At 39.8% G+C, this 575,579-nt stretch overlaps 7 protein-coding genes, 1 long non-coding RNA gene and 1 other non-coding gene across 52 annotated transcripts in view; 5 read left to right on the top strand and 4 right to left on the bottom strand.

Annotated features, from left to right (window-relative positions):
• Nucleotides 1-66,263, top strand: part of AATF (apoptosis antagonizing transcription factor) — a 101,056-nt gene extending 34,793 nt beyond the window's left edge. Inside the window, exons 5-12 of one of the 2 annotated variants that reach the window (XM_015078464.3) lie at nt 2,823-2,937; nt 4,346-4,544; nt 5,116-5,280; nt 6,761-6,844; nt 31,166-31,233; nt 33,082-33,162; nt 40,817-40,888; nt 65,933-66,263. In XM_015078464.3, coding sequence (XP_014933950.2) covers nt 2,823-2,937; nt 4,346-4,544; nt 5,116-5,280; nt 6,761-6,844; nt 31,166-31,233; nt 33,082-33,162; nt 40,817-40,888; nt 65,933-65,996 — 848 coding nt within the window. In that variant the 3' untranslated portion in view covers nt 65,997-66,263. The remainder of the gene's footprint in view (nt 1-2,822; nt 2,938-4,345; nt 4,545-5,115; nt 5,281-6,760; nt 6,845-31,165; nt 31,234-33,081; nt 33,163-40,816; nt 40,889-65,932) is intronic. The other variant, XR_008294455.1, reaches the window with a different exon arrangement.
• Nucleotides 66,264-88,937: 22,674 nt separating this feature from the next.
• Nucleotides 88,938-367,995, bottom strand: ACACA (acetyl-CoA carboxylase alpha). Of its 19 annotated transcripts, none has more exons than XM_015078421.3 (57): nt 331,155-334,077; nt 328,754-328,866; nt 315,739-315,785; nt 312,679-312,931; nt 284,500-284,632; nt 282,808-282,946; nt 276,349-276,458; nt 275,453-275,534; nt 274,120-274,218; nt 272,697-272,803; nt 268,606-268,716; nt 262,928-263,137; nt 259,397-259,567; nt 258,332-258,493; nt 257,845-258,008; nt 253,650-253,800; nt 252,573-252,676; nt 250,482-250,563; nt 249,938-250,083; nt 248,938-249,088; nt 247,101-247,235; nt 246,592-246,738; nt 246,066-246,254; nt 245,288-245,388; nt 244,508-244,596; nt 239,520-239,644; nt 232,139-232,252; nt 230,526-230,639; nt 229,444-229,533; nt 227,542-227,660; nt 215,517-215,540; nt 212,750-212,893; nt 211,868-211,964; nt 210,615-210,728; nt 206,287-206,343; nt 206,010-206,054; nt 198,643-198,684; nt 197,597-197,812; nt 196,329-196,484; nt 193,988-194,191; nt 189,236-189,391; nt 187,321-187,467; nt 171,716-171,985; nt 167,450-167,547; nt 163,303-163,423; nt 162,601-162,711; nt 134,742-134,885; nt 134,031-134,151; nt 130,737-130,833; nt 127,518-127,614; nt 126,276-126,411; nt 119,271-119,448; nt 117,408-117,520; nt 104,606-104,760; nt 103,766-103,936; nt 96,502-96,638; nt 88,938-94,925 (listed from the first exon to the last, which is right to left on the bottom strand). In XM_015078421.3, exons 4-57 carry the CDS (start codon nt 312,903-312,905, stop codon nt 94,802-94,804), a joined length of 7,047 nt encoding a protein of 2,348 aa, XP_014933907.2. In that variant the 5' UTR covers nt 312,906-312,931; nt 315,739-315,785; nt 328,754-328,866; nt 331,155-334,077; the 3' UTR covers nt 88,938-94,801. The 19 variants fall into 19 exon arrangements, with proteins under 19 accessions (XP_014933907.2, XP_026890116.1, XP_053068278.1 ...); XM_027034315.2 differs by lacking the exons at nt 328,754-328,866; nt 331,155-334,077 and adding exons at nt 325,196-325,372; nt 325,712-326,293; XM_053212303.1 differs by lacking the exons at nt 328,754-328,866; nt 331,155-334,077 and adding an exon at nt 367,853-367,960.
• On the bottom strand, nt 111,356-111,546 carry LOC113592744 (U2 spliceosomal RNA). Its single transcript, XR_003412707.1, has one exon. It is a non-coding gene; the product is annotated as a U2 spliceosomal RNA (small nuclear RNA).
• Nucleotides 337,384-351,812, top strand: CE1H17orf78 (chromosome E1 C17orf78 homolog). The gene is given in 6 exon segments (XM_053212634.1): nt 337,384-337,539; nt 339,530-339,660; nt 344,760-344,973; nt 345,961-346,079; nt 346,523-346,633; nt 349,882-351,812. Coding segments are annotated over 6 exon segments (711 nt in total). The 5' UTR covers nt 337,384-337,481; the 3' UTR covers nt 349,960-351,812.
• A 427-nt stretch (nt 367,996-368,422) lies between the features above and the next one.
• Nucleotides 368,423-420,278, top strand: TADA2A (transcriptional adaptor 2A). Of its 5 annotated transcripts, none has more exons than XM_027034322.2 (16): nt 368,423-368,520; nt 370,669-370,795; nt 380,059-380,165; nt 381,180-381,239; nt 390,608-390,699; nt 392,405-392,562; nt 393,814-393,902; nt 395,315-395,387; nt 404,230-404,293; nt 406,355-406,398; nt 409,408-409,518; nt 411,654-411,725; nt 415,009-415,141; nt 415,707-415,750; nt 417,818-417,891; nt 419,410-420,278. In XM_027034322.2, exons 2-16 carry the CDS (start codon nt 370,771-370,773, stop codon nt 419,593-419,595), a joined length of 1,332 nt encoding a protein of 443 aa, XP_026890123.1. In that variant the 5' UTR covers nt 368,423-368,520; nt 370,669-370,770; the 3' UTR covers nt 419,596-420,278. The 5 variants fall into 5 exon arrangements, with proteins under 5 accessions (XP_026890123.1, XP_026890125.1, XP_026890126.1 ...); XM_053212297.1 differs by lacking the exon at nt 368,423-368,520 and adding an exon at nt 368,746-368,914; XM_027034323.2 differs by lacking the exon at nt 368,423-368,520 and adding an exon at nt 378,921-379,033 and having other exon boundaries at nt 370,667-370,795.
• Nucleotides 420,279-429,210: 8,932 nt separating this feature from the next.
• DUSP14 (dual specificity phosphatase 14) lies at nt 429,211-456,155 on the top strand. 4 transcript variants are annotated; one of them, XM_053212301.1, is made up of 3 exons: nt 429,211-429,229; nt 451,892-451,980; nt 453,374-456,155. In XM_053212301.1, the coding sequence occupies exon 3, from the start codon at nt 453,464-453,466 to the stop codon at nt 454,058-454,060; it is 597 nt and encodes a 198-aa protein (XP_053068276.1). In that variant the 5' UTR covers nt 429,211-429,229; nt 451,892-451,980; nt 453,374-453,463; the 3' UTR covers nt 454,061-456,155. The 4 variants fall into 4 exon arrangements, with proteins under 4 accessions (XP_053068276.1, XP_053068273.1, XP_053068274.1 ...); XM_053212298.1 differs by lacking the exon at nt 429,211-429,229 and adding an exon at nt 430,117-430,259; XM_053212299.1 differs by lacking the exon at nt 429,211-429,229 and adding an exon at nt 431,017-431,945.
• A 1,885-nt stretch (nt 456,156-458,040) lies between these two features.
• On the bottom strand, nt 458,041-541,959 carry SYNRG (synergin gamma). 17 transcript variants are annotated; one of them, XM_027034326.2, is made up of 23 exons: nt 541,803-541,959; nt 534,969-535,009; nt 531,367-531,488; nt 517,059-517,189; nt 516,316-516,421; nt 515,668-515,779; nt 507,843-508,145; nt 506,702-506,935; nt 505,716-505,793; nt 502,823-503,019; nt 501,975-502,223; nt 499,946-500,079; nt 494,935-495,053; nt 494,670-494,732; nt 489,874-490,821; nt 479,734-480,327; nt 477,802-477,965; nt 476,936-476,989; nt 476,012-476,108; nt 474,043-474,191; nt 460,100-460,210; nt 459,712-459,747; nt 458,041-458,704 (listed from the first exon to the last, which is right to left on the bottom strand). In XM_027034326.2, exons 1-23 carry the CDS (start codon nt 541,877-541,879, stop codon nt 458,573-458,575), a joined length of 4,251 nt encoding a protein of 1,416 aa, XP_026890127.1. In that variant the 5' UTR covers nt 541,880-541,959; the 3' UTR covers nt 458,041-458,572. The 17 variants fall into 17 exon arrangements, with proteins under 17 accessions (XP_026890127.1, XP_026890133.1, XP_026890134.1 ...); XM_027034332.2 differs by having other exon boundaries at nt 479,734-480,192; XM_027034333.2 differs by having other exon boundaries at nt 479,734-480,189.
• On the top strand, nt 467,827-469,130 carry LOC113592675 (uncharacterized). Its single transcript, XR_003412601.2, has 2 exons — nt 467,827-468,029; nt 468,875-469,130. It is a non-coding gene; the product is annotated as an uncharacterized LOC113592675 (long non-coding RNA).
• Nucleotides 541,960-542,787: 828 nt separating the features above from the next.
• DDX52 (DExD-box helicase 52) lies at nt 542,788-566,664 on the bottom strand. 2 transcript variants are annotated; one of them, XM_015078469.3, is made up of 15 exons: nt 566,509-566,664; nt 565,262-565,457; nt 560,656-560,783; nt 559,530-559,715; nt 557,586-557,729; nt 556,797-556,908; nt 555,873-555,945; nt 555,190-555,393; nt 553,456-553,546; nt 550,836-550,958; nt 550,552-550,702; nt 550,282-550,357; nt 548,939-549,010; nt 548,273-548,365; nt 542,788-545,520 (listed from the first exon to the last, which is right to left on the bottom strand). In XM_015078469.3, the coding sequence occupies exons 1-15, from the start codon at nt 566,593-566,595 to the stop codon at nt 545,463-545,465; spliced, it is 1,794 nt and encodes a 597-aa protein (XP_014933955.1). In that variant the 5' UTR covers nt 566,596-566,664; the 3' UTR covers nt 542,788-545,462. The 2 variants fall into 2 exon arrangements, with proteins under 2 accessions (XP_014933955.1, XP_014933956.1); XM_015078470.3 differs by having other exon boundaries at nt 565,262-565,423; nt 566,509-566,639.
• Nucleotides 566,665-575,579: the final 8,915 nt, after the last annotated feature.

Genomic DNA, 575,579 nt, shown 5'->3' with positions numbered 1-575,579 from the left:
TAAAAAGGCTTGTATAGCTACTTGAAAGTGGCCCTTAAAAGTAGTAGTCTTTTCGTTGGATGTTTTCACACTTCTTGGTTATGCTACATGTTAGAGTCAAATTATGACTTGCTCTTGGGGGCAAGCAGCTATAAACATTACAGACTCTGCTTTGCAGCTTCTTCCCTGCATGGTTCTTGATTTCATATTTTAGATCATGGACACATGATACCTCAAGGAAGTCAGGGACAGACACTTGGCTTTTCTTGTTCTTTTAAATTTTTTATTGTAAAAAACACATATCCTAAAATTTACCTAACATAAAATTTATTGTGACCATTTTTTTAATTTTTAAATTTATTTCTAATTTTAATTCTAGTATAGTTAACATATAGTGTTATATTAGTTTCAGGTGTACAGCATAGTGATTCAGCAATTTATCCTGACCATTTCTGAGTGTACAATAGTGCTCAGTAGTGTTAAGTACATTCACATTGTTGTGTCTCCAATCTCCAGAACTTTTTCCATCTCATAAACCTCAAACTGTATACCCATTAAAGTCTGCATTCCCCTTTCCCCCAACCCCCGGTAACCCCCATTCTACTTTCTGTCTCTATGGATTTGACTACCCTAGGTACCTCATAGAGTACCCTAGGTACTCTAGGTACCTCATAGAAGTGGAATGATATAGTACTTGTCTTTTTATGACTGGTTTATTTCACTCAGCATAATGTTCTCAGGGTGTATCCATGTGTTGTAACAAGTGTCAGAATTTCCATCTTTTTAAGGGCTGAATAATATTTCGTTGTTTTTCTTGTTCTTTTTTGACTAAGCTCAAGATTGAAGGATTATAGATGATTTTTTTCTATACAGAGATGAACGGGGATGATAGAATCATTTATTATCCTCTGGTCTTGGGATCACTTGAAAGTGTTTTCTTTTTTAGTTATGGTAAAATGTACATGACATAAATTTCCCAGTTTAACCATTTATAAATGTATTGTTCAGTATCAAAGTCCATTCACACGGTTGTCCAGCATTACCACCATCCATCTCCGAAACTTTCTCATCTCAGTCAGAAACTCTTATATATTCCCCTCTCCCCTGCACCGCTGGCAACCAGCATTCAGTTTTCTTCAATGAATTTGACTATTCTAGGTCCCTCGTGTAAGTGGCATCACACAGTACTTGTGCTTTTGTAACTGGCTTATTTTACTTAACATAAGATTTTCAAGGTTAGGTCTTGGGAGTTTTAAAAACTACTTTGCAAATGTGAAATAAGTTTGTGGTTTCACTTTGGAAAATACGGGCTCTGTCTCAAGATGTAGCCTTTTCTAGAAAAGACATTAAAAACTGTGATTAACGCTAACTGAAGTTTGTATGGGCTGAAGTCCCTATCGAATGTAAAATAAAAATGAATGTAGGCATTGCTAAATGAAAGTAGGGATGCTTGTGAGGTTACAGTTATTTAAGGGAAAGGGGGAAGGAGTGATAGAAGCATGGCCAGAGATGAATGGACAGCTATTAGTAATAATAAGAATGGAAAATCACACGATTTAGCAATGGATTAAATCTATAGAATAAGGGCACCAAAATGTCAGTGATCTATGAAAACACATTATACAGAAGAGAAAATCAGACAAGGGAGAAGTATTAGGTAGGAAGAGAAAAGTTCTGTTTCTGATGTGGTATATTTGGAGGACTGATGGAGCATCCATGCGAAGATTTTCTTGCAGTTGCTGGAAGTGTGGAAGCTCGATAATAGGAGAGACGTCTGAGTGCTATCAACGCATAAATAGTGATTATCAGTGTCTAGTTAGCCCCTTTAGTAGGCTTAGGCTGACAAAGAAGGTAAGAGTTCAGTTCTCAGAGGGCCAGTTTTTATTCTGAAAGTTCTTAGCCATAGACTGTGTACTTAATCCTGACCAGCTTTATTACAAACGCATCCTGTCGGCTACGAGAAGAACCAGGTAAGAACGTGTTCTAGATGTGAAAAATTTTAATACAGAATTCAGTACGGCAAACAGTAAGTCATTAGCTTGGGTTTTCATATGTGAACAAGAACTTTTCGTGTGCGAGAGAGGGGCACCTGGGTGGGTGGCTCAGTCGGTTGAGCATCTGACTTCGTCTCAGGTCACGATCTTGCAGTTCGTGGGTTCGAGCCCTGCATCGGGCTCTGTGCTGACAGCTCAGAGCCTGGAGCCTGCTTCAGATTCTGTGTCTCCCTCTCCCTCTCTTTGACCCTCCCCTGCTCGCACTCTGTTTCTCTGTCTCTCAAAAATAAATAAACATTAAAGAAATTAAAAAATGAAAGAATATGTATGACAGATTGAGTGAATAATTTGGCACCTCAGACCATAGGCAAATGAGATCTCCTGTAGGAGGGTGGTGGCGGCAGTGACAGTGGTGGAGGTAGGGATCCCAGGACAAAGTTGTGCTGTTTGGAAGAGAAGGAATTGCTTAAGGAATTGATTGATAGAGGGATAATCCAGGAGGTTGGTGGCTTGTAGAAACTAACACCATAGGGGAAAATGACTGGTTATGATGACAGGGAAGGAATTTGTCAATCTGACTAAATTTAAGAACCCACAATTTATTGCAGACCCTTCCCTACACACCTTATGTATGTTACCTCGCCTGTTCCTCACAACAAGCCTGTGAGTTAGGCACTGTTATTATCTCCTTTCAGGAATTTGGTATTTCAGAGAATTTTTAGTCTGTGGGTACCCTGTGCCTGCCCCCTATCCTGGCCAGAACTGCTCAGGAGTCATGAGTTATAGTCGTTGCCTATTTTGGAGAATTGTAGATAATAAATTGTTCCTTCTCTGTGCTCTATTTCCCAGGTCACAAGGCCCTTAAAGCATTGTTGAGGTCATTGGTAGATCTTCAGGAAGAGTTACTTTTCCAGTACCCAGACACTAGATATCTAGTAGACGGGACAAAGGCCAAAGCAGAAAGGTAAGGAAAGAATGGAGCTATGGAGTTGCTTATTTTAATCTGAATAGTTTCCCATCATTTATGAAAAAGCCAAATCCTCTGCAGGCAGATGTCAGACTTACTGTTAGTAAAACAGAAAGAGCCTCTTATATTTAACTGGTGGCCAGGATAGCACATAAATTGGGAATAGGGTTTTTCATTTTTATATTTACTTGGACTTGCTCCCCTTTGTGGGCATCTGCAAAACGCTTGCCTTCTCTTTAGATTTGTTTAAATTGGGAGATGAAAGCACATTGTTAATATTCTTTTTTTTTTTTTTAATGTTTATTTATTTTTGAGAGACAGAGCACAAGTGGGGGAGGGGCAGAGAGAGAGGGAGATACAGAATCCGAAGCAGGCTCCAGGCTCCGAGCTGTGAGCAGAGAGCCCAACGCCGGGCTCAAACCCACAAACCATGAGATCATAACCTGAGCTGAAGTCGGACGCTCAGGCAACTGAGCCACCCAGGCACCCCAATATTCTTAATTAACGTTTATGAAGCCCTTTGTGCCAATACCATGGAATTGCTGGTCACAACCATTTCCTTTTCAGTGAGGGAAGAAGTAGTTATTTTGAAGGGTAGAAATTTTTCAGAAAAGAGCAGAGTAAACCTGTTTTCTGAAATTGTCACATTTGATGAAGGATTTCCCCACACCCCCCTGTACCACCCATTGTTTGAACTTGCTGTGTATGGTACCTGCTTGCTTTTTTTTCCCCTGGGCTTATCTTCTGCTCCATTCTTTTCCACTGAGTTAGTTGCAGGGATAATAAGTAAGCTCACATTTATTGAGCACCTACTATGTGTTGGGGTCAGTAAGTAGTCCATTGAGGGCAATTGGCTTGATAGGTGGAGGTTGTATTACTTTCTCATGGAAGTTGCATTTATTGCAACATACTTTCCATTCTGCTGCCTACCCCTTTGAGTTTTCTTCACATTTGGCTCTCTTCCTGTGATTAGACTACTATTATTCAGCTTTCCTGAACAATTCGTTACAGGGAGACACATTGCCCTTATTGATTTGGGGATTAAGGTCATAAAAGTATGATTATGTGTTTAATTTTTAAAGACCCATCTTGTAACAGTAGAGGCCTGGTTCATATGCATTTCTAATAATGTTTTTACAACCTCATTTATTTTTACGGTTTGCTTACCTTTTAAAAAAATATTTCTAAGCCAGTAGTTTTTATATTTATTTGAAAAGTTACATGAGTTTTTGATTGACCTCATGAACATTCTTTTCAAACAGAAAAAGCCATCCTCACATCTATGATGTTATTGAAAATGTAGACAGAATAGGGAAGGCCTAAATACTCGACATCATGTGAGCTTAGCTTTTTATTTGGGTAATGTTTGTTTTCGTTGGACTTAGTGTTCTTATTGGTTTTCTAGTGAGGAAGAGATTTCCAGTGAAGATGAAGAGCTAGTAGAAGAGAAGAAGCAGAGAAAGGCCCCACCAAAGAGGAAGCTAGAAATGGAGGACTATCCCAGCTTCATGGCTAAGCGTTTTGCCGACTTCACAGTCTATAGGAACCGCACACTTCAGAAATGGCATGATAAAACCAAGCTGGCTTCTGGAAAACTGGGGAAGGTGTGTGTGTGTGTGTGTGTGTGTGTGTGCGCGCGTGCACGTGCATGTAAGTACATGTGTGTAACAGAGGTTGTGGCCACCTGAAGCAGTTTTAAGAAATTGGAACTACAGCTCATGCATCTTATATTTATGTAGCTCATTATAATGTCATGATGTAATAGTAATCGGTCATTACTGTAGAAAATTTACTGAACTCCCACCATTGGGGTTTATACTATTCAGACCTGGGATTTTAACTTTATTAGAAAGAATATTTTATTCTAGAAATTATGGCCTCATAAGTGTTCAGATGTTTGGGAACACAAACTACTTAAAGAAGTAGATTTTTAAACAGTTATGAAAGATGCAGAAGTTACTCTCTGGGTATAGGAAAGTAATACAACCTGCTTAAGACTAATTTTTTTTTTTTCCTGAGAACAGTTACAGCCATTCAGGAACTCGGTCTGTAATACAAAGTCCTTCCTGAGAGGAGGATCGTCTGCTTCTCTGCTGACACAGAAAGATAGAGAAACCAATGTAGCTGCCTTCAGCACACACTTTCTGCATTATCTGACACTGGTTAATGTTGCAGGGTTTTGGTGCCTTTGAACGCTCAATCTTGACTCAGATCGATCATATTCTGATGGACAAAGAAAGATTACTTCGAAGGACACAGACCAAGCGCTCCATCTACCGAGTTCTTGGCAAACCTGAACCATCAGCGCAGCCTGTCCCGGAGAGTTTGCCAGGACAACTGGTAAGAGCTGTGTGATGCTGGGTGATTACCGTGAGTAGTTTCTATGAGGCTAATTAGCTGAAAAATCCAATCACCTGCTTGTAGATGTCATTCTTGGTATAAGAAGTTAGTGAAAGAAAGGGAAAAAGCACTACTTTACTAGATTGTTGACAAAGTAAGAGTATATGGAAGGACAAAATTGTTTTAAAATGGGGCTATTGTTAACTTCTGTGTAGTCTTCTCTTATTTTTGAGTTTGATAGGAGTCTGGTAATGGAAGCATTCATAATCCAGTTTTTATAATTCAGTTTTAAAGCTGCTTCTTTGGAAATGTCAGTATTGAAGTGAGTGTGTACTTTAGGCTTTATATTGGACATGTAGATACTACAGAAAAGGATCCAAAATTAGAACAAATTCTTTTGTTTAAAGGAAACTTTTATTTATAGAAACATATACTTAATAATTTTTTTCAAAATTCAAAAGAATTTAAAATGAAAAGTAAAATTCCGCTTCTTAGATTGAACCAATGTTCACAGTTATAACAAGCTTTTTCTATTCATATAACTATATACACATATGACACATATATCTATATAGAAATATGGTTACATATTTTTAATTAAATGGAATGGATATGTGTATTTATAAATATATAAAATATTATAAACTATATGTAAAATCTTATAATTTTTAAATTTAAATTTTCCTAGAGATCGATTATATAGAGATCAATTTCATTTTTCCTAATGGCTACTGAACATTCCCTCTTATGGGTGTGTACTATAATTTATTTAAACAGTGGATATTTTTGTTGTCTCCAGCTTTAGAGACAGTGCTATTGGAAACATTCATGAGCATTTATAATATGTGTATTTGTGTGGACATATGGATAGATTTCTCAAAGTGGAAATAGCAAATCAAAGAGAGTACACGTTTTTTTAAAAGTTTATTTAGGGAGAGAAAGCATGAGTGGGGGAGGGGCAGAGAGAGAGAGAGATAGAGAATCCCAAGCAGGCTCCACACTGTCAGCACACACCCCAACGTGGGGTTCAAACCCACAAACTGCAAGATCATGACCTGAGCCGAAGTTGTACGCTTAGCTTAACCCAGGCGCCCCCACATTTTAAATCCTGACACGTGTTACTGATTCCCTCCAGAAAGGTTGTATTAGTTCCCATTTCCACCAGCTGGGTTTTCTGGCACTGATTGTTGCCAGTTTTAGAAGTGAAAAATGGTGTCATCTTATTTTAATTTTCATGTATTTAATTAGAATGAGGTTAAACATTTTTATATGATTATTGATCGTTTATGGTTCTTTTTCTGTCAAGTGCCTATTAATGTTTTTGTCTACTTTTTTTATTGGAATGTTTTTGTTCTTTAATTTAAGAGTTCTTTATATCTTAAGGAAAAGTGCTTTGACTGTCATACACATTATATGTAGTAGCTACATTACTTCAATAACCTTTTTGGATTCACTCCTTCCTCTTTTCTCCTTGATTCAGGAGATCCTTCCTCAAGCCCCTGCCAATGCCCACCTGAAGGACTTGGATGGAGAAATCTTTGATGACGATGACTTTTACCACCAGGTATAATTTTCATACTCTTTTCTTTTGTTACAGATCAGGTGTTAGCATTTTAAAACAGCTCATAGAATTCTCTGGTCTACTTTGGAAGGAGGATAGAGTCAGGGAGTTAGAAGTGCTGTCTTCAGAATTGACTTACTGTGTAGTTCTGAATCTGTTTTTCCTTTCCTGTCTTGTGTTTTTCCTTTTGAAATGAAAACAACTACAACTACTTTGTTAGTTGCTGCAGAGTATAAATTATGTGTAAAACAGCTGAGCTTCTTCGAGTCAGGTGGTTCATTCTTAGACATTTTTGAGAATATTAATGTAATAGAGGACTTTTTGCTAGTTATTTGGTTTCTTGTACTATTACTGTTAGATTGGGATATGGAGCTAAAGGGCTGGGATCCCAGAGTTCTTGAATTGAACTTCTGGTTCTATTACCTATTAAGTCTCTTGTGTTTTGTGTGTGTGTGTGTGTGGGGGGGGGGGGTGCCTCTTCAAATCAGTTAAATATGTGTTGAGATTGTCTGCTACCATTGATTATAATTACAGTGTAATGTTTTGAAGACAGAAAGAATTGGTAGAAGTCAAAATATGGCCCAGCTGTTGATCCCTCTTTGCAAATGTCCCTCAGTTCTTTCCCTTGATATTATTGTCTGCTGGCATGCTGCTCTTTTTAATGATGCTGGTGACTCTGAATGTAGTTTGGGCTATTCTAAAGAACTAAAATATTTTCCTGTAATCCTGGGTCTCCGGGTAAGTTATACTTAATGAAATCTGCTTTAGGATGTCCCCTTTCTAGCTCTGGGAATTAAGGAGGCTATTCAGCAGTGATGCACCAGCTTTTGTTGAGCCATTATTTATCGAGATACCCTTTTTTTCTCTGCTGAATTTTTAGTGTATTAACTTTGCCAAGGAATTTCAACTGCTTGTTGAAGGTTTAGCCATGATGTATTATGTATTGGGAATATGAAGGAAAAAATTTGGGAAAATTACACTACAGGGCCAATAGAACAGGTGATTCTATATAGGGGATACCTCTGAGTCTTTGCCATTAGAAGAGAAAGAGACCCTCTAATAATCTTTCTGTTCACTCTGGAGTGTTCAATGAAATTATTGCCATAAGTGAGTCTTAAAAGTAATGATGAGAGGGTGTAAGAAAGAGGATTGGTGTGGCCTCAGGTGTTCCTAGTCAGAGGTCCTGATTCTTTTTTCCTTTTCTTCTCTTATTATATCCATTTGTCAGAAGAGTAGGGAACTCTATTTTGTTCTAGAGTGTCTATAAGGAATTACCTGATATGGGATATTAATGCTGTATAACTGTGTGAGATCATGGGAGACAATCAAAAATGCTCCAGTCTTCATTAATTGAAGTGTACATTGTTCGATGGAAAGTGCATCATAAATTAAATAGGCTTAATAAAATAAACTGAAATTACTGGGGAGAAAGAAGTTGCTTCCACTGGCAATCCTTGGTCTGATTTTTTTTTTTTTTCCTAGAGGTCTGTTTAAAAAGAAATAGCATTACTTGATTGGCCCTTCATCCCAATTAATAATTTTACCTTCGATAAATTCTGATTTCAGAGTTATGACTAGTCACATCTTAGCTTTTCCCCTTGCTGGTTAATTGGGGTGCTGGGGTTAATCTAAATTAAAACTTAAACTAATAGAGGTCAGCAAGGCAGCTGAAACACCTGAGTGAAACAAATGGGGCTGCCAGGCGCAACTTTATCTTGGCCGTTTCCCAAGAGGGAAGTGGCAGCAAATTGGAGTTGTTTCAGCCTTCTGTAAAGGTGAATGATGGGTGACACTTGTTAATGTACAGCATCTCCGGAAGCATTCCAGATTGCTTTGCTGCTGCACCAACTGCTGCCATCCATGCACAGTCAGTAGGAACTGGACCAGTTGCCAACATCTGGCAGCACAGCAAGGAATGGGTGCAAGTCCTGAAACCCCGCAGATTCTAAATATGGTGCTTAGAACTGTGCAGGCTTTAATCACTTACCACTCTTTGGCAGCGGGCTCCGACAGCTTATCCTAGCCTCGTACATCACATCCCGACATCTGCTGAGCCGCAAGGCAGCTGCACATTCATTTTCTCTTCTTGCCTTTTCTCTTTGCCTCCTATTCCTCTTATTCTTCCCACTTTCCCCCCGCCTCCCTTCAGTTTTCCTCTCCCTCCCCAATATACTTCTTGGGAGAGATGATCTGTGAAGATTACTGCTTCATTGTGTGCAAGTAATTGTGGTGATGCCAGGCCCTTGACAGACACAGCACAGCACCTGTTCTGCTGACCTGGTTAATTTCTTCTGTTGAGTGGGATTTGCCCGAGATTGGAGCTGAAGCCAATTCAATGATAAGGCTAAAGAAAATGGCTGTATGTTTTCTGTCACCTCCCAATTAAATTGGCTTCATAAAGTGCTTTCCTTTATTTGTCAGGGTAGTAAGCCTGAGCTAAGTGTTGCATTCAGAAGTGGCACAATGTATTACAATGGGCCTGTGAGTTTTCATTTGTGTTTTTTTTTAATGTGGTCATATGGAAGAGCTGGGTGGTGAATATAATACACTTCGCCTTTTTTTTTTTTCTTTTAACCATACTTGAAGCCAGACTCTTTGGGTCCGTGTTTTGTAAGGAAGAGATTATAGCCACATTGAATTTTAATGTTTCATTGTAAGGGTTTAAAGGCTTACTTGGTTAATTCAGGCTGTGTAAATGCCCTAACTACTGAGAATGATATTCAGGGTCAGAATACCCAACATACACACACACACACACACACACATTCATTCATTCATTCTCTCTCTCCCTTTGTTTCATAATGGGCCTTTAATTACTACAACTTTGAAAATATATCTGTATTATTTAATAAAGCGACATGTGTATGTGTATACATACTCAGACACTGAAGAGTATCAGATATCATAAGTAATCATATCATTTTTGAGCTGAAAGAACTTTAAAAGAAACTGCATCCCTGAGAAGTTAAGTAACTTCCTGGAAGCTGTATAGTAAATGGTGACATGAATGCTTGATCTCAAGATTTTTGAGACCCGAGTCCTGTTCTTTCTGTACCTTTATTTCTTAAATATTTCATTCTTGAGCCATAAAAAGACTTCACTATAGTATTATACCTTTTGGTTTGTAAATAAGCATCATTTTCTTATAACCAGAAGAAATATTATTTGTGTTGGAAAGTCATTTTTTTCTTCTTAGAAGGCAAATGATTTATTGAACTCCTGTTACTTAACAATTCTGATGAAAAAATTAGCTTTATAGTTGTGTTACTGGTTTGTCTGGAAACTGGAATTGCTAAAAGCTTGAAGTATACCCAGTGGAAAGATTTCATGAGAGAAACTGTTCACCTGCTGTAGGCATTGCAGTTTCCCTCTCAAGTGGAATTAGTTTGCACTTGGCCTATTTCTTATCAAAGCTCATCCCTAAAGACAATTTCACAAAACAGGACGGTTGTAAATGACCACAAAGGATGAGCCATTGAGAAATGTTTTCAGTGTCTGTTTTTCATTTTCATTATCCTGTGTGCTGAGTTCTAGAAGATACGTTGTCTATATCACCATGTAAGGTTTTCCTTTGCTTTCATTTGCTTTTTTAAACCATCAGTTGATCTTTGACTTGATAAGTCTGCATCCTTTAACGATTTGAGGAAGGGCTAACATTTACTGAACATTGGTTATGTGCCATCTCCTTGGCTTAGTAGATAGGTACTTGACATACATCTTTATTTAATCCCCACAATATCTCCAGGTTGAGATATGACTGCACTTAACAATAAGCTATATAAAGTGACTGCTTTTATTCTTTTCATATCCCAGACCTCAAACTAGTTTCTTGTCACTTCATGAGGTATTTTGTTCTGAAAGGGCTAATTGAGCTTAGATATTGACAAATCGATTCCTGGATTTCTAAGGGTATATTAGGATTTTGTATGTTGCTTCTGGCTCTGTTTGGTTTTGATCTGGTTTGTCCTGTCACTTTGAATTTAACCAGGAGTGTCTAGAGAAAGGCATAATAGGTTTTGCTCTTTCGACGACCACTTTGATGGGTTAAATTTCTCCTTTCACATGCCATCAGGACATGTCTATAACTGACCTTGCCACATGCTGGACTTCTGTATCCAACACATTTGATAGTGGCATAAGCAAGTAATTACTAATTCGTTGAACTGTAAAAGTCGATAATGTTAAGAAAGAGAGAAGAGGCAAGCTTTCTGGCAAGATGGTTTACCTTAATTAAATTGGTGAGTGATTAATATGGACAGTTGATATGGTGGCTTTAATTGCATACATTTAGATCTTAGTGTGAGTAAGATGTCTCAAGCCATTCCTATGGTTAATGGCAATACAATATTGTTGGCATGTATCTTTCCAGTGGTTCAGTTGATGGTTAATAATATACTTCAAAGTTTAATTTGAACCTGTTCCTTTTAATTAGTTGTCAAAAAACAGATACCTTTGTTCAGAGCAGTATTTCATTTTTAATTTTACTTTTAGATGTTACTCTTACTTGAAACATGAGTTATGTTTCTTGAAAATTTGATAAAATTTGGGGCACCTGGGGCTAAGCATCCAAATTTGGCTCAAGTCATGATCTCATGGTTTGCCTGGAGCCTGCTTCGGGTTCTGTGTCTCCCTCTCTCTCTGCCCCTGCCCCGCTCGTACTCCATCTCTCTCTCTCTCTCTCTCTCTCTCTCTCTCTCTCTCTCTCTCACACACACACACACACACACACACACACACAAATAAATAAAACATTTTTACAAAATTTAGGGGCGCCTGGGTGGTTTAGTCGGTTAAGTGTCTGACTTTGGCTCAGGTCATGATCTCATAGTTCATAAGTTCTAGCCCCAGGTCGGGCTCTGCACTGACAGCTCAGAGCCTGCTTGAGATTCTCTCTCTCTCTCTCTCTCTCTCTCTCTCTCTCTCTCTGTCTCTCTCTCTCTCTGCCCTTCCTCCACTTGCTCTCTATCTCTCTCTCAAAATAAATAAAAATAGGGGCGCCTGGGTGGCTCAGTCAGTTGAGCCTCTGACTTTGGCTCAGGTCATGATCTTGTGGTTTGTGAGTTCGAGCCCTGTGTAGGGGGCAGAGTCTGGAGCCTGCCTCAGATTCAGTGCCTCCCTCTTTCTCTGCCCCTCCCCTACTCGCACTCTGTGTCTCTCTCTCTCAAAAATAAATAAACATTAAAAAATTTTGGGAAGGCAGCTGGGTGGCTCAGTCAGTTAAGCATCCGACTTCGGCTCAGGTCATGATCTTGCGGTTCGTGAGTCTGAGCCCCGCGTCGGGCTCTGTGCTGACAGCTCGGAGCCTGGAGCCTACTTCAGATTCTGTGTCTCCCTCTCTCTCTGGACCTTCCCCTCTTGAGCTCTGTCCCTGTCTCTCTGTCTCTCAAAAATAAATAAACATTAAAAAACATTTAAAAAAATTTTTTTCTTAAATAGATAGATAAAAATAAGCTTAAAAAATTTGATAAGACTTACTACACATAGACCTTTATGATTATTTTAGAGCGGACTTATATATGAAATACATAAACTTGAAAATTGATATCATGGCTAAACATATAGCAGATAATTAATCAGCTAGGTTCCTTGAGGCATAGTATAGATGTTTTAAAAAAAAAAAAAACCCAAACCAAATATCAGTGTCCAATTCAACTCTAGTTTTACTAATTACAAGATTATTTTGTGTACCATGTATAAGAATTTTATTTGAGATACATTCTAACTTCTGTACTGCCATTGTTGATCTGTCAGTGTTTAGACCCAAAGTCAGCATCAATATTGGCATTTGACTGCTAGCCTGGGCTCGTTATTGTGGAAGCTGCACGAAATAGGAGGCCAAAAGCCACATTTTATTTCATTTTATTTTTAAGTTTATTTATTTTTTTTGAGAGAGCATGCATGGGAGGGGCAGTGGGAGAGGGAGAGAGAGAGAATCCCAAGCAGGCTCTGCACTGTTAGCACAGAGCCTGATGTGAGGCTCGAATCCACAAACTGCAAGATCATGACCTAAGCCAACACCGAGAGTCAGACGCTCAACCGACTAAGCCACCCAGGCACCCCTCAAAGCCACATTTTAAATGCAAGGTCCAGAAATTTCATCCAACAGTAATGTCAAGGGAAGGTTTACATGGCTAGCCCTCATTTCTTTCTGTTCCCTTGCTTTGAAAAACATCAGAGCACGACTTTAGTAATACTACCTCGTTTAACAAAGGCAAAACCTCAGAACAAAACCTGAAACAGTACATTTTATGGAGCCAGCTAGGAAAGAGATAAGAATTGGCTTAGAACTGTTGAAGAAACTTTTTCAAACACAGGTGGTATCTTGGGAATTTACTAGGCAAATATGTGGCCAAAATTGCCTTTTCTGTACTAATAAGCACAAAGCCAGCCAGCTGAGTGTAAATCAGACATAGGACTCCAGCAGTGGCCCCAAGTGAAGAATTTGGTACTTCTCAAGAAACAGGGAACACTACTTCCCTAAAGTAGGTTATGATGTCTTCATATTAAATCACCTGCAATGTAAAGCTCCTTTAAGGTAAATTTTAGGGGAAACGATCTAGCATAGAAAGAAGTTAATCAGCATCTTTTAAAATTTTTGTGTATTGGGGATCTAGGATAGAACATAATTGGTTTAAAGTTAGATAGCATCTTTGAAGAACATCAAGGCCAAACTGTCTTTTTACAAACTGGAGCCTAAAGCAAGTATATGACTAGTATAAGGAGCACCCCACCTAGTGAGTTAGGACATTGAAATCCAAGAATTTGTACTCCGGGTTTGATTTTTGTTTTCAGCATATTAAACTGCGTTTTGATCTGACATGTTGAAAATCCATTTGAAAATTTCCTTTTCAGAATATATCTGTTTAGGAAAGGTCCAGTGTATCTTTTGCACTCTGACAGTTCATATGTATCACTTTTATGCAATTATGAACTTCATTCAATTAACATTTATTATACCAGGTGATAGGTTTTTAAAGACTAAGAAGACAAAATCCCTGCCCAAGGAATTTGTGTCATCTTACAAGAGTGAAGTTCTCTCTTAATTTGTATGGTCACATAGCTCCTCCTTTAAGAGTGTGACTTCATTAAAATTTATGTGGAGAAAGTAAATGGTGGAAGAGAGTAATCAGGTCCTTGATATAAAAACATACATGTATGTGTCTGCCTCAAGCACTGATTTGCATACCAGTTTTTCCCCCAACATATATCTGATCTGATTGCTAAAGTCATTTCTCTATAATCTCTAAAAGACCATGAGAGATGCTGTTTGATATAAACTCTGGATAATATAAATTCTCTATTTTCCAAGAATATGGTAATTGTTAGAAGCTGGATTGAGATGTCAGTATCCACTGAAACTTATTTCAGGTTAGAAGAGCCTTCAAGTTGGTGATTGGTATTGGAGGGTTCATTTTGCTATGTCCTACTTTTGTGTATTTCTGCAGTTTTCCATAATAAAAAGCTAAGGAGAAAAAAAAACCTTCAGATTTCTTTCTTCCTTCCATCATTCATTCAATAAATATTTGCATACCTACTATGTATTTTTGACTAACTGCTATTTTAGGCTGTGCTGTGCTAGCCAATGCGGTAGCTACTAGCCACATGTAGTATTTAAATTTAAATTAATTAAAATAGAATAAAACTAAAAATTCAGTTCCTCATTCATACTGGCCACATTTCAAGTGGCCACATGTGCTAGTGGCTATGGTATTGGACAATGCAAATACAGAATATTTCCTCATCATAGAAAGTTCTCTTGGAGCTCTGTTAGAGGCTACAACAAAGCAAAGTTCTGTCCATGTGAGCATCCATTCTAGCTCAGAGATAGGATGAAAGGGGAAATATATTGTGACTGTACAGTAGAAGATTCTAAAACCTGGCATGGGTGAAAGGAATTCCAGGGTAGAGATAGGACAGTCACTGTTTTTTTGTAGGATGTTCAGGGGATAAGGTTGTGTTTGTGCAGAGACTTGAAGGAAACAAATAACAGTCATGCAAGTATCTGGAGGAAGAGTGTTGGGAACAAAGGGAATGGCAAGTACAAAAGCTCTGAGGCACGGTGGAGGCTAGCATGTTCTAGGAAATTCATGGAGGCCAGTGTCGTTGGGGTAGACTAGGCAAGAAAGAGTGATAGAGGAGGAAAGAGAGGTAATGGAGGGCCAGGTACTATAGGACCTGTAAGCCACTGTAACATTTTGGCTTTTATTGCAACTAAGATGGGAAATCACTAAAGGGTTTTGAACAGAGGAGTCACATGATTGGACTAATATTTTAAAAGAATCACTCTGCTGTCTGTGTTGAGAATAAACTGTAGGGGCATAAGGTGGTAAACAAGAAGCCAGTTAAGAGACTCTAGTGATAATCCAGGCAAGAGATGGTGGTAGTTGGGACTAGGGTGGTTTTGGAAGGAGTGCAAAGTAGTTGGATTCTGAACTTATGTTAAAGTTGAACTGACAGAATTTGCCATTGAATTTCATATGGGGTGTGGAAAGCAAGGAGTCCAAATGACTAAGGTTTTTGGGCTGAGCAGTGGGAAGGATGAAATTGCTATTTACTGCGATGGGGAAAACAATGAGAGAAGCTAATTTGGAGGAGAAAGCTGGAACTAAGTTTTGGTTTTATTAAGCTCCCCCCTCCCCCCATAGACTTGTTTTGGCTTTAATTATTTTGATTATCAATTATATTAAGTTTAGATTACTTCGGAAACATTCATGTGGAGTTGTTGAAGAGGTAGTTATATGTATAATTTTGGAGTCCGTAGGAAGATCTGGGCTTGAAGGTATAAATTTGAGAGCCATCAGCATATAGATTGTATTTAATGCAATGAGACTGAACAAGATCACCTAGAAAATGAAGCGAGAGAGAAAAAAAGAATTGATTCAAACTTTGATCCTGGGACATTCAAACATTTAGAGGTTGGGGAGATACAGGGCAGCCAGCAAAGGTGATTGAGAAAGAGCAACCAGTAAGAGAGTGAAGGAAGAGTGATTTCCCAGGTTCCATGTAAAAGTGTTTCAAGAAGGAGGAAATGTGGTATCATCTTGAAACCAAAACCAGACAAAAGCAGCACAAGAAAATTCCAGACCAGTATCTCTTATGAATATAAATGCAAAGGTGCATAAAGTAAGTACTAGCAGACTCAAAAAGATGATAGCAAGTGTTGGCAAAGATATGGAAAATTTGGAACCTTCACACATTGCTGGTGGGCATATAAATTGGTGCAACCTCTGGAAAAGTTTGGCTGTTCCTCAAAACATTAAACTTAGAGTTACCCTATGACGTGGCAGTTTCACTGTTAAGTGTATACTCAAGAGAAATGAAAGCATTTGCCCACACTAAGACTTGTACATGAATATTCACAGCATTATTCATAATAGCCACAAAGGAAGCAGCCCAAATGTCCCTCAACTGATAAATGGTTGGACAAAGTGTATACCCATGCAATAGAGTGGTATTCAGCTATAAAAAGGCATGAAGTGCCGATGACTTGCTGCAACATGGATAAGCCTTGGAAACAGTATGCTAAGTGAAAGAAGTCAGTGACAAAAGACTACTATTGTATGATCTGTATATATGAGATACCCAGAGTAGGCACATCTGCATTGAGAGAAAGTGGATTAATGGCTGCCTAGGGTTGGGGGTCATAGGAGGAAAATGCAAGTGAAAAGTAATGGGTAATGGGTTTCTTTTGAAAGTGATGAAAATATTCTGAAATTGATTGTGGTGATGGTTGCACAAGTCTGTGACTATACAAAACCATTGAATCATACAGTTTAAATTGGTGAATTGTATGGTCTGTGAATTATATCTGAATAAAGCTTTTTTTTTTTTTTTTTTTAAAGAAGAGAACGACCTATGTCAAGTGTGCACAAGTGACATAAGGACTGAAAAATTGACCATTGGTGTCAGCAAGGTGGAAATCATGGTGACCTTGACAAGAACTGTTTTGGTAGAATGATAAAGTGGGTTCAAAAAGGAATGGTAGGAGAAAAATTGGAGATGCTGAGTCTAGGCAGCTCTTGAGTAGGCTTGCTGTTAAGAGAATAGAGAAATGGAGCAGCTGAAAGGGAAAGTTTGGGAGAGTGTTTTGTTTTGTTTTAAGAGAGGAAATGTACTTTGCTGGTGGAAATGATTCAGTGGAGGTGAGAATTGGTGGTGAGTATTCAAGTCCAGAGAAGTTGTTCTGACAAACATTTCATCCATACATAGAGGAGGGAAGGCAGAGTATACGGGTACACTTGCAAGGAGATACTGTGGAAGCATGTGGAAATGCTCATCAGGGTGCTTTTGTCTCCTTTTGTCTTAACTTTGAGTCAAGAAGCTGAGAGAAGATGTGGCAGAGGCAGGAGGTTTGAGAAAAGAGGAGGCATGGCAGAGTCTCCCAACAGAGTGGGAGAGTGAGTAGAAGGGAAACCCACAGGGGAGTTGTCAGGTAGCACAGAAGATCCACATGAGGTCAGGGTTAATGACTTTCAAATGGGGGACCCCCATTCACATGGTCTTGTCTTTTTCTCCAGGCAGTTCAGCTGCATGGATGCACGTTTAACATGGTTGGGGTGGGGCGGGGGGGGGGGGGGGGGGGAGTTGCCAAGGGAGTACAGGTACTTAATCCTTTACCTGCAATTCTGAAATGTAAAAAGTTCTGAAAACTCAGTTTGTTGTTTTTGTTTGTTTGTTTGATTTGTTTGTTTTTAGTAAGTTTGGCAAACTTTTGTGGTGGCAACATCTGACCTGAAGCTATTATAAACTTGTTAGGGTTTCATTTATCCCGCTTAGTGGGGATGATTCCTGTATTTTGCTGCAGAAATATTCATGTGCTTGATTTTAGGGTGCTATCCCAGACTCTGCTGGGGCATTTGTATTTTATTTAACACTGTATTATCTTCCTCATATCCTAAAAGTTCTGAATTCCAAGACCCATCAGTTCCCAAGGGATCGCGAATCTGTTTGACAAAGGGACAGCATGCAAGGGAGTTGAGAATGTATACCAGGAGTGATTTTCCTGATGGCCTGTGGAATCACTTCCACCTGAGGAAGGAGGGAAGTGAGCATGTGAGAAGAGGCAGGCTGCTGAAAAGGTGGCAGAATCAATGGGTTATTGATCCTGGTGGGGCTGAAGAATTATTGGAGTATGAATGCTAGAGGCAGAATGCCGGAAAGACAGGGAAAGCTTTGTTTCAGCTGGGCTTCACATCCTAAAGGACATCATTACAGAACACAAGTTAGTACTACCCTTCCGGTTTCTTACTTGTGAATCCCTGTAGTAAAATCTTCTCTAGTTCTGAATGACTTCCTCTTTATTCTTCCAAGACAAATGATATATTGTTTGGTGCCATTAAAAGAAACTTGCCCAAGAGTGCTCCAGAATAGTCAGTGACTGAACTGAGCTCCCAAAGGATATTTAACTCTTCTGATCACCTTTATTAAATATGGAAGGGAAAAAAAGATACACACCAGAAGGATGTTCTGACCAAGGGACTGGAATATGGGACTGGAAATGGGAACTGTTGGAAATTTCAAACAATAGAACTTTCTGTATATTGTTACTTTTGTTATGGATTAGGAAGAGTGGCTTGATGCTTGTAAAATTCTTTTTATTTTTAAGAAAAAGAAAGGAAAAGCAAATTGGCAAAAAAGAAATTCTTTAGCATCCGAATTGCTTAATTCTTACCCTGTCTGCACACATCAGGACCTAATACTGATTGTGATTTACTTATAGTCCTCGTTAATAATTAGACATTGGGAGACATTATATATCATGCCTAATGGAATACATGGGATCTGATGAGAAAGTTTTCTGTTTTGACTAATAAATTTTAACCCCAATGGCCAAGGCTAGTGAAATACCACAGCCTTTGAAGTATTTTAGAACTTGTGCTGAGAAAACAGTGTTACTTTATTTAGTCGATGAATTTATCATCCCTTCCAAATCACAGGCCTTACTTAGCTCTAGCTCTGGAGTGGAGGCATGATGCAGCACTGAATCAGAAAGTGGAAAAACTAATCAAATCTTTAAAGACCAAGGGCAGCGAGGCAGAGTCAGGCTGACTTTTTCAGTGGTAGCCTGTAGCTATACATTTTCTTATTTTAGTAACCAAAGGCAGGCTATTTGTAACGTCAGTATTAAGATGCTTCTTGAATTCTATTCACACATCATGATTTCTCTCCATTCTTCTCTGTACCACTCTTCCTGTAAATATTGTACTTGTCATTACAGAAGCTGGATACTGTTCATCCTTGATTACAGGATCGACAAGAATGCTTGCTACTTAACTCTGTCATTTTAGAAATGTTATTGAATAATTGCTGTGTGCAAGGCAGTGCGCAGAGTTCTGTGGGAGGTGAGAATTTGAGTCCGACTATAACCTGCCTTCAGGATGCTTACAGCCAGGCAAAGGAAATGACGAAAACATAACCAACCAGCATGCTTGGTGAGGGGGTCTGAAAGAATTTAGAAGAGGGAGAAATTAAAAATGGTTTGAGGGAGTTGAAGAAGGCTGCAGGGAGGAGGAGATGGCATGTGATCCAGGTCTTCAGAGATGGAACTTTAATGGCTGGGGGAAGTGCTAAGTGTAGGGGATCATGTGGCCAGAATTGCAGGTCACAGGGAATAGCAGTTAGTTGTTAAAATGGAACAAATGATGAAGGACAGGATCACTTTTGCTCCAATTTATCATGGTCTGGTTTGGAAAAGTTCTACCACCAGTAGCATACTTTTCAAATAGTGACTTACCATTTTTGTGAATTTTCAGTGTGTTTTACATTTTCTTCATTCTGCTTTTTCTTCATTTCATATCTAATCAGTAGAAATGAAAACAGAATTATTGTACTTGTTCATTATTAGCATCTGTGGTGGTGGTGATTTAGCTAGGGGGGTGGGGGGTTGAGTTTTTTGTCCCAAGTGAGATTTGGTGGATTATCGGTGAGTATTGTTATCTGATGCTGACAATATTATTATTTATTTATTTATATTTGTTTATAGTTTATTTATTTATTTTTTAACCTTTATTTATTTTTGAGACAGAGAGAGACAGAGCATGAACGGGGGAGGGTCAGAAAGAGAGACACAGAATCTGAAACAGGCTCCAGGCTCTGAGCTGTCAGCACAGAGCCCGACGCGGGGCTCAAACTCATGGACCATGAGATCACAACCTGAGCTGAAGTTGGACGCTTAACCGACTGAGCCACCCAGGCGCCCCTATAGTTTATTTTTTGAGAGAGAGAGCATGAATGGAGGAGGGACAGAGAGTGGGGGGAGACGGGATCCCAAGCAGGCCCCTCACTGTCAGCACAGGGCTCGAACTCACAAGCCATGAGATCATGACCTGAGCTGAAATCAAGAGTTGGGCACTTAATCAGTTGTGCCACCCAGGCACCCCAGTATTTCTGTTTATTGAATACTTATATTTTGCTTAAGTGTATTACTTTCATCATCTTCTAAAATACCAAATGAAATTTATGAGATAAAATTATTACTATTTTATGAAAGGAAACTGAGTCTCTGGAGAGGTCAGATAACTTGTCCCAGATTAAACAGCTAGTAAGGGGCATAGTTTGGATTCGGAACCCAGATCTGTCAGACACCAAAGCCATGGTATTATACTGACTCGTGGGCAGATATTTACAGTTACACTGAACCATGCAGCACACTATCTAGAATCATTAGATCTTAGAAAATGGGAGATGGGAACCTGAAATTTGGAATTTGAAAAACGTATTTTGTAAATAAAAAGTTTATTTATTTTTTAATAAAAAAATGTTTAAATAAAAAACACTATCTTGAGGGGTGCCTGGGGTGTTGCCTGGGTGGTTCAGTCGGTTGAGCGTCTGACTTCGGTTCAGGTCAGGATCTCGCAGTTCGTGAGTTCAATCCCCGCGTCGGGCTCTGTGCTGACAGCTCAGAGCCTGGAGCCTGTTTCAGATTCTGTGTCTCCCTCTCTCTGCCCTTTCCCTGCTCACGCTCTGTCTTTCTCTGTCTCTCAAAAATGAATAAATGTTGAGGGGTGCGTGGGTGGCTCAGGTGATTAAGCGTCCAACTCTTGGTTTTGGCTCAGGTCATGATCTCACAGTTCATGAGTTCAAGTCCTGCATCAGGCTCTGCACTGTCAGGGTGGCATTCTGTCTCCCTCTCTCTCTGCCTCTCCCCTGCTCACTCTCTATTTCTCTCTCAAAAATAAATAAACATTTAAAAACACACTATATTGAAATTAATTCAGGTTTTTATTATGAAGATGTCAAGACACCTTTCTTATAATAAAAGGACCAACTCAAAGAGATTGCAGAAAGAGGGTCTGGATGGTTTAGAGGAAGCACAAAAGGTCTGTTCCTTCTCTTTTCCAGAGAAGAACCAACACTTCCTTTAGGAAATGCGATCCAAGAGGGAGGATAGGTCTACATGATTTTAACATGAATAGAATGAGAAGTGATTTAAAATCTTTTAATTCATTTGGATTAATTTTTTGTTTTTGTACTTTTAATTCAAGTACTCTTAGGATGGTTTAAAAAAAGGGTGATTCTTGGGGTACCTGAGTGGCTCAGTTGGTTAAACATCCGACTTGTCTCAGGTCATGATCCTTTGGTTTATGAGTTCGAGCCCCGTGTCAGGCTCTGTGCTGACAGCTCAGAGCCTGGAGCCTGCTTCCGATTCTGTGTTTGCCTCTCTATCTGCCCTTCCCCCTCATGCTCTGTCTCCCTCTGTCTCTCAAAAATGAATAAAAATGTTAAAAAAAATGTTTTAAAAAGGTGATTCTTGAGATGATGCAAGGAAATGGATTAATTTATATTTGCAGTGCTGGGGGTGCACTGCACAAAGAGAGTTAGTTCTGTAGCTTGTACAAAGTAAATTTTCATGGGCATATTCAAATCTTCAAGGATCTTGGTTTTATTTTCCTAATTCATGCACATTGACTATATTATTAATGAATCAATGAATAGGTCAAGAACAGTATATTAAATGAAGGGGAAAAAACACCCACTTAAACCACCCACTTCTCTGGGCCCTCTGTAAGACATGTGAGAAGAATATTGTTCGGGGAGGAGGATTTGCTGATAATGGTAATGACAAAAAACAAAACAGTTGCTTAGGTAGATAGTGGTACTCTCGATAAGAGGAGGAGATAGGCATTAATCAAGTAATCCACTAACAAGTGCAGATTAAGTACGAGCGTAGTGTGTATATGTGTGGAGGGTGGGGTTAAAGAAGACTTCCCTAAGAGGGTGCCTGGGTGGCTCAGTCAGTTAAGCATCTGACTTCCGCTCCGGTCATGATCTCCACGTTCATGAGTTTGAGCTCTGCAGCACAGAACCTGCTTCAGATTCTCTGCTTCCCTCTTTTTCTTCACCCCCATAAAAAAATAAATAAACATTAAAAAAAGAAAGGTTCCCTTAAGGAAGAGATGATTAAACTGACATTAATAAATGGAGAAGGAGGTGGGGTGTAAGCAGGTAAATGGTTAGGGAAGCACACCTGTGGCAGGGCTCCTGCATAAAGGGCTCTGTGACGGGAGTGCACCTGGGAGCATTTCAGGTACGGAAAGAAGACTGGTGGGACAGGAGCACGGAGGTGGAAGGTTAGGCTGGAGAGGTAGATAAGGGACCAGACCATATTGGGCCTTTAGGCTGCAATAAGAATTTTATCCTCTGGCATATTTGCATTTAAAAAATATTACTCTGGCTCTAATTAGGAGACCAGAATGGAGGAGGGGCAAGAGTAAATGTGCGGAAATCATATACTAATTCAGGTGAGTCCATGTGTGTTTTATTTTACGTTGTCTTCCCAGGGTACTCAATACATATTTATGGAATGTATGAAGACGATGATAGCCTATAGTAGGATATAGACAGTGGAGATAGATAAAAATGGACAGATTCATGAATGAGTGGCTCACATACAAAGGACTTGGAGACAGATTAGATATTGAATGTAAAGGAAAAGGAATTCCAGGGGTAGCTCTTGTATCATTGAAGTCTTGAGAATAGAATGAAACTCTTGGGGAAAGTGTATAGAGTGAGAGGAAAAGGCAGCTTGGAACTGAGTCTTAAAGAATGCTAGCATGCAATGTTTGGGCAGAGGAGATGGCTGAATATGGAGTAAAAACAGGGAGGTGCCTCAAAGATGGCAAGAAAGAGTGTTTCAGGAAGGTAAGAATGTACAGTATCACTTGCTGCTTCAAGAAATCTAGTAGGAGGGGTAGGGGTGCCTGGGTGGTTCAGTTGGTTAAGCATCTGACTCTTGGTTTTGGCTCAGGTTGTGATCTCACGGTTTGTGGGTTCGAGCCCCACCTTGGGCTCTGCACTGGTAGTATGGACCCTGCTTGGGATTCTGTCTCTCTCCTCTCTCTGTCTCTCTCCCCCTCTCAAAATAAATAAATAAATTTTAAAAAAGTCTAGTAGGATGAGTCATGACAGATGTCCATTAGACATGGAGATCTGGAGACCTTGGCATGAGTTGTTTCATTAGAACAATGGAGACAGAAATTTAGGTGTTATGGAGTTGGTTGAGGAGTGAGTGGGCAATGTGGAAAGAAAACAGAAAAAATAGTTACCTGTGGGGAGTGGGTCACCTTCTGGCAGTTTTATACTATAGGCATGTACAGTAATTCCTACCCAGCTATTTGAAATTATAGTGTATGTGGATTTATTTTTTGTATACTTTAAATATAGCATATAAAAATTGAAAGTGGGGGTGTTAATTTGAAAGACTGGAGAGCTGAGAACAGAAACATTTGGTAAAGCAAGAGGCAGAGCAGAAACATACATTTTCACTAAGATTTCTTGTGGAGCTGAAGAGGAAACGGAAGGAAGAGTAAAGCCAAGCATTATGAGTCTGCTTTTTGTATCTCAGGGAGAGAGGGACTGAAATACATGTAAGAGAAGTTGACTGTACTTGTTTCCTATGCAGTCTATGTATTGGGGACAGAGTTTGAAAAATCCTGACTCAGCTAGGCTGAGTAAGTTGGAGAGAGTTGTCCCAAGGTTTTTCCATCTTAAGAATCTGGCTCTGAACCATAGAAGCCTGAGCGGTATAAGAATCAATAACTGTAGGTCACAAATTTGGAAAGCCAGTGAATATATGGCCATAAAACCAAATGTTACAAATTACTTGTTTTGGGGTGCCTGGGTGGCTCAGTCAGCTAAGCATCCAGCTCCTAATCTCAGCTCAGGTCTTAATCTCAGGGTCATGATTTCAAGCTCTGCACTGAGCATGAAGCCTATTTAAAAACTAAATAAAACAAAAATTTAAAAATTACTTGTTTTTTGGCAAGAGCGCCAAAACAGTTCAATGGAGAAAAGAATAATCTCTTGGCAAATGGTGCAGTTGGATATACACACACAAAAGAATGAAGTTGGGCCCCTACATCACACCATATACAAAAATTAGCTCAAAATGGATCTAGATCTAAATACAAGAGCTGAAGTTATAAAACTCTTAGAAGAGAACACAGAAGTAGATATTCATGACCTTGGATTATGAATTAATTTCTTAGATACAACACCAAAAGTACAAATGACAAAAGAAAAAACTGGACTTACATCAAAATTAAAAACTTTTCTATTGCAAATGATACCATCAAGAAAGTGAAAAGACAGCCTAAAGAAAGGGAGTTGATAAGGGACTGGTGTCTAGAATATATAAAGAACTCTTACAGCTTAATAATAAAAAGACAACCTACTAAAACAATGGGAAAAGCATCTGAATAGACATTTCTCCAAAGAAGATACACAAATGACCAGTAATCACAAGAGGATGCCAACCTCATTAGCTAGCCATCAGGGAAATGCAAATCAGAACCACAATGAAATAATACTTTACACCCACTAGGATGGCTATAATCAAAAAGTCAGGTAATAACAAGTGCTGATGAGGATGTCAAAAAGTTGGACCTGTCAAACATGGCTGGTGAGAATGTAAAGTGGTGCACCTGCTTTGGAAAACAGCCTAGCAGTTCCTCAAAATGTTAACCATAGCAATTTCACTTGTAGGTATATACCCAAGAGAAATGAAAGCATATGTCTACACAAAAACTTGTAGTGAATGTCCATAGGAGCATTATTCACAATAACCATGAAGTGAAAACAACCAAATGTCCTTCCACTAATGAATAGATAAAATATGGTATATAATGGAATATCATTCAGCCATAAAAAAGAAGGAAGTACTGACATATATTACAATGTGGATAAACCTTGGAACACATGTTAGTTAAGTGAAACAAGCTAGTCATAAAAAAACCATAAATTACATTTATATGAAATGTCCAGAATGGGCACATCATAAAGACATAAAGGTTAGTGATTGCTTAGGGATATGGGAGTATGGGGGCGGGGGGACAGAGAGGTATACTGGGGATGATAGCTAATAGGTTTGGGGTTTCTTTTAGGTGGGATGAAATTGTTCTAAGATTAAATGTGGTGGTGACTGCACCACTCTGTGAATTTACTAAAATACACTGAATTATATATATTGTGCATAGGTGAATTGTATAGTAAGTGAATTGTATCTCAATAAAATTATTAACAATTACTTGGCATCAGCGGCAAGTCAAAATAAATGTTATTGGTATTTCTAGTGTGTTGCCATGTTTTAATTTAGGGAGCAGAAAAATATTCAGAAGAGCTTTCATCAGTAGATCCTTGATCATCCCGTCCTTTTTCCCCCTGTAGGAATTATGAAATTTTTCAGTGTGAATTTGCAAACTTTCAAGATTTTTCAGAATACCTACACTGGTCCCCCCCCCTTATCCACAGGGGATATGATCCAAAACTCCCAGTGGATGCCTGAAGCCGTGGATAGTACTGCACCCTAAATATACTGTGCTTGTTTCTGCACATACATACCTGTGATAAAGTTTAATTTATAAGTTAGACACAGTAAGAGAATAACAATAATAATAAAATAGAACAATTATAACAATACACTGTAATAAAAATAATGTGAATGTGGTCTCTCTCTAAACACCTTAGTGTACTGTACTCATCCTTCTTATGATGATGTGAAATGATAAGATGCCTATGTGATGAGAGGAAGTGAGGTGAATGACGTACGCGTGTGATGTAGCGTTAGACTACATCTGATGATCCGTCAGAAGGAGGCTCATCTGCTTCCAGACCGTAGTTGGCAGCAGGTAACTAAAACCGAGGATAAGGCAGGGGACTACTGTATCCTCTTTCCTTCAGACATTGCTAAATAAATAACGGACGAATTCTTCTTGGGTCATCTGTTGTTTAAAAAATGGTAAAATACGGTGCTGAGAAGTTTTGGAAGGCAAAAACTTCCACTGCTTTAGGTTTTTTATTACTTGCATATTTTAAATAGTATGTTTATACTATTGTTGATTTATCAACAGTCATTTATCAAATCATCTCTTGACTTCCCATTATGGTAGTGAGGTCCTAGCCCTTCTGTACTTTCTACCTCCACACTTCTGTCCTCCATTTTCTTAAAGTACTTATTGTCACAGTTTTGTGAAGATTTATTGTTTACAATATGATGACTAAATAAATGTTCACATGTACTATGATTATATTTCCTTACATGCTTGTTTTTTCCTAGAATAATAAGGCCTGTTTTAAAAAATAGACTTTGTGTTCTGTGTATCTGTTTCCACCCCACATACACCAAATAAATGCCTTGAATACATAAACTAACCTATTATTCCCCCACCCACCTACCCTTTTCCCTGGAGACCTTATTTCTAGAGCTCTCTGGACTCTGTTCTTTTTGGAATGGTTGCTCTCTGGGCCCCTGCCATCAGTAGTCTTGGGACCTGCCTTTGCTGCTTTCCTGAGTTAGACCTATTTTCTGACGTCTCATGTCTTTCGCTTTCTTGCTGTTACATGCTCATTTTACTCAAGCACATCTTCCTGTGAAAGAGTGTGTGGAAAGAAAATTGTTGAGTTCTTGCATGTGTGAAAATGTCTCCATGTAACTTTCATACTTGGTAATACTTTGTGGATGGAATTTTGAGGTTGAAAGTGATTTTCCTCAGAATTTTGAAGGCATTGCTCTGCAATCCTCCCGTATCTGCTATTGCTGTTGAAATGTCTAATCCCATTTAGTTTTCATTCCTTAATATGTAGGGTGACTGTATAATTTATTGTCAAAACTGGGACATTTGAGGTGCTAGCCTGAAAGAATACTAGGACAACAGGCATAAACCCAGGACTCTCTGGGGTAAACTGGGACATGTGGTCACCCTCTTTATATGTGACCTATTTTTTCTGTAAGCATTTAGGATCTTCTCTTTACTTCCAGTGTTCCACATTTCATGATGATGTGTCTTGGGAAAGGTCTTTTTTCATTCATTGTACTAGATTTTTGCAGGCTCATTCCTGTCCTTCAATTTGGGAAATTGTCAGTACCATTTCTTTAATTATGTTCTCCTAGCCTTAACAAAGTCAGATGTTTGACATTCTGGATTGTCCTCTAAATTTTTTTCTTCTCTTACATACAAGCAAGGGGGAAAAAAACACGCCAAAAACACAAATAAGCAGGAGGATGTTATCTTTTTGCCTTTTTGTTTCAGATCTGAAAGATTTTTGCACATTTATCTTCCAGTTCTTTGCAATTTAAATTTTTTTTGTTTCGTGTTGAATTTCTTATTTTATTCTTTTCTCATAGCCTCCTGTTCTTAGGGAAGTGTATCTTCTTTCACTTCTCCGACAGTGTCTATTCTTCCTTTCCTTAGGTTTCTTTTGTTTTCCGCATTGCTTTGTTGTGTCCCCTTTTTTCCTTCCTATTTTGGTCTCTGTCTGAGCCTTTCCTCAGATGCCGGTGATCCTTAACTCTCTTCATATTTAGTAAGACATTCCAAGTGTCTCTGAAACCTGAGCTATACTGTGAACAAACCTCCTGTTTGGAATTGTCTTCAAATGGCAGAACTTGGAGATGTGATTTTCTGGGGAGAGGAGGGATCAGCGATGGAGTTTCTCCCAGAGAGGACCCGCCCCTTCCCCCCACTCTCCTGCCTGGGAGGTTTTGTATCTGGGTGCCAGCATTCTGTGTGTAGGGTCAGGGAATGAGGCAGAAGATGGGCATCACCTTTCCCTTCTGCATCCCAGCCTTTGCCACCTCATAGCCTTACATCTGGAGCTTCTGGGGCTCATTTTTTCCAGAGAAGAAAACTTTTCTCTGCGTGAGAGGGGTTGGTAGAGGGGTTAGTCACTTGTGGGATAGTCAGGGCCCAGTGGCACCGTCCCTCCCACTTCTGCCACTGTGCCTCCTCCTGGGGATTCTATGGGCCTAATTAGTTCCACCCTCACCTCTTATTCCTTCCGGGCTCTTTGGTGATAACTACCTTCTACTCTTCCATCTCCTGACTGTCTCTGAAAAATTTATGAAAATCTGCTCTCATTAACTCTCCCTTCCTCTTCTTTCTCATGGGTTAATACATTTGTTTTATTTCTCTCCTGTCTTTTAGAGGGGTTGAGAAGGGAGAAGAGATAAACTAATGTGTTCAGTCTGCCATTTTTAACTGATTCTGGCATGCATTTTTCTAGACAAAGTATTATAAATGCTGATTAGATGCTGAACAGCACTATCAGGGCTATTTCTCATGTATGTTGTTACAGGTTAAATAGGTTTTTGTGGGCTGACCTGGAAACCTAACTACATCTATGATTTTCCCCTAGAACTAGAGAAACAATCAAGCTTTTGTGAGCTGACTCTGGAATTAAAACAGACTGGGACAAAAATATTTCACGCATGTCCCCATTTTCCTCGTCACAAAGAAAATTACAAATATTGTGTCATTATTGTTGAAATAAAAAGCTCCAATAACTGTAACAGAAACCTGTATTTTAATGGGGAAGTTTATTCATAAAGTTAAGCTACAAAAATTGAACTGAGAGGCAAAATTAAATTCTTCAGCAATATTCCTAAAGCTTAATTTTTCAGCAAATTCTTCGAAAGCAGTTTTCCTAATTAAATTAAAACCCAGTGATTGCATCAGCTGTGGGAAATAGCAAGCACCATGGGAATGGTTTGTTCACTTGTATTTTCTTGCTACTTTCTTATTCCTACCTTGCACACAACAGGATCTTCTGCAACACCAGACTGAATAAACTAGACTTGGCCAGATTGACCAGTAAAATCATCTTCCTTGTCATGAATGGCTAAGAACAGCTGTGCAGGGCACTTGGGTAGTGAAAATGCAGCCCAGAATATGGAAAGTACACAGAGTGCTTGAAAGAAATGCTGCACCAACGTGGTGTTTGAATTGCAGAGACCACTGCAAATGTAATAGATCCACTGTGGTTGTGCAGCTTCAATTTCCAGCCTTCGGGAAGGGCATATGGGGCTTTCTTCCAGAGGATCACCCCTGTTGTGCTGGGGCAGCCTTCCATGAGCACTTGCTCCCAGTGGCCATGACAGCCCCAGTCTCAAGGGATCAGAGACGATTAGGAAAACCAGGAACAGTTGTTATAATCTCTTCTGTGGCCGGAACAAGGTAAGGGCAATGAGATGCAGTCATTCCGTTATTTCCCTTCCTTTCTTAGTGTTTTCTTTCTATTCTTTTTCTTCTCCTTCTTCTGGTTTTATTATTAACCTCTGCCCCTCTACCCCCACCACCTTGCTTCTGACAGAATATTGACTAGGAACCAGAAGCCCATTTTGGCTTAGCCTTCAGGGCAGCCGTTTACAGAGTAGCAGTGCTACATAGGTTTACTGTGTCGTATGTCTGTGTAACACTGGATTTGGATCTTGTATTTAGCTGCCAGAAGTGACTGTGATGAAGTAGGAGAGATAAACTGATAGATTGGCTGCCAGAAAGATGTTGGGAATCAATCAGATAAACAGGGTAGAGAAATAGCTTGCTGTTTTCTAGTGATAATAAACCAGTGGCCTCTGGTCCCCACATTTTTAAACGTAATTGCTGTAGTAATAATGTCCAAAATAAGCAAATGAAAAAGCATCACAGGAGGTTTTTTAATTGCGATTGAGATATCCTTTTCCCTTTTGCAATAAAGATTCATCTTATATGGAGATGAACATTTCTATAAATTTGTTTTACTTCTTCCAGTGCCTACTTACATAAACAAATGAAAATTAGAGAGTGAACTACTTTCATAGGAATTTATTCCTCCTTCTTTACCCTCCCACAGACTTCAGCTGTTTAACTTGGTGAAATATCTGTATTGCTACCATGCCTCACCTACAAAATAATGACCTTTTTTGGTGAAGAAACACATTGTAAAGTCAAACCTATATTATTGACAGATGATTAGCAGGATTATATTAGTGTCTTCGCTTAGATTTCTCTCAGACTTTTGGGATTTTAATCTCTGTTGCTATTTCCCTGCACATAGCACTTGTATAGGAGACATGATATCTAGGTTTTTTTAAATAGTAATTTAAAACTGTCCTCCCTTAATGTTTAACTTTTCTTCATTTTTGAGCAGGCTACACGCCCAACCTGGGGCTTGAACTCATGCCCCTGAGATCAAGAGTCACATGCTCTAGCGACTGAGCCTGCCGGGCACCCCTAATGTTTAACTTTTAAACATTACTCCTCTTCACCTAGTAGGACTTTAAGATCCAATGCAGATTCTTAAGTCTGTGTGAAAGTTACAGGTTTACACTCGGGTCAGATGCAGTAGACTGCCCAGGACTAAGCGGAGAGTAGGAGAGTAATGTAGAGTTCTCATGGAGCTCACTGTATGGGACGAGAGACTGGTTCTCCCATATTTGCAGTACACACGTATGACTTTCGTTAGGTTCCCTCTTATAATTTGTCATGGCCATGAATGCGTGAGTGTCATATGTGGTTGAATCGCTTCATGGTAAGCATGGTGGAGTACCAGCCGTGGAAAGCAAGAGAATGAAGTTCACGCTTTTAATTACATGTAATAAAGGCTTTTGCCTGAGGATGACCTTCCTGGCTGCTGGAGGTTATAGGTCAGAAGTTAACCATGTACCGTTATCCTATTGGTGAGAAGCTGATGCATTTTCTTTTTTGCCATACAGCCTTTTCCACCTGACCTTTTAAAGATTCTCCATCGGTATCGATGAGATGGACAAAACTAATCATAAAAACAATGAAGGGAATGTTGCACACTCATTGATCCTTTTGAAATGAACTGCAGTACAATAAGTCTTCCAAATGGACTTCTGTTCTCAGCTATTGCTATAGCCACCTTTTTAAAGATATATAAATATGAAAGGGTTAATGGGAATTCAGTCATGCTCTTGCCACTGGGTTGTCCCTTATTGATTGTAGTTTTAGAGCTGTCACTATGCCATTCAGAATTCCTACTAAATTCCTTTTAAAGTCAGTTGGTGCTGGGAGATGATAAATAAATCAGTTGCTTTCCTTTTTCCACAAGCTCCTTCGAGAACTCATAGAACGAAAGACCAGCTCCTTGGATCCCAATGATCAAGTGGCCATGGGAAGGTAATTTAGATATGGCTTTCTGTTCATGCAAGCAGCCCTATATAATAGTTTCTCTCTTTCAGTCCCCTTAATTCTGCCTCAAAGGCAGTGATCGGCCCTGTAACTATAAAAGTTAATTAAGCAAGATAATAAGAGCTAGAGAGACAAAGCGATGGAAATCCTGTTTACCCTACCCTGCCTTAAGTGCAGTTTGAATGAGAGATTATAAAACACCTATATGCATTTGTTTTAGAGTGTGTTTTTCAGAGTCCTCCTTATGCCCTTTGCTCTCTGATTTGGGCGGTGATTGTATCTGTATCAACCTCTGACCAGTGGATAAAAAGCAAGCACCCAAATGTGTGCTCTCGGCCGTCAGAACGTGACACTGTGCACAACAGGTTCCTTGCTCATAGTTGAATCTGCTTTGTTTGAGTCTGCCCTAATTTAGACCTCCACCCCTCAGTAAAAGCTTCGGCACAATTAGAAATGGAACGTGGCAGCATTACCCAGATGTCAGGGTAGAATGTAAAGTAGTGAAGGAAGGCTCTTGTGTGTATGCTTCATCCTGTGGTTGGAAAATAAAAAGGGCATTTAGAGTGCTACCTAATGAATAGTGTACATTTAAATAGCCATGAGCTATAATTTGCAAAAGCATGAAAGCAAACAAAAGCTGCAAGTGCCAGGATGGGATTCTGGGCAGAGCAGCATTTTGAGAATGCAATGAAAAATTTGTGTTGATGAAATAATTTTATTTGAGTAAAACATTCTTTGAGTTTTAGGGGTAGGATATTGTTGATATTTTGTGTATCTCTGGAAGGCTATAGAGAGCTGCTCACTATAAATTTAATGTGATACAGCAAATTGCATTTAAGTGGTGATTATATTGTACATTTATCTGACTTTACAATAAAATAGATTATGGTAATTAAGATTATATTAAGATTACAGTAATTGGATTTCCCTAGATTATTTTTTTCTGATGTTGAGTTTCCGTTGTATAAATCAGGTAAGATGACTTAGCTGCTGCTGCTTCTCCTTTTTTTCACATTTGTTCATGTGAGGAATTTGTTCATGTGAGGAATCTATGAAGATTTTCTTAGTCCAGTATCCTTTTTTTGAAAGATTAATTCCTTTTAATCTAAAAGGACTATAGAATATGTGAATATTGGGCCATGATTTGAACAGACTAACTGTAAAATTGAGATGATCTGGGAAATTTGAAGACTGACTCCATATTTGATAGTAAAGGATTACTGTTCACTTTTTTGTAAGTGTGACAAGTCATATTGAGATTATATGGGGGGGGAAGAACCCTTACCTCTCAGCAGCACATTCTTAAATACCACAGGTGAAATTAAAGTTAAATAAACAAAATGGTTGTAAAACTAGTGTCAGTAGTGGATAATTATAAAAAATTAGCAAAAATTGGAAAGTGCAAGAAAAAGCACACGGGCATTAACAAAGGGAAAATTGAAGAATTCGTCTATTCAGGCTGAATAGCAGTTGCAGTAATAGTAATAGAACATGCTGTACAGCTAAAACACTGAAAGCAAACCCAAGCAGCTATACCCAGTTTGATGGGTTTTCCTGCAGACTGCTGGATTTAGTGCTTGTTACAGCAACTCTAGACACTAAGGAGCATTGTTAACCAAATTCGCTGTAGAATTTCCCAGCTGCCATTTGTTTTTTTACCATTGCACAAATCCTCTTCAATTGATTAGTCACTTTGGCCCCAGACTATCTTGAGGAACTTGATGTAGGTTGATGATTTCTTTCTGCAAGGTTGTTAGTGAGAAAAATTCCAATTTGTCAATAGGTATAACTATTTCTGTTCGTGATGATGCATAACATTGCTTGTGAATTTCCCAGGCAGTGGCTTGCGATCCAGAAATTGCGAAGCAAAATCCACAAGAAAGTAGATAGGAAAGCCAGCAAAGGAAGGAAACTTCGGTGAGTTACTTTGTAGAACAAATTTTCACATGTTACATTACATCTCTTGTATTTTAAAGGCTGTTATGTCATTTCTCTATTTCTTCTGATGATTCTGTTTTTAAGGATCAGAAAAATAACTAAAACAATACTGGTGGCTTTTTATGAGGCTCAATTTTTCTCACTCTAATACCATACTCTAAGACTATAGTTTCTGTTCCTTTTTGCTGTTGTGAAGGGATGGGTTAAATAATGCCTGCCTTTTCCTGAAAGAGAAATAAGAAAACAAGATAGGATAGTTGAAATTGTCTTATATTTAAAAAGCGATTTCTATAGAACAATTTAACAATTTTACTTTGGATGCTTATTTAGAATAGAATTGGTCCATTTTCATGATGTCATACATGTATACACTATGTGAAGAATATATAAACGAAGATTCCAGAGAATGTTAACAATGTGCTTAAATGAGATGAGAAATATAATTTTTTTTAAGATTTTATTTTTCAGCAATCACTACACCCAGAGTGAGGCTCAAACTCATGACCCTGAGATCAAGAGTCACATGCTCAGCTGACTGAGCCAGCCAGGTGCCCTGAGAAATACAATTTTTATGAGAAAACATATTTCTGACTATAGGAAACCCCTCAATCCTGTGTGTGTGAGTGTGTGTGTGTGTGTGTGTGTGTGTGTGTGTGTGTACACAGATACATGATATTATACGCCTGCTATGTAATATTCTTACAAAGCCTGCATGTCAAAGAAACTTCTTGTAATTGGGGTGCACATGGAAGAAAAATCTTAAACTCATTGTGTTAGGACAATTTAGGCAGACAGCTAATCCCATATCCTTATTAGAGCCTGCCTGTCATTGGATTGCCTTTAGACAAATGTGGATCTATCTCATTTTTAAATAACTTCAGAGAAGCAGATTTCACAACTACTTTATTTTTTTTCACAACTACTTTAATTAACCTGTTAATTTAAGTTAAACTCACTAGGAAATATGTAGTTCTCTTTAACTTTGCAGAAGTGCAAAGCAGCTTTTCATCATCTTTTTATTCAAAGTCACTTTCTTAAATTTCAGGTTCTATTTTACAGTTTGTTTAACTTTTTTAATATGTCAGAATTTCCAAGTCTTCGTACTTCTCCAGGTTTGTTTTTAGTGGGATGATTCCAAGAACATGGACTAGAGAGCCAGATTTACTCTTTAACGTTGAGATCAGATTTTTCTCCAGTACTGTGCTTTTATTTCTTTGTTTTTTGAGAGAAGCAAGAATGTGAGTGAAGGGGGGAACGGGCAGGGCAGAAGGGAGGGAGAAAGAGAATCCCAAGCAGGCTCCACACTCAGTGTGGAGCCCGACGTGGGGCTCAATCTCAAGAATGTGAGATTATGACCTGAGCTGAAATCCAGAGTCAGACGCTCACCTGACTGAGCCATCCAGGCATCCTTCCAGTACCGTGCTTTTAAAACTGTAGCTTTATGAGGCTATAAATGTTCTCTAGTGGGAGGAACCCAGAATCCTGGGAGTTGGGTTCAAATTCTGGCTTTGTCTGGCCACACAATTTTGGTTGTTCTTTGTTCTCTGGACCTCACTTTTCTTATTTACTAAGAAGAGATAATAATCCCTACTTTATAGGGACGCCTGGATGGCTCAGTTGGTTAAGCATCCGACTTAAGCTCAGGTCATGATCTCGCAGTCCGTGAGTTCAAGACCCATGTTGGGCTCTGTGCTAACAGCTCATAGCTTGGAGCCTGCTTTGGATTCTGTGTCTCCCTCTCTCTCTGCCCCTCCCGCACTCATGCTTGCTCTTGCTCTCTGTCTCTGTGTCTCTCTGTCTCTCTCTCAAAAATAAACATTAAAAAAAAATTTTTTTTTTAAATCATGTGTAAATTTCTGGTATGTAGAAAGCATTCGAAAGTATTAATTTCTTTGGTTTCTCTTGTACTTACCTATTGGTATTGCTGTTGCAAATATACAGTCATTAGAAGAATTGAGAGAGGAGAAAATCTCTTTTCTACATTACTGTTATGAATTTTATATTGGGGCAAGTAACTATATGTATGCGCCCCTTGAGAGCAAGAATTGTGCTCCCTTATTCTTTAAGACAATTCCAACCGTATCTATCTGTTGTAATTCCTTGTAGACATTAGTCAGCCAGAAATGTTTTTTGGATGATTATGTAATTAAAATTAACATGCTCACTAGGTAAGAAGGAATGGCTATAACGTAAACATAGCACAGAGTAAGAAGTCCGGATGAGTGTTAGAGAACCGAGTACTTTTCTAGCATGGCAAATAACTTAGAAGAACATGAGTCTTTTGTTTCCCAAATCAAAATATACTTATCACAGTTATTATTTATTAAGTTGAAAGAAAAAAAACGAGGATTTTATTTTAATAGCAACCATTTTTTGTATGTTAATAGACTCATCTCATTAAACTGTTCATTAGAGTTGCAAGTATGTAGATCTGGTTTCATAGCATTTTGATAGTGATTTAGATTTACACATCCCCATAAATCCAGAGACATTGACAATCTTATTCTGGCAACAGACAAGTGGGAGACAGATATTCTATTTAATAAACCAGGCTAAACATTAAAATGTAAGAAGTGGTTAATTAAAATATAAAAAGGATTCCTTCTGAAGTTCTAGGAACCATATGAGGTGCCAGGTAAAACCCATTCTGCCCTGAAGGAGTATGTCCTCAGGAGAGGATGGCAAGCAATAAGTGGACAGTGATGCTGTTGGTGGATCCCTGGTGTAGTGGTCACCCCATTGCCCATGGGGAGATGTAGGCTGCTCAGGAAGACTTCCTGTAAGATACCATCCACATTTCACACTGAGCACGCTAGGAGAGTTAGCCTAGTGAAAGGCCAAAGAGAATACCATTTGCAAAAACACAGACTTGAGAGTGTACATACCATTTTAGGAGCTGTAATTTAATTTATTTTGACAGGAACTTAAAGTGAATATGGGGGAATGGCAGGAGATGAAGGAGGCTGTATGAGTAGCTGAGTGCTAGGTCATGACCATGCTAAGAATTCAGACTTTATTCTGTAGACTGTAGTGAGTCACTGAAAAACAAAGGAAGACTGAAGAACTCTTATAGAGTGAAGGAGACTAAGGAGACATTGCAAGTATGTGCAATTTGGGGTCTTAAATTAGATCCTGGGAAAGAAAAAAGACTCTCAGATAAAAAATAGAAATTTGAATAAGCTGTGTAATTTGGGTAGTAGTATTGTATCAATGCTAATTTCCTGATTTTGATAATCCACTATGTTTATGTAAATTGTTAACATTAGAGGAAGGTGGGTGAGGGAATGTGTAAACTCTCTACTATTTTTGCAATCTTTCTATTTGTTTTTTTTAATGTTTTTAAATTTACTTTTGAGAAAGAGAAAGAGAGGGAGAGTGCACGTGGGAGGGGCAGAGAGAGGGGGGAACAGAGGAGCCAAAGCAGGCTCTGTGCTGACAGACATAGGGCTCGAACTCACAAACCACAAGATCATGACCCGAGCCAAAGTTAGATGCTTAACCAACTGTGCCACTCAGGCACTCCTGCAATCTTTCTATAAGTCTAAAATTAATACAAATTAATTATTGAATTAAAACATTTTTAAAAAGGTCATATGTTTTGCATTGTCTTGTAGTTTTAGCATCCATATTCATCTGGCTTTCCTGTGACCAGGAATGTGAAGGATGTGGTCAGAATCAGAGAGTGTTCTTTATTAATAGCAATAGTGATAACCAGCATTTGTAAAACTCACTGTCAGGTACTGCTATGCAGTTTATGTGCAGAGAGAACAAAAAACACAGACTGTAGAGCTAGACTGTCAGATTGAACTGAGTCTTCTACTTACCAACCTGGAGACCTTAGGCAAGTCAGTTCACATCTCTGTGCTTCCGTTTCCTCATCTGTGAAATGAGTATATTAATAAAAATCGCATCTTGGAGGGTGTTATCAGATTAGATGAGCTAATTTCTGTAAAGTGCTTAGAGAAGGTAACTCACATGGCCCATACAGAGCTAGTAAGTAGCAAATTGGGGTTTGAGTTAATTGGTCTGATTGCAGAGCCCATGCTTCTATCTGTCTTTTGTTTTGAGAGAGTGTGTACACACATGCAAGCAAGGAAGAGGCAGAGAGAGGGAGAGAGAATCCCAAGCAGACTCCATGCTGTCAGTGCAGAGCCTGATGTGGGGCTCCATCTCACAAACCATGAGATCATGACCTGAGCCGAAATCAAGAGTTGGACACTTAATCCGACTAAGCCACCCAGGCGCTCCACAGAGCCCATGCTTCTAACCTGTGGCCTGTTTTCTTTCTCTGGGCAGGACACACTGGCCTATACGGGCACTAAAATGACGCAATGGCTACATTAGCATTCTGGCCCAAAGGATTAAACATGTAGCCCAGGCTGCATGGGAATATTATAAATAACTTCCTTAAATTAGACCTCAAGAAGAGCTGGTAGGTGTCCCAGCTGTCATCACCAATACTAGGTCCATTAGTGAGCAAGTTTTCTCTTTTGTTTGTGATAGAGTTGGAGAGAGAAGATTTCCAGAAATGTTATAGCAAAGATGAACATTGACTTGTGAAAACATCAGTTTAAATGATAGCAGGTCAGTGGCATCAGCCTTGTCAGACTGGATGTGGCAACTTGTTAGTTGGGTGCTAGAAAGTAACTTATTTTTAAAAAAGGAATATTTTGGTTTGGGAAAATAATTGTAATTATCGATTATCAGTACTTTTACTGAGCATTATATGTAAGTAGATCTGATCATGATTTAATCAGAATTCCTAGTGTAAATAAATTAAACTCAGGCCTTTAATAACAGGATGTATTACTGTGTTTGTCTGTTCTTCTGCAGTAAAATTACATTTGTCTTTTCTTGGTATGGTTGTTAAAAGGTGTTTTTAATACTAAAACATGCATCCATCCTCAGCAGCACTGAGATTAGATGAAATCTATTGCATTAAGTACACATTACTAAATCGTCTTTAATGTGATTACTTCTTAAAGTCTGTCTTTCATCATGCTGTTAATAGTTATTGAATATACTGTATTAAAATGTAAAAGTATTCCACAGAGCAGTATCATCCAATAAGAATATGTATTACATATGTAATGTTAAATGTTCTAGTGGCCACATTTAAAAAGTAAAAAGAATGAGATGGACTTAAGCTTAATAATATATTTCATTTAACCCAATATCAAAAATATTATTACTCAGTATTTCAACAAATTATTAATTTATTATTTTAAAATTATTAATGGTATATTTTATATTCTTTTTTCCATCTCAAGTCTTCAAAATCTGGTGCACTTTTCTCATTTAGGCACATTTGCAGCAGTCAGACTAGCCATGTGTCGAGTGCTTAAGTAACTGCATGTGGCCAGTGACTACTGGATTGGACAATACAACTGTGGAGTAGAGTTCATCATAGTCTTTGTCCATAGAGTGAATTAAACCTCTCTTTGGATACAGCCAAGAACAGTATTCATGTTTTCAGATGGACACCAAAGTTTGGTGAAGCCTAAAGACATTAAAATGAATTTATTAATAGTACTTATGCTTTATTACTTAAAAGGTTATGTGAGTGTTTATAGTCTCATATATTAACATAACCTTTTGGAGGGTATTTTGGCTCCGTGTTTCAGCTTTCACTATGTATATACCTTTTGATTCACCAGCAATTTCACATCTCAAAATCTGCCCGAAGGAAATTTATGTGAACAAACATACAATAATTAATGTATAAGAATTTTCACTTTAACACTATTTAGTATGGTTTTTAAAGGGGGGCAGTGTATGTAAATGCCCATCAATAGGAGATTAAATAAATTATATTAACAATGGAATGTTTTACAACTATGGAAAAGAGTAGAATATGGTAAGGTTCAGTGGGAAAAAGCATAATGCAGAATATCAAGTATATTACAACCTCCCTTTTATGTGAAAACCGTGTTAAGTTTATTTTTGTCTTATATATAGAAAATTCTACAGCCATACTTAACAGTTTTAATTAATAGTGATTATTTCTGGGGTGTAAGGCTGCAGGAGGCTTGTCAGTTTTCTATACATTTCTGTATTTGGATTCTTTTTGTAAGAATTATATATTACTTTTTATAATTAGGAGGTGACAGACATTTAAAAAAACAGATATACATAGAGATTTTGTTTTTGCATCTCATGAAACATGAAGAATTGGGAGCATATACATGTTCAAAAATGTATTATAGTATTTCCACTCCTGGAATTGTATTCAGCTATTCTGATATTGTTATGGGACAATGTTTACAATGCTAAGTTAAAAAAAGAAGTTACAAAATTTATGTGTGTGTATGTGTGTGGGTAAATAACAGCGTCACTATGAAAAACAAACATAACTAATCAAAATGTTAACAACTGTCTGTAGGTGGAGGAACTATACATTTTGTGTGTGCTTCATTGGTTTTTTCCATATTTTCTATAACGAATTTATACTTTTTCTATTACTCTTGTAATGAAGGAAATCTCGTTACTATTATTCTTGTAAAATTCATTTGTCAAAAAAAATGAAATTTGGGAGGCTCAGCTGTGGGTGGTACTGTAGAGAATCAAATTATTTGATACGTGTAAAAATATTTTTAACACTGTAAAGCTAATATTATGTATACAAAAATATCATATTTTTGTTTGTGGATAGTGTTCTGTTCAAGTAAAATTTTGTGGGTTTTTTAAAAGATTTTTTTTAAGTGATCCCTACACCCGATGTGGGGCTCGAACTTACAACCCCGAGATCAAGAATCACATCTACCGACTGAGCCAGCCAAATGCCCCCCAAGTAGAGTTTTTTGGTTAGAATTTTATAATATGCATATTGTCGTACATCCTCTTCTATTATAATGAACAGAAAGGGCTAGCTCCTTTTAATTCTCTTCTGTATCATTTGGTCTGTATAAGGTCATGTAGTTGTTTGGCTCCTTTCGCTGGAGGATCTCGAAGCACTCCATACAAAAATACCGGTTTTTTTCCTGTTGGTGGGAAGTGGAAGTGATGTTTTTAAATTTCCATAACACCATGACTTGGAAGATCTAGGGATCAAACTTGTTATGTACTCAGATATAATCCTTCATTTAAGGATGGGGGAAATGAAAGACTGGCTCTAATAAGTAGAGATGGTGTGGAATTCTAGAAGCCTTCTCTGACTCAGAGAACTAGTGCTAGTGAGTGAAGGTGGTGGTGAGGCATTATAAGTTGGGTGTTGTACTACTACCTACACTAGTAACTACTAGTAATGACACCGAAAATGATGAGGATATACTTAGAGGAGGAAAATGGGGTACTCAAGTCCTTATTGTCTTCTGTCTGGAGTAATGTTTGAGGATTAGTATATTGCTCAAGAGCATGAGTGTGTCTACTCTTTCTGGGGACTGTGATGTAAATGAATCTGTGTTGAACTACTGTCATTTACAATGTGCTTTTATCAGACTTCTCCTGTAATATAAAAGAACTAGAGGGAGATACAGTTGTGATTAGTATGTGCCAATGAATTGTTCCCTATTTTCATTCTGGAGCCAAATGCTTCTGTGGTCAGTTCTGGAGTTTGTTAGCTCATAGAATGTGTTTCCTTTTCTAGGTTAATAGTTACTAATGTTGCTGCCTGTTTGTTTCCTGCTTTATTTAGGTTTCACGTCCTTAGCAAGCTACTAAGCTTCATGGCACCTATTGACCAAACTACAATGAATGATGATGCCAGGTGAGTAATAGATTAATTATGTGTCTCAAATGGCTCCATGACAGCCTGATATTGACCTGTTCTACAGCCTGTCACCCTCTCCATTTCTTCTTATCAGTTAACCATTTGTCATTGGCATCATAGCAAGGGTCCTTGTCACATCTCTTCACCCCATAATTACTGTAAAACCAAAACAAAATTTCTGTAAATATCAGTGCTGCCTCTGGTGGGTTTTTGTTTGTTTTCGCTATTTTGTTTTTAACTTTAGCCACCTGCCTAGGACATCTGGGCTTTTCTCTAGGACAGACAGACGGGTCAAGACAGCACTTGTACTTGCTCTGTGTGTTTGTGGGTTTTGTGCATATGCTCTCCTTTAAAAAAAATTTTTTTTAATTTTTTTTTTAATGTTTTATTTGTTTTTGAGACAGAGAGAAACAGAGCATGAACGGGGGAGGGTCAGAGAGAGAGGGAGACACAGAATCTGAAGCAGGCTCCAGGCTCTGAGCTGTCAGCACAGAGCCTGACACAGGACTCAAACCCATAAGCCGTAAGATCATGACCTGAGCCTAAGTCAGACGCTTAACCGACTGAGCCACCCAGGCGCTCCTGCTCTCCTTTTTTAAAATGGCTTGATACTGCTCTAGAGATGTGTATTAAGTTGTGTTTGTTCAGACTGCCATTGAGGATTTTCTTAGTATTTTTACAAAAGAAGTACATGCTCATTTTATAAAACTGAAAGAAAATAGAAATATATCCTCATAATATAACAATTAATAATTAGCCATTTTTTAGAGAATAATTCCTTCTACATTTATTAGTTGGCATTCTACATTGTAACATGTTTATAATATTGCTTATTTAGCCATATCCTTTCTCTTTCATTTATTTGTCATTCATTATATTAGTATGAACTCCTGCTTTTTTTTTTTATTCAGTGAATTATAATCTATTACTATCATTTATTTTGTTTTAAAATTGTCCAGCATTAATGAAGCCCTCACAAGCTGGCTTTTGTCCTTTTGAAATATCCCCATTCCTTGAGTACATTCTTACTTTCTAACAGGATATTCTAGGCTCGTCTTATACTTTCCCTGTTCCAACCCTGGAGTCTGTCTTTCTCCAAGGAACCCTGATTCTTTTTTGTGGATTGTGGTATTTAGAAACTAAGATCTGTGTGCTAAGGGTGTTCATTGTCACTGGGTTTCACTGTTGCTAGGTTCTTTCAGCATAGGCAGCTAGGAAATGTGTGTATGTAAGTATGTACACATGCAGGAGGGAGCCACTGTAGCATCTTTGAATATTTCCTTTCAGTCTTTTTTTTTTTTTTAATTTTCTTACACATTTCATTTTATTTATTTATTTATTTTAAAGTAATCTCTCTACCCAAATTGGGGCTTGAACTCATGACCCCAAAATCAAGAGTAATATGTTCCGCTGACTGAGCTGGCCAGCTTTCAGTCTTTATGAGTTCCCTTCGAGTATATTCTTATTTTTCTTTAGAATATAGCTAAAATTATATTCTGTTGTGAATTTTTCATTTAAATATTTTGTATACTGTGAGCATATTCATGTCACTAAAATGACTATAATATTTTCATGTTCCTTATTTAACCATTCACTAGTTGTTGGACAATTATTTTTAATTATTGCTGTAAATAATGCTGTGGTAGACATTTGTAAACATAAATCTTTACCAAGTGAAATTATTAGTCCTAGGGTAAATACATAATAGTCTGCCAGTTTTATTTCTCAAGGTACATTTGACCTTTTTATTTGAGAGTGTTGTTTGCCACTAAACCACATCAGATTTTCCCTCCTGGCCTGAAAAGTAGTAGATCTGCAAGTTTACGTGAACACAGTGATTACTTATTTTTTGTTTGCCCTTGTTCAGTATCCTGAAGTACAAAAGAGCTTATGGAAGGTTCTAAATTCATTTCCGGTCAGAACTTTGTGACTTCGCATGCTCACCTGTGCTTTTTGCAAGTGAATGCTTTTGTCTGGCTGGCTGGGGTTTTTTGTTTGTTTGTTTATTTCCGCTTATTTCTGGATCCAGTCTGTTTTTTAAAATTACAGAGTAAATAGAGTGCAACTTAAAATCCCTGTCAAGACAACACGAAAAGTTACAACAAAGGAAAAGAAAACTAGATGTTTAAAACTAAAACAAACCCATTTAAGGAAACATTATTCCCCCAGGCATAAAGTGAAACCCAGTTTAAATATTAGTGCCATCTTTTGAATATAGTACTACTACTAGATCATTTAGAAATCAACTTTTTGTCCTTCTTAGTTGGGATTTTTCTTGAATCACCTAATATCCCAGGGGCACTTCGTTTTCTTAAATCTTACTTATTCACTTAAAATATCTGAGGGTTGCAACCACATGTTAGCCAAAGATTACTTGAAAATGGCTCTTTTATTTAGGATCATGTTAGACTTTGTAAGAAACTTAAAACCTGCCTGCAGAGGCATAAGCAAGTGAGAGGTTGTTTTTTGGGTTTTTTTGGTTGTTTTTTTTTTGACAGAAAAATTGTAGGTGTAGCATGCAATTACTGCCAGTGGTTTTCCCTTCTCAATGATATAAGGGCCAGCATCTCTTGGTCTTTCTGTTGTGGTCCCAAGATGGTGGCTACAGTTTCAGCCATCAGACATGTTCAGGGCAGGAAGAAGAGAGGAAAGAAGTGATGTCAGATTTACCTACTTTCTTTTATTAGAAAAGTAAACAACAACAACAACAACAACAACAACACAAAAGAAAAGAAAAGAAAGGGAAAAGCTTCCCCAGAATCCCCTCTAAACTTATTCTTATATCTCATTGGATAGAACTGTGCTAAGTTGCTCCTTCAGGTAGAGCAGGCAAGGGAGAAGGGGTTGGGAACATTTGTTGGGTGATAGTCCTTCCGGCGTTCAGTATTGGTGGGGAGAAAATGTTGTCTCTTGTGGACTGATTGCTTATTATCAGCATTGTTCTCCAGCTTGTTGAGCCCACTTAATAAGGAATTTAATAAAAGTCTTGTAGCTGGACAACTGAGCATGTGTTTTTACTGCAGCACACTCCATTCCCTGTGTGCTACCCAGGGATAGGAGGCATTTATCCACATAACTGCTCATGCTCCATAGTCTGAATAAGCCAGGTTGACTATGGGTAGAGTAACTGCGTATTAGCTCTCTCTGCTTCTAGTATGCAAACTCTCAGGGCCAATAGGTGTTGTACTTTATCTTAAGAAAGAGGTAGTCATGGCTGGGCCCATTTTGTTTTTCTTCGAGTAATTCCATAACTAGAGACTATCTGCTACTGTACTGTTTTGTCTCTTACTTTGTACATAACAAAATATACTGGAGGATGGGAAACTTTTATAATTGTTAAAATATCAGTATCAGTGTATACCACTTTTTCCCAAATGAATATTTTGGTTTTGCTAAGTTACAGATACGTCATTCTTGGTGTGCATATATGAATAGAGAATTATTTATGATTTTGAGGTAGAAAAGGGCTTTGTAAGCATGACACCAAGGCCAGAAATTCTAAGGAAAAATATTTATAGATCTGACTGCCTTAAGTCACATCGAAAAAGACTTTGAAACAGAGTGGTAAGTAAATGACAAACTGGCAAGGAAAAGTTCAAAATATGATATTTTTCTTTACTATGTAAAATACTATGTAAAGAGTTTTTAGAAGTTTCTAAGAATATTCCAGTAAAAATAATGGGCAAAGCATGTCAAAAAGCAAACTTAGAAATCATTTTTTAAAAATCTCAAAAACGTAAAGACTGTCAATCTCATTAATCAAAGAAATGCAAATTAGGGGCACCTGGGTGGCTTAGTTGGTTAAGTATCCCACTGTTGATCTTGGCTCAGGTCATGATCTCATGGGATCATGAGATCAAGCCCTGGATCGTACTCTGTGCTAACAGTGCAGAGCCTGCTTGGGATTCTCTCTCCCTCTCTCTCTGCCCCTCCCCTGCTTACACTGCCTGCCTGCCTCTCTCTCTCTCTCTCTCTCTCTCTCTCTCTCTCTCTCTCTCTCATAGGATAAATTAAAAAAAAAAAAAAAACAAATGCAAGTTAAAATGATATTTCATTGTTTTCCTTATAAAATTACAAAACATTAAAAGCTTGGTAACCCTCAGTGTGGATGGTATGGGGAAACACTTTCATATACCGTTGTCGGGAATGTAACTGGCAAAAATCATTTTGGAGGGCCATTTGGCAATGTGTTTCAGAATTTTAAATGTATACTTACCTGTTGACCCAGAAAAATCTACTTCTAGGAATTGACCTAAGGAAATAGCAAGTCGGCAAATATATTTGCATCAAGAATCTTTACATTGTGTGTCAGCTATACTTCAGTAAAAGAATAAATAGGAAATACAAAACAAAATAAAAATGTTTGTTGCATCATGGTTTATAATGGAGGAAAATAAGAAACTAAATGACCAATAAGCAACTAGTTAAATAAATCACAGTGAAATTATAAAGAGCTTTTAAAGGACAAAGTAGTGCTGTAGGTATTAACATAATGTTCAGTGGAAAAGTAGGCTATAAAATACTATACTAGAATCCGCCTTTTTGACTAAATAGATACATGTGATAGAAAAAAAGTGATACTTTATTTATTTTTTTTTTGGGGGGGGGGGGACAGAGAGAGACAGAGCATGAACGGGGGAGGGGCAGAGAGAGAGGGAGACACAGAATCGGAAACAGGCTCCAGGCTCCGAGCCATCAGCCCAGAGCCTGACGCGGGGCTCGAACTCCCGGACCGCGAGATCGTGACCTGGCCGAAGTCGGACACTCAACCGACTGCGCCACCCAGGCGCCCCAAAAAGTGATACTTTAAAAAACCAATTGTGCTGCCATAGATTTCCAGGTTATTTTGTTGACTGGAAAAAGAAACTGCTTGTAACACCATCCACTTGTTTTAAAAATAAAGATAAAAACAGGCATATATGTACATATATGTATATAAATGTTACAGTGCTTAGGGAAATGTTTGGCAAGACCATACATCATAATATCTACAGTGTTTACCTCCGGGAAAGGAATGGCATGAGGGAAGGGGTGAGGGAGACTCCCGATGTTTTGTTTTCTGTACTTGTGTTTTGGTCCAGTCCTTTGCCATGAGGATGGACTCATAGAAGTTCCATTACAAAGTAAGAAGCTCTGACGCAGTGTACAGCAGCCGCACCACGTGTTTGTTGCTGGGTGGCAGGGAGGAAAAAACACATTGACTTTTTGGTCTGTGTATTTCCACGGTGTTCGGAATTTTTCTACAATAAGCTTACACTGCTTTTTATCACCAGGAAAAAAAGGACATTTTCCGTCAGAAAATTATATTGATAATATGGAGAAGAAATGGGAAGGTCTTGATTGTTTCTGTATTAAAGTCTGTGAATGGAAGATCTCTCCCTTATGGTTTCTGCCCTATGGACCATGTGGATAAAACTGACTTTTTCATCCCTGACTAGTACCCTCCACCCCCTTTTTTAATCATGGTAAAATACACATACATTTTCTAGCCCTTTGATTTCTCATTCCCAGAGGCAGCTCCACCTGTGGTTCCCACCTTAGCCAAGTCTGGGGAGAGAACCCCTTCTCTTTTCTTTGTTTCTTGGTTCCAGTTTATTGTTCCACACATATGCCTGAATTTCCCAATGCTTGGGGAGTTTTTTGGAGGAGAAGCGAGGCAGAATCTGAGTGTTGTTTACCCGTCCTTGGATCCCCAATTTGAGCTAAAATCATCCAGTTTGAGCTAAAAAATAATTTGCACTCGGTCAAATTTGAATTGAAACTGGAACGTAGTTCTCATTAAGGGAGAGAATAGAAGAGATCTTTAACCCCGGCTATTAAAATATCCTTAGTGGAGAAAGAAGTGCTATCTTTAAAAGGATCTTTAAAAAGGCAGTGGCAGGGGTGCCTGGGTGGCTCAGTCGGGGAAGCGTCCGACTTCAGCTCAGGTCACGATCTCGCGGTCCGCGAGTTCGAGCCCCGCGTCAGGCTCTGGGCTGATGGCTCAGAGCCTGGAGCCTGCTTCTGATTCTGTGTCTCCCTCTCTCTCTGCCCCTCCCCCGTTCATGCTGTGTCTCTCTCTGTCTCAAAAATAAATAAACGTTAAAAAAAAAAAAAAGGGCAGTGGCATCTTCATCATGTGTCTCCTGTGATGTGGTCTATGTAGTGTTGTCTATTTAGTTAATTTCTGCTGATACATATTCTTTTCTCATGCTAGCATTTTTTACCTTCAAGCAATATGTTTTTTTAAAAAACACCTTTTAAATGCAAAGTAGCCCAGTTTGTGCCCCTGTGTTACCAAATTTTCCTTTGGGGGCATTTTTTCTGGATAAATTTTGGATACTAATTTAATGCCTTTATGTGCTTTTAGGTCTCCTATGTTAGAAAGTCACGCGTAACTCGAGATACTTCATTTGTGCTGGTCCAGTAGATCTTTACAACATTAGGAGGTAGGCAGGTGGTTTCTGTTGCAGGCCTGATGAACATCCCCAGTACTGAGAGAAAACAAAAGAAATCCCACTTTGCCGATGTATTCCATGTTTGCATGCAAGGAAGGAGGTTACTATGAGCCTAACAATGATCACTGACTTTGGCAAGCCCTTGATACGGGGCAGCTCAGCTCTCAGAGCAGCTACTGTTTGCTCTTTGAGTCATCTTTGCTAAGAGGGCAAAGTATCATATGATATTGTAGAGACGACAGGGTTATCCATGGGCTAAGGAGGAGAAAAGGTTTGGTGTCTCTTTGGGAGAGAATCTCTCTAAGTATATTGTTACCACTGAGAACAGGTCAGGGTGCTACTTGCATGATTTACAGGATTGCTGTTGGGCCTCTCTGACGACTAAAGTTATTCTGAGCTTATCAACATTTTAGAAACAGCTTACTTTACATGGTGTGAATCCCCTGGAGTGATGTTAGACCAGAGAGAGTCTGAAGTAAAAATTCAGATGATCTCTTATTATAGTTGCAACAAAATGAAGAATTTGGAGGTTGTGGAAATAATCATCTGGGGTTATTTTGCCTGTGTTTTTGAAAGACCCTCTCAGGCAGACTTTTAAAGAAGTTAATTCTTGTTTTTCTGTTGTGTTGATGTGGGTCAGATAGTAAAATGCTGGTGTAACAGGGAGAAGCAAATTCTGAGGGAGACCTCAGAGACAGGTCCAGAGATGTTCCTCATACTGGCTGCCACCTCAGATTTGGGAAGGGAGTCCACGTGTGCCACGTTCTCTGTTGCCATGGTGTGCCCCTCCACAGAGCATTCTGGCTGTCAGCATGGGCGGGGGGGGGGGGGTCTCAGCATCAACTAGCAGCTGGAATGCACCAAAGAAACTTGGTGTTTGCAGCATTAACTGCTGCTTCAGACAACTGTTCTTATATAAACCCAATTCTAGTACCCTCTGTTACAAGGCTAGGTTATTGCATTTTCTTGAGAAACTTGTTGTTGTTGTTCTTGTTGTTGTTTGAAGCTTTGTTTCTTATTACAAAAATGGTAACACTATTAACACTTTATAGGTTCCCCATTCCTTTGCAAAGAACTTAAGGAAATTCTCAATAGAAACTAAGATTTTCCATGTTAGCCCCCCGTTTTCTCCCCTACAATAAAAAAACACTTTTCCCTACTCCTGTTATGAAGCTTGCTGGCATTACAAAAGAACAAAGAGGGGTGCCTGGGTATCTCAGTCAGTTAAGTGTCCAACTTTAGCTCAGGTCATGATCTCACAGCTGGTGAGTTCAAGCCCCACGTCATGCTCTGTGATGACAGCTCAGAGCCTAGAGTCAGCTTTGGATTCTGTCTCTGCCTCTCTCTCTGCCCCTCCACAACTCATGCCGTATGTATGTATGTGTGTGTGTGTGTGTGTGTGTGTGTGTGTGTGTGTGTGTGTACATATATATATATGTACACACACACACACACACGCATATATATATATATATAATAAACATTAAAACAAAATAAAAAAAAATGAGAGGATCCTTTAATGAAAACTAGGCACCAAATACATTATTGTTTTACATTTGGAGTTCTAGAAAAGAAACGTACAAAGGTAATCCAGCATTGTAAAGTGCTTTGTCAACATCACTGCCACGTTGTTCTTGAGGTGTCTTGGTATAATAGAATTTGTACAGGCAATTTATCTTCCGCTTGCCATTTTTGTGTGTGTGGGTCTGCACCCTAAATATGGGCACATTCTACCACTCTACTGATGATATTCTTCTCCCCCTAATTGGTAACCCAGAGGTTACTTAGACCATTTTTTACTACCCTTTGCCTACTTTACCCCTTTATTTAAGAGAATTTGGCATTGAATCATGGTGATATATTCTGGTGTAGTTTGCTCTGCATTTGAGAACACATCAGCTAATAACCCCAGAAGTACCCTCCCACAGAGCATTTTTCGCTGGTTAAAAACTTGCAAGCAAGAATGGTTAAGATACAGATGCTTTCTCTGAGGCTTCTTATCTCCTAAAAAGACACAGGTTATTCTGACAGGTGAAACAAGTCCGGGCAAATATGCAACATTGATCTAATCAGCAGGAACGAGAGCAATATTTTCACTGGTGCTGCCTTTTACCAGCGTCATTAAAGGCTCCCATTACTCTTTTATTAGAGGCTCCCTCTCTTTCTTATCAGATTACAGAATGAACATAACTCACAGCAGTGATTTGATCTCTTGTTAAAGAGGATTACAGCTTTGCATTAACTCGGATTGACACAGTTTATAATTCGCTTGTTGATACTCAGGCGGGCAGCATCACATGTTTGACCCCCCAGCAGTGCTGAGGGGAAAGGACCCCCATACATCATCATTAGAGATGGCGTCCAGCACAGATATAGGAGGCCTGGGGCCTTTCTCCTCCAGTAATGTCAGAAAGGACAAAGGAAACATTCTCAAGTTCAAACCTGAGACGTGGGCCACAGAGTTTTAAAACTGGATTGAAAACTGCCATTGTTTTTTTCTGTTTTTCCTGATTTGCTACTGTTCAGTCTTACACAATTCTAGTGAATTTGCATTCTCAAATTGAAGCCTTGGTTCCAAGCAGGATATATAGAGTGATAAAAGCACATCTTCTAGAAAGAGATTGTAGATGCTGAACAGATAAATCTCTCCTCAAAATGGGGTTTCTTGACTATAGTTCTCATTTCGCTTAAATTCCTATCATTTCTTCAGAGGATTGTGAGTCCGTTTTTTCCCCCAAAGGGATCTTTCACATTCTTTAAAGTGAATGTAAATGTTTCTCTTAAGGACTTCCTGTTTTTAAGTTCTGGTGTTTTATTATTACTATCTTTTAAAATATAATATCTTATAATATTGTATTAATTACATCTAAGTATCCTGCAGGGGCTAAATGTTTTCACGTTACTTTTGTATTTCCCTCAATGATCACTGAGCCAGCGTTAGGTTGCTAAGATATCTAGACCATTTCTGTTTCTAAGTGCATTCATCCTTTGCTCTGAGTTATCCACCCTAAGTCTGCAGTGAAATGACACAGAGTAATAACATCATATTCCATTTATTGAGTATTTACTATATACCAGAAATGGTGCTAAGCTGTTCATGTACCTTTTCATTCAGTTCTTAAAAGAAACCACTGAAGTGGTTGACATTATCTGCATTTTATGATAAGAATACTGAGGCATAGAGCAATTAAGTAACTTGCCCAAGTTAAATAGCAAATAAGTAGTGGAGCTGGTATATGCATTTAGGAATGTGAATTCAAACCTGCTGCTGTCTCCAAGACATGAGCAAGCTTTTAGAGATATGTGGGATAATGTGCCAAAGTGAAGCTGCTTCTCCCCATTCTCAATGTGTATACGAGAACCTTTCTGTCAATTAAAAACTTGTTTGGGGGGGGGGGGTGCTTATTTGGATTAAAATAATGTTTTGTTTTCCTTTTTTAAATTTTATAATAGAGATGCTTTTTATATAGGGGAGGTTTGCATAATAAGTCATTCACATTTTAGTATGAATCACAGCATAACATGCCATTATGGTTACACTTTCTTCTGATTACAAAGACCCTAAATCTTGGGGCACCTGGGAGGCTCAGTCATTTGAGCGTCCAACTTTGGCTCAGGTCATGATCTCATAACTTGTGGGTTCGGGCCCCGTGTTGGGCTCTGTGCTGATGGCTCAGCCTGGAGCCTGCTTTGGATTCTGTGCCTCCCTCTCTCTCTGTCTCTCCCCTGCTCGTGCTCTGTCTCTCAAGAATAAATAAACATTAAAAAAAATTTTTTTTTAAACAAAGACCCTAAACCTTATAATCAGCTTTGAAATCTGATATATTCTATCAGCTTGCTTTTATAGTTCTACACCTGCCGTATTCAGGTCACCTACTTTCTTTATAGACAGTATCTTTTTTTCCCCCTGTAATAAAAACAATACATGCATATGGGAGAAAATTTGGAAAATACAGTAAGGACAAAGAAAAATTCATGTTATATGCTATTGAGAGTTGAACATTAATGCTTTTATATGTTTTGTTTGTTTGTTTTGTTTTGAAAGAGAGTGTGTGAGAGGTAGAGGAAGGGAGGGAGAGAATGTTAAGGCTCCACACCTAGCACAGAGCCTTATGCGGGGCTCAATCTAACAACCCTGAGATCATGACCTGAGTCGAAATCAAGATTCACATGTTTAACCTCCTGAGCCACCCAGAATCCCCTTTATATGTTTTCTTGGAGAATTTTTTTGTGTGTGTATTTTATAAAGATATATGCATATATGTTTGAATCCCTTTTTCTGGTTAACTTTATATTTAAGCATTTTAACGCCATTTTTTAAAGGTATTTGAATAGCTTTATAATATTAAATTATGGAATATTGGACATTTAGATTGTTTCTAATTATTTTTATTTCTTTTTAAGTAATGCTGCAGTGAACATATTTGTACAGAATTCTGTGTTCTGGGGTGTCCCACATCAGGCTCCACACTGAGCGTGGAGCCTACCTACAGTTCTCTCTCTCTGTTTCTCTCTGCCCACTCCCACGCTTGTATGCTCTCTCTCTCTCACTCTCTCTCTAAAAAAAAAAAAAATTTTTTTTTTTAAATCCGTGTTCTAAGTTTTGCTAGAGTCTTTAGAATACATTCTTGGAAGGGTAATTCCTGGATCAAAGGCATAAACCTCCTAATGATCTTGATTAGTTGTACTAATTTGCATGCCCCTGCTCCCTCACTGGTTAAGGTTTGTCATTATACCTTTGCTAATATGGAAGGTTATGTTTCAAAAGTGTTATCTATTATGATGTGCTAAAAGTTATTTACTGCTTTATAAGCTAGTAACAAGTGACACTTGACTGACCTACACTGTGCTAGCCACTGAACTAAGTATCTAATGTTTATTTTCTCATTTAATAGTGAACTTGAAGTGTATGTATATTTATTAATCACTCACATTTCTGTTTTATACTCTGCTTATTTGCCTTTTAGTTTTTCTTTGCAGTTTGTATGAGTAATATCTATTATGGTTCTATACTGTATTTCATACAGATCTTTTTTTCTTATCTTGTTTGCCTGTTGATGTTAATGATTTTTATTGGTCACAGATAATTTTTCCTTTTTTTAAAAAAAATGTTTTAACGTTTATTCATATTTTGAGAGACAGAGCATGAGTGGGGGAGGGGCAGAGAGAGAGGAAGACAGAATCCAAAGAAGGCTCCAGGCTCTGGACTGACAGCACAGAGCCCAACACGGGGCTCAGACTCACAGACCTGATCATGACCTGAGCTGAAGTCAGAGGCTTAACCGACTGAGCCACCCAGATGCCCCAATATAATTTTTCCTTTTTTATGTAATCAAATATATAAAACCTTTTTTCTTTAGAATATTTCCATTGCTTTTATGATTAGCCAGTCAAGCCCTGCTGTATCCAAGGATCAGATATTCACCTGTGTTCTCCTTGGTTTCATCTGATTTTTTTTTTCTTACTTTTAATCTGCTTGGAACTTTAATATTCTGTTCAATGGTCCCTATTTACTGTTTCTGCTTCTTTTTGAGTCCGACCATTTTTGCTCTTTCCCATGTGGACTGTTGCACCAGCAGGCTCTTAACAGCTCGGTGTCATGTGGTCAGGCCTGTGGATTGTTGCCAGAGTGAACCTTCCCAGAACAGAGGAGCTGCTCTGTTGTTTGTCGTCTACAGAACTCAAGCCATACTGTTCGGCCCTGCCCCTCATGGTCCTCACCGGTGTCAGCCTGCCCTCCATGTGCTGCCCCCACAGCCCCTCCTCCACCCACTCCTGCTTGCGTCTCTTGACTCTGCTCTCTTAACCGGGGCATCTCCTCACCCTCAGTCCTTTCCTGTTGGAATGAATGTTCATAGTCCTTGACCGACTCCACCAGGGAGGCCTAAGTTCACCTCTCCATCCCACACTGGGCTGGGGGGCTCGCTCTTCCTGGAGTCTCTACTTGTTCCTCTGGAACAGTATTTATCACAGCTCACAAAAGCACTTGATAGGGGTTTTCTTCTCACTAAGAATGCTTACCTGTTGGGTGCCTGGCTGGCTCAGTCGGAGAAGCATAGGACTCTTGATCTCAGGGATGTGGGTTTGAGCCCCATGTTGGGTGTAGAGACTACTTAAATAAACAAACTATTTAAAAATGGAAAAAAAATGAATGTTTAACTTGTAAGTCAAAGTAGTACACGTATATTTACTGTAACCTTGTACTTGGTTTTGTGTCAAGGTTTTATGCTCGTACATTTGGAATAATTTGATTCCAGTTTTATCTTGCCTTAATTATATAACATTTTTGTAGCACAAGTATTATTTGCAAAACCGTTTATTTAAGGTCTCTTCCCAGTTGATGCCAGCCTCTCTCAGCTAGAGGGTTGATGCAGGAGAGTGCTTGTGTGTGTGTTTTGCGCTAACACTCATCCAGTGCCACCCCAAAGAAGGCTTCCCTATGTGGCTCAGTCTCCTTTACAAAGCAAAAATAGTCCTTCTTGTTTATGAGAGTCTTTTTTTTTTTTTTTTAATGTTTGTGTATTTTTGAGAGAGAGAGAGTATGTGAGCAGGGGAGGGGCAGAGAGAGAGGGAGACACAGAATCTGAATGAAGCAGGCTCCAGGCTCTGAGCTGTCAGCACAGAGCCCGACATGGGGCTCAAACTCACGAACCTTGAGATCATGACCTGAGCTGAAGTCAGACATTCAACCGACTAAGCCACTCGGGCACTTGCTCATGAGAGTCTTGAGAATGAAACGTTCTTTTTAAATTTTTGTTTCTAAGAAGGACTGTTTTAAATGTAATCCATACAGTTATTTAAATAAACAAAATGTGGGGCTCCTGGGTGGGTCAGTTGGTTAAGGATCCAACTCTTGATCTCGGCTCAGGTCATGATCTCGCATTTTGTGAGGTTGAGCCCCACGTTGGGCTCTGCACTTGCCGGTATGGAGCCTGCGTGGGACGCTCTCTCTCCCTCTCTCTGCCTCTTCCCCACTTGCTCTCTCGTTCTCAAAATAAATAAACTTTTTAAAAAATTAAATAATAAACAAAATGCATGTTTTCACATGGGTAAATATTAGGTCATTGTCCCTTTGCCTGCAGCAGAAGCATATCCATTTCTGTCCAAACCTGAAAAGAGTTGGCTGTAGATCTCCTGTCTGAAATGCCTTTAAAGGCTTTCAGCTTATAAGTCTATTTACAGTTTGCTGGTAAGACTATTTTTGCAAACAGTCCTATAAGACAGATGAGGAAAAGCTTTTGCCCCTTTTACTGAAATCTCTCCAAATCATCTAACTCCTTTAATATACTCTCCCCTGCTCCCTTAGCACTTTGCACTTGTCCATATTACATGTCGCATTTACCACCAGGCCATGCCCTAATTAGCTGTGGGTTACATCTCCATGCTAAAACACGGCACTGCTTGAGGGCCAGCTCTATATTTTCTTCTTAGCTCTTGGCCATGTTGGGAGATCCTCAGAAATGAAGAGTCCAGCTCTAGGACCTCTCATTCCCAACCCTTTACTTAGAGAGGTTTTGAGGTCATTTTTACGGAGAATGAGCCTCGGGAAAAGATCTTTCAGGAATACTCATGTATTTCCATCACTTCCAGGAGCACACACATAAATAAACTTTGTATTCTACTGTAGGTTTCCTCCTGCCTATCTTGGCTGTGATATCTACACTAGGTTTGGTTTCTGTGGCCCTCCTATAAATTGTTAGTTACTATGGAAATGTGAAGACTATAGACCAGGATCTGTCATGACCAGCTATAGCTTTAGGTCAGTTTTTTGGACTGCTTTCAGGATTTGTTTGGCTTCAGAAGAAAACAGTTGTGGAATGGATTTTTTTTTTTTTATGTTTATTTATTTTTGAGAGAGAGACAAAGTGCGAACAGGGGAGGGGCAGAGAGAGAGAAGGAGACACAGAATCCAAATCAGGCTCCAGGCTCTGAGCCGTCAGCACAGAGCCCGACGTGGGGCTCGAACCCATGAACCATGAGATCACGACCTGAGTCAAAAGTCTGACCAACCCACTGAGCCACCCAGGCACCCCTGGAATGGATTCTGTGTGTGCATTAACAAGGCATAATAGTCCCTGGTTACCTATTGTTATTTTTAGTGTTGGTAGTAAGTGTCAAACTAAAAAAGGATATTTAAATAAAGGGCATTGCCTCATCCTACTTTGAGTTCAAGGTGCTGGGAAGCTCTGCATTTGTAATGGGAAGCTATTACTAACTACCCTGGAAATGAGGTCTTGAATGAGCCATAACCACACCTTGTGTTTTATCCATTGTCTCCCTCTGGGGAGCTGAACACTTTATAAACATTAACTCTTTTACCCTCTGGGCACCTCCACTTAAAAGGTAAATAAGACTGAAGGCTCTTTCTTCTCCAATATAGATGAGGCGGCATCAGCCCAGTGAGGGAAATGACTTGATCAGAGGCAGGGGAGGCGTTCATGGCCTGAGGTGTTTGGAGTCCCAGCAGTGGACCCTGACGGCATGGTGGCCGCTGACACACCCCCAGGAGACGCAGCACCGCGTGGTTCCCCTCTCAGCTTCTCAGGCGGGTGGGGGTTGGGCCTTTGTCTCACGTGGAATGTGAAATGCTGCAGGGATACGCAATTGTTCTTCAGCGCTTTGTGCTCCTTTATAAGAAAGAAGAAATCGATACGCATTTTCTCCTGCACGCACTTGGCAGCACACTGCCTCCTCGCCTACCTCTCCGTCCTGCAGGGGAGGCGCAGCCGTGCCTCACAACAGACTCTGCCGGCTTCCACGCACAGAGGGGCACACTACTCCGTTTGCACTTAGCAAGTAGGCTTTTTAAAACCAGCCTTCTAACTGGGATCCGTCGTCAGACTGCTGGCTGCAGTGACTGGTTGGTGAACGAAGCAGGGCGCGATGGTCCTGTTGCAGACATCTGGAGGCCACGGGGTCCTGGTCACTACTCCTGGGGAAAGTTAGGTGGCAGGTGTCTTGGACAAACCTTTTTTCCGAGGTGCCTGGGTGACTCAGTTGGTTAAGCGTCTGATTTCAGCCGAGGTCATGATCTCACAGTTTGGTTTGTGAGTTCGAGCCCCACATCAGGCTCTGTGCTGACAGCTCAGAGCCTGGAGCCTCCTTTGGATTCTGTGTCTCCCATTCTCTCTCTCTGCCCCTACCTGCTTGCGCACACACTCTCTCTCACTCATAAATAAATAAACAATAAAAACGCCTTTTTCCAAATTTCTGATTTACAGAAAAGAGGAAGAAATACTTTGAAGGATACTATTAAGAGCCAAAATAGACTGATAGATGGAGGGCATCAATTTGTATTCTATCAATTAATATAAGTAAACTGCCCAAGCCAGAGCTCTGTCTCAGGGCATATTTTATTTTTGAATCAGAAAATGTGGTATTGGGGTGCCTGGGTGATCCAGTCGGTTAAGCTCCCAACTCTTGATTTCATCTCAGGTCGTGATGGAGCCCCACATCGAGCTCTGTGCTGACAGCACAGAGCCCGCTTGGGATTCTCATTTTCTCTCTCTCTCTCTCTCTCTCTCTCCCCCTCCCGCTCTCCCTCTCCCTCTCTCCCCTTCCCCTCCCCCTCTCCCCCCACTTGTGTGCTGTCTCTCAAAATAAGCATTTTTTTTAAAAGAAAATATTTATTAAAAAAAAGAAAGAAAATGTGGTATCGATACCTGTAATTTTGTAGCTTCCTGCCATTAAGCAGTTAAGTGTGGGCCTTGAATGATAGAGAATTTGCTGCCCTTATTAACAAATGGCAGTTTAGGTGACAGCAAGCCTAGCCTGCGCGCCAGGGCATGCAATGCCTGTCTAGGTGAGGGTGCCGGAGCCACAGCCGTGGGTGTTCTGCCCACCGGAGATTGTTAGTGCTGAGAGCGTGGATGAGATTGCCAGGGGAGAGTGGGAGAGGGAAGAGAGGAGAGCCAAGAATGGAAGCGAGGAAAAGGTCTACACCCCTGGCCAGGAGGAAGATGAAAAGACAAAGAGGGAGGAGGAGCAGGGGAGAGCACAAGATCCTTGTACCCCAGGGAGGAGAGTGTCAGGACTTGGCCCCAGGGCCCAGAGTACCTCACACCACCAGGTGCCTGGTGTTTGTGTGCTCAGTGCTCACTGCTTTTGTTTGGAATGGTGCTGGTTTTTTTAGTCAAATGCGTCCTCCAGCTGATTACCAGAAGCAATAGAATGCCTTGCTGAAACTCTGTGGGTTGCCAGTAAATACCTTCACTAATTTCCATGTGTTTTGACCCCCAAAAGTAGGAGTTAAACTGGAGCTGAGAGATGCGGCACACGCTGCCCCCCAGGCCCCGGGTCGCTGGGCAGCAGCCTTGATAGGGACACAAATGTAACTCGCGTGTCAGTCTCCTCTTCAGTGCGGTTGGAGGAAGTGATTCACGTCTAAGCAGTGAAGCATCCCCTGGCTTTTAACAGGAGCTGTTAGAGGGGCTGCTGTTTGAACAAGGAGCTTCATCTTCCTGAAGCCAGCAGTCACAAAACCGTAAACACAACACCGGCCAACTCTATTGCCGGGATCGTGGTGGCTTGACGTTAATATTAAACATCTCCAGCAAGGCAGAGAGCTCTGCAGCCCAGCTACAGAATAAAAATAAATAAAAATAAAGAGAAAACCCTGCTAAAAGCGGTGAGATGATTTGTCGTCTTTCCTTAGCGAGGCCATTTGTCTTCTCTCGCATCAAATCTGTTATAAAACAGTCAAACTGTGAAAGTGGAAATCATCCCAGGAATATGGAATATTAATGCACAGGAAAGGAGGCAACATCCCTTTTGTCTAGAGTGCCACTGTCCCCACCCCCCCATCTCCACCACCCTTATTTTTTGCCAGTCCACCAAGGTAAATTATTTTTCTTTAAAAGAATTTGAAAGACTCAAAGCTAGCGGTAGGAATGACAGAAGTTTCAAGTATTTTTCTTCCTTTGTTCGAGTGGAGTGAGTGTAGCCGACTTGGGAACCAGAACAGAGCACAAGTGAGGAACCCGGGACAGATTCCACCCCTTGTTTGTCTCGCCTCCCTGGCCCTCTGCCCTCGCCTTCCTTTCCCCAGCCTTTCAGTTCCTTTGTTTGGGCCCTCAACCTGCTTCCTTGAACATTTATAAATCTCGAGTCTGTCTGATCTTTAGGAGACAGGCCAGAGGCCACATGTCACCATCTGTAATTTAAAGCTGCAGGGCTAAAAGCATTTGCAGAGGTTTGAAGGACCTAGTTCTGACCTGACCAAAAGAGCGAATTGGAACAGACCTTCTAGAGTCTCCTTCAAGCCCAGGGAGGATGGTGATGAGAGCAGACACACTAGGTAATTTATGGGCACAGTTTGCCGCGAGCCACATCACTGGCCGAGTCCTTAGAACCACGTCGTGTACTGCCACCTCGTGGCGGATTCGGGCGGCTGCGGTTCAGCCCGCAGCTGCTTAGAGACTTGCCTGGTCTCCAGATTTAGGTAATTAGTGATGGATGTGGGTCTCCTCGGAGTCCTCTCTGGTACTTTGCTAACTTGATCCTCTTAAGAAATAAGTCCTAGGTAAGAGAAGGCTGCTTTCTTTTCTTTTAACCTCATTTCGTGTGCGTGTGTGTGTGTGTGTGTGTTGGGTTTTGGTATGGAATTGTGATGAGATTTCAGGAAAGGAGCCTGTGAACCATTTTTTGTTGCTGGGGGATGTTGGGAGGAGAGTAGGGGAGAGAGTTAAGGGCTGACCTTTGGGCTATATTCAGGATCCAAATTTTCTGTCGTGATTTCTGTCTGTTGTCCTGACTAACTGACACTGCCTCCTTATAAGGGCTGCGTGTGTGTCTTCACTTGGATTGCATCCCTAACAGTCCAGTCTCAGAGACCAGTTCCAGCATGTGTCTGCCTCGGATGCCATTCCTGTGACATGCTGGGGTTCACCCTCTGCCCCAGCCCCCAAGGAGCACAGGGCAATTGCTTGCCGTTTGGATCAATATATTTCCCCTGTTAGGCCACAGAAACATTTCTCAAGCGACTTTCTCTCACTCGTAAAGTCACTGATATGGATGAAATGGATTTGGGTCAGAAGAAGCAGAAGGAAAAAGATTAAAGGGAGGTACTATTTTGTGTCTTACGTTTTGGGGAGCAGATCACAAAGCATTCAGAGGGGCAGGAGGACCGCTTTGTTTGGTGTCATTGGTCTGGGTCAAGGAATAATTGGCAAGATATCTTGTTCAGTCGATATTTGGAAGAGAGTGGAAGCTCCATGAAGGCAGGGGAGGTGTGAGAACAGAAGAGGGAATAGAGTCGCCTGTTCTGCCCACTTTGGATTAACTAGGCTGCACCAGGCGCGTCAGGATTAGCTCAGAGGATCTGAGGACCTTACTGTCGAGAGAACTCCAGGTTTCATCACAGCAGGAATGAACTGTTTCTTTTCACCCAGCAAAGAACAGATTTAGTTAGGAGAAGCCGTCAAATAATTGAAATGCTGCCGCAGGGAAGGGCAGTCAGCTTTGTTTTCTCTCTTGGCTCCGGAGGGCCAGGGGCCCATGGGTGGCAGTCACAGAATGGCAGAGTTGGGTTCAGTGTGAGGAAGAATGTTCACACGTCTCTCCCAGTGGAGCAGGTCCGTCTAACTAGACACATTTACTGGGTCCATTCGCCTTCCCAACTCAGCTTCCGCTGTCGTCATTCACAGCCTCGTCATTCCCTACAAAGTCTAATGAAGCTCACATAGGCATCCAGATAGGTGTGAGGCGCGTATCATACGTTTGTGTTGTGTTTTGAGGCAGGGACCTCCTCTAACCATGTTCATGAGCTTCCACAGCACGAGTAAGTACATTGTTTTCAGAACACAAACGTGAAAAAAGGCAGGCTTCAGTAACATCGCCAATGATTTTCCCTGCTGGCCAGTGTGAATTTCTGTTCTGGCTGTTCCTACACTGACCCCTAAGGATTTGGATTTGATCAGGATTCTGCTGGTTGGAACCCTTAGTCTCTCTTTCCCTTTGTGTGTTTCATCATGTTTTTATTCTTAAATGGCTACCTAAGGGCTTGAGTGAAGTGGCAGCAAATGCTAGACCACTTTTGTGTGCAGCACAAGGTCCTCAGGGTGCAGAGAGAGGGAGAGGCTAGAAAGGAGGAGGGGCCAGGACGCATTCTGGGTTGCGTCTTGTGTATTTAGGAAGACACTACTGCCCCCCCCCCCCCAGCCACAAAGCAACAAATGAACAATTTCAAATTAATCAAGGGCAAATTATGTGTATAATGTTAATCAGGAAAGCAGCGATACTGTCTCCGCTGGCACATTTGGAAGCCTGGCTTCCAGCTCCTGCCTGTAATACTTGCTCGGGGAACACGATGTACTTTGGGGACTGTGCAGGCTCCTTCAGGGAGCAGTGGCATTGCTGCTTTCTCAGTGCCTGCCTCTGGCCACGGGGACAGAGGGGGTTCTTGACAGCTTTGGGGTTTCCGGGCCACAGGAGGAGGAGTGCGGTGTTCTGGAGCACAGCCAGTACAATTGTTTCCGTATCCCAGTGCTGCAAGCTACTGACCTAGCAAATTGAAAGCCCCACACAGATCGTGTACAGGTTTAACGTGTCTCTTCGTGCCGACTGCCCGAACAACAGCATGAAAGGCTCCGGTTTTTGTTGCGGTGGGAGGTGCACACAAGGAACCGAGGGGAGCACACTGAGGTGCACACACTTGGGGCTGCAGTCTTCTGTACGCACGCTGCCCCCCACTTCAGCTCGGGCCGCCGCAAGGCTTGCCCACCACCCGAGTGACCGTGCTGCACGGATCGCTCAGCTGTGGTACTTTGAGTGTCTTCAGGAGAATCCTGTAATAAATAAACCGAATCCTAATACACACACACACACACACACATTCTGTCTTTATGGAAAATGGCTGCTAATCCATGATCATTTTTTTTCCAGAAACAGGTTTTATGATAATATAGTAAAAATATTAAATTAGAAAATGCCTCACTAAGGGTTATAAAACCTTACTACACTAGAGATAGGTAATTATCCCCTCTACAGCCTAAATGACAGTTTAAAAGAAATAAAAATGTTAGTGCTCATTACTTGCTTTTGTAGGTTGCAATAAAGGGTAAGTTAAATTTTAATTCAAGGAAGAGCCCCTGCTATCGACCTTCTACCTTAGGTCCAAGTCTTGTTAATTACTCCGTGGGTTATTCTCCTGCATGACACGAACATTAATACATTTTCCACAGTGGACGTTCCCACTGGCCACTGAGGCTGGGAGTGTGGGGGGAAGGGAACAAAGAGGGGAAGGCAGTGCAGCTCAGTGATTCAAATCTTGATTCTTGAAGTGATAGGGAGCAGGAATTACATGGGTTGTTTTTTTTTTTTTAAACCAAGTTCATTATGCATAGCCTTAAGGGGACCTCAAGTATTAAACTATACACTTACCCTAGAGAATCAGATGGAGACAAGGTTAACCTGAAGGATTGATAGTTTAGCTTCTCTGCATGGCTAAATCCTGGTTAGGAAAGATGCTGCAGGGAAAAATGTTCCATGCAGCAGAAGGCAGTCTGACCCTCTGTCCCATGGTGCCTTTTTATTACCTAGTTTTATTTTTAGTTTTGTTTTCCTTGGGATGGGGAAAGGGGATGTGGACATGTTCCTTTTCAGATGCTTTTATCTTCCCCCAGCACTGGCACCACATCACACGCCTGTCTGGGTTTGGGGGAAGTACGCAGAGTTCCCCCACCCCTGAGTCTTCACACTGGGGTGCGCAGAGACTCCCCAAGGGGAAAGTAGACGCGCATTTTTTGGGAATCGATTTCCAGATGTGTGCTCTTTCCCGAAATGGGGCTGCTTGGGAGTGCACCTGAGCAGGGGCTGTGGGTCTCCCTCACCTGACACACAGCCTGCCCGAGCCCCTCCTCTCTGAGGAGGAGGCTTTCTGCCCACTCCAGGCCCCCTAGCAAGAGCACGGCTCCGTACTGGTGTGGGATGGAGAACGGAGGGCACTAGGCCTGGGTAACCAGTCCCTGTGGGTCAGATGGTCCCAGATCTTTATTTTCAACAAAATTGCAAGAGAACCTAATTGAGCTGTCAGCTCACAGATCATTAAAACCAGTTTTTGGTGGTAGATCACTATGTGATTTGGGGGGCATGTAATTCAGAAGAAATTGAAAGAATTGGGTGACCTTGCTGTAACGAAACTCTCTGATGCCCATCTACTTGTTCACGTGACTTTTCTCCTTACTTGTGTCTGCAAAAACCAACAAGCAGGGATAGACTGGATGCTGAGCACTCTTTCATTCTGGCACTAAATGCTGTTCACCACGGGTACATGAGAAGCCTCATCCATATCATGAAGGCATGCAGTTCCAGTAACATTTTACATATTTACGTGTATTAAATGTTCACCAAAATTATGTTTTATTATACCATGGTATATGTCGATTTTATCATAATAATTATGTAATAATAACACAATCCAGAAGTACTTTTTAATTACCTAGAGCCTTATGGTGTCAAGAAATTAAAACATTTTCATTTCAGGGGCCACCCGGGTGGCTCAGTCGGACTTCGGCTCAGGTCATGATCTCACGGTTCGTGCTTTCGAGACCCGTGTCAGGTTCTGTGCTGACAGCTCGGAGCCTGGAACCTGCTTCGGGTTCTGTGTCTCCCTCTCTCTCTCTCTTCCCCTCCCCTGCTTGTGCTCTGTCTCTCGCTGTCTCTCAAAAAATGAATAAACATTAAAAAAAATTTTTTTTAATACTTTCATTTCAACTTCTGAAATTTCAAAATGTGTTTCAATTTACATACTTGTTTTTTGTGGCCAAGAAGTATTAATAGGGTGATCAATAAAAGACTTTCAAGCATAAAACAATTAGGACAAAAATCTGTAGGGAAGAATCAAATGGAAATACGAGTTTAAAAAGGAGAGGATGCTGTAAAATTTCCAAGTTGAAGAGTATGTTTATGTGTTATTTAAACGAATGATGATGACTATCGAGTCAGTATGGCATATAGATTCCATTGGGTGCATTACAAAAAAAAATGTAAGAGTTTTATTTCAAAAGTTAGTATTCACAGTGTTCTGGTAATTATATCCTCTGTAACTATTAAATGTATTGAGAAAAATTTTGTGTCAGCTTACAAAATGTTTGAGGGGGCTGCGTGGTTTTGTGAAACTCTGGGGCTCAGAGCGGCCACAGTGTCCAGCCTGGCATGTCCTGCCGCACAGAGCCTCTGTGGGAAAGACGCACTGGGGCCACGCTGAGCAGAGCAGTTGGAGCCTGGGGGCTTCTTCCCGGTGGTGCCACGGTGCTGGGGCTGAGAAACAGAGGGCCGGGCAGAGAAGGGAACAGGAAAGTCCGTTCGAGGCCGTCACCGTATTCTTGGTAAGCGACTGGAATGGCTGGCTAGTGGAGGCCTCGAGGGGCGGGGGAGTCTGAGATGCTTTGAGGGTAGAGACGATCCCTGATTGGTGGCAGGTGATGAGGAAGGCGCGGAGCTGCAATTACTAGGAGGTTTTAGATTGGAATAATCCCTTACTCCTAGTCTCTCTCAAACTATTTTGAGATCCCAGACCCCTCAGCTTTCCAAGTTGCTTTGCCACTAACAGCTGCATATGTTTGTCAGCTTTGTCCACTTGAGTGTGAAATGATGTTCTATCAAAACATGGGTTTCTGCATTTCACTCTCTGCTCCCGACATGTGAACCCTGCTGCGGCCAGTAACTGCTGCCTTGGCCCAGGCACTTCCCTGCGATTGCAGCGCCGAGTGAAAACATTTGCTGGGCGGTAATGATGGGGTCTGGGGCAGGCGAGCAGGGAGCAGGGAGAGGTGGGAAAGGGTGTGATTGCCAAGGCCTGAACAGCAATCCCTCTCGCCAGCCAGTGCAGCCTTAAAGCCATACTAATCCTTTCTGTCGTGGCCGCTCCCCCCCCCCCCCCACCTTAATGCCGTTGAATTTTTTGCGTTGAAATGGCGAGAGAGGCTTGTGCTTATTGGCAAATAGGCCATGGTGCGATACGGGGAAGCATCTTTCATGTGATGGAGCTGGTGATTCAGAAGCCACTGCCTTTGGAAGCGAGGCTGCCTGCCTCTTGTTTGCATCTGGTCAGAAGCGCCCTCCAGCCTTGTGCTCTCCGGCTGGCCAGGCCGAGCAGGCAGGTGTACAAAGCACAGGAACAAAAGAAACAATGGAGCCCCTGGTCAATCTGAGGCCTTTGTAGGCCTCAGAGCTGGCTGGTGGTTCAGGGTGAGGGGGAGATTCCTGTGATAATACTAAAGACCCACGGTTTCCTAAGCCACACACCTCTGCCCACACTATGGTCCCCAGTATGATGGGGTTTGGCTACATTCTGGGCCACTGGACTTTCTTCTTTAGGATCTTTCCTTTTTTTAAAAAAAAGTTTTAATATGCTATTTTTATTGCTGGGTTTTCTAACGATCGTACCTCTGTTCCCGCCCACAACCACAGCCACAGTAAGATGACTTCAAAAACAGACTCCTAAGTTTTTGTGTTGAAGTCTTACTGAACCCGCACAGCTGTTTGAGGGGTGGTGGTTTGGTGTTTCGTTTTGTTTTGAAAAGCAGATTTGCTGAAGATGGCTCTCCGATTATGAGGCCACTTGTAAAAGCCTGTTTTCTTAGCCACGACAGCTGGCTGTCTTTTTATGGTTCGATCTCGAGAGTGTGAAACAGCAGGCACAGCTTTCTTCTGGGGTCGTTCCCTCACTGATACAGGACCTCAGCCCTGTGTGCCTGCTGTCCCTCCGTGAGCATTAGTGGCCGGGCCGTCACACGGAGTACAGGCATGGGTCACCTGCCTTAGGCGGGCCGCGTTTCCTCCCTCCGTGGCTCTCCACCCTCCTCAGATCCTGCAGGGAGAACCTGCTCTCTGTCCACAGGGGAAGTGTCCTGGAGCTCCTGTGACAATGGCAGGAGGGACCCCACCCCAAACCCACCCCTTTTTAGATTGCCAGGCCTTGACGCGTAGCTTTGGCCAAGTGGCTGGATGTGTGTTGCATTTGATAACAGAAACAGAGGTTGGCAGTGATACTTTATTTTCAAGGACCCAAGACCCTGGCATACTATCATTTTCTAAATTTCGAAACCCAGCTCTAGAAATAAATTAGCCAATCGAATTATTTATTAGATTGAAAATAGATAAAAGGGGCCAGGGGAGTGGGGAAGAGCCTTGCTTCTATCACCAAACAGCTGCACATGTGATAGTAATTGGAATCTTGTTGCTGGGTCATTTTCATTGTTTTTCAAGTACTTCCAAGTCCAAGAAAATGTATGAAAACTAAATCATATCCCCCTACATCCCATGTCTGATTGAATCCTCCTCGTCGTGCGGCGGTCTCATACATCCTATTAAAATATTCAATCTTGTTTTCTTACTTGAAGAGCCTGTCTGTAAAGGGCAAACTTATAGAAAACTCATTCCCTGGAGACAGGTATCTATCCACACCGGACTATTTACATATTTTACTATTTGATCGGCGCTTCTAGGTTCTTCCTTCCTTTGTATTTGTGAGTAAGAGCTGTGGGATGCATTTTTAATTACACGGCTGTGTTTGCAATTGAAGAAACCGATTGGGGCATTTCCCAGCTTCTTAGTTCTTGTTTAACCTTGCAAAGTTAACCAGTTTGTTTTGTTTGTCTTCCAGGACAGAGTTGTATCGATCTCTTTTTGGGCAGCTCCGCCCTCCTGACGAAGGCCAGAGGGACTGACAGCGCCCATCTCTGTCGCTGCGGACCTGAGGCAGGGCCTCTGAACACCACGGCGCCTTAGCCAGGTTGGCTCCTCGAGTGGAGGAAGCCATCGGCCAGCAGGGTCGAGCACATTGGGAAGTCCCAGGAAGGGGTGCGTGCAGAGCACATGCCTGCTAAGTCCCGGGAAGCCTGGAACCAAATGTCCCATGTCTTCCCTGCCCCAGTCTGCCAAGGACTGGTGCCCCACGCCCTTTCACCATCACAAATAAAGAGTATTGTCACTGCCGCGCTGCCACATGTGATTTCTTAAGCAGCAGAGTAAGTCTGACTGAGGGCTCTAGAGGGGTGATGGTGTTTGTTGGGAGGGTTTTCACTTTTTTTTCTAGTCAGCCTCCTCTCGCAATACAAAACCTCACAGGAGCAATAATTCTGGGCTGAAATGCTGCTTTCAGGGTGGATAACATTTGGTGATTGATCATGGCTCTGAGGAGCAAGGAATCCCCAAAAACCTATGAACTATGCCCACGAGACTTTGTAACATGGAGGTATTTGCTTCTTTGTTGCAAATACAAATCCCTGCCTTCTTTTTTAGTTTTACCCATAAAGATTCTTTCAGAGCCCTTTTCCGTTCTCTCCATTCCTAAGTCACTTTATTGAGATCAGCTCTGGTGTAAATCTAGCAGGAGGAAATGATTCACTTGTTTTTCATCCAGAGGTCAAAAGCTGGAAATTAAATCCCCATAAGGGGGATTTATTGGCATGCTGTGGTCAATATGCAATGAAGATTATCTTGCATAAGTAATGCGTGCGTGCCGGCATCCGCAACTGACCACCTCCCGGCTCCTGGGCCCACATCTTCATGTCGCGCTATGAAACTGAGAAGAAGCATGCATTCAGTTGTGGTGCATGAGTGGTCACTGTTGGTAACGTCAGGTTTTGATACTGTTTTGAAATGTCAAAAGCAGGTGACCGATCTCGTTGCCTGGGAATCCCCACGTATCACTGCCGTGGTGTCGGGACCACTAAAGGCTGGGCTCCAAATGAAGTGAGTCCTCATTGGAATCTGCATCACAGTTTAGTATTAACATCAGAGTGTCTGCTGAGCTCAGGATGGGGCAGATTGCGGGGAGGAGGGTTTTTCCATCTCACATTAATTGGACCTTAGTACATGGTGATGTGTTTCTCTTGTCTGCTAGTTACCTCTTGGGCTTGACTGTCAGGGAAATGTTTAATTTTCAGTGTGCCTCTAGTTACCCAAAAGATCAACAGGAATAGAGTTCCCCCACAGTTACTCCCTTCAAAATGATCACTTTTTAAAATAGAGAACATCCAATCCTGTCCCTCTAGCCTGAGGAGTCTGGATCATGCACATTAGAACAGCAATAAATGACCTCTTAACACCATGCTTCCGGTGAGCCGGTTGCTAACCTCCATTTCCTGAAGAGATGGAATCTTTGTCACAGTCACTCTTGACCTGATGAAGGAAAAGATTTAAACAGGTACTCCAAAATATTTGGAACCCAACGTGCTTAATTAAAATGAATTAAAATCGGGAGAGATGAGAAAACAGAATTTTCAGTAAAGAGAGGCTTGCATTTTAAAATTCAGAAGACCACCCTCCTTCCAGCCAAGAATAAATTGGAAACTATTTTAATTGACACGGATACTGCAATTCAACTGTTACTAGAAAGACAGATTAGTTGATTGATTTGCATTTTAATAAAACTAATACTTTACATTTTGGTAGCTAATGCTGATTTTCAAATGAGGTGAGAATAGTTATCAAGAGTTTCAATCCAGGGCCCTTTTTCAGTGTTGACTGAAGCATTCCTCCCTTTTGTGTGAAGTTTGCTTATTTTCTTTTTGCCCAGCTGACTACTTCATGCACGACACTCACGAGCCACAGAGCTTAAAGACCTCACTGGAACGGGCGAGGCAGGGAGCTGGTCACAGTGGGGCTCCCCAGCGCCCACTGGCCGCGGCCTGTGGGTGGTGGGCCCCTCCCCTGGGGACAGAGGATAGAAGGCTGGTTTCTTGTCTGAGATGATTTTACATTAACAACTAATTACGGAAAACGCGAAGGGAAAAATAAGTCTTGGCTGTAACCCTACCACCCAGAAATAGCCACTTCTCATTACTCATCACCAAGTGGTGCTTCAGAGCCATCTTGCCTGTACAGGCGCCATGATGTGGAGTAGCCTCGTCTCTTCTCCCAGGGGCAGCTGGGGTGGAAGACTTGGTTTTTACTTCAGACTATTTGAAATTTTCTACTCACCTTTTAAAAACAAGGAAAACAAAATACCCAGGCATGCAGCCATACCCCTGCCCCATCCACATAACTCACATACACCACCAGTGTTCTGCATTTTAATATTCATGGTACAGTAAGAGAGGGGTGCCTGGCTGAGTAGGTGGAGGATGCAACTCTTGATCTCAGGGTCGTGAGTTCAAGCCCCATGTTGGGTATAGACATTTCTTAAAAATAAGATCTTTAGGGATGCCTGGATGGCTCAGTCGGTTGAGGGTCCAAGTTTGGCTCTGGTCATGATCTCACGGTTTGTGGGTTCAAGCCCCACATCGGGCTCTGTGCTGACAACTTGGAGTCTGGAGCCTGCTTTGATTCCCTGTCTCCCTCTCTGCCTCTCCCCTGCTTGCTTGCTTTCTCTCTCAAAAATAAATATTTTAGCGGTGCCAGGGTAGCTCAGTCGGTTAAGCGGCCGACTGCAGCTCAGGTCATGATCTCGCGGTCCGTGAGTTCGAGCCCCGTGTCAGGCTCTGTGCTGAGAGCTTGGAGCCTGGAGCCTGCTTCAGATTCTGTGTCTCCCTCTCTCTCTGCCCCTCCCCATTTGTGCTCTCTCTCTGCCTTTCAAAAATGAAGAAATGCTTTAAAAAAAAACACTTAAAAAAATTTTTTTAATAAATAAATAAATGAAATCTTCAAAAAATAGTACAGGTTTTACAGATATATATCATTTCCATATTTTTACAGATATCATTTAAGTAATTTGCTAACTAATAATCCCATGTTAGGCTTGTATCTTCAGCAATTAGCCAAATCCCCCATAATTGAACATTTATTAATAACTATTTACTATAATGAATAATGTTACTGGACAAAAGCTTTTTTATTGTCTCTCAAAATAATTTTTTTCTTGGCATATATTTTTAGGAGTCAAGTGAACCAAGGGAAAGAGTCCAACTATTTTGAAGGCTCTTGGTTCGTATTTGCACCCTCGCTCCTCACTTGCCTTAGGCTGGACCATTTCACAATAAAGGGTGTGGACGGGGAAAATAGGAGACCGGCCCAGGAATCCTGGTTTATTTCCTGCTCCTCAGGGAACCCTTCAAATTGGCATCCTCCTCTGGGAGGATTAAAGAGCTGCTGCCTTCAATGTGCTTGGAGATGCTCCAATGAAAGACGGCGGATAGTGACACCATCATGTCCCTCCTCGGCCCCCATATCTTTTTTTTTCCTTTCATGCTTATGGTATGAACAGCTAGTTGTGATGTTTTCAGAATTTTTTTTTAATATAATTTATTGTCAAAGTGGCTAATATACCGTGTGTAAAGTGTGCTCTCGGTTTGGGGGTAGATTCCCGTGGTTCATCACTTACATACAACACCTAGTGCTCATCCCGCTCTAATATCTTTTTTTCTGCTGCTAGATTGCCTGCCAGTTGCTCTCCACTCCCCCCTCCAGTTTTCAGGCTCTTGCTGCTTTCACAGCTCTCATCCTGGGGATCCCTCAGATGGGTTTCCCTTGCCTCATGTGGGTGTGCATTACTCCCGACTTCTCCGTACAACCTTTAGTGTGTAGCCATTCTCTCCAGGGGTCGCCATCCAAGACCTCTGGTTGGGCATCATTCAGGAACCCTGAGACCCAACAACACTGAAGGAAGTCAGCTCCAAGCAGTTCGGCGCCAGACTCTGCCATCCCCAGCTTGGAAGAAGCTTCCTTTTAGAGGTGGAGTTCCTTGGTCCGCATGTACATTGCAAAGACCTCTCCAAGATTACTGCCTCTTCACCCCTTACCGTTTCATCCGGAGGGAGCCGAGTTCGAGGCACAGAATGAGTCCAAATGTGATGTTTGTCATAAACCTTGGAACCACTCCCCAGGACACAGCAGCCACTGTATATGGAATGTGGTGATGCCAAGATCCATGTCTCCCTGGGCCAGACTCACAAATGAGGCAGTCACCTGTCTCAGCAAAACTTTGCAGACAGGCAGAGGTAAAGGATGCCCCAGAGAAGCCCAAGGCTGTGGATGCAGAAGCGTGAGTGTTTCACTCCAGGGCGGCCCCCTGCCCCTCTGCCGACACCCTGATAGTGTTGCCCTGTGTGTACTTGTGTTTAATAAAGGCAAACACAAGCAGCGAGCCTTGTCTCAAGCGAATGAACCTTGTTTTCTACATCTGAGTCTGTGCTTATACTTTTTAAAGTTATGTCTGTGCTTGTGTAGTGGGGGAAGTTGTGTTAGGAATTAAGCTTGCCTTGGTCATTTTTTTTTTTAAGTTATCTACTTCATTTTCTTTCCGTCTTTCTTTACTTTCTCTTCCTTCATAACATCTCAAAAATAGTTGCCAGCCACTCGGTAAGTGCATTAACTATCTCCCCTAAGTCCAGGGGATCCATATCACCCCGCTGATTTGCGCATGTTCAGTTGGTGCAGCAGCTCTAGTGATGAAGTCCTGGTCACCTGCTCCTGGCCTGGGTGGGAGGGGACAGTGCACGGCGGAGGGAGTGTGCTTGTCCAATTTTGCTTTCTCTTGGACACACGTAGGTTGCCTTTGCCGCGTCTTTCTTGCCCGTCGAGTGGGGTCTGCCGATAGGGTACTGGTGCAGCCACATTTATATTCCTGACAAGTCTGCTTCGTTTATCTCCCCGGGTTCAGGGTTCTCAGTTCATTTGTCGAGGTCAAGGACACTGAATTCTCAGGAAAGAAAATTTAAGAGTGTTAAAAAAACAAAACAAAACAAAAAAACCACCCACCACCACCACCAATCTCACCGCACTGATAGGGTGGAAAGAAAAATATAAGGTCCTCAGGAGGCACCGTGACAGTAACACATAAAGGTCCTTGCCCCCCCTCTTCCCACCCCACCTTCCCCTTTATGGGCAGATTGGAAAGACGAGCTCCGTGCACTCCAGCCACCAGGCTCCCGGCACGTGGCTGGCTGTCTCCTCTGCTCTGGCCTGCCCTTCCCCAAGGTAGGGGGTGCTGGCTTTCTTCAGGGCCGTGTTACTGGGCTCTGGCAGAGACCTGGGGACACAGACTTAGTCTGGGAATGGGTGTATGTAGAGTTCGGAGTAAAGGACAGATATGAATGAAAGGTGGAGCGGAAAGAATCCTGGACTAGAAATGAAACCGGCTAGGGTTTGACCTTGAGGAAGTCGTTTGACCCCTGGGCCTCAGGCTCCTACTTAGTAAGACGAAGTCAGCTGAACACTTCCAAGACAGCTGTGCCTAAGTAAAGGCAGCTTCAAAGACTGGGGTTTATTTAGCGCAGGCGCAGGAATGTTGTTGGTGTCCGTTTATTCAGATGTCGTTGACCGCCCGCTGTGTGCCAGGCCCTGGTGGAGGCTGAGCAAAGGGCTGTTTGGGCAGGTGACCCAGCCACGAGGTGCATGTTCATTCCCCTCTGCTGTAGACTCCGCGTGCTCCAACTCGGGTCTGATGAAACCCCTTACAGGCTGGAGGGCACTGCTCCCAGCCTGTAAGGCTCCCAGTCCCTTTCCAGGCGTGGCGCTACTTTCCTAGGTTCTGGTTCTCCCGGGTGAGATGGGCAGGAAGGCAGCGGATTGCGGCTGGTGGGCACTGCCTCCTGGGGCTCTGCCGCTGGCCTCAGAGTCCTGCCTGCAGAAGGCCAGGTGCCTCAGCAGGCAGGTGTGGCTGATATGGAGCCCAAAGCTGTTGGGCTCTGAGGTCTGCCCATCCACAGTGGTCCCTTCCACTCCCCTGTGGGGAGTCCAGGAAAAGCCTCTTCTAACCCTAGCAGTGTCCAGAACATCTACACCAGTGCTGTCCGATAGAACTTTCTGGGATGCTGGGAATATGATCTTACCATTCTGTGCTGTTTCATACACTAGTCACCAGCCACATGTGGCTTTGGGCACTTGCAGTGTGGCTAATGGCTACCATATTGGATAGCTCGGTCTAGACAAATACTTCCCAACCGTTTGCAAGTCACAGCCAACACCAAAATTGGAAATGGAGTGAGCAGTCAACCGACGGGGCAGCGAGTGCTCCAGCACGCCCAGGGCTGAGGCGACAGTGTCTTCCCACACCAGGTATGTGCGCAGGCTGCCAGAAGGCCCTGCTTTAGACTTTGGGGTGACTGGGATGTGAGCTGGGGTACAAAGAGGGGGTGGGGAGGCAGTGGTTTCCTGCCTGGTTGCCCAGAGTGGCCGGAGGGGGTGACCGGGAGGCTAACCAGCCCCACTCCTCCTTCCTGAGGGATCAGGCCAGGAACTGACTCCCTGGGGCCTTCAACTTATTTTCTGGTTTGACTCTTGTGTCCTTTAAAGTTGTAGCATGCTGCACTTGGTTTTAAGAGCTAAATGTAAGGCTAATACGGAACACTTTAAATGTGATAACTCCGAGTTCACATTGTTCGAAGAGATAAGCAGTAAGGAGCAGGTGCTTTTGAATTTACTTATCAACGTTTTGGCAGGCTCCTCTCGGGCCTCACCCCCCACCTGGGTGCTGTGATGTTCTCTGAGGATCTTGGGAACGGAGGCTTCCCCAGGCCCAGCGGCCACCGTTTCATGTGCTGACCTTGCTGGTAAGGTCAGGCCTTTGTTCCTGGCGGGGGTGCGCAGCCCAGGTGTGTGCAGTGGGAGAGGAGTCCCTGCCACCCCTGTGGCTGGTGCCTCAAGCCTTTGGAGCCCTGCGGAAAGGGTGCATTTTAAAAGTCACATCCTGATCTTCCTGAAGGAGGGTAAGAGGGGACAAAAGGAAGCCCTAGTTCTTCGTTATATAATTAAATGGAGATTTTCCTTCCTGAAGGAGCAAAAAGAGGCCAAGGACAGCCTAATTGAAACCTCAAGATTGCTTCTCCAACAGTGGCCTGAGCAAGTGGGCCAAGGTAGATTGTCACCTCTGGCTGGCGGGGGGCCTGAGCCAGCAGGTCCCTGGTCCCTGGTGTGCCCTGACTGCCCCCCACGGGAGGAGATGGCCTGTTTGGCCTGGGGGCCTCCCCTTTGCATCCTGTTAGGAGGGGCCCCGGGTTCCCTGGCCCACACAGGGGAGCTCATGCCGGAGCTGGCTCTGTCCCTGGCCCTCCTGACGTCCTGGTGGGTCTCCTGCTCCCGGCAAGACCCTTAGAACTGGTCTCAAGGGCCATCGACAGTGTATACCTCTCTCTAGCCAGGCTGGCTCTTCTGAAGGTGTTCCTTCCCATGTAAGTGATGGTAAAAAATAAAATAGTGATGCTTTATTAATCGCAGAGATGGCTGCTAATTAGAACCTAGGCGTGTGTTCTACCTGTTTATACACTTGTTCCATAGTGAAAGGACTTTCTCCTCTCTCCTTCCCTCTCCCCCACCCCCAGATGAGAATTTCAACTTTAAGACAAACAACTTCATTTACAAGTGTGTCTCTAATTAGCTGCAGAATTAGGAAAGCTGAGTTTTCCCCCATAGATCGGCTAAACCCTCGAGGGAGACTGGTGGAAGAGAGAGAATCGCATTTCCAATTATTTTGTTGAATTGCTAATTTAGTTATTGTGCCTGGTGTAATTGTGATGGGTATTGGGTGTGCAATTCAATTTGTTTTAAATATTTGTGGGAAGGCTGATCAGTAATGGAGCTGACCTATTTTGTGGCCCAAATTGAGAAAAAAAAAAAGACTAAAACACAACAGCCACAAAGATATAGTTTGTTTCCATTTTTATTTTGATCTCTCTCATCCCTCTTAAGACCATTGATGCAACAAAAGGATTAAATTAAAAGATGACAGCACTTTGATCTTCTCCCTTTGAAAGCTTAACTGTCCTTGGTAGTTTAATATGCAGATATTTTAGGGTAGAGTTTTAGATGCGTTTCTGGAGTTGAGTGGTTTCCTCCTCCCATAATTGCATTTCTGTGTGTGCCTAGCAGTGGTTTGGGTGTTTGACTTTTGAATAGTGAATAAAGGAGTGGAGGTAGTGCCTGTGGCAAACAGTGCAAAGTCCTTCTAGCTCCTGGGCAGAAATCTACTGCCTGCACGCAGCGCCCCTCCAGGGGTCGGTGACCAGGAGCCCCACCCAGGCGGCAGGTGCCCAGTGCCCTGCTGCTGCGAGGTTGAGCCTGTGCAGTTGTGACCAGGGTTAGGCATGAGGTTCCCTTACTGCCGGGCGGTGACTCCAGGTGGAGCTCCTTGATGGCCAAGCTCAGTCTTGCTTCTTCAGGGTCTCCCTGCCACTCAGCCAGCCTCTGAACCAGAGGGAGCATCTGTGATGTAATATTGCTCACGTGCCTGCTGAGTAAATCAGTCCAGCCGGGCCCTTGGGCGGGGCTGTGGCTTGTTGGGAAGAACAACGGGGCTCTGCAGGGAATTGAGGTCCCAGAAAACTTGCAGGACCCCAAAGCAAGGTGTCCTCTGCCCTGTTATTGTGAAATTTGTGGGTGAGTACCGGGTATTGGTGCAGTCTAGGACGCTTGCCAGTGACAGAGCCCCTCCCCTCAGGGTCAGGCTTTCTCAGGCCCAGGGGAGGGTTTGCTTGGGCTGGATTGGAGGGTAGCAGACCAGAGTAGATTTTGAGGAAAGGTCAATAATAAAATGGGTCATAGAAGCAGCTGTTAAAATGACTTTGATCCTAAAAGGATCATCTTGTAACTCAATTAACCTAGAAAGGTGCCAGGGTCCATTTCTGTGCTTAGCTGCTGAATAGAAGTTTGAACTGCACAATTCGTGGGGTGCCTGGGTGGCTCAGCTTCCTACTTTGGTTCAAGTCATGGTCTCACAATTCTTGAGTTTGAGCCCTGTGTTGGGCTCTGTGCTGACAGCTCAGAGCCGGGAACCTGCTTCAGATTCTGTCTTCCTCTCTCTTTGCCCCTCCCCTGCTTGTGCTCTCTCTCTCTCAAAACAAATAAATAAACTTAAAAAACAGTTTATAAATATATATTGTTTATATATATATGTTATATATATAACATATATGTTTATATATAATATAAATATAAAATATTTATATATAATATATTTAAATATATTTAATATATAACATAAATATATTAAATATAAATATAAATATTTCTTTATATTCAACTTTTATATATTTTTTATATATTCAACTTTCCAAATATTTATATTCAACTTTTTATATAAATAAAATCAAATAAATATAAATATTATATAATATATATTATACAAATATAAATATATAAATAAATATAATATATTATATATAATATATATTTAATATATTTTGTATGTAATATATAATATAATATTAATATTTACTTAATATATACTTAACATATAAATATATAAATATAAAATATATATATAAGTTTATATATATATATAAAGAAACTATTGGGGGGAAAAGTAGGATCTGATTAAAAAAAAAAAACCTGCACGGTTCGTATGTGGGAGATCACCTGGGGGCTATAGGAGGAACTTCAGACAGGGGATCGTGCTCCTAGTCACAAGATTCTCCCATACTGGGAGAGAACAGCTAGAGGACGAAAGTCTGGTTTGAGGAGGAACTGGGTCTTGTGTGAGGACAGGAAGGAAGACAGTCATATTTCAAGCAGTGCCCTGGGGCGTCTGGAAGGATCTCTGCAGGGAGAACCGTGGGTGACAGGGGAGGAGTATGTAGACACAGGTGCAAAGGTGGGAGGCAGGCCCTGGGTGTTGACAATAAGGTTTGAGCACCCCTACCCCTTGCCAGTTATAGACTTCTACAGTTTTCATATGGGTGTGATTTACATACCATAAGGTTCACCATTGTAAATGTACAACTCAGTGATTTCTAGCAAAGTTGTAGAGTTGTGCTACCATCAATATACTTCTAGAACATTTTCATCAACCCAACAAATAACTCTATGCTGGTTTGCAGTCTCACCCAGTAATGGATCTGCTTTCTGTGGCTATGGAGTTGTCTTTTTGGAGTGTTTCATAGAAAAAGAATCTTGCACGGTGCAGTGTTTGCGGTTGGCTTCTGTCACTAAGGTTCATCCATGGACAGCGCATGTCGGTAGTTAATTTGTTCTTGCTGCAGGCCTGTTACATGGCTGCACCACATTTTGCATATCTGTTCATGCATTTATGAATGTTTGATTTCCAGATTTTAGCTATCATGTATAAAGTTGATAAAAACAAATACAAGTCTTTGTGGGACATGTTTTCATTTCTCTTGGATAGATACCTAGGCACAGAATTGCAAAGTCATGTGGTAAGTTCATGTTTAACATTTTAAGAAATTGCCAAACTGCTTTCCAAAGTGGCTGCACCACTTTCTGTTCCCAACAGTAATGGATGAGCATTCCAGTTACTCCACACCCCTGCTAATGTTTGTTCTTGTCTGTATTAGGGATCTAGCCATTCTAATAGACTGTTGTGTGACTTTATTTTTTTTTATTTTTCCCCAAACTTTTATTTAAATTTTAGTCAGTTAACATATAGTGTAATATTGGTCTCAGGAATAGAGTTCAGTGATTCATCACTTACATACAACACCCAGTGCTCATCCCAACAAGTGTCCTCCTTAATGCTCATCACTCATCTAGCCCATCCCTGCCCACCTCCCTCCATCAGCCCTCAGTTTGTTCTCTATCATGAAGAGTCTCTTTTGGCTTATTTCCCTCTCTCTTTCTTTCCCCCCTCCTCATATGTTCATCTGTTTTGTTCTTATATTCAACATATGAGCAAAATTGTATGGTATTTGTCTTCCTCTGATTCTCAATGTGGCTTTAATTTGTATTTCCCTAATGACTAATGATGTGGAACAGCTTTTTATGTGTTCATATGTCTACCTTCTTTGATAAAATGTCTCTTCAAATCTTTTGCTCTTTTTTTTTTTTTTAAGTGGACTCCAAGCCCAATGTGGGTCTCAAACTCACGAACCTGAGATTAAGAGTTGAATGCTCTACTGACTGAGCCAGCCAGGCACCCCTCTTTTGCTCATTTTTAATTGACTTGCTTGTCTGATTGCATTATAAGAATACTTTATATATTCTAAATATAAATCCTTTATCAGATAAAATACTTGCAAATATTTTCTTCCAGACTAGTTTTGCTAGTCTTCTTATTAATGCTACCTTTTTGAATCATAAATGTTTTTAATTTTGGTGGTGTAATTTCTCAATTTTTTTTCTTTTATGGGTTGTGGTTTTGGTCTCATATCTAGGAAATCTTTGCCCAGCCAAAGTCACAAAGATTTTCTCCTATGTTTTCTTCCAGAGATTTTATTTAGAGTTAGTTTTTGCCAATAGTGTGAGGGTCTAAAAATATAATTTTGCATTTGCATATCCAGTTGTCCCAGTACCATTGGCTGAAAAGACTATTCTTTCCCAATTGAATTGCCTTGACTCTTTTGTCAAAAATCAATTGATCATAGGGAGAGAGAGCCAAAGCATAAGAGACTTAAAAACTGAGAACAAACTGAGGGTTGATGCGGGGTGGGAGGGAGGGGAAGTAGGTGATGCGCATTGAAGAGGGCATCTTTTGGGATGAGCACTGGGTATTGTATGGAAACTAATCTGACAATAAATTTCATATAATAAAAAAAATAAAAAAAAATCAATTGATCATAAATGTGAGGATTTATTTCTAGGCTCTTTTGTTTCGTTCTATTTGCCTCTTTCTATACTGGTGGAAGTTTTGAAAGTAGATAGTTTAAGTCCACCAAATTTTTATCAAAATTGTTTTGACTATTCTGGGTTCTTTGCATTTCCACATAAATTCTAGTATAAATTTGTTAATTTCTGTAAAAATGATTGATGGGATGTTGATGAGGATTACATTATCCATAGATTAAGTTAGGGAGAACTGCCATCTTTTTTTTTTTTTTTTTTTTTTTGAGCAGCAGGCAGAAGTTTATAGGAATATAAGATTAGAAAGGAAGGATAGTAGGAAAGTTCTCTTTACAGAGAGGGGACATTCGAAAGTGAATGCCCCAGGGAGAACTGCAATCTTAACAACAGTGAGTCTTCCAATCCATGAACATGGAATGTCTCTTCATTTATTTATATTCAATTTCTCTCAGTGTTGTTTTATAATTTTCAGTGTACAAATCTTGCACTTCTTTTGTTAAAGTTCTTGTTCTTGTTTGGTATTCTATCATTTTTGATGCTATTATCAATGCATATTTCTATAATTTCACTTTTGGATCACTCCTTGCTGGTATACAGATGGACAGTTGAGTTTTTGGTATATTGATCTTGTACCCTGTGACTTTGCTGAATATATCTATTAGTTCTAGTTTTTAAAAATACGTTCCTCACATAGGATCATGCCATTTGTGAATAAAGATAGTTTAGAAAAGTTTTCGTTTATTTATTTTTGAGAGAGGGAGAATGCACCCGCAAGCAGGGGAAGGACAGAGAGAGGGAGACAGATGATCTGAAGCAGGTTCCTAACTGAGAGCAGAGAGTCTGATGTGGGGCTTGAACTCACAGAACCACGAAATCGTGAACTGAGCTGAAATCAAGAGTTGCAACTATGTGGATGGAACTGGAGGGTGTTATGCTAAGTGAAATTAGTCAGAGAAAGACAAAAATCATAAAACTTCACTCATATGAGGATTTTAAGAGACAAAACAGATGAACATAAGGGAAGAGAAACAAAAATAATATAAAAACAGGGAGGGGGACAAAACAGAAGAGACTCATAAATGTGGAGAACAAAGTGAGGGTTGTTGGAGGGGTTGTGGGAGGGGGGAAGGGCTAAATGGGTAAGGGGCATTAAGGAATCTACTCCTGAAATCATTGCTTCACTATATGCTGACTAATATGGATGTAAATTTTAAAAAATTAAAAAGTTAAAAAAAAAAAAGGGTTGGATGCTTAACTGAATGAGCCCCAGGTGCTCCAAGATAGTTTTAATTCTTTCTTTATAACACACAAACCTATAATGTTTATTTATTTATTTAGCCTGTTGCACTGGCTAGAACCCCCAGCATTATGCTGAGTAGAAATGGCAAGAATCAACATTCTTCTTGCCTTGTTCCTTATCTTAGGAGGGAAAAGTATTCAACCTTTCTTTCACCATTAAGAATTATATTAGTTTAGGATTTTTATAGATGCCCTTTATCAGGGTAAGAAAATGACTTTCTTTTCATAGTTTTGTTGAGGATGTTTTTAAGTTTATTTATTTATTTTGAGAGGGACAGTGCACACATAACAGAGAGAGAGAGGGAGAGAGAGAATCCCAAGCAGTCTCCAGGCTGAACATGGAGCCCAATGTAGAGCTCCATCCCAAGACTATGAGATCATGACCTGAGTGGATATCAAGAGTCTGTTGCTTAACTGACTGAGCCACCCAGGCACCCTAGTTTATTGAGAATTTTTATTTAGAATTGGTGTTGGATTTTACCAAGTGCTTTTTCTGCATCTATTTGAGATGATCATGTGGCTTTTATCCTTTGTTATATGAATATGGTATATTACATTAATTGATTTGGATGTTAAACTAACTTTGCACTCCTGGGACAAATCCCGCCTGACTCTGATGTATAATTTTTTTAATATGTTGCTGGATTTTGTTTGCTAATATTTGCTAAGGATTTTTACATCCGTTTTCATGAGAGATATTAGTTTGTAGTGATGTCTTTGTTTGCTTTGGTATCAGGATAATATTGGCTTCAGAAAATGAACTGGAAAATGTTTTGTTTTCCAAAAGAGTTTGTGAAAGACTGGTATTTATTCTTCTTTTTTTATAATTTTTTAAAAATGTTTATTTATTTCCACAGGAGACAGAGTGTGAGTGGAGGAGGGGCAGAGAGAGAGAGAGAGAGAGAGACAGAGTGTGAGTGAGGGAGGGGCAGAGAGAGAGAGAGACACACACAGAATCTGAAGCAGGCTCCAGGCTCTGAGCTGTCAGCACAGAGCCCGACGTGGGGCTTGAACCCACAAACTGCGAGATCACGACCTGAGCCGAAGTCAGACATTCAACCGACTGAGCCACCCAGGCGCAACCTGGTATTTCTTCTTTTAAATGTTTGATAAGAAAATTAGTCAGTGAAGACTTCCGGTACTCGGCTTTCCTTTGCTGGAAGATTTTTAGTTATTAACTTAATTTCTCCTCTTGTTATAGGTCTATTTAGATTTTCTGTTTCTTCTTAAGTCAGTTTTAGAAAACGGTGTCTTTCTAGGAATTTGTTCATTTTATTTAAGTTGTCTTATTTGTTGGTATAAAGTTGTTTATAATATTCCTTTATAATTCTTTTAATTTCAGAAGGGTCAGTAGCAAGGTCTCCTCTTTCATTCCTGATTTCAGAAATTTGTGTCTTCTCTCATTTCTTCTTGTTTGCTGATTTTGTTGATCTTTTCAAAGAACTGACTTTTGGTTATATTAATTTTTATTTATTGTTTTTTGTTTTCTACTTCGCTAGTTATCACTCTTCTCTTGATTTTTTCCTTCATTCTGCTTGCTCTGGGTGTAGTTCTTTTTTTTTTTTTTCCAGTTTCTTAGGATGGAAGTTTAGGTTATTTATTGATCCAGACCTGTTACTGTTGACTTACCTGTTTCTTCTTTTGTTTACTTCTGTCAATATTTTATTTTTTTAATGTTTATTTTTCACACACACACACACACACACACACACACACACACAGTGCAAGCAGGGGTGGGGCAAAGAGAGAGGGAGAAACAGAATCTGAAGCAGGCTCCAGGCTGTCAGCACAGAACCTGATGCAGGGCTTGAAGGCACAAGCTATGAGATCATGACCTGAGCCGAAGTCAGATACTGAACCGACTGAGCCACCCAAGTGCTCCTCTGTAAAATTTAAAATAAATAATTATGGTTGTTTACCCAAATTTATAAATATTTACTATGGCCTTATTTCCCAGGGCACCTGGGTGGCTCAGTTGGTTAAGCATCTGACTTTGGATCAGGTCATGATTTCAGGTCATGAGTTCGAGTCCTGTATCGGGCTCTGTGCTGACAGCTCAGAGCCTGGAGCCTGCTTTGGATTCTGTGTCTCCCTCTCTCTCTGCCTCTTCCCTGCTCATGCTCTGTCTGTCTCTCTCTCAAAAATAAATAAGCATTAAAAAAAAATAGTGTATACTTCCTGGTTTCTCCTCTAAATCACTCTCTGCAATTTTCATCATGCTCAGGATGCTGGCCTCCAGGAACTGCTCTCTTGCTAAGATGATCAACCTGTCTGGTTTTACCAGGACATTTCCATGGTTTTGAAATTAAAAAAAAATTGTTTTTAATTGAAGTATAGTAGATGTATATTAAATTAGTTTCAGGTGTACAGCACAGTGATTCAACAATTAAATACATTATGAAATGCTCACCATAATAAATGTATTACAACATTATTGACTATATTCCCCATGTTGTGCTTTTTATCCTTGTGACATACTTCTTTTACAGCTGGAAGTTTGTACCTCTTAATCCCTTTCACCGATTTTATCCATCCCTCCCCCTCCTCCCTACTTCTGTCCATTTTTGCTTTACATATTTGGGAGCTGCTTTTAGGTATGTATACATTTTATACATATACATTTATAAGTTAGATAAATTCCTGACAATCTGAATTTATAATCATTATAAGTGTTCCTCTTTGTCTTTAGTGATATTTATTTCAATGTGTTTTTAACAATATTAATATAGCCACTCTAGCACTCTTAGGTTACTATTTATTTGATATATGTTTTCCCATAATTTTACCTTTTTTTTTAAAAGATTTTATTTTATTTTATTTTTTTAATTTTTTTTTTCAACGGTTTTTATTTATTTTTGGGACAGAGAGAGACAGAGCATGAATGGGGGAGGGGCAGAGAGAGAGGGAGACACAGAATCAGAAACAGGCTCCAGGCTCTGAGCCATCAGCCCAGAGCCTGACGGGGGGCTCGAACTCACGGACCGCGAGATCGTGACCTGGCTGAAGTCGGACGCTTAACCGACTGCGCCACCCAGGCGCCCCGAAAAGATTTTATTTTTAAGTAATCTCTACACCCAATGTGCGACTCAAACTCACAACCCCAAGATCAGGAGTTGCATGCTCTACTGACTGAACCAGCCAGGTGCCTCCATACTTTTACCTTTAATATATTTATGTCTTTGAATATGAAGTGTGTTCCTTGTAGGCCACATAGGGTTAGATTTTGTTTTTTATCCAGTCTGAGAGTCTCTGCCTTTTGATTGGAGTGTTTAGTCCTTCCAAATCTAATGTAATTAAGGTTTTTTGTCCATTTGTTCCTCCGTCACTGCCTTCTTTTGTGTTAATAAGCCATTTTAATTCAACTGTTGTTTTTACCATATATTCATTCTTTTTTTAAAATTGCAGTAAAAATACTTATAAAATTTAATATACTAACTATTTTTAATTGTATATTTCAGCAGTGCTAAGATTATTCTGGGGCGCCTAGCTGGCTCAGTTGGTAGAGCATGCAACTCTTGATCTTGGGGTCATGAATTTAAGCCCCATATTGGGATAACTTTAAAAAAAGAGGGGTGCCTGGGTGGCTCAGTCAGTTAAGCGTCCAACTCTTGATTTCGGCTCAGGTCGTGATTTCATGGTTCATGAGTTTGAGCCCCACATCTATCCGTCAGTGCAGAGCCTTCTTGGTATTCTGTCTCTCTGTCTCTCTCTCTGCCCCTCCCCTGCTTGCTCTCTATATCTCTCTCAAAATAAATAAAAATAAACAAACAAAAAAAGAATATTCCCATTGTTGTGTAACAGATCACCAGAACTTTTCTTCTTGCAAAATTGAAACTCTATACTCGTTGAGCAAGCACTCCCCATATCCCCCTCTCCCAGCCCCTGGTAACCATCATCCTACATTCTTTTTTCCATGGATTTGACTTCTTTTGCTATTTCCTATAAATGAAATCATACAGTGTTTGTCTTTTTGTGACTGGTTTATTTCACTAAGGATAATGTCCTCAAGGTTCATCTATGTTGTAGCATGTATCAAGATCCATGTAATAGGTTTTCTTTCCTTTTAAGGCTGAATACTCCAGTGTGTGTGTGTGTGTGTGTGTGTGTGTGTTCATCCATTCATCCGTCAATGGATATTTGGGTTGCTTCCACATCTTGACTACTGTGAATAATGCTTCTATGAATATAAGTGTGCAGATATCTCTTCAAGACCCTGCTTTTTTTTTGAATATATACCTAGAACTGGGATCGTTGGATCATATGATAATTCTATTTTTAATTTTTTTGAGGAACTGCCATACTGTTTTTAATAGTGGTTGCACCATTTACAATCTCACCAACAGTGCACAAGGATTCTAATTTCTCCACATCCTCACTAATACTGTTTTCTGTTTTGTTTTTCATTTTTTGATAGAAGTTATCCTAATGGTTGTGAGGTGATATCTCATTGTGGTTTGCTTTGCATTTCTCTAATCATTAGTGATGCTGAGCATCTTTTCATATGCTTGTTGGCCATTTGTCTATTATCTTCAGAGAAGTATCTGTTCAAGTCATACACTTTTTCAAAATCAGATTATTTGGGTTTTTGTCATTGAATTATATGTTATTTATATAATAAATAACTGCATATTAACCCTTATTAGATATGTGATTTGCATTTACTATATATTTTTAAGTTATTTTCTTAGTGGTTGTTCAGGGATTACATTACAATCTATTTAAGAGCGCCAAATGTTAACCAGCAGACCACCAGAGATATTTAAAATTAATATAGCTTGATTTTTTTCTTCCCTTTCCCTTGAGTGATTGTCACACTTATTACATTTACATATGCTATAAACCCCCAAATATAAAGATATAATTATTGTCTTATGCAATCTTTTTTTTTGATTCAACTATTTTTTTCTTTTTCTTTTCTTTTAGAGAGATAGCATGTGACCAAGTGGGGGAGAGAGGCATAGCAGGGGGCAGAGAGAGAGAGAGAGAGAGAATATCTCAAGCAGGCTCCATGCTCAGCGTGGAGCTTGACACAAGGTTAGATCCCATGACCGGGGGATCATGACCTGGGCCAACATGAAGAGTTGGATGCATAATCAAATGAACCACCCAGGTGCCCCTCTTTTTTTTCTTTTTTTTTTTTAAGTATAATTAACATACAATATGTTTTATGCAATCTTATCCATATATTTACCTTTTCAAATGCCTGTTTATTTGTGCAGATTTAAGTCACTGTCTGGAATAATTTGTTTTATAGCCTTAGTGATTGCCTTTAATATGTGTTGTAAAGTGAGTCTTCTAGCAATAAATTCTTGTCTTTTTTTCTGGAAATGTTTTTATGTCATCTTTTTTTTTTTAAGATTTTTTTTTTTTTTAAGTAATCTCTACACCCAATGTGAGGCTTGAACTCACAACTCCAAAATCAAAAGTCACACGTTCTACCGACTGAGCCAGCCAGGTGCCCCTCATCTTTGTTTTAAGGATAGCTTTGCCACATATAGGATTCTTGTTTGACAGGTTTTTTTTTTCCCCTTGTAATACTTTGCATATATCAGCCAACTGCCTTTCGTCTTCCATTGCTGTTATTTATTATTTACTTTTTGTTACTCCTCTATATGTGATGAGTTGTTTCTCTCTAGCTCCTTTCAAGATTTTCTCTTTGTATTTCAAAAGGTTGGCTACAATGTGTGCCTTGGGACATATTGAGTTTTGTGGACCTACAGATTGTTGTCCATCATATTTGGGAAGTTTTCAGCCATTATTTCTTCAAATATTTTTTTCTGCCCCCTTTTCTCTCTTCTCTCCTGGCATTCTTATCACATGTAAATTGGCATGCCTGATGTTGCATGGGTCTCGGAGGCTCTGTTCTTCACTCTGGACAATTTATATTGCTCTATCTTCAAGTTTACTGATTCTTTCTTCTGCCTCTTTGAGTCTACCATTTAGTCCCACTAGTTTTCATTGGTTATTGTACTTTTAAACTCCAGTTAAAAGAAAAACTGTGGTAAACATACCTAAATAAACTTTACCATTTTAACAGTTTTTAACTGTACAGTTCAGTGGCATTAAGTGTACTCACATTGTTATGCATCCATCCCCGCTATCCATCTCCAGCACTTTTTCATTATCCCAAACTAAAACCCTGCACCAATTAAATGATAACTCCCAATTCCTCCTCCCTTCAGCCTCTGGCATCTACTGTTCTTTCTGTCTCTGTGAATTTGATAATTCTAGGTACTTCATATAAGTAGAATCATACAATATTTCCTGTTTCGTGTCTGGTGTAATGTGTTGTTTAGCATAAATGTCTTCAAGGTTTATCTCTATTACAGCATATATCAGAATTTTATTCAAAATTTCCTTTAAATTTTCTATAATAGCTGATTTGAAGTCTTTGTCTGCTAAGTTCAACATCTGGACCTACACAGAAATTGTTTCTATTGTCCATTTTTTCTTCTCCTGAGATGAGGATGGGTTATACTTTCCTGTTTCTTTGAATGTCTCATAACTTTTTGTTGAAAATTGGACATTTTTGATAATATAGCAACTATGGTTGCTGTATATATAGCAAAAATTCTGGTTTTTCTCCTCAAAGGTTCTTTTTGCCTTTGTTTAATAACTTGACTAAATCTGTGGATTCTGTTTCCCTTATGGTGTGCAGATGCTGACATCTCTGCTCAGTTTTTCTTTTTAGAAATTCTTATTCTTATTTTTTTTTAAGATATAATTTTTCAGTAATCTCTACACCCAACATGGGGCTCGAACTCATGGCCCCGAGATCAAGAGTCACATGCTCCTCTGATTGAGCCAGCCAGGTGACCCACTTGTTCTTATTTTTAAGCCTAGCTTCATAGGTATCACCCTTGTGCCTAATGGTTAGCCAATCACCTAATGGTCAGCCAAAGATTTGGGCAGATGTTGTGCTCAAAGACCTTGCACCATTAAGGCTTCTACCTTCTGTTGGTGTGTGTGTGCATGTTTGTGGTGTGTGTGTGTGTGTGTGTGAGAGAGAGAGAGAGAGAGAGCACATTGAAACGGCAGTTTTTTAGCCTGCTCTGGCTTTTGCTTTCTAACAGGCCCTCTTGCATTTCCTCTACAAGTATGTATAGGATTGCAGCCAGTTAGTGATGTGTGGATAGATTGGATCCTCTCTGGTCTTTGTGGCATGGAGAGCTTATAAGTCTCCCTATAAGCTCTTATTTCTCATATATGTTAAATTTTTGGCCAGGCTGCTGGTTTGTTGTTTCCCACTGAGATTAATAATATTACTGACAACACCACTGGATATGGTATTTTTACCCAGACTTTAGCTTTATCCAGGATCCCAGATTAGAATCCTTCTAGATACAGAAGAGATCTTAGGGGTATTCTAATTCAGTCTTCTCTTTATGTACTCTAGGGAAACCAAGACCCCCTAAATCCTTTGAGCTGCTCAAGGCCCTACTGTAAGGACAGCCAGACTTAGAGCTCAGCCTTTTCTGTCTTAGTCCATTTGGGCTGCTATAACAAAATTCCACAAACTGGATTGCTTATAAACAAACAATAGAAATTTATTTTTAACAGTTCTGGAGGCTGTGAGTCCAAGATCAGGGTACCACATGGTTGTGTGAGGGCCCTCTTCTAGGTCACAGACTTCTTGTTATGTCCTCAATATGGCAGAAGGGGGAAGAGATCTCTCTGGATCCTCTTTTATAAGGTACTGAGCCTATTCATGAGGACTCTGTTCTCATGACTTAAGTACCTCCCAAAGGCCCCAGCTACTAATACCATCACCGGTAGGCATTAGGATTTCAGCATAAATTTGGGGAGGAGTATAAACATTCAGACCATAGCATTCTGTCTCTAGCTGCCAAAATTATGTCCTTGTTACATGTAAAACACAGTTATTCCATCCCAACAGCCCCCAAAGCCTTAACTCATTCCAGCATCAACTTAAAAGTCTAAAAGTCAGAGTCTCATCTAAGTAAGATCTATGTCAGATATGTTGTGAGACTCAAGGTATGATACATCCTGAGGTAAATTCCCCACCAGCTATGAACATGTGAAATCAAACAAATCATGTGCTTCCAAAATACAATGGTGGGAAGGCACAGGATAGACACTCTCATTCCAAAATAAATCAAGAAGGAAGAGGTGACAGGTCCGTAGCTAGTCTCAAACCCAATAAGGCAAACAACATTAAATTTTAAGGCTGAGAAGTCTTTTTAAAAGAAAATGTTTTTTATTTTGATAGTATGAGGGAGGGGCAGAGAGAGAGGGAGAGAGAGAATCCCAAGCAGGCTCTGCCCTGCCAGCACAAAGCCTGATGCAGGGCTTGAACTCACAAACTGTGAGATCATGACCTGAGCCGAAACCAAGAGTTGGACGCTTAACTGATCGAGCCACCCAGGTGACCCTGAAAACAATCTTCTTTACAACCTGCCACGTTCCAGGTATACTGAGTGGGAGGCTCATCTTTCACACTGGCCCCCTGCAGTATACCTGCCCCCATGGCTTCGCTGGGCACAGTCCACATGGCAGCGCTCCTGGGCCAGAATAGTGTCACCAGCACTACTGTGGAGTCTTCAGGAGGGGTCCCACCCCCATGGCTCTGATGGGCAAGGGTCTGGCCTCCACAGCTTTGGGTGGGGCTCAACGTCTGGCCAATTGAAACCCCGCCTTTTGAAACTAAGGAGGCAGCTCTGATGATCTCTGAATTGCCTTTGGGGTCCTTCCAACCTTAAAGAAAAAGAGCTCTTTTTCTTAAAGAAAAGAGCATGTTAGAAGCAGAATAGTTCTATGGTCCCATCCTGTAAATCTAAGTCCAGCAACCTTCCTGCTTTCCTTCCTCTTTCCCCTTTTGTTCAAACAGGCTGTTTTCCTGCTGGCGTGGTTGATTAAGTCTGAGGTTCTTGCCCATGTTAACCAAAGGATTGTTTGGCCATACCCTTCGTGTTCTCTTCAGAACATGCTTCCTCATTTTTTGCAATATGGACAGATGGAGAATTTTTCAAATTTTACATTTCTGCTTCCCTTTTAACAATTCTGTCTTTAAGTCCTTTCTCTCTTCTCACATTTTACTGTCAACATTCAAGAGAAGCCAAGTCACACCTTCAATACTTTGCTTAGAAACAGCTTCAACCATGGTGTGCCTGGGTGGCTCGGTCGGTTAAGCGTCCGACTTCGGCTCAGGTCATGATCTGGCAGTTTGTGAGTTCGAGCCCAGCGTCAGGCTCTGTGCTGACAGCTCAGAGCCTGGGGCCTGCTTTGGATTCTGTGTCTCCCTCTTTCTCTGCCCCTCCCCTGCTCGCTCTTTCTCTCTTTCAAAAAATAAACATTAAAAGAATTAAAAAAAAATACAGGAACAGCTTCAACCAAATATCCAATTTGATGGCTCACAAGTTCTACCTTCCACAAAACACTGGAACATGAACACAGTTCAGCCAAGTTCTTTGCCACTTTGTTTTGAGATGGGCAGGGCAGGGGAGGGGCAGAGAGATGAGAGAGCAAGAATGAGAATCCCAAGCAGGCTCTGCACTGCCAGCGTGGAACCTGATGTTGGGCTCGAACTCACCAACCGTGAGATCATGAACTGAGCTGAAGTTGGACTCTGACTGAGCCACGCAGGTGCCCCTCTTTGCCATTTTTAAACAAGTATCACCTTTCCTATAGTTTCCAGTAACACGTTCCTCATTTCTGTTGGAAACCTCATCAGAAAGGCCTTTAGCATCCATGTTTTTATCAACATTCAGTTCACCATCACTTAGAGATTCTCTAATAAGATGAAGGCAATCTTTACAGCTCTCTTCCTCTTCTGAGCCCTCACCCAAATCATGTTTAAAGGTCTCTTCATGGCAATGTAGGCTTTTTCTAGCATGGACCTCCAAACTCTTCCAAAGCCATTTCTACATTTTTAGGTTTATTACAGCTCCTCACTCCTGGTATCAGTTTAAAAAAGAAAATCCAACTTTATTGAAGCATAATTGACATACAAAATTGTAAGATATTTAAAGTGTATATTGTAGTGATTTGCTACACGTATACATTGTGAAAGGGTTCACTCCATTTAATCAATTAACACATCCATCGCCTCACTTTTCTTGTACGTGAAGACACTTAAGTTCTACCATCTTCCGAAAGTTCAATTATACAAGACTGTGTTATCAACTGTAGTCACCATGTTGTACATTAATACTACATTGAATAAAAGCATTAAGAGTGGGCATCCTTATCTTGTTCCTGGTCTTAGAAGAAAAGTTTTCAGTTTTACACTGTTGAGTCTAATGGTAGCTGTGGGCTTGCCATATGTTTATATTATGTTGAGGTACTTTCTCTCCTTACCCACATTTTTAGGTTTGAATGGCAGCACCATCCTGGTCCAGTTTTTTGTCTTAGTTCATTTGGGCTGCCACAACAAAATGGAAGTCTGAGATTAGAATGCCAATATGGTCAGGCGAGGGCTCTCTCCTGGGATCCCTGACTTTAAGTTGTATCCTCACTTGATGGAAAAGGGAAGGATCTCTTTGGATCCTCTTATAAGGCACTACTCCTATTCATGAAGGCTTCACACTTATGACTTGAGCACCACCCAAAGGTCCCACCTTCTCATACAGGGGCTGCATATCAACACATCAATTTTGGGGGACATTCAGACCATACTACTCTTCAATGACACTTTTGCTCAGTGTCCATGTAACTCAGTGTCTGGAGAAAATCCCTAGATTCTGCTCAGGTAAGTGGGGGGATGTTTCTCTGAAAGCTTTAGGAGGACAGTCCAGAGTGATGATAAGCCCCATATCTTGTGAGCACAAGGAAGGGGCAGAGCGTGGAGAACCCTAACATATGCTGAGAATTTGCTACTAATGCTCACTGCTTGGTTCATATCAACTGACTTAAGATAATTTTTCAAAAAGCCCCTTTGAGTTCTTTGTTATCCATATTTCACACATTAAGGAGGCAGGAACTTTTCCAAAGAACAAGAATGAGGGAGGGACTGGATATTTGAACACAGCTCAGGCTTATTCCAAAGTCTATGCTTTTATTTTTAGAATTTTTAAAAATTTTATTTTAGAGAGCAGGGGAGAGGGGTAGAGGGAGGGAGGGGGAGAGAGAGAATCTTAAGTTTCCACACTCAGTGCAGAGCCTGATGTGGGATTCAATACCATGACCTGAGCGGAAATCAAGAGTTGGACGCTCAACCGAGCCACCCAGATGCCCCCAGTCTATGCTCTTTTAAGTGGCTACGAAAATCTCTCTCTGTGTTAGCACGGACAAGAGTGCTCTGTTAGCTTTTTCCTAATTCAGGGCTTGGACGTCGTTAGTTATTTCGGTCTCTCCTTACTCCCAGTCCTTCCTGCTCACTCCAGAAAACCAGTGACAGGATCAGAATGGGATTAAGCCCGTCATACAACAATCTCTGAACTACACTCTATTTCCTCTCCTTACAGTTCCCAATGAGCAGAGCCCACTGGGTGGTTCTGAGTCCTTTCAGAGCTGAGGTGCCATTATGTCCCACCCCCAGTTCCTTCCACCCCCTGCAACCTCAGGGAATCCTGGTTTTGAAGATTTTGCCTACTCAAACATGCATTTGTGATGATGTCCTGGTCCCATTATTTATCATTAACTGCCCATTGGAACTTCTGGCCAGGATGAGGTAGCCAGTACTAGCTGGCTTGGCAAAACTGTCTTCAGAGATCATGGTGAGCCTTAGCTGCCTAAGGACACGTGGGATTTCTGGAGTATTGAAAATAGCTGACAGTTTATTATCTCTATGCCTCCTGGGGTGTCCTGGACTTACTATCTTAGGTGACCCCCAGCTCAGTGACATACACACATGGGACTGGGCTTGAAGCTAGATTTCTTGGCATCCAAGCTGGTGGTCTTTTCACTGTTATGCTGCTTTCTAAACTTTTGTACCCGGTCTTCCCATGCCCCAGACCACCAACAGTTTCCCACTCTCTCCAGGACATATCTTCTTCCTTGGCCTAGCATTTAAATTCATGGTCTGTCAGCTGCTTTTTTCACATATCATTGTTCATCCTCCCCCAGAGCAATGCTGTTCCTTTCCAACTAGGAAGTGTCCCTTCATAACCTGGCAAATGTGTGTGCCCTGACTTGAGACACCTTGCCTTCTTTTCCCATCTGGAAACTGCTCTCTACCAGGAGGCTTCAGCCCTTAATTGTCCATACCACTCATGTGGCCCTTACTACTTTCTGCCCTACTTTGTAGATCAGGCAGACTCAACTGGTGCCCTTCCTCTGCCCAGGTCAAGTCTAGCATTGGCGTGAATGTTCACTTCCCAGCTCAGTTCCTCTTCAGGCTTCTCACCAAGCCCTACACATTGGAAGGAGCACTGTTAGGGTCCTCCGTGATGGTCATTAGACACCTGTATTCATCCCTGTGTCCTTGTTTTTCAGTTGGGGAAATGTAGGTGGGCCTGGGCTAGATCACAGAATCCCTGCTGTTCAAGCTTTTCTCACAATTCCAGTAGTACCAGTGGAGGTTTTAAATTTTATGAAAAAGACCAGTGAAAGAAATAGCACTCCCCTACAAAAGAAAGCACTGTATGTGTCAGACAAGTTCCCAGAGGCAGGAGCAGAATCTTTTCCCATTCTTCCTGCTGACCATTCCCAGAAGCACCAGAGAACAAGGACAGCTTAAAGTTCACATCTTGGGGTCTGCTTCTGATCTGCCTGCTTAGGGAGGAGGAAAGAAGGCTCAAGGCCTCTGTGCTGACCAGGATTCCCTGCGGCAGCTGGAGGCAAAGAGTAGCAATTTTCCTCCTGGATCTCCCTTCTTCTCTAAGAACTTCTACCTTAGGGTGATTCAAATGGATGTATACTTACAACATATTATGTATATGTATAAAGTAAATATATATAAAGTATATTTAAAATAAACATTTCATTTTAGAAAAAAAACACCCTTTGCTTTGCTAAACATCCCAGAGAGACAGACACACCATGCCGAGTTTAATAATTAGCAAAGGCCAGTGCTTCCCCTTCCTGATCTCTTGTGGCCTCCACTTTTCTTTGCAAATGTTTGGGGACTGGTGTTTGTTCTTGCTTCAACCACATGGATTTAGAGAGAAACAGAGGCAGAGGGTTGAAGGTACACAAGCATGAGCTTCCTGCTCCTGGTGCCTTTTTGTGCCCAAAGTTAGCATTCAAAATCCATTAAGCAGCTAAATTATTAAGAGAAATCTACCTCTCCATAAAACTGACCTGAGGTGAGCTCTGAATATGGTTCACTATTCACTTGACCCAGAAAATCCCACAAAATCATGTAAACCAAGAGGTTCAAATCTTCATGTTCCTTTTAAGAACACCCCTGAAACTGCCCAGGTCATCAAGGGTATGTGTATCTGAAAAGCCTCCAAGTCTCTCAAAGATGTCACTTTGCAGAAGCAATGCATGCATGCTGTTCTGTCACTATAATGGCTCAGCTTTTAGCAGCAGAGCAGCGGCTCAGCCTACCAGTGCTGAAAGCTCCCCGCTTAAAGTAGAACATGAATGCGGTGGCTGGGCGTGGGTCGAAATGACAAACAGGGACTCTTCTACAAATGTGGAGGTTTATTTCAACAAAACGTGGAAAGAATACATTTGACTGATGCTCCTTGCTCATCAGGGTATGTGTCCATTGAATGCTCAACGAGACAAGTGAAGGCTGCTTTGTGAATGAAGTGAATATGGCGATCTCGGCTCAAGTAAGTCTTGTTCAATACATCGTTTATACTCCTCCTAGCTCAGTAACTTTGCCTATATAATGGGCTGGAGGATATCAGATTGCTCACGTTCTATGGCTCTTCCTGACTTCTCTGCATGAAAAATTCCTGTCTGGGGTAAGACCTACAGTGAGGTGCTCTGGGGATGGGGGAGTAGGCATCACAGACTTTTAGAGAGGAACCATATTCACTTACTGAATAATAATTTGGTGAAGGGGGATTGGTAACACGAATATAACCCACCCTGCCTCTGAAGAAAAGCCAGGGCAAGCACAGGCCAGCTGGGGTGTGCAGGGGGTTTGTACCACCTACAAGTAGATTTTACTAATTGCAGAAAAGTATAATCTGGTCCAAGATGAATCCAGTTTTTACTTAAGCGGATACCAGCCACAGTGGATGCTTCTATCTGGACCGAACATTGTTCCTCACCTTCTTCTGCCCTCTTTGATGATGCTCAACACCTGCACCTTGCATCAGGGCAGACTGGCTGAAGCTCCGAGTTCCAGAGGGCAGTCAGTAATGTATCCAGCTACACAGTGCCCATGTGCACAAGCAGTTCCTGAAGAAGGGGGCTCTTTCTTGTGCGTGTACTGTAGGGTTAAGGCTCAAAACTGTAGCTTGTATGAAAGTATTCATACCACCACTTCCAAAACATCTTAGTGATTTATTTCCTCCTTGGTCATCAGTGACAAATGCAATTAGCTGCACTGTAAGAACTGCATGCTACACCAGCCCTGATCACCTGCCACTCTTGCTTTAGGAACACCAACGGGGGAATCAATAAACTCTTTCTTTGAATAAACAGGTTGTTGAAAATAAACTCTACCATTGGTGAGGAGGCCCCTGCCGCTGGCCAGGGAGGGACCGGTGAGCCTGGAAGACAGCAGCACCATGACGGAGTTGTAGGTAATCTTAAGGTCATGTGGATTCCGTGTTCCCTGGAAGCCTGCTCACACCGGGGAAGGCCAGTTCCTGGTGCTCAGAACAGAGATGTCACCAGGGTTCCTTTCAGCAGCTGTGGGGAGACTGGCTACACCTGCTGCTTGTGGACATTCCAGGGAGAGACAAGACCCAAAGGAAGTAGGAACGTCCGCTGCTGGGAGAGTTGCCCTGGAAAAAGAGCTGAGTGACTCTGTAGGCACTATTAACCTCTTATAACTATCAAAGCTCCAGGCTTAATAGTAATAACCTTACAAGTCCTAAAATGAGAGACTATCCAGCCCATTCTCCCTGTGGCATGAGTAACTAACTTTCCAGTAGTGACAGAAAGGGTCACTCCCCCAGCTCTTCTTCTGCCGGCTCCGGCTCTCGCGCTGTCTGTGCAGCTCCCAGCAGGTGCAGCAGAGAACTGAGCAGTGACAGGCAAGGTAGTGGTAGGTCAACTGTCCTTCTGTTTGTTCTAAGAGAATCAAACCCACAGTTGAGGTCCCTAAATCAACAGCAGTGACTTGGTCTACCTTTTTTTCTCTGCTTCTTGGATCGTGGTTTTGCCCTCATCTTCGAGTTCCTATGGAGCTTGCAGATTTCATACTCCATGAAGGATAAATAGGTACCTTGGTGTGATTAAGTTGGGAACTATTCTTCTCCTGTACCTAGTGTGTACCAGGCTGAATGTGGGGGTAAAAAAAACCGTGGACTCGAGGCTTCCTCCTCACTCCAGCCCTCCTCTGCTGCCCGTGGCTGCAGGCTCATGGGGCCAGGGGTGAGGAAGGGCTGCTGAGTACCTCCCTGGGCTGGGACCAAGTAGCTGTATGGACAGGAGCAGCAGCCCTGCTTTGTGTAGTGAGACCTCATGGTACATGCTTGTACCCTTCATTGCCTTCTCGGGTCCTTGCAGGGAGAAAGAGCTGTAGTCACAGACAGGGTAATAAATACTGAACGGGATGGGTGTGACCAGTGGGGACTTTGTGACCCTATGTCCCAATATGTCATGCATAACCTGAAAACGTTCAAGGGGAAGCAAAATGCCACTTTGATTCCAGTGCTGGGTCTCCTGTGCCTTCTCATCAGAGTGGTTTCAGGTGTAAGAGGCAGCTCTAGCCCTTTTCTCCAGAGGCAGGGCAGGGATGGGCAGGAAGCTCTTTCTATGTTGAAGGGGAGTCCATCGTGGAGAGGATCCGTACGACTTCTGCTCGCTGAGTGGGTGAGATGTGCTGGGTCATATGGACGATGGAATCCATGGCAACCTCGGGATTGGCCTGTACCAAGCTAGAGAGGAAGATTTGGGATGGTAAAGAAAAGAGAGGCAACAGTGTCTGGATTAGGGTGGCTTAAGAACTGCCCAATAATCTAACAGAATCCACTGCAGACACTTCAGTCACCACCTTACCTGATTTGTTTTCCTACATGAAAAAAGTCCCCAGCAGCAAGGCAGGTACAAGATGGACTGGACCCATTTTGAAATGTCAGGAAGTAAGGAATTACATAAACAAACAATGGGGGTACGTCACAAAAAAGTGGAACTGGCACAAAGATGCTTCCACTGGCTAAGTCTTGGACATCTTGGACATCGAAGTAAATATAATAATAAATTGCAAATTATTTTAAAAAAATAGAAACTCATGACTGGTGTAGACTAATGAATACATACATGACTAGGAGGAGAGAAGACTTTCTGCTTACAAGACAGCTGGAATGGGGACTGTGAAGGTTGTAGAGTTGGAAAGTTACCCTTTTGTAACCTTGTCTGGGATCAGACAAGAGTCACCGGGGATCCAGGGGGAAATCCTGGTAACAGAGTATCTTCATGGTCTCGAAGTGTCTACCCACAGATTGCTTATTAGGTGCAAGGGGGGAAATCAGTAATTACATAGTGGAGAAACTGAGTAACATCCTGGCCAGGTGATTCTAATGTCAGGAGGGACAGATGGCATCAGGTGTCCAGATCTGGTACCCTGTGAAGGCCACTTCATGTATGTAATATTCCAGCGGAGAGTGTATAACCTGAATCTAATCATGAGAAAACACCAGACAAAATCAAAAGGAGCAACATCTTACAAATGGTGGAGGAGATAAGAGATTCTCTCGGTGTTAAATTTACTAAAATTGATCTTACTGTGGTTATGTAAGAGAATATCCACATTAGCAAATGCACACTTTTGTATCTGGGGTAAAGGGCCATGATGGGCCATGATCTATGTAACTTATCCTTAGTAGGCATATAGGAAGGTGCGTGTGTGTGTGTGTTTGTGTGTGTGTGTATATATGTGTATATGTATATATATATATGTGTGTATATGTATATATATATGTGTATATGTATGTGTGTATATATATATATGAGAGCAAGCACCCTCACAAATGATAAAGCAAATGGGATAAAATGCAAATAACAGGTCTATCTGGGTACAGATTTGTTCTCTGCACTGACATTTAAAAATGTCCCCAGCAGTCTCCCCATCCATTCAATCGAGAAGACTGGACTCAAGAATATAGCTAACTCTTGGCTCAAGGAGGGGAGGAGGTAGTTCCCCAAGAAACTGCCATGAAATCAGCTTTTCTCACAAGATCTGCACTTGGAGCTAATAGTTGGGCACAATGAACTAAGCCCTCATCTAGCTGAGATTACTAAGTGCCCCTAGGGACCAGTAGCTGAGAAAGAATTGTATTTCAAGGCTCTATTTTTATCTGTGGGTCAACTATAGCAGTCTCAAACAGAAAGAAACCACAAAGATTGTAAGGCATCATTTCATGATTTGTCCTTAAATCTTTGCTCCTTCCAAAGAAGCGAGCCCAATTTCTCCTACATAACCCCTGCTGCCTGCCCTCCCACAGAGGGTCTCACCTGCGGATCTGCTTGAGGACATAGTCTCTGCTGATGTATTTGATATTTTCCTCGATTACTGAGCGAACACCATCTTCCTCGGTCAGCTGTTTCTCCAGCCACTCCACTAGATCCTTGTTATTGTCCCAAACATAGGCCTGCAAAAAGACGACTCCTGGTCAAACACCTGGGGCCAGGCCAGGCTGGACACCCAGATTGTTCACTATCTGGAAAGTTCACTCCAAAAGCTTGTTCACTGCACAATAAGTTGTTCATGATTCTCCACTATTGCTGGCATTACAATAGTAAGAGGAAAGAGGTCTCAGGACAGGAGCTTTCCTCATTCTCCTTTTCCTTCTTTTGGTACAAGATGCATCTCTGAAGCATCCACATGGGCCCCTACAGATGTTAGTGCTCATACTGACTCAAGTCCTATCATTCTAGGTCTCCACCTATTCCACAAAGGCTGAATGAGACAAGGTAATTGCCTGATGGACTTGCGAGAAACAGTCAAAAGCCCAAATTGTTCAGTAAAGTGCTGACTGAGGGGCACCTGGATGGGTCAGTCAGTACAGCATGCAACTCTTGATCTTGTAGTCGTGAGTTCAAGTCCCACATGGGCGTAGAGTTTACTTACAAAATAAAGTCAACATACGTTAAAAAAAAAAAATGAAAGGTGTCTTTTCTGAGGAAGTAAGACACAATTCTTAAAATGTAAGTCTCTGGCCCCTGCCAGGGTGGCAGATGGGTTGCCTGGTTGTGGAAGTCTTTCAACAGGGCACGGAGGGGTACTGACGTGTGGGAAGTCTTGTTACTAGGGGAGAGCCACTAGGTCAGAAACCTACCCATTTTACTCTCTATGAGAGTATTCCAATGGGGCAAGGTATCTGTAACCCTGAAAGTCTAAACAAACCACCTTGTGCCTCCTTTTTTTCGAGATCATTTAGCTGAGTATTTCCTAGGTAGTTGACTACATAATAATTCAGGAGTGTGTTAGAAACCTAATAGCCTTCTCCTTGCTCTCCTCTCCTCTCCTCTCATTTTCTTTACAAATCATTTAGGAATCGTTTTGTTAATGGTTTCCGGAAAACCAAGTACCACCATTAGGGCTCATTCATATTTATGTCATTTTGTTTGGGTAATTAAACACAAAGCTCGTCATTTAAAGGTGCGCTATCCTTCTCTGTTATCACTAACGAAGTCAAAGCCAGAATGACAATGAGTTTGGCGCTGTAATTTAATAGGTGGGTGCATCAGGGACTCTCAGAGGCTTTGAGGCTTGAGATGGGCTCAGGAAACCTTGTATACAAGCAAAGGTGCAGGAGCCATGGTTGGAACTTCAGGACCTGTGAGGCACAGAGGGAACGTCTTCTTCACACCCTTCGAGGGCAGCACGCAGTCAGAAACTGAGCACTGTGTGGTTTCCTAACATTTTATTTCATGCCTTCTAAAGTAATGGTTCCTTGCAGACTCTCACCTCCTCATTTCTAACTTAGCTGGTGAGTTAGCTGTGACTGATTATTTATTATGTCATGTAATTGACTTCCACGTTTCTAAAAATTCTTAAGGAGTTCTTCACAGTTGAAGGATTAAGGAGGCCAGGATTAAGGGTCAGCAGTGCACCTTTTCTGGTCCTTTTGTGCAGTTCTTTTTCTGGCGCCCAAGGTGCCTGTCTCTGTTTGAATCACGGCTACAAAGATCAGCTCTCGTAGGGTGGGAAGGCCACGCCAGTGTAAGCCTGAGTGAGTCTTCCCACTTCTTTGTGCCTCCGTCAGGACTCTGCCATCTCTGAGGCAAATGACAGGGAAGTGTCTTGTTCTGAAGGAAGGGAGGTGCTGTGTCACTCTCTACTGACAAAGGGGGTGGGTGGTGAGGTTTCCCCCACAATGCAGTGGTCTTCACTCTGGCGTCCCAGCACCTGTGCACCCTACATGTGGACTGGATACACTGGGATACTCTTAGCTGCTGCCACCCAAACTTGGGACATTTCCATCTCTATCATCAGTAATTTAGACTTCTCCAGGGTTTGAGGACTTATGCGCTTGCCCTTACTTATGCAGATTTGGCGGGGGAGGGGTGGTGGTGGTGGTGTAAGAAATAAAACAATGAATGCTTCTTGGGTTTCAGAATGAAAAAAAAGAAAAAAAAAAAAAAAAACTAGATTTACCCAAGAATCCCAAAGCCTTTAGTTTAGGAGAATATTTAATACTCTTATTAATCATTTTTAATCCGTTTGCTTTTAATTAAGAAACAGCATGATGCTTTCCTATCAACATATGCCAGGGAGCAGATTAATTGTGGCTTAAGATAACTCTCCTTGATTGGTGTAATGTATTAGCTAACGAGATGCCTGCTTCTAACGATGCTCAGACACTATGCTGGAAAGCCAGCTACCCTCTAGAGAAAACTCTTCTGCCTTCCCCTCCTGCAGCCACAGAATATGCTAGGTGTTTAAATTAAACATTAAAAAAGTTCCTAGACAGGATTAAAGCAACACACTCCAAGTTTTGGAGTTGTTGCTCTAAAGTCTCCTCTTTGAAAATATGGTCCCCATGTATGAAAGATTTGCTGTTCACTCAAAATACAACTGGATGACAACCATCAAGCAGGACCTCAGTAAAGTTTAGGTCACAGCAGAGTACACAAAGGCGAAGGGTTGCAAATCTTGGTCAATAGCATTTTTAGTAAGAATAAAACTTACGTACCCACAGCACTACAGGTTTTTCTTAACAGACCTGGGAGGGTTTAATGTACTGTTTTGACCTAACTTCCTTCACCCAGGAAGAGCAAGGCTCTCTTCCCCTGGATTAGGGAGTCTACAGTCCCGTGTTTGCCTCCTAGAACAGAGCTGTAAGATTCATCGTTCCAGCCATACAGAAGGACGGGCCAACCCTATTCCCAGAAAGAAGGCAATTATCATTTCCCTCCTTAAAATTATGAAAATGTGACTGATTATTCCCACTATTCCAGTGTGGATTTTAAGCAAGTGTGAAATGCTGGGCTGCTAATCTCATGATAGGCTTGGGACCATAAGTCACTACCTGCCTCACACTCATCCCAATCACAACATTTCAGTACCAATAAAATATTGATAATTAAACATTACAATACTGGTCTTACAATAAATGTTGAGCAGATACTTTATCTCTCTCTGCATCAGTGGATAAGTATCTCAGGCACTACTCACAGCCTCACTAATTGTATGTAGTAATTAGTCTATCGTACAAAATCTAAATGACCTGTTTAGAAAGTTTCATTTCTAAGTATTGGATAGCTGTTAAGCCCTCCTTATTCAATATACAGGAGGACTAGAGAGCGACCAGGGCACAGTCTGATGGATGTGAGTCCTGATTACCATGCCCTGTAGATAACTCACCTTGTGAGCTGCCTGGAGACATTGCTGGCAATGTGATTTTTTCTGAGGCTTTGGAGTAAAAGAGCAAACAGCCATGTGGGCTGGGGTGGCCTGTGGACCCTGTCTCCTCAGAGGTACTCCAATCTCAGCCCCAGACCCACAGAGGGCCAAACAATGTTTTCCAGGTTCTGCCTTCCCTCCTCCTTCCCCGGCCCTAAATCGAAAGTTTTGTCCAGGGGTAGCATGAGGTCAGCCTTTGGGGAAAGTGGGAATCAAACAACCTTGTTAACGGTGCTTTTTCCTCAGTCATCCTTGCAAGGGCCTCCAATGACCGACCATCTCATTTGGAAATCCAGAGTAAGAGTGTATGGGTAGCTACCTGGACAGGAACAATGTGCTATGGCATCCTAGATCGTGGATTAAGTTACAGCAAACCAAATCAAAGAACATGGGGTGCCTGGGTGGCTCAGTCGATTGAGCATCTGACTTTGGCTCAGATCATGATCTCACAGCCAGTGAGTCGGAGCCCCGCATTGAGCTTTGTGCTGACAGCTCGGATCCTGGAGCTTGCTTCGGATTCTGTGTCTCCCTCTCTCTCTGCCCTTAACCCACTCGCATTCTGTCTCTGTCTCTCTCAAAAATAAACATTACAAAAATCTTTTTTAAAACAAAGAACATTTACTGAGAATCTACCATGCTCATGGCTCCTGCCAAGATCATTAAGTTATACATCTAACTCTTAGCTGACGTTATGATGTTTTACCTTCTGGCATGCTGTGTGGAGAAGGGGAGCAGACCGGCACATTCTGAGTGTCTACTGAGTGCCAGACATTGTGCCCCATACCTTACTTATCATGTCATTTCAAACTCACTGAACCCTGTGAAAGAAGCATCATCTCTGTATTACACATGAAGAGATGGAAACTTAAATCAATAATACGTATGAGCCAGCAAATGGCAAGGCTGGGATGCAAAAAGTTTGTGAGATTCCCAATACCACTTCTTGTTGCCCCAGGCGGAGTTCTAATCCTTTTGGGGCTGGGGAAAAAAATTAGTCTGTTTGAAAAACCACATGCCTCAAACTGTGGATCTAAGAATCAAGAGAGAAAGCCTACCCGTGATATAAGCACGCACTGTGTTCTTATGACCCAACTTAAACCCAAGTTCTTGTTCCTGTTTTCAGGCAACTGCAGCCATGCTTTTCTCCTCTCTGCAGTGAAACTCTGAACCATAAACCGTACTATTTCCTACAACAGGACTATCCCAGTGGATTCAAACAAAATCCTGTAACTCACAGTAACAGATTCCTCTATGGGAAACAAAAGAATTGCACTGCTAAGTTACATAACATCACAGTGTCTTCAAATTTTCTGTCCCCAGATCTCTTTCTTCAGGATTAAGATAAAAACAAAACAAAACAAAACAAAAACAAAAAAATAAATTCTCTGAGACAAAAGAACACACACATGGCTAGCAGATGCCTATCACTAAATGTCTTTCCCTACCAGTAACCACAATGAGGATCAGAGGGTCACTTCCTGGTGCAAAGCCAAGGTCTAGACTCAGGCAGTGTTTGCACCTGAGACACAGTGCACGCTATCTATCACTGTTTGAAGAACCAAAAAAAGAGTGGGGGGAGGTTGGCAACATTTTTAAGGTTTTAAGCCATTGCCAAACACGGAGCAGATTCTATGAAGGCAGCACAGACGGCTTCTGAACACTGCAACACTTTCTTCTCTCAAGGGCGCTACAGATTTTATCACCCACCCCACACTAAACTAGGTCCTGCTGAGCCTGCAGAATACGGAAGGAGGTTTCAAAGCCACATCATAGCATCATTGCCCTTCCTTTCTTCTCCTCAGCTGTCCTCCTGGACTAAAGAGCTCAAGGGAATGCTGTCTTTTGTAGACGGGAGGGAGGAACCAGCCTTAGTCTTTGGGTATAGTTGGTTCCCAGTGTCTCAGGCAGCCTCCTCCTGACCTATTGGGCTGGGGTGGTCTCCCACACTTGATTTCCAGCATGGAGTCTGTGTACATACAGCCAACAGTTCTCTCCATATCTACAAGATGGCAATGACCTATTTCTCCAGACACACTGTCCCCTGGATACAGGATGCTAAGGAACAATGGAAGGGCCTATCCACTCACTTCATGCTCGGAGGGAAGCTATTCCTTCTCCTCATCCCTGTGCTTACTGAAGCCCTGCACGTCCATTACTGACTAATGTGGTAGGAAGGCAGTGCGGGCCTCTCCTGGCCACAGACACACACACACACACACTCCATTTACCTAGCCGGCCACTCTTAACTCGAGAACAACCTCTTATTTTACACTTGCGTGACTTTCAATGCCAACTTCCACTAGAAGCTGCCAGTAGCCACTGACAAAATTGTCTCACTCAATTATGATGCCACAAACTGACCTTAACCTGAACCAGACGTCGCATAAGGCTGTGCTCGCCCACTGCACATCTGAAATATTTATCTAAAGAAGCTTTTCAGTCGTAAAGAAATGGGTAGGCTTAACACAGAGGTGAATCTTAGAAGCACCCAGATTCACGGGGTTTAACAATGACGACAAATCTTGGAGTTCCTTCCTGAGAACAGTCAGCAGGGACATCAGCCAACACTTTGCGGGAAGAGGCTGACGGGCCTGCCCTCCCTCAGTACTCTAACCTAATAGGCACCAAATATTTTGATCAAAACAGCTATCAGGAAAAGACATTCTCAGCATACACTACCAATATTCTGATAAAATTTATATATGATGCGTATGATTTACTTTTAACCCATATAATAACTACTAAGAACAGTTAGTTTCTTTTTCTTAGTAAAAGGACATGGAGAAATAAAAGTTCCAACTCTTTCTTCCCATCCTCCCACAGACTGTCCTGTGCAGCCCATAATTCCAGGGGCAAATGCTAGTGCCTGGTCACCCTGGTCTCAGACCTCTCCCCCCAGCAGGGTCACTGGTCCAAGGCATGTGTCCTCTCCACCAGATCAACCCAAGAAGATGAGGGATTCATGGTTCCTTGCAGTCAGAGTGGACATTTTCTTCCAGCTCAGATGTGAAACCAGAAGATCTTTAGCTAAAGCCCTAGCATCTCCTGCCTAAATAACCATCACCTTCGATTAGGCTTCTTGCTCCTGACCCCTTTCAATTCTACCTTCCACACAGCCTCCTGAGTGGTCTTCCTATAATACAAATCAGAGTATGTCACTCTACTGCGTTAACTACCTCAGTGGCTTCCCATAGACCTCAGTCCAGACCCTTAACACAGCTTCCACGGCCCTGCAGATTCTGATCTGAGCCATCCTGAAATATCTACAGTGCCTCGGATGTGTGATAACTCTTGCTATCAGCCCTTGAAACGTGCCACTCCTTCTTCCTGGAACATTCCTCCTACCTTCCCCTGATCCCCTGATGTCCCCACCCTAACCCCACCCTTTTCTTCTGGCTCATGCCTACTTTGTTTTCAGGATGGCTGAGACACCACTTCTATAAGTTCTAGACTCTCCTCCTCCTTCCCAGAGTGGCTCAGGTGTCCTTCTCTGTGCTACATGATGTGCTGGGTCTGCTGTGGCTAATATCGGCCACATTGTTGTACATGACCTCTCAGCTAATCCATCTCCCCCTTGAGATGGTAAGCTCTGTGTGGATGGGAACAGTATCTGCCTCTTTCTTTTAGGGCCCAATGCAGTGTCTGCAGTATACAGTAAAGTACGCAAAAAGGTTTGCTGAATGATACAGTGAGCAACAAAAAATGTCCGATGACCTCTTCTAACAACCCATCATGACATGTTACGGTATGGGGAGGTAACAGGGCTTAGGTCTCTATGTTTCCCTTCCATTTCTGCCTTCAGAGGCCTGGGGATCCTCAGGTGGGGGTGAGGAGCACAGCACCAAGGCTCCTCCTAGGGCACCCACCTACCTTCACGGTTCCTTCCACTTCTACAAACCAGCGCCTTAACATGGCCTGGATCTGACCGTCAGTGAGCTCTGGGTTGGCATTGTGGATTTTCTTTTTGACCAGGTCCTCCAGCAGGAGACGCCTCAGCCGCCAGTAGAAGAAGGTACGGGATGTTTTCCAATCCAGGATGTCCTACATACAGACAAGAATAAGCTTAGTCACCTCAGCCCTAATCCCTGCTCAGTGCCCAGTCCACAGGGAACTCCACAGGCACAAAAACTTATCCTCTAGGAAGCCCTTCAGAGACTTAAGAGCAGGCCGTGACTTTCAGCACCTGCAGCTATCTCCCCAGTTTAGAGTTGCAGTGCCCTCTCCAGAGCACTGTGCACAGCAATGGGCCTCGTTAATGCTAACCCCACACATGGCTGAGATGTTCTAGGGAGGAGGCTATGACTTTCCAGATAAACAGGACAGTGTGGAATTGGTTTGCAGCAGAATGACTCAAGCAACATGTACACAGATTACATGTGAATTTGCTGCTGCTGGAACACTGACACTGGTGTAATCCACAGTGTGGGCAGCTGCCCCCAGTGAAAGCACATGAGACTCAGTTTCCCACCAGCAAAATGGAGTAGTTTGCCTCCCAAGGTGTCCAAGGGAAGGTAAATCATAAAATTGTTTTGGGGATGATAATGGATATACAAAAAAAGGAAAAAGTCTCTCCAAAAAAAACTGAAAACGATTTGATCTGCACAAGCTGTTTTAATCCATCCCCACTTGTGAGCCGATGAGCATGAGACATACACTCGCTTGCTCACAGGTCTTTGACAAGTCAGGAGAAGTGGCAACCACTGTACTTACGTTAATAACACCCTTCTCCTGCATCCGGCCTGGTGTGTCGTGCAAGTCAGCAAACTGCACGGCTACCTGATGGTAAATGGGAATTAGGAATTCCTCCCGCTCCTTCAACTTGTTCTCCAGCTCCTTCCGCTCAGCTGCGCTTAGCTCTGGGGTGCCTGCAATTAAATAAACCTGCCCGTCACACTCTGTGGTGACCAGGAATCTCTCTGCACAAAAGCAGCCACAGTCATGGGAAGCTCAAAAACACCCCCCTCCCTCTGTGCCCTGGCTCTCCATTGTCTTCACCACCTCTTTGCTGACTAACAGGACTCTGAGATGCCAGACCAGTCCTTATCTTGCCATGGGGAGCCCACATGTCCTCTTTTCCCTGTGGAGGTCACAACTATAAAAGCAACCATGGGAGTCCCTCTCCCTAAGTCTTTCCCTGAGCAGGTGCAAACAACCACCTGGGGGCCTGTGTCTCTCATCGTCTCACTGACAGCCAGGCCCCTCCTTCCCCATGCAAGACACCATGCCCATGCCTGGCTGACCAGCATTAGAGCAGCTGGACTATTCTCAGTGTGGGACACGGTAGGGGAGCAACCCCTATGCCTTCAGGCCCAGATCAGCAGCCTCTTCTCCCAGGTCCACACAAGTCACCCGCCAAAGGATTCCTAAAATTGCAAGCTGCTGTTACTCCATAGCTTCTAGTCTGAAATTAGTAGAATCCACCCTAATTAGAGCCAGATCCGTGTGTCTTATGCTAGCTCAGTAGATTAGATTAGCTCGCTTCCTAGTCTGTTGCTGGGCTGCTACTGCCAGAACCAACCCCTGACCAGAGTGACAAAGACATTCAAGTTCTTGGGCTAAAAGTGAAGGAACAGGGAAAAAAGAGAAATGCACTCCACAAATCCCATTTGGATCACTGAGCTCATAAGCACACAGGATCCTCAATCGACAGATTCCTATAAGGAATCTGGAATTCCTTATGACAGGGAGGATGCTCCCGCCCCCCTCCAATCAATGGTGTCCCAGAAGAGGTACGACTATGTTGTGCTTTTCTTCCTAATTACTCTCAGAATGGGCCTTGCAATCAATACTGAAAATAGAGCTGCCTGCCTAGTAAAGAGGAGTAAGTCTACCTGAAGGAGCAATAGGTAACAGCCCCTGGTGTTGGGGACAACCTGAAGTGCTTTGTCACCAAAGCTGACAAATAAATACATGACCACATGTGATGGGTTGCAGAAGAGAAAGTTCTATTTCAAGCATGTCTGTCTGGGAACAGGCCTTGCTTTTTATGCCACTATGAATCATATGCCATAAACAGCCTTGGGCTGCTGAGTGAGCCGTAAGTACTATACATAAACACATGTTAATAGAACAGGGATGTAGCTATAGTACCTAGTTTCATTTTTATGAGATTTTTAGATGCCCACCTCCACCTCTTTTTTTTTTTTTTTTTTTTTAAAGCCCATCACTACTTGAAAACCATGAGGAAGAGAGCTGAAGTCTATCTCTTCTTGGGCTCTCACACAGAGGGGAATCACTGACCTATCACAATCGGGCCCTAACACTTCAGCAGCCTTCTTTCTGCACCAGGCAGAGAGCAGGACTGTGGGATGAGACGAAGGCCCATCCATTCTAGGGTGGATCTGCCTAGACAGTCCATGGGAGGAGAGCCAACTGGTTTCTTCTGAGATGAGACTGTCTCAGTAGTAACACTGATGATGGTAATTTTGACAGGGAAGCAAACATTTTTCTTCTCTAGTATGAGGAACCAAGACTCCTTGGAGGAATGGTTGATTCTAGGGATGGGGCAGGAAAAACGTAAGATGAGCCTGGAACATGCTGTCACAAAAATCAAGGAAGCACTCAAGAAATGATGGAGACTTGTTAAAAGGGCATAGGAGCCAGTTTGAAGGTGTACCCACTGGCCAAATCTGGGGCAGTCTGAGCACCAAATTTATCATAAACAACATGATGATGTTAGTTATCAGAATATTTATAGAATGAAATCAAAGTCTGTGAGTGCATCCTGATATAAATAATTAGATGGGGTGGGGGGGGGGAGAGAAGGGAAAGTTCTCCTCTCCTCCAACAGAATAATAATTAATGGACACAGAAGGAATGATGGAATTAGAAAAATCACCATCTTGCTGCCATCACAACAATCGATTCTGCCAAGAATTATCAATGGATACTAAAACTAGTGGGTGAGGGTTTGATAAGGAACAGGATATTTACATAGCCTCAAAGTATCTCTCCACAAATTACTATTAGTGAAAACCTTAAACAAGTAGTCAAAATTACCATCACCAAGAATTGGACAAAATGACACATGCCTCCTAAGAAGATGTTCTGAGAAGATCATAAATAACACTTCTGCAATATTCTTGCCAAAAATGTATTATCTGAATTTAATCATAGGGAAAGGTAAGACAAACCCAGATTGAGCAACATGCTATAAAAAAGTGGCCTGGGGGGCCTGGCTGGCTTGATCAGTGGAGGTGACTCTTGATCTCAGGGTTTGTGAGTTTGAGCCTTTCCAGTTATGTGTGGAGATTACTTAAAAAACAAAATAACCCCTCCCACCCCCAACGCAAGCCTATAGTCTTCAAAAAATTCAAGATGATGAAAGGTAAAACCAAAGAACTATTCAAGATTAAAACAGACTATGAGCGCCTGGGTAGCTCAGTTGGTTGGGCATCCAGCTTTTGATTTTAGCTCAGGTCATGATCTCAGGGTTGTGAGACAGAGCCTCACCTCAGGCTCTGTGCTGGGCATGGAGCCTGCTCGGGATATTCTCTCTCTCTCTCTCTCTCTCTCTCTCTCTCTCTCTCTCTCTCTCTGCCATCCTCCCCCCTTACACCCACTCTCTCTCTCTCTCAAATACATACATACACATATACATACATACAATAAAACAGACTAAATGCTTGAAAACAGATTACAGTGTGTGGCCTAGGGTTAGATCTCTGATCTAAACAACAACAAAGTCTGTAAAAGACATTATTGGGACAATTGGTAAACTCTTGATATGAATCATGAATCAGATAGTAGTACTGTATCAATGTTATAGTTCCTGATGTAGATAAATGTCTTGGGTTATATAAGAGAAAGTCTGTGTTCTTAGGAACACACACTAAATATTTATGGATAAAGGAGCATGATATCTACAGCTTACTGTCAAATGGTTCACAGAAAGTGTGTGTGTGTGTGTGTGTGTGTGTGTGTGTGTGTGTGTGTAGAGGGTGGGCAAGCAAGTACATGTACATGAGCACATAGAAATGATAAAGCAAATGGGACAAGATGTTAACAAGGAGAATCTGAGAAAAAGGCATCAGAAGTCCTTTGTACTATTCTAGTAACTTTTCTGTAAAATTTATCAAATGGAAAATTAAAATATAAGCCAAGCTAAAAAAAATATTTTTCTTGGCTCCCCAATGCCTAAAATCAGAAATCAAAGTTAATATTTACAGGGCATTGGGCACTATTCTAAGTGCTTTGTATCTATTAACTCACTTAACCCTTACAACCACCTTAAAGTTGGTATTCTTACTATCCTCATCTTACAGGTGAGCAAACTGAGGCACTGAGAGTTTATATAACTCACCAAGGTCTCAAAACTAGGAAGGGGCAGAGCCAGGTCTCAGGTGCAGCAGTGTGGCCCCCAAGATTTGGGGCACTATGTTACCTTGTCTTTTCTTGTTTACTTGGGGCAGAGGACAAGTAAGTGCATCAGTAGCAGAATCTCTTTAATTTCAGAAAAGGCTAAACGAAGATGGCAGGCTCCTGGCTGATAAAGATGAAGTTCTACTCCATAGCTAAGACCAAGACAATTTCTTCAATAATTTCTGCTCTGCAGATCTAAAACGGTTTCCTGGGCAGGCCTAAGATTTTTTTTAAAAACTTTATCGTAATATTTTTCGTAAACATTGATCATAAAATTTGCCATGTTACATTTCAAACATCTGTTTATGAGATTACCTCCTGAATCAGGCATGTTTGTTGAACCATTTCTTTATACCCCAAGGCATCCACAGCATTACTAAATATCCATCCTCCAACTTTCTTTACATTCTACTCACCCACATTCACGTTGATATGAACACAGTGTTATGTGGATTTGGTTGCACAATTTTAGAACACCCAAAGTAAAGTTTTTATATGAGCCCAGACCTGGTTCCTTGGTTGCCAGGGTGAAATAGAAATGTTTACTTCACTCTACGAGTAAGCAGTGGTCTGTACATCATCTAAGAAATTGCTGACTCTAGACTTGTTCATTACAGTGATCCAAGAACTTGTCCTTTTGATACTGTTGGGGAGTGTTTAAAAGTTCATGTAGATGGCTTCTGGGACATGGGACCTGAAAGGCACTAAGCCTTTCTATTTCGAACGCCACCTTCCCTGTTTTCTACTCTTCAGTCTAAACCTGCCCATGACTTACAAATTATGCACACTTCTCACTAAGGGCAAGTGCTTGGCATCCTCTGTGAGTCACTTGACTGTATACTTTACTCCTTAATCAAACGTAAGTCTAGCTTGGGAGAGCAAGTCATTTACTCTTGTGCTATAGAGATAGTTCAGGCACAGTGATTCAAGGCAGGAGACTGGTTGTACAGGGGGACTACAGTTGTACAATACTTCTGTACTGGGTGGCAAATAGTCACAGTCCCGAGCACCCTCAGCATCTACTTCCCTCTCCTGGGTACTGGGGCCACTTATGCTCCAACGCCAGGGTCCCTGAAACCTTCTGCAGCCCTAAGATTTAAGGGTAGCTCCTTGCGTTATTGTGAGATCAAGAACTAACATAACAGCAGGGAAAATCACAGCCCTGCTGGGGAGGTGTGGGTGGGGTAACGGATGGTAGGACTGTGGATATGGAATGAATGAGAAGTCCTAGACCCTCAGAACATCCTCCATCTGGCTAAACAACCAACACTGTGTTTCTATATGTGTACATCTGTACATGTACATATATGTGCATGTCTGTACCACATACATACATTTACTGCGCAGTTACTATGTGCCAGGTACCACACTTAATGCTTTCAGGATCACATAGCTCATAAGTCACCATGCACAATTCAGACCTAGGTCTGGTCAGCTGTTAACACTGCTGCCAAGCGGCAGGCCTTAATGTCGCTGAGTGCTTTCCAAGTTGCTTCATATACATCATCTCTAATCCTTAAAACAACCCAACCTTATAGACAGGGCATCTATTTTACAAATGAGAAAACCAAAGCTCTGAAATGTAAAGGTATTTGTCCAGTGGTATTTAGCTCTTAAGTAGCAAAGTCAGGATGTACACTTGGGTCTGGCTACCTTCAAAGCTTGTGTTCTTCCACATGAAATGATACCAATGGCGACAGAATTGCAATTAGCTGAAGAGTTTGTTTCACTGTGTTAGAAAAGTGTTAAGAGCACACAGCTCAGCACTGGGTACAGAGGCAGAGGACTTCCAGGCTTGGAGCATAGCATTCTGGAAACAAGGCCTTGGCTTTACCAAGCTGGAGGGACAGAGAAGGCTGGCTCCTGAACTAACAAAGGTCTTGTCTACCCAGTCAAGCTATTCCAGAGCTTTAAAAGAATAATGAAATAAACACCTGCAATGCTCTGGCCCTCCTGAGACTAGGAAGATCACAGAACATTCCCCCAAAGGTTGCCTTGTTTGATTCTTTTAGTAATGCCTCTGATTGCAGTTCAAGACCTACCTCAAAAAAGCATCAAAGCAAGGAAAAGACAGAAGTAGAGGATGTATGTACTTTAAAATGCACATGAGAAAGTCAAGGACTTGTGTGCCTTAAGTGGGGGTGGGGGGGGAGAAAAGGTTTGCTACATTTTATTTTCTAAAAATAAAAGGCTGCTTTTAAGCTAGTTAGACCCTTGTGTAGCACATGGAGGGCCCCTCTCTCCTTGTACGGCAAAGCAGCCAGCCCTAGTAATGATTTAGGGGAGATTAACAAATATGTCAATGTCTATTTTCTGCTTAATTTAAAAGCGGCGTCTATAAAGATTTTTGACTTCTGAACCCTGTTCTCCTGAAAGAAAGAAGGTAAGAATGAGGAGGGGGATAAAGAGTGATTATCCTATCATTGATCGTTTGTCAGGAGCATTTCTTATTCACTGGACTATTGTAAAAAGCTAAGCTCTCGATCAATCCTGTAAGCTCCCTGTACAATTAAATATCTTGGAATGGTTTTCTTTCTTTTCTAGCCAGATTGCAGGGCCTCAGGGTTTTTAGGAAAGCAAGTCGTTGTGTGCGTGTGTGAGTGTGTTTAAGAATATGCTACAGGGAGGAAAGTCATTCTTTTCTAGAATCCTACTTTAGGGAAAGGCTGAAACGGGAGAAGAAAGGTAGGTTACTCTCGTCTCTTTCTTCCCAAAATAAAAAGTCCCCATGAAATCCTAAAAATCCACCATAAGGTTGGATAACTATAAGAGTTTAAAAATATTTCAATGTAAAGAACTAAATACAGAAGAGTACTACTAGTCTGTACTATTCTGATCCAACAAGAAGAGCTAACGCCACTGAGATGTTACTATGTGCTAGAATTGTTTAAGTACTTTTCATCTCATTTAATCCTTGCAAATACCCTAAAAGATGGCTACCTTACAGATGAAGAAATGGAGGCACAAAAAAGTGAAGTAACTTGCCCAAGGCTGCAAAGCTAGGAAACCATGGAGCTGGGATTCGGGCTTAGATAGTAGTCTGGCTTCAGAGCCCATGCTCTTTTTGAATTTAGTTTTTATTTTTAAAATTTCCCCCAAAGCAGGTGCACAGTTCCTGGAAGTATCGCAATACCAGATCGACGAGTGGGGTGGATGGAGCAAGCTTCTACTCCATCTCCTAATTCCAAAAATCCATTTAATATATTGTCCTCGGATAGAGGACATATCAGATATTAAACTGATAAGAACAGATACTATACTTGATCTTAGCCAAAAGGCTGAGAAGCGATATAGAGCCAATGCCCTTTAAATGAAACAAGTTAAATTGACCCACAAGTGCCCACAGGGCAGCAGCCTGTCAGGTGTTCCTGGGGCCAGGACATAATGAAAAGCCACATCTCTCCTCCATGGGGTCAAAGCTGAAGAGAAGCTTCTGAGGAGAGAGCTGATTTCTGCAGCAGGAGGTGTTTTTTTACCCAGCCATGACACTGAAGGAGGGCAGGAGGAGGTTAGCCTTACCCTATGGACGAGCAGATCACATCCTATGGTGTAGGATTTGGGGGGAGGGGTGAGACTTTCAAAGCTTAGAATGAAAATCAGACTGGTAGGCTGAAAATTCTCAGCTCAGCTAAAGGCACTAGGTGACCTTGCAGAAATCTCTTTTCTGTGCTCAGTTTCTCGTTTATGTAACAACAACCCTAAGCTGGCAAAAAAGGAAAATGTTTTATAAAAGAATGTGATATTAAAGTGTTTTTTTCATTTTTTAGTTATACTAAGAAGCTTTATGTAAATTTAAACCCAATTTCAACTTTTATGGGCCCTTCTTCCTCTCCTAAGAAAGCAATTTGCTTTGATTGGTTAAATACTTATGAAACTAAAGAAAAGGACTAGACCACCCTCCCTCACTCAGCTCCAGAATATCTCAGATACAAGAACACACACCCGTACCTCAACCTTGAGACTGAAAAATCAGCATAAAAAAGACTGGAATCTTATTAAGATTCAGAAGTACAAACATAAGTAGCTGTTTAAAAGATCTGTGTAATCACATTTTCAATGTTGAAAGAAATTTCTCTATAAAGATAGTAAGATAGGGTGGGGGAAAAAAAAAACCTTGCAAAACTACTTCTGTATCCATCACAGGTGTGCCTTTCTTTACACAAAAGCATTCTTGAAAAACTGCGTAAATCAGATCCTGTTTTAAATGCCTTAAGGGAGCTATTTAGAAGGAACCCTGCAGTGAATCCTTTGGTAAAGCAAATAATCCTTTTGTAATGGGAATAATTTCTCCCAATGTATCTAGTTTTTTTAAAATCCCATTTTCATATATCTGCTTTTCTTCAAAGGGGGCCATACCTATCTAAATACAGCTGCATTTGCATATTGATTTTAACAGCTATCCTCTCAGGGATGTTTAACCCTAGTTTCCTTGCAATGGTGTTAGTGCTCTGCTGTTCATATTTTTAAAAATCATTATAGTAAACCCAGAGATTTCCAAATAGGAATAAAAGAATCTATTATTCCCCCTGCAGCCCTGTCCCCCGTGCCCCCCATGCAAACAGTCCACACAAAAGAGTCAGGAAGCCGCACAGAATTCTCTGAATTCTCGTGGCAGTAAGTCTCAAAGTCTTTACAGTTTTCCTTTCCTTTGTTGCTCCCCTGAATCTACCAGGGACAGGGCTCTGGGTCAGCTAGGACCAGGTGGGAACAGTGCCTCTCAGACATATTCTGACAACAGCCTGCAGGCAGGCAGAAGCTTAGGTTCAGTCCAACAAAATGCCAGCCTGGTCTCTCTGCCTGACAGAACTGTGAATCACTGTTTCCTAGGAAGAGGCAAGCCCAAGTGCTTTTATAAATACAATCAGATTAATAGATCAGATCAAAACAACTCCTTCTCCTTCCCAGAAAATGCTGTCACGATTGAACCAAATTGCATCAAACCAAAATGCTCCTGAATCAGTGTGATGAAGTGGGTTGTAAGCGGCTGCTAACTAAGGGAAGAGGCACCATGCCATAATCTCTCCTCGTGGGCCTGCCTACCAGAGACCAGTGCTTGAATGGCCACGGTGCCAGTGAGGATGCTCCATGTATACCACAGATGACAGGGCAAGAGGCCACATCCCAGGCACTGGTATCAGAACTTCTTTCCTTTTCAACTTTCCAGGTAAGGATGCTGCTTTCTGACCCACACAAGCAATTCCAGCTCTTTTCAGCTTACAACATCTTGAAGATGGACACAAGAGATGGAAAAGCACACACAGCTCAGATACTTCGATTACTCCTGCCAGAAGACCAGCTTAACCCCTGAATCCCCTTAACCCAAGGAAGTGTCCTTTTCTTGTCATCTGGCTGCTAAAAGAGAAGGCTTGGGGGGAAGGCATTCTGGAAGATGTCTACAGACATCTGCAAGCCCTAATACTCCCTCTGCACCTGGGGTGCCCTGGGCAGAAGGTATGCTGGTGGAAGGGCCAGGGGCAGGCCAGCTGCAGTGCTCAGCTAGAGTGGCCTCTGCCTGTGTCAGACCGGCACTCTCAGGGCGTGCTGTGTGGGCACCACCAAGGTGCTGCCTGGCAGGCTGCCCGGGAACAGGGCCACATTCAAAATGTGAGTCTGGAGCAGGATAAAGTTTCACTAAGTGGCTCCTTTGCCTAGAGACTATTTGTGTTGAGGGAGAGGACAGTGGAGAACATATGACTGCTTCACACTTGGACTGTCTCTCTCAATTGATTTGTAAGGGTAAGGATCCAGGAGAAAATCTTAGGTTCCGGTGTCAAGAGGCCAGGCTAGGAAGACCATCCTATCCCACACCACTCCCTGGTCCTAGCTCTCTGAGGAGGTAGAAGGATGTCAGAGAGACACAAAGAGGCCATGGAGGCTGGGGCTCTATTTCCAGAGAAGGAAGCGAATTTCCATAAGGCAACCAGGCTGGTAGTATAGTTATCCTTCCTGCATGGACTCTACCAAGCCTGTTCTGAGACTCCAGACTATGGTATTTGGGTTTATATCACATTTCTTTCTCTCTTTACCTCCACCGGGAACCAAAGTATGTACTATTTTCATACGCTATGATAATCACAGAACTACAAACCAGTAATTCACCACCTTCTACCCAAAGTATATAAAATGATGAAAGGTCAATTTTTAAAAATAAAAAATATGAAACAGACAAAGTTAGCTGTTCAGAAATTAAATATTACTCATTATCCTTAGAGAATAAATAGTAATTATGTTTTTGAACACAGTCAAATCAGTTGTGCTCTAAGTGATCTGACAGTGTGCTCCCTAGTGCAGAAGCCAATCTGGGAAGAGATTGGGAACATAAGGTAACATCCACCTCTACAGGCTTTCTCCTAAATCAGATTTTTCTCAGTGGAATTGGCTTTAGATAACAAAGGGAAAGAATTCCTGTTTAATTTTGATCAGGCTCAGTATTCAGCTGAGGAAATCCTGAGAAATGCAGAACAGAGGGAACCAGAATTCCATTCTGGGTGCTGATATACGTTTATTTTGTATCTTGGATGATTTATTGAAGTCTTCTTTTTGCCTTAATCTCTCAATCTGGAAAATGAGGTCATTTGCACCCACTTTGTGTGAAAGTATTTTGTCAGTTTTTGATTCTAGGCATAGAGAAAAGAGCCAAAAGCCTACATGAACCCAAAAGGAGTGGAGTTCATGGCATGTACTGTTACATCTTTGCTGGCCTGTGACCTCACAAATACACCTGGGTATGTATGATCTCCCTGAAAAACTTAAATCGCTTAAGGGACAAGACCACTTTTTCTACTTCTTTCGTATTTCCTTTCCTATACCACTTGTTACAAAAGTAGACCTATGCCACAGAGATAGCAAACATGGCTGTCTCCTTCTTCTGATAATTAAGGCAGGAAATGATGCCAAACCCTATGTTTGAAAAATGCTTCACAGATTCAAAGTGAATGCACATTCATCTGATCTTCACAATGGCTAGGTTGGGGCATTATCCCCACTTTCTAGATGAAGAAACTAATGTTCAGAGAAGTGAAACAATTTACCTACAAGCAACCTGAGGCTTATACATGACTATTTTTATTCTAGACCTACTCTCATGTTCCTGACCTGCCCTGGGCCAGAGCTGCTTCACATTTAGCAGACTAAGGATTCTTTCTCCAATGCCATTTTGGTCAAGGTTAAATAAATACGGTTTTCTTCAATGCAGAGAGGAAATTGATAATGAGATGATTTGTAACAAATGATTAAATGGCCATCACTTGGAAATCTCCTCCCTCTCCCCTTCCTGTATTTCAAAAGTTAAAAGGTGCTGGGTGAAGGTGGGAGCGATATCACTTTCCTTCAAGAGAAAGAAGCTTTGGCCCCACACCCCTCACCATCCGGTTGCTCTGCAAACAGATGTCAGAGAGGATCCCTCTTCCTACCACCCAGTTACTCTGAAGGGATGATAACAGCCATTGGGGGGTTAAAAAGAGGCAGTGAACCCCCAGTTAATGAGTAGGAATTCAGCAGGCAGTGTAAGATAAATGGAGCTCTCTCTGCTTCTGCTAGAGTCAGCATGAACTGCGGCCCTGCGGCTTGTTTGTGGCAAATGGAGTGCGCGAAATATCAAAGGGCAGTGATCCAGAAGAAGACCGACTTTGACAAATTTTAAATTGGCCAGAAAGAAAACCAGCAAAAAAGAAAAAAGAAAAAAAAAAAAAGAAGAAGAAGAAGAAGAAAAAAAGAAAAAAAGAGAGAGAGAGAGAGAAAATTATGCAATTCACTGTGTCCTGCAATTGTGGCATTGCAGCCTTTGTACAGAATTAGTGGTAAAAACAGCAGAACGACTGCCTGATGCTGGGAGCAATTATGAGCCATCTAAGTGAGATGCTTATCAGTGGCTGAAGCTTTTAGAGCTCTCACTGTATACAGTTGTGAGGAACTTGCTCTTGAGCTGCAGTTACTTTAATTAAAGTGTATGGGGTTGGTCAGAAGTAATTATCCTGTTTGGAGAAGAGACAGAAAAAAACCATCTCAACAATTCTGGGTGGCAATAGATTTTAGAAACAGCTTTGCCAATTCTTGTTGTATGTGTGCACTTCCCATAAAGGGATCAGGCTGAGATGGGTTAGACTTATTGGTGGTTGTTACCTAATGGCAAACAATGGGAGGCACACAGGGTTTATTATAACCCAAGTCACCGTGTCTGGCAGGCAGCCTGGCTCAGGGCTCCAAACTGCCAGGATGTGCGGTCTTCTAGAGTGCAGGCAAACACTCAGAAGTTTTTGTGTCTCTAGATAGTGAGCATATAAAGCGTCCACAAATGGTACTTTATTAATTAAATTACTATTTGAAACACAAATGAACTAGCACCTCTCCTTTTTATGCCTTCCATTCACGGAGTTTCATTACCTTTTAAAGACAATCACTCTGTTCCTAGAAAAACAAAACCAAAACAAACTAACAAAAGGACTCCAAGCAATTATCTTCACTAACCTAGTGAGGGGCTTGATGGGAGGTCTAGGCAGATAATCAGTGCTTCAGAAGAACCTGAAATGCATTTCAGTCTCTGGACTTGACACAGGGCTCCCACAGTTTAGTCCTATGTGCAAGCTGCAGCCCTTCCAAAGCTCCAAAAACAAAGGAGCAACAGAGTAGTGCGCACAAATGTTCCCAGGGCTGTGCGTAGTCTTTACTTGGGTTTCTCTAGCTCGAGATGGCCCTGGAACTCCACCTGGGTAGGTCTCCAGCTTCTCTGTCCCATGACATCGACTCACATTTCTCAGAAATGTCCAAAGAGACAACCAGAAACGGAACTCTTAAGACTTTTGAGGACTTTAAAGCATATTCTCTGCCTGATTAGCCTGCCCCCCAACAGCAACTTCCAGCTAATTGTTCTTTACGAGGATATCATCCACAAGGCCAGAAAGATGGACTGTGTGAATTATAAGAAAATATCAGAAGAAAACTTGGGTGACTTTTGCTTTTTTAGGTCCTACTTTCCCTCCTATTACATACACTATTTCATTCTACCAGGGCTCTTACCATATAGAGGACAGTAAATAAAGATTATCATGAATTTGATCAAATGCTTCAGTGCCTCCTCCCCTGGCCTATGAATGCACTCATTACAAATCAGCTGAATGGCTCATTGATTTGCCAGGAGGACAAGCAGACATACCCAATCGTTCAGCCAAGCGAATGTAGACTGGGTCCACCCGACGCATGGTTTTCACCAGATCTTTTCTGCGGAATTTGATTTCTACTGTCCCTTCTGGCTCCAGAACTGATCCCCTGGATCAGAGAGAAAGAAAACAAAACAGAAATAGAGGCACTTTAAAGGAAGGAGACAAGTGAACGAGGCTGGTTACGATTTGCAGACCAGGAAATAGCTTCATTATGGTTTTGGCCACCCATGGCTCACAGGAGTAACCCCAGGGAGAGGCAGGCATCAAAAAGTGTCTAAGTGGGCTGTGAGAAAGGCCTGGCAAAAAGCAATTAAAATAATTCTCATTACCACACCAGTCTACTTCCATCTCAAAAGAGGAATATAGATTCCACCATCTACAGCCGATAAGGGTAGCAGGAATCACATTATTTTCCAGGAGGGGGAAGAAAAAAAAAAGATGATGTAGGCACCGTGGCAGGGGACCAGCCTCCAGCACTTAGGCTGTGCGATGAGGGGTCGATGCTGATCGGTCCCACGCACAGCTGTTAGTCTGCTGGCAGGATGACACATTGGGCTGGGCCAACCAGGAAAGAAAACATTCTGCCTACTGCTATGGAGAGGTCTCAGGGTTATTACTAGTGCATACTAATTTTGTTCTATTACTAGGAACGTTCCCCTATACAACTTAAAAAAAAAAAAAGCTTTTCAATTGAAAAAAATTACAGCTACTACTTAGTACATACATGGCACTGTTCCAAGTGCTTACACACGAATCTTCACAGCAGTCCTATACCCAGTCTACACCCTCTATGAGGGAAGTTACTATTATCTCCCATTTTACAGATGAGGAAACTAAGGTACAGGGCGTTAAGAGACTTGTCCGAGCCTAACAAGTGACAGAGCTGCATCTGAAACCCGGTGGTCTTGCTCCACAGTCTGCAGAGGAACTGTCTGTGATCTGGTATCAGATCAGGGGCTAGATTTGGATTTAAAAATAATAAATCCCTGGGTGTAGACTGCTAGCTGAGTGATTTGATAAAACTACTGGACTCTCCCAAGCAGCATTTGAAGCAGGAGGCTAAAATTTTTGCAGAAACAGAGAAGCAGGTATTCAAGTAAAATGATCAGATGCAGGAAGTGGTACGGAAAATGTCAAAGATATACAATGTGAAATTTCCCTATTTTGGAAAGGGCTGAAAACTGATTGTGAAAGGAAGCTGGATGTGGTCTGTTTTACTTAAGTAGTTTCAAGGACCACCTCTTGACAAAGGTCTGGGACTTTTTCTTTTGCAGTCCTTTGGATGCTGTAAACACTATTCTCCAAGTGTCCTAGAGTGCCAGAGTGCGACACTGGACTCTGAGGGAGCAGCTTCGCTTTGGAATCACAGAAGGCAGGTGCTATGGTACACCCCAGTGACGACCAGCTTGTTCCACAGACAAGCAGTTCAGGAGGAGTAAAACTGCTTCAAGTTGCTCACCAGTCAGTTAAGGCTTCAGAACTCCAGACTAACACTTTAGTCCTTCTACACCAACTTGCTTTCAGTTCCATCTGCCCCATATCTAAGAAAGAGACAGTAATAGGCCTATCTGAAACACAAACAGAGGAGACAATCTCTCTGAGTCTGGGGATATGTGGGATAGAGGACTTCTTGGTAAAAGAATCTGGGGTGGGGGACCACACTGGGAAAGCCTGACCCCCACCTCCTTTCTTTCTCATCCCAGCAGACACTATTTAGGAAATCTATTTTTCTGACCTTGTAACCCTCTGGAAATAGAGATTCAAATAAAGTTCTCTGGTTATAATGTTCTCCAGGAGGAAACCAACAGCTAGAGGACCTTCAGAGGCAGTGAATGGAAAAAAAGAAGAAATGCTACCTGCTTTCTCGGTCAGCGTACATCTCCATGTGCCGGGGGTTGATGGTGGGGTCAATCACAACCCAGGAGCCACCCCGGAGCTCAGCTTGAGGAGGAATGTAAACCAGCACAGGCTGGGAGCACTCCCGTAAGCTATCCACGATGTATGCACCAAACTTCAGCACCTGGTCGTACATATCTATAGAGGAGACAAATCAGAAATCATGAAACAATGCTTCCAAACATCGTTCACATCATGGTATACACAGAAAACAATATTTATATCGTGAGCTGTGTCTCCATGAGGAGGCTGCTCAGATCAGAGGTGACAGGTCTGGGGGTTCAGCCACCCTAGGTCCTGTCTGGCCACCCTGAAAAATTGAAAGGATGGGGATTTCCACCTGTAATGCTATTCAAGACTCTACAGGATCTTCAAAAACACAAGAGAAGTGCACTGTCTTTCATAAGACAGTGTGCAAGCCCTATGGATTGCATATCCATTTTATAGCCTTTCTGAATTGCCAGATTCTGGTTTCATTATATTAATTCACACTTGCTCTACAGACACTGAGTATTTTTCATGTCAATATGTGATCTCTCTCACTACATTAAGTTTTCTGAAGGAAGGAACTATTCAAGCTCTTTTCAAGTCTCCTCATGATACTTAGAATATGATAAGCTCTTAAAAGGTATAGCTAATGGAAATGGAGCCTTCAAAATTTTTATCTTCAAAATGGCATCTTTCCTCTTGGTATCCCCAGTGTCTTGTCCAGTGCCTGGAACATAGTGCTCAGAGTAAGTATCTGCTGAATGAATGGGTGAGCACATACGCACTTTGGAAAGAACATAACGAGAAAGAAAAACAAGTTAATTCTTTAACAGTTCCATTTTTACCAGGGCATCAATATGAGAAAACATTTAAAATGCATACGTATTTACTGGAAACATCACACAGCCACATAAAAAGAAGAGCTACCTCTTCATTTTGCTAAAGAGTACACTTTGTAATCCCCCACAAGGCTAGGAGCAACCTGAAGAAAAGGCACCCTGGTGCATAAATAGAGTCCTTGGAAAGTAGGATCAGTTATTATTTATTTCCCAACAATTTATGGACTTCTTCCCATTTCCCAGCTCACTGAAGTCTGTGCATGTCTCAAGTCTTAGGTTTATGATTCCAGATGTTTAATGAGCACTTCAGCAGAACCTCAATGGATCCTTTCTAAATACCAAATAACAGGTTCAACTGAGTTCAAACTTTCCTATCAAAGCAAGGATCTCAATTTGGAATAAATCAATTCTGGAAATCCAGAGCAAAAAAGCATTTTTCAGAAAGTTAAGAGCAAATCCAAATAGAAATTGCTTTCATTGTAGTTACTGGCAAATTAAACTGCCACCTTCTCCAAAGTAAAAATGGCTCTCTCTATACAAACCATCAGTGAGCACAAGTTAACTGCAAAGTATATGCCTCTCTCCATTGCCCAACCTGGCTGCTCTGTGAAGACTTCAGAAACTCCAGAAATTTAGAAGTTGCTCCGGGAAAAACTCCCTACCCTATGAGGAATGTGTATGGTCATATACTCTGTATATATGATCAGAGCAAAGACATTTATCCCTTTGGGAGGAAAGCAAAGACCAAAAAAATTTACTGCTAATTACACAACTGCTGTATGAAGAGCAGGGAATAAAGGACTTTAAGCGCTTTACGCTAATTCTGTGGTTATGAAAATAATTGCTCAGTTCAAATTATTTTAACTAAATTAATTCTTTAGTGGATATTTCAACCAGTGCTACATAATAAAATAATTGTGTAATTAGCAGTACATTTTTCAGTGCTGCCAAGAGTACAGTCTCAGCCTCAGAACAAGTAACGGAAAGGAGTAGCCCTCAGTGGTGTCATGCACAGAGAAGAAATGGAAGACATGGATAGAAGGAGAAAGTAAAACAATAGAAAAAAAGCACACAAAAGAAAGAGGAAAAAGTAAGTTAGAAGTAAACGAAGACAGTGTCCAGCCTTCTCACTCACTTCTGTTTCTTAAAGATACACCCACATCAAAATCTGTCTGTACTATCTATGATTAACAGACCCAGCCCCTTGAAAGGACTTTATTTAAAATGCACGCCCATTTATTTAATTTTTTAAACTCAAGTTCATATGGGATGCCTGGGTGGCTCAGTCGATTGAGCATCTGACTTTGGCTCAGGTCATGATCTCACAGTTCGTGAGTTTGAGCCCCGCACTGGGCTCTGTGCTGACAGCTTGGAACCTGGAGCCTGCTTTGGATTCTGCCCCTCCCGTGCTCACACTCTGTCTCTGTCTCTGTCTCAAAAATAAAACATAATTTAAAAAAACATTTAAAAAGATACCCTCAAGTTCATATATGCAAGTAGTTTGGGATGAAGCTGAGTGTGCATGTTTTACTTTCTGAAATGAACTTTAGTCCCTCTTTTTCATCATCATGGCTAGTTTACTGCATATCAGGCAGCATGATTTCATACACACACACAAATGAATCACTTAATTATCAGAAAACTATGTTCTTCTAACCCGAGTTATAGATGAGTAAACTGAGGCTTAGTTAAATAAGTGAATAAGTGGCAGAGTAGGAGACTCGAACCCAGATCTTTTTGATTCTTGAAGTCCACTTTCTGTGACCTCATTCTTACTGGAAGGAAAGAGCGGGAGGCCAAGGCTGCTTTCTAGCATCTGATACAATGGCTGAGTAAAATAAAAACCAGAAAAGAGACTGAAATAAAATGACTGAATATTTTTAAATTTTGCCTGGACTTTTTGTATGTTCATAAAAGTAAGAAATTGTATTGATGACACTACACAGCTATGTGAAGGGCTTGGATCTGACTGCCAAGCAATTACCTTCAGGCCCCTTGACTGGGAGTAGAAAAGGGGCCCCAGGCTTCATTAAAGCTGACAGGCTCAGGACCAAAAACAATGCCTCCATCTAACCTGGAACACCAACAAACCCACAATCCAACCACCAGAACACCCAAAAAACAACAAAAGGCTATTAAAATATAAACTGACACACACAAAACAAACTCTACAAACAACACGCTCGCACTGAATCACAGCAGCCCCAAACTGTACATTCTGAAGGGCACGCTGAAGCGTGTGGCCATAGTCTGATACATATTTGTATGAAATCTCTTCCTATTTGAGACAGAGCAAAAGCACAGCCAAGTGTAGCAGGGGAGAGTGTATTCCCAAGGCTTTAGGTGAGAAATCAGTCTAGGGAATTGTAAAGCTATGCATATGCTGACTGTCAATTCTCAGGCCACGGGAAAAGCAACTAAGAATGGACAATACTGATAGGTTCTTCAGTGGAGAGGCGGGGGCTTGGTACTTTCTAAGCACTGTGAGCAAAGCACATCTGCATACAATCACAGAGCCTTTCTGGTGCGTTCTCAGCAACCAAGCACCAACCCTGCCCGGGGCCTTCATTGTTATACAACATGGATAAACTGTGGCAGCCACATGTACCAAACAAGGGAGCAGGGTGGTAGGGTGTTTCCACAGTGCCCTATACTCTTGAAACTGGAACAGATCTTATTGGCTTGGGGCAAGATTATCTGTTAGAAGCTGAAGGTAAACATTAGGCATACACAAGCTGCATACACATAATGCCAGTTCATTATGGCCGGCTGACACAGTCTTTCAACATCCAAGTAATCAGAGACTTTAAAATAGACTTTCATTCCGGTTAAAGTTTTCAATAAATGTTTTTTTATTGTTATTTATAACCTGTCCCAGGAAAAAATAATAAGTATAACATGAAAAGCCAACTGAGAGTGACCCTGTAGCACCAGCAGTGAGGCAGCTTAATATCACTGGGATTTGCATCCTATCAAGCTATTCATGCTGAGGCTGGGACCCTGGTGCTAATTTCTAGTAAATTTCACGCTTGATGTCTCCCTGTTGTGGGTCATTGCCGGTTCGCCTAAATAAACTGCTTCCAAATGGCTCTTCCATCTAAATATTCAGCCAGTTTTTATAATTTAATTTTGCATTATGCTGAATAGCCTTCCGGCCAGATAGAACTCATTGGAAAAAAAGCACCAATACCATCTTGACATACTTTTATTTATTTATTTATATTTTTACTGCTCGAATTAGACCTCCTAGGCTGACTAGTAAAGAGTTTTTTTTTCTCTCCACTAATGTCAATTTTCAGCATAGCAAGAGCTGTCTCTAATCTTTTCCTACTCATTACACACAATTTTGGAGTCATTTTACCCACAGTGCAGTCGGCTCCTGGCTGTGTGTTTGTGTGCACTGAGGGATGGCATAATTGTTTATTTTCCCTCCCTGCATAATCCCCAGCCAGTATTGAAACCAAAACTGCAAACATCTCCTCAAGGGATATGGAATGACTCTCAGCTTAGGTCCCTTTACATGAGATAATATGTAGAAAACATCCTGACCTGTATGTAAATATGAAAGGCAATGTTCTTCCCCTTCCTACATTTACACTGATCTCTATCTTCCCCAAAGCTTATTTATCTTAAGTAATAATGGATACAGCAGCACCAAAACTCTGAAGACAGAACGGGCCCTGGCCTGTATCAGGCCAGTAACTCATTTTTGACCAGAGGCGGGGGGAGGGGGGGGGGAGGCGGATGGGGGAAGTTATTGTTTAATGGGTACAGAATTTGTGTCAAGGATAATGAAAAGGTTTGGGGTATATTTAGTGCTGATTGTTACATAACATGTGAATATATTTAATGCCACTGAATAGTACACTTACAGATGGTTAAAATGATAAACATTATGTTATATGTACTTTCCTGCAATATGAAAAAAAATAACTCCTATCTGACCACTTGAAGTTTCTTATCACAGTGACCAAGGACAACTTCAAAGCAGAAGACAGGCAGGTGGCTAAGAACTTTCTCAGGAACCTACACAGTCTATTCCAGGGGATGTTCTGGTAGACCTGGTTTGGTCCTAGGCTCTAAACTCAGCCAACTGTGCTGGAGGAAGTCAGACAGAGCTGTGTTCCTCTCCCAGCTCTGTCATTCTTCAGCTAAATGATCTTGGGAAATTTACTTAACCTAAGTCTCAATTTATGTAAAAGGCAGATAAATACTACAGCCTACGCCTCAGAAGTGCTTGTTGTGATGATTATGTAAGACAGTGCACATAAAATGGTTAGCATGGTTTCTGGCGAAAGGAGCTCAATGACTCCTAATTGTTGTTGCTTTTATTGTTACAGGGCTGGCAGCCAACCTGGGCCTGAGCCACATGCAGTAGAACTGAAGCTTTTCCTACAAGCAGCAAGCTGTTGAACTCTGAACTCTTTAGGACAAAAGAGCCAGGCTGACTTACTCCTAAGGAAGGTCAGGAAGAGTGAATTCTCAGTGGCCCTCGGGAAGAGAGATAACTAAGGAGTACCGGCTTTGCATTCTCTCCTCTAAGTCTTAATGCAAATTGTATAGCCAAGAAATGTGGGATAAAGTGAAGCTGGATGCTAAATAAACCTCATATAAAGGAATGAAAGGAGTCTCAGGCTCCTCCCCCAGAGAAAAACACTTCAGCATAGTATCATACTCTTTTGAACACTGTAGTATTTTGTTTATACTTTGTGGCTTTATCATTTTGTCTCAGACATTTTTCTCGACTCCTTGAGGCAGTGTCTCTTTCTGACTCAGTTTTGTTTTCTCGGAAGCAGCTAGCATAGTTCCTTGCACGTAGGAACTCAATAACAATGTCCAGATTGACTTGTTGAACCTACACTTTTAGTATCTCACGGCATTTCCACTGATTTATTATCTTCGTCACAAAATTCACCTGAGAGTCTATCAAAGTATAAAAACATTAATTTGAATGTATAGTCCAAGTCTCCCCCAAGAAAAGTGCAAAATGTGGTAGATTTCCAGCAAATATGGGCAAAGGGAAACTTTACAACTGAAAAAAAAGAAAAGAAAAAAAAAACCACACTAGTCTTTTACACTTTGCCAGGGAAGCCTGGCTGTACAGGGCTTTTCCTAGCCAGGTGAAGGGAAAGTTGTTGGCACAAAGCTCTAATCTCTCTCCATACACAGCTGATAACCTATAAAAGGACTAACTTCCTCAGGTTTTTCCTCCTTCAGAGCCAAAGATGCTCCTGTGCTAAGCTATTTCTGGGTTCATTCTTTCGCATTTGATATGTCCGTATCTCTGACCACTCTACTCCAGCATTGCCAACCCCTCCCTCCTTCCATTCCCCTCACTCATTCTACTGCTACAGAACCCAGATGTCTCCCCCCATGAATGAAGTTACACTCATCAGTGTACTCATCCCTCCTGGTATGTAGTCTCTGGCCTCAGCATGGCCATGAATCTCTGGCCGCTGGAGAGACAGCTTCGCTGCTGTACGAGGTAGAAGGTGTTACCTTTGGCTCTCCTGAACAATCCACAGTAGCTGTGCACAGGGAGGATTCTCAGTAAATGGTGATTCTAGCTGCTGAGATCACTAAGCAATTCCCATAGCACAGAACAGAGCCTGTATAATAATGTTCTAATATGCTGGAGCCATAGGCCCAGGGCTGCTGTTGGATAAGAATGAAATACACCACAAATTACCACAAAGAACAGCCTCTGGTACAGAATTTGTTCGTTTTCTTCTGGTGAAGGCTAATTTCAGTATCTACCCTGGTCATTATAGAGTGTTAGAGCATAACATCAACAAAAAGTGCTCAGAAAAGAGGGACAGAGACTAGCACAATCACATTTCCCCAGGACCATCAGAACAGTCATCATTCATCTGGGAAAGCTAAATCCACAACAGCAGCCCATCTAGAGAACACTAGTAGACGGTTCTGAAATTTTGTATGGAATTGTAAAACATCCAGAATTTTCCCACTCAAGCTGCAACTCAGAAGATATATTTCAGAGGAAGTATGATCCCCCAAAAGCCTAGGGTGATAGTTGTCAGGAAACCCATTGGCTCTGCCCATTATAAACCCTCCTCTGTGCTGTGAGGTTCTGGGGAATCAGTTTATGCCCCTCCAGCCCAGAGCCAAGCCAATCACCTTTCATCCCACCGGAGAAGCCTCTCCAGTTGGCAAAGACCATCAGAGGCAGCCCTTCGCGGTTGAAGTCCTTGATAGCCTGATAGGTCTTAAACGCAGAATCTGGAAACCAAACCTGGCCAGCCTGCTGGATTATCTATTGGGGAAAGTCAAAGAGGAAGACACAATTAACAATGGAGCTTCAGGGGAAGTCTCTCCAAGGTGAACAAAGTTTTACTGGTTTACTTTAAAAACTCAACCAAACCAAACACACAAAAACTGTTGTTCATCAAGAGGATCATCTTTTGGGGTTCCTGGGTGGCTCAGCTGGTTAAGTGTCCGACTCTTGATTTCAGCTTGGGTCATGATCTTACAATTTTCGTGGGTTTGAGCTCCACATCAGACTCTGTGTTGACAGTGTGGAGCCTGCTTGGTATTCTCTCGCTACCTCTCTCTCTGCCCCTCCCCCAATCACGTGATCGCTCTCTCGCGCTCTCTCTCAAAATAAATAAATAAAACTCAAAAAAAAAAAAAAAAAAGGATCATCTTTGAAGTAAAAAAGAAGAAAGGATCCTGGATCTTTGACTTTGTCAAATTCTCCTCTTTTTAAGTCCTGAGTACACTACCACTCCTCAGTCGGAAGAAGGAAACTTTACTGCTTCTAATGGACGAATGCAGTCTTGGGAATCCTCATTCTAGGTTTCCAGAAAGCAACTGTACATGGCTCAACTACACCAGTCCTCAAAGCAAGCTAACGGTACATAGTCTACACTCCTCTCACTTCTGTGCTTAGTACAGCTTTCTCCATACTGGAGTTGATCAGCAAACATTTGACGTGACACTGCTGAGTAACCTCGTCCCTAGTTTCCCCCACCCTCATTTTCTGGATCTTATCAGGATGTAATCTACCCTTTAAAAAAAGTAGATGGGTGGCAGTGTTCACCTCTGGCGTTAGGGCAGACTTCTTATCCATGTGTGTGTTCAGAGAATCTGGGACCAAAGAGCCCTCAGCTGCAATGAATCTAGACTGTTTTCTAGCATCAACAAGACCATTGTAAAGGCCCAAGTAATTTTCCAGGTAGATTGCAATCCATTTAGAGTCACCTTAAAAGTGAGCACGTGATGGTCTGAAATTACTCAAGGATGCTGACTACCATTCCCTCCCAAATTGGTGGTGTGCAATGCCCCCGATATATCCACAGGCTCTGCAGATGGGAAATCCAGCTCCAAGCACAGTAGCACAGGGTACTTGAGGTCACCTACCTTGGCTTCAGAATCCAGGTTTGCAGGGTCGGCTGGGATACTTAGTTCCACTGTTCGGGTTTCTACAGCAACTACTCCTACAGGTATTCCTCCTAGCCTGATAAAAAATGACCCAAATAAGAATCTGATATATGTAAACAGTACAGCTAGTCATTTATTTTCCAGCCCCGCATCACAACATCACGGTGGGGGCACTGGAGACTGCAAATACAGAGAACAGAGGGAAATCTGACGCTTCTAGGGGTGAAATGTGAGACTGGATTTGATAAATACTATACATTTTTATAAATCCAGGGGAGCCTCCCCTCAGAATCACTTCTATTCTCCACATGATAAATTCAAACCAAGGGTTGTACTAGGAGAGCCTCAGGAGTTACACTCAACAGTCTAGATGTGTGTGTGCACATATATGCACACATGCACACACCTATCTCTGTGGATGCCAAATGAAATTTCTCAGATCACTCTAGAGCATTGCTTTGGTGAAGACAGAGAGAAAAGGTCTGAAAGGTAGGAGGCACCCGAGAATTTAAGCTGGCGTTGCTGGAATAGAGCTGTCATTTCTATGGAGTACTAATACTGTGGTTCTGGATAAGATTATTTGAGAGTATAGTCGGTCTTACACTGAGTATATGAATGGGAAATGTGTAGGTGTTTATGGAGATGATGAAAAGCAGTGCCAAGGGTGCAGAGGTGGTTAAATAAGCCCTTAGCTTTCTATTTCATTGGAAGAGAGCAGGGGAACAGGGGTAGCTTGCAGCAGTAATCTTGGTGAAATAGGTGATCTATATTAAAAGTATACATTTAATCTCCAACATATGTTAATTTTAAAAAACTCTCCAGGAAAAGGCTCTGCATCTATGCTCCATGATACCCTCCTAACTTGGTCCTCAGAAAGATTTCCTGATAAATATCAGGAAGAAAGAGAAGAGGGGGATGGTGGTTGCTGTAAGGTACAGCGTGAGTGCTTACTCTGGAAAATGTGATTCAGGCTGCACTTTCTCAGCTGCGTTCCTTGGGGTTAGGGCTGGGATGGGTTATAGTCTCTCATTCCCCACAGCATCTCCATAACAAACTTTTCCATGAAGGATAGTCTTACACTGGCTACTGGAAATGGATTCTTGTCATCACAAGAGGCCTGACAGGGGCCTGAGTGGGGACCACCCACCCCCTTGTCACTTGCCTGCATTGAATCAGAATCAAAAGCCCTCTAGACAACCAGACAACGAGCAGGAGGTACACAGGAGGGTTTAGAAATATTTCTGTTCACAATGATTAACAATCCAACTGGAAACTTGTAATTGCAAAAGCCACCCTAAATCGGTAACTTATAACTTATATATTAGGGCCCATGTGACCTAATAAAGAACATCTTTATCCGAGTATTACAGTTATTTATTGAACTTGAAAACAGCTCAGAACAACTTCTGTTTTCTATTATACTTCATATAAATTTTATCAGGCTAGCACATGAAGATGCTACATCTTGTTTTATAGTGTGTCCCTGGACAAGGTGCCATGGAATAATAAAAGACAATTTACAGCCAATAGCACACATATTCCAAACATACATACCAAAGATGAGTTTTGGCAGCACTTACAGTAACAATCCCAGAAGAATACATTTATATTTATTTCTTGAAATACCATTGCTTTTGAAAGAAGCTAGCTCCATTTGTGTTTTATATACTTGTGAGCATGTGTATGTGTTTGGAGTAAGAAGCCCAGAACTCATCAGATGGAAAGAAAGGAAGAAGTCAGAGCGGGTGTTGCAATAAACAATGGCAGAGCTAACTAAAGCCAAGCTTGACTGATCTTGCTCACAGAACAATCCTTATTCTTCCAATCATAAGTGTGAAGCATTTTCCTGTTTCCCATGGGAGGATCTTAAAGACCTAAACAAAGGTTTCACTTTCTGAGGCTTAAAATCTGTCATGATTTTTACAGACAAAAAACTGAAGCAGAATAGGTAACAGACAAATTTTCAAAAAAGTTGGTCTGTGATATAAGGACCCTCCATAACAAACCAATAGACTCTGGTAGGAGGGTTCTATCTCCAGTGTACCCTCACCCCCCCATGGAATTTTACCAGGCACAAAGAATAGTTCTCACTGGGACCCGGAGGCCCGTGGTGAGGTAGAAGACCTGAGACGTGAGAGAAAATGGGAGCTAGCTCCTGTGAGTTTCAGTCTGGGCTAACTCTAGGCCTGACTCTTTTTCAGAGTCACAGTGGAAGACCCTGTCTGTTGGATCTGCCATCTGATGGCTCCTTGTCATTGGCAGCATAAGACGTGCTGACCTGCTGTACAGAGAGAACCATGAAGCCTAGAATTATTTTCAAGGCTAGAATCTAAATCTCAACCCAATGTGGCATGTTTGAGAATCTTGAGCAGGTGCCACTTTTCACCAAGATAAGGAAAACTGATTGCCCCCGAGAGGAAGGTGAGTTCCAGATGTGGGTCCCTGGGGCAGCATGTCTCCGCAGTGCAGAACGAGATTAGGATCAGCCTTGGCAGGTGCTCGTTATAGCGAGCGCTACAGATGATTTCGTGCAGGGCTTGCTGTTGAGTGAAGCACTTCTTAGAGGGGGTATTAAAATTTAATAGAAACTTCAATTTCCCATTTGAAAAATATAGGTAGTCCAGCAATCTATCCCAGTTTATTTTACTAATTCCTATTTCAGGCAAACTTTTTTATTTTATTTATTTTATTTTTTTGCAATTCAAATCTGATGATAAACCAATATAGTACGTTTGTTACTTAAATAATCTCACTGCCAGGAAGGGACTTCTTCTAGGTTACATAGATCTTTTGGGTTACATGGAAAGGTAGATGAGTCTGACTCATTTGTCACCTGCCTCTGAAAGAAAATGGTCTTTGGGGAAGGGAAAGGTCATTGGTGGGCTATGGCTATTGTATTTGGGCTTTACAGCCCTCAGAGAGCTTTTCTTTCAGCATTATAAAAAGGAAGTGTCAAAACCAGACTTCAGATTAAACGCATCATTGGAGTGACACAGTAAATGACTACTGGGAACCAGCACTTCAGTTATGCTGCCTTGGTTGGGCATGACTATAATCCAATATTCTTCGAAAGTTTAGACTAAGAGAGCATTATTGGTAAAACAAAACAAAACAAAACAAACCTATATAGCTATGGCCCTTTCCTCTCTCGGTTTTAGTTGGGAGGAAGAAGAGCTTCCAAAACAAAAGGGCTCTTACCTGGCTCTGCCAACCACCACAGTCTGTGCCCAGGGTTGCATGATTTCAGAGAAAGATCCATAGTCAAAGAATCCACTCAACCACTGACCTTTCTGGGCTACAGAAGGGAAAGAAAGAGAACAAAGGGAGAATAAAGATCATCAATCCACTGAAAATGCACTGGAACTGGCAAATTTAAGGTTGGATTTGGGGGATTATTTTGGGGAGTTTGTTGTTGTTTTTAACCACATTATAATAGATGCATGCATTAGGCAGCTGAATGTTCATCTGCCTTCAGACATCATCTCCTATTTCATTTGCTAGTCTGCATAAAAAGAATCATTTATCAGCAAAAGCATCATTTATTGTTAAACGATGGGGTTCAGCTAGCAGAGTTTGCATGCTTTTAAATAAATAACTTGGCTTTTTTCAAAACACCACAAACATTTGTCAAAAGGCAGCCAAGTCATTAAAGTGTTTTCAAAATGTCTACTTCTATTTTAAAACTTAGCTTACAATTTTGTTTGATTCCACTGACTTTTTTGTAATGGAAAGCTGAAGACAGCCAATGAGAAGTATTAATGATCAGATGAGGACCCAAATGTGGGGAAAGGAAAAGGGGAATGGCTTCTTTGCTAGAAAAGAAGCAAGATACATGATACATCCCCTTTACTTACAGCTGACAAACTATAATCTTTCTCTAAGGAAGGGCCATGCCCACATACTCTTGACACGTAGCAAAAATGTAACGGTTAAGATGCATACACTTAATGTCATTAACTACCCTTGCACATAGAATTTCCTTACTGGCAAGACACATAACTTTTGACATCTCAGGTTAAGAAAAAAACTTTTGTTCCACAGGTATCCGTGTTTGACCAAGGCCCCATAAAAGCTTCTGCAAATAACGGTTTCCTAGCTTGCCCCTCAGCTCACGGTTTCTCAGTGATCCTTCTAATTTGAACATGGCCCTCCGCCCCCTAAAAACCCAAGTCCAAAACCAATTAAAAGTGGAGATCCGAGCAAGCTAACCTCTGCTGACTTAAACAGGATGGAGAGTGTTTTATCAAGACTAAATTTGTAATTACTGTGTTCTACATTCCTTGCCTCTATGGCCCCAGTGTAAAATGTGATCATCCATTTCAAAATTATCTCTCTATCGTGAGCCCAAAGCCGATCGTTTAGATTCTGGTCTCGTGTTGGGCGTCAGTTTGAAGAATATCACAGCACTATCTCCTCTAATAAATGACTTTAACTTTTCACCTAGAAGATATCTGCTTTAACTTATCACAGGGAATCATCTGCTTTCTTTAACGCTTCCACTAAATTAAAATCTGAAGTCACTCGATTTGGGAGCGAGTGTTAGCTGCACATAGACAGCAGGATGAATTACTAGGGAGACGATGAAAAAATATTATCCAAAAAACAGAAAACTTAGTTTATCACAAATTTCATTTTATTCTGTGGATCTCATTAATAATGGCCAGGATAATGCCCACCTACATACACACACTTCTGTCCACCCCATGAAAGAGGGCTCAAATTTTGATGAAGGTTCTAAATCAAACTTCTAAGTGTGTCAGGATACTGAAATTTTAACTTTGTATGCTTGGATCATTTTATGATTCTTACTTCAATAATAATGATTTGGAACTATAAAATTCATCAAAATGGAAAGACTTTCTTTTTTAAAAAAGTTCCCACCTTGTATTTTGACTAGGGGAGGGGGGGGGGTCATTGGTGGGCCATGGCTGGTGTAGGTGGACTTCACTTCACCCCCACCCCGAAACCTTAAAGAGCAGGTTGTGTTCAGTTCAGATGTAGAACTTATAAGTCAACTAAGATGCCCCTCCCCACCCCCGCCCTGCCACCACCCTCATGATTCCCAGGAGAAAACTCACTGACTCTTGTTCTGAATTCCCCCAGAAAAGTTCTGGATTTTAAGGCTGACAAGATCTTAGGTTCATAGTTCTTATCATAATCATGGTACACATATGAGAGGTAGGGAGATTACTATGGTGATTTTTTCTGGCTATGTAGGAAAAACGATTTCATTTTATGAAAAGTAAGAAAAGGTACTGAAGACAACAGGTAAAAATTGAAATTTAAATTCCTCTGGTGATTTTTCTATACTATCTATGGTTGGACTGCAGATTAAGTTCCAATTCCTAAGTAATAGCTGTGTGACCTTGCACAAATCACTTAACTTCTCTGAGCTTTTAAAGTGGTGATCTTTTTTTTTTTTTTTTTTATCTCTGAGAAGTAGAAAGCCTAAAGAAGATAATGTATATGAAAGTGCTTTGCAGTCCCACCTAGCTCACAGTGGGTACCCACAGAGGTTTAGTAAGTCTTCCTTACAAAGACCTCTTCTTTTCTTTCAACAAAATCAAATTGACTCTTAAATTTAATGAATTATCTTCTGCATTCCATTCTTCTTTTAGATAATAAGGCTTTCTTTGAAATAGTTGCCATAAACATGCAAAGAAGAACACTTTCTCAAATAACCTGAAAAAAACAGATTCAAAATGTAGTAGGGGGATTTGGGGCCTCACAAAAGAACCACCTGAGAAGTAAGGTTTGTTAAAGCAGCCTAATGAACTGGCAAGTGAGAATGTACATTCACCTTACATGGAGACACCACTGTTTTTCTGTTTTTTTGTTTTGAAGATAGGTAAAATCAGCCACAAGACAGGGATATATGAGATAAACATGGAGGGAGGGCTTGTTCTCACTCAATATATTTATGAAGTCAAGAGTTCTGGACAATCTCTTCATGAATAATGACCTTACAAAATAATCTTACATGAATAACTACAGCAAGTCCAACTATTACCAATATCATGAGAAAAAAGGGCACAGGCAGGCTGAATGCTCAGAAATACTGTGCTGACAAGAGTATAGTCATGTTCTACACTGAAGGTCAAATATCTTTTCTAAAACTGATCTGATTAATCTTTGTTTACAGAGATTAGATGGTCGAAGATTCCATGACTTTATTGCTTAGATTTAAAGTCTTTGAACCCATTAAGTAATAAGTGCTTTAATAACAGAATTAACAGAAGAAATGTATTAGTGACTGTATTGCTTATGACTCAGAGACTGACTTGTACATCTAATTTCCTTTGTTTCTCATTTGTTCTGGAAGGGTTTTCCACCTTAATCTTTGGAGAGCTGTTTTAAAGATGTGTCTCATTTCCAGACTACTAAAGTAGCTCTGTTTTGTCATGTACTGTTGTGCAGGAATTGGTTAGTGAATAAAAGGAAGACGGATAGCCTGAGGGCCAGGGTACCACAGGACCCTCAAAAAATACATACTTGGGTGAGGACGGCCTGCTAGCATCCATCGAGGATCATAGGGGGCCTTCGTAGGAACAAATTCGATGATTCTATCTATAGGATCCTTGGAGTTCAGGAGAGGTACTAAACTGTGCACATTCTGAAAGGCAGTGGGGAGGAAAGAGCATAGCAATCAGTGAACAATAGGCCTGTAGTACCAGCTCAGCCACAATCATTACAAAGGCAGTAGGGACCACATACGGAATCACACCTATCTGTCCCAGTCATCACTGAGAGGCATCCCAACTGTATGCCAAGCCCTGACCACATGCACAGGTCTCAAGTATCATGTAGGAGCCTGGCAAAATGTGGTACATTCTGACTCTTGATTTCAGTGTTTCCATGCTTTAGGGGAAGCTTCCCAGGGGGATGGATGGCTATTGCAAAGGAGAAAACCCACAGTGAGGAAGAGGCCTTGGTATGCTGGGATCTGAGCTCAGACAGGCCATGAAGGCTTCTGTGACTGGAAAACATCAGAAAGGGGCCTATACCAATGAAATCCAAAGGCATTTTAAGGTAGAAACCCAAAGACAGCTGCAAGGAAAAGAGAAACCAACAACTTCCAGAGGAATATTTCATAAAACAATTTCTCCCCCATAAGGAGGAGACCTCAAACACAGAGGCCCTGTAATCCTTGGTGGAGAGGCCTGGTTCTGTGGGCTTTGTCAATGCTGGGTACAAAGGGCTCACCTTAGGCATGTAAGACAGCCAGTGTAGGACAGTGAAAACCCCTTCAAAGTCATCACAAACGATGCTGTGGGTCACCCCATTGTTGTGCATGATCTGGATGCCCCCAAGCTGGTTATTGGAGGTGTATACTTCCCGCCCAAGGACCTAGAGAAACAAGCAAGAGAAAACACATTCATCTTGACAGAAATAAAGGCAAAGTCTATTTTGCGATTCTCACTAAAATGGGTTCTTTTCTCCACAAGACACAGATTCCAGCTTCTGTGGTTTCTTTGTCTTAAAAAGAGAGCTTGGGGTGCTTGGGTGGCTCAGTCGGTTGAGCCTCCAACTTTGGCTCAGGTCATGATCTCGCAGTTTGTGAGTTCGAGCCCCGTGTTGGGCTCTGTGCTGACAGCTCAGAGCCTGGAGCCTGCTTTGGATTCTGTGTCTCCTCCTCTCTCTGCCCCTCCCCTGCTCATGCTCTGTCTGTCAATGTTAAATAAACGTTAAAAAAAAAAATTAAAAAAAAAAAAAGAGAACTTAGAAAAATCAAAAAGGCTTTTGAACAATCACATACATTGTTGCAATTTAAAAACCAGCAACCCTCTCTCTCTCCTAGCTGCCACAGATAGGTGTAGCATACTTCGACTCAGCTAGAGCCATGGTGGTGGGTGAGGCTGGGACCCTGAAGTGTAGGCTACCTCACTGTGAGCAGGCCAGAGGAATTGCTACACATCTACACAAAGAGGTAACATGCCTGCCTTTTGACAATCTTTATGACAAGTCTCAGTTAAACGCTATGAGGTTTAGGTTCCTAATTTTTTTTAAAGGCTTACTTTCCCCCTTACATTTGAATTTTGAAGTTGGTCCCCACACACAGCCCTAAAGCTGGCAAAATCCGGAAGCGACCCATGACCCACACACAAACCCTTGAGTCTGAAGTCCTTTTAGTGTGCGGGGTGGAGGGTAGTGATTTATACCCAAGCCCGCCTCTCCTCTGTCTTTCTCTTCCAATGTTCCAGGGAGTACACAAGGCCTCAATTCTTGGTGTATCCCTGAAAGAGTTTAACCCGTGTGAGGTTGAAAGGTACCTGCAACTGGAAACCACAAAGTTTTCCTCAAAGAAGAAGAAAAGGAAGAAAAAAATATGAGTGGACTCGGAAATTGTAGGGTTTCTTTTTCCCTCGAAGACTGGTTAATAATTTCTTTCAGGTAGGGAGGTTTTCTGACCCAGCAATGGAAGCAGGGCAGCCTGATCACTGACTACTGCAAACTGCCGAGTGGGTAGTAATTGCCAGTCATCTAGGGTAGCCCTGGAGAGCTCTAAACAGTTGTAGAGCGCTTACTGTATTTTACCTTTTCTTTTCCCTCTCCCCTCCTCCTTCAGAAAATAACAACACAAATTTTTCTTCCTTGGTAATAACTTTTACTCATTTTTAGTCTCTGGGAAGAATCTAACAAATGAAAGACCAGCAAATTCTACCTGTATATTCCCATTTTGCCCCTTCTTGTTAGGAGCTTTGAGATGGTCCCTTCCATGCTGGGTCAGCCCCTACATCAAGACGTTGCAAAGGATGAGGAAGTTGGTGACCAAAGTAATCCCCTCAGTATGGCCCAGCTGGCCTCAGACCCATTTAACTTCAGCTAGGAAGGACGAAGAGACTCTCTGAAAGGAATATGGAAAGCAAAATTGTTCTCAGATTACCACCTTCCTTGGTAAGGAAGTGCAGAGAACCAGTGTTTGCAGACAGCCCCAGGCTGAACAACATGCCAGCGACTCCTCTGAAGGAGCCCCAGGAACAGGGGAGACCATATCTGACCACTGGGCTCCCCTCCTCCTCCGTCTTTAATCTCAGCCCAGGCACTGTGGCTCCTTTCTCATTCTCCTGCTGTCTCTTTCCATTTGCCCTCTCTCTGACTGATACACTGATCTCTCGGTCACTCGGCTTTCTGCTCCACTGAGTCCATATTACTAATAACACCTCCGCCACGGCCAGTTTACCTCATGAAGGCAGGAGCACATCATTACAAAATAAACTCATAACTTTGACATTCTAGCAAATACACGCCGTTTGTTATTTTGATGGCTTTAGTCTTTCTAACAGGCAGAGGGCATTACATACCTGTTTCATTTATATCTTTAAATGTGTGCACACATGTACAGTCACACATGCATCAGGAAACAAAACAGAACAAAAAACCAACCCAAAACAAATATCCAAAGCAGTCAGTTGATGGGGGACCCTGGTGGAAGCAAAAATCCTGTCACTCAGGGAGGCCATGCTCTGATGTGGCTCTGGTTTTATGGACGTCATAAACCCGATGGCCCACAACTGGTCCTTCTGGGACAGACCGCCTTTCTGCCAGAAGTCATTCAGTGTGATCAGCAGTATTTTTAATTATTAAAATAAAATTGGAAAGGGGGAAAAGAAATAAAAAGGAGACACTGCACTGACCCTGAGTATCTGATATTCACAATCTATGTCAGGCGCCAAGAACTCCTTGCTGCCTGGAAGACAGCTGGGGCCATTTTATACTCAGAAACGTGGTTTTCTTTCATAGGAAACAGTACTAGTACTTGATAATGTCCATCTGCTTAGAGCCTCATACTCCTCCCAAATCTGTGGTGAACTGATGAAGAAACAATCTTGGAAAAAGGGACCAAAGCAGACCAAGAGTTGCTCAGCGGTTCAAATACACCTTCCTCACACATCTTTGTCCCTCATTTCAAAAGGGAAGAGCATCCAGGACTGGGCTCATCTCGGAGGCTCTGCCACTTGCCCATTCTACTCCATATTCGTATAAATTAATGGGAGACAAACTTGGAAGCAGCAAGAATTTAATCACTTAGCACATCTTCCCTTTACAAGTAATACGCAGCTTCTGATGCTTTGGCATTGTTCTCAAAGGCAGTATTTGTACACTTCTCCTATGGATTCAGAAAGAAACCTAACTAGGGCTTACCATAACCAAGGACACTATTTCTGGACTAAAGAAATGTTTGTCGTGAGAGAAAATTCATTTACTTTGGTAATTAAAGGGAAAAATTATAGGATAGACTAACAGAGCACCCAAATGGCTGTGACTGGCCTTATCTTAGGAGATGGGGGTGGGGAGGGAAGGACACACAGAAAGGAAACCTGCTTCACTAATCACAAACAAATGCTAACAATCATAGCTACTTAACAATCGGTGAAGAGAAAGCAGTCCCCTCCAGTTCATCTTCAATGACCGTATGTTTGGAGCATGCACCAGTAGAATGAGTGCGCACACAATAGCTCCTGATTTATAGGGGTCGTTGCTGACTCAAGTGGTTTTAATGATTTTAGAATACTTCACAACAAAAGCTCCAACCAAAGCAGCAGAATCTGGGGTAGGACAAAATCCATTCTGCCTAACTCTGAAATGATCATGCTGGAACAGTTATGCAAACCCTGATCAGTATCTAGGGAGGCAAAGAAACGAGTCCACATAGACAGTACCACTGTTTTATTATTCGGTGTTGCCCGAGCAATATTTCACAGAAAAATCTGGGGCAAACAACCCTCACCAACATAGTATCTTCACAAAGTAGGTGAGCTTCATTCATTAGTTTTCCAGCTCTGACATACACATTTCTATACAAATCAAGCTGCTGGCCATTTTCCATTTCCCAAATTACTTTTCTCACATTTTCTACTGCGTGATACAAATTTTTAATTTCTCTTTCCAACAAGCATCAATAACCATATTTAAACACAGGAGGAGCCATTCAAACAGAGGTGGCTCCTGAGGCCCCATTTTGCTGCCCCCCAAGTTTAGGAGAAGAAGTACCATAAAATATTAGGAACAGGCACCACCTCTTGGTCCCCTGCTGAAGAGTGCCCACACCAACAGAACTAAACAAGGGCTGACTGAGAGGAAAGAGGATCTTCATCCACTCAATATAAACTTAAGCTTCATCGCACACTTCATTCACTGAAGCTGGCAGACCTGAGAATTAAGGGCACTGCATAAAAGCCAGTGATTAGCAGAGACACAATTGTTAAAGGCTCCACCAAAGATGCTACACAGCCTTTAGAAATTTTGAGATACATAAGAAGTACAAATGAATGCAGTCATACATACATGCTAAGGCCTCTGCTGCTGTTGCTGCTTATCTAGAGACACCGCAGACAGCTCAGGTTTACCATAGCTGACAGGCAATGAAAACAGTCTAATATACAGCCTGCTCTCTCCCTTAAATCCCTTTTTGGAGATCAAGATAAACACGTTCTTCCTTTCCCCAGTGCTCTAGACGTTTGACTGAAGTGGCAGAGCATTGTGAGGTTTTGTGCAAATGAAATCACTATGTAATACTGAATGAGTATAGTATTTACTTGTCAGGATATTTGTCAGCACAGGCATTAAGATTTCCAAGTTTCATAGATGCAACTCAGCTCAATTTTTAGAAACCTGCCCTTGTCCTGATATATACATTACGATGGGGGCCGTTAGACATATAGGCAAATATTTGCAATCATGTGCTGAAGATGTGAATAAGAATGATGCATATCAATGGAATAAAAAATGAAATGTGCTGTTTTCTGAACCCCTTTAGCCAATCTTTCCTCCTTTAAACAATTCTTGGTCCAGGGCAATCTTCTATTTAAAGAAGAAGGAAGTACATAATTCCTCTTGCATCTAAGAATTTAGGCTACACAAACTGAGTCCTTGCTGCAATCCTCCTTCTCATTAGGGTATTTCCATTCTCAAGAGGATCTGAGGAGTTCTGTACATTTCCCAAGCAATCATCACTGGACTTTATTCATGATTCTAGATATTAAAGTCACTCTGTGATCTGTCAGGTTATTGATAAAGGTTTGGCTAAGGCAGAGAGATAAATATGAATGAAAATAAGAGGGAGCAGGAAACAAGTGGTAAATCAGAGACAAAAGAAAGGTGGAAGAATGAGAGAGAGGAAAAGGGAGGGGGAGAAAAGAGGAAGGGAAAGAAAAAAAATGCAATAGCTCATCTACTCATGCTGCTAACACCCTCCTCTCTGACCTGAGAGGACTACATTTTTAAAAGCTGACAAGTAATTCAATCTCCAATTAACAATTTTAAGTGGTGCAGTACATATTACTGTGCAAATGTTTCTCTAGGACTATATCCAAGGGTGAATGGAATTAAATCTCTAGGGAGACAGAACTGGTGCCTTTGCGACCAAGAATATCTGGGGGTTCCCAAAATATAGCCTCTTAATACACAGACTCAGGGTTACAACTTCTTCTCCCCTCTTCACTGGCGCTTGTCACTGGCAAACTGGAGTGCTGGTTGGCAGCTGGTAGACCAGAGTTGGGGTAGAGAAGGGGCACAGTGACCTACTGCCAGCACAGGATGGGAAAGCCTCTGACCTGAGCCACAGCCAGATTAAAGACCATCCACTACAAGACTAAAAACCGCTCTACAAACAGCAATATTATGAAATGATCAGATCTGTGGATGGGTAAATTGGAGTAAAGGGACTGTGCAACGAGAGGAGGGAGAAGGTATTTGGCCAAAAAGAGGCTGAGATACAGGCCACCCAAAACACTGGAAGACCTCTGCTTATACAGGGGAGAGGAAAACAGAGGAATGAGTTAAATGGCAGAAGGATGACAAGGATTTGAAGGTGGACTGTGTGAAGAACAGAAATGCATTTTCAGTGTAATGGGGGTAAGAAGAGCCACACAACAGTTTACTTGTCAAAAGTATGAGAAAAGTATGACCAAAATATAGGCTTCTAGAGTGAAAACTGACTGCCAAAAAGAAATCACTTATCTTAGGAATCCATAAACTGCTCATTTAGCTACAGCCTGGAGGATACTGACAATAAATTACTTCCAAATACAGAAATTTTTGAAAAGTCTAGTTTATTGAAGTATAATTTATATATAGAAAAATCATCCACTTTCAGGAACAGAATTCTATGAATTTTGACAAATACATACGTAAGCACCATCAAAATCACCCCAAAATTTCCCTCAAGGGGGTGGGATCAAGATGGTGAAGTAGGAAGATCCTGAGTTCACCTCCTTCCATGGACAAACCAGAACTACAACGACATATAGAACTATCTCTGAAAATGAAGTGAAGACTGGCAGAAAAGATTTTACACAGCTAAGAATATACAGAAAAAGCCACACCAAGATGGGTAGGCAGGGCAAGATGTGGTCTAGTCAGGACCTACACCCCTGGTGTGGTGACCCACAAGTGGGAGGGATATCTCCACTGTAAAGGCCTTTCCTGAGGAATGAGGGGTCCAAGTCCCACATGGGCTCCCCAGCTCAAGGGACCTACAACAGGAAGCAGAGCCTCCATAACATGTGGCTTGGGAAACCAGTAGGGCTTACGTACCAGAGAACAGCAGGAAACTGAGACTTCTAAGAGAGTCACTAATTTTAGGGCATGTGCTAGAGGGGCAGGTATCTGCTGGAACATTCTCCAGGGAAGGAAGCATTGGCAGGCACCATTTTCTTCACCCCTCTTCTACCTAGTTGGCCTGGTGGTGGTGAGAGACAGTTCTGACACTCTCCATCTCCTGTGCTGGCACTACTCACCACACCCCAGCATTGCCCAGTGGACTCCCCAGCCCCCATCCACCTACCCTGGCAGAGTCCTTCCCAAGTGGCTCCCCGCGCACCGTCACACCCAGGGGGTAGTCTCTGCCAACACCAGAGCCCCTCTCCTCCAGTGGCCCCTGTTCCAAGGGGCCAGCCTCATGCACCAGCAAGTCTGCACTAACTGTGGCCCAGCCTCAACAGGAAGGTGTGTGTAGCCCACAGGGGAAACCCTGGGGCGGGAGGAGGGGCAGGTGAGGAGGGGCAGGAGGAGGGGCAGGTCACTCACTTGGACTGAGTGACCAGGGTGGTTTTGTGCTACTGGCCCCACAGGACACCCTCTTACATAAAGCCACTTCTTCAAGACCGGGAGATAAAACTGATCTACCTATACATAAAAACAAACAGAGAGTTAAGGAAAATGAGGAGACAAAAGAACAAGTTCCAAATGAAAGAGTAAGACAAAATCTCAGGAGAAGAACTAAATGAAATGGAGATAAGCAATCTACCAAATTAAGAGTTCAGAGTAATGATCATAAAGATGCTCATTAAACTCAGGAAAAGAATGGAAGAATATAGTAAAAACTTCAACAGAGAGATAAAAAACAGAAAAAAGAACAAATGAGAAATAAAGAATACAATAACTTAAATGAAAAATACACAAGAGGATGAATCAGCAACAGATTAGATAATGCAGAAGAATGGATCAGTGATTTGGAAGACAGTAGTGGAAAACATACAACTAGAACAGCAGAAAGAAAAAAAAAATAAAGGTAGTTTAGGGACTTCTGGGACAACATCAAGCATACTAACATTCACATTATAGAGGTCCCAGAAGGAGAAGAAAGGGACAGAAAACCTATTTGAAGAAATAATGGCTGAAAACTTCCCTAGCCTGGGGAAGGAAGCAGACATCCAAGTCCAGGAAACACCAAATAAGATGAACCCAAAGAAACTCACATCAAGACATGTTATAATCAAAATGTCAATAAAGAGGGAATCTTATGGGAAGCAAGAGAAAAACAACCAGTTAAGTACAAGGGAACTCCCATACGACTATGAGGTGATTTTTTAGCATAAACTTTGCAGGGCAGAGGGAGTGGCATGATATATTCAAAGTGTGAAAGGAAAGGACTTATAATCAAGAATAGTCCACTCAGCAAGGTTATCACTCAGAATAGGAGGAGAGACAAGGAGTTTCCCAGACAAGCAAAAGGTAAAGGAGTTCATCACCACCAAACCAGTCTTACAAGAAATTTTAAAGGGACTGTTTTATTTTTATTTTTTTGTTTTTTGTTTTTGTTTTTTAAATAGGCTTCATGCCCAGCATGGAGCTCAATGTGGGACCTGAACTCACAATCCTGAGACCAAAACCTAAGCCGAGATCAAGAGTCGGACACTTAACCAACTGAGCCACCCAGGTGCCAAGGGACTTCTTTAAATGGAAAAGAAAAGGCCATAACTAGAAAGAAGAAAATTATGTAAGAAAAAAAAAATCTAACTGGTAAAGGTAAACATATGGTAAAGGTAGTGGATCAACTACTTACATAGTATGAAGGTTAAAAGACAAAAGTAGTAAAATCGTCTAGATCTACAGTAATTAGTCAAGAGATACAACCAGAAAACAATCAACAAAATGGCAATAAGTACATGTCTCTCAATAATTATTTGAAACGTAAATCTACTAAATACTCTAATCAAAAGACATACGGTGGTTGAATGAATAAAAAAATGACCACCAGGGCACCTGGGTGGCTCAGTCAGTTGAATGTCCAACTCTTGATTTCAGCTCAGGTTGTGATCTCATGGTTGTGGGATCGAGTCCCATGTTGGACTCTGCGCTGGGAATGGGGCCTGTTTGGGATTCTCTCTCTCTCCCTCTCTGTCCCTCCCTCTCTCCCTCTCTCTCTCTGCCCCCTCCCTGACCCACGTGCTCTTTCTCAAAATAAACATTAAAAAAAACAACAACAACAAGACTACCTATATGCTGCCTATAAGAGACTCACTTCAGATCTAAATACACACATAGATTGAAAGTGAAAAGGACAGAAAAAGGTATTCCCTGCAAATGGAAATAAAAGAAAGCTGGGGTAGTAATACTTATATTAGACAAGTATTATATTAAAACAAAGATTGTAAGAAGAAACAAAGAAGGGCATTACATAATGATAAAGGGATCAATCCAATAAGAGGATATAACAATTTCAAATATCTATATGACCCAACACAAGGGCACAAAAATACACAAAACAAATATTAACAGATATATAGGGAGAAATTGACAGTAATACAATAATAGCAGGGAACTGTAATACCCCACTTACATCAATGGATAGATCACCCAAACAGAAAATCAACAAAGAAACAGTGGCTTTGAATGATACATTATACCAGATGGATAGATGGACAGATGGATGGATGGATATATATATATACACGTACAAAATCAGCAGAATACACATTCTTTTGAAATTCATATGGAACATACTCCAAGACAGATCACATGTAAGGTCACAAAACAAGTGTCAATAAATTTAAAAAGACTGAAATCACACCAAGCATCTTTTCTGACCATGATGGTACCAACTAGAAATCAATTACAAGAAGAAAACTGGAAAAAACAGAAACATGTGGAGGATAAACATCATGCTACTGAAAACAAATGAAAATGGAAACACAATGTTCAAAAATCTATAGGATAGAGCAAAAGCAGTTCTAAGGAGAGAAGTTCATAATAATGAAGGCCTAACTACAGTAAACAAAAAAATCTCAGATAAACAACCTAATCTTTCACCTACTGAAACTAGAAAGGACAAACAAAGCCTAAGATTGGTGAAAAGAAGGCAAATAATAAAGATCAGAGTGGAAATAAATGAAATAGACTAAAAAGACAACACAAGTGATCAATGAAACTAAGAGCTGGTTCTTAGAAAAGATAAACAAAATTGATAAACTGTTAGCCAGACTCAACAAGAAAAAAAGAGAGAGGGCCCAAATAAAAATGAAAATGAAAGAGAAGTTACAACCAAAACTGACTCTTGGTATTGGTTTGTGAGATCAACCCCCGTGACGGGCTCTGCATGGACAGCACAGAGCCTGCTTGGGATTCTGAGGCACACTCTCACTTGTACTAAGTAAATAAACTTAAAAAAAAAAAAAAATCTGAACAGGCCAAATCCTATTAATTAAATTCAACCAGTAATCAAAACACTCCCAACAAAGTCCAGGACGAGATGGCTTCACAGGTGAAATCTACCAAACATTTAAAGAAGAGTTAAGACACTCAGATCAATGCAACAGAATACAGTACCTAGAAACGGACCCACAAACGTATGGCTAACTAATCTTTGACAAATCAGGAAAGAATATTCAATGGAATAAAGACAGTCTCTTCAGCAAGTGGTGCTGGGAAAACTGTACAGCGACATGCAGAAAAATGAACCTGGACCACTTTCTTACACCATATACAAAAAGAAACTCAAAATGGATGAAAGACCTAAATGTAAGACAGGAAGTCATCAAAATCCTCAAGGAGAAAGCAGGCAAAAACCTCTTTGATTTTGGCTGCAGCAACTTCTTACTCAACATGACTCTGGAGGCAAGGGAAACAAAAGCAAAAATGAACTACTGGGACCTCATCAAAATAAAAAGCTTCTGCACAGCGCAGGAAATAATCAGCAAATCTAAAAGGCAACTGACAGAATGGGAGAAGATATGTGCAAATGACATATCAGATAAAGGGTTAGTATCCAAAATCTATAAAGAACTTATCAAACTCAACACCCAAAAAACAAATAATCTAGTGAAGAAATGGGCAAAAGACATGAACAGGCACTTCTCCAAAGAAGATATCCAGATGGCCAACCGACACATGAAAAAAATGCTCAACCTCACTGATCATCAGGGAAATACAAATCAAAACCACAATGAAATACCACCTCACACCTGTCAGAGCTGCAAACGTTCACAACGTAGGCAACAACAGATGTTGGAGAGGATGTGGAGACAGAGGATCTCTTTTATACTGTTGGTGGGAATGTAAACTGGTACAGTCACTCTGGAAAACAGTATGGAGGTTCCTGAAAAAATTAAAAATAGAACTACCCTACAACCCAGCAATTGCACTACTATGTATTTATCCAAGGGATACAGGTGTACTGTTTCAAAGGGGCACATGCACCCCAATGTTTATAGCAGCACTACCAACAATAGCCAAAGTATGGAAAGAGCCCAAATGTCCATTAACAGATGAATGGATAAAGAAGATGTGGTATATATATACAATGGAGTATTACTCGGCAATCAAAAATAATGAGATCTTGCCATTTTCAACTACGTGGATGGAACTAGAGGGTATTATGCTAAGTGAAATTAGTCAGAGAAAGACAAATATATGACTTCACTTATATGACGACCTTAAGATACAAAACAGATGAACATAAGGGAAGCAAAAATAATATAAAAACAGGGAGGGGGACAAAACATAAGACAGTCTTAAAAATGGAGAACAAACAGAGGGTTACTGGAGGGGGTGTGGGGAGGAGGGATGGGCTAAATGGGTAAGGGACATTAAGGAATCTACTCCTGAAATCATTGTTGTACTATATGCTAACTAACTTGGATGTAAATTTAAATAAATAAAATAAAATAAAATAAAATAAAATAAAATAAAATAAAATAAAATAAAATAATTGAAAATGAACTCATTCTATGAGGCCAGCATTACCCTGGTAACAAAACCACAAAGCCCCACAAAAAAATTTACAGACCAATATCCCTGATGAACATAAATGCAAAAAATCCTCAAAAAAACGATTAGCAAACTGAATTCAACAATACGTTAAAAGGATAATACATGTGGAAGGATAGTTCAATACCTGCAAATGAATGAATGTGATACCCCACATTAACAAAAAGAAGTATAAAAATCACATGATCAGGGGCTCCTGAGTGGCTCAGGCAGTTAAATGTCTGACTCTTGATTTTAGCTCAGGTCATGATCTCACAGTTTGTGAGTTTGAGCCCCGCGTCAGGCTCTGGGCTGACAGTGTGGAGCCTGATTGGGATTCTCTCTCTCCCTCTCTCTCTGCCCCTCCCCTGCTGGAGCTCTCTCTCTCTTGCTCAAAATAAATAAATATATGTTAAAAAAAATTATATGGTGTCAACAGATGCAGAAAAGCATTTTGCAAAAACTCAATGTCCATTTATGATAAAAATTCTCAACAAAAAAAAGGGTACACAGGGAACATACCTCAACATAATAAAAGGCATAGATGACAAAGCAACAGCTAATACCATACGCCAACAATGAAAAGCTGAAAGCTTTTTCTCTAAGGTCAGGAACAAGATAAGGTGGTACCCAAACTTTTTAATGCTTTATTTATGTTTTGAGAGAAAGAGAGAGAGAGAGAGAGAGAGAGAGAGAGAGCAAGCTAGGGAGGGGCAGAGAGAGAGGGAGACGCAGAATCTGAAGCAGGCTCCAGGCTCTGAGCTGTCAGCACAGAGCCCGACACAGGGCTTGAACTCACGAACTGCGAGGTCATGACCTGGCCTGAAGTTGGACGCTTAACCGACTGAGCCACCCAGGCGCCCCCATGACCACTTTTATTCAACATAATATAGGAAGTCTTAGTCACAACAATCAGACAAGAAAAAGAAATAAAAGGCATCTAAGTTAGAAAAGAAATAAAACTGTCATGATTTGCAGATGATGTGATACTATTTACAGAAAATCCCTAAGACTCCACCAAAAAAACTATTAGAACTGGGGTACCTGGGTGGCTCAGTTGGTTGGGCATCTGACTTCAGCTCAGGTCATGATCTCGTGGCTTGTGAGTTCAAGATCCATGTCAGGCTCTGTGCTGACAGCTCAGAACCTGGAGCCTGCTTAGGATTCTCTGTCTAACCTCTCTGTCTGCCCCTCCCCGCTCGCTCATGCTTGCTCTCTGCTCTCTCTCAAAAATAAATAAACATTAAAAAAAAAAAAAAACTATTAGAATGAATAAATGAATTTAGTAAAGTTCCAGGGTATAAAATTAATATGCATAAATCTGTTGCATTTCTATAGACTAATAATGAAGCAGCAGAAAGAGAAATTAAGAAAACCATCCCACTTAAGCAAGTGCAACAAAAAGAGTAAAATGCCCAGAACTAAATTTAACCAAGGAGGTGAAAGACTTGTACTCTGAAAACTATGAAACACTGATGAAAGAAATTGAAGAAGACACAAATAAATGGAAAGATATTCTATACTCACGGACTGGAAGAATTAATGTTGTTAAAATGTCCACACTACCTAAAGAGTCAATGGACTCTCCATCAAAATACTCTATCAAAATGGCATTTTTCACAGAACTAGAACACATAATCCTAAAATGTCTATGGAACCACAAAAGATCCAAATAGCCAAAGCAATCTTGAGAAAGAAGAACAAAGCTGGAGGTATCACATTTCCTGATTTCAAATTATATTACAAAGCTATAAGTAATCAAAAGATTATGGTATTGGCACAAAAACAGACCTATAGATCAATGGAACAGAATAGAGGGTCTAGAAATAAATCCATGCTTACACAATTAATTTTCAACAAAGGGTGCAAGAATATACAATAAGGAAAAGACAGTCTCTTTAATAAACAGTGCTGGAAAAACTTGACAACTACATGCAAAAGAATAAAAAGAATAAAATTGGACTATTTTCTTACACCATATACAAAAAAATACTCAAATACTTAAATGTAAGACCAGAAGCATAAACCCTGGAGAAGAAAACATAGGGAGTAAGTTTTTTGACATGCCTTAGCAATATGTTTTTTGGATTGGTCTCTTTAGGCAAGAGCAATAAAAGCAAAAATAAACCAATGGGACTTCATCAAACCAAAAAGATACTACATAGTGAAGCAAACCATCAACAACACGAAAAGGCAATCTAATGAAAGGGAGAAGATATTTGTAAATGATATATTCAATAAGGGGTTAATATCCAAAATATATAAAGAATGCACACAATTCAGTATCACAAAAATGAACAATCCAATTAAAACACAAAGGACCTGAATAGACATTTCTCCAAAGAAGACATACAGGTGGCCAACAGGCACGTGAAAAGATCCTCAACATCACTAATCATCAGAGAAATGCAAACCAAAACCACAAAAAGATTATCATCCCACATCTGTCAGAATGGCTAGTACCAAAAAAATAAGACAAGTGTTGGACAATGATGAGAAAAAAAGGGAACGCTACCTGCACTGGTGATGGGAATACAAACCAGTGCAGCTACTGTGTAAAACAGTATGGAAGTTCTCCTAAAATTAAAAATGGGGCACCTGGCTAGCTCAGTAGGTAAAGTGTGCAACTCTTGATTTCAGGGTTGTGGGTGTGAGCACTGTATTGGGTGTAGAGATTACTTTTTAAAAATTAAAAGAAAAAATTAAAAACAGAATTACCATATGACCCAGCAATTCCACTTCTGGGTATTTAACCAAACAAAATGAAAACACTAATTCGAAAAGATACATGCTCTTCTATGTTCACTGCAGCATTATTTACAATAGCCAAGGTATGGAAGCAGCCTAAGTGTCTATCAATAGATGAATGGATAGTGGAGATGTGTGGCATGTGGGTATCACAGAATATTACTCAGCCATAAAAAAAGTCTTGCCAATTGTGATGATATGGATGGACCTAAAAGTTACTATGCTAACTGAAATAAATCTGAGAAAGACAAATACCATTTTATTTACATGTGGAATCTAAAAAACAAATGAACAGGCCACAGACAGACTCAGAAAACAGAATGGTGGTTGCCAGAGGGATGAGTGTGTGTGTGTGTGTGGTGGGGGGTGGACAAAATAGGGTACAAATTTCCAGTTACAAAATAAATAAATCATCGGAACGTAATGTGCAATATAGAGAATATAGTTAACAATATGGTAACAACTCTGTATGGTAACTGACGGTAGCTAGTTGTATGGTAGTGATCATTTCATAATGTAGTATACAACTGTTGAAGCACTTACTTTATATACCTGAAACCAGTATGATATTATATGTCAAGTACACTTGAACTCTTATCTCCTTTATAATCCATTCCCTTCTCCCCGGCTTTCTGCCTCAACAGTTCTGCCGTTTCTAGGATGTTCTACAAATGGAGTCATATACTACATGCTATTTGGAGTCTAGTTTCTTTCAGTTAGTTTAACACATCTGAGATTCATTCATGCTGACGTAGGTGTCAGTAGTTCCTTTCAACTGCCGAGTAGTATTCCATTTTATGGAAGTACCACAACTTGCTCATCTGTTTGCCTCTTGGTGGACAGGTGGGTAGTTTCCAATTCGGGGAAATTATGAATAAAGCTGCTATAGACATTCGTGGACAGGTTTTTGTGTGGATATATATTTTCATTTCTCTTGGGTAATACCCAGGAATAGGATTGCTACATCATATGGTAAATGCTTATGTTTATTTTTTATTAAAAAAAATTTTTTTTTACATTTATTTATTTTTGAGAAACAGTGAGACAAAGCGTGAGCGGGGGAGGGGCAGAGAGAGAAGGAGACACAGAATCTGAAGCAGGCTCCAGGCTCTGAGCAAGCGGTCAGCACAGAGCCTGATGCGGGGCTTGAACCCACGAACTGTGGGATCATGACTTGAGCTGAAGTCGGTGGACCCTCAACCAACTGAGCCACCCAGGTGCCCCTGTAAATGCTTATTTTTTAAAAAAAAGAATGCTAAACTTTATTTTTTTATTGAAGTATAATTAACACACATTGTTGTATTAGTTTCAGGTATACAATATAATGAAGCAATTCTACATAATAGTGCTCATCTAGATAAGTGTACTTTTAATCTTCCTCACCTATTTCACCCATCCCCCCTTCTACCTCCCCTCTGGCAACCACCATTTTGTTTTCTGTATTAAGAGTCTGGTTTTTGACTCTCTTTTCCTTTGTTCCTTTGTTTTGTTTCTTAAATATGAGTGAAACCACATGGTATTTGTCTTTCTCTGACTGGCTTATTTCACTTAGCATTATACCTTCCGGGTTCATCCATGTTGTTGTAAATGGTAAGTTCTCATTCTTGTTTATGGCTGGAGTAAACTTTTTCAAAGTGGCTGTACTATTTCACATTTTTACTAATATGTATAAGAGTTCCAGTTGTTCTGCACTCTCACCAATACTTAGTATTGTCAGTTAAAAATTTTATCAAAAGAATTTTTTTCCTTTATTTTAGTGGTGCCTAATTGTGGTTTTTAATTTGCATTTCTCTAATGACTAACGATAAGCATCCTTTCGTGTGCTCTTTTACCATCCTCCTATCTTTTTTGCTGAAATTTCTGTTCAAATTTCTTAAAATTAATTAAATTTAAGCCATTCAAAAATTTTTTATGTTTATTTTTGAGAGAGAGAGCAGAGACAGAGCACAAGCAGGGGAGGGATAGAGAGAGAGGGAGACACAGAATCCGAAGCAGGCTCCAGGTTCTGAGCTGTCGGCACAGAGCACGACGTGGGGCTCAAACCTGTGAACTGTGAGATCATGACCTAAGCCGAAGTCAGAAGCTTAACTGACTGAGCCACCCAGACATCCCCTGAATAACAATCTTCTATCATATGCTTTCAAAAGATGGAAATTAAAAAAAAAAAAATCCCAATGGTTTTCTGACAAGGACAGAAGATGTGAGGTTGGTGTGGAAAGACAGAGGGCTGTGTGACTGTCTGTGCCCACCAGTGGCTAGGCAAAGAGTCTGGTGCTCGCTGGGGTCTGGTTTCTTGTGGAGTAGCACTTAACAGTTCATCTTGGCATCCTTTTTCTTTTTTTTAAGGATTATATATTTTTGAGAGAGAAAGACAGGGAGAGAGAGAATCCCAAGCAGGTTCCATGCTGTCAGTGCAGGGCCTGATGTGGGGCTGGATTCCATGAACCGAGCCAATATCAAGAGTTGGGATGCTTAACCAACTGAGCCACTCAGGCGCCCTTGGGCAGCCTGGTTTGTTTGTTTTGTTTTCTCATTTACATCTGGTGGGCAGCAATTTTACTTTTTTTTTTTTAATTAAAAAAAAATTTAATGTTTATTCATTTTTGAGAGAGAGAGAGTCAGAGCATAAGCAGGGGAGAGGCAGAGAGAGAGGGAGACACAGAATCGGAAACAGGCTCCAGGTTCCGAGCCGTCAGCAGAGAGCCCGATGTGGGGCTCAAACCCTCGAACCGTGAGATAATGACCTGAGCCAAAGTCGGACGCCCAACCGACTGAGCCACCCAGGCACCCCTTACTTTTTACCTTTAGATCACATGAAAAGCCTGTAACTGTTTTTCAAGTCTAAATTTGAAGCTCCATGAAAGCAGAAATCATAACCACAGCGTAAGGATAGAACTTTATACATAACAGGCATGCAATAAATGCATGTGAACTGCCATAATTCTTGGCGCTCTACAAAACCTCAGCTTTAATTTATATTTTCAGCAAGTCGAACTAACATAAGCAAAAGAAATCTTCCACATTAGTGTTATAATGTGTAGCAGCTTTCTTAAGCAAAATGTTTTTCAATTGTCCCATCCTTTTAGTTTTCCCTAATGCAAACATTGGGTTTTTATTTCAAAATTCCTTACCTGAGCTAGAATTAAGCTAGCAACTCTATCTAATATAAAGTCATATTATATTAGGGTTGCTCTACTGAGCTGCATAACCCTGCTTCATCTGTTGAGAAAAGGCATATTTTATCAATGGGTCAGATAGAAAATGAAGATATTCCAAACTTGATTATATGTTCCAGTGGTCCTCACTTCTATTTGCATCTTATGCTGTTAGTGAAATTTGGGTGGGTTCTTTTCCTTAATAACACTGATTTCTCAATTTCTCTTATGTGCATGCGATTTTGAAAGGCTTAAATTCCAGACACTGAGGCATTATTAAAATTAGGAACCAGTCAGGAATCAACCAGAAGAACTTGAAGCCTGGGCATGGTAATCTGTAGTTCAATCTAAACAGCTCTTAAAGATTCTCCTTTCATAATTCAACACTCCTGACTGTGTACATTAGCTGATTAGACTATGTGAAGGTGGCCACTCTGAGAGGGAACATAGCTAGATTTGGATCCAGCACAGGGGACATCTGGAATGATGAACAGCCAGGAGCTAGGTTTCTAAACAGTCTCGTTTCCTGCATCTTTATCATATTCACACAGCAGTCTGCGCACAGCCTGAGCCCAGGTCTGTCTTTCTTCTAGGAAAGGCTGGAGTCCTTGCATTCCTAATCTACCAATGTGTGCAGCTCTTGCACTTTTAATTTATGAGTGTTTAGGGGGGAACTCTCTGACTTGGGAACATATTGGTTCGGTCTAATGCTTGGAGATTATTAAACTTGGAGCTATGCTCCACTATCAAGTCTACAGATCTTTTATTTAGAAGATATGGTGCTCTAAATGCACAAAGAGCTCCCTGTCACCTTCACATTAAAGCCCCTAGTGCCTGGTAAATGGAATTATATAGCTGTCATCTCCTTTCCCCAAAGTTTTAAGAGTACAATGGGCTCATTTTTTCACACTCCATCCCAGCTTCAGAACTAAGAGACCTACTTTGTATTGATTTAAGGTCTCAGAAATAAATAAACCTGCTTCACTGCTGTGATTCACAACAAATTCATGATACACTATTGCATGATATATTTCAAGCTCTTGCTCTGGCTCTCTTTTTCCTCTGGTGAGTGATGGGGGAGGTGGGAGGTAGTGGGGAGCTGCAAAGCTGACAGCCTGATGGTTATTGGAGATGGCTGCTGACTGCAAATCCAAGAAAAAGACACTGTTGGAGGACTATGAGTTGGGGTTTTTTTTTTTTTTCCTTTTTTTTTTTATGGGGGAGCAGAGGTGAGAAGCTAATTTCCTTGGGTTTCAGGCTTGGGCTGGGGAGAAGAAAGGTTAAGGGGAGAAGATAAGGGTAAACGGAATAGGCAAAGCTTCCAGTGAACGCTAATTTGCAAAGACAGAGCTATAAACATTTGTAGAAAGAGAGAAAGGTGAAGAAAATCCAGCGTAAGAAGGTGTAACATAGGAATGACTGGAAAATGAAACAGCTGAACTGCTCCATTTAAGGGATCCTGTTAACAGTCCTAAGAAGGCACTCAGCTTGAGTTTAGGGACAATGTTTTATTAGAGGCAGAAAGTGCAGAGACCCTGCATGGCACAGAATCTGTGAGATAGAGGCATTTCTTCACTCTAAAACTCAGGAAGCAGCACAATGCTAGAAGTTGAAACGGATCACTCCAGAGACAGGGTAGAGAGATGACAAAGGGCTACACGTAGAAAGTGAGCCAGAGATTGCTGAGGTGAGAGGTAATAAATTCTAGCATTTTAGATTTGGTTGTGTGCCCTTAGAGCTTTAGAGTATCTCAGTCTACAGTCATCTTCACTGATTCCTGAAATAAGTATTACCTAACTGTGGACCCAATGAGTTTTAACTAAATACAGTTTTACCTAAATACACAGAACCCAAGGGGCACCTGGGCCGCTGTTGGTTAAGCACCAACTTCGGCTCAGGCTATGATCTCATAGTTTCTGAGTTTGAGCCCCAAATCGGGCTTCGTGCTGACAGTATAGAGCCTGCTTGGGAGTCTCTTCTGCCCCTCCCCCACCCTCTCTCAAAATAAATAAGTAAACGTAAAAAAAAAAAAAAAAAAAAAGAATACACAACACCCAAGAACCTCCAACTGTGTACAGGGCCAACAAGTCAGGTGGTGGAGAAGCAGGAGATAATAAGGCTCTCAAAACCTTGCATGACACCTTGCAGCAGACCCCTAACCTACAGAGTACTTCCAACTGGTGTACATTTTAGCTGTTCTCTTATAATTGCTACTTATTTTGCCGTTTTGGCTGGCAAGAATGTTATTTCTGAATCCAGTTTCCTTTCTATCTTTGGATAGCATTTTCATCTTTAATCTGTTAAGACAAAGCCAGATTCTGGGGCGCCTGGATGGCTCAGTCGGTTGAGCATCCGACTTCGGCTCAGGTCACGATCTCGCGGTTCGTGAGTTCGAGCCCCGCGTGGGGCCCTGGGCTGATGGCTCAGAGCCTGGAGCCTACTTCCGATTCTGTGTCTCCCTCTCTCTCTGCCCCTCCCCTGTTCATGCTCTGTCTCTCTCTGTCCCAAAAATAAATAAACATAAAAAAAAAAATTAAAAAAAAAAAAAAAAAGACAAAGCCAGATTCTGAAAACAAAGTACACGGGAAAGATTGTGGTTCCATTCAATTCCATACAGGTTACACCATAATACTGGGAGTTGCTTTGTTAATTCTGAACACTACTTTTTAAGAGGAATTGGTCTGTACAATCGAACAGGCTGTAGCTAAATGTGAACTTCATACAGATGAAAGGGATTGGCTCATAAAGTACTGAGCTCCCCTTCAGTTGAGGTTTTCAAGCATAACTGAATGAATGTTAGGCAGTAACATGTTACAGAGGAAATTTGAACAATGGTTGAGTGGTTGGACTTTTGAGGATCTTCCACTCCCGATAATTATAATTCTATGGCTACTTGCTGTCATCAATAGTTATCATTAACACCACCACTACCATATCGCATTTATTTTTCTGTAATATGGATAAGAAATGAGATTAACAAAGTTTTTAATTACTATTCTTTACAACTCCTATTCCTAATCTTGTTACAATGTAATAACTTCATATATCACTAACATGTAATCTCACTAGTATATAACACCCTAATATGTAGCAACTATTTTATTTTGTTTATATTTTTAAGTTTATTTATTTATTTTGAGAGAGACAGAGACTGTGTGAGTCGGGGAGGGGCAGAGAGAGAGGGAGACAGAGATTCCCAAGCAGACTCCACACTGTCAGTATGGAGCCTGATGCAGAGCTTGAATTCACAAACTGTTAGATCATAACCTGAAATGAAACCAAGAGTCAGACACTTAACCAACTGAGCCACCCAGGTGCCCCTGCAGCAACTTTTAGACCCTACCTACCCTCCTTCCCAATCTATTCTCTCTCTGCTCCAGCCTAACATGGTTCCCTGGCTACAAATCAATAGATATAGCATAACAGAATACTAAAAGTTCAAGAGAATTTAAGATTAAGAGATCCTCTGGTCTTCACCTTAGGGTGGGAAATGTATTTTATAAAAAGGAAATTGAGGCCCAAACAGAAGAAAGTCCAGTTATTTACCTAGTAAATTCAGGGAGCAGAATGATGAAAAGTTTTTGTTTGCCTTTTTTTTAATCTAAAAGTTTCGTTAACTTCAAAAAGTTTGAGCATTTATAATAGGTTGTCAAACATAATAATTCCTGAGTCTGTATTTAATGCCCTAGGCAGGGCCTCAGAGCACTCACTCCATCTAGAAGTTCAGTACTGATACTTGTTTTAGGTTCTCCCAAGTCATTAGTTTCCAAGCCACTGTACCCACACAGGGCTCTCTTAGTCAGAGGCAACTTCTCTAATGGAGCTCTGAAGGGAAATTCTACCCTGCAAGATCTCTAAACCAGACAGCTGGGGATCAGGCTGAGGGTAGATCATGACTCACTGATGGAGTCAAACATACCTAGTACAGTTTTCTACCAAACCCGAGGAACATCAAATGAAAAAACAAAATGGGGGCGGGTTTGCCCATATTTTGTGTGTGGGTATTGGGGTCCAGGGGAACAGGGTTTGAAAACTAAGAAGATGTGCCCATAGCAATCCTTTCTGAGAACTCATTCATAATGCTAAAGCGAGGCTTACTCAGAAAGGAAGCTCAAATGCCCTCTTTAAAAGGAGAGCGATCCCATCTGGAGCTTCCGGAGTACAGGGACTGTCTATTGTGAAAATAGGTAGTTAGGGACTTTTAAAAATGCAAATTGCTGGTCTGATCCTTAGAGTGATTATGGGCTATTGTATCAACAAGTCCTTAGGGACTACTGTAGACAGATGACTGACACATATACTGCCCTATCAGGACCCAATAGGGTGCCTCTGACGTTAATGGCTTTCCAAAGTGCAGTGATTGTCTTTGGATAACATCTATTGGGAAAGTCAATACATGAATGTACTGCCATGGTGAGGACGGACATTTAACATTTTCTTAAAGGAATTTTTGCCTTCAAAGGATCAGAAAGATGTTTTGTTTATATTTCCTTTCCAGGGTCTGGACAATGTGTTGCAATGAGAAAGAACCCTAAATTCAGCTTAGGGAACACTACAACAGTGTCAGTGACTTACCTATATTAACTCATTTAATCCTCATAAGACCTGGTAAATAGGTACTATTATTATCCTCATTTTACAGTTAATACAACTGTGACCCAGAAAAGCTAAGAAAATTGCCCAAGGTCACACAAGCTAGTAGGTGGAAGAACCAGGAATTAAACCCAGGCAATTGGGCTTTAGTGTCCATGCTCTTTAAATTATGTGAAGTTACAATGCTGCCTCACAGCAAGAGCTAAATAATCTCTTTTTTCAAAAAAATATTTATTTACTATTTTTTTAAGTAATCTCTACACCCAATGTGAGGCTCAAACTCATGACCCAAGACCAAGAGTCACCTGCTCCACCGACTGAGCCAGCCAGGTGCCCCTCTCTTCTTCCCTTCTTGAGTCTCTGTAACTCTTTCATGTTGCATGTCACAAAGTCATGGGTGCATATGGAGAATGTACAGTGCAGGTCCCCAGTCCTACAAGCTTGTGGGAGGAGCTCTGATGTTGCACATAACAGAGTGAGCAACGACTTCACATTTCATATTGCACAAATACATAAAAATGTGTTTGCAAACTGAGATCCAGAGGACTTGCATCAAGTCTCAAAAACAAGATTAGAATTAGGGCCCTACGGACCGAACATATATAGCCCTAGCCACACCATCATATAATTTCTTTTTTCCTGGCAGATTCAGTGGAAACAGGGGCCTGATCTTGGTAAAGGAGATGAGATTATGGCATCCCCCCCCGTCCCTAAAGCACAAGTTTTATCTTTTATTTATTTTTTTAATGTTTACTTATTTTTGAGAGACCAGAGCATGAACAGGAGAGGGGCAAAGAGACAGGGAGACACAGAATCGAAAACAGGCTCCAGGCTCTGAGCTGTCAGCGCAGAGCCCAATGCAGGGCTTGAACTCAAGATCTCGAACTGCAAGATCATGACTTGAGCTGAAGTTGGACACTTAACCGACTGAACCACCTGGGCACCCCACGCAGAAGCTTTAAAATGTCACATAACAACTCCTGAACGAATCTATAATTCCATTTCTCACAGTCATTGGTACATGCCTTACCTCCACAGACAATTAGGACAGGCTATAAATTGAAAATCCTGATTTCTCTGTGTATACCTCAAGTCTGGGGGATGGAGTGAGGACTAGCTGGCTCTGGTCTACATCAGTGTTACCTTACAACGCTAGGTCCTTCCAGCCTATCCACCACCTAATGTATTAGAGACATTACATAGGAACAGGAATGGTGGAATAGGGGAAGTAAATCTGAAAGTTACTGGAAATATCCAATGGTACCTTGACTCAGAAGTTTATTTCTGTACAAACTGTCTCAGCCCCTTAAGGATCTAACTTACCAGTTCCCCAAGCACACTGGTTGCTGCCTTTGGCAGGCTAGCGTGACACTCTTCCAGCAGGTTAGTATCACATCCATCAGTGTGTGCCTGCCTTACCACTCAATGAGGCATTCTGAGAAATCTGCCACCTACAGCCTACAGTTTGTAGAGCTAAGAACCTATGGTCTTCTACCTTGGGGGGGCATGAAATAGCAGACCCTTACAAGCTTCTCTTATTTATGTCATCATGCCCATGACATTTGGACAAAAAGGGAAATGACCAGGCCTTGTGGATACTAAGCAGAGGGGACTGAGCTCATCTTTTTTTTTTTTTTTAAAGTTTTTTTATTAAAAAATTTTTTAATGTTTATTTATTTTTTAGAGAGAGAGAGAGAGACAGAGTGTGAGTGGGTGAGGGGCAGAAAGAGAGGGAGACACAGAACCCAAAGCAGGCTCCGGGCTCTGAGCTCTCAGCACAGAGTCCAACACGGGGCTTGAACCCATGAACCGAGCGTGAGATCATGACCTGAGCCGAAGTCATACACCCAACTGACTGAGCCACCCAGGCGCCTCTATTTATTTTTGAGAGAGAGAGAGAGAGAGAGAGAGCGCGCAAGTGGGGTAGAGGTAGAGAGAGAGAGAGAGAGGAGAGAGAGAGAATCCCAAGCAGGCTCTGCACCGTCAGCGCAGTGCCCGGTGTGGGGCTCGAACTCATGAACTGTGAGATCATGACCTGAGCTGAAATCAGGAGTCAGACACTTAACCAGTTGAGCCACCCACGCACCCTAGGACTGAGCCCATCTTGAATAAAACTTGAGGACGTGGAAGTTCATGTTCTGATGCAGATTTAGTCTTTGCCAATGGAACCAAGTCACTTTACCTCTTACTGTTGTAGTCTTCCCATCTGTAAAACAGCCTTGACACCACTAGCCCACTCCAGAAGTTAGCAAGGGGGCTGGACTGATGTTAAGTTTCAAATAGAGTCATCCAGACTGCTTCTAATCACCAGCCCAATGCCTTTTGTTCAAATAGCAAATCTTGTGCGGCACTTATGAAAACCCAGATACTACACCCCTCCTCAACTTGGTAATATTTTGAATGTTTTACAAGTAACTACAGGCAACAGAGAACAAGATAGACAAGGAAAGAGAATATATAAATACTGAGATAACAGGGGGAAAGGGATAAAAATATGAATGCAGGAAGCACTTGGAACAAAAGACACAGTGGCAAAGGACAGTGCCTGTGAATAAAATGTGTAAATGTACAGTAAAACCACTGAAAGTAAAAAACAGGAAACTGCCAGAGCATTTATATTTTATTTGCAGGTTACTACTGTTGGCTACAAAAAGAAATCCTTTACAAAGTAAGAGTCTTTGGAAGCAAAAAGGTAGGAAGGTCTGAACTAATTAAAAACAGGTCGGCTAACGACAGGCAACATCACGTGTGCACTGAGATGGAGTGTAGCCATAAAAGCTTGACACATACATGCAATGTATTAAGTTGGGAATGTGTGTCTCTCTAGCTTCATATCTATTAAAGGAACAAACAATTTACATGTTGCTGTATTACAGAAGTATGATATGTGGTGTGTCAACCCTTTCTCTTCAAATTGAACCATGTTAAGTCAAATCAGTGATGGGGGGGTTGGGGGTGGGGAGGGGAGGAGAAAAGCAGGGAGAAAGAAAGTTTCAAAAAAATCTCTGCCTCAGCAAAAGTTTTCATTAAAATTTTAGACAAATGATCCCTGTGTCCTTCTCCCTTGCTGCCTGGGGCTCCATGCTATTTCTATGCAAATAACAACCTCGTGGTTTATATCTTATTATTTCCACCGGAGCTGCAGCGACATGACCTGAGACGTGTAAGAGGTTGGGGGGGGGGGGGGGGAGGTGGGTGGGAATTGGAGAGGAAAGAGAAAGAGAGAGAAAGAGAGAGGGAGAAAGGGAGAGAGAGATGGAGTGGGTGTTCACTCAAGTGTGAAAAAATATTGTCAGGAGTGAGCGTCAAGAACAAAAAAAAAATTGCAGGGATAACGTGTTTATTTCAGTCCCCCCACCCCCAACCCCCACCCTCCACCCTACCCCCCCTTGCAAACCAGCACCTTTTAAAATTCATTGGGCATCAGGCGATCATGCACAATCCATCTGCTTTCACTTTATCATTTGCATTTCATGCCTCCTGGCTTTTGATGTGCTGATACTTTGATGCAGTCAGGAGACGCGCATTATCATTATTTCAATTTTCAAAGGGGTCAACGGGATCGGCACTTGCACACACAGATTTCTTTTTTCCTACAACCTCTGCACACCCCTCCTTTCCTATTCTTCACCCCAATGTTTAACATAAAGGATGAAGACTCAAAAAGGCGGGGGTCAAATGTTTACAGTCTAAAAGCTTGCATATACCACCTACATTTCCACTTTGCACAGGTACACGCATACTCGAGCAAAATAGTCAAGGCTTAAGGAGGTTCTACAGTGTTTTCAGACACACACAAAGACTTTCTCACATATGGATACTCAGGGAGGCACACGGAGAGAAAGAGAGGGATCTGGAAACAAGATACAGACACAAAGAGACAAGAGAGACCAGCACTCACGCAGGAAGAGACGCGCACTCAAAGTAACCTGCACACACCCATAAGAGACATTACCACAGAAAGAAAGGCACACAGAGATGTTGAAAGATACTAGTACACACAAAGACGAAACATGCAAAGAGTGAGTCAGAGGGAGCAATCTATGCTTGCAGCTTCCGTATAGTTTCCTTTTTCATACTGGATAGGCAAAGGGGCGGATAGGACGTTCTGAATGAATTTGCATGAAATCGGGTGTCTTCCAACAATACGTCTGTGTACTTAAGAGGCACTGACATGAAGACAGTGAAGCAGGCAGAGCAGGATTAGGTAACCTTTATAACTTGATCACTCCCTTCAGCTACAAATGATCATGTCCTTCTGGAAATGAGCATTGTTTGGTAAGTTACAGCTGCAGCTTTCCTTGTCCTTTCCCCTGCAACCACACTTCTCCTTTAACAAGCAGCCCTGCAGGCTAGGAAGAAGGGGAACATAATAAATCTCATCAGAACAATTCAACTAGATTTTAAGAAAAATTCCCTAATGCTTCCTTTATGACACAAATGAAATTCAACTGGCAAGTTTTTAGGCAAAAAACAAAAACCAAACAAACAAAACCCCCCAGCAGTAACAATACCTTTGCTTTGTGTATTATTCTTTGTGTATAACATGTTCATAGGGAGAAAATAAGAAAATGTAATGAAATACCCTTCAGAAATTAGCTCCCTGTCCAGGTATGGGAATACTCGTGTCTTTTTTAAATTCCATCTTTACAGATAATCATACCTACAATTCTTTGCGACATTCATCAATATCTCATCCTAAGAAGGTATCCAAAAGAGCAACTTAAAAAAAAAATTAAGACTCTCAGCAGTTTCTCCCACTGCAATAACCTCCTTCAGTAGTGGCAGTTCACAATGTCTATTTTTAAGCTACTCTCCTAAAGGGGAGTGGGGTATGCAAGTTTGCCACTGTTAGCACAGCTCTGTCTTTCCTTAGAGGGAAAAGCAAGCCCAGAGAAGGATACAGACCTCTTAAGGAATGCAGACAGCAAACTGCATCAGACGATTCTCCTCATTTCTGACATCTCCAAAAGCTAATTGGACCAATGGATATATCCACTTTTAAAAAATGAGGTAACAGGACACTTACTTCCTATCCTTCCACTGCAAAGTCAAGGCTTGATAAAGTTTGCACAAGTCCAGTAAACCCAGTAGTTGATACAATTCAGCGTGCATATAACTCCACAAGATAAATCATCAAATCGTATAAGAGAGAAGAAAAGGGAACTGAAACTGTAATGAGGACCAACACTTTGTGCCAAGTGCTAGGTACTTTTGCTTATGATTTCTCATTTGATCTCCACTGTATCATTTAAGCGTGTAAGTTATTATCCCCCTTTGACAGACAAAGAAAGCTGAGGAGCTGAGAGGTTACATGAGTTGCACAAGGTCAGCCAACCAGTCCCAGACTATTACACATTCCTGGCTCTGGAGAGAAAATAATTTTCCTATGTCTGCAGAGAAGTCAGAACTACACTGTCTTTTGTATATTCAGGTATACTTAGATAGTTTTCACTCTTACAAGCGGTGACCTCACCAACCATTTTTTTTTCCTTTGGAAAAGCTCGTGAGCTTGAATTGAAAAGGCACAAGAATTTCTTTTGAAGGGATGATAAATCTCTGTCATACCCTTTCCCAGAAATCCATCCATGCATCCATCTACCCATCTTTCCATTCAATATTTACCAATTATTTCCTCTATATTCACAAATTTCTCAGAACATTAAAATGATATTGTCAACACGTTCAGAAGATGTTTCAGAGACAGCTCCACATCTGGGAATAGATCTCTTCACTTACTCACAGATGAAAGAAAGGGAAGGAGGGTAGAAAAAAAGCATTCAATTAATTCTCTTCCTAGAAAGACACTAGAACGTAAGCCCTTCAGAGCAAGAATTCTACATGGATTGTTCATGAACATATCCACAGGTCTTGGAACAGTGCCTGGCACAGAGTAGGTACTCAACATACTTGTTGAATACAATGAATGAATGAATGATTAGGTAAGCAAGGCAATGGGCAGGAAAGATGAAGATAGAGAGGAATAGATTCAGGGAGGCATGAACTGAAAGGCTTCTCCTCAATCAGAATCTTGAATTAAGAATTCACAATCATCTTCATACAGCTTCACACACTTCTCTCAGACTCTAGAAACTTACTTTGTTGAGAGCTCCAGCTCCGGTCAGAATTAAGTGAGAATTTTCAACCTGGATGGTTCTCTGTCCCAGCCGGACAAGGTAAGCTCCAATCCCAATAGCCCGGCATGTAACCTTAAAAAAGAATAAATTAAAGAGAGAGAGAGAGAGAGAATAAATTCTACATGTCACAGATTTATGTCCCCTCCCAAGCTGTAAGAACTAAGGCACAAATGTATAAAATCTACATTAATAGAAAAAAAAATTGCTTTTTAGAAAGTTTGCTTGATTAATAACAATGTTAAAAAAGCCCCACAATTTCCTGGTCAAAGAAAAGAAGGTACAGAATTCACTGAATTGGACCAAAGGGGATTAGACACAAAGGTTCATAGGCCGTTTATTTCTCTTATACTTCTTCCCATTTCATAGATGCTTGGCATCTATACTAGAGGTAAGAACAAGAAAAGTAGTTAAGAGAAGAAATTCAAGCTATTAAAATTCTCGTAGAATATTTAGAGAAATAAGAAGTTAAACTAAAGGCTAAAATGAGGTGCTAGGTTTTTCTAGGAAATTCAATTATTTACATTATCATGCACAATTAAAATAGTATTGTAGATAATTTTTAAGAAATGTTCTCATTTGGGACTGAATGGCAGAGATCGGACCAAAAAAACTCCTAGCCACACAGTCAGTTCTTCAAAAATTTCACATTCTGATAAGATTTACCAAGCTGATGGTGATAATCTCATTATAGGCCAATGAGGATTCTCCAGCAATCATTCCAGAGCCTCGAAGGTTCTCTGCTCCAAGTCCCTCTTCCTTCCCAATAATATCAGTTATCTTGTACCTATTGGATATAGCCATGCCAAATTATAAAGGTTAAACACAAGAACAACAATCCACTAAAAGAATAATCACTATTAAAAGGCTGCTAAAAGCATACTGAAAGCTTATTTAATGCCAGGGCTCTATACTCTTCTTATACTTTTCATTCATGTATCTTTCCTTCCTAGCTTGGTGCCTTTCTTCTGGAAGCAATATGGTATAGTGGAAAGAGAAAAATCTGGAATTAAGTAGACAGGTTTAAAACCCTGCTCTGACACATATAGCCATGTAACTCTGGAGATAATAGTAACTTCTATAAGATGGAGATAATGGTGTCTACCTAAGGGTTGACATGAAAGTTAAATTAAAGGAACAAAGAGAGGGCTTGACACATAGATGGCGCTCTGATTTTAGATGCCCTCTCTTACTTTCTAGAACAAGTTTCTTAAAAGCAGGGCGACTGTATATCTCTCTATAATCAGCAACAGCCATTAAATCAATAATTTTTGATACACGTTACAAAGGAATAAAAAAGTCCAGAGGCATAGTGAGAATGCTCAGGCCAATTTCTCAAGTCAAAAAATCCTTTCTCTTTCCAAGACAGGGATGAAGGGCAAGATCAAAACAGTGCACTCCCATTCCTGCTCTTTGTGAATATCAAGTGCATACACAGAGGGATCCTGGCTCTAGTCTTTTGAATAGAGGGGCAAGTAGAATGTGCATGGAAGTGAAATGCTGGCCAAGTTGTCCAGAAACCATCTTGTAGATCCAGTGGGAGCCACTCGTCTGTCTTCTCGGCAGGGGATTAGGAGTGATAGCTGATAATGGGAAGTGGGAGATGGGGAATGGAACTAATAAAAGAGAGGAAAAATATAAAGTTGGAAGCAGAGATGGGCATATATTATTTACAGTTCTGTGTGTACCCAGAAAGCTTGGCACCAGGCATAGTTTTATAAATTGAAATAATAAATATCCCATAGTGGCTCTTAAACTACTTTTTTGCCCCCATATTTCTCTGTTCCCTTCTTTCCTTACTTCTAACCTTCCACCAATTCTTTTGCTTTGCCCTTGCTGTTGGCCTCTGGCTTTGCATTTCTGCTTCTCAGATTCCCTGGCCTTTCTATTTTTAGCCTCTCCCAGGAATTCTCCATTCTTCCTTTTGCTCTGTATCTAGGCTCTAAATTCTAGAGTTATGTTACAGGTAAAGCTAATCTCCCTTAAGGGGTTAATGAGCCACAATAATTGGAGGGAGGGTTAATGTGTCCTTTCCAGAAGGCTCACATGCTATATAGTCACAAACACTCATGGGCATAGTCAGCCGTCCCTGCAAAGCAGATCTTTTCCCTCCTAAGGATTACATATTGCTTCACAGGTATTCATGACTGTTAAGTGGCATCTTCTCCCTTTGTATTACATGAAAAAGAATACAAATTTCCCATTTTCTGCTCTATGATCTGAGTCTTCTACTATTGAGACTATCGTTCCTTAAAGTAGTACCAAATTTTAATGTTATTTGTAATAAAAATCTTTGTATAGTGTAATATATATATAGTGTATACACTTTGTATAGGGTATATATAGATATATAGATAGATAGTATTTTATATATATATAAAATTTTTGATCCTCACAACAATCCAGTGTGATAGGTAATATCCTTTCCATTATTACATATAATAGCAGCCAGGATTTTTGACTGCTTACTATGTACTCAGTGCTGTGCCAACAACTTTACAAATATTAATTTACTTGATCTTCATCTTACAGATGGGGAAACTAAAACTTAGAGAAGAAAAATGACTTGCTTTAACAATAAAATATGTAAAATCAATAGCTTTCTAAAATATCAGTAATAAAGAGTTAAAAAATATAATGGGGAGGGAGAATCCCAATCAGAATAGCAAGAAAAGATACAAAATAGGGGTGCCTGAGTGGCTCAGTTGGTTCAAGAGACGTCTGACTCTTAATTTTGGCTCAGGTCATGATCCCAGGGTTGTGGGACTGAGCCCCACATTAGGCTCCATGCTGAACCTGGAGCTGCTTAAGATTCTTTCTCTCTCTTCCTCTGTTCCTCTCCCCTGCTCCCACTCTCTCTCTCTAAAATAAAAAAATTAAAAATTAAAAAATAAATTTTAAAAATGCAAAATATTTAGGCATAAACATTTTAAAAATGGCAAACTCCATTTTGTACCTACACTGTGCACCACAGTACCTCAGGTGACACAGTCAACTGCCAGGGGCACTGCAGGATAGTTTAAATATTTTAGAGAAACACTCTGATATATAGTATCTGTTGGATCCCATGTTAACTACCAGCATTACGTGGTTCATTTTTAAACATTACATAATGCTACATTCCTTTTGACAATGTTTTATCTTTGCAATGCTGGGTTTTCACAGTTTCTCTGGAAAAATAAAAACAAAAACAAAAAAACCAAGTCCTACACAAAAATCAATGCAGAACAAGAAACAATGGTGGCTACATCCGAGCTAAATCCAAGTTTTGAGAGTTCATATAGATGCAAATATCCCATTAGTAAGTAACTGTAATTATTTAAAAGTGAAAAAACTTTCAATTTATGTGTATTATATTTTCAAATAACTATTAATTTATTAGAGTATAAATACTTATGAAGTTCTCTGGGTCTGACTACTTAATAAACAGAAATATTAGGTATATCTTTTAGCTCAAAGTCGCTGTGAAAAAATTATTGAGACAGCAAGGGTGTTATGAACCAAGACAGAGTGGGAACTTCCAGCATAACCTATATGAAGAAAACCACAAAATTTTTAAAAATACAGTTGAAAAAAGGAAAAACGTGCCATGTTTTTTTCTTGGGAAGAGTTAATAATTATGAAGATGTCAGATTTCCTAAATTAATTAATAAACTTAATGTAACTTGAATCAAAATCATTATGGAAAGTTTTTGGTAATTAAAAACAATGAAACTAATACAAAAAGACAAAAAGAGTCAATAAAATGGGGAAAAATTAAGAATGCGAGGAAATCTGCCCCATTAAAACAGTTAAAATAATGTGGCATTACCCCAAGAATAGACAGCACAAAAAACTGATACAAAGCCTAGTAACTGAATTAAGATTATTATAAAAGTGAGGAAAGTACGAATTACTCAATAATTGGTATTGTAATAGTTGATTAACATTCTGAAAGTACTTGCAGACAGACTGTAAAAATGGTAAACCTCACTAGTATTCAAAAATACCAGTTAAAATAATTGCTATTTTTATCCTATTTTATTAATTGACAATAATCAATATTGGCAAGAGTGGAGAAAAATTAAAGGGGAAGAATGCACTGTCATATACTGCTGGTGGAGTACGGATCTTGGGAGGGCAATCTGAAATTATCAAAAATATCTTTAAAATGGACATATCTTTTGACCAGTAATTCTACTTTTTAGATAGGTCAAAGGGAATAATGATAGATATTCCTAAAAGTTTATTTAAAAGAACACTCAGCTGAGGAATATAGTAGTAAAAAGTTGGAATAGTCTGAATGTTCAAAAAAGATAAAATTTATTTTATTATTAAATAAAATTTTATCATAAAATATTATCAAGCCCTTAAACATATTCTCAAATAATATTTTAAGAATATACAAAATTTCCCCAAAATAGTTTTTAGTGAAAAGTACAAATAACAAAAGAGTTTTTCTATTGTGATTCTGATTATGTAGAACAAAGTCATATATATACAGAAAAGACAGCAAGACTATAGTATACATTAATAACGTTCTTTCACAGTAGGTTTGTAGCTAATTTTTATTTCTTCATGATTGTTTAGATATTCCAACTTTTCTAAAATGAATAAATATAATAAACATAATTTAAAAACCTTAATCAGTAAGATAAGGTCTTTCAGTTAATTAGTGGTAGAGCTATGGTACAAACCTCGGACCTCCAGATTATATAATAAGCAATCTTCATTGCTCTTTCAGGGTCATGATCAGCAGGACAATGAGGAAGAAATGATCATATTCACCTTTCTTTAATTCATGGCTAAATAATTCTGATACATATATACCTACCTGGATTCTCCTTCATCTTCTACATGTTCACAGTGGACAGAGTTGAGAGCACTGACCCTCTTATAATCCTGAGGGGTCAGATATAAGTATTTGTATCCCTGTGAAGTACAAATAGTTTTTAACTCATTATTTGCCATCATCACATAACCAGAGGACATAGCAAAACATGCATAACAACAGCTTGTTCCAAAGCTAGCTTTAAATTGTCACATCACTCTAACGGAATACTAGCATAGACAGTTCTCCTTTGAAAGATGGAAGTGCCTATTTCTCTAGTCACTGACTATCTTTGAATTAAGCTATCTTGTAGCTACAACTGCGAATATATTCCAACCATTTCATTTTCATCAGGTTTTTAAAGGGTAATTTCTGATCTTTTGTGCCACCTCTATTAATGATATCAACACAAAATTAAAGAAATGTGTGGATTAGTATTATTTGCTTTTTCAAATCGAATGGGGTTTTCTGGGTGGTTCAGTCAGTTGAGTGTCCAGCTCTTGATTTCAGCTGAGGTTATGATCTCACAGTTCATGGGATCAAGCCCCACGTTGGGCTCTGTGCTGAGTGCAGAGCTTGCTTGGGATTCTCTGTCTCTCCCTCTCTCTCTATCCCTCCCCGACTCATACGCATGTGTGCATGCTCTCTCAAAAAATAAACAGATTTTAAAAAAAAAGAAAGTAAATGTTAAGAGATAATTCAGAGGATCACAAAAATGGGAAGGCAATATTAAAACCAGAATTCTATACGGTGATAATCATCATATACAGTGATAATCATCAATGAATACTGAATTCATGCCTTTTGCATTTTTATTATTTTTTATTAAGAAAATTTTTAATGCTTGTTTATTTTTGAGAGAGAGAGAGAGACACACAGAATTTGAGGCAGGCTCCAGGCTCCGAGCTGTTGGCACAGAGCCCAAGGCAGGACTCGAACTCAAGAACCATGAGATTATGACCTGAGCCAAAGCCGTATACTTAACTGACTGAGCCACTCAGGTGCCCCTGCCTTTTGCATTTTAAAATAAACAACTTATAATTCCCATTTACATTTAAAAATTTATACTAGCTTTTTGTAATTATTTTTACAAATACATACACATGCTCACAAAATAGAGTTACAGGATACATGTGTTTAACTTAAAGGAATTAGTCATTCAGGCAAAAAAAAAAAAGGTAAACAGAGGAAGATGTTTTAAATACTGTGAGAAATTATGCCACCACTTAACTCAATGAATTTGTCCCACAGTGAGCACAACCTGGAAGACATGAATCTGTCACTGAATTTGTATGACTTATGACAAGAACCTTGTAGTGTGGAGGGTCCTTAGTATGTCAGTCAGCATGTATTTATTGAGTGCCTCTTATGTGAAAGGTACTGTTCTAGGCACTGGAAAAACAGGAATGAACAAAACAGACAAAATTTCCTGGCCTTATGGAACTTATACTCTAGCGAGAGAGACAGAAATAAATAAACATATAAACATATATAAATAAACATTAATGAGAATACTGTTTAAGTAAAAAAAACAGAGTCGAGAGGGAGACAGAGAGTTGTGAGACGTGAACTTGTAGAAAGAAAAGCCCAGGGAAGTCTTCCTTGAAAGTGGCTTCACTGAAGAGTGGAGGAAATGAGACATGAGGATATGGGGGCACTGGGAGAGGAAGTATTCGAAGCAGAAGGAACTGCAGGTGCAGAAGTGCAGGGACATGAGTGTGCCTCAGAAATATTTAAGGAGGTCGTTGAAGCCAGTGTGGAGTGAGACTGTCTGAAAGAAGTGAGGGCAGGGTGGTATTGGAAGACCAATCTATATAGGGTCTTGGGTTAAAATTCACACAATACTGGTCTTTTTTTTTTTTTTTTTAAGTAATCTCTACAACCAAACATGGGGCTTGAACTCACAACCCTGAGATCAAGAGTTGAGTGCTTCATCAACTGAGCCAGCCAAACACCCCAAAACTGGCCATTTTAAAGGGTTTTTAGTATATCCTGATGTTGTGCAACCATTACCACTCTCTGATTCCAGGCCATTTCTATCACCCCAAAAAGAAACACTGTACCTGTGAGTAGTCATCAATAATTTCCATACACTTTTAATAGGAATTTTATTTAAGTATAATTTACGTGCAATAAAATTCCTTGATTTTATGTACTGCAGTTTGGTGAGTTTTGACAAATGTATACACTTGTGTAATCACGACCACAATCAAAATATTAGAATATTTCCATTATCCTCTGAAACACTATTACATTGACAAGATGTCTTAGCAAAGAAAACTGAGAAGGAGCAGTCAGGAAGCTAAAAAGGAGACTCTGGGCCCTAGAAGCCAAGAGGACAAAGTATTTCAAGGATGAAGGAGTGACCAACTGTGTCAAATGCTGCTATGGCATCGAGTAACTCAAATGAAGACTAAGATTCATGACAGAATTTAACCATATGGAATCCATGGTGACCCTGACAAAAGCAGTACAGTGCGCCGGTGAGGGTGCAAGCCTACCTGAGGTGAGGGGAGAGTGTCTGGAGATAGCAAGAAGAGACAATGCTCTTAAGAAGCTTTGCTGTCAATAAAGGTAGTGATTGGGGGCTAAGTATTTGTAAGCTAAAGGGGTAGATTTGGTACAGGGAAAAAGTGATGATTTAAGATGGAAAGGGTAAATGTCCAAGAGGAGTGACTGACTTTGGACAGGGGCAGGGACTGTCCATCCAGAGTACAGGGAGATGGCAGAGAATAAAGGCACAGATGCAGATACGTGAGAGCTTGTGGATGCTCTCTTCTCATTGCTTCCATTTGCTCAGTGAACTGGGGAGCAAGGTCGTTAGCTAAGAAGGAGGATGGAGCAAGAGGGTTTTGGAGTTTTAAGGAGAGAGCGGAAGATGTGAAACTGTCCATTGTTCAAGTTCCTAAACTTGAATTGAAAGTAAGACCAGTCAACAGTAGTGGGTATTTTTCTCCATCAGTGTTCAGCTATGCAGGTTCATGTATGTGAGTACATGGAGAGTACTGGATTTACACAAGGTTTTTGTAAAGAGATAAAGTAAGCAGAATGAGGATGAGGAAAGAGGGAAAAAAGTTGAGGGTGTAGAAAATGTGGTCATTATAATATGATTAACCTATGATTGAACTTGGAATGCAAGCTGACAGGAATGAAACTAGGATGTAAAGAGGGAGTGAAGGACAGAAGAAAGGTTGTAGGATCAACAGTTGCAGATTCTGGAGGGTTCAAAGGATTGCTGGACTTGGTATACTACAGAAAATGAGTGGGAAAGATAGGATGAAGGGGTAGCAAAGAAAGGGATGGTTGAAATTAAGATTATGGTGAAGAAGAGGCTGAGCTGGAGTAAAAGATAGGAAGTCAAAGATCTAAGATGCTGGATTATGGAATGGATCATCTACATGGATATAGAAGTCACTAAGAATTATAACAGGGCTAGTTGTATTGGAGAATGACAATGTGCCAGCAACTAAAAGATGCAAAGAATGAGGAGTGACCAGAGTTGGGGACCACTATAATAAGTGGTGGTTTGGCACAGTCTGATGACATGAAATTCAAAGATGGGGGTTTCAGGGGAGCCTGGGTGGCTCAGCTGGTTAAGTACCTGACTCTTGATTTTGGCTTGGGTCATGATCTCATGGTTTGTGAGCACAGTAGGCTGACAGTGTGCAGCCTACTTGGGATTCTCTTCCGCTCTCTTGCTCTCTGTCAAAATAAATAAACACTAAAAAATATATATATATGGGGGTTTTCAGAGAGAAAGAAGGGAAAAGGGTCTGAAAGTAGCAATGAGGCACAAAGAAGACACTCTTCCCCCTCTAGGTTCAGTGGTACAAGAGAAAGACAGAGATCAATCACTCTGTAAGACAGCTAGGGAAAGCAGAGTCTTTAGAGGACAGGAAGATTTCAAGTACAGAAGAAGCTGAGGATATAAGCGCTTTAGTAAATGACCATTAAGTCATGGAAGCCACAGTGGAACAGTTTAAAGATAGGCATTTCTGGCTTAACATGTCCCATGATGAATGCGTATTTATTTCTTCTGGTGTTCAACTCAAGAAACAGCAATCTGTTTCAAAGCTGGAGAAAAAACCTGGTGAATATATTGAGACACAATTTGTCTCCAACATGGTTATAGCTCACTGTGCGTGCGGACTTTTGAACTTAAACCTCTCCCTTTCCCCCACCTCTTTACACGTGTAGACACACACAACACACACACACATACACAACACGATATACTGTCTTGAAGTTTTATCTTTTCTTAGTCTGTACCTTGTAAGGATCCTCAGGATCTACCCAGGCCACGTGAAACATATGACGAATTTCCTCTGCCAGTCCAATTCGTGCTCCGCTGTTGGCTGCGACAAAGATGCGTGGGATACCCTCTGCCCTGGCAAGCTCAGAAGCTCTGAGAAACAGCAAATCCTCCTGGGGCCCAAAGGACCCAATTAGGTATGTGATGTCATTGCCAATAACAATGATATCTCGGCCTTCTGGATATTCAGGACTTTTAAGGGTCATTTTCCAAGCTACCATGCCAATCTGCAAAGGCACAGACAAACAAATAAATAGAAGCCTCTTACCTGTAGAATTTTTTTTCAGGCTCCATGAAGGTATCAGACTATACCTAGACACAGCCTCCGTGTAAAATATGCCCTGTTAAAGAGCCAAGTTTCCTGTGGGAAACTATAACAAACATTCTAGCATACCTCTCTAGGTTATGGTGAGAACAGCTGGCTTACTATGTATTTCACAGTTGTTTCAATTCCTTCTTTGGACCTGCTTAAAAAAGATGGAAAAACCAAAGTCTAAATGCACTCAAGATACGTGTGGGAGAATGCCATGCTGCAGGGAATTACATCCAAAACTCCCTAGCTTGCTACCCTATCTACTAAGACACTAGTTCCATCTTCAGTGAGATTCTTTCTGAGAAACTTCTTACACATGAGAGGAGAGGAGAATCATCTTTCATGGACTATACAACTTCTGTGATCCTGGGTCCTTTGACTGTTCTCCAGCATTTGATAGGAATAACAGCAACATTCTTTACTGGCTAGCTTCAGGTATCCTCTGCAAGAATTCACTATAGCTCAACATTGCATCCTCGCTCTGAGCATCTCTTGCCACTTTCTCCCAGCACCACAATACCAAAGCATACAAGGAATGATATATGTAAATCTCTACTCTCTGTTCAGTAGCATCTGACCAGCCACACAAATAAATGATATTGACTTCAAAGGCAGGGGTGACACGTCTCTTCCCAAACCCTCACAGCCCTCTCTTCTTTTAATCCCCTTCTATATGAGATCTAGTCAATCCTTCTACTTGTTTATTCGCTAGTTCCATTTCTTTTCTATTCACTCATACCCCAGTTACAGCTGCAGTTTTTCATGCCTGCCTGTCTGTTTCCCTATACCCGGATAAGTAATGTTTTCCATTCCTTTTTTCCCCCTATTTCTTTCTGTCTCCCTCCTGCCCCCCACTGCACTCTCACCGCCCCCAACTTGCTCCCAAACACAAAGCCTACCAGATGAGCATTCCTGGTCCTGCCTAATGGAGCCCAGCCACATCTGCAGCCTTGGTCCCTCATCCCCAGGCTGCTGCATATCACCTCATTGGGGAGCCGGCCATCAAGAAGGGCCATTAACAGATGTAAATAGCAGCATCCCTGGAAAGCCACATGCATCACCCAGACTCAACCGGGCCAGTGATCATAAGCTCTGAGTACACATTCCTCAATCCAATTGCACATCCACTGTAATCAGGCTGGTTGAAGCTTTCCACATAGCTATTTGTGATTCTCCACATTAAGAAATATATATATGAAGCACCTACAGACAAATATAAGCTATTTAATATATCATACCATTGGCCAAATACAAATCAAAATGGATATAATACACAGAAAAAAAATCCAATCACCTTGTGAGATAAGGTATTACTCTATCTACTCATTAAAGACACAGAAAGGAAGGAGAAACAGATCATCCAAAATACAGCATGGAGAAACTGCAAATATCAGGATAACTTTGGTCATGGTTTTTAAGAAGCTGGCTAATATATGCCTGTGTGGGAAGAAATATTTTACCTGCCTTCTCACGTGGCGCTCTAACCTAACACCTCTTTTGTTTTTCAGGAAGGAAAAGCTATTTCCTCTAAATGCATTTGTAGTTAGGAAGACTGGTTTTACACCAAATTTTATGATATATTAACCTTAGCCACCTAGGCTAGAAGTAGCTTAGAAACAAGCCTTGAAGAATCTACTTCAGCATTTGCATGCTAATGCAAACATTGTGTCTGTGTGGCACTGGACAGGCAAATAATACTCTTATCTTCTGTTACTACCTGGGGACTCTAACTGTGTCACTTGGGCAGTCAGTTCAGCAATTGGCTAGGTCATTATGCTTGCAATATTGACTTCTAATTAGGTGTCAACACAGCAGCACCAAGAACACACTATTCTTTATCAATGTCTTTCCAAAGTGTGTTCCTCATCGACCACCTCCCCCCACCTTTAAAAAGTACCAATACAGAATGGAGAGCGCTAGCCCAGTCTTCATATAGTGAGATTCCCTACTAGAAGAGATTAAGTTTTGAGTAAGCATAATGAATAAACATCCAAGAAAGCATCCACTGCTCAACTTATACTGAAATTTAGATTTTTTAAAAAGTTTATTTATCTTTGGGAGAGAGAATGTGTTCATGTATGCATACATTAGGCAGGAGCAGGTGAATGAGAGAGAGAGAGAGAGAGAGAGAGAGAGAGAGAGAGAGAGAGAGAATGAATCCCAAGCGGGATCTGCGCTAACAGCTAACAGATCATGACCTGAGCCAAAATCAAGAGTTGGATCCTTAACTGACTGAGCCACCCAGGCGCCCCTGAAATTTAGATTTTATTGCTAATTCAACAATAGGGCACATAATGGAAAAGATGGGCTTCGGAGTTAAACTAACTTGGATCCGTATCCAGGCCCTATCACTTACCAATTGTATGACCTTAGAAAAATAATTTTATTGAACTTCAATGTCCCCGCATACAAAATTAACACTCCCTATGGGTTTGATGAATAAACTATTCGAAACAGTAATCTATTATATTATCTTCAACATACAAAATTTGTCCCTTTCTCTCCTCTCAATCTATCCAAATCTTACCCATTCCAAAAAGATTCATTCAAATTCCATTTCCTTAGTAAAGCTTTGCCTAGTCTAAAGCTTCTTCTCCATCTCCTACTAAGACCTTCATGTGGAGAATTCATTTGATAATTAATCATATATTGCCTAGGACCGTTTCTAGCTTGCCAGCCTAAACCATTATATCATTGCCTCCAGTGCCTAGCAGGATCCCTACACGTAATATGGGAGTAATAAATATTTGCTGGTTCCATAGTCATTTCATTTTTTAAATGATTCTTAGAAAATAGTCAACACCAAGGGCTTAGAACATCGTCCATGACTTATCTCTAGGGATCACAGAGTGACAGTCTTAAACATCATTCAACTCTTCTATTTTTAAATATAGGGTTTTAAAAAATATTTTTTTAATATTTATTTTTGAGAGAGAGAGAGAGAGAAAGAGGGGTGAAGGGGCAGAGAGAGAGGGAGACACAGAATCCGAAGCAGGCTCTAGTCTCTGAGCTGTCTGCACAGAGCCCAACATGGGGCTTGAACTCATGAACCGTGAGATCATGACCTGAGTTGAAGTCAGTCACTTAACCAACTACGCCACCCAGGCGCCCCTTCTAATACAGTTTTTTAATGTTTATTTATTTTTGAGAAAGAGAGAGAGACAGAGTATAAACAGGGGAGGGGCAGAGAGAGAGAGGGAAACACAGAATCTGAAGCAGCCTCCAGGCTCCAAGCTGTCAGCACAGAGCTGGACACAGGGCTCAAACTCATGCACCACAAGATCATGACCTGAGCTGAAGGTGGATGCTTAACTGACTGAACCACCCAGGAGTCCTTCTTCTACATTTTAAAAAATAACAAAAGTAACAGTTGCCATTAAGTGAACATCTATCACATGCTGTACTATACTACATATTGACAAGTACTGATAGTAAAGAGGTTAAGCTGGGGAGTGTCAGCCTACCTTGGTCCAAATCTCAGCTTTGTTCTACCTGTATAATCTTGGACCAATCAAGATTAACCTCATAAAGCCTCAATGTTTCCAATTATAAAAGGTCCTCAAATTATTAGTATTAATTCAGAAGCAGCTGTTATTATTGCCATGAGAAAACTAAGGTATAGAGAAATTAAATAACTAGTTTTATAGCTAGTATGTTTATTTTTTAAGATACCATTCACATAATTTCCTTTACCAGAGAAATTACAGAAGTATGTTCTAGACTAGTGCCACTGCCGTTAGCAGAAACAATATAGAAAGATGAACATCAGTTATAACACAAACATAAATGTCATTGATCCCTAAATTCAATGTGGTATTCTGGAACAGAAAAAGGACATTTGTAGAAAAACTGGTGAAATCCAAAACGAAGTCTGTATTTTACTTATTAGTATCATAACAATATTAGTTCTAAGTTTTGATAATTATAGCATGGTTATACAAAGCGTCAACATTAGAAATATCAACGGTTTCAGTTAGATCTATTTTAATACACCTCTTTCAGTGGGCATAAAGATTATTTGAGCAACAGGAATAGTGTAAGATGCTAATATTAGGTATATAGGAACTCTTTGTACTATCTTTGTAACTTTTCTGTAAATCTAAAATATTTTAAGATAAATTGTTAAAAAAATAAATGTCATGATAAAAACTTTCTGAGAGGGAAGTATATTGGCTAATAAGGTCATCATTAGTGTCCTGTACAGCCTTGCAAAATGATGGCTATGAAGACTAGGTACAGCATTTTAAAATACCCATGATGTGGGGCGCCTGGTTGGCTCAGTCAGTTGAGTGTCTGACGTCGGCTCAGGTCATGATCTCATGGTTTGTTGAGTTCAAGCCCCAGGTCAGGTTTTGCGCTGACAGCATGGATCCTGCTTTAGATTCTCTGTCTCCCTCTCTCTCTCAAAGATAAATAAACATTAAAAAAAAAAATACCCATGAGGCAATACTATATTTGAAGAGATAGTATAACAAAATTGTCTGTATATCATAATAATTGTGAAAGGCAAAACAGTTTTCTAGCCACTTTAAGTAAGCTATTGACCTCTATGTGCTTCAGTTTCCTCATCTGTAAAATGGGGCAATAGGACCCTATTCTATTAAGTTTGTTGTGAGGATTAAATTCATGGTAAGCCTTAGAACAGTGCTTGGCACACAGTAAGTGCATAGTAAGTATTACAATACTGCATCTAAAGGCACACTGGGGTGGAGGGGGAGAAATGAAATAAAAGAACATAGCAAAATGAGACGATAATTATTTAGAATGATGGGATGGTGCTTTTTCTTCCATTTTCCGAATCTTCCTTAATGTGTTTATAAAATTATCAATGCAATGTAAGTTTAAAAGATAACTAAGACTACCAAATAGCTCTTTATTGAGTGACAGGCGCATGGTAGCTTATTGTATTATTTTTACGTTAGTGTACATTTGAGCATTTCCATAATAAAAATATTTTTTAAGGGAAAACTATCTCACCAGCCTAAGGATTTTTCATACTTTACAAAACTGACTGTAGGTTTTAATCCTGCTACAACAGATCATATTTATATAAAGTTAGAAGGAGAGAGCTAAACACATGCAAATTAAAAATCAAGACCCACCTGGAAGGGACAATATCAAGAACTGCCTTAGTTTGTTGGGGCTATCATTTCATTTTTAAAAAAGAAATGTTCTACAATGATGTGTCTGAATGTAAACATATGTATATATAGGTTTATACAATATTAATATCTCTACCTGAGAAGTAACTGCTTCAGTGTTTTTCTGGTCTGATGGTTAAATACATATTTATACTTTTAAAGTCAATATTTGTACAATAGACAAGAACAGTGCCTATCAGCTAAATACATATTTAGGACTGTACCACATGTATTACAAACATGTACTAAAATCGAAAGCTTATGTTTATACAGAGCCTTTCATCTTGAAGGGGCTAAAGAGCTTTACAAACGTATGTACATAAAAGGACGCTCGCACTGATAGGCAGGCAAGGTATCAGCTCAACCACTCCCCTGTTCCTTCCAGCAGTCTGGGATACGGACACATAGTGTCAACAGATGCAGCTCTGTAACAGCTGCAAAGACATGTAACACAATAATCCACCTTGTGGTGCACAGTCACTGGAAGAGGGCTTGCAACTTGGGAAGAGCAACTGCTCTCCTCCAGCGTAGAAGCACCCCGGCCATTTCCAGCTTTGTGTTTTTAAATTATTCTCTACCAAACTCAACTAATCACTTGACAAAATTGAATTTGATACTGGAAATAGTTTCTGAATGCAAAATACTTTCTGTCTGATGATGAGAAGTAGGTTGAAAACTGCTTCCCCCTGCCCTTGTTAGATTTAGTGAGAGAGAGAGAGAGAGAGAGAGAGGGAGAGAGAGAGAGAGGGAGAGAGAGAAAGGGAGGGAGAGAGAGAAAGGGTCACAACATTCAGGAAAAATGGTTCAAAATATTCTATCTAAGAATAGCTTCATCTCAGAGGATTGGGTCATTACTTCAGAAGACAGTCATATTTTCCCCCCATTTAATTAGGACACCGTAAGTTTCTCAGTCAAATTACTTCATATAGATGCGTCTATCTATATTAGTACACACAATGGAGACTTTTTATTGAAAATTCTGCAATCACTAGAAAAGCATACACAAGTGTGACAATGTGATTAGGAATGTGACATTCACTGATTTCACCTATGCCCAGGTTTCCTAGTATATGAACTGAAAAATAACAACCAAAGGAAATTCCACCACTGAATCTCCTTGTTCTGGCTTCTCTCTCCCTCCAGTGCTTTCATGCAGGTGAAACCTAGTGAAAATGACATTCCAGGACTAAGGGCTAAGGAAGCAACAAAAGGGCAGCAGCCTGAGAGGGTTTGCAAGTGTGGGTGGGTTTATGGTCTAAGGAGGTTCAGACTCAGGCTCCGTGGCCCTGGAAGTACACAAGCTTCCTCTCTGACCACTGACTTACCAAATAGTTTTAGGCACTTCCTGCCAATTATGTGTTCATTAATACAGCCATAAAGTGTTTAAAAATATGTAATTTCAGATTATTTCTGATAATACAGGCTTCTTAGGTTTAGGGTTACCAACCTAAACTAAGGTGAGGGAAAAAGGGAAGAGGATCAAAAGAGTTACTGTGAATACGCTGAGGATGAGCAGAAATAAATGTCTGCTTTATACAAGTTCTAAGGAAGAAAATATTTCCTTGGTCACTGTCTGATTCTGGAATAAACACACGCAAGTGAGGGAGGAGGGAACGGGGAGGAGAAAGCAAGCAGAAGAGAACAGTCTTATTTAACTGTTTTTATGTGGGTAAAATGATTTGTGCCACAGTATTTCCATAAGAAGTGGGACCATTATTTTCCTGTAGAAACACATTTGGTTTGAAAAGTATCACTGGACAGGATGTGAAAATCAAACTGAATGAATTATTCACAACCCCCGATCAGAGGTGATCATTATTTCTGATGCTCCAAACAGTGATTAGGATTCTGTCCTGAGATGTCATTTTCTCGCTGAGTAACACCAGCGACACAGAAAGGCATTATCTATCTATCCATACATGTATTTTTTTCTCCTGGGAGGACCTTGGTTTAATGTTACTATAACAGATACTAAAAACATGACAATATTAACATTTATTCCGACGGTGCCCATAAATGCCATTAGTCTGACACAAAGTGTCAACACTAATCATGACCCAAAATTAACACCAAAATTGACATCAACATTAATTGTACTATCAGTGTGAATAGAATGTGCGATTGTACACACGCGTACACACACACAGATACTTCCCAAAGCTGCAGTTACTACAAAATAAAATACTAATATTAAGCTCAACCAATAAATTTGAAGGGAAAGCGAAGGGGCAAAACAGGACAGGACTGTGTTTTTAAGAATGTAAGAAGCATCCATCAACCGTAGCTATCTATGCTGTGGGAGGCAGGTAAAGTATATCTTTGCCATGGTTGCCTTTCTTCTATCTCCTCACTTTGAGTTCAGCTGTAATAATATTTTTCTATGTAGACTTAAATAGAGGTGAGACTGTGGCTTTAACATTAAAGCTTTATTTTCCATGCTAAAAGTCTAATAGTTGAAATCTCCTGGCAAAGCCTCCTGTAGCTATTGTGTTACTATTGCTAATGCCCCAGGAAGATGACCATTCTGCAAGGCCCTGGAGCAGCAATACAAAGAATTCTCGAGCGTTCGAGCTGAAACGGACCTAAGCATTATCTGCATTGTGGAGATGAGAAAATGAAGGCCCAGTGAGAAAGAATCTGAACTTGAGTTCCTTTACAGATGCATAATAAAATGTCACCTCCCCCCCTTTTATGTCTTGTATGAAATGTTACATCTTCACTTTTAGTTAGATACTATCAAAAAATAATGACAACATTCACTCATGTTAGAATTTCATGAAAAAAATGTACTTGATGAAATAGTAGAAAAATACTGTATAGGTGTTAAAATGTGCCTTTTTAAACCACAAGGCGATACAATGTTTGACATAATTTGTGCCATTCAGAAAAACCATGCTGAAAAAAATGTCAATGCCTTTCCATATTGTATTATCTGCTGGATATCATATTCTGTTGCCTAGTGTTATATGATCACATAAAAGAGCTGAAAACAATTTTCTTAACAGCTGAAAAACTCTCTTTTTCATGCTTGGATAATTCAAAAATGGCTGAACAAACTTACCTCACCCTTTCCAAAAAGCGATAAAAGAGTAAGAAAAAAACCATTTTTAGAGCAAAAAAATTTCATCCCAGAGGTAATTTTTTGAAAAAGATTACTGAAGACTAGAAATAATAATTTCTAATTGAACAGGGGAATTATCTCCCTGCAATATTTATAAACATGAAACCACAGTAATTTTATGCATATACACACACAATGCTTTTAGTAAACATACCAGTTTAAAAAAAAAAAAAACATGCAAAAGAGCACATACAAGCCAGTGGTATTTGAGAAATGGGGCACAGGAGTAATTGGATGATATGGAAATTAACCAAGTTGGCCTACTGCAGTTCAAGAAGCTTTGCCCATTAATCACACAAACGAATGTTGAACTCTGATGCTCCACGCTACACCTCATCCTAGGGTGTCATCTGTTGCTGTCCTGATGTTCGTTATTGCCTTTAGTTGGAGCTGTACAGTTTCTTGACATAGGGTACTATATCACATCCTTTTTCAGCAAAATCTTGAAACTTAAGGAGTATAAAAATGCTGGCGAGTATATCCTTTTGTTTAAAGGCTATCTTATCTTTAGGACTGACTTCTGAAGGGGACTGAGGAGCCCTCCACAAGTTCTGCTTTGGTCGGCCAATGGATGCATTAGGATTTTCAGTCAAGCTCACTGGGCTTTGGTTTGCTAATAATGAAATGAGTCAAACGAACTAATCTACCTGTTGAAAAATCTCCAATACTAATAACAGCCATTCAGAAGGAATTCTAAGAAAAGTATATGCAAAGTAAATAGGTGACAGGTATTAAGGAAGGCACTTGTTGTAATGAGCACTGTGTGTTGTATGTAAGTGATGAATCACTAAATTCTACATCTGAAACTAATATTACACTATATGTTAACTGGAATTTAAATAAAAATTAAAAAAAAAAAAGAGAAAAGTATATGCATCCCAAAAGAATAGTGTTAAAATTCATTAAAAGTAATTCTGTGGCAGGAAGACCTATCTTTCAAAATTAGCCTCAATATTTTTCTAAGAGGGGCTCAACTTTGGTTCTGAGGATCATTTTAGACAAAGACTCGTAATCAAACATGCTCACTCAGAGGATAAAAGAAAAGTGCATAGTAATTTTAAATAAAACTATCTTAATCACATATTTCATAACATGTCTTTTTCTATACTTGAAATTCCTATCTTGTTAGGCCTAAAAAGATTCAAAATTGGGGCTTGGGGAAGCTGTTGATGAAAAACAAGCGCAAATTATGAATGTTTATATGTAATCAGTGGTGTGTGATACTTTTCTGCTGAGGATCTCAAAGCACTTATTACAAACACTTCCCCATCTTCAGGGATAGATTGATGGCAAGGACCATTAGTCTCTTTTTATAACCTGAACAATCAGTGCACAGACCATGGTCCTGTTTTTCAGATCTGCCTCCTTCAGGTCTATTTCAAAGCTCACCTTTAGCATACTACAATACAAATATGCCTCTTTTCCAACACATATCTAAAAGATTGACATGGACTCAATTTCCACACCCAGCATGAAAAGGTAAACTGATATCAAAAGAATGAAATAAAAGCACAGTAAAATACATCCAAATTAGCCTCACATTCATGGAGCTATTCTGAGATTAAATTGAGTAAAGCAATATACAAAAGTCTAATGTTAAACCAGAAACATATTTGGCTTCTATATGCATGAGCTCAAGTCCATAAACATACACAAACTCTCTCCAGTCAAAGTTTCAAAGCATAATAGCTTCCACTAGAATCTGAGCCCAGGATAACACAAGGAATTCCTTTGAGAGAATAGAAAATGTCAACCAAGTAAATTCAGACAGAGGGTTATGGTGGTTTTTCTAAAATAAGAGGTCCTTTGGGCTAAGAGGGTTAGCCTAAGAATTGTCAAAATGGATCTACTAATTAATTTCTTCTAATACTTCAGGCTTCTATAAGCTTACCAACTTCCTTTCCTTACCAATCCCCAATTTTTGTTTGTTTTTATATTCAAATTAGAGATTTCAAAGGATTATAGCAACATATAAGTGAGGAGGAGTGTCAAAATGAGAAGATTTGTTTAAGCTAGTCAGTAGATGCAAGGATATTTGATATATTGCTCTCCATAATTTTTTCTAAGTTTGAAGTATTTTATATTAAAAAATTACAGACACTTATATCTTGGTGAAACCAGACATCAACACACTGCCAACAATTAAATGTTGGCAAGGCTGAGCAGTTCTAGGACTGAATTCCTAATTCCACCATCCCTACCCTTTCACCTCAAGAACATAAAAGATACCAGTCATGATGGCAACCAGTCTTTAAACTTTAATTTCCACTATTTTTTTCCTCCTCAATCATCCTCTTCCTAAACAGATGTTTCTTGTAAAAAATGTGTAGGGCAAGGATGTAATAAGGTTCAACAGATCTCCGCCCAAAGAGTTAAAAATGCAATTGCATACTGGAGGAACACCAGGCAAAGCCTACCACACCAACTGAAGAAAAACGAGGAAGGATACCACTGGATCTGTCTCACCAAACGGGCAATTCAGAGGCTTGTCTGAATGCCAAGCTGCTGAGAAGGAAAAACCCTGACACCTAGTGCCCATCTGAAGAAATGAAGCCTTGGAGCGACTGCAATTCTTAAAAGAGTGGTAGTGAGTGTGGATGTGAAGGCAGTCATCAAATTGCATTCAATTTGGAATATGCTTATCTCCCAGAAAAATTTTAAGGAAAAAATTTAATACCACACAAGAATTCCAGTCTTTAGTTGCTGATCCTTTGTGGAATACACACCCTGTACCTGATTATTATAGCTGCTTCTAAAGAGAATCTTCCTCTTATCTCAGTTTTCCATTATGACAGGAGAGATGTGGGGAAGGGTTTTGCATGGTTAAAAATCCCATGTGCTGACAGAGAGAGGAAAACAGGGTCCTACTTTCCATCCACACTAAAAGTGCTATGAAAGTTGCTTGCCTATCATATCTTTCATCGCTGCCCAGTTTAGACATTCATGATTTATTTCACGGAGTTAAAGGAAATATGATAAAAGAATGCTAATAACATGTCAGAACAAGTAAGAATGTAGTCTCAAGAAGGCTATGGTTTTCTTTGTCCTATACCAAGCAAAGTTAAGCTGTTCTCTGTCAAGTCCGTTACCGCCCTTGGCTTGATCTTAGCCTGAGCCTTTTAATAACAGGATTTAGCGTGAAAAGTAGCTGCAGTGGATTGTGAACTGTTACTCAAAATGTTCCCACCTGCAATTACAGCTTCCACCAAATGATCAAAACAGGTTAGCAAACTGGCAGGAAAATGAAAACAATTCCTCCAAAATTGAGAAGCAGTAAAAGTAGAACTGTGAGTTGGCTGCACTTCCTCTGATTCCAGGCTCAGCAGCACACCATTCATCTAGCTGTGTATTTACATACACTGCCCATCACTGTAGCTTCATAGCAGCTAGAATTGAAATAAGTTTAGTCTATGTTGCAATCACATTTTCCACAATTTTCATCTTTACTCAAAACTATTAAAAAAATCCTAGACAACTCATCTTTGGAACTATTTGCAAGTAACATAGTTCACAGATTTGGTCTACATCTCTTTTAATCCTACTCTAAATTCATACTAAATGCAATGCCATTCAAATCTGACAATGAGAAAAATGTGTTCTCCTACACTTCCATCATGAATAAGGTGGCATTCCTTCAGTTACATCTTTCTTGATGGAGAAGGGACAACTAGGAAAATAGAAAGGAGAAAGTGGCTAACACCACATCAGAAAATCTCTCTTTCTCCTGCCTTTAACGTGGGGACAGTGTTCAAAATGCAGGTCACATCTCTGCTGAAACAGCCAATATTCTTTCTCAAATGGCAAACAAGTTACCTAAAACTAAATGGAACTGAATTGTTCCAAGTCCTGGTCCCATCACCATTTTACCTATTTACTGTCCTGGAAAAAAAAAAACAGGGAAGAAAGCCTGGCCACCCATATAGCCGATGCTCTGGTAAGTACAGGTTTTCTGCCTTTGATTATGGGGAAAAGGGGAAAAGCATCTCGATTCATGGGGAAACTCTGCAGGAATCTCTTGTTTTACCTTTATTCCTTATATCCATGTGCTAGCTTTTAAACCCAGAGACTCCAATCCTTCAAGGTAATGCAGTATCACCCACAATGATGACCTGGTAGAGCCGTCACCTTTGGAGAACACCACATTATGATGATTTAATGTCTATGTAGCATCAATACATTTACATCAAGCCTTGGCTCTCAGAACATTAACAGGTCAATTTTTTATTCCTTTTTTAATAAAACGATTTCTCAAGGCTCTGTTCAGATGCCCATTCTCTTTGGGACAGGACAGATTTGCTCCAAATCTCATCAGCATGAGCTCTTCTCGTTCCCTTCACATCACTCTTGGGGTAATGCATAGAGTGCCAGGCTCATGACAAACTTGTCTCTTTTGCCAAAGAAAATTAAACTGCGATAGCTGAAAGTCAACTTGCTCTGATAAAACTGGGCTCAGCATGAGGAAATACATCCCACTGATGCCTCGTCATCTCTTAGGCACAGCTGTCCCTCAGAATTCTGACTGCTGAAACTCCATCTTCAGATTGGTCGGTTTCTCAGTGAACGCACACCATTGTATGCTCAAGCTATTGGTAACAGAGTTTGATACTTATACCCCAATCCCATTCCTGTTGTGCAATACCCTATAATCTCGCTACAGCCATGGACTGACTTCACCAACCATCCCAGGCATTAGTCACTAACTGCTCACAAAGGAACATTGGTCTCACTTCTCCTGAGCTCAAAGACTCAGAAACAGCAAGCTAACAACTCAGCCTCAATCCTAGTCAATCATTTGAAGAAAAAGAGAACAAAGAAAATAGGCAACCCTTTAAGGAGGATAAAAGGTAGAACAAGAAAGTGAGAACTGACAAAAACAGAAATAAAAAATTTAAATACAATTAGATTTCTCAATTTCAAGGTTATTAAAGCACTGGGCAAAGGGAAACATATGGTCCCCATCCCGGCTCTACTGCTTGTAACTACAGTACTATGTGGCTGTTTAAGACATCCCTTTTCCACCCAGGTTTGGTGAGTCTTAAAGGGGTTAAAAAAAACCTTTAATTTTTTTTTTATTCTTGTGTGTGTGTGTGTGTGTGTGTGTGTGTATGTGTGTGTGTGTGTGTGTGTGTGTGTGTGGTCTTTGGGTACAGAGTCCCGTATAATAAGACTATTTGTATTCATACTGGCAGAGTAAACACTACATGTTCATGCCCAGGCAGCTCTGTGCTTGTAATTTCAGCAAGAACAGAGCTCTGTCCCTCTGGGACTTCACTATTCCCCCAGTCTCCATTCGCTCAAACACAGAATGAGAGCAGAGAGAAAGCAGGAGAGAAAGATCATGGCAAGAGGTTTCACACAGCAGTGCAGCTAGCTTTCATGTGGCCCAAAATCTCATTTTTTGTTTTAATTACATTAGTTAAAACCATTTTTCTCTCAGCCCCATGTTCACAAGGGTGCCTTCCATTCCTAAAGACTACACTGTTGAATGAAACAGAATTTAGGTCTAGCACAATGAAGCTTTTCTTTGCTGTTGAGGGGCTCACTATGTAGATGTCACACTGTGGCACAAGCCTCTGCTTCAACCTGGTGTGTTAACGAGTACATATCTATTCTTGTGAAAATTCTATGCATCTTCTCTTCCTCGCCTCTTACCTTTGCTATCTGTTGAGGCATTAGATTAGAAGAACTGTAAGTCTGATACTCTCCACCTGGTCCAATGCCTGCATCCATCTTAATACCAATTCATCTACTTTTGGCATCCACTGGTGTACTTACTGAAACAGCATACACCTTATATATACAGTAACATTTTTTGAAAAAGATACACAAAATGGAAAATACCACGTATTATCTCCAAAGGTCTACCTAGCCTGTTTATGGAGAACACTTGGGTAAAGATTACTCTTTCTAAACAATGAGATTTATCTAGGGATTCTATCTAAGGTTGAAATAAAAACTGTCTCTTTTTAAGTTTATTATTGTTTTGGTTGTAATTGTACATTAGAAGCATAGTTAAAATCAGGAAGAGGAGGAGATAGGTTATTATGACTTTATATCATTATTAACAGTGCACCATACAAGAGAGGATTCCAATGCCAGAAAATGAATTCTTAGATAACTATCAGAAATGTGCCTTCTGCTACATTCTTTTATGTTTAAACCCCTGGTTCTGATTGAGCCCCTTTAAGAATATATTTATCATGATCATAACAGCACTAGATTAAATTACCTGAGCACAGAAAATATACCAAAAAAGGTGTACTAGTATGTAAGTATCCAAATAAGAAAGAACATCAAGCAAAACAATACTTTAAATGTTTTTATTATAGAAAAATCTCAGGGGCGCCTGGGTGGTTTAGTCGGTTAAGTATCCTACTTTGGCTCAGGTCATGATCTCATGGTTTGTGAGTTCCAGCCCCACATCAGGATCTCTGCTGTCAGCACGGAACCCACTTTGGATCCTCAGTCTCCCCATCTGTCTGCCCTTCCCCACCTGCATATTCGTGTGCATGTGCTCTCTCTTCTCAAAAATAAACATTAAAAAAAATCTCAAAATTTCAGGTATATACAAAAATAGAGAAAATAGTCTATTCCTATGTATATATCATTTAGCTTTCATTAACAACTCATGGCCAGTTTGTTTTCTCTATACTCCCACACTCACCCCTCTATTACTCTGAAGCAAATCCTAGACATTGGATCATTTCATCTGTAACTATTTTAGTAGTTATGTGTAACAGAAAACATAACTGTTTTTTAGAAAGCAAAACTTTAATACCATTTAAAAAAGCACATCATTATCACACATAAAAAATTAATAATTCCTTGATATCCAGTCAATGTTTTCTCTCTAAAGAACTCTACCAACAAGACTACTATGTGCCTATGCAGCGTCTAAATTAATACTACTTAATGACCACCCCCATGGAAAGTTGCCACTAGTGGGCACAGATATAAGAAAAGGGGGAAGGGGAATCAATGACTTGCCTCATTTCCTCCTGGAAGCCTGTTCATGTGGACCAGCTGACCCTGATCATCCAACACAAGCTCAGTATACGTCAGCATGTCAGAAGGCAGGGGGGGTGATGGAAGGAATGCTTGAGTGGACATAGACTCCCAGAGTTTGATCAGAGACTAGTGGAGGAGAGAAGTTTGACTAATCAGTGACAATCAGCATTTTAACATACACAAAAACAAATATTAAGTTTCAGTCAATCTGATTTTACTCTTTCCTTTCCAAGTGTTCTGCTGAGCATCAAAGCATTAGACCAAATTCTGCAGCTCTCATTCTCAGTTAAAATAGATTTGTAATTATTTTTCACATAATGTTTTTTACATATCAAAATCAGGCACTTTTCCAACAAAGTCAAATTACTGAGTGATTCTGAATCAGCACAAGAGCATTAACAAATGCAACAGACCTAACAAACAGACCTAACAATACCTAGGAAAATTAAAATAAAAAACTAAATAAGTAACATTAATCCCTCTTTTTTAAAAAAGGAAGAAAAATCCCAGAAGAATAGAAAAATAACCGGGAAAAGTGATATGACACTCAGCTAATACCAAAAAAAATCTAAGGTGGCAAGAATAAAGTTTCTACTAGAGGCTCAGGAAAAGCATCCTTTCCTAATGTCTTTTCAGATCTATAGGCCCATATGCGGAATTAGCTCATCAGGGATGTATGACTATTTGTAAATGTGCGGATCAATTCTGGTCAAATTTGAGAATACAGACACACCTATCCATTTTAAAACCATTTTGATTTCCATTTCCAACTTCATATGACCAGAACAAATGCCTCATGAAGTGGGAACTAGCTGTTTCTTTGGTTGTCTCAAAACAACATTTAAAGGCAATATGATATATTCATATCTACATGTTCCAATCACAGTGTTTATGTCTATTCTACAGGAAAAATTATACAGAGTGTCATTTCTATTTATAGTTCTGGCATTGGGGAACAGAACCAACACAACTTGTAGGGGAACAATGTTGGCAATACAAAATGAAGATACCTATGTTTCCAGAGAGAGAACTTGTAAACAAATGACTACTTACAGGAAATCTCTTGTATTTACAGGTAGACTATTTACCAAGGCCACATATATTACTTTATTAAAATTCAAATGTGGTAATACTAGTAGTATTGACTAGAAGACTTGGAAAAATCCTGTATTCATAGATTTTTTTTTTTTTTTTAAAGACAAATTCAGTATTCTTTTGATACTCTGTCTGTTGCATTTTCTGCTGTGGATGTACTTTTCTTGCCTTCTATTGATGGAAGAAAAATCTGCAGCATAGAGAGGATTCACCATACAGATCAAAGGAATTTATTTTCAAATAAAGGATGAGAATCATAATGTATTTTCTCACATTAGTTTTTATTCAGCTATAATAAATCTTCCATGAAAGAATTGATACTTTAAACTGTGTATCATGAACTCTATATCCATTTGTATATGTTATCAGTATTGATCCTCATCATATTAACCTATCAGCTAATGGCCTGGGTTATCTTGGAAAATAGGAAAAAGAGAAGTAGAGTTTCAAGCCTCTTTTTTAATACCCATAATTTGATTTTAGCTTAGGAAATATATACCTGAATGTAACTCCTCACACAGGTCATTGTAAACTACCATCATAGGTATGCTATCTTAGTTTACTTTCTTCCCAATAGAAGCTTCTATCCTCACCATTCCTCCTATTAATTCATAAAGAACTGTCCAATATTGGAGTTGGCAGTCACCAAATCCCGAATGAGACAGAAATGAGAGTAGTGTCAAGATACTTCTTGCCCTTTGGGAATGACCCATTCCAGGCTAAGCTGCATCCAATGGAAATTCAGGAAAACCCTGCCTCTTCAGAACATATCAGAACTCCCCCAGTTAGCCACCTTTACCTGCCGAAACATCTCTGGGATATCATATATGTATGTTGTCCCCAAGGATTGTGCCTGGAATCTCTTTGATTGAAGTAGGTCTTTGGTGACATATGGAGTGTTGATTAACATTCCATGCAATGGTCCCTGTTTGTCTCCATATGCCTGAAACATGATCTACAGGAGAAAGAGAATGACAAGGGGGAGTTAAGAGACAGAGAAGAAAATCAGCTGCCTAGAGGGGCTTTTTTCATAAATGTTATTTCTGGACACACATTTTTGGTGGGTTGAGTAGCTAAGACATGCCTTTACACATTGGGTAGTGTTCTCAATTCTCTACAGATTAACCAACTCTAAAAAATGGTATGTAACCAATGATACTCCATGGGTTGCTCTCACTTTTGGATTACTTGAAATCAACAAGAAAGCACAGTGTAAATTTCACATCTCAGAGACAGACTGACAATGCTTGCCTTCTAAAATGACTAAAATTCCATATACTCAGAAATGAAGTATGTCAACTAATGAATCTAAGCAGTCCGCACATTTAAGTTGAGGAACAGCTACGTGCTGAAGAGAATTCTGCTCTTTCCCTAACAGAAGTCAGGTCAAGGCTCTACCCTATTATCTGTGCTTCAGTCTATGATTAGAAGGTGCTTCATAAGTGTTCATAGCCACACAAAGGTTTCAAAGATTTTTGCCAGAAGTGGATTTCATCCATCCATCCATCCAGCTAGTCAGTTCTGGTTAGCTCATTAGACATAGCCCATAGTAAAATAAATGTGTTATTATATATATATTAATATAATACAGATATGCATTTATTTATATCCTCCAGTATACATCTACAACTAGCGAATAGCTCCTGCAATACCTATATTGTCACATAATGAAAACACACCATTTTTTAATCATTTCAACTCAAATATAGCTAGAAGAGTACTTCATACTTCATATATTTAGTTTTATTTGCTTATGAATATTTATAAGGGATGCCATTACTTCAATTCAGTTAATATTTATTGAGTGCCCAGAGGTTGTATAACACTAAACTAGGCACTTTATGCATGAATACTTAAATATAGACTCCAAACACAGTGAATACAAATGAAGCCTGGGAAATAAGGGTATGTGGGCATACACACATATCTATTCTGGTCTAAAATGTATAAGCTTAAATCTACCATTAAGAAATAGATTTGTGAACCTGATATATAGGCCTAACAACATAATTAAGTACTTTCCCAAACCCTGGATACAATTTAGCTAAATGAATCCGGAGCTGCCTAGCTCAGAGGAACAAGTATGTTCTGCTGACTGGTCAGTCAGGTCCTATACCGGGCACAAATTGTCTTGGGCTGCTTAAACCCCATGGAATGGAGCTTCCAGTCCTATTCTATATGACTAATGGTGAAAGTCACTGGGTGGGAGGTAGAATTAGCAATGTCTTAGGTAGAAACAGTAATGTTTTAAGAGATCCAAAGTGTTAAGTATGGTCAAGGTATTAGAATGAAAAAACTGGACTCCTGAGAGAAGATAAACCAAATCAAAATAAGAAAAAGGAGTAAAAGCAGCAGATTCTGGGAGCTACATTCCTGTCTATTAGGAAAGACAAGAGCTGTGGGTACAAGAGTTTGAGACTCACTTTTGCCAAGGTAGAATGAAGTCAGGCTGGTCAGTGGTTGAGCAACATAACCATGTGGACTGAGAAGGGGGCTGGAGAAAGCCCTCTAGGTACTCTCGCTGCTGGTGGGACTTGAAAATGGTAGGACTACTTTGGTGAATAGTTTGGCAGTTTTTTTTATAAAATTAAAAATACACTTCCTGTGACCCAGTAATTACATTCTCATATATTCACCCAAGAAAAATGAAAACATATTCTACATAAAGACTTGTATATGAATGTTCATATAGCAGCTTTATTCATAATAGCCCAAACTGGAAAATTAAGCTTCAAGTGTCCATCAATAGGTGAACGAATATAAACATTTTGTTACATTCATAAAATGGAATACCACTCAGCAATGAAGAGGAACATACCCAGAGTCTACATCTATGCAGCATGGATGAATCTCAAAAATACTATGCTGAGCAAAAGAAGCCACATAAACACTGTACATAATGTCTGATTTCATTTATATGAAATTCTAGGACAGGCAAAACTCGTCTGTAATAGAAAGCAGGCCACTGGGTGCCTAGAACTGTGACTCTACCTTTGACTGCAAAAGAGAATAAGAGAACTCTTACGGGTTTTAAGATGTTCTCTATCATGACTGTGATGGGAGTCACACAGGTTTATATGATTTGAGAATGAACTGAAGTATACACATAAAATAAGTACATGTTATTATATGTAAATTGTATCTCAATAAAGGTAACTTAAAAAATATATATTTCTCCCTTATACTACACATTGGGAATCAAGTGACTCATGCAACGGATTACCCAAATCTCTTCTCCCCGCTGTGATGGCTGGCATCAGTGTTCAATTACAGCTAACGCCACAAAGACTTTACAAAGAAAATGAAACAAAATGAAGCTCAAACTAGTCAACCCTGCTCCTTGTTGTCAGAAAGAATAAACAATGTGCTGAACAAGAGGTTGATGGTAATGGATAGCACTGAATGATCAGCTACCATTAATTTTATTTTCTACTATAATGGACATAGTAGTTAAAAATTGGTAAAGTGTATGTCTTACAAGTTTATGAAAATATGCATATATTTTATATATCATACACCTTTCATCAGTGGCCATCAGAAAGGCTTCTCTTGGAAAACAATTTCTGATCCCATAGTCTGCTCCCTTAGAACCTTGTTCTTTTGATAGCACAAATCATAATCATATTACAGACAAACTAATTATCTGTCTTCTTCCACCCTGATGTAAATTTCTTAAGAATAGAGATCACTTTGAATCCATAGTGCCTGACACACTATATAGGTGGTCAGTAAATTTACATCAATTAACGAATGAATGATACACAGTGTTCCACATTATTTTGAATTCACATAATGACTCACTAGAACAAAGAAAGGAAAAAAATAAATTGGCAGTAAGTATCAGGTAGGCATTAGGAGCACCAGAGCAGACTTGAAGACTGTTCCTTTTGCTGGTTCCCTCCTCCGGCCAGGGGCTCTTGGGTTCATTCACATTCCGCAGTGGCTGCTGAACTCCCTCAACTGAACAGCCTGAAGGAGACCTCTTCCTTTAGGGCTTCCTAAATAGGTAGGACCCATGGTAATAGGGGTTGTCCCTCAGGCAAAAGGTAGCTCATTCATTCTTTCAGATACTTATTGGGTACTTATTTTGTGCCAGGCATAGTACTAAATCATGATTGAAGGCATCTGAGCCTTTCATGCCCCTGTGTCACCACTAGCCAGAATGAAGGAAATCTAAGAGCTTTCTAATAAAAGAAAGGAAAAATAAAATAGTTATGAAGAACAAACATATTTATCAAAAACATTAAAATCTCAAGTGGCCATCTTATTTTTCACAAGAATAGACTGCCTTGAAGCCATTGTAGAAGTTAATTAAAAATATCCCTGCCCATGGAAAGCTCTGACTGAAAATGTCTTTAAGGCTGTCTTGAAAAACATCAAATGCAGCAAAAATTATTGAATATTCTTTCTCTTGCTCACCCCTTGCACTCTTGTGCGCACTCTCTCTCTCTCTCTCTCTGTTTTAACTGTTCACTTCTCACTGGATAGATTTCTCTGGCCATCTAACTGGGAATCAAAGCACAAAATGAAAGGTCACTCTGACAACTATCCAAACTCAGATTTTTAAAATTCATCTTCAAAATACTGGCAAAAATGTCTTTTCTTGCCTCTGTTCCTGGATTTAAAAGGACATAGATAAAAACAAGAGACATATAATCTCTTCCTGGCACCAACTGCATAGAAGAAACTGAAACCCTTGTGTACACGTACTGAAGCAAGGTCATCCTTTAAACAGAAGAAATTCACTTTCCAAGTTCTGGCCAAAAAGCTAAAATAACATCTCATTTCTTAAGAAGATGTGAGCAATGGCAAACCAACCCAAATCCAGTGTCACAGCAAATGGCACAAATATTTAGAAATGAAGGTGGGAACACAGATTAAAAGGAATTCTGTTATGACATAATCAATCTACTGAAAGAGTCATCTTCCATTTTCACATTCTTGATTTTTCTACCTGAAAAAGGGGTTAAAGTTTGCTACTTTGCTCTTCTATAGATCTATAATACTCTGAACTCTTTGAAGGAAAATAATGTGTGTAAATGGAATAACATAATGGGTAAATATGAGAAAGTCACTGCTTGACATTGCTCTAGCTATTACATTATGCTGAAATTTTCCTTACGATCAAAGTTGGTGATATATTTCAACAATTTTCTTTTCTTTACTTGCCAATGAGTGGGCTATCAAGGCTGAAAACAGGAAAGACAGATCAGCCCAGAGAAGACAAGATTGTTCAGGTAGCTCAAAAGCCCTTTATAAAAGAATGCTAAATTGTAGAATTACCTCTGGATTGAGGTTCACTTGGCATCTGTTTGGGCTCACTAGTATGTCACAAAGATTGAGGGTTTCATAACATCCGTGATTAAGAACACAGGCACATCTTATAAGGTAAATGAAGTTTTTTCAAATTCATGTGAGCACTGAAGCTGACAGAGGATAACTCCGCTACATGAACCAATGGGACTTGTGAGTTTGGGTTTTCCATAACAAGGCCAAGTGGCTTATCTTTAAGGACAAAATCAAAAGTCTAAGGAGCCCTTGACTACTGTACCTGTGCTGTCCTGGAGTCAGTCACTTCCTTGTACAAGCTGATGTCCAAGTAATAGCCGGACTCATTTGTCAGGAAGAGGCGGATGGGAATTGCTTTTCCAGTTGGTGTCAGGCGAATGTTGATTTTCAGTTCTGCCTGGAGGACACGTAATTTCCACAGCCGACTTCCATAGCGCATTACCATGCTCCGCACAGATTCCTCAATCTGTCACAGACACGTCACCAAGCACAAAACTTAAAACACCTTGTACCTAGAACCTGTTTCAGGTCTTCCCATCTTTGGGAAAGAAGGAATGGAAAAAGGTGCTGGTTTCTGGAGATGTGCACTACATGTATTCCTTATAAAAAGTAAGATAATTTCTCCCCAACCCTACTCTTGCTTAGAAACAAGTTGGGGACAATTTCACGCCAGGCTGGCATTTGAGTGGGGTTCTCTGGCTCACAACACCCAAATCTGTGCAACTCCCTACCCGTTTCCCAATTATATTCATATTCTATATCAAAGATCTGCAATATCTAAAATTACAAGCCATGGGATTTAAGAGAAAGCCCCCAAATAAGAATAAAATTTCTAGTTAAATAGCTATTAAGTAGCATTTATATGCATGGTAACTATGTTTCATTGCACTTATAGGACCTTAAATCATCATAGCAATTACCACCATGAGCTTTTTTCTATACAATTTTATTAAACTTTATAATATATGCCTCTTGGTAAATTGCACAAATTAAAGAGAGGCAATTTGTAGGTGGTGTTAGAATGTTCTCTCTAAACAGAGCTCTGAAGCTCAGTCATTGCCAAGTCCAATTGGGATTTAAGTAGATGGGGCAGATGTTTCATAGTTTCTCTAAGGCTTATACCCAGGCATCTTAGTGCTCCTAGTTTTCAGGGTTAGGCAAGTTATTTTAACCAAATGGCCTTAGATGGGATTTTCCCTTACTGACAAATGAAATTTTGTTTTCCCAATATGGCTAAAGGCAGCCAGGACATACTACTCAAAATTAACCCATTCTCTTAAATGAATTGTGTTTCTAAATTGCTTTCTCAACTTAGAAAATATCAAAAATATTTTCTACCATTCTTCTCTTATGGTTCTTTAGAAGTATGTGCCACCTTTGCAGTTTGTTTTAGCACCACAGAATCTCAGGTTAATGGATTTCAAGGAGTTGACTTCTCTAGTCCCACACTTGCTTGTTAACCAAAGGGTATCTACCTATTCTTTTCTGGAGAGAACAAAAGTCAACAATCTCTACATTCAAGAAGCTGACAGTTATCTTATCTATGATTAGAAAGGCATAGCTAGGACGTATGGGTATTTAGAGTGGAAGTAGAGAGGCAGATATTAAAAAAACTGAGAAATGGTTAGGTCAAGTCTAAAAATATATACAGTTAAATAGTGTCCTGGCCATGTTTTCACTCTTCCAGCCTCAGCAGTCCCAGAATGCTTAAGAGAACCTTCACTTAAGCTAGATGATGAGACTTAATACTCAGTGAGTAGCCCTATCCTTGTCAACCTATCAGTAGTTTAGAGTCTTGAAGGAAAAAAAAGCAGAAAGTGATTTTTTAGGTCTTAGACATTAAGTTCAAAAATCTAAAGTCCATGCTTACAACTGATCTTGAGAAATGGAGATACTGGTTCTCCTAACCAAACTCCACAATACCAAGATAGAAAAAGGTTAGAGTGAATACAAATAGAGAGCAGTCTGTCTTTATTACACCTGGGATAAAAGGTCAAGTATAGAATCACCTTGTTTTCCTTTCTTAAACTATATGGAATGCATTTTAGAATAGAGCCTCAGGATAGAAAACATATATAATACATGTGAAAATTCTATAACAACCAAATTGTCTCCCTGTGGAAAAATACTGAAGGGAAATAAGTTAGACACTTTAGGAAGTTGTACTGCCTCCCTGAGGCCACAGGTAAGTAACATTTAGTGCAAAACAGCAGTAATTTTGCCAAAATGTCCAAAAATAGCAAAGTTATTCCAGATGAGAAATCCTAGGGAATTATATAAAAACAGGACCATTATGATGACAAGTATCCAAAGCAGGTACCAATGGAAAAACAGCAAGAAACTTTTATGTTTTCATACCGCTTATAAATGACCAGCAAGATAACATTATACCACCTTCAGTTTTGATGTCTGCTTTCAATGGCTTCAAATTTTTGACTCCCTCCCAGAAACCCTGTCTCACAAGCATTCTGTAAACTTTAAAGATCAAGGGCTCAACTAGCTAACCAAGTGTACTTGTTTCCAGGTTTAAGTGAGAATAAATATGGATGAATCTCTCTACTTGTGCTTGGTAGTGCTGGGAGAGAAGCTAAAGAGAAATGTACCTTTGATGGGTCCATAATGACTGTGGGCACAAAGTTGAGGAAGATGTGGTTGCAGTCAGTGCGAACATTTGTATTATTAAAAGCAACTTCCAATTCATCCATGGCCTCCAGGAGCAGCCGCTCCCCTTCATTTTGTAGATATTCAAAAGAAGCTTCCTATACAAAATGAAAATCACCATCAACATCAGTGTGTTTTAAAAGAATCGTTAGGGGCACCTGGATGGCTCAGTCGGTTGAGCATCCAATTCTTGATTTTGGCTCAAGTCATGATCCCAGGGTCGTGGGATCAAGCCACCAATGGGCTCCACGCTGATCATGGAGCCTGCTTAGGATTCACACTCTCTCTCTCTCTCTCTCCCCCCCATCCCCAACTCATGCTCTCTAAAATAAACAAATAAATAACAATTAAAAAATGAAAGAGTCAATAAAGAAATGGCTATTATAATGACTTAAGTAGTACTATGTCATGAATCACAAGGCACCTGCTACAGGTGCTACCTTTCTCCCTAGAGTCAGCCCAATGACCATAGGCAGCAGAGGCAGGCAACTATCAAAGAGTTCCTGCCAGCCCTTCCTCCTGCCTCTTAGGCAAACATTTCCTTCTAATAGGTGGAAATGCAGGGCATCCCCAGAGCTATACCTCCAATAGGATCACATTTCACACATGCCAAACAGAGGAGTTTAGAAAGGAAATCTGTTTAGAAAGTAAAAGTTGAAGAAAGGGTATAGGTACAGGATGCAGTAATTATGACACCAGGAAGTACCTTGCTATACACAGAAACTACTCTACCTCTAGGTGGGCTTACAATGGGGCCATCTCTAACTTTTCTCTTTATCTTCTATCATCACCTAACTATCCCTGTGATTTTTCTGTTAAGATGCTTTTCCTTTTCTCAAAGGAGTGCTTTCATGCTTCCATTACCAAGAATAAAATTTTTTAAAGCCCTTTATCATATGGAATATTTATTTCTGTGAGAGAAAGGACTCTCAGACTTCTAATGGCTACTGGAGAGTGGGATGAATGAGAGTAAGAGCCTTGATTCAAAAAATAAAAACCCAGGGGCACCTGGCTGGCTCAGTCAGTAGGGCATGCAACCCTTCACCTCAGGGTTGTGAGTTCAATCCCCATGTTGGGTGTGGAGCCTACTTAAGATAAAAAAAATAATAAATTAAAAAACAAAACAAAAAATGAAAACCTGATTTTGAACGATGCCTGTTTCTCTGTCCCTTCCCTCAGGAATAACTTCCCATCCAAGTATGGTACTTACCTTGGTGACCAGATCAGAATGTCTGATGATTGCACGAACAAAGAACCTATAGTCTGTCACTTCAGTGCCCACTTCCACCTTGGCTGCCCCAAGATACAAGTGCATCTTATGATTAGCACATGGAATGGCAGTAAGGTCAAAATTTCTCATCCGGTTCAGTTCTAACTGGAAAGCTAGGGCAGGCTCCAGGTGACGATAGATACGATCCTCCTCAAACTGAGCACAAAATTGGAGAACAAAAGAGCTCACAAGAGGCAGTTAACAAAATTACATTATGAACATATACATAAAAGAGATGCTTGAAAATAGAAACATAAACGATGATGCGCTAATAAGCAACAAAAATGAGCTACATACAAGAATAATGCTATAGCTTACGTAAGATTAGGGACTAAAATACCTATTTACTTTCCAAGCTTTCATCATTTATGCTTTTACAAATAGTGATGATTTCCATTAAAAACAAGCAAACAAAAAATACCAATTCCCTCAGAACTCCTACTGCATTACTGTCTATACAGTTCATTTCTGACAATTAACCACAGACTGCTTCACATTAATATCTACTTCACATACTGATGTTTTGGGTTTACCCAACTAAAATGCTTACAGGCAGGGCCCAGTTTTATACTCTTATTATTTCTGGCACAGTACAAAGGACACAGTAAATACTCAAGAAATAAACATCATGTAATTTTTAAAAATAAAGATATTTGGCTTTGGAATATTTAATATCCATAGATTAAAAAAGATATAATACTACTAAGGGCAGTAGTCCTTTAATATATCATTAGGACCGGCCTAAAACATAGTGATGATTGTGAAAGTTATCGCTTTCCTTGGGTAGCTCAATACACTGGACTATTTCCTACACCAAACTCTTTCCAAAGGGAGCCTTCCTTGGTTCTAAGACACATGCAAGGCAAAGGGAAGCGCAAATTCAGTTAGAGAAAGGAGAATGGCAAGAAGAGCACATGGCAAAGATAAGCCACTCTTGGGTTTAAAAAAAAAAAAAAAAAAAAGGGTGGGAGGGAATCAGTCCTTACCTTATCCCTTGCTCGGAACGTGAAAAATTTAGGAAATTCTCTCTGTGGTAAAGAAGGGGAAAATATGTCAGTCTTTCATAGATATGGCTCTTTGGGGATAAACACGTAGTAAGTACAGAAGCAGTCAAGCATCTAGAAGGCAGCTCCTAGAATACATGCTCCTTATCTAAGCTTAGGTCAGGGAATAGGAACAATCCTTTGGGTAACCACCACTGTGACCCCACTTCCAAGTCTGAAATCACCACACAATTATCCTAACTTCAATAGCTAGCCTCTCCTAGGGAAAAAAAATTAGTTGTTTTTTTTTTTTTAATCTCCCAAGTGGGAAAAAAAAGTCTTCCCCGGTGTCGCTTTTGGCACAACCAGGCAAATAAAACCAATATACCCTTATGCTGCAGCACTGCAATAGTAGTTACTGGACTGATTTCCCAAGTTTCCCCTTAAGAAACTCTTCAAATGTAAACTAGCCAGATAGCACAGTATTCCCCAATCCATGTTTTTTCCACATTCACTCTTAAGTCAATCATTCCAAGTGTTTAAACAGTAACATTTCAAGACAAAGAAAAGTGTAAGATGATACTTTGGTCACTACCACCCCATGTATAGGAAAGAGAGGGACGGAACTAGTGAACCTGTAGTCATTAGGTCTTACTGCTCTTTTGCAGGACATTACACAACAAAGCAGCCAATTTCCTAGAACCTTATTAATTAACAAAGATGAATTCAATTAGCAGAGTCCATTAGTTTCTGAAATTTAACTTATTAACACCAAATACCCGTTTCTCGGATGGGAGGCTCTACTGGCAGTGTTGGAATCAAGTCATTACTATTTGCCTCTATAGGAGGTTTCATTAGGTATCTCCTTCATTATGAGCGCAATATAATCAAACACTTATTGGTACAAGCAGAGAGACCAGGACTAGCTGCCTAAATATTCCTCAATGAGCTTTAGGTACCATGAAGGAAACATGAACGGAAAGCCTTCTAGGTGGCAGGTACTCTCACATGCTGTCCCATCGAGAGCTCTCCACAACCTCTCAGGCATCTATGATGACCCTGTTTTACAGCTGAGGAAGCTGGGGCCAAGTGACATGCCCAGGATCACAAAACAAGAATGTGAACTTGAGTCTAATGCCAGAGCCCACACCCTTCCATTTCTACCACTCTCTCTCAAGTATAGGGTACTACCTTTCTATTCTTGTTATAATCCAAGTTCCCTATTTATTCGACTTCTCTTTGTTGAGATAAAAAACAGAAATTAAGACTTAAGGGAAAAAAAACAAAGCAGAACTCATGCTGAAAACTTGTGGTTCTTGAATTTACTGAGAACTTCTTGAATACTTTCCACAGGTATTATACCTCACTCTTACCTTAAGCTTACACAGTTAATAAATCTTTTTACATTTCCTTGGCATTTTAACTGTAAAACTGAATTTAACAGGTTTCTAGGAGCTTGTTTAGCAAGCCCAGGAAATCCCTTGTTCAGGCTTGGGTCTTTAAAAGCTCTTTGAAAGTGGGTTTTACACAGCACTGATCTTTTACTGATGATGTTTTGTTCTAAATAATTCCCCCGAATGATAGTGAAGGACATGGGGATGACTTCAAGATTAAGCAGGAAGATGTTCAGCTGAGTTTTCAGTAGATTTCATGCTCATGGCTTTATATAGCCTAGTTTTGATTTTATTCTTGAGAGGTATGGCTTTCAGAGCATTAGCTAAAAAAGCAACACAGGTCACAAAAGGAAAGGTAATAAGTCCTTTCATGGAATTTTCTGAAAGAGTCAAGGTAAGTGATAATAAGATCTTTTAAGCATATACCTTTCTATTCTGCCAGAACTATGAATTAAAATATATTTATTTAGTATACCACTTAAAAGCACATTTGTTTATTTATTTTTATTTTTATTTTTTTGTTAATTTATTTTTGAGAGACAGAGATAGAGCATGAGCAAAGGAGGGGCAGAGAAACAGGGAGACACAGAACCTGACGTAGGTTCCAGGCTCTGAGCTGTCAGCACAGAGCCCAACGTGGGGCTCGAACTCACAGACCATGAGATCATGACCTGAGCCGAAGTTGGATGCTCAACCGACTGGGCTACCCAGGCGCCCCTAGTATACCACTTATTTAAGTGTGTATATATGCAGAATCAAAATCATTATTCCTTCCAAAACATCACGATAGTAACAAATAAGCTGTCTTTACCATTCAGTCCATTATGAAAATTTGTGGTAACCAAAAGACATGGAAAGCCAACAATCTTGAATGGAAATACCTTTACAACCAATAACAAAAGAGAACTAATTCTTGGCAGGGGTGGGCAAAGACTCACCAAAATCGAAAAAACCACTTTCATTAAGTTTAGCTAAGAAACAGTGTTATGAGATAATATAAACTTTTTTTTAAATAACTTTTGAGCAAATTTTTAGCTCCACAGTGGGGTCCTCAATTTTAAGCGTGAAGCATTCAGGTCAGGAAATGGCCAGAAGTTCTGTGCAATGAGAAACCAGAATTATTGAGTGATTCTTAGAAAGACAGACAAGTTCTGAAGACTTTTATAGCAAGCCGTCACTTCCTTCAGTGCTCAAAAAAATCGCAGAAACAAAAAACACAGAGAAGAAAAGCAGAAGTCTGCTCCTACAGTTGCAGTCAATTCCTTCACCCCACCTCATCCTGAGACTTCCAATTTTTCTACTAACAGCATTCATGCTTATTCCATCACTAATGTAATTGCTTTCCAGGCATTCTACTAGTGTTATGGGCAAATATAATAATTGAATGTACACAAAGAAAAACCCTCTTAGTGTTCTGGTACCAAAAACCAAAAGAATGCAACATTTCTCAGGAAGAAATTATACCCCTGCTGTGTTCTAATCAGCCAACCATCATCAAGACAATCAAAATAATTTGCCTAAATTAGCCAATCAAGACACCCTGCAAATCAGAGAATGTGAAAACCTGCAACAGAAAACATCATAGATGATTATGATACTAATAATCATGTTAAAAACCTAATGAGATGAAGAAATTGGAAACTTGCTGGTGCAATTCTCTTTTACCTCAACATGCTGAGAACTAATTGTATAGACTGTAATTAAAACAAAAACCCAAACCAAACCTTCTGAAAAACTAATAGTTGATCCACTAGCAAACAAAACTACCAATTTTTTCCAACTTTACTGAGATATAATTGGCATATCAATTTTTTTAAAGAAATGAACTACTAACCATGATAACTATTTTTAAACATTTTTTTAAAGTTTATTTATTTATTTTGAGAGAGACAGAGACAGCATGAGTCAGGGAAGGGCAGAGACACAGGGAGAGAGAGAGAATCCCAAGCAGGCTCCGCAGTACTGTCGGTGCAGAGCCCGATGCAGGGCTCGAGTTCACAAGACCGTGAGATCATGACCTGACTCAAATACAGGAGTCGGATGCTTAACCGACTAAGACACCCAGGCACCCCACCATGATAACTGTTTTTGATAGTTGGTTCTTCCTTCAGACCCAAATAAGTGGGAATCACTCATAAAACTGGTAAAACTACAACTATCTCCTAGGTCATTTATAGGAGAATTTTTTTAATTGCCTAAAGTTGTGCAAGCAAGATGCAAAAGGAAACCTAGATAAAACTGATTTATCACAGTGTTTGGACCTAATGCTTTTGTTTGGGTTGCAAAGTATCAGAAGAAATCCTAAATATTCGCACTTCCATATCCCTAACAAAACTTTGCTGAAAAAAAATACGGAAAGCTTCAAAAAGCTTAATACTTACACTCCAATCAGACAGCACCTTCTGCTACACTTTCTGGAATTCTAGATCTGAAATGTGAGTGAAACTAAGAGACTTAAATACTACATAAAGCTGGAGAACTGCAGCTGATACAGCTGCAGAAATTCAAAGACCCTGTTATTTTGCTTTTAAAGCTTCAATTTTTTTAAAATAGGAAGGAGGTATTTACAAGGATGGGTTTGTTTGTTCTCAAAATTGGTTTAAATATCAATGTTAAGCAGTTAGGCAAGCCCTGTTATGGGCACTTGATTTAATTAGATGGCCATGGAAAGAACCTCAATATCAAGACTCCTTAGTGCTGGTGGATACTGCCTGCTGGGAGGAACAGGCTCCATACTCTAAGGGATTCTCTAAGAGACTAAGGCAGTAGCAGACATTCCAGTGCTCAGCTCTGTGGAGACTGTAGTGATAGACAACAAAGTTTTGGAAATGCTTACAGTCTTCATTGGCATCTGAATAAGCACCTAACAAGATATACACTCTCTAGGAATCATTACTCTGGCCCTCATTTGCCTTGTTCTGGTTCTGAAGCAGCATGAGAGACGAGGACCATGTGACAATGGCACAGCTGCTTCATTCCACACTAGCCAATGCTGTTCTTGAACAGCCTTGGTAACCTTCCTCCTCTCCTTGCCCCCTCATGTGCACATTTTCTCTTCAATAATATAGGGATTCACAGTGTAGAACAGGGGAGGCTGCATACATCACAGTGGATTACCAAAAAGCCAGAGAGATCAAGGGATTCATCTCTAACACTCCCAGAAAGCTTCCTTTTTTTCACACTACACTAACTATGGGGCAAGCACACATCAGATGACATGACAGAGGCTAAGCGTCCTCCACGAATGGCAAGCTACCACCAGCAGAGGAACTAAGAGCAGCACCATGACAATGAGCCCTGGATTTGTACAACTCCTGCCAAGGCTTCCTGGCTATTGTAGATCCTGGATGGAGCTCAGTAATAGTTGCCCTTGCCCCCTGCATAACCACTAATCACTTCTAAGGAGTCTCACATAAAAACACCCCAATTCCTCTGTCATTCAATTCTTCAGAGAAAATCCAGTCCACACCAAACCTTAATGTTCTCTACGTCCTAAAGCAACCTTTCCTATACTCATCACAAATCACTTGATAATTTAACTGATTACTCACTTGATGCCACTATAAATAGGAACTGGACAATGATTCCTGGGGAAGACCAGCTACTGGGCTCATTTCCTGGCAGATTTTGCCTATACGTGTCCCTATTCAACCTACTGGATAGCAGGGAGAACAAAAAAAAAAAAATGTTTTAAAGCTGTAGATACATTCTCGGACATGACAAAGATTCAGAGGTAAGAAAGTACAAAAGAAATAATGCCTATTGGGGCACCTGAGTGGCTTAGTCGGTTAAACATCTGACTTCAGCTCAGGTCATGGTCTCGTGGTTCGTGAGTTCAAGACCTGTGTCAGGCTCTGCACTGACAGTATGCGGCTTGCTTCAGATTCTCTCTCCCTCTATTCCTCTCCTGCTCACGTTCTCTCTCAAAATAAATAAAAATAAAAACGTTACAAAAAAAAAAAGGAAAAGAGAAAGAATGCCCATGGAAATGAATCACTTTGGCTTTTTAAAAATTTTAACGGAGAGTTTTAATCCATTGTGGAATGCTTACTATAGGAAACCGGTTACTGTGCTATAAACATCAAGACTCCATCTGAATTATTAGGGAAAAGGAAAATAATTTTACAAGTTTACTATTATTCCCCAGAATATTATATTATTCCAAAGTCAGTGAGAAATGAAAGATCACATTAAAACTTAAGAATCTAGTCCAGTATTCTTTCTTCCCAAATCCAGGTCTTGGCTCTGGCATGTCTACTTTAGTTCAGATCAGCATTTAACAGCCATACTATTCATTCATGGGCTTCCATATTCTATCCCAAGTATCAATTTTATTCTCAAGCTCTTGATTTTTCTCTCTAAAGCCCCAGGGTTCTCTTTAAGCTCCTCATACTTCTCCACTGCCTCTAGTTTCCTATCTAAAGTTATTGATTGATACATATCTGCACTCTGCTTGATTTCCTGACATCAATAACACAGGGGAGTTATACAGTCTACAACATTTCCTAAAGCATTTCAGAAAATCTTAGCTCTTTAGCTTGAGGGTAGTCTGTCTTGTTTCTCTGTAGACTAGACCAACAAGGTGAACTCTGAGAAGGAAAACAAAATGTCAAGTGCTACAGACCTAATAGACAAAGGGCAATAAAAGCAGTCACACATAGGTCCTTGAATTTAGAAAGTCCTTTCCAGAATCCCAAATGCTATCTTCATTACAAATGAACAGTGCTTGAAAACTAACTTATCTTAATTGTTAAAACAAAATTCTTTAATTTTTTTAATGGTTTATTTATTTTTGAAAGAGAGAGACAGAGTGTGGGTGGGGGAGGGAAAGAGAGAGAGGTAGACACAGAATCTAAAGCAGGCTCCAGGCTCTGAGCTGACATGGGACTCGAACCTACGAACCATGAGATCATCACCTGAGCAGAGGCTGGACACTTACCAACTGAGCCACCCAGGTGCCCTGAAACTCTTTTTTTTTTTTTTTTTAAGTTTATTTATTTGAGAGAGACAGAGACAGCACAAGTGGGGTAGGGGCAGAGAGAGAGAGGGAGAGAAAGAGAATCCCAAGCAGGCTCCAAGCTGCCAGGTGTGGAGCCTGAATCCACAAACCATGAGATCGTAAACTGAGCCAAAACCAAGAGTGGATCACTTAACTGACTGGGCCACCCAGGTGCCCCCCAAATAAAGTTCTTATCAGGAAAATTAAGACTTCCTAATATCTTCTGGAATCTTACTTAGCTACAATAAGATCAATTTTTAAAGAAATATGTTAACAATAATCAGTCATTTTAGAAAATAACATCTTGATTGCAAACTGGATTTTTGACCTTACTACCACAATGGGTATGATTGTGGATATACCATTGTTTGGATGCCAGGCTATTAACTTAGTTCTCTTTTCAACAAAATTTTTACTCTCATAAATACTAACAATTCAGTTAAATGGGAGAACAAGCAATTTAATGCTTAATTTTATTTATTTCCTGCTCCTAGAATTAACATAAGACAAAAACACCAACTTAGGTTCTGTTAAGACATTTTAAATAATAAATGATTGTTTTTCAGAATTGAGAATTCTCAATAATAGAACCTGAATCCAACTTTGGTAGAAGCCAAAACCCCAAAGTACAATCAACAGTTCTTCATTACTGAAGTCCCTATGTTCACTCTGCACAGAAGAGATTAGTAGTTAGTTCCCACTTCTTCCTTAGTCATCTGGATAAATGCTTGTGTTCATTCTTAACTATTTCTCAGAGTTATACTGAGAGTTCATTACAGGGTTAAAAAAAAACAAACAAACAAACTTTAGCTGGAACACTAAAAAAGAACTGGAAGATTCATTTTAACACTTTCTAAAAGAAGAACCAAACATCAGTCCAGCTCTTCTAAAGAACTCACACATACTCTATATTTAAATAATTGGTGGCAGATAGATAAAACAGTAAGTAATCTTTCATTGTGGTTCCTTTTACTTACATGAAATCTCTGATCCACCTCACAGTTGACCTGTTTTCTGAAATCCTTTCAAATGAAAGACAGAAAAGAAGAAAAAACAGAAGCTGGCAATTAATAATAAAATTAAAAACGAATTAAGTAAAAGGTGATGAGTTAATGTTTTTTCTTGATTAAATTTATAGGAAAAAATTTATTAGATTCTACAAGAAATAAATGATTATAATTCCATATTTTATTTTTTAAAGTTCTAGAAGCAGCGTTAAGACATATTGGGGGGGTATCGGTCACGTGCCAGTACCTTTTGTGCGACCAGGAAAGTAAGGCGCCGTATCCCATGCTCAACCAGGGTAGCTTTCTACAAACAAAACACGTAAACAGAAGATAGATGAGATCTCCATTCATCCTAAGTTTTACCCCATTTAATCCTCAGAAAGCTCTGACTGGGCAAGCACCCTTTTTTGTGTATCTACATCTTGCCTCAATACCTTCAAACTTGCAAATAAACATATCTCAACCTGGCTCTGATGGAATAGGTTTCATATATTGATCTGGACAAAACTGAAGGAGAACTCTGTGGAAAAAGATCACATGAAGTCACCTAAATTCTCTAAGGACTATTTTACCTCAAGGTGGACCTCAATATAATTTCTGCTTATCAAAAATCACGTTAATGGGCCTGTATTCAAACGTGAAGATTCATACTGATACAGAAACTAAATGTAATCAGAGGGAAAAGAAGAAATTTCCATACCACAGAAAATTCAGGTCCTACACTGTTATTTACAGATACTACCTATCATCAGATACTGCATTCCTAGAATTCAGCAGAACAAGTCCTGACCTTTCTAGTTCTTCTAAAATATTTCCCCCCTATTTTACATGAAGGTATTTTTTTTTCAATGCTCTTTAAAAATTGGCAAAAGCAATGTTTCACAGGCTTTTAAATTTACTGGCTACTGACATCTCCACCTGGCATAGGCGAGCAGCATATTAGAAGGCAACAGACACCAGCAGCTTCAAGACAGACTCTCATAGGAGTCTTGGGCCTCTGGATCTAAGCCTTTCTCTATAGCGTACTGCTCATTTATCTCAAAAGTAGAAACAAAGAAACAGGTTAATGAATTAAGTAAGGGACATACTTTTAAAGGTCCCTAACAAAAAGGGGCTACATCACAACAAAGAGAAAAGCAATGCCACTAGTTGAATGCCCTGAGAGGATATATGAATAATACAAATAGAAAAAAAAAATGTAGATTTTCACAAACTACAGTCAGACTTTAGTTTGATCACATTCCTTGCTGTAACTCGAACCAAGAGCTATGTTCATAAGCCAATTCTTAACTTTCATGATACTATGTATTTTTTAAGTCCAAATTAGCTTCCCCTTATGAATAGGCACATTCCTGAGCCATTTTCCTCCTACTTCTCCATTTCTACTATGGCACAGCTTAGTAATAAAATTAACTAACAGCATAAACAAAAGATAACTGGAAAAATTAATTATCTAATAATAAATCCCCAGACGAAACATGAAAAAATTTTGGCTTACTAACATTTAAAAAGGATCTGTACTGGCATCATACCCATTAATGTAAATAACCAAGTACTGATACTACAGTAAGAAAAAACTGTTTTAGAAGAACACAGTGTAGTGGGGGCTGCCGTGGTTATCAGTCTTTAAGCATGCCTAGGAACAGAAACATTTTTTTCCAGCACCAACAAAGAATTCCACTACAGCCAAGTCCTTCAAAGACAAGCATCAATAGCTATGTTCTGGCAAGGGAAGAAAATAACTTTAATAATGCCATGATTTAAAATCAAAATTGTTATTGCTTTTAAAATTCCACAAGTGGCTGACAATAACAGGAGAGCAACAGGATTCTGATTACATTGTAATAATGCCGGTCTCACAGCAAGTCCACAGCTATTACCCAGCGATTAGGCGTCAGCACCTGGAGAAACTCCATTTACACTGACTGCTTCAATCTCCTCCACAAGTCATTTACAAATATATGATCCTAATTTCTATGAGAGAAAAAAAGACATGCTGGGACTAGAAGATTATTTGGACAATTTGGATCAACCTATTTGATAGTTTAATGTGTGCTTAAAAAAAAAAAAAAACTTTTTCTAAACTGCTAGGAGCATGATCATGAAGTGAAAAACAAAACTAGTTATCATTTCAGGTTTTTTTAATTGCTTCTCCTTCCCTTTCTATGTTTTTTTTTCCCCCCCAAAACAAGGAAGTGAAAATGTCAAGTATTCCTGGATAAGCACAGTACCTAATGCAGTTAATAGCTTCTCTAGGCTTAGAATGTCAGCACAGTGTACCCTTAGCCTTTCGAAAAGCATTAGACAAAGATGCTGGATTTCTCTGTGCCTCAGTTTACAAGTTCAGTAAAGGAAAAAGGCAATTTCCTATTGCCAGTTAATGTTACAAATATATGCAGTAAAAATAAAGAAACTGTTTCTTTAAACCAATGTGTGATGATATATAAGACTTGGATTTGAGGGTAACAAAAAGCCTAAAGTTGAGGTCAAAACAATCAAATATCGGCAATTAGTGCCTCAACACCTGGGAAGAAACGGTCATATGTTATTTCATCAAGCAGCAGAGTCAGCAGCCACACATAACAGTAGGTCTCTTACAGCTAAGGTTACCTTGGTCACTGGTCTCAGGTTAATTTTATGAGGTCACTAGTCCAGGTCAAGAAGAAAGGTAAATTTCTCTTCTAAAGAAAAACTCCCAGGCATGTCCCGTACCTTCACTTCTCTGAAAGTACCTTTTCCTCATCTTGGCCACTATAATCTTACAGTCAATTTGTGTGCTTTGAGAGTGTAATGGATTAAAGACTCATCTGAAACACAAAGTTACCATCTTTTCCTGAGTATCTACCATCAGCATTACATGATGTGAATGCCTATGGCACTAACTGCTTATATTGCTAAATTAAATTTTAAAAAACATCTACTGAGCTCTCATTATAACAAGCAGTATAAGTTAGGTGCTTTCCATTCAAAGGAAACACATGAGTAGTTGTCATTAAGGGCAGCTGAAGAGAGGTGCTTTGGCATCTATCACATGTCACAATGAAATGTAACTGCAGATTATTATTTGAGCATGTCTAACCATTCCCTCCAATAAGACTATAAGCATCTTCAGGGCTAAGAATGTATTATTTACTAAAGCACCTAGATCTGTGACCCTTAGAGCTGGCATCACAAGCCTTAAATTCAGGTTTTTGCTATATCATCTACCAGTGGGTGATCAAGGGACCTTAATCTACTCTGAACTTGAACTTTTCCCCATGTGTATAACAGAATAATTCCTGACTAATCCAGCCCCATGAGACTGTGATAAGGTGCAAATAAAAAAGTTTACATAGAAGCTCTTTATAAAAAAAAAAGGTATCATTACTGCTAATAAATATATGATGACCAATTAGAAATGCAAGGAAGAAAAATACATTTTAGTGAGGGCTACTCAGAGAAGGCCTCATGAAAGCAGTGAAATTTGAGACAGCTCTTAAAACAAGCAGAAGAAGGGAGGGAGGGAAGAAGGAAGAAAGGAAGGGGAGAGAGAAAGACTGGAAGGAAGTTAGTGTGAGTAGAAAACCTTTCAGATGAGGACCACAGAAGAGATGAAGTAAACAAAGGTAAATGAGACAAAGACTTAGGAGCAGCAAAGGCTAGACTGTGAGCCTTCGTTAATAGGATGATGTTAAATATCAAGCTACAGATGTATCTTGAGGGTAAGAGAACCAACGCTAAGTGGGAGAATACCTTGGTAAGGGGGCATTTTGGACATTTAACTTTGTGGAAGTGAGCAGAACCGAAGCTGGGGGGAGAACAAGGGGAACACAAATGGATCACAAGTAAACCTGTTGCCATGCCTCAGATGTGAGGTAAGAGTTTACACTAGAATGGTGGCATTGAGAATTTTAAAACTAAGAAGAAAGAAAGGGTAAGAGACACTGTAAAGAAAAACCTCAGAGATCCTGATGTCAGACCTGATGGAAATAAACAAGTAAGGATTGTGGGTAGAGGAGTAGATTAATGGAATGGCAAGGAAAGGAAGAAGTCAATGATTTCCAAATGACTAGGGGTAAAGGGTTTGGTTACTTGGGTTTGTTTTGTTTCTTGGGGGTGGTTGGCAGGGGGTCATAAGAGGTGAAGGAAAATGATGGAAATTTAGGTTTAAACTATGAAGTTGGATGTCAACACAATATATCCAAGAGACACTGAATTGAAAGGAGAATGGAAGTATAACTGATACTTTCAAGGGACAGAAGGGAAGGATATAGAAGGAAACTCAGGGGAATCTAGGCCTAGATTTATGGAGTTAAGTCACCAAAGGAAAATATTCAGCAGGCGAATGGAAGTTCAAGACAGAGCTCTGGGAAAGATTTAAGAACACAACTTACTTTCCTTAAAAACATTTTGAATATTTGAGGTCTATATTTCTTGACATAAGATATTCATTACATACTATTAAGTCACTTTGGAATTTCACCCCTACAGGCAGAACTATGTAAAAGACATAGCCATTATCAGTGGTAAGATTATCAGTAGGATACATCAGCAGGAAAGCGGCCACCATCAATTTCCACCCAACCTAGGACTTACATTTTGTTGGGTAAACTCTCTGAACATAGCTGCCAGTCTGTCATCCTCAATATCACAGTCAGTCTTGATAGCCACATTCAGAATGTGAATTGGTTCATCCCTGGGGACCTGTAACTCAAGAACACAACACAAAGAAATTAGCAGGCTGGTTAATATAGAGGCAGAGAGAAGTTACAGTACTTGGTAGAATACCTGAAAAAGAGATACGCCTCACAGGACATTCTGGTTTCCCCACTAGTATGAATAAGCAAATTGAAACCATTGATCAGGGGCGCCTGAGTGGCTCAGTCGGTTGGGCATCCGACTTCGGCTCAGGTCATGATCTCACAGTCCGTGAGTTCGAGCCCCGCGTCGGGCTCTGTGCTGACAGCTCACAGCCTGGAGCCTGCTTCAGATTCTGTGTCTCCCTCTCTCTGACCCTCCCCCATTCATATTCTTTCTCTGTCTCAAAAATAAAAATAAACATTAAAATTAAAAAAAAAAAAAAAGGAAAAGAAACCATTGATCAGCATCCACAACAGAGATCAAATAAAGTAAAACACCTAACTTTTCAAAGATAAGGCAGCAAAGGCATTACCCAGAGGGGGACTCAAATCCTGACTTGACATGAACTTGAAGACCACTGTGTCAACTTTTTCATGAATAAAATGGGAATGAAACCATTTGTCACATTTCTTCACAGAATGTGAAGAAAAACGAGTAGAAGAAGCCATCTGAACATATTCTCACATATTTCCTAACAATTTATCAAACAGTGGAAGTATCAAACCATGGGAAAATCACCTCATCAGGAAAAAGCAGAATTATCTGTTTACTGTGAAATGAAAAGAAGGAATTTAATAAAAGGACAAAGTTCTAAACAAAATGCCTATTTTTCTCCCCTGCTATCTAGTCTGCCATTCCCTGAATACTATGATAGCACCATTCTACAAATATATAAGCCACCACTAAGAATTAAAGCAACCACAGCTCGAGTCTTGAAAACAACATTCAGAGACTCAGAGGCAGCTGCAATGGATATGGCTGAGTCCAATTGCTATTCACAGTATGGATTCCAAGATAAATACAGTTTGGTTTTTTTTAGATTAGAATTTATATTCCATTTGTTCCCAAAAATACTTTGATGAGGCATATAAAATTAAATAATATAAAGTAGGGTAAAAAGATGGATTCTTCCAAAGCCAGAAAGATAGCATATACTACAAGTCCTGTGTCTGAAGTAACAAAGCAGTCTCTCAAAGGGAACACTATACCTTGTCTTCATCATACAGAGATGTGTGACCTGCCTCAGGGAACGTGGGGCTTTGGGGTGGGGAGTCACAGAAGCAGCCCATCACTTCATCAAAGATCCTGAAAAATACCAGAGAAATACCCACCATGAAAACCCAACTGGCAGAAAACCTAAGTGGCAGGAAACTAACGCTGCCATTGCCAGCCCAGTCCACAAGAAGAATCTATTCTGCTCTGTGCTCAATAGTCAACTGAATAGAATCACCAGTGGCTAGAGGTGACATGCAAAATTTCACCAAGTGGCAGAAATTAGGAGGATGGATTGTTTAACCTTTAATAAACCATATATATTTTTTCTTTAAAAAAAAAGAATGATCTACAGCTTTTTTGTTTTTTTCATATGTAAGCTATGAGCACTGCTGTCATCATCAGTCTTAAAGTAACAGAAAGAGCCTGGGACTGGAGCAGTGATAGACCAATGTAATTACCCCTCCCCCTAGGGTAATGCATCAGTATACATCAAGAGATAGATGCTGAATGCATTTAATCAAAAGATGTATCGTCTCTGGTGGGGCTCACTCTGGTGTTGTGTTTAATTTCTCCTGACATTTCACTCATCACAGAGCAGACAGCTTCTTCTGTTAGCTCCTAAGGAAAAGATGGTTTTTGTTTGTTTCTTTTTTTCTGACCAGGCTCATATAACAAGTAGAGGCTTGTGGAGTCTGAATAAGAGGTAGAAATGGAAGAACATATACCTCTCCAAGGACATATACAGCAAGGGCTATATCTCTTTAGCTGGCTCATGGCTATTCTGGGGGCCTTTATTCACTTGGCAGAAATTAGAGACCCCAAAACAGAGATGGCTATAGTTCCCCTTGAACAGACACAGTTCCACAGTGTCTTACCTGACAAAATCTTCGAAAGTCCGAAAAGAGACCATTCCGCCCATCCGCTGACACGGTGGAGTGAATGAGTTGTCCAACAGCACATCGCTGACACTAGCTACGTGAGTCATGCCATAGTGGTTGAGGTTGGAGGAGAAGGACATTCTAAACAGTAATTCAATCAAGTGCATTAGACAAGGAAGTTAGGAGTAGGATTGGGAGAGTAACAATAGAGAAAAGGAGCAAGAGAATACTCTGAGGTAGGGTCAGGTTGCAGAGCAGATTTGGTTTTTTACCCACTGTGGATAGGCTTGTCTTGATGGATTCACATTAACCCTTTCATTTCAATTTTACCCCACACAAGCTATTTTTAGCACCCCCAAATTTCTCCAAATAAAAATCTAAGGATAGTGAAGAACTATGTAGCAGTTTTAATACAAGGACGCCATGGCATGACTAATGAATGAATAGCACACAGGGGTTCAAAACCATCCTGCATCTTCCCCTTCCCTAAAACATTCCCTTTTTTAAAAGGAAGGAAGCAAGCCAAGTGGGCTGTAAGTAGGCAACACTTAATCTACTGTAATTCCTAGAGAAAAATGCCTTAAGTATTCACAGATAGATATATGCATGTACAACAACAACTAAGTCATTTGGAATGGTTTAGTAAATCATCACAGAAAGCATTTATCATATAGAAACAAGTCACAGTTTATAAAAGGAACTTTACTGAGGTATTTACTTCTTCCTTTACTGGGCTGACGGGGACAGCCTCCCTTTTTGAAAAAGAGACATTTTTCAACTCGAAATTGCAAAATTTCCTCTTTTATATTTAAACACTCCTATTCCAAAGTAAACATATCCTCACCAAAAGCCCTTAAGAAATCCTAGTAAGATGCAAAAGGGCAGAGCATGGGTCTCAAAGTATGCGTAAGCATGACAAACAGGTGTTAAATGGAGATGCTCCAAGAGAACTGTTTGTTCAAGCTAAAAACATAAGGAGTCTGTATATTCCTTGATGCACCTCAGCAGTATGTACTTAAAAGAAATACTGGGAAGTATTTCCAAATGCCCAATCAATCTGGACGGCCTGTTAGGAAAGACAAAGTAACCGATGCTTTTAGGACTTGCCTGCCATGTTACCGGCATACTGATCAGAAGCAAGTTCAGAACAAGGCAGGGGCACCTAAACTTTGGGGAGCTGCTCAAAAGTCTCCTTGAAGTGCACCACCTGCAGTGTTGCAGGGGGAAGAGAGGCAGCAATGCAGACTACAGATCTGCATACATACTGTACTCTATTCAAACTGTCATTATAAAGGCAATGGAATTTTTCAGGGGACGGAGTGCTGGTCACACAGACTACAGAGACTGACACTCCAAGTTTTTATTCCTTGGCAAATGAGGACTGTGAAAAAGGCACTTCATCTTTTGACAGTACCAGAGAGTAGAAAGGCAGAGTGGGAGAGGAAACCATTGATACCATGAATGAAACAAACACATGAAACACGCATCAAGCAAGTCTTACACATGGTGCTCACTAGAAACTGGGATTCAGAGTTGTATGAACTTAGAAATGCTATCATCCTCTTTTCTAGGATCACCAAACATATTTATAAAGAAGCAAGTTTGTGAGGCATTATATCTTTTTCTACCTGCCTGGCATTAGACAGGAAAGATAAAAGGGTTCCAGATAACACTTAAAGGGAACTGCCGCTGAATAAGCTAACAGGCTGTGTTTGTGGCAAACGTGGGGTTAAGTATCTTTTTCACTCTACTGAACCCCAGGGGAAATCCACTGTTCAGTTTCCCCCACTACTATGCTCAGGGGCCAGGACATAGCTTTTCTGGCAGGCAGGAATGAACCAAGTCCACTCTCAAAGGGCAGACACAAAGACCAAACCAATGCACTCCCTTTTCTCTCCCCATCCAAACTGGATTCTGAAAGCTATAATCAGTTTTGATTACTTAATATTTAAAGGGAGAGGAACAAAACAAACATAAGTCTATGAATATTTCAATGTACAGAACTGATCATCTACGAAGAACTTGCCACCAACTTATTGCTTTCCGCTTTGGCGTTCTGTAGATCCAATTCCAATCAGAACTGCTATCCTCTCAAACTTGCGTTGTGTTGCCTTGCTTGGCTCAGAAGCAGGTGGAACCAAAATTACCAAAATATCACATGTGTTATATATTGGCCCGGAAACTTCTTCACAGGGTTATATACATCAAAGACTTAAATACACTTTTCAAATGTTAATCTTGTAAGTCTGAAATAAAATTTGGTTTTCATATCATTGTAACACTTTAGAAAAGTAGCTAACAAACTGATAAAACATGAGATCAGCTATTTCTGCATTTGCATTCTGCTAAAAGGAGAAGCAAACTCAAGAAACTAAAAATTAAAAAATTAAGAACAATTTGCCAGGGGAAGAGTAACCTAAGGGTTTCTCCTCTGAAAGCCCCAAAGTAGACAGAGAATGTAGCAAAAGACGTTTACAGCAAAGCTGAACAGCAGGCAGACAACTCCCCTATCATATACAGCTAGATGGGGGGCTTCTCCATACTGAGGCTTTCCAAGTGTTGCTTTTTGAACAGCTGAAGAAAAGCTGCAGACATGTTTTCCAAACAGAAAGAATAATTTAGTATGTCCAAAGGGGAACTCAGAACTCCCTAGCAGAAGACAACATAACTTGTCAAATGTAGTGTTAATTTATTTCCCTGATTTCACTATTCTAAGTTACAAAAAATGTGCTTTTAATTGGAAAAGAAACTAAACATACGGTACCTGTTTAGCGTGGGGATGTTCCCTCTGTAATTAAACAACCACAGTTAGTTACTGATAGGTTAGTGAAAGCCATCATAAAAGAATTGTCAGAGCAGATACAGACCGGACATGAAGAGCTCCAGCCTGGCAGCTCTGGCATTCAGCAGACATAATTAAGTGCTCATTACCCTTCACACACCAGGGTGCCTCGAAAGAGGCATACCTCTTGACCTACCTCACCAGAGCAACTGTTGCTGGAAAGGGTTGAAATGGATTACCATGGATTTTTAAAAATAAGTCTACTACAAAAAAATAATGCAGAGTGGTGATAAAACACAACCTCATGAAAATTAATTTAAGCTCTATGGACATGGCATATTATCTTAAGCTTCAACATGAAATGTCACTCTTGACAAGTCTTATAGAATCTTCTTTCTTATTCCTATTTTACTGAAAATTTACTAAGGAAGTCCAAAGAAGTTGATTCCACAGCCCCTCCCACCTTAACTGCTTTCCTAGGATATGAGATGAACTTATAAACTCTCCTCCAAAGAAAAGTAGCCAGGAATCTAGGTTCCCAGCTATCTTTTGTAAGCCCTTTTAACTATGTCTTCCTCCCACAGACCAGGGAGGTGGCGAGGAGTGGTGGGGGTGTTGGAAAGGAGGGTATTCGGTACTATGGGAGCTTAAAAAACTGAAAATCATGCAGAAATGTAATGATAAATGATTCTGTAACTAGAGTGATATACTTTGTTAAAATTAAGTAATTTATACTTTTTAATGATTTTAGGGTAATAATGACTTTTTAAGAGTACTCCAAGTTCAAAACTCTAGGCCTCTCATAAATAAAACCACACCTAAATTTGGCTAGCCCTAGAATTTCCTGACCAAGTACTTGTCAAAACGATGAAAAAAAGATTAGGGTAAGAATGGAAACTGCAAGGCAAGTTTCCTGCATTCTCTTGGGTCTTTGCCACCAATGCTTTTTTCTCCCCCCACTCCCCCCCCCCCTTAATTTGATGTCAGTTATTTCCTCAACTGAAAAAAGTTATAAAATAAAAAATCCTTATTTTCAATGTTAAAAGGGCAAAGTTATACTTACCACCCACAATTTAGGAGTACTGTAAGGGCATTGATTGGTTGATATCTTAACCTTCTAACATTCTTTTATCAGCATTTAATCATTGTTGGGGTTTTCTGGCACACACAGGACTTAATGGACAGAACATTGTGGGTGGTGCTGATGATATGTGGGAAGGAGGAGAGAGGGAGGAAAATGATGCACTTTCCATGGCAGTGAAAGGAGCAGAATAGACTGAGCTGGCCATATAAATAAAATGCTGTGACATATCACTGCACACAAACTGTATACCTCATGTGATTTGTGAGTAGCAATGCTCTTTGCATCAAACCTGTATCACAGAGCTAATTCATAAGGCAGCAAGAGTAACCTCTGAGTGCAAAATCCTGCACCTTTGCTGTTTGGGTCCTTTGAGCCTCTCATTCAGGGGAAAGGGTTTCAATTTACAAGAGATCCTTAGTTACCATGCACGTAGCCATCCTCAACCAGTAAAAAGTATGCACGGGTTCTAGAACAGAGGGAGTTGTAGCTAAGCAGAAAACTAACAGTAAACGCTAATGAGAATATAGGAATGTCTTTCAAGACATCAAGGAATCTAAAGAAAGGAGCTACCTGCACAGTCTCCTACCATGAACCTCAATTCAAAGAGAAGAATCCTACAACTGAAGCAATCTCAGGTTCCATCTATTCAGGTTTCTGGAATTTAGAAACCAGTATAATCTCTCTAAACTGTTAACCAATTTCTTAAACTAATAAAATGGTGCCACTGCTTCTGCAGCTACACTCTAATCCCTTAGGGAGTCTTCACAGAATGAGGGCCAAGTTTTTAGTAGAAAAGGGCCTGAAATGAAAAGAACATCACCAACCAAAAGCCAGCCCTTTTTCATCAGCAATTCTCAAGCTCTCATAGGGAGCCCCTGCTGCTTTGTTATAGGAACCATGAACCATCTACACAGTATGGGGTAAGAACAAAAACTCCCAGCACCTCCAGTTTTTAACAGAAGGGCCTCAACTCAATCATACAAGAGGTAAGTTTAGATGCAGCTTATCCTCTTTGACAGAATAAGAATCTGTAGGGCTGTACATGAGATGAGCAGGGAAAGAAGGATAAACTCTATCACCAGGTAAACACTTAACCATGTCCATAATGATCATTTATATATTGTGTTACCCTTACATAAGGAATATTTGCTCAATTTAAGAATATGACCAGTGTGAGGTGCACCTGGGTGGCTCAGTTGGTTGAGCGTCCAACTTCGGCTCAGGTCATGATCTCGCGGTTCATGAGTTCGAGCCCCACGTCGAGCTCTGTGCTGACAGCTCAGAGCCTGGAGCCTGCTTCGGATTCTGTATCTCCCTCCCTCTCTGCCCCTTCCCCGCTCATGCTCTGCCTCTGTCTCTCAAAAATGAATAAACGTTAAAAGAAAAAAAAAAAAAAGAATATGACCAGTGTGGGATACTGCACACTAATGTGATGTACTAGAAAGTAGATCCATGGTCAACATAAAGATGAACAACCAAAGGAGAGACTGTATGTGAGTCAAATATGCTATTTATATAGCTTTTAATAAGATAAAATCTACCACATTTCACTGCATACTCATCATGCAAAAGCAGTCAAACTACTCAATCTCTGATAAGGCAGTCAACTACATTTTCAAATACATAAATGGGACATGAATTCACTTTTCATTAGACATTTGCTGTTTAAGCTTTTGGAAGCACTTATAATAAATCTTCATTCACAGTGTTTTGATAAATACTGGAATCATTTTCCTTCCAGCAGATTAGCTCCATTTTACAGATGTGATAACTGAGAAAGCAAAGGGAATATTTTCCAAGGACACTGCTTAATATACAATCATAAACCAAATTCTATACATTTTCTCACCTGTTCCTGAGGCTAGCATTACACTTCAATGTAGACTAAATTTAAAGAAGGACAAGAGAAATCCTTTGAATTCTGAGGTTCTTGGCATTAAGTCACCTCTGATTTTATTGATCTGCCTGCACAGAGTGGCTGGAGAGCCTGCTTCAATATGAATGCAAAGTCAGAGTTGCTGCCTGTTAGCTGAACCCTCTTTATTTAAGGAACACTGACTTCTCTGGCAGTCACAAGTTCTCTCAGCCTTTTACCAGCCCTTCCAGCTGAATTTCATTTTGCTTGATTCCAGCTAGCCCTACATAAATCTTTTATCATATAAAAATGCTCCCAATTCTTTTGCCTTCTAACTTGAAAAAAAAAAAAAGACCCTATATGAAAATGACGGGGATGCATGCAAACAAGCAGTGGTTACATCAAGCTGTGACTGAAAGCCAGTATAGGGCAAATCTTTTGAAGTAAGGCAGCAAAGCAGAATCAGAAGAGGTCGGCTGAATAACCTACTAGCAGTCGCTAACAGCACTACCATAGGAGAAAGAGCAATTTGGCTGGCTGTGACCAGTGGTGGTCTCCTTGTGTGACTATATTTCTGCAGGAGAATCCAAATCAAGAGGTGTAAAACACATCTGAACCATGTATTTCTACTTGGCATCTCCTGCACCACCTCCTTGCAGTTCAGATGCCCTGATTCCACTGTAGAGCTTTAGTTTACAATAAAATGATCATTGCTTCATTCATTTGCAGCTCCTTCAAAGCCCCTTCTTTGCTCTTCTGGAAGATTTTGCTCTTTTTGAAACAAGTATGCCAACAGAGCTGCAGCATATTACTGTTGCCTGCTGTATAATTAGCTACAAACCCACAGCACAAAACTACAGGGATTTACAGGTGCCCTGGATTCTGCTTTTCCTTCCCCCTGGAATCAGCTAGTCTTCTTTGACAAGAAGGGACCTTGGGCTACCCTAATGATATATTGAGAGTTTTAAACCCAGCTCTCCAATCTTACAAGTCTAGAGTGCCAAAATAACACAGCAGAGACTAGAAGCTGAGCCATGGATACAGGAAAGCACTTTGGTAAGCACTTAAACCTGCTGAGAATCTTCTCTTCTGCCAGATGCTTGCATCTTATCAGCAGACTACCCTGAATGAAGGAAGCAAGCACTGTAGGATTTTATTTATTTATAGCTCATTCTGGCCTGCTAACTACAACCAAGTGCTCCCACTGCTAAAAAAAAATGCTACAAGTTGGATGACTTTTGAGTGTCTCAGTAAGATCCAAAGAACACGCTAATCTCTGGGTGTCAGAGATTATCAGAATTCTCAAGAATGGCAGCAGGCCACTCATTAGTCACATGGAAGGCTTCTGATTTCTAAACTTCCTCACAACCTTCTTTATAAGAAGAAGGCTCAGCAGACACCCACTGACAGCTAAACATTGAAGGTGCCAAGCAGCCTAAACCGAGTCATGACCAAAACATGTGCTTTCAGGGGAAAGAGAACACAGCCAACCTCTTCTGGATGTGAAACATAAGAAACAGAAAGTGCGTGAATTAAAACATTATAACATAGAGGGCCAAGTTCAGAAGGAGCAAACAGCAGAGAAGGTACAGTGCAACATGACTTAACTAAAGCATGAATTTCCATCTAAGAAATAGGTGGAAATAAACACCAATAGCTCCTCACCCATTTATATATGTACAGAAACATACAACAAAATATACTTCTATCTCCTGCATCAATTTTGACGCTTATTTGAATCACAGATTAAAAGTTAAAAAAAAAAAAAAAAACTACGTTCACAAATGTGTATTACTTATGAAAATCATTTGGAGTTTTAAATTTCACACTCCCAGATTATCATAATATGCACAGCCACAGAGTTTATGGGATAATACTTTACATATGTTTGTATGAATATAGCTATATTTTAAAAGATCAAATACATAGACTGACTAAAGAACTTATTTGTTTACAGATTATTCTGACTTAATGTGCCCAAAGCTAAGTGAAATCCTAAATGTCAAATGATTCCATGAATTGTCAAAAGTAAAGACATTCAGAACGATGCCTTAGTTTAACAAGATTTTCCATTACCAGCACTAGAGAATGATAAACTAGGGTTTTGGAATGGGAAAAAAGACAAACACATACACACACACACCCCTAGGGCTCTAAACCCTGACTCTCACTAGAGAAAGGAAGAGAAAAGGGAATGCTGAATGATCTAGTCTGAGCTCAAGGATCAATCCATGTAAAATACTGGCTGAATTCACTAAAGAGCTGGGCTGATGGAATCTCAGACAAGAGAAATAAATCCTGAGTCTAGATAACAATAAAATGTTCTTTTAGTGAAGACCAGCTGTCCTGACGATTCCTACACCAAGAGAATGACTGAAAAAACTCACTTGGTTGTGGAGGGGCAGAGAGAGAGGATCCCAAATAGGCTCCACACTGTCAGTGGGAGCCCAATGCAGGGCTTGAACTCACGACCCATGAGGATCATGACACCTGAGCCAAAATCAAGAATTGGACGCTTAATGAACTCAGCCACCCAAGCTCCCCAAAAATAAAATCTTTAAAAAAAACCAACACAACAAAATCCCCTCTCCTCAAAAAAATTCTCATACAATAAGAAATAGCCTTTTTATTTTTATTTTATTTTTTTGAGAGAGAGACAGCGAGCGAGCACACAGAGGAAGGGGGAGAAGGGTAGAGGGAGAGAGAGAGAGAGAGAGAGAGAGAGAATCTTAAGCAGGCTCCAACTCTCAGTGCAGAGTCTGACATGGGGCTAGATCCCAGGACTTTGGGATCACAACCTGAGCCAAAATCAAGAGTCCGACCCTTAACCAACTGAACCACCCAGGTGCCCTGGAAATAGCCTTTAAATCTCAGAAGAAACACACCCACACCCACACCCACACACCACATATATAGGTTTCCTATTATGCTTAAGTCAAGAAAATCTCTGCAGTTTCTGTTCAAGTAAAGGGAATTTAAGAAGAAAAGGGTATATCTATACCAGAAGCTTCTCTGGGTGAAGCTCTAATAACTGGATCCTCTGGTGAGTAAGACCTACAGATGTCAAATAAAATTGCAACTACAGCTCCCAGAAAAAAACTTGGAAGTCTTGGGTACAAGATCAAGAAGATAACACACTTGAAAGATTTTTTTTAATGTTTGTTTGTTTATTTTGAGAGAGAGACAGGAGTGTAAGCAGGGGAGGGGCAGAGAGAGAAGGAGACACACAATCCGAAGCAGGCTCCAGGCTCTGAGCTGTCAGCCCAGAGCCCAATGCGAAGCTCGAACCCACGAACTGTGAGATCATGACCTGAGTGGAAGTTGGACGCTCAACTAAGTCACCCAGGCTCTCCAAGCAGATAACATACCTTACCTTGACTGAAGCCTACTTAGCAGGAAGGATGATTCAGAAAGTCATAGAGATTAGAAAGAAACTGTTCAGTCATCTCCTTTTTAAAAATATATTTATTTACTTATTTATTAAATGTTTATTTATTTTTGAGAGAGAGAGAACGAGCGAGCACGAGCAGGAGAGGGGCAGAAAGAGAGGGAGAGAACAGTGGGCTCCACACTGATGGCTGCTAGCACAGAGCCTGATGTGGGCTCGAACTCACGAATTGTGAGATCATGACCTGAGCTGAAATCAAGAGTTGGGCACTTAACCGACTTAGCTACCCAGATGCCCCCCATTTTTTTTTTTAATATTGAGAGGAATAACTGTCCAATTATACTGAAACACAGAGTGTCAAGCAAAATTTCAGTCAATCAAAATAAATAAGCCCAAAGTCAACAATACATGGTATACTTAAATATCTGTTAAGAGGATAGATCTCATATTAAGTGTTCCTTCCACAATCAAGTAAGTTCTAAAAGTATTTGAAATGTCAAGCAATACAAAGGCCCATGATGAATTTAAACAAAAAATAAAAAGGACCAAACATGGTGGCCATACACTACCTGTTCAAAGGGTGTCTTCTCCCTTCTTAGAGGCTGCTCTTTTCATTGGAATTTGTGTTTTACCTACTGCTCTAAAAATCAAAACATGTACCAATGGGACAGGTCTTCAATTCAAACAGTATCTAAGGTGTTTTTGAGAAAAAATACTTTGCTTCTGTCAGTTTGCAGACAGCCATGTTTCTTTCATCCCAACTCATGAGGGCTAAATCACTAGTCAAAAATAAACTGCAAGAATGGAATTTCACCAGGTGACCCCATATGCAACAAGAGACTGTGGTCTTGCTTTGATAACATAGCTTAGGAAGATACTCACTTCTAAGGATTGCTGGACAAAGTTAATCTACTTCAAATGAATGCCTAGCTAGGAATGTGAAAAACAAGCACCAGGAAAGAAAATGCAAGAACTGGTTTAAGAATATATCTGTTTTCTCCCCCAAGAATTTTTGGTTTGTTAACCCCAGGTGGTAAAAATATTGTAAATTCTGTTTTACATTGATAAGTAAAATATGTATATTCATATGCCTGTTCTCTGTCCTCATTGAATAATTTTTAAAAACTATTTCTTTACATGTTTATTTATTTATTTATTTTAGGGAGAGAGCAAGCAAGCAGGGGAGGGGCAGAGAGAGAATCTTAAGCAGGTTCCATTTTCACCATGGAGACCCAACACGGGGCTTGATCTCACAATGGTGAGATCATGACATGAGCTGAAATCAAGAGTCGGGTGTTTAACTGACTGAGCCACCCAAGGTGCCCCTCATTGAGTAATTTTTAAAGTATGCATAAAATATTGTAGTAGGGGCGCCTGGGTGGCTCAGTCGGTTGAGCGTCCAGCTTTGGCTCAGGTCATGATCTCAAGGTTCGTGAGTTCGAGCCCCGTGTTGGGCTCTGTGCTGACAGCCCAGAGCCTGGATTCTGCTTTGGATTCTGTGTCTCCCTCTCTCTCTGCCCGTCCCCCCGTTCACACTCTGTCTCTCTCAAAAATGAATAAACGTTAAAAAAATTTTTTTTAATATTGTAGAATATCTATCTACACTATCAGAGTGGATAATTTCTATAACTAGTAAGAACAAGAAACCTAAGAATTAGAGGTATTTGGGTTTGTTTTTTTTTAATCCATCCCAGGGGTACTACCATTAACATAAAACAAAGAGGGCTCAGTGTGACTGTCCTAATTAATTTTTAGTCTAGAGCTGAGCTGCCCATGTGGCTAGGAAGTGCTTGAAATAGGGCTAATCTGTATTGAGACATGCTGTAAATGTAAAACACATTCTAAATTTCAAAGACCGAGTATGAAAAATGAAAAATATCTCATGAATAATTTTTTATTACATATTGAAATGGTATTTTGGATATGATGGGGTAAAGAAATTGTGCAAGGTAATTTTATCTGTTTCTTATTGCCCTTTTAAATGTGGCCAACAAAAAAACTTACATATGTGGCTTGCATTGTATTTCTACTGGACAGTGCTGGTCTAAGTAGCAGTGATTCTTAACTGCAGGTGCTCATCAGAATTATCGTAGGAGCTTTTTCAAAAAGTGGTCCCCTGGAGCCTGGTTCAAAATAAAGCAGAATCTTGGTAGTCAGTATTTCAAAAATATTTCCTGGGGCGCCTGGGTGGCTCAGTCGGTTGAGTGCCCAACTTTGGCTCAGGTCATGATCTCACAGTTTGTGGGTTCAAGCCTGGCATCAGGCTCTGTGCTGACAGCTCAGAGCCTGGAGCCTGCTTCAGATTCTGTGTCTCCCTCTCTCTCTCTTCCCCTCCCCTGTTTGTCTCTCTCCCTCTTTCTCTCTCAAAAATAAATAATAAACATTAAAAAAATAAATAAATAATTCTGAGACTCATTAATTTAGAGGTTACGGGACATTGTGTCCTTGAGCTTTACAAGCTTGGGAGTAGAAGTAACACTGGTAAACTGTCTCCTGTAACTTATTTCTGTGGAATAAGAACCAATATGCTCATTGCCTGCTTGTTGAAAACAATAAGAATAGGAAAGAATAATAGTACTAAAGCTGGAAAAAAAAGTTGGAACTTGCCTCAAAACTAGTTAAAATTAAGAGACCCTGGAATTCTTTTATGAGATGAATAGGCCTATTATATAATAAAGAATTTGACAAGCCTTTGTCCCTGGTTCCTGGGAGAGAAATTCTAAGTCCTTGGAATTTCTCAAAAGAAACAGAAGTATCTTCATTATTCACGAGCCCCTTGGATTACATCTGAGTTTATGCTAAGAGATGTGATAACTCAAGATAGGGGTTGCTCACTAGAAAGACCAACCTTATGATTAGAGGGTTGGAGGCTTTGAGGCAGCTGGACTTCTGGGGAGGGGAAAGAGGTTAGAGATGGAGTTTAACTGCGGTCTGTGATTTGATCAATCATGCCACTGTAATGAAATCCTGATAAAAACTCAGGACACTGAAGCTCAATGGAACTTTGTGGTTGGTGAACACACTGATAATGCTAGGAGGATGAGTACCTGATTCCAAAGGGAAAGAATGGGAAAGCTCTGTATTCAGGACACACCCAGACTTTACTCATCTGGCTGGTCCTGATCGGTGTCCTTTATAATAAAACTGTATTCATAAGTATAGTGCTTTCTGATTTTTGTAAGTTGTTCTAGTGAATTATTAAACTGGACAGGATGGTGGGAACCCCAAATTTGTAGCCAATTGGTCAGAAGTGCAGGTGGCCGGGTGCCCCACTTGTGGCCCCATCTAAAGCAGGGACAGTTTTGTAAAGGACCAAGCCCTTAACTTGTATTATGTGACCTAACACAAGGTGGTTAGTGTCAGAATTCAATGTCAGTACACCAGTTGGTGTCAGAATAAGGTCATACCTTCAAACTGTAACAAAAACATTTGTAAGAAAATATAAAACCTTATAAAACTAAATTCAAGTAGCAAATCTATGATATGTGAAAAGGCTGTACTCTAAAATTGAGTATATTGTTCTGTGATTAAATCTGATGGCACATTTTATACTCCGAAACTAACAAAAGGACTTTACATCTAACAAGGCATTGGAGCAATGTTAACATTTTTCTGGTTTTCACAAAGATTATTTTTACCTTTCCTCCTTTACTTGTCCTTACCTGCACCTTTCCATCACTGCTGCTGCTGCTGCTACTAACCCAACAGTTTATAATTTTATATACACATAACCAAAGAAGATTTGAGACAGAAAACAGGATCACAGTTCTGTTCAAGTCTGGTCTTTGGCTATTGGGATGTGTAAACCTTAGATGTCGGGAGGGGCAAATAACCATGTTTTGAAGCCATAACAGGAATAACCAAGACTCATACCCTTGAGATGGAAAGGTGAATAAGATTTCTTAACAAACAGTTAAGAAGCATTTCTCTCATTTTCCAGTCTACTTTCCTTCACGAAACTGGACACGTATCCTCAAATAACAAAGTAGGACAGGGAGAGCAATTCAAAAAGACAAGGGGAGCAATGAGGAGGGAAGGAAATCCGAAGCAGCTCTGCAGCCTGACTACAAATCACTGCCCACAGGGAAGAGGCAGTAGAAAGCAGGAAGAAAAGGAGAATGTCCTGAGAATTACAAAGAGCATTAAGTATAGCATGTAGTTCTCTACAATTATTCAAGGAATGCGGGAGAAGAAAGAAGACCGAGTGCTGAGCCCATGTGTGCTGTGAGTACCTCGCCGCTCACTGAAGGACAACCATTCGTTTCTAGAAAATGAGATTCTGAAATCCATGGAGGCAAAAATGTACCGAGAGATGCCTGCTAAATCAAGGATATATGCTTTTCTCTGCCAGCCATAAGGTATTTTTGAGGTAGAGATGTGAAAGGATCTTCTGAGACAAAGAAGAGAAGTACTTTTTCTGAAGATGTGTCCGCTCATCTGCTGACCTCTGCTGGATCAACAGTGGCATCCAGTGGCCAAAAGTCTCAGCACAGACTTCTTTGTCTCTAGGAAGGGTTTCTATTGCTTTGGGTGAAGTGGCAATTCAGAAACAAAACCATTTCTGTTGTCTATAACTAAGGATCCCCAAAGACACAGTACTTTGTAATACAAACTGAAGAACCAAAGGCCATAAAGAAGAAATGGAGGGGGGCAGCTTAAGATTAGCTGTGGTATTTATATTTCCTGTGGTATTACTAAAATGAATGAAAATACAGGAGGGGATGAACATATCTGTGGGTGGGAGTAGGTAGGTTTTCACTGCATCAGAATACTTTAAAAATAAATCAGTATACAACATATTTTTATTTTAAAACGAAAGCAAAACTGCAACAAATTTCCATGTGCACATTTTATTTCTTAAAGGACTTAGGAAAGAAAAAATAATGGAATTAGCCTGGTTTAATTAAACAGTTTATTCAAATTTCAGTTTGCACCTGAAGTGTGATTTTTAAAAACTGATTTGATTTTCAGCTGCTAAATTCAGATGTCTGTTTTTAGGGAGAGAGCAAAATTGGCTCAGGTATAGCCTTAATGTATAGCAAATAAATAGAAAGGAAAAACATTCCACCCAAGATATTTTCACGTTCCAACTGCTTGACTTAAACTGCTAAAAAAGCGATTTTCTGGCAAAGTTCCAGTAAGTAAAATGCCAGTAAATTATCACTTAAAAAAAAGAAAGAAAAGAACTATGTTTCCTCAGTGACATAATACAAGCAAACATGAATGATGGAGTAATCTTAAAATTTTTATCTTACTTATATTATATTTCATCTCTCCAGGTCAAAGATAAGAAAAAAAAAGTGGGTACCAAGAGGCTCTTCTCTCATGATTTAAATCTATTCATTTTTGGGGCGCCTAGGTGGCTCAGTCCATTAGGCATCTGACTCTTGATTTTGGCTCAGGTCATGATCTCACGGTTCGTGGGATCAAGCCCCATGTGGGACTTCATGCTAACAGCACAGAGCCTGCCTGGGATTCTCTCTCTCCCTCTCTGCTCCTTCCCTGCTTGCACACATGTGCATGCACTCTCTCACTAAAAATGAATGAATAAATAAATTTGTTCATTCTCTGCTCTATATTTCTAGCCAAAACCAAAAACCCATGGAACTGTCACATACATTACTCTCAACTCTCATGATAGATCTGGCTGGCTCAGATGCACATCCCAGCTCAAACTCACCTGTTTGGATGCGATGTGGGCAGCATGAACTGGAATTCCACCACGCAGGTATTGTCCTTAAGCTGGCGATGTTGGACGCTGTTAAGTTCATAGGCAATGTAAGCCCTTCGAACATAAACCTGGTTAAAAAGTAACCCTCAGTAAATACACTCCTTCAAAAACAGAAACTAAAAGATGGTTAGCCAGGAAAAAGATAGTCTTGAGAAGAGGGATGCAATGTAGAAGGAGGCTCTGTACATAAATAACTTGCTTTAATTAATAAAGCTGCAGTCTTAGGGCACCTGGGTGGCTCAGTTGGTTGAGCGTCCGACTTTGGCTCACATCATGATCTCACAGCTCGTGGGTTCGAGCCCCGCATCAGGCTCTGTGCTGACCACTCAGAGCTTGGAGCCTGCTTCGGATTCTGTGTTTCCGTCTCTCTCTGCTCCTGCCCCGCTTGCAATCTGTCTCTCTCTCTCTCTCTCTCAAAAATGAATAAACATTAAAAAAAAAAATTTTTTTTTTAAGTTGCAGTCTTAAAACTACACCCTTGACTATAAATGAAAATAAAATTAACCTGCCTCTGCTGGACACCTCTGGCTGGGCCATAAACCTTTCACGTGAACCCAAACTTAGGGAGAAGGTTTGATCATTAGTAAAAGAAAGCATTATTTCAGTAGAAGGTAAAATCAAGCAGTGAGAAAAATGAGAGGTACTGATCTGAGCCACCTGAGGAGTGAAGGCAGAAGATAGAAACAACTGTTGTACAGTTCAACTCATTTACTATCTTGTATCTCTTCGTTTTGTTGTCCCACTACTCCAAATTATTTTAGATTATTTATAACCCGCCAAACCCTAGGCAAAAGCAGTAAGGCATAATTTGACATAACATCTCAAACACACTAACCTGACTCAAGAGTTAAAGAAATAGCAACAGGTTACATCACAGCAAAAACCGTAAGTGTGACCTTGTGCACTTCACAGCCAATTTGCCATGCACATAAAATGCTAAATGCGATTCTATCATCATGTGAGGTATATAAGGAGATTTCTCATTAAATGACACGGAAGCACTCTAAGATACTTAGATATTTTTAAAATTTGGTATTTACTGAGTAGGATACATTCCATTCCATCCACAGACTACAAATAAAAAGTAAGCCAAAGGAGCTTGCAACAGACTGCAGTGATGTCATATTACATAAAATCATCTAGAACACTCTTCTTCCATCTTCAAAAAACATCTACCTGGCAATTTATAGCCATTATTCAGGGCCTGCAATTTTTGTACTTAATGAGGTAGTGTGCTGGAAACAGAAAAGCCTTTGAGCCAGATTGACCTGGGTTCAAATGCAAACCCTTCCAATTATTATCTACATAAATGTGGACCAGTCACAGTCAACCTCTCAGGAGTCTCACTTTCCTTTTGCTTCATGAAGTAATTGTAGGGTTAAATGAGAAAAGCAGTAAAGCAACTAAAACACAGTTTGTTATATGTTATTACTTTCTTTCTCATGACAAAATATTTCAATAGAGTTGCTTAAAAATTCAGAATATAACTAAAAATCCATTTTATTTGGCCCAAATCACAAAATGGTACATGTTCTGGTCAGCCATATATTTTTTCATTTATTGTTTTATATGAAATCCTAATTTATTCTGAAATGAGAGAATTCAAATACTTGGAAAGTAGAGACTACTGAAAAATGCTGGCAGCTATTTTCCTATGATTGGACAAGTGGTGATTAGTTCAGCTGAAAACACCTGAGTAAAGCAAGCATTTGTTTCAAAGGAAAAGAAGACTCTACTCTTTAGCACCAACCTTAAGCCCAAAGAAAAAGGACTGATACATTAGCCAAGTGGACAGAAGAGATCAGCTAGAAACCAAGAAAAAGGTGATATCACAATACTTTGAAAACTTACCTCCAGAGCTGCCATCCTCACTACCTGGTTACTGTGATAGAAGAAGTTTGGTAGGACATCAAAAATAGATGTTTCAGACAAGATGAGTTTCTGGAAGGTACAGAGACAAGCTTAAGCCATTACATCCAAAAGGGAACAATTTCAGTGGACAATATTTAGCATTTTGAAGCAGATAGAGTAACCTAAGAATTCTGTCTAGGAATGTCCTGTATAAACTCACCTTCTTTGTGCCCCAGCTTCCTCAGCTACGAAATGGGGGCGGGGGGGGGGGGGGGAATGACACCTATCCTCATGGGTCTGTTGCGAGCATTAGAAGAATGAAAATATGTAAAATTCTTAGAATAATATAGTGACGCATCATATGCTAATATTAGTGCTAAAGACCATAATTAACAGCCTTCCTGACATATATCTGTACTCAACTTCTTAAATACTGTCTCAATCCTCCGCTATGGTAAGCCACAGATTTGGACCCCAGTTGAAACCCTATATTTCAACTATTAACCAAATAAACAAAAATATCCTTTCCCCTTTTCTAGCTTCCCCGGAAGGAAATCTGACAGAAAGCCTGAAGATTCCCTTGGCTAGATAGAACAATATTACTCTTATTTACAGGTAGAAAAACAAAGTCATTCCTGAGAAAATGGTTCTGTCTAAAAAGTAATAGTCAAGGTCCTTTCAATTAGTAGTAAAATTAGCCAACACTCTTTATAAAACTGGTTCTGTATAAAGCTTAATAGTAAGCATTATAATAAGATAAAACTTAAATGACTTAAGTGGCTTTGTCTCTAGAAGACTAACAATTACCTGTTTATACATCTGATTCAAATACCAGACATCAACTAGTGCTACCACTTAATTCTAGCCTAGAATACTTTCTAGATAAAAAGTACAAGAGATAGAGACTTCATTTTTAAGCTAAATCACAATTATAAAAGCATTTTTATGAAAAAAACAACATTAAGTATAAATCATTTTATAAAGTCAAGGCATGAAACTTCATTTCAGATTGATTAATTGAACCAGGCTTAGGAATAAAGTGGACAAGAATGCACAGTGGTAGAAAAGGGCTTTATGTATACCTGCAGGTTCTCAATGCAAAACTGATGTCCATACATGTCAATAGCTGAAAGGAAGATAGACTCTACTTGGTTATGGCGAAGCTCATATGATGGCAAATGGGAGGCAATAAGAACCTAGAGTGAGAGCAAAATAAGAGGCATAAGTTCCTGAGGGAGTGATTATTCTAGCCTCCTATTAGGCAGCTCTGATACAAAAGCAATAAATATAAATCTGTAAGTGCAGGCATCAAAGATAAAACAGAGACCAAGTAAAACAACTTCTAGGTCCTGTAACATACAGCCAATGCCACCAATACTGCATCTCAGTTGACTCTCACCATGATTTGCGTTGTGGGCAATTTCCCACAGGGGGGCAGGGGGAAAGCAGAGAAAACAGCTTCAATCAAGTTCCCTCAGTGCATGTGATTTACCATTGTAAAGCCTCTAGTCCTGGGGACTGCATGACTAGCTGTTAATTGGGAATCAGGTCTGGCAGGGAGCAGCTGTGGGGAAGGTGGATGTCACAGAGCAGGGCTTTTGCAACTCTGAAGTAGAAACAAAGACTAGGAAAAGATGCTCTGACAGCCCCAAGTACTCAATATCAACAAGGAGGTATCGGGATGTAACACCAACGCATGTGAGGGGCAGAGAGAGTGAAAAGCAGTGTCACAAACAAACAGGGACACGGTAGGACCTGAATACTCTCAGCAGGTCACTGAGAGGTTCAATAACTTTGAGCAGTTCAGTGACATGGATACAATTGTAGAGAAAGCAGAAGGTCACTGAACAGCTTCAAATGCTGCTTCCTTGTCAATGCCCCGTGCACTGAAACACAAAGGGAGCGCCACTTCTTGGCTTCCCTGCTGAAACCTTTTGGAATGGAAATGAAGACTACAGGGTGAAACTAACTGGACTTCTCTGGGGTTGTTCTGATTGCTAGCACCTAAGATCCACTGCATTATCTTTCTGCTTTCCACACTTAATTTTTTCCTACACACTTAAAGTTTTCACTTGCTTCTAAGCTCCCTTTGGGAAGTGAAAAATATTGAGTTTATTGCCATCCCTTAGTTTCCTTTCCCCCACATGACCCTGGTTTACTATCATAAGGTGATTAGGAAAGTCAGGGAATCGTAAGAGAATTTTATCAGGGGGAAAAGACTTCTATTTTAAACAGACTCAACATTAATGTTTTCCTTTCTCTTTAAAAAAAACATACTACGTGGGGCACTTGCATTAAACATCCAACTTTGGCCCAGGTCATGATCTCACAGCTTGTGAGTTTGAGCCCCCACATCCGGCTCCGTGCTGACAGCTCAGAGCCTGGAGCCTGCTTCTGATTCTGTGTCTCCCTCTCTCTGCCCGTTCTGCTCATGCTCTGCCCACCCCCTTTCTCTCAAAAACAGAAACAAACATTAAAAAAAAAAAAGACAATCTGTTAAAACTACAAATTCTCTCTCTGAAAAACAAATAAATAAACATTAAAAAAAAAAAAGACATACTACGTGAAAACATTTGTTTTGAGGGCCGTGAGAAGATGTACATAGAAAATTGTATGATCTGTGTCAGGAGATTGAATAAAAAACTCATTGTATGAAAACCATTTCTCCTTCAAGATAATCAACACATGTCCTTACCTGGCGTGCTCGAAGTGCCACTTTGGCATTGGTGGTCTTACTGAGTTGAGTTAGCTCTGTGAGGATATTCAGCAGCTCATCAGTGAGAGTAGGGTCCCGACCACACAACTGATCCTAATTGTTAATGTGAAAAAATATATATACATCCACATTAAAAAGAACTGTGGATAGAAATTTGAAATGGGAAAAGGGACTAAAAAGAAAGCAAACAGAGCTGGATTAATAAGAAAATGCAAACTTCCTATTATTTGTATCCCAAACAATGTGTACAGAAGACCCAAGAAGAAGCCACTGCTGAGAAGCCCAAATTCCTCAGGCATTCAGATTCAAAGTTCCTAGTGAATTTCTTTAACATTATACTTTTAACATGCAGAAGAAATCATCAGGGACCATTAAAAGGGGCCAAGGGATTCTGAGTAAAAAACAACAGATGATGCCTCCAACTTTTAAGAGGTTTTAAATAATATAGGGACTGAGTCAGGCTTTCCTGTTCCCTCTTCCACTTTTGGAAAGAAGGCAGAATAAGGCAAAAGGAACCACTCCTGGTGGTTTTCATTCCAAACACCAATGTTCAACATCCCAGGAGGGTGCAAAACAGAAACACAAGAGCAAATTATTCATTTATGAACACACACTATATAAAAACACTATCTCATATGTTGACAATTCTATTCCTGAATCATTTATCCTCTTGCTGTACCAAGAATCATTCCACAATAACTAAACATGGTGAATCCTTAGATGGAGTAGAGGAAAAAACCAAGCTACTACTATACAATCCATGGGTTTACTCAATTGGGCCCTTCCTTTTCTAAAAATTAAAATTAGTTAAGAAAAAAAATCTCTATCTATTTTAAGAAAAATACTTCTTCTCCAGTGGAGTATTAGTTCATTCCCTAAATTCATCCATTATCCATGTAATTTTCATCTAAGCTGAAAAAACTGCAAATGTGGATTTTATAAATAGCTGTCCTTTTTTTTTTTTTTTTGAAACGTACAGAGTTATTTATAGAGATTCTAAATACTAGGGGCGCTTGGGTGGTTCAGTTGGTTAAGCGTCTAACTTCAGCTCAGGTCACGATCTCATGGCTCGTGAGTTCAAGCCCTGCATCAGGCTCTCTGCTGTCAGCGCAAAGCCCACTTCGGATCCCTCCCCGGCTCTCTCTCTTCTCAAAAATAAATAAACATTAAAAAAAAAAATTCTTAAACAATACCACATAAAATATATACCTTTAGGCATAGTTCCCTCTACTTTGAGTTTGAAATAATTGCTTTTATAATGTGAGTTTTTATTCTCCCTCTACTATAAATAGGACATGACAGATGACCAGATCCCAAAAGGCTTCCTGTTGCTGCCTTTTAATTTTCTTCCTTACCTTGATTATCGGCCTTTTTCCTGAAAAGCCTCCATTTCATATTTAACTTTCTTCATCTCAAAGGATACTCTTTATGGTCCCTTTACCACAACAGTATAAACAAAAGCTTGAGACTTTCAGCTTTTGGGGCAGATAGGCATTTCCCAAAACACCTCTTCTACAACCCCTACTGCCTTCCACACCACAGGGTAAACGGTTTGGGAGTACTCAGCACCACTATGCTGGGAAGAAGGCTTCTCAAACATTTTAAAGCAGGAAATACCTCCTGGTCTCCAATCCACCCACCAGAGGTCTGCTCCAAATATCCAGAGTCATAAAACACATGATGGGATTTATAGTTAAGGAAGTGCAAGTACTGTTTTCACATGCTGAACACAGTAAATTCACTGATCTGAGGGGGAAGATTCACCTGTTTGGCACACAGAAGTCACTGATCTGAGTGAGGAGGAGAAAGTGGCCTATCAAGTGACTATAAATCCAGGGTTCGGTTGAGCATGTGGTCATAGACCAGAGGGCCTGTTCAACCTACCCTAGGTATTAAGAGAAAAAAGGAGGGAGAAAATGCAACTAAGCTACATCTTTTGTTGAGATCTAAGGAGCGAAATAGAATTTCAAGGAAATGTACAAAATCACCAGGGACAAGACCACAGGAAGACAGAAGAACAGACAGATCACAGTGAATAAGGAAACCAAGATAAGGTTTTTCTATTAAATCCCTCTTTTCCTAATGTTCCTAATAGAGAAAAACATTCCTTTCTGAGGTACTTCCTCCACCCATCAGAATGTCCCATTGAAAGATCTAAAAACCTAACAGGTGTCCTGAGAAGTAAAACTCAGCTACTCTGCAAAAGTCCAGACTAAAGTCTCAACATCTAACAACAAAAACCAACATAACAAAATAAGAACACTAGCTACCTACTTGTATCAGACATGACAGCTTTGGAATGTTTTCCCTTGAAAGGAAATCCAGGTTTACCTCTTGGGATTAAATTAAAATAAAGAAATAAAAATGGAGCTATCTTCTTGCCTAACTATAGATCATGTTCTAATTTAAAATAATACACAACACCACTTTTTAAAAACCCATTTTTTTTTCCTTTTATCTTTCCACTATGAGAGAAAAGGAGGGAGAAAAGAGGTAGGGAAAAGGAAACAGTATCTGAAAGAAAAGGGACCTATGGAGACTTAAAACAATAATCGGGAAATAATTATTCATTCATAATCACCAAGCGACAACCTTTTTCTGGGCTCCTTGTGATAAAGTACAGAAACCAGGCCTTTCTGGGATGTAAGTAGCAAATATAGTATCAATAAACTACTACATCCATTAGTTTATCCTAACTTGGATATTTTCCATTCAAATATTATTTTGCCCATTGTCATCATGAGCACTTAGAAAAAGATTGGCCGGGGCGCCTGGGTGGCTCAGTAAGTTAAGTGTCCGACTTCAGCTCAGGTCATGGTCTCACATTTTGTGGGTTCAAGCCCCGCATTGGGCTCTGCGCTGACAGTGCGGAGCCTGTATGGGATACTCACTACCTCTCTCTGCCCCTTCACCATTCGCTCTTTCTCAAAATAAATAAACTTAAAAAAATTTTTTTAAACAAGAAAAAGATTGGCAATAGAAAATTAAATGTAGGGGCGCCTGGGTGGCTCAGTCGGTTAAGCGGCCGACTTCGGCTCAGGTCATGATCTCACAATCTGTGAGTTCGAGCCCCGCGTCAGGCTCTGTGCTGACAGCTCAGAGCCTGGAGCCTGTTTCAGATTCTGTGTCTCCCTCTCTCTGACCCTCCCCCGTTCATGCTCTGTCTCTCTCTGTCTCAAAAATAAATAAACATTAAAAAAAAAAGAAAATTAAATGTAGAGTAACCTTCTCATCCCTTTCTTGTCCTTGGTCTGGACAAGAAAGACCAGGTATGTTCAGGTCCTAAAAGAAACCACCAGACACTGAAGACAATTCTACCTATCAGAACCAACAATCCGAAGATACAAACATCCAAAAGGAAGTTTATGGCCCTCTAGACTAGAAGCAGGCTTCCTTTGGGAGGCCCAACATCACCATCTAATTCTGGTGAACATTTTATAACAATGAGATTAAATGGTGACTCAGTCAGCAGACGTGTTTCCTCAATATAAAGAGGTTTTTTTAATGAGCCTACCTGCCGAGTCTGGGATTACAGGTTACTTGCATAAATCTGCAGGCCAAAGTGAAAATAATTATTCAGTAATGGTTAAGATTGGTATCACACATTTATTTCTTGTATTTATTCTTAACCTGGATGGTGGCTAACTGCAGGGAATATTTCTGATGTACAGAAATATAATAAATGTGCTTAAGTGTCAAAACCATAACCAAAGTTATGCAGCTGACTGCCAGAAGAGCCCAAAATAATCCAACTTGATCTTAGCAACCTATGATTTGAAGACAATTCAGAATGGAATGTGACCGAATGTGTAATGCTCTCAAGACATTAACAATTGTTCAGGTAGGTGAGGCACTAATCCCAAAATCAGTAATGACTGGTAGCTTCTTCCAGTCACAGCTGGACTTTTTGTAATTCCAAGGATGTCATAGGACAGGTTTAACAAGAAATTGTTAATATCACCTGTATTCAGTAAACTAGGCCTCACTAAGACACATAGGATAAAATTATTTGCAGTTATGTTAAGAAGAAGAAGAAGAAAAGGCTCCCAGTTAAAACCAAATCAAGGTTCACAGGCATAGCACTACTCATTAGGAAGCATGGTTTACATTACATTCATGTGGACCATACCAGAAATAACATATAAGTAGTGAGGGGAGGACTACTCAGCATCAAGATGGCTATGGAACATGTACTTTGTTATCTGGACAGCTATAAGAATGTTGATTATTTTTATTGGTGCCAAATTGCCTAATTTGGCTAGAGTCTCTTTAACTATCTCTAAGTAAACATAAATAGTATTTCCAAGCTTTTTCCTATGAAATTGAATTTGAGAAGTAAAAAGAATTTTCAAAAAATACATTTGGTCTTCTAGACTTTGGTTTTAATCGAGGCACCGTGTTCCTCCAAATGGACTTTTGCATTTTACTTGATATTCTGCTTTCCAGATAGGGTAAAAGATTAGAACAAATTTGCTCAAGAGGCAAGTTGCCTGAGGCAAGCTACTACTAGGCAAGCTGTGCTAATACCTGGAGGGGATGAGGGGTTCCTTGAAGCAGCCCACATTTCATAACACTGATTCACAGAAGCCTGATTGTCTTGATCCCTCCCTCTAGGTTCAAAAGCCCCAGAAATCATCATCTAGCTCAGCAAAGCACACCATCAACATTCCTGCTTCTAGAAAGCAAAAGATTGAAATGCCGGGCACATAACCATCAATCAGGAAGCCAAGGTAAGCAAAGAAAGGGGAAGTGGCAGAGAACACAAGCTGTGGAATTCCAATGCTACCATGTCCAGGTGGTATCTGTAAAAGACAGTGAGACCTAAGGAAAGAGTGATCCAAACCAGTAAGATAGCTTTTATCAGCTACCAACATTCATGCAGATGTAGGATGGGGTGATGGCAGTGAGACCCTGCCATTACCAAAGAAAGAATGAGGAAACCCACACCTGGTATCCAGCAATATCACATTGGAAAGGAGCACCTCTCAAGCCTTCATTCCGGCTGCACATGACACGGCTACCTGGCTCTCAGCTCAAGCTGAGAAATCAATTAACTTCTTGATTTCCAAGTCTCTAAGATGAGGTGAAAGCAGCTGATATTTCAAAAGAAACTCAATGATATGAAAGCCTATAGATCCTACTATATTTACTGAGTTTTGGTTTGTTTTTTTAAAGAAAAATGTGAAATGCCAAAATAAAGAAAAGGACAAATCCATCTTTCTGGTTCACATCTTCAACCTTTCTTCTTCTCCCCCTCCTCCTCCTCCCCCCCCCCCGCCCCAACTCTTCCTCTGCTCACCGTCCTATGCATCCAAACCCAAACACTAATAACAGCTCTTTTCTCCAAAGAGCTCAGCCTGTTGGAAAGAAAGTTTGGGCACTATCCATGCAGGTAAGAAGTAATCAGGATGACAAGGTGGGGAAAAAAGAACAGCAGCAAGTCAGAGTCCCATTGGCTTCTGCCTGTCCTGACTGGCAAAAGCAGAAAGCAAAGCCTCAAACCAGTTCTCTGACAGGCCCCAACGCCTCTGCAGCACCCCCCGTGTAATTACACACTTGAGTGACTGGACTCTGAAGAAAATTGAAGGCCTGAGCTCCGAACAGCTGCCATTTTCTCTCTCCATCACACCAGCGTGATTACTTGAGAAATGAACAGCCCCGGCTCAAAGCTACTCCAGAATTCTCAGAGGAAATATGGCTCCGTGTTCCAATAATGAGATTCTTAAGGCAAGCGTTACTTACAATCACTCCGCAAAAGGAGCGAGCCGAGCCCCTATATCTTACAAATTAGAATTTAAGAAACCCAGCGACAGTCTTGGACGATCATTACTCTTCTGCTGCTCCAAGGATTCTGGGCTTTGGTCTATTTTTAGTGCAGAAAACTGTTAAGTCCTTAAAAAGGTAATCATAATAAAATGAAAACTCACCATCATTAGCTCCCTAAAAAGGCAAATACACCCCCTTTTAGGTCCAAACTGAGAGATTCTTCCACTCCCTCCTCATTACCCTTTTCTGCTGCAAAGTCTTGTTTTATCCAAATGAGAATTAGCAATCCTTATGTTAAAATTAAAAAAAAAATCTAACTAGTCACAGATATCTTCCTTCTTTTGATTGAAAAAAAATCATCAAATTACCATAGATAATAGCACTTCTTCGCTGAAACCTGTCACTTGGGGAAGTTGAAATATTTTATACTGCTGATATATATTTTTTTCTTTCAAATGCATCTTCTGATTTCCCCACCATCTAGCCATTCTATGGTAGCAAAGGTAATGAACTCTCCTTGTGATTATGTTTTTAAAGGTAGCTATTCTAAAAAAAAATGTTATACCCTTGAGAGTTAACCAGCTAGGCAGACATGAAGTTGTGGCACTGTTGTTAAACACAAATGTGAGTAGGTAGTTTCCCTTTATTCTAAACTATGGAATAAAAAAACAGCAGTGGCAATTTATAGTTTTTCTTTTTACCCCTCCAAGAAGAAAGAATGGAATTAAGGTACCAAAAATGTCAATTCCACAAAGGGACAAGAGAGGAAACTCTAGGAGTAAAATGGTACTTTGGTCCCCCAAAAAGGCAAAAAAGGCAGCCATAAGGCAGCTGTTCATGGGTTGGGGACTCTAACAATAGTCCTATGAAATTCTGATTCTAAGAACTAACTCAATCAGAAGAATCTAGGAATGAAGGACTTACATACTGTGTTTAAAAATCCTTAAGTTCACAAAAATTCTACCCACTGGTCAAATGTACATTAATTCTATTCACATTCTCACCTTTCACTCCCACTTTCTACTAGCTCTCATAGTACGAGGTTATAGGGACAAAAGCATGCATCCACTACTATTACAAGAATCTGAGCTTGGAGTTCTATGTAAGTAAAACAGAAAGGGACCAAAGAAGATGCAGAATAAATTTAAATTTCTTTGGTGTGAGGGGCAGTACTGGATTTCTAACACTGTTTTTCATTCTTACATTTTGGGACGTAATAGCCACTGCTGACATTCATGGAAAAAACAAGAGTTCTGAAGAAAAAGTATACTGGCTAAATAAGACTCAGTTTTAAAGCTACTGTCATGAGTGACACCAGGAAGCACAAGGCATCTCTCAGCAGAATCAAGAGATTTGAGTTCCTGTGCATGATTGCATGCATAATAGCCACAACAATCCTTTCCTGACAGGAGTAGGTTCCTTCAGGTCAAGGACAGAGGTAAAGGTGAGAAACCATTCATCTACAACTCAAGCGCTATTCATGCCAAAATTACAGGAGACAAGAAGCTTTTCCTCTGACCACAGAACTTCAGAAGGAGAAATGTTTTCTCAACAACATCAACCATCCTTACAGGTTCTGAAAAATGGTACTCACAATAAGCATTGTGACCAGAAGATTCTTCTTGGTGACTTGAGCATGAGAGAAGATATAGTTTAGCACAGTGTTCATGTCACTCTTGTTCTCTTCTCGAAGGGCAAACACACATTTGTCATAGTGACCTGCAAGCAGCAAAAAGAACTGGTCCTCATCTATGGTTGAGTGTTCACATTTACATGCCATTTGTTTGTTTGTTTAATGTCTATAATTCACCTGATAAGCAGTGAAACATTGTAAGAATTTTCTTGGAAAGGGGCACCTGGGTGGCTTAGTCAGTTAAGCGTTCGACTCTTGATTTGGGCTCAGGTCACGATCTTGTGGTCGTGCAATGGAGCCCTGTGTCAAGCTTTGCACTGGTGGTGCAGGGCCTGCTTGGGAATTCTCTCTCAAAATAAATAAAAATTTAAAAATTAAAAAAAAAAAGAATTTTCTTGGATGGATTTATACAGAATTGGTAATGAGGTTTAGTAAAAGAAATGCCGGTAGGAGTCAGGCAATCTAGTGCAAGATCTGGGCTCAAAGCCTAGCTGTATTACCAATTTCCTATGTGCTTCTTGGCAAATCGCTTTCCCTCTCTGAGCATCATTTGCATCCCCCACCCCCCCAAAAAAGGTAGAGGGAAGGTTTGTCTTAGAGACTGAGCTGTTGGTGGTAATTCCAATCCTCACCCTTACTCTAAACTCTCATTTAGTTTCCTGAAATGATTTCCTTAGAAGAGAGGATTCTGTTGCTTAAAAAGAAATGTCAATACCATTAAATTTGATGATCTTTAAAGTCTGCCCCAGCTTGAGATTCTGGCTTCATGTCTGACTCACTGAAAATGTTTCACCCTAACTATAAGGAACAGGTTTTTGTTTTTGTTTTTGAAGAGGGGGCAGAACGAGGGTGAGACTCCCAAGCAGACTCCATGTCCAACGCAGAGCCCAACTGGGGGGGGGGGGGGGGGGGCTCAATCTCAAACCGTGAGCTGAAATCAAGAGTTGGATGCTTAACTGACTGAGCCACCCACGTGCCCCTAACTATATGGAACAGTTTTAGCTCAAAAATAAAGCAACACAAACTTATCAATATCTGTAAGGGGGATGGTTGTTACCTCTGAAATCAACATTTTGCCCTGTGAATCCATGAAACAGCTAAACAACACCTAGCCATTCCAAATCCAACTAAGGCATAGATCAAGGAGAACCTTGCATTAAGTCAAAAGGTCTGCAGGGAGAATACAATTATGTACATCTTCATTGGCCCTTCATAAGGCCACCAGGGGTAGGTTAGTTCTGGCTAGGAAAGCTATGTTTTGCCACAGAAACATAAGGATCAGGTTTACTGTAGTGATATCTACCACAGCATAGAAGTAATATTCACTTTTTCAGAAAACAGCTTACTCCAGAATTGAATTTCCAAGCAAAGGAGAATTAGTGTTTGAATAGTCTCAATCAAGGTCAGAATTTTAGGAAATTATGAAAATACTAAAGGATTATCATCTCCATTCAGATTCCATTTTAAGTTACAAACCAGAACAGTTCGACTGCATTACTATGGATTCCTAGAATACTGAGTACATTCAACCAGGGTAACTCGGTTCTGTTTTAAATATTAAAGATAAATATGAATTTTTGTCAATATGAAACTAAATATATCTGAATAAAGAACTTAATTCAGATATATTTGAATTAAGAATTGACAATTTCATATAAGACCTATTTAGAACAAAATGGAATTAGTTGTCCTATATAAATTCATACTTTTCCCAACCAACACTTAACTTTGAAGGCACAACAGAAATATATCTTGGTAAAGGGAATTACTAGAACAAGGACAGATAAAAAGAATATTTACCCAGGGAAAAGACAGCAGAGACACTAAGCAGAAAGAAAGTAATGACACCACATTTTTAAAAACCTTTTGTTGTGAGACATACATACAGCAGAATAAATACCCATATAACTACCATCTATCTTAGAACATTTTTAATTATCTTTGAAGGATCCTATGTGCTCCCCCTCAGAAATACCTACTAAGCTGAATTTTATGTTACTCACTCTTTTGCTTTTCTTTACATTTATTCCATTTACGTCTCAACATTATGTTTGTGAAACACAGCCTTCTGTTCATATGTATAACTTGGTTCCTCAACTTTCATTGCTGTATAATAATCCATTGTAGGAATATACCAGAATTCAATTATTTATTCTACTTATGTAATTCTAATGGTTTCCTATTTTGCTGTTATGAACAATGCTGCCAATAAATAGTCCCATATGTCTCCTTACAAACATGTGTAAGAGTTTCTCTAAAGTTTATTATCTAAGAGTAAAATTGTGAGGTTGAAGAATACATAAAACATTCAACTCTATTAAGTTCTGACAAACTTTTCCAAAGTGGTTTACACTTTGGAAATTTGCACTGTTACTTACAGAAGTAGTGAAAGATGATTTTTTAATTTTTGCCAATCTTATTGTGTTTTTGGCTTTCTCTAATTAGCAATGAGATTGCACATCTTTTCAATTTGTGGATCGTTTGTATCCTTCCTTTTATGAATTATCCTTTTATATCTTTTGCCTATTTTTTTTTTCTTTTGCCTATTTTTCAAAGAAGTTGTCTTTTTACTTATTTACTAACCCCTTTCATTATAGGCGTAGGTTTTATAAGTACCTTCTCCCACTTTGTGGCTTATGTTTTCAGTCTCTTTATGGCATCTTTTCATCAGCCTTTTCCTTTCTAGTTTACACTAGACGTGTGGTTTACACTAGATGTGTGTCTTCCATGACAAATCCTTCCCTACCGTGAGGTCATACGGCTATTCTCTTAAAAATTTAGTAGTTTTGCCTCTTTAGAACATGTTTAAGTCTTTAATTCATCTGGAATTGACTTCTGTGCATACAGTTTAAGATAGAGATCCAATTTCTTTTTTTGGTTTTGGAAATAAATAAGCCATTGTAGTAGTATCATTTAATGAGAAAGAAGTCTATCCTTTCCTCATGATCTAAATGCCTGTTCTGTTATAATGTAAACTTTCATATATATGTGGATGGATCTGTTTCTGGGCTACTATGTTTCATTGGTCTATTAACTTTTCCCTATACCAATATCACATCTCTTCATTAATAAGGCTTTAGATTAAACCTTGATATTTCACTGGAAAATCCCTCCACCTTGTATTTCTTTAGAAGTATCCTGGTTAGGGGCGCCTGGGTGGCTCAGTCGGTTGAGCGTCTGACTTCCGCTCAGGTCATGATCTCACAGTTTGTGAGTTCAAGCCCTGCATCGGCTCTGTGCTGACAGCTCAGAGCCTGGAGCCTGCTTCGGATTATGTGTCCCCCTCCCTCTCTGCCTCTCCCCTGCTCATGTTCTGTTTCTGTCTCTCAAAAGTGAATAAATATTAAAAAATAAATAAAATTAAAAAAAAAAGAAGTATCCTGGTTATTTTCAGACTTTCCTTTCATATAAATTTTAGAATTAGCTTGAAAAATTCCATGAAGATACCCTACTAGGATTTTTACTGAACATCAGTGAATCTGCAGATGAATTCCAGGAGAATCAATACTTTGCAGGTGTACACTCCAATCTAAGACCATGATACTTATTTAGATCTTCATTACTGTTCACTCATAATTTTCTTCAAAAAAGGCTTGTACATTTTTTATTAGACTTATTCTTTAGTGTTCCATATTTTGGGTTGCTATTTTAAATGCCGTATTTTTCTAAACTGCTTTTCTAAACAATTGTACTATAAAGACACACAAAATTCAATATACATTTGAATTTTGTATTCAACAACCTTTTTAGACTTTAATTCCAACAATAAATATGTGGATTCTTTGAGCTTTTCCAGGTAGATATCATACATATAACAGTGGCAGATTTATTTCCTTACTCCTTTCCAGTCCTCACACCTTTTAATTCTTTTTATCTTATTGCACTGGCTATGACATCCAGTATGATGCTGAATAGAAGCAGTGAGAGCAGGTGCCCTCGTCTTATTCCTGTCTTAAAGAGAATGCTCTCAACAATGCTTTCAATTTTACTATTATGCATGAGGTACCCTACAGATTTTTTGGTGGGGAAACTTTATATGTTTAAAGAAGTTCCATCTTATTCTTCATTTGCCAAGAGTTTCTCATGAATGAATATTAAATTTTGTCAAATATTTTTCCCCCATATCTTTAGGTGACCATGTTTTTTCCTCTTTGAATCCCTTAGATAATAAATCACATTAGTTGGTTTTTCCAATATTAATCAAGCTTGCATTAGTAGGATAAAGACAATTTGGTTGTGATGTGTTATTTTGTATATACACTGATGGATTTGGTTTGCTAATATTTACTTGAGGATTTTTGCTGGTTATGAGTGGCACAGCCGTCCTTTAAAAGATGCAAAAGGAAGCAAAATATGGAAGATGTTAAGTAATATTTCTAATTATGATGTTTCACTGCCACCTTGTGGCAGGAAGCAATATCAGCAGTATGTAGCTTTTAAAATCCTACCTAGAGGTATTTCACATTTAGAGACTTCATACATCATTTAATGAAGCTCTTCAGAGAAAGCCAGGGATAAATTCCACCTAAATGATACACTGAATAGTACTGGAAAATCTGAGCCTTTTTCACATGTCTGCGGTTCAATCCGTGGATTAGCTGCCAAGAGGCAAGCTCTTCAGATACAGTTTTTCAATTTCAGCCTGGTCATGACTCAACCAACTCTCACTAAACAAGGTCAAGAAGACATCAACAGGGAATACTAATCTCTACTAGAAAAATTATCTCAGCCCCTTCCCAGAAGGCACACCAGATTCACAATCTCATCAAGCTGTCTTTGTTGTTCTTTCTTTGGCACTAGTGGGACAGGGAGGTTTAGTTTTTAAGAAAGTGGTGACAGGGCAAGAGTTTGTTAATGATAGGTGTTAGTGACAGGATGAACTGGCTCTGCTGCTGCACAGTCCTACAAGGAAGCTTTCTCAGAAACAGAGTCCTCAGGAAGAGGTTTACCATTCTGGAACTGTGTCTCTACTCGCAGGTACTGCCGTAGCAGATCCATCACAACAGCCTTCATGTGGCCTCGGATGCCACTTCGGTACCTAGGCAAGCAGAAAAAATGTCCACTGAAAAACCTGACAGGCTAATACTATTAGAATAACAGACTATTTAAATAAGCCCAGAGCTTAAATTCTAAGCCTCAGAAATCTACCTATAGACAAGAGTTTTTGTGGGGTTTTTTGTTTTATATAAAAGGAAAGAAAAAAAGGAGAACAAAACAAAACCAAAAACCACTTGACAGCCCTACTGAACAACACCCTGGTTCAGTTCCCACTGCTACGTAGAAATGATCATTATACTCCTGAAATGGCTCAGGGATATCTGAAAAATTTATGAGCATCTTAGAGTTGAAAATGTTCTGTGAATGTTCCTTCAGTCCAATAGTTGGCTATGGAAGCTAAGAAGAATGAATGTCTTACTTGGGCTTGTGCCAGAAGAAAAATTAAGAGTTTCATCAAAATTACCAGGAAAAAAAAGCAATGACATTTCTATGCTTTAATAATTTACAGAAAGATGGAGAACACAAAAGTCATCAGAAATATTTTAGCTCACAGTCCTAAGATATTTAGATACCTAAGGTATTTAGAAAATACCTATATTTCCCAAGACACAAGTGCTTTCTAATAAGTCAAACCTGAGATAAATCTCTTGGTGCGTACTTAGAATAAAGGAAGGTATGGGTATGAACAGGTCTGGGAATCCTGTGTATCCTGGGAATCACATTAACTTTACCTCTGTACCAGCTGGACAATGCTCTGAGTGTTCATGAAGAAAACTTCCCGTTCAGATTTCCGGTTCAATGTAGCTGCATGGCTATCTAGGATGTTGGCAATCTAAAGAAGAAAGAGGAAAAAAATGAAGCCAAACCCAACAAAGAGACCTAAAGCATTAGCCTGTGTAGCATCACCACCAGTAATCTTAATTATAACACAAAAATTTCCATCTTTCACATGCTGGGAGCAGCTAGAAGTTACTGGGCATAGTTTAGAGGCTTGTGTTAAATAAGCAAGCAACTTTTATTTCTTTTCACACTTTCCTAGATGAACTAATGAGTGTAACACAAAAGCTACCATCCTACCAGAAGCCCTTGACAGGCAAGATATGTTTACAGTCAAGGTTCAAACTTTATTCCTCACTTGCCTACCTTAACTCTCTACATGTAAATTAGCTTCACAGGCAAAAAATAAGCATGCTGCTGGGGTAGTAAGAAGTTGCTGCTAATAAAACTACAAATATCCCTCCACTTTAAATTCACAAAATTCCTCTAATTAGGGCATAGGCCCAAGAATAAACCTCTATTAAGTAAAAGATTTTTTCTTATAATCACAAATACTTTTACACTTCACATATAGTATTTTATTGGGCTTATATCCTGAGACACATTTGTGAAGGGCACAATACTTAAGACTGCAAAAGCACAACATCCAGACAGAGGATCCAAGCAGGAAGGAATCCCACAACATGAACTCCAGAACTGGTAGCTAGTAGAGAAATGTAACTCTATAAATACCTGCTGGCTGGGAAACTGACAGAGGACTGATGTGATGTTGCTGGCATACTGAGCCATTTCCTTCTTGATAGACTTCTCCACATTCGGGGGAATACGGCCAGAGACACTGGTCATGATATCTTGCAATTCTAGGAGAGGCAAGGAGGGATCTCTGAGGGTCTTCATCAACCGCTCTACCCAGTCTTTTACCTGAGAAGGAAATAAGATCCACACAAAATTAAAACCATCTCCAAAATAAAGTGATATATCTGGATTCAGTATCATGCAGTATTTACTATGAAACTATAATATAGGCATCTAACTCTGCCCTCATTCTCTGGTTTAAATCCCAATTAAATGTGAAGTCAATGACACAGATAAGCAGCAAGGATTTAAAGACTCCACATCCCACAACTAAAGGTGAGAGAGTTTCAGGCCAAACAGCTTTCTTTTCCTCCCTCTAAAAAAATCCTTGTGTGATTTTTAAACTATCTTGGAGAACAGTACCCTATTTGTACACCCTTTCCCCAAGAGAAGTGATTCATACCCTGCTACTAAAAAAAGGATCTGGAAGGCAGTATCCATTCATTACGTTGACCAGATTATCCAGGACATAATGGAACACTCGATGGAGCTTCTCGCCTCTCAGTGCTGTGCTCTGGATCCGTGGCAGACTACCTGTGTGAAGCTCAGCCTGTCAACCCCAATGAGAGATCAAGTCACCCACTACCTTTTAGTCAGGTTACACATACACACTGCAACTTAGAGTCATCATTCAAAACCAAGACATCTCTTTACCATACCCAGCTACAAGGAGAGAAATCAATGGAAGAATCATCAGAGGAAATCATAGAATCTTAGTATCATAGTAATTTCTGCAAAATCTAGTTCCATAATGCTATAGGCACAAACACAAGGCATGAGATCGGGGGGGGGGGGGGGGGGAGCATAAGAAAAAACTAGCAAACTACGCATTGAAATCATCTGCCCCTCCAAACTACCCCTACCATGTAATCAACTCTTAGAGAGCAATATTAAAAGTACCCTCCTACTTACCTGTTGGACCTTGCTGGGGTTGTCTAACTGCATTTTGGCTATCACACAGCCAGGGTCAAGAGCTGCTCCAGGCCGTTTGACATAATGGATACAACCAGACTCTGCTGCTGTTAAGGTCATTACCATCTTCATCACCTGTAACAAAAAATAAATAAAATTACAGCTTAGACTCTCTTTACAATGAATGATTTAAAGAAGCTAGTTTTCCCTTCAACGTCTAAGTCTACCTATCTAACACTATCTCTAATTCCATCCAGAATAATGAGAACCTTGAAATCTCCAACAAAGTAGAAGGAGGGCAATTAGAAAATCTCAGGACCTAGCTTTAGGGATTAATGACAGCTACCAACATTTCTTGTTTCTAATGTTTAAATTGATTTTGCCATAGTTTGTGTTTTACTTGTTTTATACTTAGACTTGATTAACAGTTCAGCCTCCTTATACCCATGATCTAGGTGTTGGTCTGTCAACCAAAGATACCCATGCCAAAATCTGAGGGTCATTCTTTACTCTTCTTTCTCCCTTATCTACCAATTACCAAGCCCTGTCAAACTTCTCAAAAATCTTCCTCTCCAACCATGTCTTTGGTTTAGGCCCTCATCGTACCTGTTCTAGAGTACTTGAAAAACCTCCCAACAGAATTCCCTATCCTCTATACATCTCCAACGAGGTCACTAAATACAATCATTCTACAGCCCATATCTTGTTGTATCCGTTGTCTATGTAAAATCCTTTTATGACTCCTCACTGCCTCCAGGGGAACCTAAACGTCTTAGTGTGTCTCATAAGGTCCTTCATGATCTCAAGTTATGATGACTTACTTGGCATGTTTGCTTGGCACTTCCCATTAAACCTTAGCCAATTCTCAAGCAATATCGATGTACTTGCAGTTCCCTAAATATACTATACTCTCTTCTGTGCCTTTGTACACACCGTTCTTCCCTTTAAACATTTGTCCTGCCCTTCTTCACCTCGTATATTACTATCTACCTTTTAAAGAATTTTCTATTTATTTTAAGTTTATTTATTTTGAGAGAGAGAGAGAACAGAGAGAGGGAATCCCAAGCAGGTTCTGCACCATCAGCACAAAGCCTGATGCAGGGCTTGAACCCACAAACTGCAAGATCATGACCTGAGCTGAAATCAAGAGTCAGATGCTTAACAGACTGAGCCACCCAGGCACCCCTAAAGATTTTTTTAATGTTTCTTTATTTTTGAGAGAGAGAACATAAGTGGGGGAGGCGCAGAGAGAGAAGGGACAGAGGATATGAAGTGGGCTCTGTGCTGACAGCAGGGAGCCCAACATGGGGCTTGAACTCATGAACCACAAGATCATGACCTCAGCCGAAGTCGGATGCTCAACTGACTGAGCCACCCAGGTGCCCCAACTATCCATCTTTTAAAAGTAAGCTCAAAGTCCCCTCTCTTTCAGGAGGTCCTCCCCTACTATCCACCACATCCACCAGCTGCACCCCAATTTGGGTTAAGTGACCCCCCTGCACTCTGTGCTTAACTCTCTCGGAATTCATATTTCATTACTTGTCTGTTTTGTGGCCCCACTCCACCTATCTTTATTTTTTTTTCTTTATAACCAACCGGTAAGCACTGTTGTTGCCCAGTATCTATCTTTGGAGCAAGAGATTCCTCATCTGTCCGAGAAAAACTGTGAGCTTTTTATTTGTTTTTAAAATCATGTTCATAAGCCAATTAAACCAACTGATGCTCTTTACTTTCCTTTTCTTTTCTGTTACTCTTCAGTCCTAGTCCATCCCAGCAGATGCTTTCCCCACCTTCCCCCCACCCGCCCATGCCCTGAGAGGCCCACCGCCACACTGACCTCAATCTCAGCATAGCACTGGCCAGAAAACACATGGCCTCCATCCTCCACAATATACTGGATTAACTTCCCAGCAGAAGGTGAGCGCATCACTGAAGGGTCATTTTCCTTCTCAAACACACAGGTCTTATTGCCAATTGTGATACGATATCTAGGAGGTAAGTAGGAGTATGTAAGCCAATAAATAAAGCACCTTGGGTTGTAAAGGAGAATGTCAGAATAATGTCAATCTGAAATAAAACAAAAACACAACAAAAAACCCACAACCCTCCTTCCTCAAACTGGAAACTTTATTCTGTATACACACAGGAAAACAGAACATTCATCCCATCTTTGCTGACAATGCACACAGACAAAATCTCCTTCAATAAGGGTCAAATTATGGTACATCTGTATAATGGAATATTATATGACCATTGAAAAGAATAGACAACTCTATTTTAAAAAAAGAACATGAAGATGATGATGATATAATAACTAACAACTAATAACAACTAATAATTTCTTGAATGCTTATTATGCCCCAGGCAATGTTTTAAGCACTTTACATATGTTAATTCATGAAACTGTCGCACTAACGTTGAATAACTGGTGTTGAACGGTCTATGATAGCTGTTAAAGGAAAAAAAGAAAGTGCAGAACAGTATCTAAAGGTTATTTTTACTTGTGAATGTATGCAAAAGAAAAACACAGTATGTACATATATAAAAATTATATATCCACATAAAATTTCTGCAAAAATAAACTGTTAACAGTGGTTGATTGAAAAGATGAGAACTTATTTTTCATTCTCTACTCACATCGGAGTGGCAGAGAAACAGTGTTTTTAACTGGAAATAAACACTTTTGTACTCTTGAAATCTTTGTTAAGTACATGTACTATTCTTTTTTATTTAAAAAAGAACACGCAAATAGGCCCTGAAAAATCCCCAGAGCTGGTGACTACTGAGAGGAAAGGTTGATACAATGACCAGCAAATGGACCTCACACAGTCCCTTACCTATCCACTTCCTCCTTCATGTATGTGGTATAACTGCTGCCATCATAGGATAGGAGCAGCCCTCCATCACTCAGCCGATGCACATCTACTTCTACACATGAGCCGTTCATGATCACCACATACGAGTTGGGGGACTGTCGAGTCACCTGTTGGGAATGAGAACCAGAAGGGACAAGTCAGTGTGTCCCTTCCAGGTGGAACCCCAGACAAAATTTCAGTACCTTAAAGATATAGGTAAGAAAGCTCTGTCAGAGAGGAAGGTGCTCTTAGCATCAGTATCTGTGGGCATGACTCAGCCCTGTTGCAAGCTCATAGGGTGACCCTAGACGCTTTTCCCTAGTCTGGTTATTCTCTGACTCCTGATCTCTTGGCTGCATATGTCACATTGAAGGGCACTAAAACACTGACACAAATGACTGTAATTTCACTAATACCCTATCCTGCAGTAAACCAAACATTTCCCCCATATCTTGACCTTTAAAGAAAACAAGCTAACAAAGAAAGACAAAAAGTAAAGTGTAGTCTTCAATTGGGTTCAGCATACCTTAAGTACATATTTGACTCCCTCATAGATAAGTTCAACATCTACTGTATTCAGAAGCGTATGAGCAGGAAGAACTTGACCCCTGAAAGAACAACAATGTGAGACACATCTACTCCTAGAAAGTTCCAGAAGTTCATAAGGAAATCTCAAAGGTTATTAATTGTAGCACTTCCTAGAACATCAACACCAGAAGCAACCTAAAGGACCATCAGTAAGCAACTGATACATGAATTATGAAAAAGCCTTATAATGAAATATTATACAGCCATCAAAAAGATGAAAACATTTATGTACTAATATGAACTACCCTCCAAATTATACCATTAAATGAAAAGGGTAAGTGAAATTGTGAACAGTTTCAGAGTATGCTACTATTTGTGTTTTTAAAAAACAGGGGGTTGAGGGGGCTCCTGGGTGCCTCAGTTGGTTAAGCATCTGACTTCGGCTCAGGTCATGATCTCACAGTTTGTGAGTTCGAGCCCCATATTGGGCTCTGCTAACAGCGTGGAGCCTGCTTCAGATCCTGTCCCCCCTTTCTCTGACCCTCCCCAGCTTACACATACTCTCGTTCTCTCAAAAATAAATAAACATTAAAAAAAATAGGGGGTGGGATGAAACAAATATTACGTGTATATGCTTATATATATTTATAATATGTCTGGAACATCACAGAAAAAACTGGTAACATGGGTTGACTACAGAGAAAAAAACTAGGTGGTCAAAGAACAGACCTAAGAAGGAAACTTTTCACTATCTACCTTTTTTGTGCCTTTTGAGTTTTGAACCATGTGAATATATTACTGGTTATTATAAATAAATAAAATTAAAACTTAATAAAAGATAAATGCTCCACTACAATCAACCCCCATCTGCTCTTATCAACTGGGACTTCATTTGGGGTAGTAAAAGAAAAAAAAAAAGGGCAATAGGCCATGGCTGGGTTCAGGGGAAAGGGAAGGACATTGCCAAGGAGGGAAATATTATCAAGAAAGATTTTTGACAACAGAAAAAGGGAGTGATAAAGCAAGTGAGGCAAGAGGTAAATAACTGATGAATCTGTGCAAATATAAAGAGGTTATTTGTACTATTCATGCCACTCTAAATCAAATTATTTCAAAATACAGGTTTTAAAAATAAATAAAAAATAACTAGCATTAAAAAGGTGGAGGGAAGCTTGCAGAGGAGATTTTATGTATGACACATTTGTACACTAGTAAGGAAACCATTTAACTAGATTAAAGATTGCATGTTGAGGAACATGAGATTGCATGTTGCAAAACTGGACTGGTAGAAAGGGGCCAAAGTATATAGGGAGTTGAAAGTCACACTGAAGGATTTAGATTTAATACACAAGGGTAATGTGAGCTGCTGAAGGTTTTAGTGCATGAAAGCAACACAATGAAAGATATTTATCATTAAGACTTGAATAACTGCAATCTCAGTTCAATTGTGACAATTTTGTTTCTCCCTTTCAGACACCTTAAAAGAAAGCTGATAGAAGTCTAATAACATAGAAGGAAACACAGTGCCTATGATTAAAGTGCTTTAAAATGATTAGCCCCTTGGACCATTCCTCCAAGGACTCAAAGGCAGAGCCTCATGTCCAGAGCCAGAGTTAGAAATTAGTTGAGCTCCATACAGTCTGATTCTCTACTTGAAAGACTCATAAGGTCATCCTGAATATCAGTCTCAATTACAAATTCCTGAAAGGTGTTGCAGGTAATATATGAAATATTTAGGGTTCAATGCTAGTGGGAAATACCAGATTTTCATCCCTGGGCGGGGGGGGGGGGGGGGGGGGGGAGGGGGGATTTGGAAACATTTGATACTTGTACAGGAGAGAATGCTTACTTCAGCTGGATTTGTTTTTAAAAAGCAACCCATTCTAACTCTGGATAAGTTAATTCCTAAAATCTGAAGTTAGAGTCCCAAAATAATTTGCCATGAAAACTCCCACAACTTTTCTCGCCCTCGCCTCCATCATCACTGAATAATAGGTACCACTCACGAGCTGCCAGGGATAGAGAGAAGAATAAATGGATTTTTGAACCAGGACCACTGGTTGGCTTGCCTTTGAGAAACAAAGCCTACCTTTCTAAGGAATGAAGGAAGTTAGAGATGCTATTCCGTAGGCTCACATCCGCCACGTGGAGAGCCCCACACACAACTCCCAACATGGTATCAGGTCGCTCTGCCTAAAAGAAAGAAAAAAAGGGCAGGTCAAAAGCAGTCACTTGGCACCATGGCCCCTCAATTTAAATCAGATCCAAATTTGCTGTGAAGAAACAGCTAGCATTGAGAATCTACAACCTTATTGTTCAACTGATATTTGAGATGAAAACACGTTTTACTTTTAGAATTTGAATAGAGACTTCAATTAATTAGAGATGAAAAACATCTTTCTCTATACTCTCCCTAAGATTTCCACTGAACCAATCAAAGAAGAGCTCAAAAACAAGATTTTGTCATAAATAAATTCAAGAGGTGCCTGGGTGGCTTAGTCGGTTAAGCATCCAACTCTTGATGTCAGCTCAGGTCATGATCTCACAATTTGTGAGATGGAGTTCGTGTCGGCTCTGTGCTGACAACACAGAGCCTGCTTGGGATTCTCTCTCTCCTGCTCTCTCTCTCTCTCTCTCTCTCTCTCTCAAAATAAATCAACAAATCCATTCAAAAAGGTACAAGTATCTGGCTACTGATAATCTCAAAGAAAAATGGTATATAATCAAAATTTGGACCTTCAGATAATTTAGATGCATCTAATGATTCTATACAAAATCTTATTTAGAATAGCCCAGTGACTCAGGAACAAAGGGTAACTGCTGATTTAAATGAGACCCCTCTCGTCAGCACTTGGTAGATGTATAAAAGTGGGTAACTCTGAAGCAGACTTAACATCAAATGAGGACAGACATATTTCAATCTCTAGACGCTTCTCCTCAAATATATTTTAGGAAATAATACTAGAACACGTAAAGTGACTGTGTAACACAAGCACAAGAACTCTGATGGTGCTGAAATTACACTGACTCCTGGATTTTACCAAGTAGATCAACAATCATTTACATTAGAATCAAATAAATTTTCTCTAGTGACATGGACTGATCACACCACAACCCTATAAAAACCCAATCCCAAAAGTTGTATGGCAAGTGGGGAAATACACACCTGTACTTTTTCTGCTATCAGTCTGTCTAGCCAGCCAGTGTCAATTCTATTCAGCTGAAAACTCTCGGTCTCCAGCAATTTGATGAGGTATTCAACTGTAGTTCGAAAGTCACCCCGAATAGATAGCTCCTTCAAAGCCACCACCATGTTTCTGGGAGAAGAACAGAAGCAGATCTGTTTCAGCAATGAGTGTTTTAGTGTTTTTCAATCATTTTAAAGAATTCTTTCAATTCTTCTGCAGTCTTAGGAGGGAGGAGAGGGAGTTCCACAAACAAATGATGGTGCACATGTTACTTGTGTTCATTCACGTGCATTCCAGACAGGACTTTGTAAGTCAGTAAACTTACAAAGTTTGGACTGATATTACCATAAAAGCATCAGCATATCACCTTTCACTATGTAGAGTACAGAAAAAACTATGTGCAAACCACCCTCAGTTTTCACTTACTGAGTTTCCACCATTCTATTCATTTATTGCTAGCTAACTAGGATTAGGGCATAATTCTCCCCTCCTTATACCTTATTTATTTTATTAAAGTATATTTGACACAGAATAAAATATACTTAAGTATATAGTTCAATACATTTTTTCTAATGCTAATACCTTCATGAGGTTTCCATACAACGAGACAATAGGCTGGGTACAGTCAGGTAACAGCCTGACCCTGCATGTGAGAGGTTTTTTTTTAAGCTGCATTTTAGACATCTGTGGAAGGAATTGCTCATTACTTTTGTTACTTCCCAATTAGGTGCAAAATGATCTAATTAAAAAAAATTTTTTTAATGTTTGTTTATTTCTGAGACAGAGAGAAACAGAGCATGAATGGGGGAGGGGCAGAGAGAGCGGGAGACACAGAATCCGAAGCAGGATCCAGGCTCTGAGCTGTCAGCACAGAGCCTGACGCGGGGCTTGAACCCACAGTGAGATCATGACCTGAGCTGAAGTCGGTCGCTCAAGCCACCCAGGCGGCCTAAAAAATGATCTAATTTTAACAAAATTTCAAATACTGTGAGTCGTTTCCTGTACCTTTCTGCCCAGTGCCTGTCTCGCAAAGGGCAGGTCCTTACTTCAACAAATATTTAATTTGTTGTTAATTAGGTATCTCACAGACTCAAGACACATACTAGACTCATAAGGGAGAGAGAATATAGATACAATAACTGCTTTCAAAATATATGGCAGAATATCATAAATACCAGTAGAAATACAAGCAAAATGCTGGACTAGTTTTAAGAAGGGAGAAAATCCACCTCCCTATGGTTTCATGAGGCACGTGGAATCCGACATGGGATAAAAGTATAGGTGGAATTAGGACAGTGATAGGAATATCATCCCAATGGTCCAGGCATTCCCTCAGCCTAAACCATTTTTCTGTTTTCCACCTCCATCCTCCTCTTTACACCCTCTTGGCCTGGTTTATTCCTATATGCTTCTTAACCGTCTAGATGTCACTTCTTTCTGGGAAACCGTCCCTGGTCTCCCCAGACTGAGTTAGCTGACTCAGCTGTATGTTCCTATAACGCATTTATGTAACCCCACTATTACAGACAGCACTTGCTACATTGAGTTTAGTTGCTTATTGCCTGTCTTCTTGTGGACTGTAACATCCCATTAGAACACAGACTCTATTTGTGTCTTCATTATATTGCCATCACCAACAAATATTAAGAAAATATCTGATAAATGTAATGAATGAATGAATGGACACAGGAAATGGCAAAAACAAAGGGAAAGAGGGACAAAAACATGGGTTGTGTTCAGGGTACATTAGGATTGAGGTATGAGGACAGGAACTAGTGACAAAGCCATTTATTCAACAAATATTTACTAAACACTATGTTCAGGGGATACAGCAGCAATAAGATAAACATGGCCCTGTTCTCATGGTATTTAGATGACCATCTATGGGAAATAATGCTGAAATGGGGATTGAGGCTATTCTGGAAAATAAGAATATGAACACCAAGCTGAAGAATATAGATCTAATGTTATGCAGAAAGAAGAAACAAACTGAGCTGAAGAATGAACTTCTGGCATGTTGTCAAGAAGCAAGGTTATTATAAAGACCATATTTTTAATATGCTAGAAGTTAACCTAGTTAGCTTCACACCATAGAGAAATGTACACAGCAGGTCAGGAGGTAAGGAGCAAAGGCTTCTGAACCAGATTAGAGGACATGTGCTATAGAAAATACTCAGTGGTCTCTGCGTAATCAAGACTTTAAACCTAAATACCAATAGAGGCCACTCTGGGAATGTAAATGAGTGAGGCAGAATGGATGGGGGCTGGGTGAGAGAGTTCATGTTTCCTCTAAAAGCAGCAGCCACACAAAGCTTCAGTAAACTTTTGCCAAGTAGAATATAAAACCAGTATTGTCATTATCATCCCATTTTTAAGAGAAGGCAGAAATCCATATATTTATTTCAATTTCCCAATTTTTAAATATTGGCAATTTTTTAAAAATTAACACTCTGCAAGCCAATAAAAACACATCTGTGGCTGTGACTAGTTGGAAAGCCACCAATTTTACAAGCTCTAATGTAAGCTTTCTTTACTTTGGTAAAGCAGAATATAGCTGCAAAAGAAAAAGTCATCTTTATAGCAGACAATTTTTCTGGTAGTATTGCTTTAATTTTGAAAAACTTTACTTATAGTTTTGAATAAATGGGAAGAACTGTAGAAGACAAAATAGAGAAAAATTAAGAGTTCCCTACTTCTGTATACACATTATTAAAAAGCTGATATTATTAATAAATATCTATTGACTACTCAGCCTATGGATGGATACAGAGCGAAGGTCAAGGAAATGGTTATAAACATAGGTGGTTCAAGAAAATATACCATTAAAAAATAGAAGGAACTAAGGCACCTGGGTGGCTCAGACGGTTAAGTGTCTGACTTCAGCTCAGGTCATGATCTCACAGTTTATAAGTCTGAGCCGCATATCAGGCTCTGTGCTGATAGTGTGGAGCCTGGAGCCTGTTTCATATTCTGTGTCTCCATCTCTCTCTGCCCCTCCCCCACTCACGTTCTGTCTCTCTCTCTCTCAAAAATAAACCTTAAAAAAAAATAGAAAGAACTAGTTCAATTTTGATACTCTAAAATATCTGAAGTGTTACAATTACTTCCTAGAGCCCTATTGTTTTAGGAAAGCAGAATTGCTTGTAGTATTTTTTAATGTTTAATTAACAATATAATAAAAATTAATGTTTAATATTTATGTTTAATAGAATATTAATAACTTATGACATAGCAGTCATATGTGTATAAGCTATGTGTATATGTCATAGCACACTAAGGTCTCATAAACAATGTGGATAGTTCCCTTATATAGTTTTTACATAACAAGCAGTTTGACTTTATTATTCAAAAAAAAAAAAAAAAAAACTGGCAGGGGCTGTGTGCCTGGGTGGCTTAGTCGGTTAAAAGTCAGACTTCAGTTCAGGTCATAATCTCACGGTTCATTGACTCGAGCCCCGTGTCAGGCTCTCTGTGCTAACTGTGGAAGCCTACTTGGGATTCTCTCTCTTTCCCTCTCTCTTTCTGCCCTCCTTTGCTCACACTTTCTCCCTCTCTCAAAAATAAATGAATAAACTTTTTAAAAAAGTAAAATATATATATGTTTATTAAAAAAAATTTTTTTTGAGAGAGAAAGAGCAGGGGAGGGGCAGAGGGAGAAAGAGAGAATCTTAAACAGGCTTCATGCTCAATTGGCCATGAGTTCAAGACCTGAGCCAAAAATCAAGACCCTTAACCCACTGAGCCACCCAGGGACCCTTAACTTTATTATTTTAAATGACTGTAGGACATTTACAGCCATACCTTTATTTTGATGACAAACAGCAGATCCCACCTATGATTTTATATGACACCAAACTCTTGGTCAAGAATCTACCTCCCCCACCAAAACAATGTTTCTGTGGAAAAATATTTCTTTAAAGCAATCAATTTTATAAACTTATCAAAAATATTTAAAGTAAGAATACTTGAAAAGACTCAGAACAAACAGAAAAACATCTGCCAAACACTGCATAATTTAACAAAACATGAACGCAAGTACAACTGAAGATATATTTCCTCCAAAACAGTATCAGTACTTCTGTAGCAGACAATTTCCATTCCCATGATCACACATTCACTGAAGATTAGAACAAATTTATTTTTTTTAATGCAATCAAATGTTATTATACTCACGAAATTGCTTCCTCTCTGTTTTCTCCCCAGGAGAAGCAGTGACCAAACTGAGAATCAGCAAATTCGTGAAGGCCCCCTGCAGCAGCAACACTGAAATAACCCCAAACATTCTTATTGCTACGGAAATTCAGTTCCTGAACTGTTCCTGAGCTGGGCTTAAAACCCTGTTAGAGAATGAAGAATATGAGAAACCATATTATACTTCCAAGGAAGAGAACATACTGTTCACTCTTCATTCACTGTTTAGACTCTGTGTTAATCATACACAAAAGCAGAAATGATGCACAAAAATCAGAAAGGCTTGAGAGCCAACATCCAGTGCTACCCACCCAATAAGGACTCCATAATGACTAAAGTTGGATTAAATGGCCAAGGGAGCAGTGATCACTTATTTGTCTGCTCTGATGAGACTTCTATAAATCTCCATCTCCAGAGGAAGTCACAAGATAGAAAAAAAAAAGTATAAACCTTTTAAGTGATGGGTTACCTCATCTGGATTTTCACTAGTGATCCGAGCAGCAATAACATGGCCCCTTGGGCAAGGAACATGAGCAGAATTTTCAAAATCAATGGGAGCATCACCCCAGGGAGATACTCCATACATCATACGAATATCCTTGATTCTATACAGAGGGATCCCCATGGCAATCTGAAAGGAAACATATCACTCATTTTTCACAGTTCCTTTCCTTAAAATGTGGAGGCTATCAGATTACCTACAAGATTTTTCATTTTAGTAACCTTCACCTAAAATACTCTATTTCTATTGTAACCTGTATTCTACAATAATCAAATAGGTAACTCTAAGTTGTGTGTGTGTGTCTATTGCATTTCTCCATTAAAGGAGCAGAATTAAAATATATATGGGAAGAGTTCGTGTAAGTGCCTATCCAAGAAGTTCAGACAGCTAAAAAGTCCTAACTGTGTCATAACTACTTCATAATTATTCACACAAACCACTGGAGAAAGTAAATAAATCTTTGGTCCTTAATGGAAACCCAGAAGGAGCTCCCAATGTGGGCAAAGAACATATTAGATACAAATAATATCAGACCTCATCATTAGCCATTAATTACTGCTTCCCTCATGCTTGTTTCCTGGGATGAGTGGAGAAAACATTGACAGCTAGCACTTTAAACATTATAAAAGTAATGTGCTGCCATAGTCTTGCCAGGAGAAACTTCAACCACCACTCTGATGTGGAACTGCTTTAATATAGAACATGAGTAATAAGGAGTAGAGGACAATTACAAGGGTTTTTTCCAATTAAAATAATCAAATAAAGCATATTATTTTTAAAGTTTCTTTCTAAGCTATGACAGTTTCTATCACATGTGTCTGGCTAAAAAATATGATAGTATTACTAGATTTGTACCCCATCAGGAAAGCCAACCCACACATCACAACCCATATAGCAGGAGATGAACATTAGATGAGACTCAGATAGGAGGTGCTTCTCTTTATCAGACACCAGTTAAACCAGTTTCTCAGGCATCTCTGACATTCAGAACTTCTCTAGGCAACTCTCTCAGCCAAGATCAGGGTGACTCACCTGGAGTTGCGCTGCAGGGAGGTTGACATCAGCCACCATCTCTGTACAAGGGTGCTCCACCTGTAGCCGAGGGTTCAGTTCCAGAAAGTAGAAGCTTCCATCCTGGCTGTAGAGGTATTCGACGGTCCCTGCACTCACATAACCAACCATTTTGGCAAGTTTCACCGCACACTCAAAGAGGAAATACAAGTCAACATAAGTGTCTCACCTTGACCAGCTGGTGGACCCTACAGCCTGACTCAAATATCCACTGTTTACAAGAGCCACCAAAGGTCTTTAGCCACATAAGAGTAAATTTCACTCTCTCTGATTATTACACAAGGTGCCTAGACATGGGTACCAAACTCAATCCAGAGTCGGGGGAGAACTGTTTTTCACCTGGCATCATAGGCAACCTCACCCTATCAGTATAAGTATATACAGGCAATAAAACATTGTGACAGTCTATTCAGTGTGCCCTGGTTTGTAGTATTCCTGGTCATCTTCCTAGAAACATGGCTGTCCAGCTAAAGACTATACTCTTCAACCTCTCTTTAGTTAGTGACTCAGTTTTGACATATATAATATCAGCATTAGTGAGTAATATGCATAAGCACTGAATCGGGTTTTGGAAATGAAACTACTTGTCCTCTATTCCTAGCTTTTCCCCTTCTGTGGACTGGAATGTAATCATGATAGTTCACACCAGTTTCCACCATGCAGATGAGAACACACTAAGAATGGCAGAACAAAACAGAAAGAACCTGAATTGCAAGATGGCCTCAGGAAGTAGAACTGTCCTACTAACCCTGGAGAGCTTACCTCAGATTATGAGAGGAAGGAAAAATAAACTTCTATCTCATCTAAGTCATTGTATTTTTTGGACCTCTTTTTTAAACAACTTAACCTGTATACTAATCCATACAGAAATTATAAAATTCAGATAAGATGCTACTATTTAGAAAAATTCAAACATGGCGATGCTACCTTAGCAAAAGAGTAGTGGGTAGCAAGGAAACAAATATTGCAGACTAAAAAGGTTGTGGTCTCACTGTTAGGCATAACAAAACACTTGATAAACTGTCTTCTACAATAACTTGGAACACTGACAACACACGAAGTCTAAGAAAAAAAGTTAGAAAAAGTCAGAATGTGAAAAAAATCAACTACTTTTATATCCCAAAACCAGATTAGATTCTCACCCTGAAGCAACCCGGTATCAAAGATTCACTATTAGAGGAAAAGTTACTATCTCCAGAAATCTTAGGGTGTGGTTACTCTTACCTGAAGCTGACTGGAAGCACACAGTCCAGAAACTAAATTTTGAAGGTACTGTATTTCTGAACGCACCACAAACCTGGCCTTGAAAAGCCTGTGATTGATAACTAGAGTAATATTTGTGGCTCTCCTCTTGCACCAACTCTGCCAAAGAAGGCATAGTCTCCAAAGGCCAATCACAGAGAAACCTCAATGAGGAAGAACTTTGCAGGGAACAAAGACAGGTATTTCAGGGATGATGGATAAGGGATTTACTTCCAGAGAGCAGAACCAGAGGCAGCCAGGGGGCTAACTGAGGTATTACTCTAATACCTCATCATAATTCCTGTCTAGAAGGATTTGATAACTGCTATGGACCAACGATTATGTATATTTTTTACCTTTTTTCCAAGTGGGACTTATCCTGCTCATATTCCACCACTGTATATTGGGTATATGCTACAGGGAAGAATAATAAGGGGTACACAACTTGAATTTTAGATCATTGGCCCATGAAAAACCACATGAACATTTAATGGCGAGAACTGTACATTTCTTAGAGATCCTGGACTCTGGGCTGAATGTAGTAACTGGATGGGACTTTGGGCTGATTTTGTTGGGGAAAGACTAAATATGCTCTAAGAGTGAGAAAAGGGGTGTGAAAGGATAACAGGTAGCCAGAGGAGCAGACTGAGGCAGATTATTAAATGCTCTCCAGTGATTTTTCTTTGTGTCATTTAGTAATAGTGACCACACTTCCTGACACCCCCTACAGGTAGATGTGATTGTGTAACTGAATTTTGTCCAATGGGATATGAGCAGAATATGGGTAACTTCTGAATCACATTTTTACGTGCCTGCCCTCTAAGTCCTTTCTCTCCCCCTCCCACAAGCTACAATATAAACATAATCTTATGAAGAAGCTTTAATCATGAAGATAATAACACCCTAGGGCAAGTGTCGGCAAACATTTTCATTAAAGGACCAAATAATAATTATTTTCAGCTTTGTGGGCTATAACATAAATAAATTAATGTGGCTGCGATCCACTAAATTTTTATTTACAAAAAAAGTTAACAGGTTATGGGACGCCTGGATGGCTCAATTGTTTAAGTGTCTGACTCCTGATTTCGGCTCAGGTCATGATCTTGCAGTTCATGGGATCGAGCCCCATGTCCGGCTCATGCTGACAATGAGGAGCCTGCTTGGGATTCCCTCTGCCCCTCCCGCATTTGTTCTCTCTCTCCTCCCACCCCTGCCTCCTCTCAAAATAAATATGCATTAAAAAAAAGTTGGCAGGTTGGATTTGGCTTGCTCACCAAGGGAGGTTGCTCACCCCTTTCCTAGTGAACAACGCAGCAGTAAGAATGGATCCCTGGTACCAACTCATCTCTCAATAATGGTAGAGAGAGAAAGACAATTTATACCTTGTTTAAGTCACTGTATTTGAGTGTACCTGAGTGGCTCAGTCGGGTAAGCATCAGACTCTTGATTTCGGCTTGGGTCATGATCTCACAGTCATGAGACTGAGCCCCCTGCTTAGGATTCTCTCTCTCCCTCTGCCCCTACCTGCCCCCTACCTCTTTCTCTCTCAAAAACAAAACAAAAAAAGGCCACTGTATTTTGGAGGCCTCCTTATCATAGCAGTTAAAGAATAATTCTTAATTAATGCATACACATGTAGGAATTAAACTTCCAAAACAGATGACCATATATTTAGCTTGTTTGGAATTCAGGAAAAAAGAGATGGAAAATATATTTCCAATAAGATAAAGACTCAGTCACTATTCCAGAAAAGACCATGTTCAGACCCCTAAACTACAACTGTTTCCAAGAAACCTTGCAGACTGTTGAGAATTCTTTTCTACACAAAAATATAGAATATATAAACTTTAAGATGCTCAGAAGACCTTTTAAGAGATAATGGATCTGAATAAAGACATCTGAAGACTCAAAGATAATCAACTAGAAAATGGAACTACCTGCTTATCATGAGCTTGCTTAAAAAAAAAAAAAAATTCACTGTCCCCAATCATTCCTCTTTTTTACCCATACTCGAAACAGTACACTCATTTTTATCAAAAGTGTTAACTAATTTAGAGCCAGAAATGTTTAGAGGGAAAAGAGTAGGATTATTTTTCCTCTAGGACAAGGATATAATCTTAGCAATTATCTAGAACCACTTGAAATTCCACTATTCTCAAGTGTACGAATTGAATGAGTAGGAGTCCTATGAACTGAATGAGTAGTAGTTCTGTGTAAGAAAACAAAAATTACAGCTTTTCATATACACACCTGTTCCATGTGTTCGAATACTGCTGGAGTAGCAATAGCAGCTGGTGCTTCTTCAATAATCTTCTGATGCCTGCGCTGCACAGAGCAGTCACGACCAAACAGAGAGATAGCATTGCCGTACTGATCTGCTAAAATCTGTACCTCCAGATGACGGGATTGTTTGGCTAGTCTCATCACAAATATAGGAGATCCAGGGACTTCAGCTTGAACCTATATTAGAAGAGGAAATAAAACAAATTCTTAAGTGTAAGCACTTCAATTTCAACAGGCAGATGCCTAGAAGTGTCAGGGACCATGTTAATTAGCAGGAATACAAAAAAAGAATAAAATATAGTTCATGCCCTCACCTATTTTTAAGATGTTGAATTCTTAGTTATATAACCAATATTAATAGATGACTATGAAACATGAACATCCAATGTGTTACAAAAGTGAAAAACAAAATAGTCTGAAAAGACACACACACAAATCCCACAAAAGGGTAAAATACTGCCATCAACTCCAGACAGCCAAATGTACAACTGGCTCCAGACTAGATGCTTTCTTGGTTCACATCACATCACAGAGGGTGTTGTAGTTGAAGGATTTTGATCTTCAGTTTTGAAGCATAATGCCACTAGATACAAAATTCTACACTGGTGGTTACCTTCTTTCAGCACTTTAAAGACAATCCAATGTTTTCTGGCTTCCACTGTTTCTACTGAGATGTCCACTATCAATCATTACTCCTCTGAAAGCAATCTTTTTCCGGCTGCTTTAATATTTTCTTTTTCTCTCTCTTTTTTTTAGGGGATTGAGGTAGCAGATTTACTCTGATAATCTTAGATGTGGTTTTCTCTGTATTTGTGCTGTGGGACTCATAGTATTTTTTAAATCTGTGCTTAGTAACTTTTATATAACTTCAGGATACTTCTTAACCATTATCTCTTCAAATATCGTTTCTGCTCCATGATTTCTTCAAATATTGCTTCTGTTCCATTCTCTCTCATTTCTGAGATTCCAAGTGCATGATATTAGATCATCTCACTGTATCCCGTATGTCTTTTATGCTGTTTTGCTATGTAGCAAGTCACCGCAAAACTCAGTGGGTTACTTAGGACAGCAACTGTTTCATTTGCTCACGATACTGTCCTCGTCTGGGCAGTTGTTCTTCTGCTCTTGCCTGGGGTCATTTGTGCATATCATCATCTAGTAGTTCAAGTGGGGCTGAATGGTCTCACTCAAGTGTCGGGTGACTTGTGGTGACCGTTGGCAGGTAGGTCAAGGGAGCCTCGACTTGAACAGCTTATTTCTATAGCATGTGGCCTCTCATTCTCCAATGTGCTAGATCAGGCTTCTTCAATGCAGTGTTCCAAGACGGTGAGGGCAGAAGCTCCAACGCTTCACAAGCCCTAGGCTCTAGAACTTACACAACACCACTTTTGCCACATTCTAATGGTTTAAGCAAGCCACAGGGCCAGCTAAGACTCAAGGGGTGGAAAAAGAGATGCCACCTCTTGATGAGAGGAAAGGCAATCACATTGCAAAAGGATACATACAAGGATGGGAGGAGTTATTGCGGCCATGTCTGCAAACAATCTACTATGGTCCGCCCTCTGGCCACAATAATTCATAGACCTCCCACATGCAAAATAGACTCACCCCCTCCCAAGACCCCCAAAGTCATCCAATCATGGCATCAGGCTTGACGTCCATTTTCTCATGAATCATGTCCAGATGCGAATAAGACTCCTTGGGTGCAGCTCCTCAGGTGCAGTTTCTCTTGATCCAACGATCTGGGAACTAAAAAGACAAGTTATCTGCCCCAATACCCCCACTATTTAATGATGAGATGGGGAAAGGATAACCATAAAGGATAATCCTGTTCAAAGAAGAGAGGATGGGAAGTACACAGTGGTCACTGTTCCATAGCAACTCTGAAGTCCAGATGGGTACATGTCAGGTTCCCTTACTCTAGGGGCAGGGAAATTTTTCAGGGTCTTGTTCTGCTCCCTGGCAGTGATTTTCCTAATCCACGGTGCATGGCTCTCCTTTGTTCTTAGCTATGCTCTCTGGGCTCCTGGCTCTGCTCTCTGACAAATCTCTTTTTATTAGATGTTTACAGCTGAATAGCTTTCTCACTCTGCTTCCTGTTTACAGGAAATTGAAGACCCACAAGGCTCTTTGAAGTTTGAACTACCTCTGTCCCTTTGTGGGCTTCCTATGAATCACACTGGGGGATTTACTCCTTGCCCCAAAAGATACATCCATAACTTTTCTGCACAGATATCTCTATACTTTGGGCATATCAGGCTGCTGTGGGATAACACCTTTAAGATTCTTTGAAACTCTTTCCTTTTAGCTGAGAGGATAATCCACCAGGTAGTGTCTTAAATATCTCTAAGCCTTAAAGGATCTCACAGCTATTCATGACTTGGCCTTTACCCTGAGGTCACTTTTTACTTTGAGGATCTTTTTACCAGGTGGAGAGACTGGGAATGAAAAAAAGTTCTGTTTTCAAACTCAACAAGTTTGAAACACCTTCTTTAGCTCATCTCTCTTATTATTCCTTAGCATAAGTCACCAGAAGGATTCGAGATACTTTCAACATTCTGTCTAGAGATTTCCTTAACTAGGTCCATGAGTTCATTAAATACATTCTCTATTTTCCAAGTTACCTCAGACAATTTGTTCCATCATTACAGAACATATGCTACCCTTTTTTCCAGACCCTACTAATAATTCCCTCACTGCCTATCCACCATTCCTCCAGTCTTCATTGACAATCTCCACCATTGCCCCAGCCTCCATGTATGAGCCAGTCTTAAAGCCAATGCGACATATTTTACTTTTTGTTATGGCAGCATCACACCTTTAGGTATCAATTTCTGTGGTAGTTACCCATTGATGCTTAACAAACCACCAAAAATTTAGTAACAGGACACTAAGCATTTGATTTGTTTACAGCAATTGACCGGGGCTCAGTTGGGTATTTCTGTTGATCCTGGCCAGAAGCTACTAATCATGCAGCTGTAGTCATCTGACAATTTAACTGGGGCTGGATGGCCTAACAGGGTCTCACATTCATGACTCAAATGTGGTGCTGACTGTCAGCATGTAGGTCTAGGAAGTCTCAGCTGGGACAACTCCTCTCTACTTCATGTGGCCTCTTTTTCTCCAAAAGGCTAGACCAGGCTCTTCACTTGTCAGTCTGAGGCTCAATTCAAGAGGGCAATGGCAGAAACTACAAGACCAGTTGAGGTTTAGGCTTCAGAACTTATACAGCATTTCTGCTATATTCTCTTGGTTAAAATAAGTCACAAGGCCAGCAAAAATTCAGAGTGGGAAAAAGACTCTCTTTCTTGATGAGAGGAGAGGCAAAAATCATATTATACCAGGGTGTGTATAGAGAAATAGGAGAAGTTATCATGGTCATCTTTGCAAATGATCTCTCACATGCTCTTTTCTGTATTTTTCATCCTTTTGTCTCTTCATGCTTTAGTCTGGATTTTCTTCTGAGCTATCTTCCAGTCACTAATTCTCTCTTCAATTGCATCTAATATGCTATTAAACTCCTCTACTGACTTCTTAATTATAGTTATTGTCTTTTCAGCTCTAAAATTTGTTTCTTCTTTATAGTTTCCACTTTTCTGACAAAATTCTCAATCTTGTCTTTAATTTCCTTGAAAACATTAAGTATAATTACTGTAACATCCTTGTCTGATAGATCCATTATCTAAACTCTCTATGGGGTCTTTTATACTGACTTTCCTTTTCCTTGATTTTCAGTTATGTAATTTGATATGCCTGCTTACCTTTAAATGGCTATTTGATACCACATTTGAAAAATAAATAGAAATAATTTGAGATCCTGGATATTATTATATTTGCTTCTTTCTGGTGGTTAGTTACACCAGCAATCCTAGAACTCCTTGCTTGAATCAAAGGTTGAGTATTTTGAAGCTGAGATTTAATGCCTGTGTGGGTTGGTCTATTTCCAGTTTATTTTTACTCCTAAGGTATAGTTCCTTCAAGATCCCAACCTAAAACGGGAAAGTTTCCCATGGCACCCTCCTTAGAAAATCCTGAAGTCTAAGTTTTGTCCTTTTAGTCTTTTAAGACTGTTGAAAACTGCAATCAGCTTTTCAACTGCTTCTTCTCAAACCAAAAGATATCACCGGGGGAAAAGTGGCCTTAAATGCCACCTCCCTGGGTTTCCTTCTTCTCCTATACCTTAGCCCCATAATTCTTTACTAACGTGAAAGGTTTCTAATGCCTTGAAATAGATTTGTAAAACAATTTTGTCCAGCTTTTCTAGTTTGTTCTCAATGGGAGGATTTGTTTGTTATTTGGTTAATCATTATTGGAACTTAAGGACGTTCGCATAAAACTTCCTAATCTTAGTGTTCTAGATTCTTCAACTATTTGATTCCATGGTAATAAGCAGTTTCAAAATACCTAAAGGAGTTATACTTTTAAAACTTAACATGCTTTTTCTTTTGCCTCTAAGAGTGAAAGTCCTTTCCTTTAGATCCTGTGAGGCACTGATCTTCCTATAAATTCAGGTAAACTACAAAAGGAATGTAGGGTAAAAAGGAAAAAGAAGGGTAATACTCAAAATCTGACATTCAAAACAGGATAATGCAGTAAAACAATGGATTTATCACTTTTAACAGTTTGCTGTTTAATGTTGTTTGCTTTTTAAAGAGGGCAAATAGAAGGTGGCCAGAGACACTAGTAAAAGACAGTAGAAAGTAAAAAATGCTGGGAAAAATAAGAACAGTGGGAAGCTAGGAAAGTGAAAGCCCAGAAGGTGTCCAATTTTCCTTTTTCTGACTCATCTTTTTCTGGTAGGAGAAAAAGAAAGTGAGTCAAGTATGTGAGGGTAGTCCTCGGGCAGGAAAGAAGAGACTTCTGTCTCCCAATTATCTAAGATTCTGAAAAGAGATCATTTATTTGGCCTCCACAACTAACCTGTAGTATGGCCACACCAACATGGCTGCAAATCAGAGGGTTAGGCAGAGATCTGAAGCTCAGCTTTCCTAGAAAATCCCCAATGATAGAATGTAGACCTGCCATAGGGTTCCTGTGCCAAGGTGCAGTGGCCATGCAGCACAGACGAGGGTGCAGGCTGCTGAGCTGGCCAGGTAGATGGGACATACAGCATAAACTCTGGAACCTGCAGCCACTTTGAACTGAAGTGAAGTAAAGCCAACCAGAGAGTCTGAGCCCAGCCATGCAAGAGCATCCAAATCAGGAGCTAACCACATAATTTATCTACAATGCCAGCAAAAGAGAAACACAAAAATGTCGAAAGGCATTGTGACTCTTTCTTATCACTATGAGGTCCTGTGAGCCACAGGGATCATATAGGTGTTCCCATATAGGAAGACTTTTATATTATGGAGAATAACTACTGTTTGAATCACCTTATTGAATAAAACCTTACACTGAATTGAACATTGCTAATAAGCAGGTAGGAGCTAGGAGAAAGACTACTTACAGACAAAATAAAAAATTACATATTTTCTAGACATCCATATCATATTATGATTATTATCTTTTATTTTATGGAGGTATAAGTGACATACATTAGTTTTTGGTGTACAACATAACAGATTGTAGATATAGTGTGAGTTAAATCATGTATCTCTGATATACATGTAAATTCAAGCAAACAAAAACAACTTGTATTCTACCTGTCTGAAGAGGTTAGGGAAGTCATCTGCATTGTTAACTTTTCTGATTCCTTTCCCTCCTCCTCCTTCTGAGGCCTTGATCATTACTGGATATCCAACTTCCTCTGCTGCCTTCAAGAAGAAAGAGAAAAATGGAAATAAGAGTAGTAATAACAGGGAAGGAGAAAACTGGCAGTTTCTCCCCTTTAAGAATGCTGCCATTGGTAGGTCCAAAAGTAGTAAAATAGAAAGGTCCTGAAGACATACTATTAGGTGGGGGGGGAGGAGGGGGAGGAGTAAAACAATATTCGTAGCATTAGGCTGAACCAAAAGAAATGGCCTTTTTTGTAGGTAAAAAAATGGTCGAATATTTGCAATTTCATATGGTTCAATGTAAGACAATCCTGTGTAGGCCAAAAACAAAATAAAACGGTATGTTTATATATAATTATGTATGCTTTCATACACCCGCATATGTGGGTGCAAAAAAAAAAAAGGCTAGAATATACACCAGTGGTGATAAAAGGAAGATAAATAGATATACCTCTACTTTTTACTGTATTTATTTCTACATTATTGGAATTTCTTATAGTATGCAGGTCTTCATGTTTTACCTCTAATTTTTATTTTTAAAAAAGGTATAGGTAGTCAATGGTCTCAGTACAGTTTCTGACAACATAAAATATTCAACAAATCAGAATTCTCACATATCCAGAAATTATTTTCTCACTTAACTTTTTGTAAAAGATAAAAATAACAAGACACTGAAATATTTTTTTTAAGTTTTATTTATTTATCTGAGAGAGACAGACAGAGAAAAAGAATGTGTGCAAGCAGGGGAGGGGTAGAGAGAGAGGAGAAAGAGAGAATCTCAAGCAGGCTCCACACTGCCACTGCAGAGCCCAATGTGGAGCTCAAACCCATGAACAGCAAGATCATGACCCAAGCGTTAAGTTGGACACTTAACTGACTGAGCAACCCAGGTGCCCAAATATTAATAAAATTAGTTAGAAAATTTATTTTCAAAACATACTCTAAATGCGGTTTTCACATTTACAACATTTGATAATGATCAGGTAGCAATTCTAAACTTTCTGAAAATTAATTATATATCCATTAAGTAGGGAGCTGGTTAAATCAAGATATGCCCATCTATTAGAATACAGTGCAACTGGGGCGCCTGGGTGGCTCAGTCGATTGAGCGTCCGACTTCGGCTCAGGTCATGACCTCGCAGTTCGTTAGTTCGAGCCCCACGTCGGGCTCTGTGCTGACAGCATAGAGTGTGGAGCCTGCTTCCGATTCTGTGTCTCCCTCTCTCTCTACCCCTCCCCCACTCTCTCTCTTTCAAATATAAATAAACATTAAAAATTAAAAAATTTAAAAAAAAAGAGAATACAGTGCAATTATTAAAAAGGACGAGGTGGCTTTTATATATAGTGATATGAAAAACGTCCAGACAGTATTGTTATGGCAAAAAGTAAAGGGGGTAGGTAGATGTTAACCAAAATTTAAACTAACTAAGTCATTCCTTTGTCCAAACATTCCAGTGATTTATGGTTTACATTATAATAAGATCTAAAATTGTATCAACAGGGGCACCTGGGTGTCTTAGTCAGTTAAGCATCTGACTTCAGCTCAGGTCATGATCTTGTGGTTTGTGGGTTTGAGCCCCACTTTAGGCTCTGTGCTGATAGCTTAGAGCCTGGAGCCTGCTTTGGATTCTGTGTCTCCCTCTCTCTCTGCCCCTCCTCCACTCACACTATCTCTCTCTCTCTCTCAAAAATAAGTAAACATTAACAAAAAAAAAATTTTTTTTAAAACAAACAGCATGATGAAATAGTGTTGGCAAAGAAAGGGCTATCACTGGGTGATAGGGATCAAAGAAACAGCCACGAATGTGGAAAAGACTTAAAAAAAAATAGGGTAGTCCACATGATATCAGTAAGAAGGCAGGCCTTTTAAGAAAATATGAAAACTCTAGGCACAGGTCATCTATTTAGAATATTTGCAAAGAATTAAAAGAAAAATTTTTAATATTTATTAAAAAAATTTTTTTTAATGTTTATTTATTTTTGAGAGAGAGAGAGAGAGAGAGACAGAGTACAAGTGGGGGAGGGGCAGAGAGAGAGGGAGACACAGAATCTGAAGCAGGCTCCAGGCTCTGAGCTGTCAGCACAGAGCCTGATGTGGGGCTCAAACTCACCAACTGCAAGATCATGACCTGAGCCAAAGTTGGACCTTTAACCGAGCCATGCAGGTGCCCCAAATCTTCATTTATTTTTGAAAGAGAGAGACAGAATGTGAGCAGGGAAGGAGCAGAGAGAGAGGGAGACACAGAATCCGAAGCAGGCTCCAGTCCCTGAGCTGTCAGCACAGAGCCTGACGCGGGGCTCAAACTCAGGAACCGTTTGATCATGACCTGAGCTGAAGTCGGACACTCAACAGACTGAGCCGCCCAGGCACCCTACAAAGAATTTTAATCTCAGGAGGAAAATGCTTATATAATATAAAGTAGGAAAAGAAAAAAGGATTACTAAACTATATATAGAGAGTGACCTTAATTTTATACTTATCATAATAATTATAAATATGGGAATCTATTAATAAAGATGATCACTATAGGATAATAACATATACTGTGAATCAAAAACAGGTCAAAAGAAAATATATGAATGTGTTATGAATATGTATCTATCTCTGAATGGTGGGTTTATCATCATCTCTTTTTTGGCCTTCCAAATTTTCTACCAGAAATTTTTATGTTTAAAATTAAGACAAGGAGGGGCACCTATGTGGCTCAGTTGGTTAAGCGTCCAACTCTTGATTTCAGCTTAGGTTCTTGGGTTCAAACCCCGTGTTGCTGTCAGCACAGAGCCTGCTTAGGATTCTCTCTCTCTCTCTCTCTCTCTCTCTTTCTCTCTCTCTCTCTCTCTCCCTCTCCTCTGCCCCACTCATGCTCTCTCTCTCTCAAAATAAATAAATAAACTTAAAAAATAAATAAAACAAAATTATGACAAGGAAAAAAAGGAATTTCAATTGACAAGCAAAATAGCTAGTTCTTTACAAAGGGCTTCTACTTTTGCAAATTATAGCAAATAGAGTATGAGGTTGGCAATTCAATTAGAAATATTAATTTTATTAAGGAGATTAAAAGACACAACGTGAAATGCAAACAAAAGAGGAAAATTAGTTGAGCATTCAGCATTTTTCTTGAATTTATAACATATAATTCAAACACAAGTTATTGTGTTTTTCTAAAACAGCCTCTTTCATCATCTACTTGGAAGCATAACTGACACTTCCAACTATTTAAAAAGTGAAAGGGGAAAAAACTGAAGAGAACTTATAAAAGAAAGAAAAGGCAATGTTGGAGAAAGGATCTCTTTTTGTTTGGGTTCATGTTTCCAAGAGGATGGACTGTAATCAGCCTCTCTTGGCTCCCACTCCCCTCCCCCAAGGGAAAAAGAACAAATTATGTGATTGGTCACTTTGGAAGGAGGAACTGAGCATGCACAGCTCAGCCTCTTCCCCTTTGGGATCAGCCCACTGCGCAGAGCATATGCTCTTTGTCAGCTCTCAGTGATACAAGAAGCTGAATGGTAAAAGCTCTATCTCTGGAGAGGAACATCTGTGGTTATTCAGCACCACCAGTACCCAGTGAGTAAGCATATTTAACTCTGACGTTCAGTTTACAAATCTGATTGTTGCTAAACACCTAAGCCATTTCACCAACATCTCTATTCATAATAAAGCTGACATTTCTCTATCTGCCTGGCTTCTTGGTTCTGAATTCAAGCAGGGCAAATGTGTGTTATTTGTTGCCCCCCACCCCACAAACACACACATACACATAATAACAGGTAGTACAGTAGAGAATCAGTATTTTCTAAAAGCTCTGATTTAGCCACCTAAGAAATGTTCTGTCCAGGTGAGGGCTTACTTCACAACAAATTTATTTTTGTTAAATTTGGGTCACTTCCTTACTCTATATATCTCCTGGTCTTACAATCCCAATGCCATCATGGGTGCATATCATGAATCAGGCTTCAAATTAACGTTTGTGACTACAATCAGTCAGTTGAAAGACATCACTCTGTAGTTAGTAACCTACCTTCAGCCCATCATCCACATCCTTCACATAACCTTTTTGATATAATTCCTGGGGAACATTTAAGATACGTTTTGAAAAATCATTTTCCTGCCAGTCCACACGAAGACCTGTAATAGATAACGGTAACTTAAAAGCTGCTTTAAAAGCTTCTGTTTTGTCAATTTTCTGCTATTCCTTCTTTAAAATGACCTCATATTTATCCAAAATTAAGGATATGTGAGAAAAAAGGATGCCATAAAACCCTCAATTCTCAGGGTTAGCAGTATTTAGCTCTAGAAGACCTGACAACTTGGGTTCTTACCCTGGAGGAAGCCAGGAGAGCTAATAGGGAGCAAACTTATAAAAATGCAAGAATATACAAGACTGAAAAAAAAAAGCATGTCAGACTTCTCACAGCAACTCAGCAGGCAAAATACCTTCAATTTGTGTGTTCAGGCCTGCTCCGGGGCCAGAGGTCTGGGAAATAATTCAATCTTTATGAGCCCTTGGAAATGGAAATGGCGGTTTTATTGGCCTCAGCAGAGTCATGATTCCATGCTCCCTGAATGTCCCTGTACTCAGCCACAAGGGGTATGCTATAGCCTCTCCATTCAAACGAGAACAAATTCAACCTTTTATTTTAAACTGTTTGACCCAGCAGGTCTAGAGAGGATATTGCAATCCCCCTGGAGAGCCAGAGTAACAAGAGTTCAAATCTGTTGGGCCTCAAGGCAATGGTCGTTCCCATTTGAAAGACATTTTAGTTTGTTGTTCCCTGTGGTTGAGTACTAAGCAAATTTATATTGTTATTAGTTATAATGATTCACATGGCACTCTTAAAGGGATTTGTCTAGTATAAATCATTTTAAGAAAAATTTTATTCTTCTGTATGCCCAAAAGAAAGGTTGACTACTGCCCTCATTTTCTGCATCAAGGGCAAATGAGAGTTTGAATTAACAGCCAAAGTAAATAAATCATCAATAGATGGTAGGTTGACATGAAGAAAATGATAGTAGGCAAACATTTGAGTAAGTGGGTTTTTCTTAGTGAACCAGGTCTCCTGCCAGGCAGGTTCAAAGACCTAATTCTGCCTAAGTCCATCTCTGATGAAGGTTCTAGCCTGCCCAGAGTAAATCCAAATCTACAGAACCATATGAGTTTTCCCAGAGTTTCCTCAAATTCAAATTAAATCTCAAGATCATTTAAATCACAGTTTAGCACATGTGTAACTGGTACAAAATTTATATTCCTAAGACATGATAAAAATCACAGGTGTATAAATTAGCCTAGGAGATATAAAATACCATAAATCAACCTGGATTCTATTTCTTATCCTGAAGAATCCAAATAACATTTTAAATAACCTTAAGACCCAAGCCACAGTCCCAAATATCCTACTGAACTTTTCTGCACTTCAAAACACAAACAAGAAATACTTTCTTACCACTCCCACTCCAGGGAAGAGTTGGGATACCAGCAGTTTGAGCCACTATGGAAGATGCAATCTTATCCCCCAAAGCCCACATGGCCTGGCTTGGGGGACCTAAAAATAAGAAAAGAACCCTGAATGTAACGTTTTGGCCTCATTTCCATCACATAGGTTTCATCTTTTATAGAATTATTTTTGTATTTGTCTGGTCTCCCCTACATCATATATCATGGAGATCGTGAACTTGATTATGGGGATTACTGTGTTATGACTCATCTTTGTACTCTTTATAGAACTTAATGTAATAAGCTTTTAGCATACAGTGAGAGTTCAGCATGTATGCTGAATTAAATTCCTGACAAATCTAACTCTGATTTTATCATTGTTTATGATCCAATTTGACAAGGTTATCAAAGTCCTTTTTTTTTTTTTTTTTTTTTTTAAGCAATCTTAAAATAAAGGACTTATAAAGTTTGGGGTTCAAGTCTGAGATATGCGCTCCTTGGTCTTAGGAGAATCCAAAAGGAAGACTTATCATTAGTAAACATTTATCTCTTTAGAAGATTTCTCTCTGCCAAAGGAAAGCAGAAAAGTCAGAAGAAAGAGCTCTCACTTATAGGAATATAACTTATATGCTTAAATGTGAAGGTGCTGATTCATATTTAAGGGCACAGTCCTAGGGCATCCTAATATTCAATGATCTCTGCTACACAAAAAGAGGTCCTTTCTCTACATATTTTCTTAAGGTTAATGCCAAGTTTTAAAAAGCCAGTGTTTTGGAAATCAGAGCCTCCTCCATATCTCACGGAAAAGAATCCGAGGACAGAAAACACAATCAAGATGAAGAAAGATAAGTAGGATGTAAGAAATGAGGAAGAGGTATGTGGAATTTGAGAAGCTTAACAGAAGACAGTGGAGGAAGGGAAGGGAGAAAAATAGTTTCAAACAGACAGGGAGGCAAACTATAAGAGACTGTTAAATACAGAAAACAAACTGAGGGTTGATTGGTGGGGGAGAGGAGGAAATGGATGATGGACACTGAGGAGGGCACTTGTTGGGATGAGCACTGGGTGATGTATGTAAGCAATGAATCATGGGAATCTATTCCCGAAGCCAAGAGCACATTGTATACAAGGGATGTTGGCTAAACTGACAATAAGTTATATTTTTAACAAAATGAAGAAGAGAAAAAAAAGAAATGAAGAGGGTTACTCTGAGAGCTGCTGATTGATGAAAAATAAGAGCCCAGTGCATGTTAAACAGAAGAAAAGCAGAATATAAAGTGGAATGTGGGCAAAACTGACAAAGAGAACCAGAAAGACAGGAAGAGTATGTTAGAAAGGTTTACCCATGAAGGCGATGCCATTTTTCAAAAGAAGTTCTGGGAGCTTGGGATTCTCAGAAGCATGACCCCAGCCAGCCCACACTGCCTATAAGGAAGATAATATGATTCTTTCTTAAAATTCATACTAAAATAACATGATAAACTGTACTACTCTCTACCAAGACTGGCCCCACACCATGAGGTACAATAGCTCCAGAGCTGCCTAATGCTTTAAGTCGGCAGAAGCCGAATTACTTGATTCTTGGCAAACTTTTTATGGAACAAGAATAAGCAGTCCATTGTGTCAAAACCTCTGTAAAGAGGTCAAAACCAAGTTGAGGTTGATATTAAGATCCTGCTAGTCTTGTTACTCTTTAGGAAACTCAATTCATAACCTTTCCACTATACTCTACAGAGCCTTTTCTAGAAATACTAGTTTTCTTTCACAGTTTCAATTACTTTGGCCACCCAACTCCACATTTATATTTAGTGGTTATACTGCCATATAAATCTCTAGTTTTGTTTTTTTTTTCTCTCTGGGCTTAAGTACATTTATCCTAAACATCCTAACACAATAGGGAAGAAATAATCTATTTCTATACTACCATATTCTCAGCTAAGAATATTCCATTGGAAAAAGGAACTTTTATTTACTTGAGATAGTTTGAAGGTGAAATGGATAGTATAAATAATCTCTGAAAGACCCTTACAGACCTTCTGATTGTATTATGTTTATTTTTGCCTCATTCATTTTTTCCATCTTTCTTTTCCCCATCTGTTATACCCCTCACAAAAAAAAGCTTTATCAATTTTCAACAAAGATGCTGTATATAAAATTTAAAGTTCTTCTCTGGATAGCCCCTTGTGTCTAACTGTAAAATGGCTAAACTGGTTTGAAAGGACACACTGGCATCTCTTACTTGTACTGGAATCCTTTTAGCAATATCAAGAATTAATTCCACGTTTGCATAGTTGTTGTTGTTTGGTCCTCCTGGCACCGGCACATAGTGATCTGCCATCTTAATGTATTCTGAAAATGCAAGCAAATTAATAGAGAACACATGCTTTATTTCCAGAAATAGAACAGAGCACAACTATGTAAAGGATGATACCATCACAGTTAACGACTGGACAAACTGCATTAACGAGGTAAGTCCCAGGACATTTAGTTAGAGGCTCTGACTTTGTTAAGTCATGGGTACTAACATGCTAATCTGGTATTCAGGAAGCTCTTCTACTCAAACAACAGCTCTCAAACATTTCACTATGTAACCTTTTTGAAGGGCCTTTAAGACCTCTCTATCAAGGATGATATGTCACTTAGAGACCCCTGTACAATTATTTATTCTGATAAAAAGTTTTAGCCCTAACATCCTTTATCTTTAACTTGCACTGTACTCTGAGAAGCCCTTTTCCTGATGTCGAGCTGTGACAAACTGGGAAAGAGGGCAGAGCCTGAAGGGTTTGTGGACTGGCTGGACAGGAAAGGTTAGTTACTGGCATATACCAAGGGCCTGAAAAGACTTTATCTGGAATGTTGGAGATAATAGGTATTTGAAAGACACTTCTGAAAGATAACTTCTTTCCCTCCTTACATTTTTTTTGCTCCGTATTCCCTTTCAAATTTGTCACCTGATGTCTCTCTCTTCCTATTCCTGGCAATAATGGTAGAGCAGCTACAATGTGCAGTAAGTATATTAAGCAGTTTATATATATTATTTACTACTCAGTAATCCTATATATGATAGGTATTATTGGCGCCTAATTTACAGGAAATTGGCTTGGAGCAGTCAAATAACTTGCTCAAGTTTATTTATTAGCATTCCTTCTATCTTATTCTTAATTTTTAAAGGTTTTACATCCTTCTAAAAAAAATTCCATTCAAAGTAAGATGCAAAAACCTATAGTTTGTTCCAAATAAAAACAGGTTTATTGTTCTCTTTGACTACAAAAGGAAAAACATGTTAATTATTTTTAAAAAACTATAATGTATCAGGATGAAATAATACCATTTAACAGTCAAAATCACCCATTGCCCCACCACTCAAAGATACTCCGATATACTATGCTCCGATATACTAGAAATCATCAGTTGTTAACCAATTTAACAATATATTGTGGGTACCTTCCCCTATGTGACATAGAGATATATTTAATATATATTTAGTATTTTATATATACTTAATATAGACCCAATATTTCAATGGATGCCTACCATTCCACAAAGTAACAATAATTCATAATTCATTTAACTACTAACTTATTGATGGACATATAAGTCATTAATAATTTGGAAAATATTAAAATAATAGAATGATGAATATCCTTATACTGCTGTCCAATTATACCCTCAGGATATAGTCCTAGAAGTAAAACAACTAGGTCAAAATGTATCCACATCTTCAAAGACAGAACCATGTTAGACTCTCATTAGCAACATGGATGACAAATTGTCTGTACTCTCACCTATATTAGGTATAATCACTCTTTTAAATTTTACCAGTCTTATAAACTTTAAAAAAAAAATCCCCATTTACTACTGTTTCAGTTTGCATTTCTTTGATTACCATTAGTATCAAATTTCTTATATGTTTACTGTCCCTTTTTCATTCTTCTTTTATTATCTACCTAATTCATGTTCTCTGTTCCTTTTCTATTGGAGGGTCATTTGCTCTATTATAGTTAGACATTCTTTGCTGCCAGTATATTTTTCCAGATTACAATCTGTCTTTAACTTTCTTTTTTTTATTTGCAAAATAGAAATTTTTATACAGTCAAGTCTATCTAACTTTTCTTCTGTGGTTTAGTCTTTTCTGAAGTTCGGTAGCCCTAAGTACAGGAAAAAAAAGTTACTTTAATTGCTGACCTACATACACACACACGTGCACACGCATGCACACAGGGTCTGCATATGTACAGCTGTCACCAACCAACAACAGTTCAGAGTTCTACACCAATCAATCTTCTGTTATCACTACTATAGACACTAATGAGAAGCCCTGGTAAGTAGAAAAAGAAATTGCATCTTAATCACACAGCCTGGATTTCTCCATTACCTCCTGGTTCCCACAATTGCCATAACTCCAGCAGAGATGCTATTCTAGAGAATATTTACAAATGAACAAAACTCCCCTCCAAGGATAACACTCATTTCTTTCTACGGATTTCATTAATCATCCACCTTTCATGACACAAAAATATGCAACTGGGTCAATTACTACCACCCTTACCATCCCTTAACCTGTCATGTCAGCCCGCTCCCCTCCAGGTCTCAGGATAAAGTCCTCTCCTTATGGTAATAACCAGCTCTTGTATCTAAGGCTCCTTCTCCATAATCTTTTAAATTGTAAAAGTAATGGTTATCTTACACTGGATTCCCATGATGATGGCACAATGGTATAAGTTTACCAAAACTCACAGAACTGTGTATTTTTCAAATGGTGACTTTAATGGTACATAAATTATATTCAGTAAAGCTACTAAAATAATTAACATAACAGAAAGGTTAGAAAAAAGGAAAAATCAATCAAAATAATTCAATACCACTGGTATCATAATCCTTTCTGAGTTCTTTTTCAAATAACTTGTAAAGAAATTGTAAAACTGTATAAACTCTTTGTAAAAAAGTTGGAAAAAGAAGAAACAGAAATAAAAACACCCCAAAATACCACCCCCAAAGATAACTAGTACTGCTGTTGGTATATGTCATTATAACTTTTTTTTTTTTTATTTTTTTCAACGTTTATTTATTTTTGGGACAGAGAGAGACAGAGCATGAACGGGGGAGGGGCAGAGAGAGAGGGAGACACAGAATCGGAAACAGGCTCCAGGCTCTGAGCCATCAGCCCAGAGCCTGACGCGGGGCTCGAACTCACGGACCGCGAGATTGTGACCTGGCTGAAGTCAGACGCTTAACCGACTGCGCCACCCAGGCGCCCCTATAACTTTTTTCCTAACTATACACAATGCCTTTTTCCCTATCATGTCATGCTACCAATCTCCTTATAACTAACTTTTTCTTTGCAATAGTGATGGACAGTCTGTTCCCATGATCCCAGTTCCAGGTATCCATACCTTAAGGAATCCCTTCTCCTTGCGTGTGAGCAGGATCTATGACTTGCTAGCCAAGAGAACATGTCAAGGGTGGGGAGCTGTCACTTCCATGATTATGTTACGTAAGAAAGTAACTGATCTTTTACTAGGAGACTTTCCCTTCCTGGCTCTGAAGTAGCAGGCAGTCATTTGGGGATGGCCCACATGACAAGGAGTCAGGAGTAGTCTTTGGCCAATAACCAGGTAAACATTCAGGCCCTCAGTTGGACAGCCCACAGAAAACTGAATGCTGCCAACAATCACCTGAGTTTAAAAGCAGGTCCATCCCAAATCGAGCCTCAGATGAGACTACAGACCCAGCTGACAAATAATTGCAGTCTTGTAATAACCTGAAGCAGAAGACCCAGCTAAGCCATGCTTTGACCTACTGAAACTGTAAGATAATGTCTGTTGTTTTAAACAGCCAAGTTTATGGTAATATTGTTATGTACAAAAATAGTAAATAATGTAGCAATTTATTAGAACGCATTTTCAGACCAATAAACATTATTCTACAAAATATTTTTTAATGTGTGCATGGTATTTCACAGAATTGGTGTTGTGCATTATACTTAACTAATCTGCTCATGTTGGACACTTAAGTTACTCCCAGTTTCTCATTATTTTATTTTTTTTGTTTTGTTTTTTGTTTTGTTTTGTTGTAGTTTCTCATTATTTTAAATAACACTACAATGAATATCCTTGTACAACTACATTTGCCTCATTACTGATTTTTGTTTCTCAGACTAAATACTAGGAAATATGCTTATTTTTGTCCACCTGTGCTCTTAACTGCATCCCCTTTCATCTCCTCCAGGTCCCTTGTGTACTTCCACCCCTTTCCCTCTTTCTCTCTGACTCCTCCTTCTCAAACTATAAACATTCCCAAGTCTCTTTCACTCTGAAAAATAAAAATCCTCCCTTGGCACTGTATTTCTCTTCAGTTACTACCTTTTTTTCTTCCCTTCTCATCCAAAATTCTTTAAAAAACCCACCTACATCGTCACTTCCCATTCATTCCTTAACATCTGATAATAGTCTGCACACTCATATTGCTCCACTGAAACTATTCTGGCAATACTACTGATGGTTTCCTAATTACTGGAAGGTTCTATCCCTATCTTATTGGACCGTTGACACATTTGACCCTCCTTATTGAAATTCTTTTTTCTCTCTTCTGTTTCTTCTCTCTCTCCAATCATCTCTTCTCAGCATTGTTTATGGGCCTATCTTCCCGAGTCTATCACTAAAATTTTACTCTTCTATAAAATTTCATCTTCAGTCCTCTTCTCTTTATTTTCTACCTGTTCTTTCAGGGGGTAGTGTTAACTACCACATGTTTGTTGATAATGTAGACTCTTAGTCTCTAGCCCTCATTATTTCTAAATTGTGGAAGGATATATCCAACTTTTTATAGGATTTATAGGATCTACTTATACCAGAAGTACTCCAAACCTAATCTGTCTACCCTCCGCCCCCAGAAAAACCTTACTCTTCTGGTTGATATTTTGCATTAGTTGCCTAGTCAACCTACTGTTAAAAACCTAACAGTAATCATTGACTCTTCTATCACCAAATTTTGTCAATTTTACCTCCTAAATCTCCAAACCATCTCTTTCTTCTATCTTCTCAGCCTCATCATATTCTCTAGTATTGCCTTCCACAAATGGATCTCCCAAGATACCATCTGAATTGTCCATCTAGTTGCTTATGTTAAAAAAAAAAAGTTTCTTTAAGATACACATGAGATAATATATCTAGAATTTGCTTTAGAAATTGTGTGAACAGGGGAGGAGGTGAAAGTATAGATGAAACAAGACTGACCATGAGTTGATAATTGTTGATGTTAGATGATAGGTAAATAGGAAGGGATTCATTACACTCTTCTACTTTTAAGTTGTTAAAAACAACAACTAATCCATTTAAAATACCAATCCTTTAATGTCCAACAGAGACACACACACACATTCCTAAAAAGATAAAGTCTATGCTCCTGAGGATGAAAATCAAGGCCTTCTTTGAGAAATATTAAATCACATCTTGTACTTTAACAAGTACATCTGTAGTTTCCACCAAACCATTGTGTCACGCCTTCATACATTTGCATATACTGTTCTTTCTGCCTGGAACACTCTGCCTGGAACATCCTGCTAATTGCTTACTCATTCTTGGTTAGGCATAACTTCTTTCAAAGAGCTTTCTCTTAACCCTGTCACCAAGAGCAAAGTTAAGATGCCTCAACTCTGTGTTCCTGCAGTACCCTGTGCATATTTCTATTAGAGCACTTATCTAACGGTACTGAAATTATTTGTTTCCTAGAGCTAGATCAGATTTTATTCAACTATGGGTCTCCATGTTCACTGAGTGAAGGAATAAATGAGTTAATAGGAGCACCAGGTAGAAATAGATGGGGGAAAAAGAAATCATGCAAGGTAGTTTTATGTTTATTACAGACAATTTCATCTTTATAACTATGCAGTGAATTAGATATTATGATCTTCCTTTTACAGATAACAAAAATTGTGACTCAGAGATATTAAAGGGTCAAACTAAATGATTTCACATAATAACATATGCTTTCCAATAAGCTGGTATGTTATCTATTTCTAAATAAGATAACATAATAACCCCTACTCCTTAGGAATAGTTAACATCATTGTCTCAATAGAGAAAGAATATACACACCAAATAGGTTTAAAAAGATAGCTCTTCAAAGAGCTAATGTTATCTGTGAGTTTTCTACCTTAGAGATTATACTTTAGTGATAAAAAGAGGAAAGACCAGCCATATCCTCTCAACTATACCAATGGTCTTTATCTACAACTCTCAGATGGAGGACCATCTGAGTAGAGAGAATATGCAGAAGAGCTCACAGAATGAAACCCACTTGGATCCCTCAGGAGGAGGGTAAAAAAGAATTTTAACCCTAAGATTCTCTAAAATTCAATGTAGCTTTGCTCATAAGGGAAATAGCATTTTCTTTCAATCTTTCCACTTACACATGCCAATCTACTTATGCAGATTAGCCAATACTTGACACTGGAAGGGCATACACCTAGAAACCCCAATCAACACTGGTTAAATTTCTACTTATTTTTACTTAGAACGTAGGAATCGATGCTGAGGTTAAATATAGTACAATCACTTATATATGCCTATTATTGACACTTTTTAAAAAAGAAATCTTAGGGTTTGGGAATCCCCCTAAGTTAACATTCTCCTACTACAGACTTTGCTATTCAATGCTTTATGCTCAAGGGTGATGCTTTCTCATGCTAATCACTCACCTGCATTGGCTTTCAGGTCTTCAGGTGTGACCATAACAACAAATCGGATTGCACGTTCATTTCGAAACATCTCATAAGACCATCGGCGGATGGACCGCATGCATTTCACTGCTGCGATGCCATTGTTGGCAATAAGAACCTGGGAGAGTGGTGGGATGGGAATTGGAGAGAGAAGTAGAAGAGGCAGGCAATGACGGACAAAAAGAAATGAGACCATTTGTGTAGACCTATCTTACTCCGAAGAGCCAGACTTTCAATTAAGAATTTGTGTTGCTAGTCTAGGCAGTTAGGAACCAGCTCCATGATCAAAGGATATTTTAAAATGTTAGCCCAGCAAATACTTTAATATATGCCAGCTAAAGCTTACTGCTTTTTTACTTCATTTCTTGAAGGGGAAAATCACAATTTTCAAACCTTGTGAATTTGTGAATTATTCTACTATACCTGTTACTAGGGAACAGAAGACAAACTACAGAGGGGTGATGAATTATTAAGGAATGAAGGAAGACTAAACAGTGTAGTGTCCTTCACTATTCTCTGTTGTAGTAAAACAAGGCACAGAGGCCTGCACATGTGTAAGAACCCTGGTACCAACCACTACCTCTCTCCAAAATGCTAAACCGCAAATGCCTTAGAAGTGTAGAGACTACCTTACAAAGAATGGTCACAAGAAGAAAAGTAGAACAATCAATGATCCTGAGACTTCTCTGTAAACAAACCTTTCACCTCCTGACCTATCTTGCAACCACAGCCCCAGGGTAACACAGGCTAAAATATAAACTATCTTTATTGGAAGACTAACAGAAGGACACCACTGGAGCAAAACTTTTAGGAGTGGGAATACAGGTTCCCACCCTTTAATCTTTCAATCACCGCAAGCTATTTCAACCAAGTCATCCTCTCAGTTCTGACATGGTTTAGACAAAAGGGGCATAGAATTGCTCACAACACTTCAAAATACTTGTAATGTCTAAGTATTTCATATGGCATATTCCCTCTAAACATCTCAAATACCCAGGAAAAGCCATCAGTTCACAGTATATCAAACTGTTTAAGCCTTCACTCCCTTAGCTCTCAATCCAATGTGACATAGTATCTCCTTACCACCACCCCACCAGCCAATCAATTTACCATACCTTCTCAGATTCCTGAAGCCCAACCTCATAAAACCACAGGTTGTTTTAAAGAGAACTTTCTAGGGACACCTGGGTCACTCAGTCAGCAAAGAGTCCAACTTTGACTCAGGTCATGATCTTGTGGTTCGTGGGTTCAAGCCCTGCATTGGGCTCTGTGCTGACAGCTCAGAGCCTGGAGCCTGTTTGGGATTCTGTGTTTCCCTCTCTCTCTCTCTCTCTCTCTCTCTCTCTCTCTCTCTGCCCCTCCCCCACTTGTGCGCATGTGCATGCGCGCTCTCTCTCTCTCTCTCAAAAATAAACATTAAAAAAATTTAAAAATAAAAAGAACTTTCTGACCACTTCATCTTTTAATTAGCTATGCCTAAATTACCTCAATGGTAAATACACAGGAAATAGTGAAATTAACAGGATGCTACGGAGGCAGAGAGGTTAATTCTGCAGAAAAAGGCAGTTAGTCTCTAAAAACTACATGTTGGTTTTGAGCAAATCTAGACATGTCTAGTCATTAAATCTCATGCGCTTTTGAAAAAAAGTAATTCAGCAAGTTATAACTTACCTTCTCAATCACTTTATTCCCCCCAAAACGCGTAACAAATTCTGCTGGTGAAGCTACAGTGAAATCTCGCTGTGAGTCTATTTTCTTTCGGTCTCGACCTTGCTTTACTAGATGCAAGCCAGACATGCTGGACCTATAAAAACAAAGAAAGCATGAAAGTCTTTAGATGGGATTTCTTCACACCATCTATCTCCCCTAGGGGTCTGCTTTTCACTACCATACTTATAACAGCACTTCCAACTGCACCCTTGTGATGACTGTATGCTGACAGGTCACACACTTTTTGAATAGAAGACAGGAAGGGGGGAAAAAGATATTTGCTTGTGGAAATTTAAGAAAAAAATATAAGTGTTCTTGAATAATAAAAGATAATATTAAGGTTTACCAACAAATCCCATCACAAAGCGACAGGCAAAAGCACAGACTGAAATGAGATAGTAGAGATAACAGACTCAGAGAGACTGGGAAAGCTAAGAAAACAGCAAGGCTGTCATTAGATCATGATTCTGGAATACAGATGACCTTCACCTCTGTATCTCTAGCCTCCACTTTTCTTATGAAATGTACACTTTTAACTGCCGATGAAGCGTTTCACTTGTGTATTCCACAGGCATTTCAAAATCAACTCCAAAACCAAATACTTTACAAGGCAGCATAATAATATATCATATTTCATCAAATTTAAGACACTCCTCCTTTAAAAAAAAAGACTTAGGGGCGCCTGGGTGGCTCAGTCGGTTAAGCGGCCGACTTCGGTTCAGGTCATGATCTCGCGGTCTGTGAGTTCGAGCCCCGCGTCGGGCTCTGTGCTGACAGCTCAGAGCCTGGAGCCTGTTTCAGATTCTGTGTCTCCCTCTCTCTGACCCTCCCCCGTTCATGCTCTGTCTCTGTCTCAAAAATAAATAAACGTTAAAAAAATTAAAAAAAGAAAACTTAGAAAAATATCTGAAATTGATGTGTATCTTACAACTGATGGTGTGCTTTATTTAATTGGCAGTATTTTTTTTCTCAGTGGTATATACAATAATGGTGCCTCTAACAATCAATGGTGTTTTAAGAATAGATGAAATATGGTACTGGAAAAGTACAGGGCTGGGTTTAAATCCAGATCTGTCCACTTAATATTTCCAATGATCTTAAGTAAATAATTTAACCTTGTTCAACTTCCTTTTTCTCTTTGCAAAATACACATAGTATAGATTGTTCTGGTTATTTACCTACTGTCTCTCAACTCCAAGCTCGCCCTTTTATGTTCTGCCCTGTGACGATAAAGCTAAGACTCTGCAAACCTAATCAGTTCTGCCAATGGGAAGGCAGAATGGTAAGAATAGGGATTTTATTTTTGTTTTCCAGCTTTTATCATCATTGCTCCACAGTAACAGAGAGTTAATTCCAGCCTCTACCATTGTTCAATATTCCTAGTGGGAGCCTCGTTGCATCTCTCAGTAGTACCAGTAGCAGCAGGTTGTGGCTCCTTGGCAGAATACCAGCCTTGCCACGTTCACTCACCCTCTGGGCTGTGCTGCCTGGGCCTATCAATCACGTACCTGTCAGGCTAGCTACTCATCTGTCCTGAGCACCAGCTACTCAAAGCTTATTCTCAGAGGTGCAAGCATCAGCCCTGACTGGCCCTCCATCAAGCTGCTAGGTTCTGGTAACCCTACCTCTTCCTTTTTTTCTCCCAGCCCTAGGGGTGGTAGCTGCTTCCTGCAAGTATTAATTTTGGAGCTACTGTAGAAAATACCCAAGTTACCAGTTCTCACTACTGAATGCCCACTGGTTTATAATACCTAATGCAGTTTCTCTTTCCCTTACTGGACCTTGACTGATAGGCCTTCTTTGAAAAGGTGTTTTGGGGGTTAAATGAGATAATGGCTATAACTAAGCACTTACACACACTGTTTAACGGACAGCTCTTTTCTTATTCCCACCTTTCCTTCCTTTATCCTGTACTCTAACATCGATGCTGCAGTAATTTCTTTTCAAAATAAAAGGGTATGATTAAAATCTTCCCACAAAGAAAATACCAGGTCCAGACAGTTTTAAAAAACAAGTTCTCAGGGAGCCTGGGTGGCTCAGTCGGTTAAGCGTCTGACTCTTGATTTTACCTCATAGTAAAATGATCTGATAATCGTGACACTGAGCCCCACTTTGGGCTCCGCACCGGGTATGGAGCCTGTCTGGGATTCTCCCTTGCCCTCTTTCTCTGCCCTTCTCCCCTTCATGCTCCTGTGCTCGCTCTCAAAATAAATAAATAAGTAAACATTAAAAAAAAAAATACTAAGTGCTCAGCAGTGGAAAGAAAAGAATTGTTAAAAAGTAAAAACAAATAAAAAATAAGAGAGAAGTGCTCTCAAACAACTTTTAAGGGCAACAGTCTATCAAACTTTCAAACAGTGAGAAAAGAAGTAAAATTCCTCAGCTAGAGTAACACTGATACTCAAACCAGACAAATAAGTCACATTAAGGGAAAAGTCCAGGTCCACTGTATCATGACTACAAATGCAAAATTCCTGAATAAAATATTCTAAATAGTAGGGTATTGGTGCAAGGATGGGTAAAATATTACAAAAAAGTTACTCCATAACCAAGTTGAGTGTGTCCCAGGTATGCAAGGATGGTTTAATTTTAGAAAATCCATAAATGTAAAACTCTGTGTTAGATTTCCTAGCAAGTGCAATAAAATGAAAAATAAAATAAAATAAAATAAATTAGAGGCATTAGGATTGCTAGGGAGGAAGTTAAACTGTCATTATTTGTGAGTGATATAATCATTCACATAGAAAACACAAAAGATTCTGCATATTATTAGAAATAACAGGAGACCTCAGTCAAGTATTCAGAACTCCAAAAATATTATATAAAGATTATGCACAGATTATAATTTTAAGAACATATCATAAAGTTAAAGTAACTAAAATATATACATTTGGGGGAGATACATATAGATACAATAAACAGGAAGATAAAAGAATATTATGAACATATGATTAAGGAAAATGATTATCTGGGTGGGGGAAGGCAGGGAGAAGTACTAAGGAGGAGAGACCATATAGTTAGATGCAGGTGATAGTCAAGGACCTACCTTTGTTTTAGATGGTGGGTTTTCAAATTCTTTTTATATTATTTTTTAAAATAATGCAATAACTAACCAAATAAATAAATAATATTAGCCCATAAATGGGCCAATGAGTGTGCTATGAAAGATTATGTTATATGATTCTATACATCTAAAGTTAAACATACACTCCTCAGAGATCAGCTGTCAGCTATTTAGGGAGGGAGCGAAAAGATGGGTAAGTTATAACTTAGAATCAACAAGGAGCTACCTGAGTATAAGACAAGAAAGGAAGCAAAGTCTTCATTGATAAAATTAAAAAGGAGAAGGGATTGGTCATAAGATTTTATCAATGGTTTAGTGAGTTCTGAGAATCATTTATAATCAAAGAGGAGAGAAAAACAAAACTATGTCTTACTTTTAACAATGGGATCCTTCATATAGCCATATTCTGAAGTGAGGCACCATGCTGAAAACAAGGGGATCAAGTGTAAAGATGGAATAGATCTCAAAACCTTTATCTCTCATCTATCTTTTCTCAGGAAGCTATCAGAGAATACTGTCTTCCAAAAGGATGGAGTAAACCAAGAAAAAGAAAAAGAAGGGAAGCAAGAAACAGATGAACCAATACAAAAGAGAAAGGAATTCCCTAGATATGACTGTTCAAATGGAGGACAGATTGCTCCAGGAGAGATGCCTCTGTGAAAACAGTGGACAGGTCATCTGTTATATTTACCCACAGAGAAACAAAATTCTGTGTGTGTGTGTGTTGGCACAATATGTATATATGTGTGTGTTCTGTTTAAATATGTGTACATATATGATTGTTTTATATGTATATATAAACAGTAAAGTAATGCTATATAAAAATACTTTTATATACATAAAAATCATTTTTTTAATTAAAAAAATTTTTTTCACGTTTATTTATTATTGAGAGACAGAGTGTGAGCAGGGGAGGGGCAGAGAAAGAGGCAGACACAGAATCTGAAGCAGGCTCCAGGCTCTGAGCTGTCAGCACAGAGCCCGATGCAGGGCTCGAACTCACAAACCGTGAGATCATGACCTGAGTGGAAGTCAGACGCTTAACCAACCAAGCCACCCAGGCACCCCTCATTTTTTTTAATTTGAGAGAGAGAGAGAGAGAGAGAGAGAGAGAGAGAGAAAGGGAAGGGTGGAGGGAAAGAGACAGAATCCCCAGCAGACTCCACACTTAATGCAGAGCCTGAAGCGGGGCTCAATCCCATGACCCTGGGATCATTACCTGAGACAATTTCAAGAGTTGGACACTTAACCAACCAATTAAAAAACATTCTAAAGGGCGCCTGGGTGGCTCAGTCGGTTAAGCGTCCGACTTCGGCTCAGGTCACGATCTCACGGTCCGTGGGTTCGAGCCCCGTGTCGGGCTCTGGGCTGATGGCTCAGAGCCTGGAGCCTGCTTCCGATTCTGTGTCTGCCTCTCTCTCTGCCCCTCCCCCGTTCATGCTCTGTCTCTGTCTCAAAAATAAATAAACCTTAAAAAAAAAAAATTCTTAATTATACATATACATATATGTGTGTGTATATATATTTCTATAAATAGATAAAATAGCTCAAAGGCTTTTTATTTACTTGACACTCAGTGGAAGTTTTGCTTGATTTTCCCCCAAAAGGGTCAAATGAAAAGGGAAGAGGTCAAATGAAAAGGAAAAGGAAAGGATAACTATTCTATAGGCAAATTTTGTCAACTTGGTGTTTATTGCTAATTTTCTGTTTCCGCCAAGGTCAAGTTTAATTTTCAGCTAGTATTTTTCAGGATAAGAATTCTAGATTGCAAAAACAAGCAAATAAAAAAAGATAATGGAGGAGCCCTTAATGACTGCTATCAAGCCCATCATTCAGGTCTTTCATGTTAATCCTCTGATGGAGAAGTACAGACCTGCAAGAGGCCTGAAGAAGGCCAAGGAGGCCTGACTCATTTCCTCTTCAGCCCCAAGTTCTACAAATAGGAAGAAGAAAGATCCTAGGGTAACAGAGCTTGGCACCCTCAACAACAGTCTGACTGCCCCCTGTCACATTCCATGACAATGATGGCAGGCACCTTTCCCAGCCCCAGAGACACATTTTTAAAAAGTTTTCTCAAAACTTTTTGGAAGGTACCATAGGATGTTCATACTATGCAGAATTGATATTTCCGTTTGCAACAAGTGAAGAGACTTCACTCCTGAAAAACCAGCCAAAGCCAGTGAGCAAATATGGCACAGACTGAGTGAGATCCCTTAGTGAAAGAGTAGCACAGCAAGGTCTGTGCAGGGGTGGTTATTTTCAATATGACTACAATAGCATACATGTGCCTGGGTATCTTTGATTCAAATTCTGAATGTAAAAGAAAGGCTTAGAACAGGAACAAATATGAGAGATTTTACTCATTTCTTTTAAACAAAAATGTTTCTGGGGCTCCTGGGTGGCTCACTCAGTTGAGCGTCCAATTTTGGCTCAGGTCATGATCTCACAGTTCATGAGTTTGAGCCCCGCATTGGGCTCACTGCTATCAGTGCAGAGCCTGCTTTGGATCCTCAGTCCCCTTCTCTCTGCCCCTCCCCTGCTTGCACTGTGTCTCAAAAATAAAACATTAAAAAAATAATAAAGTTTAAAAATAAAATTAAAAGTTGGCACAAAAACAGACACTCAGATCAATGGAACAGAAAAGAGAACCCAGAAATGGACCCACAAACGTATCGCCAATAAATCTTTGAAAAAGCAGGAAAGAATAGCCAATGGAATAAAGACAGTCTTTTCAGCAAGTGGTGCTGGGAAAACTGGACAGCGACATGCAGAAAAATGAACCTGAACCACTTTCTTATACCATACACAAAAATAAACTCAAAATGGATGAAAGACCTAAACGTAAGACAAGAAGCCATCAAAATCCTTGAGGAGAAAGCAAGCAAAAACTTTGACCTCGGCCGCAGCAACTTCTTACTCAACATGTCTCCAGAGGCAAGGGAAACCAAAGCAAAAAAAGCTTCTGCACAGCAAAGGAAAACAATTGGCAAAACTAAAAGGGAACTGATGGAATGGGAGAAGATATTTGCAAACAGCATATCAGATAAAGGGTTAGTACCCAAAATCTAGAGAACTTATCAAACTCAACACCCAAAAAACAAATAATCCAGTGAAGAAATGGGCAAAAGACATGAATAGACACTTCTCCAAAGAAGACATCCAGATGGCCAACCGGCACATGAAAAAATGCTCAACGTCACTCATCATCAGGGAAATACAAATCAAAACCACATGAGATACCACCTCACACCTGTCAGAATGGCTAACATTAAAAACTCAGGCCAAGAACAGATGTTGGCAAGGATGCGGAGAAAGATCTCTTTTGCACTGTTGGTGGGAATGCAAACTGGTACAGACACTCTGGAAAACGGTATGGAGGTTCCTCAAAAAATTAAAAATAGAACTACCCTATGACCCAGCAATTGCACTACTAGGTATTTATCCAAGGGAGACAGATTTGTTGTTTCGAAGGGGCACATGCACCCCAATGTTTATAGCAACGCTACCAACAATAGCCAAAGTATGGAAAGAGCCCAAATGTCCGTTGATGGAAGAATGGATAAAGAAGATGTGGTACATATATACAATGGAGTATTACTCGGCAATCAAAAAGAATGAAATCTTGTCATTTGCAATTACATGGATGGAACTAGAGGGTATTATGCTAAGTGAAATTAATCAGAGAAAGACAAACATCATATAACTTCACTCATGAGGACGTTAAGATACAAAAAATATGAACATAAGGAAAGGGAAGCAAAAAATAATATAAAAACAGGGAAGGGGACAAAACATAAGAGACTCTTAAATATAGAGAACAGAGGGTTGCTGGAGGGGTTGTGTGAGAGGGGATGGGCTAAATGGGTAAGGGGCATTAAGGAATCTAAGGAATCCTGAAATCATTGTTGCACCATATGCTAACTAACTTGGATGTAAATTTAAAAATAAATAAATTATTAATTTAAAAAATAATGAAATAAAATAAAAAATTTTCTTATAGATACAAAAAAATCACCAAACCAAATTTCCCATAAGTTCCAGGGTTTAGCCATCAAAGTCTTACTGTTTTTTAAAGGTATATATAGCCCAAATATGGCACCTAAAAACTTACCTTTGAAGCATGTAATATCTCATCTCCTTAATTTCCTCTGTAGAACCCTGCATATCAAGATGGCAAAGGAATGGAAGCTTTTTCTTCAGGTTTCGGTCTTGTAAACACAAGCTGCAGTCCGTCCTCCTGTTGCAGGTGCTTAAAACCCAGGAGGACAAGAGATACTGTGCCTTCTGCCTACTTCCTGGCCCTGCTTCAGTCAGACTAGAGTATTCCTGATGGCCTCAAACTACAGTCTTTTTGTCTACTTTGTCCCCAATTTCCACATTTCCCCACCTTTCCTCCTTTTTGTATTTTCTCCCTAAACTTGGTTTACACACAGAATTGGTTGATTTCCCAAGGGGACTAAGAGGAGAGGGGGAGAAACAGAAAAGCCTGTATAACTAGAAAACAGATCTTAGCTCTGCATGAGCGGCAGCAAACATGTTTCAACAACAGTCACTTTCTTCTGACAGTCACCAGAGAAAAAGCTCCACAAGACTCTCCTGGCTGCCAGGAGCACATGACAGGGAGGGCCCGGGGCAAAAAGAAGACAAGTCTACAAGGACAACTGAGCCAAGAGAATAATGAGGTCATGAAATCCAGAGGGAGGAGGACAGCACAGCCTAAGTAGGGTAATTTCTGAGATCCAATCAAACAAATAATACTGATTATCAGACTGCAAGAAGGGAAAAAGCAGGTCAGGCGGTAAAGAAAGCAAGTAGAAAGGACAAGACATATCACTACCGAGGAACTTTGAATAAAGTGTGAGCCACAATTTTAATTTTTAGGCCAAACTAGTGATACATGCATGAAAAAACCTTTTTTAAATAAAGCAACAAAATCTAAGATTTTATTCACCCAAACTTGAAAGTAAGAATGGAGCTAGGACAAATGGGATATAGAGAAGATGTGGATAAATTCTTGAAAGGAAAAGGGGCCCAGACAAATATTTTACACACAGAGGTCTGACCCAGATTAAGCAGGGAAGAGAAAAACCCTGCTTAGAAAGGCTACTGGAACACATATATTGCTATAAAAGCAAATCGGCCAGAGATAGATTTCTTAAAAAAAATAGTCTGAATGTTATATAGTAACAAAGTCCTACTTTAGCTTTTAATAAAACAGATGCAACGCTATTGCTCCCTTGTAATGGGAGAGACTCCAGTAGCTAAAATCTGCAAAATCAGAATTTCCTATGATAAATCATCAGGAAAAGTATAATTCACCAGAGTCATGTGGTAACTTCATTCATGTACCACAAAAAAATTCTTTCCCACCAAAATGCTGGATAGAAATAGTTAATGATCTGTTGCCAACTATGCTGAGAACCTATTGATCTTCCAGAAAACTCTCCAAACAAATACACAAATAACCTGGAGCAGATATAGAAGATAAATGGGGCATTTGGGTGGCTCAGTTGGTTAAGCGTCTGACTTCGGTTCAGGTCATGATCTCACAGTTTGTGAGTTCAAGCCCCGTTTTGGGCTCTGTACTGACAGCTCAGAGCCTGGAGCCTGCTTCAGATTCTGTGTCTCCCTCTCTCTCTGCCCCTCCACCACTCAAACTCTGTCTCTCTCTCTCCTTCAAAAATAAATAAACATTAAAAAAAAAAAACTAAAAAAAAGAAAAGAAAAGAAACAGAAGATAAATGATCAAATAGAAAACAAATGATAAAGGCAAACAAATTCTGATCTTCAGGCCATTCAGATGACCCAACCTGAAAAGACTTAACCAGGCCACTCAACATGACCACCAGCCATAACAGAAAACGTACATCCTTGTTGTTTTCTGGTCTAGGCCGTTTCACATCATTCCTTACGTGCTATGCCAATGTCCAATAAAGTTTAGTCGTTTACTTTTTCCTTTGAAGACCCAAGCTGATGCAAAGGAGCCCTCCTATTTTTATGACTCTTCAGAATAACATGTCTCAAAAATAGAGCACTGAGGTCTTTATTCAGAATAATTACAGTGACCACAGCTGTAGAAGCAGCTCGGTTTTACACATATCTAAGTGTCTCCAGATGTAGGCAGGTCCCGAAAGACAATCATTCTCTGCCTTTGTTATATAAGGTCAACATTCAAAAACAAGTAAAGCCTTGGGTATAGAATAAAACAGGCTATTTTTCATTCAATTGTATCAAAAAATATACTAAAAAGGTACACTCAGTAATCAAGTCTGTGCTTCTTTCACCAAAGGATCTTTCTAAAACAGCCAAACACTAAACACAGCACACCCAGATCCAAAAACAAAGCTTGAGTTTCTAATCTTTTATGGATGCTGCTCACAATCCTTCTGTAATATTAGAACACAAGAAATAAAAAAGCCACATTCATTCCTCCAAATTCAAAGCATCCCCACTTTAATCTACCATGAATAGAGAGTGTCCAAAGTAGACACATACCTGGCACAAAATCCAACTAGAAGCCCACAGTGATCCCAGCATTGTAACATGCCCAGCACCCAGGATGACGTAGCAGTTTATCCAGCAGACAGTGATGCATGAGCTGGCTTGATTGCAATGCAGTCTCAGTCCTACTGCAGCACACACTGCGAGAGACTGTTTTACACTGGGGCTTTTCCAGGCAGAGAAATCTTGGATCAAGGATAGATCTCTTGAAAATCAACTGACCATATATATATATAAAGGTTTAGTTGTGGGCTCTAAATTCTGCTTTTCTGATCTATATGCCTATCTTTGCAGCAATGCTATAGGGCCTTGAAAATTATGGTTTTATAATAAGTTTTGAAATCAGGTAGTTACAAGTCTTCCAACTTTGCTCTCCTTTTTGAAAATTGTTTCGTCTATTCTAGGTCCTTTAGGTTCTCATGTAAATTTTAGATCAGCTCATCAAACTCTAAAAAGAAAGGAAAATAAAAAGCCTGCTGGGATTCTGATAAGGATTATGAGTTTACAGATCAATTTAGGGAAAATTGCCATCTTGACAATACTGATTCCTCTTAATCTCTGAACATGGACTCTCTCTCCATTTATTTACATCTTTGGTTTTTCTTAGCAACGTTTTATAATTTTTAATATTCAAATCTTACACTGGTTTTGTTAAATTTATTCCTAAATATTTTGCTCTTTTTGATACCACTGTGAATGGAATTAATTTAATTTTGTTTTTTGCTTGTTCATTGCTACCTAGTATATACAAATACAATTGATTTTTGTATATGGATCATATAGCTTGTGACCTTGCTAAACTTACTTTGAAATGTTTTAACTTTATTGAGATATAATTCACATGCCACATATTTCAGCTATTTAAAGTATATAATTCAATGGTTTTTACTATATTCATGTAGTTATGAACCGTCATCACAATCAATTTTAGGACATTTTCATTACCCCAAAAGAAACCCCACAGCCAGTAGCAGTCACTCCTTATCTCCTCCAAAACCCTCCCCGGTTCTAATCTACTTTCTGTCCTTATAGATTCTGGTTATTTCACATAAATGGAATGACAGGATATGTGGTCTTCTGTGACTGGCTTCTTTCACTTAGTATAATGCTTTCAGTGTTGTAGCATGTATTAGTACTTAATTTCTTTTTATGGACAATTAATTCTCCATTGGATGGATATACCACATTTTATTCTTCCATTCATCAGTTGATAGATATTGAATTGTTTCCACTTCGTGCCCATTGTGAATAATGTTGCTGTGAACATAAACGCACAAATTTTTATATGGAGATGGGCTTTCATTTCTCATAGGTATGTAACTAGGAGTGGAATTGCAGGATAATATGGTAAATACTTCATTTTATAAGAAATTTTCAGGGGCACCTGTTTGGCTTGGTCAGTAGAACATTTGACTCTTGAACTTGGGGTTGTAAGTTCAAGTCCCATGTTAGGTGCAGATATTACTTAAAAAAATAAAATCTTAAAAAAAATAAAGGGAAATTTCCAAATTATTTTCCAGAGTGGTTGCATCATTTTACACTCCCACCAACTGTGTACAAGTGATCCCATTTTTCCATACTCTTGTTAACATTTGGTGTTAACTAGTTTTTATTTTAGGCACTTTGATAGGTGTATAGTAATATCTCACTGTTGTTTTAATCTGCACATTCCTAATAGCTAATTATGTTAAACATCTTTTCATGTCCTTTTCTGCCATCTGTATATCCTTTTTATGATATTATTTCTTTGTAATTTCTCTCTCCTTATTGAGAATTTTATTTATTGATTTGCTGTTGTCATACTTTAAAAAAATTATTTAAACATGTTTTCCTTTGGTTCTTTGAACACATTTATGATAGTTGCTTTGAAGATTTTGTCTGCTAAATCCAGCATCTAAGAACACCTGGAGACAGTTTCTATTGACTTTTTTTCCTAAATATGGGTCACACTTTCGTATTTCTTTTCATGTCTCATGATTTTGTTGAAGACTCAACATATTAAGTAATTTATTGTAGCAAGTCTAGATTCTGATTTCTTTTACCTATGAAGGTTGTTGTTGTTACTACTACTCCTTCCCTATGCCCCTTCCTTCCTTGGCTTAATAACTTGCCTCGGCTAAATCTGTGAAATCTGTCCACCCCTAAGTGTGCAGCCACTGATGTCTCAGCTCATTTTCTCTCTATTGCTTGTTTTTATGTTGAAACCTGCCTTCTAAGTGGTTACCTCTGTATCTGCATAGCTTATATGCCTCTCAATGATTAGGCAATGATTATGTTTAAAGCCACTAAAGGCTTCTGGATTCTGTTCATGTGTCTGTGTGTGGGAAGGATAGCACATTTAAAGTTCAGGACATTTTCAAGTCTGCTCTGGCTTTTACTTCTTATTGGGACTTATCATGTCTACTCTATGCATACAAGCAACCTCAGCTAACAATATGCTTGTTCCAACTACAAACACACTTCAGTCTATTAGAGCCAATGGTCCACCCGATACATCAAATGCCAAGAGAACCATTTCCACTGACAACACCAATGGCCATGGGCATCATCCACCACTCAAAAATGAGTAAGCTTCCTTCAATCTCAGCATCAAAACTGGCAGTCTCATGGCCTACCCACACTGGAAAAATCTCCACACCACCCAAGCCTAGGGAAGGGAGCAAGAAGAGTCTTAGGCAAGAACACCATAGACTCCTACTGTTCTTACTGAATTTCAGCAGTTTTTCAAACAACTCTTTCTCAGATTGTTGTATGTATTTTGGTTGATTTCAAGGGTACTGAAATGGTTTTGCCAAGCCTTACAGTTGCTTTTTGGGTTAAAGATTTATTGATCCTTACTCAGCTATAGCTGGAAGCCCTGTTTTATTTACTTTTTGAGATATAACTTCATACAATAACGTGCAAAAATCTTAAGTATAGACTCAATTAATTTCACATATGTATATACCTGCATAGCCAACCACCCCATTAAGATACAGAACATTTCCAGAGTCTCAGAAGGCTTCCTTAATGGCTCTGGTCATGATCCCAGGGTCATGGGATCAAGCCCTGCATTGGGCTCAGTGCTGAGCATGGAGCCTGCTTAAGAGTCTCTCTCTGCCCCTCTCCCCAACTTGCGTGCTCTCTCTCTAAAATTAAAAAAAAAATTAAAAATAAATTTTTAAAAATTCATCATTGTGACATAGCAGTAGTTCGTTCATTTTCATTGCTGTGTAGTATTCCATTGGGTGCCTATCTCATAATTTATCTAATCTATTATTGATGGACATTTGAGTTGTTTATGAATCTTCACCAGATTTGTCCTTATACTTGGTTTTTGGTGACAAATGCACTCATTTCTTTCGGTTAAATACCCAGGAGTGGACTTGCGTATTGATACAGTATATGTATGTTTAATTTAAAAGATACCAGGGGTGCCTGCATGGCTCAGTTGGGTTATGTGCCCAACTTCAGCTCAGGTCATTATCTCATGGCTTGTGAGTTTGAGCCCTGCATGGGACTCTGTGCTGACAGCTGAGAGCCTGGAGCCTGGTCCGGATTCTGTGTTTCCCTCTCTCTGCTCCTCCTCTGCTCATTCTCTCTCTCTCTCTTTCAAAAATAAAAGTAAAATTAAAAAATAAGAAATTGTACAACTCAACACCAAAAAAACCCCAAACAATCTGATTAAAAAATGGGAAGAGGATATGAAATAGACATTTTTCCAAAGAAGACCTGCAGATGGCCAACAGATATGAAAAGAAGCTCAACATCACTAATCATCAGGGAAATGCAAATCAAAACCACACTGAGATTATCACCTCACATCTGTCAGAATGGCTTTTATTAAAAAGACAAGAAATAACAAGTGTTGACAAGGATGCAGAGAAAAGGGAACCCTTGTGCGCTGTTGGCAGGAATGGAAAATGGAAAAACAGTGTGGAGCTTCCTCAAAAAATTAGTAATAGAACTACCATACAACCCAGCAATTCCACCTCTGGGTATTTCTCCAAAGAAAACAAAACACTAATATATTTATTTATATTTTAAAAATATATGTACCCTTATGTTCACTGCAGAGTTATTTACAATGAAATAAGGAAACAACTAAGTATCCATCAATAGATGAATGGGTAAAGAAAATGTGGTATACACAGGCAATGGAGTATTACTCAGCCATAAAAAAGAATGAAATCTTGGCATTTGCAATGACATGGGTGAACTAACCTAGCAGGCATTATGGTAAGTGAAATAAGTCAGACAGAGAAAGACTAATACCTTATGATTTCACTTATATGTGGAATCTAAGAAACAAAACAAACAAAACAGAAACAAACGCATAAATTAAATGCAGAAAACAAACTGGTGGTGGCCAGAGGGGAGAGTGGGGGGAGGGGGGTGAAATAAGTGCCAAGGATTAAGAGGTACAAACTTCCAGTTACAAAAATATATAGGTCACAGGGATGTAGTCAATAATCTATATTGACTACAACAGAGGGAATATAATCAATAATCTGTAATTCCTTTGTATAGTGACAGAAAGTAACTAGACTTATTGTCATGATCATTTCATAATGTATATGAACACTGAATCACTATGTTGCATATGTGAAACTAATGTAATATTGTATGTCAACTATACTACCCTTAAAAAGAAGACGTTGAAATATCTTTTTCTTATTGATTTATAAGATTCTGGTAGCAAGGTATTTTCTTCCTGTTTTACTAACTGACAGAACAAGTTGGGGGGGGAGGGTAATCAAAGATACTGAAGAACAACACAATTAAAAAACTTAACTGACAAATATAGAATCCTACAACCAACAACTGCAAAATATACATCCTTCAAAAGTGTTATAAAATCTTATCAAAACTGAACATATGCTAGGGGCACCTGGCTGGCTCAGTCAGTAGAGCATGTGACTCTTGATCCCGGGGTTGTGAGTTCAAGCCCCACGTTGGACACAGAGCTTACTTAAAAATATATACATATGCATATACATACAAAAAACAGATTTTTTTTTTAAATTTAACCATATGCTAGGCTATAAAGTATCAACAAACTTCCAAGATTTGAAATCACAGAGTATATCCTCTGAATACAATGGATTAAACTAAAAATCAATGGCAAAGATACTAAAATATATTCAAGTGATTTTAATACATATCCAAGTGTCTTGAAATTAATGAGTCCACTTCTAAATAACTTAAGCGTCAAAAAAAAAGACACGATAAAGGTGGGTGAGATGGGTGAAGGTGGTCAAAAGGTACAAACTTCCAGGGGTGCCTGGGTGGCTCAGTCAGTTGAGCGTCTGACTTCAGCTCAGGTCACGATCTCATGGTCTGTGAGTTCGAGCCCTGCATAGGGCTCTGTGCTGACGGCTCGGAGCCTGGAGCCTGGAGCCTGATTCGGATTCTGTGTCCCTCTCTTGCTCTGTTCCTCCCCCGCTCATGCTCTGTCTCTGTCTCTCTCTCTCTCAAGAATAAATAAAACATTTAAAAATATATATATATATATGTATTTTAATAAGAAAGGTACAAACTTCCAGTTATAAAATAAGTAAGTCCTAGATATGTGATACACAATATGGTGACTATAGTTAACAATATTGTATTGTGCATTTGAAAGTTGCTAAGAGAGTAGATCTTAAGTTTTCATCACAAGAAGAAAGAAAAAAATTGTTAAGTATGCATAGTGATGGATGTTAACTAAACTTATTTTGGTAATTATTTTGTTATACGCACATATATAAATTTTACATGTATATGTATGTATTTATATGTATAAATATACAAATATAAAATCACTATGCTGTATACCTAAAATACAATGTTATATGTGAATTACATCTCAACTAAAAAATTAAAAAATTAAATCACAATGAAAAGAAAAACATATCTTAAACTGAATAACAATAAAAATATATCACATCAAAACTTGGGGATACAAGATGAACTAACAAATGGATACCGAGATACAGAAATGGGTAGATAACTAATAAAGCAAGTATAGGAAAATGTTCATAGTAGAATCTAGGTGATGAGTAAAATCTAGGCATTCTCATAAAATCTCTCAACTGTGCTGTAGGCTTAAAATTTTTCATAATAAAATGTTGAAAAAAACCTTGAAATATAGGCAAAGATGGGCTTGGGGAAATTTGTAGTTATTAGTACACAGCTTAGAAAAGAAATAATAATCTATCTCAAAAGGTCAGAAAAAAACATATTAAGCCTAAAGAAAGTATAAAGAAAAGGGGCACCTGGATGGCTCAATCAGTTAAGCAACCAACTCTTGATTTCAGCCCACATCATGATCCCGTGGTTTGTGAGATCGAGGCCACAGAGCCCCACATCAGGCTTCACGCTGACAGTGTGGAGTCTGTTTGGGATTCTCTTTCTCCCTCTCTCTCTGCCCCTCCCATGCTCATGCTCACTCTCTCTCAAAATAAGTAAACTTAAAAAGTATGAAGAAGAGAACGAAGATGACAGCAGATATCAATAAAAGAGAAAACAAATGTACAATAAAAAAAATCAACAAAGACAAAAAGTTGGTTCTTTGAAAAGTCCAATTAAATTACTACTTCTATTTTTTAAATCAATTTATTTCAGAGAGAGAGAGAGAGGGAGAATGCACGCATGCATGTGCATGAGTGGGGGAGAGGCAGAGAGGGAGGGAGAGAGAGAATCCCAAGGAAGTTCCTTGCTCTGCGCTGAGCCCAACATGAGGCTGGATTTCACAGAGAGCAAAATCATGACCTGAGCCAAAATCAAGAGTTAGAGGCTTGACCGACTGAAACCACCCAAGTGCCCCAAAATTAGTAACTTCTATAAGACTGATAAAAAATAATAGAAAATGTTAACTTGATATCAGGAATGATGAAGAGGGAACTCATTACAAATCCTAAAACATGAAAAAGAAAGGAGTATATTTATTATGAAGTTTATGCCAATAAATCTGAAAATTTAGATTCAATTGGTAAATCATCTGAAAAAAAATTTTCTATTCCACCCAAGAAGAAACAGAAAATTTGAACAATCCTAAATCCCCTTAAAAATTTTAATATATACATATAATTTAAGATACTACCACCTTTTGTGAATGTCCCTGGCCAATCTTTATATCTCTCTCAGCAATTCAATAAATATCTACTGAGTGCCCTACTATGTGCTATAGAGAGTGCTGGGTATACAACTGCAAACAAAATGTATATGATCACTGCTCTCATATTGGTGACAGGGTAACAGAGACAAAAAAATAAATGAGCAAGTGAAAATATTATAAATTGTGGTGAGTCCTTTGAAAGAAAAACAAAAAGATTACAAATAATAACAGGCCTCTCTCAGGAAGTGATATTTAATCCGAAACCTTAAAAAGGGGGCCTTAAGTAATCACTGAGAGAGTAAGAGAGAATCCAGGCAAAAGGACAAGTATGTATGGCCCTGAGATAGGAAAGACTGGAACACCAGGGGAACTGAAAGGCCAGTATGACTGAAGCACTGTCAACACATGGAAGCTGACAGAAGTCAGATTATTCAGGGCCTCAGGAGCCAAGGTAAGAATTTAGTATCTTGGGGCACCTGGGTGGCTCAGCTGGTTAAGTGTCTCACTCTTGGTTTAGGCTCAAGTCATGATTTCATGGTTCTTGAGTTCAAGCCCCGCATTGGTCAGTATGGGGCCTGCTTGGGATTCTCTCTCTCCCCCTCTCTCTCTCTGCCTCTCCCCTGCTCTCTCACTCACACACTCTCTCTCAAAATAAATTTTAAAAACTTTAAAAAAAGATTTTAGTGTCTTATGCTAAGTGTGACAGGAAATCAGGGGGCAGAAAATCCAGTTGAGTGACCATTCTATTAATCCAAACAAGAGTTGACAGACTAAGGCTAAACTAAAGTGATGGCAAGTGAATGTACTGAAGTAAATATTGGAGACAGAATCAACAGAACTGAAGTATGATTTCCCAGGTTTCTGACTTAAGCAGAGTGGCCAGAGGTGATATTTATAAGAGGTGGAAGACTATGGAAGGGTCAATTTAGAGAGGATAGGGAGAAATCAAAAGTTCAGGTCTAGAGGCAGTTGGCTGGCTTAATCCATAGAGCATGCAACTCTTGATCTCAGGGTCATGAATTCAAGCCACAGGCTGGACAAAGAGGTTATTAAAAAAAAAAAAAAAAAAAGGGAGTCTGGGTCTATAGGACATTCAAACGAAGATTTCACATAAATAGCCGAACATAGCAAGTCAGATCAAAAGATAGGTATGGGATGGATATCATAAATAATGGGAGTTACTGGCATACAAACAGTAGCAAAGGGATGAGATTACGTAGAAAGAAAATGTATACCAAGTAAAAGGACTAGAAGGTCCAAGACCAAGCAGGACTAAATGCTGGAAGTAACATGAAAAAGAAGAGCTTGCAAAGGAGATTAGAAAGAGTACCAGGGACACAGGAGGAAAGACAAGAAAGCACAGTTTTCAGCAGGAAAGAGAAGGCTGTGTTTCAAGGAAAAAAGTAGGTACCTGTATAAAGCTACTGAGAGGACTAAAAGGATGAGAACTGAGAAGGACCCAATGAATTTAGCAATACAATAGTCACTGGTGATTTTTAATGTAAGCAGTTTCAGTAGCATGATAGGGCAGAGTACACACTAGTACAGGCTGGAAGACAGAATGAGAGAAGAGGAAGAAAGAACCCTTCCGAAGATCTTGGCCATGATGTGGGGCAGAGAATTAGGGGAGTAGTCCAAAGGGAGCATGGCTATCAAAGAAGGATTTTATAAAGATGGGAGTCATCTGAGCATGTCTGGATGCCAACATGAGTGATTTAGTAGAAAAGGGGTATTTAAAATGTAAAGAAGATGGGGCGCCTGGGTGGCGCAGTCGGTTAAGCATCCGACTTCAGCCAGGTCATGATCTCGCGGTCCGTGAGTTCGAGCCCCGCGTCAGGCTCTGGGCTGATGGCTCAGAGCCTGGAGCCTGTTTCCGATTCTGTGTCTCCCTCTCTCTCTGCCCCTCCCCCGTTCATGCTCTGTCTCTCTCTGTCCCAAAAATAAATAAATGTTGAAAAAAAAAATGTAAAGAAGAGGATCACTAAAGGAAGGAGGATCTTGAGAAGTCCTTAAAACAAGAAGGAAAAATGAAAACATGAGTATAGATACAAGTAAATTTGAAATTAGATGTTGGAAGGAAGAATTTCTGGTGTGATACTTTCTATTTTCTCAATGAAATATGAGGCAAAGTTATAAAATTCAAAGTGTGTCTAGAAGAGACAGGAGCTAGGGATGGGTTTAATGACAATGGTGAAAGAACACAATTGTTGTTGTGAAAAATGAAAGGCCAAATAACCAGAAGAGAAAAACAAAATAGGAGAAAGAAGAAAAGTTTCACAGCACAGGCAGCATTTGAGAAGGACCTTACAAAGTGATGACCCAAAAGGATGAATGGAATTCCAAAAGTCAGGGGAAGGGCATTCCAGTAAGAAAACACAGCAGAGGAGGACAAGAGACAAATCCTATTATCCTCTCAAGTAGCTGTTCTTTTTTCTTCCTTGCCATCAACTTCTTAAAAGGGTACACAGTGTTGACATTGCTGTTCCTTCATTTACTACTACTTAATCTCTGGACATCTACTAAAGCTGTTCACCCCAAGAGCCTCCTATGCACGAACTTCAGTGCTTTTTCTTTTTTTTTTGTTTTTTAATGTTTATTTATTTTGAGAGAGAGAGAGAGACAGAGTGTGTGTGTGTGCACGCGTGTGCGTGTATGGGTGCAGGCACAACCTGGGAAGGGGCAGAGAGGGGAAGAGAGAAAATCCCAAGCAGGCTCCATGCTTCAGCGCAGAGCCCAATGCAGGGCTCAATCTCACAAACCAAAATCAAGAGTCAAAAAAACCTGAGCCAAAATCAAGAGTCGGATGCTTAACCAACTAAGCCACCAAGACGCCCCCCAGTGTTGTTTCTCAATCTGACATTTCTTTTCAACACTGTATGTTACATCTTCCACCTTAAAATTATCCTTTCCTTCTTTTTTTTTGTTTTTTTTTTGGTGCTCCTTCTACCTTCCTGATCATTTCCTGTCTCCCTTTTTCACCCTTCCTTCCATCTAAAGGATGGCTAAAGCCAGGAAGCTTTGTAGAAAATTAACAATTAGGAGGCATGTGAAAAAAGCCAAGCCTACTCAAGCACCTGACAGGGTAGAGTCAGAAAGGAGAATTGGGAGAGAATGTTACTAAAATATAAGGTGTAGTTTCAAGAATGAGTGAAAAGTCAACAGTGTCAAATTTTGCTCATCAGGAGGTCACTGGTAAGTTTTCTAAGTGTAGTTTCAGAGAAGTGGTAGAAGCAAAAGCCAACTGCAATAGATTGAAGAGTGAATGGAACTACCGGTCGACAGTAGCAGACGGAACATTTGTTTATTTCTATTCTCTACCAAAAATCACACGAAAATGACAACAAAATAATAAAAGAAACATAAAGACATAAGAACAAAGAAAACGAAAGAGGAGGACCTAACAGATACAGACGTCAAAAAATTTTGGGAAATAGAAAATGGATGGTCAAGAAGTAACTCAGAAACCAAAGAGCCTATGGTATGGAAAGCCTCTTAGAAACAAGCATGATTCTATGGGAATGCAAGCTGGTGCGGCCACTCTGGAAAACAGTATGGAGGTTCCTCAAAAAACTAAAAATAGAACTACCCTACGACCCAGCAATTGCACCACTAGGTATTTACCCAAGGGATACTGGTATGCTGTTTCAAGGGGACACACGCACCCCAATGTTTATAGCAGCACTATCAACAATAGCCAAAGTATGGAAAGAGCCCAAATGTCCATCGATGGATGAATGGATACAGAAGATGTAGTATATATACACAATGGAGTATTACTCACCAATCAAAAAGAATGAAATCTTGCCATTTGCAACTACTTGGATGGAACTAGACGGTATTATGCTAAGTGAAATTAGTCAATCAGAGAAAGACAAATATGACTTCACTCATATGAGGACTTTAAGAGACAAAACAGATGAACATAAGGGAAGGGAAACAAAAATAATATAAAAACAGGGAGGGGGACAAAACAGAAGAGACTCATAAATATGGAGAAAAAAACTGAGGGTTACTGGAGGGGGTGTGGGTGGGGGGGATGGGCTAAATGGGTAAGGGGCACTAAGGAATCTACTCCTGAAATCATTGTTGCACTATATGCTAACTAATTTGGATGTAAATTAAAAAATAAATTAAATTAAAAATTAGAAAAAAAAAGAAACAAGCATGATTCTATGTTAGCACTCTGGAAAAACTCAGGAATTAGAATTGTCCAGTATATCTCTATTAGCAAGTGTGGAGACAGAGCTGAAAACCAAATAAAATCTATAGTTTACTTAAAAGTACTATACCAATGTTAAGTACTTAATTTTAATAAAAATAGGGTTGCTAGAAAAAATACAAGATGCCCATTTAAATTTTCCATTTCAGGCAAACACAAGTAATTTTTTATATAAGTATGTCTAATGCAGTATTTGCAGTATTTAATTTTTATATGAAAAATTATTGTTTACCTGAAATTCAAAATTAACTGGGCAACACGTATTTTTATTTGCTACATCTGACAACTCTAGATAAATGTACTATGGTTATGAAAAATATTAATAGTAGGGGAAGGTAAGTGAAGGACACACAAGAATTCTCTGCTGTTTTTGTAACTCTTCTGTAAATCAAAAATTATTTCAAAATAAAAAGCTAAAAAAAACTAAGCTAAAAGATTTTTAGTGACATGAGAAAATGTTGTTCTATGGAAAAAAGCAAAAAATAGAGCCGTGCATTAAGATATAATCTACTTAAGTATTTTTTAAAGAAATTTATCCTTAAGGGGTAAAATTCACAAAAAGAAATATTAAATACTGACAGAAATTATCACTGGACAATCATATTCTGGATTCTTTCTATTTCTTCATACTTTTTGGATTTCTAACTTTTCTATAATAAGCATATATCTAATAATTTTAAAGTTTTAAGTAGTAAATGCAAACTTCATTTGTAAATTTATGTTCACAGGAAGAAAGGAGGGGGAAAATGTATGCATTACACTAGAAGTGATAAAAATAATAAACACTGCCAAGTGGCTGTCCTGAGCCCTACTTACAAATATTCATAATTTCATTTCTACAGTTAGCTACATTTATAGAATAAAGTCTGGAGATTATAATACATACAAAGACAGTTCCTGTTTTCTGAATGGAAAGAGTGGGTGGGAAATAGAGCAAACTATTGCCTTCAGAAAGAGTACCAAGTTGCAGATCTCATAATGACCTTCTCTGTCTACTCACTTCTGAGGCACCATGGCAACTGGGAACCTCAGAATATCAAGGAAGGAACATTGAGAGTAAAGGGTTTGGAAAATGCTGGGGGCAGGGAGAAAGCTCAGGGAAGCTGAATGAGAAATGCTAAGAAAGCCAAACATAACACTCTCACAGGCCCATCTACAAATTTCCTTATTTTTGATGTTAAAGCTTGAGACAGCTGAGCCAAAGATAGGAAGGAAAAGTGAAATTTCCTGCCCTCTCAATAATGGTTATTCTCAACATCTAAATTATAATATTGATAGTATATGTGTACTATAATTAAAGTCTTTCAATCTAAATATCCAAGTTTTAAACCCAACATGCAAAAGCCTTAAAAAGGTTTTTCTAGTCAAAAATTTTATTTTACAAAAGGACTCTTTCATAATAAATATTACATAGTATGGAACATTTTACTTTTCCAAAAGCTTCTGCAGATACTATTTAATTTTACCTCCATTACTAGATTTAAGTGAAATCACTTCAAACTCAAGAGTTTATTTTTTTATTATATTTTATTTTTTTCAATCTCAGGAGTTTCAAGTGAGAGACTAATAGGAAAGAGAATCTCTTTCCAGGTCAAATACAAACATATACCCCTAAAACTTAAAAGTTCTGTCCTTAATAGCTTTTGATCAAATCACACCATATTTTATAATGTCCACTTTCATTTTGATTATAAAATTCATTAAAATATTAGTGCAACAAACAATTGTTTTGCTACAAGTGCTATAGCTATAAAAAGTATAGAGTAGCAAATTATCCTTTGTTTTTCCTTCCATTTCTCTCTATACCACCAAACTATTACCAGTAGCCATATACCTTCATGATTTGCTAAGGTCATTTTAAACAAGTCACTAGACACTGTCACAAAAAAAAAAAGTGGGGTGGAGGGGATATGAAAGTTTAAGAAATTTAAGAGATACAATACACAGCGTGTGGTCTTGGATTGAATATGAGTTTGGATTAACCAGCATTTTGGAGTCAACTGCACAAACTAGAATTTGGTATGTATGTATAGTAAATGAAATGAAAATTTACTGAAATAGAAAAGCAGGAATTCTGGGGGCACCTGGGTGGCTCAGTCGGTTAAACATCAGACTTCGGTTCAGGTCATGATGTTGTGGTTCATGGGTTTGAGCCCCACATTGGGCTCTGTACTGACACCTCCAAGCCTGGAGCCTGCTTTGGATTCTGTGTCCCCTTCTCTCTTCTGCCCCTCCCCCGCTCACACTCTGTCTCTCAAAAATAAAAATTTTAAATTTAAAAAAATTAAAAAAAAAAAAAAAGAAGAAAAGTGGGAATACATACATCCCATACAGCTCTAGGATAATTTTTTTAAATTCCAGTATAACTAATGTATAGTATTATATTAGTTTCAGGTGTATAATTCTCAACAATTCTATATATTCTATACATGTATAAAACTCAACAATTTTATACATTACTCAGTGCTCATCACAGTAAGTGTGCTCTTAATCCCCTTCACCTATTTCATCCAACCCTCCACCCACCTCCCTCTTTGGTGTTTTTTTAAAAGTCTATCACCAGGAGGGGCACCTGAGTGGCTCAGTCGATCGAGTGTCTGACTTCGGCTCAGGTCACGGTCTCTCAGTCTGTGAGTTCAAGTCTCGCATCGGGCTCTGTGCTGACAGCTCAGAGCCTGGAGCTTGCTTCGGATTCTGTGTCTCCCTCTCTCTCTGCCTCTCCCCTACTTGTGCTCTGTCTCTCTCTCTCTCAAAAATAAATAAACATTAAAAAAAAATTTTTTTTAAGTCTTAATCCCCAACACAGTATTTTATCCGTTTGCATTCTAGTATCATTGGACAAACTTTACAGATTATTTCTAATTACAAAACAGCTTCAAAACTCTCCACAGAGATTCTTCTGAATAATCGAAAACACCTCATCGTCAATCACATAACTGAATTCTAAATTTTCTAAGATATTGACAAAGTACTTTCTAGACCAGAAAGGAGACAGTAATGCAACTTACCTTCAAGGAGCCTTTTCTGAGTGAACTTAATCTCTCTCGCCTACCAAAGCAGCAACCACTGTCTTAAACCCAGCAATAGAACATCATATGATGGATTTATATACACACAAATAACAGCAATTACAGACTGTTCTCAAATGGAGTCACCAACAACATGCTTGCCAAGCACAAAATGTTGGATGTTTGATTCTTTGGGCATTTAAAAAGTTTAAGGGAAAACTGAGATGGAGTTTCAAACACTGTAACATGAATTACAGGATAAAAAAGGTTTAAAGAAATCACACTACCCTAAGAGCGATCCAGTTGGGGAGCTCACCTGTTTCCAACTGGACTTCAACCAGGAATTCAGTATACTAGTTGACAAAATTGATTACAATCTTTGGTTGATAGCATGACTGTGGGGTGATCTGGATTTATTTACACTGCAATGCAAATATTCAGAACAATCTGAACTCAAGTGGCATCCCATGAGGAACAGACATCAATATCCATGCAACTAGATAATTCTATTATATGCCACTAAATCATACATAAGTTATCAAAATTAAGACACCCACATTCAGTCTTCAATGGTCTTTCTTCTCAAATAGTCAATTAAATATTAATAATAAGGTTCAGAAATAAATCCACCTAGCTGATACTTCAATCCCTAACTGATCTTCTTTAAAAATAAAAAGCCAGGGCACCTGGGTGGCTTAGTCGGTTAAGCATCCAACTCTTGATTTTAGCTCAGGTCATGATCACATGGTGGTGAGATTGAGCCCTGTGTTGGGTTCTGTGCTGTTGCGTGGAGCCTGCTTGAGATTCTCTCTCCCCCTTCTCTGTGTCCCTCCCCCGCCCACACTGGCTCTAAATTAATTAATTAATAAAGCCAAACAACAGTTGTTTACAATAAAACATATATTCCCATCAGGCTGTAACTTTCTTAGGGTATTATTTTCAAATGTTTGGGTCATAAAGCTTAGAAAGTGATCCATCTACTCTTTCAGTGCTGCTCTAGAAAATATGTGATGCAAGTCATCTCCATCTCTGGAAAAGTCTATTCTGTATTAATACCTATCCACTACACCCATTAGACTTCTCAGTTAGCATCAAAAAAACCAAGCCCTAAACTTGAGAGGCCCTCTCTCATCCTATACTATGACAGTCATATTACTTGGTTTTAGATGACCTCTAGTAAACACCTCTTAGGAATGTACCTGCCCCTTTAATCTACATGGCCTGGAAAGGATTAGATTATTCATGCAAGAAGCTAATCCTAAACTCAACCAGTCTCTAACTCTGGGTTCAAAGAGTGAAAAAGAGTTTTTGAACCAATACCTTCATGTTCATGGATGAGGAAAATGAGGTTACCAAAGAGGTAACATGTATTCTCTGTGGTCACATACCTAATTGGTGGCAGATGCAAGAACAAAGTTCTCTCTAAAATCAAGTGAATTTGACTCAATTTAAATTAACCCCAAGGACACCATATCTTCAAATGACTTACAAAATGTATCAATGGAAAAGCTGTGTTCTATTTTGGAACATTAGCTAGCTGAGAAGCAAATGGGAACTGGCACTGTCTCCTTCCCAGGCTGCTGATCACACTTCAATCCACAGCTCCTCCACGAGCTATGGGCATGAGTTTTGCAACAGTAGGGCATGCAAAAAAATTTCCAGGCACTCATACCACTGACCACACAGTCTTTGTGATAAGAGCCATCAACTTTGGGAATGACTTGGCAACTGCAAGCTGCGTTGCAAATCACTGGCTGAGTTTCCTATAATGGTATTTATCTTACCATTGCCAAATTCACAATTTCCTAATCCAACGAATGGATATTCTGTTTCACATGGTCTCAAACTGGACAAATTTCTCAAGGTGCTATGTGGCTTTAAGGATTTAGATTTAACCCAGTCTTTCTCAACAGGAGCATTATGACATTTTGAGGACAATTCTTGGCTATGTGAGATTATCCAGTACATTAAAGAAGGCTTAGAATCATTGGTCCTCTGACCTTTAAATGCAAGGGTACAGTAGTAGTCCTCCCCCTTATCTGTGGTTTCATGTTCCAAGGTTTCAGTTATCCACAGTCAACCACCAACCGGAAGCAGATGATCCTTCTTCTGACAATATTGTGAGAAGGTAAACAGTAGCCTAAAGTTATGTCACAATGCCTACATCATTCACCTCACTTTAGCTCATCATGTAGAGATTTTATCATCTCACACCATCAAAAGAAGTGTGAGTACAGTACAATATATTTTGAGAGAAAGAAACCACATTCACATAACTTTTATTACAGAATACTGTTATAACTATTCTTAGTTATTACTGTTCATCTTTTACTGTGGCTAATTTATAAATTAGATTTTATCATAAGTATGTATGTATGAAAAAACACAGTATGTGTAGGGTTCAGTACTATCTGTGGTTTCAGGCATCCACTAGGGGTCTTGGAAGGTATCTCCTGTAGATGAGGAGAACTACTGTAGACCCACCAGTTACAACCCCCACACATTTACAAATGACCTTGAAGGGTAAGATACCACCACCAGTGTTAGCCTTTAGATCAACCATTAATTGAACTATAAAGTAATAAAAAATGTTTACATAAAGACTTGACCTCCACCCCCCCCAAAAAAAACCTCAACCTCTCTTATCTGCCACTAAATACAGCACTCTATTCCTCTTTTTAGCCCAGAGATTAGATAAAATCCATTGTTCATCAATTCCTTCAAAACCAACTTTGTCTGAACTAGCTATATAATTAAGACACTTTTATTGTCAGGGAAGTAGAGTAGAAAAGTTACTGAAATGCAATCAGAACACCCGACACTGAATTCCAGTTTTCTGGCTATTCACGCTTAGGCAAGTTATTTCCCCTCTTTAGGCCTCAGCTCTCTCATCTATTTAAATAAAAGGGGGGCGCCTGGGTGGCTCAGTCGGTTAAGTGGCCGACCTCGGCTCAGGTCATGATCTCACGGTCCGTGAGTTCGAGCCCCGCACCAGGCTCTGTGCTGACAGCTCAGAGCCTGGAGCCTGTTTCAGATTCTGTGTCTCCCTCTCTCTGACCCTCCCCCGTTCATGCTCTGTCTCTCTCTGTCTCAAAAATAAATAAACGTTAAAAAAATTAAAAAAAAAAAAGGCATTAGGCTACATTATGTCTCTGGTTCATTTGCAATTCTAGGAATCCAGGACATAAAACACAATTAACTTACTTAACTCTTTTCTTTTGACCTCCACATAGGTAAATGGGGGTGACCACTGACACTTAGTACCTCATCATCTTTCAGAAGCAAGGACCCTAAAGTCCCAGGAAACTAAGGCAGGACAGGACAGTCATATTCAGCCAGACCCAGTATGGGATTTTACTACACAGCCTATATCTCTAGTATATAAAAAGGGGCTTAATTATTTTAAGATCCATTAATATAAGCACCAAGATTTACTAACAGCAATAGTCACCCTAATGTTTATCTGGGCTAGACCTATAATCTCAACCCTAGCTGTACATTAGAATCACCTGGATAGCTTTAAAAAAAAATGCCCCAGCTCCAAACCAAGCCAATATCAAATGAATCAGAATCTCTGGAGCTCTGGAGATGGGGCTCCTTTCTTAAGGCTCCACAAAGTGACTCTGATGTACAGTGAAAACCAAGAACCACTAATCCAGGCCCTTTAATCTAAGAAATGCAAAGCAAATGACCCAAGGGTAGTATATCACATAGTGGTTGTATAATCAAACATCAATAAATAAGAATAATCCTATGTTACTACTTACTGACATTCTCAATCACATATAGAGAATTCCATTTCTATTGAAAAAGGAGAAGTCTATAACAACCCTTTGTATTGTTACTGAGGACTGGCCCTGCCAGAAATGGAATATACCTTTCTGACATGAAAGCAGTTCAAAGAAAAATCACTACAAACTTGCCCAACCCTGCAAAAGTCTTATCAGCCATTAAAATAGTTACAACTACAATGTTAGTCAAAGTAGTACAGAAGCCAAAATTTCTCAACCTAACTCTCACTTACTAGATGTCACTAAAAGACCCGGTATATAGACAGAACAGGAAACAGTTGAGAGGAACATTTAGGAAAAGACACTTTGAAAGCCTCCACTTCAGGCAAAATGCATTGTTTCCATTTCTTCATCAAAGCTTTAAGTCCAGTGATACAGGAAAAGGTGGAGCAATCTTGGCTAAAATTATTCTTGCCCTTTCCAGAACAAAATCAGTGAAACCAACAGGTCAATAAGGTCAAGTAAAATTTCGGTCTTACCTCATGTGCAAGGCCAAGCCATCCTGTAGGCTGGAAATCCCCAAATCAGAGAGCGTATCTGAGCCAACAGAAGCTGGTGACAGAGAGCCTTCCTTCTCCTCCAGTAGGTCCAGCTTCACCAGGTTGCTGATTTCATCCTCTGAGTTATCTTCAGATACAGAACCAATTATGAACCGAGAGTGCTGGTTCAGCTCCAGAGGTTTGGCCAAGGGGGATGGTTCATCCATTATTCCTTCAAAATGAGCTCTCAGAGCTATGAAGAAAATGAGTGAGAAAAGCAGGTTATGGAGAATAACCTATATCTGAGGACAGCCACAGGTTATTCCTAATATACTATGGCTGGCACTTGAAAGCAGGGTAGCGTCTGAGCACTAGTTTCTTTGGCTCTTCTATTTCAGGGCCTTGGTTTTCTACAAGGGAGGAAAATCCAGATGTAACTATGCCTAAAAAACTAAAATTAGCTCCCTTTTCCTTAAAGAAATCTCTTTTAAAACTATAAGCCATTCCCAATCTCTTTATCAATTTGGTAATGCCCAAGAGATAATTATGAACAGTGGAGAAACCTCTGCAGTAGATGAAAGCTGCTTGTAATACTGTGATTTCGGTTGTCAGTACCGGGGAGAAATGTGGTATAAGGATTTGGGGAGAGTGGCTGTCATTTCAAACTAGGTGTTTACACTAAACTACATAACTATCACCTCATTCCAAACACTACACTTTGAGAGGCTATGAATTTTACCTAAGCGTATTTTTGTTAAATATATTCACATAAAATATATTCGTATTGATATATATCCACACAGATAAATATATATAGTTTGCTTTAAAGCAAACTCCAGATGGGTATTTTTTAACTGAAAAAAAGAAATCTTTACTTCCCCTCATGAGTTTTTTCTTAAATTACATCTGTTAAAGATTCACCCAAGCATGTCTGGTTTTGGCTCTAATGTGCTGGCATTGATAGGAAGAAAGTGAATCTACTATCAAATTCAAAATCTCTAATTAAAATAAGGGAGGTATTGGGGCGCCTGCGTGGCTCAGTTGGTTAAGCGTCCGACTTCAGCTCAGGTCATGGTCTCTGAGTTTGTGAGTTCAAGTCTCGCAGTGGGCTCTGTGCTGACAGCTCAGAGCCTGGAGGCTGCTTCAGATTCTGTGTCTCCCTCTCTTCTCTGCCCCTCTCCTGCTCCTGCTCTCTCTCTTAAAAATAAATAGTAAAAAAATTAAAAAATTAAAAAAATTTAAAATAAGGGAGGTGTCATCTCAAGCATAAGTTTTCTAGATATAGGGCCTTAGTAGTCATAACTGGATATTTCCAACAACTAGCACACTAATTAAAAGACCAAAACATGGCTGAAAGTCCACAAGAACAATAAAACTAAAACTAAACAATATTTATTCTGTCATTCAAAAGATCCCATTAAAAAAAACCTTCAGAACTATACATCAACTTAGCATTGAACTGCTTATATCCTAACAATTCAGAAAACAATATTCCCAATCCTGATTTCGAGGTGCTCTAAGAGATGGTATATCAATAAATAACAAATTTATTATTAATAAATTGTTTATGTTGTAGACTACTTTGAAGTGTAAGAGTAGGTGTCAAGCAGTGTTCTTTGACATTAGGTAACAAAATATCAAGATTTTAATCTTTGGGAATCACCATTAAACCTGTTAAAATTACACGTGCACCATTATTCTTATGTAATTTGTGAATCAGAGCTTATTCATTTACAAAGACAAAACAGTATTCGTAAATGATAAAGCAGTGGTTCTCAAAAAGTGTAATTTCCAGACCAGAAGCAGCAGCATCACCTCAGAAGGTGTTAAAAGTACAGATTCTTGGGCCTACCATAGAGCCACTAACTGTATCACAATCTACAGGTTGGGGCCCAGTAATCTATACTTTAACAAGTCCTAAAATTTGAGAACCACTCTGCTGGAAGAATGAAACAGTAATAACAAATTGCCAGAAATGCTAAAAATATTACTGCTAGATATTTCTTAAAAGTGAGTTAGAGATTACGTAAGCTAACTTTTATTTTAAAAACTAGAATCAAATATAAAAATATTATGGAACAGGAAAAACTTGACATCTAAATTTACTATACATTTCTCCCTTGGAATATTAGGTTTCATTAAAATAACTGTTTTTAAATGTCTCCAAATTTTATATAGACATTCACTTCCAGAACTCTAAAAAAACTCAAATCATTCAAAAAGAGGAAAAAGGGAGAGAAGGAGAAAGTGAGGGAAGGAAGGAGAGAAAGTTCTAACAGACTGACCAGTCTGAAGAACACTAAAAGGTACAGTAACAAAAAAGGCTACTTCTTTCACATTTTAGAGCCGTAAACAATCAAGTTTAAAAAAAACAAAAACAAAAACAGGAGACCTCCCTCCCCCACCCCCACAAAATTCCAAACTCCATCTCAACTAACACAGAAAATAATGGCTGCCTTCTTCACAAGAGAAATAAATAAGTAAGGCACTTTTCTAGTTTAGTGTGACCAAAATTAGATGACTACACAAAAAAAATAAAATTCAGGATAAAGAAGCAATTCTCTGATTTCATGGGAGAAGAAGAAGACATGATTAACTAATAAATGAGAGGCTCCGTAAGGTCAACTTCAAACTTTTCCTTCCTAGCCAAGAAGAACAGTAAGGCAGCCTTCTTGAGGATTGGAAGCAGCTCAGCTGTCAGCGCTAAAGAGCCCATCCACTAACCAGCAATTCTACTGAGTGGTATTCCCAGCCACAAGCCTGCAAACCATCAGAAAAGAGAGGTCATGTATGGAAAATCACTGAGTAGCTACCCAGCCACTCTAGAAGCTACTCTACAGTCCGTCCCATTTCCGCTGATTCTAGTCCTGAATTAAAGAGAAAAGGGGATGGAATACTACCATGGTCAGACCATTCACTTCAGGTTATACCCCCAAATCTACCTATGTCCTTTCACAGAAGGCAACTTTTAACATAAAAGCTTACAGTTTAATATTTTAGCACATGAACATAAAATGTTTATGACACTGTAAACATGAAAGAGCATTATTTGTAACTGACCTCTTATAATTCTTACTGTCTGAGCAGATATCCACCTCCAAAAAGAACTAAAGAGAGAAAGACAAAGAGAGATTTGAAGTGTTTTTTTTAAGTAACCCAAATTTTAGCAATTCCTGTTTTGCTCAGCATAATACAAAACTGATAAAGTATCATTTTTCTAGTCAAATCTATTATTTAACTTAAAACATACAGTTCAGTTGTTTATTATTTGTTCAAATCTATAAATAAAAAACATTACATTCAAAGACTTTATTTTTCATGAGAATAATGAACAATAATCCAAGCTTACCATTTCACAAGTGGCCTTTTCCAATTGCATACTTCGATGAGCACATTCCAACCTTATGATTTCTAAGATTTCATCAAAAAAGAGGCAGTTGGGAAGAAGAGAACCACTAGACTCCCTACAACTCAGTTAGGCTCTGATTATGTTTACAAATGGTTTATACCCATGCACAAAGTTGGAAGCCAGGAAGAGGACGGATCTCTCATTAAATTAAGTTCCGAAACCTCTAAGGGACCAAGGAGTCTCTACTTACTTCCCAAATCCTGGGTTTTCCTTCTATGCCACAGACTTAAATGTATCCAGGGTAAAAACTCTCAACTTTCATTATAACAATCATCTGTGGAGCTACTTATTTATTTAAATTAAAAAGTTGTTTTTTATTTGGATATGATTGACACACAATGTTACATTAGTTTCAGGCCTGTGAAGCTTTTTAAAAACATGGATGTTTAAACTCCACCCCAGATTGACAGAATCAGAATCACTGCTGGAGGCCCAGACATCAGAATAGAGTTCCACAGTTGATTGACACTGATATATATCCAGGCTTGAGAACCACTGGTCTATGGTGGAGAAGAAATCCAGAACTTCTAAGGGATGACCTTGAATGACAAGTGACAGGATTGGGGACTGTGCAAATATGTTAACTGGGAAAGCTGGATTTGCCCAATTATGTAGTCTAAACTAGCATTATTCCCTACAATTGGGTGTAGGTAAGGGGAGTGCGAAAAGAAAGGAAAACGAAAGTAGTTTGGGTCAGATGTAACCAGAGGTGCAGAGGTGGAACTAGAGTCAAAATCTAGGACTCAAGATCAAATTCTGACTCTGCCAAATGCTCGCAGTGCAAACTTGAACAAGTCACTTAATGTCTCTGAGCCTCCTCATCTGGAAAAATAAAAAGGTCATGGGATTGCCGTGAAGACTAAAAGTATATGAAATGACTCTGTAAATTATTATGTACTAGACTAGTGTTTTTCAAACTATGGGCAACCACCAAGCAAAATACTAAGAAATAAATTTACTGGGTTACAATCAACATTTTAAAAACAAAGGGACAGGCACCTGGCTGGCTGAGTCAGCAGAACATGTGACTCTTGATCTCAGGGTCATGAGTTTGAACCCCAAGTTGGGCACAGTCATCAAAAATGAAATAGAACAGGGATGCCTGGGTGGCCCAGTGGGTTAAGCATCCAGCTCTTGTTTTCGGCTTGGGTCATGATCTCACAGTTCTTTAGTTCAAGCCCTGTGTCGGGCTCCACACTTGCAGCACGATGCTAGCTTGGGATTCTCTCTCCCTCCCTCGCTCTCTGCCCCTCCCCTGCTTGTGTGTGCTCTCTCTCTCTCAAAATTGATAAACTTAAAAAATGAAACAGAGCAGAGGCACCTGGGTGGCTCAGTCAGTTAAGCATCCGACTTCAGCTCAGGTCATGAGCTCGCAGTGAGTTTGAGCCCCATGTCAGGCTCTGTGCTGTGTGCTGACAGCTCAGAGCCTGGGACCTGCTTCAGATTCTGTTTCCCTCTCTCTCTGTCCCTCCCCTCCCTTGCCCTCTGTCTCTCTCTAATATAAACATTAAAAAAAATTTTAAACAAATGAAATAAAATAAAATATCTGATCGAAATTCTGTTTCAGAAGCTTCAGATCTTTAGATTTTTTTTTTTTTTCCAATTAGTAAAGCCCAGTGCCTACTGCTCTATCATCCTGATAAAAGCCTGAAGACTTATTCTCTGGAGAGGGTTAAACAAGACATTTCTAGACAGGGACATACCAGAAACAGTAAAGGGGAGAGCATCATGTTGAAAATGGAGAAATTAAGCAAGCATATTGAATAAGAGCTCCCAGCCTTCTTGCCCCAATTTTCACCAATCAGGAGGGAAATACAGAAAGGATCCTGCTTTGAAGATTCTAACTGGACCAGGGGGAAAAAACCTCAATTAGTAATATTGGGGTTCACTAATTGTCACACCAGGTCAACCTACAACAAAGTTAATCAATTCCCCCCTCTTAAAATTAAGCAATTAAGGATTACTAGATGTCTTAGAGAAACCTCCAATGTGAAGGAATCAAAACCAAATAACTACCTGTAGAAAAAAAAAAGTGCATTTAGAAGAAAGGGATTATGTAGAACAAGAAAATATTAAAAAGACATGATTTTATATGTGGAAATGTTTTTTGAGGAAACAGAAAAGCCTGTCCTAAATTCATGTGGAATTCCCAAGGGACCCCCAAATAGCCAAAACAATCTTGAAAAAGAACAAAACTGGAAGACCCATGCTTCCTGACTTTAAAACTTACTACAAAGCTGCAGTATTAACATAAAGACAGATATATAGACCTGTGAAACAGAACAGAGAGCTCCAAAAGAATGAGATCTTGCTATTTGCGATAACATGGATGGACTTAGAGGGTATAATGCTAAGTGAAATAAGTCAGAGAAAGATAAATACCATAATTCCACTCAAATGTGGAATTTAAGAAACAAAACAAATGAATAAAGAAAAAAAGAGGAAAAAACACTCTTTTTTAAAAGATTTTTAAAAAATTTTTTTCAATTAATTTATTTTTTTAATTTATTTTTTAATGTTTATTTATTTTTGAGAGACAGAGACAGAGTGTGAGTGGGGGAGGAGCAGAGAGAGAGGGAGACACAGAATCCAAAGCAGGCTCCAGGCTCTGAGCTGTCAGCACAGAGCCTGTCGTGGGGCTCGAACTCACAGACTGTGAGATCATGACCTGAGCCAAAGTCCGCACTTAACCAACTGAGCCACCCAGGTGCCCCATTAATTTATTTCAAGAGAGAGAGAGAGAAAGAACACAAGTGGAGGAGGGTCAGAGTGAGGGAGAAAGAGAATCCCAAGTGGGCTCCGCGCCTCCAGCAGAGCCTGACATGGGACCAGATCCTACAAACCATGAGATCGTGACCTGAGCTGAAATCAAGAGTCAGATGCTCAACTGACTGGGACACACAGGTGCCCCAAAAAACCAGACTCTTAAAAACAGAGAACAAGCTGGTGGTTGCCAGAGGGAAGGTAGGGGGAGGAGGAGGATGGGTGAAATAAAGAGCCTTAAGAATACACTTTACCATGATGAGCACTGAATAATGCTTAGAATTATTGAATTATACTGTACACCTTAAATTAATAACACTGTATGTTAATTACACATCAATTAAAAAAAAAAAAAGAGAGCCCAGAAATAAACCCTCCCATATATGGTCAAATGATATTTGACATGGTGCTAATAAGACATTCAATAAAGAAAGGACAGCCTTTTCAACAAATGGTGCTAGGAAAACTGGATCTCTACATATAAACAAATAAGCTGAACATTCCCCTCAGAATTTAACTCAGAATGCATCAAGGCTCTAAAATTTAAAACATGAACCAAGAAAACTCTTACAAGAAACATAAGACAAAAGCTTCATAACATTGAATTTGGAAAAGATTTCTTGGATATGACACCAAAAGCACAGGGAACAAAAGAAAAAACAGACTGGACTTCTTGAAAATTAAAAAATTTTGTACATCAAAAGACACTATCAACAGAGGAAAAAGGCAACCCAAAGAATAGGAGAAAATATTTGCAAATCACGTATCTGATAAGAGATTAATATCCAGAATATATAAAGAACTCCTGAAAGTCAACCATCAACAAACCCAATTTAAAACCAGGCAAAGGGGGCGCCTGGGTGGCTTGGTCGGTTAAGCGTCCGACTTCAGCTCAGGTCATGATCTCACGGCCCGTGAGTTCGAGCCCCGCATCGGGCTCTGTGCTGACCGCTCAGAGCCTGCAGCCTGTTTCAGATTCTGTGTGTCCCTCTGTCTCTGCCCCTCCCCTGTTCATGCTCTGTCTCTCTCTGTCTCAAAAATAAATAAACGTTGAAAAAAAATTAAAAAAAAAAAAACAGGCAAAGGACTTAAAATGACATTTCTCTAAAGAAGATAGACAAGTGGCCAATAAGCACATCAATATGCGCAACACACTAATTATTAGGGAGATACAAATTAAAACTACAATAAGATACCAACCCATACCCATTAGGATAGCCACCATCAAAAAAAACAGAAAACAAGTGTTGGCATGAACGTGGAGAAATTGGAACCCTTGGGCACCACTGGTGGGAACGTAAACTGTACCGCCACTGTGGAAAACAGTATGGTGGCTCCTCAAAAAATTAAAAATAGAATTACCATATGATCCAGCAATTCCACTTTTGGATACATACCCAAAAGAATTGAATACAGGCTCTCAAAGAGTCTGTACACCCATGTTCACAGCAGCATTATTCACAATAGCTTAAACATGGAAAAAGGGAGTGCACTGGTGGATGAATGGATAAGCAAAATGTGACATACACATACAATGAAGTATTATTCAGCCTGAAAAAGGAAGGACATTCTGCAATATGCTACACCGTGGATGAACCCTGAAGACACTATGCTAAGTGAAATAAGTCAGTCACAAAAAGAATGTTGTGTGATTCTTACATGATGTCAAAATCATGGAGACAAGAAAGGAGAATGATAGTTGCCAGAGGTTGGGGGGAGAGGAGAATGAGGAACTCTTATTTAATGGGTATAGAGGTTCAGTTTTATAAGATGAAAACAGTTCTAGAGATGGATGGTAGTGGGCAAAGGACTTAAAATGACATTTCTCCAAAGAAGATATAGAAGTGATGCACAAGGTTATAAATGTATTTAATACTGAACTGTAGGTCTTTAAATGGTTAACATGGTAAATTTCATGTTATATATATTTTACCACAGTAAGTAAAATTAAAGAAAGAAACACCTCAGGGAGCTTGGGTGGCTCAGTTGGTTAAGTGTCCGACTGCAGCTCACGTCATGATCTCACGGTTCATGAGTTCGAGCCCCAGACAGCTCAGAGCCTGGAGACTGCTTTGGATTCTGTGTCTCCCTCTCCCTGTCTCTCCCCCACTGTCGCTCTCTCTCTCTCTCTCAAAAATAAATATACATTAAAAAAAACTAAAGAAGAAATTAATAACACTGCTTGCCTCTGGTGGGAAGAACTGGGTGGCTGCAAAACAAGGTTGGGGGAAAATGTCCTTTTGTATGTTTAAAATTTTGAACTACGTGAACTAATGTATTAGTCATGTATTAGCAAAAGAAAGGATTTTACATAAATTTATAAAAAGGTTTACCAAATTAATTCCATGCCACTGATACCTTATCTCTTATCTTCCTAAACATTTAATTAGACAACAGGCATGTCATTCGCTTACTTATTAATATATATTACTGTATAGTTGACTATGAGTTACCTCCTCAAAGAAGCTGGGAGAAGTTATCTCTTCTGATGGTTCTAGATCTATCACCCCCAATACCACACAACGCTGTGTAAACACTAAGCTTTTGCAGAATCAGTGTTCCCTAGGAATTTAAATGAACACTGGAGTTACAAAACTGGGAGACACGAGCCACATGTTTATTTTAAATATTCCCTAAGAACATTTAGAAGCCTCCAACTAAAAAGCCATTTTGTGAATTCAAAAGGCTCTGGGATTATGGGGGCAGCTGGCTGGCTCAGTTGGTGGTGTGTGCAACTCTTTTTTTTTTGTTTGTTTGTTTTAATGTTTTTATTTATTTTTGAGACAGAGAGAGACAGAGCATGAGCAGGGGAGGGGCAGAGAGAGAGAGGGAGACACAGAATCTGAAGCAGGCTCCAGGCTCTGAGCTGTCAGCACAGAACCCGATGCGGGGCTCAAACCCATGGACTGCGAGATCATGACCTGAGCTGAAGTCGGAAGCTTAACCGATTGAGCCACCCAGGTGCCCCAGGTGCCCCTATGTGGTGTGTGCAACTCGGTCTTGGGGTCATAAGTTTGAGCCCCATGTTGGGTGTGGAGCCTACTTAAAAATAAAAATGAATAAATATAATAAGTTTTTAAAAGCTCTGGAATTATGTATCAATTCATGCTCATAATCTTATTTTATAGAACAGCATTCAGAAAAAAATGGAGCCATAATTGAGGTGTGTCAACTACCTCCTTGAGTCTCAAAGATAAGAACAATTTCTTTCTTGAAGAAATATTGCTCTTTTTTTGTGCCCCAAGTCCCCTGGATATATTAAGGCACTGTACTTTATATATGTGGAACTGGAGAAATTTACAGGTTAAAACAGAAATTTCTAATCCTCTTGGAGTTACAGCATCTTATGTGGTTTTAGGGAGATAGTTTTAAACTGAAAATAATGAAGAACTCTCAAAAATTAGTTGCCTTGTGATGCATTAGGTCAGATGAACTGCCTCTAGTTGGAAGTTTTCAACAAGAGTATCAAATAAAATATTCTCATATTGACTGGAAAACTGGACTAGAAAATTCCTAAAGTATACTCCAATACTTAAATGCTCTATTAAGTTCTTAGATTTTATGAGATGGAATCAAAGGGAAATTATGTGGCTCGCTTTGTCAGGGCCAGGAATACCACTAAATGCTAAAGCACAAAACACAAATAACCCAGCTATCTATCCTTCTGGTGCTAATCTACTGATATTATCCCTACTGAACTCAACCTACCATCCCAATTTGGCAAGTGTGTAAATACACACATGGACATGTGTGTCAATTTACATGACTAAGGACAGATTTGAAAGCTGTCTACAAAAACAGAGAGTAATTTTTAGGAACTTCATTAGTGAATGTACACTCTATTTCTGTAAGAGGAGATAGTCAATTATTCATAAATGAAACCTTATACTTCTTGGAAGAAGATTCTCCAAAACTAAGTCTGCTTTTCAAATTTAACTCCATGGATTCATTCAGACTTTTCAAACTTTTGTGTCATCATTTCAAAGAGAAAAACCATTTATACAAGATTATTCTGTCTGGGATGACCACTTCATAACCAGTACTGCCAGGCAATTTTAATTCCTGATGTCATGTGATGGTAAACACTAGTACTACTACTACAGTGAGCTTGGCATGCCAAAAGGATAGAATGAGCCTAAGTCCCAAATAACATCTTTGGAAGACAAAACAAACTGGGGCCACTAACCTTTGGGTGAGGCACTTAACACCTTGCTGAAGCCACTTTTCACTTCCTTCTTAAAACATCCTGAGACTAGATGGCTTATGGTAGCTTTAAAAAATGACAAATTGACAAGAAAACTGTACCCTTAGAGCATACATACTAAGATTGGTTGGTCGAACTCGTAAGAACTTGTGCCCTATCAATCAGATCCATGTTCTTTGTGTTCATGCAATGTCTTTACATAACTATTTGTCATAGTTTCCCATCTATTTAACATCACCTCCGCATAGTCTATTACATTCAAATGGTGAATACTAAGTTACAAAATTAATGAAACAAACAAATAACTAGTTAGGCAAAAATCTGTTGAAGTGGAAGATCAATGAAGACTTCCTTTAAAATTGTTAGTCACCTCCACAGGTATGGAAATTTTTTTATCAAGGGTTTGGGAAGATACTCGATGCATAGCTTTTATCTTTATTAACCTTTAAAAACATGTTAGATAATAATATAACCTCCTTTTTTTTTCTGAATTGTAACAATACTCCTCCAATTAGAAATACTAAATCCCAGGGGTGCCTGGGTGGCTCCGTAGGTTGTGCCCGACTTTGGCTCAGGTCATGATCTTGCGAGCGGTTTGGCCCTGCTTTGGGCTCTGTGCTGACAGCTCAGAGCCTGGAGCCTGCTTCAGATTCTGTGTCTCCCCCTCTCTCTGCCCCTCCCATGCTCATGCTCTGTTTCTCTCTGTAGCATTAAAAAAAAAAAAAAAAAAAAAAAAATTTTTTAAAGAAATACTAAATTCCAATGTCTAATTCCAACAATTTTTATTTTACTTCTTTCTTCAACCAGTACTATTAGAATATTAGCTACCAAAAAATGTTTTTAAAGAAAGAAAAACACTAGCCCTAACCTGTTAAGCCAGTCTGTGTGACAGGTAAAAAAATTCTCCTAGTCATTCACTGAAAAGAAAATAGAACGTTACATGGTGATCTACACCTGAACCTGTTCACAAAATTTAGAGAGGTGAGTATCAGATGAGAGAGTTCTGAGGCCACCTTTCACAATGCCAGTTCTTTGACATAAACCAGTCATCATCTGAACTCTAAGTTCATTAAACCAAATGCCACCATTTCTCCACCTTTCCTTCCATTTTAAAGTAATTGAATCTTATGCTTGATGTATTTCTATTCTGCACTGGTAATTCAAAACAAAAGTTCTGCAACAGAAGTAAACACAGGCAGATTTGTAAATAAAGACTATAACAACTTTCATATGCCCACTTTACAATGTTTGTTAATTATTCTTGGATTCACAACAGTCCTCCTGTTATTAGAAGTGAGGAAACTGAGGCAAGAGAAGGAAGTGAAATGAAACTTGCTACTTTGTAGCAAGCAGGTACCCACCTGGACACTGCAGCTGCTGTCCTACTCTATTGGACTACAACCCTTTCCTTAAAAATGCCTGTCAGCGCATAACTCTTTCTCATCAGACAGCCAAGGCATCCCCACCAAGAAGTAATAGACAAATCAAAGAACTCCTTCTCCCTGAGGAAAAGAAACCACACAACCAAAGCCAGTAACCTTCCCAATCTGCGCTTTGGATTGGGAAATTAAAAAAAAAAAAAAAAAAAAAAAAAAAAAAAAAAGAATGAATGAATGAAAAAAGAAATTCAGGGGACCAACTTATCAGACTGAAGACCAAGTTATTAGGTGTACTCCACACACTGGGAAATTACAGAAACACTGCTTAAGTAGAGATAAAATCAGGAAGTCCTCGGGTCTTCTGATTTCCATCCTAAACTTAGAGCCCAAAACAAAAACAAAACAAAAATACCTGAAATTAAAGTATTTTCCCCAAATAGTTGTATTCTTATATGCTAATATAAAACCCATAAGGCCTACAGAGGTCCCTGATATTTACAGCTGATTCCAAGTGTTCACTGGTGTTTATGTCCCATCTCCAAACACAGAATAGTGTTGGCACTGACCCAGGCAGGACCCCCACGCACATTTCCCTCTGAAATCATTAGCTTCACATCCACTTTCCTACGTTCCATCTCCGATAGATTCCCTTGGTCAGTATGGCAAATGGAGAGGAGAGCAACGACAGGCTTGTACTTTCACTACGTCCCTCACAGAAAACAATAAAATCTCAGGAGGAGGAGCTGGCAAGGGACAACTCACCTGGCCCCGGCTCCCACCACGATACAAAGACACAGCGAGAGCAAAAGAAGCTCTGCACCCCACACCTCACTCTGCGAGAGAAAGACGACTTTCAACGCAAGTGGACCTAATCCTCAACATCTCTTTCCCACGTGGGTCTTCTCCCTCTCCTGAGCACTGGGTCGGACTGGAGAGCGTCTGGAAGGAATCAAACCACGCCAAGGATAGGGAGGAGGATGGTGAGCTCCAGGCAGACACCCCAGTCCCTCCTTAGAGGCCCTGGGCTGTACGACTCCAAGTTCCGGGGTCTGAGTTCCCACCACCCACCCTGAGACCCCAGGCCCCTCTGCGTCTCCCCCAGAGGGAAACTCAAGGGCCCAGAGCTGCGGAGAGGGCTGGGCTGCCCAGCACAGGTCCGGACGGGATGGAGCCCGGGCCCGCGTGCTGGCGGGAGGCGGCCCCGGGCTACCGCCGCCCCTCCCCCGGCCCCAGCCTCGCCAGGTCGGATCACCGGCCCTGGAGCGGCTCTCACCTCACCTCAAAGCGGAGGCGTCGGTGGTCCGGCGGCCCGGGGAAGCCTCTGCGCAGACGCGGTGGTGGACGGGAGGAGAGGCCGCCAGCTCCGGCGATGGCTGACAGGCTCGCAGCACCAGGCCGGCCGGGCACACGGTGAGGGGCGGGGCTTCACGGGAGCCGGCCCCGCCCCCGCCCCGCCCCTGCCTCCCACCTCAGCGGGCGAGCCCCATGAGGCGACTACGTCCGGGGTTACTCCGGGCCGTTCACCTCCGACCCCGCTCCCCGCTGCGGCTCGGTGTGGCCGGCCTCGATGAGAGGCGCGGGCCCCGAGGACCGGGCGACAGCCAATGAGAGGAAGGCTCGGGGCGGGGCGACGTGAGGCGATGCTGATGGTCCGAGCGCCGCTCTGCCATTCGGGGCCCAGCGGCGAGAGGGCGGGCGGGTCCCGGGCGGTCGTGGCGCCCCAGGCTCACCCTTCACCCCCCCCTTTGGTGGGGGCGGGTGCAGGGCCGGCTGGCCCTTTCCGCCTGCCGGCGGAGGAGGGGCGGGTGGGGGAAACGGCCCCACGTGCACCTCCCAGGAGGGAGAGAAGCTCACGGGCCGCAGAAAATGAGAAGCCAGCCAGCTTGCAGTACTGGAAGGAAGTCCAGCACCAAAGAGGACGGAGCAGAATAGGTGGTGTTCGGGCCCGTAAGGACCTTATCGTTTTCAATACTAACCCCTTGAAGAAGTGGGTATTGCATGCATGAATTGCCCAGGATCACACAGGCTAGTTTCCAAGTTAGTACAGAGTACAGGCTAACCCCTATTCTGGAACAACATAACCAGCCCATTGGCTTGCTAGGCGGCCCCAAAGCAGCCCACTCCAAAAGACTCTGAGGTGCAGGATCCTGGATTATTGAGGGAAAGCCTCAGTAAAGGAAGCTCAGTAAGAAGGGCAGAGTGCCAATGGACAACAGTTCTTTCTGCCTGCCTTGAGCAGGGAAAATAGAGGGCAATAAATTCCGGATTTCTCCTGTTAGAGCAACCCTCCCAACCTCCATTGTGGTTCTGCCAAGTCATTGAACAGAAGCCAACCAGTTCCTCTACCTTTACCAGTTACTTCACAGCCACACTTTCATGGTGGCTGTGTGTTGAAAAGTAACAGTTAAGAGTTTCAGTATATAATACAACTATCAGATGGAAGAGAAAGAAAATTGGAGAAAACTGCACTTCAGAAAAAAAGGGGTGAGCTTAACCCCTTACAAGAATTTAATGAAGCACCCAGAGTACTTGCCTGATCTTTACACAGTCTTGTGCTAAATGTCAAGAGAAGGACAGTGAATGATGATTTGGTGAGAAGAAGCTCTATGCCACAGGGCAAAAAGTACATAGGATAGGAGTACACACCTGAGGTCAGTTCTTGGGCTGAAGCAGAGGCAGAAAGATGGGAAGGTTCATCAACAAGGGACAATATTCACCTAGGACTCCTCGTAATACCACTAGGTGGTAGCTTCTCCAAGAGTTTACCAACCTACTTTAATAGGAACTGGAAAAAAATTTGGAAACATTTGGACCTTACAGAGCAGTGAGCCATTTTTCACAATGACTGTGTCTGTCGTTGGATGCATCTGTCAAGGAACAGAGATAGGAAAATTAGAACTTAAAGGTAAATGAGCATAACTTCCTGGTTTTAACAAGATGTTTGACTTGACTGGGGGGGGGGGGGGGGGAAAGGCCCCAGGAAGAGGGAAGCTTTGCCTCTCTTGGAAAGAACTAAAAATCTTGAGGCTGCCTCTTTTATTTTTCATATACCTTTCCTATTTCTAAGTAATAGGAACTCTGCCCCCAAGATTCTTTCTTAGTGGTGTTGCTGTATATCAGCCTTAGGAGCACTGCAAAACCAGGGGTAATTCTCAGGAACTTCTGTGAAACTTCAGCAAGTCCTTACATATCCTGCTTCTCACCTCACTGAATATTTGAAGTAACTGAGCTCTGAGAAGAACCAGACAAGGAAAGGCCTGATGAAAGAACCACAGTGGAAGAAAATGAAGGATGAGTTAGGATATATACCAAGACCACTTACATAAAATCTAGTTATTATCAAATATTAAGTGTAGGCAGAGAACTAGGTCTTTAAAATAATGCATCTAGAATTTCAACAGCTCCTCAGTGTTGTGTTGTTTGGTGCATGCCACAACCTGCTAGTTTAAGCTCTTTAGAGCTGTTCCATGAGTTCTTGCCACACAAGCCATTATAATCTGTAAGAAGTGGAGGAGGAGAGCCAAAGGGTGGAGAGAGAACTTACTATACAAGACTAACAGGTGGAAGAGAAGAGAGTGAATGGAGTGACATACTTCTAGAAGCTGAAACTAGACAGCTATAATGGGCTAAATTAAATTGTGTTCCAAAATTCGTATGTTGAAATTCTAACCCCCAGTACCTCAAAATGTGAGTATTGGGAATAGGGTCTTTAAAGAGGAAATTAAAATTTTAAATGGGGTCATTAGGGTGAGCCCTAATTCCAAATGACTTTTGTCTTTATGAGGAAAGGAGTGGTGCCTGGCTAGCTCAGTCGGTAGAGTATGCGATTCTTTTTTTTTTCTTTCTTTTTTTTCTTTTATTTTTTTAACTTAAATCCAAGTTAGCATATAGTGCAACAATGATTTCAGGGGTAGATTCCTTAATGGAGTATGTGATTCTTTTTTTTTTTTTAATTTTTTTTAACCTTTATTTATTTTTGAGACAGAGAGAGACAGAGCATAAACGGGGGAGGGTCAGAGAGAGGGAGACACAGAATCTGAAACAGGCTCCAGGCTCTGAGCTGTCAGCACAGAGCCCGACATGGGGCTCGAACTCACGGACCGTGAGATCATGACCTGAACCGAAGTCGGCCGCTTAACCGACTGAGCCACCCAGGCGCCCTGGAGTATGTAATTCTTGATCTGATCTCAGGTTTGTGGGTTCAAGCCCCACGCTGGGTGTAGAGATTACTTAAAAATAAAATCTTTGAAAAGAAAAAGAGATTAGGACACACGGACAGAGAGAAAACCATCTGTGAATCACAACTGATGAAGCACTTACCAGAACTGTGGCTTTTATGCTGGAGAAGATGGCTATCTACAAGCCAAAGAGAGAAGCCTCAGAAGAGACCAACCCTGCAGACACCTTGATCTTGGACTTAATAGCCTTCAGAACTGTGAAGAAATAAATTTCTGTTGTTTAAGCCACCCAGTTGGTGATACTTTATTATGGCAGCCCTAGAAAACTAATAGCTCCCAAGTGTCAAATGGCTTCCAGGTCTTTCAGGAAGGTTACATAAAGGTATCAGGGACTTATCTTGAACATTCCAGCTACCTTCCAGCCTTAAAGATGGTCTCCCTTCCTACTCTGGGGAAAGTAAGAAAACTCTAAGCAGTTCCTGTCTTTAAGGTGATACAGTCTAGTTAGGAAGACAAAACTAAACACGAAAACAGTGTCTATGTCTTGCTCCTTAGATGATAGCCATGTGAATTTTATAAGAGCCATAGATGGGAGAGGATAAATTTTCAAAAATGAGTAAGACTTGGGGCACCGGAGTGGCTCAGTTAGTGAAGCTTCTGACTCTTGATTTCAACTCAGGCAATGATCTCAGAGTTTGGGACCCCCACGTATGGTGCCACACTGACAGCACGGAGCCTGCTTAAGATTCTCTCCTTCTCCCTCTGTCACTCCCCCACTTGTACTCTCTCTGCCTCAAAAATAAATAAATAAACCTTATATAAAATGAGTAAGCCTTGAAATATATAAACAGTAGGTGTGTCAATGTCCAAGCCATTTTGGCACTTTATTTTCAATTCTATTTCAGTTTAGGGCAGTGTTTCTCAATGTTCCACTGACCGCATGAAATAGAATCACTAGGTGCTTGTTAAACTTCAGATTCCCAAGGTGCCTGGGTAGCTCAGAGGCCACTCTGTTCCGTTTGAGCGTCTGACTTCCGCTCGTGTCCTGATCTTGTGGTTTGTGGGTTTGAGCCCTGTATTAGGCTCTGTGCTGATGGTTTGGAGCCTGGAACCTGCTTCGGATTCTGTCTCCCTCTCTCTTTCTGCTCCTCCTCTGCTCATGCTTTGTCTCTTTTTCTCAAAGATAAATAAACACTCAAAAAAAAATTCATGGGGTGCTTTGTTATCCAGTCCTGAACATCTGTGCTGAGAGCTCCAAGCCTGGAGACTGCTTCGGGTTCTGTGTCTCCCTCTCCCTCTGCCCCTCCCCCACACATGCGCACCTGCGCGCTCTCACAAAAATATTTTAAAAATTATTTTTTAAATTATTTTTTTAATGAAGACTTTTTAAAAAATTAGTAATTACTCAACCTGAAGTTTGAGAATAATAGTTTAGGGCTTATCATTATTGTTCCCCTCTGCTGCCAGTGTCTCTGTTAAACAGCAATGCCTCCTACATCTGCACTTCTAAGACAGGAAAGTCTATCAGGTCAGGCCAGAGTTAAACCAAGGGAGGAAAGAAAGTGCCTTAATGGGAAACTGAACAGTGAAGAGCCCACCTGTCCTGGTGGTTGGCCACGGTTCCAAATTCCTTAAGTAGCAAGGTCAGTGATCAACTTTTAGAACAGAGGATAGAGGAAACACTGAGATATTATTTCCCACTGACCTCCGTTATATAATGTATTCTCTAACCTGGCTTCTAGTTCTTGCCATACCTATTCTTTTTTTTTTTTTTAATGTTTTAAATGTTTACTTATTTTTGAGAGAGAGACAGAGCACAAGTGGGAGAGAGGCAGAGAGAGAGGGAGACACAGAATCAGAAGGAGGCTACAGGCTCTGAGCTGTCAGCACAGAGCGGGCTCAAACTTATGAGCCATGAGATCATGACCTGAGCTGAAGTCAGAAGCTTAACCAACTGAGCCACCCAGGTGCCCCTTTAATTGTTTTTAATGTTTTTTTTATTTTAGAGAGAGACAGAGAGAGAGAGACAGAGCGTGAGTGATGGAGGGGCAGAGAAGAGAGGGTACAGAATCCAAAGCAGGCTCCAGACTCTGAGCTGTCAGCATAGAGCCTGACGCGGGGCTGGAACTCACAAACTGTGAGATCATGAAGTTGGATGCTTAATGAACTGAGCCACCCAGCTGCCCCAGACTGCCATACCTATTCTTACCTTGGCTGACGTCATCCTTCCTACCTCCTATTTTCTGAATCTTTCTATTCCTTGGAAGCCCCATATTCTCTAAGATCTCTTTTACTTCTCCAGCTTCCACTGATCTCTCCTCTGAATTCCTGTAGCAGTCTGGTCACGACCACCTGGTTCAGCACTTATTAGGCTATAATTTTCTATGGGTATATTGGTTTTAGCTCTCCAACTGAATTTTAATAATCTTAAAGGCAGAGAGCATTTCTTATAGTTTGGTACTCCCCTCTATAGCTCTTAGAGTAGGTGTAGGTATAAATATTAGTAAGTACTTCACTGACTGAAATAAAGATTAGCTCTGTACCTGAGAGGCCACTTTGTTCCGGCTGTCTGCTTATCCGTCTTCATGTCACCTCTGGGAGGCAAAGACTCCAGTAAGGTACTTGGCTTTTTTATAGATGGACAGACTTCATCAAGAAAGTCAGTGCCTTGACCAGAATTGTGGCTCCAGTTGTGAGATAAGGGAAAAAGGCATAAAAGCCTTATCTGAACACTATGGAACACTACACTTCTTTGTTCTGGTCAGCCATTCAGGTTCATCCAGACTTAAGAGCCTGAGGGAACTTCACACCATGAAGTCAGAAAATGTCCTCAGGGAAGCCACTTTATAAGTCTGCTTCTGATGATGAAAGGTAGGATTACACAACAAAGAACATAGTTCATAGTAGAGATTCACCACGATGTTTTCACATGGACACTTGGGTTTTCACATGGGTACATGGGTTTTCAAAAGGCATTTCAGTTGTCCCTCCCTCCTTGTCATCTAGTCCTGAACACCTAGTCTCTATCCATATTTGGTAGTTACCTAACCGTAGCTCCTTCTTCCATGACACCTCCAATATCTTTTCTTTTTTAAACCTAAGTCAACATAGCTCACAACTCAACAGCTAAAGAAAGTTTAAAGGGCCCTTTTACCTAGAGGCAGAAAAATGGACAAGATGGTTCATTTAGGTCTTGCCCAATGCTGGGATTTTGACATTTTATATTGATCAGCTTTATTATCTTCTCATCTCTGAACTCATTCTCCTGCAAATCAATAAAAATGTTCCTGGTGAGTTTACTTTCTACTCTTGTCCTCACTTTCTCTTCAGACTTCTCCAGTGTCTACATTACTCCTTATATATCAGACTAAGCTTTTTCCTGCTACATGTTTAGATCTCTGCTTATCTACCCCAGATACCCTCACTCTCCATTATTATTATATATGCAACATGATATATAATACATTAGTAAATTTTACTGAGCCTCTATTTTTAAGGAAAAGTGAGCCATCATTCAACTTCCTTTCATCCTTTTCTTCAGTCTTAAAGTTTTCTCATATCATAATTTGGACCAGAAGATTTCACAATCTTCCTGTCTTTTTTCACTCTCACCTCTGGTCAACACATTAGACTAGCAGGTAGAAGGCCATGTCCCCAACACAAATCTTGTTCATCAGTGGATCTGCTGTGCTCATGTGTACAGCAAAAAGAAAGATAAGGGAAAGCAAAAATGAATGAAAATAAAATACAGTTTAAATCAATGAATGAGTTGGCCATAATCAATTGAATACCATAATTTTGAGGGTCAATACAGGCAAGCAGAAATGAGAAGAACTGATTCTTGGAACTGGCAATCTAAGCCAAAATACCTCAAGAGCAGCAGGGACTTTGCCTTCTCTGTGTTGTATTGCAAAGAGTTTGAGCTCTTTAATCAGATAGACCAGGCTTTGAATCCTGACTCTGTCACTAATTAGCTCTGTGACCTTGAGCAAATGACCCCTTTTCTGAGCCACAGTTTCCTTGTCTATAAAACTGAGGTATAAGAGCTACCTTGTAAGGTTGTGTTTTGGATTAAATGTTATAACCAAAATGTAAAGTTTCCAACACAGAGCTTGGAACATAACAAGCACACTGAAAATATCACTTTCCCTCTTCCTTCTGTGCCCCCTTCTATATCCTATGAGTGCTTGGTACAAGAACAAAATATCCTACAGATGTTCACTTAATTCAGGAATTTTTATGTTATTAAATTCACCACCCCACTCACCCGAGGCCAATATCCCAGTGTAATAGAGCATGTGATCAGAGACCTAGGGATAATCTGAATCCTTTACCCTGATTTGGAGGGAGCAAGCAAACAGGAGAAGTGACTGGCCTGGGCTTCTGAAAACCAATGGAAGGCTGGCACTCTGAGTCCCATGGTTGTACCACACTGAAAAGCCTCTTTGGCCTCTTTGGCAAGGATATGGAACAACAGGAACATTCATGTACTGCAGACAGAAGTGTAAATGGGGACAACCTCTTAGAAAACAATTTGGCATTAATTAGTAAAGCTGAACATATCCTGTCTACCCTATAACCCACCTTCCATTTCTGAATTTATACTCCAGAGAAACTTTCTTCTTTTTTTATTTTTTTTTAATGTTTATTTTTGAGAGACAGAGTGCAAGCGGGGGAGGTCCAGAGAGGGGGACACAGAATCCAAAGCAGGCTCCAGACTCTGAGCTGTCAGCATAGAGCTCCACACGAGGCTCCAACTCATGAATGGTGAGATTCTGACCTGAGCTGAAGTCAGACTGAGCCACCAGAGAAACTTTCATATGTGCCCATGTTCATCGTTCATTATAGTCAAAAACTGGGAACCCCAGGTCTCTCGGCAGTAGAATGGATACATAAATTGTGGTATATTAATACAGTGGAATATTATAAAATAATGAGAATAAACAAACAATTCTACAATGAAATACGAATGAATTTTACAAACATAATGTTGAGCAGGATGCCTGGGAGGCTCAGTCGGTTAAGTGACCAACTCTTGATTTCAGTTCAGGTCATGATCTCAGGGCTGGTGAGTTCGTGCCCATGTCTGGCTCTCTGCTGACAGTGTGGAGCCTACTTTGAATTCTCTCTCTCTGCCCCTTCTCTACTCATGCTCACTCTCTCGCTCTCTCTCAAAATAAATAAATAAACTTTAAAATTAAAAAAACCATAATGTTGAGCAAAAAAAAGCCAGACACAAAAGAGTATGTTTCTGGTTATATAAAGTTCAAAAATAGGCAAAACTCATTTGTGGTGGTAAAAATCTGAATAATGGTTACTCTGAATGTAGGTAATGACTGAGAGAGGACACGAAGAGAGGTATATCCATTTTGTGTTATACATAATAAAAAGTATACCTTAAAATACATAAAGAATGAATCCATTTATATAACTTCAAAAGCAGGCAAAAAAAGTATATTTTTAGTGATACACATACAGTTGACGACTTAAAAACCTTGGAAAAATGATTGGGAGGAGGGAAATGATTGGGAGGAGGGAAATGAGTGGGATCAGAAAATAAACAGTTTCTAAGGCACTGGCAATGTTTCATTGCTTAATTTGGGTGATGGCTATATGCTGTCCTCATTGTTATTACTGTTGTTATTAATTAAAATTACACTTATTTTCTATATACTCTTCTATATGTATGATACATTCCACAATAAAAGAATTTAAAATAAACCAAACCAACCAAACAAAAGCATGCACCTTTAAAAGAAAGAGAAGCAGAGCATGGCATTAAAATGGTAATTTTAGAGCTGTAAGAGGTTTCAAAATCATCTTGTCTAACCATCTCAAGAAACTGAAACAGAGGCCAGAGAAGTTAAGTGACTTACAGTGATTCAGTCAATTACAGACCCTAATCTAGAACTTAGTAAACCTCTTGGCTTCTTGACAAATGCTCCTTCCACAGACCCACCGTTTGATCCATCCAGTTCTAGTTTCCCATTATCTTCCAGAATCACATCTCTTACCTGCACACATCAGAAAACTTACCTAGAGCATTTACTTTCAAATGCCCCCTCTCTGTAAAGAGAGCTTTCATACTATTCTTACTTTCGAATCTTATACTGTAATAAAAAAAAAAAGAAGAAGAAAAGGGAAAAAAAAGATAACTTACCTATGTTATAGCTTTCTTTCCCTCCTAAATTAGAAATCTTTGTTGTAGGGAAAGGAGATCAAGAGAGATTATCCTCTCCTCCACATATACTCCAGACACTGAAAACCACTCAAAGTATCTAGTAGTACAGAAAGGGACCCAGGTATTTTGCCTTGTTAATACAGCTCTCTTGCTTCTCTGTATCCCACGGTATAGCCACACCAACATGCAGGATTACTTTTGGGCCTTTGAGACACAAAAGAAAAAGGGAAGGGTCTAAAAATAGGTAAAAGAAAACTCTTCCACTTTATCTTTGTCCAAGCACGAGGTTTCCTCTGGGAAGAGTGAGCTCTTCTGCCACCTTGTGACACAGAATGACAATAGCGAGCCCTAGATATTTTCCTACCGCTGCTCCAAGGGGGCAGCACTGGCATCTAATGTGGCATCTAGGAAAGAATGAATCTATAGAATACTTCAAATAGACAGACGGTGGGGGGGCAGTGCAGGGAGAGTGTCTGATACCAAAAGGGAGCAGAAAAGGATCACGTAATCATGTTAAGGTAATAGTAAGCAAAAATCATGAAACTCACGGAAGGCAATGGAGCCCCTTTATTCTCCCTACCCACCTGCCCTGCTAAGAGAATCCGGCAACTGCAGCAGGGAAAAAAGTAATGCTCTAGGTTCCAGTATTGCTCTGGAACAATAAAGATCTGAGGCACTTATGTTCCCTCCACTCAGTGGCCTCTCTGCTCCTTTACATAGCAAAACATCTCAAAAAAGTTACATACACGTTTTCACCTCCGATTCCCTCTCAGCCCTTTCCTGCTTCCGCCACTCTGCTGCAAGTGCTGTCACAAAATTGTCAAATCCACCGATATGGTCTTTATTATACACAACCTCAACACAGCATTTGACCAGCTGATTCCTTCCTTGAAAGACTCTCCTTTATTGGCTTCTATGCCATCTACCCTCTCGATTTTCTCAGCTCAGATGTCACCTCCTCAGGGAAGTCTGCCCTGACCACTCTAAATGTAACCTCTGCTAGTAGTTCTTCACCTTATCACCTGTTTGCTACTTCATAACTATCACAACCTCTAATTATCTTGTATTTGCATTTGTATATTATCATTAGCCCTCTGCACTAGTTTGTTTTCAACTGTGTTTATAGTCTGCTTCCCATCATTTCATGTGAACACAGACTTGGTCTGGCTCACTGCTAGAATAGTGGCTGGCCACAGCACTTGTTGAATAAACAAGTGAAAGGCACCATGGTTGCAAGCTCAGCACTTCTTCCACATTTCAGGCAACATGCTATCCTTTGGTGACACCTCTTTCCATTCTGTTTCCCCATCAAGATTTCCCTTGAGCTAAATTCAGCCAGATTTCAACCTGAATTAAAATGCCAGGAAACAGGGTAATATTTAATTCTGATTTGCCTTGGATCTCATGAACTCCCTCATGGAAAGTTCCTTGACTCAAGCTCCCTTCACAACATTATCAGAGTGTCAGGCTCCACGACCTTCTTACACATAGTCCAACCTATGTTGGCTTCAATCAATTAAATTTACAGTGAGTAGAAAGACTGCAAAGACTCTTGACTTAGGCAGAGGATCTGAGTAGATCTTCACTTCTGTTGTATGATCCACCTATCTATGCTATCACAAAGTCTACAGAGTATACTAGATATATATATACTCTTTGCTAAAAGATACAATTTTAGAAAAATTTTCAGGGGCACCTGGGTGGCTCAGTCAGTTGAGCGTCTGACTCTTGATCTCAGCTCAGGTCATGACCTCACAGTTCATGAGCTCAAGCCCCATGTCAGGCTCTGTGCTGACAGCATAGGGCCTGCTTGGGATTCTCTCTCTCTCTCTGCACACCCCCCCATAAATAAAACTTAAAAAAAAAAAAGAAAAGAAAAATCTTCAATAGTCATCTGTCTAGGAAAGCCTTCCCAAACTTCAGACAGAATCACTCTCCCAGTGTTCTTAGCACTTCCTCACCACCTCTCAATGCAATAGTCATGGTGCAATGTGGTCTACCTATACTCACTTCACTATTCGGGGGTGTGAAAATGTGAAAAACTCAGTAGGTATGTTTGTGCTAATGCGAGTTTATGCATGTAACTGAATAAATTCTAGGGATTATTTGTTTGGAATTCTCTAGTTATAGAGGAGAAAACTGAGATTTAGAGAACTCAAGCAAGTTTCTCAAGGTGACATAGTTAATAACAGGGCTTACACTAAAACCCAATTCTATCAATTCCTAGTCCAGTGCTCTCTACCATATAATTCACTAACTCATTCAGTCCTAGTTTCCTGCTCTATTCTTGAAATCACCTTGCTTAATAGAAATCTCTACATCTCTTAATGTCAGTGTATAAATCTGTAAGCCTGTGTCAGTGAGCATGCACGTGAATGTCTATGTGTCCATCTGCAAGCATTTGCAAACCTTATTACTGAGTGTTTATGTCCTTCATTCTAGGGAAACCTCTAGGTAATTACAGTTCCTTATGTTGGCACCAGCAGTGAAGTCGGAGGAAGACTTTTTGAGTCACTCATTAATAGGAACATTTGGTCCTCTCTCCAATCACCTCTATTACTAGGTCTTAGGGAATGGGGCAAAACAGGGTGGAACCAGACTCTCCCAGGGTCAAACTTGGTTCCAGGGCAGTAAGAGCACCTAGCATGAAAACTAAGGGGCTATTTAAGAAGCATGTGCTCAAGCTAACATGGATACCATCTTGGTTTTCAGCCTAATCATTATATTCTGTGATGTTAGCAAGAAAGGTAAGAACAGGGAGCCTGGGTGGATCAGTCAGTTGAGTGTCCAACTTCAGCTCAGGTCATGATCTTGCAGTTCGTGGGTTTGAGCCCCGCATTGAGCTCACTGCTGTCAGTGTTGAGCCAGCCTTGGATCCTCTGTTTCCCTCTCTCTCCTCTCTCTCTCTCTCTGCCCCTCCCCCACTCACTCTGTCTCTCTCAAAATAAACTCTAAAAGAAAGAAAGAAAGAAAGAAAGAAAGAAAGAAAGAAAGAAAGAAAGAAAGGAAGGAAGGAAGGAAGGAAAGTATTTCTGTAACCTAGTATCTAAGAAAATCCAGAGAGCCCTAGAATGTGTTTGCGGGTCCATTCTACCAGATAGAAATAAAGCCACTACTCAGTAGGTGATGTTTTACGGTCATCCCCCGTATTCTCTTGCTTCTAGGCAGGACTGTAACTTATTTAACTCAGATAGTTGTTTCATGGTGAGAAGTCTTTAGAGAATGTGATGCATCCTTCTGTCTTATTCATGTAACTAACATTGAAAGTCCTCTCAGTGATAGATGGCTTTCTTTACTGGAGGGTGCTGTCACAGTTTCAGTATTATCAACACCTAAGACTCCCAAATTCATAACCCTTATAAGATGCTGTCTTTCTTTTTCTAAGGTGGTACATCCAAACAGTTAGGGATGCTCTTAGGATAGGAAAGGTCCGAGTAAGGGTGGGAGGGTGGAATGGTACCATTTGCTGCTCTCTGATAACTGTTTATTTAAAACATGGTTTTTTTCAAAGTGTCCAAACATTTCATCTCTGAAATTACCTAATCAGAGTTAAGGCCAAACAGTCAAGGTGCAGCATTCAAAGTGCAGTTCAGTACATTTAACAGATGAAGAAAACTCACTACACCTTGTGAGTTATGTGTCGAAAGCATAAACTATTACCTATATGGTTTCATGGAAAACTGAACAGATACCTTGTTCAAAGTTACATTTAATAAACTTTCAAAAGGGTTTGGGTTTTGTTGGTTTTGTTGTTTTGTTTGTTTTTGTTTTGTTTTTTTGAGGCCAGGAGAGAGGGGCAGAGCGGAAGAGAGAGAGACAATCTTAAGCAGGCTCCATGTTCAGTGAGGAGCAAGATGTGGCACTTGATCTCACAACCCTGGGATCATGACTGAAGCCAAAATCAAGAGTTGGATGCTCAACTGACTGAGCCACGCAGGCGTCCCTCAAGAGTTTTAATATAAGAAAGCAGGGGCTCCTGGGTGACTTAGTTAAACGTCTGACTTTTGATTTTGGCTTGGGTCATAATCTCATAGTTTGTGAGATTGACCCCACGTCGGGCTCTGTGCTGACAGGTGGAGCCAGCTTCGGATTCTTTCTCCCTCCCTCTCTCTGCCCTTCCCCTGCTTGTGCTCTGTCTCTCTCCAAATAAATAAATTAAATTAAAAAATATTTTAATATAAGAAGGCAGAGCAAGGAGAAGAGATAAGCAGCGCTTGAAGGAATGGGTTGATTAGTCTTTTCATTAACTTATTAATTTCATTTAAATCAATTTCACCTTTTCTTCCCCCTAAATGTAATGGATTGGTACTCAGTTTTCTTTGAGCTAGGCTAACTCCTACTTGTATATTGTTAAAATCTTTTATGTTTATTTTTTGAGAGAGAGGGTGAGCGAGCGAGCAGGGGAGGGGCAGAGAGAGGGAGACACAGAATCCAAAGCAAGCTCCAGGCTCCGAGCTGTCAGCACAGAGCCTGATGTAGGGCTCGAACTCACAAACTGCGAGATGGTGACCTGAGCCAAAGTCGGACACTTAACCAACTGAGTCACCAAGGTGCCCCTAAAATCTTTTTTGATAGTGTTTGATCTCCCCAATTGCAAGTTATATGAGAAGGAACTGTATTCCTTTGCATCTCCCTCTCCAATACTTGTAATTCTAAAGAGTACCCAATAAATTGTAAATCCTGACCTTTTTTTTGTTTCTTCCCCTCCCACGCACCCCCCCGCCCCCCACCCCGGCAAACTCAAAGATAGCAGCTGCCATGTGGAAGAGCTGCCTGGGCTCTTCCCAAAGGATGTGAGAAGGGATGTGCTAATGCAAAGTAGCGAATGGGCCCTTCCTGAAAAATCATTTTGTCATTCCAGATACTCTGTACCTTTAAAAGAGGCCCATCTCCCCTATTCCCAGCCCAGATCTTAAATATCTTATTTTTAAAAAAAATTTAATGTTTTATTTTTGAAAGAGACAGAGTGCAAGCAGGGGAGGGGCAGAAAGAGAGAGAGAGACACAGAATCTGAAGCAGGCTCCAGGCTCTGAGCTGCCAGCACAGAGACTGACACTGGGCTCAAACCCATGAGCTGTCAGACACTCAATCGACTGAGCCACCCAGGCGCCCCGATAGGTCTTCTTTTGAGAATGGTTGTTTGAATTTAATTTATATTGAATGCAGACCGTAAAATACTTAAACTGCACAGATTTACAGTGAAAAGTGCTGATAGTGTGGAGCCTGCTTGAGATTCTCTCTCCCTCTCTCTCTGACCCTCCCTGCTCGCTAGCTCTCTCTCTCTCTCTCTCTCTCTCTCTCTCTCTCTCTCAAAATAAATAAATAAGCTTAAAAAAAAAGTTTGATAGCTATTACTAAATTACCCTCCATAGCAGTCACTCCATTTTGCATTTCTACCCACACTGTGAGAACGCCTGTTCCCTCTCAACTGCTGGGCAATGGTTCTTGACATCAGCCTTAAGTTTCTCTGCTCTGCCCTCCTTTCCTTCCCCTACCCATTCTTTCTGTCTGTCAAGTAGTTTATGGTTTTGGCAGTTTCCCTTTACATATAGGCAATCCCCTCAATGCTACTGTTGCACTGCTGGAAAAATAAAACTTGACACTTTAGAGAAACTGAGGGTTCCCAGGCAGAATAATGGGAAAAAAAACTTTAAAAACTACAATCTGTTTAGAGAACTAGAGATTGGCAAATAAGTGGATTATTGGGATGTGGCCTAGGTACTGTAAATTATATATCCTCACATGACATAAATGTTTTCATTCCCCTGATTGTGCTTTCTAAGTTCATATGGTAACAATGTGGCAGGGGGGAACCCTCTTATTAAAAGGTTAAAAGATTCTAGCTCAGTTGGTTAATCGTCCAACTTCAGCTCAGGTCATGATCTCGTGGTCTGTGAGTTCAAGCCCTGCGTCGGGCTCTGTGCTAACAGCTCAGAGCCTGGAACCTGCTTCAAATTCTGTGTCTCCCTCTCTCTCTGCCCCTACCCCACTTACATTCTGTCTCTGTCTCTCCCTCTCAAAAATAAATAAACATTAAAAAAAATTTTTTTTAAAGATTCTGATAGTGTTTGGGGGTTTTGGTCACTTGATATTAATGTAAGGTAATTCAACCAGATTGTTTTCCTCCTAACAGTTGACACGCCCCCTTAAGTCAATGGCAGGTATCAATAATAGTGAATTTAAGTCATTCTGGAGTCTAGAGCCCTCTCTACAGGGTGGATTTTATTTGGATATAGTGTGCATTGTAGGACTCAGACAATTAAGGGAACTTTTTCTTAGAAATTTGGGACAAGGAAACCTGGGAGATTAAGGGGGTGGAGGGACGCCAGAGATCAACCTGATGTAATTCAAAAATTTTCCCTGGGTATGTTTCTTCCTCCTTCCTTCATGGCATGGTGATTGCTTCCTGAATGCAGAATTTAAGCTAATACCCTGCACTATGTGAGTCAGTCAAAGAGTTTAAATGGATGTTTATGGATTAGTTTGCAGACCTAATTGTTATTCACAAAACATTTCTATGGAACAATGATGAATTCCAAACAACCAACTTATGAATGGACTTGTGAAATAACACTCATTTAAAAATGTGAAACTACCTATTCTGAATTTAAACTTACATTGAATGGCAGGATGTCAGACTCCAAGTAGGGTAGAAATAAAAATTAAATAAATGGTCAAATATACAAGGTCGTAAAAGAGATGCCCTCTAAAATTACAACACTATGGTTGACATCAGTCTGCACAGAAAGCTGTCCCAGAAACAATCAGAAGACAGTTTGTGAACATGTGCACAGAACAAAATAGGAATTTGAAACTGTAAGGATGAGAATGTACTACAACAGTTAGTTGTCAGAAGACGTGGTTCAACATGGAATGTAGAAAAATTTAAGAAGAAGACTATTTATTACTGTTTATGGAATTTGGCCAAGGAAAAGATCCTCTATTACAAATATTCTAAAATTTCTTTCTGGTGGAGAAAGATGACTCATTAGGTCTTTATCACTGATAATTTATACTATCTAGTTCTTATTGCTCAGATTCTGTATTAGTCAAAAAATTCTAATTAGATTTCAAAAGAACCTATATATTTAGAACAGGGTACCTAGAAGAGAAAAATCCTACCTGATCCATTTAATGGATACATTCTCCTATGTAATTTTTTAAATTTTACTTTATTATTATTATTTTTTTAGAAAGAGTAGGCGTGCACAAGTGCAGGGTAGGGGCAGAGGGAGAGAGAGAATCTTAAGCAGGCTCCATGCTCAGTGAGGAGCCCAATGGGGGCTGGATCTCATGATGCTGAGATCATGACCTGAGCCGAAACCAAGAATCAGACACTTAACCAACTGGGCCACCCAGGCACCTCTCCTATGTAAGTTTTTTTAAAATGTAGTATATAGATTTAGTATATCGATTGGCTCTTTGGAATTTGATTAGTGTGAACTAACTCCTAATGATTGTTTACCCCATGTGACACTGGGGTATAGAAGGAATATCACCAAATGTTTATTCTGTTATTAATGATCATTTCTGACAAGTTACTTAATTTCTCCCAGTGCTTAGTTTCTACAGCTGTAGAATAGATTTGGCCAGATGATATAATTTCTAGATATAAAAAGGGAGGTTCAGGTCTGAAGCACAAACTCAACAGAATTATGTAAGGCCTGCCAAATAAGCTCTTTATATTATCACAGAAAAATCTCCAAGAGAGATTTCCATTTAAATATATATATACCTAATGTTCCTATTTAACATAAATTCTTTTATGATAAAGTAAAGCATCATCTCATCTCCTAAATTATCCATTTCATACATTTGGAGTTTGTATGCCCTTAAAGGGGCATTCTTGCTCAAATATCCTTAGCTAAAGAAAAAGTAATACTGCAACTCCAGCATCACTGGGAATGGAGTGCTTGGATTTATAGATGTCCTCCACCTAAATGCTCAATTACCTAACAGATGAGACCTACAAGAACTGCCAACATAGATGGACGTTAATTTCGAAGCTTAGGCAGAACTGAAAATACACTGACAGATGAAGCTAATTTAAGTAGACTCTGAAACAGGGACTCCAAGGAGGTAGGAAGACATGCCACATTGAAATACTATTATCCCTGTGGCTAGAGGGCACAGTTCTACTAGAGGATCACTAGGTATTTCCTTCTCTTTCAGTCATAATATCACAAAGTTTGCAAAGTGTTTTCACACCCGCTTCCTCATTTTTGTTTCTGATCTTCACATTACTCCGAAATAGGTAGACCAAGAATTACTTTATTATAACCATCTTACCGAGAAAGGAAACCAAAACATGGAGCACTTATGTGACTTGTCCAAAGTGAGATTTGTTTATCTTCCATCTCCTCTGTCTCATGACCACGTTATCACTTCGGAGAACTGACTGGCACCATGCTGAAAATACTTCATATAATTTCCTCATTTTTCCTTTTGAACCTGTTTGCTCTCCATCTCTGCCTATCTTTGCCAACACTGTCTTCCTGATTAAAGTGAAATCAGGGACTATTCCTTCCTTTGTAATTTCATGTGCAGTGTCCAGTACTCTGGCCACTGGCCTCTGAGGTCAACAACTATCATTTTCACATGGACTTAATCAAGACTTGGGAAAGTAACTTAGAAAAGTCAAGTAGGACTTACAGACCTTAATTTAATAAGCAGTGATAAGACACCATTAAAAATGAAATAGGAATGAACCAGTGTTTGAATTGGAGTAGGTCAATTCTGGAGCCAAGTGAAGTTAGTACCAGACAACAGCCAGAATCCATACATGTCTCAACACTTCCACAACTGGTTTAAGTCACCATCGTCTTTCATTTGGATTTCTGCAATAGTTTCCTAACAGGTTACTCTGCTTTGACCCTTGCCCCCTATAGTCTAACATAGCAGTCTAGTGATCCTTTTAAAAACAAACTCAACCATCACTCCTCTGCTCAAAACCTTGCCATGGATCCCCATTCAATCTGAATAAAAACCAAAGTCCTTAAACTAGCCTCCAAGTCTCCTGATATAGGCCCATTTCCTTTAGAAATTTCGTCCCCCACTACAGTGCTCTGTACTCACTCCATTCCAATCTCACTGGCCTCCTTGTTTTTACTCTAAAACTATAATATGTCAGACACACTCATTCTGCCTCAGGGCCCACATCACTCCCCCTAGGTCACTGCTTTCCTAGGCCTGTGCTTAGCCAATCCCTCACCTCCTGTAAGTCTTGGCTTACTTCTTATTTTTTCAACGAAACTAGCCTGTATCACAGGTTGCCCAGCCACTGCCCACTCCCACCCCCAGACTGCTCCCTTACCTTGCTATGCCTTTTTTCTTTTTAGTAGCACTTACTCCCTTCTAACATACCATAAAGTTTACTGTATTTATTGTCATCTGTTTCCCAGTCTCCCCTCAACCTTCCCTCCCTGTTGCTTGTTCCCTTGCTCCAATGCATCCAACTGATATAGCCAAAGGACTGAAGCAGCCCTGGTACAGAATAGATAGCATTTAAAAAGATTTGCTTTTTGAAAGAATGAAATTGAGGAGTGCGTGAAGCTGGGTGGTCTTTCCTTCTTCCAGTTCTCTCTGCTTTCCCCAAACTGCTCTCAAAGTAGTTGACTTAGACTCTAGTCAGACAGACTTGCAGCAGTCATTAAGGCAAATTATGGTATTTCACATCATCCCTTGGACTTTGGAGCCAACTTTTTTAAAGGAGAAAACTTTCAACAGTGTTACACCCTCCATTGTTATTATTACAGGCTGAAGAATGATAAACAAGGTATGGTCTACTCCCTCACTCTGATCCTACGTTAGTTAAAGCCTCATGGGGATTTAGTCCATATCTCTTACTAGTATCTCTGTCCTCATTTATTCTTAGCATATTTTGTGTCCACACCCTAAACCTATGGACAGATCAATGGGGCCACATTAGAAGTTTAGTATCAGCTGGGTAGAGATAAGGTTTTGTCAGGTACAACAAAGGCAGGATGAAGTTTTCTTGGTTGTCTTTTCATTGCTTCTTTCTTGTTTTATAGCTTGTTTACCAGGGACCTCCCAATGTAAGGTCTATGAAGTGATGGGGGCTGCATCAGAGACTTTTCCCACCACCAACTCCATAACTCTTGGGAATAAAGAAGGAGAGAAAACTACAAATATTGACGATTTTTCTAGCCCTTTGAAACAAGGTACAGAATAAGTAGGGGTGAGACAAGAACAGAAAGGAAAAGAAACATTTTTAGCCCCAACATAAGTTTGGGTCTTCTAGGATTTTTGGGGGGGTTGAAAAGTTACATGGAGTTTACACTAGAAAAATCACTCCATTTCTTATGGAAAAAATCACCTTCTCTATAAAGAAGATCCCAGAAATAGTTTGACACCATTAATAAGCTTTTACTTCCACGCAAGTGAGCCTGCAGCCAGATTTAGGGACAGAATGAATTGTATTTGTGTGGTAGGTGATTCCAGCAATTTCATGTACAGGCAGACAACATTTAAACACTAAGCATCATTACAGTGAGGACAACAACCAAGAGCATATTTTCATCTGCACTGTTTTTAGGAAATGGCTCTCCCTAAATTGGCCATGACACAAATTCTGTAGATTTCAGGTTAGGTTACATCCCAGTTTCAACAGGAGAAACGTAAATATAACATTAATAATAACAATGCATGTGAACCACTTGCCCCAAGTTTGCCTTTTGACCCAAAAGCAATGCCAATTCACCTTTGTTCCTCCTCATCCCTTACTAAAGCCGAGAGGAGCATGGGAAAGGTGATTTTCTAATCACACACAGTGCGTCAGTCAAGCACAAGGGGAGAGACCCTGAGAGGGAGTTGTTGAAAGACAAGTTCAGAACTGCTGTGCACCCACCCCTCTTCCTCCCCTGAAAGCAATGCCAAGAATCATTCCTACTTGGTTATGACAAATCTCAAATCCCAGAGAAGGGGACTTATTGCGAAGAGGCTGAAAAGAAGGTTAGAGCAGCACCCATGATGCCTACCCCACTCCTGACTCTTGAGTCTGAACTAGAAATCCAGTCTATTGCCTCTGAATCAGGCTGGGCCTAGTAATCTGAGGAGCCAGAAGACCTTCAAGTCAGAGAGTCAATCACTTCCCTCTCTCAGGTTCTCTCTTCTCCCTCTTCTACTCGTCTCTCTCCTTTTAGACATAGAGGAGAATCTAGAGAAGAGGCAGAAATGGAGTACTGTGATCAAATTTCTGATTGCTGTTACCCTGTTGTTTAGTGAAGTCGCCATTATAGTGTTTGCCGTTTTTGAAGTCCCTTGCCCTGTAAGTTTGTTGATGTATGGAGTCCCTGGACTTGATCTATAAAGACTTTCTTCTGTTCCAAAGGCAGGTTGGCATAATGAAAAAAGCATGGACTTTGGAGTAGACCTGCCACTCACACTCACTAGGCTGGGTGGCTTTAAGAAAGTTGCTTGACTTCTCCAATGTCATTTGGCTCATCTGTAAAATGGGACTAGTGATATTAGCTTCTCATGGCATTTTTAATTAAGATCCTGTGTGAAAGGCACCTGGCACATAGAAGGTGCTTGCTAAATTTGAGTTCCTTTCCTCTGTTGTATTTGGACATTCTCTCAGGAGGAAAGATCCAATGGGACTGAATATTTTCTTTAAAAAAGATGATTTTCTTTAAATGGCCTGACAGGAGGTTTGGAAGATAACCAAATGCATACAAGCCACCTGAAATTAACACCATTTTCTCCCTTCAGGGCCAATGCCGAGGAGCCAGAGAGCTATGCCAATGCCAGAGGTTGTGCAGAAAGCAAAGGAAGGAAGGCCAGGAACCTGAGGCAGCTGAATCCCAGCTTGAATTTCAACCCAAGAAGGAAAGTGGTCTCTGTAGGGTTTACGTCTTTTGCTGGGAAAAAATGAGGTTAATATACACATGCTGGGAGACAGGAAGTTGTTTCAGTTATGAAGCAAATGTTGCTAATTCTTTTATGTGTCAGGAAATAGGTAGGTATTTGTACTACTGTTTTGTTTTCTTAACATCAGCCCAGCCATGGGCACCTGGGTGGCTCAGTCAGTTAAGCGTTCAGCTTTGGCTCAGGTCATGATCTCGCAGTCTGTGAGTTCGAGTACCGTGTCAGGCTCTGTGCTGACAGTTCAAAGCCTGGAGCCTGCTTAGAATTCTGTGTCTCCCTCTCTCTCTCTGCCCCTCCCATGCTCATGCTCTGTCTCTGATTCTCAAAAATAAACAAATGTTAAAAAAAAGTTAAAAAAAAAAACAAAACAGACATCAGCCCAGCCATAACAAAATAGGGTACTTATTGAAAATACATTATTTCTGAGCCTCAGCTACAATCAATCAGAATGTCTAGAGTGGGGCCAGGAATCTTACTTTTAAGATTTTTTAAAATATATTTTTTAATGTTTATTTATTTTTGAGACAGAGAGAGAGACACAGAGAGCAAGAGAGAGGCAGAGACAGAGGGAGACACAGAATCTGAAGCAGGCTCCAGGCTGTCAGCACAGAGCTTGACATGGGACTCGAACTCATGAGCCGTGAGATCATGACCTGAGCCAAAGTCAGACACTCAACTGACTGAACCACCCAGGCGCCCCTTTACTTTTAAGATTTTTAACAAGCTCCCTAAGTAGAAGTGGATTTACTGTGAAATTAATGAAGCTTAAACTTCAGGCCCCATGGGACTTGTATAAAGCTTGTATCTAACTTTGTATTTTTAAAATTTGTATTCTTTTTCTTTAAAAAGGGTACCCTCAAATTTTATGAGTTCAGAACCCACAGCATACGTATCCATCCCTGCTCCTAGGTAACACTCATATATACAACAAAGTTTAGGAACCACCGCACTGCAAAGTTTGAATACTTAGCAAAGCAGCTTCTTTCCTCCCAGCCCTTGGGTTTCCTGACAGCATCATAAGCTCATATTGCCCTCTGGGGTCTAAAACAGACACAACACCACTGTTTCAGCATGGCTGCTTTAAAGCCAGTTTCCCTGCCAGAAGTGTACTCAGCCTTTCAATTCTAGACAGTGATGTGTGTCTTCTCTACAACATCCACAATCCTTGCTAAGATGAGGTCTCTGATACTTTTAAAATTAAAGATGGGGGCGCCAGGGTGGCTCAGTCAGTTAAGCATCCAACTCTTGATTTAAGGTCAGGTCATGATCTCACAGTTTGTGAGATCAAGCCCTGTGTCAGGCTCCATGCTCATTCATTCTCTCTCTCTCTCTCTTTCTCTCTCTGCCTCTGCCCTGCTCACCTTCTCTCAAAATAAATTTTAAAACTTTAAACAAATAACCCAGCACAGTGTACTAGAAGCTGAATAAGTTCTGGAGATCTAACACATAGCATAGTGATTATAGTCAACAATAATGTATTATATACTTCAAAATTGCAAAGAGACTAGATCTTAAATGTCCTTACCACAAAAAGAACCAATAATTATACAACATAATAGAACTGTTACAATGGTAATCATATTGCAGTATATAAAGGTATGCAGTCAACATGTTGTACACAAACTTACACAATGGTATGTGTAAATTATATCTCAATCTTTAAAATTCAAGTACAGCAGGGGCTCCTGGGTGGCTCAGTCAGTTGACCATCTGACTTTGGCTCAGGTCATAACCTCATGGTTCGAGCTCTACATCGGACTCTGTGCTGACAGCTCAGAGCCTGGAGTCTGCTTTAGATTCTGTCTCCATCTCTCTCTCTGCCCCTCCCCTGCTCATGCTCTGAGTCTGTCTCTCAAAAATAAATAAAACATTAAAAAATAAATAAAATAAAATTCAAGCACAACACTCTTTTCACCTAGGCATGCTATCAGAATATTTTTAAAATTTTTTTTAAGTTTATTCATTTTTGAGAGAGACAGAGCGTGAGCAGGGGAGGGGCAGAGAGAGAGAGGGAGACACAGAATCCAAAGCAGGGTCCAGGCTCTGAGCTGTCAGCACAGTGCCCGACGCGGAGCTCGAACTCACGAACTGTGAGATCATGACCTGAACCAAAGTCGGACGCTCAACCGAACAAGCCACCCAGGCACCCTGGTATCAGAATATTTCTTATCACAGTGCTTCAGGTACCCAATGCCAACTTACTTGTCACCTCTGGTGTAGGTTAATATTTTCTATAATTCTGTTTCTGCTAATCTTGGATGATGAGCTAGTGTAAATTAGTATGATTTAATCAGATGACGTATATTCAGTTATTTAATCTGCATTATCATTTCTATTATTAAGCACTGGAAGATATAGGCCTGAACGGTAATCAAAAGTCTAGTCCAGAGTTAGAGGTAACCATGCAGTAGCAACATGGATTGAATTTCTCTCATCAACAAAATAAGCTACTAAATGATAAAGGAATTAATAAAAAGAATAAGCAATTTTATAGACATTACCTCATTTGAGCCTCACAAAAACTGTGATAGTTAGAGTAGGTATCAGCATTTTATTGATACTTAAACTCAGGCTCAAAGAGGTTTATATGACGCACAGCTGGTAGAAACAGAACTAAAATCTGGGTCTTTTAGTCCTATACTGAAATTTACTGAAAGCCTTCTATGTGCCAAGTTCCTTACATTTAAGAGGCTCATAGTCTGTATTCATAATAGCTCAGCATCTAGAAAGTACACAGAAAATCAGATGGGACATGGAATCAGATATACCAAGAGTAGAATGGGATTAGTAAAAAATATTTGGTCCACAGAAACTCAGATCTGTCTCTTTTCAAACACAGTGAGATTTTGTGGGTCTGATTCAAGAAATGAAGTAGAATCCCTGTACATCTGGGATCCAAAGTAGATGCACACTCAGGGCCTTTTCCATTCAAGGCAAACAGGTTAAGCAAGGGGTGAATGGGCTCTTTGCTAGAGGGTTATAGGGCCCAACCAATTGTAGGTTCTCATGCATAAGTGCACCTTGCTGATACTTTCTCAGTGTAAATACAATAACTTTTCGTAGAATTACTGGCTAACAAAGAGGCAAAATGATGTGTACTTGGAATTAAATGGGGTTTTGTATTAAGCCATCTCTTTGTTGGTACATGAAGAAATACCCATTTGCATCCTTCTTTATCTCTCATATTTCCTTTCAATCTCTAGGTTGGATGAGATGCTCCCAAGTCATCAAGTCCAAAGAGAGCTGCAGGGATCACTGTCATCCATGAGACATACTTCTGAAAAGTTCTTCTCTGCTTCACACATTGAATGGAGGATACTACACTGACTTCTCCCTATTATTAACCAATGTCGGCAGGTTCTTCTGAATTTTACACTCATATCTTCAGCGAGGACATTACAAGCAAACAGCAATGCCAGACCAATGAAGAAGGAGCCTGGGCTTAACAGTCAGACTTACTCTCATGCCACTGCTATTGACTTAGCCACAAGCCTCTGAGATTCACTCTGTCCATCCACCAAAAATGGGTATCTTTTCATCCCATCCAATGAGAACAAAAAGTCTTCCCTCTGAGCACTATGAATGGACCCATTGCTCTCTTTGACAAAAGGTTTAAACATGCCTCCAAGGAAGTGGGCAAAGCAGCCACTAGTGTGGTACAGTTCACTAACTCCTCTGTTATCCTCACAGTTCATTTCATGCTCACTGGCTCTCAACCAGCTTAGGGTGGGGGATTCCTGTGTTCCCAAGCTGATGTTCATAGGGTTATGCCTTAACCTCTGCCACCACATGTAGCTATCCACACACTGGTGAGGGGAGTATAACCCTGAGCATTCCAGAAGTCCTCCTTCTAAGTCATCCCCAAGGGGCTTAGGGACTGCATACAAATAGGACACACGTGAGGTCTCCTGATAATCCACAACTCTTCCAAGTGGGCCTGACATTACACCCTACATGTAACGGTGAGCTGTGTATATTTTGAACAAGGATTCCAGAGCAAGACAACTATGATGATCTTTCTTACAAAGCCTCTGAGAAAGTCTGACCTGCTCAAGTAAGAGTCTGGTGAGGAAGCAGGACCAGCTGATGTTAAAGGGAACAGGTTAAAAAAAAAAAAAAAAAAAAGGAACACCAGGAGGGATAAACTGTTGTTTTGCTTTTATTATAAGTGTCTTGAAACCATTCCATTTCACTTTGGTGAAATGTACCTGTGTTTCTAAATTAATTGTTTTCTTAGTTCTCTGGTAAAAACCACACACAAATTGTATCCTTCTCTCTTTCACTTCAAGTACCGTCCAAAAAAGTGATTCTCAAAACAATACCAACAAGGGAAAATATCTTGCCCTGAGCCCTGATTTGAGATTCAAGTGGATCCTGGAAGAGATGGAACAGATGCAAAGCATGGAAAATGAAAGTTTTGCAAATACAGTACGTAGAGAGGACAGAGCACTGGGGCTGCTGTTTGGATAAGTGAGTATGTTATTTGCATCCCACCACTGATTCATAACATCGCCTCCAGTTTATCCTGCCATCTGTGGCTCCATCTAACCATGAGATGGTAGGGGGCAGGGGAGGGGAAGCTTGCTCCTTCCCCAGACCACCAGGAAGGACGATTAAAAAAATATTCTATACTTAAGAAGCTTTTGGTCTAGGACGGATGCCTACATTCATCTTCACCCTTCCCAGACTCACCCACGGCAGAATATCCTTTAACCCAGAAACATGAGGTTCCCCAGGAGGCAAAAACTGTAGCAAAGTTTACCCTTCTTAACTCTTCTGCAAGAGTATAATTGGGTAACATCTGTACTGACTTTATAGAAATTCACTGAGGGAGGGCGCCTGAGTGGCTCAGCAGGTTAAGCGTCCAACTCTGGATTTTGGCTCAGGTCATGATTTTACCCTGGTCAGCCAGATATCAGGCTCTGTGCTGACAGTGTGGGGTCTGCTTGGGATTCTCTCTCTCTCCCTCAATCTGCCCCCCCCCCCCACTCAAGCTCTCGCTCTCTAATAAATAAACTTAAAAAAAATTCGCTGATGGAATAAAAATGGTTTATTTTGCTTTGGGAACAACTGGTTTCCTCCAACAACGCAAGGTTCCTCTGAGGATTTTCTAACTCCCTAATTAGTTAACAGTTTTGAATCCCAATTACCAGTAGGGATCTTTAAAAACTGAGAGATGGTGGGTGGGGCGCCAAGGTGGCTCCTCAGTTGGTTGAGTGTCCGACTTCAGCTCAGGTCATGATCTCACAGCTCATGAGTTCAAGCTCCCACATCAGGCTCTGTGCAGACAGCTAAGAGCCTGAAACCTGCCTTGGATTCTGTGTCTCCCTCTCTCTCTCTGCCCCTCCCCCACTCACACTGTTTTCTCTCAAAAATAAATAAACATTTAAAAATAAAAAAAAAAACAAACAGAGATGGGAGAGACAGAAGGGAAGGGAGAACTCTCACATGGACTCTGGGATGTGAATTTTAGTCTGTAGATCCTTTCACAGCAAGGCACGGTTCTCCCTGTTACCACTAGAGGCTCAGTTAGACTCAACTTAATAAAACACTGTTTCTAAGGAATGCCAATTATTCCTCTGGGAAGTAACAAGCCAGCACGATTTTTAACATTTATTTATTTTTGAGAGACTGAGATACAGAGCGTGAATGGGGGAGGATCAAAGAAGGAGACACAGAATCCAAAGCAGGCTCCAGGCTCTGAGCTGTCAGCACAGAACCTGATGTGGGGCTCAAACTCACAAACCATGAGATCATGACCTAAGCCGAAGTCGGACGCTTAAGCAACTGAGCCACCCAGGTGCCCCAAATCAGCACGACTTTTATTGCAAATTCATTCTCATTACATTACCACACATTGTTTCTTGATTATTAAAGTGCATTCTCATTATAAAAATTTTTAGGAAATACTGGAAGGCCAAAGAATAAAAAAAACAAAACAAAACAAGAAATTATACCTAATCCTTCCTCCCAGGGATAACCAGCTAATACTTTGACACATCTCTTTATAGATATTATAAATATATACACATACATATAAAAGACATGATTCACAAATATCTTATTCTGCATACCATTCTCAACTTGTCCTTCTTTTGGGGCACCTGGGTAGCTCAGTTGGTTAAGTGTCTGACTTCGGCTCAGGACATGATCTCACCATTCGTGAGTTCAAGCCCGGCATCGGGCTCTGTGCTAACAGCTCAGAGCCTGGAGTCTGCTTCAGACTGTGTGTCTCCCCCTCCCCTGCTCACCTTCTCTCTCTCTCTCTCCCTCTCCCTCTCTCTCTCTCTCTCTCTCAAAAGTAAATAAACATAAAAAAATATTTTTTAAACCTGTCCCTTTTTTGACTAACATATTACTGGAATGTTTCTAGTTGGCACTTTTTTTTTTATTTTTATTTTTTAAGTAATCTCTATGCCCAAATGTGGCTCAAACTCATGACCCCAAGATCAAGAGTTACATGTTCTACTGATTGAGCCAGCCCCTAGATTTTTCTTTCTTTACTTTTAAAGAAATCTCTACACCCAGCATGGGGCTTGAACCCACAACTCTGAGATTAAGAGTCACATGCTCTACCAACTGAGTTAGCCAGGCACCCTAGCTGGCACAAGTATTAAGTCATGCTGTTTTTCAAGTCTTAAAGTTGAGAAGGCTGGAAGTCATTCCACCTTTTTGAAGGGCCTAAGTAACCCCAATACTTTCTGACAGGCCCACAGATTAAGGTGGGTAATTGCTTAGGACAGAGAAGGCACATTCACAGAAACCTCCAACTTAAACTTTTAAAGGTATTACTGAATCACATTAATAGTTGCAACTGTGTGTTAAAAGCATAACTTTGTTCAATATAAAGACTTAAAATATACAATTTTATATCCCTGTTTTGCTGTTTCTTCACTTTAAAATTTCTTTTAAGTTTATTTTGAGAGAAAGAGAGAGACAGTATAAGCGGGGGAGAGGCAGAGAGAGAAGAGAGAGAATCCCAAGCAGGCTTTGCACTGTCAGTGCTGAGCCCAACACGGGCTCAAATCCACAAACTGTGTGTGAGATCATGACCTGAGCCGATATCAGAAGTCGGATGCTTAACTTACTGAGCCACGCAGGCACCCCGTTTCCCCATTTTTAACCTGTGATTCATTTATATACCTGTGATCTCAAAAATCAAAGCGACCTATTCTCTGGACCTGAGAAAGGCCTTGAGCAGGCCCTGAGCACCCCTCCTTTTCTCAGTTACTAATTAGAGAGGGACTTAAGGAAGGCTCTATCCTAATCATTCTCTATCCCCACCCTTCTTACTTTAGAGCTTCATTAAGCAGTGTTTAGCAGATTCTGACCTTGAGCATTTTTCCTATGTTTATGTCCAGAAATAGCCATGTTCCAAGGAAGAGTTGCTGTATGTACTTATGACTAGGAGCTAGGAATCCTTCTTTTTTTCTTTGCCTTGGACAGGTTGACAGTCTTATGGCCCCTCCCTCCCTCCCCCTCTGATCCTCCACTCCTGCATCCATACTTCCCCTCCCCTCTCAGAAACGATTCTATTTCTGGAGCTCACAAGATAGATAGAGTCACCATCTATCTTTTTATGTACACTGTCTAGTTCTTATGCTTAAGGCCTGTAGTTGCTGTGTTAATTTGTCTATATTATTTTGAATCCAACCAACAAAGTACTATATTCATAGCAGACACTCAAAAAAAAATGTTGATAATTTCATAGCACTAAATGGATAGCTGAGGGTAGCATAACTTTCTAGAAGAAAACAAGGTAATCTTTATTTTTTTGAGGTATCTTTATTTTCAATCAAAACTGCTTTTGGTTACCAGGTAGATGCAAACCAATGAGAGGCCATCCTAGAATTGTTGGTAACATTTGAATTCATCTCTCTGAACTTATATTGTTTTCTCTCATATTTATCTCTTCATCTTTCTTTCTCTGTTTCTTATTCTACCACTTTGCTTTTTCCTTTCCTTATTTAGTGACCTGACTTACCAGGCATCTAATAGCAGAAATTTCCTTTAATCTGAATTCCTAGGGAACTTGGACCCATACCTATAGTTAAATTTCAGGTTTCCAAAGCCTTTTAACTAAACTTCCTTAATGTGGTACCATGTAGCAATGGGTGAGCCATGGGTTGTAATGCACAAACTTTTACCAGACTTGTGAATTTGCGCCACCCAGTGGCTGAAGTTACTAACTTCGTCCTCTGAAAAAAGTGGGCATAAATAAATGTAAAATAAGCAAATGCAAACAAATGTGAAGTCTGTACATATTACTGGCCTAAAGGGGGGGAAAAAGCATTCTTAACAGTCACATTCTGTCCTATTTTAAATCTATTTTCTAAAATTATTATGAAATAGGATGGAGAAGAATATGTTTAGAGGTATAGTGTCATGGCATCCACATAATAAGATGATGCTGAGAAGACTCTCCAAGGATTTATTCAGGTCACTACTTCTCCCTAATGTACCAGAAAAGAAGAGTAACAGTGCAGACTATACTATAAAGTCCTTATTGCTCCCTAGAAGGATCAAACATTCAACAGAAGAGACACTGAATTCATCCCCAGGTTTTCTCCTGCTTGCTTATAACCTTTCCCTTTTTTCATTTGGTTTGTTAGTCCTTTTTTTTTTTTTTTTTTAAGATTTTATTTTTAAGTAATCTCTAAACTCAACGTGGGGCTTGAACTCACAACCCTGAGATTGAGTCGCATGCTCTACTGATTAAGCCAGTCAGGCACCCAAGTTAGTCATTTTTATTGAGTTATAGAAGTCTGTATTCTTGGTCATATTTTTGGACACTAATCCTTTGTGAAACATGCTATGATCAAAAGTGTATTTCTAAGATGTTATTCCTCAACATGCAGATTTACACATAAACAAACAACTTTCAGGCTCTGAAGCTCTGGAAATCCCATTTGGCTCCACGAATTTGTTTTGACTTTGCCTTCTATGACTGCATTTAAAAAGTTATTTGAGGGGCGCCTGGGTGCCTCACTTAAGCATCTGCCTTCGGCTCAGGTCATGATCTTATGGTTCATGAGTTTGAGCCCCATTCGAGGCTCTCGCTGTCAGCATAGGGCCCACTTGGGATCCTCTTTCATCTGCCTCACCCCACCCCTGCCCCGCTCAAAAATAAATAAACTTAAATAAAAATAAGTTAAAAAATAAAAAGCTATCTGACACACTTAAAACTCCCACAAAACTGAACATATTTCTTAGAAGGATTTCAAGGACTCCCATCTTGAAGGACTCTGCTTTGCCAACCCATACATGACAAAATAAGGTAGCTGGGTTGTCGGAATGTTCCCACCCTATTCAATTCTTTATGGCTGGAAGAGAAAAAAAGCAGGTCTCACAAAGCTACTACTACCTGTCATTGTCTTATTCTGAAATTAAAACAGCTAAGTAATGCACAGGTTCAATTTCAGAATGATTTATTTAGATATTTTTTTCCTAGACATTTGTAAGGACTCCACAGTGTTGAAAAGAATTGCAACATGCAGCAGCAATAGCTAAACTCTTTGGTCTATTTTCCACTAAAAAGCACAGAGCTCTCCAGGGTAAACCATAAAGTATCTTTGCCCAACATTTTTATTTGCCTAAGCACAGGAAAGATGGACTTTTGACAGAACATAGTCCATGTGCCAGAGTAACATCACATTAGGGAAGCATGGCCTCCTCTTCTGTGTTGTCACTGTTTACCCTTTCCGCTCCCTTCTTCCCACCTAGATAGGAAATAATTTCCCATATCTATACTTTCAATGAAATCCTTTGTCTCCTACCCACTTATTCTTCCTGGGGGATTAAGGATTAAAAGGATACCTCTTATCCTCTAACTGCAGATAGTAGCAAGAGCTAACATTTCCTCCACATCCATCCTACACCTCTACTACATAAGAATAAAGGCTCTGTCTTCTGCTAAAGTAATGTTAGGAAAACAAGTAGGTTAAGGAGCACATTGCTGGCCTAAACTACCACAAGGGCCTCTATTTCCTCATGGTTGCTCTCTTGCCTCTCTGCACACGGTTCTCCACCCTGTAGCCAGAATGAGCTTTTCAACATGCAAATTTGATCGTGTTACTCTTCCGCTAAAAACTATCCAGTGACTTCCCACTGCTATCAGGACAAAGCCCAAAATCCTTAAACAGCTAAGGCCCTAAATAGTCTAGCCTGTCTTCCTCTCCAGCCTCATCTCCCGGCATTGTTCCCCATACTCTAGTTTTGGCCACAGTGGCCTGGCTTCCTTCCTGCTTGTCTCAGAGACTATGATGTTCTCTGTGCCTCATACACTGTTTCCACTCCCTTAACCTCCGCCTTCCCCTTCCTTCACTACTGTTTGCCTATTTAACTCCTACTCATCTCTCAGATATTGGCTTAACAGCCACCTACTTCATAGAGCCCTCCTTGACCTCCCAAACTCCATTAGGTTTATGGTGTAAATTTCCTCCATGGTATTCATCTGTTTGTAATTGTTTTCCTGTGGCATTTGATGGGAGCCTCTCTCATAGGTGAGCTACACTAAGAACAGGGGACCATGCCTGTTTAACTTACATCATGTCCCTAGTTCTGCAGCTGTGTCAAGATTCTAAAGGAATTTTCTCATATTTTCTGCTTTTAATTTTTATATTTTTATTTAAATATTTAACCCATTTGGAGTTTATCTTGATGTGAGGTACACACTGGCATTTATTTTTTCCAGATGGTTATCCAATTGTCTGCACCGTTTATTCAGTAGCATACCTTTATTATATATTAAATTTCTATATTTATTTTGGTATACTTCTATACATTTTATTCTGTTACATCTGTCTTTCCATATGCTTGTATAACTGGTAACTTTTTTTTCCCAAAGAGAATTTTTTTAACCTTTATCTTTGACTTCTCTGTAATATTTGGCACTGTTGATGAATTCATTTTCTTTGATGTACTTTAGTGCTATATTCCTAGATTACTGAGTAGCTAAATAAACATGTACTTAGGGAACTAACAAGTCAGGGGCAGCAAAATAATAGTAAAGAAGATATAAGCAGAGAGGTCACCAAAGGAAAAAATTAGAACTTTGTTGGAGTCTCCTTACACACACTTTATATCTTACAACATTTTTATTTTAAAGATTAAAAAAATTTTTCAAATAAACTCTATTCCCAAAGTGGGATTCCAACTTACAACCTCAAGATCAAGAATTGCATGCTTGGGGTGCCTGGGTGGTTTAGTCAGTTGAGTGTCTTATTCTTGATTTTAGCACAGGTCACAATCCCAGGGTAATGGGATCAAGCCCCACGTCAGGCTCCATGCTAAGCATGGAGCCTGCTTGGGATTCTCTCTCACTCTCCCTCTGCCCCTCTCCCCTGCTCACGGGCTCTCTTGCTCTCTCTCTAAAAATTAAAAATAAAAAATAAATAAAAAATAAAAAAAAAATAAAAGAATCACATGCTCTACCAACTGAGCCAGGCAGGCACCCCAATATTTTTATTTAAAATTAAATGAGAAGCACCATGTTTTCAGTGCTTAGGGCCTACAGGGTCTGAATAATGCTCTGCTGACTACCCCCAACCTCCCATCTTTATTGTCACTTCTCTTACATCTACTTCTCCCTTTCTGGATCATGGGCTCTTCCTCTGTCTTACCTGTTGTCATCCAAATTTCTATTCTTTACCCATAGTTTCTCTTTTCTCTATTCAATGAACTCAAGCAATCTCATCCTCTCCTGTGGCTTCAAAATTTCCAGCAATTTGTGCTAACTCCCTAATCTGTGTATCTGACCCAGACTTCTCCTTTAGCTTTTGAATCTGCCTAGTGAAGGTCACCTGTACATCCTACAGACCCTCAAACTCAACATATCCAGAACAAAGCCTGCCCTTTCCCCTTCAGGTCTGCTCTTTGCCTGATGGTCCCTTTCTTGGTAAACAGCACCATCATCCATCTAGTCAACCATGCTGGACATTTGAAAATTACCTGTAATTCTATTACTTCTCACTTTTCTCCCCTAATCCATTAATTGCTTCTTAAACACTTTAAGTCCATTCCATTTCTTCTTCTTCATCCCCATTCTAATGGAGCTAGTTCAAGCCCTCATCATCCCTTACTTGGACTGCTAAAACCCCTGGCCTTTCATTTTGTTGCTTTTCAGTCCACATCACTGCCAGAGAGATTCAGGTCTAAAACCCAGATGAGTGATAACGTTATTTCCCAATTCAAAATGCTTCACTGGCTTTCCGTGGCCTCTGAGTAAAGTACAAAGCCCGCTACAGTCTGACCTCTGTCTACCCATATAACATCAACTACAGTGGCCCTCCTTCTTGCTCTCTGTACTCCAGTCATATAGACCAAACTGGCCACCCTATTTCATGCTGTGGCCTTTGAATAATTCCTTTTACTTGGAATTTCCTTCCCACTCTTCTCCAAGACTTAACTCACCACTTCCCAGAGTGGAAGTTAATTCTCCCTATAATTGGTGAGTCCCTCCTTGGAGCCCTTAGTGTACCTAGCACATCTCTGTTACAGCATGTATTATGTTGCAATTATTTTTATGTATATCTGTCTCCCCAACTGGACAATGAGCATCTTTTTGAGAGCAGAGACCATTTTATTAGTCCTGGTGCAGTCCTTGGCCTAGAATAGGGCTAAATAATATTTACAAAGTAGAGAAATGAACACATAAGAATGTTCTAAAAGTTTCAAATAAAAAAATATGTTCTGTAGGTTGACTTGTAGAAGACTAGCAGACTGTCAGAAGGCCTCTCAGGCTACTTTATAGGCTTAGAAACCCAACTTTTCCACACACAGAGAATGGTCCCAATATTTAGCAGCAGGTTTACCCTAACCAAGCTCATATGTAAATTTATCAATTACAACTAGCAATATGATTGTCATATGTACAAAAATACTATCCTCTGTATAACTGGCATATCCTGAACCTGAAGGTAAGCCTGTATGGGAAGCTGCATTTATTCATGTATAATTGTTTGCACTCTCAATGGAAGAGAAAAAAATCTTATTCTTGAGTGGCAGAAAAAAAATCTTACTCTTTTTATATACTGTATATATATATATATATATATATATGTTTTAATATATAAACAGGTTTCTATCTGGCAGATCTGTAGTATTAGAACTTCATTGGGGGAAGAAGCAATTAGGGAAAAAAGTGTTAAGAAGGCTCTTTCTGGCTGAAAATAATAATAAAAATCTTGAGAAACACTAGTTTAGCCCCTATACTAATTCTTTCTTAAGGAATCAGAACTAGCAGGTTAAGTTCTAAAATTCAAATATTCGTTGGCATTAGGCTGGTATAGTATCTCTACAATATAGCAGCCTGTAACAGGGTGATTATGCATAAAATTCATTGGCCAAGACTCTTTTCCTTGAATGGACAGTCAGAAAGTCAGCCTCCATAGGCTTCAACTCTTCCATTACTAACTAACCCCTCCCTCCTTCAGGCGATTCATTCTCCCTTTGGATATGCTATATGTACTCGGTATTTCTCAGGAGCCAGTCCACTTCTTAAAAATCTTTACATATCTTGGTTGGGATCCATCACCTTACCTTCTGAGGTTGTAAAAAGTAGTGCTTACAAGTTGGAGGTAGAAGTTTGAATCTCTACTATGCTGCCTGCTTCCACTCTCTGAGCATCAGTTTCTGCATCAGTAAAATGGGAGTAACAACACCTCTCTTAATGGGCTTTTAAGAACTAAAACGAGAAAATATATACAGAAAGACTTGAGCAATAGCTATTTTTAGCGCCAAATTGGGAGGAGAACCTTGCTGTTTCATTTTGAAAGTGTGTGTGTGTGTGTGCATGATTAAACACTAGAGTCAGGGAAAACTATTGTCCTTGGCATGATTATAGATTCTAGAAAATTAATAAAGTGAGGAGACAAACACTAAAAAATGTGTTTTGCTATGTAAAAACAACCAATTAGTCATTTATGGAAACAGCTTAACATTTAAGGCCTAATTATCACGCAGCACAATAACAAATACATATATCATTAAATACACATCAGATTAACCTCATTGTAAATTTTACTTGATTATAATAGTAAAGTACTCATACTGTACTCTAAGGAAGATTCTTATAGTTAATTGCTCATAATGCATTAGTCTGTTCACTATTTACATGAAGTAATGGGACATAGCTCAAGTTTGTTCTGTGTTAGAGGTAAAGCTGGATTATCCATTCTCGATTGCAACTATGTATTGGTTCTGTGACCTGTGAGATAATTTACACCCTCTTTATTGTAAACAGTAAGGTGCTAAAGAAGCAAGCAGCAAATGAAATTCTATTTAATTGTTTGGTGCTCTGGAAACCTACAGGTTTCTAGTAGGTAGATATGATTCAAATAATGAAAAAATTCTAATGTTGAGCACTGGCCAACCTAGCCTAGTTCAACTTCTAAACAAGCCCCATGGTCATCCTATGGAGCACTTCTAGAATTAGAATTACAATTATAATTTATTTGACTCCCACCATGAACTAGATATTTTACTTTTAGATTTTTAATTTTTATTTATTTATTTGGTAAGCATATAGCTATTCATTTTATTGTTTGGTAATATTTTCATTTTTAAGTCATTTTGACAGCAGTATGTTTAAAAAACTAAAGCACATATTTCATGAAAAAAATGAATGCATTTTTGTTATTCAGTATTGTTGACATTCCATGTTTAACTTAAAATGTTTGTGAACATTTACCATCCATCCACCAATGGCACCAAAGTGATAACACTGATAATATAGATAGCAGAGAACACAAATCTGCTTAAGAAGCTTCCCCATTTCAGAACTTATTATTTTAGGACGGTGACCAAAGACAATGATTTAACACTTGTATCTACAAAGGTCAATTTGCCTATCATTTTAGTGACATGACTTTTCTTTTAGATTAAATAACTCTTCTTCATGAATACTACTTTTGCTTGTTATGACTTCATATTTTCTTGTGTATGTACATAGAATGAACTGATAGCTATTAATGCATTAGCAAAAAGGCATTTGCTCAGTGATGTCACTTTTATGTCAATATCGTCACTTCCTCGAAATAGGAACCAGTGAATTTTAACACTGATTCCATTTTTTCATCCAATTCACGGAAGAAAAGAAAGCTTTCACAAGTTAATTCTCTCAAAAGTGACATTACTGGAAGACATATCAGTTGATTCAGTAGTTAAAATGAAGTTAAAATGATTTGGTTTGTGCTGATAACATAAATACAGATTTTGGTACTTCAGAGCATCATAGTTAAAAAAAATGTTCTTTTTTTTGGCTTCTAAAATCCAGCAGATTTTTATTTTTATTTTTATTATTTTATTTTATTTTTTAAATTTACATCCAAATTAGTTAGTATATAGTGCAACAACAATTTCAGGAGTAGATTCCTTAATGCCCCTTACCCATTTAGCCCACAACCCCTCCAGTAACCCTCTGTTTGTTCTCCATATTTAAGAGTCTCTTATGTGTTGTCCCCCTCCCTGTTTTTATATTATTTTTGTTTCCCTTCCCTTATGTTCATCTGTTTTGTCTCTTAAAGTCCTCATATGGGTGAAGTCATATGATTTTTGTCTTTCTTTGACTAATTTCACTTAGCATAATACCCTCCAGTTCCGTCCCTGTAGTTGCAAATGGCAAGATTTCATTCTTTTTGATTGCTGAGTAATACTCCATTGTATATATATACATCTTCTTTATCCATTCATCCCTTGATGGATGAATTTGGGCCCACAGACATTTGTGCTATTTCCATACGTTAGCTATTGTTGACAGTGCTGCTATAAACATTGGGGTGCATGTGCCCCTTCGAAACAGCACACCTGTATCCCCTGGATAAATGCCTAGTAGTGCAATTGCTGGGTCATAGGGTAGTTCTATTTTTAGTTTTTTGAGGAACCTCCATACTGTTTTCCAGAGTGGCTGCACCAGCTTGCATTCCCATTTATTTTTTTATTTTTAAGTAATCTCTACACCCAACATGAGGCTTGAACTCATAACCTTGGAATCAAGAGTTGCACACTCTACCAACTGAGCCAGCCCCTGAACTAGGTATTTTATACATATAGCCATATTCTTACAAAACTCTCATGGATTAGGTACTATAATTTTCATTTTATACGTGAGAAAAAAAAGCACATAAAGATAACAGCTTGCTTAAATACTTGAAGGTGGTAAAGGGTAGTAGTTAAATTTGGTAGTTAAAATTTTTCTGATAAACAGAAGTCACTCAGCACCAATATATTCCTAGTTCACCTTTTTGGATTCTACCCGAAGCCTGGTGGCTAATGAGACAGATACTTTGCACTTTGTATAGATCAAAAAGAAGTCAGTGTGATGAGGAAGAGGCAAAAGAGGTGGGAAGCAAAAGCCCAGATTCATGAACACTTTGCTTAATGGCCATGGCATTATGAAAATCCTGATTATCTGCTAACTCTTCAGTTTTAAGTTACATATGGACTGTTTATTAGTTACATTTGGCCAGGTCTGGTTTTCATTCTGGCTGTGCTACCCACTGACTAAATGACTTTGGGCAAGCGTTTTTTGTTTTGTTTTATTCTGTTTTGTTTTACTTTTCTGAGCCTTATTTTTCCTTATCTGTAAAAGTAGGATGCAGTAGGCCCCTGTAGGAAAAATTTTTTTCCTTCTTGTTCATCTCTGAGATCTTTAGGACCCTCTTACTTATGCAGAAGCATCCTGACAGGCCACCATGTGGAGAAAGGGCTACACAGACCTTACATTTCTATAAACAGATTAGCAGAAGTGCTTCAACCTTTCCTCTACAGGCTGGTCATAATTGGGGTGGATCAAGTTATAAATTTTTTTTTTAACATTTTTATTTATTTTTGAGACAGAGACAGAGCATGAACGGGGGAGGGGCAGAGAGAGAGGGAGACACAGAATCGGACGCAGGCTCCAGGCTCTGAGCCATCAGCCCAGAGCCCGGGGGTGGATCAAGTTAAATAAGCAGTCTAGGAACCTTCTGGAAAGAAAATAATTGATCCCTTAACTCCTTTGACTAGGGTGATCACAAAAAGAGAAAGATAAGGAGGGAGGAGTAAGGACGGGCAGGAAGGAGGAAAGCAATGCTGCTGAATGCAAGAAGCAGCAGCAGAGGCTGAGGAGGCTGGAACCAGTCCTGAGCTGGGCCACAGAGGAGTCTGTGCTTCTGTGAAAGTAACTCAGCATGTGAACTCAAAGAGCTGAGAGCTAAGAACTGTAATCTTTGAGGTTCATGCCTTCTGTGGGGTGAAACCCTCTCTACTAAGTATGTCATGGAAGATTCCTTGCCTTGAAGAGCCCCTGTAACTGGCAAAGGACTTTGCCCCAGGTCCTAAATCTCTGGCTAACTTACATTTACTGGGTATACCTTAGAGTTTAAAGGGTAGGAAGTTGAAACCCACAAGAAGGCATAGACTTTTAGATTTTTTGTTTTTATCTACTTGTATACCAAACTGCAAAGAACCACCTCAGTTACAGGAAAAATAAGTATTAGATGAGATAAAGTTCATAAAGACTTTCAGCACTCAGAACGAGTAACTAGAAATGGTAGAGAATCATTTCCATACAGAGGGAAGCTCAGAACCTGCACTTGATTTTAATTACACCAGCTTAACAGTTGAAGAGGAGCTGCTGAGATATTGTGGACTTGGTCAATGGCACCTACATCATAGACAGACCCTGGGAGTAGGATACAATTTTCCCTCTTGGATTTCAAGTTCCAAAGCCAACTTCCTCCATTAAGAATGGAAGGGCTTCAGGGCACTTGGGTGGCTCAGTCAGTTGAGCGTCTGACTTTGGTTCAGGTCATGATCTTACAGTTTGTGAGTTCAAGTCCCGTGTTGGGCTCTGTGCTGACAGCTCAGAGCCTGGAGCCTGCCTCAGATTCTGTGTCTCCCTCTCTCTCTGCCCCTCTCCTGCTCATGCCCTGTCTCTCTCTCAAAAATAAATAAACGTTAAAAAAAATTTAAGAATGGAAGGGCTTCGAAGATGTGATATTGATCTGTCCTAAAGTTCAGCCTTCAAAAATATTACTTCAACATAAACTGATCTTGGATATTATTAATGTAAATTTCTGTCTTATGAAGTTTTTTTCAGGTTCCTTTACAGACATATTTAGTGAGGGAAGAAAAGGCTGTAACCAGTTGAATACAAGGTGCTCTAGAAACATGTTCAGAAGGCTACCCTATGGGGCACCTGGGTGACTCAGTTGGCTAAGTATCTGACTTTGGCTCAGATCATGATCTCACAGTTTATGAGTTCAAGCCCCGAGTCAGGCTCTAGGCTGACAGCTCAGAGCCTGGAGCCTGCCTCAGATTCTGTGTCTCCCTCTCTCTCTCTGCCCCTCTCTCACTCATGGTGTGTCTCTCAAAATAAATAAAAACATTTTAAAAAGTAAAAGAAGAAGAAGGAGGAGGAGGAGGAGAAGGCGGCTACTTAACCCAGAGTTTGGGGGCAGGGAGGGGGGTCAGGAAAGATGTTCCTGAGGAAGCGATGTCTAGGTTGAGGTGGAAGAACCAGGCAAAGGAAGCCTGGAAGTATCAGAGTGCATACGGAGAAATGGAGGTATTTCTGTTGGGCTGGGAAATGAAGAATAGGATGGGGTGGTGCTGACAAAGAAATAGGAAGATTCTAGACCCTGAAGGTCTTTCTACAAACAGTGGCCATATAACTTATTGTACAAACTGAGATGCTTCTGAGAGTGAAATGGGACAATATTACTAATTATAAGAGGACAAGAACAAATCAGAACTGACCTGAGCAAATTGGGACTTATGGTCACCCCTTTTTTTTTTTAAACTTTTATTTTGTGTGTGTGTGTGTGTGTGTGTGTGTGCGTGTGAGAAAGAGAGAGAGAGAGAGACAGAGAGAGACAGAGAGAGAGAGAGAGAGAGCGAGCGCTGGGGAGAGGCAGAGGGAGAGAGAAGAGAATCTTAAGCAGACTCAACACTCAGCGAGGCAGGGCTCGATCCGATGACCCTGGGATCACGACCTGAGCAAAAATCAAGAGTCCCATGCTCAACCAACCGAGCCACCCTAGCATCGCAGGTCACCTTACTTTTAAGTCATGTTCAGGTGCTTGGACCTGCAGTGAAATCAGGTATCTTCTTCTCTTCTTATATATAAAGGCAGTGAAGTTACAAAGAAGAAAAGACAGTGTCTGTCCTCAAGCTCTGTCTAAAGAAGACACACATGTAAAGAAATAATTTTAATACGGTTATACAACTTTAGTTCTAGCCTCTCCTCTGAGCTCTAAATTTAAATATATCATTTCCACTGAGATTGCAAAACACAAATCCAAAACAGAAATTTTAATTTTTCTTCCCACAACTGGTCTTTCACTTCCCTTCAGCTGGTCTTAAAATTGATGCCACTATCCACTACATTGCTGAAGGCAAAACCCCAGAAAAGCATTGCCTTAATCAGTGTTATCCTTCTCTCACTGTGCATTTTAAATTCCTCCACATCTTTCTTAAGCACAATAACTAAATTGGGACTTGGAATTCTAATGAGACCCTAACATCAACTGAAGCAGAGGATGATTTTCAGGTGTTTGAATGCTGTTTTTAACAAATAGATCCCAGGATTATGTGGGGGATTGTTTATTCCACAATAGTACAACATTGATGACTCATATTCGACAATCATGACGTCCAGATCTGGATATATGCCCAAGCCAGTCTCAAAAACCTTCAGTTTAGGCGAGAAAGACATGAAGAAAAGGCCTGAAGTGCCTGACCCTATCTCATCTTTGTAAAGATGTGAGTGGTTGCAAAGGTGTAAAGACATAGGTGAAACACCAATGTTGATAAACCATGTGTTGAACGATTGCTGTGTAAAAAGAAAATTTATGTTTTAAAGAGTAATTTTAAAGTTTCTACCATCTATTCTCCACACAGCTGCCAGAGTGATCCTTTCAAAACAAATCTGATTACCTCCCACACCACACATCATGGAGTCTTTCATGAGCCATCTCTGCAAAGAAACTGCTCTAAAATAAATAAAATCCAAATCCACACTCCTTGGCAAAATAAGTTTTCCGAATTGTTAAACCCTAAATAAGTTTCCTTCAGTCAAAAAAAAAAAAAAAAAAATCCGATTACTCTTTTGCTCTTAACCCTTCCATGATACTCTACCACATCCTTCCAAAATGCAAAGTCCAACCATGGCTTACGAGATGATGCATGATCTGGTTTCTGCCTTTTCCCAACTTATTTCCCTAATTTGCTGTGCTGCAGCCACATCGGTCTCCTTGCTTCTTCTCCAACAAGTCAAGCAAGTCCCTATGTCAGAGCCACTGCAATTTGCTGCTTCTCTTCTAGAATAGTTTCCCTCTGGAAACCCACGTGCTGCCTTCCTTGTTTAATGATTAGGTTTCTGCTTATGTGCTCTTTCAATTAAGAGGCCTTCCTTGTCTACCTCATCTAAAAGGCCATGCCCACATCATTCTTATCCCTTCATTCTGATTTATTTTTCCTCATAAACTTGACATATTACTGGACATTATCTATTATCTAGTAATACGTGTACTGTCTTGTCAATCTCTCCCACTATTATATGAGGCAGAGACTGTTTTGTTCACTGCTGAATTCTCAGCACCTGTAACAGTGTCTACTCAAACATTTGTTGAATAAACGACTGAATAGATTTTCTGATTTACATCAAATGTAAAACTACATTATAATGTATCTACTGGCATGATGCATAGGAAAATGTCTGGAAGACGATAACCAAAATGTTAACTGCTTATTTAACACCAGTAGAAGCTGGTTTTCACATTATTTTCGCTTGTGTGAATTTTCTGATTATTTTTCAGATGAATTTGTAGTATTCATATACTGAAAGATGAATAAAGAGGCTACACCGGCAGAAAATGCAAATGAATTCAAACAGAGGTTGGGCATTTTTACGAAACAGACTTCTAAACAGATGTAACCACATAACGGTGAAATTAACCACGGCTTGAATCCCCTTCCCAACACTTCCTAGCCCCGTGATCCCAAGTTATTTATAAGCCAGTCTCCACGTCTTCACCTCGAAAATGGGGATAATAATAGTGCCTACCTCACAAGGTTGAAGATTAAAATGACACCATGGATGTAAGCGCCTTTGTACAATGCCTGGCATGCAATAAACACTCGACAAATGGTAGCTATTATAATTAGTAGTAGTAAAAAGATGTTGGGACGTACCTAGCCCTCAAGATTGACATCAGAGTGGACCACCACATCCTCTCATCATTGCGCCTCTATCTGGGCCCCTAAAGCCCAAAAAGGGGATGAAGGTTCTTTCCAAAGAAGAGAATTTCGACGTTCCAGAAGCATCTGAATAAAACGTACCCTGTTTACCCTTAAACCATTCAGTCCGTCTGGTTAATCCACGAGCAGCACTGCAAAACCCGACTGGCCCCAGTTTCCTTCGCTGCAACAGGGGCGGGGGGTGGGAATGTTAGAAACACAAAAGCAGGACGGTACCGGCCCGCTCCACCTCACCGCACTCTGGCGCGGATCGAACGGCGCTACGCACCGGTAAGCCTCTGGCGACCCGCAACACGCCACACGCAAAAGTGACTGCTGCCCGGACTCAAGTCAGGCAAGCTACTCAGTCAGCCCTACCCCTCTCCGGGCCTCTGCCAGAGGACCGCGGCGGGCGCGCTGCGAAACCTGGGCGCGGGCCGAGGGGGCGGAGGGGGCTGCGGGGGCGGCGGCGGCGGCGGCGACGGCGACGGCGGGGCCGCGAAGGCAGGGGAAGGGCGGCGGCGGCGGCGCGCTCGCGCCTGTGCCGCTCGGGAACGAGCACGCACGCCCGGGGACGCGCGCGGCAGGCGGCACCGCGGCGCGGAAGAAAGGGACGCGAAGAGGTGAGGCACGAGGCGCTGTGGGGTGGGTGGCAACGGGGCGCTAGCTCTCTGGCGGCCGAGGGGGTGACGGGGGCCGCGAGTTGCGGCGGGGGAGGGGTCGGGCGTTGAGCCCTGGCGGCTTGGGGGACAAGGCGGGTGGATGGTGAGGGGAGGTGTGGGGCTACGCCGCGCTTGGGGGAGGGCGGCGCGGGCCCGGCCTGACCCCTCGGCCCCGCCTGGCGGCGAGTCTGGCGCGCCCCGCCCCCTGGGCGGCCCTGGGCGGCAGAGAGCGGCTTAGAGCTTCGGGATTCCTGTCTGTACAGTGGCGCGCCTAATTACGCTAGCAACAGCAGCTCTGGGCCATGCACCTGACCGACGTTACTTTTCCAGTCTGCAAGTAGGCCTCGCACACTAGGTAGGAGCTGAGGCCGACTGAGGCTCAGGTGAAATGACTTGCCCAAGATCACACAGTTCAATAAGGAACGAAGCGAGGAACTCATCCTTGTTTGCAAAATTCCAAAGATTGCACCAATCCAAAGATTGCACACAGAACGCCGTTCTTCACAGTGCCTGCCTTCCTTCTCCCAGTGACTTTGAATTTGGCAGATGTTAATCTGGAGCCACCACCCATCCTTTCATGGATGTTAGTGTCAGAAATATCTCTTGTGAGAAGAAAGGAGGGGAAAAAAGAAAATTACGCTTATTGCGATATTGCGATTGTGATGTGGAGTGTTTATACATCCTTTATTTGATCATTTCTGTTAACCTCTGTTGAAATGTCCCTTTTGTTCACAATCTTTAAGACATTGTGCAGGTAGTAGTCTCAGAGCTTCCTTCTTTAAAAAAGCAGCATGCCTGAGAAGGTTGGGAAGATTCAAAGATAATCCACATACAGTGGTACAACGGTACCTGGCACATAAGAAAAGTTCAGTAAATGTTGGCCATTATTTTATTACTGAGTACGTAGTACCTCTTGCTAAAGCCATTTTTCTTCAGAGACTAACTCCCTGGGACTAGAGCAGGCAGAGAACCATCCTATCCCAGCCCATTTCAGAAAAGACAAGTTGTTGCTAGCCAATGCTATCTGAATGTCGTGTGACTTAATGATTAATTATACCTTAAGCTCAGAATACCAGGTTAAAGAAGTCACTCCAAGAGAACTACAGATGAACATTTAGTTAAAACTAACATTTGTCCATTACATTTTCTTTATTGAGTTCTTTTTCTGTGTTTGCACTTCAAAGCATGCAGATGTGTATTGGATAGTAGTCCCTGCTTTCATTTAGTCTAGAAATGGAAAAAATATGCATCCAGAAGTAATCCTCACAAAGTAGAATGAAAAATGTCAGAAAGGAGATAGCTAAGGAGCTATGTGACTATAGAAGAAAGGTGGATATTTTCTTGGCTTAGTGTGAAATATGATTTCATTTCTACCTTCAAGAAAATACTTTGTACATTGTACAAACATTAAGTACTTGTTCAAAGAGTAACTAAGTGAACAAATGTATGTTGTAATAGACAGGGTTCCTTGGTTTCTACTAAAAGAAACTCATTCATATTAAACTATTATTAGAAAGGTAGAGAAATGAGAAGAAAAACTAAACAGTTGGGCCACCCTTGGGGATGGGGATCTCAACAGCCAGAGCTCATGGACCAAATTCTTTGATTAGTGAATGATCAAACTGCCTTCTTCCTTACATGTCTTACTGAAGATTCAGATTTCCATAAGATAGCTGGTTGCTTTAGCTGTAGGGATGAAGTATAGAGTATTGTGATTGGGAAACTGACTCATCCACATTTCATATCGTTCTAGTGGGGTTACCAAAGGAAAGAGTGTTAAGGAGAGAAGTAATACTGGGTAGAGAAAAACAGTAGTTGTGTATTAGAGATATATAACCTTTATAAAGGGCTTACTGTGGATAATGTACCAGGTACCATGGTACATTATTTATATGGATTTTGGTATTTAATCCTCACGAGAACTCTAGGAAGTAGATACTGTTTATCATACCCACTTTACAGACGAGGAAATAGGCTTATAGAGGTAAAATAATTTGCTTATCATTACAAAACTAGGATGTGGCAGAATTGAGTACATTGCATCGTCTTCTCTGTATCTTATTTCTTTGAATTATTTCCTGATTGGTGTGCCACTTTGTATGTTCATAGGAGGGCATCAAGCTTTGGTGTATGTTTTGGCCAGTTCTGACTTCTTTTTGAAGGAGCACTGCATTGAGGAAGATCAAAACAAGATTGTTTGCAAATTAGAGAATGGACCGTTTGGGTTCCTTCAGCAGTAAGTATAGTGGGAACAAGTCCCAAGCGAATATTAACAGCAAATTGAAGTAGAATTGATCAAAGAAGAAAAATAAGCACTTTGAAGTTAAACAAAGCCCTGAGAATCTGATCCTAAAGGAATAACGGTATCAAATCAGAATAAAATTAACAATATTTAGGGGCACCTGGGAGGTTCAGTCGGTTAATGTCTGACTCTTTGCTTTGGCTCAGGTCATGATCTCACAGTTTGTGGAATCAAGCCCTGAATCAGGTTCTGTGCTGATAGAATGGAGCCTACTTGGGATTCTCTCTCCCTCTCTCTCTGTCCCTCTCTCGTTCGCTCTATCAAAATAAATAAATAAACTTAAAAAAGTTAACAATACTTATTGATTGTCCACGAAACAAATAACATAAACATATCATTCTAGGTCTCATAAGAAAACTGTGCTCAGGCATAGTATGATTAACCTGCAGTTAGACTTAAGAAAGCAGTTGGATTACTCTTTAGAACAAGAACATATTTCAGATGCCTTGATAAGAAACAATGTCAGTGCGGGGCGCCTGGGTGACTCAGTCAGTTGAGGACCTACTTTGGCTCAGGTCATGATCTCATAGCTCATGAGTTCGAGCCCCGCATGAGCCCCTCATGAGTTCTGAGCTGTGACAGCTCAGAGCCTGGAGCCTGCTTCAGATTCTGTCTCCTCTCTCTGCCCCTCCCCTGCTTGCTGTCTCTCTCTCTCTCTCAAAAATAAATAAAAACATTAAAAAGAAAAAAAAAAAAGAACGTCAGTGGTAGGATAAAAGACATGCTCCTCTCCCCCTTCTCTTTTAAAAAGGTGGAACTTGTGTTCTAAGAGTGAACCACTATAGTAATAATGCAGAGAATTATGGTATATGTGTAAAATAAATTCAGGCAGCTACAGCTATGGAGAAGAAAATATACTGTCTTTTCTTTGTTTCTGATAAGAGATTTGGCAGAAATCGGAATTCTATTGTTAGGTATTAGTAGTGTCCCAATGAGAAGAAATAAAAAGGCACTTTTGGTGTTGTTTCCTCTTCAACAGTTTCTTTTTCTTTTTTTTAACGTTTATTCATTTTTGAGAGACGGAGCGTGAGTGGGGGAGAGGCGGGGAGAGAGAGAGACACAGAATCTGAAGCAGGCTCCAGGCTCTGAGCTGTCAGCACAGAGCCTGATGGAGGGCTCGAACCCACGGACCATGAGATCATGACCTTGAGTCAGAGGCCCAACTGACTGAGCCACGCAGGCTCCCCTCTTTTTTTTTTTTTTAATGTTTATTTAGTTTTGAGAGAGAGGGGGAATCCCAAACAGGCTCCACACTGTCAGCGCAGAGCCTGATGGGGGAGCTCAATCCCACGAACTGTGAGATCATGACCTGAGCCAAAATCAAGTGATGCTCAACCAACCGAGCTACCCAGGAGCCCCTCAGCAATTTATTTTATTTTACTTTACTTTATTTTATTTTATTTATTTTATTTTATTTATTTTATTTTATTTTTAAATATATGAAATTTATTGTCAAATTGGTTTCCATACAACACCCAGTGCTCATCCCAAACATGCCCTCTTCAATACCCATCACCCACCCCCCCCTCCCTCCCACCCCCCATCAGCCCTCAGTGTGTTCTCATTTTTTAAGAGTCTCTTATGCTTTGGCTCTCTCCCACTCTAACCTCTCTTTTTTTTTTTTCTTCCCCTCCCCCATGGGTTCCTGTTAAGTTTCTCAGGATCCACATAAGAGTGAAAACATGGTATCTGTCTTTCTCTGTATGGCTTATTTCACTTAGCATCACACTCTCCAGTTCCATCCACATTGCTACAAAGGGCCATATTTCATTCTTTCTCATTGCCACATAGTATTCCATTGTGTATATAAACCACAATTTCTTTATCCATTCATCAGTTGATGGACATTTAGGCTCTTTCCATAATTTGGCTAATGTTGAAAGTGCTACTATAAACATTGGGGTACAAGTGCCCCTATGCATCAGTACTCCTGTATCCCTTGGGTAAATTCCTAGCAGTGCTACTGCTGGGTCATAGGGTAGGTCATTTTTTAATTTTTTGAGGAACCTCCACACTGTTTTCCAGAGTGGCTGCACCAGTTTGCATTCCCACCAACAGTGCAAGAGGGTTCCTTTTTCTCCACATCCCCTCCAGCATCTATAGTCTCCTGATTTGTTCATTTTGGCCACTCTGACTGGCATGAGGTGATATCTGAGTGTGGTTTTGATTTGTATTTCCCTGATGAGGAGCGACGTTGAGCATCTTTTCATGTGCCTGTTGGCCATCCGGATGTCTTCTTTAGAGAAGTGTCTATTCATGTTTTCTGCCCATTTCTTCACTGGATTATTTGTTTTTCAGGTGTGGAATTTGGTGAGCTCTTTATAGATTTTGGATACTAGCCGTTTGTCCGATATGTCATTAGCAACTATCTTTTCCCATTCTGTTGGTTGCCTTTTAGTTTTGTTGATTGTTTCCTTTGCTGTGCAGAAGCTTTTTATCTTCATGAGGTCCCAATAGTTCATTTTTGCTTTTAATTCCCTTGCCTTTGGGGATGTGTCAAGTAAGAAATTGCTATGGCTGAGGTCAGAGAGGTCTTTTCCTGTTTTCTCCTCTAGGGTTTTGATGGTTTCCTGTCTCACATTCAGGTCCTTTTTCCATTTTGAGCTTATTTTTTTGAATGGTGTGAGAAAGTGGTCTAGTTTCAGCCTTCTGCATGTTGCTGTCCAGTTCTCCCAGCACCATTTGTTAAAGAGACTGTCTTTTTTCCATTGGATATTCTTTCCTGCTTTGTCAAAGATTAGTTGGCCATACTTTTGTGGGACTAGTTCTGGGGTTTCTAATCTATTCCATTGGTCTATGTGTCTGTTTTTGTGCCAGTACCATGTTGTCTTGATGATTACAGCTTTGTAGTAGAGGCTAAAGTCTGGGATTGTGATGCCTCCTGCTTTGGTCTTCTTCTTCAAAATTACTTTGGCTATTCGGGGCCTTTTGTGGTTCCATGTGTATTTTAGGATTGCTTGTTCTAGCTTCGAGAAGAATGCCCTCAGCAATTTCTTAAAAAGCCTCTTATTTACTCTGTCATCATGCTCCTATAAAATTAAGACAGAATGAAGTCTTCAAACACATCTAGTTCAAATCTCTCATTTTACATATGGAAAAAACCTGAATGAATTTTTCTAATGCTGGAAGTGTAAACAGAAACCACTCCTGTTTCCCTTTTTAAGATAATTTTTAGGGGCACCTGGGTGGTGCAATCAGTTAAGTGTCTGACTCTGGGTTTCAGCTCAGGTCATGATCTCAACAGTTTGTGAGTTCGAGCCCCTACTTGAAATTCTCTCTCCCTCTCTCTGCTGCTCCCCTGCTCATGTCCTCTGTCTCTCAAAATAAATAAACTTAAAAAAATTAAAAAATATAAAATAAAATAATTTTGGAACTTTTTTTCTGGAAATAATTTCAAACTTACAGGAAAGTTAGAAGAATAAGAATCATACAAATAATCCGCATACACTTGTTAACTTCTTACTCATTTGCACGTATTCTCTTTCTTTATAAGTATATAAATATATATATTAGAGTTAATATATATATTTATATACTGTATTATATACTTATAGGTAGACAGATACCCCATTTTTTCTTCAGAGTCATTTAAAGGTAAGGGACATAGATCATGTCCCTTTACCCCTAAGTACTTTATTGCTTATTTCCTAAGAATAGGGATATTCTGTTTTATAACTTCAGTAATCAACTTTAGTGAACTTAATATCAATAAAATACTTTTATCCACGCTACCATCTGTTGTTCAGTTTTGTAAGCTTGACTCAACAATGTCCTTTATGGTGTTTTTTTCATTCCAGTACAGGATATAGTCAGGGGTCAGGTCTAACATTAAGTTGCTAAGTTTCTTTAGCCTTCTTTAAGTTGAAACATTTCCACAGCCTTTGTCTTTAGTCACATTGATACTTTTTTTTTTTTTTTAATGTTTATCTTACTTTTTAGAGAGAGGGAGACACAGAATCTGACACAGTCTCCAAGTTCCAAGGTGTCAGCACACTGATGCGGGGTTCGAACCCACGAACCATGAGATCATGACCTGTGCTGAAGTCAGACACTCAACCGACTGAGCCACCCAGGTGCCCCCATGATGTTGATACTTTTGAAGAATACAGGCCCACCCTTCCTCCCTCCCCCTTTTTAAAATAGAGGTTTCTCGTTTTGGGTTTGTTTGGGTCTTACTCTACCCCTCGTTGGTGATAATGGTTTGAAGACCCAGTCATGGTGTTTGTTTTTCTCCACTGTATACTTTGTATTTTTCTCTTGCATATAATAAATAATCCATAGGAAGACACTTTCAGGCCGTAAAATATCTTGCTCCTCATCAAATTTCTCCTTAGATTTAACATCCATTATGATTTTTGCCTGATCCAATCTTTACTGTCATGGTTGCAAAATGATGTTTTTTCCCCCAAATGCAGCACTCTCCAAATTTGCTAGTTAGCACTTATATAATCTGTTTATATAATTATATGTATTACAGATAATATATATAATGATATGTGTTTATAATTTTTTGATTATATAATCAAGACACCTCCCATCTCCCTTATTTATTTGACTTAAGTGTGGACACATGAATTCCTATTTTCAAGAGTTTGTAATTCATTATTATACTTAATTATTTTGGTTCCCAGATTGTCCCAATTTGACCACTGTGAGAGCTCCTTCATTCTGTCTCCTGCATCCTTGTGACTTAACACCCATCACTTTTTTGAGCATCTCCTTACTTTTTGGCTATATGTTCCAGGTGCATCTTGTATCTCCCCTGCCCCAGCCCTGGAATTAGCCACTTCTCTGAGGAGCCCTGGTCCTTTTAGAGGGGAACGACATTAGAGACCAAGATCTAGTCATTTTTCATTGCTACTAGCATGTCTTTATCTTGGTCCTTTGGCCCACAGAGCTCTGAAATATGTGTATATATGCTGTGTACGTATATACCAACATACATTATATCTGTTCATACATACACTTTTAAGAAATCGTGAGTTCACACTGATACACCCATTCATTTTCATAGGCTTTTTTCTTGTTTTCTCCCATTCTTTATTTGTATGTCCTTTCCTCAGTGAGAACCTTGACTCCCAACATCAGCACATTTACTCATTTGCTCAGTTTTTTAATACATCCAAAATTATTTCAGAATTGCTTTTCACATACCGCTACATGTAACAGACCTACTTCAACAAGTTCAGGATTTGTTTGCAATTCTCCCCTGCATCACCCAAGAATATCCCCTATTCTTATGATTAAATGTTCATAAGTTGCTTGGATTTTTTTTTCCTTTTCAGTGTGGTTATAGTATTCTTTTGAAGTACTATCGGGTTCATTTGTTGATTCTGCTTTTCGTTTTCCCTTTTCATATTTATTAATTTGTTTTTTGTAAATTTGTATAACGTGCACTTCCAAAAATCAAAACTATACAAAAATATATATTTAGAAAATTGTTACTCCTTTCTGTGTCTCTTCCACTCCATTCCATCACCTCCCCACCCCTTTGTAGGTGTCTAACTTCATTGTTTTCTAGTTTATCTGTCCTTTATTTCTTTTTGCAAAGAAAAGCAGACATACATGTGTTTGGGTTTTTCCCCCCCCTCATTTCTTACAGGAAAGGTAGCATCCTATGTAAGTTTTTTTTGCAGTTTTGTTTTTTTCACTAATAGATTGTAAGGTCATTGTTGGATATCTAGGTAGTATTTTGTAATTTACAAATAATGTTCTAATGCATTCCTATTAGCAGTATATGAGAATACCTATTTCTCTACATTCTTAGTAAGAGAGTATTATCAAGCTTTTGAATTTTTGCCAATCTGATGGGTGAGAAATTATATCTCTATAGCTTTCTCTTATGAGTGCAGTTGAGTGTCATTTCATATGTTTGAGGGCCATTTTTAAATTTTCTCCCTTTTTTCTAGTTATTCATTTCTTTTGCAATAAGATTTTTGTTCTTTTTTCCCTCTCAGTTTTTATTTTTTTTATTTTTTTTAATGTTTATTTACTTTTGAGAGAGAGAGAGAGACCACGAGTTGAGGAGGGGGTAGAGAGAGAGAGGGAGACGCAAAAGCCGAAGCAACCTCCAGGCTCTGAGCTGTCAGCACAGAGCTGGATGTGGGGCTTGAACTCGAACCGTGAGATCATGACCTGAGCCGAAGTCGGACGCTTAACCGACTGAGCCACCCAGGCGCCCCTCCTGCTCAGTTTTTAAAAGTTCTTTGTATATCAGGGACTTTAGCCCTTTATCTGTAATACGTTTGCAAATAATTTCTTCTAGGCTACTTGCCTTTTTTATCTTGCTTATGGTATTTTTTGCCCTGGAAGTTTTTTGTTCCTGTTATTTATGTAGTCAAACTTACTGACCTTTTATTGCCTTTAGATTTTGAATGATGGCAAAAAAGTCTTTCCATACTCCTAGATTATAGAAAGTTGTAGAATGTCTCTGCGAAGGAGAGTTTGGCTACGTGTATCAAAAACCCTCTGTAGGCTTGACAGTTCTAGAAAAATATATTTTCTGAGGAATACAGCAGCATTCTTCGTAATAGTGAAAAGTTGGAAACAACATAAATGCCCATCAGTAGGGAACTGGTTAGATTTGTTGTTTTCAGCCTTACAAGACCCCATGTTTTCTTTTTAGAATATTTTTAGAGCCCCTTCACTCTTTGGAGAGGAAATACGCAGATAACATAGCACATCTACACCCATGATTTTAAAGAAACAGAAATAATAATGCCCTAACTATAATACAAAGGATAAATAAAAGAGAATAATGAACTAATGTAATTTATAATAAAATAATATGTATCTCAATATGCTTAGACACGATTTCAGTAGAAGACATAATAATGACAAGTAGTCAGATGCTTAACACCCATATTTTGAATCATTGTGCATCTTACAACTACAAAAGCACAGTGATTCATGTGTGTTGTACTGGTGACTCAGAAACCCCACAAGCTTGAATAACTCTTGGTAAAGTTCTGAACAAAACAAGATATAATCTCCTGTAGAAGTATGTGCAGTTGCCTTCTTAGAAAATTAAATGTATTTTAAAACTATCAAAAACATTTTGTTTTATATGTAATATGGAATTAAGTTCTAGGTCATGTAATTATGAACAGGTTTTTCACCACCTTGAATGTCTGTTGGGACATTTGAAAGTTATGTAGGACACAGGCCACTTTTTTGTTGTGTAGGTATGTCTTGAGTCTTGTAGGATATCTAGCATCCATGGTCCCAAACCTGCTAAATGCCAGTAGTGCTCTGTAGTCATTGTGGCCAACGAAAAAACATTTCTTCAGATTTCCGAAATGCCTTCTTACGGGGCAGTGGAAAACCATTAGGTTAGATGGTTGTTACAATGGAATATTATTCATCCATTAAAAAGAACGATGTATGTGTACTATCACGAAAGATGTTTGACAGTATATTATCGAGTGAAAAAAAAAGGCTACAAAACATCGTGTATGGTATCTCACTTTTGTTAAATATATATACACACATACATAAAAGACTAGAAATCAAAATATTAATAGAGGATGACTTTATGCCTTTGTTGTCTAAAATTTTTTAACTATAAATTGGATTTTTACTAAATAATCCCTTCTTGGGGCACCTAGGTGGCTCAGTAGGTTAAGCATCTGACTCTTGATTTCGTCTCAGGTCATAGTCTCCCGGTTGTGAGATCGAGCCCCATGTCGCGCTCTCCACTAAGTGTGGAGCCAGTTTAAGATTCTCTCTCTTCCTCTGTACCTCTCTCCTGCTCACAAGTGGTCTCTCTCTAAAAAAATAAAAAATTACTTCTTGATGTAAAGGTTTAAAAGCTCTTTTACTTGGGTCCAGGACTGACTTTTTTTCCTGAAGGAAGAAAAACAAGCTTACATCATTAAAATAAAAGAATGTGAGGAAGAAGGTAATTTGGTAAAAATTGTCATCTGACAATATAAAACAATTTTTGTTGTTCCATGTCAAAATTTAAAATGGGAGAAATGGGGTAGTTGCTGTTCCCTATATTTATTTTGAAGCTATTGCCAGAAGGATTATGTTTCTTTCCCCTGTTATTTTCCTCCAGGTCTTCATTTAGAAACAAATGAAAAGAACAATAAATAATCATCACTTGAAGGAGGGAAAGGTGCCTTGAAGAGTGTTTCTTGGACTCTAGGAAGGAAAATGCTATTACAGAATGTGAGAAATCCTGCCCTAGGCTATAAGCAAATTAAATCCTTTCATCTTCCTTCAAAGCCTGTATTTTCTTAAGACTTCTGCTGTTGATCATAGAAAATACTTGGCTAAGTTGCCCTAACTCTAGAGGGGCAGAGTTTGGAGCAACCAGGGACACACATATCGGCCTTTAAATCACTTGAAAGAGTTTGGATTGTACTTCTTGCCTTAATATTTCAGAGATGGTATGGTCATTGGAAATGGAGGAAGGTCTGCTTTGTTCTCTACTGTGAGAGAAAGGAAGGGAGCTTTCCTGGGTTTAAATTTCAACTCAGATATAAAGTTGTATATCCCAAGACATTTATTTATTTGTTTGTTACATTTATTCATTCATTTTGAGAGAGAGAGGGAAGGGCAGAGAGAGTGAGAGACAGAATCCCAAGCTCAGTGTGGGGCTCAAACTCATGAACCTTGAGATCATGACCCAGGATGAAATGAAGAGTTGGACACTCAACCGACTGAGCATCCCAGGCACCCCTCAAGCCCTCAAGACATACATTTAAAGTTTTTCCCTCCAACTTTCATTATGAAAATTTGCAAACTTAAGGAAAAGTTGAAAGAACACTACAGTGATTACTTGTTGGCTGCTACCTACATTTAACAATCATTAACATTTTGTCAGATTTGTTTTACCTAAGAATACCTATGTGTTGTATAGGTATGTGACATTTTCTCCCTTGCAGAAATAACCGGTGGGGGGGGGGGGGGGGGGCGGCTTGTGTTTGTAAATTTCTCTGCAGGGGAAATTACTTATCTACTTAAATGCTATGTATAGTAGTAGATACTACTGTAGGAAGAAATAAAGCTGCCCTGAAGAAAAAGGAACATAATTTTCATTTTTTCTTACTTAGAATGAGCTCATCTTGTTTCCAAGACAAATGGAGTCTTCCGTGTAGCTCACCACCTGTATGGTTATTTGCAAATTTTCACCTTCTTGGCACTTAAGGTAATCATGTTTTGAAACTAGTATATTTTTCTTTTTGTTCTAGATGATCCCTCTGATAAACCACCTTGCCGAGGCTGCTCCTCCTACCTCATGGAGCCTTACATCAAGTGTGCTGAATGTGGGCCACCCCCTTTTTTCCTCTGCTTACAGGTAACTCATTAAGGACATGCTTGCTTTTCCTGGCTTAATTTTATGGATATGGTAAATTCAGAGATCACTGTAGATTATTCAGAAGGATCATACTTTCTTAAATCAGTTCCTTCTACTTTGTCTTTCATTACACATTTTATCAGTGAAAAGTTGGGGAATAGAGCAGATGAATGACACAAACCGTTGAATATTCCACATTTCTGTATCAACCTAATGCTCAAAACTGTTTTTGCCAGTAGATTTAAAGTATTGAGATACAGGAAACAGAATTGGAGGATTATTCCTTTTGATGGCACCTATGACATTGTTTATTGTCTTACTGCAGAGTGGTCTTTGGGCAGGTGACAAACAAGGGAATAATCATTCTGTAATTGATGATAATAATAGTAATTATAAGTGCTTACTCTATTGTCAGACACTCTTTTGAGTAATTTATATGAATTAACCTTTAGTTTATCACTATAACCCTATGAAGTAGGTATGATTAGCATCCCCATTTTATAGAGGAAACTCAGGCAAAGAGAGGTTAAGTAATTTACTCAAGGTCACACAGCAAATACATATTTTATTGGATCCAGGACACTGTTGATTATATGAAGCATCCCAGTTTTAGAAATGTTAAATGGCTGATGGAAGTTGTAATATACTTTTTATTACAAGATGAATCCTCATTTCACAGTTTTAAAATATAAAAAAAATACATGTCTCAGAGTTGCCTAAATACTTTAAGTATGGAGCCAGGATTCAAATTTAGTCCATCTGATTCCAGAGCTTATGCTGTAATCAAAAGAGAAGATGTCTTAGGAAAAAGTCTGGTTTTTTTCCCCCAGATTGTGAGGGCCACTGAAGAGCTATGGTCATGAACATAGCCATCCTCTTGTGGCTATAGACAAAATTGAATGAATTCTTAAAAACTCATCACAAGAGTAGAGTACCCCCAAACCATCTTCTACCCTGTAAGAAAGCATTTCAAAAAGTAGTTTTTTGGTAACTTAATTTTCCTTTCTTTTGCAGTGTTTCACTCGAGGATTTGAGTACAAGAAACATCAAAGTGATCATACTTATGAAATAATGGTAATGATGAAGTTGCAGGGAATTTCCATTCATTTGTCAAGTATTGTACTGAGAATGTCTTTTTTTCTTCATCTTCAAGTATCTCCTTGCCTTTTCTTTCCTCTTCTTCCGAATTAGGTAATCATTTCCCAGTGAGTGTTTTTTTTTTTAAGTTACTTATTTTGAAAGAGAGAGAGAGTGTGTGTGTGTGTGCATGTGGGAGGGAGGGGCAGAGAGAGAGAATCCCAAGCAGTCTCCACACTGTTAGCACAGAGCTTGACAGGGGGCTCCATCCAGCGAACCGCAAGATCATGATCTGAGCCAAAATGAAAAGTAGAAGGCTTAACTGACTGAGCCACCCAGGCACCCTCCCCGCCAGTAAGTGTTTTAGGGTCTTATGGATCTACTAAGGCATTTAAGTCAAAAAATCATTTTATATACTCAGATTTTTGTTTCAAATTTAAAAAGAATTTAAGAGTACTTATTGAGGGACAGCTGGCTGGCTCAGTTAGTAGAGCATGACTCTTGATCTTGGTGTTGTGAGTTTGAGCCCCATGTTGAAGGTAGAGTTTATGTTAAATAGTTTTAAAGATTATAAAAAAAAAAAAAAGTAGGGGCATCTGGGTGGTTCAGTCAGTTAAACGTCTGACTCTTGGTTTTAGCTCAGGTCATGATCTCACAGTTCATGGGTTTGAACCCTGAGTCAGGGTCTACACTAACAGCACAGGGCCTGCTTGGGATTCCCTCTCTCCTCTCTCTCTGCCCTTTTCCGTGTTTGAACTCTATCTCAAAATAAATAAATAAACAAACAAACAAACTTTACCCCAAAATAAATAAATAAAATTTAAAAATGAAAAAAAAATACTTACTGAGTTTTACTGATGTAAGTTTAAGAGGTATAGGGCATTTTAGGTTTACTGATGAACATGTAGTGAATGTATTGTTGCTGTGTTTTGGCTAATGATACCATGTGGTTGCTGCGGGCAGTAGTGAAGTTTATGTCTGGCACTCCCTCCTCTTGCATTGGAGAATTAGTTACCCTCTGAGAGTTAAGTTATAAAATGAACATAGAGTGAATGGTATAAAACACAAAATTACTTTGAAGAGACAGACTGGCTTATAGGCCAGAATAAGACTTGGCAGTAACTTGATTGGTTGTATTGCCACCTCTAAAGAAAGAATGAGAGGCAGATGCTGGTAGTGTCCTTCCAAGTTCTAGTCAGAGGAATGGGCCCTTTAATAAACAAAAATGAATATATGGTCTACCTGGCAGGTATATGTATCTTTGTCAAGATAGTTTTGTCAGTTATTAGAACATTACTCTTAGTTCACCAAGTAGTTTTCTTACATTTGCCCTCCCATTGACTTTTTCTTACAAGAAAGAAGACTGGCTAGGCATCTTAACAGTAATAATTTCACACTGGATTAATCCATTGATATTTGTATTAGTTTTCTATTGCTGCCATAGCATATTATCAGAAATTAAGTGGCCTAAGACAACACAAATTTATCATCTTGCAATTCTGTAGGTCAGTAGGCCATTAAGCTCACCCAGCTTGCTATAGGTCCCATAATGTCAAAATGAGGGTATTGCCAGCCTGGGCTTTTATCTAGATGCATTGGGAGAAAGTCTGCTTCCAGTCAACTTCCAATCTGCTTCCATTCTCACTCAGGTTATTGACAGTATTCACTGCCTTGAGGTTTTAGGACTAATGCTACTCTCTTCCCTCAATTGGCTGTTGGCCCGGGCTTGCTCTAGGTCTCTAGAGGCCTCACTTCCTCCATATTTGAAGCTAGCAATGGCCAGGAGTTCTTGAGGGTTATTGATGAAATGCCTAGAGCCCCTCTGACCTCTCCTGCCTATCTTTGCTGAATTTCTCCAACTCTCCTGCCTCCCTTCTTCTTTTTTTTTTTTTTTAAAGGAAATTTTATTTATTTATTATAAGTAATCTCTACACACAAGGGGCTTGAATTTACAACCTCGAGATTAAGAGTCTCATCTTCTTCCAACTAAGCCAGCCAGGTGCCCTTCTCTTGTCTCCCTTTTCTACTTTTTTTTTTTTTTAAGTATGTTTATTTAGAGAGATCAGAGTGTGAGTGGGGGAGGAGCAGAGAGGGGGGAGAGAGAGAGAGAAAGAATCCCAAGCAGGCTCCGTGCTGTTAGCACAGAGCACCACACAGGGCTTGATTCAGAGCTCACAGTTCATGAGACCATGACATGAACCAAAACCAAGAGTCCCCGCTTATTCGACTGAGCCACCCAGGCGCCCCTCCATCTTTTACTTTTAAAGGCTCCTGTGATTACATTGGGCCCACCTGAATTATCCAGGCTGCTCTCCCTATTTTAAGGTCAACTGATTAGTGCCTTAATTCCATCAGCATAATCCCATCAGCAGTATCTAGTTAGTATTTGATTGAATAATGAGGGATCAGGAATCTTGGGAGGAAAGGGGCACATCTTTGGAATTCTGCCTACCAAAGTGCCATAATGTATCTACTTCAGTCTGTTAAAAGTTTAGAAAGGGTGGATTTTAGCATCTCTGAGTCTGATTATTTGTGGGGTCCTGTTTAAGATGAGTTTCTGGGCCTACAATGCTGAGACTCAGAGCCTGGTCCATAATTAATTAAAGAAATGCTCCTTAGTAAGAGTTCTTGGCAACCAACTGGCTAGACTTCGGCTATCTCTCTCTTAACACTTTCAGTCTTCTAAATAGTTTCTCCACTCATTGTAAGATTTGGAATAAATTTTTTTTATATTAGACTTTGTTTCATGGAGCATTTATAGGTTTGCAGCAAAATTGAGTAGAAAGTATAGGGATTTCCTGTATACTTCTGCCCCCACCCATGCATAGCCTCTCCCATTAACAACATCCCCCATCAGAGTAGTACATTTATTATAACTAATGAACCTACATTGACACTGCATTGTTATCCAGAGTGCCTGTTTACATCAGAGTTCACTCTTGGTGTTGTACATTCTGTGATGTATATATTACAACTTGGTGTTGTACATTCTGTAATGTAATATATAATGTCACATATCCACTGTTATAATGTCTTATAGAGTAGTTTCATGGCCTTAAAAATCCTCTGTGCCCTGCCTGTTCATCCATCCCCCGACCCCCCACCTCTGGCAACCACTGATCTTTTTACAGTTTCTATGGTTTTTGAGTTGCTTTTCCCAGAATGTCTTAAAATCGGAATCCTATGGTATATAGTCTTTCAAATTGACTTCTTTCACTTGATAATACTTGTTTGAGTTTCCTCCGTGTCTTTTCAGGCTTGATTGTTTATTTGTTTTTGTTTTTAGCACTAAATAATACTGCATTGTCAGGGACTCCTGGGTGGCTCAGTCGGTTGAGCATCTGACTTTGGCTCAGGTCATGATCTCACAGCTCGTGAGTTCTCGAGCCCTGCGTCGGGATCTGTGCTGACAGCTCAGAGCCTGGAGCCTGCTTCAGATTCTGTGTCTCCCTCTCTCTGCCCTAACCCACTCGCATTCTGTCTCTCTCAAAAATAAATAAACGTTAAAAAAAATTTAAAAATAATACTGCATTGTCTGGACATACCACAGGTTATCCATCCACCTACTGAAGGACATCTTGGTTGCTTCCAAGTTTTGGCAATTGTGAATAAAGCTGTTATGAACATTCATGTACAAGTTTTTGTGTGTACATAAGTTTTCAACTCCTTTGAGTAAATACAAAGGAGTGCAATTGCTGGATCACATGTATGAGTATGTTTAGTTTTGTAAGAAAACCGCCAAACTTGTCTTCTGAAGTGTCAGTATCATTTTGCATCCCCACCAGCAACAATGATAGTTCCTGTTGCTCCACATCTTTGCCTGCATTTCATACCAGTCATTGTTATGCATTTTGGCCATTCTAATAGGCATATAGTGCATCTCTTTTAATTGATGTGACATTTCTCTGATAAGATATGATGTGAAACATCTTCTCATATGAAAATTTTTTCCTCTTTGGTCATTGCAAAATAAATGAAGGGTTGGGAAAATATGGTCAAGCTATCTATGACTTTGAGTTCGTTTCACTAACACATCAGATCTTTAGAAAGGTGGTTTATTTTTCTCATATTCACACCAAAATGCCTGGAACCGAAACAGATTTATTCATTGGAATTGTGAAAACAATTCCTTAAAAGATAATTTAGTGTAGGCAGGGTAGATTGATGGTTATCCACTGTAGGAAAAGTGACCATGAGCTCTCTCTAGCTGTTCTGGGCACCTTGCCTTCTGCATAATGCTGAAAGCACTAAATTTCACTCTAAGTCCAATTAATTCTTCTGATTACATCATCCTTTTCTCACATATTCAACACCCATACAAACACATTTCAGAATTCTGCCCTTTGGGGAGTTTTTGGAGGTTCCTAATACTCCCTTTTTTCCTGCAGTCTTATCTATTCCCAGATAAGGAAGAGAAGAGTCTTTCCTTCTGTAGGATTGATGACCAAATTTTGGCTTTCTACACATGAAGCCACTAAAAACCTGATTTTTTCCTTTTTTTTTTTTTCACTTGAAACCACAGAAAACTTTAAATGGTTTTTTAGTACTTTTGTCATCTCACAGTGCTGTATTTTTGGAAGTTACTCATGCTGTGGTAGGTGGTGCATTAATCAAGATTCTGAGTTCTATGCCTATTTTTGTCTTATAATTCTTAGAACCTTGAATAAGTCAAGGCACCTCCTTCTGCCACACCCTTTATACCAGTGATCTTAAACTTTGGTGCCTAAGAATCACCTGGGAGCTTCTTCAAATTATAGATTCCTAGACCCTGCTCTTAGAGATTCTGGTTAGTAAGGCTGAGATTGCGTTCAGGATTTGAATAACACTGATTCAACTTTAAGAAAACTATCTTATGCCTATTTATTTATTTGGTATAGAAAGTCTTTTCTCACAGTAAAGCTCGTGAGGGCTAATTAATATTCTAAATACTGTTTTAGAAATAACATAGGTTCTTCAACCATGAATTGTCATATGTATTTATTATGATACTTGCCAGATTGATTATTATGAATATAGACATAGACTCTGAATGTATGATTTAGGCTTCTCTTTTGGATCTTCTGGTACCTCATGTGCTGGGCATATTCATAGTATGTGCTCAGATAAAAACATATTGCTTATAGCAGTGTAATTTCACAAATCACAGAAATTTTTTTTTTTGGTCATCAGCAAAAGGTACAACAATTTCTGAATGCCTATGAAATCTGAAGATCTCTTGTGTCACCTTTTTAAAAAAACTTATAGAAAATTTTATGTGTATACTAAAATAGAATATGTTTCAGTTATCTGTTGCTACCGAATAGTTACTTCAAAACTTTGTGGTATAAAATAACTAAGAGTCAGGAATTCAGATTGGGCACAGTGAGGGTGGCTTTCAGTTCCACATGATGTGTTTGAGGCTGGAAGTCCACGGGGCTTTTTTCACACCACTGCTGGCACCTCAGAATGGCTTGGTTAGGAGTCATCTGGGACATCTTAACTGTTATTTCATCAGGTAGCCTTGGGGCTTCTTCCTCCCCATGTGGCCTATACACCTGGTCTTTCCAGCAAGGAAGCTAGGTTTCTTACATGGTGGTTCCGGGCTCCCAAGACCACAAAAATGGAAGTGGCCAGGCCTTGAGCAAGTCACAGGTCCAGCCCATATTAAGTGAGAAGGGACTGCACCAGGATGTGATTGTTAACTACCTCTTAAACTGTCAACTCATAGCCTATGTTGTTTCATCTAAACTCCCACTTTTCCAGATTATCTTAAGCAGATCCCTCAGATTTCATACCAGTTCATCTATAAATGTTTTACTAGATCTCTCTAAAATTTAAAAGTAATTCAATCACTTTTCATGTTTCCCAGTCATGTCATAAAAGCTTTTTAAAAATATCTCTGTTCTCTTCTCTGCCCCTGAAATAATTACTGTTCTGGTTTTTATCACCATAGATCAGTTATGCATATTGTAGAACTGCATATAAGTGGATTCATATTGTATGTACTCTTGTTTCTGGTTTCCTTCAGCATATTTTTGAGATTTGTTCATATTGTGTATAGTAGTTCATTCCTTTTTATTACTGAATAATATTCCATGAATATGACACTGTTATGAATATGACACTGTTGATGGTTACCTGGGCTTTGCCTAGTTTGGGGCTTTTATGAATAAAGCTGTTATTGACATTCTTTTTTTTTTTTTAATTTTATTCTTTTAAATTTATATCCAAATTAGTTAGCATATAGTGTAACAATGATTTCAGGAGTAGATTCCTTAATGTCCCTTACCCATTTAGCCCATCCCCCCTCCCACACCCCCTCCAGTAACCCTCTGTTTGTTCTCCATATTTAACAGTCTCTTATGTGTTGTCCCCCTCCCTATTTTTATATTATTTTTGTTTCCCTTCCCTTATGTTCATCTGTTTTGTCTCTTAAAGTCCTCATATGAGTGAAGTCATATGATTTTTGTCTTTCTCTGACTAATTTCACTTAGCATAATACCCTCCAGTTCCATCCATGTAGTTGCAGATGATGAACATTCTTGTATAAGGCTTTCTGTGGACATATATTTTTGTCTTTCTTGGATAAATGCTTAAGACTGGAATTTCTGGGTCATAGAATAAATGATTGTACATTTTTAACTTTTTAAGAAACTGTCAGAAAGTTTCTTGAGTAGTTGTAGTGTTTTATACCTCTGCTAGCAGTGAATGAGAATTCTGATTGTTCGACCGACATGTTTGCCAACTTTTAGCTTTTTTAGTGGGTTTCGTGAGTGTGTAGTAGCATCATACATGTTTTTAACTTTTGCAGTGTGTTTTCATTGGATTACAAACGAGGTCCATACATTCCAATTGGTTGTTTCTTACATGTTCTTTTTCTTTTTTAGTGTTTATTCACTTTTGAGAGAAAGAGAGAGAGCACAAGTGGGGGAGAGGCAGAGAGAGAGGGAGACACAGAATCCGAAGCAGGCTCCAGGCTCTGAGCTATCACCACAGAACCCAATGCAAGGTTCAAACTCACGAACTGAGAGAACATGACCTGAACTGAAGTCAGCCACTTATCCCACTGAGCCACCCAGGCGCCCTTCTAACCTGTTTTCTATTCTGTGGGTGCTCCCTCTCCCTCTCCCCTACCCTCACTCTTTCTCTTGTTTCTTTTGGTTTATTTGATTTTTTAAAAAATATGAGTTCTTTGTCTTACAGATATTAGTACAGTTTGGATTTTGCTGATTAACATATTTTTCTGTGTTCTGTGTTTCCTATAAATTGGTAGTTACATATAGCGGCTACATCAGGTTTATTTATGATCATTGTGTAGATCTGTTCATTAGGGATTGCAAAATAGTTATCTTTTTAATCCTAGCACTCTTAATTTATGAGATAAAACAATTCTGTAAAAAGAAACACCTCATCATTATGTGGTTACCCTGAGGTAAAGTTTGTACAAGAAAGGCAGGATAAATAACATTATTTCCCTTTGCGTTCTAGGTTTGAAAGTATGAGTTGATTCCCTGGCATCTTCTAGATATTTAGAAGAGTTGATGTGTTTCATTCCTTTGCAGTTATTATCCTTATTGATGCTCAAAATGGTTAATGGGAGCATCTATAAGTTGGCCTGCAAATCTTTTTGACATGACTCTTGTAGTCTTTGAGTGTCTTTGCTGTTCATTATGACAAAATATTCTGGTCTCATCTGGTACATTTTCTAATTTAGAATCAGGTCTTTCTTTAAAGAATCCTGTTTCCTTTCGTGGGGAATAGTATTTAGTGGCTGCATACTGCGCATTAGAGGTGTTCGTTGCTACTGGGTTGGTCATTGTTTCTGGATTTTTTCATTGTACAGTGTTAGGAAGTTACTCTTTTGAGACAAAATATATCGTAAGTTGATACTAAAACTTTCAATTCAAATATAAGATTATAAGGTTTTTACATAATCTCATAGATCTTATATCCTTTTAACCCACAGCACAATTACTTACTTGCTTTGCTTTATCCCGTAACACATCCGCGTACAATAATCTCAGAAAAACTAGACCAATGCTGTTGCAGTTTTTTTTTTTTTTGAGAGAGAGAGAGAAAGTGTGTGGGAGTGCTCATGTGAGTGGGGGAGGGGCAGAGAGAGAGAGAGAGAGAATCTTAAGCCATTTCCCTCCCAGCACCCAGCCCAACACAGGGCTGAATCTTATACCGTGAGATCATGACCTGAGCCGAAATAGTCAGCCAACTAAGCCACCCAGGTGCCGCAAGATTTTTTTTTGGCAGTTCTTTTTACTTTTAAGGTGTATTCTACTAGAGATGTATAATGAAATCACTGTTTTAAAGTTATTTGGGATAGTTTCTTTCTTTGATTATGCCTTGAAATTAATTCATAGGTTTGTTTGTTACATTTTGCTTTTGATTCTTAGGATTTTATTTTATTTATTTTTAATGTTTATTTATTTTTGAGAGAGAGACAGAGTGTGAGTGGGGGAGGAGCAGAGAGAGAGGGAGACACAGAATCTGATTCAGGCTCCAGGCTCCGAGCTGTCAGCGCAGATCCCAACGTGGGGCTTGAACTCACAAACCGCGAGATCGTGACCTGAGCTGAGTCGGACGCTTACCGACTGAGCCACCCAGGTGCCACTGATTCTTAGGATTTTAAATTTAGTAATTAGCATCCAATGTATATATTTCAGTCAGATCTCAAAATAAGGAATATTCAGAGAGGTTTAGCTTCTATCCTTGTCCTTTTCACCTTGTTTTCTCCCTCCCTTTGCCATAGGTAACCATTTTTTTAATGTAAGGTTTATCCTTCCATTATAAGAAAAATATAAATACGTACATATTTGTGTTGCCCTCTTTCGTAGCTGAGTGGGAGCATAGTATAATATTTATCTTTACCTTTGTGCTAAGTTTAAAAAATATATATCTCTACATGAGTTACATGGCATTTATGAGTGATAATATTTCTTGGAAACTTTTTAGCAAATGGTGGAAATAGAGGTGAGGGAGATGGACAACTCATAAGATTGTACTTCAGGGGACACCTGGGTAGCTCAGTAGATTAAGCAGCTAACTCTTGATTTCCACTCAGGTCATGATCTCACAACTTGTGAGTTCGAGCCCCAATTCATGAGTTCAAGCCCTGGGTCAGGCTCTGCACTGACAGCTCTTAGGGCCTGCTTGGGATTCTCTCTCTCCTCTCTATCCCTCCCCTGCTCGTGGTCTCTCTCTCTCTCTCTCCCTCTGAAAATAAATAAACATATAAAAAAAAGAAGAAGAATGTACTTTAGGAACCTCTCAAAACCATGAGAATGACAGTCATTTGAGTATGAATTAGCATTACATTTCAGTTTGCTGTGTTCCCTTTCTATATCTGTTCTTAGGCAAAATTTTTTCCTCCTTAGACCTCAGATTTTCCTGTTCTTGACCCCAGCTGGACTGCTCAAGAAGAAATGGCCCTTTTAGAAGCTGTGATGGACTGTGGCTTTGGAAATTGGTAAGAGCTTGGTATTAAGGATTGTCCTGCCCTAGTGGGCTCCAAGAAGAAGGTGCTGTTGAAGGGTAAAGGGAGGAGTCTTAGAAAGAGGAGTTTGGGAGCCGTATGTTACTTTCCTATTGATTCATGACTTAGAGATAAGTTATCATCCACTCTGAAATGCCTCACAGGGACATGGTGTGTTTAGTTGTCCATAACTAGGCAGTTCTAAAAGGCCACTTTGGTTTATATCAACAGGGGGAAGGTTGGTTATTTCTCTCTGAATAGTATGGAAGTTGAGACACATTAGTTACTTCTCCTTTCTAATTTTAGGAATTTTTCTTGACTCTAGATATCCTTATCATTTAAGTGAGTCAGACTTTAGGTAGATGGCCATAGTTTACTTGAGACTTGAGTTTGGGAGACTTCTTATTCACATTCCCTGTTTTTAGCTTGCAAATACCTACGTCAATCCAAGCCTAGTAGAAGTGAATAGCCCTAATTGGTGTTGCCCTAGGAGGCAGTGCGACCTAATAATATTACCACTTGCATTTTTACCTTTTGGGAATATTTTCACACTGATGATTTCATTTTGTGAAGTAGATAACACTGACTGACTCAAAGCCTGATGATATCTATTTGGAAAACACTTTGGATGTTAGCATTTTGTTCTCAAATCCATTAGATCATTTGTTCCTCATAGGAACCCAATGAGATAGAGCAAGTGCTTTTGTTTTATACATGAAGAAACTGAGATTCAGAAAGGTTAAATTTGTGCCTCATGGGACTAGCAGATAGAACTGGGACCCAACTCCAACTAACTTCCAAACAAAACTTCATTTTGTTCACAAATAATCTGAAGCTTAGGGAGTTAAGATAATTTCTCATGAATAATTTCTATTGTTTCTCTATCAACTGTGGGTAAGACACAAAGCCTGGTGGTGAAGGTGGTAGAGCTAAAAATTATGACATGTATCCTGTCCTCAAGAAGCTTATAGTCCAGGAGGAAAATCAAAATATACATACAGATGATTGGAGTACACAAAGCAGAGCATAGGAAAAGGACAAGTTAAGTGCTGGAGAAGAAAGGGGTTGAGAGGGAACTGGAGAGCTTTTACCTCTACCTCTCCATCATCTGAGCGTAGGAGTCAGCATTCTGGTTTTGTGCATTTTATGTGTTTAATTTTCTTGAGCAAGTTTTTTAATCTCTTTGGGCCTAATTTTTTCTCTGTGAAAGTGAGATGATAGGAAGTACTCAACACTACATGGATAACGCAAGGATTAACTTACGTTGTGAGTGTTTCTAGCTTAGTGCTTGGTCTATCATAGGCACTCTAGTAAAGAAATGTTTGTTGATGTGAAGTGTTTTGTAAAATATAAAACATTATGCAAATATAAAACTGTACTTATGTACATTATGAATGTTCTAAAGTGGCTTATGATAGCAATTCTTTTCCTGAGGCCTAGCTCACATGGAAATCTACAGACTTTCTAGTGATCTTCCTTTTTTTTGGTAGAAAGGAAAGGGTTTTTTGGATATTGTTTCTGTATCTTGGAATAGCAAGATTTAGCATGTCAGTTTACACCAAAATTGGGCTTATATTTCTTTCGTTGTTCTGCTGATATCTCCATGATGTTGGTTTGGAGGTATCAAATTCCAGACGTTATGTAGATGGGACTTAAAATTTGGAAAGAACAAACCTCTCTTTTTCTCACAATCCTGTAGGCAGGATGTAGCCAATCAGATGTGCACCAAGACCAAGGAAGAGTGTGAAAAACACTATATGAAGCATTTCATCAATAACCCTCTGTTTGCATCTACCCTCCTGAACCTGAAGCAAGCAGAGGAGGCAAAAACTGCTGATACAGCCATTCCGTTTCTGTGTAAGTGCCTCCCGGTATCGGTAAGAGATACTTAGCTCACCTTGGGCCCTGTTGCAGTAGCAGATAAATAGTGGTTTGGGCAAGTAAAGAGCTTATGGAAGATGGGAGGAGTTGGCATGGCAGTTACTAAGAGTCAAGGCTATAATGGGCTAAGGAGGGATTGGAATTCTATACTGGAAATCATGGTGCCCAGATCTGCAGTTGTGTCCCACCCACTCTGAGGGTTGTGAATATGTCAGTCAACATTAATGCTTCTTGGAGATGAGATGTCCAAAATGAACCAATCTTCCAAGCTTTGGAGGGTTTATGATTATAGATATTAGTTACTTAGGAGAGTCCAGTATTGAACTCATTATTAATCATCCCAGTGTTAAGTCCAAGAAGCAATGTGTTATTTACTTCATTTAGTTGTGGTAGTAATAGCTAATTAAAAAAAAAAAATCTCATGTGGCTAAGGGACTCATGGGTCTTCTAACAAAACATAACTAAACCTGTGTTGAATTATAAATGGACATCCTTCCTAAATGGCTCCCAGAGCACAAGTAATAAGATCTGAATGTTTCTTCACCACCACCATGACCCCCCACCCCTTTCCTCATACTCTAGAAATGGTTTCATAGCTGACTGACTCAAAGCCTGATGATACCTATTTGGAAAACACTTTGGATGTTAGCATTTTGTTCTCAAATCCATTAGATCATTTGTTCCTCATAGGAACCCAGTGAGATAGCAGAGCAAGTGCTTTTGTTTTATACATGAGGAAACTGAGATTCAGAAAGGTTAAATTTGTGCCTCATGGGACTAGCAGATAGAACTGGGACCCAACTCCAACTAAATTCCAAATCCTGTGGGGTTTTTTTGCTTCTCAGTTGGGTGAGATTTGTAAATTGAAATTGTTCTTGAAGGGTAAGGGAGCTGAAGCAGACAGGATAAATAACTTTTGTTCTATAATATAAAAGAAAAGATCCTTGGTTTTCTCTTACGTTAAGCAAGTACAAATCAGGGAATTTCCCCATTTTATTTAGAGAATTCCCTAAGTCTTAGTTTCCTTTTTAAGGAATCATTCTGTTTCCATTATACTTTATCTTTCTCACTTTTCCATTTATAAAAATCTTTTGAATTTTATTTATTCTCTCAGACACTGTTTTTCTCCAAACAAAAATATTTCAGAGTGTAAATGAAGACTATTTCTGTGTCACATTTTCATGCCAATACTTTATTAAGTAACTAAGAAAACCTAAATTCTTCCAGCTACAGATGACCCTCCCCGACCTACCTTTGACTCCTTGCTTTCTCGGGACATGGCAGGGTACATGCCAGCTCGAGCAGATTTCATCGAGGTAGGAGAAACTTGTTTTTGTTTTGCATGAGGCGTATATCTCTTGCCTACAGGTTCCATACCACTGAAAAAGATTTTTGAAGCACTGTAATTTGTAGGGCCTTAGGCAGCCACATTTTCTTCCATTTGAGTACCTTTTCTCATTTGTAAACATGTTCACATGTAAAATGTAAAAGTTCTTCAGACCAAAAACCTATTTCTTAGGTTGCAGGGTGTTGGCTCTCCCTTCCTTAATAGGTATTGGGTTCCTGGTTCTCATTCCACCCTTAGGGGGTTTCAAAGTTGTGCAGGATCAAGAGTTGGTACACTTTTTCTTTTAAGGACCAGATAGTAAATATTTTCTGTAGACCACAAAGTCTCTCTTGTAACTAAACTCTGCCATTATTGTGTAAAAGTGGCATAAATAATATGTAAACAAACAAACATGCCTATACCCCAATATAGTTTTATTTACAAAAACAGGCAGTGGGTTGAATTTGGTCCAGAGGCTACAGTGGGCTGGCCTCTGTTTTGTATTCACAAGTGTATAAAGAATGATGAATGTAGATAAAAACTGTATGTTACTTGTTCACCCATGGAATTAAAAGCCATGTGAAAGTAATTATAAGTCTCTTGATTTATCATCTGAGCCACAGGTACAGTGCTGCTGGAGATAATTTGAAAGTTTAGCAAACTACAAATAATTTTGCTAGCCCTACTCAGGTTAGTATTTTGTTTATGGCAGCTGTTACTGTAGAGCTACCCCATAAATACTGCTCCTACAAATTGTACTCATTGAATAGAATATGAACATCTACCCTTTAAACTATGTAAGTAATATTATCAAATAAATAGAGCCTTCAGAAGGTAGTAAAAAGGTAAATGAATTAATGCAGATAATTTTCTTATCTAAATACTTGATGACACATTCAGAGTTTAGATTTTATGAACAGACTACTTTTAATTTTTAGTATACTAGGTTTGGCTTTATTCTTGGATTCATAACTTTCTCATATTTTTGCTGTCTCTACTGCCTGAAAGTCTCAAGATTTTTCCCATGACTTCCTATTTCTTATAGTAGTATCCTAACCTCGTATTCCATTCAGTCTTTTTTTTTTTAATATATATATTTTTTATTTTAGAAAGAGAGCATGAGCAGGGAGAGGGGTAGAGGGAGAGAGAGAGAGAATCCCAAGCAGGCTCCATGCTCAGCACAGAGCCCAATGCAGGTCTTGATCCCACAACCCCGGGATCATGATCTGAGCCGAAATCAAGAGTTGGATGCTCAACCGACTGAGCTACCCAGGCGCCCCTCCATTCAGTGCTTTTTAACAAGTGTTTATTTATTTTCTGTTTGCTTCTAAAGCATGGCTACTGTGAAGCCATTACTCAGTGCTGATGGGTTTGGGGTGGGAATTTTTTTTCCCCAAACAGGAGTTTGACAATTATGCAGAATGGGACTTGAGAGACATCGATTTTGTTGAAGATGACTCGGACATTTTACATGGTAACATTTTATTTTAGCAAATATTTTTATTGATTGTAAAGTACATGGTGACACTGTGTTGTGTTGGTGCTAGGAATATAAAGATGAATAAAACATGTTCCCTGCCCTTATGGGAGTCAAAATCTGGTGGTTAAGTTGCTAAATTTATCCTGTTGTTGTTTTTTGACCTCAATAAAAAAGATCATTTGTGATAATGATGAGAGTATCATGTAATGATAGCTGGTTCCCAGTCTTGGACTGTGTGATCTTTTGACTGAGGCGAACCTATACTGAGGTTGAATGGCTCTCACTGCCCCCTTAGAAGGAAAGGAATCAGTGTGAACACCTTGGGACTTCAGTAGCAACTGATGGTGCTAGATGCTCGCTGTAAATTTGTTACCCCAAATTTCCCATAGTAGAGAAAAAGAATGGAATTTCCTTGAGGTTTTTTAGACCAAGATTGGGAATTTCTTGTTTCTCAGAACTGTTGAATTTTTAGCACTTCTGAATTCTCATCTAAGATTAGTCAGTCTAAGGATTTATGTCAATTCTTTTGTTAAAATGTTAGTACTTAATGCCAACAGGACTCTTAAAAGTGATGGTTAGACTTTCATTGAATCTCTTTTTTTTCCTCTTTCCATGTACATTGAACTATATATTTAAAATAATCCCCAATCTTCTTTCATTTTGTTCCAGAATTATGTGGTACAGTAGGTGAATAATGCTTCCTTGGATTCTGTATTTCCCAAACAGCATCTTCGTTCTCTCTCTTTTTTTTTTAAGATTTTTTTAATGTTTATTAATTTTTGAGAGAGAGAGAGAGAGAGAGAAAGAACATAAGCAGGGGAAGGGCAGAGAGAGAGGGAGACACAGAATCTGAAGCAAGCTCCAGGCTCCAAGCTGTCAGCACAGAGCCCAACAGGGGGCTCAAACTCCTGAACTGGGAGATCATGACCTGAGCCAAAGTTGGATGCTTAACCAACTGAGCCATGCAGGTGCCCCCATTGTTTCTCTTAAATCTGTATCCCAGGCAGTAAAGGCAAGTAGAATCCTTGTTGACTTGTAAATCAGGTTTTCATGATGCATTAACTGGGACTCTGTCACTAGAAAGGGAATTTGATTCTTCTCTCCATAGAAGAACTATTTAGTTATTTGTTACACCAGAGCTGGGACCAGAAAGAGTCTTCATAAAAATTTTATCTTCAGGATTTGCTGTGTACATATTTCTTAAGCTGTTCTCTTTCAAAATTTCATTCGTCCCCTTTTCTCCCACACAACTTTAAGGAAAGTTGAAGTGATACGGATGGAACTAAAAGAGGAAAGCTTGAAAGCAAACCACTTGAGCGTTAACTAGATGATAACACAGTATTTGTTCAGTCTTCCATGTCAGCCTTCTTTTCAAGCCTAGTAACTCGTGTGATGGTCTTTCTCACCTCATCTGGTGTCTCTTTGAACACAATGTGCAAATTGCCATTCGGTATTTCTAATACATACCAGTTTTCATTAATTGTATTGTTTCCTGGCTTGTATCTTTCTTATTCCTAATGCAAAAACAAAAAACAAAAAAGCTACATAAACATCAGCCTTTGAGATACTATTCAAAAATACCTGCTTTTGAAAGTCAGAATTTTTTATGCCAATAATGGCTCAGCTATGTCAAAGATTTGCCAAGTCACTTCTCCAAGGTCTTCAAATTCTTTAGCTTCAACATTATCAAGAAAACGGTAGTAATGGTTGGTATTTAATTTCACTCTTCATTCTTTGTAGAAGCAAGATTTGCAGTTTCTTCTGGTGCTTTTGTGGTCCTTTCTGTAATTAGTGGGGGCAACAGGAAAAAATCAGAAAGAAGCTATTGATTAGCAATTCTTATTTCAGTTAGCATTTCAGACCTATAACATACTTGATTTGTTTTCTTCCTACAATTTCTACAGCCTTGTAAGTCATTTGATTCTAGTTAATTTGAATTAGAATCGAAACATCAGTTACTGATTGTTACATATAAAGCAGCTGTAACACAATGTAAATAATAATCCCTGCCTCCTTTTTCCCTCTGCCTAGTAGGGAACTATAAGATGTTGAGATGGGTGCTTTTTTTTTTCTTAAGTTTATTTACATATTTTAAGAAAGAGAGAAAGCACAAGCAGGGGAGGAGGAGGAGGAGGAGAGAGAGAGAGAGAGAGAGAGAAAGAGAAAGAGAGAGAGAGAATCCCCAGCAGGCTCAGTGCTGTCAGCACAGAGCCTGACACAGGGCTCAAACTCACCAACCATGAGATCATGACCTGAGCCAAGATCAAGAGTTGGATGCTTGACTGACTGAGTCACACAGGCGCCCCTAGATGGGTGCTTTTTAAAAGATGTTAACATTTGAAAGAAGTTTGGCAGTGCTTGAGATCTGAGGGATGACATGCTGGTACCACAAAAGAATGCTTTGCTTATGGCTCTAGAGTTCTTATATTCTCTTCTCTGGCAGCGTGACCCTCTGTCCAGTGTGACATTTGTATGGTCCCTGAGCTGAATGCTTTCTCCCAGAACACTCCATGAAGGGGAGGGACTGGAGCCTACAAACACTCAAGAAGGAACAAGAAGGAGCTTTTTAAGCATACTTAGAACAGAGAGAGGGGCGCATATTTTGTGCAGTGATTCTACCTCAGGCTTGCTTCTGAGTCACTGTGATCTTGGGCAAGTCCTTGCAATCTTGCTTGCTGTTTCTTTGTGTCCACTGCCTGTAAAGAAGGGGTAACACTGATTAGTCAGAGTGTGAATGTCTCCAATGAAAGATGGTACATAATTGAGATTGGTATTATTACCATTCCATTACACCATTATATTTTCAATATTACTGAGCATTAATAACATTCCTTTTATGTTCCCTCACTTACATAACTACTGCAAGGAAACAGACTGGCTGGGTTTTGTATTCTATGCCAGAGCTGATGCCACCAAGCCCTTTTCATCACCCAAAGACTTTTGCTATGATTCATGGAATTTGTCTAATATGATGGGTTTGAATGGTCCATTATAGAGGCCTGGGACACAATGGAGGTTAATTGCATTCCAGCCATACCAGAAGGCTGGGCCTGGAGAGGATACTGCAGGTGAAGCAGTGTCTAAGGAAGAAAATAAGGAAGTTCTGGGATCCCTAAATGACACCATCATATATTTTACTGAAATAAGCAGAAATTATTGGTTCAGAAAGAGAGATGCAGAAGACATAACTTGGCACTCTACTGTATCATGGTATGTTTGGGATCTCAGTGCAGATGACACAGTATTGTACCTTTTTTCTGGGAGGCCATCTCCCCCTAGTCTGCTTTCATTTGGGAAAATATCTTCTAGGTTTATGGATTCCCCTTTCCCAGGGTTTCACAGGCTCTAAAATCCTGAGTGCAGCATCTTCTAATTGCTGTCCCATAACCTAGGCAAGCAACAGGCATTACATTATGAGCTCCTTGCTATGTGTTGGGTTGGTGTTTTCACCACTTCACAGGGTTGCCCATTAGGACAGTTTACACTCCCTCTTTTTGGAAAGCTAATTTCAGCAAAATTTCTTGACTAAGCATGGATACTTCCCTGCCTTCCCCACCCGCCCCCCCCCCCCCCCCCCCGCCTTTAACTTCTTTGGCTCATATCATCAGCCTTTAGATCCCTTAATGGTTTGTAGATCAGAGGTCCAGCCTTGTCACTACATATTACTTACCTACCTACTGGCAGTGCCCTTTCCTTTAAAGGCATGTAAAGCATGTAAAGTTTTGTGGTATTTTAGACATAAATGCTACTACTAATGATAGCTATTACATATAGCCCTTACTGTTTGCCATGCTAAGCCTTTCACACATGTGACCTCATTTGATCCTAGCAAAACTTTGTGAGTTCAGTATCATCATCATCATCATCATCATCATCATCATCATCATCATCATCTCCATTTTATAGATGAGGAAATTAAAGAATGGAAATATCAAGTAACTTGCCTAAGGTCATTTAGCCTGCTAGTGGCAGAGCCATCTCCAGAGCCTATGTTCTTAATACTGTTCTGTGCTTATTGTCTTTACAACCTTGCATTTTTGTTGCTGGATTTTTGTGTGTTTGTGTTTGTGAGATGTCACATTTGTTATAGCTTCACCACATTGCTCAGAAGTAGGGGTGGGTATTTTCTCATTTTACATTCAGGAAAGTGCACAAAGGACTTTAAGTGACTTGCCTAGGCTTCCTAGTTCCTGACTTTAACCATTAGGTCACATAGTCTTCCTTCCCTCCTAGAATTAATTGTGTACATCTTGACCAGAAGGTTTTGGGAAAGATGACTTTTAAAAAGCTTTGCTTCTGGGGAATACCTGAGTCACAGGTTTGTGCACAGGATTTTGATTGGCTTTGTTGCAGTTAAGGCCTCTGAGTTGGTTTTCTTGCCAAGCAAGCAGTAAGTGCCTTCTGTCAGGAAAACAGAGACATGTTGCCAGCTATTTTGAACAATGTTAGAAATACACTGCAGTGGGAAGGAACTGCCTCTGACTTCTGCCCACTTCTTGAAATATTTTAAGGCTAGCCGTTTGGAAACTTTGTTATCAGTCCCCATTGTAATCACAGGGAGACAATTCTTATCCCAAAGCTGAGGTTTCAGGAGTGAATAGGTTAGGGGTGGTTTGGGTTTGTTTGTTTTTAATGATCTCTGGTTCTTTGCCCGCTTTGCTGGAACTTCCAGTCACTTTAAGTAGAATGTGAACCAAGTGATTCTCATTCTTTCATTGTCTGCCTTCTCATTTCTGTCTGCCTGCTGTGCTGTGGTCCTCCCTGGGTTATTCATGTAGTTGAGATTTTCTAATCAGTTGCTGCTATCTGTGTGCTTTATAAAGAAAAGAGACAGCTTCAAATATGCATTTTCCTCTGGGAGAATTCCAGTTCTCCATTTGTTTCTGTGTGTGCCTTTCCTTCCCTTTGTTCTCCAGAACCAGTTGCACAGTTCAAACTGCTGAAATGATCCAGCAGTGAAACCAATCATCAGTACTTATAGATTTTTTTTGGTAACATAGTCTCTTTGTTTTTTTCCTGTTTTGGGGGGTTTTGTTTTTTTTTTAAGTAGGCTCCACCAAAGTGGGGCTTGAACTCATGACCCTGAATCAAGACCTGAGCTGAGATTAAGAGTTGGATACTTAACCGACTGAGCCACCCAGGCACCCCTTTTTCCTGTTTTAATTAAGTCATTCCCACCCAAGTCTCAGGAAACAATGTGATAAGATGTTAACATCTTAGAAAAATTACAGAAATGTGTTTTCAGAATTACCAATAATTTCACTGGACCTTCAAGTCATGTTTTTCCTATTGAAGTCATCTTGTTATTAGATAGATAAATGAGATAAGATATACAAAGAGCTTGGAACGTGATAAATACTCAGGGTGTGTTAGCTGTTTACTTAGTTTTTTGTGTTGTTGTTTTTGGTTTCTCTTTCTGTCTTGAACTGTTGACTACGTAATTCCATTTCTCATCTGAAAAAGAGAGTCCAATATAAAACCTGTGTTTGGTTAGAGACATACCTTCTCCCTGATCCTACCTGCCTATTCCACCACACAGGCATGTAAAGTGCATCTCCACCAGCATAGCAGTCTGGAGCCTATCATTCTACAGCAGTGTGTTAGAAAGCAATGGCAGTATATGGGGTATTTCATGGTACTTGGGCTTTTATATGGAACAGCCCTATAAATCAAGAATTCACTTACAGAGAGAGTCTTGCCTAAAAAAAAAAAAAAAAAAAAAGGTGTTTGTTTTTTTTTTTAAGTTTATTTATTTATTTTTAGAGAGAGCACAGGAGGGGCAAAGAGAGGGAGAGAGAGAATCCCAAGCAGGCTCCATGCTGTCAGCACAGAGCCCAATGTGGGGCTCGAACTCAGGAACCGTGAGATCATGACTTGAGCCGAAATCAAGAGTCAGATGCTGGACCAACTGAACCGCCCAGGTGCCCCTACCTAAAAAAAAATTGAAAACCATTGCCTTAAATCTTGATTCTGATACTATTGATTTTTTTTAATTGTGGGCAGTTGTAAGGAAAAATAAAGGAGTGTTGTTTAATTTTTGAACTTACTAGAAATGAACAAAAAATCCATAGTAGTTAATACTTTTTTCTTTATACATAAACTTTAAAAAATGATGCATCCACTCACCTCTTCACATCACCCAGCTAGAACTTATGTTATTTTTATCTCAGACTCAAGGCAGAATGGCCTATATAAAATATTCCTGGTCATTTCCCAGTGATTGAAGTTACCTACATATATAGTACATTTGCTCATAGATTAGATTTTGTTAGATTTTGGTATTTCTTCCTTCTAATCTGAGACTATCTTGAGGGCAGGTAGCAGTGGGATACACAGTAATGAGTCAGGATGGAGTAGCCAGAATTTATTTCTATTATCTTATCCAGGGATACCATATTGACAGTGCATTAGAATTGTACATTGTTCAACTTTTATTGCTTTTACTGGTGAAAGAAATTGATGATTCTAATGAGCCATTGTGTACTGTTTTACTTGATTGGTTGCATTTTTTTTCCTGCCTGAAAATCTAGTTTCAAGGAAGCAGAAGTGTGGGTTTCAGACTGTTCATGGAGGTACCCTCAGGGACTACTACTGGGAAAGGTAGCTGGAGATAGAATGGGAGAAGAGGTTCAACTACAGTAGATCTAACTTGTCTGTTCCAAATAGGAACATATTTGAAAATAAGGTTTAAAAGTTACTCTAGAATAACATGTAAATCTGTGTTGATTCATTGCCCCCATAGGGTAAACTTGAATTTGTATCACACATCCATAGGCTAAACTTGAATTTGTATCACACATCCTTCTGATGAGCAATGATATTCTATTACCTTTTTTGTTTATCAGTATTACAGAGGCTCTAGGCTCTATTTTGGAATGAAGCTCACTATCCTGGAAGATGTGATTGTCATATCTAATAAATCCTTTGCTGTGAGACTTGGTGTGTTAAGAATTATACTACCTGACCTTTGAATAGCATATTTTATTTTTCAAAGGACACATGTCAGGTCATTATGTTTGCTCTAGAACCTCTTTCTTCTGTGAATACATTCAGTAATTAAAGTAAAACCCACCAAACTCTCAACTTACACAAATTCTAAGGAGATAACAAGTTAACAACTTAAGATAGTTCCAGAATCTACTAAAATCATTAAATTTTAAGTTTCCTTCAGAATCGTAGATTATGGATAAGAAGAATTGTTTAATACAGCATAGTGCTAAGTTAAGTAGTCTTCATATTTTCTTCTAGAGCTGTTAATGGTTGGTCTTTATTTCATAACTTTAGAGGGCCTTCAGATTGTAAACTTGTGGGACTTTTTACTTCTGAGTGTTTTTTTAACACATATTTCATTGTTAGATAAGCCAGATTTAGAATTTCGGACTAACACAGAGGAAGTAAACATGTTGGGCGGTTTCAGTGTCTTTCCTACTCGAGACCTTAGAAACAGACTGTCTGGGTTTGGATACCTGCTCTGCACTTAGCAGCTGTGTGATCTAGGGCAGATTGTTTTGCGTGCATGGTATATAGGGCATATAAGGGAATGGTAGGACATGAGACTGGGAAAATAGGCAGATTCAAGACAGTAAGAGGTTTTATATAATACGCGAGGGTTTGAACTCCAGTGAGTAGATGGGAAGCCACTGAAAAATTATCAACAAGGGAAATACACCTGCGGATTATGCTTAAAAACATTACCCTGGTACCATATGAAGGGTTGAATTAGAATAAGGCAGGAATGGAGTTATTAAAGAGTACATGAAGTGATCTAGGGGACACAAGATGGCTAAGCTAAAGAATAGGATTAGGGACAAATAGGAAGAGAGAAATTTGAGAGACTGAACCATTCAGAATAGATAAGACTCACTGACTAGATATGGAGAGACAGGAGGGAGAGTCCCATTGACTTCTGTCTTGGACAGCAGAGTTTGGGGAAGAGGTAGAGTATAAGTTTGTAACTGAAGACATGTGAGTAGAGATATCCAGATAGGGTCTGGAGCTTAAAATAAATATCTGAGTGTGAGATTATATTTTTGATGGTACCCAGAACCATAGGAGTGGCTGAGTTTATAGGAATAAGGTAAGGGGTGAAAAGAAAGATGAGAATAGAACCCTGAAGAACTCTGAAGATGGAAAAATTGGCTGGGGAAAGAAAGAGAACCAGAACTATTATATTGAGGAAACCTTTTGCTATCTGTTTTCTCCTAATTCCCCGTGCCCTTAACATGAGACTAAAGCCAGGAAAGGATTGGAACATGGGTGGCAAAGCAGGCCATAGCTTTGGGGTTGTTAGGCTATTTAGTGGAACTTTTTAGTACTGAATGCAAAACCATCCCGTAAATAGTTGTTGCTCCCCAACTCAAAACTGCTACTCCGGGAAAATGTCTCTCCTATACGATATTTACATCAGTCTTGTTTTGACATTGTCTACTGAACTTGTACCTGTGACGTCATAACTCCAGTCAGTATTCATTTTTATGGCTATTCTAATAGATGCAATGTCTAGCCTGTGTGTCACCAAAGTTCAGACTCCTATTATATTAAAGCTAGTAATATACCTGACAAGGCATGGCCAAAAGAGGTATTCAGTAAAAAGTACAAGTTGTTATCTGTAGGATATGCCATATAAGATGTGTACACAGGAAAAAAAGAACTTCACTGTAATTTACTGATAAAGAAATTCAGTATCCTAGGACATTTTTGTTTCCAAGAGACAAATTGCCTAGACCAGTGTGTGTGGAATAGTAAGCAATATGACGTTCAAAGTTTAGGACAGTTTGGGTAAAAGACTTATTTTTGTCTTGGCTTTATATCTATGTGTATGTCTGTTTGTTTATAGCTCTGAAGATGGCTGTAGTAGATATCTATCATTCCAGGTTAAAGGAGAGACAAAGGCGAAAAAAGTAAGTACAGAAAACCATCCTGCCTTCTTTCAGGTATGCAGTATTGAATACCACATATAGCCCATAAGAACATTCTACTTGTGACTCATCTTGTCACCTTGAGGAAGACAATGATATTCCTTGATCCTTAATTTTTCCATCTGTCAAATGGAGGTAATAATACTTGTCCTTTTTTTGCTTTTTTGCCTCCACCTTCCTTACCTTTTCTTGATGTTATGATGGTCATTGAGTAATATGGGTACACTGTTTTTTTGTTTGTTTTGTGGGGTTTTTGTTGTTGTTGTTTGTTTGTTTGTTTGTTTTTTTGAGAGACAGAGCAAGTAGGGGAGGGGCAGAAAGAAGGAAAGGGAGAGAAACCCAAGCAGGATCCACACTGTCAGCATGAAGCCTGATGTGGGGCTCAAACCCATGAACCGTGAGATCATGACCTGAGCTGAAACCAAGAGTCAGACACTTAACCGACTGAGCCACCCAGGCACCCCTAATATGGGTACATTATTTTAAAGAAAACAGGAACAATTCAATTCAAGTTGTTATCAAATTGTTATGCTTCTTTTAATGCTCTCATTTTTTTTAATGTTTATTTATTTATTTTGAGAGAGAGTGCAAACAGGGTATTGGGGCAGAAAGAGAGAGAGAGAGAGAGAGAGAGAGAATGAATCCTAAGCAGGCTCCATGCTGTTAATATAGAGCCTAGTATGGGGCTTGATATCACAAACCATGAGATCATGGCCTGAGCTGAAATGAAGAGTCAGACACTTACCCAACAGAGCCACCCAAGTGCTCCTTTAATGCTCCATTCTAATGGCTCATTTTTTTGAGAAGTCTTACTCAGGAGGATTTCAAAAAATTCTGAACAATTTTCAGACACTCTCAAGTTCTTCCTTCTCTTTGCAGCAGAACAAAAAGCATACATTCAGATTGAGAAATTAATGGATCCCAGACAATTTTAGCAGTTAGATTACAGAGACTTTTAACAATTCAGAGAAGGGTATGCAGAGGGTATGAGTGTGAATGCGTGTTGTCATGATGTTACAGAGTAGAAACACAGTGACATCACAACAACAAAAACAGGAATAGGACTTGGGGGGCACTCTTGAGGGACCAAGATATGACCTAAAGTAAAGCTTATTCTCTGTGTGTTCTGAGAAGTGCTGAAGAAAATTATCCAGTTGTTGTGAGAAGCTTCATTACTAGTGATAAATACTCATGATAGGGCGCCTGGGTGGCTCAGTCGGTTGGGTGGCCGACTACAGCTCAGGTCATGATCTCGCGGTCTGTGAGTTTGAGCCCCTCATCGGCCTCTGCTGACAGCTTAGAGCCTGGAGCCTGCTTCCTATTCTGTGTCTCCCTCTCTCTCTGCCCCTTCCCTGCTTGCTCTCTGTCTCTCTCTCTCAAAAATAGTAAACATTAAAAAAATAAATAAATACATGTGATATAAAATGAAAGGTTCCAGACACATGGTTTATTTAAATTCTGTTTTGCTTAAAACACATAATTCAAGCTCAACAGTATTGTAGAACTCAGTGGTTGAGGTTGCTGTTTGATCTTATGTTTTATGGAGACACTTCCATTAAACATGCATGATACTTATTTCAAATAGGTTTAAAGCATTATGTGAATGTACACATGTACGGTTATAAATGTTGAATGTATGATCATGGTGCCATTTTATGGTTTAGCTATTTCCCTTAAGTGGCTATTCTCAATTATCAATTCCCTAAATTGAATAGTTTAATTCTTATCACATGGACACAGATTCCCTTCTGTTGCATGCCAAGTTACAGATGTGTTTTTCAGTATTTTTGAGTGTTCATTCATTCATCCAGCAAATAGTTATTGAGAGTCTACCATGTCCAAGGAAAGGAAAAATATATGATGGTTGAAAGCCTAAAATTGTGTTAGCAGACTCACTGCCCTTCAGAAACTTGTGAGGAGTAACGTCTTTGAACCGCAATATTCCACCCCATAGTGTTTCATATGCCTAGTAAAAGCTGCATGTGGAAGAAGTATTAAATGTGAAACTAATTATAATAAACATTATTGTGGTTTTCATCCTAGAATTATAAGAGACCATGGATTAATCAACCTTAGAAAGTTTCAGTGTAAGTATTAGCTGCTTTCTTTATTTTAAAATTTCTTCCAACATTATTGAACAGTTTTGAACAAATCATTTATGGTAGTAGTTCTTAATTCAACTTGCATATTAGCATCAATCTGGAGCCTTTTTTTTTTTTTTAAGCAATCTTCACACTTAGCATGGGGCTTAATACGTGACCCCAAGATCAAGAGTCACATGACCTACTGACTGAGCCAGCCAGGCGCCCCAGCATATCATGTAAGAAGCTTTAAAAAATTCTCATGCCTGGGTATCAACTCAGACTATTAATTCAGAATCTCTGAGGATTAGTGCTAGAACATCTTTATTTTTAAAATATCTTTAAGGCAGTTCTGTTACATAGTGAGAGTTAAGAATCATTAATATCTGATCAACATTTATATGATAATTCCTTTTTTTTAAGTAGTATAGTAATTACAGCATGAATATTAATGGGTCATTTTCTGGAACTGGATAGGAACTATATGTTAAACACAACCGTGATCATCAGGTTGTTAAACATTTTTATGGAAAAAGTCAACCCGTATTGTGCATGGTAGTGGACACAGAAGACATTTAGCTCTGTATGATGGTGAGAGTGAAACTATAATGATTTTTAAGTGAATGTTCACTTTGATGTTAACTGTTTTAAATATTGAAGTTACCTAGGCTGAGCAGAAAGAGTCCCTGTACTTTTTCTTCTTCTACACTGCAGTTTGTTCAGCAAATAAGAATTATGATCTCATAATTACAACATTTTTATAGAAATGTTTATAATACTCATATGTCACAGTATTCTTTTTTGTAAAAGTACCTGATGATTATTGTGCTTTGTATCCTAGTTGATAGGGCTTGACACTCTGTGCCATTATAGGGTGCAGGTCAGCCAGTCTTGGGTTAAATGTTTTTGTGATCATAATGTGACATTTTTTTTCACTTTCTGTTACACTTTTTCAAGTGATTGTGGTGTTTTGAGGATGTCACTCTTAATAGTTAAATAATAGGTTTATCTTTTATTATTAGATATTTAGTTTTTTAAATCATCATACATAATTCTCTGATGCATTTGTGAATAAAGCTTTATATATATTTAGAATTTTTTAATGTTTATTTATTTTGAGAGAGAGAGTGAGCGAGGGAGGGTCAGGGAGAGAAAGAGAGAGACAGAGAGAGAATCCCAAACAGGCTCCCTGCTGTCAGCGCGGAGCCCAGTGCAGGGCTCGAGCTCACAAACCGTGAGATCATGATCTGAGCCAAAATCATGAGTCGGAAGTTTAGGGGCGCCTGGGTGGCTCTGTCAGTTGGGTGTCTGACTTCGGCCCAGGTCATGATCTCACTGTCCGTGAGTTCGAGCCCCGTGTTGGGCTCTGTGCTGACAGCTCGGAGCCCGGAGCCTGCTTCGGATTCTGTGTCTCCCTCTCTCTCTCTGCCCCTCCCCTGCTCGTGCTCTGTCTCTCTCTCTGTCAAAAATAAATAAACATTAAAAAAAAATTTTTTTTAAGAGTCGGAAGTTTAATCGACAGAGCCACTCACATGTCCCATAGAATTTTTTAAGGTGGATTCCCAGAAGTGGAGTTAATAGGTCAAAGAATATGATCATTAAAAATGCTTGACATGTGCTGCCAGATTGCTTTCCAAAAAATGGTTGTATCAATTTATATTCCTTGCCTGTTTAACCTCATTGAGAACTGTGGGTTTGCAAAAATAACTCACAATCAGATTTCCATTGCCCTTTTTATAGACAATAATTGGTCATATTCTTGTAGCTACAGTAGTGGGTTCCTGTGTCTGAATGCCTGGGTTTTCAATAGCAGGTCAATAGGATTTTGACCTTTACTCATAGTAGAACTTGACTCATGTAAATTCTGTTCTCAGCTGGTAAACACAGGTCAGTTTAGCTTGATTATTCTTTTAACTGTACGTGTAGAGCTGAGAGGAGGCTCTGTTGCTTCTGAGAAAAAAGCAGCATGTGCAATGTGATTTCAGAGTTTTCAACTACCATTATAGTGAGTGTATGTGACCTTCATATCATAGGCAGAGGGTTTTTCCATCAAATTTAAAATTTTTACTCCAAATTTTTCTGTACTATCCCTGTAGGGGTTTTTTTTTTTTGCTTTTGGTTTTGGGAGTTTTTTGGTAGTGAAAATAATCTGTGGCTGCCCATCAAATCAGCACCTGGAATTTGTGGATAAGAGTGTCTCCTACAAGGGAAGAGATAGAGCTGAAAAGAGACTCAATTTCAGTAACGATCTTAACTGAAAGCCTGTATCTATAGTGGAAAAGTACGCAGAATTAGTTTAGTTACTGATCAGCTCATCTAATCAGTAGTTACTAATTCATCTAATCACCTGGTTTTGGTGTAGTTCTTCTGATGGAAATGACCAAGTAGCAGTTCCTGGCACTTCCAACCTACCACTTAATTGTTTGTAGGTTTTACTCCCCATCCTCTTCGCTGATACTTCTTTTTATTAGAAATTTGGTCATTAGTGATCCTCAGAGGAAGATCAGGAACCTGTATACACAGGATGCTATGACCATTTACTTAGATGATAATTATCAAAATATAACTTCATTAGAAAGAGAGCACACATTTTTTCTAGGCTAACCTACCTCTTCTACATGCACTTCCCTTGTTTTCCTGTGGTAGTTCATACCAAAATTCTGCCCAGCATTGTTCCTAAGAATGCATGATCTGCCTTTAATTGTCTTTCCCATTACTGCCAGCAGTCCCTGCCCCTGTACAGATTAACAGACTGAGGTGCGGAGGTCAGCTGGGTGCTCAGTAATGCAGATGACCTTCAATTCTCCAGTGATAACAGCATCCCTGTGTGATAATCACTGTGATGCTGTTATCATTATGATTAATGTTTTGCATTCTTGGCTTTCCTGTTTGCTTCCTGTCATGTGAGGTTAGGCATAGTATCCTTCCATTTGACTTCTAGTAAAAGAAACACAGACTCTAACTTAGAGATTTTTATATTCTCTATGGCATGGTTGTGTTTTATTTTCTCTGTAGTAATGGAACGGCGGTATCCCAAGGAAGTCCAAGACCTTTATGAAACAATGAGGCGATTTGCAAGGATAGTGGGGCCAGTGGAACATGACAAGTTCATTGAAAGCCATGCACGTAGGTGCTTTTTAAACTTTGTGCAAGTATTTGTGTGTTTGTGTATGTGTGTGTTTATATAAATAGAGATAATGGTATGTTTTAGGTGAAGTTCTATGAATAAATAATAAATAAATGAATATTTTTATCTTTTCTTCCCCTTTATTACCTTGAAATGACTTGGGGGTGGGACAAAAGAGGTTAAAAGCCTGGAAGCTTTCTTTTTTCCCCAGATAAAAAGTAGTTTTATAGTTTCTCCCCTGACTTTTTATTATGGGAGTTTTCAAATATATATAAAAGTAGGTCTGACAGTGTAATGAACCCCCATGTATCCATCACTCAGCTTCAGCAATTAACACATCCAGTTTCATTTCTATCACCCCCTCTTCTCCCGTGCTCAACTGGATTATTTTGAAGCAAATCCAAGACATCGTATCATTTTATTCATAAATACGTTAGCATTAAAAGTAGTTCTTAAAATGGGGACAAGATTTGGATGACTCATGGAGATAGTACTTCGATCATTCTCTCTTTTTTTTTTTAAATGTATTTATTTTTAATGTTTATTTGGTCTTGAGAGAGAGAGAGAGAGAGAGACAGAGCATGAGCAGGGGAGGGTCAGAGAGAGAGGGAGACACACAACCTGAAGTAGGCTCCAGGCTCTGAGCTGTCAGCACAGAGCCCAGTGCGGGGCTCGAACCCGTAAGCTATAAGATCATGACCTGAGCTGAAGTCTGATGCTTAACCGACTGAGCCACCCAGGTACCCCTCCCCTCCCCCTTTCTTTCTCTTTTTTAATTGAAAACAATGTTTTTTTATTTCCTTAAGTAATCTCTGTGCCCAACATGGGGCTCGAACTCACAGCCCTGAGCTCAAGAGTCTCATGCTCTACCGACTGAGCCAACCCAGTACTTCCATCATTCTCTTGCCTATCTTTCTGAGAGACCTTTGCCCAGTTACTATTTGATTTTTCACTATAAAAAAATTGAAGTTGTTAAGGCAGTAAGGCCTACACTTTAAAATAATCTGGACTGGGCAGCTTAGTCTGTATGTTTCATTGTGAGATTTATGTATTTGACCCTCAAATTTAGGGAAAATGCTTTACCAAGACTCTTACCCTGTTCTCATCGTGCAATTATTTGTTGCATGGCATTATAGGCATTTATCTGAGCCTGGTTGGTTGTCCTCATCAAACACCCTGTTTGGTTGGCATTCTTTGTGTGGTTTGCACTAGGTGACTGATCCTTTACTTCCTGTCCCAGTTTATGCCATCCCTGGTTCATGTGTCACTCCAAAGAACTACACCCCATGAATTGTCTGGGCTCTTCCTTCATCCTCTGTTTCAAAGCACCCAAATTTGAATGTTCTATCACATAATAACACAAGCAATACAACCTGATCTGTCCATTCAGAGGAAGCAGAAATCTTTGGTTTATGGAAAACAATGCTCTTTTGTTCCTATAGGAGAAAAGCTGTAAAGAAGCTATCTGGGACTTGAGCACAGAGCTTTTGTCCTTTGCTTATAAAAGGGCCACATCAAGTAATAGCAGAGATAGCTTTTATAAAAGAATTTGGTTATAAGATAAAGAGAGGATAAACAGAGCAAGGAAACTTAGTTGTTTAAAAAAATTAATTCATTACTTCTGTAGCTAATGAATTCAGCCAGTTCATTGTACCACCTTCTGGGAGACGTTTCCAGCTGCTTTCTCCAGCTGGAGATGGTAGCCAAAAGATAGCTAGAGTAGGTTTTCCTGAGCTCTTGGGTAACATTTCTTTTTTTTTTTTTTTTTTTTAAGTTTATTTATTTTGAGGGAGAGAGAGTGTGAGTAGGGGAGGGGAGAGAGAGGGAGAGGGAATCCCAAGCAGGCTCCACACTGTCAGCACAGAGCCTGATGTGGAGCTCAGACTCATGAACCATGAGATCATGACCTGAGCTGAAATCAAGAGTTGGATGCTTAACCAACTGAGCCACCCAGGCACCCCTCTTGGGTAAAATTTCTAATGAAATGTCATCATTATATAGGATTTCCCAAATGTAATTGCCCAGTCTTTTATATAAGACAGAATTACTGAAAATACTCAAAAGCAGAAGTATTCCTCTTAATGTTGATTTTGGCTTTCCAATTTTTCTCCTTCATTCTTTTTGGGATAAACAGTGGAATTTGAACTCCGAAGGGAGATCAAGAGGCTCCAGGAATACAGAACAGCAGGCATTACCAATTTTTGTAGTAAGTATGCTTAAGTTACACATTATATCAGTGGGCAACTGTCTTCTTAGAATTTTTTTTTTTTTTTTTTTTGAGAAAAAGAGAGGGAAAGAAAGAGAATGTGAGTGGGGGAGGGGCAGAGAGAGAGGGAGAGTAAGAGAGAATGCCAAGCAGGCTCCATGTCCACTGCAGAGCCCAATGCAGGGCTCTATCTTACAACCATGAGATCATGACCTGAGCTGAAGTCAAGAGTCAGATGCTCAGCTGGCTAACCCACCCAGGTTTCCCTGCAAGTGTCTTCTAAACACATAAAGGAAGTCTCTGAGGCTTTGTGGATTTTTTTTTTTTTTTTTGGCTTTGTGAATTTTTTTAAAACAAGTTTTCCTTTTTTGAAATGAGTTTTTGATCTTTCCAGTAAAGTTTCATGTGTATAATCCTTATAAATACCCTTATATGGTTATCTCAGGTAAAATAAAAGTGACAACACAAAAGAGAGGTGCTGTTTTAGATGTGGGAATCTGCTATGGCCTCTAAGAAAAGGATTTTATATTCTGAATTTTAGCCTCAACCTTTTAAAATTTTGTGAATGCATGGTCTGATCATTTGTATTAACCAAGCTTCAAATGGTTCTACATGCTTGCATCCCAGTTCTTTGAGGTAGTAATAATACTTATATTAATAGCAGCCAGCATCTTTCACCATGCACCAGGCCCTACACTATGATTCTTATAACAGACTTATGAGATCGGCACTGTTATTTCCATGTAATGAAGAAACAGATTTAAAGTGGTTAAAGATGGGAATGCAAGCTGGTGCAGCCACTCTGGAAAACAGTATGGAAGTTCCTCAAAAAACTAAAAATAGAACTACCCTACAACCCAGCAATTTGCACTACTAGGCATTTATCCACGGGATACAGGTGTACTGTTTTGAAGGGACACATGCACCCCCATGTTTATAGCAGCACTATCAACAACAGCCAAAGTATGGAAAGAGCCCAAATGTCCATCGATGGATGAATGGATAAAGAAGATGTGGTGTATATATATACACACACACACACACACACACACACACACACACACACACAATGGAGTATTACTCGGCAATAAAAAAGAATGAAATCTTGCCATTTGCAACTATGTGGATGGAACTGGAGGGTATTATGCTAAGTGAAATTAGAGAAAGACAAAAATCATATGACTTCACTCATATGAGGACTTTAAGAAACAAAACAGATGAACATAAGGGAAGGGAACAAAACAGAAGAGACTCATAAATATGGAGAACAAACAGGGTTACTGGAGGGGTTGTGGGAGGGGGGATGGTCTAAATGGGTAAGGGGCACAAAGGAATCTACTCCTGAAATCATTGTTGCACTGTATGCTAACTAATTTGGATGTAAATTTTAAAAAATAAAAAATAATAAAATAATAAAGTGGTTAAAGAGGTAGTAGACCCAGGTCATAAGGGAAGGCAGTGGATTACAGTAGTTAAGAGCTTGAGGTCTAGACTTGGACCAGTTGGGTTTGGATTCTGGCTCTCTTGTTTACCAGATTTGTAACTCTGTTTAGATTTCAGTTTTCCAAGTCTCTTAGAGCTAATAAGGTTAAATTAAAATAATGCATAAACACATAGCACAGTACCTGGCTCAAATGCTCAATAAATGGCAGTTTCTGTTGTTTTATTGGAAAGATCTTTTTTTTTTTAAATGTTTTTTTTTATGTTTTTATTTTTTTAATGTTTTTATTTATTTTTATAATTTTTTTTTTTTATGTTTTATTTATTTTTGAGACAGAGAGAGACAGAGCATGAACAGGGGAGGGGCAGAGAGAGAGGGAGACACAGAATCAGAAGCAGGCTCCAGGCTCTGAGCCATCAGCCCAGAGCCCGACGCGGGGCTTGAACTCACGGACCGTGAGATCGTGACCTGAGCTGAAGTCGGACGCTTAACCAACTGAGCCACCCAGGCGCCCCATATTGGAAAGATCTTTAACATTCCCTCCTTCCTGTTGGTTGAAAGCTACTGCCCACTTCCCATAAGAAGTAGCCTTATTGGGTGTAAATTCAGCCTCGTGTAATGGTTCTTTATTTTTAACAACAGAAACCATTTCAAAATGGAATTTTATGTAGAGCCTAGTCTATAAATAAGATGAAAGTGAAACTACTTTGAATTCCGATGGTACAGGTCATGTATGGAACCCAGGACCACCAGTACGTGGTGGTGCCTTTGCTCTTTACAGTAACCCCTGAAATATTTTCATGATATCCTGGGCTTTATGGAATATAGTTTGGAACTTTGGAATCTGTACAGCTTTGTTAATGTGTAGAAAACACCACAAAGGTTTTGTTTGACAAGATGTACATAAGAGACACTGATACCAGATTTTGATTACCCAATATTGATTGCCTCTGGGAAAGAAGGGAAAGAAATAGTGCTAGTCAATGAGGACTTATTTTTATTTGTAATTTTAATTGGTTTTTAAAGCAGAGTATGCTCATAGCCCTTGTGTAACTTCGGAAAACATATAGATAGAAAAAATACAACAGGATGCAAATACGATAGTATTTTAAGTTACTCTTTGGAAGTGGGATATATGAGTGACTCTTACTTTCTTTGTACTTCTCTGTTTTGCAGGTTTTTGCCCCATATTTCTCTTTCTTTTTTTCTTTAAGATTTTATTTTTAAGTAATCTCTACACCTGACATGGGGCTGGAACTTACAGCCCCAAGATCAAGAGTTGCGTGTTCCACCGAGTGAGCCAGCCAGGTGCCCCTGCCCCCAAACTTCTATTTCTTTCCTTTCCTTTTCTTTTTCTTCTCCTTTCTTTTCTCTTCTCTTCTCTTTTTTCTTTCCTTTCCTTTTCTTTTCTTTTCCTTTTTTTAATGTTTATTGATTTTGAGAGAGACAGAGTGTGAGTGGAGAAGGGACATAGAGAGAGACGCAGAATCCAAAGCAGGCTCAAGACTCTGAGCTGTCAGCCCAGAGCCCAATGTGGGACTCAAACCTATAAACCAAAAGATCATGACCTGAGCTGAAGTCAGACACTTAACCAATTGAGCCACCCAGGCACCCCCCTGTCCACAGATTTCTTAAAGCTAGAAAAAGATTAAAAATATTAATCATTTCTTGTCAAAAAAAGGGATTTCAAACTAAGGGAAATCACGTTGCCCTTAGAACAATAATTGTGGAAGCAGTTTTGCAAAGGAAACCAAAAAAAGGCAAACTGCTTGCTGGTCAGTTTGGAAGCCCTTCAGTTAGTTCTGCATTGTCATTGCAATTATGTGTCATCTACACCTTCAGGTGCCAGAACCTATGATCACCTCAAGAAGACACGAGAGGAGGAGCGCCTTAAACGCACCATGCTCTCCGAAGTTCTCCAGTACATCCAGGACAGTAGTGCTTGCCAGCAGTGGCTCCGCCGGCAAGCTGACATGTGAGTAATTAGTCCAGGAAGAAGGAGCATCTTCTTGGATGCTTTGGCTTTTACTTGTAGTTTCAGACATTTCCGTGGGTACCCCACCCACATAGCAGAAGAGTAATAATTGGGTAGCTAGAAAAACTCAGAAAACTTTAGCAGTCTGTCTCAGAACTGTGGTACTGACTGTTTTGAGGAACATAGCTGCCCCCCCACCCCCACTTTGCTACTTTGATCTTATTTTTAAAAATTAGAAAATTCCTCCACCCATGCCTCCTCTCTCCCCCATATCTACTGGAATGATTTCCATTGGTGAATCATGTCCTTGTCCTTTCCCTGTGATTGGTCTCCATTATGTTCCAGACTAAGAGGTCTTCTTAACAAATCCAAGTAATTTCTTATACCCCACGGAACAGATTTCCCTTCCTGTTTAGTATAGTAGGATATCCTGTAAAACAGTGAAGTCTGTCTCATTACATCCCTTTAAAGTAACCAACCTAATAAATGGCACCCAGTCCACATGGGCTTTTGGAAATTGCCGTCTTTGGCGTGACATTAGTTAAATTCCTCTTCTTTGTTCTAGTGATTCTGGCCTGAGCCCTTCTATTCCGATGGCTTCGAATTCAGGTAATTATTTTTCCAGGCTGGAGCAAGACTTGATGGTGAAGTTTTCATTCTAGGGATTCACCCAGTAGTCCCTTCCCCCTTTCTGTGAGCAGTGTGCTTAGGCAGAGGAATGGTAAGTGTTATCCCAGTTTGTAAACATTAGCAAGTTTCAGTCTCTTCAGGGTTTGAGTACAGAGACAAGGGAAGAAAGAGCTCCAGAGAGGTGTTTTCTTTATTTTACCAATGCTCATGAGCAGTTCATTTGCTGCAGTTGTACCTACCACAGCTTTTGAGATTTGTCCCACAGTGGGTAAATTAAAGGCTTTGTATCCTGAGCAGAAATTCAAGGATTTCTTAATAATTTGGAGACTTGAGGTATTTGTTTGTTATCTTTACCTCTTTGGGTGTGTCCTCTATTTTGGGGTTAGTTGACAGAGCAAGATTAAGTCATATGATAATCTGGTAATCCTTTGTTCTTGGTCATCAGTGAATGGTAATTTGGAGTGGAATAAGTTCTAGAGTTCTGATCCAAAATTGTGGTGTTTGTTTGCCAGTTCTGTTGGTGGTTATTCTCACCCCTGCTCCATATGCTGTATTTGCCACTTTCCCTTATTAAAGCACACAGACCATGCTACTGTGGAGCCTGAGCTGGTCAGAAAGATGATGCACCTGCACTTTTACCACGCTTGAAACAGTAGACCTTTGATCCCATTTAAAGTCTCTCAGGTTCAGGGTCTAGACCAGGCTCAGAGAAGGCTACTTTAGGAATACTTTTTAAAAAATTTATTCCTTTGTTTCAGGTGATTATTTCTTAATACTTAGAAAAGAGAGCCTTTTAGAGAGTAGTCAGGACAGCTGAATCCAACTTTTTTTTACAAATTTCATACTTCTAATCCTGCCCCCTGAATCTACATACAGAAATACAAACAGCAATAATGTGACACGATAATAATTAATAATTTGGCATTTGTGTTTTCTGAACTATTTATTCTGTACTGATTTATTCTTTGTTGCTTCCAAGGCTGGTGTTATTAGCCTTTCTCACCCCCTGTGTTTAGGTTGAGGAGACTCCTTGCTCCTCTTCATGTTCTCAGTTGGTCCTAAGGCAGTGCAAAGTAGAAAGTCTAGATCATTAATTACAACCTAGCCTCTGGTAACTTTGTTGAGGTACTAAATGATTTTAGTCTCCCTTTTTTAGTGTTTAGGGTGAGTCTAGACCTGTTGGTTATGGAGAACCCCTTATCCCATTGTTGATCCTATAGAGAAGCCTGTTTTCTAGCAGAGCAGCCTATAACAGTCCCTCCTCTCTCTCCCCACCTCTTAAAAGTCAACACCAATAAAACTTTTCTTTTGCCTAACCCAGCCCATCTATCTCCCCACTAATCCCAAATATACATTCAAAACAAAACCAAAAACTTTTGTCCTTCAAACTTCCCATCCTGAGCAGTGACCTCATACTTGGGTTTCTTTCCCCGTGTGTGAGTTCACCTCAGCTTCTAGTTTGCCATATAATGGCTCATTGTTCCTCTGTGTGTATCTTTCAGGTAAACAGGACTACTTTGGAAGGAACAGATATTCCCTCACATAATAAATAAGAAGGGCCTTTTGCTGGCCTAACAGTCTGCCTTTGATCTGAAGGCAAATGGTACTTGGTTAATTACCATGTTTGCCTTGTACTCCTGGCAGAGTAGTGAGGATTAGGAAATGTCTCTCCTGCAGAGTTGTTATTTCCATTCATCAGCTGTCAAGTGAGGCAGCATATGACCTTTTCTAACTGGATAACATCTGGGCTTTAGATTTTAGAATCTCCTACTGGGTTAGGAAGAATAGTCATATTTGATGTTTAGGTATATGTAATTGTGTATTTTAGCAGAGCAAAGGGCATGTGAATTACCATTTATATTTTCAGGTGAACGTTGGGGTGCCTGCGTTGCACACCAGACTGAGGCTGGAGGTGATGGGGAGAGATTTCTTACAGCTGGACATAGTGATCTTGTACCTAAGTGGCCTGGCTGTAGTGGACTTTGCTACTTTACACTTGAGGAATTGGCACTCCTATAAAATATATACCTTTTTCTGTGTCTGTAGGTAGACGAAGTGCACCACCCTTGAACCTCACTGGCCTCCCTGGCACAGAGAAGCTGAATGAAAAAGAAAAGGAGGTAACAAAAAGAAGGGAGCTAAAGGAAAGAGAGTAGAGTTGATTATTCATTGAATTGTCATTAAAACACATTATAGGATCCAACCCGTTTGGCTCTGCTCATGTGACATACATGTATAGCTGTAGTCTGTCCTGCAATTTAAAGAGCTGAAGAGCTAACCTCAGCAAGTTTCAGAGAATTCCTTTCCTTAGCACCCTGCTACCATTCGAAAACCATATGATGTATAAATATAATCAAGGCAACCATCATTTATTGATCATTACCATGTACCAAATACTTTACTAAGTGCTTCATGTGAATGAAATTAATTTTTTATAAATCTAAAATAACTCCTATATGAAAATGTTTATTTCCTATTAGAATGGTCACTTAGATAAGTCCTACACTTATTCAAATAACATAACCTTACTTAAAAGATGTTTGGAATTGTCTCCATAACATGTATATAAGCCGTAAAGAAAGGGCTGCATCATCATATATAATCACATACAAATTTTGATTAAAAATGCCATGTCCTACTTTTGTTTTCCACTATAATCATCAAACTCGTCTTCATATTACTTTTGGTTGTTTTAAAAATTTAAATCCAGCCTCAAAAGAGTCCTCCTCTAGTATTTTCAAAAAAAATGTGCACAGTGCTGAAGTCCATTCCAAAAGAGGGGTTCCTCTTTTGCTCCTCATGTGCTCCTCTTCCAGTTCCCAAGATCAGTCTCCCCATCTGCCACTCCAGACAAGTGAGGAAGAGTCATGGAGTAGGTAGGGGCTGTTAGTCTTTTAATTTATCCCCCAGGAACAGTAAAGATTAGTTTGGGAGTAGACAGAAGTATATGTTATATTTAGGTATGGCTGAAGAAGGTCACAGGCCATTCTAAGTCAAGTATTGAATGGCCTGGGGTTTCAAGCAGTTTTTATCCTTATCCACAAACGGTGACCTCACACTGCTCATCGTCATGAGATGCTGTGGCAGGTGAACTGGAATGGAGCCAGCTTTCTAGATTTTCAGCAGCTGAAATAGCCTCTTCGCAAGGTCTCTGTATTTCCTCCTCCTCCAAAGTAGGAAATGTAATCACAAAAGCAGGGACAACTACTTTATGCTGATACTAAAAATAATGTGATTCACACTTGGGAATCCAAGTATCTGCACCCCCGCCCCTACTGTGCCTTGTGGCTCTTCCTTGACTGGCTGTGTTGGAATGTGCTGGGCCAAGAGTTGTGTGGACCCAGGCTGCTCCTCTGGACACAAACTTGGGACTCCTTGACAAACCCAGGTGAGCCAGCTGACAGGTACTAAAGGCTCTCCCAGCATCATACTCTGGTTTTCTCTTCCTGAGTGTCTGTCGTTAGGGAGTATTCTCTCCAAGGAAGAGACTAAATGGAATGTGGTCCAGCCACCCAGCAGCTCCTATAAAATAGTTGGAGGTTGATGTCACTTTTTAAATTTTATTTTGGCTATACCTACTGGATTAAATTACAAGAATGACAGATGTTAATGTTTATTAAATTTGCCGTGTCTTGCAGCTCTGTCAGATGGTGAGGTTGGTCCCAGGAGCCTATTTAGAATACAAATCTGCTCTATTGAACGAATGTAACAAGCAAGGAGGCTTGAGACTGGCACAGGCAAGAGCACTCATCAAGATAGATGTGAACAAAACGCGGAAAATCTATGATTTCCTCATCCGAGAAGGATACATCACTAAAGCCTGAGGCTCTGAGGGCTTGCGATCAGAAATCACAAGTTTGGAATGTGTGGGCCAAAGGACAGTACGGGCATTCTGGAGAGTTTCATTTCTGAGCTGAATTCTCATTGTAAAAAGAGGGGAAGGACAAAGGAAACCTTAAGTTGTATTAATACCTACTTTTTTCTCTGCCCTGCTTTAAAACACTCCTGTTGTTGGTATTGTGCTGCAGAGTTATGTGCTAGATAAGCTATTATTAAATGTGAGTGGGCATTTATTCCTAACACCTCTTGTAGCTAAAACAAGAACCATAGTACCTCACATCAGAGTGTTGGTAGAAATAGAAATGAACCAGTCTTTAGTCCCAGGAGTCCAGCTCAGATCTTTGTACTTGGGAGGTTGGTTTTCTGATTATCTGTTTCACCTTCAAACATTACAGAAAGATTTAAAATAAAGAGAAAGGTTATGGAGCATGAGAAAGCTTTCTCTTCGGAAGATTTCTTAAGCTGACAACTTCTGTTTATGAGCAAAAGGAAGGAAAATTTCCCCGTGATGGTCTTGTCCCAAACTACATCTTTCCCTTTAATGTCTGGCTTTGTACATTGCTGTCTGACTGTCTAATCTGCAGTAGACTTTTGAGGAGGTGGCACCGGATGTTAAAATGTCTCTGTTATTTTTAGAATTAATGGATTAAAATGTTTTGCTACTTAATTTGTGGGTGTGTCAAATATTCTGGTAACTAAAGCACACTTAGGGTGTTGAATGCCTGCCTCATCACGCTGCACTGTCTCTGCTAACATGTGTGTCCCGGAGTCACCCTGGTCTTACCGTGGGTTTCCCAGGATACCAGGCCCTTGAGGATGGAGATGACACAACTAACCTCAGCTTTGCTTGGATTGAGACGTGAGCCCTGATTTCTCAATGGTGACAGGCTAGCCTGCAATAAAAGCTACTTTTAAAACAAAAGTAAAGCAGTTTCATATATGAGACTCACTAGATATGAGGGTGAGTAGCCCCACCATATCTGAAACGATCCTCAAACCTTCCTACAAAATAAGCCAAACGCAGAGTCATAGTTATTCCATTTCTGCTAGAAACAAAGCTGTATATAGAAAGAATTTCAGAATCTGCACAAATAGCCTTCAGTAGCTCACTGATACCTTAATTCTTTCAGCATTCAACAGATCTAATTAAAATATATACTTTGGTGGAAGTATTTGCTCAAACTTTTTGACTGATACAAATATGCATGCAGCTTGCTGATAGACTTATCTAGGGGGTTATAAATGAAAAGGAAACTCTTGGGGCACCTGGGTGGCTCAGTCGGTTAGGCGGCCAACTTCGGCTCGGGTCATGATCTCGTGGTCCGTGGGTTCGAGCCCCGCGTCGGGCTCTGGGCGGACAGCTCAGAGCCTGGAGCCTGTTTCAGATTCTGTGTCTCCCTCTCTCTGACCCTCCCCCATTCATGCTCTGTCTCTCTCTGTCTCAAAAATAAATAAACGTTAAAAAAAAAAAAAAAAAAAGGAAACTCTTAGGATCAGAGGGAATTGGAATAAAGGATTTCAATCTGAAAAAGGGTGGCTTGTGGAAATGCTCTCTTTTCTTTGCATTGTCATATCTCTTAGAAAATGTACTCTTCTACCACCATCACCCCTACTTGGTTATAAAGGGATTGCCTCTTGTTCCTGAAAACTAATTCCTCTTCTAAAGCGGGGGGTGCATTAGACATGGATGTCAAGTGATGTCTGTTGTAGTCCCAAGAGTCCTTAGCGTTGATTAAGGAAGGCTTCCTGAGAGAGGTGAGCTCTTGAAGCAATGAAACAATCAAGAAGAGAGAGAAAACGGCAGATGGAAGTGGGAGACTGTTCCAGACATGGTGGGTGGAGGACGATGTGGAGGCAGCAGTAGGAGTGAGGAAGATGGTACCAAGAGGTGTAGTTGGCTAGGACATGGGGGCAGCTGTAGTAGTTAGGAATGGGAGATGGGAGGACAATCTCGTAGAAACCTTGGAACCAGTCAACTCTGAAAAAACTGGGGAATCAGTTTTTTGATTGATTTGATGAGGAAAATGGCAGAGTTGAAAACAGTGACAGTAAAATAAGGCTGTGATTTCAAATGACTGGATTTTAGAAAGTAGGATTATTACTGTGGTTAAGGTTTCTCAAGGATCAAGCCATATTTGGGGTAAAGGTTACTCTTCAGTCACTGCATCACCATCTTTGTGCATTTATAACAGAAAAGCACTTGCTGATATTTGATGTGGCTGGCTTAAGTACATTATTTTCTTCCATGTTCGTATCACCAAAGGAAGGCCTTTCTTGTTCTTAAAAATTCAGAGCTAGCAAGGGCCTTCAAAGTATATTCCATCCTTCCCCTTTGCTGCTAGATGGAGTTGGCCTTAAACCAGCTACACTATCGAGGTCTCTCTTAGGCCGTATCATTACAAAGAGGGAACGTTTACCCTGAAATTCAATGACATCAGTAAAGACCTTTTACTGTTAGGAATTTTTATTGCAATTTAAAGGTTTCTGCTGGAATTCTGTGCATATCCTTCTTTGCCAGTGGTGAGAAATAGAGAATTTCTTCTTATGTCAAGACCCTTCCCATGCTCAAAGATCTAGACTGTCTCTCTTGAGACCAACTAACTCAATGGTTTATCTCTTTTTGGGTTCCAGTTTTTATTCTTCTTTTTAGTCTCTCCCTGCTCCCCAACCCCCCATTTAAATCTGAAGTCAGTTAACCAGTCCTTGTTGAGAGGTAAAAACAAGCTTCCAGTTTTCAGTAATGAAACCAGCTTGTGGTTAGCTGGAAAGGGGAGCAAACCAATGACATTCATCAAGAACAACAGAATTCCAGGTGGTAAATCACTCTAGCTTAAGGAAATCTGTAGATATGTAATAAGAGAACTAAACTTTCCAGTGTAAAGAATCAGAGGCCCAAATTGTAAAGAAAAGCTTGGAAAAACTCATTCATAATACTCTAACACTTGTCTCTAGGCAAGAGAGTGGTACTGTGTTCTAAACAGCATTCTGGAATACTGTCCATCTTTCAGGATATCTTTGTGAGTACCATCTAGATATACACTGTATTTTTGTTGTGGTCTTTTGGGGGTTTTTTTTAGAGACAGCATGAGTAGGGGCGAAGGGCAGGAGTGGGGAGAGAGAGAGAGAATCATGCTCCACACTCAGCGTGGAGCCCAATGCGGGGCTCAATCCCATGACCCTGGGATCGTGACCTCAGCCAAAATCAAGAGTCAGATACTCAAATGACTGAGCCACCCAGGCGCCCTTATATTATTGTTAACACAAAAGGCTTTCCCACAACTATGTTTCGTTTGTCTGGATTTCTAAAAATTAAAGTTTGATTCAGGAGGTACTGATGTAGAAGTTTTGCTTTCCTTTCCAATATACCTAGCCAGATGTGGTTAACCTCTCCCTGATCTGCTGGAAAGGATCATGTCTGGTACAGTGGGGCACTGTGTGGCCTTGTGTAGAAGCTAAGACAGAATTTCTCTTCAAGCAGACACAATAACCTGAGCACAACGTAGTAAGGGAGATTGAACAGGATCTCCATGTGCAAGCAGAGTCAGAGCAGCCTGGCTAGGGAGTAATGGGCGTGCTGATATTGGCACTTAACTTGGGAGAACAGTAGGGAGCATTTAGTGAGTGTTTTGGAAAGAAGCCTATCCGTGAAGTATGCATCAGAACTTAGTTTGCTGCTTTTGAGTGGTTGGGGGCTGGGGGGTGGGGACACAGGTGAATCATTCCTGAGTAGTCTGGAAGGCCAGTTTCTAAATCGAATGGGAGGGAGTTCTTTTCCTGTTCAGTTTTGCCTACTGCCTTGGCTTCTGTCAGGAGTACCTCCGCCCCCAGCAACTGCCTTGATAAGAATATCAAATGCCCTTTGATTTGACTGACCAGGCTTACAAGTCAAGAGACAGGTATTTAAGGGAATGGTGAATGTCTTAACATCTGGCATTAAAATTCCTTTGTCACTATGAGTTACTTGCATGTTATGTATTGTATGCTGGGCCCTCTTCCCGGTTAGGAGTAAGAATAATAAGGAAGTTGAGATAAGAATCCAGAAAGTGACCATCAAAAGGTTTAAAACCCCAAACTGAGAGCTACAAAAATTTTTGATTTAATAGATGTACCTCCCTTTGTCTTTGCAAGCCCTGTAGTTACCCTTTGCCGGCCCAGGCTTGTTTCCTGTCTTTTAGGACTGGATAATTAAGTCTGGTGTGCTCATTTTCTACTTTGGAGCACAGGAGGCAGACTTCTGTGGCACCACACTAATTATTTGGTGGAATTAATCTCATTCTTAACCAAGCAACACTTTTTCAGCTTGCTCTGGTTTCCCCTGAGGTCTTAACGTGACAGAAAGCTTCCAGGTACCTTGCTGGCAACCCTGCCTTGGTGCAGGTTATGTTGAACAGAAGTAGCATTTTAGGAAGTGTGGAAAGGAGAAGACCTCATAGTTGTTTTAAGAACCCAACATTTTATTAATCAAAGTAAAAATGCTGAAATGCTGTCATCTTATCACCTGTCTTCGGTGAACTGACAGCCACGTGCCAACTCGTGACACTTCTAATGCATCTCTCTTCTTGGAGAGCTGTCTGCCAAGTGTATTCTCTGTTTCTGAAATTGTTTGCAATGACCTAACCTGTTTTCTCCCATTTAACAATGGATAACTCCTGATTTGGATTTCCCCCTCCTATTTAGCACCCTTCATTTAGAGAATTCCTTAAAAACCCAACATTTAATATTTTAAGAAATAAAACATTAATGGAACCTGCACTGTGGGGCTTAATTTTAATATTCCCAATCAATGTCTCCTGTGAGAAAACTGGTATTGAATTGGGGCTGTTTTATGTTTTATTGCCCTTTCTGATCTTAGGAGGTTGTCTAAGATGAAAAGGGCAGTTTTCAAGGGTAATTTAATAGCTTTCCCCCCCGACAAAATACTGAAAAGGAGTGAAAAGTTTAGAAATGCCGTGAAGACACTAGCTCCTAAGTACCAGCGGCCTTAGAGATGGGTGGACTGATTTGAACTCTCCGTAGAGGAGAAGGGGGCAGCAATGTGCCAGCCCTGACCCCCTGGGAATTTGCTGTCTGCTTTGGAGAAGGTAGAACAGCTTCACACAGTATCCTGCTTCGGAGCCTCTTTCTAACCAAGGGCAGGCTGCAGGAAAAGTCACTCTCCTGGGGGCAGGAGCCAGAGCCCTTCTTTTTTTGCCTAGAGGATAGATAGCACTTTGATTTATTTTTACCAAAGGGCATTTACCTAATCGCTAGCCACAGATACTGTGACAACAACGGCAACCTCACCTGGCAGCCCTCCTCTCCCACCCAAAGAAAATCTTTGCCTTGTTTAGGGCGTGCATGGTTTCAGATTCAGGACACCTGTCAGATCTAAGTCAGCATAGGTTTAACTTCATGATGCAAAGCAAAATGCTTTTGAGAGCAAAATCTCCCAGGAGTGCCTCCGCCCCCAGCAACTGCAGAAAAGAAGGCGTCTGTGGGAGAGAAGGGTGGCTATAGACGTCATTGCATCTTCCAGATCCCAGCTGTGACCTGGCTCAGAGTTTTACAGTTAAAAATAACTGTGGCTTAGAGTTGGGGGAAAAAAGTAAACTGTTGGGTCTCCATGGAAACTAGGAGAGGGATAAAAGCAAGCCATGGATTTCCAGCAGATGTGGCAAAATGGGGAGGATATCGGGGGCAGGAGCTTAGAGGCCCTCTGGTGAAATGGGATACCCCTGATTAGCATCCAGAATGTAGCCAGCCTTTACTCCAGGGCAGTGGGGATACACTTTGCAGCCAAGATAGGTTTGCAACAACAATGTATACATCCTAGGTCTGGTGAAGAATTATTTGAGGCAGCCAACTTCCTGTAATGTAGATTTGCTACTATTTGGCAAAGCAGAGAGCAGATGAGCAACATAGGTTAGATGCTGCCTTTTAACCAATGTAAGAACTTCTGCTATCCCCTCCCCCATACACATTCCACTCTCATTTACAAAGTCAGACTTGACTTCAAGTAGCAATTTGTAACTATAGGAGAAGTCTTCAGGTTCTTGAGTTAACATGGACTTTTACTCCCCTTGAATAGGACCAGGTTTTTTCTCTTTGATGTCAGATTTTGCAAAATGGCATTAATTACCTAGGATGTCTTTAAAAGTGTATCTCTTACCAATTCTGGTATTGTTACTACCAGAGATGATTAACTGTCTCTTGGGGGGAATTAATTTTTTTTCATTTACTGTTTCTTAAAGGTTTCTTCAAAAACATGTTTTTCAAGAAATACATGAATATATTCTGGTTGTAAAAAAAATTAACCCGTCTTTTCTTTTTTAATGACGTTTATATGCTTTCTTGCTTACTGCCCCAATGTATTGGAAAGACCCGAGGGCTAGCTAATCTTTGTTCTGCTACTTAATAATGCAACCTTGGGCAAGTTTCTCAACCCCTCATGTCTAAAGTGTGGTTGATAATATCTACTTGACTGGTGTGATAAAAATGAAATGGGATAACACATCTGGCACCTTTCTTTTTCCTTCCCATCAAGACTTTGATATTTTCATTTAACTCCAGCCAGGTATGAACAAGCACTTGATTTTCCTGTACCATACAATTCAGAACCATGCTAAAGTCTCACAGATCTGAAAGACACAGAGCAAATCCTAAAACAGGCAGATGTGTGTTTTCCAAGAATGTTTATATTGGGATTCTCAGCACTGTGCATCATTGCTACAGCCCCGGGGTTGAATTAAGGGCAGAAAACTTCAGAGACAGATATTAAATGACCTAGTTATCACAGGCATGTTGTAATATTCCCTTATATAATACCTAGCTCAAGGAGCTTGAAGTCAGGGTAGAAAACTGTATATACACTATGATTGTAACTGTATAAATAAAACTAAAAAATCATGCATAGAAAAAAGACCAGAAAGAAGAGTTGCTATTTGTTGTTCTGGTAAGTTTATGGGTGATGCTTTCTCTTTCTCTCTTTTTCGGTAATGTGACATTTCTTTGTTAATGGGAAAATAAATTTTATGAGAATTATGAAAACTCTCAAAGTAGCAGTTTAGGATATTTTACATATAAGGTGCTGTCTTTCAACTTACAAAATAGCACAAGCATTAGGCAAATTTCTGTAGTAGATAAAATGTGTTTGGGGACTTCTATCCTTCTAGTTCTTTTATCTTTTCCATATTTATAGAGTGTCCTCCCATATGTCTGGAATCCACTGTTCAAAAGACAAAGATTTACTTCTTTAGGGGATTTGCATCTTTGTAGCTATCGATAGCATATACTCTGGAATTATGAACATTAGCAAGCAGGTGTTCAAAACATCTGTGAGCCATGAGCCCTGATGGCACCCTGAAATCAGACTTCTGTAGACAGGGGACCCCTGATCACAGCTATTCCCCAATGCTGTCAGATATAGCAAAGCTGCTGCCAGTTTGTTAACCAGAAGCAATGATACGAATGGAAGATGCAACCATTCTTTCTAAGGGACTCATAAAGGTCTGATTAATCTAATTTAAGTCATTGCCCAAGCAATTAAGGAGAATATTTTTGGAAAGGCAGACTTCAGTAGCCAAACAGAGTAGAAGTTTCCACCCTCTACTTACTGCATCAAATCAGATTAGCTCTCATTCTGCACCAAAGCTGCACTGCTCTAAAGCACTGCTTATTTAGATGTAGTTGGGAGCACCCACCCCTTCCCTGGGCATAGACAAGTCTTACTTTTGTAGCAGATGGCTTCTAAGATGTATTTACATCTAAGATAATTGATACCTCTAAAAATACCTACCTACAGTCTAGTAATGTGCTGTCCAATAAGATAGCCTCATGTGTCACCAGGCTCATGTGGCTATTTAAATTTATTAAAATTAATTAAAACCAAAAATTCAGTGTCTCAGGCACACTAGAGCCACATTTCAAGAGCCCAAATGCCACATGAGGCTAGTGGCTACTCTACTGGACAGTGTAGATACAGGATATTTCTATCATACCAGGTTGTATTAGACAGTGCTGATCTAGAAGAGAATACATTCAAATTGCATTTTTGTTTTGTGTGTATGTGTGTGTGTGTGTTTTAATTTTTTTAACGTTTATTTATTTTTGAGACAGAGAGAGACAGAGCATGAACGGGGGAGGGGCAGAGAGAGAGGGAGACACAGAATCCGAAGCAGGCTCCAGGCTCCGAGCCATCAGCCCAGAGCCTGACGCAGGGCTCGAACTCACGGACCGCGAGATCGTGACCTGAGCTGAAGTCGGATGCCCAACCAACTGAGCCACCCAGGCGCCCCTGTATGTGTGTGTTTTTAAGAGAGAATGCGAGTCGGGGGAGACGGTGGAGAGAGAGTCTTTATTTTTTTTTTAAGTTATTTAGAGAGAAAGAACGAGCAGGGGAGGGGCAGAGAGAGGGGGCAGAGGATGTGAAGTGCCTCTGTGCTGACACCAGAGAGTCCAACATGGGCTCGAACCCAGGTACCATGAGATCATGACCTGACACCAAAGTCGGATGCTTAACCACCTGAGCCACCCAGGCACCCCAGAGCGAGAGAAGCTTAAGCAGGCTCCACTCTCAGTGTGGAGCCCAACACTGGGCTTGATCCCACAATCCTGGCATCATGATTTGAGCTGAAATGAAAAGTTGGATGCTCAACCAACTAAACCATCCAGGCGCCCCTCAAATTGCATTTTTGTAGAGGCATACTCACACATTCTGTAAAAAAAAACATAAAGCACCTCCCTGCCCACAGGCATATACAGTCAGTAAATGGTTTTACTGACTTTAGCACTTCTTCCTACTTTTCCTTAATCTCTAGATCTTTACACATACATCACATTGAACACTATTTTAGCCCTCCTCCTTCCTTTTTACTGATGAGGATATGATTCTTTAAGGTAGACTTAGTTCCTATAATCCATGAAAATGCCCAGCTCCTTGTCGCTAACTAGAGCTGTACTGGAAACCTGCCTTCTGTGTAACAAACAAGCTTGAATCTGAAGAGGGATGTATCTATTTGTGTTGCTGAGTCATTGAATTGACTGAAGGGGGGGGGGCGGAGACACCAGTAAAGCGGCATACAATCGTTTCTATTAGAGATTTTGCTATTTTGGTGTTCGCATGTCAAAATAAGTCACTAGATGAATTGATGTTGGAGAAGTTTAGTGCTCGGAAGATGCCTTTCCCAGGCAAGATTTGAACTCCTAGTGTTTTCATCCTGAATCAGATTCTGGTTTGTTCTCTTGCAGAAAGATTAATTTTGCCTAACTTTAAAGTTTTAATTCTTTTTTATGAAGGCAAAAATAAACAAAATCTCTCCATTGCAGGCCTTTTTAGCTCCCCTAAGATTATCACTAAAATGCCTTCGTGTTGTATTTTTGTCTGGGAAACAGAACTTTTAGACATTCCTGCACCCACGGGATGACGCTGAATCCAGTCAGAGATCAGAAAGAGCATGAAAAAGCCTCAGCTTTTGGTTGAAGATGCCGGGGAGACGTAAACCCAAAGCGCGTTTTTTCTTTTTTTTCTTTTTTTTTTTTCTTTTTTACTTCCCTCCCCAACCCCTCCCCCCAAGGCTAGGACTACTCGTTTGTTCAGCAGTTCTGATGCCAACGATTTACAACGGTGAGGAGCTGGGTCTGGTGAGTAAAGGGCTGGCTGGGCGTGGTCAGGACCCTTAGGTGTATGACTCACTGCGGAGCTTTGAGGAAGTCCTTCATACCTCCCCTCACCTGCCGGGGCAGGTTGGGCTGAAAAAGTCCGTTTGCATCTACTCATGTTACAGACGAACAAACCTAAGTTTAAAAAGACCCTCACAGTGACACAGCAGATAAGCCCTCAGCGAATCCATGTGTTGAGCCAGGTATCGGACGCCTTATGGCTCTACCTTGGGAGGCACGGGTTGTGGATCTGGTGTTTTGAGACTCCGACCGCACCTGCGGTGTCTGGCGGTGGGTTGCCGGTCTCGGGACTCAAATCTGTAGCTACTTTCGAGTCTCGGACAAAACAGTCTCCCAGAGTTACTAGAAACTGTACCTGCCCAAGCAAAATTCACCCAACAGTTGCCATTTATTTTCCCTTCACTCTTTGGTCCCAACTCCTGGGCGCTCTCGTGCTGGATACGAAGTGGGGGTGGGGTGAGAGGCGGTGATTAGTCACTTACTGCAGTCTTCACACCTTTTATATTTGTATTGTTGTCCTTAACTCTCTCGCATCCAGAAGGTATCCCAGTACACCACCCCTGCGCCCCCGCCCCCCAGACCCGGTTTGCAGGTAGACGCTGAAGTGGCGACAATAGGGGTCTTATGTTGTGAAACACTTGAGACCACAGAGGACTCCTGACACCTGAACAGAGGGGCGTCCAGGCGAGCAGAGGGGCGCGCCCCGCAGTTCTGCTCGGCGGCGGACGGCGCAGTGCGCACGCGCGCCGCCGCCGCTCAGCGCGTCCCCCGCCGGCTTCCCCCCCGCAGCGCGCCTCTTGCGCCGAGGCCCCTCCCCCGCCCCAAACGCCCCCCCCCTTCCCGGGAGAGGGCGGCAGGGCGCAGGGAGCGTGCGCGCGGCCCGCCCCGGGCGCGGGCGGAGGGGAGAAGGAGGGGCGCGCGCGGCGGGCAGCCCGCAGAAGCCGGGAGCCGCGCAGGAGAGCGGAGCGCCAGGCGCCGCCCGGCCGAGCGGGTAGGGGGCCGCGGGCCGGGCAGGGGACGGGGCCGGGGGCGGGCGGGACTTGAGGCTAACGCGGCTCCAGGGGGCTGGCAGGACCCGGCGGCCGGAGCCCCGCGCGACCCTAGTCTCTGGAAACTTTGTGTCGGTGCCCACACCTGCCCCCCCGGCGGTTCTCGCATCCTTTGGGCGACCGGGAGCGGCGAGGCCCCTCCGCAGCGCCCCCTCCTCGCCGGATCTGGGCGCGCGCCCCCGGCCGCTCCCCGGTGCGGCCGACGCCCCGGCCCCGCGTACCGGCCCTAGGGCTTTTTCGCCAGCATCCTGTCGGCCCCCCTTCCCTCCTCCTCCTCCTCTTTCCTGACCCTCTGCTCTCCGGCTGCGCCATGGTCTCTCCACCTCCTCACCCGCCGTCAGCATCCACCCGCTCTGAGCCCCTGGAGCCGTCGGTGGCTTTTTGCATCTTCCATAGGTTTCTGGTGCATTGATAGGAGCAACTTGACTTTCAGCAATGCCAAGTACTCAACTTGAGCGTTCTCTGCGGTGGTGGATTGGGGTGCACAGTGCTAACGTGTCTTTTCGTTTCTCCTAAGTACCCTCGCTTCAAAGCGAAGTTGAGTTGTTTGTGTGCGAGAGGAGTCGCTGCTGGAGCTGCCTTAAGTGGATTGTATAACTATATTTTATTTAGGTGGATGTTGCCAATGGTACCAGCCAGTGTTATGGTAACTGGGCATCCCAGAGGCACAAATGCAAATGCAATTCTACAGTGTAGGGAATTTTTTTTTTTTTTTTTTTTTTTTTTTTACTACCTTGTACTTTTCATCCAGCAGGACCTCAAGGCATTTGGCATGTGTTATCTAGCTGTTCATTGTAGTTTTATAGGAGAGGTAGGTAGAGAGCATTACCATCCCGTTTTACAGATGTTAAAACGGAGGCAAAGAACCAAATCCAGATTCTCTACTAATCTTAAAGGAATGTGGACCAAGAAACTTAACCCTGAGTTTCCTGGAATTCCTAGTCCATAAGGCCACACAGAAGTATAATGGAATGTTGGAACATCTTCCCTGAGATCGTATAGATCAATTAAAAAGTCAAAGAGGCGGGGACAGGCATCAGCAGCTCCTTGTGAGAGACTCAGCTCTGTCACGAAGTTCAGTGATACTGGACAAGTCACAGCTGCTCCCTGCGTGTTTCCTGTTGTTTAAAATGAGGGGAACAAAGGTGCTGTATTCTTTGCAAAGTTGTGTGAGTGTGTCTGGAAGTTCCACTCACTCCCTTGAGCTGCATTTGGTGATTGTTAGTTGTTGTGGACTCATAAAGGTTCCCATTCTTGGGCTCCCTTTAGAAATGCAGGGAACGAGGTGCCCCCAGAATAAATAAGTGCCTCTTTTTCACTAGGGACACCTGAGAACTCATGTCAGGGACAGGCTGAGGCAGGGACCCCGACCTGGGTGGGAGGAGAGGGTTGCCGGCTGGAGGTAGGAAGGCACTCTGCACAGGCGGCTTGACACATGGGCCCTATTCCTGCCTCCAGCTCTGACTCATCTTCTGACGCTTGGGGGAGGAGAGGTAGTTGCTTGATATTTTTGGCTTTCCCCCATAAAACAGGAGACAGTTTCCTTCATTCCAAGTCTTTTTAACGTCAGCGTCAAACGTGTCTATGCTGAGTTCTCATCTGAAACCTTTCATATTGGTTGAATGCAGGTACGATTTCTGTAATATTCCTTAATAGAATGGCATAAATGTGTGTCTGTGTACATATATATGGATATATATATGGATAAACTGGTCAGGTGTATAAACCCAGGAAATCTTTTAAAACTTTAGCATGAAAACTTTAGCATTTTTAAATGATGGTCTTTAGGGGAGGAATGTGTGTTTGGTGAATTCCTTTGCAACTGGGATTTTAAGGCAAGGTGGATTAAAAATGCTTTTTCCCACTATCACCAGAAATTCATTAATCATTCTCTGTGTAAAAATTAAAACTTCACAGATAAGGTTAAAGCCGCCTTCTGAGTATCGTTCCCAAAAGTAACTGCTGTGTGTTTCTTTATCGGTCTGTGTGTATCCTCTTAGACTTTTCTAAGCATTTTTATGTCTGTTTGCACAAAGTGATTTTTTAATTGAAATGAATTATTATAAAATTAGCCAGTCCTGTTCATAGAGAATTGGTTTCTGTCTAGAATAGGTAGCATGTGTTTTAAGTACAGCTGGTTGTAAAGGCTTATTTATTATTTCTGTAGCATGGTAGTATTTCTCAGGACGATGGGCAAATGGCCCCTTCTTAACCTCAAAGCAGTTAAATCATTAAGATCCTAGGTATTACTCTCGGTTGAAATGAAAATTTTCCCATTAAAAAAGTATCTTGGAATACTAGTGTATTCAGCTTTTCTTTGCTTATAAGGAAGCATAAAAGGGAGCGGAAGGCGGTGGGGGGTGGGGTAGGCGGAGGGGTGTTGCTAAAGCAACAGCACCTGGGTATAAACTTACAGAACGAACATTTAAGGTAGTAGCTTTAGTTATTTATGAAAGCTTCACTGGGAGACAAAAGGAAGTGTTAATGTGGGCACAGTTCAAATCAGTAGTTTCAGGAGATGGGTGAGTTCAAACAGAATCCCTATCAAGAGTTTATATGTTAGAGGACTTTTGCCATGCCAAAAGTAAAATCATTAAGTGCTGAATATTGGGGTAGCAGGCGAATAAGGTCCCTGACCTCATGAAACTGACAGGCCAAGAGTGACATTTAGAGAGGAAATGTTCTTTCCCCACATTGGCCAGAATTGCAATGGTTCTGAATTCCTGGACATCAATGTTTTATTTACTTAACTTTTTTATTGTGAATTATAACACAGAAAAAAATGTATAAAACGTAAATGGATAAGTTAATGAATTTTTTTAAGAACACAGAAGCATCGGGGGCGCCTGGGTGGCTCAGTCGGTTGGGCGTCCGACTTCAGCTCAGGTCATGATCTCTCAGTCTGTGAGTTCGAGCCCCGTGTCGGGCTCTGTGCTGACAGCTCAGAGCCTGGAGCCTGTTTCAGATTCTGTGTCTCCCTCTCTCTGACCTTCCCCCGTTCATGCTGTCTCTCTCTGTCTCAAAAATAAATAAACGTTAAAAAAAAAAATTAAAAAAAACAACAACAACACAGAAGCACCTTCCTCCTATAATTTCCCAGTGACAGCATCTCCCCTCACCTCACCTCAGAGGTAACCTAGCCTTTTTGTAGAAATCACTTCCTTTCTTGTCTGTCATTTTCATCCCCTAAATATTAATATCTAAACAAGTTACAGTTTTCCTGTTTTTACTTTTATGCAAATGGAATCAAAGTAGGTATTCTTTTAAATATTTTTGGGGGGAATCAACATTGTATACATGTATATATGTAAATATATATACCCACTCATAATTTTTTAAATTCTTGTAGCATGGTGTTTCTTTTTATGATTCATTCACATTGTTACCTGTGACTGTGATTGGTGCATTTTTATATGAACATACCACAAGCTATTTATCCATCTGTTGGTGGATATCTGGGTTGTTTCTGGTCTAGGGCAGTTATGAACAGGGGTCACACGTGTGTGTATCTGCAGCTTTATTAGCTGATGCCTAATTTCCAAAATAGTTGGTACAAATTTACATTCCTCCAGTGGTGTCAGCCTTGAATTTATAATCTGCAGTATTTGTTTAACCACAGTGTGTTTGGATAACCACAGTGTGAATGAATGAATGAATGTCACCTAGGTGGTCTGATCCCTGGCCCTTTGTGTACTAGTGTATTTATATATCCTTGTGTTTAATTGTATGGTTTGGACTGACATACCACCCAAAGGCCAGAGATGGTTTTTCTACTCTATTTAGTTGGCAAATACCCAAGAGAATCATTCCTTCTTTTTTTTTTTTTTTTTTAATGTTTATTTATTTTTGAGACCATGCAAGAGACAGAGTGCAAGCAGGGGAGGGGCAGACAGAGGGAGACACAGAATCTGAAGCAGGCTCCAGGCTCAGAGCTGTCAGCCCAGAGCCCGACGCGGGGCTCGAACTCACCAACCATAAGATCATGACCTGAGCCGAAGTTGGATGCTTAACCGACTGAGTCACTCAGGTGCCCCCCCCTTCTTTTTTTTTTTTTTTTAACAGATGTGTAGTTATAGGAAAATTTAAATATACAAAGTGTAGTATTAAAAATAAATGTCTAGTTACCTAGAAGTCTTATTTTTTTAAACAATTTTTTTGGGGTTTATTATTTTTTGAGTAATCTCTACACCCTCAATGTGAGGCTTGAACTTACAACCCCTAGATCAAGAGTTGAATGCTTTTCCAACTGAGCCAGCCAGGTATCCTGACTAGATGTCTTTGGGTGAATCCTACCTCTCAGGCCACTATATGCTGTGACTTGAATTATGCTGGTGAATGCCTGCCATGTGCCCAGCCCTGAATGTGTAGACCAGCAGTGCTGGCTTTGGTGTGGATGGGTGCAGGAACCCAGGCCAGTCCTTGTTTAAGTATCCTCTAAGGACCCTCTGAGTATGCTTTGTGCATGTGCAGATCCTTTTAAAGGCATTGAGCAACAGACCAAGGCTCATGCTTCCTTGGCATTTCCAAAGGAACCACAGCTTCTTGGCTATGGGGTAAGTTTCTCTTTTTACAATCTTTAAAATGTACTCCCCCCCCCCCCCCCACATCTGCCTTGTTATACCATAGTAGAGGTAATTAAAACTGGATTTGAAATAGAGAATTTCTGCTTTTGAGTAGACAGTTGCCGGGTTAACTTCAATTGCTTGTGTTTGGTGTTGCTAGCTGGGTTTAAAGCTAGGTGGGGGGGGGGGGGGAGTGGTGGCAGCGAGTGTGCTAGAGAGAGATCTGGGGGAGGGGAGCAAGGGGAAGGAAGGGAGAGAGGATAGGGAGAGATAAGGAGGTTATGTCAGGACAGTTATTAAATGATTAAATTCAGGTATTTTTTGAGTATCTATAGTGCCTAGTATTAACTGCTAACAGTTTGTTTCTGTCCTTAGAGTAGAATGTTCTACAGTTCTGTAGGTTTAGAAAATACCCTCAGGGATATCCTTTTTCTTAGTTGGAGGGATAAAGGATGAATAAATAGCCCAAGGAATGTGAGATTTGTAGTTCTTTTTTTATTCTGTAAGGCATCTTAGAAAATGGCTGTGTATGCTCCATTTTCTGGCTTTACATAAATCATGAGTACTTTTTTTACTTTTGTATTAAAGTTTTTATTCAGATTCTTTAAAATAATCATGATTATAAAAACTACTTAACTATAAATTAAAAAGTTTTAAAGGAAGGATCAAAAGTAGTGTCAGAGCTTCTTCATTTGAGTGATGGGGGTAGAAATCCTATTTGTGTTCTTTTGGTGTCCCTTTGGGCGGGCAGTGATTTGCGGAGGAGCTCTGTGTTCACCTGTTGCAGGGAAGGGGGTGGAGTGTGGGTGCTGAGGTCATGGCCATACTGGCTGCATAATGTCACTTCCACCCACAGCCCTCGCAGCTCACTTCGAATCTTTGCTCTTAGCACTGACAGAGAGTGACCTCCCGTCCAGTTTGGCCAGCTTTTCCCCCTGCCTTCTCAAAGTCTCAGTGGACAGAAAGGTCCTTTTGAAATTCACATGCAACTGCTGGTCTTAACTTCTGCCTTTGTCTCAGAATAGTTTGAGCATCAAAGGCCTTAGGCGCAGCTCTTCTTGACTCTTTAGGTCTTTGAGTTTGTGGGTACACAGGAGAAAATTCTTCCAGTAGAGCATGTTGCTTCTTTTGACTGGTAAACACTTAATGTGGCAGATAGAGAGCATGCCAAGCACCAAACTTCCTTGCTTGGAAGAGAGAGACTATGAGGTGAGCTTGCCTGAAGTTTTGAGAAAGTACTGATAAAAATAAAATCCAGTACAGTACTGTCAGCATACAAGTTACATACAAATCTGAAATCAAAATTTATAATTAAGAATTTCACTAACTTAGCCATTGTGCCACTCTGGTATCCTTGCCAAGTTCTCTTACCAGATCAACTGTTAGTCTGGCTCCCATGTGAAGAGCAGGTGCAGGCCAGAGTCTGGAGGGGGTGGGGGGGGGGGTGGGTTCGAGTTGACAGCCATTTGTTACAATTAATTTTCTTCTATTCCAAATAATTTTTATTTTTAGAAATTGCAATCATACAGAAAATTACAAAGAACAAATTGGTCATACTTTCTCTCTTTTATTAAAAAAAGTGGGGTGAGGATTATAAAGTTGAAGCTTCCTTGGGCTCCTTCCCTTCCTTCTCCACTGAGATGGCCATCCCCCATGAATATGATAGGTTTCACTCCAACCCACTTGATTTATTTATATCTGCTTATTTAAAATTAAACTGCATTTTTCCTTTTTTTTAAAATTAATTAATTAATTATTTTGAGAGAGAGAGAGGGAGATAGCGAGCACATGAGTGGGGAGGGCAGAGAGAGGGAGAGAGAATCCCAAGCAGGCTCTGCACTGTCAGCACAGAGCCCAAAGCAGGGCTCGAACCCACAAACTGTGAGATCATGACCTGAGCTGAAATCAAAGAGTCAGATGCTTAACTGATGGAGCCACCCAGGTGCCCCTAAAACAGTACAGTTTTAATGAATGTCAGAAGGACACAGAAATCTTCAATAGCCTTTAATTTGTACCATCACATATGTCATGTTTAGGGGACAGAACTTTCAGGGTTAGAAGTTGTATTTCATTTCACATGGTTCTTGCTAAAAACTGGAGAAGTATATTCAATGTTTGACAGAGTCTCAACTACCTGGTTTAAACTTTGAGCTAAAGAGAATCCAAAATATAAGTGAAATGCAACTTGTTTCATACTGGATTATGTCTTAAGTCCAAATAACTACTGTATTATTTTATTTGAAAATAATTTTTAAAAATGTATATTTATGGAGTTTCTTGTTCCATTTATGCTCATACAAATTACAGTAAATTATGTTTCTCTTTCCACAATAGCTTAGTTTTATTTTAAATTCCTTTTACAAAGATACTTGCTAGAAATATAAATTCTCAGACCTTTTTATAAATTCTCAGACCTTTACCCCTAGAAATTCTGATTATTATGTCTGAGGTGGGGCCTCGGAACATGGATGGTAACCAGAAGCTCACATGCAGGAGTCCTTGGGACCACACTTTGAAAATATTCCTTTGCCATACTCTGATGACTTCATAACATAATTTCAGCCAAGCCTTTTCTGTAAAGGGCCAGGTAGTAAATATCCTAGGCCTGTGGGCCATACAGTTTCTGCCGCAACTGCTTAACTCACCTTTGTGGCAAGAAAGCAATCATAGTTAATACGTAACAAATGAATGCATCTGTGTTACAGTAAAACTTCATTCACAAACACTGTCATTTAGTTTCATATTGTTTTAATATGTCATGAGATACCGTTCTTTTGATTTTTTAGCATTCTTAGCTCATGGGCTGTACAAAAGCATGTGGCCGGCTAGACATGATCTGGCTGCCAGTTAGCCAACCCTTGATTTGAACAAGAGTAGAGTGAGGTTGCAAGGCCATTGCATTCTCTCATAGCATGTAAATAACAGTAATATAATCTAAAAAGATTTATATATATATTGTCTTATTGTATTAGACAATTTTTTCAGGGGACAATTCAAGACAAGAGAATAACTTCAGGGTCCTCTGCCTTTGGACTTCCATTTAGCTAAAACTTGATTCCATGCAAATTGGTGCAGCCACTCTGGAAAACAGTGTGGAGGTTCCTCAAAAAATTAAAAATAGACCTACCCTATGACCCAGCAATAGCACTGCTAGGAATTTACCCAAGGGATACAGGAGTACTGATGCATAGGGGCGCTTGTACCCCAATGTTTATAGCAGCACTCTCAACAATAGCCAAATTATGGAAAGAGCCTAAATGTCCATCAACTGATGAATGGATAAAGAAATTGTGGTTTATATACACAATGGAATACTATGTGGCAATGAGAAAGAATGAAATATGGCCCTTTGTAGCAACGTGGATGGAACTGGAGAGTGTGATGCTAAGTGAAATAAGCCATACAGAGAAGGACAGATACCATATGTTTTCACTCTTATGTGGATCCTGAGAAACTTAACAGAAACCCATGGGGGAGGGGAAGGAAAAAAAAAAAAAGAGGTTAGAGTGGGAGAGAGCCAAAGCATAAGAGAGACTTAAAAACTGAGAACAAACTGAGGGTTGATGGGGGGTGGGAGTGAGGGGAGGGTGGGTGAGGGGTATTGAGTTGGGCACCTTTTGGGATGAGCACTGGGTGTTGTATGGAAACCAATTTGACAATAAATTTCATATATTGAAGAAAAAACATAAATAAAACTTGATTCCACCCTTTGCTATAGGGAGACAGCCAGTTGTCCTCAGTGCAGTAGGCCTGTTATCCCTACGCAGGGAAAGGGTATGGAGCTTCACGGGGTTCCTTCTTTCTAGTTAATTCAAGATTTACCTAGTTATCTTACTCTGCTCCAAAACTGTAGTGAGTAATTAATTTCTTTAATTTATAAAGAAAAATGGGAAATTAATTTATCAGTACTTTATAAATGAAGTTAATTTGCTATAATATCCCCCAAAATGTGGAATTGGGACATAGGTATGATAAAGAAATCCTTGTAGGGAGAAAATTGAAGCTCACTGATTGGGTTTTAAGGATGTTGTTACATCCAATAAGACATGGGAATAAAATGATCAAAGGGAGGTCAGCTATTCAATGTTGACCTCTTAGTTCTGTGAACTTCATTCTGATTTATAAATTCTTTTTTGTCTTCCTTAAAGTAATAATGAACTTTCAAGGACTGAGATCTTATTTATGAAAAAAAATCTGCATTTTTGAGATTTCATAGTCTTGCCTCTCAGAAGGTAGTAGTGACTGGCAATTTTGAGGCACATTTATACTTATTTTGGGTTTAATTGCTGTTTATGCTTTTTTTTTTCTTTTTAAGTATTCTGCATGTTGATGTTCTGACTTATATAAATCAAAGTTCACTGCTTAACCAAGAATCTGAGTCATATTTAATTTTTACCACTTAACTCCTTGAAGATTTTATAGGCTTTGCCACAAATTGGTTGCTAGTTATCACCAAACAAATTTAAATATGATTGTGGATTTTGCAAGCATTTTCTTGGTTCAGGTTTATCAGATTTTTTCACACCCTAAGACTATCTCATACCACATAGCAGTTTAGGATTTTTTAGATTCATATCCAGATTATAGATAAAGCACAATCAGACTGACCTTATGTTCCTTAATTTCTTTGCAGTTTTTATTTTCTTCCCCAATGAAATGGGGACATTTTAGTAGTCTTTAGATCAGTTGACCTGTTGTGGTCAGATTGTATGACTAATCAACAGACAACTCATGGAAAAGGGGTTCTGGCCCCAGTGGGGTTACTACTTTTCTCTGTAGAGTCTGGCAAAGCCTCTTAACCTCCATTTACCTCTGATTCCTCATCTGGGAACCATGACAGCAGAAGGATACTGATCCATATGAGGCTGATTGTGTTTATGTAGCTTAAACAAAACAGGCATTTGAGATTTTTCCAGCAAGTCCAGCGGGACAGACCAAGGCAGGTTGAAAGTGATGCTTCTCACACTTCACTGTGTATATAGATAAGCTGTTGAATCCCATTCCATAGGTCTGGGATGGGGCCCGAGATTATGCATTTCTGTTAAACTCCAGGTTGGCACTGCTGGGTTTTGGATCATACTTGTAGTGAGGGTTTGTAGAAAAGGGCTTATGTTGGGGCGCCTGGGTGGCGCAGTCGGTTAAGCGTCCGACTTCAGCCAGGTCACGATCTCGCGGTCTGTGAGTTCGAGCCCCGCGTCGGGCTCTGGGCTGATGGCTCAGAGCCTGGAGCCTGTTTCCGATTCTGTGTCTCCCTCTCTCTCTGCCCCTCCCCCGTTCATGCTCTGTCTCTCTCTCTGTCCCAAAAATAAATAAACGTTGAAAAAAAAATTAAAAAAAAGAAAAAAAAAAGAAAAGGGCTTATGTTCTCCATTTGGGATCTGAAAGTAAGAAGGCTCTTGAATAGCAAGAATGGCAGTATGTTTTAAATGGATTGGAGAAAAAGGATGATAGTATCATCTATGAGGCACCTCCCCAAGAAACAGCTTTCTTTTCCAGCCCCATCGACTGTTTTACTTTGCTTTGACCCCGTGCCTTCTCTGAATTGCCAAGGCACCCACTGTTTGCACTGCTCATTTGACTCACTTAATGTTAGTCAATCTTTTATTGTTATTCAACAGTTTTATATGTGTATCTTGTATCATCTCTTTAGGATGATAAAATCCTAGCGCAGGGTGATGGCTTATATTACCTTTTTATCCCTGTTGTAGCTATTGCTGCATAGCACACCATTCCAAAACTCGGTGATGTAAAAACAACCATTTTTTATGTTGCTCACAGATTCCTGTAGGTCAGGAATTTGGACCTCATGTAGTGGGAACAACTTGTCTTTGCTCCATAATGTCTGGGGCCTCTAGTGGGATATTCAAAGACTGTAGGTGACTCAGTGGCTGGGGGCTAGAATCATCAATTTGTCTTTACTCACATATTTCATAGCTGATCCTGGCTATCAGCTGGGCCACTGGCTAGAAGACCTATGTATGACCTCTGCACATGGTAACCCTGTTGAGCATAGCAGCTGGGTCCTAAGAGCAAGTCCCAAGACAACAAGGTAGAAGTGTGTGCCACGTTTATAATCTAGCTTCAGAAGGGTTATTCCTGCTGTACTCTTCAGGGTGAGTTGGTCACACAGTAAGAAGTTCAAGTGGGATGGGGGAGATATTGTCATTTGTGGCAAAGACATCTTGCCACAATCCTCACAACACTTAGAATAGTGTTGAACACATGACTTGAACTCAGTAAATACTGTTATGTGAATGAGTGACAAGTAATTTAAACACCTAAGTGGATGAAGACTAAATTAAAAGATTCAGTTCCAAATATGAACAGATTACCCCAGGATACCAAAAATAAGTATGTGTTCTCACTTTTTATAGTTATTGACAGTCTCTTCTCCATACACGGGAATAATCTCTGAATTTACAGAGCTAAACTTTTTTTTTTTTTTTTTTTTTTTTTTTTAGAGAGTGTGCAAGTGGGGGAGAGGGCAGAGGGAATACCAGAGAATTTTAAGCAGGCTCCATGCTCAGCACAGAGCTTGACATGGGGCTTGATCCCATGACCTTGGGATTATGACCTGAGCCAAGAAATCAAGAGTTGGGCGTTCAACTAACTGAGTCACTCAGGCGCCCCTGGAGCTAAACTTCATAAACCTGCTCTCTTCAGGTGGACTGCCCATGTCATTCTTTGGAGTGTGGTATATTCTCCATCCAGCAGCTGGTTACAGCCTTAAAATGATTGGCCTTTTAGTTCTTGGGATGGTGGTCCACATGAGCACATTGAGATGGCCAGTCAGATCACTACACAGGCAGTTGCTGTACAGCACATTACATGTGCTCTGTGTGTCACACTGGGGCAATATCTGTGGCCAAACCAGAATGGTGTCTCTGTTGTTAGCTTTGTATGTATTATGGATATTTATCCTCATTCCAGCACACCTTCCTATCAGTTAATTTATGTAGTGGGAAAAGCAAAAACAACCCTTCCTCCAGAAGTAAGATGTTGAGGTGGTTTAGCCAAATTACTAAAGCTTGACAGATGAGCAAGAACAGATTGTGAGTATCTTTTATTTCATTTATTATTATTTTTTTAATGTTTATATTTGGGAGACAGAGTGGGGAAGGGGAAGAGACAGGGAGACACAGAATCCGAAGGAGGTTCCAGGCTCCTTGCTGTCAGCACAGAGCCCGACGGGGGTATTGAACCCATGAACCATGAGATCATTACCTGAGCCAAAGTCGAATGCTTAACTGACTGAGCCATCCAGGTGCCCCTCATTTTATTTTAATACAAATCTAACTCAGCATTTGTTTGAATTTTATTCTTAGTGTGCTATCAGAAGGGTTGAAAGATTGCTACATTATGATTTTTATTTGTAAGAGTATTTTAATTTTTCCCCCAATGGAACACATTTCCAATTTAATCATGAAAATTAATGAGAAAAGTAACATTTATTTATTTATGGCAATGGAGGCTAACATGCTTCTATTTTAAAAAGGGTGATTTTATCTAGTTCTTAAAAAACAAACAAAAAAACCCTTGAACATTTAGCTGAAGGAGAAAATGTGATTACATACGCTTTTCAGGTATTAAAAAAATAACTCTGCAGGCCTCCAGTATATACTATGCCCTTCTGAAATTCCTAAAGTTAAAAATAATTTAGATCATTTAACACAGTCATTTCTAGCATCATTATGGCCATTTTCTGCTTATTCAATGTGAGAAGAGAGAAGGCAGTAGATACAATTTCAGTTTTTAATTGCTAATGCTAGTGGTTATTTGCTATGACTTAAAAAAAAAAAAAAGAAGGAGCAGGAGGAGGAGGAGGAAAACGAGGAGGAGGAGGAGGAGGAGGAGGAAAATGAGGAGGAGGAGGAGGAGGAAAACGAGGAGGAAAACTAGCCCCTATGGCATCCTGGCCTGGGGATGGATGCTCTGAGTAGATTGTGACTCCAGTTAGCTCCAGGTATGGATACCCAGTGCTAACTCCAGGCTGGTGCCCCAGGAGTTCTCCAGTGCAGGGAGCTATCAGGTGTTAATAGCTTATGCACTGAGATTACAGGCCACCTGGACAGACGCTAATTCTGCATTTTGCTTAGCACTTTAGTGCTTTGATGGTTATTATTCAGACCAGCAAGACGTTTCTTGTAACTTGTAAACAAAAAAGTACCTCTCTGAGGTTGGCTTAGGACAGCTCCTCCTTTTTGTCTTGCATCACACACCTCCCCCACCCCCGTTCCCCTTGCCAGGAAAGCATTTTTTCCCTCCAAGAAGTAAATGCAGCTGCCAGAGCAACTTGGAAGAACTGAGTTGAACACCATGGACAGCGACATGGCCATTCCTTGGCGAGCCCTCTGGTCATCTCAGAGACAAGTGTGCTGCAGGGGGAGTGGTATGTTCACTCAGTACCTTGCAGTCTTTGATCCCTCAACCATGGCTCAGTCTCTTACTCCGCTAATAGATGCCCTTCCTCTGTCTTCCAGTACACATTTACTAAGTTGATTTTGACAAAGCTGTGATGGAATACACATGTATCCTTCATGATCAGACTCTCCTGAGCTTGGCGCTGACACTAGGGCTTCTTGTTGTGGAGCTGCTCCTTGGTGAGGTCCCTCTGCTGTCAGGGAGCTTTCTGTGTCCTGACAACTACCTGGGTCTGCAGCAGTATGTCCCTCTTCTGGGCGATAGGAAGAAACTGGAGTAGCTCAGCCCATCTGGGCATTTCTGTAAGTAGCATTTACACATTCTTCGTAGGCAGATCCAAGACCCTTTGGACGCACTGAAGGCGTCGGCTGGTGGTGTTGGGAGTGCTGTAAGGCAGGTGCTGAGCCACTCCCCACAGTCTCACAGAAAGGCGGTGTGTGGGCTTGAGCTAGGAGCCCGGAACCTTGGTTCTCTTCCTGGTTCTGTTATGTATCTTCTCTAAGTTGAAATCATCTCACGCTTTCTGAACCTTCTATTTTCTGATCTGTAAAACGGGTCAGGAGTGTTTGTCAGAGGAGCATCAGTTATATTTGTGCCCTCTGAGTGCTCTTTGGCAGACGTTGTTTTTCTAAACCTTGGACCTAGCTTTAGCATTTTATGCAGGTTTGTTGGCACAAGACTGACTAGCAGCAGCAGGGAGGGAGCATCATGTCTGTCTCACTTGGATTCTGCCCTGAGGACTCACAATCTGTTGTCTCTGCAGTACCAAGTGGCTTAGCACTGCCCAACAAAGGAGAGTTAACAGAGTAAGTTAGGCTTCCAGGCCACCCATTACTTATCCTTGATGAAAAGACCAGCAAGTCTGGAACCCTTTCCTCAGGAGGGCAAGTGACTTCCCAAACAGAATGATGATTTGGGAGACCATAAGACTGAGTCACTATTAATTAGACAGTAACCAAGTAACCTGGTTGGAAATTTGATTAGCATCTTCCAGATTTTCCACATTCAGGAAGGGAGTGATCACCAGCAGTTTGAGAGCCTAATTCTGTGTTTGTTACTGCAGTGACTTTGCTTTTTAAATCACTAGGATCGTGCCAGGGAAAAACTTGGAAGTGGCACGAGACTGTGTTCTGCGGCAGGACAGGATGTTCTCATAAAAGTTCTGCCCATTTCCATTTACAACTAACACACACATCTGTACACATTTCCTTATGCAACTATTTCTTGTTTCTCTTCAGGATGTGATCTCACCTATACACTTCATGTATGCTGCCATCAGAAGGGGTCCCCAAGAAAGTTGTAACCTTGGGTGGGGCAGGACCCTTCAGACAAGGGCTCTTTCTGGGGAGGGACTTAGGATCTCTGTGTTCCAGCACTCTGAGTGCCCCAGTCTTGAAGCAGGGAATCTGGGTGGCTCACTCCAGCATTGACCTCTACAGGATGACCTCTACAGGATGTGTCCTCTGACTGGCAGCATCACCTACAAAATGCCAGTTACTGAGTTCCAGCTCCACTCTGGAACTACTGAAGTGGAAACTCTTGGGGTGTGGTTCAGCAGTCTGTGTTTTAACAAGATTCTGATGCATGTTAAAGTTTGAGAACCACTCCATTGTGAAGCTATAACTTTTATTATTTTTTTTTATTGAGGTATAATTGATATATAACATTTCAGGTGTACAACATAAGGATTTAAAAAAAATGTTTTTAAGTTTATTTTCAGAGAGACAGAGACAGCATGAGCAGGGGAGGGCAGAGTAAGAGGTGGGGGGAGAGAGAGAATCCCAAGCAGGCTCCACACTGTCAGTGCAGAGCCCCGTGTGGGGCTCGAACTCATGAACTGTGAGATCATGACCTGAGCTGAAATTAACAGTCGGATGCTTAACTGACTGAGCCACCCAGGTGCCCCCAACATAATGTGATATTTCTTTTTTTTCAAGTTATTAAAAAAAATTTTTTTTAATGTTTATTCATTTTTGGAGACAGAGACAGAGTATGAGTGGGGGAGGGGCAGAGAGAGAGGGGCACATAGAATCTGAAGCAGGCCCCAGGCTCTGAGTTGTCAGCACTGAGCCTGACGTGGGGCTCAAACTCACAGACCTCGAGATCATAACCTGAGCTGAAGTTAGACGCTTAACCAAGCCATCTAGGCGCCCCTGATTTGATATTTCTATTAGTATAAAATGATGATCACAATAAGTTTAGTTAATATGCATCACTATACATAGTTATAAGTTTTTTGTGTGTGATGAGAATTTTAAGGATTTACTCTTAGCAACTGTCAAATATGCTATACAGTATTATTAATTTGTACATTACATCCCCATGATTTATTTACACCTGGAAGTGTATCTTTAAACGCCCTTCACCCATCTAGTGCCCCTTCCCCCCACTTCTGGCAATGATCAGTCTGCTTTCTGTATCTGTGAGCTCCAGTTTTTGTTTTCTTTTTTGATTCCACATACAACTGATACAGTATTTGTCTTTTTCTGACTTATTTCACTTAGCAAATCTCCCTCAAGATGTGTTCATGTTATCTCAAATGTAAGATTTTCCTTATGGCTGAATAATATTCCACTGTGTATTTATACCACATTTTCTTTGTCTCTTCAATCTGTCAGTGGATCTTCAGGTTGTTTCTGTGTCTTGGCAATGAACATGGGGGTGCGTATGTTTTTTCAAGTGAGTGTTTTCATTTTCTTAAGATAAATACCTGGAAGTGGACTGCTGGATCATATGGTACTCCTATTTTCTTTTTTTTTTTTAAGTAACCTCTACCCCCAATGAGGGGCTCAAACTCATGACCCCAAGATCAAGAGTCACATGCTCTGGGGCGCCTGGTTGCCTCAGTTGGTTGAACGTCTGACTTTGGCTCAGGTCACAATCTCACGGCTTGTGGGTTCGAGCCCTGCGTTGGGCTTTGTGCTAACAGCTCAGAGCCTGGAGCCTGCTTCGGATTCTGTGTCTTCCTCTCTCTCTGCCCCTCCCCTGCTTGTGCTCTGTCTCTCAAAAATTAATAAACATACAACAATTTTTTTAAAAAAGAGTCACATGCTCTACCGACTGAACCAGCCAGCTGCCCCTGGGAGTTCTATTTTTAATTTCTTGAGGTGCCTCCATACTGTTTTCCATGGTGGCTGCACCAGTTTCCATTCTCACCAACAGTGTCCACAGGTTCCTTTTTCTCCACATTCTTGCTAACACCTGTTGTTTCTTGTCTTTTTGATAATAGTCATTCTAACTATAACTATGAGATACCTAATGATACCTCATTGTGATATATCACATTGTTTTACAGATGTTGAACCATCCATGCATCCCTGGGGAACGAATCCCACTTGATTGTGATGTATTGTTGTTTTAATGTATTGAATTTAGTTTGCTGATACTTTGTTGAGGATTTTTGTATTATGTTCATTAGGGATATTGGCCTGTAATTTTCTTGTGATGTCCTTGTCTGGTTTTAGTATCAACATAATCCTGACCTTGTAAAATGAGTTGGAAGTGTTCCTTCCTTTTGTATGTTTTGGAAGAGTTTGAGAAGAGTGGTATTAATTCTTAAATGTTTGGTAGAATTCACCAGTGAAGCTCTGTGGTCCTGGACTTTTGTTTGTTGGAAAGTTTTTGATTACTGATTCAATCTCCTTCCTAGTTACTGGTCCATTCATATTTTCTACTTCTTCATGATTCATTCTTGGCAGGTTGTATGTTTCTAGGAATTTGTCCATTTAAGTTGTCCAGTTTGTTGGGATAGAATTATTTATAATAGTCTCTTATGATCTTTGGTATTTCTGTGGTATCAGTCATAACTTCTTGCATTTCTGATTTTATTAATTTGAGTCCTCTTTTTTTCTTAGCCTAGTTGAAGGCTTGTAATTTTATTATCCTTTTAAAGAACGAGCTTTCAGTTTTCATTGATCTTTTCTATTGTCTTTTTAGTCTCTATTTTTTTTTAGTCTCATTTATTTTCGCTTTGACCTTTGTTATTTCCCTCCTTCTACTAATTTTGGGCTTTTTTAAAAATCTAGTTCCTCGAGGTGTAAAGTTAGATTTTTTTTTGAGAGCTCTCTTGATTCTTGATGTAGGTATTTGTCATTATGAACTTCCTTCTCAGAACTGCTTTTGCTGTATTCCATAAGTTTTGGTATGCTAGATTTCCATTTTCATTTGTCTCAAGGTAGTTTTTTATTTTTCATGACCCATTAGTTCAGTAGCATGTTGTTTAATCTCCACATATTTGTTAATTTTATAGTGTTCTTCCTGTAATTGATTTCTAGTTTCATACCATTGTGGTCAGAAAAGATGCTAGATATCACTTTAGTCTTCTTTTATTAAGACTTGTTTTATGGCCTAATGTATAATCCATCCTGGAGAATGTTCCATGTGCTCTTGATAATATGTTTTTTCTTGCTTTTGGGTTTAAGTCCATCTGGTCTAAGGTGTTGTTTAAGGCCAATGTTTCCTTATTGATTTTTGAACTGGATGATCTATCCATTATTGAAAGTGGGGTGTTAAAGTCCCCTACTACTATTATATTGCTGTCTATTTCTTCCTTTGGGTTTATTAATATTGTTTTGTATCCTTAGGTGTCCCTATGTTAGGTACATAACTACTTTTCATGTTTTTAAAAAGTAATCTCCAAGCCCAACATGGGGCTTGAACTCAAAACCCTGAGTTCAAGCATACTCCACCGACAGAGTCCACCAGGCACCCCTGTATCATTATGTCATGCCCTTCTTGTCTCTTATTACAGCCTTTGTTTTAAAGTGTTTTTTGTCTGATGTAACTATAGTTATCCCAGCCTCCTTTTGGTTTCCATTTACATGTAATGTCTTTTTCTGTCCCTTCACTTTCAGTATGCTTGTGTCCTTACATCTGAAGTCAGTCTTGTGTAGGCAACATGAGTCTTTTTTCATTCAGCCATTTTATCTTTTGATTGAAGAATTTAGTTCATTTATATCTAATTACTGACAGGTACATACTTATTGCCATTATTGTTAATTGTTTCCTGGCTGTTTGTAAATTCTGTTACTTTTGTCTTTGTGATTTGATGATTTTGTGGTATGCTTAGATTCCTTTACCTTTTGTGTACCTATTACAGGCTTTTGTTTTGTGGCTACCATGTGGCTTATTTATAACAACTTACAAGAGTCTGTCTTAAGCTGATAACAACTTAAGTTTGAATACATGCTAAAGCTCTATGGTTTTACTCCCTCCCCCCCCCCCACTTTATATATACATTTTTTCCATTCTATATTTTTGATGTCACATTTTACATCTTTTTTTTTTTTTAAGTTTATTTATTTTTGAGACAGAGAGAGACAGAGCATGAACGGGGGAAGGTCAGAGAGAGAGGGAGACACAGAATCCGAAGCAGGCTCCAGGCTCTGAGCTGTCAGCACAGAGCCCGACGTGGGGCTCGAACTCACGGACCGTGAAATCATGACCTGAGCGGAAGTCGAACGCTTAACCGACTGAGCCACCCAGGCGCCCCAACATTTTACATCTTTTTATCTTGTATATCCCTTAACTAATTATTGTATTTACAATTTTATTACTTTTGTTTTTTTAACCTTTATACTAGCTTGTGATTAATCTACCACCTTTACATTGTTATTCTAAATTTTACTATATTTACCTTCACCAGTGAGATTTATACTTTTACGTGTTTTCCCATTACTTTCTTTTTGGCTTAAAGAAGTCCTTTAATATTTCTTGGCAAGGCTAGTTTAGTGGTGATGAACTCCTTCCTTTGCTTTTGCTTGTCTGGAAAACTCTCTCCTTTACTTCTGAATGACAGCTTTGCTGGGTATTCTTGGAAGTTTTTTTTTTTACTGCCCTGAATATGTTGTGCCACACCCCTCTGGCCTGCAAAGTTTCTGCTAAAAAATCTGATACTCTTGAGGGGGGGGGGGTTCCCTTTTTTGTAGCAAGTTGTTTTACTGCTTTTATTCTCTCCTTGTCTTTTAACATTCAACAGCTTGATTATAATGTATCTTAGTGTGAGTCCCTTTAGGTTCTTCTTTGGAATTCTCTGAGCTTCCTCAGTCTGGGTATCTGTTTCCTTCTCCAGCCAGGTTAGGGAAGCTTTCAGCCATCATTTCTCCAAATACATTTTGTGTTACTTTCTCTATAACGTGAATGTTGGTCCACTTGATGTTGTCCCATAAGTATCTTAAGCTGTCTTCACTTTTCTCATTCTTTTCCTGCTCTGATTATGTCATACGGGTCTCCGTATGTTGAAACCCTCTAATATATTTCTAGTATATTTTCCAGTTCAGTTAGTGTGTTCTTCAGTGCTGTGATTTCTATTTGGTACGTTCTTATATCATCTGTCTGTTGAAGCTCTGTGTTCACTCTTCTCTCAAGTTTAGTGAGCATCTTTATGACTCTTATTTTGAAGTCTTTATTAGGTAAATCACTTCAATCTCGTTTCCTGAGATTTTATCTTGTTCTTTCATTTGGAACATATTCCTGTTTCTTTATTTTCCTCAACTCTGTGTTGATTTCTATGCATTAGATAGCCACCTCTCCCAGCCTTGAAGGAGTGGCCTCGTGCAGGAGATAAACCTGATTGTTCAATACTGCCTTAGTTTTGGTTTTCTCTCAAACCTTTGTGATTGTCCAAGCAGCTATTTATTTTTAGTGGCTCCTAGTAGTTGGCCATGTGACAGGTCATGTTCTAAAGGGGAGGATCTCAGTCAGCAGCTTTTAACATACGCAGATATACATAATAATCCTGTGGGACTGCAAAAGTTGTCTGTCCCACTGGCCAGCCAAGCCAGGTGGTCTAGAGGTGCCCCCTGGGCAGCAGTCACAAAAATCAGGGCACCAGACAGGTATGCAAGTTCCTTTCCAGGAGATACTGGAGACCTAGAGTGGGGCAGAGGGAAAGCACAGAGACGGTATCCCCTGGCCTCCACCCGAGGCTCAAGCTCCAGAACAAGCAATAGCCTTTTTCACAGAAAGGCAGAGGGTATGTTTCAGTTGGCTGTCTGTGCAGTGCCCTGGGGGTAGCCAGCTGAAGTCTCTTCAGTTCCAACAATCTCATGGGGTGCAGAGGCGCAAGCCCTGCTGACCACCAGAGCTGGCAGGCAGTGGGTCCCCTGGTGGCAGCCACCAAAACCAGGACACCAGATACATGTCTGGGCACTTAACAGTTAATCCCAAGTTCCTCGCTGGGAGAGGAGGGAGAGGATGACAATGGATGCTTATTACATCCATGTGTGTTTAATTAGAAGCCTGCCCCTCAAGCCGCATGCTGTAACTATTTTTAAAGCTTTTCAAAAATGTTAAATAGGAACATGTCAGATGATCCAGCCCTTCTAGTCCTAGGTATTTAACCAAGAGAAAGGAAGGCATACCTCCACAGATACCTATATATGAATGTTTTACACCATTTTATACATCAGCTTTGCTTGTAATAGCCTCAAGCTACAAACAACCCAGTTTCCATCAGTAAGTGAATAAACCATCTATACCATGGAATACTACTCAGCAGGAAAAAGGAATGAACTGTTGATACATGCAACAACATAGAGGAATGTCAAACTATGCCGAGTGAGAAAGCCAGGCCAAACAAAAAAACCTATATTATCATTCTTTTTTATAAACATCTAGGAAATGTAAAAATAATGACAGAAAACATCAGTGGTTGCTTGGGAATGGGGCTAGAGGGTGAGGGAGGAATGAATTATAAAGGAGCGTGAGGAAATTTGGAGGTGGTGATGGATCAAATTATGTTGAGGTCATGGTGTGTCGAATATACACAGAATTCAAAACTCATTGGCGCCTGAGTGGCTCGGTCAGTTAAGCATCTGACTCTTGATTTCGGCTCAGGTCATGATCTCAGAGTCAAGGGATCAAGATCCATGCTGAGTGTGGATCCTGCTTGGGATGCTCTCCCTCCTTCTCTCCCTCCCCTGCACACATTCTCTCTTCCTCTCTCCAAAAATAAAAAAGAATTCAAAAATTGAAAACTCCTCAAATTGTACACTTGGTCAAGTTGTGTATCAACTTGTATGTCAGTCATACCTCAACAGAGCTGTGGAAAAAGTTAAATGTGATGGTTACCTGGGAAAAGCAGAGGGACAGGTAGGGGAGGAACCCATTTTTAACAATGCTTGTTGGTGGTCATCATACGTTACATAAACAAAAAACTAAGATGTCCAATTTGGAAGAGAGAATGAGATTTCCGATGCTGTCCGCAGCACCAGCACCTCCTGCAAGTAGCATTTGTGAAGCTGGCCCCCTGCGCCTGGCTTAGCTGAGGGCACGTGGAAGAGACTAGCTTGTTCTGCCTCTCTTCCGGGCCCATTGAGCAGTGCCTTACATTTCCTTTCAAAAAACTTGTTATGGCCCAAACTGCACTTAATGTTTGTCACACCGTGGGTTACATGTCATTCACAAAAAGCTGAGACTTAGATTGATACTTCCAAACTGGCACATCCTTTAAATGCACATCTAGATATATTTAGCGTGCTTTCCACTCCCTAGATTTATTCCAGTCAAACCCAATTTAGTAGTAAAAACCCAGGAGGAATTCTTTTGAACTTCCTGATTGGCTACATTGTTGCCTCTTTGTCTTTCTGCAGATCTGATTTGTATCCACTGTGATCAACACTCTGAATTAGGACTTTCCAGATCCTGACCCAGGACTGCAGAGTAACCAGATTCCTCACAAGTGAGTGGCTCCAGCACCACTTCTGTACGTGGAACTGAAAGTGTTCTTATTCACCTGAAATCACTTTAGGTGCCCCTACCCTACCCTGGGTGGGGATGAACAAACTTCCCAGTGGGCCCAGACTATAAAGCAGTGTGAGAAAGTGATGTGTCTGAAATCTCAGGAAACCAATATTTTCCATTTCTTTTGTTACTGGTTTACTCTATGGGCATTATATAATATTAAAGTCTTTTATATCAAATACTCTACTAATTTAAATGTAGATTTTCAAATATCAAACTACATTTTAATTTCAACACGCATCTGAAGCCAGTGGGATTCATCTTGCTGCTGAGAATTGTCTGAGGAAGGTGACGTTCTCATTTAACCACACCCAGGGTCAGGTCAGCCGAAATTGCTCATGAACTTAGACTAATGTATTTTTTTAAATTACGTAACTCATCTAAGTAATCTCTATACCCAACTTGGGGGGTCGAACTCACAACCCTGAGATCAAGAGTTGCATGCTCTGCTGACTAAGAGCACACAAGCTAGGGAGGGGCAGAGAGATGGGGACAGAGGATCCAAAGCAGACTCTGCTTTGATAGCAGTGACCCTGATGTGGGGCCCAAACTCTCGGACTGTGAGATGATGACCCCTGCTGAAGTCGGGCGCTTAACTGAGACACCCAGGTGGCCCGAGACTATTGTATTTTTGAGATCATGGCCTTCAAAGTGCCTTGGGTTATTCCCATGGAGACACCACAGCAGAAGTTACTATTTAGCTATTTTGTTTTTTAAATAACGAAGGGCTAAGGTGACCAAATGTCCTGGCTTTTCTGGAACTCATTCTGAATTCAGTATCTTTTTAGTTCATAAAGGCAGTTCCTTTAATATATTACCTAATGTGATCATTTTTATACCTTTATAAGATTGCTATGTCTAGAACTAGGTTTAGGAAGATAATAGCAATCATAGCAGCATAAGTAGGCAAGAAGTGTATGAAAGAACATGGCTACAGGAGTGATCAGAATTTCTTGTTTCTTCCTAATTACCAAGGAACACCACTCCCTTCAGTTCGAGCAAGGCCCTGCAGGATTGCTGTTCAGGAACCAGTTGGGCATGTTTCTGAGTTTAGACTATTTCTAAAATAGAATGACTATTTCCATTTAGTGCCTCTTTTTTTTTTTTTTAAATAGAATCACCAGAGAGCTGAGTTTTAACCTTGATTTTAGGCTACTTTTCCTGTTAATCAATAGGAAATGATTTGTCTACATCCTTGAAAGAATGGAGTCTATTATAGAAAATGACCACTTCTAATCCTTTCACCTTCCCATTCCACAAAACTATAGAAGGCCGTGATGAATCAAGAATCAATAGCATTTAAAGTACTGACAGATACCTGTGTTTTGCAGGAAGGACACTGATTTTGGATTCCTTGGTGGAGGAACACAAAACCCTCTGGTCTTGCTGCCAACGATGCAAGTGTGATTGCTGGCATCTTCATGGGCTCCAGAGGTCACAGCACGCTCCCACGGACTCTCATGGCCCCTCGGATGATTTCTGAGGGAGACATAGGAGGCATCGCTCAAATTACCTCCTCTCTCTTCCTGGGCAGAGGCAGTGTGGCCTCCAACCGGCACCTCCTCCAAGCTCGTGGCATCACCTGCATCGTTAATGCTACCATTGAGATCCCCAATTTCAACTGGCCCCAATTTGAATATGTTAAAGTGCCTCTGGCTGACATGCCCCATGCCCCCATTGGACTGTACTTTGACACTGTGGCCGACAAGATCCACAGTGTGAGCAGGAAGCATGGGGCCACGTTGGTGCACTGTGCCGCGGGGGTGAGCCGCTCGGCCACTCTCTGCATCGCTTACCTGATGAAATTCCACAGTGTGTGCCTGCTGGAGGCGTACAACTGGGTGAAAGCCCGTAGGCCTGTCATCAGGCCCAACGTAGGTTTCTGGAGGCAGTTGATAGACTACGAGCGCCAGCTCTTTGGGAAGTCGACAGTTAAAATGGTACAGACACCTTATGGCATAGTTCCAGACGTTTATGAGAAAGAGTCCCGACACCTGATGCCTTACTGGGGGATATAATGCCACCAAAGCCTGCATCAGCAGCCCCTTGAGCAGTACCAGCATCTGCTACACACCGTCTGTTCCCCTCTTCACCTTTCTTTTCAAATGGTTGACTCCTGGCTCTCCCTGAAGTGTTTTTTACACTGGGTGTTCAGGTTTATTTTAAAGGATGGGGGGTGGGGGGGAGGAACATAAGGGGAATGCATACATTGCTAGTAACATTTTTAAAACTAACATTTTGGAATAGTGTTTATGAAAATCTTTAACTGGCTTTTAATCATTTTTAACAATTTGAACAGTTTAATAAACTGTTTGGTTCTGCTATATTCTGAATCCCATGCCTTTAGGCATCATGGCAGGTGCCAGAGGAACTCAGTGCAAAAATCACTTTGGGTCCTGATTAACCCTTTAGAGACAAGCTTTGCCCAAGGCTGCTGACCACACAAATGCTTAGGGAAGATTGATACCAGCTTCAGTCTCTACTGGATTAGCCCTACTCTTTCCTTTCCTATTTAGTGACTCTGTAAGTTAAAAAACAAAAACAAAAAAAAAAAACCTTTGTTATCTAGTTGTTAAGTAATTATAATGAAATCTGCAAACACCCTCTTGGAATCATTGTGCCCCAGGACTACATTAGCATTATTTTTAATAAATATATCTGCATAACCTATTAGAATTTTTACTAAGAACTCCAGGGTGTGTGTATGTGTGCGTTGATGCTGGAAGAAAGATGCTCTCCAGTAACTGCATTAAAATCCGGTTCCGGTGACAACTATGCCACTTAAAATAGACCTCTCGGCTGAACTGTGTCAACGTTTCACATCCTTGCAGATGGGCAGACGTTAATATCAGTCACAGTGCTAAAGCTGTGGAAAACAGCACAGAGTGTCCACTCTGATAAAAGATACAGTTTTCGGATGTCTTTGGCAACTGGAGTGCACCAAAGCAGTGAGTCCTCCATCAAAGAAATTGTTTTTTAACAAAAGCTATGCCTTTGCTCCACACAAAATGTCCTAAACCAAACCTCCATAGAAGTGACCATCAAACAACAAGGACTTCTTTTGTTGAAACTTGGAACCATGTCATCCGGTTCACTGCTCCTAATAAATATGACCGCATAACTCATCAGGGACTTGGGAGGAGTGTAATTAGTTCTTCCCTATTCCACACTCCTCACAAACTATTGGGAACCATCAGATTGCCCCTGCTCAGTCACAGTGCTGCTTTATCTTTCTTCATTTGCCACGTAGGTTGTAGCTTGCTTCTCTGTGGAATAATTTTCTAGGCTTTTGGCCCGTCTTGACAAGCCATAAATATGCCGGTGGTTACATATTTATATAAATTATATTTTCTAGATTTTTATCTGGTCCGTGGCAGTGGTTTCATCCAAATTCTACCTTGTTTCTTCCCAGTCATTCACTTTTATAAACATGTACTACAGTCTAAATAGGAAAATTAAAATGAGGTTAATAGTTTGTGTGGGAAATCAGAGGAACCCATAAATGAATGCTGCATCAATTAGCACATGATCGAAAAGCAGTCAAAAGAACAACAAAGCAATTCGTGGCTGTGGAGGCTATGGCTTCTCTAGTATGAAGGCAAACTGTAAGTCCTGTAGTCTTTGGATAAAAGTCCAAAAATAACCACTGTACTACAGTAAGACAACACTGGGTGACAGATGTTCTTGGTAGGAAAATTTCCGGCAGAAATCCCGGCCAACACCACTACTGGGATGTAACTAAGCATTCTTAGTACTTAAGAAGCCTAACACCTTTCTAATCTAAATGTCAGAGTTTATTAGCTGGTCACAAAAGGAAGGTGTGTGACCTAGAAGGTGTTTGTTAGGGGAATTTCTGTGGTGATCCCCAGTGCAGGGCAAGCATTTCAAGTTTCTATAATGTAGAGGCCCTATAATCTTACCAAAGCTTAGGATCACACAAGTCATCAAAAGGCAAGTAGAAGGCATCTTTAAACAAGACATAGGTACATGCATACAAAATATTCAAGTAATTTAGAATATGCAACCTATTTAGAGTGTTAACTAGTAGTCACAGGACAAATAAGGCACGGATAATAACATACCCTGTGCCGCCTCTACATTGAGCACGTCCAGTTACACACTAAGCCATAAAACGTCTAAAAGCAAAACACAATACCAAAAGAGAAAAGCGCTTATTCACCGCCACTCAGGCAGCGGGGTGGGAGCTGTCGGCACCTCACGCAGTACAGTACGGAAAGAAGTAACCTTGGTTACTGTTTCCAAGGACACTGGACTCTGGCGCGTCAGAGCCGAGATGTAGACGAGCGCAGTGTTGAGTCGTCTGAATAAACTTGCACACGTAAAGAAAGTGCAAGGGTATGGTTCCACACTCTGGAAATCCTTACTGGTGGTATGTGAGTGAACATTTCCACTACTAAACAGTATTTTTCATAGCAAAGCCTTTTGGCGTCTGCTGTATATGCCTCTAGTGCCTCCCATGGAGTGACCAGACCTGCCGTACCTGGTGAGGCTGGCAGTGATTATCCTTGCGCTCTGCAACCTCTCTAGGAATGGAACCATTCTGGTTAGCAGGTGAGCACACATTAAAAATGTCATTGACACAGGCCATTGCGACAGAATAGCAGCCCATATGGCATTTCCAGAAACTGTCTCAGCGCTGTGAATCCTGTCAAACTGGGAGACATTCTTAACTGCAAACAAAGGCAGATTCGGTCATCCTGCCCTACCATGGAATGTACCAGACGGGTCAGAGGCCCGCTTCGGTCCTGGCACCGTGATGAAACTCTAGGTGCTGCTCAGGCTGAAGTGGAGACAGAGGCCTCAGGGAAGCCTGAGGACCCAGCCTGATGCTGTGGGTACTAAGTCAGGTAGCCCTGTGGAGGACAAAGGCCCTGAGGGTAATAACTCAGGCTGTGTCAGTCACCCAGCTGGAAGGGAATCTGGAGAAAATGAGAAGCAGATTTATCTCGTCAACACTTCCCTGTGCATTCTGGGGCCCAGCAAGGTAAAGCAGAAGCCTCATCAACAGCTATTTAACAAAAACGTCCTATACCTTCCTTGGAGAAGACACCACTAAGGGAATAGAACAGGATCCCCTCAAGTTTAGTGCCAGGAAGGGAAAACCACCTACTTAATTATGTAAAACGGCAATTTTATACCCAAAACGACCTTGTTCAGTTCACAAATAAAAACTGACTCGAGGTCAGAGAGCCTAAGTCACACAACTTGTGAAACACAAGAGTCAAAATCTCTTTGTAAAGCACAGAATTTACAAGTCAGAGACGTGTATGTCCTAGGTTGGCCTGTTCTTCCCAGGGCTTCACAGCTTCACAGTCCTTAGCCACTTCGCTTTTTTTTTTTCTTTCTTTCTGATTTTATGCATTCAGTTCTAAGCGGCAAATTCCCTACACCAGATAGCAAGCATGAGCCTTTTCCTTCCAGAATTCCACGCAGTTTTTGAACACTTTGCTTCCACTGTTTCTAAGTCATGTACCTCAACCATAAATATACATACATCTGTTTGCCTCGGTAGGCCAGGAACTCCACCTTCCAACTGTGAATGAATTTTCAGGTCTCTCACATAATACTGCGAAGTCAGGCAGTACTGGTCCCTATGCAGTCAGTCATTTCTGGACATTTGGACAAAGGCCACTGCCAAGAGGTTTCATCCAGCTGCCTTTCCGAAACTTGTCTGCAAAAAATACCACGTTCACAGTCTTTGAGGTAAAAGAAAGTTTTCAGTGAAGGCTCCGAAAGGGGAAGGGTGTTTATTCATCCTGATACACAAAGATTTGGGCCTCTGTCAAAATGAACATTCAATCCATTGCAAAGTACCCAGGCGTGTTTTGAGAAAATGCCTTCTTGAACGCTGATAGTTTGAGAAATGAACAAAAGAAGAATTGGTTCAGCTGTGACCGCAAAGTCGGTAAATCTGCCCTCACACACTTCCATCGTCTGATGGAGATGAACGGAAGTTTTTTGATAAAAAGAACATCAGTTTAGTCACAATGTCCCCTTTTATTCATTTCAGATATCAACAAGCTACATGTGGGTAAATGCATTCTACTTCACAGGACAGCAGGGTTCTAGACAGAAGTGAGCACTGGCTCAAAACGTTCTTGCCAGTTCCAATCCTATTACAATTTATTTTTCTCCAAACGTCAAAATGCCAATTCTTCACAGTTTCAATATACGGCAGCAGCAAATGATTCCTTAAAGAAAATCGTGCCATATTTTAAAACATCTTAGCAGAACTAGAGAGAAATTAGCAAACTTCTGGTGCCACATGCAGTTTGGGCAGGGCAATTTTACCTCAAATCCCTAAGACTTGTGGTGGGACCTAGGGGACAAATGTCTGCAGGAACGACTGGGAGCTCGCAGCTTCCTTCTCACCCCTGACCGTGCAGGGAACTCCTCCTATAGCTTCGTGGAAGCGAACTGCGCAGTCCTGCATTCTGTTCATTGGTCCCTGTCTCCTCCTGGGGTATGATGGGAAAACAGACCCAGTAGGTACTTCAAAGAGGTACTTTTCAGAGCAAATCAGGCAGGATGAGGCCGGGAGGTTTTGGTTCAACACAGTTGATCCAGAAGTTGGCACAGCTGGCGTGATACTGGTGTCCTCCATATGCCAGCTTGAAGCTGTCCATTTCGGAGTTGAATGCCTGCCAAAAATAAACAGATATGTGGGGCGAGTCAGGCTGCTTCTGCACCTAAGAGCTGGTCGGCACCCTGCACGCATCCCTCGCCAGGTCACAGAGGCTGAGGCCACACTGGCACACACACAAAAGCTGAGCAGGTGGCTACAGGGGTTCAAGTGAGAAAGTTTTTTGCTGCTAATTAAAGGCATAAAAAAATCTTTACCATTAAACCCAGTTTCAGCAAAAGAAGGCCAAATGGTTCATAGCAAAGGCAGACCGAGGCTACGGGGGGTTGTGTGTGGGGGTGTTCATGTTACGGGGAACTAAAATAGCTGTGGAGGATTTTTATCCCTCGTTGTGCCGAAGGGAGCCCTGCCCTCAGGCTGGCACTGAATGATACGTACAGTCCCTTCCATTTCTGGGGCTGATTACAGTCCTCTCATGGAAAAAACAAAAGATTAAAAGCTCTCAGGGTCGAATGCCACTGGGACCTGATAACGGAATCAACGTAATTAAAAAGTCCAAATAGGTATAGGATTTGTAAAAATAAAGACATTGAACAGGTCAGAATTACTTCCAGATGACTAATGCTTACAGGTATAAGTCACAGCCAGCCAGTCCTCACCTCAGTTCCCTGGAGGGTGTCCTAAAGCACTACAAGTAAACAAGTAACACAGAACTCTAAACCCCAATTTGTTTTTGATCACTGCCAAATCGTGACGCTCTCTGATCTCGCTCCATGTCACAACTTCCAGTCTTCCAGAAGTTGCTCATTCTGTTACCTTGTTCATCACAGAGGGAAAAATGACTTGTAACACCAGAAGCCAATTACAAGAGCTACGAACATGCAAACAAGACAAGTGGACCCACGCAGACACACTAGCTGGTCAAATCAAACAGACTATGGGAACAGACAGTAAAGGGAGGATTCATGGTCACAACAGTTCAGGATGGCAGTGGAATCATCTGATTGGCTTTCCACACTCAAAATTAAGATGGAGATGCTAAGATCGTGTATAACTGGTTCATACTTTTTTGGGATGTTCTTCTGCAGGCTTCTCTTCTTTCTGAAATAACGTTGAAACCATAAGGTCAACAAAATTCCCAGGACAGGGCCTCCTGCCCCCAAACAAAGCCTTACAGGCTTCACCTCTCTCTACCACCCCACTGTGCACAGGGCGCGGGCACAGTGCAGACAGCATTCTGTTAGAGAGGGAGGAACTACCTCCATTCACTCAATGGCTTCCCCTACTGCCCTTTTGTAAGAGTACATGTACTTCCGTGTCAGACTTCAGGGCTTTATAAAAATCCCCACCTGTGGTCGTAGACATTGCAGTGAAGTGGGCTGGATGGGGTCATCCCCAGGGGTCATGTCAGGGAAGCGCTGTGCCATCTGCAGGGGGAAGGTGTGTCACTCACCCGGCTTCTGGAGTCCACATTTAAAAGGCACACCCCACAGGCAAGTTCCTGAGCATTTTTAATCCCAGGCCGTAGCATACAAGAGGAAAAATCCAGTGAATTCTCATCGGGCTAGGAGAACAAGACAAACAAGTAAGGACTCGGCAATTCCAAATGCTGCTGGCTTCACTCCCTAATCACTCATCCCCAGTAGGTCCAGCAGCAAGTGAAGTAACTTCTAATACCATCGATACAATTGTTCAATTTCCCAAACATTTACTGAGAGTTGCTGTGTTCTAGGTGCTCGGGACACTAGCATGAGCAAAACCCGGTACCCGTCCCCTGAGAACTCACAGTCGAGGGTGGGGACGGGCGGGTAGCAGGCAGCACAGGGCCACAAGGACTACCCCAGAGCACATGGGCTGGGCGGCACTTACTCCAACCTGAGGGGGAAAGAGCTGGATGACAGAGAAAGCTTCCTGGCACTTACAAACATCCTGAGTCTTGACAGGTAGATGCTAGGTGAGGGGACGGGGAAGGGCGAGGTAAGGGAGGGGACGGTATTTATTCTGTGTAGAACAAGCAACACAGGCAAGGGCAAGGCCTCTAAGCAGAAGATAGAGTGTGGGAAGAACACTCATAAGTGTGTGGGAGCCGTGCTTATGAAAGGAGGGAGGAGATGGAACTCCAGCATGAAGGTCTTGGAAGGACTAGAAGAGACTGTGTCTTGGGAAGCCATTAAGGGTTCTGACTGGACCGGGACAGGATCAGGATTGTGTTACGGACAGATCCCTCTGGGTGAGGTGTGGGCAATGAACTGTGGATGGCAATCCTCAAGGCATGCACCTCAGTTACAACGCCACTGTAAGGGGTCCGGGAGACAGTGAGGAAAGTTAGAACTAGGGAAGTAATGGCGGGGGCCGGCCACCTGAAGAAGCCCGGGTCATGTGTGGGATGTGCAAGGAGGGGTGAGGCTTAGGCAGCTGGGAGGGCTCGGCATAGTAGGCATGTGAAAGGAGACCCACATTTGGGGCTGAGGGCTGGGAGGAGTTCGGTTTGGTCTAAGCGGAGTTGGAGTTGTGTGGGGGCAGCCAAGTTCCGACATCAGAGAAGCAGGAAGACAGATACATGGGCCTACTGCTCAAGGATGGAAGAATGAGGCATTATCAGCTAGAGAGTACATACACATACAGCTATTATCAGTGAAGCCCTTACTTGCCAGGCACCACGCTTAGCTCTTCAGGTGCATTATCTAATTTCTTCCTTACAACAAATCTGTGGAATATGGGGTAAGATATCTTTGGAAAGCTATCAATTTTTTTTTAATTTTTAAAAGTTTTATTTATTTAAGTAATCTCTACGCCCACTGTGGGGTTCGAACTCACAGCCCCGAGATCAAGAGTCACACGCTCTACCAATGGAGCCAGCCAGGCACCTGTGGAAAGCTGTTCATTTCTTAAAAGTTAAAATACATATCTACCATATGAACTTATATGCAATTCCACTCCTTGGTATTTATCCAAGAGAAACGAAAACATGTTAACAAAAGTTTGCACAAAAAGTGCTCATGGTAGCTCTATTCACATAAGCCAAACTGGAAATAGCACCTATCTATAAATAAGAAAGTGGGTTAAAAACTCATGGTATATTAGTACAATGGAATATTACTCACTGATAAAAGGAACCAAATTGATACATGCAACAATGTAGATGAATTCCCCCCCACCCCTTCTTAAGTAAGTGCCATGCCCAGCGTGGGTTTTCGAACTCACCCCCTTAAGATCAAGAGTCGCATGCTCTACCAACTGAGCTGGCCAGGGGCGCCTTTTTTTTTTTTTAATGAATTTTTTTCTTTTTAGATGAATTTTTAAAACATGTGAAGAAGCCAGACAGAAAAGCACATATATATTAATTTTATATAAAGTTCTAGAACAGGCAACTCTCTGATGACAGAAGTCTACGGAAAATGGTGGTTATTTCTGGAATCAGATCAGGACAAGAGGAAACTTTAGGAGGTGATGAAAATACTCCATACATTGCTGGGGGTGTGGGCTTACATGGCTAAATGCATTTGTCAAAACTGATCCAACTATATATTTAAGATCTATGCATTTCACTGTAAGTTATCCCTCAATTACGAAAAGCACTTGAATTACAAAACAAAAGCAAAAAAAGGGAAAAAAAAAGTTTCAGAAGAGCTGTATATATTTTTTCAAGATTTTCTTTTTAAGTAATCTCTCTACACTCAACACGGGGCTCAAGGAACTCACAACCCCGAGTTCAAGAATTGCATGTTCCACCAACAGAGCCAGCCAGGTGCCCCAGAAGAGTTACATTCTTAGTGTAATAAGTTTTAGATATACCGAAACCAATTTGTTTTGCTTATATATGCCCTAGAGCAGAGGCTTCTCACACTTGGCACCGTTGACATTCTAAACTGGATAATTCCTTGTTGTGGGGCCTGTCCTCTGCACTGTAGGATGTTTAGCAAGACCTGTGGACAATTTGGGGGCAAAATCATCCCCTTCTTCCACTTTCAAAAAAAAAAAAAAAAAAAAAAAGACTTTCCAAAGAGAAAGAAACGTGCACACATACAAACACACACACACACGTGCATACATGAGCTTATTATAAATTCTTATTGATATAAAGACTGAGTAGCACATAATTTACAAATAACAAATATACAATTATCTTTACTGAAAATTCCATATAATCCTTTGATTCTCACAATGCTTTCTCTGAAAATGTCTGCCCAATCCTGGGATCCACAGTCAGCCTGTGCTTGCTCTCACCAGAGTGTGGATGCTGTAAGTGCAGGCTGGTGTTTCTCAGTGAAGGGCTAAGACTGAAATGAGGCAGCACATTTCAGAACGTCCCCCCTCTGTCAAATACGTGAGTGACTATGTTGAATTGGGTAACTGTTCTCAAACGCTGGAGAACATTCCCTCAGCTTTGTGATGTATTCACAATACAATGGCTATAGACACAGTATACTTTGATGTCTGATCTGCATTATTAACATCTGCTCGATAACCTTCATAAGTCTAGACAATCAACAGTACAACAAATTAAGCACTGATCTGTAGCAGTTGCGGATTTCCATGGTATAAAAATACTCCCACCACGGCTGATGTCAAGGCACCAATGTGAGGTCACTGAATCTGGCACTGGGAAGGGATGCTGACCAGGGTGACCAACTTCCTAGTTTGCTCAAGACCGTCCCAGTTTCAGCTCTGAGAAAATCCCTCAGCTCTAAGCAAACTGGCATCAGGGGTCGTCCAAGGACAGACACAAAGAACTGCTAAGGACTAAGCAGGTAGAAAGGAAGTGAGGATGGGAGTCGGTAGGAACGAAGTAAAAGGATCAAACAACTGTCCTATCTTGAGGACCTGAAACAAAAGCAGCGTAAGCCAAGCATAAGCAAGTTAGAGGGTTACCAATCTGGGTTCAGAACAGGTCTGAATTAAGAGGGCACAGGTACTGCGGTGTGATGTGATCACGTGAGTGGGTGGCCGAAGTGCCATGGAGACAAGGGTCCTGGAGTCCAGGGGTCAAGGATCCGGGAGCCCGGCATGTTGGCTGGTTTGTCCTAAAGGATACTGATGTGACCCAGGATGATGGCAAATTCCTGCCAAAATAATGGCCACATTTTCTATAATTAGTTGAGGCTGAATCACTGAGGAATTATTATTTTGTATTTGAAAAATTGTATTATTTTTTCCCTAGGAGAAAAAAATGGGATTCTCCCTATAAAAGTGTATAGATTATATATGATGTTTGACCATCCCTTTCTAATTTGAAATAATAAACCATGCATTAGGTCCACAAACCTTTTTTTTTTTTTAAGAAACAGATGATATTGTTTACTTGTTTGTTTGTTTGTTTAGAAAGGGGGTGGGAATCTTAAGCACGCTCCATGCTCAGTGTGGAGCCCCACTTGGGGCTCGAACCCACGACCCTGGGATCATGACCTGAGCTAAAATCAAGAGCTGGATGTTCAAAAGACTGAGCCACCCTGGTGCCCCACCCCCCACCCCCACCCCCCCACAAACCTTTCTTAAACTAACTTGAGCTGCATTCAGATCACACCTAGGGAAGGAAGGACAGACAGTTCTCAAAGAAAGAAGAGGCATGAGGACTCTGACCTTGAAGTGAATCTACATGGTCTTAACCAATTCAGATAATAATCCAACCCCCCCCCCCCCCCCCAACACACACACACTTTTTCCCCTTTTTTCTTCTCTAGTGCAATCATGACCAAGTCTGGTCAACCCTAGAGGCAGCTGGTGCTATTATTTGTTTGCTGTCCCATTCTGTCACCTTTAAATGGTTAACAGTTTCATTGTCTTACCTGCCTTCCTCAGTTGCTGTTGGGACCTTCAGAGATATATAAAAAGTGCTCTGAGGGACACCTGGGTGGCTCAGTCAGTTAAGCGTCTGACTTTGGCTCAGGTCATGATCTCGCGGTTTGTGAGTTCGAGCCCTGTGTCGGGCTCTGTGCTGACAGCTCAGAGCCTGGGCCTGTTCAGATTCTGTGTCTCCATCTCTCTCTGCCCCTCCCCTGCTTGCTCGTGCTCGCTCTCACTCTCGCTCTTTCTCAAAAATAAACATTAAAAAAAAAGTGCTCTGAAATGCCCTAAATGATAAAAATTACTCACTTTGACAAAATCTAAAAAGCTTTTTTAAGAGGTTAAAAACATAGCAGCACTTCCATAAACCTACGTTATAGATATTTATCATGTTACTGAATAAGGACTATTTGAGAAATAACTAGAATCTAGGAAAACTCTGAATCTTGAAATCAATCCAATACCAGCCCTTTAGGTATCTGTTTGACCAAAGGCATAAGGAAAACGAATGAAAAGGTCATTTTGTAATCTCCCGTAAAAATCATAAGACTCTGCATAAACTATCCTGTGGTCAAATTAATCTTTGAAATGATAAAAATTAACCTTTATAAATACACTGCCATAACCCGGGGGGGAGGGGGGGAAGCGGGGGGTTGGGGGAGGTTGCCGTAGTACACAGTAACAAAGTGACACCAATTCTCGGCCATAATTCTTTAAGAAGGTATGCCCTCTACAGGCCATTTTAAATTGAACATCATCTACATCAGTTAGCAAGTGTTTCATGCATTTAGTAAAGATTTCTAAAAGTAGTTCTATTACAAATGACCTGCATACACTGAGTCCCAGAGTCAGACTGGGATACATAATCCTGAATCTTTAGCCAATAATAAGCTGCTAAAATGGTGTCCAAGAAAATCATTATTGAAGAAGAAGAATTTGGTAGTAATTAGTGTTCTTTACAAACATCCTCATTATAATTCTTCTGGACAAATGGTAGGATGGGCCTTTCTGATCCCCTTAAATTGTGCAGAGCTGCATAATTTGTACATGTGAGTCACATGTGGCACTTCTGGGAGGAAGCCTTTAAAACCGATGTGCTCTTTGTCATGTTCCCTTGACCCTCTCACCGGGATCAGCTATGATCCATGTGGTAGAGGCTTTGTCAGCTAGGTCCCTGAGTGAAGGACCCGTCCACAGAGACCCCTCCAATTTGAGATGGACATGTAGCAGGAACAATACAGCTCTACTGTGTTACATCACTAAAACCGGGTTGGGGGAGTTGTTACTGCAGCATAAGCCAGCCTAATCTGATACAAAAAAACTATCTGGACACAGGTTCCACAAGCAATTCTAGACTTTTGGTTTGGGTTACAATGTAACCATCTGGATTCTTAGTTGCAATGTTTTGTCTAACTTTTCCTATAGCTGCTATAACAAAGTAGCAAAAATTTAGCTGCTTAAAACAACACATTCTCTTAGAGTTCTGCAGGTCAGAATTCTAAAATGGGCTGGAAATACAGTGTACTTTCTGGAAATTCTATGGGAGAATCTGTTTCTTTACCTTGTCTAGCTTCTAGAGACCACCTGTACATTCCTTGAATCAAGGTCCCACCTTCCATCTTCAAAGCCAATAGCGCAGAATGTGCCAGTCTTTCTCTTTGCTCTGTCATATCTCTATTTCTCATGCTCACTCTCCTGCCTTCCTCTTTGTGAGACACTGGGCCCACCCAGATAATCCAGGATAAATCCCCTATCAAAAGACCCTTAATTTCATCACATCTGTAAAGTCCCTTCTACCTAAGGTAACAAATTCAGGTTCCAGGGATTAGGATATGGTTATCTTTGGCAAGGGAGGGGCACATTATTCCATCTACCGTATCACCTTCTGTCAACGAGGACAGCCATGCAGAAACACAATGAAGATTCCGTCTCAGGGTGCCTGGGTGGCTCTGTTGGTTAAGCATCCAACTCTGGATTTCAGCTCAGGTCATGCTCTCATGGTTCATGGGTTCAAGCCCTGTATCGAGCTCTGTGCTGGTGGTGCAGAGCCTGCTTGGGATTTTTTCTCTCCCCCTGCCCCTCCCCTGCAAACACACCCTCTCTCTAAGTAAAGAAACTTAAAAAAAAAAAAAAATTCTGTCTCTAAAACATTGTGTGGCACTGGCAAGATGACAAAAATGTTATCATTACTAAAAATAAACTGATCTCCTAAAATGCCACAGCAACACGAAGTATATACTCTGAAACTCACTGCTTATTTCACGTTGAAAGGAAGTACAGGGGGGCCTGGGTGACTGAGTAGGTTAAGTGTCTGATTCTTGGGTTTTGGCTCAGGTCATGATCTCATGGTTCGGGAGTTCGAGCCCCATGTCAAGCTCTGGGCTGCTGGCATGGAGCCTGTTTGGGATTCTCCCTCTCCCTCCCTCTCTGCCCCTCACCCAATTGTGAGTGCTCTCTCTCTCTCTCAAAATAAATAAATAAAAACAAAAAACAAAAAAGACAGGAAATAAAGGATTATATTATACTGAGGATAACAGTGACATCAAAGCCTGTGTGATTTTCAGTCGACTAGAGGTCAGGAGAATAAGATCGCAGTCTCTTTTTGGAGATTTTATATGGCAAAAGTGGATCAGTTTTGTTTTCCAGGGATGAATCTCTCTTTGTTCCAAACCTACTGAACTTCAACCCTTAGGCAACAATTCACTCATCTCCCTGAAACTGGTGATTCCCACCTCCCGAGAAACAACCAGTACCTTCAGTCTGTGCCCAGAGGAGATGTACTTGTACCACAAGGGGGGGTTTTGGTCCACGATGACATGCGTGCTGCAGGGAAAGGGAAGCAGGAAACTTTGCACTGTAACTTCTAGCTTCAATAAATATCAAGGAGCCACAGTTTGGAGTTTAGGATTGTGTACTTTGCTTTCCTTAGCCCAAGCATTACTACTGTGATGTAGCACTAATATTCTAGGACTTTTTCACCGAAGAGAGGCAATGCGGTCACTTTTTGATGGGAACAGTTTCATGATGTCTTCATGGAGGAAAAGCATCCTCGAAGCTGGCACTGACACAATAGGAAAAATGGACTTTTAAAACTACGATACACATTCAAATCCCTGCTCTGTCAGTTTCGGGCAAGTTTCATCTCTGAGCCCCAATTTCTTCACCCGTAAAAATGGGGATTATACTACTGACCTTACAGGATTGTTACCAGGATTAAATGAGAATGAATGTCAAGAATATGGCACAATGCCCGGCAGGATCCAGGTGCAAATAAACTATTATATTACGGGAATCAAAGAGCCTGGCACTGGCAATTTGGTTCATTAAGGAACTTTAAATTCTACCTAAAACGAAGCAGTGATATAAAGAGTTAAAAGCTTCCACCACAACATCAGCCACACCCCTCTCTAGTGACTTCTCTGCTCCCAGAGTCCCTGGGGCTTGCACAGTTTTGCTGCAACTAAGTGAACTCCACACATGTTGGTTTGTGTCATTTACATTCACACATCTATCTATTTTTAGGGTAAAAGCTTCTTTGTGACAAGACTTAGACTTCCTCTGGAGACTATATGCTATTCTTCAAGCAGCAGGCAATTCAAGTAAGTTTTATAGACCAAAGACCTATCAGTTATCAAGAGAAAATGACACGGTATAATTAGGAATAATATCTGAGCAGAGAACGGTTGTTCTTCTGTCACAGCTAATTCGGTGAAGAAAGGCACTTATAACTGGAAAAGCATGGGTAAATACAACAATGAATACTCAGCGGTGTTCATATACAATTTGAATGCATTCCTGTGTTGTGTAGTTGCAGACTAATTAATCTCTATACTGTAACCCAGTGTCTAAAAAAAGTCAGGTAAAATCACTCACTAGACCCTGATGCTAGATATGAAAGTTCCTTAGGGGAGTTTGAATGAGAGGGCATGAATGCCTGGCAACTCTTCCCATTTACCTCACGTTCTGACACACTGAGGGATTAAAATCACCATATGTGAACAGGGCAACACTTCCCAGGTTAGATGGGTAACCAGACCCAACAGGCTTTCTCCAAGATCACAAAAGCAAATTCTATGTTTGTTTGTTTGTTTGTTTTTTTAAGATTTTATCTTTAAGTAACCTCTACACTCCATGCGGGGCTCAAAGTTACGACCCCGAGATTGAGTTGCAGGCTCTAACGACTGAGCCAGCCAGGTGCCCCTCTATGGTTTCTTTAAAAAGGTCTGAACAAAACTAACCCTTGGTATGAAAAATCAGAATAGGGATCACCTCAGAGTGGAATGATGACAAAGAAGGAGCACAAGGAAACCTGGAATGATGGGATATCCTCTAACTTGTATAGGGGCATTGGTTACTGTTGGCTATTATTTGGGGTGTGCACTGAATGATTTAAGTAACAAAACTTACTGAATGATACAACTGAGCTTTTTGCATTTCTCTACAGGAAGGAAGGCAGGAAGGAAGGCCTGGAAGGGCAGAGTCCAGAAGGCAAGCCTGTCTCATGAGCAGCGGTGGCACTGTGGGGAGCTTGGATGTCTAAGAAGTTGTACAAGAATGAAACTAGCTTCCACCTCACCCAGTGGCAGCAGCTACCTCAAGAAGGAAATACAAAATAGCAAGCAACTCAAGCCAGGATTCTCCTCAATTATCCTTTGCCCCAAACTGAAAAGGATTAATACATAATGAGCTTGGTTAGTGCACTGGGTCTTTTGTGATAATTTTTCTTCAAAGAGCTCGTGGCAAAGAAAGAAGCTTTGCTATCGTGGCCATTTTTTTTTCTACCAGCGCTAGAAGAGAAGAGATGGGTGGCTGATTTGAGGGTCTGTATAGAAATCTAGTTTTCAAAGCATTGTACAATAAAAAAAATTAAAAGCTTTAATTATAAAAGAAAGAAAGAAAGAAAGAAAGAAAGAAAGAAAGAAAGAAAGAAAAAACAAAGAATCTTAAAATCTAAATGGAAAAGGGAGGCTAATCTTAAGCTGGTTTTTAGTCCTGGGCTATAACAACAGGGAGGAAATGTACAGAAAAGAACTTGACTCTTTCTATCAAGTTGCTGCCAGGAGAGATGCCTGGCGTTTCACCTCATCGACTAAGTAAGTAACAACCCTCTTTCCCCAGAAAGGCTTTTGCTCATCTCTGGTTTTACCCACCCAGCTTGCCCATTTCAAGGAGGCAACAGAGTATAGTGGGGGAGAAGCAGAGGTCTTTTACATTGAATCCAGGTCTAATACCTTGGTGCCCCCATTTTCTTCATCTGTAAAAGGTGAAGAATAATAGTATCTACCCTCAACACTTCTGTATTAAGTAAATTATACAATATAAAGAGTTAAGAATAGGGTACAGCACATGGTAAGCACTCAGTAAAAGTTGGCTAATGATGATGAAGATATTTAGGCTTTTACCTGGTTCGTACCAGCACAAAGTTAGGAAGCAAAAGATGAACGAATTAGGAGAGAACCAGACACGTGCTGACCTCTAGACTGCTAATGCTTGGTCTTATACATCTTGTTGCCCTAAAAACATGCCACGAATGAGTTTTGAGGTAAGACCACTGTAAGACTGGGTACAGAGGCTCTGATGAAGCAAAGGTAACAACACACTGAACGCTACGATCAACAACTGGTAACAGAGCCTCCTCTATTCCACAGCCACCCTTGAATATGTCATTAGTCAACCCACTTTATTTGTAGCTGGAGCTTAGAAATATTAAAAAACCCATGGTTTCATCATCCAAGCACAACCCTGTTGCCACTCTGGCACATTCCCTTCCAGCCCCATAGTAACAATTCTGTGTTATTTCAAACTCTGTGTTCCCTTAAAAAATGGCTGCACAACATCCCAATATATGATGCTTCACACAATTTACTTGAGTGACCCTCTCGAGTTCTCACTTTTACAAAGAACAACTTGTGCATTTAACTTGCTTCTTTTTGTGAGCTTGTATTAGAACTGCTGCCTTAGGAAATTATTCTGTAAGTGAAGTTGCTGAGTTAACTACTCAGAATGTGAGTCCTTTTATTCATTCAACTTTCATTGGGTATTTATGCAGTGCCTGGCACTGTGATCAGACTGAGAATAAAACGTGGTCTTGGTCCTTGTCCTCAAGGACTTCACAGGTGGCGGTGGGTGTGGGAAGTATGTTGCTAAATACCCTTTATATAGGGTGGTACCAATTTATGTTTTCTAATAAACAGTCCCCATTTTACCACATCAACACTATTAGGATTCCAATAAACAAGCCAAACAAAAACTGGGTTTACTATTAGGTAAAAAAATGAAATCTTGCTTGAATTTGAATTAATGTTTACTGGTTAGCTGTGCCTCCTCTTGTATGAATCACTTCATGGTCTTGCTCAGCTTCTACTGGGATATTGGTGTATTTCTCATGGATTTGCTATGTTTTCTTTATGGAGCAAAGATGTGAGCCCACCATTAGGACGCACTGCCGTGCTATTTCCTAGTTTCCCGTTTAGTCTATTTTTCCACACTTGAATGACTCTCACTAATTTGTACTTGGAGCTCTGCAAATTGGCCTATACTGAGAGATTTCATAAGAAATGACTCAGTGAAATCTATTGCTTCATCTGCTGAAAGGATGTTGAGGATAACACAGGTTACATTAGTTTCCTCTTTACAAGAGCCCACAAAAGAAATTTCTTTCTGGTATCAGTACCAGGAATAATTATGTGTCTCCTGAGTAGTGGGTTTATTTTTATGTTATGAACACAGTGAATCATGGAACTCATCGTGTCTTCCTTACCCTTCCTAGAAAGGGTAAAGTCAACTAACTACCGCTCACCACTAGCAAATGTAAAGCACTTTAAAAGCACTTCACCTTCTCTCTCTTCCTTTCTTTTTCCCCCATTTCATTTTTCTTATGCATTTATTTAAAAAAGTTAAACCAGGGGGCGACTGGGTGGCTCAGTCGGTTAAGTGTCTGACTTGGGCTCAGGTCATGATCTCACAGTTCATGAGTTTGAGCCCCGCATTGGGCTCTGTGCTGACAGCTTAGAGCCTGGAGCCTGCTTCGGATTCTGTGTCTCCTTCTATCTCTGCCCCTCCCCCACTTGTGCTCTGTCTCTCAAAAATAAATAAATGTAAAAAAAATTTTTTTTAAAATTTAAACCAGTTATTAACATTATGAGGTATAAAAGTTTGAAAAAATTGGAAGGGTCAAAAGGTATAAAAGAAAAAGTACAAAGTCCCACAAAACACTGTGTTAGAACACCAAGAAATAAAGGACACAGTCTGGGGGCGCCTGGGTGGCTCAGTCGGTTAGGCGTCTGACTTCGGCTCAGGTCATGATCTCACGGTTCGTGAGTTCGAGCCCCACGTCGGGGTCTGTGCTGTCAGTCCAAAGCCTGGAGCCTGCTTCAGATTCTGTGTCTCCCTCTCTCTCTGCCCCTACCCCACTCACACTCTGTCTCTCTCTATCAAAAAAATGAATAAATGTTAAAAAAAAAAATTAAAAAAAAAAAAAGGACACAGTCTGGCTTTTAAGGGGCAGACAACCAGGCAAGAAGCAAGCAAACGATTACCAATAAGCGCAGTAAGTACGAGGACAGAGAGAAAGGCGCTGTGGACACACACCGGAAGGGCGTTGAATTCAGACTGAAGGGCTCTCTGGAATGACTTCTGGGGAAACGATGCAGAGGCCAGAGGGAAAAGCAGTCTAACAGAGAATGAGAAGCAAAGGCAATCCAGGGGATAGAAGGGGCCTTATACACTGAGCTAAGGAGCTGAAACTTGATCCTGAAGACTATGGAGAGCCCACTGCAAGATTTTAAATGGGATTTGAATGACATGACCAGACTTGCATTTCAGAAAGAATGGGCTAGAAGGGTGTGCAGAATAGATTATGACAGGGGATAACAAAATGAACCAGCAACTCCAGCTATGCGGTCAGAAGTGATAAGGACTGGAGTGATTGAATGCATTAACAAAATAAGGTTCCCATTTTTATTACACTTTCTAGCTATTATTAATATGTAAGAATACTATGAATTTTTGCCAAACTCAATAAATTTAACCTCTTGAATTCAGATTTCTATCAATATTTCATATCACCAAACAAGCATAATTTTATCTCTTATTTTCAAATATTTATATTCCTTATTGTACTGGCCAGAACTGTATTTTTTTTAACAAATAATGACCCAAACTGTAGAAACTGAAAAATAGTCCAAGGGAACAAAACAGAGAATTTGGCAATGATTTAAACTCTTTAAGAACTTAATACCGCAAACCAGAAACAATGAACACTGGGGAGACATGTGCTGGGACAGCTACTCCCTGCCTGGCTGTGGGCACAGCTCGGGGACAACTGCTACCTACCACGTGGCCGCAGTCCTGCTCAGATGGGCCACCTAGTTATATGTAAGGAAAAAAAGAAAGGAAATGGAATAGTGTATTTCTTCCAGCTGTGGAAGGAAGATAAATTTCTGACTTTTGTGAAATAAAGGATATTATCAGAGAGACAAACTGAATGGTGTGAATATATAAAAATAAAGTAGTTTTACCCAATGAAATGGAAAACGAAGGGAACAGGTGACGAAAATAACTGATATAAGCTTTCCTATAGATGTATGTGTGTGCGTGGGGGTGTGTGTGTGTGTGTACATCAATTACAAATGTGAAATACGTAAGGTCAATAACCATATCTCATTGAACATATGGTCAAATGGCCAAGACAGGTAATCAATTTACACGTAAAGGAAACAAAGAGTAAATTATCATTTGGAATACTGCACAGCCCCTACAAAATGAAAGACCTATAAAAACACCGTTAGGGACTCAATATACACTTGCTAAATGAAAAAGCGGACAAAGAAAGCTAGAACACAGTGTAAAGAAAAGTATGCTTGCATGCTGCTGGCAGCACTGCCAACTAGCCTGAGCTCTCTGGAGAGCCACGCAGTAAAAGAAACAGCTACATACGAACGCACGCACATCCGTGTGCAAACACACACTCCGACCTCTTAGGTCTTGGAGGAACTATATCCCTGAAAGGACACAGAGTCATTTGTTTACCAATACTCAGAGTAGAACCATTCAGAACAGGAAGAAGTGGAAATAATCCACAGACCTAAAAAACGGAAAAGGTGTTTAAGAAAGTCACACTGAACAGTTTCTAAAAAGACACATGCAGGGTCATAAAGAACTAGAAGTGCGAACAGAGGAACTCACATCGATGCTTTGCAAAACATGCATATATGCATGTGACTTAAGAAGGATGCAGACAGGGAGCCTGGTTGACTCAGGCAGAAGAGCGTGTGATTCTTGATCTTGGGGTTGTGAGTTTAAGCCCCATGTTGGATGTAGAGATGACTAAATAAATGATCTCTAAAAGAAGCAAAAAGAAGAAGGATGTTGACAGAGTGAATGTCCTCCTACAGTCTTATTTTATGGAGGCCCACAGGCCTTTGTGCAATCCAGAAGCCAAGCTGGTGCTACTCAGTGAACCACACAATTATCTCCTTCCTTTAACGTAACACGACCCAGCAGGCACCTCACCGTCACCCTTCAGTCAGGGCCACCACAAGAACGTACACTTTGCTTTACCACTGAGGTTTCTGGAAAGGAAGGCAAGTGCTGAACATCTAACGGACTTACCGTGAGTGTGGCCAGGGACATAAAACCAATGAGGTTATTCCACACTTTATCGATGTCCTTCAGCAGTTGCTGGAGTTTCTCACTGCACACCGCGGTGGCTTTTATCCCCAGCTCCACACGCTTGGTCACCCTGTACACCTCAACAACACCTACAGAGTGAGAGAGTGGAGTTGGGCGCGGGCAGTGCAGAGAGGTGGGCGGCACAAGGCGGCACTACTGCGTGCAGGTATCTTAGCTGGAAATATGGATTGTTTCTCAACAGAAGTGAACTTACCACTCTTTGGGACCAGTCCACCTCCAGTGCTGCAGGGTAACTTACTGGTAAGAGCACAGCCTATAGCTACACTACCTGGGTTCCAATCCCAGTTCTGCCGCTTACTAGCTGTGTAACCCTGGGCCAGTCACATAACTTCTCTGAGCCTCACTTTCCTCATCTGTAAGATGGGGATACTAAAAGCACCTCACCAAAGAGGATTAAATGGGTTCATACTGTAAAAGGCTTAGAAGAGTGCCCATAGAACATTAGGCACTATGCAGTATTAGCTCATTTTCTTTCTGGCTTCTTTGTAAGCCCATCTGTTTAAGTTTGGGAAATCCCATTTAACTGGCTGAAAATGGGAATATCAAAAGCTTAAAAGAATCTGAATGTCAGTATCACCACAAAGTAATTAAGAAACAACTCACTTCTCCGAATGCCCAATGATTTACAAACCCTGTGGCTTCACGCATCTTTTATAAACCTAACAGAACACAGGACGGCTCTTTTCCCGTGGTCTCTGAATTGCGGCTGAGTTCGTCAAGCAAGGAGGACAGGTGCCAAGTATCTTCACATTCTAAGGACGGTCACCAGACACATCCCCAACCTTTACCTGAGCCTCTAGAAGCAAGGACTGGAGGAGTTGTCTGCAGAGCAGTACCTCATCAACCTGTGTACAGCCCACTGTGGCTTTTCCTCTTCTTTCCCCAGAGGAAGGGCAGGAGTCACTGCCTATCCTACGCCAAGTGAGGGGACTTCTCAGACAACCCCTCACAGACACTAGGCGATGTGTGCAAGGAAAGACAGGTGCCCTACCACCTGGTGTGTTCCCGCAGTAGAGCCGTGGCCGTCTGAGCAGGAAGGAGGAACAAGAGCGCGGCAGTGGAACTGCAGGAGAGACCACGTCCCCCCACCACCCACTCATCCAGCAGGTATTGGTGAGGGACTACTACGTGCCAGGCGCTCACGTACGTATTACAGACATTCCCAGGGGACAAAACAGACCAAATCACTCCCTTCTTAGAGGTTCCTTGCAGGGGAGGGAGACAGATAACAAATAAGCAAAGGTAAAATATACAAGATATTAAAGCTGACGAGACAAAAGACAAATCAAGCAGAGAATGGGAGAGGAAGGATGAGGGTGGGGTGAGAGGGCACAGTTTTGAGAAAGAGAGGCCAGGGAAGGCCTCCCTTAGCGGGTGACACCTGAGCAGAGATGTGAAAAAGACTAGGGTCCAGTGCATGTGGCTCTGGCTATGGGCCAAGCCGGAGCTTCAGGAGGCAAAGAACACCAGATTGGACAGAGACCGGAGTTTCAAGCTGGACTGGGACATTTAACAGCTGAAGGTAGTCAGGGAGGTAAGGAATCGGTGATGAAGTGAAGGGGTGGAGAGGAACAATCAACAGAGCATGGTAAGGCATTAATTAGAGACCCAATGTTTTCATTCTAGTAAACCAGTAACACAGATGCAATTTTACATTGTTGCTGCTAGTATGTGTATAGTAAGGACTGAAAAACTTTGCCACAGATACCTTAAGTCAAATAGTGTGGTTTCTGTCTGTGACTTAAGCATCTCACCCACAAACGCAGATACTACTTAGTGAAGTCATATGTAACTTGAAAGATCTAGATTAAAATACTTAACGTAAGGGAAAACTGAAAATACTGTCAAGTGTCAGGATTTTGAATAAGTAAAACATAAATGAACATACCTAATAAATATTCCATGCCTTGGGCTGACTGAATTACTTCTGTACACACAGAACTACTACTGATTCCATTTAAGGTATCATTTGCCTTCTTAATGACCTATAAGAAATGAAATCACATCACCTTATATAATTGAGAAAAGTCATTGCAAATCAATTTACTGTTAGTAGAGAACTCAACAGAGAAGCCAGGAGGTGTGAAAAAGCATGACTGACTGATATATGTATATGACCATGCTGAAACAAATGTGAGAATTTAATTTTAACCTTGAAGAAACCATCCTCCATTTCTTTGGAAAAGACACAGGTTCTTTAAGTTTAAATATTATTTTAATTTAGGCAGCATTAATGATATCATTTTGTTATTTTCTTTTTTCTTCTTTAGAGAGACAGAAAATGTGCTCATGTGCATGTGAGAAGGGGAGAGGTGGGGGGGAGAGGGAGGGAGAGGGACAGGGAGGGAGAGGGAGGGAGAGACAGAGAGAGAGAGAAAGGGGGAAGGGGAGGGAGAGAGAGAGAGAGAGAGAGAGAGAGAGAGAGAGAGAGAGAATATCTTGAGCAAGCTCCATGCTCAGCATGGAGCCCGACAAAGGGCTCAATCCCATGACCCTGGGATCACGACCTGAGCCAAAATCAAGAGTCAGATGCTCAACCAACTGAGCCACCCAGGCGCCCCTCACTGTTATTTCTTAAACACAGTGACAGGTGAGGGCACAAGGGACAAATGAGCCACTTTTGCTATCATACACGTGAAAGAAGCCTCACTTAAGCCGTATGGCTTTCCCTCCAGCTTCCCTTTGCACAAGGCCATGGAGGAAGGGCTCTCCTCAAGTTTTCCTCTGTCCATTCAAAGGCACCAAGGAGAGGGCAAAACGGCACAAGACAGCACTCACACATGTGAAAGCACCGCAAAAGTGACATACTCACATCTAGGGCGCTCCCCAGGCACCTCTGCCATTCATATGCATATCTCTCATTCTCCTGTGAAATTTATAAAAACAACGGGGTTAAACAGGCAGGACTGGAGTCCTCTATGATTTCTGTCAATGTACAGAGCATTGGAAGGCTTTACTTTTTATTAAAAACACTCTACTTCAAGCATGGTTTATCTCTTGAAACCACTGATGACTCTTCACAATTACTAAGTGCACCTTCTGAGCACATGATCTGTGAGTCTGAGGGGAATGTTTTGTAGCAGCTTCCCTCTGCAAATGTTGGCTCACTGGTTCTAGGAATAGTTTAAGCTTCTCCAAAGGCACTCGCCACATAGGTGTCTAGTACAAGAGCTAATACTAAACCACCAGCTTCCCACTCCACAGTTATGACGCCGTGTGTGTGTGAGCATGAGCCGTGTGTGTGTGAGCAATGACAAGGAGGGCACAGAGGAGACATAAGGGTATCAGCTGTAGGAGGAAGACAGTGTGGGACTAAGACGCAGCAAATCCAGACTTTCCTCATCTCCTCTATCTGGTGTTTTAACATTCACTAAGTCTAAAGTGATAAAGTCTAAGTGCTCAAAGAAAAACTCCCCCAAACACCCCTCCTCGTGAAGTCTCCTGAACAATTTCAATTTTAGGGCCGCTGACTCATTTCAGCAGATGTCCCACCTGAGAAGTATTTTCATCCAGGGCTAATGCTGCCATTCTCTCACTTTAATTGAATATTTTGTGTCTGGTGCCTTGTGACTCTCTGTCCCTTGCTTCCCCACAGAAAGTTGAAAGCAGTTTTTCTTGAGGCCCTCAGTGCTCAGTTGGTCTTTTCCCTGCCCCTCTGTAGAAAACTCCCCTGCTCACCTCCACCTCTCCTGTCAGATCTTTGTATTTGTCACGGATGACAGGCAGAGCCGGCTTCTCACTCAGAGTGTTGGAACGGTCCCTGAAAGGCTGCTCCAAAGCCGGAGAAGGAGAAGAACGGCTTATTTCTTTATCACCAAGGCTCAAACTCCTTTTGTGTGATCCTGGAGAAGTGGATGGCACAAAGGTTCTGATTACTCAGCTTAATTCAAGCCGAGGCTCTTCCTTGCTAACATGACCCTCTTCTTTAGATGCTTCTGTCATGAGGCATTCAGAAACACAATCCGTGTTCATTCTCCTCTGGCAAGCTATCCAGGCATATCTCGGAGATGTTGCGGGTTTGGCTCCCAACCACATCAATAAAGTGAGTATTGCAATAAAGTGAGTCAAATGAATTTTGGGGTTTCCCAGTACAGATAAAAGTTATGTTTGCCCTACGCTATAGTCTACTAAGTGGGCAATAAATAGCATTATGTCCAAAAAAAAAATCAATGTGCAAAGATTAAAAAATACTTCATTGAAAAAAATCACAAGCTCAGCCATCATCTGAGCTTTCAGTGGTTGTAATCACTGATCACAGATCACCATAACAATGTAATAATGAAAAAGTTTGACATGTTGCAAGAATCACCAAAACGTGACACGGCGACACAAGTGAGCAAATGCTGTTGCAACAATGGCACTGACAGACTTGCTTGACCTAAGGCTGTGACAAATCTTCAAACTGTAAAAAACACAGTACCCAGGAGGCGCAATAAAATGACGTATGCCCTATGTTGAATCCTTCTGGTTGTTCACTTCTGCTTGGTTTCCCTGACTTTAATTTTCTCCATTACTCTTCCCTGATCTAGCACAAGTGCAAAGCCACTGGAGTCTGGAGGACAAAGTGTCTTTTTAAATATCAGTGCGTAAGAGTCGTGTTGCCTTTCCAGTCATTAGTCACGGATTTGCACTGAGTTCCTACATACGCTCGATCCAACAGAAATCAATGCCTTCTGTCAGGATGGGCTTAAAGCAGAAGGTACAAACTCAAATGCTTTCAGAGAGCAGGTGGGTCAAGTGCATGACTGAAGTGGGTCAGCCAGAGAGAAGAGGTGATGGGGACTGTGACAAGGAGGACAGCATACCCCATCTGTTAGAGGGGGCAGTGCCATTCAGCTCTACCTGATTGTCAAAAGGGGGGAATACAGGCCTAGTATTGCCAGATATTACTTTTCAAGAAAAGCTAGAAATCCAGATTGTGAAATCTCATGATTCTTATTGGCTGGCAGCACATTAAAAAAACCTTCTGTGTGGCTCAATCAAAACAAGTCTGCAGGGGCAACCTGACTGGCTCGGTCATTTAAGCGTCTGACTCTTGGTTTTAGTTCAGGCCATGTTTACATGGTTTCGTGAGTTCGAGCCCCTCATCAGGCTCTGTGCTGACAGTGCAGAGCTTACTTGGGATTCTCTGTCACCCTCTCTCTCTGCCCCTCCTTCACTCGTGCTCGCTCTTTCAAAATAAATCAATAAACTTAAAAACAAAAACAAAAACAAAAAACAGTCTGCAGACTGGATCCAGACCCACGTTGCAGCCTCTGGATTAAAAAACACAGTCCATAGCCAGGGAATAAGAGCAGGGTTGACTTGTCCCCAAGTGCATCATATCCATTTCTCTGGCTCTTTTAACACAGTACCCCTCTAGCCAACAAGCTAATGAACAGACTGTATGCTGTGCTTGTTTTTAGCCCAAAAAGCAATTATCTGAGGGATACAGCCTTGACTTCGGTTTAGCTGCAAACCCTTTTGTATAGCCATCTATAATAGACCCTGATTTCAGAGGCTGCAAATCCATTTCCCACTAAACCAGAGACCAACTTTCTGTTAGAAAGAACATCTAATATCTCAGTGGAAGAAACCACCACAGTACAGTTGACACTGAAAGCAACTCACCTTGAACAGAAAGGTCAAAGGTTGCCAGCTCACTTCTGATCATTTCTTCACTGGATTTCATTTTGCTCTGTGAATTGGCCACCAAAAAGTCAAATTTGCTGATTTTGGGCTTTTCGCTTTGAAACTCTCCAAAGTCATCTGCACATTCTTTGGGAGTGTCGTGAGAAGTGCTGCTGGAGGCCGGGCTTGGACAGGTGGCGTCCGGGCTCCGTTCGGCTGTAGGCACGTCCTGTCTCGTGAAATCTTTATAGTCCCCACTTTCATATTCCTTTTGCTCACTGGTCTGAGGAATCACATCTTTAAAACTGGCAAAAGCTGGGAAGGTGGCCTCTGGAAGAGCATCTTCATTTGTGAAGGTTGTTACTCTGGAGACAGAGGTCATGGTGATGTTTTCGGAACTGCCGAATGAAGTCTCTTTCTTTTGAAGAACCGAGGCAGCTGAGGAGGACCCGCTTCCTGCTGAGAGGACAAATGGAGAGAGTTTTCTGCCCTGAGACGCATCATCCCTGTCTGACCAGTCATAGCTCGTAAGTGTGCTCACTGCAAAATTGCTACTGTAGGTTCCAAAAGCAGCATATTTTAAGTCCTCTATATCTGAAAGGGAAATAAGACCCCACAATTAGAGGCAAGCTCATGATTTAGGCAAAATGCCCTAAACTCTGCAGAAGCAAAATGTCTAGCATATTTGATTAGTTATATGCTATGTTGGAGTTAACTACATTTAGAGCTTGTACTAAAATTAAAGGAATTGGGCTATAAAATCTGATCTTTAAAAACCCACATTAGCTTTGAGTTGGCATTTATATTTAGTTACAGTTATTTTCTTTGCATATAAAGATTACTATAAAAGACAGGAGTATCATCTACCAACATATGACATGATTAGGGTTATTTGATAAACTGTTCACTTACAAGTTTTAAGATGTACTTACAATACCCCCTGCCTACAACTGGTGCCTTTTGCCCCAGCTTGGTTGGGAAATGTTCCTTTAATACACGGATGGACAGAATGTACATGACAAACTAGTGAAAAACTGACAATTTCTCAAAAGTAAAGTGTAAGTAATGTCACCTAACTTTTAGCCAGTTCTCAGGAGTCTCTGTCTCGCAAGATCGAACGATAGATTTTAATTAAGCAGTTACTTACCTAGTTGTTATTTTGGTCAATATGATGTCATACTGCTGTGATGGAGTATGAGGAAAGAAAAATCAACCTAATCTACTTTAGCCTCTAAAAAATAGAATCAAAGGTCTGGGTCCTGGTGGGCTCCTGTTTCTCCTTCAACTATGTATCAGCCCCTCATTAAAAAAAAAAAAAAAAAAAGAAAGAAAAGAAAGAAGAAAAAGAAGGAAAAAACGCTGGGGCAGAAGACTCATTTCACAAAGCATTCTTAATACACGTTTAGATCACCTGAGAGGTAGTATAAAACACCAGAAAAAATGTAGGTTTTTGATTTAGACACATCAGGGTTCGGCTCTAGTGCTGCCACCTACCACTTGTGTGACACTAGGCAAGTTATTTAACGTTTCTTAACCTTGTCTTGCTCACGGAAGGGCCTGTGTTGTGTCGACTCCCCAGTAATGTGTGGAAAGGGCCGCCCCGCTTGATGCCCGGTGAGCAGTACATAATAGCAACATCTGTACAGCATAGTTGCCCCGGGCCTCCATTTGACATTTAGGTGCGGCTTTAGGGTCTACGATGGAGTTATCTCAGAGTGCAAATGAAGGGCCAACTCATCACTTTAATGGTCTGACAAGGGAAAGTTTCTTGCCCATTTTCAAAAAGCACACCCAGCTGAGGCCGAAAGCCGCTTGTGCGGAGCGCCCCGGTTTCAGCAGCGCGGTCTATGCAGCCTGGTTGGCGGGCTGAGTTTCATCCTGGTGGCTGTCTACGAGGCCGGAGGGCAAAAGGCAGACTCCCTCTCTCTGACGGCCACAAGTGTACTTTACAAGGCAAATGCTCACGAGTTTGGTGATCCAGGTGTTCCGAACTAAGTCAACAGGTGAACCACACTCGGTCATTTTCTCTTTTTTTCCTCTGAGGGTTAAGGGGCTCCTGCCATGTCCATGGCTCTCCTGACAGTATAAACCAAACCTCTCTCGCTTTAAACTCAAGTAGGAAAAGGGTACTAAATGAATAATAACAGTGGAAAACCCTAGATTACACAAAAGGCGAACCAGCCAAAAGCGGGTACCAGCTTTCATAGAACAGTATATTTTAAACCTCTGTGGTGCAAATGGTACCCTTTCAAATTTGGCTTATTGAACAAGAGGGAGACAAAGATTCAGGTGAAAACTGTACAGTTTAGAATGAATAAAACAAGGCTTCAGGCAAAATGCTTTCTTAATCTCCGGCTGTGGCTGTAGCGTTTCGTGCCTCCCACCCCCAGCTACTACTATTTAAAGGGATCAGAAGGTGCCCTGACTCCAGTGAGGGAAACTTCAATCAAGGGGCAGACGCAGTGACACACGAGAGTGGTCTTCAACGTGTGCGTTCAGAAAAATGTCTCAGAATACAGATATTTTTATTATTGGACCCTACCAGAAAGCTTTTTGGGGAAGCTGTATTATGAACTGCTTTAAGAATCTCACCTCCTAAAAGGGTAGCAATTTTCCCAAAGACTGAAGGTAAATTTATTAGAAAGTTAGGCTCTAGTTCGAAAACCACAATCCAGTTGCTATGGTAATAAAAAGACCCTTTTGTGCACTTATGCAGTAAGAAAAAAAGGGTTAAAAAAACAACCAGAAATGATTGCAATATAATGAGGTAAAAGGCATTATGAGCAATAAGGGATTACCTTAGCTGAAGAGCTTTTAAATATTTTTATAATACTACAGATCTTCAACAAATCTTATTTTTATTAAAAATGAGAGACATAACATTTTGCCTTTTAGAGCAACTCACAGAAATGACCAAACGAAAGATTTTTAAAAAATGAATTATATAAAAAAAAATTATATATAAAAAAAATGAAGTGTAAATATATAAGATATACCAAAATCCAGCTGATCAAGCTGGATACCAAAATCAAGGCTGATTTTAAAAGTTTACTTTTGCTTATTTATTGGCCATTGTTATGTAAAAAAAATGTACTGAAGTGCAATTCATTTGAACGCATAAGGAAATACTAAAACTGAATTACATAAGGAATATGAGAACGTGGTATTCCTAAGTCTTAGTATCTATAAATAATATTAAACTGAGTAGTATTTCCTGGCATGGTGAATATTAGTAAACCATTTTCTAAGAAAACTGTGGTAAATCAATTCACTGAGGGTAGGGTAAGCCAAGGAAATTTCTCATTGCCCATGATAACTGTTTTACATTTTCTAAGCAAATTACATGTATTATTGTATGACAGTCTTCAAAATATTAAAGATTCTGGGAGAACTACAACATAAGTGATGGAAGCCCTGTCTACAAAAATGATATGGAATAACCCACACTTTGTAATCACTGAAGTTTCTATTGCTGGGTCTTCCATTCGATAGCTGAAGTTTGAAAATTGCAAAAGAAAAAGGAAAAAGAAAGCAGAAGGGCTGCAATAAAACGAGTCTACAGGAGAACTCTTACTTAGGCTGTGCTAGGTCGAACTGCTATTGCACACGGATAATAGGCCAAATTGTGTGCTGTAATACAGATATTTGTTTGCAACCAGGAATGTCCTATTACAGAGGCCAAAGGGATAAACTATGCTAGCTCCTTTCCATCATGGATCTTAAATCAAGACATGGATTTCTTGCTTATGCTGGCAAGTAACCCTATCAGTCTTTTCCATAACCTCTATTCAAATCCCTTCTGAACGGATGTTGAACACAAAAACAAGGTATTTCTTGGAACAAAGAATGTGAGCTGCCACAAGACACAAAGGCCATACCAATTCCCATGGACCTTTTCTAAAGCCGTAAGCATATGCCCAGATGATTATGTTACTGGCTTTTGAGATGGGGGTTTAGAAAAAGAAGAAAGGATACATGTGCAAAATCCACTATTCTCCAGTGTTTTATATAGCAATAAAAATTTACATTGGACTGAGGAAGAAATATCTTTTAATTTCCAATGCTGATTTAATCCAAACTTCACTTACCAACGCAAACCATGAAATATGTGTACATTTCAACTTCTTTCTACCCCTGGCCCTATCCTGCCTTTACATTCTCTATTAACTATAAAACCTGGGTTGTGTCCTGTAAGTCTCAAATACTCTGAGAGTTATTGAAGAAAAGAGGAAAGTGATCACAGTGTTAAGTATGACAGGCTACAAAAGGCTGCTGTATGATTGCCTTCTAGTGTTTTCTAATTTGCACAGACACCTCCCATTCTTGATTTGTACCGACTCACATACATCCAGGGTTTAAATGATACCCATGCTATCTGTAAGCACCTTCAGGTTCCTGTCAGTGCTTTAAGTTCAATAAAGAAAAGCAGTTACTCTGTGGGTATTTTAAGTCAGAGGGGGCTGGAAGGCTAAGGAATGGTGTCAGGACATACAGCTGACCCTTGAACAACATGGGTTTGAATTGCATAGGTCCACTTATACATGGATCTTTAAAAATAAATACAGTTTAGTACTGTAAATGTATTTTCTTGTCCTTGTGATTTAATTAATAACTCTTTTTGCTAGCTTACTTTATTGGAATACAATATATAATACAATACATGTGTTAACCAACTTTATACGGTAAGGCTTCTGGTCAATGGTAGGCTATTAGTCAAAAGTTGTATGTGGATTCTGGACTGCACTGGGGGTCAATGTCCCTAACGCCCATGTTGTTCAAGGATCAACTGTATGTACAGCAGGACTGCTCATGGTCACCATTAACAATCTCACCAAATGAGCACAGAAGATGGCAATTACATTTAGGGCCTTTTGGCCATGCAAGGGAGAGAGCAGCACCCAGAAGACCCTCTTATGCACATAATCTTATCATGCTCTCAAAGCCACTGGGCCAACATTTTCCAAAACAACTTATCAAAAGAGTTCAACTGATGGAAAAACAAAGCTAGAAGCAGCTCTTTAAACATAATTTGATTCTGGGGCACCTGGGTGGCTCAGTCGATTAAGTGTCTAACTCTTGGTCTGGGCTCAGGTCATGATCTCCCGGTTCATGAGTTTGGGCCCTGCACTATCAGTGCAGAGCCTGCGTGGGATTCTCTCTTTTTCTGCCCCTCCCCCACTTGTACTCTCTCTTTCCCAAACTTTTTTTTTTTCTTTTTTAAATTGGGGTGCCTGGGTGGCTCAGTCGGTTAAGCGTCCAACTTCCACTCAGGTCATGATCTCACGGTTCATGGGTTCGAGCCCCATTTTGGGCTCTGTGCTGACAGCTCAGAACCTGGAGCCTACTTCAGATTCTGTGTCTCCCTCTCTCTCTGCTCCTCCCCCACTCGTACTCTGTCTCTCTCTCAAAAATAAACATTAAAAATTTTTTTTAAAAAGACTAAAAATAAATAATAAATAAAAATAATGATTCTTTGAATTATTTTTGGATTTAGCCCAGCTTCTTCAATACTGCCAGCATCCCCTTCCTGTTCATTTGCTACTTTTAAAAATCCATAGAGATTTTAATGTGAACAACAGAGTGAATGTAGAATATGAATACACTTGTACATTTGCTCAGGCACTGATGTGTGACATCAGCAGTAACTGGATTACTTTACTTGGCATAGGAATAAACACAACAGTATTTGTTTGTTTGCTTGAACCTGTAGCATAGAGTTCTTCAAGTCTTTGTTGCAAGTTTATATTACCATATTATTAAGACTTCCTCCCGAAAAGTAATGTTACTCTAGAAAAATTAACTGTTCAGTTTATGAACATGATTATGTTTTACACACAGTTCAGCCTGCTCAGATAAATGCAGAAAGGACAAAATAAAGCAGTCCCAGATGGACCAATTTAGCATTAGATAATTCCATTGACAAAGCAATTTCTTAGCCAAAGCCACCACAAGATTAGTCTCATACACAGCGCTAGAAAATTCTAAATAAAGGGCAGTTGGTATTATCACTAGATGGAGGCTACACCAAGATCTCTTTCTTCCAAATTAGTTAGCAGCATACATCATAATTAAAATGTAATATAATTTACACAAGGTTTCTGAAACCAAGTATTATCCAACTTTCTAAAGCATTAATTTCTGGAAAACACAGTAGTTTGAATGGCAGATTCAGCTTTTCTTTGCATTAATCTAAACATTACTTTAAAAAAATTTTTTTAAATATGTTTATTTTTGAGAGACAGAGAGAGTGAGAGAGACAGAGCATGAGAAGGGGAGGGGCAGAGAGACAGGGAGACAAAGAATCTGAAGCAGGTTCCAGGCTCGGAGCTGTCAGCACAGAGCCCGATGCAGGGCTCGAACTCACGAACTGTGAGATCGTGACCCGAGCTAAAGTCGGACGTTTAACTGACTGAGCCACCTGGGTACCCCTCTTTGAATTAATGTAACCCCCAACATGCAACTTTTTTCTTTCCCAAATGGCCTATTGCAGATACTGTAAGTGATCTCTCTGGAATCCTCTTCAAAATCCTCATTTTCAATGGTTTAATTTCTTTCTGCCTCAAATTCTTAAAAAAAGAACTAAAATTTCAAAATATAAGAAAAAAATGGAAACCATGGAAACAATCCTTTTTTCCAAGGTTTTTATTGGTCTTGGGTTTATGATCTAAAAAACAATAGTATTCCTAAGGTTTTTTGCTATTAATATTCTCTAAGATAGAAAAAATATTTTCCAAACTTAGCATTCTCTTATTGCTAACTTTTGTGCATCTTTCTAGAATTATTTTCTCAAAAAATGAAAGTGATTTAAAGCTTGCTTTGAAGATATCCTAAAATCGTTTTAAGAACTTGCTTTATGGACTGTGAGCTTTATAATACATTCTGAAGTTGGAAAGATAACAGGCTCTACAAGTAGAGGGTGAGCACCTATTTCAGACCCACACTGAATTCAGACCTGAAGACTTCCTGATGTTAACACTGAACACTCTCCATCACAAAGATTATCAATTGAAATTCAGTTTGCATGTACTGTGCTCAGAAGCCCATCTCAACACCATTTCATGATTTATTTTAAATTTACAGACATCTAGTTATTAACAGATGTATCCCCTGTCCCCAACACTCAACTATTAGATCTGTCCCTCACCTGCCCCTCTTCACAGTGCAACTCCTCGTGGTGGTGGGCTCTGTGAGGTTTACTAAGCAATAAAATCGACTCCCATTTTCTCACTAGAAGAAAGGAGTAACTTTTCCCTATTACACAGTGTGTAAGGTTTACATTATTTTTTAAACATTTAAAGTTATGTTTTAATCCAGTGCCATGTTAAAAATTTATATCAATGGGATTATTAGGGGAAAGGGCTAAACCAATACTTTCTTAGAAGAAAGGTATTTGAAGAGACAAAAGGGAAAACCCTTTAATCACAGGAAGTGCTATTGTTTTACACTTGATATGGACCAGGTATTTCTTTGGTCTAATCCTGAAAAAGTACAAATTACACACATCCCCACACTTTCAAAATATGCCAAAGAATTATTTATTAACATAGGACTTACAGATCACAAAAGAGAGTGGTACAGAAGAGCTGGAAAAGAAGTCATCAGAATAAGCATGCAGATCAGTATTTGCAGAGGAATATACCAAAGCAAGTTCGAAAAGGCACATTCACACAGAAAATGTCTAAATTGAAAAAAAGACATCAGAAAAGCAGCCAAAAAGAAAAAAATACTGATAATAAGGCGCTGATTAAAATACAACGATTTTCAATGTCAAAGAAGAGCTACTTTACAGGTAGGTAGGGAGCTACAGAAGTCTCACTAACCCTTTGAGAGTGTCACAAATGAGGGTAAGCTCTTGCTGCCAACAAAACCAGATGATTGTAATGACTGCACATCAAGATGCTTTGGGGCCAGATTAAATTTAGTGGTGGGGATAAAGCAGCCTAGATGAAATTATATTGCAGCAAGGGCCCAAAGGGTTAAATGTAATAATACGCAGAGAAATCAGGCAATGTTATTATTAGTATTATCTACCTTCCATACAAAGAATAATTGTAAGAGTTAAAAGAGACAGTATCCCTTTCAGAGTTAAGTTAGGGTTTCTCAACAACACTAAGGTCCAGAGATAGCAATTTGCTAGGTTTTATTCTCTTTTCATTAGCCCACTTTTTATTTCTCCAATGAGAAGTTATCTTTAACCCTCAGACCAAGAGAGCATGAGATACTGCAGTCAATGTGAGGATAAAGAAAAACCAAACTGCGTTGAAGAAGTCCCTGCCATTTACCTTCTACAGTACATTTATGCAGCAGTTTTGTCCAACAACAATATAGCCCATTGGTCAGACATCAACCCCTTGTGACAACCGCTCTAAAGGGATACTGCTCTTTCTGACAGGAGGTTTACAGATCAAAAAGAGGAAACAATCTGCTTTTAAGGATATCCTCAAACTGAAGAGACTTGGCTTGAACATTACAGGTTCCAAGCTGGGAATGTTCCAAACATACATAAAAGAACATGTGCACAGAAGATTATTTTAACAGGTCAATCAGAACAAGCTCAGTCAAAAAATCTCCCCTCCCCAAATAAAATGGAAAAATTTTAAAAGAAGGAAAAAGAAAGACATCACAAACCTGATTAGACTCATCTCATAAAGACATCTAGCTTGGCACTATGAAAGAATATAGATTCACTTTCAGAAAAATAGCTTCTAATTAGTAACTTGAGAGTCCAGAAGGCTAGTATACATGTTATGAGATTTTTAAATAAAAATCAAATATTGTTCAAAAAAACAGAGCACTCTGCAACCAACCACGGTGGCTCAAGCAGCTTGTACAAAAAAGAGAAACAAAATCACCCTATCAAACAAAGAGCAGCAAAAAAATAGGAAAACGTCTGAGGAAAAGTACAAAAAAAGGAAGTCAACAGTCAGGGGCACAAGGAGCCCCGCAGACAGCCCACCGCCCTTAGACAAAGCCTCAGCAAGCCGCCACGGGAGACACGCACGGTCTCTGAACACCTGCTCTCGATTCGGCATCCCGTTTAAGGATACCTCCAACATTTCAATAGCCAAAGGATGGAGGCGATTTTGTTTTCTGACTTACCAATGTGATCTATGCAAAAGCCGTAATACTCTTTAACATTTCTGCTGGAATCTGTAAACTTGGAAGTGTCTTACATGTCCCTCTCTAGTTAGAAAAACAACAAACCCTTCATATGCATAATACGTTTTCTAGAATAATACAGTAATACTGAGATAGTTCTCATTATTAAAGGCCACAAAATGGGTTTATCTTTCTATATAACATAGCAAATAACAAAACAAAATAAAAACGAGGACACTTGGGAATCTAGATTTTATGTCAGGAAGTTGGACTAGAGAATAAACTGCTACATGTAAATCCATACAGAATTTAAAGAGGGCTCCCTTATAGGATGTTTTCAAACATTTTATGAGAAAGTGAGTAGTTACCCTATTCTACCATCTACAGATGTGTTACAATTTAATACTTTCAGTAATAGAGTTAACGCTGAAAACCGTACCTGAACTCCACTAACGACTCATGCCCTCCTCCTTGCCAGACCCTGGCACACAGGACATCCACACACAAGCTCTTTCCATCCTCTCTTGTGGGGATGTGGCAAAACCACAGTACGACTGGCTAAACTAATTTTTACTAAGACTTGGCCTAACAAGAATCAGTTCTGTCAGCCAAACAGAATACTATATTGACCGCTGCCAAACAGACCCAAGAGAAGAGAAAAGGAGAGGAAAACACTGACCTCACTCACAGAAATGGAGGAACAGTACCCACACTGCAAAAGTCTTTATAAAATTCCTGGTGATGTAGGGTTCATTTAGCAGTGGATTTTTATGTGCCTCTAACACCAAGTTGGGGTTAGAGTTTGAAAATAAAAACATTTTAGCTATCCAGTCTAAGTTCCAGAGTACTCATGGGATCCATATATCCAAGTACCCACAGAATCTAATTTAAACACTGCTTCAATGGGACTGGCAATGAAGAGGTTATTAGAAATCCATTAAGGTTAAGAGCCAGAGCCTTACTCTACTATAAGTCAACACCCACCGAACCATCTTTGAAATCTACATCACCATTACCAGAGTAGTCTCACCAATTCCTCACCTGCAGCAGGAGGATGCTGGCCACTAACTGTTGGTAAATCCAAAGAGCTATCAGACATGACATGCTTAAGATCTCCTCCCACATCAGCCAGTTTCATGTCAAACTGAACAGAGAGTGCATCTTCAGAGTCCTCCTTGCCAACACTGCTGCCACCAATGGAAGGGAGATCCAAGGACTTCACTGAAGCAGAGTCTTCTTTGGTGTGTCTGAAAGCCACTGATTTCTCACCCAGAGATTTGTCTGAGTTCATGGAAGAAAATTTACTAGAGTGGAAGTCAGCAAAATCATCATCACTTTTTCCTGAAGGGGTATTATCCTTCAGTTCTTCAATACCCAGTCCAGATCCTTCCAGAGAAAGTTGTTTGAAGACATCGTATTTGGTGGACGTGGCAGCGGAGTTTTGTCCACTCTTCACTGTGCTGCTCGAGCTGCCACTTAGAGGAACAGGACTAGCTTCCTCTTTAAGGGCGTCATATTTATCATCTGCCTTTTGCTCAGATGAAACAGAGCTATTACTGAAAGCCATAAAATCTGCAAAGTCATCCTGTTCCCCAACAGATGCTGGACTAGAATATTCCCCAAAAAGGTTGAATTCTCCAAAATCATCAGCCAAACTAGACATCTTAGTTGATGCCAGTGCTGTCGTAGCTGCAGCAGATCCTGTTGGCTGTGGCCGTGTGGAAACAGATTTGGATGCACTAAAAGCAGCTGAAAAAGATAATGGTTTCTCGCTGCTGCAGTTAACTGAGGAAAACATATCAAGGTCTGCTAAGTTCAGAGGATTCTTCACTTGTGTTTGTTGTTTCTGTTGTACAGCTCCTGAGGGGAAGGATGCTGGAAAAGTTTGGTCTTTTGTTGGTGGCTCTAGTGGTGATAGACTATCAGCAGTTTTAAAATCGGTGAAACCGTCATCAGTGCTCGCAGATCTGAATTCTGCAAAGTTTTCTCCTGAAAGAGAAAAACACGGCAAAATAAATAAGAATGCTGAGCTGAACACCACATGATGCACAGCATATTAAATTACAAGCATACTTTTAAAGACCTGCCCCTCACTAGCTTGACATTATTCAACCACAGCTTACACCCTACCAAAACAGCTCTTTGGACACTACACATCTGTTTCCATGCCAAAGGCTAGTGATACCAAAATAAATAAAAATCAAACCGAGAGCACCTAACCATGTCAGTTTCGTTTACTCATTTTAACGTGATACGTGTCCTAGTGCCCTTCAAGTGGCCAAAAGCACTGCTCTCAGGACTTTTTTCTTACTATAGCCAGCTGGCCAAGCACACAAGAGAAGAAGAAATGGGTGCTGGAGGTTCCTGAAGAGAGAGACATTAAGATGATCCTTTAAAGATAAAATGTTTTACATGGTGATCAATCAGGAAAAAAGTATCATGGGTGCTCTAGTGAAGTACTACGAAAAATCCTGCATCTAATATTTAGGATGTGAAACACCTTGCTCAACTAGGTACTTCAAGCATACTGTTAGATATTAAGTGGTCTTGCTCAAGTACGTGGAGGCATTAATTTGAAGCTAACTTTGATGAAAAATTATGAAAAGGTATCTACTTATTTGCAAAGCATTCATTCCAGCTAAGGACACATTTTAAAGTGGCTTCTCTATATAACAAATAAGCCGAATCTCACAGAAAAAAAATCTGTGAGCACTTGGGCTTGTCTCGAAATCAGCCATGTCACTGTACCAACTAGTAATTACTCTTATTTATTAAAATTCAAAAGGATTTGAATAAATACCAACTCCACTATTAAAAATTTCAAGGGACAGTATTTAAACTTTATACTGTGCTACTCTGAAAAAGGAGTTACTGAAATGTTTTGTTATTATTTTTTAGAGAAAAGAGGTACTAATGTGTTTCTAATAAACAATTAAATAGACTCAGTTAAGATGTTGATAAAAATCTGAATCCATGATTCTAAACAGAGTTTCTTTTCTTTATTATGAGAGTGACGTTATCACTCCTAAGTATGAGGTTAGGAAGCAGATGATCTCAATTTTTCTAATGGTATCTGAAGGTCTTCCATAAAATCTACTAGATTTTACCAGGTAGTGAAAATCAGAGCTAAACCAAATATAAATATAGCTACACCAACATCACTTATTATTTAAAAATATTAATGCTATTCTAAAACATAGGTTGTAATTCTTCGTCCATTTTTCAAATTCTATTTGTCCCTAAAAATGAGATATAGAGACATATGAGCCATAAAGGTGTACTTCAAACCAAAATCTGATTCTTAAAACTGTCATTATAATAAAACAGGCTTTAAATATTTAGTGCTTATAACACGATAATACTTTAATATAAGAAAAAAGCATAGGAAACAATGGAAGCTGATTTTTCCTCTTAATCTGAGGCTTAATTCACCAGCATAATTTATCAACACAGAGAAATCTATTTAATATTATTAGGGAAATTTTAGAAAGAGAGGAATAGCATTCATAATTTCTGTATTTTATGTTTTTAAGACATACCACTAATAAGACTAAAGTCAATTTCACAAATTGACAGGAGAAGCAGATGTAAAACTTAAAAAAAATTACCCTGTTTTAGGTAAGTATATCACTGATAATATTTGTATCATTTCCCTAAATGAAAACGTCATAAGCAGCCGATTTTGTCAGTCTAAATTTTTGATGTGCTACTTTGAAATATCTGTGAAATTGACAAGTTTTGTTTTGTTATTTTTAAAAAGAAATCACCACAGCAAACTAAACTTACTGAGGAATTGTAAACGTTTCCATTAGAAATGTAAGCTGGGTGAAAGGGTCAAAAAGAGATAAAATGGGTGGGTTTACAAGTTCAAAAGCAAAATGAATTTGGGAGCAAATAAATTAGTTGCAGTCATTGGAAGCTTGCATATCAGAGGGTACATTAATCCTCTGAATCCTTCTGAATCCTCATAAGTTCCCCTCTCTACTTGTCACTTTTTACGTCCTAAAAACATTTCAAAAGAGATCACATTTGTCATCAAAATGTAAGCAGTACCTTAGTGCTGCTTTTATAGTACTTTAGTAACAGAACCCCAGATTGTTGCTGACATTTTTGTTGGTGTGCTTTCATTCCTGACTTAACTTTAAGGACTTCCAGTAGAGGTGCCAACTTTTTGTTCATTTTAGGAGAATATATTTTATTTTATTCTCATTAAAAATACATCGGCCTGAATGCATCAAGTGTGTTGGTGTCTTAGAATTTACAAAAAATTCATATAGTATTGTGTTCAGAACTGTGCGTTTCGCAGGTTACTAAGTGACAGAGCTTAGTGATATTTCCTTTTTTCCCAGGAATAACACCCCTATGATATGATCATTAATACCACACTACACAAAAAACTCTGATAGTAAACCATGCTCTTTACTCCAAACTCAGTTTGGTCCAAGAGGTGATGAAAGAACTGCTAGGAGTCAAAGACCGATTAACAAGCCAAAAGTTCCTGTAGGGTTTTATCTCTGTACTCCTAGTGCCTAATATAGGCACTGAGGAACAAAGTTATTACATCCTAAAGGCTTGAATGCAACAGAAGGAAATACTTCTAGAACCTGACAACTATAAGGGATTGAATATTTTTTTTTTCAGTGTTTTATTTATTTTTGAGAGAGAGAGAGAGAGAGAGCGAGCGAGCATGCACACACGAGAGCATGTGCATGAGCAGGAAAAATGTGGGGTTGGCGTTGGGGGGTAAGGGGGGCAGAATCCCAAGCAGGCTACCTGCATAGAGCCCACACGGGGCTTGATCCCATGAACCGTGAGACCATGACCTGAGCTGAAATCAAGAGTGGGACATTTAACCGACTGAGCCACCCAGGATTCCCAAGGAATGAATATTTTTAGGACAGGTGGATTTTTCCTTTTTAGAGATATTTAAGTAGTACACTTTTTCCTTGAACTTTTCCTCCTACATTACCTTTCCTACAATCTCCTCTCATCCCCTCCCTTGGACAGAAGGGTGACAACAAATGAGTGAAGGATATTCTAAATTTGAGCATTCAGTACACAAAGACAGTCCCCAGGAAGAAATCCTCATGAGAGTATGCAAATTTCGTAGCATGCGCAGTTAAGCTCTGAAGGACATGATTTGACCTATGGATTATTTAAACCCTACATATCCGGTTAGGATTTAACCACAAACATAACTTTCGGTCTTCACACATATGGTTCTTAAACTATCATTCTGTATTCCCTTCTACTCTCTTTAAGCCCTTCTATAAATCCCGCTTACTTCATCTTATTAAATTATAGCCACGTTTGAAAATCTTGAAAAGACTGGTTGCTGCAAAACTTCTGCACAGGCCACAGATCGCTGCACTGCCAACAGTTCCAGTTCTTGTTAAACATTAAAATAACTGAGGACAGTCACAGCCTTCCATTTGATACAGAAGTCTATCCGGGCTTGAAGGTTTCCAGTGAAAGGGAACATAACTAGCTTCAGAAGAAATTGCCTCAATTTGGAGTTTGCCCTAAATTTTAGAAAAGAATTTCCAATAACAGAACCATATTTTGTTTCCTTGTAATTTCCAGAGGCACAAAGCCAAAAAACCTCACCCACACAATATAATAAAGACATGTTCAGGAATGTCCCTGAAAGAATCATCAAAAATATCTTTTATTAAAAACTGAGGGGCGCCTGGCTGGCTAAGTCAGAGGAGCACATGACTCTTGATCTCTGGCTCGTGAGGTTGAGACCCATGTTGGGTGTAGAGTTTACTTAAAAAATAAATGAATAAAATTTTTTAAAAATTGAAATTTATCCATTTAAGGAATCAAAAACTTACCTGAAGTTTTACCCTCTGCTGTCTGTTCAAGTTCTCTGAAAGCACTGTATTTATCACCAGGCTCTATGATGAAAAGACAGAGTCTATTAAGAATACGAAACTTGAGATTAAAACTCAAGGAAATAAGTAAGGCGGACTGGGTTAACCGCACATACTTGACAAGTGGTGTAAGCATTTTATACATTTCTCATAAAAGGCCACCATTAAAAAGGTTTACATTCATAGGTTACATTCATAAGTTTGTGAACTGACAACGTGTTTTTACCTCCAAATGGAATGTTACTTTCAGAGGATTTGTCAGCTGCAATTCCTTTAAACACAGCATACTTATCCATCGAAGCTGATGCTTTAGTGCCAGGAAGGGGCATCAACAAAGAAGGGGCACTAAAAGGGAAAATGAAATATTTCTTAATGACTAGAACATTGAATCCTTCCCTTATCATCAAGTAGGAGCTTAGAATTAAAATGGCAAGTAGGTACCTGATTAAAATTCATGGTTCCCTGCCTTAAAACTCAGAAACTATATATATTCACCACAGAGGTTTAAACTCTTTCTCTTGGGAAAATATATTGAAATACCTTCCATGTGAGAGGGATTATTGATTATTGATTATTTCAAGATTTCAATCAAATCTTGATTATTTCAAGATGGGTCAGACCGATGCTGACCATCTAATCATCTTTATAAACCACAAAAACAATTGGAATGGCACTGGAAATAGATTCTCATAGAATGATGACCTCCTAGAATGTTAACTTAAGGTCCGTAACACTGGAAAAGTAAACTGTTCCAAATATGTAAACCCAATATTTTAGAGTAAATTATGTTAACCTTAGTACAAATCATTCTTTAAAATGGGTTCAGAATGCAGAGGTGGAATAGTTAAGATAAAAATCTATTTATGAAATGTTGTTCAAGCCAGGATGCAAATTGTTCTTATTTGATCTTATTGCATTGCTTACTGGCAGAAGTTCACACATCTGATAAGCAGCGGTGGAGTTAATACAATTTACATTTTTACAAGGATCACATCAGCGGTTCCAGAAGCTATCTTTGTAGCAAAACAACAATCACTTCAAAATTAGATAAAGATACTTTTGCCTGTGGACATATTTCTCGCTGGATGGAAAAATAGTGTAATGAGTAGTATCTGTGTGGGTAATTCTTAGATGGCTTAAACACATACTATAAAAGCATTGCCTTTTTTTTCCCTTCTTATCACACCCAGGCAGCTCCCTGGAAGAACAACTTTACATATGAATGACTACCTTCCCCCACTAGTTTGTGTCATTCAATACCACACACACAAGTTATAGAAATGGATTTCTATTGAGTTCTTTGCCCTGAAGCAAAAATCTTTCCACAGTCATTTAAATCGTCTTATCAGGAGCCTACAAGCAAGGTAAAAAACCCAGCTCTTGCACAGGCATGCTAATGGAGGTCCACAGTGCTTTAGGACTCCGTGTATCAAATATTAGAATTTCACATCACTACCAAATAGCTGCTACATATTTGATCTTGACAAACAGGTCATTGCCCATACATCATAGGTGGATTTTTAAGTTTTATAAGTAATTAAACTACAACTCATTGAACAGCATGTTACATATAAATAAAAGTAATTAATATTTGAGAAAAAACATCACAAAGTTCAATTTGTTTTTCATGAATAGCCAACTTTAGTTGTGGTCTTATAAAGCCCACTGGTAAAATCTTCTACTAAATGTGACATTTAATTGACTATTATTGTTTAAAATTCTTTTCAGAATTGGAAAAAAAAAAAAGAGGAACTCCAAGGTAATGAAATACTGATGGAAGTCAACAAAATAAAATTCCACTCAAAAAAAAGCAGACTCAGACTGTAATTTTATGCATATTACAAATGAGTAATTCATTCTAGTTCCCTGAAATTATTTTAAAAAACCCAAAAAACCGTAATCACCATGACAGTGTTTATGCCAGTTATATAAAGTAGTTATCTATTCCAAACATGAGAACTGTTACTTCTACTCTTTAATACTAATGAAAGGTACTCAGTGAGGAGGCATACTGTTTTAAAATTTAAGAACCTTAAGAGAATTTGGCCAAAAAAAAAAAAAAGTATTTGCTTTTTCTCTAGTGAATCCATTTGTTTTACAACCACTCCGTGTGGCTGTAGTAGATGCTTTTACTTAGTTGCTTACCCTGCTAAATGTAGAGACATTTTAGAAAACAGGCATGAGCGATGGAAATTTGATCAAGGCAAAAGGACCCACAGCGACCACCTGGCTGAATAGACATGCCCATGGGGTGACCACCTCAAATTATCTATAGGCCCTAAGGGACCAATGGGTTACTTACAACCAGGCAGGCACAGTTACCAAAAAGGGCAAATTCCATTCTTCACCAGCCATAACTACTCCTCTTCCCCCTTTAAAAACGGCCCCCACCCACTGCCTCCTGGCAGATGGTCTCTCCTTTGCAGTCTTGCCTGCCCCTCCCTTGCAGTGTATTCAGTAAACTATCTTTGGGTGAATCCTTTCACCTCCCCACATCACCAGCTTCCACCAGATCACTGCCTGGCATTTGCGGGCTCCCATCCGACTGGACAGACACCACACTAAATACAGCCATTTAAAAAGTAAAATGAAACTAACCAACTCAAACCCCTACTACACCTTAATTCTTTGTGAACTGTTTTATTATCAGTGCCCCATATCTGTGATGTTTATTGTTCTAAGCTCCCCAGTGCCCAGCACACAGTAAGTATTTTCTGGATGGATAAATAAAAGACATTGCTGACTTCCAGATCCCCTTTCATGCTGGCTCAAGTGCTCTTTCTCCTTTGACATCCAGTTCAACCCTGAGCCTGACCAATTTCTCACACGCACACTTTTCAGTGCCTAACTCTAAACCCAGAGTACACCTCATCATCTCACAACAGGATTACTACGGCAGCTGAATTTATCCCACACAGTACCAAGATCACTTTCATCATGCCACTTCTTATTTCTAAAATGCTTGACAGATTACGTCACAAATCCTAAGACATCCCACATTGGTGCTGCCCTTAACTAATGAGATTTTTTTCACAGACTAACAATACTCTCTACTCCAGCCTACTTCTAACACCATACTTGCCTTTTCATCTTCTCTGAAAAATAATGCCCATTTTTTGCTTTAAAATGCTGCCCAAAGCAGTCTCACTTAAGCTCAGCTATTTATACCATGATTTAATAAATATCCCTTAAAATAAACTCATAATACACATTACAGATCATAAACTAGGGAATTCATTATACATGTACACACACACACACACACACACACACACACACACACACACACACTGAGGGACCAATTCTAAGAGAATTTCATCAGATAATATAAATACTGAGATAAAACTAAGCTTCTTTACAGCAGGAACTGTGCTTTCTGCTTCTGTATTTCTAGTGCCTACCCCAATGTCTGGCATACAGCAGATGGTAAGTAAATGTTTTTGAATGAGTAAATAAACAGTGAATGTGGATTCTTAGACATGAGCAAAATGTTTTCATGTAAGCATGGAAATAATCAAGTCAGAACTGAAAAACAAGTCTACAAAGTATGACTGTGTATGAAAGTAAACTATTATGTGGAGATAATGCCACACAAAATTGCTAATATTCCATATATCTCAGGTCTGGCCACCATCTTACAACTTTCTATGCCCAAATTTCAATTCCATCTACTGAGTGTTTTTTTCCAGAGGAGTAAACCACTAATTTGGTCAATCTGGTTTATAACCTTCATGCTACATCACACTCACCCAACAAACCTTTATTAATTATATATCATGGCTAAGTACTACATATGTAGCTGTGAAAGACTATCTTCAGGGATGACAGCCAAGTGAGACAGAGAGTCAGATAAACCAGTAACTATAATCAGGGCACAGACGTCCAAAATGCACCAGGGCAGTAAGTGGCCCTCATCTTTGAGGTGGGGACTGAAGTGGTGGGGTTAGTAAAAACTTCCTATGTTAAACTGATTTTTGAAATAGAACTAGAATTAACTATAGAGAGAATTTCAGATTGAAGAAGGTAAAGGGTCAGAAGCCTGAAAGAGCATTAGTCTGGAGTTGCTCTGGCATGGTTGGGACATGAGCTGTAGGGAAAGGGCAACAGTCAAGAGACTAGGCAGGAGCAAGATCAGACACAGCCTTTTTCCACGGCAAGCAGAGAGTACAGAGTCGATGATGGTTAAAGGAGAGAGTGAGGAGCCAAAAATAAATAGCATGTTTCTGATTTGGTGACTGGACATGGTGACATGATTCACCAAGGGAGGGAATGCTAATTTAACAAATTTTTATTTAGCTTTGAGTAGCAAAATAATGAATCTAATTTTATGCAGGTAATGTGAGATGCCTTGGGTCATTCAGATATGTTATAGATAGCAGAACTTACACATTTTATTCAAAAGAAAAGATCTGAAAAATATTACGTGTCTATCAGATCAACATGTGTGTGCTGGTGTAGTGGGCTTGGAAATCCCAGTACTTTATAGTCCCACCACTCAAATGTTTCTATGTGTCATTCCCTATAATACCTATCCCTTGGTTCTTGTTACAGTGTACATGCAGGAAGCGTCAAAAGATACTCATTTCGTTAAAATGGAAAAGATGAATGATACTGCACAAACAAGGAACATAAGAAAAATGATGCATGTATCCTGACAAAAACAAGTTCCAAAAATAACTGAAGAAATTGATATTGCTTGCTCAAAGCCTGGTATATTCTACTCTGTGGAAGAAGTACTATCTAAAAACTTTTAAAAAATGATGGAAAGGTATTGGCGACATATTTAGATTTCTGAATTAGGATTTCTGTGGAGAATCAGCAGTACATTATATTACAAAAATATCAAATTATGTTCCCCTGCCTAAAAAGTTTTTCAACAGCCAAAGGCTTGCATTTGCTACAAGTACATGAAGTCATCACTGCAAAGGTGCACTCTGCTATAATCAGGTTTAGGACAGGCAAAAAAAAAAAAAAAAAAAAAAAAAAAAAATTAAATTAAAAAAAAAATATATATATATATTAGCAAGCAGCTGTATACTGGGAGGAAATGGTGGTGCTCAATTGTTAGGTGGACTAAGGGGAGAAAAGTTTCAAAGGTACAAGTATGAATAACGAGGGAATAATCAAGGAAAGCATGAGAGTAAGAAGTCTTAATTTTTCTTACTTAGGCTTCTTACTATTGATGCCTCTTTCTCAATTATTAAATACAATGTTAGCTATATTCAGCTCTTTTCTACCTGCTTCCATGCTGGGAATTACTTGTTTTTGAAGAAGCAGGCAACTCTTGGAAATCACTGAATGAATCATCAAGGGATCCTGACTTAGAAGCATCTTGAAAATCCTGGAAGTCGTCTTCTTCTGGTTTTACCACCTAGGTTTGTAGAGGACATTTAAATAGAAAGACTGAATTGATAAAATAGTAACTAACAAATTCATAACTGTCAACCTCAAAAATTACCTTTTAAATCTCCCCATTTAGGTACCTATATTAGGTAGGTGTGACTGCCTAAGTTTAGAAGAATGCACTTTAGGGACGCCTGGGTGGCTTAATCGGTTAAGCATCCAACTTCAGCTCAGGTCATGATCTCTCAGTTCGAGGGTTCGAGCTCTGCGTTGGGCTCTGTGCTGATAGCTAGGAGTCTGGAGCCTGCTTCAGATTCTGTGTCTCCTTCTCTTTTTGCCCCTTCCCTGCTCATGCTCTCTCTCTCAAAAATAAATAAACATTAAAAAAAATTAAAAAAAAAAAAGAACGCACTTTAGATATAATACCAATTCAAGTATCTAGGACAAGAATCTGTCTTGAATTTTTAGATACTCTCTTGCACAAATTGTAAAAGACTGTTTAAAGAACTAATCTATACAATTTTTAAATAGACAAATTACATTTAATAGATTACTGCCATCTTTAAAAAAACATTTTAATACATGATGTAAATTACATGAGTGATGCAAGCTTGTTATAATCCATCATGTGTATGTATAAAGTCAACAGTGAACACTGACTCCTAATCACATGATAGTTCATTTGTTTTATTAAAAAATGAGTTTATACTACACTGTTCCGCTCTTTAAAAAGATATAATAATATCTATAAAGTGGACTTTTCCACGTTGCACATGTAGTAGTTCATTCATTTTAATAATCAAATGTTTACCACTGTATTAATGAAGCAAATTTTATCTAACCTTCCTTTTTGTTAATGTTTATTTATTTATTTTGAGAGTGTGAGAGAGAGAGCATAAGTGGTAGAGGGGCAGAGAGAGAATCCCAGACTCTACACTCTCAGCTCAAACCCATGAACCATGAGATCATGACCTGAGCCAAAATCAAGAGCTGGACGCTTAACCAACTGAGCCACCCAGGTGCCCCGTAACTTTCCTTCTTTTTTTTTTTAAATTTTTAAAATGTTTATTATTTAATTTTTGAGAGAGAGAGAGAGAGGGAAAGGGAGAGAGAGAAAGACAGTGTAAGCAGGGGAGGGGCAGAGAGAGAGGGAGACACAAAATCTGAAGCAGGCTCTAGGCTCTGAGCTGTTAGCATAGAGCCTGATGAGGGTCTTGAACTCACAAACCACAAGATCAAGACCTGAGCCGAAGTTGGATGCTTAACCGACTGAGCCACCCAGGAGCCCCTAACCTTCCTTCTTCTGATGGACATTAAACTATTTATAACTCTTTACTCTAACAAACAATGCTATAACAAATATCTTTGCATATTTTTGCTAATTTAAGTTACTATTTCTGTAGGATAGATCCTTAATAGTGTGACTGCTAGGTCAGAAGAGTGTGACTGCTAGGTCAGAAGATACAGACATTTAGAATTTAGGTAGCTATTACCGAACCTGCCTTCCAAAAGGGCTGCTGTACCAACAAACTATTTTCCCCCACATTTTCACTAAACATTAGGTTTTCTAAATTTTTTGCTAATCTGAGAAGTGAAAAGTAAATGGAAGCATTTAAATTTCAGGTTTAGTAGCTTCCCCAAAAGACACAGTCTAGGAATTTAGTTAACCTTATTAAGCTTGATGTTTAAAACGTATATACTATAAGGAACTATAAACTTCTAGCCAAAATTCAAATCTCTTAAGGCTTAAGAAATTTCTTTTTTTTAAATAATAAAAAATTAAATTTTGTATTATTTTAATACTGCCTAATTTTCACCTCCAATGTCCATCATAATACAGCAATCTTCTCTGCATCCTTGGAAAAAAGCTGCCCAGATTCACTTTCAGGGATTCTTTGGAATACATACAGCTTCTGCATTTACCTGATTTGCAGGGTAAGTTGGCATGAAGCCACTGGAAGCCTGGGCTGCAGCTCCCCCAACTGGTCCAACAAGGTTAATGCCCATGACCGGCTGTCCAAGGTTGAGGGGTATGGAGCCGGCAGGGCCTGAAGACATCCCGGTTGGCTGACTCACTGCAGTAGGCAAAGTCATAGGAAATCCACTTAAAGTTGGAACAGGAGCAGCTGGAAATTGGTTTAAAGCATCAGGACTCATGGCAGGAACACCTCTCTACACAGAACAGAAGGAAAATGGAAACATTTTAGGGGACTGCAAACCACATACAGTCTAAATCCAGCAAAGAGAGACCTAAGTGTAAAATCTGTAATCCTGGTATGTTTCCACTTTGACTCCCAAAACTCATGAATTTGATATAAGAAAAGAACTTACAAGGTTAACGTAGACCTAGTATCAGGCAAAGAAATGGATGACATATAACAATTGTGGCAATGCACTCTCTGACATGTTTGGTTAATTCATTATAATCAAATCATTTAAAGTGATTCTGTATTATGACAAAAATTGCTAGCAGATCAAGAACACTTTAAGGAATTTTAAACAAGGACTTCAAAACATAAAGAGTCATTTCATCTATTACTAACTTTCAAGTTCATAAAGGATACAGTTAGGTCAGAGAATGTTAATATATTTAATAGTCTTTAAACAAAGGAACATTTTACTAGTATGTGCATGATGCAAACTGTACATTTTTGAAGTACTGTATCCTAAAAATAATCTAAACTTTAATATACAAGGAGTTCTACATGGTTGTAGTCAAAAGGATTTATATTGAAAAGTTATTTGATCTAACTTAAGAAATAGTCTCTTACCTGTGTTACCGCTATCATGGCGAGAACAGTATAAAGTTCTTCCTTAGTAAGTTTGCCAGGTGTAGTTCGATTAGCCAAGGCCCATATCTGTCCAAGAGTTTCCCTGGGCAGTCCAGATGACATCAGAATGGGATAAAGTTTAGCAGTATCTATTCCAGTTGGAGTCACTGTGATTTCTAAAATTTTCTTATAGGCATCTATCAAAGGAAAGACCAGATTACAAATGTAAACATATTATAAGTGATTGCTATTTTCTGTTGTCATTGTTGCTTACATAAGAATAATCTTGGGGTGCCTGGGTGGCTCAGTTTGTTAAGTGTCCTACTTCGAGTCAGGTCATAATCTCATAGCTTGTGGGTTCAAGCCCCAAGTTGGGCTCTGTGCTGACATCTCACAGCCTAGAGCCTGCTTTGGATTCTGTGTCTCTGTCTCTCTCTGTCCCCCTTCCCTGCTCACGCTCTGTCTCTCTCAAAAATAAACAAATATTAAAAAAAAATTTTTTTAAAAGAATAATCTTAGGTCAAACTGCTTTAATAGAACTGAAAATGTGTCAGGGTTTGAACTGCTATAAAGATCATTCAATTGGAAATATCCAATATAATTAGGGTCTGGAGCTTAGAAGACAGGATGGAGCGTGGTAAAATGAAGATTTGGGGCCAAAGGTCAGAGAAAGTAACAACACTAAAATGGAGGTGGTATAAACAGATGCTTTGGACTTTATTTTTAATGTTTATTTATTTATTCTGAGAGAGAGAGAGAGAAGAAAAATAGCTCAAGCAGGTGAGGGGAAGAGAGAGAGGGAGAGGGAGAAAGAATCCCAAGCAGGCACTGCGCTGCCACTGCAGAGCTCAACACAAGGCTCAGACTCACAAACCGTGAGATTGTGACCTGAGCTGAAATCAAGAGTCACACGCTCAACTGACTGAGCCACCTAGGCACCCCTAGATGCTTTAAAAGACAAGTTGTAGAATAATGATGGTGGGAATAGTTTGAAAACAGTGGTGGGGAGGCAAGAATTATACCAATACCACCTATCTCCTGCCTCAGTCAGAGTCTGTGAGAGAAAACATCACTGGGTAAGGTGCTATGGGAATAGAGCCTTCAGAGAAAGGCAGTTTCAGTAAAGGTGAGAATGCAGAATACATGTTTGAAAAAAGGAAGGGACTGTTGGGAGTTTTTCCACAATAAAATGGGGTTTCCAAAGGACAAGTTGGGAAAGGCTATTAGAGACGAGGTTGTCATATAAAATTTAGGATGCCAATACTGCATGGGACACACTTCTGTACTAATTAATAATTTACTATTTACCTGAAATTCAAATTTAAATTTTTTAATGTTTGTTTATTTTTGAGACATAGAAACAATCAGCATGTGAGCGGGAAAGGGGCAGAGAGAGAGGGAGACACAGAACCCAAAGTAGGCTCCAGGCTCTCAGCTGTCAGCACAGAGCCCCACGCAGGGCTCGAACCCATGAATCGTGAGATCATGACCTGAGATGAAGTCAGATGCTCAACCGACTGAGCCACCCAGGTGCCTCTACATCTAATATTTAAATATAGATTATAGGTTAGTAGGCTGGCCATAAGAACACATATTTTGGCTAGGAAACTATGTGTGCATGTATGTTCACAAGGAGGGTACACAATGAATATAAGCTGGCAGAAAATGGACACAACTCCAAAATTTACCAGATCTGGCTTTTTGTTTGTTTGGCTTGAAGACAGAGAAGAAGATGATGCAAATTATCTAATGGGCACTTGGAAGAAAACCTATTGTTTTTATGTATAGCTGAAGTCTCACAGGATTTGGGGAAATTAGCCTTTCAACTGAGTATGTGATAATGATGTAAAGTAGATATTACTGGTTTTTTTCCAAACAGAATTTTAGGGACCCTTGCATGACTTTTATTTAATCAAGCATAGAACTTTAGTCTAATGATCAATCTAGAAAACCAAAGATCTGATGAAAGTTACCTTTAGATTTCAAGGAGTTGGCAAAATAGAGCAAAATGAACAAGACACAATATATTAAAACTGATTAACATATGCTGCTGTAATAGTCATTACTGTATTCACATCAGCCATGGCTTAGACTATTTTCTGGTATCAACTGAATACTATCACAAAATATGCACCTTCGTGATTTTATTGGCTCAACAGTAATAATCTCTATAAAGAGAAAAGTAAACATCACCTCCCAATGTTGACTGAAAAAGATGCCACTTAGTCTTTCACTTCATATATTACATGATAAGTCATAAGAATAGATTTTTAAAATATATAATCACCAAGAGTTCATAAAATTACATTAAATGTATTAATACTATTATTGGTAAGTTATTAATAATCTATGAAATAAATAATATCTTTTATTTATAATAATTTTTTTTTTAATTTTAGAGAGCGCATACATGAAAGAGAGCATGTGCATGTGTGAGCAAGAGAGAGGGGGAGAAAGAGAATCTCAAGCAGGCCCCACGCTCAGTGTGGAGCCTGACACAGGGCGTGATCCCATGACCCTAGGGATCATGACCTGAGCCAATATCAAGAGTTGGACATTCAACCAACTGAGCCATCCAGGCACCCCAATAACCATATCTTTTAAAGCATGGTAAATCTAGGGAAAGCTTTTAGAAATAAAAGTCTATGATGGTCAATAAAACATTAAAGCAAAACATTTCTCCTACATTTATATAGCCATTTCACCTATAAGGCTGTCTTAAATACTGGATCCTTTTCAATTTTCTGTACTCTTTCAGAAAAGAATAAACAAGAAAAAAGTAAAAATTTCTTCTGCATATTTTGTAATCACAACAGTAAATATTCACAACTACGTTTTCAACATCTGAAGCAAAATATCCAGATGGGAATCCTAGACAAAGTAGCTTTTTTACCTGGAACCAAACTCTCATTGTAAATCCAAGGCGGCATTCTGGGCTGAACAGGATCCTGTGAGGGAAATACTCCCACACCTAGAAGATAAGAAACATTATTTAATGTACATAACAGTCCATGCAGAAGATGGGGAAATCGCAGAGCCACTGTTTTTTATAAGAGCGCTGGCTGGAGATACTAAAAAAAAGTCACCAATACAATGAAAATATTTGGTTTCTAAATTTCTCTTGTACGTTAACTATGCCCTAAAGAGTAAACAAAAAAACCCCTAAGATGTACCAAATCAATATTCTGAATCATACAAGGCTTGCACCATTTCATGTGTATTACAAATTAAAGAAGAAAACATGACAGCTGGTGGTTTAAAAATTACCTATGTAAAAAAATGTAATTGCTCAAGTTTACCTGCAGCTTTTAATAATATTTCTTTGTACAGTCTGACTTTTTTCCACCTGAATATGACACTGCTGCCTTGGATGTATAGGATTTTTTATTCTGTTCAGTAAAATATCCTCCAAAAGTTTGCCTCCTAGGCTGCCCAAATTCTAATTCATCTCTGCAAGCTAAGTTTATAAAAATTTGGACCTTTTAGGCAGCAGTGTGTATGATTTATTTCACAGAAGCAAAATCATATTCTCATTGGTGACTTTTCCAGTTAAATTTTAACTTTCAACCCTTATGGAAGAATAGAAAGTGTAAGAAAGGAAAAAGCTTTTATAAAATAAAAGGAAAAGAAATTTTAAATCAGGAATAATTCTGATTAAAAAAACTGGTTATCAAACATTTTTAAAAGGAATAACTGCGGAAAGAATTCAGAGCAAAATCGTAGGGGTTAATTGGAGAAAGGAATGCATTAAAAATATTTTAAGCACAATACTGATTAGCAAAAATCAAGCAGCATTCATTTTAAGATTAATGCTTAAGGTGTTAGCATTTGAGCGATATTTGGTTAAATAAACTTTGGCTGAATATTTCATGAGCTCACCACTCTCTTCAATGGATAGGTTTTGGTCTGAAGTCTTTTCTGCCTCTGCAATGGTGGTACCACTTACACGTCCATCTATAGCACCCCCGTTTTTGGCCGTTAAACTGGGATGGTTCTTACTGGAACCTGGGCCTAGGGCTTTGTGACCAACGTCAGAGGTATTTAATTTAATTTGTTCCTGCCCAGATGAACTTATATCACAAGATACTAGGAGCTTCTCCTCCAAGGAAGGGCCTAAACAAACAGCATGAAGGGTTATTTGTATATAATTGCAAATTTCTGATTTTTTTCAATCATCCATTTCCACCCCCAGGTTCTAAAGGGTAGACCCTGCCACACATAATGTAGATTTTTGAAATAATCCAATCACTACACACTTGTATAGGACCTGAAAGGCTTTAGAGAGTTTAGAGAACTTAAAACATCATTACCTACTTTGGTTCTCAGGAATTCTGTAAGCCAGCAGGTCGAACGGTATAGTGGAAGGAGTACTACCTTAGAAATCTGGTGACTTATACCAGAGAGACACTTCCCCTCACGGCTGGGGAGGCCCCTGGCCAGTAACATCACCTCTGGGTCTGTTTCTACATCTGCCAACTGAGGAAGTTCGGACTAAGTCCATATCTGCTACAATCTTTCTCAGCACAATGTCTCAAGAAGCAGTGTATTAGTGCCTCCCATCCCCTTTAGTTCACAAGTGATACACCTGAGGTTCAGTTTCAAAATTTGTCCAAGAACACACTGACAATAAATGGAGAACCAGGCATCTGACCCCCAAGTGCTCTACCACCGAACTAGAGAGCACTTTCTAAAGCAACTCTTCTTGGCTCATTACTCTGAACAAAATATTGGTGATTTTCCCAAACAAGAGAAATCTCATGTAGAAATCAGTTTGCTTTTAAAGTTCGAAAGTGATTTAAATAGCTCCTAATTTAGGAGCCAAAGTTTTAAATCATTTTTCCAGAATGTGAAGCTCCCAGAATTAAAAAATCGATATTCTTATTTTGGTGAATTTCAATAGTACTCATATATTCCGGTACACATTTCCTTACAAACATCAGTGTATTACTCTACTTATATAAGAGAAGTAAATTATCCTAGATTATTTTAAGAATACTTTCATTAACATTCTAGGAGTTACCTGCTTTCTGTACATTGTATGAGGCTGCAGCAGTAGAGAAAGAAGGAATTTGCCCAGGGACACCATGTAAGGCAAAAGACACTGGAATCTGACCTGGAGGGAGAGGCTGTGCTCCAGCCTTCTGTGTATGCAACTGGCCAAATGGGGTGGTGGGATGGAAAGACTGAAAAGGCTGGGAAGTGGAAGAAGGACCACATGTGGGAACTTCAACAGGCCCCTGCATAAAGTCACTGAATTCTTCTTCATCAAGAAAGGCAGGTGATGGGGAGACAGTTTTAGTAGAATGAGATGGTGTGGGATAATCTGCAAAACGGAAAATGGCGATGAAACACACGGAAATGAAAATCAACAAGGAAAAAGAAATTAAGATGCAGTACAATCCCAAAAGAATATACTGAAACATGAATAACAGAAGTGAACAAGAAATAACATGTAATGACAGCCAAATGGAATTATTAAGTGAATGAAAAACACTTTGATGGCTATTTACACATAATTCATTTCTTTTCAAAAAGCAGTTTTATAGCTATTTTGCATTTTGTTCAAAAACAGAAAAATGTAAAACTCAAAACTTCTTTCCTTCTTTTATTAGGTTAATACCACTTTTTTCCTCTGAGACCACTAATAATTTACATGAAAGTAGTTATTACTTTTTTTTTTTTTAAGTGGTGATTACTTTTGACACCCAAGTGATCTGTTGCATAATATCCTCTCAACCAATATGTTCCATATATTAGAAAATCTACCTATATGTTGCTGAATATGTTTTGGACAAATATATACTCTGATGATTAATTATGCCAGTCAGAAACAATGCATGATACATACTTGTCATTTTTGATGTATCATGACTAATCCATACACTTTGCATATGTAGTTCACATCAGTGAAGTTACCACATGAGGAATGAAAATTACTAAAGAATATTACACACATTACCAAGGTGATATTATAAAAAGCATCAAAATCAGGATGCCATAAAGAGCTAAATCAAACAACTCAACAGTCCTTTTAAGAACGTAAACCCTGACTGAGGACTATGTTTAAAAGATCTTTGGCTCTAATGTCTATCAACATCATTGGGGCTTTTTACTGTTAAATGTGAGATTTACTTATGTAATAAACCTTCTCTACAGGGGCATCATTTAACAATATCATTTTTGCTTCTTCATATTCTTTTTTAAAAATCCACAAAATTTAAATAAAGCAACTTTAAAAAACTAGAGTCACATAGAGGGGTGCCTGGGGTGGCTCAGTCAGGCGTCCAACTCTTGATTTTGGCTCAGGTCACGATCTCGCGGTTCATGAGATCCCCCCTCCCCCACCCCTCCCCACCTCCGTCAGGCTCTGCAGTGACAGTGCGGAGCCTGTTTGGGATTCTCTCTCTACCTCTTTCTTAAGATAAATAAATAAACATTTAAAAACTAATACATAAAAACTAGAGTTACACATAGGCAGATAAAGGCAACATCATCCCTATCTCCATCTCTGTCCTTCCATCATCCACATCCAGATTCAAACTGGACTGAGTACCTCTCAATCTGCCCTTTTTATTACTGTTGAGGTACAGCTAACACATAACATTATAGTTTCAGGTGCACAACACAGTGATTCGATATTAGTACACACTGTGATATGATCACCACAGTCTCATTACCATTTCACCAAAGTTACAAAAAAACTTTCCCCTCATGAGAACTTTAAGCCAACTTTCAAATATGCATTACAATATTATTGACTACAGTTCCCATGCTGTACCTTACAACCCCATGACTTATTTTTTCTTTTTTTAAATTTTTTATTATTTTTTAAATTTACATCCTAATTAGTTAGCATATAGTGCAACAATGATTTCAGTAGTAGATTCCTTAGTGCCCCTTACCCATTTAGCCCATCCCCCCTCCCACACCCCCTCCTGTAACCCTGTTTGTTCTCCATATTTATGAGTCTTTTATGTTTTATCCCCCTCCTTGTTTTTATATTATTTTTGTTTCCCTTCCCTTATGTTCATGTGTTTTGTCTCTTAAAGTTCTCATATGAGTGAAGTCATATAATATTTGTCTTTCTCTAATTTCACTTAGCATAATACCCTCCAGTTCCATCCACGTAGTTGCAAATGGCAAAATTTCATTCTTTTTGATTGCCAAGTAATACTCCATTATATATACATACCACATCTTATTTACCCATGACTTATTTTATAATTGGAAGTTTGAACCTCTTGACTATCTTCACCCATTTCACCCACCTCCCCACTCCACCCTGGCAACTACCATTCTATTATATTTTTCTGTTTTGTTTTGTTTTTTTTTCAGATTCCACATACAAGTGAAATCATATGGGATTTCTTTCTCTGTCTGACTTATTTTACTAAGTCTAATACCCTCAAGATCTATCTACATTGTTGCAAATGGCAAGATTCCATTCTTTTTTATGGCTGAGTAGTATTCCGTTGTATACATATACCACATCTTCTTTACCCATTCATTCATCAAGGTACACATAGGTTGCCCCCACACCTTGGCCCCATACCTTGGCTAATAATGATGCAATGAGCATAGGGGTGAGTATATTTTTTTGTCAGTGTTTTCATTTTCTTTGGGTAAATATCCACTTGTGGAATTGCTGGATCATATGGTAGTTCTATTTTTAAGTTTTTGAGGAACCTCCATGCTGTTTTCCACAGTGGCTGCACCAACTTATATTCCCACCAACAATGCGTGAGGGTTCCCTTTTCTCCACATCCTTGCCAATACTTGTTGTTTCTTGTCTTTTTGATACCAGCCATTCTAACAGGTATAAAGTGGTATCTCATTGTGGTTTGCAATGTGATTTGCATTTCCCTAATGATTAGTGATGTTGAACATCTTTTCATGTGCCTGTTGAACATCTGTATGTCTTCTTTGGCAAAATGCTTATTCAGATCCTCTGTCCATTTTTTTCCATTAGATTTTTTTTGCTATTGAGTTGTAGTTCTTTTATATTTTGGATATCAGCCCTTATGGATCTATGATTTGCAAATTATTTTCTCCCACTCAGCTGGTTGCCTTTTTATTTTGTTGATGGTTTCCTTTGCTGTGCAGAAGCTTTTTAATTTGATACAGTCCCATTCTTTAAAAAGATTTTTTAAAGCTGGGGCGCCTGGGTGGCTCAGTCGGTTAAGCGTCTGACTTCGGTTCAGGTCATGATCTCACGGTCCGTGAGTTCGAGCCCCACGTCGGGCTCTGTGCTGACAGCTCAGAGCCTGGAGCCTGCTTCAGATTCTGTGTCTCCCTCTCTCTCTGACCCTCCCCCATTCATGCTCCATCTCTGTCTCAAAAATAATAAACATTAAAAAAAAATTAAAAAAAAAGATTTTTTAAAGTAATCTCTACACCCAATGTGGGGCTCAAACTCACAATCCCGAGATCAAGAGTCATATGCTCCATTGACTGAGACAGCCAGGTGCCCCAAGTCACTTGTTTATTTTTGCTTTTGTTGCCTTTGATTTTGGAATCAGGTCCAAAAAAATATGGCCAAAACCAACATCAAAGACCTTAGTGCCTATGTTTTCATTGAAGAGTTCTATGGTTTCAGGTCTTACATTCAAGTCTTTAATATATGTTGAGTTAATTTCTGTGTACGGTGTGAAACAGTGCTCTAGTTTCATTCTTTTGCACGGGCTGTTCAGTTTTCTCAACACTGTTTATTGAACAGACTGTACTTTCCCCATTGTGTGTTCTTGCTTCCTTTGTCATAAATTAATTGACCATGTACAGTTGGATTTAATTCTGGGCTCTCTATTCTGTTCCACTGATCTATGTTTCCATTTTTATGCCAATATCATACTGTTTTGATTACCACAGCTCTTTGATATAGTTTGAAATCAGGGTACATCACGCTTTGAGCTTTCTTTCTTAAGACTGTTTTGGCTATTCAAGGTCTTTTGTGGTTCTATACACATTTTAGGATGGTTCTATTTTTGTGAAAAATGCCACTGGAATTTGATAGGAATTGCGCTGAATCTGTTGAATGCTTTGGGAGACATTTTAACAAAATTAATTCTTCCAATTCATGAGCACAAAAACATCTTTCCTTTTTTTGTATGTGTCTTCCTTAATTTCTTTCATCAATGTCTTAAAGTTTTTAGCATACAGGTCTTTCACCTCGTTGGTTAAATTTATTACTATTTTTATTACTATTTAATTCTATTTGATTCAAGGGTAAATGAAACTGTTCTCTTCATTTCTCTGATAGTTTGCTCTTAGTATATATAAGCGCAACAGATTTTTGCATGTTGACTTTGTACCCTATAACTTCATTGAATTCATTTACCTGTTCTAACATTCTTTTGGTAGTCTTTAGGGTTTTCTATATGTAAAGCTTTTTCACATTTTTAACTACTTTAAGTTGTTTTAACATTCATGAAAGTCTAATGTCACAGAAGTAGTCTTTTTTTAAAAAGGTTCTCATCTGCCAGACTTCAAGCTGTATTACAAAGCTGTAATCATTAAGACAGTATGGTACTGGCACAAAAACAGACACTCAGATCAGTGGAACAGAATAGAGAACCCAGAAATGGACCCACAAATGTATGGCCAACTAATCTTTGACAAAGCAGGAAAGAATATCCAATGGAATAAAGACAGTCTCTTCAGCAAGTGGTGCTGGGAAAACTGGACAGCAACATGCAGAAAAATGAAGCTGGACCACTTTCTTACACCATCCACAAAAATAAACTCAAAATGGATGAAAGACCTAAATGTAAGACAGGAAGCTACCAAAGTCCTTGAGGAGAAAGCAGGCAAAAACCTCTTTGACCTTGGCCACAGCAACTTCTTACTCAACACATCTCCAGAGGCAAGGGACACAAAAACAAAAATGAATTTTGGGACCTCATCAAAACAAAAAGCTGCTGCACAGCAAAGGAAACAATCAGCAAAACTAAAAGGCAATCAACGGAATGGGAGAAGATATTTGCAAACAACATATCAGATAAAGGGTTAGTATCCAAAATCTATGGAGAACTGATCAAACTCAACACCCAAAAACCAATCCAGTGAAGAAATGGGCAAAAGACATGAATAAACACTTCTCCAAAGAAGACATCCAGATGGCCAACTGACCCATGAAAAAATGCTCAATGTCATTCATCATCAGGGAAATACAGATCAAAACCACAATGAGATACCACCTCACACCGGTCAGAATGGCTAACATTAACAACTCAGGCAACAACAGATGTTGGTGAGGATACAGAGAAAGAGGATCTCTTTTGCACTGCTGATGGGAATGCAAACTGGTGCAGCCACTCTGGAAGACAGTATGGAGGTTCCTCAAAAAATTAAAAATAGAACTACCCTACGACCTAGCAATTGCACTAGTAGGTATTTGTCCAAGGGATACAGGTGTGCTGTTTCAAAGGGGCACATGCAGCCCAATGTTTATAGCAGCACTATCAACAATAGCCAAAGTACAGAAAGAACCTAAATGTCCATCGATGGATGAATGGATAAAGATAATGTGGTATATATATACAATGGAGTTTTACTCGGCAATCAAAAAGAATGAAATCTTGCCATTTGCAACCATGTGGATGGAACTAGAGGGTGTTATGCTAAGCGAAATTAGTCAGAGAAAGACAAATACCATATGGCTTCACTCAAATGAGGACTTTAAGATACAAAACAGATGAATATAAGGGAAGGAAAGCAAAAATATAAAAACAGGGAGGGGGACAAAACATACGAGACTCTTAAATATGGAGAACAAACAGAGGGTTACTGGAAAGGCTGTGGAAGGGAGGATGGGATAAATGGGTAAGGGGCACTAAGGAATCTACTCCTTAAATCATCATTGCACTATATGTTAACTTGGATGTAAATTAAAAAAAAAAAAAGGTTCTTATCTGAAAAATGGGAATACTATATGCTTCTCTTTCAGATCCATGAAATAGAACCTTTAATGCTTCCAGGTAATGCAAAATGAGTATCCAAAATTAATTAATTTTGTTAAAAAAAAAAAAAGCTATGATCCAATGAATTCCAACCCTTCCCAATAATGGTTAGGAGAGTGTGGATTTAAGCTCTCAATTTGGGTTCTCAGAGCAGCACTGGTAGAAAACAGCAGTAATGGAAAACTAAGAGCTACTATGAGTATTAAAAAAAAAAAATTATGTTTATTTATTTTGAGGGACAGAGAGACAGAGTACAAGCAGGGGAGGGTCAGAGAGAGAGGAAGAAACAGAATCTGAAGTAGGCTCCAGGATCTCAGCTGTCAGCACAGAGCCCAACACAGGGCTCGAACTCACAAACTGTGAGATCATGACCTGAGCTGAAGTCGGACGCTCAACCAACTGAGCCACCCAGGTGGCCCTACTATGAGTATTTTTTAAATGGATCCTACTTAATAAGCAATAAGGCTGCAAAGGCTAAATAAATGTTTCTTTGCATTTGACTGGAATTATGTTAATCCTACGTGGTACATATTTTGGCTTATAAACTCTCACAGTTATATATGTGGTAAGTACAAAATTATGTGATAATTTGTGTAGTCAATATTTTATGATATGGGGGGAGATTAAAAGATGACTTTGGTGGGTAAAAGGCTGGAAACTCTTTTTATATACTTTAGGCCTAGGTTAAGTCTCTAACTGGAGAAACTCTGGAAACTTCTTGGGTTTGCTTCAGAAAACTATTTTTTTGGATAAGAAGCAACTAACTGCATGTATGTTGACTGAACTCATGAGTCTACTTAAATATCAAAACACCAATTTATTATTTAACAATGAGATTGTTAAACTACACCTAGTTGTCCAAAATGGTCATTCTCTACGGTCAGAACATGCCCTAACAATGACCACTCCTGTCTTCTCCTTCTTCTAAGTTCCACGCAGGGTTCAGTTTCAGCATTCCAAAATCTATTTTTAAATTACTTCTTGACTAGCTTATTCAGCTTAAAATTTTCATTTTTACTTATGTTTTTCCTCTCTGAACTCAATCTGATTCCTAATATCCATTCTCTTTTCAATCTTGCTGTATATTTTACTTTGCATCCGAGTATATAATCTAACAAGTGAAATTAATAGGACAGAGTTAAAGCTGTCCCAGAAAGTCAAGAACTGGTTACTGTGCCAATATTAGATTATTCCCTCCTGATCCCATCTATAAAAGGTACTACAATATAAGGGTTTAGGATAAAATTTATTAATGTAATATATACCAGTAGAAAAAAGTACTTGGTTGGCTGAATGATTTGACAACTCTTCACCTATTAATGATATGTTATTCTTAACCCCCTGTAAATTTTAAACATCCAAATCTTCACTTAGCTTGAAGGATTAGATGAGCACTGACATAATACCCACACATACTGGTCAATTAAACACACAGAAAATCACCTTCCAATGAAAGAAAAAAGTTTTTTTAGGTTTTATTTATTTTGAGAGAGAAAGAGAACACATGTGTGCATGAGCGGGAGGGGTGGAGAGAGCGAATCCCAAGCAGGCTCTGCACTGCCAGCGCAAAGCCTGATGTGGGACTCAAACTCACGAACCTTGAGATCATGACCTGAGCTGAAACCAAGAGCCAGATGGTTAACTGACTGGGCCACCCAAGCGCCTCCAAAATAAAATAAAAAAAAATTTTTTTTTAACGTTTATTCATTTTTGAAAGACAGAGAGAAACGGAGCACGAGCCGGAGAGGGGCAGAGAGAGGGAGACAGAATCTGAAGCAGGCTCCTGGCTCTGAGCTGTCAGCACAGATCATGACCTGAGCCGAAATCGGACGCTCAACAGATTGAGCCACCCAGGCGCCCCTCCAAAAGAAAATTTTAAATTAAAATTACCTGGTTTCTTAGGGTGCGATGCTGGAGTAGGATGCATTTTAGCATCTCTGGAAAACCCATCTAAGTTTCCTTTTATGGCTTCCAAAGCATCATCTCTACTCTTCTCTCCTGTCTAGAAGACAATAAATGTATGGATATATCTTCACGTATGTCTCACTTCATCCTAGATCCTCCCAAATTAAAAGTACAGAGATTGGTCTATTTTCAAAATTTTTACCGCATACTTCTGATAGGGAATTCTCTGAATCAGAAAAACACTGGTACGTGTTATAAGTATACCAAAGGCATAAAACAACACTATAAAATACAAAAAATATTAAAAGGTCCATTTATAAATACTTCAGGATACAACTGATATTAAGTATCCTGAATTAATTAATATCAAGATCCATGATTAACCTTCCCAAGAAAAGGTCACAAACACCAGTGGTAGTAAAAAGGAGTTGAGAAGATGATGGTTGATAGCCCACCCTCCTCAACCATACAGCGTCTTATAAGAAAAGGAGAATTCTTCACTTGTGGAATCAGATAAAGCAAAATCAACCAACCACAGCATAAGCTTGGGCTTGTGCCTCAGTGACAGAATCCACTGAATGAGCATGAGGCACATGCAAGGCGTGTGTGCGCTGTGGCAGTGGAAAAGATTACCTTGGGTTTCACACTACTCAAAAGCCTGAGCTTTTGCTTCTGCTCTTCAAACTGGCGTCTTTTTCTTTCTTCTTCTAAGAGCTTCTGTTGCTGTTCAAATCGTTTTCTGAAGGAAAAGCAACATAGCTAACTGCAGGGGCATTATCAGTTGTGTTCTATTCATACTTCTAACAGTTTCAGCAGTATTGCCTTACAGTTCTAGAACTAACAACTTCATTGCTAATTAGATCTAATTTCCTTATGACAATACTATTTCCCCAATATGTTAATTTCAAAATATATGAAAGGTGTCCAAAAAAATATATGCTTAAATTATAGACATGAATTTATTCCTTGTCTAATTTGGAAGGGGAAGAGACAAATCTTTTGCATTCAAAAGTAATCTCAAAAAACAGGCAAGTAGACAAAAAAGAAAACTCCAACTTGGGAAGGCAGTGTCTCACAGGAGAAAGAACAATGCTTTGGGCATCAGGAAGTCTACATTTGCTAGTAATTGTGTAATCTGGCCTGACAAAGTTGCTTCATTTCTCCGAACTGCCCTTTCTCTAGATGTAAAATAGGAGAGTTGAATGAGAGGCTCTCTAACGTCTGTCCTTGCTTAAAACTTATATATAATGAAGTATTTCACGAATCTTAAAAGTAACATGACTGTTTGGGCTTCAAATGTGCATTAGAAACCATGTGACTGTTCCTAAAATAACTGCTATCATGTGTCCTCAGGTTTGAATCCCGAGGTCTCTTACTGCTGCTCTTCAGCGAACTGCTTCTGCATGTCTGGGGTGTACTGTGGGCCCGGGGGACGCATTCCCAGGAATGGTGTTTGTCCAAGGTAAGGCATTCCTGCTGCTGGCATTGGCCCCATTGGTATCCCTGCCTGAAAGAAACAAAGGCTTAGAAAATACAATTCTTCCTCTTAATTATTACAAAGAAAAACTATAACTTCCATAAATTCTTTCTTAATATTTTTATTAACGAACTATAGGACTTTCTTAAACAATACAGTCAAAAAACACAGGCAAAAAATGTAAAGTTCCCCTTACTATCTCACCCCTTTCATTTCCTTCATTGTCTGAGATGTGACCACTGCTAACAGTCTGAGGGTGTGTGTGCATGGAAGCACACGTGCACACACGAGATATATTCTACTCTTTGAAAAGAGGTATCATATCTTACCTGTCTTTGTATTTTCCAGCAATAGGTAAGAGGCTGGCATACAGTAGTTAATCCAAAAATGAGATTAAAACATGCTTTTCTGATATGTATGATAGGATAATGAATATCTTGATGTTCAGTATCACAGGCCTGATGGCCAAACTTATACAGAAAATAAAATATATTTAATCAGTAATAACTTACATACTAATACCACAGTATAAAGTTTACTCAAGTGTCCAGAAGTAAAAATAGTATCACACTATAGCTAATCACAAAATCTAATAATAATAATGATGATGGCACTGATAAGAATGATAATGAATAATTTACACTGAGTGGAAATTCTCCTATGCCTCAGCCTTCTCCCTGAAAGGCTCCCCTTCTGTTCCCTAATTGAAATATGGCTATCCCTGGAAGCCCTCTTATCTGGAGATTGCTGCTTCTCTTCCACGTTTCCTGTAAAAGGGGAATATTTCTCCTTGCGTCTTCTAAACCTATCCTCTCTTCCTTCAAAAACCTGACTGCATGCATCCAGCTATGTTAGTTGCCCAGATTGCCTAGTCTATGATTCCAGGATTCTTTCAGTTATAGTGAGTGAAGAATGTGTTTGCAATAAAGTGCAACTCCCCTACTTATATAAAATTAATGTAAACCACCAAAAGTTAAATTACCTTAAGGTAAAGATTATATTTACACTATTGGATTTAATATATTCAGACTTTCATCAATTCATTTTTAGTGAAGTGTTTTTTTTTTAACAAGACTAAGATATCAAAATTAAAAAAAATTTTTAACATTTATTTATTTTTGAGAGACAGAGAGAGATAGAGCACAAGCAGGGGAGGAGCAGAGAGAGAGGGAGACACAGAATCCAAAGCAGGCTCCAGGCTCTGAGCTATCAGCACAGAGCCCGACACGGGGCTTGAACTCACAGACCGCGAGATCATGACCTGAGCTGACGTCAGCCACCCAACCGACTGAGCCACCCATGCACCCCTAAGATATCAATTTTAATCTAACAATGTTTGTTGAAGAAATCCTGTTAAGTGTTTCCCTCAAAATATTTGTTTTAGAAATTATCAAAAATACCACCATGGGGTATCTGGGTGGCTAAGTCAGTTAAGCATCCGACTTTGGCTCAGGTCATGATCTCACAGGTCATGGGTTCAAGCCCTGTGTTGTGCTCTGTGCTGACAGCTCAGAGCCTGGAGCCTGTTTTGGATTCTATGTCTCCCTCTCTCTCTCTCTCTGCCCCTCCCCTGCTTATAATCTCTCTCTGTCTTTCTCTCTCTCTCTCTCTCAAAAATAAACATTGAAAAAAAACTTAAAAAATGTCACCTCATACTGAATCTTGAAAAAAGTGCACCTCCCTGTAATAGCAGAGGATTGGAGATTACAAATAATATAGGTAAAGCACTTAGAGCACTGTGTAGCATATATGAGTAAATAGCAGCTATTATAATTATTAAAAGTTACTGACAAAAAAAAAGAAGTACTCTCTCAAAAACAATAATGATCCCATTTTTTTCCCGGAACAAAATAAGATTCTGCAAGCAAATACAGAATTAAGAATTAAGAGGGGCGCCTGGGTGGCGCAGTCGGTTAAGTGTCCGACTTCAGCCAGGTCATGATCTCGCGGTCCGGGAGTTCGAGCCCCGCGTCGGGCTCTGGGCTGATGGCTCAGAGCCTGGAGCCTGTTTCCGATTCTGTGTCTCCCTCTCTCTCTGCGCCTCCCTCGTTCATGCTCTGTCTCTCTCTGTCCCAAAAATAAATAAACGTTGAAAAAAAAATTAAAAAAAAAAAAAAGAATTAAGAATTAAGATAAGAAAAATGAACACTTAACAGTTATAATATAGGTATCATTTTATTGTGTTCATGCCATATGCCAGCTATAGAATTAGGCATTTACATACATTATTCTCAATATACGTAAGATCCTTAGAGAATTTCTGATAATGATCAACAAGAATATCTTATTAATAAGAATGTCTTATTAATAACACTTAATGAAGCCCCTACTATGTCCCAGGGACTCTTCTAAGGGTTTTATGTATATTAATTAACTTAATCCTTATAACAAACCTATGCAGTAGGTGCTACTATTATTCTCATTTTACAGATGAGGAAACGGAAGTACAAAAGAGTTAACTACCTTACTTACTGCTTGTAAGTGACAGAGCCAAGATTAGAAACAGGCAGCTTCTGGTTCCAAAGTGCATATTCTCCATCATTATGTTACGCTGCCTCTCCAATTACCAACAACAACCACAGATTCAGACTTAAAACAAATTTTAATCTGTTTTTGTGTCTATTCATATGCTTAGGCATATACCTGCTCAATGAATAGTAGTAGCTTGGAAGCCTTATGAATGGCTTTAGGACTTTACAATAGGAGTTATAAGTAATACATATTACTTAATTACTAACACTCTCTATTGTAAATCTTGAGTGGGGATGGCAGTGTATACTTACTTTTAATCACAGCGTGGTTCTCCTGGTGCTAAAAATTAGCACCATAGTCCTAGGACTACATTTTTTTTTTCTAGCTTTATTTAAATAAAATAACTTATTTTATTTTTTACTTTTTCCAGCTTTACTGAGCTACAGTTGATATAACACTGTAATTTTAAGGTATGCAGCCTATTGATTTGATACACTTATATACTGCAAAATGATTACCACCACAGCATTAACGAATATCTCCATCATGTCACATAATCACCATTTCTTTTTTGTGGTGAGGGATTAAGTTCCTTTTTAAATTGACTTCATTTACCCAAGGCACATAAAATGCAAAAGAAACCACTCAACTCATACAGACTAACAGACCAGATATTCCACAAAAATAATAAAGAATAAAAGAAGGAAAGGTATTATACACTTTGCCTTCCTATTTAGAAAATTCTGTTCTTCAAGAAGATTCAAACTTGCTAAATGGCATTTTGTCTTTTTCGAATTCCTGAAAAGTTAGTTTATACATTCATACAGTCTAATTCTTTTAAAATCTAGATAAACCTAAAGGTTAGGAAATACTAATCATTAGTTATATGCTGGGGGAATGACAGGACAAAAGAAATAACTCAGAAATCTGAGATACATCCAATCAACTGCTAAAGACATTCAAGATAAAGAAGTTCACTCCCAAGATGAAGAATATTGAAGGCTACTGAAGATTTGAGTGACTGGAGAGATATCACAGACCAAAAAAGTTAAAAATGTCAGTTTCAATAAAAACCCCAGCAGATTTTATGTGGAATTTGACAAGCTGATCTTAAAACTTATCATGAAGAGGAAAGAACCATGAATAGCTATAATTCTTTAAAAGAAGAACAAGGAGGATCCACACTAGCAGATATCAAGGCTTATCTTAGGCTAGATTAGGAGACTAAGATACTTATTGATGCAGGGACAGACAGAAATAGCAATGGGACAAACAGAAGAGCTCAGAAACTAATCCAGAGCATATCAAGAAATTGGATAGTACAGCATTTTGGAAATCAATGAGTAAAGAATGGGATATTGATAAATGATTTGGAGAAAACTGGCTACTCAAATGGAAAATAATAAAATTAGACCTTTAGACTCACATATCTGATAGCACAGAACAATTCCAGGTTGATTTAGTAAGAATAATAATATTATGATCGCAGGGTAGGACTAGGTCTAATGAGGCACACAAGAGATCAGACCATAAAAGAAATGATTTATCCATCTGACTTAACTTCTACATGACCTCACCAAAAAATTAAAAAACAAGCCAAAGTATAGGAGGAGATATTGGCAACACAAATAACTACAAAGATAAGAATCTGGAATATATAATGAACTCTTAGAAATCAATAAAAACAAAACAAATAGCAACAAATTGGAAGCAACTTACATGTCCACCAACAGAAGAATATATACTTATGCAGTGGAACACTACACAGTAGCTATATGAATATATTTGGCAGCACTCTATAACAGGGATAAATTCTGGGGCAAAACAATGTCAACTAAAAAACTCAAATGCAGAAGGGTACATGCTTACATAAACCTTTAAAACCTGGACAATATATAATATTCATGAATATTCAAACATGTAAAACAGGAGAAGTACAAGAAGACATATGAAAACACTAAGCACTTAATTCATGATAGTGATAACTATCTCTGGGGAAGCAGAAGAAGGAAATTATAACTGTTTTGTTCATTTCTTTTAAAAATGTGAAGCAAATACAGCATGTTAACATTTGATGAAAGGACAAGACTATCTCCATAGAAAATTCCAAGGAATCTACAAAAAAATTCCTAGAATAAGTGAGTTCAGCAAGGTTGCAGGTTACAAAACAAATATGCCCAAATCAACCACATTTCCATACACTGGCAATGAACAGAACATTGAAATAAAAACTACAATGCCATTTATAATTACTCAAAAACTTAGATGTAAATCTAACAAAAAATTTAAGGAACTTAAATGCCAAAAACTATACAGTGCTGATGACAGAAATCAAAGATCTAAACAAATGGAGAGACATACCATACCATGCTCATATATTGCAAGAATCTACATATTAAAGGTGTCAATTTTCCCCAAATTGATAAAAAGGTTTACCGTAATTCCTATCAAAACTCCAACCAGACTTTTCATAGATAGATATAGGCAACGTTATTCTAAAACTTATATGCAAAGACAGATAAACCAGAAGAGTTAAAATAATTTTGAAAAGAAGAATAACATGGGAGAACTTGTTATACAGCTACACAGATTTAGTCAGTAATCAAAATCTCCCAACAAGAAAAGTCCTGGACTTAATGGCTTTGCTATTGAATTCTACCAAACGTTTAAAGAAAAAACAAACAACTTGGACTTCATGAAACTTTAAAAATTTGTACATTAAGAGACACTACCCACAGAGTAAAAGGGAAACCCACAGAATGGGAGAAAACATTTGCAAATCATATATCTGATAAGGGATTAATATCCAAAATATAGACACAACTCTCACAATTAATTCACCAACAAAAAACCCAATTCAAAGAAGGGCAAAAGACTTAAACATTTCTCCAGTGAAGATATACAAATGGCCAATAACCACATGAAAAGATACTCAACATCATTTACTAGAGAAATGAAAACCAAAACTACAATGATATACTACCTCACGCACATTAGGACAGCTACTATAAAAAAAACAAAAAACAAAACAAAACCAAAAACACCAGGGGACACCTGGCTGACTCGGTTGGTAGAGCATACGACTTGATCTCAGGGTCACAAGTTCAAGCCCCACATTGGGTGTAGAGCCTGCATAAGGAAAAAACAAAACAAACAAATAAACAACAACAACAACAACAACAAACCAGAATGGGAGTAGTTTGGGAAAGATAGCAGAGTAGGAGGATCCTGAGCTCACCTCCTCCCATGGGCACATCAAGATAGGAGCTACATCTATGTGACTAATTCTGAAAACAACCTGCAGACTGACAGAATAGACCTTCCACAGTGAATTACAGAGAGAAAACCACATCAAAAGGGGTAAGAGGGGAGCTAAATGAGATGGAAATAAGCAATATGCCTGATGAAGAATTCAAAGTAATGGTCACAAAGATACTCTCTGGACTTGAGAAAATAGTGAGAATCTAAGTGAGACCATCAATGAAGATATAGAAAATATAAAAAAGAACCAGTCAGGGCTAAAGAATTCAGTAACTGAAATTTAAACATACACTTGGAGAAATCAACAGCAGATTAGAGGAAGCAGAAGAATGGATCAGCAACCTGGAAGACAGAGTAATGGAATGCAACCAAGCTGAACAGGAAAAACAACAGAGTAATAAAAAAATAAAAACACGTTCAGCAAACTCTGTGACATCATCAAGCGTAGTAACATTCGCTGTACAGGGATCCCAGAAGGAGAAGACAGAGAGAAGAGGTCAGAAAACTTATTTGAAGAAATAATACCTGAAAACTTCCCTAATCTGTGGAAGGAAACAGACATCCAGATCCAGAAATAAGAGAGCCCCCAATAAGAGGAACCCAAGAAGGTCCACACCAAGGCACACAATAATTTAAAAAGTAGTGATAAAGAGAGAATTTTAAAAACATCAGAAGAAAACAGTTTACATAAAGCTATCAGCTGACTTTTCAGCAGACACTTTGCAGGCCAGAAGTGAGTGGCATGAAATACTCAAACTCAAAGTGCTGAAAGAAAAAATCCTGTGAACAACATACTCTACCCAGTAAGGTTATTATTCAGAATAGGAGCAATAAAGAGTTCCCCAAACATACAGAAGTTAAAGGACTTCATCACTAAACCAGCCTTACAAGAAATGTTAAAGGGAATTCTTTGGAAAGAAAAAAAAAGCCATAATCAGGAGTAAGAAAATTATGAAAGGAAAACAATTTCACAGGTAAATACAAACATATAATAAAAGCAGATTAATCACTTATAAAACCAGCATGGAGGTTAAAGCTCAAAAGCAGTAAAGAGAATTATAAGAATCAGTCAAGTGATTTGCAGAATAGAAGGATGTAAAATATGACATTGTATTCATAAAACGTGGGGGTGGGGAGTAAAAATCTAGTGCTATTAGTATGGGCTCAAACTTAAGTGACCATCAACTTCATATAGACTGCTACACGCAAAACATGTTATAAAAGAACCTAATGGTAACCAGAAATCAAAAACCTATAATAGAAAAAAATAGAGAAGAATCCAAACATAACACTAAAGAAAGCCATCAAACCACAAGGAAAAAGAGCAAGAGAAAAAGGAACAAAGAATGACAAAAACAATCATAAAGAAGTAACAAAATGGCAATGAGTACATGCCTATCAATAATTATTTTATTTTATTTATTTATTTTTTAACATTTATTATTGAGAGACAGAGAGAGACAGAGCATGAGCATGGGAGGGGCAGAGAGAGGAGGAGACACAGAATCTGAAGCAGGCTCCAGGCTCTGAGTTGTCAGCACAGAGCCCAATGTGGGGCTCGAACTCACAAACTGCGAGATCATGACCTCAGCCAAAGTCGGACACTTAACCGACTGAGCCACCCAGGTGCCCCTGTTTTATTTAAAAAAAAAAATTTTTTTTTTAACGTTTATATTTATTTTTGAGACAGGGAGAGACAGAGCATGAATGGGGGAGGGTCAGAGAGAGAGGGAGACACAGAATCTGAAACAGGCTCCAGGCTCTGAGCTGTTAGCACAGAGCCCGACGTGGGGCTCAAACTCACGGACCGTGAGATTATGACCTGAGCCAGAGTCAGACGCTTAACCGACTGAGCCACCCAGGCGCCCCTGTTTTATTTTTTTAAAGTAAGCTCTATGTCCAACAGGGAGCTTGAACTCACAACCCTAAGATTAAGAGTTGCATGCTTTACTGACTGAGCCAGCCAAGAGCCCCTCGGTAATTACTTTAAATGTAAATGGACTAAACTTTCAAATCAAAAAACATAGGGCGACTGAATGGATAAAAAACAAGATCCATTTATATGCTGCCTACAAAAGACTCACTTCAGAGCTAAAGATACATGCAGACTGAAAGTAATAAGGGATGTAAAAACATTTGCCATGCAAATGGAAGTGTAAATGTTGTTACCTTAGCTTTCTTTTCATCGTACAAGACAGACTTTAACAAGAGACAAAAGGACAACAAGGGAATATAACAATTGCCAATACCTATACACAACATAGAAGTACCTAAATACATAAAGCAAATATTAACAGACATAAAGGGAAAAAATTGACAGTAATACAAAAATAGTAAGAGACTTTAACACTCCACTTACATCCATGTAGAGATCATCCAGAGAGAAATCAACAAGGAAACAGTGGCTCTGAATGGCACGTGGATCAGAGGGATCTAACAGACATATTCGGAACATTTGGCCCCAAGACAGTGGACTACACATTCTTTTCAAGTGCACATGGAACATTCCCCAGGACAGATGACATATTAGTCCACAAATCTCAATAAATTAAAAAAACTGAAATCATATTATGCAGTTTTTCCAAACACAACAGTATGAAACTAACAATCAACTACAAGCAAAAATCTGAAAAAAAAAATACAAATATATGGAGACTAAATAACATACTTAACAATGAATGGGTCAATCAAGTAATCAAAGAGGAAATCTCAAAATAGATGGAGACAAATGAAAATGAAAACACAATTGTCCAAAATCTTTGGGATGCAGCAAAAGCTGTTCTAAGAGGGAAGATTATAGCAATATAGTCTTACATCAAGAAACCAGAAAAATCTCAAATAAATAACCTAACCTTACATCTGAAGAAACTAGGAAAAAAAAAAAAGCCCAAAGACAGTAAAAGGAAGGAAATAATAAAGATTACAGCAGAAATAAGTGAAATAGAGACTGAAAAAAAAAAAAAAAAAAACCCAACAACCCAATAGAACAGATTAATGACACCAGGAGCTGGTTCTTTCAAAAGGTAAACAAAATTGATAAACCTTTAGCCAGACTCACCAAGAAAAAAGGGAAGACTCTAAATAAATAAAGCCAGAAATGAAGGAGAAAAAACCACACAAAGGATTATAAGAGAATACTATGAAAAATTATATACCAACAAATGGGCAACCTACAAGAAATGGATAAATTCCTAGGAATATGTAACATTCTAAAACTGAATGAGAAAGAAGAAATAGAAAATTTGAACACTGATTACTTGCAATGAAATCGAATCAGTGATCAAAAACTCCCAAAAAAAACAGAAGTCCAGGACCAGACAGCTTCACAGGTGAATTCTACCAAACATTTAAAGAAGAGTTAATGCCTATTCTTCTCAAACAATTCCAAAAAATAGAACAGGAAGGAAAGCTTCCAAATTCATTCTATGAGGCCAGGATTACCCATATACCAAAACTAGATAAAGTCACTACCAAAAAACAAAAACAAAAACAAAACCAAAAAAAAGAGAGAGAGAAAACTATAGGCAAGTATGTCTGCAAAACATAGATATAAAAATCCTCAACAAAATATTAGCAAACCAAATCTAACAACACGTTAAAAAAATCACTCACCATGATCAAATGGGGTTTATTCCAGGGATGTAAGAGTGGCTCAATATCTGCAATCAACACTGATAAATCACATTAACAAGAGAAAGGATAAAAACCATATGATAATTTCAGGAGAAGCAGAAAAAGCACTTGACAAAATACAACATCCATTCATTAGTAAAAACTCAACAAAATGTGTTTAGAGGGAACATATCTCAACATAATAAAGGCCATATACCCAAAACCCACAGCTATATTCAACAGTGAAAAACTGAGAGCTTTTCCTCTAACATTAGGAACAAGACAAGAGTATTCATTCTCACCACTTTTATTCAACATAGTATTGGGAGTCTTAGTCACAGCAAACAGAGAAGAAAAAGAAATAAAAAGCATCCAAAATAAGGAAGAAGTAAAACTGCCACTATTTGCAGATGACATGATACTATCAATAGGAAACCCTAAAGAGTCCACCAAAAAACTATGATAACTGATAAATGAACTCAGTAAAGTTTCAGGATACAAAATTAATATACAGAAAACCGTTGCTTTTCTACACACTAATAATGGAAGTAGCAGAAAGAAATGAAGAAAACAATCTCATTTACAATTACACCAGAAGTCATAAAATACCTAGGAATAAATTTAAACAAGGAGGCAAAAGACTCATACTCTGAAAACTATAAGATAATGATAAAAGTAACTGAAGATGACACAAACAAATGGAAAGATAGTCCAGGCTCATAGATTGGAAGAATTAATGTTGTTAAAATATTCATATTACCCAAAGCAACCTGCAGATTCAATGCAATCCCTATCAAAATACCAACATTTTTTCAGAGAACTAGAACAAATAATATACTAAAATGTACTTATATGGAACCACGAAAGAGCTCTATTTGCCAAAGCAATCTTGAGAAAGCTGGAGGTATCACAATCCCAAATTTCAAGATATATTACAAAGCTGTAGTAATCAAAACAATATGGTACCAGTACAAAAAGTGACATAAAGATCAACTGGAACAGGACAGAGCTCCTAGAAATAAACCCATGCTTATATAGTCAGTTAATCTACAATAAAAGAGGCAAGTTCATACAATAGGGAAAAGATAGCCTCTCCAACAAATGGTGCTAGGAAACTGGACAGCTACATGCAAAATAATGAAACTGGGCCACTTTCTTACACCATACAGAAAAATAAGTTCAAAATGGATTGAAGACCTAAATTTAAGACCTGAAACTGTAAAACTCCTAGAAGAAAACATAGGCAATAATTTCTTTGAAATTGGCCACAGAAACATTTTTCTAGATATGTCCCCTCAGGCAAGGGAAACAAAAGGAAAATTAAACTTTTGGGACTACGCCAAAATAAATATCTTGTGCAAAGCAAAGGAAATCATCAACAAAATGAAAAGGCAACCTAGTGAATGTAAGAAGATACTTGCAAATAATATACCCGATAAGGGGTTAATATCCAAAGTACTACATAAAGAACTTATATACTTCAATACCATAAAAACAACAAGGCCATTAAAAATGGGACCTCAATAGACATTTTTCCAAGGAAGACATCCAGATGGCCAACAGACACATGAAAAGATGCTCAACATCCCTTATCATCAGAGAAATGCAAATCAAAACTACAATGAGATCATCACCTCACACCAGTCAGAATGGCTGAAATAAAAAATACAAGAAATAACAAGTGTTGACAAGATGTGGAGTAAAAGGAACCTTCCTGCACCTTTGGTGGGAATGCAAATTGGTGCAGCCACTGTGGAAAACAGTATGGAGGTTCCTCAAAAAATTAAAAATAGAGTTACCATATGATCCAGGAATTCCACTACTGGGTATTTTTTATCCAAAGAAAATGAAAACACTATGCACTCCTATGTTTAGTGCTGCATTATTTACAATAGCCAAGATATGAAAGCAGCCCAAGTGTCTACTGATAGATGGATAGAGATGTAATATACATATATATGACATCATATATATATATATATATATATATATATATATATATATATAAAATGTAATATTACTCAGCCAAAAAAAAGAATGAGATCTTGCCATTTGTAATGATATACAAAGACCCTAGGGATTATAATGCCAAGTGAAACAAGTCACTCAGAGAAACACAAATACTACATGATTTCACTCATATGTGGAATTTAAGAAACAGAACAAAGGAACAGCTCCCTCCACCACCCCCAACCAAGAAAAAAAAAAAGAGAAAAGAAAGAAAAGAGAGACAATCCAAAAAACAGTCTTTTTTTTAAAATTTTTTTATTAGTTTTATTTTTGAGAGGCAGAGAGAGACAGAGCATGAGTGGGGGAGGGGCAGAGAGAGAGGGAGACACAGAATCTGAAACAAGGTCCAGGCTCTGAGCTGTCAGCACAGAGCCGGACGCGGGGCTTGAACTCACAGACTGTGAGATCATGACCTGAGCCTAAGTCAGACGCTAACCGACTGCGCCAGCCAGGTGCCCAAAACAGACTCTTAAATAAAGAGAACTAGGGGTGCCTGGGTGGCTCAGTCAGTCGAGTGTCTGACTTCAGCTCAGGTCATGATCTCGCAGTTCATGGGTTTGAGCCCCGCACGGGGCTCTGTGCTGACAGCTCAGAGCCTGGAGCCTGCTTCGGGTTCTGTGTCTCCATCTCTCTCTGCCCCTCCCTCCCTCTCTCTGTCTTTCTCTCTCTCTCAAAAATAAATAAATGTAAAAAAATTTTAAATAAATAAAGGGAACTAGTGGTTGCTAGATGGAGGTGGCTGGGAGGAGGGTTGGAAAAAAGGGGATCAAGAGTACACTTATCTTGATGAGCACTGAGTAATGTATAGAATTGTTTTCTTTTTAGTTTATTTATTTTGAGAGAGAGAGATAGCACACAAGTGGGGGAGAGGCAGAGAGAAAGGGAGAGAATCCCAAGCAGGCTCCCTGTATAGAATTATTTAATCATTGTACTGTACACTTTTCAATAAAAAACATAATATTGCATTCTCTGGTAAACTGTTTCCAGTTATTTGCTGCCTTTACTCTAAGATTACACATTCCTATGTGATGTGCATTCTTCCTGGTATGTTCTTCCCCTTACTGATGTTCGTTTTGGTCACACTACTTTGGTAAGTAGAAGTGACTAATGAATGCAACCTCTGAGAAGAAGCTTTAAAAGTTATAACAGCGTTTGGCCATCTCTTTGCCCTATGCCAAAAGTCTGGGATGTCCTAGGTAAGAGTCTCAGGATAAAGAGAACACAGAGCGGGGTCATAGCCAACCTTCAAAGGACATGCCTTTGTTTTTGTAAGTCAGAGACTTTGGGATTGCTTTTTCTACAGCATAACCTAGCAAAAACTGAGTAACACGGATTTAAAACCTACAAAAGTTGAGGGTGCCTGGGTGGCTCGACTGGTTAAGCGTCCAAATCTTGTTTTTGGCTCAGGTCATGATGTCATGGTGAGATCGAGACCCACATCTGTGCTAAGCGTGGAGCCTGCTTGGGATTCTCTCTCTGTCCCTCCCTGCGTGTGAATGCGCACTCTCTTCCACTCAAAACGAATAAACGTTAAAAAAAAAACCTACAAAAGCTCAATTTATTCCTATTTCTTTCTATTAGAGAGGAATAAGGAATGATTCCAAAAGTCCTCCCAAATCTTTACATACAAATGAAGCCTCATTTGCCTATACAACTTCAACATAACAAGTTTCAACTTAAATTCTGCTTATAAATCCCAAATATTACTTATTTATAAATCATATATGTGTTTATACATGATAAACGCACTGAAATAGAAAATTTTAAATAATTGGGTAAAATCAAAATATATGGCATGAAAATATTTTTTAACAGTATGGAAACTTTTTATTCTGGCTGATTTGTGAATGAATATGTTTACTTAAAAAATAACACCGTAACACTTTGCATTCAACCATTCAAAGATCAGACTCCTGGATTCAGTTTATTTGGTTACTTGGTTTAAATGGATATCATAGCTAGAGAAGATAATTTACAAAGACATGGAGATCCAAAATGAATCAGCCCATCTTAGGCTGTGCTTACTAAATCCTGATACCATCAATTGCATTTACCGATTCTAAAATAAAGATGTAATAGTATTTGCTTTAATCAGTCAACATCTCACCTGCTCTCACTACATCAGCCTTTTAATGATTCTCCTTCCATCCATTTTTGCCCTCCTCTCTCCCTCCAATCATTCTCTAGTCAGCAGTCAGGATGATCTTTCTGAAATACAAATCTGATTGTGTCATTCCACTGCTTCAAACTATTCAGTGGCTCCCTAATGCTCTTAAGAGAGAATTCAATGTATAATTTGGATAATACAAACTTACTCAAGACTTAGGTTCAAATCCCAACTTCCTATGCAATGTGAGCATCCTCACAAAGCTGCAGATTCCTCCTCAGAAAAATGGAGACACTACCTCTTAAAAGTTGTTATGGGGATTACATAATTCAATATAAAGAAGGCCCTAAGTCTTCCAAACAATGACACTGTTCCTTTCATGAGAGCAATGCTACTTCTATCAATGCTACTTCATGGCATTAGGTCCCTGAACTTCCCAAGATGTCATTCTAAAATTCTTCTTCTTCTTGTTCTAATAATAATAATAATAATAATAATAATAATAATAATAATTCTAAGTCACTAATCAAATAAAGTAGTCACCAGATTTTCCTTAAATGATTTATCTTGGTTTCCCCCCACACTCTTATGAACATATCTTCATTTCATTTTGAAGGAAGCCACCTAATATTCAGACTACATTTACTGCCAAATAGAACATTAGGCTCCAAGTATGCAGCTCTTAGTATGTGACACATACCAACAGACAATAACTGTGTAAACTATTGGTTAAAGAAGCCAGTACCTGCATGGCCATAGGTCCTTGGGGCATCTGAGAGCTGTAACTCATCCCTATCATGCCCTGCATATTAGGCTGCACGACAGACACCATAGGAAATCCTTGTTGCTGCATTGGCATCAGTCCTGCTGAAAAACATAGGGCATCATTAAAGTCAATATATTTTACAGTCTATTTTCCAAAAACTGTAAGTACATAAACAGCTTGTTACTTGGGAAGCAGCACAGTTTAGTGGAAAAGCACAGGCCGTGAAGTGGGACAGACTTGAATATGAATTCCAACTCCATTAGTTAATTACTTAGCTATGAGATCTTAGGCAAGTTACAAAACTTCATCTGTAAAGCGAAGATAACAGAATTTTTGGGCATATTAAAAAAACTAATATATGACCTAATTGTGACATTTGGCCTTCAAGATGGGCTCCAGCAATCTCTGCCCTTTCGTATTCATACCTTTTGTAATTCCCTCCCTCATTGAATAGGGCTCACCAGTATAACCAATAGGGTATGGTGGAAATGACAGTGTGTAACTTCCAAGCCTAGTTCTTAAAAGCCAATGTATCTTCCTTCTTGCTCTGAGGAAAGCTACTGCCACATCATAAGAATACTCAAGGGGCGCCTGGGTGGCTCAGTTGGTTGAGCGTCCGACTTCGGCTCGGGTCATGATCTCACAGTTGACGAGTTTGAGCCCTGTGTCGGGGCTCTGTGCTGACAGCTCAGAGCCTGGAGGCTGCTTCTGATTCTGTGTCTCCCTCTCTCTCTGCCTCTCCCTCGCTCACGCTCTGTCTCAAAAATAAAGATAGGGGCGCCTGGGTGGCTCAGTCGGTTAGGCAGCCGACTTCGGCTCAGGTCATGATCTCGCGGTCCGTGAGTTCTAGCCCTGCGTCGGGCTCTGTGCTGACAGCTCAGAGCCTGGAGCCTGCTTCATATTCTGTGTCTCCCTCTCTCTGACCCTCCCCCGTTCATGCTCTGTCTCTCCCTGTCTCAAAAATAAATAAACGTTAAAAAAAAATTTTTTTTATAATAAACATTAAAAAAAAAAAAAAAAGAATACTCAAGCAGTCCTACAGAGAATCCATGTGGCATGGAACTGAAACCTCTTGCCAAAAGGCAGCACAATTTGTCATCCATGAGAGTGAGCCATCTTGGAAACAGACGACCCAGCCCTAATAAACCTTAAAATGCCCACAGCCCTAGTTGACATCTTTACTGCAATCTCTCTGGCCCTGAGCCAAAACCACCCAAGTGAAGCCATTTCCAGATACCTGATCTGCAGACACAGTGTCAAATAATAAAAAGGTTTTGGGGTATTTTTTACACAGCAGCATATAACTAATACAATAACACATATACTAAATAGCATGAACTCTGGATGCCCACTAGAAATGTCACTTGGTACCTCTGGGACTTTGAGTAACTTGCTTAACTTCTATGCCTCGGTTTCTCATCTGTATAACTGTTTAATACCTAATATGCTTGAAGGAATGATCTTCCTCTTGTCTTTCCTTATATGAATAGTTAATATAACATTTACCACAAATAACCATCAGCATGACAATTAAATGATGCAATGGTAGGAAAATGATCATGAGGATAGTATCTCCCAAATTTTTTCAATTTAGTATTCCCAAGAGGGGAGGAGACTGAAGAAACATCCCTTTGGGAATTTAATAAATACTAAGTGCCTACTATATTTTAGGCACAGTTCTAGAGAGCTGGTATTCAACTGTGAATAAAATAAAATCCCAGGATGCCTGAGTGGCTCAGTTAGTTAAGCATCTGGCTCTTGATTTCAGCTCAGGTCATGATATTATGGTTCATGAAATTGAGTCCCATGTCAGGCTCTGAGCTCACAATGCGGAGCCTGCTTGGGATTTTCTCTCTCTCTCTCTCTCTTTCTTGAAATAAACAGATAAACTTAAAAAACAAAACTCCCTACCCGTGCCGAACACAAATTTCAATCCAATTTTGCATTTTATTACATCTATGTTGGTTCTAACTAGTTAAAAAAAAAATTAAAGGTCTGAGAAAGTAACCATGCTTATCTTGTGGGTTCTGTGTACCTTAAAGGTTACTTATTCACAGTTTAATTTTAGAAGCATGAACATCCACATTTGTAAGTAACAGAAGTATTAGCATTCACTTATTCATTCAATCATTTATTCAAATATTTGAGGGCCTACTCCTTGTCAGGCATCATTCTAGGGACATGGCAGTGAACAAGTTCCAAGAGGTTCTTACTCTCATGGAACTTACATGTTTTCCCTTTTGCCTCTTTGGACCTACAGTCTTATTCATTTGAATTATTGTTATTTAATTCTTGAATAGGTAATTTAGGTATTTGGTACAACGTTTAAAAGCATAAAAGTACGCACAGTGAAAACTCTGGTCTCTCTCGTCTCCTGTTCACCTACTCATGATCTTTTGGCGACTCTTCCTGTCAGCTTCTCGTATATGCTTTGAGAAACAATCCATGCATAATTTAAAGTCTTCTAATGACTGAAAAGTCTACTCTAACATACTTCATAAAAAGAAAAAAATCTCAAAACAATTCCAAAAGAAAAAATATCAGGCAATCTTTGGGGCTCTCTTCTTGCTCTACATACAGAGTCTTACTTTAAAGTTTATAAAAATGCAAAATCTTGAGCCATGAAAATGAATAACTGTAATGCTTTCCTAAAGAACAAAAGATCTCAAACTATTCTATCCAAATCTGGGACATATCTAATTACAGATAGCTTAAATAATGCATAAATGTGAGTACAATGAAAGGAATACAACTGACTCCTGGAAAAATTTACCTGAAACTCAACCTCCATCACTGATTACAAATGGTGACAAAGTCAGTATGAGGCACTGACCACCTGCTACTGAGCCACTCGTTATCCTTCATCTCTATTGGTGATCTGGGAGTCTCTGTTTCTCCAGCAATTCTACCATAAGCAATCAACATTGGCTTTGTGAGAAGGGCCAGCTTTCAGAAGCAGACTGGTATGTGTCGGGGGTACAGTGAAGAGGGTGTGAGCAGAAAGAAGAGAAGGGCAGACATATTCTTTCTTCGACACTGTGTCCCAGTCGCACAGTACCATGAGTCAAGATTAGATCAGTTCACTATGGTTTCCCTGAAGACACAGCTAGAACTGACTTTGGTGGGGCCTTGTCTGAAACAGAGAGAAGGAATATACCCACTAAAGAAATTGAAGAGAATAAAACTGAGACTTAAAATAATTTATACTGAATCAGAATATGTGATCTCTTATATACATAAGACTGAATTCATACAGAGAAAACACAGTAGTATCAAACAATTAAAGAGGTTCTTTTATCCACTCAACAAACATCCACAGAGCCCCTATAATTTTCTGTCAGCATACTGGGTGCTGTAGATACCGACTAGCATAAGGCAGACATAGCCTCTGCCCTATGGAGCTAACAATCTAGAATTACACAATTTTTGAGAAATTTCAAGCATAGCTGGCATACGGGTTCAAGACCATAGGAAAATTTTACTCTATTTCGCAGCAATAGGACTTCTTTATCCAATTAGTTCCCAAGTTCAGAAATATAACAGTGAAAAATAAAAAGTTTAAAATTTCAGCTTTCACATACCTTGTGGGGGTCTTATTCCACCTGCAACCGGAAACATGAAGCTAAAAACAGAAGAAAAACATATCAGGATCTTCTATGTGCAAAGATTTCAAACAAAACATGTAATTCTTTATATACACAAAAGAATTGTGGACAGGGTCCTGCCATTTGTTCTGTAGTACGATACTGAACTACCCGATATCAACACAGATTGAACATCCACAGGATGCATGATGGCAGGCATGTCAGTGCAGGGAGAAAAGTTGTGAACTAGAAAACAAGACGTTGAAACTAGTCCTGGTCTGTCACTATGTGACTTCCTTGGATTCCAATTTCTCCATCCATAAATTGAGAAGGTTGGATTATATTCAATTTGGCGAACATTTACTGAGTAACTATTACATGAGGGAACTGAATTAGTGCACAGTCTTGTTGAAGACACGCACGCAAGCTACTAACTGCAGCATCAAATAAAGTGTGCTAAGTGCTATGAGAGGCCCCAAATACTAATAGAGATGAAAAGAAAAAGATTAATTTGATGGGTTATATCTCGGAGACTTTTGTGAAGTTATCTTTTAAACTGAACCTTGAAGAGAGTCCTACTATATAATTTGAGCAAAAGCTCTGAGGCCAGAGCTTTGTGTTTAGAGATTTAGGATTGAATATAAGATACAGGATTAGAGAGGCAAGCAGACAGTAGAGGACCTTTAAGCTGTTTGATTTTACTTTGAATATTGTATGAAGTCAGAGATTATTAATTGTGGTACAACACACATGACAAAATTTTACCATTTTAACCATTTTTAAGTGTATAGTGTGTACCATTAAGTACACTTACAATGTTGTACGACCATCACCATGATCCATTTCAAGAATGTTTTCATTATCCCTAACAAAGACTATACCAATTAAACAAGAACTCGCGATCACTCCCTCCCCCAACCCCTGGTAGCTACCACTTTTTGTTTCTATGAATTTGCTATTCTAGCTACCTCACACTAAGTGAAATCATATGATACTTTTATACTTCATAGCTAGCTTATTTCACTTAGCATAATATTTTCAAGGTGCATCCATGTTGTAGCAGGTATTAGCATTTCATTCCTTTTTATGGCTGAATAACAAATACTCCATTGTGTGTACATACCACCTTTTGCTTATCCATTCATCTGCTGATGGACACTTGGGTTGTTTCCACCTTTCGGCTGTTGTAAATAATGCTATGAACATTAGTATACAAGCATCTGTGTAAGTCCCTCTTTCAATTATTTTGGGCATATACCTAGGAGTAGAATTGCTGGGTCATATAGTAATTCTGTGTTTATTCTCTGAGAAACTGCCAAACTGTTTTCCACAACAGCTGCACCATTTTACATTCTCACCAGCAATGCATGGGGTTCCAATTTCTCCACATCCTCACCAACACTAGTTACTTTGTTTTTGTTTGTTTGATAATGGTTATGCTAAGGGGTATGAAGTATTACCTCATGATATGGATCTGCATTTCCCTGATGTGAGAGGTTCTAAGCAGGAGAGTGAAATGATCAGAAATGTAGTTTAGGTTTTTCTAGAAACACGGTAAGGCAGAGCTTTGAAGCAAAAAGAATCAGCAAAGAAACTAGCACAATAATTTTTTTTTTAAGTTTACTCTGGGAGAACCTATTTGAGAGAATGTGCACGTGAGCAGGGGAGGAGCAGAGAGAGAGAGGGAGAGAGAGAATCCCAAGCAGGTTCCATGCTTGGGCTCAGTGCAGAGCCCAGAGTGGGGCTCAATCTCACAGACCATGGAATCATGCATGACCTGTGAGACCAAGAGTCGCTCACTCAACCAACTGAGCCACCCAGGCACCCTCTACCACAATAATCTTAATAAGAGATGAAAAGAGCTATAACCAGAATAGTGATACTGGAAAAGAGGCGGTGAATGAAAGCTATTCAAAAGGAAGAATGAAGAGGACCTGGCAATTGGCAGAATGGGGAAAAGCAGTGAAGCAGCAGAAAGAGCTGAAGACATTGCTGAGATTCTGAGCCTGAGCAAACGGCAAGGATGGTAATACTGTTTCCTAAAAGAAGGAACCCTTGAGTAGGTTTGGGGGGAAGGGCAGTAGATGTGCATCCCTGAGGAGCGATCTAGCAGGCAATCAGAAAAGTAACTCAAGCTCAGAAGAGTCCAGATCAATCTAGCTAGGCTCTTTTAACATTTATTTATTTGAGAGAGAGAGAGAGGGAGAGAGAGAGAGAGAACATGAGCAGGGGAGGGGTAGAGAGAAAGGGAGACACTGAATCTGAAGCAGGCTCCAGGTTCTGAGCTGTCAGTACAGAGCCCAACGCAGGGCGGGGCTTGAACCCACGGACCTCGAAATCATGACCTGAGCTGAAGTCCGACGCTTAACAGACTGAGCCACCCAGGGGCCCATGGCTAGGCTCTTTTAAATAAAGGTTAAAAAAAAAAAAATTAAGCTCTGGTTGTGAATGAAATAGCCAAGGGAATGTGCATATATAGGGAGACGACAACAACGAGCAACTTGGAGAATTCTTATGGTGAAACTGAGTAGAGAATGGTCATTGAGAACCAAAGGACTTGGTTATAACTGCAAGTTATAACTAAGGAAGAACCATATTTCAGGAAGAAGGAAGTAGTCACCAGTATTTAATGCTGTAGAAAAGCTGATCAGAATGAGGATTAACAAAAAAAGATCACTGCTTCCGAAAATGCCGATCTTTGAGTAAACAGTTTTAAGAGGAGGAGAAACTCTTGGACCTGTAGGGAGAAAGGTTTAGGATACAAAAGATATGCTTAGACAAAGCCTGGCAGCAAAAGGGATCTGCTTTGAAAAGGAAGAGGGACTTCTTTCTTTGAGAATGGAGGGAAAGAAAATGGAACAATTCAAGGAAGAAAACGTCTGAGTGGGAAAGATTCTTAATCTGGGAGTCAAGGATCTGAAGGGGGTTTCAGGCAATCTTTAGAATCTAGTGAAAGCTAGAAATTATTTGCCAAATTTATGTGTCCTTGCATTTTTCTAGTGTGTAATACCCCCCCTTCCCAGGAAAAAGGCTAAAAACCAAACTTTACAGTCTTTTGGCTCTAACATATTTTTAATTAAAAAAAAAAAAAAAAGTTGTCAGGTGGTTTACCAAGTTCTAGTTGGACATCTATCTGACTATATGTTATTTATAGCTTTGAAGAGGATCTGAACTGTTAGCAAATTCTACTGCTGACAAGCAGGCCTGCACCCAAAGAGAGGACTTTTCTGTACTGCACACAAGATGTATTAGCTAAGTAATTTGTTAACTGGATAGAATGTGTAAACTGCAAGTTGAAATTCAGTAGTATCGTTTTTTAAAGGTACTCACATACACTAAGATTTATAAACTTAGAAACAATGCATTTAGATAATCAACTTGTCAAGACTTTTCCAAATCTTAAAGATTTACAATTACCAGTATGTCTTAGTGGCTAAGTAAAAACTGGAAACTGAAGTTACATTTTTTCCAGTTCAGCCATAAATTAACTGTAAAGCTCCATGCAAACCCCTTCACCACCCTGCCCTGTTCCCCCTCTGTCAAATGAGGACACAGAACTGCAAGTCTGCCAAGGTCCCAACTAAGACAATCAAATAGACAAGAATAAATGTACACACATAAAGGTTACCTTGAAAACACAAACAAAAACTGAATGAAGAACATTACTGACAAACATGATTTGCTCCAGTAATTATTTAGCAACCCAAACTCCTTAGTGACCTATGTACCATTCGTATGATTCTCTGGAATGTTTAGACTAACAGCAACGTGCTTCAAGAGTGGTTGGACAAGCAGCTAAGACACTGATAAGAAAGCATAAGTTTGGCAAAAAAAAAAAAAAAAAAAGCCAAAACCAACCAAACAAAAGCCCCCCAAAACTGGGCAGCAAGATGACCAACAATTTATTTTCAAAGGTAAAACCCACTATTTTTACTGATAGCCTAGCACGAAAGCAGAACTGATGTCTACTTGCCACATGCGTGCCTCACTCATTCCCCCTTTCAGTTACCTTTGCTACTAACCTGCACTTCTCAGGCATGGACTCCAGCAACACTTCCTCAAGGATCTCCCTACCTCCAGACTCTACAAGATACAGCTCATATAGCAGAGGTGAGGCGCATCTTCCTAAAGGACCATTTGATAAGGCTATTCCTGGGGTTAAAACTATGTAATGATTCCCCCTTATATGGAATTTCCTTAGTTTATATCCAAGGCCCCCTCCTGTTTCAGCACAATTTTTTTCAGTTTTATCTCATAAATCTCATCTCCCACTTAGTGTCACAATCCATCTGGCCTATGTGCTATTCCCCTTGCGTTCAGTAGGCCTTCACATCTCCTATGACAATCCCTTGACCACTTTCTCTTCCTCCAACTGAGGCCCAGATAAAATAGTCCTTTGCTTTCAATGTGTCTTGAATCCACAAATATTTATAGAATGTTTTCTTTTTAAAAAAAATTTTTTTTAATGCTTATTTTTGAGAGAGACAGAGACAGAGCATGAACGGGGAAGGGTCAGAGAGAGGGAGACACAGAATCCGAAGCAGGCTCCAGGCTGTCAGCACAGAGCCCGACACCGGGCTCAAACTCACGGACCATGAGATCATGACCTGAGCCAGAGTCGGACGCTTAACCAACTGAGCCACCCAGGCGCCCCTAGAACGTTTTCTATGTTAGAATGTGCCAGAAGCAGTGGAAGAGAAAGTGGAAGAGAAAAAGATGAGGAAGCCCTTAAGGAGTTTATAAAAGAGCAGGAAAAAAATAGACAAATGATAATATCCCAGAAGGATACAGACTAATCAAGATCTTTCAACAATTTTTTCTCTGTTGTAGTTGTCTTAAATTTTTTTTTTTTCTACCTCACATCTCTTGGGTAAATTTTGCCCTTTTTATGTAACTCTACCATTTATTTTAAAGTAGCCCAATCAGGATACCTATCAAAAGTAGGCTAACATTAATAAAGCTGGAAAATGCCACTGCTTTTTGTTTAGTCTCTCAGAATAGAAACAAGTATCTAAGAAAAATGGTACCTTACAGCTTCTGGATTTTCTCCACTAAAAGCTAAGAAACGATGCCTGGCTCTTCCCTTAGAAATATACTTAGGCTACCATAATGTTAAAAACCATACTATCCTTTCTTTATTCAGCATACAGCTTTTCAGCCCCAGAAAGTTTCCAATACAGGTAACGCTCACCACACATTTTTCGAGGCAAGGATCATTTTAACTCCTTTTCCTTCTCATATATATCCTCTAGTTTTAGAAGACAGATGTTACTCTAAACAAATTTTATAGATGAAAGAAATTTTAAAATCAATCATTCTAACTTCTATCAGAACTCAGGCCACACTTATTTTTGAAAATGTGTGTTCATGGACTGGTGACATTAAAATACTGTAAACTAAGGAGAATGATCCACTCAAGTTTCTGCACCTAAGGTCTTCCCCACCCACCCAAAACAGAAATGAAACCAAACAACCAAAAGAAAACCCCTGGGCCTAAAATACCAAATTCTTTTAAGTTTATATTTTTCCCAGAACTTCGTGGTATGATTAATCATATACTTGATCAAATTAATGCCACTTGAGAACATTTTAGAAACTGTTATCACATATAGAAAAGACATTATTACACATGTGTCTTCTGCAGCCAAAACCTGACTTATATCAAGTATTCCTAAAAGACTGTGATGAAACAGCGTAAATTAGAAAAACAGTTTTAAATCTAAAGTGAAAGATGTGTAGAGGAAACGGAAAATGGGGCTGCACACAGGTGGTTTATTCAACAGCCACCGCCTTTTTTCCCTAGCCTATATATAAACACCTGCAGGAGGTGATAATTTTAAAGACTACACTTCAGTAGTGTTTGTGACTCCAAAATTAAAACACTGCCTATCAAAAAACTAACACTTTGTTTTCCAAAAATAATTTAGGATGCTGAAGATAAAGTGCTAATTTTATCTTCAAATGTGTATGCACTATGTGTTGGCTAACAAAACAAACTCAGCCTAGGTCATTATACAAGTGGGGTGAAAAGTTCCCAGAACAAAATTATTTCCTTCAGTGATGAACTTGTCAAGTTGCAAACGTTCTTCCCCTTTATCATTCTGGACATGAGAACCACAGGCAATTACTTATATGGCAGAGGGCAGATTTGTTTAAGGTCTAAGTAAAAGCCTGGAAGCTTTGTTTTAATAACTGCGTAACTGCTGTTTAATAGTGATTTGATTTTAATAAGGAGACAAGACTTAAGAGTTACGTCTACACGAGCCCATTCAAACGTCTTCAGATTTTCCTGCTGTTTGTCGTGTGTTAAGGAGATAAAAAGGACAGAACATTCTAAAGGGGGGGGGGGGGGAAGACGAATAGTACACACACACCTCTTGCAAACAGCTATTCAGCTTTGTGACCAGATCTTTCCCTTTGTGACCAGAGCCTTCCCGACTCTATCCCTGCTCAAGCCCGGCAAGCCCTGGGAAAGGGAAGTCTGTCTGGTCGCTCGGAGCGAGGCGTCGGGGTTGCTGCTCTCCCCAGCCTGGCTGGGTGCCAGCTCAGCCAAGCGGACCCTCACCTCCTGCTCCTCCTCCTCTTCTCCCCGCACTGGGACGCTCTCGCTCACTGCTCGGCCCCAGCACCAGTGCCCCTGAGCCTGGGAAACAGGACACTGATGTCGGGCTCCTCCACCCACTCGGCCTAGATCCCCGGGGGACCCCTTTCTCCCGTAGCCCAGTGCCAAAGGAAAAAGGGGTCGAAGCGGGCGAAAACCGTCATAACCTCCAAACAGTCCTCGCCCCTGCGGAGCCAGCCCTGGGACCCGACTCGGCTCTTCACACCCACCTGCCTGCCCCGGCGGCCCCCGCGCCGGCTCCCGAGGCCCCGCCGCCCCCAGCTCCCGTTCCCGGCCGCAGCGCCATCTTTCTCCGGGCCCGCCGTCGCCACCTTACAAGCAGCTGTCAGCTGAAGACAGCCACTTCCGGGGCAAAAGCCAGCCCCACCAAGCCGCGAACTCGGCGACGGGGCGGGGCCTGCGCCCACGTGACCCCCCGCGCCACAGAGGCGGAGGCAGGGGCGGCGGCCGCGCACTCTCGCCCCATGACTCAACCGCCCCCCGGGGTCCTCCACGTGTGTTTCTAGTTCTGAGCCTGTCTGGGCGGCTCGGGTAGCTGATTCATTGTCTGGCAAGGCTCTCTGCAGGGCCCGGCTGGCGGCCCAGCGGTAAAGCACTGTCGTTCCTCAGTTTGAAAAAGCACCTTGTTGGTTAGTGAAGAGAAGATCGAATCCTGCTTTGAAAACTGCAATGATGAGTGCACGGGTATTCCTTTATGATTTTTACCCGTAAAGAATAGATGGATCCTGGACGCTCCTTTGATAGCTTCACAGTGCTGATGAGTGATCATCTCTCTCCCCCAGAACCCGGCAGCTTCCATTTGGTACTCACCCCAGAAGATGCAGGTATTTAAATTTTAACTTAGTAAAGCAGCCTAACGCACATAAACCCAACCCACGTATAAACCTCCAACGTGCTTGTATTTGGTTCTGCCACCAAGCCACCCAAAATCCGCTTTCCCTGTACTTGCAAGCAGGGCAAAACAACGGTGTTTGGAAAGCAGGTCATCATTATTCTGAACCCAACTGGGCATATTTTTACTTTTATTTTTTTTCCCCTGTGCGAACTACTGTGAGTAAAATACAAAAGTCCAGTGTAAACTTTTTCAAGTCTTAAAGCAGTTTGCTTATTAGCAAGTAGTGGATTAATTATAACTGGCTTTATCTTTCACTCTTGCCTCAGGTGTTTTACAAGGAAACCACTTTTTTTTTAAGGTTTGAGAGAGAGCACGAGCACACGCGGAGCTAGGGAGGGTCAGCGGGAGGAAGACAGAGGATCTGAAGCGAGATCTGCTCACTAAGCAGAGAGCCCGATGCCAGTCTGGAACACACGAACTGTGAGATCATGACCTGAATGTAAGACGGATGCTTAACTAAGCCACCCAGGTACCCCCAGGGAAACCATTTATAATAGTTATCCTTTATTGGGCACAAATCATTGGTGGGGAGCCTTACTGCATTTTTTCAAATCCTCAGTGGCCCTAAGAGTTAGTATTGGAATTTTACAGATGAGAAAACCAAGGTTAAAAGAAGTTGTAATTTGTCCAGGTCATAGAGCTGCAAAGCAGCAGCACCAGGATTCAAGCCCACGTTTCACATAAAAGTCCTTGCTCATTTCACTAGACCAGCTATTTGTTATCACCTGTTCTCTTTTCATAACTAATTTCATTCCTCCTCTTTAGGTGAAACTGAAATTTGTGTAGCATATAGTTCCAAATGACATAAATATGCTAAATTCAGTATGAATCCACTGACAAACCAAGTTGATACAAGTTGATGTCGCCACTGTTATTTAAGGATGGGTAGTTACACAGAAGAAAATAGTAAAAAAAAAAAAAAAAAAACCAAAAAGGAAATAAAGTCAAATGAAGGGACTATATGAAGGATCAAGATGTGATCTCTTGTTTCTGCCTGGATACTCTGTTCTCCTTTGCCTGTGGATTCCTACATCTGCTAGACTCAGCACAGGATGTCAGCCTTCCATGACATGTTAGATGCCAATCCTCCCTTGCTTCAGCACCTTGGCCTTACGTCTAACACAACATTTGCCACACTATTTGTTCCCTTACTTTATAGCCACTGCTACACTCTAAGGGCACAGACTGTTATTAAGCTTTGTATTCCTCACCAAATATATCATGTTTGTTTAAGGAATATTTGGCAGGAGTTTGTAACATATCAGGCACAGAGCTGGGTCCTTCCAATGTTGAGACATAGTTGGTATTACCCCCATTTCATACATGAAAAAACAGAAGCTCTGAGAAATTAAAGAACCTATTCAAAGTCACACAGCTGGCAAAGAGGTGGCACCATCACAACTACTTCCAGGATGTATAGTGTCAAGGATGTGTTTGCAAGAACAGAGAAAAATCACATGCTTGTAAGTTATTTTTTTGCACCTTATAGCAAATGGTCTCCATTTACATAAATTCTGAAGGTGAACAATTTGTCTCATTTAAAATACTCAAGTTGGAATCTACCTGTTCTGACTTTCGAATAAAAGGCTGACAATAAAGGAAATTATTAAGTGTAATTCAAATGCTACTAAGCTAAGATTATTTAAATTATAGTACTGTAGTAGTACTGATAATAACTAGCAATCTTCTCAGATGCCACTCTAAGTACTTCACATGTATGGAGTTGATTTTTTATTCCAGCTATACAAAACTAGCAACTAAGAAAAATCTGCTAAGAGTGAATAGTCTCCATCACTATATAACCTTAATTCTTTAGCTTTGGCAGAGACCTGTTTACTAAATGGATACAGGGCCATAAAACCTCAGGAAAGACAAGCTGTAAGAATGCAGCCACAGGTATATCAAGTAACAGGAACATTCTTCCTTATCAGGATAAAGTGTTTATCAGTTTTCGAGCAAAGTAATCTTGAATGGAAAGAGACAGGAAAGGGCATGATTAAGTGATAGAAAATGGAAGAAAGAAAGGGAGAGGCTGACCATAATCTCGCAGTTGCAACACTATGACAAGTAAGGTATAAGCTATCTTACCAATGAGGTAGAAGGATATTTAATAGACCAAAGAATTTAAAATCCTAGGGAACTTGAATAATCAGCCACAGAAGAGACTGTTTGTTGTGGCTCATGCCACAAAAGGCCATCAACAAAGTAAGAAATAGTAAAATAAAGAGAGCAGTAGATGGTTTAATCTTGGTAGACAGCCTGTGCTACTTCTTGTCCAGCACCCTCCCCTCCTCAAAAAGTGAGGGTGGAATGGGTGGTGGTGGTAGAAAGGGGCATTCAGTCTCAAGGCTTTACTTTTTTTTTTTTTTTTTAATGTTTATTTATTTTTGAGACAGAGAGAGACAGAGCATGAACGGGGGAAGGTCAGAGAGAGAGGGAGACACAGAATCTGAAGCAGGCTCCAGGCTCTGAGCTGTCAGCACAGAGCCCGACGCGGGGCTCGAACTCACGGACCGTGAGATCATGACCTGAGCCAAAGTCGGACGCTTAACCGACTGAGCCACCCAGGTGCCCCTCAAGGCTTTACTTTTAAATCTGGTTCCAGATGACTCTCCACAGCATACATCACACCTTCCTTCATACTTGAAGGGAAAAATCCTTAAGAGTTCACCACATTTGGGTGTTAATTTTAGCATAAGCTTTTGTTCTTCTATAAGAAGTATCTCTCTGGATTCAAACCGCAGAAATGTCAATGAATGTTATTTCCATTGTGTAATCAGTTAAAAGTCACCTACAGATTGAAATTTGACATGATGCATTGATAGTTTAGGATCATTTTTCATCAGTCCCATGTTCTTGTAGTTGCTTTCAAATGTTACAGGTGATTACAGGATTTGAAGTATTCCATGAAAACAACATTCATGCTGGGATCATTAAACTCCATTTCTGATAAAGTCTTTTAGAAAGTTGGTTTTTAACTTTTGTCTTCAAGAGCTACTTTCTTCTTGCTGTTCTGACCAGTGACCTTTTTCCTGTGACAAGAAAATTAAAGAAAGTTGAATCTAACATTCTAGATATACGTACTGTCTAAAACTCTGCCAGTTTAATAAACGTTTCCTGAAGCCTACTGTATAATCAAGTACATGAGGCACTAGGAACACAAGGATGCATTAGATGTGGTTTTTGCCCTTTAGAAAACCACAACCCCCTAAGTAAGACAGAACATCACAGGAAACCACACTACAACATGGTATAAAAGACAGCCTGACTGTGGCCTAATAAGGGTTCACATTGATTAAGAGCTAGATACTGCTATAAGTGCTTCATATGTATCAACTCAGATAATCTCCCAAACTTATGAAAAAGATTCGATTATTACCCTTATTTTATGAGGCAAAGGGGTTAACTTGCTGATTATCACACACTGGTAATTAACGTTAAATATAACCCTGACTGTCTGATTTTAGAGTTTGATGAATCCCATCAATTAGGTGTTTAACAAAGAAAAAGGAAAAAAGTTTTGAGAAGATAACCAATGTTTTCATACTATAGTTTAGTAATGCAAAGCTCCTGGATGTATACTAACTCATTTAATCCTCAACCAACCTTGAATAGCAGAGTTGGCAATGATTTACATACTTATTTCCATCAGACATAGGGATAAGTGACTTGTCCAAAGTCACTAATACCCCAAGAACAGGTGGTATTAGAGACAGTTCTTCTGACTCCAAACCCAATTTTTCCCTCCACTATACCAGATTGAGTTTATAGGGACTAAAGTCAGGTCCACTAGGCAACAGGATTCAGGTTGATATGGAAAGCTGGGCCTGAAGATATGAACTTCAGAGTTATCAGCAAGGTGTGGGTAGGGTCATTAAAGGAACATCTAGTGTTGGGTCTAGGGTCATCTAGGGTCATTAAAGAAACAGCAAAAAGGTGAGCAAGGGTCAGATCAGGTGTTGTTTACATGCTCTATGAAGGATGGCTTTTAAATGTAAGGACAATGGAGACAGCCATAGCATTGTACATGGGGGGCTGCAATGACGAGATTTATACCAAGTGTCCTCAAAGTCTCAAAGCACAGCTTGAAGCTTTAACACCTCAAGTGTAAATGCTACAGACATAAAAAATCAACAAAGTATAATTCTTTAAAATACTGAAGTTTCTTATTAACATTCAACATAGCCAGCATCTTATACTCCAGTTGATTTCTGACTTTTGTTAAAACTTTCATCAGCTGCTGCTCAGTGCCTGAAGAGATTACATTTCTAATTCTTGCTTTAAGATCACTCAAAGAATAAGGTTCTGATGCATACACAACAGTTATGATACAGCCCACCACAAGAAAACGTCTAACAAGACAGGTTAGGTGACCAAGGTGGCCAAGCAGGGTGACTGTTTCTACCAATCCACTGGTTTAAGTGTTACCCAGAACTGCTGTCACAAAAAAATTTAAAAACGTATTAAGAATTAACAAAAATAAGTACAAACAAAATGTTTTAAGTTTTCAAATGACACTTTTGTAAGTTTGTAGCATTTATTTTTACCAAGTTATTAAAGCTTAAAACTTCACTAAAACTTTGGGACACTGTGTTCACTCTATATACTTGAACCAAACGTCACTTTCTCATAGTCAATACAAAATGTCAGGTAAGACTTAGAAGGAAAGTGCAATGCCAGTTTTCATGCCTGTCTCTTTTATATGGCCTAAATGTTACCTGTCCTTAAAGACAGTTCTACCTCCTTGAAGCTTTTTGTAATGACACCAATTCAAAATATTTCTCATCTCTAAACTTTTATTTAAAAATTATTCTCTAGGGGCGCCTGGGTGGCTCGGTCGGTTAAGCGTCAGACTTCGGCTCAGGTCATGATTTCATGGTCCGTGGGTTTGAGCCCCGTGTTGGGCTCTGTGCCGACAGCTCAGAGCCTGGAGCCTGTTTCAGATTCTGTGTCTCCCTCTCTCTGTGACCCTCCCCCATTCATGCTCTGTCTCTCTCTGTCTCAAAAATAAATAAACGTTAAAAAAAAATTTTTTTTAAATTATTCTCTAATTTTTTTCATGTATACTAATCTCCTTTCCCTAACTCTAGGAAAGGAGCCTCATTTTATAATCATTCATTTACGCAAGCACCTGGCAGGAGAAAAGGTACTTGGTAAATGCCTATATTTTATATATATTATATATTAACTGGTACCAGTAGAATTTGAAGTGTCATTTTCCTTCAATAGTGTAAAGAGTAGCATTGGTTAGCATGGTTTTGACTACCCCTATCAAAAGGTAGTCTTGTGTGTGCCAAAAAAAAATCAATGCTTTAACATCCTCATAAAACTCAGCTAAACCACTACAAATTTACCCAAAGCATACTTTTTAGAGGTGTTACAGTGTGCTTCAGCATAAGCCTAAGATCATACTGAAATCCTGCCTGAATAGGGAGCTTCAGGGACGACTCTATCAATGTGAGTCAATAGCCCTAACTGCCTCAGCAAAATGTCCTGGTGTAGGCTGTGTGGAGGTGGTGGGCAGTGCAATCCTAATTCAAAGTGAACTGAAATCATACTTTCAAAGATAGAAAAAACCTGATTATTAATATACAAATACAGAAAAATTCCAAGATTGAATCATCCAAGTTCCCAAATCACAGGCAACCTAAGATGTATTACTTTTATCACATTCTATATAACAGACTGAACCTATCAATTCTACCTCAAAAAATTTATCCTAAGGAAAAATAGCGCCTACTATATGACAGAGTCGAACAGCAACTTTTCTCATCATATACTTACTGTTTATTCTTAGCTTTTTCTAAGAAATATTTTGGAGTTGTACTAATGCTCTCCCTTTCCAATGGCTTCTTAATCATCTTTTTCTTTTGTTTGCTGAAAGTTACAAAGAGAGGAAAGAATTAAATTCAGTGGAACTTAATCAAAAATAGCTAAAGCTAAAACTGGTTTTGATTCTTGATCATAAAAATTCACTTTTTAATCTACTTACGGGTTTATGATGACACTGTATCCACTTTAAAATGCCAAATTACCTAATAGCATTTAGAGAGGTAACCCAAAGGGATGATAAATTCAATTTCTTAAAAAGCCACTGATTATGATTAAAATATGTCCTGTGTCACACTTATAGCCTGTGCCAACAAGCATTACAGTTTGATTTTGAGCAACTGTTTTCTATTAGTGCTATGAACTAAAATCAATTCTAAGCATATTTCGTCACTTACATTGAATAATTTTTTAAAAATCTGAATAATGTTTCATGAATGAAAAAACTGACAAGGGAAGAAGATATAACATTCACAGATATTAAAAAGGAATTAACTTTTATTTTAAAATTTCTAAAAGTAGTAGTATTGCTAGAACTGTAATTGTAAGAGTGTGAAAGCAAGAATGCATACAGAGAGAGAGAAAGAGAGGGAGAAGATCTAGGTAAATTCAAGACTGTACCTTGGTAGTTTTTGGAAACCTTTTATGTATTCTGGTACAGGACATCCGGCCTGCTGTATAACATTGGCAACACTGAAAAAGGAACCCATAAGCATAAATCTGTATAAACCCATAAAGCATTAAAGTGATGTTTATGCATTAAACCCTCTGTGCAACTCGAGAGGAACTAAAACTACACAAAAAAAACTAATGTAGTATAGTGTTCTGCTATAAATTACCACCAGATGTAATCACACTGAATTAGAACTATCTGCTGGACTGAAATCCATGTGACGATGAGGAATTTTATCTAGCAGCTATTTCTCCTCAACATTTATCAAGCCCTAAAAAGCTACTAAACCCGATCCTGGATGAGGCATGAACTAAAGAAGGCACAAGTTTCAATTTATTAGATACTAGTGCTTACTTGGCATTATCTTAGGCTTTTCACGTACATAATAACTTACGCAACATACACAACAACCCTTTACTAATGAAATACTATCATTATCCCCATTTCCCAGATGGAAAACTGAGAGGCATAGTTATGTTGATATGGAGGTCATCATATTCACATGCTTGGAGTTACTGAGGAGACTGTAGATCAATCTAGGCTGTTGGAATATACTGCTCTACACATGAACTTGTGAAAAGTCTGCTCAAAGTGAATCCAAGGCTGCCAGAGCCAAGGTTCAGAAGGCACAAATTGAACAGATCAAAGTACAAACTGCCTTTGGCCATAACTCATTTCTTAGAAATGTGAAGTGCTATCAATTATCGTGAGTCTAAATTCACTGTAGGCAGCTAAAATGTAGGAAACTCCGCTTTTATTTTAAAATCTATGATGATGGGCTAAATTAAGACCCAAGGTTCTAAAAGTATATCATATGTTACCCAGGCTTCAAGGGGCTGCAACTGAATAATATTGGAATATGTTACTAAAATAGTTTTTCCTAGGACTAAACATAAAATTCCATATGTCCCTAAGATTAAAGGGAAGGATGCACCATGGTTAAGGGATAATTTTGACTGGGATGACAAGACTCAGGGGTTAACTTTATTCACTAAACCAAAAACCTCACTATTAAATTATAAGTAATATTAACCAATGGCTATTGGGAGAATCCTGAGTCTGAAATTTAACAACGAACATTCCATTATGAGTACTTCCAAAATCTAATAATGGATAGGCAAAATCAAGGCCCTTTGATCATTTTTCCCTTGGTCATGGCTAAAATCTGGTTGACTAACACCATAACAGAATTTGGGACCTGACCATCTTGTAATTATCTGTTATTTGTGTGTGTATATACTTATGAAGTGATCTTTGCCATCTTATTACTAAGTTATTTTTCCTAATTTACCTTCTTAATAATGGCTTATCATCCTCAGTGAAAAATGTAACAGCTTTTCCTTTATGCCCTGCTCTTCCAGTTCGACCTAAGGAAAAAAAAAAAATCAGACCATAAAAACACTTTTCTGGGGAAAGAGAACTTCAAGATTTACATATAAGGCCCTGGCTTTTCACTAAAATGAGCACTAAAAAAATAAGCACATTAGAAGACAACAGGAGGCATTAAAATGAGTGGTGCCCAACGGTGGTGGCAGGGGTGGGGACAGGAGACACAACTCACCGATCCTGTGGATATATTCCACTGAGCTGGTTGGAAAGTCATAGTTGATCACCAAGTTCACACCTTTAAAATCAATCCCTCTGGCTAGCAAGGCTGTACAAATAAGAACCCAGATTTTTCCAGCTCTGAAGCTGTGGACTGTGTTATCTCTCTGTTTAATAAAACATGTGTTATATGTTTTAGTACCACTCTGGGAACAGAAAACAAGTACTTCATAAATTTCATGCCAATATTTTAAAATTTAGTCGTTCTTTATCATTTTCAAAGTACACATTTGGTTTTACCTGTTGCTGTGTTCTCTCAGCATGAATAACATCCACATTTATACCTTCATATATGAGCTCATGAAATAGTTCTTTAGCCCTTTCAATGGACTGAACAAAAACAAGAACGGGTGGGTTGAAACCCTAAAAGAAAGGCAAAAATCAGCACATATAACCCATAATCAAGAATAAAATCACAGTATCTCATATGATTTTAGTTCATAAAAGCACCAAATTCAATTCAATGCACTTTTTATTGCCAATTTCTCAGATCAGTGGTCTACACCTGCTTCCATCTTCTTCACCATCCATTCTCAGCTTGAACTCTTATTTCATCTTGCCAATTTCAATAATATCTAATTAATCCCCTTTACTCTTTTACAATGATAGATGCCCACTCCTTAAAACAATCATCTCTTGGCTTCTGTGCCTCAGAGATTTTTAAATTCTGCTAAAATGTATTAACTCTCTTTTTAATTCATTGTTTATCCTAATTGTGGGTATTCCTCCAAAGCTTAGTCTTTGGTTCTCCAGTCTCTCAATATAACCGCTATCTTATTATGTTAGACAGAATCTGTTATCAACTACCAGCTCTAACCAGATGTTTACATTTCTATCATCAAACCCCATGTCTCTTTCAAACCAGCTTTCTATATTTTCAACTGCTGTATTAGGGCTTAACCTTTTTTTTTAAAATTTTTTTTATTTTTTTAATTTTTAATTTTTTTAACGTTTATTTATTTTTGAGACAGAGAGAGACAGAGCATGAACAGGGGAGGGGCAGAGAGAGAGGGAGACACAGAATCTGAAACAGGCTCCAGGCTCTGAGCTGTCAGCACAGAGCCTGATGCGGGGTTCGAACTCACGGACCGTGAGATCATGACCTGAGCTGAAGTCGGATGCTTAACCGACCAAGCCACCCAGGCGCCCCAGGGCTTAACCTTTTTACTTTGGTTCACAAACTCCCCTTTTGGAATCTACCGAGGCTATGAAGCTTTCTAATAGGCAACCATGCATTCACACAAAATCTGACATATCATCAGAGGGTTTACAGACTTCCTAAGGATCAGACATGGCTAGAGATCCCTGATGTGTAATCTCTAGGTTGAGTATCCATGTGGAAAACCTTAAATTTCCTAGAGCCAAATGATATCTTTAAGAATATTGATGAAACTAATGCACAAGCATCATGTGCCAAGCACTATTGTAAGCGCTATATTTATATTAACTCATTAATACTAAAACTATTCCCTGAGGGAAATATTATTATTTCCATTTTATACATGACAAAGGCATGAGGCTAATTTGCCTAAAGCGAGAATTCCAGTCCAGGTAGTCTGGCTCCAAAGTTGAAGCTCTTCACCCCTTCTATAGTCACTGGGTACTTGCCAACACCTTTCCCTTTCATCCTCCAACTACTCTTAATTTTCCACCACTGAGGCTGTCACCCTCATTTCCCTCATTTATTTCCTCCTCATCTCTAAGCAGCCTAATTTAACAACGTACTAATTGGTTTCCTTACTTTTAGTCACTGTTTAAGTAATTTTCCTTAAAATTCATTTCCTTAAAATGTCTGGTGGTTTCTCTTAAGGTGACCCCTACTTTCCTGTCCAACTTGATCTTTAATTCTCACCTTAAACTCTTTGCCTTAGACAGGTGACCTCTTCATGAGTCTCCCAAACCCACTGTGTTCACGTGCACTGCTTAGACTTTGCTCTAGCTACTCCTCCAACCACTAACTTCCCCCACCCTTTTATCTCACAGATCCTTCAAGGCCCACAGTAGTAGCATTTCCTCCATAAGGCTATCCCCAACCAATTCAACTCTCCCTCTTGGCCCCAGGAAGACTACAGGGATGCTTAAGAAAAATGCTTTTATGGGGCGCCTGGGTGGCTCAGTCGGTTGAGCGTCCAACTTTCGCTCAAGTCAGGATCTCGCAGTTTGTGAGTTTAAGCCCCACATCGGGCTCTGTGGTGACGGCTCAGAGCCTGAAGCCTGTTTCAAATTCTGTGTCTCCTCCTCTCTCTGCGCCCCCATGCTCATGCTCTGTCTCTCTCTGCCTCTCAATAATAAATAAACGTTAGGAAAAAAAATTTTTTTTAAGAAAAACCCTTTTATGACACTTTATTGCAAACTATCTTACACAAGTATATTTCTTTTATCCCCTAAAAAAGAACAAATTCTAAGGGCAGGGCTTAGGATTTCTATTTGTTTTATTATTCCCTGCCCTGACCCCTCATAGTTAACTTTTTAACTATGGCTTCTACTCAATACTTACTGAAGGGATAAAAACAGAAAACTGTACTCAGTGTCCTACTCGTTCTACAGTGCTCCAGTTCTATGAGAAACCAGCAGAAGGATGGCGGGAGATGAAGGGAGCCAATACAGATGTGGAAGATGTGGAAAAAAGAGGCTTTCAGGGCAGGAGGTAGGTCTTTTCCTAGCCCACCCTGACCTGGAACAGAAAACTTAGCATATTCTAAGTGGTGAGCCTCCCAGCCTTGGGACAACAGTTGACCTAATGTGCTTACAAATTTACCACTGGATTACTAATATGATATAGGAATAGTGCTCAGCCTCCCACCAGTCATCTAAGTCTTGATGAGTTTCATCCAAATTCAAGAAGATAATCCAAATATACCTTTTTAACAAGTTCTCTCATGGCCAGAAGCTTCCCAGTCTCAGACCCAACAAAGAGAAGCTCTTGTTCCACAGTCTCTACTGCAGAATTCCTGAAAGGAAAACATACCTTGAAGATTGCAAGAACCAATTTTTGTTTCCCCACAGCCTGAATTCTAAATAAATGAAAAAAGTTACATATAACCCCCAAAGAATCAACCTTTCCATTGTCAATATAAGCATTTAATTATTTATACCTTAATCTGAAGACAAAATAAACCCTATACCCAAGGGGGGACTTGAACTCACAACCCCGAGATCAAGAGTCGCACAATCTTCCAACTGAGCCATCCAGGTGCCCCAAAGTTATTTTTAAATGTTTTATTCTAACTATAAATGTTATCTAAAGAAAATTTGGGGCACCTGGGTGGCTCAGTCAGTTAAGCGTCCAACTTTGGCTCAGGTCATGATATCATGATTCATGAGTTTGAGCCCCGCGTTGGGCTCTGTGCTGACAGCTCAGAGCCTGGAACCTGCTTCAGATTCTGTGTCTCCCTCTCTCTCTCTGCCCCTCCCCTGCTTGCACTCTGTCTCTCTCTCTCACTCAAAAATAAACAACCAATTGTCCATAATTCTACCATTTTAGAATAAATTTTGACATTTTTTTTGTAGTCTGGTCATAAATTTTCATGTATTTAATTACAAAAAAATTCTAAAAATAAAATTAATGGATCAAATAATTAGAACAATTTTAAGGTCGTTATTACTTGTCTGAGCTTTTTTTCTTAATGATTAGCAAGAGTTTTTGAGTAGACAGTTGGGGGGGAGGTATCTTAAGGCTTTATAAACATTGTAGGATGCTGTAGTACATTACACTATGTCATAACTATTTTTTCCCTTCTGTTGTCTGCCTTTATATTTATGGTGAATTTGTTCTGCTTTCTTTTTTTTTCTCAAGTTTACTTATTTTGAGAGAGAAAGAGTTATTTTGTGCAAGAGTGGGGGAGGGGCAAAGAGAGAGGGAGACCAAGAATCCCAAGCAGGCTCTGGGCAGTCACTGCACAGCCCAATGCCGGGCTTGAACTACAAACTGCGAGATCATGACCTGAGCTGAAACCAAGAGCCGGACGTTCAACTGACAGAGCCACCCAGGTGCCCCTACTTTCTTTTTATATAACAGAAGTTTTAAGTTTAAAGTAGGCAGGGTATTTTTTATTGTCCCATTTGGCTTTTTTTTTTTTTTTTTTTTTACTTAATATGGTATTATAAAGAACTTTTTCATAATAATTTTCATACTTATCATTTCTTAGGTTGCACAATATTCTATCAAGTGGCTATAATTTCCTACAACTTTTTTCTACTAGTGCACATTCACTTAGCATAAAATGCTCCCCCAAGTATTTTTTTAAAGGAATTATAAATCAAGGGGCTTGGTAATATCAGCTTTCTCCTCTGTCGTCCTACTTAATTAAGCCATCCAAGAAACTAAATCCCCTGGGTGGCTACAGAACTCAGGTCATGCTTTGTGGATGGGAAAAATCAACTGAATGACAGAAATACTAACATGACAACTTGAGAATCTCCCCTTGGATTATTCTAAAATAGAAAATGCTCAATCAATCTTGACTTTAAAGAATTCAGTAAAACTTTCCCTGTTATTAATCTAAGGCCAAACAACCTATCTCCTTGAATCTAAAAAAGAAAAGACTTGTATTAAAAAAACAAAAATCAGTGGATAACACAGAAGAACAATTACCTTGCTCCAATGGATACAGTGATGACATTGTCCAGGTTGAGTTTGCACCACTGCTCCACATCATATGCAAAAGTCGCACTGAACATAGCTCTTCTGACCTTATGGGATGTGCAGGCCAGGAAAATGGAAGCCAGCTGGTCTCTGAACCCAGTTTTGCCATCTTCAAACAGTTTGTCTGATTCATCTACCACCAGCCACTCAACACTAAGAAATAACAACACAATTTGTGGGTATTGAACTGGAAGATCTAAGACGCTTCACTAAATTGTGGGGACACAAGAAGTCAAACCATTATGCTCCTTCTCAGATCCACACATCATACCAGAAAAAGGTAAAAACAAGATAAACATAAAGTAGTGTTCTATTCTGTTAGCCTCAAAGAAAGGAGGTCCCAATAGCAACAACAGAGCTTCACATAGACCTTATAAACTCCATCACCACTGCTGAAAGCTATGAAAACATCTAAGGGAATTCTGTACTAACTGCTTATCAGAATCTATAACTTTCTTCTAGACCAGACAGTTATTTTCCTGTGTTTAATAAAAACCATTGTTCTCAGCACAAACACTGACTAGAAGTTGGTAGATTGCAAGCTCCAAAAGGCAATAATACAAGCAATCAAGGACAAAATATAATCAACCAAGTGAAAATACACATAAGAGAGATTAAAATGTTATCTGTACCTTGTTAAATCTATTCCTGGAGGATCCTGCTTTAATAAGTAGATTAGTCGATTTGGAGTAGTCACAAGAATATCTATAGGAGAAACAAATAGTACAGATTGTAAAAGCAAGATCCATCTCCCTCAAACTAGGGAATTAAGTCTCCTGAATTTCAGTGAATAACCTGAAGAGGGGAGAGGAGGGGGAGGTTATACTCGCTATCTTACTACACCAACACAAGTTCTTTCTTATTTGTAAACTAACATATATATTTTTTTAATCCATGATAGCACAAATTATGCTTACTCTCCTTTTATATTTGATCTGCCTACTCAACTTCTAAGAAGCAGGAACACTATAATCCAACAGTGTTATTTTCAAATACTTCATTTTGTTTTTCAGAAAAATCCTTTCTTTAAATGAAATTTTACTTAGAAGCTCAAGATGAGAGACAGGTAAAAGCTGGTTTTCTGACTGATACAAGGGTAGGGATGTGAGCCATTCTTACCTGCAGAGTATTTCCATGGCAGATTAAAAATCAATAGTATAAGGCAGGGTTTCTCAGCCTTAGCACTACTGACATTATGGTCCAGATAATGTTTTGTTGTAGGGGACAGTCTTGTGCATTGCAAGATGTTTAACAGCATCCCTGGCCTCTACCTACCACAGGTCAGTAGCACCCCAGTTCTGACAACTTAAAGTGTCTCCAGATATTGCCAAATGTCCCTGGGGTGGAAGGTGGGTGGGGGCAAAATTGCCTCTGGTTGAGAATCACTGGTATATATTTATATAACTACTGAGTGGGAACGGGGAGATCTCTTTTAGCTTCTCTAAAAACCAAACTGATTGTGTGCATGCCTACATTTTTAAGAACTCTTAGGTGACAGAATATCTGTAATTTGCAAGTCCCTTGCATGCTCTACAGCTCAAACACGAATCCCTTACCAAACTTCTTAGATGATTTAGGTCCAAATTTCTTGGCTGCCACTGCTGCTTTGTGTATCATGTGTATCCTGAATCCTGTTCCCTCAGAGATTTTTACTAACTCTCGGTGAATCTAAAATGGAAAATGATAAAAACATTAGCTGCTAAGATACTTAAATGAGATGTATTGTCTTGTTTACATTATTAAAATAAATCTATTACCAACCCATGAATAAGTTATTTATTTATCTTAAAGTTTTATTTATTTAAGTAAACCCTATACTCAATGTGGGAAATTAAACCCATAATAACATGTACATTAACCTGGAATCTCGGCATTTTCTAATCTGCTATGTACTGTTTTTAGAACGTAGTGCTATTATAAAATTATTTCATGCTTGGCATGTATTTTCTATTAAGCACATTGGAAGGGTAGAACAGGTCACTGTATGTTTTTTTTTTTCCTCTCAAAACCTGAGATGAGGTTTCATTCATCTAGGTGAGAAAAATACATTTTAGAGAGGAACTATATATTACCGTAGCCTAAGCTTAAAAGGTCTTAGAGCATTTACCAAAGAATCATTAATGTTAAAATCGTTGTTTTAGAACATCATAAAAAGACAAAAAACTTGCCCATGAACAGTAAGATACAGAATAGAGTGCCTGTACAGAATAGAGTGCCTGTACAGAATACTTGCCCATGCCAAAAAACAAGAACCTTACTCTTTTTGAGATCTTTTTATTACCCTCATAAAAGAAATGACTGAAGCAAACACCAAACCCATCCTCTTTCAAAGCTACAAGTCATACCTGGTTGGCAAGTTCTCGTGTTGGTGATATAATCAGGGCTCTGAAGCCTTTATTTGTGGGTTGTTTTAGTTGCATCAAAATGGGAATGCTAAAAGCCAAAGTCTTTCCAGATCCAGTAGGAGCAGAAGCCAGAAGTTCTCGACCCTAAAAACAAGGCATATTACATATAAGTACATAAACTTTTCAGAGCGTGGTTAAGTAATGCAACCAGCCACAGAAATAATAAAATAATCATAATGAATGCAGTCATTCATATTCCCACTGCTAATCTAACTTTTTCCCACATTTGCTTTTCTAACATCACCCACCAGTGCCCCAGTGGAGTTTCTGAGCATTGCCACCAAATTCCATTTGAACTGGGTAAAGAATATGGATAACTAAAATCCAAAGATAATTCAAAATCTCAAGTATTTCCATTACTTCAATTTTTCTTTTGCACTAAACTCTTATCAAAGCAAAATTCTAAAATCAACTTTTCCCCCCAATATCAGTATTGCTCAATCCCTAGGGAAGATGGGTTTTTTTTTTTTTTTAAGTTTATTTATTTATTTTAAGAGAGAGCGAATTAGCAAGTGAATGTGGGGGGAGAGGCAGAGAGAGAATCCTAATCAGGCTCCATGCCATCAGCACAGAGCTCAACTCGTGGCTTGATCTCATGAACCATGAAATCATGACCTGACCTGAAAATTAAGAGCCAGACACTTAACCAGCTGAGCCACCCAGACGCCCCTCCATAGCGAAGGTTTTAATAAATAACAGAATGGCTGAAGGTAATAAATAAAAACTGGCAATATCCTGAGTGACAGTAATTTATGTGACAGTCTTCAAAGAGTCACTATGATTTTAAAGCTTTAAGTTGCAACAGAAATAATCTTAAATGAAAATTAGAAGCACATTTACCATAATGTGAGTCAACATCATTCAAAAGTACTCTCACTTCAGTTCCCAAAGAAAACAGAAAGGACAAGTATGGATGAAAAGGTAACACATATCTTTTGGCTACCAGAACCAAAGGCCATCTTGGCTACATGCAGGGGGAAAAGTCAGCTCTCGTTAGTACAAAAAGAAACCTCAGAAAAATTTCATTTCCAAAACTCTTAAATTAATCCATACCTCTATCAACCAGTAGATAAACAAATTGTGGTATTTTCAAACAACAGAATTCTACTCACAAATTACTGATCAATGCAACATGGATAAATCTCAAAAACAATCTATGCAGAGTGAAAGAAACCGAGATAAAAAAATAAAAATAAATAATGGACGATACCACTTATATGACATTCTAGAAGAGGCAAAACTAATATACATGCAATAGAAACTAGAACAGTGGTTACCTCTGGGCAGGAGTGAGGACTGAATGGAAAGGGCACAGAATTTTCTGGAGCAACAGAAATGTTACACATCCCCACTGGGGTGACAGTTACATAGGGTATGCCTTGTTGGAATTCACTGAACTGTGAACTTACAATGTATGCATTTTAATATATAAAGTATACTTCAATAGCAAAAAGTATTGGGAAAAAAAAAGTCAGGCTGTACAAGAATTCTATATTTCAGAAATAGTTCCTGGGAATTATAAATTAATCAGGGATGAATAAACAGAACAGTCCTTATCCTCAGAGGGTTTACACTCTAGACAAATGCAAAAGGTAGACATAATTAGTATAAACATAGAGTAAAGTGTAAGATAAATGTGGTAAGAAAAAGAACACACTGAATACCTTGGAGAACTGGTGGTAGAGGAAACAGGGTTGGTAAAAGAAAAAGATCACATCGAATTATAGTGATATGGTGGCACAGACATTTGAGATGGACCTTAAAAGTAAAGGGAGGATTTCAACAGGGGGAGATAAGGTAGAAAGGAAAACTTCAAATATGGAAGAGAATGAGCTAATACACAGAGGAAGGAATGTTAGAGGCATCACAGACCTTCATACTCACATGCAGCATAACTGGAATGGCTTGCATTTGGATTGGTGTAGGCATCTGGAAGCCTGCATCTAGAATGTTCTGAAGTAGTCGAGAATTGATTTTATATTCCTGGTCAAGTTGCTGAAATGTAGCAATTGGGTCAGGAAGATCAGTTCCTTGGACATGAATTTTGTGTTTATTCCGGAAGAAGTTTATCTGAAAAGTGAAAGAAAGGGGTCACCATAACTATGGTCATATACTTTATAAGATGTTATAAAGCAACAGTAACAGTTTCCAGGATAAGCTTTAGTAATATGAAACTTTTTGGTGAAATTCCAAGCACTAAAACATACAGATACTAGATATATTTCATGCTCTTTCATAGACAGAAGACCTTCATAACAATAAAACCCATCCATCCACTTTCTTCATATTAATGTGTCAATACCATGAGTAATGTGTTATTCATATTAATATGCTACCATGATAATTATTAACTTGTAATTTTATATAAGCTTCTAGAAGGCAGAAATTGAATCCATCTAGTATTTTTCTTTATATGCCACTTAACCACACAAGTGCCAATGCTTTTTGATGATTTACTCTAAACTCTACTTATTAAAACTGAGGACCAAAAACAGAGTCTAGAGTGTTGATTTGGTTTATTTTCCATTCTCTGATAGAGAGCCAAATTCTGGATTCTGGGTTCCTGAAGTGAGCTGAACAATATTCTCCATCTGTAACATGGCAGGCGTGCAACAGACATGACAATGGTATATTTGTTGTTTTTTCTGTATTCTACTCCCCCTAGTCCCAAGGTATAAAATAGGTTTCTTAAGATTTCTAACTCTCAAATCCCTGTCAGAGGAAATCTTTCTAAACCAGCTTAACAAAGATTAGAAAGGGGGAAAATTTTGTTTATCAAAGGGGATATGAAATTTAAAAAGATTCATTCCAAATACATTATCAATCTTGAAATTTGAACAGGTCAAGAAATTACATAGTATGTAGTATATGAATATAGTATACTATATAAGAATAGTGTGTATGTGTGTATACACACATACTGTATTCACTTTTACCAACAGAACACTCCAAGGACAAGGGAAAATTCACTATGTCAGAAGATCAACTGGGGCTAAGACATTTTTCTAACCTTTTCTTTTCTGAGATTCTCCAACTTCCCTGAAGTTAGTTTATTTTCTCTTTTAATTTTTTTATCTTCAATTTTTGCTTCCACAGATGATATCCACTGTATAGAACCTTCTTCTTGAGAAGTAATTTCTAAAATATATATCAAAAAATTAAAAGATTTTAAATGCAACATCCTTTTTTTTTCTTAATGTTTATTTATTTTTGAGAGAGAGAGAGAGAGAGAGAGAGAGTGAACATGAGCAGGGAAGGGCAGAGAGAGAGAGGGAGACAGAGGATCCAAAGCAGGCTCCAGGCTCTGAGCTGTCAGCACAGAGACCAATGTGAGGCTAGAACCCATGAACTGTGATATCATGACCTGAGTCGAAGTCAGATGCTTAACCAACTGAGCCACCTAGGCACCCCTTAAGTGCAACATTCTTGACTGTAGCAAACAGGCCATAGCTTCACACTAAACAAAAGTAAAGCACTAGCTAATACAACTAGAGAAAAGAAAGTAATAAGAGGTATAAAAATTGGAAACGGAGAGGCAAGTTCTCTGTTGGTAAAATCAGAGCTCTGAAGTTATTTCAGCTGTGTCATATGTAGATGACTGTATACTTGAAAACAAGAGATCAAATTGAAAATACTTAAATAACAGATTCCAGGGGCGCCTCTGTGGCTCAGTCAGTTAAGTGTCTGACTTTTGATATCAGCCCAAGTCATGATCTCATGGTCCCTGAGATTGAGCCCCACATGGGGCTCTGCATTGACAACTTGGAGCCTGCTTGGGATTCTCTCCCCGCCCCCCTCTCTGACCCTCCCCCTCTTGCTCTGTCTCCAAATAAATAAAAACATTTAAAAAAATTTAAGAGAGATTTCAATGAGACAACCAGTTTTTCTGTATGTAACCAGTTAGAAAATAAATACTATGAAAGAAAATATTTCATATGAAAATATGAAAGAAAATATAATAGCAATGAACACACAGCATAGTAAGGACTACTGTAATATAAAGATAGCAATTCTCACTATAACTAAAATTAGTTTAATGAAAAGTCATGACAGGATTGTTTTGGAAACCAGACTAGCTGACTTTAAAATTCATGTGGCAGACACCTGGGTGGCTCAGTCAGTTGAGTGTCTGACTTTTGCTCAGATCATGATCTCATGATTCATGAGTTCGAGCCCTGTGTCGGGCTCTGTGCTGACAGCTCAGAGCCTGGAGTCTGCTTCGGATTCTGTGTCTCCCTCGCTCTCTCTGCCCCTCCCCAGCTTGAGCTCTCTCTGCCTCTCAAAAATAAACGTAAAAAAAAAAATAAAGTTCACATGGCAAAATAAATATGTAAGAATAACCTTAAAAATTCTAAGAAGAACAACAAGCAAGACCACTTCTGATATTTCTTTTAAAATTTTTTCACTTCACTGAGGCACAACTGACATACAATAAGTTGCATTTATTTGAGGTATAAATTTGAGAGGCGCCTGGGTAGCTTAGTCGGTTGAATGTCCGACTCTTGATTTCTGCTCAGATCATGATCTCATGGTTCATGGGTTTGAGCCCTGTGTTGGGCTCTGTGCTGACAGTGCAGAGCCTGCTTGGGATTTTCTCTCCCTCTCTCACTGCCCCTAGCCTTCTTGCACGCTCATTCTCTCTCTCAAAAATAGATAAATTACATTAAAAAAAGAGTATAAATTTGAGGAATTTTAACATATGTATACACCTGTTAAATCATCACCCCATTCAAGCTATACCCATCACCACCCCAAATTTCCTTGTGGCCCCTTTTAATGCACTGCTCTATCCCTAAGCAACCACATATCTGCTTTCTCACTAGAGATAATTTGCTTTTTCTGGAATTTTATATAAATGGAATCATGTAGTATATGCTCAATTTAGTCTGGCTTCTTTCACTCAGAATAGTTATTTTGAGATTCATCCATGTTGAGCATGTATCAATAGTTAACTTTTTTACTTATACGTAGCATTCCATTGTATGGATACACAAATTGTTTATCCTTCACCTATTGAAGGACATTTGGGTCATTTCCAGTTTTTAGCTACTGAAAATAAAGCTGCTATGAACATGCGTGTACAAGTCTTCGTGAGGACATAGGCTTTCCTTTCTCTTAGGTAAATTCTTGGAGTGAAATACGTGCATCATATGGTAGGTGTATGTCTAACTTTTTTTTTTTAAATTCCTTTGTCAATTTCTACCCAAAAAGCCTACTGGAATTTTAACTGAGTTTGTTTTACATTGATTCTACATTATCATTTTAGGGAGAAAATATTTAGTTGAACAATCAAAGCATGATATGCCATGGGGCACCCAGGTGCCTCAGTCAGTTGAGCGTCTGACTCTTGATTTTGGCTCAGGTCATGATCTTAAGGTAGTAGGATTGAGACTGACTACCTCTGTCCCTCTTCCACACATGTGTGCATGTGCTTTCTCTCTTTCTCAAACAAAAACAAAAACAAAAACATGGTGTGCCACACCACTCTGTACTATGCCACATATGTGCTAAGTTATATTTCTGGTTGCTTAACATTTGAATCCTTTTCCCAAATTTGTGGCTGGTCATTTTTTTTTTTTTCTTTTAACTAATGTTGGTGGAAGGCTTTGCAGCCAGGGAAGTAAAATGACTTTTATTGTAACACTGTAACAGCAAAACTGTGGAAACAAAGTAAATGTCCTTATACAAGGACTTGTCAAGTCAATTATGTAATAACATCCCTACACTGTGTAATGGCATACCCTATACTATGATTCAATGAACACAGCAGTGGACTTCCTGTTGATACAATGTTTCTGGTGGACAATTCCAAAATACCTAAATTTAAATCTATTTGTTAATCTATTTGAAATTAACAATAGATTAACAAATTTGTTAATCTATTTGAAATTCCACTTCTTTTTCTTTTAATGTTTATTTATTTTGAGTTTGAGAGAGAGAGAGAGAGACAGAGAGAAAGAGAAAGAGATCGCCAGTGCATACAAGCAGGGGAGGGGCTGGGGGAGAGAATTCCAAGCAGGCTCTACACTCAGCACAGAGCCTAACAGCTCAACGTGGGGCTCCATCTCAGGAACATGAGATCATGACCTGAGTCAAAATCAAGAGTCAAACGCTTAACCAACTGAGCCACCCAGGTGCCCCTGAAATTTCTTTTCTAAGAATTTATCAGATATAACCCCCACATACACACAAAGATAAGTGGAATGGCATTTATTGCCAACACGATAATAGCAAAAGTGAGGCAACAAACTAAATGTCCATCACAAAGGAATTTGTTAAATTGATTATGGAATGTACAATGGGATACTATTTTGTTAAAATGAGAAAGGCAGTGCAATTCCTACTGGTTGCAAACAATCTCCAAAATATGTTGTTGTTGTTTTAACAAAGTGTAGGAGGAGGAAGGGTTCAGAATAGAGTAACATATACAGTATGCTATTATTCAGGTAATAAAAGGAAGTATAATTATAATGAATATATATCTTTTCAAAAATACATAAGAAAATGATTAATAGTGGTTGCCTCTGGAGAAATAGGGGACTAAAAATAGTGAGAAGAATGAGAAGATTTACTTCTAAACACTGTGTAACTTTTAAAAACCATGTATAAGGATTTTATTGAAAAAGGTAAATAGCTAGGAAACTTAACAGCTATAATGAAGAAGATACAGTACAGAAAAAAAAAAAAAACCCAAACCTATGAAAAATAGGCAAAGAGTAAGAACAGATGGTTCACAAATGTTGAAATGTAAATATCCACTAAAGCATAAAAAAATGCTCAACCTCATCAGTTATCAAGAAAATATAAACAAAAAAAGTTTCATTCATTAGATTGACAAAGAATTTAAGACCAGTAGTATCCAGCATTGATAAGGGTGTGGGAAGTCATTTTTCAGTATATGTTTAGAGAAAGAAGTGAGCATACTCTTTCAGCCAGTGATTCTACTTTTGGGATGCTAATTACAGAAATAACAGGACCTATGGAGCACCTGGGTAGCTCAGTCCTTTGAGGACTTTTGATTTTGGCTCAGGTCATGATCTCTAGGTTCGTTAATTCAAGCCCCAAGTCAGGCTCTGCACTGACAGCTGACAGTGTGGAGCCTGCTTGGGATTCTCTCTCCCTCTGTCTCTGCCCCTCCCCACCCTCAAAAATAAGTAAATAAACATTTATTTAAATTTTTACTTAAAAAAAAAAAAAAGAAATAACAGGACAAAAGGATATATGTACAAGTTTTTTTTTTTGTTTTTTTTTGTTTTTTTTTTTTGAGAGAGAAAGAGAGTGTGAGTGAGCAGGGGGAAAGGGGCAGAGAGAGAAAGAATCTTAAGCAGGCTCCACACTCAGTGCGGAGTCCAACTTGGAGCTCAATCCCACAACCCCGGGATTATAATCTCAGCCCGAAATCAAGAGTCGGAGGCTCAACCAATGAACCACAAATATCTAAGGCCCTCCACAAATATCTTTACTGTAACAATATCTGTAATGGGAAATACCTGGAAACAACCTGAATGCCATTAACTAATGGAATGACAGTATATTATCTGACCTTAAGCCTGTATTAATATTTTTGTAACTGAAAAAAAATAATAAAGAAGGAAAAAAAGAAACCAAGAACTAACCTGAAGTCATCATCTTCCTCTTTTTTTTGTTCTGCTCCCTCTTCCTTTCAGTTAGGCTTTCTTTTTTCTCTTCATCTTGAAGCTCCTGATGAGTTCTTGATGCTCCAAACTCACCTGGGACAGACTTCTTGTTTCCAAAGAAGTCCAGTCCCTGCAGCACCTCTGAAGAATCAAAGTCATATTTCCTTTTTCCTACCTAAAACCCAAAAAATTTAAAAAGCAATCTACCGACTGACATTGCTTTCACCCAAGCAGTATTGGCAAGTAAGGATGTGGGTATAATAACTCACCATCTTTTTTTACCCTTTCACCAAGGGTGAAAGGTGTTTGTTGAACTGACAAGTGTGTTTTGGGCAAACAGAACACAAGATGACAACTTTCCTGACCTTTTAACAGTAATAACAATCATAATAGCAGTTAACACATATATGCTTATCAGCATAACATCTATATGTTGTCAGGCAGATTTCTAAGCATGTTTGTATATATTAAATTACCTCAGCCTTCAACAACGGTAAGAGATAAACAGCGATATTACCAATGAAAAAATTCTCGGCATTTGGAGGTCAAACAACTTGACCAAGGTCTCAAAAGTATTTGGACCCCAAAAATCTGTCTCGAGTTCAGACTCTTAACTAACACCATACTGCCAGAGAAAGGTGAAACACACGTGTCGCCCAATGACAAGGTTGATACTTAAGATTTTCCATAATCGGGCCCCAACTAACTTCTCCTGGCTTATCATTCACCCGCCACTTCCCTATGTAAGATTCCCCATTTCTAAATCACTCTTCTCATAGGTAACTTTACACGCCATGAGGGTGTGGGAATAAAAAGACCCATGCCCACTAAAGCTATACGCACGGCAAGCCAACCTGGGTAGACTACAGTGAAAGAAACTGTTCTCTTCATTTTGGGTTAATTCTGTTTTTGAAATCCCTTTCCACCAGTTTTGGAGAAATAGCTACTTTTGAAAGGATTCTAATTGTGCTTTGAATACACTAGAAACCGATGAGGGGGCAAGGGTTTCCGTGCCAGGCCCACCTAAGACTATAAAAGAGGAGTAAGAGTTCACTCGGAAGGCAGGACTTGACCGCATAGGTCTGCGCTCGAACCCAACGCAAAAAGAAGGGAAATGCCTCACGACCAGGCCACGGCCTCCGCGCGCCGGCTCTACCAGTAGCCAGATCATTTTCGGGCTCCTGCGCCTTCTCTGTTACTCAGACTTGCTGCTCTGCGCACAGTACCTGGAATCGCGCCGCGTCCGCCGAGAAACGTCTCACGTCGAATTTGGCCCCCATGCCAAGCCGGCGAAAGAGATCGTGAGCATCCATTTTTACCCAGACAGCTCCGCGACCGCAGGGCGCCTGCGCAGAGAACTTCTCCTAGAAAGTCTGGGGCCCGAGCCTTGGGCGGAAGTGGTTGCGGGGGGGCGGGGAGGAGGGGGCGGAGCCTGGCGATTCTGAGAGGCTGGATTGTATAGCCTGTCTTTGTTTGTTGATTAAAAAAATTATTTATCAAGATGCTCTTATGCCGGGCACTGTTCTAGACTTTTATGGATAGTTTGGTGAACGACACCTTAAGATTCCCCACCTCAGGAAACTTACATATAAGTGGAGACAAAATTGTTAACTAAGCAAGATAATTTCGAAAGTGAAAAGCGCTGTGAATGAAACAAGTAACAGTGTAATTGATAGAGAAAGGCACCGGGAGCAACTTCTAGGCAAATTAGTCAGGTTCATTCTGAAGAAGTGATATTTGAGCTAAGAGAAGGCAGTCTTTCCCAGATCCGGGAACAGCATTCCAGGTAGAGGAAACATGTATTTGAAGAAGGGGGGAAAAAGGTTTGAAACATTGAGGAAATAGAAAGGTCAGGGTGACTGGAGCCAAGCTGCAATGAGGAAGTGTAGTACAGATAAGGTTGGAGGGACAAATAGAAACCAGATCTCATTGAGTCGTATAAGGAGGTCATAGTAAGGAGTTTGGATTTTAATCTAAACTTGCTGTGAAGGTATTATTTAATAATAATAATAATAATTATTATTATTATTTTTTGCTGCGAGAACATGATTTAGCATACATTATATTTATTTTCTTCATTGTATTTGTACTGTACAAAATTATTCACTTATGCATTGCCTCTCCCCGTTCTAGAATGAAAGTCCATGAGCACAGGAATCTAATTTGCTTCACTGCTGTATTCCCAGTTTCTGTGCACTCTTCAATAAATATTTGATGACTGAATGAGTGAATGTCTTATAAAAGATTACTCTGGCTATTTAAAGAATGGATGCAGAAAGGCTAAGACTGGAAACAGGAAGGCTAGTCAAAGTAGAAATGATGATGGTGGCTTAGTTTAGGGTGGGTCTCTGTGTGGATAGAGATGAATGGATAGATTTGGGATCTATTTGGAGGTAGAGCTAAATGCACCTGATTGATTTTATGTGGAGGTAATGGAAAGGGAGGAATCACACAAATCACTCCGAGGTTTTTTGCCTAGACCCCTGGGTAGATGGTATGCCATTTACTGAGCTAGGAACCACTATGGAAGAACAGGTTTTTGGTGAGGATGAGGTATGGGAGTGGTGGTGGTGGTGAGGAATTAATCGCTATGTTTTGGACATGTTAAGATACCTAACTGACTTTAAGCAGAGAAGTCTGGGTAGGTAGTTGGTTCCCTAAGTCTGAATCTCAGGGAGAAAGGTCAAGGCTGGAGAAATAAATCTAGGAGCCATCAAAATATAAATGGTACAATGGAATACTATCTAAAAAGCATTTAACTTATTAAAATTGAGTTATACATATTCAACCAAAGAGTGTAAGAAATACTTTAAATAGTGTGGGTAATTCCTTTACATTCAAGGAAAGCAAGTGTGGAGTAAGCATGAGATGGGGAATGTAAATCTGCTGTATTCTCAGATGGAATCAGCCCCCCCATTTCCCTCTCATAGAAGGAGAATCGTGATGTTCAACTTGTGTCCACTTTTTAAAAATAAGTATTTTTCATGAAACCTGTCCCATAAGTGAAAGCCCGAAGTACTTTATCTGTTGCTTCATGAAAACAATTTATCTCAACATGGGAGGAAAATAATTGACGTAGAGCTTATTAGGAAGTGAAATGTTGGCCTTCAATTTGGCACATAAATATGGTCATAACTATTTAAAAAATCAACGTGTGAAACCACAACTACCATACTTTATAGGAGATTTAAGGAATTTCCAAGAATAATTCTATTTCATGAATTTTCTTCTCTTCATGAATTGACTTCAGAACCCAATCCCTATGTAAGTGGTGACAAGCCATGTCTAAAAGCATAATCATGTGGCCAACAGACTCATGAAAAGATGCTCAACATTACTCATCATCAGGGAAATGCAAATCAAAACTACAATGAGACATCACCTCACACCTGTCAGAATGGCTAAAATCAAAACCATAAGAAACAACAGGTGTTGGCAACGATATAGAGAAAAAGGAAATGCAAATTGGTGCAGCCATTGTGGGAAACTGTATTGAGGTCCCTCAAAAAATTAAAAATAGAACTACCATATGATCCAGGAATTGCACTACTGAGTATTTACCCCCCAAATACAAAAACATTAATTCAAAGGGATACATACAATTCTATGTTTATTGCAGCATTATTTATAATAGCAAAAGTATGGAAGCAGCCCAAGTGTTCATTGATAGATGAATGGATAAAGGAACTGTGAGATAACTATCTATCTGTCTATTTATCTATCTATCTATCATCTATCTATCTAGATACATATTTGTCATTATATATATATGGGAATATTAGTCATAAAAAGAACGAAATCTTGCCATTTACAACAACTTGGATGGAACTAGAGAGAGATGATATATAATGCTGAGCAAAATAAGTCAGATAAAGACAAATACTATATGATCTCACTCATATGTGGAACTTAAAAAGCAAACAACAAAGGGGGAAAAAAGAGACAAGCCGAAAAACAGACTCTTCTTTAAATTTTTAAAAAATTTTTGGGTATATATATTTAAAAACTTTTTAATTAAAAATTTTTAACATTTATTTATTTTTGAGAGACAGAGCATGAGCAGGGGAGGGGCAGAAAGAGAGGGAGACACAGAATCTGAAGCAGGCTCCAGGCTCTGAGCTGTCATCACAGAGCAGGAGGCAGGACTCTTGAACCCATGAACCATGTTGGACACTTAACAGACTGAGCCACCCAGGCGCCCCTTATTTTATTTAGTTAAAAAATTTTTTTTAAGGTAATCTCTACACCGAGTGTGGGGTGTGAACTCAAGACCCCAAGATCAAGATTTGCCAGCCAGACACCCCCAACAGATTCTTACTATGGAGAACAAACTGATGGTTACCACAGGGAAGGTGTGTGTGTGGGGGGGTGGCAAATAGGGGATGGGGATTAAAGATTAGACTAGTCATGATGAAAAAATAAATAAAATAAAAAAAATAAAAGCATGATTATGAAGGTGGTTACTTAGATTGCGTGAATAGGGGTGAGAAGGGGACCCAGGACTGACCCTTAGAGTACCCCAATATTTAGAGATCAGGTAGATTAGAGAAGACTACACCTATAACACAGAAGTTTGGGAAGAAGTAACCAGGGAGGTAGGAAGACAAGGAATGTGGTGTCACCCAAGACAGAAGAAAATTTCAGGAAGAAGTCAAGGTAGGCTGTTTTAAAGGCTGTTGAGAGACTGAGGACCAATGAGAAAGGTTACTACATTTGGCAACATGGAGGTCACTAGTGACCCTGATAATATCAGTTTCAGTGGCATGATGGATGCAAATGATTGAATTGATAAAGGTGGACTGTGTTGAAGCGAACTCTTTGCAATAGGTTAGGCTGGGAAGGAAAACAGAGAAGTAGGGTGTTAACTAGAAGCAGATGTGGGCTCAAAGGAGGTTTCGCTTTTTGTTTTTGATGTTTTTAAAGATAGATGCTAAGGGATGCTTGTAAATCGTAAGGAATGATCCAGTGAAAAGATAGAAATTGTTGATGCAACAGAGAATGGAGGCAAACTAATGGGAAGGGAATGGGATGAGATTTTGTCAGGGAGCATTGGAGGGTTGAGGATGGAAGAAATGATATGAAAATAGTGTCCTCTAAGAGTGAGAAAATGAACTTAGTAGGAAAATGTGTAACATTGCTGAGCAGTGAATGCCCATAGGAGTTGGAGATAGTGACTTAAAAAAGAAACCAATCAGCATGATTCAGTTGCTTAGATAAGGGTATGAACACGTTGTAGTGTTGAATTTAGCCAGGGTTAAAATTTTTCAGGTAAATATGATAGAGGGTTGTCACAGAATTCTTTGTGACCCAATCTCCGCCCCCCTCCCACCCCCCTGCAAAAGCCCCCTGGAATTGGTGGTTCAACAGAGGGTTCGCCTCCTGAGACCTAGGTATGGTTCTCCTTGTTAAGAATAACACTCTGGGTTGGGCCACCTAGGTAGCTCAGTCAGTTGAGTGTTGGACTCTTGATTTCAGCTCAGGTCATGATCTCATGGTTCTTGAGTCCAAGCCCTGCATCAGGCTCTGTGCTGATAGTGTGGAGCCTGCTTGAGACTCTCTCTTTCTTTCTCTGCCCTCCCCATCTCAAAAATAAATAAACATTTTTTAAAAAAGAATACTCTAGATTATATTAATCCATTATGCCTCCATTCTTTCAGAGGAACGAATTGTATTGAGTGTTGAATATATACGCTCTATACTTTAATTCTCATAAGCATGTAGTTGGAGTTTAAGAAGTCTGAGTTTAAATCCCTCCCAGCCTGTCCATGTAGGCTGTGACCTATTCAGATGAACCTGATTGGACTAATTTCCTCATCAGGACCAATTTCCTCATTTGTGAAATGATGATCGTGACACTTCAGGATTGTTCTGAGAATTGAGCTTGGCTCATAGGCCATAGTGTATAGTGAAAAGAGCATGGGTTTGGGCTATCAGAAAGACTTACAGGTGAATCCAGTTGTATCTACTAATGGTGACAACCTTAGACAAGTTATTTCACCAGTCTGCTTCAATTTCCTCACTGGTAAAATAGGGATTATAGGATTATAATATTTACCTTGAAGGCTAGGAACAATAGAATTGTTCATCACACAGGGCTCAAAATGGTTTAAGTGGCTCAAGATACTATATATATACATCTCCTAACGTATAGAGATTATAGTTATTGTTTAAAGTTATTGGAACAAAATCTCATGTATAGTAAGTGCTTAATACGTAATAGTTCTTTTCCATCTTTCAGCCCTTCTCCTAGTTGAGTAGTTCTTGACCCTCACTGCACATTAGAATCTTCTGAGCAACTTAAAAAACAAAACAAAAGAAAACTGGGTCCCATTCCCAGAAATTCTGTTTTGATTGTGTTAGGAACCACCTTCATTTGTTGCCTAACACCAAAGTCAGCAAGTTGCCTTGGATCAGAGTGGCTGGCCTGTAATTTCTGAAAGCTTCTCAAGTGATTTTAATTGCAGTCAGGGTTAAGAATCACTGCTGGGGTGTGGGGGGATGGGCAAAATGGGTGAAGGGGGGTGGGAGACACAGGCTTCCAGTTGTGGAATGAATAAATCATGGGAATAAAAGGTGCAGCATAGGGAATATAGTCAATGATATTGTAACAGTGTTGTGTGGTGACAGTAGATACAGTTGTGGTAAGCATGGCATAACATATAAACTTGTTCAGTCGCCATGTTGTGCACCTGAAACTAATGTAACATTGTGTGTCAACTATATTCAAAAATATTTTTTTAAATCATGCGTTGTGAAGAATTTGAGGAATTAGATGACACATTCATAATTTAATCAACTAGATGACATCTGGCCTCATTATGTCTTAAAATATCAGTTCCATTTCTTTCCTCTTTATAGCCTCACACTATATTTTGAACATTTAAAGTAAACAGTGTGTATTTGCTAAGTTAATGAACATGGAGAAATAGGAACTCTCATACATTGTGTTAAAATATATGTATGTGCATTAAATATACTTATGTTAAAAAGGCAAAACTGATTCAGCCTCTGTGGAAAAAAATTTGTTGGTTCCTCCAAGCATTAAACATAGAATTACCATATGACCCAGAAACTCTACTTTTAGGTATATGCCTGAAATAATTGAAAACAGGCACTCAAACAAGAACTCAAATACATACATGTACATGCATGTTCATAATAGCACTGTTCAAAAAAATTAATGAATAAATTTAGTTTTTTTAAGTTTATTTATTTATTTTGAGAGAGAGAGAGAGAGAGAGAGAGAGCAGCAGGGGAAGGGCAGAGAGAGGAGAGAGGATCCCGAGCAGGCTCTGCATTGTCAGCACAGAGCCTGACGAGGGGCTTGAACTTTGAAACCTCAAGATCATGACCTGAGCTGAAACTAAGAGTTGGACACTTAACTGACTGAGCCACCCAGGTGCCCCTGAATAAATTTATTTTTAATGTTTGAAAAAAAAAATCACTGCTAGAATTATCTTTTGGAAGCCCAAATGGGGCCATGTTGTTTCTCTGCTTAAAAACCTCTCGTAATTTGCCATTGTCTACTGAATGTAGTCTGAGTTCCTGTAACTTGTATGCCAGGCCCTGAGCAATGATTCTCAACACTCTTAAGAAATATGACATCCTCCCACAAATAACTCCAGCTTGGGTTCAACACCCCGCCCCCCTCAGCCCTTTACTTACCAACTGTGTGACCTTAAGCAAGTTAACTCCTCTAAGCTTTAATTTTATCATCTCGTTTTGGCTTTGCTGCTTCTAACTCTGAACGTTGGTTACATATTTTTCTTTGTTTTTGGCATGTCCCCTCTCCTTTTCCTCCCTGGAAAACTCCTATATTTTTCAAAACTCAGCTTTATATCTCCTCTCCTTTGTGAAGCTTACCCTGAATATCCCCTCCTTGACATAATCTGTCTTCTTTCTATGAGTTCTCATGCCACTTTGTAAATACCTCTATTTTAGCTCTTTTCCTATTGCACTGTAATTGTTTCCAAATCTGTCCCACACCAGACTTTAAGCCTCTGGGGGGCTGGGCCTGTATCTCACTTATTCTTATATTATGTTTGCCTCTCATGGAGCCTGTTTCATAGTAAGTGGTCAATAAATCTTGTTGAATTAATGAGGTGAAATAAAAATAGACAAGGATGTCTGAAACTGCCAACTTCGTGGATTTAGGAAAGGACCTATGTCTTTTGTTTGGTGCTTTGTAATCAATTTGGGCTGAAGGAATGAAAAAGTCAAATGGAAATTGTCAGACTTCTATCAATTCTGATCTTGACAATGTCCAAGTGACTCATTAAGAGACCATTTCCTCTTGGGGAAAAAAAAAAAAGAAACAAAGCAATTTAAAACCATCGTCAATAAAAGTGGCAAGGAAATTGAATCATGGTTTTGTAGAACTGGAATTTCTCCAAAAACCAGTATGGTCTGACTGGTAGACACACATGGTTTCTCAAGTGGACAACTGAGAACACAAAGTCTGGATAACACTGCAGTGGGTGCTAGTTGGGATATCTTGTTTTTATAAACAGAGTGATGACTCCATGCCTTCAAATTATGTCTTTGAAAATATTTTTCTTCTCTACTCCCCGCCTATTATTCCCCCAATTTTGTGATTGTTGTTTTCAGGGTGCTCGGCATGCCCTAGGCCTAGGGATATACAGACAGATTAGACACAGTCCTTGCTCTCAAGTAGCATCAAGTCTGCTAAGGATAGAGAGCTTCTTTCAGAGAAAGCAAGAAAATTCTACAGGTACAGTTGTGTAAGTTATAGAAGGTAAGGAGGTAGTTGCTCTGTGGTGGCAGTATGGGCTTTGTGGAAGGTTAGGAAAGGTGTATAGGGGAGATAAAGTTTGCATACCCTTAAAAAGATGTTGAGAAATTAGACAAGACAGGTAAAGCTATTTTAAGTAAGGGAAACAGTAGCAACAGACGTAAAGAGGTATGAAAAAAGCCTGTTGTGTTTGGGGATCTACTAGTGGTTCAGCAAAGCTGGAAGTGGATAAAACCAGACTCTCTTTTTTAAAAAGGTTCATTTATTTTTGAGAAAGAGACAGTGAGAGCAAGGGAAGGACTGGGAGAGGAAGAAAGAGAGAATTTCAAGCAGGCTCTGCACTGTCAGCGCAGAGCCTGATGGAGGCTCGAACTCATGAACGGTGAGATCACGACCTGAGCTGAGATCAAGAGTTGGACATTTAACCAACAGAGTCACCCAGGGGCCCCAAACCAGACTCTTAAATACAGAGAACAAACTGGTGGCTGCCAGAGGGGAGGTGGTGGGGCTGGATAAAACAGGCGAAGGGGATGAAGAGTACACTTACCATGATAAGTCCTGAGTAACATATAAAGTTGTTGAGTCATTATACCGTATACCTGAAACTAATATAACACTATCTGTTAATTATACTTGAATTAAAAACAAATAGAAGCTTAGTGCCGAGATCTAGTGGTTTGCCAAACAGAAGAAAGAGATCAGCCTCCAACTTTCTAATATTCCTCACTCCATGAACCTCAGTATAGGGCTATCCTACAGTGTTTTCATTCTGCACGTGCACAGAAATGTCACAGCTGGGACCCAAATGGAACAAACAGCAAATCTGTTTGCCATTGATATAAAAAATATTAAATGCCCTATTTCTGGATGGAAAGATGTATGACACAAGTTACTTATTGACATGAGGTTACAAATTCTAATAATGAAGGAGATAATGTAAAGAAATAATTTGCATGCATTTGTGTTAATTTAAAAACAAGGTAGAAGCAGATCATGCAGCGAGAGTTGGATCTGGATGGTGGGTAAGGACTAGGCTCCTTATCCCTTATGGGATACCAAGGAGTTTTGACTTGATCTTGAAGGCACTGAGCCTTCATTGAGAGGACTCCCTTAGTGATGTAGGAAGATGGGGAAAGGGAGAAACCTAAGACAACTCCCACGTCTCAAACTTAGGTGACTGGGTGAGGGTGGCTCTGTTTGTGGAGATGCAGAATATTGGAGGGCTAGGTTTGTGTGAGGATAATATAATCACTTTAATGTCGTGTGGGCTGAGTTTGAGATTTCTGTGGGATACCTGAGTGGAGTTTCTAATGGGACATTTGGAATTAGGAATTATTTCTTTGCAAAGGGAGCTAGAGACTTCTAGATCACAGCTTGAGGGGCTTAATTAAAATAGAAGTTGAGGAGAGGGTGATTGGCCAAAGGTAACAAATCAGCAGCCATTCACACTTGGATAAAAATCTCAGTTTCCTTGGAGCTAAGTATTCAATTTCAAATTCTCAAGAGTCACCAGTACTATGGTAGTTTAGAAATCCAAATCAAGTA

Source organism: Acinonyx jubatus, chromosome E1 (genome assembly GCF_027475565.1).
Source record: "Acinonyx jubatus isolate Ajub_Pintada_27869175 chromosome E1, VMU_Ajub_asm_v1.0, whole genome shotgun sequence".
In the NCBI taxonomy this organism is placed as follows: domain Eukaryota; kingdom Metazoa; phylum Chordata; class Mammalia; order Carnivora; family Felidae; genus Acinonyx; species Acinonyx jubatus.
The sequence above is the reverse complement of the archived record's forward strand: the minus strand, read 5'-3'. Positions and strand labels throughout refer to the sequence as shown.

Coding starts and splice junctions, on each gene's coding strand:
- DUSP14 (XM_053212301.1), top strand. CDS start 453,464: ATGGGCTCCAGAGGTCACAGCACGCTCCCACGGACTCTCATGGCCCCT.
- TADA2A (XM_027034322.2), top strand. CDS start 370,771: ATGGACCGTTTGGGTTCCTTCAGCA. Junction 395,388..404,229: donor TGACTCGGACATTTTACATG/GTAACATTTTAT, acceptor GTTTGTTTATAG/CTCTGAAGATGGCTGTAGTA. Junction 409,519..411,653: donor GTTCATTGAAAGCCATGCAC/GTAGGTGCTTTT, acceptor TGGGATAAACAG/TGGAATTTGAACTCCGAAGG.
- ACACA (XM_053212302.1), bottom strand. CDS start 331,198: ATGAAGACGGATAAGCAGACAGCCGGAACAAAGTGGCCTCTCAG. Junction 196,485..197,596: donor ATTCTGATCTGGTCACCAAG/GTAAGTACCATA, acceptor CATTTTGTATAG/GAAGCTTCTTTTGAATATCT. Junction 117,521..119,270: donor TACGCTGACCGAGAAAGCAG/GTAGCATTTCTT, acceptor TCTCTGATCCAG/GGGATCAGTTCTGGAGCCAG.
- DDX52 (XM_015078469.3), bottom strand. CDS start 566,595: ATGGATGCTCACGATCTCTTTCGCCGGCTTGGCATGGGGGCCAAATTC. Junction 565,458..566,508: donor CGGACGCGGCGCGATTCCAG/GTACTGTGCGCA, acceptor TTTGGGTTTTAG/GTAGGAAAAAGGAAATATGA. Junction 550,959..553,455: donor TGAGAGAACTTGTTAAAAAG/GTATATTTGGAT, acceptor CCTTTCTTTTAG/GGTTTCAACCCACCCGTTCT.
- SYNRG (XM_027034326.2), bottom strand. CDS start 541,879: ATGGCGCTGCGGCCGGGAACGGGAGCTGGGGGCGGCGGGGCCTCGGGA. Junction 480,328..489,873: donor CCAGCATCCTCCTGCTGCAG/GTGAGGAATTGG, acceptor TTTCCCTTTCAG/ATATAGAGGACTTAAAATAT. Junction 458,705..459,711: donor CAGAAGAACATCCCAAAAAA/GTATGAACCAGT, acceptor TATTTTTGGCAG/GCATTCAACTCCGAAATGGA.